Source organism: Strix uralensis, chromosome 22 (genome assembly GCF_047716275.1).
Source record: "Strix uralensis isolate ZFMK-TIS-50842 chromosome 22, bStrUra1, whole genome shotgun sequence".
Classification (NCBI taxonomy): Eukaryota; Metazoa; Chordata; class Aves; order Strigiformes; family Strigidae; genus Strix; species Strix uralensis.
The window spans coordinates 1,424,820-1,987,221 of NC_133993.1; positions in this window are offsets into that span (position 1 = coordinate 1,424,820).

A 562,402-nucleotide genomic window follows, 5' to 3' on the forward strand; every position below is an offset into this window, starting at 1 on the left:
AGAATGAAAGAAAGCACAGAGCCCCAGATTTTATGTTGTCCTGGAGAGCTTGCAGAGCACTGGGGAAAGGCAGGCAGAGAATTCCCTGCTAGCACCTTCTCTGTGCCTGGGAAGCAGAAGTGTTCCCATTGCTTCGCAGAATCGCTTTTGTGCAGAAAACAGTAACACTTGTTCAGAACGAAGGAAAGCACAGAGCCCCAGATTTTATGTTGTCCTGGAGAGCTTGCAGAGCACTGGGGAAAGGCAGGCAGAGAATTCCCTGCTAGCACCTTCTCTGTGCCTGGGAAGCAGAAGTGTTCACATTGCTTCGCAGAATCGCTTTTGTGCAGAAAACAATAACACTTGTTCAGAACGAAAGAAAGCACAGAGCCCCAGATTTTATGTTGTCCTGGAGAGCTTGCAGAGCACTGGGGAAAGGCAGGCAGAGAATTCCCTGCTAGCACCTTCTCTGTGCCTGGGAAGCAGAAGTGTTCACATTGCTTCGCAGAATCGCTTTTGTGCAGAAAACAGTAACACTTGTTCAGAACGAAAGAAAGCACAGAGCCCCAGATTTTATGTTGTCCTGGAGAGCTTGCAGAGCACTGGGGAAAAGCAGGCAGAGAATTCCCTGCTAGCACCTTCTCTGTGCCTGGGAAACAGAAGTGTTCACATTGCTTCGCAGAATCGCTTTTGTGCAGAAAACAGTAACAGTTGTTCAGAACGAAGGAAAGCACAGAGCCCCAGATTTTATGTTGTCCTGGAGAGCTTGCAGAGCACTGGGGAAAGGCAGGCAGAGAATTCCCTGCTAGCACCTTCTCTGTGCCTGGGAAGCAGAAGTGTTCACATTGCTTCGCAGAATCGCTTTTGTGCAGAAAACAATAACACTTGTTCAGAACGAAAGAAAGCACAGAGCCCCAGATTTTATGTTGTCCTGGAGAGCTTGCAGAGCACTGGGGAAAGGCAGGCAGAGAATTCCCTGCTAGCACCTTCTCTGTGCCTGGGAAGCAGAAGTGTTCACATTGCTTCGCAGAATCGCTTTTGTGCAGAAAACAGTAACACTTGTTCAGAACGAAGGAAAGCACAGAGCCCCAGATTTTATGTTGTCCTGGAGAGCTTGCAGAGCACTGGGGAAAAGCAGGCAGAGAATTCCCTGCTAGCACCTTCTCTGTGCCTGGGAAGCAGAAGTGTTCACATTGCTTCGCAGAATCGCTTTTGTGCAGAAAACAGTAACACTTGTTCAGAACGAAAGAAAGCACAGAGCCCCAGATTTTATGTTGTCCTGGAGAGCTTGCAGAGCACTGGGGAAAAGCAGGCAGAGAATTCCCTGCTAGCACCTTCTCTGTGCCTGGGAAACAGAAGTGTTCACATTGCTTCGCAGAATCGCTTTTGTGCAGAAAACAGTAACACTTGTTCAGAACGAAAGAAAGCACAGAGCCCCAGATTTTATGTTGTCCTGGAGAGCTTGCAGAGCACTGGGGAAAGGCAGGCAGAGAATTCCCTGCTAGCACCTTCTCTGTGCCTGGGAAGCAGAAGTGTTCACATTGCTTCGCAGAATCGCTTTTGTGCAGAAAACAGTAACACTTGTTCAGAACGAAAGAAAGCACAGAGCCCCAGATTTTATGTTGTCCTGGAGAGCTTGCAGAGCACTGGGGAAAAGCAGGCAGAGAATTCCCTGCTAGCACCTTCTCTGTGCCTGGGAAACAGAAGTGTTCACATTGCTTCGCAGAATCGCTTTTGTGCAGAAAACAGTAACACTTGTTCAGAACGAAGGAAAGCACAGAGCCCCAGATTTTATGTTGTCCTGGAGAGCTTGCAGAGCACTGGGGAAAGGCAGGCAGAGAATTCCCTGCTAGCACCTTCTCTGTGCCTGGGAAGCAGAAGTGTTCACATTGCTTCGCAGAATCGCTTTTGTGCAGAAAACAATAACACTTGTTCAGAACGAAAGAAAGCACAGAGCCCCAGATTTTATGTTGTCCTGGAGAGCTTGCAGAGCACTGGGGAAAGGCAGGCAGAGAATTCCCTGCTAGCACCTTCTCTGTGCCTGGGAAGCAGAAGTGTTCACATTGCTTCGCAGAATCGCTTTTGTGCAGAAAACAGTAACACTTGTTCAGAACGAAAGAAAGCACAGAGCCCCAGATTTTATGTTGTCCTGGAGAGCTTGCAGAGCACTGGGGAAAAGCAGTCAGAGAATTCCCTGCTAGCACCTTCTCTGTGCCTGGGAAGCAGAAGTGTTCACATTGCTTCGCAGAATCGCTTTTGTGCAGAAAACAGTAACACTTGTTCAGAACGAAAGAAAGCACAGAGCCCCAGATTTTATGTTGTCCTGGAGAGCTTGCAGAGCACTGGGGAAAAGCAGGCAGAGAATTCCCTGCTACCACCTTCTCTGTGCCTGGGAAGCAGAAGTCTTCACATTGCTTCGCAGAATCGCTTTTGTGCAGAAAACAATAACACTTGTTCAGAACGAAAGAAAGCACAGAGCCCCAGATTTTATGTTGTCCTGGAGAGCTTGCAGAGCACTGGGGAAAAGCAGTCAGAGAATTCCCTGCTAGCACCTTCTCTGTGCCTGGGAAGCAGAAGTCTTCACATTGCTTCGCAGAATCGCTTTTGTGCAGAAAACAGTAACACTTGTTCAGAACGAAAGAAAGCACAGAGCCCCAGATTTTATGTTGTCCTGGAGAGCTTGCAGAGCACTGGGGAAAAGCAGGCAGAGAATTCCCTGCTAGCACCTTCTCTGTGCCTGGGAAGCAGAAGTCTTCACATTGCTTCGCAGAATCGCTTTTGTGCAGAAAACAGTAACACTTGTTCAGAATGAAAGAAAGCACAGAGCCCCAGATTTTATGTTGTCCTGGAGAGCTTGCAGAGCACTGGGGAAAAGCAGGCAGAGAATTCCCTGCTAGCACCTTCTCTGTGCCTGGGAAACAGAAGTGTTCCCATTGCTTCGCAGAATCGCTTTTGTGCAGAAAACAGTAACACTTGTTCAGAACGAAAGAAAGCACAGAGCCCCAGATTTTATGTTGTCCTGGAGAGCTTGCAGAGCACTGGGGAAAGGCAGGCAGAGAATTCCCTGCTAGCACCTTCTCTGTGCCTGGGAAGCAGAAGTGTTCACATTGCTTCGCAGAATCGCTTTTGTGCAGAAAAACAATAACACTTGTTCAGAACGAAAGAAAGCACAGAGCCCCAGATTTTATGTTGTCCTGGAGAGCTTGCAGAGCACTGGGGAAAAGCAGGCAGAGAATTCCCTGCTAGCACCTTCTCTGTGCCTGGGAAACAGAAGTGTTCACATTGCTTCGCAGAATCGCTTTTGTGCAGAAAACAGTAACACTTGTTCAGAACGAAAGAAAGCACAGAGCCCCAGATTTTATGTTGTCCTGGAGAGCTTGCAGAGCACTGGGGAAAGGCAGGCAGAGAATTCCCTGCTAGCACCTTCTCTGTGCCTGGGAAGCCGAAGTGTTCACATTGCTTCGCAGAATCGCTTTTGTGCAGAAAACAATAACACTTGTTCAGAACGAAAGAAAGCACAGAGCCCCAGATTTTATGTTGTCCTGGAGAGCTTGCAGAGCACTGGGGAAAGGCAGGCAGAGAATTCCCTGCTAGCACCTTCTCTGTGCCTGGGAAGCAGAAGTGTTCACATTGCTTCGCAGAATCGCTTTTGTGCAGAAAACAGTAACACTTGTTCAGAACGAAAGAAAGCACAGAGCCCCAGATTTTATGTTGTCCTGGAGAGCTTGCAGAGCACTGGGGAAAAGCAGGCAGAGAATTCCCTGCTAGCACCTTCTCTGTGCCTGGGAAACAGAAGTGTTCACATTGCTTCGCAGAATCGCTTTTGTGCAGAAAACAGTAACACTTGTTCAGAACGAAGGAAAGCACAGAGCCCCAGATTTTATGTTGTCCTGGAGAGCTTGCAGAGCACTGGGGAAAGGCAGGCAGAGAATTCCCTGTTAGCACCTTCTCTGTGCCTGGGAAGCAGAAGTGTTCAAATTGCTTCGCAGAATCGCTTTTGTGCAGAAAACAGTAACACTTGTTCAGAACGAAAGAAAGCACAGAGCCCCAGATTTTATGTTGTCCTGGAGAGCTTGCAGAGCACTGGGGAAAAGCAGGCAGAGAATTCCCTGCTAGCACCTTCTCTGTGCCTGGGAAACAGAAGTGTTCACATTGCTTCGCAGAATCGCTTTTGTGCAGAAAACAGTAACAGTTGTTCAGAACGAAGGAAAGCACAGAGCCCCAGATTTTATGTTGTCCTGGAGAGCTTGCAGAGCACTGGGGAAAGGCAGGCAGAGAATTCCCTGCTAGCACCTTCTCTGTGCCTGGGAAGCAGAAGTGTTCACATTGCTTCGCAGAGTCGCTTTTGTGCAGAAAACAGTAACACTTGTTCAGAACGAAAGAAAGCACAGAGCCCCAGATTTGCTGTTGTCTTGGAGAGCTTGCAGAGCAGTGGGGAAAGGCAGGCAGAGAATTCCCTGCTAGCACCTTCTTTGTGCCTGTTCACATTGCTTCGCAGAATCGCTTTTGTGCAGAAAACAGTAACACTTGTTCAGAACGAAAGAAAGCACAGAGCCCCAGATTTTATGTTGTCCTGGAGAGCTTGCAGAGCACTGGGGAAAAGCAGGCAGAGAATTCCCTGCTAGCACCTTCTCTGTGCCTGGGAAGCAGAAGTCTTCACATTGCTTCGCAGAATCGCTTTTGTGCAGAAAACAGTAACACTTGTTCAGAATGAAAGAAAGCACAGAGCCCCAGATTTTATGTTGTCCTGGAGAGCTTGCAGAGCACTGGGGAAAAGCAGTCAGAGAATTCCCTGCTAGCACCTTCTCTGTGCCTGGGAAGCAGAAGTCTTCACATTGCTTCGCAGAATCGCTTTTGTGCAGAAAACAGTAACACTTGTTCAGAATGAAAGAAAGCACAGAGCCCCAGATTTTATGTTGTCCTGGAGAGCTTGCAGAGCACTGGGGAAAAGCAGGCAGAGAATTCCCTGCTACCACCTTCTCTGTGCCTGGGAAACAGAAGTCTTCACATTGCTTCGCAGAATCGCTTTTGTGCAGAAAACAGTAACACTTGTTCAGAACGAAAGAAAGCACAGAGCCCCAGATTTTATGTTGTCCTGGAGAGCTTGCAGAGCACTGGGGAAAAGCAGGCAGAGAATTCCCTGCTAGCACCTTCTCTGTGCCTGGGAAACAGAAGTGTTCCCATTGCTTCGCAGAATCGCTTTTGTGCAGAAAACAGTAACACTTGTTCAGAACGAAAGAAAGCACAGAGCCCCAGATTTTATGTTGTCCTGGAGAGCTTGCAGAGCACTGGGGAAAGGCAGGCAGAGAATTCCCTGCTAGCACCTTCTCTGTGCCTGGGAAGCAGAAGTGTTCACATTGCTTCGCAGAATCGCTTTTGTGCAGAAAACAGTAACACTTGTTCAGAACGAAAGAAAGCACAGAGCCCCAGATTTTATGTTGTCCTGGAGAGCTTGCAGAGCACTGGGGAAAAGCAGGCAGAGAATTCCCTGCTAGCACCTTCTCTGTGCCTGGGAAACAGAAGTGTTCACATTGCTTCGCAGAATCGCTTTTGTGCAGAAAACAGTAACACTTGTTCAGAACGAAGGAAAGCACAGAGCCCCAGATTTTATGTTGTCCTGGAGAGCTTGCAGAGCAGTGGGGAAAGGCAGGCAGAGAATTCCCTGCTAGCACCTTCTCTGTGCCTGGGAAGCAGAAGTGTTCACATTGCTTCGCAGAATCGCTTTTGTGCAGAAAACAGTAACACTTGTTCAGAACGAAAGAAAGCACAGAGCCCCAGATTTTATGTTGTCCTGGAGAGCTTGCAGAGCACTGGGGAAAGGCAGGCAGAGAATTCCCTGCTAGCACCTTCTCTGTGCCTGGGAAGCAGAAGTGTTCACATTGCTTCGCAGAATCGCTTTTGTGCAGAAAACAGTAACACTTGTTCAGAACGAAAGAAAGCACAGAGCCCCAGATTTTATGTTGTCCTGGAGAGCTTGCAGAGCACTGGGGAAAGGCAGGCAGAGAATTCCCTGCTACCACCTTCTCTGTGCCTGGGAAGCAGAAGTGTTCAAATTGCTTCGCAGAATCGCTTTTGTGCAGAAAACAGTAACACTTGTTCAGAACGAAAGAAAGCACAGAGCCCCAGATTTTATGTTGTCCTGGAGAGCTTGCAGAGCACTGGGGAAAAGCAGGCAGAGAATTCCCTGCTAGCACCTTCTCTGTGCCTGGGAAACAGAAGTGTTCACATTGCTTCGCAGAATCGCTTTTGTGCAGAAAACAGTAACACTTGTTCAGAACGAAGGAAAGCTCAGAGCCCCAGATTTTATGTTGTCCTGGAGAGCTTGCAGAGCACTGGGGAAAGGCAGGCAGAGAATTCCCTGTTAGCACCTTCTCTGTGCCTGGGAAGCAGAAGTGTTCAAATTGCTTCGCAGAATCGCTTTTGTGCAGAAAACAGTAACACTTGTTCAGAACGAAAGAAAGCACAGAGCCCCAGATTTTATGTTGTCCTGGAGAGCTTGCAGAGCACTGGGGAAAAGCAGGCAGAGAATTCCCTGCTAGCACCTTCTCTGTGCCTGGGAAACAGAAGTGTTCCCATTGCTTCGCAGAATCGCTTTTGTGCAGAAAACAGTAACAGTTGTTCAGAACGAAGGAAAGCACAGAGCCCCAGATTTTATGTTGTCCTGGAGAGCTTGCAGAGCACTGGGGAAAGGCAGGCAGAGAATTCCCTGCTAGCACCTTCTCTGTGCCTGGGAAGCAGAAGTGTTCACATTGCTTCGCAGAATCGCTTTTGTGCAGAAAACAGTAACACTTGTTCAGAACGAAAGAAAGCACAGAGCCCCAGATTTGCTGTTGTCTTGGAGAGCTTGCAGAGCAGTGGGGAAAGGCAGGCAGAGAATTCCCTGCTAGCACCTTCTTTGTGCCTGTTCACATTGCTTCGCAGAATCGCTTTTGTGCAGAAAACAGTAACACTTGTTCAGAATGAAAGAAAGCACAGAGCCCCAGATTTTATGTTGTCCTGGAGAGCTTGCAGAGCACTGGGGAAAAGCAGGCAGAGAATTCCCTGCTACCACCTTCTCTGTGCCTGGGAAACAGAAGTGTTCACATTGCTTCGCAGAATCGCTTTTGTGCAGAAAACAGTAACACTTGTTCAGAACGAAAGAAAGCACAGAGCCCCAGATTTTATGTTGTCCTGGAGAGCTTGCAGAGCACTGGGGAAAGGCAGGCAGAGAATTCCCTGCTAGCACCTTCTCTGTGCCTGGGAAGCAGAAGTGTTCACATTGCTTCGCAGAATCGCTTTTGTGCAGAAAACAATAACACTTGTTCAGAACGAAAGAAAGCACAGAGCCCCAGATTTTATGTTGTCCTGGAGAGCTTGCAGAGCACTGGGGAAAGGCAGGCAGAGAATTCCCTGCTAGCACCTTCTCTGTGCCTGGGAAGCAGAAGTGTTCACATTGCTTCGCAGAATCGCTTTTGTGCAGAAAACAGTAACACTTGTTCAGAACGAAAGAAAGCACAGAGCCCCAGATTTTATGTTGTCCTGGAGAGCTTGCAGAGCACTGGGGAAAAGCAGGCAGAGAATTCCCTGCTAGCACCTTCTCTGTGCCTGGGAAACAGAAGTGTTCACATTGCTTCGCAGAATCGCTTTTGTGCAGAAAACAGTAACACTTGTTCAGAACGAAGGAAAGCTCAGAGCCCCAGATTTTATGTTGTCCTGGAGAGCTTGCAGAGCACTGGGGAAAGGCAGGCAGAGAATTCCCTGCTAGCACCTTCTCTGTGCCTGGGAAGCAGAAGTGTTCAAATTGCTTCGCAGAATCGCTTTTGTGCAGAAAACAGTAACACTTGTTCAGAACGAAAGAAAGCACAGAGCCCCAGATTTTATGTTGTCCTGGAGAGCTTGCAGAGCACTGGGGAAAAGCAGGCAGAGAATTCCCTGCTAGCACCTTCTCTGTGCCTGGGAAACAGAAGTGTTCACATTGCTTCGCAGAATCGCTTTTGTGCAGAAAACAGTAACAGTTGTTCAGAACGAAGGAAAGCACAGAGCCCCAGATTTGCTGTTGTCTTGGAGAGCTTGCAGAGCAGTGGGGAAAGGCAGGCAGAGAATTCCCTGCTAGCACCTTCTTTGTGCCTGTTCACATTGCTTCGCAGAATCGCTTTTGTGCAGAAAACAGTAACACTTGTTCAGAATGAAAGAAAGCACAGAGCCCCAGATTTTATGTTGTCCTGGAGAGCTTGCAGAGCACTGGGGAAAAGCAGGCAGAGAATTCCCTGCTACCACCTTCTCTGTGCCTGGGAAACAGAAGTGTTCCCATTGCTTCGCAGAATCGCTTTTGTGCAGAAAACAGTAACACTTGTTCAGAACGAAAGAAAGCACAGAGCCCCAGATTTTATGTTGTCCTGGAGAGCTTGCAGAGCACTGGGGAAAGGCAGGCAGAGAATTCCCTGCTAGCACCTTCTCTGTGCCTGGGAAGCAGAAGTGTTCACATTGCTTCGCAGAATCGCTTTTGTGCAGAAAAACAATAACACTTGTTCAGAACGAAAGAAAGCACAGAGCCCCAGATTTTATGTTGTCCTGGAGAGCTTGCAGAGCACTGGGGAAAAGCAGGCAGAGAATTCCCTGCTACCACCTTCTCTGTGCCTGGGAAACAGAAGTGTTCACATTGCTTCGCAGAATCGCTTTTGTGCAGAAAACAGTAACACTTGTTCAGAACGAAAGAAAGCACAGAGCCCCAGATTTTATGTTGTCCTGGAGAGCTTGCAGAGCACTGGGGAAAGGCAGGCAGAGAATTCCCTGCTAGCACCTTCTCTGTGCCTGGGAAGCAGAAGTGTTCACATTGCTTCGCAGAATCGCTTTTGTGCAGAAAACAATAACACTTGTTCAGAACGAAAGAAAGCACAGAGCCCCAGATTTTATGTTGTCCTGGAGAGCTTGCAGAGCACTGGGGAAAGGCAGGCAGAGAATTCCCTGCTAGCACCTTCTCTGTGCCTGGGAAGCAGAAGTGTTCACATTGCTTCGCAGAATCGCTTTTGTGCAGAAAACAGTAACACTTGTTCAGAACGAAAGAAAGCACAGAGCCCCAGATTTTATGTTGTCCTGGAGAGCTTGCAGAGCACTGGGGAAAAGCAGGCAGAGAATTCCCTGCTAGCACCTTCTCTGTGCCTGGGAAACAGAAGTGTTCACATTGCTTCGCAGAATCGCTTTTGTGCAGAAAACAGTAACACTTGTTCAGAACGAAGGAAAGCACAGAGCCCCAGATTTTATGTTGTCCTGGAGAGCTTGCAGAGCACTGGGGAAAGGCAGGCAGAGAATTCCCTGTTAGCACCTTCTCTGTGCCTGTGAAGCAGAAGTGTTCAAATTGCTTCGCAGAATCGCTTTTGTGCAGAAAACAGTAACACTTGTTCAGAACGAAAGAAAGCACAGAGCCCCAGATTTTATGTTGTCCTGGAGAGCTTGCAGAGCACTGGGGAAAAGCAGGCAGAGAATTCCCTGCTAGCACCTTCTCTGTGCCTGGGAAACAGAAGTGTTCACATTGCTTCGCAGAATCGCTTTTGTGCAGAAAACAGTAACACTTGTTCAGAACGAAAGAAAGCACAGAGCCCCAGATTTTATGTTGTCCTGGAGAGCTTGCAGAGCACTGGTGAAAGGCAGGCAGAGAATTCCCTGCTAGCACCTTCTCTGTGCCTGGGAAGCAGAAGTGTTCACATTGCTTCGCAGAATCGCTTTTGTGCAGAAAACAGTAACACTTGTTCAGAACGAAAGAAAGCACAGAGCCCCAGATTTGCTGTTGTCTTGGAGAGCTTGCAGAGCAGTGGGGAAAGGCAGGCAGAGAATTCCCTGCTAGCACCTTCTTTGTGCCTGTTCACATTGCTTCGCAGAATCGCTTTTGTGCAGAAAACAGTAACACTTGTTCAGAACGAAAGAAAGCACAGAGCCCCAGATTTTATGTTGTCCTGGAGAGCTTGCAGAGCACTGGGGAAAAGCAGTCAGAGAATTCCCTGCTAGCACCTTCTCTGTGCCTGGGAAGCAGAAGTCTTCACATTGCTTCGCAGAATCGCTTTTGTGCAGAAAACAGTAACACTTGTTCAGAATGAAAGAAAGCACAGAGCCCCAGATTTTATGTTGTCCTGGAGAGCTTGCAGAGCACTGGGGAAAAGCAGTCAGAGAATTCCCTGCTAGCACCTTCTCTGTGCCTGGGAAGCAGAAGTCTTCACATTGCTTCGCAGAATCGCTTTTGTGCAGAAAACAGTAACACTTGTTCAGAATGAAAGAAAGCACAGAGCCCCAGATTTTATGTTGTCCTGGAGAGCTTGCAGAGCACTGGGGAAAAGCAGGCAGAGAATTCCCTGCTACCACCTTCTCTGTGCCTGGGAAGCAGAAGTGTTCACATTGCTTCGCAGAATCGCTTTTGTGCAGAAAACAGTAACACTTGTTCAGAACGAAAGAAAGCACAGAGCCCCAGATTTTATGTTGTCCTGGAGAGCTTGCAGAGCACTGGGGAAAAGCAGGCAGAGAATTCCCTGCTAGCACCTTCTCTGTGCCTGGGAAGCAGAAGTGTTCACATTGCTTCGCAGAATCGCTTTTGTGCAGAAAACAGTAACACTTGTTCAGAACGAAAGAAAGCACAGAGCCCCAGATTTTATGTTGTCCTGGAGAGCTTGCAGAGCACTGGGGAAAGGCAGGCAGAGAATTCCCTGCTAGCACCTTCTCTGTGCCTGGGAAGCAGAAGTGTTCACATTGCTTCGCAGAATCGCTTTTGTGCAGAAAACAGTAACACTTGTTCAGAACGAAAGAAAGCACAGAGCCCCAGATTTTATGTTGTCCTGGAGAGCTTGCAGAGCACTGGGGAAAAGCAGGCAGAGAATTCCCTGCTACCACCTTCTCTGTGCCTGGGAAACAGAAGTGTTCACATTGCTTCGCAGAATCGCTTTTGTGCAGAAAACAGTAACACTTGTTCAGAACGAAGGAAAGCACAGAGCCCCAGATTTTATGTTGTCCTGGAGAGCTTGCAGAGCACTGGGGAAAGGCAGGCAGAGAATTCCCTGCTAGCACCTTCTCTGTGCCTGGGAAGCAGAAGTGTTCACATTGCTTCGCAGAATCGCTTTTGTGCAGAAAACAGTAACACTTGTTCAGAACGAAAGAAAGCACAGAGCCCCAGATTTGTTGTTGTCCTGGAGAGCTTGCAGAGCACTGGGGAAAAGCAGGCAGAGAATTCCCTGCTAGCACCTTCTCTGTGCCTGGGAAACAGAAGTGTTCACATTGCTTCGCAGAATCGCTTTTGTGCAGAAAACAGTAACACTTGTTCAGAACGAAGGAAAGCACAGAGCCCCAGATTTTATGTTGTCCTGGAGAGCTTGCAGAGCACTGGGGAAAGGCAGGCAGAGAATTCCCTGTTAGCACCTTCTCTGTGCCTGGGAAGCAGAAGTGTTCCCATTGCTTCGCAGAATCGCTTTTGTGCAGAAAACAGTAACACTTGTTCAGAACGAAAGAAAGCACAGAGCCCCAGATTTTATGTTGTCCTGGAGAGCTTGCAGAGCACTGGGGAAAAGCAGGCAGAGAATTCCCTGCTAGCACCTTCTCTGTGCCTGGGAAACAGAAGTGTTCCCATTGCTTCGCAGAATCGCTTTTGTGCAGAAAACACTAACAGTTGTTCAGAACGAAGGAAAGCACAGAGCCCCAGATTTTATGTTGTCCTGGAGAGCTTGCAGAGCACTGGGGAAAGGCAGGCAGAGAATTCCCTGCTAGCACCTTCTCTGTGCCTGGGAAGCAGAAGTGTTCACATTGCTTCGCAGAATCGCTTTTGTGCAGAAAACAGTAACACTTGTTCAGAACGAAAGAAAGCACAGAGCCCCAGATTTTATGTTGTCCTGGAGAGCTTGCAGAGCACTGGGGAAAAGCAGGCAGAGAATTCCCTGCTAGCACCTTCTCTGTGCCTGGGAAGCAGAAGTGTTCACATTGCTTCGCAGAATCGCTTTTGTGCAGAAAACAGTAACACTTGTTCAGAACGAAAGAAAGCACAGAGCCCCAGATTTTATGTTGTCCTGGAGAGCTTGCAGAGCACTGGGGAAAAGCAGGCAGAGAATTCCCTGCTAGCACCTTCTCTGTGCCTGGGAAGCAGAAGTGCTCACATTGCTTCGCAGAATCGCTTTTGTGCAGAAAACAGTAACACTTGTTCAGAATGAAAGAAAGCACAGAGCCCCAGATTTTATGTTGTCCTGGAGAGCTTGCAGAGCACTGGGGAAAAGCAGGCAGAGAATTCCCTGCTAGCACCTTCTCTGTGCCTGGGAAACAGAAGTGTTCCCATTGCTTCGCAGAATCGCTTTTGTGCAGAAAACAGTAACACTTGTTCAGAACGAAAGAAAGCACAGAGCCACAGATTTTATGTTGTCCTGGAGAGCTTGCAGAGCACTGGGGAAAAACAGGCAGAGAATTCCCTGCTAGCACCTTCTCTGTGCCTGGGAAGCAGAAGTGTTCAAATTCCTTCGCAGAATCGCTTTTGTGCAGAAAACATTAACACTTGTTCAGAACGAACGAAAGCACAGAGCCCCAGATTTTATGTTGTCCTGGAGAGCTTGCAGAGCACTGGGGAAAAGCAGGCAGAGAATTCCCTGCTAGCACCTTCTCTGTGCCTGGGAAGCAGAAGTCTTCACATTGCTTCGCAGAATCGCTTTTGTGCAGAAAACAGTAACACTTGTTCAGAATGAAAGAAAGCACAGAGCCCCAGATTTTATGTTGTCCTGGAGAGCTTGCAGAGCACTGGAGAAAAGCAGGCAGAGAATTCCCTGCTAGCACCTTCTCTGTGCCTGGGAAGCAGAAGTGTTCACATTGCTTCGCAGAATCGCTTTTGTGCAGAAAACAGTAACACTTGTTCAGAACGAAAGAAAGCACAGAGCCCCAGATTTTATGTTGTCCTGGAGAGCTTGCAGAGCACTGGGGAAAAGCAGGCAGAGAATTCCCTGCTACCACCTTCTCTGTGCCTGGGAAACAGAAGTGTTCACATTGCTTCGCAGAATCGCTTTTGTGCAGAAAACAGTAACACTTGTTCAGAACGAAAGAAAGCACAGAGCCCCAGATTTTATGTTGTCCTGGAGAGCTTGCAGAGCACTGGGGAAAAGCAGGCAGAGAATTCCCTGCTACCACCTTCTCTGTGCCTGGGAAACAGAAGTGTTCACATTGCTTCGCAGAATCGCTTTTGTGCAGAAAACAGTAACACTTGTTCAGAACGAAGGAAAGCACAGAGCCCCAGATTTTATGTTGTCCTGGAGAGCTTGCAGAGCACTGGGGAAAGGCAGGCAGAGAATTCCCTGCTAGCACCTTCTCTGTGCCTGGGAAGCAGAAGTGTTCACATTGCTTCGCAGAATCGCTTTTGTGCAGAAAACAATAACACTTGTTCAGAACGAAAGAAAGCACAGAGCCCAAGATTTTATGTTGTCCTGGAGAGCTTGCAGAGCACTGGGGAAAGGCAGGCAGAGAATTCCCTGCTAGCACCTTCTCTGTGCCTGGGAAGCAGAAGTGTTCACATTGCTTCGCAGAATCGCTTTTGTGCAGAAAACAGTAACACTTGTTCAGAACGAAAGAAAGCACAGAGCCCCAGATTTTATGTTGTCCTGGAGAGCTTGCAGAGCACTGGGGAAAAGCAGGCAGAGAATTCCCTGCTAGCACCTTCTCTGTGCCTGGGAAACAGAAGTGTTCACATTGCTTCGCAGAATCGCTTTTGTGCAGAAAACAGTAACACTTGTTCAGAACGAAGGAAAGCACAGAGCCCCAGATTTTATGTTGTCCTGGAGAGCTTGCAGAGCACTGGGGAAAGGCAGGCAGAGAATTCCCTGTTAGCACCTTCTCTGTGCCTGGGAAGCAGAAGTGTTTAAATTGCTTCGCAGAATCGCTTTTGTGCAGAAAACAGTAACACTTGTTCAGAACGAAAGAAAGCACAGAGCCCAAGATTTTATGTTGTCCTGGAGAGCTTGCAGAGCACTGGGGAAAAGCAGGCAGAGAATTCCCTGCTAGCACCTTCTCTGTGCCTGGGAAACAGAAGTGTTCACATTGCTTCGCAGAATCGCTTTTGTGCAGAAAACAGTAACAGTTGTTCAGAACGAAGGAAAGCACAGAGCCCCAGATTTTATGTTGTCCTGGAGAGCTTGCAGAGCACTGGGGAAAGGCAGGCAGAGAATTCCCTGCTAGCACCTTCTCTGTGCCTGGGAAGCAGAAGTGTTCACATTGCTTCGCAGAATCGCTTTTGTGCAGAAAACAATAACACTTGTTCAGAACGAAAGAAAGCACAGAGCCCCAGATTTTATGTTGTCCTGGAGAGCTTGCAGAGCACTGGGGAAAGGCAGGCAGAGAATTCCCTGCTAGCACCTTCTCTGTGCCTGGGAAGCAGAAGTGTTCACATTGCTTCGCAGAATCGCTTTTGTGCAGAAAACAGTAACACTTGTTCAGAACGAAGGAAAGCACAGAGCCCCAGATTTTATGTTGTCATGGAGAGCTTGCAGAGCACTGGGGAAAAGCAGGCAGAGAATTCCCTGCTAGCACCTTCTCTGTGCCTGGGAAGCAGAAGTGCTCACATTGCTTCACAGAATCGCTTTTGTGCAGAAAACAGTAACACTTGTTCAGAACGAAAGAAAGCACAGAGCCCCAGATTTGCTGTTGTCCTGGAGAGCTTGCAGAGCAGTGGGGAAAGGCAGGCAGAGAATTCCCTGCTAGCACCTTCTTTGTGCCTGTTCACATTGCTTCGCAGAATCGCTTTTGTGCAGAAAACAGTAACACTTGTTCAGAACGAAAGAAAGCACAGAGCCCCAGATTTTATGTTGTCCTGGAGAGCTTGCAGAGCACTGGGGAAAAGCAGTCAGAGAATTCCCTGCTAGCACCTTCTCTGTGCCTGGGAAGCAGAAGTCTTCACATTGCTTCGCAGAATCGCTTTTGTGCAGAAAACAGTAACAGTTGTTCAGAACGAAGGAAAGCACAGAGCCCCAGATTTTATGTTGTCCTGGAGAGCTTGCAGAGCACTGGGGAAAGGCAGGCAGAGAATTCCCTGCTAGCACCTTCTCTGTGCCTGGGAAGCAGAAGTGTTCACATTGCTTCGCAGAATCGCTTTTGTGCAGAAAACAATAACACTTGTTCAGAACGAAAGAAAGCACAGAGCCCCAGATTTTATGTTGTCCTGGAGAGCTTGCAGAGCACTGGGGAAAGGCAGGCAGAGAATTCCCTGCTAGCACCTTCTCTGTGCCTGGGAAGCAGAAGTGTTCACATTGCTTCGCAGAATCGCTTTTGTGCAGAAAACAGTAACACTTGTTCAGAACGAAGGAAAGCACAGAGCCCCAGATTTTATGTTGTCCTGGAGAGCTTGCAGAGCACTGGGGAAAAGCAGGCAGAGAATTCCCTGCTAGCACCTTCTCTGTGCCTGGGAAGCAGAAGTGCTCACATTGCTTCACAGAATCGCTTTTGTGCAGAAAACAGTAACACTTGTTCAGAACGAAAGAAAGCACAGAGCCCCAGATTTGCTGTTGTCCTGGAGAGCTTGCAGAGCAGTGGGGAAAGGCAGGCAGAGAATTCCCTGCTAGCACCTTCTTTGTGCCTGTTCACATTGCTTCGCAGAATCGCTTTTGTGCAGAAAACAGTAACACTTGTTCAGAACGAAAGAAAGCACAGAGCCCCAGATTTTATGTTGTCCTGGAGAGCTTGCAGAGCACTGGGGAAAAGCAGGCAGAGAATTCCCTGCTAGCACCTTCTCTGTGCCTGGGAAGCAGAAGTCTTCACATTGCTTCGCAGAATCGCTTTTGTGCAGAAAACAGTAACACTTGTTCAGAATGAAAGAAAGCACAGAGCCCCAGATTTTATGTTGTCCTGGAGAGCTTGCAGAGCACTGGGGAAAAGCAGGCAGAGAATTCCCTGCTACCACCTTCTCTGTGCCTGGGAAACAGAAGTGTTCCCATTGCTTCGCAGAATCGCTTTTGTGCAGAAAACAGTAACACTTGTTCAGAACGAAAGAAAGCACAGAGCCCCAGATTTTATGTTGTCCTGGAGAGCTTGCAGAGCACTGGGGAAAGGCAGGCAGAGAATTCCCTGCTAGCACCTTCTCTGTGCCTGGGAAGCAGAAGTGTTCACATTGCTTCGCAGAATCGCTTTTGTGCAGAAAACAGTAACACTTGTTCAGAACGAAAGAAAGCACAGAGCCCCAGATTTTATGTTGTCCTGGAGAGCTTGCAGAGCACTGGGGAAAAGCAGGCAGAGAATTCCCTGCTAGCACCTTCTCTGTGCCTGGGAAACAGAAGTGTTCACATTGCTTTGCAGAATCGCTTTTGTGCAGAAAACAGTAACACTTGTTCAGAACGAAGGAAAGCACAGAGCCCCAGATTTTATGTTGTCCTGGAGAGCTTGCAGAGCACTGGGGAAAGGCAGGCAGAGAATTCCCTGCTAGCACCTTCTCTGTGCCTGGGAAGCAGAAGTGTTCACATTGCTTCGCAGAATCGCTTTTGTGCAGAAAACAGTAACACTTGTTCAGAACGAAAGAAAGCACAGAGCCCCAGATTTGCTGATGTCCTGGAGAGCTTGCAGAGCACTGGGGAAAGGCAGGCAGAGAATTCCCTGCTAGCACCTTCTCTGTGCCTGGGAAGCAGAAGTGTTCACATTGCTTCGCAGAATCGCTTTTGTGCAGAAAACAGTAACACTTGTTCAGAACGAAGGAAAGCACAGAGCCCCAGATTTTATGTTGTCCTGGAGAGCTTGCAGAGCACTGGGGAAAAGCAGGCAGAGAATTCCCTGCTAGCACCTTCTCTGTGCCTGGGAAGCAGAAGTGCTCACATTGCTTCACAGAATCGCTTTTGTGCAGAAAACAGTAACACTTGTTCAGAACGAAAGAAAGCACAGAGCCCCAGATTTGCTGTTGTCCTGGAGAGCTTGCAGAGCAGTGGGGAAAGGCAGGCAGAGAATTCCCTGCTAGCACCTTCTTTGTGCCTGTTCACATTGCTTCGCAGAATCGCTTTTGTGCAGAAAACAGTAACACTTGTTCAGAACGAAAGAAAGCACAGAGCCCCAGATTTTATGTTGTCCTGGAGAGCTTGCAGAGCACTGGGGAAAAGCAGTCAGAGAATTCCCTGCTAGCACCTTCTCTGTGCCTGGGAAGCAGAAGTCTTCACATTGCTTCGCAGAATCGCTTTTGTGCAGAAAACAGTAACACTTGTTCAGAATGAAAGAAAGCACAGAGCCCCAGATTTTATGTTGTCCTGGAGAGCTTGCAGAGCACTGGGGAAAAGCAGTCAGAGAATTCCCTGCTAGCACCTTCTCTGTGCCTGGGAAGCAGAAGTGTTCACATTGCTTCGCAGAATCGCTTTTGTGCAGAAAACAGTAACACTTGTTCAGAACGAAAGAAAGCACAGAGCCCCAGATTTTATGTTGTCCTGGAGAGCTTGCAGAGCACTGGGGAAAAACAGGCAGAGAATTCCCTGCTAGCACCTTCTCTGTGCCTGGGAAGCAGAAGTGTTCAAATTGCTTCGCAGAATCGCTTTTGTGCAGAAAACATTAACACTTGTTCAGAACGAAAGAAAGCACAGAGCCCCAGATTTTATGTTGTCCTGGAGAGCTTGCAGAGCACTGGGGAAAAGCAGGCAGAGAATTCCCTGCTAGCACCTTCTCTGTGCCTGGGAAGCAGAAGTGTTCACATTGCTTCGCAGAATCGCTTTTGTGCAGAAAACAGTAACACTTGTTCAGAACGAAAGAAAGCACAGAGCCCCAGATTTTATGTTGTCCTGGAGAGCTTGCAGAGCACTGGGGAAAGGCAGGCAGAGAATTCCCTGCTAGCACCTTCTCTGTGCCTGGGAAGCAGAAGTGTTCACATTGCTTCGCAGAATCGCTTTTGTGCAGAAAACAGTAACAGTTGTTCAGAACGAAGGAAAGCACAGAGCCCCAGATTTTATGTTGTCCTGGAGAGCTTGCAGAGCACTGGGGAAAAGTAGGCAGAGAATTCCCTGCTAGCACCTTCTCTGTGCCTGGGAAGCAGAAGTGTTCACATTGCTTCGCAGAATCGCTTTTGTGCAGAAAACAGTAACACTTGTTCAGAACGAAAGAAAGCACAGAGCCCCAGATTTTATGTTGTCCTGGAGAGCTTGCAGAGCACTGGGGAAAAGCAGGCAGAGAATTCCCTGCTAGCACCTTCTCTGTGCCTGGGAAGCAGAAGTCTTCACATTGCTTCGCAGAATCGCTTTTGTGCAGAAAACAGTAACACTTGTTCAGAATGAAAGAAAGCACAGAGCCCCAGATTTTATGTTGTCCTGGAGAGCTTGCAGAGCACTGGGGAAAAGCAGGCAGAGAATTCCCTGCTAGCACCTTCTCTGTGCCTGGGAAACAGAAGTGTTCACATTGCTTCGCAGAATCACTTTTGTGCAGAAAACAGTAACACTTGTTCAGAACGAAAGAAAGCACAGAGCCCCAGATTTGCTGATGTCCTGGAGAGCTTGCAGAGCACTGGGGAAAAGCAGGCAGAGAATTCCCTGCTAGCACCTTCTTTGTGCCTGTTCACATTGCTTCGCAGAATCGCTTTTGTGCAGAAAACAGTAACACTTGTTCAGAACGAAAGAAAGCACAGAGCCCCAGATTTTATGTTGTCCTGGAGAGCTTGCAGAGCACTGGGGAAAAGCAGGCAGAGAATTCCCTGCTAGCACCTTCTCTGTGCCTGGGAAGCAGAAGTCTTCACATTGCTTCGCAGAATCGCTTTTGTGCAGAAAACAGTAACACTTGTTCAGAATGAAAGAAAGCACAGAGCCCCAGATTTTATGTTGTCCTGGAGAGCTTGCAGAGCACTGGGGAAAAGCAGGCAGAGAATTCCCTGCTAGCACCTTCTCTGTGCCTGGGAAACAGAAGTGTTCCCATTGCTTCGCAGAATCGCTTTTGTGCAGAAAACAGTAACACTTGTTCAGAACGAAAGAAAGCACAGAGCCCCAGATTTTATGTTGTCCTGGAGAGCTTGCAGAGCACTGGGGAAAAGCAGGCAGAGAATTCCCTGCTAGCACCTTCTCTGTGCCTGGGAAGCAGAAGTGTTCACATTGCTTCGCAGAATCGCTTTTGTGCAGAAAACAGTAACAGTTGTTCAGAACGAAGGAAAGCACAGAGCCCCAGATTTTATGTTGTCCTGGAGAGCTTGCAGAGCACTGGGGAAAGGCAGGCAGAGAATTCCCTGCTAGCACCTTCTCTGTGCCTGGGAAGCAGAAGTGTTCACATTGCTTCGCAGAATCGCTTTTGTGCAGAAAACAGTAACACTTGTTCAGAACGAAAGAAAGCACAGAGCCCCAGATTTTATGTTGTCCTGGAGAGCTTGCAGAGCACTGGGGAAAAACAGGCAGAGAATTCCCTGCTAGCACCTTCTCTGTGCCTGGGAAGCAGAAGTGTTCAAATTGCTTCGCAGAATCGCTTTTGTGCAGAAAACAGTAACACTTGTTCAGAACGAAAGAAAGCACAGAGCCCCAGATTTTATGTTGTCCTGGAGAGCTTGCAGAGCACTGGGGAAAAGCAGGCAGAGAATTCCCTGCTACCACCTTCTCTGTGCCTGGGAAACAGAAGTGTTCACATTGCTTCGCAGAATCGCTTTTGTGCAGAAAACAGTAACACTTGTTCAGAACGAAGGAAAGCACAGAGCCCCAGATTTTATGTTGTCCTGGAGAACTTGCAGAGCACTGGGGAAAAGCAGGCAGAGAATTCCCTGCTAGCACCTTCTCTGTGCCTGGGAAGCAGAAGTGTTCACATTGCTTCGCAGAATCGCTTTTGTGCAGAAAACAGTGACACTTGTTCAGAACGAAAGAAAGCACAGAGCCCCAGATTTTATGTTGTCCTGGAGAGCTTGCAGAGCACTGGGGAAAAGCAGGCAGAGAATTCCCTGCTAGCACCTTCTCTGTGCCTGGGAAGCAGAAGTGTTCAAATTGCTTCGCAGAATCGCTTTTGTGCAGAAAACAATAACACTTGTTCAGAACGAAAGAAAGCACAGAGCCCCAGATTTTATGTTGTCCTGGAGAGCTTGCAGAGCACTGGGGAAAAGCAGGCAGAGAATTCCCTGCTAGCACCTTCTCTGTGCCTGGGAAGCAGAAGTGTTCACATTGCTTCGCAGAATCGCTTTTGTGCAGAAAACAGTAACACTTGTTCAGAACGAAAGAAAGCACAGAGCCCCAGATTTTATGTTGTCCTGGAGAGCTTGCAGAGCACTGGGGAAAAGCAGGCAGAGAATTCCCTGCTAACACCTTCTCTGTGCCTGGGAAACAGAAGTGTTCACATTGCTTCGCAGAATCGCTTTTGTGCAGAAAACAGTAACGCTTGTTCAGAACGAAAGAAAGCACAGAGCCCCAGATTTGCTGTTGTCCTGGAGAGCTTGCAGAGCAGTGGGGAAAGGCAGGCAGAGAATTCCCTGCTAGCACCTTCTTTGTGCCTGTTCACATTGCTTCGCAGAATCGCTTTTGTGCAGAAAACAGTAACACTTGTTCAGAACGAAAGAAAGCACAGAGCCCCAGATTTTATGTTGTCCTGGAGAACTTGCAGAGCACTGGGGAAAAGCAGTCAGAGAATTCCCTGCTAGCACCTTCTCTGTGCCTGGGAAGCAGAAGTCTTCACATTGCTTCGCAGAATCGCTTTTGTGCAGAAAACAGTAACACTTGTTCAGAATGAAAGAAAGCACAGAGCCCCAGATTTTATGTTGTCCTGGAGAGCTTGCAGAGCACTGGGGAAAAGCAGGCAGAGAATTCCCTGCTAGCACCTTCTCTGTGCCTGGGAAACAGAAGTGTTCCCATTGCTTCGCAGAATCGCTTTTGTGCAGAAAACAGTAACACTTGTTCAGAACGAAAGAAAGCACAGAGCCTCAGATTTTATGTTGTCCTGGAGAGCTTGCAGAGCACTGGGGAAAGGCAGGCAGAGAATTCCCTGCTAGCACCTTCTCTGTGCCTGGGAAGCAGAAGTGTTCACATTGCTTCGCAGAATCGCTTTTGTGCAGAAAACAGTAACACTTGTTCAGAACGAAAGAAAGCACAGAGCCCCAGATTTTATGTTGTCCTGGAGAGCTTGCAGAGCACTGGGGAAAAGCAGGCAGAGAATTCCCTGCTAGCACCTTCTCTGTGCCTGGGAAGCAGAAGTGTTCAAATTGCTTTGCAGAATCGCTTTTGTGCAGAAAACAGTAACACTTGTTCAGAACGAAGGAAAGCACAGAGCCCCAGATTTTATGTTGTCCTGGAGAGCTTGCAGAGCACTGGGGAAAGGCAGGCAGAGAATTCCCTGCTAGCACCTTCTCTGTGCCTGGGAAGCAGAAGTGTTCACATTGCTTCGCAGAATCGCTTTTGTGCAGAAAACAATAACACTTGTTCAGAACGAAAGAAAGCACAGAGCCCCAGATTTTATGTTGTCCTGGAGAGCTTGCAGAGCACTGGGGAAAAGCAGGCAGAGAATTCCCTGCTAGCACCTTCTCTGTGCCTGGGAAGCAGAAGTGTTCACATTGCTTCGCAGAATCGCTTTTGTGCAGAAAACAGTAACACTTGTTCAGAACGAAAGAAAGCACAGAGCCCCAGATTTTATGTTGTCCTGGAGAGCTTGCAGAGCACTGGGGAAAAGCAGGCAGAGAATTCCCTGCTAACACCTTCTCTGTGCCTGGGAAACAGAAGTGTTCACATTGCTTCGCAGAATCGCTTTTGTGCAGAAAACAGTAACGCTTGTTCAGAACGAAAGAAAGCACAGAGCCCCAGATTTGCTGTTGTCCTGGAGAGCTTGCAGAGCAGTGGGGAAAGGCAGGCAGAGAATTCCCTGCTAGCACCTTCTTTGTGCCTGTTCACATTGCTTCGCAGAATCGCTTTTGTGCAGAAAACAGTAACACTTGTTCAGAACGAAAGAAAGCACAGAGCCCCAGATTTTATGTTGTCCTGGAGAACTTGCAGAGCACTGGGGAAAAGCAGTCAGAGAATTCCCTGCTAGCACCTTCTCTGTGCCTGGGAAGCAGAAGTCTTCACATTGCTTCGCAGAATCGCTTTTGTGCAGAAAACAGTAACACTTGTTCAGAATGAAAGAAAGCACAGAGCCCCAGATTTTATGTTGTCCTGGAGAGCTTGCAGAGCACTGGGGAAAAGCAGGCAGAGAATTCCCTGCTAGCACCTTCTCTGTGCCTGGGAAACAGAAGTGTTCCCATTGCTTCGCAGAATCGCTTTTGTGCAGAAAACAGTAACACTTGTTCAGAACGAAAGAAAGCACAGAGCCCCAGATTTTATGTTGTCCTGGAGAGCTTGCAGAGCACTGGGGAAAAGCAGGCAGAGAATTCCCTGCTAGCACCTTCTCTGTGCCTGGGAAACAGAAGTGTTCCCATTGCTTCGCAGAATCGCTTTTGTGCAGAAAACAGTAACACTTGTTCAGAACGAAAGAAAGCACAGAGCCTCAGATTTTATGTTGTCCTGGAGAGCTTGCAGAGCACTGGGGAAAGGCAGGCAGAGAATTCCCTGCTAGCACCTTCTCTGTGCCTGGGAAGCAGAAGTGTTCACATTGCTTCGCAGAATCGCTTTTGTGCAGAAAACAGTAACACTTGTTCAGAACGAAAGAAAGCACAGAGCCCCAGATTTTATGTTGTCCTGGAGAGCTTGCAGAGCACTGGGGAAAAGCAGGCAGAGAATTCCCTGCTACCACCTTCTCTGTGCCTGGGAAGCAGAAGTGTTCAAATTGCTTCGCAGAATCGCTTTTGTGCAGAAAACAGTAACACTTGTTCAGAACGAAGGAAAGCACAGAGCCCCAGATTTTATGTTGTCCTGGAGAGCTTGCAGAGCACTGGGGAAAGGCAGGCAGAGAATTCCCTGCTACCACCTTCTCTGTGCCTGGGAAGCAGAAGTGTTCACATTGCTTCGCAGAATCGCTTTTGTGCAGAAAACAATAACACTTGTTCAGAACGAAAGAAAGCACAGAGCCCCAGATTTTATGTTGTCCTGGAGAGCTTGCAGAGCACTGGGGAAAAGCAGGCAGAGAATTCCCTGCTAGCACCTTCTCTGTGCCTGGGAAGCAGAAGTGTTCACATTGCTTCGCAGAATCGCTTTTGTGCAGAAAACAGTAACACTTGTTCAGAACGAAAGAAAGCACAGAGCCCCAGATTTTATGTTGTCCTGGAGAGCTTGCAGAGCACTGGGGAAAAGCAGGCAGAGAATTCCCTGCTAGCACCTTCTCTGTGCCTGGGAAACAGAAGTGTTCACATTGCTTCGCAGAATCGCTTTTGTGCAGAAAACAGTAACGCTTGTTCAGAACGAAAGAAAGCACAGAGCCCCAGATTTGCTGTTGTCCTGGAGAGCTTGCAGAGCAGTGGGGAAAGGCAGGCAGAGAATTCCCTGCTAGCACCTTCTTTGTGCCTGTTCACATTGCTTCGCAGAATCGCTTTTGTGCAGAAAACAGTAACACTTGTTCAGAACGAAAGAAAGCACAGAGCCCCAGATTTTATGTTGTCCTGGAGAACTTGCAGAGCACTGGGGAAAAGCAGTCAGAGAATTCCCTGCTAGCACCTTCTCTGTGCCTGGGAAGCAGAAGTCTTCACATTGCTTCGCAGAATCGCTTTTGTGCAGAAAACAGTAACACTTGTTCAGAATGAAAGAAAGCACAGAGCCCCAGATTTTATGTTGTCCTGGAGAGCTTGCAGAGCACTGGGGAAAAGCAGGCAGAGAATTCCCTGCTAGCACCTTCTCTGTGCCTGGGAAACAGAAGTGTTCCCATTGCTTCGCAGAATCGCTTTTGTGCAGAAAACAGTAACACTTGTTCAGAACGAAAGAAAGCACAGAGCCCCAGATTTTATGTTGTCCTGGAGAGCTTGCAGAGCACTGGGGAAAAGCAGGCAGAGAATTCCCTGCTAGCGCCTTCTCTGTGCCTGGGAAGCAGAAGTGTTCCCATTGCTTCGCAGAATCGCTTTTGTGCAGAAAACAGTAACACTTGTTCAGAACGAAAGAAAGCACAGAGCCTCAGATTTTATGTTGTCCTGGAGAGCTTGCAGAGCACTGGGGAAAGGCAGGCAGAGAATTCCCTGCTAGCACCTTCTCTGTGCCTGGGAAGCAGAAGTGTTCACATTGCTTCGCAGAATCGCTTTTGTGCAGAAAACAGTAACACTTGTTCAGAACGAAAGAAAGCACAGAGCCCCAGATTTTATGTTGTCCTGGAGAGCTTGCAGAGCACTGGGGAAAAGCAGGCAGAGAATTCCCTGCTAGCACCTTCTCTGTGCCTGGGAAGCAGAAGTGTTCAAATTGCTTCGCAGAATCGCTTTTGTGCAGAAAACAGTAACACTTGTTCAGAACGAAGGAAAGCACAGAGCCCCAGATTTTATGTTGTCCTGGAGAGCTTGCAGAGCACTGGGGAAAGGCAGGCAGAGAATTCCCTGCTACCACCTTCTCTGTGCCTGGGAAGCAGAAGTGTTCACATTGCTTCGCAGAATCGCTTTTGTGCAGAAAACAATAACACTTGTTCAGAACGAAAGAAAGCACAGAGCCCCAGATTTTATGTTGTCCTGGAGAGCTTGCAGAGCACTGGGGAAAAGCAGGCAGAGAATTCCCTGCTAGCACCTTCTCTGTGCCTGGGAAGCAGAAGTCTTCACATTGCTTCGCAGAATCGCTTTTGTGCAGAAAACAGTAACACTTGTTCAGAATGAAAGAAAGCACAGAGCCCCAGATTTTATGTTGTCCTGGAGAGCTTGCAGAGCACTGGGGAAAAGCAGGCAGAGAATTCCCTGCTAGCACCTTCTCTGTGCCTGGGAAACAGAAGTCTTCACATTGCTTCGCAGAATCGCTTTTGTGCAGAAAACAGTAACACTTGTTCAGAACGAAAGAAAGCACAGAGCCCCAGATTTTATGTTGTCCTGGAGAGCTTGCAGAGCACTGGGGAAAAGCAGGCAGAGAATTCCCTGCTAGCACCTTCTCTGTGCCTGGGAAACAGAAGTGTTCCCATTGCTTCGCAGAATCGCTTTTGTGCAGAAAACAGTAACACTTGTTCAGAACGAAAGAAAGCACAGAGCCCCAGATTTTATGTTGTCCTGGAGAGCTTGCAGAGCACTGGGGAAAGGCAGGCAGAGAATTCCCTGCTAGCACCTTCTCTGTGCCTGGGAAGCAGAAGTGTTCAAATTGCTTCGCAGAATCGCTTTTGTGCAGAAAACAGTAACACTTGTTCAGAACGAAGGAAAGCACAGAGCCCCAGATTTTATGTTGTCCTGGAGAGCTTGCAGAGCACTGGGGAAAAGCAGGCAGAGAATTCCCTGCTAGCACCTTCTCTGTGCCTGGGAAACAGAAGTGTTCCCATTGCTTCGCAGAATCGCTTTTGTGCAGAAAACAGTAACACTTGTTCAGAACGAAAGAAAGCACAGAGCCCCAGATTTGTTGTTGTCCTGGAGAGCTTGCAGAGCACTGGGGAAAAGCAGGCAGAGAATTCCCTGCTAGCACCTTCTCTGTGCCTGGGAAGCAGAAGTGTTCACATTGCTTCGCAGAATCGCTTTTGTGCAGAAAACAGTAACAGTTGTTCAGAACGAAGGAAAGCACAGAGCCCCAGATTTTATGTTGTCCTGGAGAGCTTGCAGAGCACTGGGGAAAGGCAGGCAGAGAATTCCCTGCTAGCACCTTCTCTGTGCCTGGGAAGCAGAAGTGTTCACATTGCTTCGCAGAATCGCTTTTGTGCAGAAAACAGTAACACTTGTTCAGAACGAAAGAAAGCACAGAGCCCCAGATTTTATGTTGTCCTGGAGAGCTTGCAGAGCACTGGGGAAAAACAGGCAGAGAATTCCCTGCTAGCACCTTCTCTGTGCCTGGGAAGCAGAAGTGTTCAAATTGCTTCGCAGAATCGCTTTTGTGCAGAAAACAGTAACACTTGTTCAGAACGAAAGAAAGCACAGAGCCCCAGATTTTATGTTGTCCTGGAGAGCTTGCAGAGCACTGGGGAAAAGCAGGCAGAGAATTCCCTGCTAGCACCTTCTCTGTGCCTGGGAAGCAGAAGTGTTCACATTGCTTCGCAGAATCGCTTTTGTGCAGAAAACAGTAACACTTGTTCAGAACGAAAGAAAGCACAGAGCCCCAGATTTTATGTTGTCCTGGAGAGCTTGCAGAGCACTGGGGAAAAGCAGGCAGAGAATTCCCTGCTACCACCTTCTCTGTGCCTGGGAAACAGAAGTGTTCACATTGCTTCGCAGAATCGCTTTTGTGCAGAAAACAGTAACACTTGTTCAGAACGAAGGAAAGCACAGAGCCCCAGATTTTATGTTGTCCTGGAGAGCTTGCAGAGCACTGGGGAAAGGCAGGCAGAGAATTCCCTGCTAGCACCTTCTCTGTGCCTGGGAAGCAGAAGTGTTCACATTGCTTCGCAGAATCGCTTTTGTGCAGAAAACAGTAACACTTGTTCAGAACGAAGGAAAGCACAGAGCCCCAGATTTTATGTTGTCCTGGAGAGCTTGCAGAGCACTGGGGAAAGGCAGGCAGAGAATTCCCTGCTAGCACCTTCTCTGTGCCTGGGAAGCAGAAGTCTTCACATTGCTTCGCAGAATCGCTTTTGTGCAGAAAACAATAACACTTGTTCAGAACGAAAGAAAGCACAGAGCCCCAGATTTTATGTTGTCCTGGAGAGCTTGCAGAGCACTGGGGAAAAGCAGGCAGAGAATTCCCTGCTAGCACCTTCTCTGTGCCTGGGAAGCAGAAGTGTTCCCATTGCTTCGCAGAATCGCTTTTGTGCAGAAAACAGTAACACTTGTTCAGAACGAAAGAAAGCACAGAGCCCCAGATTTTATGTTGTCCTGGAGAGCTTGCAGAGCACTGGGGAAAAGCAGGCAGAGAATTCCCTGCTAACACCTTCTCTGTGCCTGGGAAGCAGAAGTGTTCACATTGCTTCGCAGAATCGCTTTTGTGCAGAAAACAGTAACGCTTGTTCAGAACGAAAGAAAGCACAGAGCCCCAGATTTGCTGTTGTCCTGGAGAGCTTGCAGAGCAGTGGGGAAAGGCAGGCAGAGAATTCCCTGCTAGCACCTTCTTTGTGCCTGTTCACTTTGCTTCGCAGAATCGCTTTTGTGCAGAAAACAGTAACACTTGTTCAGAATGAAAGAAAGCACAGAGCCCCAGATTTTATGTTGTCCTGGAGAGCTTGCAGAGCACTGGGGAAAAGCAGGCAGAGAATTCCCTGCTAGCACCTTCTCTGTGCCTGGGAAACAGAAGTGTTCCCATTGCTTCGCAGAATCGCTTTTGTGCAGAAAACAGTAACACTTGTTCAGAACGAAAGAAAGCACAGAGCCCCAGATTTTATGTTGTCCTGGAGAGCTTGCAGAGCACTGGGGAAAAGCAGGCAGAGAATTCCCTGCTAGCACCTTCTCTGTGCCTGGGAAACAGAAGTGTTCCCATTGCTTCGCAGAATCGCTTTTGTGCAGAAAACAGTAACACTTGTTCAGAACGAAAGAAAGCACAGAGCCTCAGATTTTATGTTGTCCTGGAGAGCTTGCAGAGCACTGGGGAAAGGCAGGCAGAGAATTCCCTGCTAGCACCTTCTCTGTGCCTGGGAAGCAGAAGTGTTCACATTGCTTCGCAGAATCGCTTTTGTGCAGAAAACAGTAACACTTGTTCAGAACGAAGGAAAGCACAGAGCCCCAGATTTTATGTTGTCCTGGAGAGCTTGCAGAGCACTGGGGAAAAGCAGGCAGAGAATTCCCTGCTAGCACCTTCTCTGTGCCTGGGAAGCAGAAGTGTTCAAATTGCTTCGCAGAATCGCTTTTGTGCAGAAAACAGTAACACTTGTTCAGAACGAAGGAAAGCACAGAGCCCCAGATTTTATGTTGTCCTGGAGAGCTTGCAGAGCACTGGGGAAAGGCAGGCAGAGAATTCCCTGCTACCACCTTCTCTGTGCCTGGGAAGCAGAAGTGTTCACATTGCTTCGCAGAATCGCTTTTGTGCAGAAAACAATAACACTTGTTCAGAACGAAAGAAAGCACAGAGCCCCAGATTTTATGTTGTCCTGGAGAGCTTGCAGAGCACTGGGGAAAAGCAGGCAGAGAATTCCCTGCTAGCACCTTCTCTGTGCCTGGGAAGCAGAAGTGTTCACATTGCTTCGCAGAATCGCTTTTGTGCAGAAAACAGTAACACTTGTTCAGAACGAAAGAAAGCACAGAGCCCCAGATTTTATGTTGTCCTGGAGAGCTTGCAGAGCACTGGGGAAAAGCAGGCAGAGAATTCCCTGCTAGCACCTTCTCTGTGCCTGGGAAACAGAAGTGTTCACATTGCTTCGCAGAATCGCTTTTGTGCAGAAAACAGTAACGCTTGTTCAGAACGAAAGAAAGCACAGAGCCCCAGATTTGCTGTTGTCCTGGAGAGCTTGCAGAGCAGTGGGGAAAGGCAGGCAGAGAATTCCCTGCTAGCACCTTCTTTGTGCCTGTTCACATTGCTTCGCAGAATCGCTTTTGTGCAGAAAACAGTAACACTTGTTCAGAACGAAAGAAAGCACAGAGCCCCAGATTTTATGTTGTCCTGGAGAACTTGCAGAGCACTGGGGAAAAGCAGTCAGAGAATTCCCTGCTAGCACCTTCTCTGTGCCTGGGAAGCAGAAGTCTTCACATTGCTTCGCAGAATCGCTTTTGTGCAGAAAACAGTAACACTTGTTCAGAACGAAAGAAAGCACAGAGCCCCAGATTTTATGTTGTCCTGGAGAGCTTGCAGAGCACTGGGGAAAAGCAGGCAGAGAATTCCCTGCTAGCACCTTCTCTGTGCCTGGGAAACAGAAGTGTTCCCATTGCTTCGCAGAATCGCTTTTGTGCAGAAAACAGTAACACTTGTTCAGAACGAAAGAAAGCACAGAGCCCCAGATTTTATGTTGTCCTGGAGAGCTTGCAGAGCACTGGGGAAAAGCAGGCAGAGAATTCCCTGCTAGCGCCTTCTCTGTGCCTGGGAAACAGAAGTGTTCCCATTGCTTCGCAGAATCGCTTTTGTGCAGAAAACAGTAACACTTGTTCAGAACGAAAGAAAGCACAGAGCCTCAGATTTTATGTTGTCCTGGAGAGCTTGCAGAGCACTGGGGAAAGGCAGGCAGAGAATTCCCTGCTAGCACCTTCTCTGTGCCTGGGAAGCAGAAGTGTTCACATTGCTTCGCAGAATCGCTTTTGTGCAGAAAACACTAACACTTGTTCAGAACAAAAGAAAGCACAGAGCCCCAGATTTTATGTTGTCCTGGAGAGCTTGCAGAGCACTGGGGAAAAGCAGGCAGAGAATTCCCTGCTAGCACCTTCTCTGTGCCTGGGAATCAGAAGTGTTCAAATTGCTTCGCAGAATCGCTTTTGTGCAGAAAACAGTAACACTTGTTCAGAACGAAGGAAAGCACAGAGCCCCAGATTTTATGTTGTCCTGGAGAGCTTGCAGAGCACTGGGGAAAGGCAGGCAGAGAATTCCCTGCTACCACCTTCTCTGTGCCTGGGAAGCAGAAGTGTTCACATTGCTTCGCAGAATCGCTTTTGTGCAGAAAACAGTAACACTTGTTCAGAACGAAAGAAAGCACAGAGCCCCAGATTTTATGTTGTCCTGGAGAACTTGCAGAGCACTGGGGAAAAGCAGTCAGAGAATTCCCTGCTAGCACCTTCTCTGTGCCTGGGAAGCAGAAGTCTTCACATTGCTTCGCAGAATCGCTTTTGTGCAGAAAACAGTAACACTTGTTCAGAATGAAAGAAAGCACAGAGCCCCAGATTTTATGTTGTCCTGGAGAGCTTGCAGAGCACTGGGGAAAAGCAGGCAGAGAATTCCCTGCTAGCACCTTCTCTGTGCCTGGGAAACAGAAGTGTTCCCATTGCTTCGCAGAATCGCTTTTGTGCAGAAAACAGTAACACTTGTTCAGAACGAAAGAAAGCACAGAGCCCCAGATTTTATGTTGTCCTGGAGAGCTTGCAGAGCACTGGGGAAAAGCAGGCAGAGAATTCCCTGCTAGCACCTTCTCTGTGCCTGGGAAACAGAAGTGTTCCCATTGCTTCGCAGAATCGCTTTTGTGCAGAAAACAGTAACACTTGTTCAGAACGAAAGAAAGCACAGAGCCTCAGATTTTATGTTGTCCTGGAGAGCTTGCAGAGCACTGGGGAAAGGCAGGCAGAGAATTCCCTGCTAGCACCTTCTCTGTGCCTGGGAAGCAGAAGTGTTCACATTGCTTCGCAGAATCGCTTTTGTGCAGAAAACAGTAACACTTGTTCAGAACGAAAGAAAGCACAGAGCCCCAGATTTTATGTTGTCCTGGAGAGCTTGCAGAGCACTGGGGAAAAGCAGGCAGAGAATTCCCTGCTAGCACCTTCTCTGTGCCTGGGAAGCAGAAGTGTTCAAATTGCTTCGCAGAATCGCTTTTGTGCAGAAAACAGTAACACTTGTTCAGAACGAAGGAAAGCACAGAGCCCCAGATTTTATGTTGTCCTGGAGAGCTTGCAGAGCACTGGGGAAAGGCAGGCAGAGAATTCCCTGCTACCACCTTCTCTGTGCCTGGGAAGCAGAAGTGTTCACATTGCTTCGCAGAATCGCTTTTGTGCAGAAAACAGTAACACTTGTTCAGAACGAAAGAAAGCACAGAGCCCCAGATTTTATGTTGTCCTGGAGAGCTTGCAGAGCACTGGGGAAAAGCAGGCAGAGAATTCCCTGCTAGCACCTTCTCTGTGCCTGGGAAACAGAAGTGTTCACATTGCTTCGCAGAATCGCTTTTGTGCAGAAAACAGTAACGCTTGTTCAGAACGAAAGAAAGCACAGAGCCCCAGATTTGCTGTTGTCCTGGAGAGCTTGCAGAGCAGTGGGGAAAGGCAGGCAGAGAATTCCCTGCTAGCACCTTCTTTGTGCCTGTTCACATTGCTTCGCAGAATCGCTTTTGTGCAGAAAACAGTAACACTTGTTCAGAACGAAAGAAAGCACAGAGCCCCAGATTTTATGTTGTCCTGGAGAACTTGCAGAGCACTGGGGAAAAGCAGTCAGAGAATTCCCTGCTAGCACCTTCTCTGTGCCTGGGAAGCAGAAGTCTTCACATTGCTTCGCAGAATCGCTTTTGTGCAGAAAACAGTAACACTTGTTCAGAATGAAAGAAAGCACAGAGCCCCAGATTTTATGTTGTCCTGGAGAGCTTGCAGAGCACTGGGGAAAAGCAGGCAGAGAATTCCCTGCTAGCACCTTCTCTGTGCCTGGGAAACAGAAGTGTTCCCATTGCTTCGCAGAATCGCTTTTGTGCAGAAAACAGTAACACTTGTTCAGAACGAAAGAAAGCACAGAGCCCCAGATTTTATGTTGTCCTGGAGAGCTTGCAAAGCACTGGGGAAAAGCAGGCAGAGAATTCCCTGCTAGCGCCTTCTCTGTGCCTGGGAAACAGAAGTGTTCCCATTGCTTCGCAGAATCGCTTTTGTGCAGAAAACAGTAACACTTGTTCAGAACGAAAGAAAGCACAGAGCCTCAGATTTTATGTTGTCCTGGAGAGCTTGCAGAGCACTGGGGAAAGGCAGGCAGAGAATTCCCTGCTAGCACCTTCTCTGTGCCTGGGAAGCAGAAGTGTTCACATTGCTTCGCAGAATCGCTTTTGTGCAGAAAACAGTAACACTTGTTCAGAACGAAAGAAAGCACAGAGCCCCAGATTTTATGTTGTCCTGGAGAGCTTGCAGAGCACTGGGGAAAAGCAGGCAGAGAATTCCCTGCTAGCACCTTCTCTGTGCCTGGGAAGCAGAAGTGTTCAAATTGCTTCGCAGAATCGCTTTTGTGCAGAAAACAGTAACACTTGTTCAGAACGAAGGAAAGCACAGAGCCCCAGATTTTATGTTGTCCTGGAGAGCTTGCAGAGCACTGGGGAAAGGCAGGCAGAGAATTCCCTGCTACCACCTTCTCTGTGCCTGGGAAGCAGAAGTGTTCACATTGCTTCGCAGAATCGCTTTTGTGCAGAAAACAATAACACTTGTTCAGAACGAAAGAAAGCACAGAGCCCCAGATTTTATGTTGTCCTGGAGAGCTTGCAGAGCACTGGGGAAAAGCAGGCAGAGAATTCCCTGCTAGCACCTTCTCTGTGCCTGGGAAGCAGAAGTGTTCACATTGCTTCGCAGAATCGCTTTTGTGCAGAAAACAGTAACAATTGTTCAGAATGAAAGAAAGCACAGAGCCCCAGATTTTATGTTGTCCTGGAGAGCTTGCAGAGCACTGGGGAAAAGCAGGCAGAGAATTCCCTGCTAGCACCTTCTCTGTGCCTGGGAAACAGAAGTGTTCCCATTGCTTCGCAGAATCGCTTTTGTGCAGAAAACAGTAACACTTGTTCAGAACGAAAGAAAGCACAGAGCCCCAGATTTTATGTTGTCCTGGAGAGCTTGCAGAGCACTGGGGAAAAGCAGGCAGAGAATTCCCTGCTAGCACCTTCTCTGTGCCTGGGAAGCAGAAGTCTTCACATTGCTTCGCAGAATCGCTTTTGTGCAGAAAACAGTAACACTTGTTCAGAATGAAAGAAAGCACAGAGCCCCAGATTTTATGTTGTCCTGGAGAGCTTGCAGAGCACTGGGGAAAAGCAGGCAGAGAATTCCCTGCTAGCACCTTCTCTGTGCCTGGGAAACAGAAGTGTTCCCATTGCTTCGCAGAATCGCTTTTGTGCAGAAAACAGTAACACTTGTTCAGAACGAAAGAAAGCACAGAGCCCCAGATTTTATGTTGTCCTGGAGAGCTTGCAGAGCACTGGGGAAAGGCAGGCAGAGAATTCCCTGCTAGCACCTTCTCTGTGCCTGGGAAGCAGAAGTGTTCAAATTGCTTCGCAGAATCGCTTTTGTGCAGAAAACAGTAACACTTGTTCAGAACGAAGGAAAGCACAGAGCCCCAGATTTTATGTTGTCCTGGAGAGCTTGCAGAGCACTGGGGAAAAGCAGGCAGAGAATTCCCTGCTAGCACCTTCTCTGTGCCTGGGAAGCAGAAGTGTTCACATTGCTTCGCAGAATCGCTTTTGTGCAGAAAACAGTAACACTTGTTCAGAACGAAAGAAAGCACAGAGCCCCAGATTTTATGTTGTCCTGGAGAGCTTGCAGAGCACTGGGGAAAGGCAGGCAGAGAATTCCCTGCTAGCACCTTCTCTGTGCCTGGGAAACAGAAGTGTTCACATTGCTTCGCAGAATCGCTTTTGTGCAGAAAACAGTAACACTTGTTCAGAACGAAGGAAAGCACAGAGCCCCAGATTTTATGTTGTCCTGGAGAGCTTGCAGAGCACTGGGGAAAGGCAGGCAGAGAATTCCCTGCTAGCACCTTCTCTGTGCCTGGGAAGCAGAAGTGTTCACATTGCTTCGCAGAATCGCTTTTGTGCAGAAAACAGTAACACTTGTTCAGAACGAAGGAAAGCACAGAGCCCCAGATTTTATGTTGTCCTGGAGAGCTTGCAGAGCACTGGGGAAAGGCAGGCAGAGAATTCCCTGCTAGCACCTTCTCTGTGCCTGGGAAGCAGAAGTCTTCACATTGCTTCGCAGAATCGCTTTTGTGCAGAAAACAATAACACTTGTTCAGAACGAAAGAAAGCACAGAGCCCCAGATTTTATGTTGTCCTGGAGAGCTTGCAGAGCACTGGGGAAAAGCAGGCAGAGAATTCCCTGCTAGCACCTTGTCTGTGCCTGGGAAGCAGAAGTGTTCACATTGCTTCGCAGAATCGCTTTTGTGCAGAAAACAGTAACACTTGTTCAGAACGAAGGAAAGCACAGAGCCCCAGATTTTATGTTGTCCTGGAGAGCTTGCAGAGCACTGGGGAAAGGCAGGCAGAGAATTCCCTGCTAGCACCTTCTCTGTGCCTGTTCACATTGCTGCGCAGAATCGCTTTTGTGCAGAAAACAGTAACACTTGTTCAGAAGGAAAGAAAGCACAGAGCCCCAGACTTTATGTTGTCCTGGAGAGCTTGCAGAGCACTGGGGAAAAGCAGGCAGAGAATTCCCTGCTAGCACCTTCTCTGTGCCTGGGAAGCAGAAGTGTTCACATTGCTTGGCAGAATCGCTTTTGTGCACATAACAGTAACACTTTTTCAGAACAAAAGAAAGCACAGAGCCTCAGATTTTATGTTGTCCTGGAGAGCTTGCAGAGCACTGGGGAAAAGCAGGCAGAGAATTCCCTGCTAGCACCTTCTCTGTGCCTGGGAAACAGAAGTGTTCCCATTGCTTCGCAGAATCGCTTTTGTGCAGAAAACAGTAACACTTGTTCAGAACGAAAGAAAGCACAGAGCCCCAGATTTTATGTTGTCCTGGAGAGCTTGCAGAGCACTGGGGAAAGGCAGGCAGAGAATTCCCTGCTAGCACCTTCTCTGTGCCTGGGAAGCAGAAGTGTTCACATTGCTTCGCAGAATCGCTTTTGTGCAGAAAACAGTAACACTTGTTCAGAATGAAATAAAGCACAGAGCCCCAGATTTTATGTTGTCCTGGAGAGCTTGCAGAGCACTGGGGAAAAGCAGGCAGAGAATTCCCTGCTAGCACCTTCTCTGTGCCTGGGAAGCAGAAGTCTTCACATTGCTTCGCAGAATCGCTTTTGTGCAGAAAACAGTAACACTTGTTCAGAATGAAAGAAAGCACAGAGCCCCAGATTTTATGTTGTCCTGGAGAGCTTGCAGAGCACTGGGGAAAAGCAGGCAGAGAATTCCCTGCTAGCACCTTCTCTGTGCCTGGGAAACAGAAGTGTTCCCATTGCTTCGCAGAATCGCTTTTGTGCAGAAAACAGTAACACTTGTTCAGAACGAAAGAAAGCACAGAGCCCCAGATTTTATGTTGTCCTGGAGAGCTTGCAGAGCACTGGGGAAAAGCAGGCAGAGAATTCCCTGCTAGCACCTTCTCTGTGCCTAGGAAACAGAAGTGTTCACACTGCTTCGCAGAATCGCTTTTGTGCAGAAAACAGTAACACTTGTTCAGAATGAAAGAAAGCACAGAGCCCCAGATTTTATGTTGTCCTGGAGAGCTTGCAGAGCACTGGGGAAAGGCAGGCAGAGAATTCCCTGCTAGCACCTTCTCTGTGCCTGGGAAACAGAAGTGTTCACATTGCTTCGCAGAATCGCTTTTGTGCAGAAAACAGTAACACTTGTTCAGAACGAAGGAAAGCACAGAGCCCCAGATTTTATGTTGTCCTGGAGAGCTTGCAGAGCACTGGGGAAAGGCAGGCAGAGAATTCCCTGCTAGCACCTTCTCTGTGCCTGGGAAGCAGAAGTGTTCACATTGCTTCGCAGAATCGCTTTTGTGCAGAAAACAGTAACACTTGTTCAGAACGAAGGAAAGCACAGAGCCCCAGATTTTATGTTGTCCTGGAGAGCTTGCAGAGCACTGGGGAAAGGCAGGCAGAGAATTCCCTGCTAGCACCTTCTCTGTGCCTGGGAAGCAGAAGTCTTCACATTGCTTCGCAGAATCGCTTTTGTGCAGAAAACAATAACACTTGTTCAGAACGAAAGAAAGCACAGAGCCCCAGATTTTATGTTGTCCTGGAGAGCTTGCAGAGCACTGGGGAAAAGCAGGCAGAGAATTCCCTGCTAGCACCTTCTCTGTGCCTGGGAAGCAGAAGTGTTCACATTGCTTCGCAGAATCGCTTTTGTGCAGAAAACAGTAACACTTGTTCAGAACGAAGGAAAGCACAGAGCCCCAGATTTTATGTTGTCCTGGAGAGCTTGCAGAGCACTGGGGAAAGGCAGGCAGAGAATTCCCTGCTAGCACCTTCTTTGTGCCTGTTCACATTGCTGCGCAGAATCGCTTTTGTGCAGAAAACAGTAACACTTGTTCAGAAGGAAAGAAAGCACAGAGCCCCAGACTTTATGTTGTCCTGGAGAGCTTGCAGAGCACTGGGGAAAAGCAGGCAGAGAATTCCCTGCTAGCACCTTCTCTGTGCCTGGGAAGCAGAAGTCTTCACATTGCTTCGCAGAATCGCTTTTGTGCACATAACAGTAACACTTTTTCAGAACAAAAGAAAGCACAGAGCCCCAGATTTTATGTTGTCCTGGAGAGCTTGCAGAGCACTGGGGAAAAGCAGGCAGAGAATTCCCTGCTAGCACCTTCTCTGTGCCTGGGAAACAGAAGTGTTCCCATTGCTTCGCAGAATCGCTTTTGTGCAGAAAACAGTAACACTTGTTCAGAACGAAAGAAAGCACAGAGCCCCAGATTTTATGTTGTCCTGGAGAGCTTGCAGAGCACTGGGGAAAAGCAGGCAGAGAATTCCCTGCTAGCACCTTCTCTGTGCCTGGGAAACAGAAGTGTTCCCATTGCTTCGCAGAATCGCTTTTGTGCAGAAAACAGTAACACTTGTTCAGAACGAAAGAAAGCACAGAGCCCCAGATTTTATGTTGTCCTGGAGAGCTTGCAGAGCACTGGGGAAAGGCAGGCAGAGAATTCCCTGCTAGCACCTTCTCTGTGCCTGGGAAGCAGAAGTGTTCACATTGCTTCGCAGAATCGCTTTTGTGCAGAAAACAGTAACACTTGTTCAGAACGAAATAAAGCACAGAGCCCCAGATTTTATGTTGTCCTGGAGAGCTTGCAGAGCACTGGGGAAAAGCAGGCAGAGAATTCCCTGCTAGCACCTTCTCTGTGCCTGGGAAGCAGAAGTCTTCACATTGCTTCGCAGAATCGCTTTTGTGCAGAAAACAGTAACACTTGTTCAGAATGAAAGAAAGCACAGAGCCCCAGATTTTATGTTGTCCTGGAGAGCTTGCAGAGCACTGGGGAAAAGCAGGCAGAGAATTCCCTGCTAGCACCTTCTCTGTGCCTGGGAAACAGAAGTGTTCCCATTGCTTCGCAGAATCGCTTTTGTGCAGAAAACAGTAACACTTGTTCAGAACGAAAGAAAGCACAGAGCCCCAGATTTTATGTTGTCCTGGAGAGCTTGCAGAGCACTGGGGAAAAGCAGGCAGAGAATTCCCTGCTAGCACCTTCTCTGTGCCTAGGAAACAGAAGTGTTCACACTGCTTCGCAGAATCGCTTTTGTGCACATAACAGTAACACTTGTTCAGAATGAAAGAAAGCACAGAGCCCCAGATTTTATGTTGTCCTGGAGAGCTTGCAGAGCACTGGGGAAAGGCAGGCAGAGAATTCCCTGCTAGCACCTTCTCTGTGCCTGGGAAACAGAAGTGTTCACATTGCTTCGCAGAATCGCTTTTGTGCAGAAAACAGTAACACTTGTTCAGAACGAAGGAAAGCACAGAGCCCCAGATTTTATGTTGTCCTGGAGAGCTTGCAGAGCACTGGGGAAAGGCAGGCAGAGAATTCCCTGCTAGCACCTTCTCTGTGCCTGGGAAGCAGAAGTGTTCACATTGCTTCGCAGAATCGCTTTTGTGCAGAAAACAGTAACACTTGTTCAGAACGAAGGAAAGCACAGAGCCCCAGATTTTATGTTGTCCTGGAGAGCTTGCAGAGCACTGGGGAAAGGCAGGCAGAGAATTCCCTGCTACCACCTTCTCTGTGCCTGGGAAGCAGAAGTGTTCACATTGCTTCGCAGAATCGCTTTTGTGCAGAAAACAGTAACACTTGTTCAGAACGAAAGAAAGCACAGAGCCCCAGATTTTATGTTGTCCTGGAGAACTTGCAGAGCACTGGGGAAAAGCAGTCAGAGAATTCCCTGCTAGCACCTTCTCTGTGCCTGGGAAGCAGAAGTCTTCACATTGCTTCGCAGAATCGCTTTTGTGCAGAAAACAGTAACACTTGTTCAGAATGAAAGAAAGCACAGAGCCCCAGATTTTATGTTGTCCTGGAGAGCTTGCAGAGCACTGGGGAAAGGCAGGCAGAGAATTCCCTGCTAGCACCTTCTCTGTGCCTGGGAAGCAGAAGTCTTCACATTGCTTCGCAGAATCGCTTTTGTGCAGAAAACAATAACACTTGTTCAGAACGAAAGAAAGCACAGAGCCCCAGATTTTATGTTGTCCTGGAGAGCTTGCAGAGCACTGGGGAAAAGCAGGCAGAGAATTCCCTGCTAGCACCTTCTCTGTGCCTGGGAAGCAGAAGTGTTCACATTGCTTCGCAGAATCGCTTTTGTGCAGAAAACAGTAACACTTGTTCAGAACGAAGGAAAGCACAGAGCCCCAGATTTTATGTTGTCCTGGAGAGCTTGCAGAGCACTGGGGAAAGGCAGGCAGAGAATTCCCTGCTAGCACCTTCTTTGTGCCTGTTCACATTGCTGCGCAGAATCGCTTTTGTGCAGAAAACAGTAACACTTGTTCAGAAGGAAAGAAAGCACAGAGCCCCAGACTTTATGTTGTCCTGGAGAGCTTGCAGAGCACTGGGGAAAAGCAGGCAGAGAATTCCCTGCTAGCACCTTCTCTGTGCCTGGGAAGCAGAAGTCTTCACATTGCTTCGCAGAATCGCTTTTGTGCACATAACAGTAACACTTTTTCAGAACAAAAGAAAGCACAGAGCCCCAGATTTTATGTTGTCCTGGAGAGCTTGCAGAGCACTGGGGAAAAGCAGGCAGAGAATTCCCTGCTAGCACCTTCTCTGTGCCTGGGAAACAGAAGTGTTCCCATTGCTTCGCAGAATCGCTTTTGTGCAGAAAACAGTAACACTTGTTCAGAACGAAAGAAAGCACAGAGCCCCAGATTTTATGTTGTCCTGGAGAGCTTGCAGAGCACTGGGGAAAAGCAGGCAGAGAATTCCCTGCTAGCACCTTCTCTGTGCCTGGGAAACAGAAGTGTTCCCATTGCTTCGCAGAATCGCTTTTGTGCAGAAAACAGTAACACTTGTTCAGAACGAAAGAAAGCACAGAGCCCCAGATTTTATGTTGTCCTGGAGAGCTTGCAGAGCACTGGGGAAAGGCAGGCAGAGAATTCCCTGCTAGCACCTTCTCTGTGCCTGGGAAGCAGAAGTGTTCACATTGCTTCGCAGAATCGCTTTTGTGCAGAAAACAGTAACACTTGTTCAGAACGAAATAAAGCACAGAGCCCCAGATTTTATGTTGTCCTGGAGAGCTTGCAGAGCACTGGGGAAAAGCAGGCAGAGAATTCCCTGCTAGCACCTTCTCTGTGCCTGGGAAGCAGAAGTCTTCACATTGCTTCGCAGAATCGCTTTTGTGCAGAAAACAGTAACACTTGTTCAGAATGAAAGAAAGCACAGAGCCCCAGATTTTATGTTGTCCTGGAGAGCTTGCAGAGCACTGGGGAAAAGCAGGCAGAGAATTCCCTGCTAGCACCTTCTCTGTGCCTGGGAAACAGAAGTGTTCCCATTGCTTCGCAGAATCGCTTTTGTGCAGAAAACAGTAACACTTGTTCAGAACGAAAGAAAGCACAGAGCCCCAGATTTTATGTTGTCCTGGAGAGCTTGCAGAGCACTGGGGAAAAGCAGGCAGAGAATTCCCTGCTAGCACCTTCTCTGTGCCTAGGAAACAGAAGTGTTCACACTGCTTCGCAGAATCGCTTTTGTGCACATAACAGTAACACTTGTTCAGAATGAAAGAAAGCACAGAGCCCCAGATTTTATGTTGTCCTGGAGAGCTTGCAGAGCACTGGGGAAAGGCAGGCAGAGAATTCCCTGCTAGCACCTTCTCTGTGCCTGGGAAACAGAAGTGTTCACATTGCTTCGCAGAATCGCTTTTGTGCAGAAAACAGTAACACTTGTTCAGAACGAAGGAAAGCACAGAGCCCCAGATTTTATGTTGTCCTGGAGAGCTTGCAGAGCACTGGGGAAAGGCAGGCAGAGAATTCCCTGCTAGCACCTTCTCTGTGCCTGGGAAGCAGAAGTGTTCACATTGCTTCGCAGAATCGCTTTTGTGCAGAAAACAGTAACACTTGTTCAGAACGAAGGAAAGCACAGAGCCCCAGATTTTATGTTGTCCTGGAGAGCTTGCAGAGCACTGGGGAAAGGCAGGCAGAGAATTCCCTGCTACCACCTTCTCTGTGCCTGGGAAGCAGAAGTGTTCACATTGCTTCGCAGAATCGCTTTTGTGCAGAAAACAGTAACACTTGTTCAGAACGAAAGAAAGCACAGAGCCCCAGATTTTATGTTGTCCTGGAGAACTTGCAGAGCACTGGGGAAAAGCAGTCAGAGAATTCCCTGCTAGCACCTTCTCTGTGCCTGGGAAGCAGAAGTCTTCACATTGCTTCGCAGAATCGCTTTTGTGCAGAAAACAGTAACACTTGTTCAGAATGAAAGAAAGCACAGAGCCCCAGATTTTATGTTGTCCTGGAGAGCTTGCAGAGCACTGGGGAAAAGCAGGCAGAGAATTCCCTGCTAGCACCTTCTCTGTGCCTGGGAAACAGAAGTGTTCCCATTGCTTCGCAGAATCGCTTTTGTGCAGAAAACAGTAACACTTGTTCAGAACGAAAGAAAGCACAGAGCCCCAGATTTTATGTTGTCCTGGAGAGCTTGCAGAGCACTGGGGAAAAGCAGGCAGAGAATTCCCTGCTAGCACCTTCTCTGTGCCTGGGAAACAGAAGTGTTCCCATTGCTTCGCAGAATCGCTTTTGTGCAGAAAACAGTAACACTTGTTCAGAACGAAAGAAAGCACAGAGCCTCAGATTTTATGTTGTCCTGGAGAGCTTGCAGAGCACTGGGGAAAGGCAGGCAGAGAATTCCCTGCTAGCACCTTCTCTGTGCCTGGGAAGCAGAAGTGTTCACATTGCTTCGCAGAATCGCTTTTGTGCAGAAAACAGTAACACTTGTTCAGAACGAAAGAAAGCACAGAGCCCCAGATTTTATGTTGTCCTGGAGAGCTTGCAGAGCACTGGGGAAAAGCAGGCAGAGAATTCCCTGCTAGCACCTTCTCTGTGCCTGGGAAGCAGAAGTGTTCAAATTGCTTCGCAGAATCGCTTTTGTGCAGAAAACAGTAACACTTGTTCAGAACGAAGGAAAGCACAGAGCCCCAGATTTTATGTTGTCCTGGAGAGCTTGCAGAGCACTGGGGAAAGGCAGGCAGAGAATTCCCTGCTAGCACCTTCTCTGTGCCTGGGAAGCAGAAGTGTTCACATTGCTTCGCAGAATCGCTTTTGTGCAGAAAACAGTAACACTTGTTCAGAACGAAAGAAAGCACAGAGCCCCAGATTTTATGTTGTCCTGGAGAGCTTGCAGAGCACTGGGGAAAAGCAGGCAGAGAATTCCCTGCTAGCACCTTCTCTGTGCCTGGGAAACAGAAGTGTTCACATTGCTTCGCAGAATCGCTTTTGTGCAGAAAACAGTAACGCTTGTTCAGAACGAAAGAAAGCACAGAGCCCCAGATTTGCTGTTGTCCTGGAGAGCTTGCAGAGCAGTGGGGAAAGGCAGGCAGAGAATTCCCTGCTAGCACCTTCTTTGTGCCTGTTCACATTGCTTCGCAGAATCGCTTTTGTGCAGAAAACAGTAACACTTGTTCAGAACGAAAGAAAGCACAGAGCCCCAGATTTTATGTTGTCCTGGAGAACTTGCAGAGCACTGGGGAAAAGCAGTCAGAGAATTCCCTGCTAGCACCTTCTCTGTGCCTGGGAAGCAGAAGTGTTCACATTGCTTCGCAGAATCGCTTTTGTGCAGAAAACAGTAACACTTGTTCAGAATGAAAGAAAGCACAGAGCCCCAGATTTTATGTTGTCCTGGAGAGCTTGCAGAGCACTGGGGAAAGGCAGGCAGAGAATTCCCTGCTAGCACCTTCTCTGTGCCTGGGAAACAGAAGTGTTCCCATTGCTTCGCAGAATCGCTTTTGTGCAGAAAACAGTAACACTTGTTCAGAACGAAAGAAAGCACAGAGCCCCAGATTTTATGTTGTCCTGGAGAGCTTGCAAAGCACTGGGGAAAAGCAGGCAGAGAATTCCCTGCTAGCGCCTTCTCTGTGCCTGGGAAACAGAAGTGTTCCCATTGCTTCGCAGAATCGCTTTTGTGCAGAAAACAGTAACACTTGTTCAGAACGAAAGAAAGCACAGAGCCTCAGATTTTATGTTGTCCTGGAGAGCTTGCAGAGCACTGGGGAAAGGCAGGCAGAGAATTCCCTGCTAGCACCTTCTCTGTGCCTGGGAAGCAGAAGTGTTCACATTGCTTCGCAGAATCGCTTTTGTGCAGAAAACAGTAACACTTGTTCAGAACGAAAGAAAGCACAGAGCCCCAGATTTTATGTTGTCCTGGAGAGCTTGCAGAGCACTGGGGAAAAGCAGGCAGAGAATTCCCTGCTAGCACCTTCTCTGTGCCTGGGAAGCAGAAGTGTTCAAATTGCTTCGCAGAATCGCTTTTGTGCAGAAAACAGTAACACTTGTTCAGAACGAAGGAAAGCACAGAGCCCCAGATTTTATGTTGTCCTGGAGAGCTTGCAGAGCACTGGGGAAAGGCAGGCAGAGAATTCCCTGCTACCACCTTCTCTGTGCCTGGGAAGCAGAAGTGTTCACATTGCTTCGCAGAATCGCTTTTGTGCAGAAAACAATAACACTTGTTCAGAACGAAAGAAAGCACAGAGCCCCAGATTTTATGTTGTCCTGGAGAGCTTGCAGAGCACTGGGGAAAAGCAGGCAGAGAATTCCCTGCTAGCACCTTCTCTGTGCCTGGGAAGCAGAAGTGTTCACATTGCTTCGCAGAATCGCTTTTGTGCAGAAAACAGTAACACTTGTTCAGAATGAAAGAAAGCACAGAGCCCCAGATTTTATGTTGTCCTGGAGAGCTTGCAGAGCACTGGGGAAAAGCAGGCAGAGAATTCCCTGCTAGCACCTTCTCTGTGCCTGGGAAACAGAAGTGTTCCCATTGCTTCGCAGAATCGCTTTTGTGCAGAAAACAGTAACACTTGTTCAGAACGAAAGAAAGCACAGAGCCCCAGATTTTATGTTGTCCTGGAGAGCTTGCAGAGCACTGGGGAAAAGCAGGCAGAGAATTCCCTGCTAGCACCTTCTCTGTGCCTGGGAAGCAGAAGTCTTCACATTGCTTCGCAGAATCGCTTTTGTGCAGAAAACAGTAACACTTGTTCAGAATGAAAGAAAGCACAGAGCCCCAGATTTTATGTTGTCCTGGAGAGCTTGCAGAGCACTGGGGAAAAGCAGGCAGAGAATTCCCTGCTAGCACCTTCTCTGTGCCTGGGAAACAGAAGTGTTCCCATTGCTTCGCAGAATCGCTTTTGTGCAGAAAACAGTAACACTTGTTCAGAACGAAAGAAAGCACAGAGCCCCAGATTTTATGTTGTCCTGGAGAGCTTGCAGAGCACTGGGGAAAGGCAGGCAGAGAATTCCCTGCTAGCACCTTCTCTGTGCCTGGGAAGCAGAAGTGTTCAAATTGCTTCGCAGAATCGCTTTTGTGCAGAAAACAGTAACACTTGTTCAGAACGAAGGAAAGCACAGAGCCCCAGATTTTATGTTGTCCTGGAGAGCTTGCAGAGCACTGGGGAAAAGCAGGCAGAGAATTCCCTGCTAGCACCTTCTCTGTGCCTGGGAAGCAGAAGTGTTCACATTGCTTCGCAGAATCGCTTTTGTGCAGAAAACAGTAACACTTGTTCAGAACGAAAGAAAGCACAGAGCCCCAGATTTTATGTTGTCCTGGAGAGCTTGCAGAGCACTGGGGAAAGGCAGGCAGAGAATTCCCTGCTAGCACCTTCTCTGTGCCTGGGAAACAGAAGTGTTCACATTGCTTCGCAGAATCGCTTTTGTGCAGAAAACAGTAACACTTGTTCAGAACGAAGGAAAGCACAGAGCCCCAGATTTTATGTTGTCCTGGAGAGCTTGCAGAGCACTGGGGAAAGGCAGGCAGAGAATTCCCTGCTAGCACCTTCTCTGTGCCTGGGAAGCAGAAGTGTTCACATTGCTTCGCAGAATCGCTTTTGTGCAGAAAACAGTAACACTTGTTCAGAACGAAGGAAAGCACAGAGCCCCAGATTTTATGTTGTCCTGGAGAGCTTGCAGAGCACTGGGGAAAGGCAGGCAGAGAATTCCCTGCTAGCACCTTCTCTGTGCCTGGGAAGCAGAAGTCTTCACATTGCTTCGCAGAATCGCTTTTGTGCAGAAAACAATAACACTTGTTCAGAACGAAAGAAAGCACAGAGCCCCAGATTTTATGTTGTCCTGGAGAGCTTGCAGAGCACTGGGGAAAAGCAGGCAGAGAATTCCCTGCTAGCACCTTGTCTGTGCCTGGGAAGCAGAAGTGTTCACATTGCTTCGCAGAATCGCTTTTGTGCAGAAAACAGTAACACTTGTTCAGAACGAAGGAAAGCACAGAGCCCCAGATTTTATGTTGTCCTGGAGAGCTTGCAGAGCACTGGGGAAAGGCAGGCAGAGAATTCCCTGCTAGCACCTTCTCTGTGCCTGTTCACATTGCTGCGCAGAATCGCTTTTGTGCAGAAAACAGTAACACTTGTTCAGAAGGAAAGAAAGCACAGAGCCCCAGACTTTATGTTGTCCTGGAGAGCTTGCAGAGCACTGGGGAAAAGCAGGCAGAGAATTCCCTGCTAGCACCTTCTCTGTGCCTGGGAAGCAGAAGTGTTCACATTGCTTGGCAGAATCGCTTTTGTGCACATAACAGTAACACTTTTTCAGAACAAAAGAAAGCACAGAGCCTCAGATTTTATGTTGTCCTGGAGAGCTTGCAGAGCACTGGGGAAAAGCAGGCAGAGAATTCCCTGCTAGCACCTTCTCTGTGCCTGGGAAACAGAAGTGTTCCCATTGCTTCGCAGAATCGCTTTTGTGCAGAAAACAGTAACACTTGTTCAGAACGAAAGAAAGCACAGAGCCCCAGATTTTATGTTGTCCTGGAGAGCTTGCAGAGCACTGGGGAAAGGCAGGCAGAGAATTCCCTGCTAGCACCTTCTCTGTGCCTGGGAAACAGAAGTGTTCACATTGCTTCGCAGAATCGCTTTTGTGCAGAAAACAGTAACACTTGTTCAGAACGAAATAAAGCACAGAGCCCCAGATTTTATGTTGTCCTGGAGAGCTTGCAGAGCACTGGGGAAAAGCAGGCAGAGAATTCCCTGCTAGCACCTTCTCTGTGCCTGGGAAGCAGAAGTCTTCACATTGCTTCGCAGAATCGCTTTTGTGCAGAAAACAGTAACACTTGTTCAGAATGAAAGAAAGCACAGAGCCCCAGATTTTATGTTGTCCTGGAGAGCTTGCAGAGCACTGGGGAAAAGCAGGCAGAGAATTCCCTGCTAGCACCTTCTCTGTGCCTGGGAAACAGAAGTGTTCCCATTGCTTCGCAGAATCGCTTTTGTGCAGAAAACAGTAACACTTGTTCAGAACGAAAGAAAGCACAGAGCCCCAGATTTTATGTTGTCCTGGAGAGCTTGCAGAGCACTGGGGAAAAGCAGGCAGAGAATTCCCTGCTAGCACCTTCTCTGTGCCTAGGAAACAGAAGTGTTCACACTGCTTCGCAGAATCGCTTTTGTGCAGAAAACAGTAACACTTGTTCAGAATGAAAGAAAGCACAGAGCCCCAGATTTTATGTTGTCCTGGAGAGCTTGCAGAGCACTGGGGAAAGGCAGGCAGAGAATTCCCTGCTAGCACCTTCTCTGTGCCTGGGAAACAGAAGTGTTCACATTGCTTCGCAGAATCGCTTTTGTGCAGAAAACAGTAACACTTGTTCAGAACGAAGGAAAGCACAGAGCCCCAGATTTTATGTTGTCCTGGAGAGCTTGCAGAGCACTGGGGAAAGGCAGGCAGAGAATTCCCTGCTAGCACCTTCTCTGTGCCTGGGAAGCAGAAGTGTTCACATTGCTTCGCAGAATCGCTTTTGTGCAGAAAACAGTAACACTTGTTCAGAACGAAGGAAAGCACAGAGCCCCAGATTTTATGTTGTCCTGGAGAGCTTGCAGAGCACTGGGGAAAGGCAGGCAGAGAATTCCCTGCTAGCACCTTCTCTGTGCCTGGGAAGCAGAAGTCTTCACATTGCTTCGCAGAATCGCTTTTGTGCAGAAAACAATAACACTTGTTCAGAACGAAAGAAAGCACAGAGCCCCAGATTTTATGTTGTCCTGGAGAGCTTGCAGAGCACTGGGGAAAAGCAGGCAGAGAATTCCCTGCTAGCACCTTCTCTGTGCCTGGGAAGCAGAAGTGTTCACATTGCTTCGCAGAATCGCTTTTGTGCAGAAAACAGTAACACTTGTTCAGAACGAAGGAAAGCACAGAGCCCCAGATTTTATGTTGTCCTGGAGAGCTTGCAGAGCACTGGGGAAAGGCAGGCAGAGAATTCCCTGCTAGCACCTTCTTTGTGCCTGTTCACATTGCTGCGCAGAATCGCTTTTGTGCAGAAAACAGTAACACTTGTTCAGAAGGAAAGAAAGCACAGAGCCCCAGACTTTATGTTGTCCTGGAGAGCTTGCAGAGCACTGGGGAAAAGCAGGCAGAGAATTCCCTGCTAGCACCTTCTCTGTGCCTGGGAAGCAGAAGTCTTCACATTGCTTCGCAGAATCGCTTTTGTGCACATAACAGTAACACTTTTTCAGAACAAAAGAAAGCACAGAGCCCCAGATTTTATGTTGTCCTGGAGAGCTTGCAGAGCACTGGGGAAAAGCAGGCAGAGAATTCCCTGCTAGCACCTTCTCTGTGCCTGGGAAACAGAAGTGTTCCCATTGCTTCGCAGAATCGCTTTTGTGCAGAAAACAGTAACACTTGTTCAGAACGAAAGAAAGCACAGAGCCCCAGATTTTATGTTGTCCTGGAGAGCTTGCAGAGCACTGGGGAAAAGCAGGCAGAGAATTCCCTGCTAGCACCTTCTCTGTGCCTGGGAAACAGAAGTGTTCCCATTGCTTCGCAGAATCGCTTTTGTGCAGAAAACAGTAACACTTGTTCAGAACGAAAGAAAGCACAGAGCCCCAGATTTTATGTTGTCCTGGAGAGCTTGCAGAGCACTGGGGAAAGGCAGGCAGAGAATTCCCTGCTAGCACCTTCTCTGTGCCTGGGAAGCAGAAGTGTTCACATTGCTTCGCAGAATCGCTTTTGTGCAGAAAACAGTAACACTTGTTCAGAACGAAATAAAGCACAGAGCCCCAGATTTTATGTTGTCCTGGAGAGCTTGCAGAGCACTGGGGAAAAGCAGGCAGAGAATTCCCTGCTAGCACCTTCTCTGTGCCTGGGAAGCAGAAGTCTTCACATTGCTTCGCAGAATCGCTTTTGTGCAGAAAACAGTAACACTTGTTCAGAATGAAAGAAAGCACAGAGCCCCAGATTTTATGTTGTCCTGGAGAGCTTGCAGAGCACTGGGGAAAAGCAGGCAGAGAATTCCCTGCTAGCACCTTCTCTGTGCCTGGGAAACAGAAGTGTTCCCATTGCTTCGCAGAATCGCTTTTGTGCAGAAAACAGTAACACTTGTTCAGAACGAAAGAAAGCACAGAGCCCCAGATTTTATGTTGTCCTGGAGAGCTTGCAGAGCACTGGGGAAAAGCAGGCAGAGAATTCCCTGCTAGCACCTTCTCTGTGCCTAGGAAACAGAAGTGTTCACACTGCTTCGCAGAATCGCTTTTGTGCAGAAAACAGTAACACTTGTTCAGAATGAAAGAAAGCACAGAGCCCCAGATTTTATGTTGTCCTGGAGAGCTTGCAGAGCACTGGGGAAAGGCAGGCAGAGAATTCCCTGCTAGCACCTTCTCTGTGCCTGGGAAACAGAAGTGTTCACATTGCTTCGCAGAATCGCTTTTGTGCAGAAAACAGTAACACTTGTTCAGAACGAAGGAAAGCACAGAGCCCCAGATTTTATGTTGTCCTGGAGAGCTTGCAGAGCACTGGGGAAAGGCAGGCAGAGAATTCCCTGCTAGCACCTTCTCTGTGCCTGGGAAGCAGAAGTGTTCACATTGCTTCGCAGAATCGCTTTTGTGCAGAAAACAGTAACACTTGTTCAGAACGAAGGAAAGCACAGAGCCCCAGATTTTATGTTGTCCTGGAGAGCTTGCAGAGCACTGGGGAAAGGCAGGCAGAGAATTCCCTGCTAGCACCTTCTCTGTGCCTGGGAAGCAGAAGTCTTCACATTGCTTCGCAGAATCGCTTTTGTGCAGAAAACAATAACACTTGTTCAGAACGAAAGAAAGCACAGAGCCCCAGATTTTATGTTGTCCTGGAGAGCTTGCAGAGCACTGGGGAAAAGCAGGCAGAGAATTCCCTGCTAGCACCTTCTCTGTGCCTGGGAAGCAGAAGTGTTCACATTGCTTCGCAGAATCGCTTTTGTGCAGAAAACAGTAACACTTGTTCAGAACGAAGGAAAGCACAGAGCCCCAGATTTTATGTTGTCCTGGAGAGCTTGCAGAGCACTGGGGAAAGGCAGGCAGAGAATTCCCTGCTAGCACCTTCTTTGTGCCTGTTCACATTGCTGCGCAGAATCGCTTTTGTGCAGAAAACAGTAACACTTGTTCAGAAGGAAAGAAAGCACAGAGCCCCAGACTTTATGTTGTCCTGGAGAGCTTGCAGAGCACTGGGGAAAAGCAGGCAGAGAATTCCCTGCTAGCACCTTCTCTGTGCCTGGGAAGCAGAAGTCTTCACATTGCTTCGCAGAATCGCTTTTGTGCACATAACAGTAACACTTTTTCAGAACAAAAGAAAGCACAGAGCCCCAGATTTTATGTTGTCCTGGAGAGCTTGCAGAGCACTGGGGAAAAGCAGGCAGAGAATTCCCTGCTAGCACCTTCTCTGTGCCTGGGAAACAGAAGTGTTCCCATTGCTTCGCAGAATCGCTTTTGTGCAGAAAACAGTAACACTTGTTCAGAACGAAAGAAAGCACAGAGCCCCAGATTTTATGTTGTCCTGGAGAGCTTGCAGAGCACTGGGGAAAAGCAGGCAGAGAATTCCCTGCTAGCACCTTCTCTGTGCCTGGGAAGCAGAAGTCTTCACATTGCTTCGCAGAATCGCTTTTGTGCAGAAAACAGTAACACTTGTTCAGAACGAAAGAAAGCACAGAGCCCCAGATTTTATGTTGTCCTGGAGAGCTTGCAGAGCACTGGGGAAAAGCAGGCAGAGAATTCCCTGCTAGCACCTTCTCTGTGCCTGGGAAACAGAAGTGTTCCCATTGCTTCGCAGAATCGCTTTTGTGCAGAAAACAGTAACACTTGTTCAGAACGAAAGAAAGCACAGAGCCCCAGATTTTATGTTGTCCTGGAGAGCTTGCAGAGCACTGGGGAAAGGCAGGCAGAGAATTCCCTGCTAGCACCTTCTCTGTGCCTGGGAAGCAGAAGTGTTCACATTGCTTCGCAGAATCGCTTTTGTGCAGAAAACAGTAACACTTGTTCAGAACGAAATAAAGCACAGAGCCCCAGATTTTATGTTGTCCTGGAGAGCTTGCAGAGCACTGGGGAAAAGCAGGCAGAGAATTCCCTGCTAGCACCTTCTCTGTGCCTGGGAAGCAGAAGTCTTCACATTGCTTCGCAGAATCGCTTTTGTGCAGAAAACAGTAACACTTGTTCAGAATGAAAGAAAGCACAGAGCCCCAGATTTTATGTTGTCCTGGAGAGCTTGCAGAGCACTGGGGAAAAGCAGGCAGAGAATTCCCTGCTAGCACCTTCTCTGTGCCTGGGAAACAGAAGTGTTCCCATTGCTTCGCAGAATCGCTTTTGTGCAGAAAACAGTAACACTTGTTCAGAACGAAAGAAAGCACAGAGCCCCAGATTTTATGTTGTCCTGGAGAGCTTGCAGAGCACTGGGGAAAAGCAGGCAGAGAATTCCCTGCTAGCACCTTCTCTGTGCCTAGGAAACAGAAGTGTTCACACTGCTTCGCAGAATCGCTTTTGTGCAGAAAACAGTAACACTTGTTCAGAATGAAAGAAAGCACAGAGCCCCAGATTTTATGTTGTCCTGGAGAGCTTGCAGAGCACTGGGGAAAGGCAGGCAGAGAATTCCCTGCTAGCACCTTCTCTGTGCCTGGGAAACAGAAGTGTTCACATTGCTTCGCAGAATCGCTTTTGTGCAGAAAACAGTAACACTTGTTCAGAACGAAGGAAAGCACAGAGCCCCAGATTTTATGTTGTCCTGGAGAGCTTGCAGAGCACTGGGGAAAGGCAGGCAGAGAATTCCCTGCTAGCACCTTCTCTGTGCCTGGGAAGCAGAAGTGTTCACATTGCTTCGCAGAATCGCTTTTGTGCAGAAAACAGTAACACTTGTTCAGAACGAAGGAAAGCACAGAGCCCCAGATTTTATGTTGTCCTGGAGAGCTTGCAGAGCACTGGGGAAAGGCAGGCAGAGAATTCCCTGCTAGCACCTTCTCTGTGCCTGGGAAGCAGAAGTGTTCACATTGCTTCGCAGAATCGCTTTTGTGCAGAAAACAATAACACTTGTTCAGAACGAAGGAAAGCACAGAGCCCCAGATTTTATGTTGTCCTGGAGAGCTTGCAGAGCACTGGGGAAAGGCAGGCAGAGAATTCCCTGCTAGCACCTTCTTTGTGCCTGTTCACATTGCTGCGCAGAATCGCTTTTGTGCAGAAAACAGTAACACTTGTTCAGAAGGAAAGAAAGCACAGAGCCCCAGACTTTATGTTGTCCTGGAGAGCTTGCAGAGCACTGGGGAAAAGCAGGCAGAGAATTCCCTGCTAGCACCTTCTCTGTGCCTGGGAAGCAGAAGTCTTCACATTGCTTCGCAGAATCGCTTTTGTGCACATAACAGTAACACTTTTTCAGAACAAAAGAAAGCACAGAGCCCCAGATTTTATGTTGTCCTGGAGAGCTTGCAGAGCACTGGGGAAAAGCAGGCAGAGAATTCCCTGCTAGCACCTTCTCTGTGCCTGGGAAACAGAAGTGTTCCCATTGCTTCGCAGAATCGCTTTTGTGCAGAAAACAGTAACACTTGTTCAGAACGAAAGAAAGCACAGAGCCCCAGATTTTATGTTGTCCTGGAGAGCTTGCAGAGCACTGGGGAAAAGCAGGCAGAGAATTCCCTGCTAGCACCTTCTCTGTGCCTGGGAAGCAGAAGTCTTCACATTGCTTCGCAGAATCGCTTTTGTGCAGAAAACAGTAACACTTGTTCAGAATGAAAGAAAGCACAGAGCCCCAGATTTTATGTTGTCCTGGAGAGCTTGCAGAGCACTGGGGAAAAGCAGGCAGAGAATTCCCTGCTAGCACCTTCTCTGTGCCTGGGAAACAGAAGTGTTCCCATTGCTTCGCAGAATCGCTTTTGTGCAGAAAACAGTAACACTTGTTCAGAACGAAAGAAAGCACAGAGCCCCAGATTTTATGTTGTCCTGGAGAGCTTGCAGAGCACTGGGGAAAAGCAGGCAGAGAATTCCCTGCTAGCACCTTCTCTGTGCCTGGGAAACAGAAGTGTTCACATTGCTTCGCAGAATCGCTTTTGTGCAGAAAACAGTAACACTTGTTCAGAATGAAAGAAAGCACAGAGCCCCAGATTTTATGTTGTCCTGGAGAGCTTGCAGAGCACTGGGGAAAAGCAGGCAGAGAATTCCCTGCTAGCACCTTCTCTGTGCCTGGGAAGCAGAAGTGTTCACATTGCTTCGCAGAATCGCTTTTGTGCAGAAAACAGTAACACTTGTTCAGAACGAAAGAAAGCACAGAGCCACAGATTTTATGTTGTCCTGGAGAGCTTGCAGAGCACTGGGGAAAGGCAGGCAGAGAATTCCCTGCTAGCACCTTCTCTGTGCCTGGGAAGCAGAAGTGTTCACATTGCTTCGCAGAATCGCTTTTGTGCAGAAAACAGTAACACTTGTTCAGAACGAAGGAAAGCACAGAGCCCCAGATTTTATGTTGTCCTGGAGAGCTTGCAGAGCACTGGGGAAAAGCAGGCAGAGAATTCCCTGCTAGCACCTTCTCTGTGCCTGGGAAGCAGAAGTCTTCACATTGCTTCGCAGAATCGCTTTTGTGCAGAAAACAGTAACACTTGTTCAGAACGAAAGAAAGCACAGAGCCCCAGATTTTATGTTGTCCTGGAGAGCTTGCAGAGCACTGGGGAAAAGCAGGCAGAGAATTCCCTGCTAGCACCTTCTTTGTGCCTGTTCACATTGCTGCGCAGAATCGCTTTTGTGCAGAAAACATTAACACTTGTTCAGAAGGAAAGAAAGCACAGAGCCCCAGACTTTATGTTGTCCTGGAGAGCTTGCAGAGCACTGGGGAAAAGCAGGCAGAGAATTCCCTGCTAGCACCTTCTCTGTGCCTGGGAAACAGAAGTGTTCACATTGCTTCGCAGAATCGCTTTTGTGCAGAAAACAGTAACACTTGTTCAGAATGAAAGAAAGCACAGAGCCCCAGATTTTATGTTGTCCTGGAGAGCTTGCAGAGCACTGGGGAAAAGCAGGCAGAGAATTCCCTGCTAGCACCTTCTCTGTGCCTGGGAAGCAGAAGTGTTCACATTGCTTCGCAGAATCGCTTTTGTGCAGAAAACAGTAACACTTGTTCAGAACGAAAGAAAGCACAGAGCCCCAGATTTTATGTTGTCCTGGAGAGCTTGCAGAGCACTGGGGAAAGGCAGGCAGAGAATTCCCTGCTAGCACCTTCTCTGTGCCTGGGAAGCAGAAGTGTTCACATTGCTTCGCAGAATCGCTTTTGTGCAGAAAACAGTAACACTTGTTCAGAACGAAGGAAAGCACAGAGCCCCAGATTTTATGTTGTCCTGGAGAGCTTGCAGAGCACTGGGGAAAAGCAGGCAGAGAATTCCCTGCTAGCACCTTCTCTGTGCCTGGGAAGCAGAAGTCTTCACATTGCTTCGCAGAATCGCTTTTGTGCAGAAAACAGTAACACTTGTTCAGAACGAAAGAAAGCACAGAGCCCCAGATTTTATGTTGTCCTGGAGAGCTTGCAGAGCACTGGGGAAAAGCAGGCAGAGAATTCCCTGCTAGCACCTTCTTTGTGCCTGTTCACATTGCTGCGCAGAATCGCTTTTGTGCAGAAAACAGTAACACTTGTTCAGAAGGAAAGAAAGCACAGAGCCCCAGACTTTATGTTGTCCTGGAGAGCTTGCAGAGCACTGGGGAAAAGCAGGCAGAGAATTCCCTGCTAGCACCTTCTCTGTGCCTGGGAAGCAGAAGTGTTCACATTGCTTGGCAGAATCGCTTTTGTGCACATAACAGTAACACTTTTTCAGAACAAAAGAAAGCACAGAGCCTCAGATTTTATGTTGTCCTGGAGAGCTTGCAGAGCACTGGGGAAAAGCAGGCAGAGAATTCCCTGCTAGCACCTTCTCTGTGCCTGGGAAACAGAAGTGTTCCCATTGCTTCGCAGAATCGCTTTTGTGCAGAAAACAGTAACACTTGTTCAGAACGAAAGAAAGCACAGAGCCCCAGATTTTATGTTGTCCTGGAGAGCTTGCAGAGCACTGGGGAAAAGCAGGCAGAGAATTCCCTGCTAGCACCTTCTCTGTGCCTGGGAAGCAGAAGTGTTCACATTGCTTCGCAGAATCGCTTTTGTGCAGAAAACAGTAACACTTGTTCAGAACGAAAGAAAGCACAGAGCCCCAGATTTTATGTTGTCCTGGAGAGCTTGCAGAGCACTGGGGAAAAGCAGGCAGAGAATTCCCTGCTAGCACCTTCTCTGTGCCTGGGAAACAGAAGTGTTCACATTGCTTCGCAGAATCGCTTTTGTGCAGAAAACAGTAACACTTGTTCAGAACGAAGGAAAGCACAGAGCCCCAGATTTTATGTTGTCCTGGAGAGCTTGCAGAGCACTGGGGAAAAGCAGGCAGAGAATTCCCTGCTAGCACCTTCTCTGTGCCTGGGAAGCAGAAGTGTTCAAATTGCTTCGCAGAATCGCTTTTGTGCAGAAAACAGTAACACTTGTTCAGAACGAAGGAAAGCACAGAGCCCCAGATTTTATGTTGTCCTGGAGAGCTTGCAGAGCACTGGGGAAAAGCAGGCAGAGAATTCCCTGCTAGCACCTTCTCTGTGCCTGGGAAGCAGAAGTGTTCACATTGCTTCGCAGAATCGCTTTTGTGCAGAAAACAGTAACACTTGTTCAGAACGAAAGAAAGCACAGAGCCCCAGATTTTATGTTGTCCTGGAGAGCTTGCAGAGCACTGGGGAAAAGCAGGCAGAGAATTCCCTGCTAGCACCTTCTCTGTGCCTGGGAAACAGAAGTGTTCACATTGCTTCGCAGAATCGCTTTTGTGCAGAAAACAGTAACACTTGTTCAGAACGAAAGAAAGCACAGAGCCCCAGATTTTATGTTGTCCTGGAGAGCTTGCAGAGCACTGGGGAAAAGCAGTCAGAGAATTCCCTGCTAGCACCTTCTCTGTGCCTGGGAAGCAGAAGTGTTCACATTGCTTCGCAGAATCGCTTTTGTGCAGAAAACAGTAACACTTGTTCAGAATGAAAGAAAGCACAGAGCCCCAGATTTTATGTTGTCCTGGAGAGCTTGCAGAGCACTGGGGAAAAGCAGGCAGAGAATTCCCTGCTAGCACCTTCTCTGTGCCTGGGAAACAGAAGTGTTCCCATTGCTTCGCAGAATCGCTTTTGTGCAGAAAACAGTAACACTTGTTCAGAACGAAAGAAAGCACAGAGCCCCAGATTTTATGTTGTCCTGGAGAGCTTGCAGAGCACTGGGGAAAGGCAGGCAGAGAATTCCCTGCTAGCACCTTCTCTGTGCCTGGGAAGCAGAAGTGTTCACATTGCTTCGCAGAATCGCTTTTGTGCAGAAAACAGTAACAGTTGTTCAGAACGAAGGAAAGCACAGAGCCCCAGATTTTATGTTGTCCTGGAGAGCTTGCAGAGCACTGGGGAAAGGCAGGCAGAGAATTCCCTGCTAGCACCTTCTCTGTGCCTGGGAAGCAGAAGTGTTCCCATTGCTTCGCAGAATCGCTTTTGTGCAGAAAACAGTAACACTTGTTCAGAACGAAAGAAAGCACAGAGCCCCAGATTTTATGTTGTCCTGGAGAGCTTGCAGAGCACTGGGGAAAAGCAGGCAGAGAATTCCCTGCTAGCACCTTCTCTGTGCCTGGGAAGCAGAAGTCTTCACATTGCTTCGCAGAATCGCTTTTGTGCAGAAAACAGTAACACTTGTTCAGAACGAAAGAAAGCACAGAGCCCCAGATTTTATGTTGTCCTGGAGAGCTTGCAGAGCACTGGGGAAAAGCAGGCAGAGAATTCCCTGCTAGCACCTTCTCTGTGCCTGGGAAGCAGAAGTGTTCCCATTGCTTCGCAGAATCGCTTTTGTGCAGAAAACAGTAACACTTGTTCAGAACGAAAGAAAGCACAGAGCCCCAGATTTTATGTTGTCCTGGAGAGCTTGCAGAGCACTGGGGAAAAGCAGGCAGAGAATTCCCTGCTAGCACCTTCTCTGTGCCTGGGAAGCAGAAGTGTTCACATTGCTTCGCAGAATCACTTTTGTGCAGAAAACAGTAACACTTGTTCAGAACGAAAGAAAGCACAGAGCCCCAGATTTGCTGATGTCCTGGAGAGCTTGCAGAGCCCTGGGGAAAGGCAGGCAGAGAATTCCCTGCTAGCACCTTCTTTGTGCCTGTTCACATTGCTTCGCAGAATCGCTTTTGTGCAGAAAACAGTAACACTTGTTCAGAACGAAAGAAAGCACAGAGCCCCAGATTTTATGTTGTCCTGGAGAGCTTGCAGAGCACTGGGGAAAAGCAGGCAGAGAATTCCCTGCTAGCACCTTCTCTGTGCCTGGGAAGCAGAAGTCTTCACATTGCTTCGCAGAATCGCTTTTGTGCAGAAAACAGTAACACTTGTTCAGAATGAAAGAAAGCACAGAGCCCCAGATTTTATGTTGTCCTGGAGAGCTTGCAGAGCACTGGGGAAAAGCAGGCAGAGAATTCCCTGCTAGCACCTTCTCTGTGCCTGGGAAACAGAAGTGTTCCCATTGCTTCGCAGAATCGCTTTTGTGCAGAAAACAGTAACACTTGTTCAGAACGAAAGAAAGCACAGAGCCCCAGATTTTATGTTGTCCTGGAGAGCTTGCAGAGCACTGGGGAAAGGCAGGCAGAGAATTCCCTGCTAGCACCTTCTCTGTGCCTGGGAAGCAGAAGTGTTCACATTGCTTCGCAGAATCGCTTTTGTGCAGAAAACAGTAACACTTGTTCAGAACGAAGGAAAGCACAGAGCCCCAGATTTTATGTTGTCCTGGAGAGCTTGCAGAGCACTGGGGAAAGGCAGGCAGAGAATTCCCTGCTAGCACCTTCTCTGTGCCTGGGAAGCAGAAGTGTTCACATTGCTTCGCAGAATCGCTTTTGTGCAGAAAACAGTAACACTTGTTCAGAACGAAAGAAAGCACAGAGCCCCAGATTTTATGTTGTCCTGGAGAGCTTGCAGAGCACTGGGGAAAAGCAGGCAGAGAATTCCCTGCTAGCACCTTCTCTGTGCCTGGGAAGCAGAAGTGTTCACATTGCTTCGCAGAATCGCTTTTGTGCAGAAAACAGTAACACTTGTTCAGAACGAAAGAAAGCACAGAGCCCCAGATTTTATGTTGTCCTGGAGAGCTTGCAGAGCACTGGGGAAAAGCAGGCAGAGAATTCCCTGCTAGCACCTTCTCTGTGCCTGGGAAGCAGAAGTGTTCACATTGCTTCGCAGAATCGCTTTTGTGCAGAAAACAGTAACACTTGTTCAGAACGAAAGAAAGCACAGAGCCCCAGATTTTATGTTGTCCTGGAGAGCTTGCAGAGCACTGGGGAAAAGCAGGCAGAGAATTCCCTGCTACCACCTTCTCTGTGCCTGGGAAACAGAAGTGTTCAAATTGCTTCGCAGAATCGCTTTTGTGCAGAAAACAGTAACACTTGTTCAGAACGAAGGAAAGCACAGAGCCCCAGATTTTATGTTGTCCTGGAGAGCTTGCAGAGCACTGGGGAAAGGCAGGCAGAGAATTCCCTGCTAGCACCTTCTCTGTGCCTGGGAAGCAGAAGTCTTCACATTGCTTCGCAGAATCGCTTTTGTGCAGAAAACAATAACACTTGTTCAGAACGAAAGAAAGCACAGAGCCCCAGATTTTATGTTGTCCTGGAGAGCTTGCAGAGCACTGGGGAAAAGCAGGCAGAGAATTCCCTGCTAGCACCTTCTCTGTGCCTGGGAAGCAGAAGTGTTCACATTGCTTCGCAGAATCGCTTTTGTGCAGAAAACAGTAACACTTGTTCAGAACGAAAGAAAGCACAGAGCCCCAGATTTTATGTTGTCCTGGAGAGCTTGCAGAGCACTGGGGAAAAGCAGGCAGAGAATTCCCTGCTAGCACCTTCTCTGTGCCTGGGAAACAGAAGTGTTCACATTGCTTCGCAGAATCGCTTTTGTGCAGAAAACAGTAACGCTTGTTCAGAACGAAAGAAAGCACAGAGCCCCAGATTTGCTGTTGTCCTGGAGAGCTTGCAGAGCAGTGGGGAAAGGCAGGCAGAGAATTCCCTGCTAGCACCTTCTTTGTGCCTGTTCACATTGCTTCGCAGAATCGCTTTTGTGCAGAAAACAGTAACACTTGTTCAGAACGAAAGAAAGCACAGAGCCCCAGATTTTATGTTGTCCTGGAGAACTTGCAGAGCACTGGGGAAAAGCAGTCAGAGAATTCCCTGCTAGCACCTTCTCTGTGCCTGGGAAGCAGAAGTCTTCACATTGCTTCGCAGAATCGCTTTTGTGCAGAAAACAGTAACACTTGTTCAGAATGAAAGAAAGCACAGAGCCCCAGATTTTATGTTGTCCTGGAGAGCTTGCAGAGCACTGGGGAAAAGCAGGCAGAGAATTCCCTGCTAGCACCTTCTCTGTGCCTGGGAAACAGAAGTGTTCCCATTGCTTCGCAGAATCGCTTTTGTGCAGAAAACAGTAACACTTGTTCAGAACGAAAGAAAGCACAGAGCCCCAGATTTTATGTTGTCCTGGAGAGCTTGCAGAGCACTGGGGAAAGGCAGGCAGACAATTCCCTGCTAGCACCTTCTCTGTGCCTGGGAAGCAGAAGTGTTCACATTGCTTCGCAGAATCGCTTTTGTGCAGAAAACAGTAACACTTGTTCAGAATGAAAGAAAGCACAGAGCCCCAGATTTTATGTTGTCCTGGAGAGCTTGCAGAGCACTGGGGAAAAGCAGGCAGAGAATTCCCTGCTACCACCTTCTCTGTGCCTGGGAAACAGAAGTGTTCCCATTGCTTCGCAGAATCGCTTTTGTGCAGAAAACAGTAACACTTGTTCAGAACGAAAGAAAGCAGAGAGCCCCAGATTTTATGTTGTCCTGGAGAGCTTGCAGAGCACTGGGGAAAAGCAGGCAGAGAATTCCCTGCTAGCACCTTCTCTGTGCCTGGGAAGCAGAAGTCTTCACATTGCTTCGCAGAATCGCTTTTGTGCAGAAAACAGTAACACTTGTTCAGAATGAAAGAAAGCACAGAGCCCCAGATTTTATGTTGTCCTGGAGAGCTTGCAGAGCACTGGGGAAAGGCAGGCAGAGAATTCCCTGCTAGCACCTTCTCTGTGCCTGGGAAGCAGAAGTGTTCACATTGCTTCGCAGAATTGCTTTTGTGCAGAAAACAGTAACACTTGTTCAGAACGAAAGAAAGCACAGAGCCCCAGATTTTATGTTGTCCTGGAGAGCTTGCAGAGCACTGGGGAAAAGCAGGCAGAGAATTCCCTGCTAGCACCTTCTCTGTGCCTGGGAAACAGAAGTGTTCACATTGCTTCGCAGAATCGCTTTTGTGCAGAAAACAGTAACACTTGTTCAGAACGAAAGAAAGCACAGAGCCCCAGATTTGCTGTTGTCCTGGAGAGCTTGCAGAGCAGTGGGGAAAGGCAGGCAGAGAATTCCCTGCTAGCACCTTCTTTGTGCCTGTTCACATTGCTTCGCAGAATCGCTTTTGTGCAGAAAACAGTAACACTTGTTCAGAACGAAAGAAAGCACAGAGCCCCAGATTTTATGTTGTCCTGGAGAGCTTGCAGAGCACTGGGGAAAAGCAGTCAGAGAATTCCCTGCTAGCACCTTCTCTGTGCCTGGGAAGCAGAAGTGTTCACATTGCTTCGCAGAATCGCTTTTGTGCAGAAAACAGTAACACTTGTTCAGAATGAAAGAAAGCACAGAGCCCCAGATTTTATGTTGTCCTGGAGAGCTTGCAGAACACTGGGGAAAAGCAGGCAGAGAATTCCCTGCTAGCACCTTCTCTGTGCCTGGGAAACAGAAGTGTTCCCATTGCTTCGCAGAATCGCTTTTGTGCAGAAAACAGTTACACTTGTTCAGAACGAAAGAAAGCACAGAGCCCCAGATTTTATGTTGTCCTGGAGAGCTTGCAGAGCACTGGGGAAAGGCAGGCAGAGAATTCCCTGCTAGCACCTTCTCTGTGCCTGGGAAGCAGAAGTGTTCACATTGCTTCGCAGAATCGCTTTTGTGCAGAAAACAGTAACAGTTGTTCAGAACGAAGGAAAGCACAGAGCCCCAGATTTTATGTTGTCCTGGAGAGCTTGCAGAGCACTGGGGAAAGGCAGGCAGAGAATTCCCTGCTAGCACCTTCTCTGTGCCTGGGAAGCAGAAGTGTTCACATTGCTTCGCAGAATCGCTTTTGTGCAGAAAACAGTAACACTTGTTCAGAACGAAAGAAAGCACAGAGCCCCAGATTTTATGTTGTCCTGGAGAGCTTGCAGAGCACTGGGGAAAAGCAGGCAGAGAATTCCCTGCTAGCACCTTCTCTGTGCCTGGGAAGCAGAAGTGTTCAAATTGCTTCGCAGAATCGCTTTTGTGCAGAAAACAGTAACACTTGTTCAGAACGAAGGAAAGCACAGAGCCCCAGATTTTATGTTGTCCTGGAGAGCTTGCAGAGCACTGGGGAAAAGCAGGCAGAGAATTCCCTGCTAGCACCTTCTCTGTGCCTGGGAAGCAGAAGTCTTCACATTGCTTCGCAGAATCGCTTTTGTGCAGAAAACAGTAACACTTGTTCAGAACGAAAGAAAGCACAGAGCCCCAGATTTTATGTTGTCCTGGAGAGCTTGCAGAGCACTGGGGAAAGGCAGGCAGAGAATTCCCTGCTACCACCTTCTCTGTGCCTGGGAAGCAGAAGTCTTCACATTGCTTCGCAGAATCGCTTTTGTGCAGAAAACAGTAACACTTGTTCAGAACGAAAGAAAGCACAGAGCCCCAGATTTTATGTTGTCCTGGAGAGCTTGCAGAGCACTGGGGAAAAGCAGGCAGAGAATTCCCTGCTAGCACCTTCTCTGTGCCTGGGAAACAGAAGTGTTCCCATTGCTTCGCAGAATCGCTTTTGTGCAGAAAACAGTAACACTTGTTCAGAACGAAAGAAAGCACAGAGCCCCAGATTTTATGTTGTCCTGGAGAGCTTGCAGAGCACTGGGGAAAGGCAGGCAGAGAATTCCCTGCTAGCACCTTCTCTGTGCCTGGGAAGCACAAGTGTTCATATTGCTTCGCAGAATCGCTTTTGTGCAGAAAACAGTAACACTTGTTCAGAACGAAAGAAAGCACAGAGCCCCAGATTTTATGTTGTCCTGGAGAGCTTGCAGAGCACTGGGGAAAAGCAGGCAGAGAATTCCCTGCTAGCACCTTCTCTGTGCCTGGGAAGCAGAAGTGTTCACATTGCTTCGCAGAATCGCTTTTGTGCAGAAAACAGTAACACTTGTTCAGAACGAAAGAAAGCACAGAGCCCCAGATTTTATGTTGTCCTGGAGAGCTTGCAGAGCACTGGGGAAAGGCAGGCAGAGAATTCCCTGCTAGCACCTTCTCTGTGCCTGGGAAGCAGAAGTGTTCACATTGCTTCGCAGAATCGCTTTTGTGCAGAAAACAGTAACACTTGTTCAGAACGAAAGAAAGCACAGAGCCCCAGATTTTATGTTGTCCTGGAGAGCTTGCAGAGCACTGGGGAAAGGCAGGCAGAGAATTCCCTGCTAGCACCTTCTCTGTGCCTGGGAAGCAGAAGTGTTCACATTGCTTCGCAGAATCGCTTTTGTGCAGAAAACAGTAACACTTGTTCAGAACGAAAGAAAGCACAGAGCCCCAGATTTTATGTTGTCCTGGAGAGCTTGCAGAGCACTGGGGAAAGGCAGGCAGAGAATTCCCTGCTAGCACCTTCTCTGTGCCTGGGAAACAGAAGTGTTCACATTGCTTGGCAGAATCGCTTTTGTGCAGAAAACAGTAACACTTGTTCAGACGAAAGAAAGCACAGAGCCCCAGATTTTATGTCGTCCTGGAGAGCTTGCAGAGCACTGGGGAAAAGCAGGCAGAGAATTCCCTGCTAGCACCTTCTCTGTTCCTGGGAAACAGAAGTGTTCACATTGCTTCGCAGAATCGCTTTTGTGCAGAAAACAGTAACACTTGTTCAGACGAAAGAAAGCACAGAGCCCCAGATTTTATGTTGTCCTGGAGAGCTTGCAGAGCACTGGGGAAAAGCAGGCAGAGAATTCCCTGCTAGCACCTTCTCTGTTCCTGGGAAACAGAAGTGTTCACATTGCTTCGCAGAATCGCTTTTGTGCAGAAAACAGTAACACTTGTTCAGAACGAAAGAAAGCACAGAGCCCCAGATTTTATGTTGTCCTGGAGAGCTTGCAGAGCACTGGGGAAAGGCAGGCAGACAATTCCCTGCTAGCACCTTCTCTGTGCCTGTTCACATTGCTTCGCAGAATCGCTTTTGTGCAGAAAACAGTAACACTTGTTCAGAACGAAAGAAAGCACAGAGCCCCAGATTTGCTGATGTCCTGGAGAGCTTGCAGAGCACTGGGGAAAGGCAGGCAGAGAATTCCCTGCTAGCACCTTCTTTGTGCTGTTCACATTGCTTCGCAGAATCGCTTTTGTGCAGAAAACAGTAACACTTGTTCAGAACGAAAGAAAGCACAGAGCCCCAGATTTTATGTTGTCCTGGAGAGCTTGCAGAGCACTGGGGAAAAGCAGGCAGAGAATTCCCTGCTAGCACCTTCTCTGTGCCTGGGAAGCAGAAGTCTTCACATTGCTTCGCAGAATCGCTTTTGTGCAGAAAACAGTAACACTTGTTCAGAATGAAAGAAAGCACAGAGCCCCAGATTTTATGTTGTCCTGGAGAGCTTGCAGAGCACTGAGGAAAAGCAGGCAGAGAATTCCCTGCTAGCACCTTCTCTGTGCCTGGGAAACAGAAGTGTTCCCATTGCTTCGCAGAATCGCTTTTGTGCAGAAAACAGTAACACTTGTTCAGAACGAAAGAAAGCACAGAGCCCCAGATTTTATGTTGTCCTGGAGAGCTTGCAGAGCACTGGGGAAAGGCAGGCAGAGAATTCCCTGCTAGCACCTTCTCTGTGCCTGGGAAGCAGAAGTGTTCACATTGCTTCGCAGAATCGCTTTTGTGCAGAAAACAGTAACAGTTGTTCAGAACGAAGGAAAGCACAGAGCCCCAGATTTTATGTTGTCCTGGAGAGCTTGCAGAGCACTGGGGAAAGGCAGGCAGAGAATTCCCTGCTAGCACCTTCTCTGTGCCTGGGAAGCAGAAGTGTTCACATTGCTTCGCAGAATCGCTTTTGTGCAGAAAACAGTAACACTTGTTCAGAACGAAAGAAAGCACAGAGCCCCAGATTTTATGTTGTCCTGGAGAGCTTGCAGAGCACTGGGGAAAAGCAGGCAGAGAATTCCCTGCTAGCACCTTCTCTGTGCCTGGGAAGCAGAAGTCTTCACATTGCTTCGCAGAATCGCTTTTGTGCAGAAAACAGTAACACTTGTTCAGAACGAAAGAAAGCACAGAGCCCCAGATTTTATGTTGTCCTGGAGAGCTTGCAGAGCACTGGGGAAAAGCAGGCAGAGAATTCCCTGCTAGCACCTTCTCTGTGCCTGGGAAGCAGAAGTGTTCACATTGCTTCGCAGAATCGCTTTTGTGCAGAAAACAGTAACACTTGTTCAGAACGAAAGAAAGCACAGAGCCCCAGATTTTATGTTGTCCTGGAGAGCTTGCAGAGCACTGGGGAAAAGCAGGCAGAGAATTCCGTGCTACCACCTTCTCTGTGCCTGGGAAACAGAAGTGTTCACATTGCTTCGCAGAATCGCTTTTGTGCAGAAAACAGTAACACTTGTTCAGAACGAAGGAAAGCACAGAGCCCCAGATTTTATGTTGTCCTGGAGAGCTTGCAGAGCACTAGGGAAAGGCAGGCAGAGAATTCCCTGCTAGCACCTTCTCTGTGCCTGGGAAGCAGAAGTGTTCACATTGCTTCGCAGAATCGCTTTTGTGCAGAAAACAGTAACACTTGTTCAGAACGAAAGAAAGCACAGAGCCCAAGATTTTATGTTGTCCTGGAGAGCTTGCAGAGCACTGGGGAAAAGCAGGCAGAGAATTCCCTGCTAGCACCTTCTCTGTGCCTGGGAAACAGAAGTGTTCACATTGCTTCGCAGAATCGCTTTTGTGCAGAAAACAGTAACGCTTGTTCAGAACGAAAGAAAGCACAGAGCCCCAGATTTGCTGTTGTCCTGGAGAGCTTGCAGAGCAGTGGGGAAAGGCAGGCAGAGAATTCCCTGCTAGCACCTTCTTTGTGCCTGTTCACATTGCTTCGCAGAATCGCTTTTGTGCAGAAAACAGTAACACTTGTTCAGAACGAAAGAAAGCACAGAGCCCCAGATTTTATGTTGTCCTGGAGAACTTGCAGAGCACTGGGGAAAAGCAGTCAGAGAATTCCCTGCTAGCACCTTCTCTGTGCCTGGGAAGCAGAAGTCTTCACATTGCTTCGCAGAATCGCTTTTGTGCAGAAAACACTAACACTTGTTCAGAATGAAAGAAAGCACAGAGCCCCAGATTTTATGTTGTCCTGGAGAGCTTGCAGAGCACTGGGGAAAAGCAGGCAGAGAATTCCCTGCTAGCACCTTCTCTGTGCCTGGGAAACAGAAGTGTTCCCATTGCTTCGCAGAATCGCTTTTGTGCAGAAAACAGTAACACTTGTTCAGAACGAAAGAAAGCACAGAGCCCCAGATTTTATGTTGTCCTGGAGAGCTTGCAGAGCACTGGGGAAAAGCAGGCAGAGAATTCCCTGCTAGCACCTTCTCTGTGCCTGGGAAACAGAAGTGTTCCCATTGCTTCGCAGAATCGCTTTTGTGCAGAAAACAGTAACACTTGTTCAGAACGAAAGAAAGCACAGAGCCCCAGATTTTATGTTGTCCTGGAGAGCTTGCAGAGCACTGGGGAAAGGCAGGCAGAGAATTCCCTGCTAGCACCTTCTCTGTGCCTGGGAAGCAGAAGTGTTCACATTGCTTCGCAGAATCGCTTTTGTGCAGAAAACAGTAACACTTGTTCAGAACGAAAGAAAGCACAGAGCCCCAGATTTTATGTTGTCCTGGAGAGCTTGCAGAGCACTGGGGAAAAGCAGGCAGAGAATTCCCTGCTAGCACCTTCTCTGTGCCTGGGAAGCAGAAGTGTTCAAATTGCTTCGCAGAATCGCTTTTGTGCAGAAAACAGTAACACTTGTTCAGAACGAAGGAAAGCACAGAGCCCCAGATTTTATGTTGTCCTGGAGAGCTTGCAGAGCACTGGGGAAAGGCAGGCAGAGAATTCCCTGCTAGCACCTTCTCTGTGCCTGGGAAGCAGAAGTGTTCATATTGCTTCGCAGAATCGCTTTTGTGCAGAAAACAATAACACTTGTTCAGAACGAAAGAAAGCACAGAGCCCCAGATTTTATGTTGTCCTGGAGACCTTGCAGAGCACTGGGGAAAAGCAGGCAGAGAATTCCCTGCTAGCACCTTCTCTGTGCCTGGGAAGCAGAAGTGTTCACATTGCTTCGCAGAATCGCTTTTGTGCAGAAAACAGTAACACTTGTTCAGAACGAAAGAAAGCACAGAGCCCCAGATTTTATGTTGTCCTGGAGAGCTTGCAGAGCACTGGGGAAAAGCAGGCAGAGAATTCCCTGCTACCACCTTCTCTGTGCCTGGGAAACAGAAGTGTTCCCATTGCTTCGCAGAATCGCTTTTGTGCAGAAAACAGTAACACTTGTTCAGAACGAAAGAAAGCACAGAGCCCCAGATTTTATGTTGTCCTGGAGAGCTTGCAGAGCACTGGGGAAAAGCAGGCAGAGAATTCCCTGCTAGCACCTTCTCTGTGCCTGGGAAGCAGAAGTGTTCCCATTGCTTCGCAGAATCGCTTTTGTGCAGAAAACAGTAACACTTGTTCAGAATGAAAGAAAGCACAGAGCCCCAGATTTTATGTTGTCCTGGAGAGCTTGCAGAGCACTGGGGAAAAGCAGGCAGAGAATTCCCTGCTAGCACCTTCTCTGTGCCTGGGAAACAGAAGTGTTCCCATTGCTTCGCAGAATCGCTTTTGTGCAGAAAACAGTAACACTTGTTCAGAACGAAAGAAAGCACAGAGCCCCAGATTTTATGTTGTCCTGGAGAGCTTGCAGAGCACTGGGGAAAGGCAGGCAGAGAATTCCCTGCTAGCACCTTCTCTGTGCCTGGGAAGCAGAAGTGTTCACATTGCTTCGCAGAATCGCTTTTGTGCAGAAAACAATAACACTTGTTCAGAACGAAAGAAAGCACAGAGCCCCAGATTTTATGTTGTCCTGGAGAGCTTGCAGAGCACTGGGGAAAAGCAGGCAGAGAATTCCCTGCTACCACCTTCTCTGTGCCTGGGAAACAGAAGTGTTCCCATTGCTTCGCAGAATCGCTTTTGTGCAGAAAACAGTAACACTTGTTCAGAACGAAGGAAAGCACAGAGCCCCAGATTTTATCTTGTCCTGGAGAGCTTGCAGAGCACTGGGGAAAGGCAGGCAGAGAATTCCCTGCTAGCACCTTCTCTGTGCCTGGGAAGCAGAAGTGTTCACATTGCTTCGCAGAATCGCTTTTGTGCAGAAAACAATAACACTTGTTCAGAACGAAAGAAAGCACAGAGCCCCAGATTTTATGTTGTCCTGGAGAGCTTGCGGAGCACTGGGGAAAAGCAGGCAGAGAATTCCCTGCTAGCACCTTCTCTGTGCCTGGGAAGCAGAAGTGTTCAAATTGCTTCGCAGAATCGCTTTTGTGCAGAAAACAGTAACACTTGTTCAGAACGAAGGAAAGCACAGAGCCCCAGATTTTATGTTGTCCTGGAGAGCTTGCAGAGCACTGGGGAAAAGCAGGCAGAGAATTCCCTGCTAGCACCTTCTCTGTGCCTGGGAAACAGAAGTGTTCCCATTGCTTCGCAGAATCGCTTTTGTGCAGAAAACAGTAACACTTGTTCAGAACGAAAGAAAGCACAGAGCCTCAGATTTTATGTTGTCCTGGAGAGCTTGCAGAGCACTGGGGAAAAGCAGGCAGAGAATTCCCTGCTAGCACCTTCTCTGTGCCTGGGAAACAGAAGTGTTCACATTGCTTCGCAGAATCGCTTTTGTGCAGAAAACAGTAACAGTTGTTCAGAACGAAGGAAAGCACAGAGCCCCAGATTTTATGTTGTCCTGGAGAGCTTTCAGAGCACTGGGGAAAGGCAGGCAGAGAATTCCCTGCTAGCACCTTCTCTGTGCCTGGGAAGCAGAAGTGTTCACATTGCTTCGCAGAATCGCTTTTGTGCAGAAAACAATAACACTTGTTCAGAACGAAAGAAAGCACAGAGCCCCAGATTTTATGTTGTCCTGGAGAGCTTGCAGAGCACTGGGGAAAAGCAGGCAGAGAATTCCCTGCTAGCACCTTCTCTGTGCCTGGGAAGCAGAAGTGTTCACATTGCTTCGCAGAATTGCTTTTGTGCAGAAAACAGTAACACTTGTTCAGAACGAAAGAAAGCACAGAGCCCCAGATTTTATGTTGTCCTGGAGAGCTTGCAGAGCACTGGGGAAAGGCAGGCAGAGAATTCCCTGCTAGCACCTTCTCTGTGCCTGGGAAACAGAAGTGTTCACATTGCTTCGCAGAATCGCTTTTGTGCAGAAAACAGTAACACTTGTTCAGAACGAAGGAAAGCACAGAGCCCCAGATTTTATGTTGTCCTGGAGAGCTTGCAGAGCACTGGGGAAAGGCAGGCAGAGAATTCCCTGCTAGCACCTTCTCTGTGCCTGGGAAGCAGAAGTGTTCCCATTGCTTCGCAGAATCGCTTTTGTGCAGAAAACAGTAACACTTGTTCAGAACGAAGGAAAGCACAGAGCCCCAGATTTTATGTTGTCCTGGAGAGCTTGCAGAGCACTGGGGAAATGCAGGCAGAGAATTCCCTGCTAGCACCTTCTCTGTGCCTGGGAAGCAGAAGTCTTCACATTGCTTCGCAGAATCGCTTTTGTGCAGAAAACAATAACACTTGTTCAGAACGAAAGAAAGCACAGAGCCCCAGATTTTATGTTGTCCTGGAGAGCTTGCAGAGCACTGGGGAAAAGCAGGCAGAGAATTCCCTGCTAGCACCTTCTCTGTGCCTGGGAAGCAGAAGTGTTCACATTGCTTCGCAGAATCGCTTTTGTGCAGAAAACAGTAACACTTGTTCAGAATGAAAGAAAGCACAGAGCCCCAGAATCTATGCTGTCCTGGAGAGCTTGCAGAGCACTGGGGAAAGGCAGGCAGAGAATTCCCTGCTAGCACCTTCTCTGTGCCTGGGAAGCAGAAGTGTTCACATTGCTTCGCAGAATCGCTTTTGTGCAGAAAACAGTAACACTTCTTCAGAACGAAAGAAAGCACAGAGCCCCAGATTTTATGTTGTCCTGGAGAGCTTGCAGAGCACTGGGGAAAAGCAGGCAGAGAATTCCCTGCTAGCACCTTCTCTGTGCCTGGGAAGCAGAAGTGTTGACATTGCTTCGCAGAATCGCTTTTGTGCAGAAAACAGTAACACTTGTTCAGAACGAAAGAAAGCACAGAGCCCCAGATTTGCTGATGTCCTGGAGAGCTTGCAGAGCACTGGGGAAAGGCAGGCAGAGAATTCCCTGCTAGCACCTTCTCTGTGCCTGGGAAGCAGAAGTGTTCACATTGCTTCGCAGAATCGCTTTTGTGCAGAAAACAGTAACACTTGTTCAGAATGAAAGAAAGCACAGAGCCCCAGAATCTATGCTGTCCTGGAGAGCTTGCAGAGCACTGGGGAAAGGCAGGCAGAGAATTCCCTGCTAGCACCTTCTCTGTGCCTGGGAAGCAGAAGTGTTCACATTGCTTCGCAGAATCGCTTTTGTGCAGAAAACAGTAACACTTGTTCAGAACGAAAGAAAGCACAGAGCCCCAGATTTTATGTTGTCCTGGAGAGCTTGCAGAGCACTGGGGAAAAGCAGGCAGAGAATTCCCTGCTAGCACCTTCTCTGTGCCTGTTCACATTGCTTGGCAGAATCGCTTTTGTGCAGAAAACACTAACACTTGTTCAGATCGAAAGAAAGCACAGAGCCCCAGATTTTATGTTGTCCTGGAGAGCTTGCAGAGCACTGGGGAAAGGCAGGCAGAGAATTCCCTGCTAGCACCTTCTCTGTGCCTGGGAAGCAGAAGTGTTCACATTGCTTCGCAGAATCGCTTTTGTGCAGAAAACAGTAACACTTCTTCAGAACAAAAGAAAGCACAGTGCCCCAGCTATTATGTTGTCCTGGAGAGCTTGCAGAGCACTGGGGAAAGGCAGGCAGAGAATTCCCTGCTAGCACCTTCTCTGTGCCTGTTTACATTGCTTCGCAGCATCGCTTTTGTGCAGAAAACACTAACACTTGTTCAGAACGAAAGAAAGCACAGAGCCCCAGATTTTATGTTGTCCTGGAGAGCTTGCAGAGCACTGGGGAAAAGCAGGCAGAGAATTCCCTGCTAGCACCTTCTCTGTGCCTGGGAAGCAGAAGTGTTCACATTGCTTCGCAGAATCGCTTTTGTGCAGAAAACAGTAACACTTGTTCAGAATGAAAGAAAGCACAGAGCCCCAGATATTATGTTGTCCTGGAGAGCTTGCAGAGCACTGGGGAAAGGCAGGCAGAGAATTCCCTGCTAGCACCTTCTCTGTGCCTGGGAAGCAGAAGTGTTCACATTGCTTCGCAGAATCGCTTTTGTGCAGAAAACACTAACACTTGTTCAGAACGAAAGAAAGCACAGAGCCCCAGATTTTATGTTGTCCTGGAGAGCTTGCAGAGCACTGGGGAAAGGCAGGCAGAGAATTCCCTGCTAGCACCTTCTCTGTGCCTGGGAAGCAGAAGTGTTCACATTGCTTCGCAGAATCGCTTTTGTGCAGAAAACAGTAACACTTGTTCAGAACGAAAGAAAGCACAGAGCCCCAGATTTTATGTTGTCCTGGAGAGCTTGCAGAGCACTGGGGAAAAGCAGGCAGAGAATTCCCTGCTAGCACCTTCTCTGTGCCTGGGAAGCAGAAGTGTTCACATTGCTTCGCAGAATCGCTTTTGTGCAGAAAACAGTAACACTTGTTCAGAACGAAAGAAAGCACAGAGCCCAAGATTTTATGTTGTCCTGGAGAGCTTGCAGAGCACTGGGGAAAGGCAGGCAGAGAATTCCCTGCTAGCACCTTCTTTGTGCCTGTTCACATTGCTTCGCAGAATCGCTTTTGTGCAGAAAACAGTAACACTTGTTCAGAACGAAAGAAAGCACAGAGCCCCAGATTTTATGTTGTCCTGGAGAGCTTGCAGAGCACTGGGGAAAAGCAGGCAGAGAATTCCCTGCTAGCACCTTCTCTGTGCCTGGGAAGCAGAAGTGTTCACATTGCTTCTCAGAATCACTTTTGTGCAGAAAACAGTAACACTTGTTCAGAACGAAAGAAAGCACAGAGCCCCAGATTTTATGTTGTCCTGGAGAGCTTGCAGAGCACTGGGGAAAGGCAGGCAGAGAATTCCCTGCTAGCACCTTCTCTGTGCCTGGGAAGCAGAAGTGTTCACATTGCTTCGCAGAATCGCTTTTGTGCAGAAAACAGTAACACTTGTTCAGAATGAAAGAAAGCACAGAGCCCCAGAATCTATGCTGTCCTGGAGAGCTTGCAGAGCACTGGGGAAAGGCAGGCAGAGAATTCCCTGCTAGCACCTTCTCTGTGCCTGGGAAGCAGAAGTGTTCACATTGCTTCGCAGAATCGCTTTTGTGCAGAAAACAGTAACACTTCTTCAGAACGAAAGAAAGCACAGAGCCCCAGATTTTATGTTGTCCTGGAGAGCTTGCAGAGCACTGGGGAAAAGCAGGCAGAGAATTCCCTGCTAGCACCTTCTCTGTGCCTGGGAAGCAGAAGTGTTGACATTGCTTCACAAAATCGCTTTTGTGCAGAAAACAGTAACACTTGTTCAGAACGAAAGAAAGCACAGAGCCCCAGATTTTATGTTGTCCTGGAGAGCTTGCAGAGCACTGGGGAAAGGCAGGCAGAGAATTCCCTGCTAGCACCTTCTCTGTGCCTGGGAAGCAGAAGTGTTCACATTGCTTCGCAGAATCGCTTTTGTGCAGAAAACAGTAACACTTGTTCAGAATGAAAGAAAGCACAGAGCCCCAGAATCTATGCTGTCCTGGAGAGCTTGCAGAGCACTGGGGAAAGGCAGGCAGAGAATTCCCTGCTAGCACCTTCTCTGTGCCTGGGAAGCAGAAGTGTTGACATTGCTTCGCAGAATCGCTTTTGTGCAGAAAACACTAACACTTGTTCAGAACGAAAGAAAGCACAGAGCCCAAGATTTTATGTTGTCCTGGAGAGCTTGCAGAGCACTGGGGAAAGGCAGGCAGAGAATTCCCTGCTAGCACCTTCTCTGTGCCTGTTCACATTGCTTGGCAGAATCGCTTTTGTGCAGAAAACAGTAACACTTGTTCAGAACAAAAGAAAGCACAGAGCCCCAGATTTTATGTTGTCCTGGAGAGCTTGCAGAGCACTGGGGAAAAGCAGGCAGAGAATTCCCTGCTAGCACCTTCTCTGTGCCTGGGAAGCAGAAGTGTTCACATTGCTTCGCAGAATCGCTTTTGTGCAGAAAACAGTAACACTTGTTCAGAACGAAAGAAAGCACAGAGCCCAAGATTTTATGTTGTCCTGGAGAGCTTGCAGAGCACTGGGGAAAGGCAGGCAGAGAATTCCCTGCTAGCACCTTCTCTGTGCCTATTCACATTGCTTCTCAGAATCGCTTTTGTGCAGAAAACAGTAACACTTCTTCAGAATGAAAGAAAGCACAGAGCCCCAGATTTTATGTTGTCCTGGAGAGCTTGCAGAGCACTGGGGAAAAGCAGGCAGAGAATTCCCTGCTAGCACCTTCTCTGTGCCTGTTCACATTGCTTGGCAGAATCGCTTTTGTGCAGAAAACACTAACACTTGTTCAGATCGAAAGAAAGCACAGAGCCCCAGATTTTATGTTGTCCTGGAGAGCTTGCAGAGCACTGGGGAAAGGCAGGCAGAGAATTCCCTGCTAGCACCTTCTCTGTGCCTGGGAAGCAGAAGTGTTCACATTGCTTCGCAGAATCGCTTTTGTGCAGAAAACACTAACACTTGTTCAGAACAAAAGAAAGCACAGTGCCCCAGCTATTATGTTGTCCTGGAGAGCTTGCAGAGCACTGGGGAAAGGCAGGCAGAGAATTCCCTGCTAGCACCTTCTCTGTGCCTGTTTACATTGCTTCGCAGCATCGCTTTTGTGCAGAAAACACTAACACTTGTTCAGAACGAAAGAAAGCACAGAGCCCCAGATTTTATGTTGTCCTGGAGAGCTTGCAGAGCACTGGGGAAAAGCAGGCAGAGAATTCCCTGCTAGCACCTTCTCTGTGCCTGGGAAGCAGAAGTGTTCACATTGCTTCGCAGAATCGCTTTTGTGCAGAAAACAGTAACACTTGTTCAGAATGAAAGAAAGCACAGAGCCCCAGATATTATGTTGTCCTGGAGAGCTTGCAGAGCACTGGGGAAAGGCAGGCAGAGAATTCCCTGCTAGCACCTTCTCTGTGCCTGGGAAGCAGAAGTGTTCACATTGCTTCGCAGAATCGCTTTTGTGCAGAAAACACTAACACTTGTTCAGAACGAAAGAAAGCACAGAGCCCCAGATTTTATGTTGTCCTGGAGAGCTTGCAGAGCACTGGGGAAAGGCAGGCAGAGAATTCCCTGCTAGCACCTTCTCTGTGCCTGGGAAGCAGAAGTGTTCACATTGCTTCGCAGAATCACTTTTGTACAGAAAACACTAACACTTGTTCAGAACGAAAGAAAGCACAGAGCCCCAGATTTTATGTTGTCCTGGAGAGCTTGCAGAGCACTGGGGAAAAGCAGGCAGAGAATTCCCTGCTAGCACCTTCTCTGTGCCTGGGAAGCAGAAGTGTTCACATTGCTTCGCAGAATCGCTTTTGTGCAGAAAACAGTAACACTTGTTCAGAACGAAAGAAAGCACAGAGCCCAAGATTTTATGTTGTCCTGGAGAGCTTGCAGAGCACTGGGGAAAGGCAGGCAGAGAATTCCCTGCTAGCACCTTCTCTGTGCCAGTTCACATTGCTTGGCAGAATCGCTTTTGCGCAGAAAACAGTAACACTTGTTCAGAACGAAAGAAAGCACAGAGCCCCAGATTTTATGTTGTCCTGGAGAGCTTGCAGAGCACTGGGGAAAAGCAGGCAGAGAATTCCCTGCTAGCACCTTCTCTGTGCCTGGGAAGCAGAAGTGTTCACATTGCTTCTCAGAATCGCTTTTGTGCAGAAAACACTAACACTTGTTCAGAACGAAAGAAAGCACAGAGCCCCAGATTTTATGTTGTCCTGGAGAGCTTGCAGAGCACTGGGGAAAAGCAGGCAGAGAATTCCCTGCTAGCACCTTCTCTGTGCCTGGGAAGCAGAAGTGTTCACATTGCTTCGCAGAATCGCTTTTGTGCAGAAAACACTAACACTTGTTCAGAACGAAAGAAAGCACAGAGCCCCAGATTTTATGTTGTCCTGGAGAGCTTGCAGAGCACTGGGGAAAGGCAGGCAGAGAATTCCCTGCTAGCACCTTCTCTGTGCCTGGGAAGCAGAAGTGTTCACATTGCTTCGCAGAATCACTTTTGTGCAGAAAACAGTAACACTTGTTCAGAACGAAAGAAAGCACAGAGCCCCAGATTTTATGTTGTCCTGGAGAGCTTGCAGAGCACTGGGGAAAGGCAGGCAGAGAATTCCCTGCTAGCACCTTCTCTGTGCCTGGGAAGCAGAAGTGTTCACATTGCTTCGCAGAATCGCTTTTGTGCAGAAAACAGTAACACTTGTTCAGATCGAAAGAAAGCACAGAGCCCCAGATTTTATGTTGTCCTGGAGAGCTTGCAGAGCACTGGGGAAAGGCAGGCAGAGAATTCCCTGCTAGCACCTTCTCTGTGCCTGTTCACATTGCTTGGCAGAATCGCTTTTGTGCAGAAAACAGTAACACTTGTTCAGAACGAAAGAAAGCACAGAGCCCCAGATTTTATGTTGTCCTGGAGAGCTTGCAGAGCACTGGGGAAAAGCAGGCAGAGAATTCCCTGCTAGCACCTTCTCTGTGCCTGGGAAGCAGAAGTGTTCACATTGCTTCGCAGAATCGCTTTTGTGCAGAAAACAGTAACACTTGTTCAGAACGAAAGAAAGCACAGAGCCCAAGATTTTATGTTGTCCTGGAGAGCTTGCAGAGCACTGGGGAAAGGCAGGCAGAGAATTCCCTGCTAGCACCTTCTCTGTGCCAGTTCACATTGCTTGGCAGAATCGCTTTTGCGCAGAAAACAGTAACACTTGTTCAGAACGAAAGAAAGCACAGAGCCCCAGATTTTATGTTGTCCTGGAGAGCTTGCAGAGCACTGGGGAAAAGCAGGCAGAGAATTCCCTGCTAGCACCTTCTCTGTGCCTGGGAAGCAGAAGTGTTCACATTGCTTCTCAGAATCACTTTTGTGCAGAAAACAGTAACACTTGTTCAGAACGAAAGAAAGCACAGAGCCCCAGATTTTATGTTGTCCTGGAGAGCTTGCAGAGCACTGGGGAAAGGCAGGCAGAGAATTCCCTGCTAGCACCTTCTCTGTGCCTGGGAAGCAGAAGTGTTCACATTGCTTCGCAGAATCGCTTTTGTGCAGAAAACAGTAACACTTGTTCAGAATGAAAGAAAGCACAGAGCCCCAGAATCTATGCTGTCCTGGAGAGCTTGCAGAGCACTGGGGAAAGGCAGGCAGAGAATTCCCTGCTAGCACCTTCTCTGTGCCTGGGAAGCAGAAGTGTTCACATTGCTTCGCAGAATCGCTTTTGTGCAGAAAACAGTAACACTTCTTCAGAACGAAAGAAAGCACAGAGCCCCAGATTTTATGTTGTCCTGGAGAGCTTGCAGAGCACTGGGGAAAAGCAGGCAGAGAATTCCCTGCTAGCACCTTCTCTGTGCCTGGGAAGCAGAAGTGTTGACATTGCTTCACAAAATCGCTTTTGTGCAGAAAACAGTAACACTTGTTCAGAACGAAAGAAAGCACAGAGCCCCAGATTTTATGTTGTCCTGGAGAGCTTGCAGAGCACTGGGGAAAGGCAGGCAGAGAATTCCCTGCTAGCACCTTCTCTGTGCCTGGGAAGCAGAAGTGTTCACATTGCTTCGCAGAATCGCTTTTGTGCAGAAAACAGTAACACTTGTTCAGAATGAAAGAAAGCACAGAGCCCCAGAATCTATGCTGTCCTGGAGAGCTTGCAGAGCACTGGGGAAAGGCAGGCAGAGAATTCCCTGCTAGCACCTTCTCTGTGCCTGTTCACATTGCTTGGCAGAATCGCTTTTGTGCAGAAAACAGTAACACTTGTTCAGAACAAAAGAAAGCACAGAGCCCCAGATTTTATGTTGTCCTGGAGAGCTTGCAGAGCACTGGGGAAAAGCAGGCAGAGAATTCCCTGCTAGCACCTTCTCTGTGCCTGGGAAGCAGAAGTGTTCACATTGCTTCGCAGAATCGCTTTTGTGCAGAAAACAGTAACACTTGTTCAGAACGAAAGAAAGCACAGAGCCCAAGATTTTATGTTGTCCTGGAGAGCTTGCAGAGCACTGGGGAAAGGCAGGCAGAGAATTCCCTGCTAGCACCTTCTCTGTGCCTATTCACATTGCTTCTCAGAATCGCTTTTGTGCAGAAAACAGTAACACTTCTTCAGAATGAAAGAAAGCACAGAGCCCCAGATTTTATGTTGTCCTGGAGAGCTTGCAGAGCACTGGGGAAAAGCAGGCAGAGAATTCCCTGCTAGCACCTTCTCTGTGCCTGTTCACATTGCTTGGCAGAATCGCTTTTGTGCAGAAAACACTAACACTTGTTCAGATCGAAAGAAAGCACAGAGCCCCAGATTTTATGTTGTCCTGGAGAGCTTGCAGAGCACTGGGGAAAGGCAGGCAGAGAATTCCCTGCTAGCACCTTCTCTGTGCCTGGGAAGCAGAAGTGTTCACATTGCTTCGCAGAATCGCTTTTGTGCAGAAAACACTAACACTTGTTCAGAACAAAAGAAAGCACAGTGCCCCAGCTATTATGTTGTCCTGGAGAGCTTGCAGAGCACTGGGGAAAGGCAGGCAGAGAATTCCCTGCTAGCACCTTCTCTGTGCCTGTTTACATTGCTTCGCAGCATCGCTTTTGTGCAGAAAACACTAACACTTGTTCAGAACGAAAGAAAGCACAGAGCCCCAGATTTTATGTTGTCCTGGAGAGCTTGCAGAGCACTGGGGAAAAGCAGGCAGAGAATTCCCTGCTAGCACCTTCTCTGTGCCTGGGAAGCAGAAGTGTTCACATTGCTTCGCAGAATCGCTTTTGTGCAGAAAACAGTAACACTTGTTCAGAATGAAAGAAAGCACAGAGCCCCAGATATTATGTTGTCCTGGAGAGCTTGCAGAGCACTGGGGAAAGGCAGGCAGAGAATTCCCTGCTAGCACCTTCTCTGTGCCTGGGAAGCAGAAGTGTTCACATTGCTTCGCAGAATCGCTTTTGTGCAGAAAACACTAACACTTGTTCAGAACGAAAGAAAGCACAGAGCCCCAGATTTTATGTTGTCCTGGAGAGCTTGCAGAGCACTGGGGAAAGGCAGGCAGAGAATTCCCTGCTAGCACCTTCTCTGTGCCTGGGAAGCAGAAGTGTTCACATTGCTTCGCAGAATCGCTTTTGTGCAGAAAACAGTAACACTTGTTCAGAACGAAAGAAAGCACAGAGCCCCAGATTTTATGTTGTCCTGGAGAGCTTGCAGAGCACTGGGGAAAAGCAGGCAGAGAATTCCCTGCTAGCACCTTCTCTGTGCCTGGGAAGCAGAAGTGTTCACATTGCTTCGCAGAATCGCTTTTGTGCAGAAAACAGTAACACTTGTTCAGAACGAAAGAAAGCACAGAGCCCAAGATTTTATGTTGTCCTGGAGAGCTTGCAGAGCACTGGGGAAAGGCAGGCAGAGAATTCCCTGCTAGCACCTTCTCTGTGCCAGTTCACATTGCTTGGCAGAATCGCTTTTGCGCAGAAAACAGTAACACTTGTTCAGAACGAAAGAAAGCACAGAGCCCCAGATTTTATGTTGTCCTGGAGAGCTTGCAGAGCACTGGGGAAAAGCAGGCAGAGAATTCCCTGCTAGCACCTTCTCTGTGCCTGGGAAGCAGAAGTGTTCACATTGCTTCTCAGAATCGCTTTTGTGCAGAAAACACTAACACTTGTTCAGAACGAAAGAAAGCACAGAGCCCCAGATTTTATGTTGTCCTGGAGAGCTTGCAGAGCACTGGGGAAAAGCAGGCAGAGAATTCCCTGCTAGCACCTTCTCTGTGCCTGGGAAGCAGAAGTGTTCACATTGCTTCGCAGAATCGCTTTTGTGCAGAAAACACTAACACTTGTTCAGAACGAAAGAAAGCACAGAGCCCCAGATTTTATGTTGTCCTGGAGAGCTTGCAGAGCACTGGGGAAAGGCAGGCAGAGAATTCCCTGCTAGCACCTTCTCTGTGCCTGGGAAGCAGAAGTGTTCACATTGCTTCGCAGAATCACTTTTGTGCAGAAAACAGTAACACTTGTTCAGAACGAAAGAAAGCACAGAGCCCCAGATTTTATGTTGTCCTGGAGAGCTTGCAGAGCACTGGGGAAAGGCAGGCAGAGAATTCCCTGCTAGCACCTTCTCTGTGCCTGGGAAGCAGAAGTGTTCACATTGCTTCGCAGAATCGCTTTTGTGCAGAAAACAGTAACACTTGTTCAGATCGAAAGAAAGCACAGAGCCCCAGATTTTATGTTGTCCTGGAGAGCTTGCAGAGCACTGGGGAAAGGCAGGCAGAGAATTCCCTGCTAGCACCTTCTCTGTGCCTGTTCACATTGCTTGGCAGAATCGCTTTTGTGCAGAAAACAGTAACACTTGTTCAGAACGAAAGAAAGCACAGAGCCCCAGATTTTATGTTGTCCTGGAGAGCTTGCAGAGCACTGGGGAAAAGCAGGCAGAGAATTCCCTGCTACCACCTTCTCTGTGCCTGGGAAGCAGAAGTGTTCACATTGCTTCGCAGAATCGCTTTTGTGCAGAAAACAGTAACACTTGTTCAGAACGAAAGAAAGCACAGAGCCCCAGATTTTATGTTGTCCTGGAGAGCTTGCAGAGCACTGGGGAAAGGCAGGCAGAGAATTCCCTGCTAGCACCTTCTCTGTGCCTGGGAAGCAGAAGTGTTCACATTGCTTCGCAGAATCACTTTTGTGCAGAAAACAGTAACACTTGTTCAGAACGAAAGAAAGCACAGAGCCCCAGATTTTATGTTGTCCTGGAGAGCTTGCAGAGCACTGGGGAAAAGCAGGCAGAGAATTCCCTGCTAGCACCTTCTCTGTGCCTGGGAAGCAGAAGTGTTCACATTGCTTCGCAGAATCGCTTTTGTGCAGAAAACAGTAACACTTGTTCAGATCGAAAGAAAGCACAGAGCCCCAGATTTTATGTTGTCCTGGAGAGCTTGCAGAGCACTGGGGAAAGGCAGGCAGAGAATTCCCTGCTAGCACCTTCTCTGTGCCTGGGAAGTAGAAGTGTTCACATTGCTTCGCAGAATCGCTTTTGTGCAGAAAACACTAACACTTGTTCAGATCGAAAGAAAGCACAGAGCCCCAGATTTTATGTTGTCCTGGAGAGCTTGCAGAGCACTGGGGAAAGGCAGGCAGAGAATTCCCTGCTAGCACCTTCTCTGTGCCTGTTCACATTGCTTCGCAGAATCGCTTTTGTGCAGAAAACAGTAACACTTGTTCAGAACGAAAGAAAGCACAGAGCCCCAGATTTTATGTTGTCCTGGAGAGCTTGCAGAGCACTGGGGAAAAGCAGGCAGAGAATTCCCTGCTAGCACCTTCTCTGTGCCTGGGAAGCAGAAGTGTTCACATTGCTTCTCAGAATCGCTTTTGTGCAGAAAACACTAACACTTGTTCAGAACGAAAGAAAGCACAGAGCCCCAGATTTTATGTTGTCCTGGAGAGCTTGCAGAGCACTGGGGAAAGGCAGGCAGAGAATTCCCTGCTAGCACCTTCTCTGTGCCTGGGAAGCAGAAGTGTTCACATTGCTTCGCAGAATCACTTTTGTGCAGAAAACAGTAACACTTGTTCAGAACGAAAGAAAGCACAGAGCCCCAGATTTTATGTTGTCCTGGAGAGCTTGCAGAGCACTGGGGAAAGGCAGGCAGAGAATTCCCTGCTAGCACCTTCTCTGTGCCTGTTTACATTGCTTCGCAGAATCGCTTTTGTGCAGAAAACAGTAACACTTGTTCAGAACGAAAGAAAGCACAGAGCCCCATATTTTATGTTGTCCTGGAGAGCTTGCAGAGCACTGGGGAAAAGCAGGCAGAGAATTCCCTGCTAGCACCTTCTCTGTGCCTGGGAAGCAGAAGTGTTCACATTGCTTCGCAGAATCGCTTTTGTGCAGAAAACAGTAACACTTGTTCAGAACGAAAGAAAGCACAGAGCCCCAGATTTTATGTTGTCCTGGAGAGCTTGCAGAGCACTGGGGAAAAGCAGGCAGAGAATTCCCTGCTAGCACCTTCTCTGTGCCTGTTCACATTGCTTCGCAGAATCGCTTTTGTGCAGAAAACAGTAACACTTGTTCAGAACGAAAGAAAGCACAGAGCCCCAGATTTTATGTTGTCCTGGAGAGCTTGCAGAGCACTGGGGAAAAGCAGGCAGAGAATTCCCTGCTAGCACCTTCTCTGTGCCTGGGAAGCAGAAGTGTTCACATTGCTTCGCAGAATCGCTTTTGTGCAGAAAACAGTAACACTTGTTCAGAACGAAAGAAAGCACAGAGCCCCAGATTTTATGTTGTCCTGGAGAGCTTGCAGAGCACTGGGGAAAGGCAGGCAGAGAATTCCCTGCTAGCACCTTCTCTGTGCCTGGGAAGCAGAAGTGTTCACATTGCTTCGCAGAATCGCTTTTGTGCAGAAAACACTAACACTTGTTCAGAACGAAAGAAAGCACAGAGCCCCAGATTTTATGTTGTCCTGGAGAGCTTGCAGAGCACTGGGGAAAAGCAGGCAGAGAATTCCCTGCTAGCACCTTCTCTGTGCCTGGGAAGCAGAAGTGTTCACATTGCTTCGCAGAATCGCTTTTGTGCAGAAAACACTAACACTTGTTCAGAACGAAAGAAAGCACAGAGCCCCAGATTTTATGTTGTCCTGGAGAGCTTGCAGAGCACTGGGGAAAGGCAGGCAGAGAATTCCCTGCTAGCACCTTCTCTGTGCCTGGGAAGCAGAAGTGTTCACATTGCTTCGCAGAATCACTTTTGTGCAGAAAACAGTAACACTTGTTCAGAACGAAAGAAAGCACAGAGCCCCAGATTTTATGTTGTCCTGGAGAGCTTGCAGAGCACTGGGGAAAAGCAGGCAGAGAATTCCCTGCTAGCACCTTCTCTGTGCCTGGGAAGCAGAAGTGTTCACATTGCTTCGCAGAATCGCTTTTGTGCAGAAAACACTAACACTTGTTCAGAACGAAAGAAAGCACAGAGCCCCAGATTTTATGTTGTCCTGGAGAGCTTGCAGAGCACTGGGGAAAGGCAGGCAGAGAATTCCCTGCTAGCACCTTCTCTGTGCCTGGGAAGCAGAAGTGTTCACATTGCTTCGCAGAATCGCTTTTGTGCAGAAAACACTAACACTTGTTCAGAACGAAAGAAAGCACAGAGCCCCAGATTTTATGTTGTCCTGGAGAGCTTGCAGAGCACTGGGGAAAAGCAGGCAGAGAATTCCCTGCTACCACCTTCTCTGTGCCTGGGAAGCAGAAGTGTTCACATTGCTTCGCAGAATCGCTTTTGTGCAGAAAACACTAACACTTGTTCAGAACGAAAGAAAGCACAGAGCCCCAGATTTTATGTTGTCCTGGAGAGCTTGCAGAGCACTGGGGAAAGGCAGGCAGAGAATTCCCTGCTAGCACCTTCTCTGTGCCTGGGAAGCAGAAGTGTTCACATTGCTTCGCAGAATCACTTTTGTGCAGAAAACAGTAACACTTGTTCAGAACGAAAGAAAGCACAGAGCCCCAGATTTTATGTTGTCCTGGAGAGCTTGCAGAGCACTGGGGAAAAGCAGGCAGAGAATTCCCTGCTAGCACCTTCTCTGTGCCTGGGAAGCAGAAGTGTTCACATTGCTTCGCAGAATCGCTTTTGTGCAGAAAACAGTAACACTTGTTCAGATCGAAAGAAAGCACAGAGCCCCAGATTTTATGTTGTCCTGGAGAGCTTGCAGAGCACTGGGGAAAGGCAGGCAGAGAATTCCCTGCTAGCACCTTCTCTGTGCCTGTTCACATTGCTTGGCAGAATCGCTTTTGTGCAGAAAACACTAACACTTGTTCAGAACGAAAGAAAGCACAGAGCCCCAGATTTTATGTTGTCCTGGAGAGCTTGCAGAGCACTGGGGAAAAGCAGGCAGAGAATTCCCTGCTAGCACCTTCTCTGTGCCTGGGAAGCAGAAGTGTTCACATTGCTTCGCAGAATCGCTTTTGTGCAGAAAACAGTAACACTTGTTCAGAACGAAAGAAAGCACAGAGCCCCAGATTTTATGTTGTCCTGGAGAGCTTGCAGAGCACTGGGGAAAAGCAGGCAGAGAATTCCCTGCTAGCACCTTCTCTGTGCCTGGGAAGCAGAAGTGTTCACATTGCTTCGCAGAATCGCTTTTGTGCAGAAAACACTAACACTTGTTCAGAACGAAAGAAAGCACAGAGCCCCAGATTTTATGTTGTCCTGGAGAGCTTGCAGAGCACTGGGGAAAGGCAGGCAGAGAATTGCCTGCTAGCACCTTCTCTGTGCCTATTCACATTGCTTGGCAGAATCGCTTTTGTGCAGAAAACAGTAACACTTGTTCAGAACGAAAGAAAGCACAGAGCCCCAGATTTTATGTTGTCCTGGAGAGCTTGCAGAGCACTGGGGAAAAGCAGGCAGAGAATTCCCTGCTAGCACCTTCTCTGTTCCTGGGAAGCAGAAGTGTTCACATTGCTTCGCAGAATCGCTTTTGTGCAGAAAACACTAACACTTGTTCAGAACGAAAGAAAGCACAGAGCCCCAGATTTTATGTTGTCCTGGAGAGCTTGCAGAGCACTGGGGAAAGGCAGGCAGAGAATTCCCTGCTAGCACCTTCTCTGTGCCTGGGAAGCAGAAGTGTTCACATTGCTTCGCAGAATCACTTTTGTGCAGAAAACAGTAACACTTGTTCAGAACGAAAGAAAGCACAGAGCCCCAGATTTTATGTTGTCCTGGAGAGCTTGCAGAGCACTGGGGAAAAGCAGGCAGAGAATTCCCTGCTAGCACCTTCTCTGTGCCTGGGAAGCAGAAGTGTTCACATTGCTTCGCAGAATCGCTTTTGTGCAGAAAAAAGTAACACTTGTTCAGAACGATAGAAAGCACAGAGCCCCAGATTTTATGTTGTCCTGGAGAGCTTGCAGAGCACTGGGGAAAGGCAGGCAGAGAATTCCCTGCTAGCACCTTCTCTGTGCCTGGGAAGCAGAAGTGTTCACAGTGCTTCGCAGAATCACTTTTGTGCAGAAAACAGTAACACTTGTTCAGAACGAAAGAAAGCACAGAGCCCCAGATTTTATGTTGTCCTGGAGAGCTTGCAGAGCACTGGGGAAAAGCAGGCAGAGAATTCCCTGCTAGCACCTTCTCTGTGCCTGGGAAGCAGAAGTGTTCACATTGCTTCGCAGAATCGCTTTTGTGCAGAAAACACTAACACTTGTTCAGAACGAAAGAAAGCACAGAGCCCAAGATTTTATGTTGTCCTGGAGAGCTTGCAGAGCACTGGGGAAAGGCAGGCAGAGAATTCCCTGCTAGCACCTTCTCTGTGCCTGTTCACATTGCTTGGCAGAATCGCTTTTGCGCAGAAAACAGTAACACTTGTTCAGAACGAAAGAAAGCACAGAGCCCCAGATTTTATGTTGTCCTGGAGAGCTTGCAGAGCACTGGGGAAAAGCAGGCAGAGAATTCCCTGCTAGCACCTTCTCTGTGCCTGGGAAGCAGAAGTGTTCACATTGCTTCGCAGAATCGCTTTTGTGCAGAAAACAGTAACACTTGTTCAGAACGAAAGAAAGCACAGAGCCCCAGATTTTATGTTGTCCTGGAGAGCTTGCAGAGCACTGGGGAAAGGCAGGCAGAGAATTCCCTGCTAGCACCTTCTCTGTGCCTGGGAAGCAGAAGTCTTCACATTGCTTCTCAGAATCGCTTTTGTGCAGAAAACACTAACACTTGTTCAGAACGAAAGAAAGCACAGAGCCCCAGATTTTATGTTGTCCTGGAGAGCTTGCAGAGCACTGGGGAAAGGCAGGCAGAGAATTCCCTGCTAGCACCTTCTCTGTGCCTGGGAAGCAGAAGTGTTCACATTGCTTCGCAGAATCGCTTTTGTGCAGAAAACAGTAACACTTGTTCAGAACGAAAGAAAGCACAGAGCCCCATATTTTATGTTGTCCTGGAGAGCTTGCAGAGCACTGGGGAAAGGCAGGCAGAGAATTCCCTGCTAGCACCTTCTCTGTGCCTGTTTACATTGCTTCGCAGAATCGCTTTTGTGCAGAAAACAGTAACACTTGTTCAGAACGAAAGAAAGCACAGAGCCCCATATTTTATGTTGTCCTGGAGAGCTTGCAGAGCACTGGGGAAAAGCAGGCAGAGAATTCCCTGCTAGCACCTTCTCTGTGCCTGGGAAGCAGAAGTGTTCACATTGCTTCGCAGAATCGCTTTTGTGCAGAAAACACTAACACTTGTTCAGAACGAAAGAAAGCACAGAGCCCCAGATTTTATGTTGTCCTGGAGAGCTTGCAGAGCACTGGGGAAAGGCAGGCAGAGAATTCCCTGCTAGCACCTTCTCTGTGCCTGGGAAGCAGAAGTGTTCACATTGCTTCGCAGAATCGCTTTTGTGCAGAAAACAGTAACACTTGTTCAGAACGAAAGAAAGCACAGAGCCCCAGATTTTATGTTGTCCTGGAGAGCTTGCAGAGCACTGGGGAAAGGCAGGCAGAGAATTCCCTGCTAGCACCTTCTCTGTGCCTGTTTACATTGCTTCTCAGAATCGCTTTTGTGCAGAAAACAGTAACACTTGTTCAGAACGAAAGAAAGCACAGAGCCCCAGATTTTATGTTGTCCTGGAGAGCTTGCAGAGCACTGGGGAAAGGCAGGCAGAGAATTCCCTGCTAGCACCTTCTCTGTGCCTGTTCACATTGCTTCTCAGAATCGCTTTTGTGCAGAAAACAGTAACACTTGTTCAGAACGAAAGAAAGCACAGAGCCCCAGATTTTATGTTGTCCTGGAGAGCTTGCAGAGCAGTGGGGAAAAGCAGGCAGAGAATTCCCTGCTAGCACCTTCTCTGTGCCTGGGAAGCAGAAGTGTTCACATTGCTTCGCAGAATCGCTTTTGTGCAGAAAACAGTAACACTTGTTCAGAACGAAAGAAAGCACAGAGCCCCAGATTTTATGTTGTCCTGGAGAGCTTGCAGAGCACTGGGGAAAAGCAGGCAGAGAATTCCCTGCTAGCACCTTCTCTGTGCCTGGGAAGCAGAAGTGTTCACATTGCTTCGCAGAATCGCTTTTGTGCACAAAACAGTAACACTTGTTCAGAATGAAAGAAAGCACAGAGCCCCAGAATCTATGCTGTCCTGGAGAGCTTGCAGAGCACTGGGGAAAGGCAGGCAGAGAATTCCCTGCTAGCACCTTCTCTGTGCCTGGGAAGCAGAAGTGTTCACATTGCTTCGCAGAATCGCTTTTGTGCAGAAAACACTAACACTTGTTCAGAACGAAAGAAGGCACAGAGCCCCAGATTTTATATTGTCCTGGAGAGCTTGCAGAGCACTGGGGAAAGGCAGGCAGAGAATTCCCTGCTAGCACCTTCTCTGTGCCTGTTCACATTGCTTCGCAGAATCGCTTTTGTGCAGAAAACACTAACACTTGTTCAGAACAAAAGAAAGCACAGAGCCCCAGATTTTATGTTGTCCTGGAGAGCTTGCAGAGCACTGGGGAAAAGCAGGCAGAGAATTCCCTGCTAGCACCTTCTCTGTGCCTGGGAAGCAGAAGTGTTCACATTGCTTCGCAGAATCGCTTTTGTGCAGAAAACAGTAACACTTGTTCAGAACGAAAGAAAGCACAGAGCCCCAGATTTTATGTTGTCCTGGAGAGCTTGCAGAGCACTGGGGAAAGGCAGGCAGAGAATTCCCTGCTAGCACCTTCTCTGTGCCTGGGAAGCAGAAGTGTTCACATTGCTTCGCAGAATCACTTTTGTACAGAAAACACTAACACTTGTTCAGAACGAAAGAAAGCACAGAGCCCCAGATTTTATGTTGTCCTGGAGAGCTTGCAGAGCACTGGGGAAAAGCAGGCAGAGAATTCCCTGCTAGCACCTTCTCTGTGCCTGGGAAGCAGAAGTGTTCACATTGCTTCGCAGAATCGCTTTTGTGCAGAAAACAGTAACACTTGTTCAGAACGAAAGAAAGCACAGAGCCCAAGATTTTATGTTGTCCTGGAGAGCTTGCAGAGCACTGGGGAAAGGCAGGCAGAGAATTCCCTGCTAGCACCTTCTCTGTGCCTGGGAAGCAGAAGTGTTGACATTGCTTCGCAGAATCGCTTTTGTGCAGAAAACACTAACACTTGTTCAGAACAAAAGAAAGCACAGTGCCCCAGATATTATGTTGTCCTGGAGAGCTTGCAGAGCACTGGGGAAAGGCAGGCAGAGAATTCCCTGCTAGCACCTTCTCTGTGCCTGTTTACATTGCTTCGCAGCATCGCTTTTGTGCAGAAAACAGTAACACTTGTTCAGAACGAAAGAAAGCACAGAGCCCCAGATTTTATGTTGTCCTGGAGAGCTTGCAGAGCACTGGGGAAAGGCAGGCAGAGAATTCCCTGCTAGCACCTTCTCTGTGCCTGGGAAGCAGAAGTGTTCACATTGCTTCGCAGAATCACTTTTGTGCAGAAAACAGTAACACTTGTTCAGAACGAAAGAAAGCACAGAGCCCCAGATTTTATGTTGTCCTGGAGAGCTTGCAGAGCACTGGGGAAAAGCAGGCAGAGAATTCCCTGCTAGCACCTTCTCTGTGCCTGGGAAGCAGAAGTGTTCACATTGCTTCGCAGAATCGCTTTTGTGCAGAAAACAGTAACACTTGTTCAGAACGAAAGAAAGCACAGAGCCCCAGATTTTATGTTGTCCTGGAGAGCTTGCAGAGCACTGGGGAAAGGCAGGCAGAGAATTCCCTGCTAGCACCTTCTCTGTGCCTGTTCACATTGCTTGGCAGAATCGCTTTTGCGCAGAAAACAGTAACACTTGTTCAGAACGAAAGAAAGCACAGAGCCCCAGATTTTATGTTGTCCTGGAGAGCTTGCAGAGCACTGGGGAAAAGCAGGCAGAGAATTCCCTGCTAGCACCTTCTCTGTGCCTGGGAAGCAGAAGTGTTCACATTGCTTCTCAGAATCGCTTTTGTGCAGAAAACACTAACACTTGTTCAGAACGAAAGAAAGCACAGAGCCCCAGATTTTATGTTGTCCTGGAGAGCTTGCAGAGCACTGGGGAAAGGCAGGCAGAGAATTCCCTGCTAGCACCTTCTCTGTGCCTGGGAAGCAGAAGTGTTCACATTGCTTCGCAGAATCGCTTTTGTGCAGAAAACACTAACACTTGTTCAGAACGAAAGAAAGCACAGAGCCCCAGATTTTATGTTGTCCTGGAGAGCTTGCAGAGCACTGGGGAAAGGCAGGCAGAGAATTCCCTGCTAGCACCTTCTCTGTGCCTGGGAAGCAGAAGTGTTCACATTGCTTCGCAGAATCGCTTTTGTGCAGAAAACAGTAACACTTGTTCAGAACGAAAGAAAGCACAGAGCCCAAGATTTTGTGTTGTCCTGGAGAGCTTGCAGAGCACTGGGGAAAGGCAGGCAGAGAATTCCCTGCTAGCACCTTCTCTGTGCCTGGGAAGCAGAAGTGTTCACATTGCTTGGCAGAATCGCTTTTGCGCAGAAAACAGTAACACTTGTTCAGAACGAAAGAAAGCACAGAGCCCCAGATTTTATGTTGTCCTGGAGAGCTTGCAGAGCACTGGGGAAAGGCAGGCAGAGAATTCCCTGCTAGCACCTTCTCTGTGCCTGGGAAGTAGAAGTGTTCACATTGCTTCGCAGAATCGCTTTTGTGCAGAAAACACTAACACTTGTTCAGAACGAAAGAAAGCACAGAGCCCCAGATTTTATGTTGTCCTGGAGAGCTTGCAGAGCACTGGGGAAAAGCAGGCAGAGAATTCCCTGCTAGCACCTTCTCTGTGCCTGTTCACATTGCTTCGCAGAATCGCTTTTGTGCAGAAAACAGTAACACTTGTTCAGAACGAAAGAAAGCACAGAGCCCCAGATTTTATGTTGTCCTGGAGAGCTTGCAGAGCACTGGGGAAAAGCAGGCAGAGAATTCCCTGCTAGCACCTTCTCTGTGCCTGGGAAGCAGAAGTGTTCACATTGCTTCGCAGAATCGCTTTTGTGCAGAAAACACTAACACTTGTTCAGAACGAAAGAAAGCACAGAGCCCCAGATTTTATGTTGTCCTGGAGAGCTTGCAGAGCACTGGGGAAAGGCAGGCAGAGAATTCCCTGCTAGCACCTTCTCTGTGCCTGTTCACATTGCTTGGCAGAATCGCTTTTGTGCAGAAAACAGTAACACTTCTTCAGAACGAAAGAAAGCACAGAGCCCCAGATTTTATGTTGTCCTGGAGAGCTTGCAGAGCACTGGGGAAAAGCAGGCAGAGAATTCCCTGCTAGCACCTTCTCTGTTCCTGGGAAGCAGAAGTGTTCACATTGCTTGGCAGAATCGCTTTTGTGCAGAAAACACTAACACTTGTTCAGATCGAAAGAAAGCACAGAGCCCCAGATTTTATGTTGTCCTGGAGAGCTTGCAGAGCACTGGGGAAAGGCAGGCAGAGAATTCCCTGCTAGCACCTTCTCTGTGCCTGGGAAGCAGAAGTGTTCACATTGCTTCGCAGAATCGCTTTTGTGCAGAAAACAGTAACACTTGTTCAGAATGAAAGAAAGCACAGAGCCCCAGATTTTATGTTGTCCTGGAGAGCTTGCAGAGCACTGGGGAAAGGCAGGCAGAGAATTCCCTGCTAGCACCTTCTCTGTGCCTGGGAAGCAGAAGTGTTCACATTGCTTCGCAGAATCGCTTTTGTGCAGAAAACAGTAACACTTGTTCAGAACGAAAGAAAGCACAGATCCCCAGATTTTATGTTGTCCTGGAGAGCTTGCAGAGCACTGGGGAAAGGCAGGCAGAGAATTCCCTGCTAGCACCTTCTCTGTGCCTGGGAAGCAGAAGTGTTCACAGTGCTTCGCAGAATCACTTTTGTGCAGAAAACAGTAACACTTGTTCAGAACGAAAGAAAGCACAGAGCCCCAGATTTTATGTTGTCCTGGAGAGCTTGCAGAGCACTGGGGAAAAGCAGGCAGAGAATTCCCTGCTAGCACCTTCTCTGTGCCTGGGAAGCAGAAGTGTTCACATTGCTTCGCAGAATCGCTTTTGTGCAGAAAACAGTAACACTTGTTCAGAACGAAAGAAAGCACAGAGCCCAAGATTTTATGTTGTCCTGGAGAGCTTGCAGAGCACTGGGGAAAGGCAGGCAGAGAATTCCCTGCTAGCACCTTCTCTGTGCCTGTTCACATTGCTTGGCAGAATCGCTTTTGCGCAGAAAACAGTAACACTTGTTCAGAACGAAAGAAAGCACAGAGCCCCAGATTTTATGTTGTCCTGGAGAGCTTGCAGAGCACTGGGGAAAAGCAGGCAGAGAATTCCCTGCTAGCACCTTCTCTGTGCCTGGGAAGCAGAAGTGTTCACATTGCTTCTCAGAATCGCTTTTGTGCAGAAAACACTAACACTTGTTCAGAACGAAAGAAAGCACAGAGCCCCAGATTTTATGTTGTCCTGGAGAGCTTGCAGAGCACTGGGGAAAGGCAGGCAGAGAATTCCCTGCTAGCACCTTCTCTGTGCCTGGGAAGCAGAAGTGTTCACATTGCTTCGCAGAATCGCTTTTGTGCAGAAAACACTAACACTTGTTCAGAACGAAAGAAAGCACAGAGCCCCAGATTTTATGTTGTCCTGGAGAGCTTGCAGAGCACTGGGGAAAGGCAGGCAGAGAATTCCCTGCTAGCACCTTCTCTGTGCCTGGGAAGCAGAAGTGTTCACATTGCTTCGCAGAATCACTTTTGTGCAGAAAACAGTAACACTTGTTCAGAACGAAAGAAAGCACAGAGCCCCAGATTTTATGTTGTCCTGGAGAGCTTGCAGAGCACTGGGGAAAAGCAGGCAGAGAATTCCCTGCTAGCACCTTCTCTGTGCCTGGGAAGCAGAAGTGTTCACATTGCTTCGCAGAATCGCTTTTGTGCAGAAAACAGTAACACTTGTTCAGATCGAAAGAAAGCACAGAGCCCCAGATTTTATGTTGTCCTGGAGAGCTTGCAGAGCACTGGGGAAAGGCAGGCAGAGAATTCCCTGCTAGCACCTTCTCTGTGCCTGGGAAGCAGAAGTGTTCACATTGCTTCGCAGAATCGCTTTTGTGCACAAAACAGTAACACTTGTTCAGAACGAAAGAAAGCACAGAGCCCCAGATTTTATGTTGTCCTGGAGAGCTTGCAGAGCACTGGGGAAAGGCAGGCAGAGAATTCCCTGCTAGCACCTTCTCTGTGCCTGGGAAGTAGAAGTGTTCACATTGCTTGGCAGAATCGCTTTTGTGCAGAAAACACTAACACTTGTTCAGATCGAAAGAAAGCACAGAGCCCCAGATTTTATGTTGTCCTGGAGAGCTTGCAGAGCACTGGGGAAAGGCAGGCAGAGAATTCCCTGCTAGCACCTTCTCTGTGCCTGTTCACATTGCTTCGCAGAATCGCTTTTGTGCAGAAAACAGTAACACTTGTTCAGAACGAAAGAAAGCACAGAGCCCCAGATTTTATGTTGTCCTGGAGAGCTTGCAGAGCACTGGGGAAAAGCAGGCAGAGAATTCCCTGCTAGCACCTTCTCTGTGCCTGGGAAGCAGAAGTGTTCACATTGCTTCGCAGAATCGCTTTTGTGCAGAAAACACTAACACTTGTTCAGATCGAAAGAAAGCACAGAGCCCCAGATTTTATGTTGTCCTGGAGAGCTTGCAGAGCACTGGGGAAAGGCAGGCAGAGAATTCCCTGCTAGCACCTTCTCTGTGCCTGGGAAGCAGAAGTGTTCACATTGCTTCGCAGAATCACTTTTGTGCAGAAAACAGTAACACTTGTTCAGAACGAAAGAAAGCACAGAGCCCCAGATTTTATGTTGTCCTGGAGAGCTTGCAGAGCACTGGGGAAAGGCAGGCAGAGAATTCCCTGCTAGCACCTTCTCTGTGCCTGGGAAGCAGAAGTGTTCACATTGCTTCGCAGAATCGCTTTTGTGCAGAAAACAGTAACACTTGTTCAGAACGAAAGAAAGCACAGAGCCCCAGATTTTATGATGTCCTGGAGAGCTTGCAGAGCACTGGGGAAAGGCAGGCAGAGAATTCCCTGCTAGCACCTTCTCTGTGCCTGTTTACATTGCTTCTCAGAATCGCTTTTGTGCAGAAAGCAGTAACACTTGTTCAGAACGAAAGAAAGCACAGAGCCCCAGATTTTATGTTGTCCTGGAGAGCTTGCAGAGCACTGGGGAAAAGCAGGCAGAGAATTCCCTGCTAGCACCTTCTCTGTGCCTGGGAAGCAGAAGTGTTCACATTGCTTCGCAGAATCGCTTTTGTGCAGAAAACACTAACACTTGTTCAGAACGAAAGAAAGCACAGAGCCCCAGATTTTATGTTGTCCTGGAGAGCTTGCAGAGCACTGGGGAAAGGCAGGCAGAGAATTCCCTGCTAGCACCTTCTCTGTGCCTGTTCACATTGCTTCGCAGAATCGCTTTTGTGCAGAAAACAGTAACACTTGTTCAGAACGAAAGAAAGCACAGAGCCCCAGATTTTATGTTGTCCTGGAGAGCTTGCAGAGCACTGGGGAAAAGCAGGCAGAGAATTCCCTGCTAGCACCTTCTCTGTGCCTGGGAAGCAGAAGTGTTCACATTGCTTCGCAGAATCGCTTTTGTGCAGAAAACACTAACACTTGTTCAGAACGAAAGAAAGCACAGAGCCCCATATTTTATGTTGTCCTGGAGAGCTTGCAGAGCACTGGGGAAAGGCAGGCAGAGAATTCCCTGCTAGCACCTTCTCTGTGCCTGTTCACATTGCTTGGCAGAATCGCTTTTGTGCAGAAAACAGTAACACTTCTTCAGAACGAAAGAAAGCACAGAGCCCCAGATTTTATGTTGTCCTGGAGAGCTTGCAGAGCACTGGGGAAAAGCAGGCAGAGAATTCCCTGCTAGCACCTTCTCTGTTCCTGGGAAGCAGAAGTGTTCACATTGCTTGGCAGAATCGCTTTTGTGCAGAAAACACTAACACTTGTTCAGATCGAAAGAAAGCACAGAGCCCCAGATTTTATGTTGTCCTGGAGAGCTTGCAGAGCACTGGGGAAAGGCAGGCAGAGAATTCCCTGCTAGCACCTTCTCTGTGCCTGGGAAGCAGAAGTGTTCACATTGCTTCGCAGAATCGCTTTTGTGCAGAAAACAGTAACACTTGTTCAGAATGAAAGAAAGCACAGAGCCCCAGATTTTATGTTGTCCTGGAGAGCTTGCAGAGCACTGGGGAAAGGCAGGCAGAGAATTCCCTGCTAGCACCTTCTCTGTGCCTGGGAAGCAGAAGTGTTCACATTGCTTCGCAGAATCGCTTTTGTGCAGAAAACAGTAACACTTGTTCAGAACGAAAGAAAGCACAGATCCCCAGATTTTATGTTGTCCTGGAGAGCTTGCAGAGCACTGGGGAAAGGCAGGCAGAGAATTCCCTGCTAGCACCTTCTCTGTGCCTGGGAAGCAGAAGTGTTCACAGTGCTTCGCAGAATCACTTTTGTGCAGAAAACAGTAACACTTGTTCAGAACGAAAGAAAGCACAGAGCCCCAGATTTTATGTTGTCCTGGAGAGCTTGCAGAGCACTGGGGAAAAGCAGGCAGAGAATTCCCTGCTAGCACCTTCTCTGTGCCTGGGAAGCAGAAGTGTTCACATTGCTTCGCAGAATCGCTTTTGTGCAGAAAACAGTAACACTTGTTCAGAACGAAAGAAAGCACAGAGCCCAAGATTTTATGTTGTCCTGGAGAGCTTGCAGAGCACTGGGGAAAGGCAGGCAGAGAATTCCCTGCTAGCACCTTCTCTGTGCCTGTTCACATTGCTTGGCAGAATCGCTTTTGCGCAGAAAACAGTAACACTTGTTCAGAACGAAAGAAAGCACAGAGCCCCAGATTTTATGTTGTCCTGGAGAGCTTGCAGAGCACTGGGGAAAAGCAGGCAGAGAATTCCCTGCTAGCACCTTCTCTGTGCCTGGGAAGCAGAAGTGTTCACATTGCTTCTCAGAATCGCTTTTGTGCAGAAAACACTAACACTTGTTCAGAACGAAAGAAAGCACAGAGCCCCAGATTTTATGTTGTCCTGGAGAGCTTGCAGAGCACTGGGGAAAGGCAGGCAGAGAATTCCCTGCTAGCACCTTCTCTGTGCCTGGGAAGCAGAAGTGTTCACATTGCTTCGCAGAATCGCTTTTGTGCAGAAAACACTAACACTTGTTCAGAACGAAAGAAAGCACAGAGCCCCAGATTTTATGTTGTCCTGGAGAGCTTGCAGAGCACTGGGGAAAGGCAGGCAGAGAATTCCCTGCTAGCACCTTCTCTGTGCCTGGGAAGCAGAAGTGTTCACATTGCTTCGCAGAATCACTTTTGTGCAGAAAACAGTAACACTTGTTCAGAACGAAAGAAAGCACAGAGCCCCAGATTTTATGTTGTCCTGGAGAGCTTGCAGAGCACTGGGGAAAAGCAGGCAGAGAATTCCCTGCTAGCACCTTCTCTGTGCCTGGGAAGCAGAAGTGTTCACATTGCTTCGCAGAATCGCTTTTGTGCAGAAAACAGTAACACTTGTTCAGATCGAAAGAAAGCACAGAGCCCCAGATTTTATGTTGTCCTGGAGAGCTTGCAGAGCACTGGGGAAAGGCAGGCAGAGAATTCCCTGCTAGCACCTTCTCTGTGCCTGGGAAGCAGAAGTGTTCACATTGCTTCGCAGAATCGCTTTTGTGCACAAAACAGTAACACTTGTTCAGAACGAAAGAAAGCACAGAGCCCCAGATTTTATGTTGTCCTGGAGAGCTTGCAGAGCACTGGGGAAAGGCAGGCAGAGAATTCCCTGCTAGCACCTTCTCTGTGCCTGGGAAGTAGAAGTGTTCACATTGCTTGGCAGAATCGCTTTTGTGCAGAAAACACTAACACTTGTTCAGATCGAAAGAAAGCACAGAGCCCCAGATTTTATGTTGTCCTGGAGAGCTTGCAGAGCACTGGGGAAAGGCAGGCAGAGAATTCCCTGCTAGCACCTTCTCTGTGCCTGTTCACATTGCTTCGCAGAATCGCTTTTGTGCAGAAAACAGTAACACTTGTTCAGAACGAAAGAAAGCACAGAGCCCCAGATTTTATGTTGTCCTGGAGAGCTTGCAGAGCACTGGGGAAAAGCAGGCAGAGAATTCCCTGCTAGCACCTTCTCTGTGCCTGGGAAGCAGAAGTGTTCACATTGCTTCGCAGAATCGCTTTTGTGCAGAAAACACTAACACTTGTTCAGATCGAAAGAAAGCACAGAGCCCCAGATTTTATGTTGTCCTGGAGAGCTTGCAGAGCACTGGGGAAAGGCAGGCAGAGAATTCCCTGCTAGCACCTTCTCTGTGCCTGGGAAGCAGAAGTGTTCACATTGCTTCGCAGAATCACTTTTGTGCAGAAAACAGTAACACTTGTTCAGAACGAAAGAAAGCACAGAGCCCCAGATTTTATGTTGTCCTGGAGAGCTTGCAGAGCACTGGGGAAAGGCAGGCAGAGAATTCCCTGCTAGCACCTTCTCTGTGCCTGGGAAGCAGAAGTGTTCACATTGCTTCGCAGAATCGCTTTTGTGCAGAAAACAGTAACACTTGTTCAGAACGAAAGAAAGCACAGAGCCCCAGATTTTATGATGTCCTGGAGAGCTTGCAGAGCACTGGGGAAAGGCAGGCAGAGAATTCCCTGCTAGCACCTTCTCTGTGCCTGTTTACATTGCTTCTCAGAATCGCTTTTGTGCAGAAAGCAGTAACACTTGTTCAGAACGAAAGAAAGCACAGAGCCCCAGATTTTATGTTGTCCTGGAGAGCTTGCAGAGCACTGGGGAAAAGCAGGCAGAGAATTCCCTGCTAGCACCTTCTCTGTGCCTGGGAAGCAGAAGTGTTCACATTGCTTCGCAGAATCGCTTTTGTGCAGAAAACACTAACACTTGTTCAGAACGAAAGAAAGCACAGAGCCCCAGATTTTATGTTGTCCTGGAGAGCTTGCAGAGCACTGGGGAAAGGCAGGCAGAGAATTCCCTGCTAGCACCTTCTCTGTGCCTGTTCACATTGCTTCGCAGAATCGCTTTTGTGCAGAAAACAGTAACACTTGTTCAGAACGAAAGAAAGCACAGAGCCCCAGATTTTATGTTGTCCTGGAGAGCTTGCAGAGCACTGGGGAAAAGCAGGCAGAGAATTCCCTGCTAGCACCTTCTCTGTGCCTGGGAAGCAGAAGTGTTCACATTGCTTCGCAGAATCGCTTTTGTGCAGAAAACACTAACACTTGTTCAGAACGAAAGAAAGCACAGAGCCCCATATTTTATGTTGTCCTGGAGAGCTTGCAGAGCACTGGGGAAAGGCAGGCAGAGAATTCCCTGCTAGCACCTTCTCTGTGCCTGGGAAGCAGAAGTGTTCACATTGCTTCGCAGAATCACTTTTGTGCAGAAAACAGTAACACTTGGTCAGAACGAAAGAAAGCACAGAGCCCCAGATTTTATGTTGTCCTGGAGAGCTTGCAGAGCACTGGGGAAAGGCAGGCAGAGAATTCCCTGCTAGCACCTTCTCTGTGCCTGGGAAGCAGAAGTGTTCACATTGCTTCGCAGAATCGCTTTTGTGCAGAAAACAGTAACACTTCTTCAGAACGAAAGAAAGCACAGAGCCCCAGATTTATGTTGTCCTGGAGAGCTTGCAGAGCACTGGGGAAAAGCAGGCAGAGAATTCCCTGCTAGCACCTTCTCTGTGCCTGGGAAGCAGAAGTGTTCACATTGCTTCGCAGAATCGCTTTTGTGCAGAAAACAGTAACACTTGTTCAGAACGAAAGAAAGCACAGAGCCCCAGATTTTATGTTGTCCTGGAGAGCTTGCAGAGCACTGGGGAAAGGCAGGCAGAGAATTCCCTGCTAGCACCTTCTCTGTGCCTGGGAAGCAGAAGTGTTCACATTGCTTCGCAGAATCGCTTTTGTGTAGAAAACAGTAACATTTGTTCAGAACGAAAGAAAGCACAGAGCCCCAGATTTTATGTTGTCCTGGAGAGCTTGCAGAGCACTGGGGAAAGGCAGGCAGAGAATTCCCTGCTAGCACCTTCTCTGTGCCTGTTCACATTGCTTGGCAGAATCGCTTTTGTGCAGAAAACAGTAACACTTGTTCAGAACGAAAGAAAGCACAGAGCCCCAGATTTTATGTTGTCCTGGAGAGCTTGCAGAGCACTGGGGAAAAGCAGGCAGAGAATTCCCTGCTAGCACCTTCTCTGTGCCTGGGAAGCAGAAGTGTTCACATTGCTTCGCAGAATCGCTTTTGTGCAGAAAACACTAACACTTGTTCAGAACGAAAGAAAGCACAGAGCCCCAGATTTTATGTTGTCCTGGAGAGCTTGCAGAGCACTGGGGAAAGGCAGGCAGAGAATTCCCTGCTAGCACCTTCTCTGTGCCTGGGAAGCAGAAGTGTTCACATTGCTTCGCAGAATCGCTTTTGTGCAGAAAACAGTAACACTTGTTCAGAATGAAAGAAAGCACAGAGCCCCAGATATTATGTTGTCCTGGAGAGCTTGCAGAGCACTGGGGAAAGGCAGGCAGAGAATTCCCTGCTAGCACCTTCTCTGTGCCTGGGAAGCAGAAGTGTTCACATTGCTTCGCAGAATCGCTTTTGTGCAGAAAACACTAACACTTGTTCAGAACGAAAGAAAGCACAGAGCCCCAGATTTTATGTTGTCCTGGAGAGCTTGCAGAGCACTGGGGAAAGGCAGGCAGAGAATTCCCTGCTAGCACCTTCTCTGTGCCTGGGAAGCAGAAGTGTTCACATTGCTTCGCAGAATCGCTTTTGTGCAGAAAACAGTAACACTTGTTCAGAACGAAAGAAAGCACAGAGCCCCAGATTTTATGTTGTCCTGGAGAGCTTGCAGAGCACTGGGGAAAAGCAGGCAGAGAATTCCCTGCTAGCACCTTCTCTGTGCCTGGGAAGCAGAAGTGTTCACATTGCTTCGCAGAATCGCTTTTGTGCAGAAAACAGTAACACTTGTTCAGAACGAAAGAAAGCACAGAGCCCAAGATTTTATGTTGTCCTGGAGAGCTTGCAGAGCACTGGGGAAAGGCAGGCAGAGAATTCCCTGCTAGCACCTTCTCTGTGCCAGTTCACATTGCTTGGCAGAATCGCTTTTGCGCAGAAAACAGTAACACTTGTTCAGAACGAAAGAAAGCACAGAGCCCCAGATTTTATGTTGTCCTGGAGAGCTTGCAGAGCACTGGGGAAAAGCAGGCAGAGAATTCCCTGCTAGCACCTTCTCTGTGCCTGGGAAGCAGAAGTGTTCACATTGCTTCTCAGAATCGCTTTTGTGCAGAAAACACTAACACTTGTTCAGAACGAAAGAAAGCACAGAGCCCCAGATTTTATGTTGTCCTGGAGAGCTTGCAGAGCACTGGGGAAAAGCAGGCAGAGAATTCCCTGCTAGCACCTTCTCTGTGCCTGGGAAGCAGAAGTGTTCACATTGCTTCGCAGAATCGCTTTTGTGCAGAAAACACTAACACTTGTTCAGAACGAAAGAAAGCACAGAGCCCCAGATTTTATGTTGTCCTGGAGAGCTTGCAGAGCACTGGGGAAAGGCAGGCAGAGAATTCCCTGCTAGCACCTTCTCTGTGCCTGGGAAGCAGAAGTGTTCACATTGCTTCGCAGAATCACTTTTGTGCAGAAAACAGTAACACTTGTTCAGAACGAAAGAAAGCACAGAGCCCCAGATTTTATGTTGTCCTGGAGAGCTTGCAGAGCACTGGGGAAAGGCAGGCAGAGAATTCCCTGCTAGCACCTTCTCTGTGCCTGGGAAGCAGAAGTGTTCACATTGCTTCGCAGAATCGCTTTTGTGCAGAAAACAGTAACACTTGTTCAGATCGAAAGAAAGCACAGAGCCCCAGATTTTATGTTGTCCTGGAGAGCTTGCAGAGCACTGGGGAAAGGCAGGCAGAGAATTCCCTGCTAGCACCTTCTCTGTGCCTGTTCACATTGCTTGGCAGAATCGCTTTTGTGCAGAAAACAGTAACACTTGTTCAGAACGAAAGAAAGCACAGAGCCCCAGATTTTATGTTGTCCTGGAGAGCTTGCAGAGCACTGGGGAAAAGCAGGCAGAGAATTCCCTGCTACCACCTTCTCTGTGCCTGGGAAGCAGAAGTGTTCACATTGCTTCGCAGAATCGCTTTTGTGCAGAAAACAGTAACACTTGTTCAGAACGAAAGAAAGCACAGAGCCCCAGATTTTATGTTGTCCTGGAGAGCTTGCAGAGCACTGGGGAAAGGCAGGCAGAGAATTCCCTGCTAGCACCTTCTCTGTGCCTGGGAAGCAGAAGTGTTCACATTGCTTCGCAGAATCACTTTTGTGCAGAAAACAGTAACACTTGTTCAGAACGAAAGAAAGCACAGAGCCCCAGATTTTATGTTGTCCTGGAGAGCTTGCAGAGCACTGGGGAAAAGCAGGCAGAGAATTCCCTGCTAGCACCTTCTCTGTGCCTGGGAAGCAGAAGTGTTCACATTGCTTCGCAGAATCGCTTTTGTGCAGAAAACAGTAACACTTGTTCAGATCGAAAGAAAGCACAGAGCCCCAGATTTTATGTTGTCCTGGAGAGCTTGCAGAGCACTGGGGAAAGGCAGGCAGAGAATTCCCTGCTAGCACCTTCTCTGTGCCTGGGAAGTAGAAGTGTTCACATTGCTTCGCAGAATCGCTTTTGTGCAGAAAACACTAACACTTGTTCAGATCGAAAGAAAGCACAGAGCCCCAGATTTTATGTTGTCCTGGAGAGCTTGCAGAGCACTGGGGAAAGGCAGGCAGAGAATTCCCTGCTAGCACCTTCTCTGTGCCTGTTCACATTGCTTCGCAGAATCGCTTTTGTGCAGAAAACAGTAACACTTGTTCAGAACGAAAGAAAGCACAGAGCCCCAGATTTTATGTTGTCCTGGAGAGCTTGCAGAGCACTGGGGAAAAGCAGGCAGAGAATTCCCTGCTAGCACCTTCTCTGTGCCTGGGAAGCAGAAGTGTTCACATTGCTTCTCAGAATCGCTTTTGTGCAGAAAACACTAACACTTGTTCAGAACGAAAGAAAGCACAGAGCCCCAGATTTTATGTTGTCCTGGAGAGCTTGCAGAGCACTGGGGAAAGGCAGGCAGAGAATTCCCTGCTAGCACCTTCTCTGTGCCTGGGAAGCAGAAGTGTTCACATTGCTTCGCAGAATCACTTTTGTGCAGAAAACAGTAACACTTGTTCAGAACGAAAGAAAGCACAGAGCCCCAGATTTTATGTTGTCCTGGAGAGCTTGCAGAGCACTGGGGAAAGGCAGGCAGAGAATTCCCTGCTAGCACCTTCTCTGTGCCTGTTTACATTGCTTCGCAGAATCGCTTTTGTGCAGAAAACAGTAACACTTGTTCAGAACGAAAGAAAGCACAGAGCCCCATATTTTATGTTGTCCTGGAGAGCTTGCAGAGCACTGGGGAAAAGCAGGCAGAGAATTCCCTGCTAGCACCTTCTCTGTGCCTGGGAAGCAGAAGTGTTCACATTGCTTCGCAGAATCGCTTTTGTGCAGAAAACAGTAACACTTGTTCAGAACGAAAGAAAGCACAGAGCCCCAGATTTTATGTTGTCCTGGAGAGCTTGCAGAGCACTGGGGAAAAGCAGGCAGAGAATTCCCTGCTAGCACCTTCTCTGTGCCTGTTCACATTGCTTCGCAGAATCGCTTTTGTGCAGAAAACAGTAACACTTGTTCAGAACGAAAGAAAGCACAGAGCCCCAGATTTTATGTTGTCCTGGAGAGCTTGCAGAGCACTGGGGAAAAGCAGGCAGAGAATTCCCTGCTAGCACCTTCTCTGTGCCTGGGAAGCAGAAGTGTTCACATTGCTTCGCAGAATCGCTTTTGTGCAGAAAACAGTAACACTTGTTCAGAACGAAAGAAAGCACAGAGCCCCAGATTTTATGTTGTCCTGGAGAGCTTGCAGAGCACTGGGGAAAGGCAGGCAGAGAATTCCCTGCTAGCACCTTCTCTGTGCCTGGGAAGCAGAAGTGTTCACATTGCTTCGCAGAATCGCTTTTGTGCAGAAAACACTAACACTTGTTCAGAACGAAAGAAAGCACAGAGCCCCAGATTTTATGTTGTCCTGGAGAGCTTGCAGAGCACTGGGGAAAAGCAGGCAGAGAATTCCCTGCTAGCACCTTCTCTGTGCCTGGGAAGCAGAAGTGTTCACATTGCTTCGCAGAATCGCTTTTGTGCAGAAAACACTAACACTTGTTCAGAACGAAAGAAAGCACAGAGCCCCAGATTTTATGTTGTCCTGGAGAGCTTGCAGAGCACTGGGGAAAGGCAGGCAGAGAATTCCCTGCTAGCACCTTCTCTGTGCCTGGGAAGCAGAAGTGTTCACATTGCTTCGCAGAATCACTTTTGTGCAGAAAACAGTAACACTTGTTCAGAACGAAAGAAAGCACAGAGCCCCAGATTTTATGTTGTCCTGGAGAGCTTGCAGAGCACTGGGGAAAAGCAGGCAGAGAATTCCCTGCTAGCACCTTCTCTGTGCCTGGGAAGCAGAAGTGTTCACATTGCTTCGCAGAATCGCTTTTGTGCAGAAAACACTAACACTTGTTCAGAACGAAAGAAAGCACAGAGCCCCAGATTTTATGTTGTCCTGGAGAGCTTGCAGAGCACTGGGGAAAGGCAGGCAGAGAATTCCCTGCTAGCACCTTCTCTGTGCCTGGGAAGCAGAAGTGTTCACATTGCTTCGCAGAATCGCTTTTGTGCAGAAAACACTAACACTTGTTCAGAACGAAAGAAAGCACAGAGCCCCAGATTTTATGTTGTCCTGGAGAGCTTGCAGAGCACTGGGGAAAAGCAGGCAGAGAATTCCCTGCTACCACCTTCTCTGTGCCTGGGAAGCAGAAGTGTTCACATTGCTTCGCAGAATCGCTTTTGTGCAGAAAACACTAACACTTGTTCAGAACGAAAGAAAGCACAGAGCCCCAGATTTTATGTTGTCCTGGAGAGCTTGCAGAGCACTGGGGAAAGGCAGGCAGAGAATTCCCTGCTAGCACCTTCTCTGTGCCTGGGAAGCAGAAGTGTTCACATTGCTTCGCAGAATCACTTTTGTGCAGAAAACAGTAACACTTGTTCAGAACGAAAGAAAGCACAGAGCCCCAGATTTTATGTTGTCCTGGAGAGCTTGCAGAGCACTGGGGAAAAGCAGGCAGAGAATTCCCTGCTAGCACCTTCTCTGTGCCTGGGAAGCAGAAGTGTTCACATTGCTTCGCAGAATCGCTTTTGTGCAGAAAACAGTAACACTTGTTCAGATCGAAAGAAAGCACAGAGCCCCAGATTTTATGTTGTCCTGGAGAGCTTGCAGAGCACTGGGGAAAGGCAGGCAGAGAATTCCCTGCTAGCACCTTCTCTGTGCCTGTTCACATTGCTTGGCAGAATCGCTTTTGTGCAGAAAACACTAACACTTGTTCAGAACGAAAGAAAGCACAGAGCCCCAGATTTTATGTTGTCCTGGAGAGCTTGCAGAGCACTGGGGAAAAGCAGGCAGAGAATTCCCTGCTAGCACCTTCTCTGTGCCTGGGAAGCAGAAGTGTTCACATTGCTTCGCAGAATCGCTTTTGTGCAGAAAACAGTAACACTTGTTCAGAACGAAAGAAAGCACAGAGCCCCAGATTTTATGTTGTCCTGGAGAGCTTGCAGAGCACTGGGGAAAAGCAGGCAGAGAATTCCCTGCTAGCACCTTCTCTGTGCCTGGGAAGCAGAAGTGTTCACATTGCTTCGCAGAATCGCTTTTGTGCAGAAAACACTAACACTTGTTCAGAACGAAAGAAAGCACAGAGCCCCAGATTTTATGTTGTCCTGGAGAGCTTGCAGAGCACTGGGGAAAGGCAGGCAGAGAATTGCCTGCTAGCACCTTCTCTGTGCCTATTCACATTGCTTGGCAGAATCGCTTTTGTGCAGAAAACAGTAACACTTGTTCAGAACGAAAGAAAGCACAGAGCCCCAGATTTTATGTTGTCCTGGAGAGCTTGCAGAGCACTGGGGAAAAGCAGGCAGAGAATTCCCTGCTAGCACCTTCTCTGTTCCTGGGAAGCAGAAGTGTTCACATTGCTTCGCAGAATCGCTTTTGTGCAGAAAACACTAACACTTGTTCAGAACGAAAGAAAGCACAGAGCCCCAGATTTTATGTTGTCCTGGAGAGCTTGCAGAGCACTGGGGAAAGGCAGGCAGAGAATTCCCTGCTAGCACCTTCTCTGTGCCTGGGAAGCAGAAGTGTTCACATTGCTTCGCAGAATCACTTTTGTGCAGAAAACAGTAACACTTGTTCAGAACGAAAGAAAGCACAGAGCCCCAGATTTTATGTTGTCCTGGAGAGCTTGCAGAGCACTGGGGAAAAGCAGGCAGAGAATTCCCTGCTAGCACCTTCTCTGTGCCTGGGAAGCAGAAGTGTTCACATTGCTTCGCAGAATCGCTTTTGTGCAGAAAAAAGTAACACTTGTTCAGAACGATAGAAAGCACAGAGCCCCAGATTTTATGTTGTCCTGGAGAGCTTGCAGAGCACTGGGGAAAGGCAGGCAGAGAATTCCCTGCTAGCACCTTCTCTGTGCCTGGGAAGCAGAAGTGTTCACAGTGCTTCGCAGAATCACTTTTGTGCAGAAAACAGTAACACTTGTTCAGAACGAAAGAAAGCACAGAGCCCCAGATTTTATGTTGTCCTGGAGAGCTTGCAGAGCACTGGGGAAAAGCAGGCAGAGAATTCCCTGCTAGCACCTTCTCTGTGCCTGGGAAGCAGAAGTGTTCACATTGCTTCGCAGAATCGCTTTTGTGCAGAAAACACTAACACTTGTTCAGAACGAAAGAAAGCACAGAGCCCAAGATTTTATGTTGTCCTGGAGAGCTTGCAGAGCACTGGGGAAAGGCAGGCAGAGAATTCCCTGCTAGCACCTTCTCTGTGCCTGTTCACATTGCTTGGCAGAATCGCTTTTGCGCAGAAAACAGTAACACTTGTTCAGAACGAAAGAAAGCACAGAGCCCCAGATTTTATGTTGTCCTGGAGAGCTTGCAGAGCACTGGGGAAAAGCAGGCAGAGAATTCCCTGCTAGCACCTTCTCTGTGCCTGGGAAGCAGAAGTGTTCACATTGCTTCGCAGAATCGCTTTTGTGCAGAAAACAGTAACACTTGTTCAGAACGAAAGAAAGCACAGAGCCCCAGATTTTATGTTGTCCTGGAGAGCTTGCAGAGCACTGGGGAAAGGCAGGCAGAGAATTCCCTGCTAGCACCTTCTCTGTGCCTGGGAAGCAGAAGTCTTCACATTGCTTCTCAGAATCGCTTTTGTGCAGAAAACACTAACACTTGTTCAGAACGAAAGAAAGCACAGAGCCCCAGATTTTATGTTGTCCTGGAGAGCTTGCAGAGCACTGGGGAAAGGCAGGCAGAGAATTCCCTGCTAGCACCTTCTCTGTGCCTGGGAAGCAGAAGTGTTCACATTGCTTCGCAGAATCGCTTTTGTGCAGAAAACAGTAACACTTGTTCAGAACGAAAGAAAGCACAGAGCCCCATATTTTATGTTGTCCTGGAGAGCTTGCAGAGCACTGGGGAAAGGCAGGCAGAGAATTCCCTGCTAGCACCTTCTCTGTGCCTGTTTACATTGCTTCGCAGAATCGCTTTTGTGCAGAAAACAGTAACACTTGTTCAGAACGAAAGAAAGCACAGAGCCCCATATTTTATGTTGTCCTGGAGAGCTTGCAGAGCACTGGGGAAAAGCAGGCAGAGAATTCCCTGCTAGCACCTTCTCTGTGCCTGGGAAGCAGAAGTGTTCACATTGCTTCGCAGAATCGCTTTTGTGCAGAAAACACTAACACTTGTTCAGAACGAAAGAAAGCACAGAGCCCCAGATTTTATGTTGTCCTGGAGAGCTTGCAGAGCACTGGGGAAAGGCAGGCAGAGAATTCCCTGCTAGCACCTTCTCTGTGCCTGGGAAGCAGAAGTGTTCACATTGCTTCGCAGAATCGCTTTTGTGCAGAAAACAGTAACACTTGTTCAGAACGAAAGAAAGCACAGAGCCCCAGATTTTATGTTGTCCTGGAGAGCTTGCAGAGCACTGGGGAAAGGCAGGCAGAGAATTCCCTGCTAGCACCTTCTCTGTGCCTGTTTACATTGCTTCTCAGAATCGCTTTTGTGCAGAAAACAGTAACACTTGTTCAGAACGAAAGAAAGCACAGAGCCCCAGATTTTATGTTGTCCTGGAGAGCTTGCAGAGCACTGGGGAAAGGCAGGCAGAGAATTCCCTGCTAGCACCTTCTCTGTGCCTGTTCACATTGCTTCTCAGAATCGCTTTTGTGCAGAAAACAGTAACACTTGTTCAGAACGAAAGAAAGCACAGAGCCCCAGATTTTATGTTGTCCTGGAGAGCTTGCAGAGCAGTGGGGAAAAGCAGGCAGAGAATTCCCTGCTAGCACCTTCTCTGTGCCTGGGAAGCAGAAGTGTTCACATTGCTTCGCAGAATCGCTTTTGTGCAGAAAACAGTAACACTTGTTCAGAACGAAAGAAAGCACAGAGCCCCAGATTTTATGTTGTCCTGGAGAGCTTGCAGAGCACTGGGGAAAAGCAGGCAGAGAATTCCCTGCTAGCACCTTCTCTGTGCCTGGGAAGCAGAAGTGTTCACATTGCTTCGCAGAATCGCTTTTGTGCACAAAACAGTAACACTTGTTCAGAATGAAAGAAAGCACAGAGCCCCAGAATCTATGCTGTCCTGGAGAGCTTGCAGAGCACTGGGGAAAGGCAGGCAGAGAATTCCCTGCTAGCACCTTCTCTGTGCCTGGGAAGCAGAAGTGTTCACATTGCTTCGCAGAATCGCTTTTGTGCAGAAAACACTAACACTTGTTCAGAACGAAAGAAGGCACAGAGCCCCAGATTTTATATTGTCCTGGAGAGCTTGCAGAGCACTGGGGAAAGGCAGGCAGAGAATTCCCTGCTAGCACCTTCTCTGTGCCTGTTCACATTGCTTCGCAGAATCGCTTTTGTGCAGAAAACACTAACACTTGTTCAGAACAAAAGAAAGCACAGAGCCCCAGATTTTATGTTGTCCTGGAGAGCTTGCAGAGCACTGGGGAAAAGCAGGCAGAGAATTCCCTGCTAGCACCTTCTCTGTGCCTGGGAAGCAGAAGTGTTCACATTGCTTCGCAGAATCGCTTTTGTGCAGAAAACAGTAACACTTGTTCAGAACGAAAGAAAGCACAGAGCCCCAGATTTTATGTTGTCCTGGAGAGCTTGCAGAGCACTGGGGAAAGGCAGGCAGAGAATTCCCTGCTAGCACCTTCTCTGTGCCTGGGAAGCAGAAGTGTTCACATTGCTTCGCAGAATCACTTTTGTACAGAAAACACTAACACTTGTTCAGAACGAAAGAAAGCACAGAGCCCCAGATTTTATGTTGTCCTGGAGAGCTTGCAGAGCACTGGGGAAAAGCAGGCAGAGAATTCCCTGCTAGCACCTTCTCTGTGCCTGGGAAGCAGAAGTGTTCACATTGCTTCGCAGAATCGCTTTTGTGCAGAAAACAGTAACACTTGTTCAGAACGAAAGAAAGCACAGAGCCCAAGATTTTATGTTGTCCTGGAGAGCTTGCAGAGCACTGGGGAAAGGCAGGCAGAGAATTCCCTGCTAGCACCTTCTCTGTGCCTGGGAAGCAGAAGTGTTGACATTGCTTCGCAGAATCGCTTTTGTGCAGAAAACACTAACACTTGTTCAGAACAAAAGAAAGCACAGTGCCCCAGATATTATGTTGTCCTGGAGAGCTTGCAGAGCACTGGGGAAAGGCAGGCAGAGAATTCCCTGCTAGCACCTTCTCTGTGCCTGTTTACATTGCTTCGCAGCATCGCTTTTGTGCAGAAAACAGTAACACTTGTTCAGAACGAAAGAAAGCACAGAGCCCCAGATTTTATGTTGTCCTGGAGAGCTTGCAGAGCACTGGGGAAAGGCAGGCAGAGAATTCCCTGCTAGCACCTTCTCTGTGCCTGGGAAGCAGAAGTGTTCACATTGCTTCGCAGAATCACTTTTGTGCAGAAAACAGTAACACTTGTTCAGAACGAAAGAAAGCACAGAGCCCCAGATTTTATGTTGTCCTGGAGAGCTTGCAGAGCACTGGGGAAAAGCAGGCAGAGAATTCCCTGCTAGCACCTTCTCTGTGCCTGGGAAGCAGAAGTGTTCACATTGCTTCGCAGAATCGCTTTTGTGCAGAAAACAGTAACACTTGTTCAGAACGAAAGAAAGCACAGAGCCCCAGATTTTATGTTGTCCTGGAGAGCTTGCAGAGCACTGGGGAAAGGCAGGCAGAGAATTCCCTGCTAGCACCTTCTCTGTGCCTGTTCACATTGCTTGGCAGAATCGCTTTTGCGCAGAAAACAGTAACACTTGTTCAGAACGAAAGAAAGCACAGAGCCCCAGATTTTATGTTGTCCTGGAGAGCTTGCAGAGCACTGGGGAAAAGCAGGCAGAGAATTCCCTGCTAGCACCTTCTCTGTGCCTGGGAAGCAGAAGTGTTCACATTGCTTCTCAGAATCGCTTTTGTGCAGAAAACACTAACACTTGTTCAGAACGAAAGAAAGCACAGAGCCCCAGATTTTATGTTGTCCTGGAGAGCTTGCAGAGCACTGGGGAAAGGCAGGCAGAGAATTCCCTGCTAGCACCTTCTCTGTGCCTGGGAAGCAGAAGTGTTCACATTGCTTCGCAGAATCGCTTTTGTGCAGAAAACACTAACACTTGTTCAGAACGAAAGAAAGCACAGAGCCCCAGATTTTATGTTGTCCTGGAGAGCTTGCAGAGCACTGGGGAAAGGCAGGCAGAGAATTCCCTGCTAGCACCTTCTCTGTGCCTGGGAAGCAGAAGTGTTCACATTGCTTCGCAGAATCGCTTTTGTGCAGAAAACAGTAACACTTGTTCAGAACGAAAGAAAGCACAGAGCCCAAGATTTTGTGTTGTCCTGGAGAGCTTGCAGAGCACTGGGGAAAGGCAGGCAGAGAATTCCCTGCTAGCACCTTCTCTGTGCCTGGGAAGCAGAAGTGTTCACATTGCTTGGCAGAATCGCTTTTGCGCAGAAAACAGTAACACTTGTTCAGAACGAAAGAAAGCACAGAGCCCCAGATTTTATGTTGTCCTGGAGAGCTTGCAGAGCACTGGGGAAAGGCAGGCAGAGAATTCCCTGCTAGCACCTTCTCTGTGCCTGGGAAGTAGAAGTGTTCACATTGCTTCGCAGAATCGCTTTTGTGCAGAAAACACTAACACTTGTTCAGAACGAAAGAAAGCACAGAGCCCCAGATTTTATGTTGTCCTGGAGAGCTTGCAGAGCACTGGGGAAAAGCAGGCAGAGAATTCCCTGCTAGCACCTTCTCTGTGCCTGTTCACATTGCTTCGCAGAATCGCTTTTGTGCAGAAAACAGTAACACTTGTTCAGAACGAAAGAAAGCACAGAGCCCCAGATTTTATGTTGTCCTGGAGAGCTTGCAGAGCACTGGGGAAAAGCAGGCAGAGAATTCCCTGCTAGCACCTTCTCTGTGCCTGGGAAGCAGAAGTGTTCACATTGCTTCGCAGAATCGCTTTTGTGCAGAAAACACTAACACTTGTTCAGAACGAAAGAAAGCACAGAGCCCCAGATTTTATGTTGTCCTGGAGAGCTTGCAGAGCACTGGGGAAAGGCAGGCAGAGAATTCCCTGCTAGCACCTTCTCTGTGCCTGTTCACATTGCTTGGCAGAATCGCTTTTGTGCAGAAAACAGTAACACTTCTTCAGAACGAAAGAAAGCACAGAGCCCCAGATTTTATGTTGTCCTGGAGAGCTTGCAGAGCACTGGGGAAAAGCAGGCAGAGAATTCCCTGCTAGCACCTTCTCTGTTCCTGGGAAGCAGAAGTGTTCACATTGCTTGGCAGAATCGCTTTTGTGCAGAAAACACTAACACTTGTTCAGATCGAAAGAAAGCACAGAGCCCCAGATTTTATGTTGTCCTGGAGAGCTTGCAGAGCACTGGGGAAAGGCAGGCAGAGAATTCCCTGCTAGCACCTTCTCTGTGCCTGGGAAGCAGAAGTGTTCACATTGCTTCGCAGAATCGCTTTTGTGCAGAAAACAGTAACACTTGTTCAGAATGAAAGAAAGCACAGAGCCCCAGATTTTATGTTGTCCTGGAGAGCTTGCAGAGCACTGGGGAAAGGCAGGCAGAGAATTCCCTGCTAGCACCTTCTCTGTGCCTGGGAAGCAGAAGTGTTCACATTGCTTCGCAGAATCGCTTTTGTGCAGAAAACAGTAACACTTGTTCAGAACGAAAGAAAGCACAGATCCCCAGATTTTATGTTGTCCTGGAGAGCTTGCAGAGCACTGGGGAAAGGCAGGCAGAGAATTCCCTGCTAGCACCTTCTCTGTGCCTGGGAAGCAGAAGTGTTCACAGTGCTTCGCAGAATCACTTTTGTGCAGAAAACAGTAACACTTGTTCAGAACGAAAGAAAGCACAGAGCCCCAGATTTTATGTTGTCCTGGAGAGCTTGCAGAGCACTGGGGAAAAGCAGGCAGAGAATTCCCTGCTAGCACCTTCTCTGTGCCTGGGAAGCAGAAGTGTTCACATTGCTTCGCAGAATCGCTTTTGTGCAGAAAACAGTAACACTTGTTCAGAACGAAAGAAAGCACAGAGCCCAAGATTTTATGTTGTCCTGGAGAGCTTGCAGAGCACTGGGGAAAGGCAGGCAGAGAATTCCCTGCTAGCACCTTCTCTGTGCCTGTTCACATTGCTTGGCAGAATCGCTTTTGCGCAGAAAACAGTAACACTTGTTCAGAACGAAAGAAAGCACAGAGCCCCAGATTTTATGTTGTCCTGGAGAGCTTGCAGAGCACTGGGGAAAAGCAGGCAGAGAATTCCCTGCTAGCACCTTCTCTGTGCCTGGGAAGCAGAAGTGTTCACATTGCTTCTCAGAATCGCTTTTGTGCAGAAAACACTAACACTTGTTCAGAACGAAAGAAAGCACAGAGCCCCAGATTTTATGTTGTCCTGGAGAGCTTGCAGAGCACTGGGGAAAGGCAGGCAGAGAATTCCCTGCTAGCACCTTCTCTGTGCCTGGGAAGCAGAAGTGTTCACATTGCTTCGCAGAATCGCTTTTGTGCAGAAAACACTAACACTTGTTCAGAACGAAAGAAAGCACAGAGCCCCAGATTTTATGTTGTCCTGGAGAGCTTGCAGAGCACTGGGGAAAGGCAGGCAGAGAATTCCCTGCTAGCACCTTCTCTGTGCCTGGGAAGCAGAAGTGTTCACATTGCTTCGCAGAATCACTTTTGTGCAGAAAACAGTAACACTTGTTCAGAACGAAAGAAAGCACAGAGCCCCAGATTTTATGTTGTCCTGGAGAGCTTGCAGAGCACTGGGGAAAAGCAGGCAGAGAATTCCCTGCTAGCACCTTCTCTGTGCCTGGGAAGCAGAAGTGTTCACATTGCTTCGCAGAATCGCTTTTGTGCAGAAAACAGTAACACTTGTTCAGATCGAAAGAAAGCACAGAGCCCCAGATTTTATGTTGTCCTGGAGAGCTTGCAGAGCACTGGGGAAAGGCAGGCAGAGAATTCCCTGCTAGCACCTTCTCTGTGCCTGGGAAGCAGAAGTGTTCACATTGCTTCGCAGAATCGCTTTTGTGCACAAAACAGTAACACTTGTTCAGAACGAAAGAAAGCACAGAGCCCCAGATTTTATGTTGTCCTGGAGAGCTTGCAGAGCACTGGGGAAAGGCAGGCAGAGAATTCCCTGCTAGCACCTTCTCTGTGCCTGGGAAGTAGAAGTGTTCACATTGCTTGGCAGAATCGCTTTTGTGCAGAAAACACTAACACTTGTTCAGATCGAAAGAAAGCACAGAGCCCCAGATTTTATGTTGTCCTGGAGAGCTTGCAGAGCACTGGGGAAAGGCAGGCAGAGAATTCCCTGCTAGCACCTTCTCTGTGCCTGTTCACATTGCTTCGCAGAATCGCTTTTGTGCAGAAAACAGTAACACTTGTTCAGAACGAAAGAAAGCACAGAGCCCCAGATTTTATGTTGTCCTGGAGAGCTTGCAGAGCACTGGGGAAAAGCAGGCAGAGAATTCCCTGCTAGCACCTTCTCTGTGCCTGGGAAGCAGAAGTGTTCACATTGCTTCGCAGAATCGCTTTTGTGCAGAAAACACTAACACTTGTTCAGATCGAAAGAAAGCACAGAGCCCCAGATTTTATGTTGTCCTGGAGAGCTTGCAGAGCACTGGGGAAAGGCAGGCAGAGAATTCCCTGCTAGCACCTTCTCTGTGCCTGGGAAGCAGAAGTGTTCACATTGCTTCGCAGAATCACTTTTGTGCAGAAAACAGTAACACTTGTTCAGAACGAAAGAAAGCACAGAGCCCCAGATTTTATGTTGTCCTGGAGAGCTTGCAGAGCACTGGGGAAAGGCAGGCAGAGAATTCCCTGCTAGCACCTTCTCTGTGCCTGGGAAGCAGAAGTGTTCACATTGCTTCGCAGAATCGCTTTTGTGCAGAAAACAGTAACACTTGTTCAGAACGAAAGAAAGCACAGAGCCCCAGATTTTATGATGTCCTGGAGAGCTTGCAGAGCACTGGGGAAAGGCAGGCAGAGAATTCCCTGCTAGCACCTTCTCTGTGCCTGTTTACATTGCTTCTCAGAATCGCTTTTGTGCAGAAAGCAGTAACACTTGTTCAGAACGAAAGAAAGCACAGAGCCCCAGATTTTATGTTGTCCTGGAGAGCTTGCAGAGCACTGGGGAAAAGCAGGCAGAGAATTCCCTGCTAGCACCTTCTCTGTGCCTGGGAAGCAGAAGTGTTCACATTGCTTCGCAGAATCGCTTTTGTGCAGAAAACACTAACACTTGTTCAGAACGAAAGAAAGCACAGAGCCCCAGATTTTATGTTGTCCTGGAGAGCTTGCAGAGCACTGGGGAAAGGCAGGCAGAGAATTCCCTGCTAGCACCTTCTCTGTGCCTGTTCACATTGCTTCGCAGAATCGCTTTTGTGCAGAAAACAGTAACACTTGTTCAGAACGAAAGAAAGCACAGAGCCCCAGATTTTATGTTGTCCTGGAGAGCTTGCAGAGCACTGGGGAAAAGCAGGCAGAGAATTCCCTGCTAGCACCTTCTCTGTGCCTGGGAAGCAGAAGTGTTCACATTGCTTCGCAGAATCGCTTTTGTGCAGAAAACACTAACACTTGTTCAGAACGAAAGAAAGCACAGAGCCCCATATTTTATGTTGTCCTGGAGAGCTTGCAGAGCACTGGGGAAAGGCAGGCAGAGAATTCCCTGCTAGCACCTTCTCTGTGCCTGTTCACATTGCTTGGCAGAATCGCTTTTGTGCAGAAAACAGTAACACTTCTTCAGAACGAAAGAAAGCACAGAGCCCCAGATTTTATGTTGTCCTGGAGAGCTTGCAGAGCACTGGGGAAAAGCAGGCAGAGAATTCCCTGCTAGCACCTTCTCTGTTCCTGGGAAGCAGAAGTGTTCACATTGCTTGGCAGAATCGCTTTTGTGCAGAAAACACTAACACTTGTTCAGATCGAAAGAAAGCACAGAGCCCCAGATTTTATGTTGTCCTGGAGAGCTTGCAGAGCACTGGGGAAAGGCAGGCAGAGAATTCCCTGCTAGCACCTTCTCTGTGCCTGGGAAGCAGAAGTGTTCACATTGCTTCGCAGAATCGCTTTTGTGCAGAAAACAGTAACACTTGTTCAGAATGAAAGAAAGCACAGAGCCCCAGATTTTATGTTGTCCTGGAGAGCTTGCAGAGCACTGGGGAAAGGCAGGCAGAGAATTCCCTGCTAGCACCTTCTCTGTGCCTGGGAAGCAGAAGTGTTCACATTGCTTCGCAGAATCGCTTTTGTGCAGAAAACAGTAACACTTGTTCAGAACGAAAGAAAGCACAGATCCCCAGATTTTATGTTGTCCTGGAGAGCTTGCAGAGCACTGGGGAAAGGCAGGCAGAGAATTCCCTGCTAGCACCTTCTCTGTGCCTGGGAAGCAGAAGTGTTCACAGTGCTTCGCAGAATCACTTTTGTGCAGAAAACAGTAACACTTGTTCAGAACGAAAGAAAGCACAGAGCCCCAGATTTTATGTTGTCCTGGAGAGCTTGCAGAGCACTGGGGAAAAGCAGGCAGAGAATTCCCTGCTAGCACCTTCTCTGTGCCTGGGAAGCAGAAGTGTTCACATTGCTTCGCAGAATCGCTTTTGTGCAGAAAACAGTAACACTTGTTCAGAACGAAAGAAAGCACAGAGCCCAAGATTTTATGTTGTCCTGGAGAGCTTGCAGAGCACTGGGGAAAGGCAGGCAGAGAATTCCCTGCTAGCACCTTCTCTGTGCCTGTTCACATTGCTTGGCAGAATCGCTTTTGCGCAGAAAACAGTAACACTTGTTCAGAACGAAAGAAAGCACAGAGCCCCAGATTTTATGTTGTCCTGGAGAGCTTGCAGAGCACTGGGGAAAAGCAGGCAGAGAATTCCCTGCTAGCACCTTCTCTGTGCCTGGGAAGCAGAAGTGTTCACATTGCTTCTCAGAATCGCTTTTGTGCAGAAAACACTAACACTTGTTCAGAACGAAAGAAAGCACAGAGCCCCAGATTTTATGTTGTCCTGGAGAGCTTGCAGAGCACTGGGGAAAGGCAGGCAGAGAATTCCCTGCTAGCACCTTCTCTGTGCCTGGGAAGCAGAAGTGTTCACATTGCTTCGCAGAATCGCTTTTGTGCAGAAAACACTAACACTTGTTCAGAACGAAAGAAAGCACAGAGCCCCAGATTTTATGTTGTCCTGGAGAGCTTGCAGAGCACTGGGGAAAGGCAGGCAGAGAATTCCCTGCTAGCACCTTCTCTGTGCCTGGGAAGCAGAAGTGTTCACATTGCTTCGCAGAATCACTTTTGTGCAGAAAACAGTAACACTTGTTCAGAACGAAAGAAAGCACAGAGCCCCAGATTTTATGTTGTCCTGGAGAGCTTGCAGAGCACTGGGGAAAAGCAGGCAGAGAATTCCCTGCTAGCACCTTCTCTGTGCCTGGGAAGCAGAAGTGTTCACATTGCTTCGCAGAATCGCTTTTGTGCAGAAAACAGTAACACTTGTTCAGATCGAAAGAAAGCACAGAGCCCCAGATTTTATGTTGTCCTGGAGAGCTTGCAGAGCACTGGGGAAAGGCAGGCAGAGAATTCCCTGCTAGCACCTTCTCTGTGCCTGGGAAGCAGAAGTGTTCACATTGCTTCGCAGAATCGCTTTTGTGCACAAAACAGTAACACTTGTTCAGAACGAAAGAAAGCACAGAGCCCCAGATTTTATGTTGTCCTGGAGAGCTTGCAGAGCACTGGGGAAAGGCAGGCAGAGAATTCCCTGCTAGCACCTTCTCTGTGCCTGGGAAGTAGAAGTGTTCACATTGCTTGGCAGAATCGCTTTTGTGCAGAAAACACTAACACTTGTTCAGATCGAAAGAAAGCACAGAGCCCCAGATTTTATGTTGTCCTGGAGAGCTTGCAGAGCACTGGGGAAAGGCAGGCAGAGAATTCCCTGCTAGCACCTTCTCTGTGCCTGTTCACATTGCTTCGCAGAATCGCTTTTGTGCAGAAAACAGTAACACTTGTTCAGAACGAAAGAAAGCACAGAGCCCCAGATTTTATGTTGTCCTGGAGAGCTTGCAGAGCACTGGGGAAAAGCAGGCAGAGAATTCCCTGCTAGCACCTTCTCTGTGCCTGGGAAGCAGAAGTGTTCACATTGCTTCGCAGAATCGCTTTTGTGCAGAAAACACTAACACTTGTTCAGATCGAAAGAAAGCACAGAGCCCCAGATTTTATGTTGTCCTGGAGAGCTTGCAGAGCACTGGGGAAAGGCAGGCAGAGAATTCCCTGCTAGCACCTTCTCTGTGCCTGGGAAGCAGAAGTGTTCACATTGCTTCGCAGAATCACTTTTGTGCAGAAAACAGTAACACTTGTTCAGAACGAAAGAAAGCACAGAGCCCCAGATTTTATGTTGTCCTGGAGAGCTTGCAGAGCACTGGGGAAAGGCAGGCAGAGAATTCCCTGCTAGCACCTTCTCTGTGCCTGGGAAGCAGAAGTGTTCACATTGCTTCGCAGAATCGCTTTTGTGCAGAAAACAGTAACACTTGTTCAGAACGAAAGAAAGCACAGAGCCCCAGATTTTATGATGTCCTGGAGAGCTTGCAGAGCACTGGGGAAAGGCAGGCAGAGAATTCCCTGCTAGCACCTTCTCTGTGCCTGTTTACATTGCTTCTCAGAATCGCTTTTGTGCAGAAAGCAGTAACACTTGTTCAGAACGAAAGAAAGCACAGAGCCCCAGATTTTATGTTGTCCTGGAGAGCTTGCAGAGCACTGGGGAAAAGCAGGCAGAGAATTCCCTGCTAGCACCTTCTCTGTGCCTGGGAAGCAGAAGTGTTCACATTGCTTCGCAGAATCGCTTTTGTGCAGAAAACACTAACACTTGTTCAGAACGAAAGAAAGCACAGAGCCCCAGATTTTATGTTGTCCTGGAGAGCTTGCAGAGCACTGGGGAAAGGCAGGCAGAGAATTCCCTGCTAGCACCTTCTCTGTGCCTGTTCACATTGCTTCGCAGAATCGCTTTTGTGCAGAAAACAGTAACACTTGTTCAGAACGAAAGAAAGCACAGAGCCCCAGATTTTATGTTGTCCTGGAGAGCTTGCAGAGCACTGGGGAAAAGCAGGCAGAGAATTCCCTGCTAGCACCTTCTCTGTGCCTGGGAAGCAGAAGTGTTCACATTGCTTCGCAGAATCGCTTTTGTGCAGAAAACACTAACACTTGTTCAGAACGAAAGAAAGCACAGAGCCCCATATTTTATGTTGTCCTGGAGAGCTTGCAGAGCACTGGGGAAAGGCAGGCAGAGAATTCCCTGCTAGCACCTTCTCTGTGCCTGGGAAGCAGAAGTGTTCACATTGCTTCGCAGAATCACTTTTGTGCAGAAAACAGTAACACTTGGTCAGAACGAAAGAAAGCACAGAGCCCCAGATTTTATGTTGTCCTGGAGAGCTTGCAGAGCACTGGGGAAAGGCAGGCAGAGAATTCCCTGCTAGCACCTTCTCTGTGCCTGGGAAGCAGAAGTGTTCACATTGCTTCGCAGAATCGCTTTTGTGCAGAAAACAGTAACACTTCTTCAGAACGAAAGAAAGCACAGAGCCCCAGATTTATGTTGTCCTGGAGAGCTTGCAGAGCACTGGGGAAAAGCAGGCAGAGAATTCCCTGCTAGCACCTTCTCTGTGCCTGGGAAGCAGAAGTGTTCACATTGCTTCGCAGAATCGCTTTTGTGCAGAAAACAGTAACACTTGTTCAGAACGAAAGAAAGCACAGAGCCCCAGATTTTATGTTGTCCTGGAGAGCTTGCAGAGCACTGGGGAAAGGCAGGCAGAGAATTCCCTGCTAGCACCTTCTCTGTGCCTGGGAAGCAGAAGTGTTCACATTGCTTCGCAGAATCGCTTTTGTGTAGAAAACAGTAACATTTGTTCAGAACGAAAGAAAGCACAGAGCCCCAGATTTTATGTTGTCCTGGAGAGCTTGCAGAGCACTGGGGAAAGGCAGGCAGAGAATTCCCTGCTAGCACCTTCTCTGTGCCTGTTCACATTGCTTGGCAGAATCGCTTTTGTGCAGAAAACAGTAACACTTGTTCAGAACGAAAGAAAGCACAGAGCCCCAGATTTTATGTTGTCCTGGAGAGCTTGCAGAGCACTGGGGAAAAGCAGGCAGAGAATTCCCTGCTAGCACCTTCTCTGTGCCTGGGAAGCAGAAGTGTTCACATTGCTTCGCAGAATCGCTTTTGTGCAGAAAACACTAACACTTGTTCAGAACGAAAGAAAGCACAGAGCCCCAGATTTTATGTTGTCCTGGAGAGCTTGCAGAGCACTGGGGAAAGGCAGGCAGAGAATTCCCTGCTAGCACCTTCTCTGTGCCTGGGAAGCAGAAGTGTTCACATTGCTTCGCAGAATCGCTTTTGTGCAGAAAACACTAACACTTGTTCAGAACGAAAGAAGGCACAGAGCCCCAGATTTTATATTGTCCTGGAGAGCTTGCAGAGCACTGGGGAAAGGCAGGCAGAGAATTCCCTGCTAGCACCTTCTCTGTGCCTGTTCCCATTGCTTGGCAGAATCGCTTTTGTGCAGCAAACAATAACACTTGTTCAGAACAAAAGAAAGCACAGAGCCCCAGATTTTATGTTGTCCTGGAGAGCTTGCAGAGCACTGGGGAAAAGCAGGCAGAGAATTCCCTGCTAGCACCTTCTCTGTGCCTGGGAAGCAGAAGTGTTCACATTGCTTCGCAGAATCGCTTTTGTGCAGAAAACAGTAACACTTGTTCAGAACGAAAGAAAGCACAGAGCCCCAGATTTTATGTTGTCCTGGAGAGCTTGCAGAGCACTGGGGAAAGGCAGGCAGAGAATTCCCTGCTAGCACCTTCTCTGTGCCTGGGAAGCAGAAGTGTTCACATTGCTTCGCAGAATCACTTTTGTACAGAAAACACTAACACTTGTTCAGAACGAAAGAAAGCACAGAGCCCCAGATTTTATGTTGTCCTGGAGAGCTTGCAGAGCACTGGGGAAAAGCAGGCAGAGAATTCCCTGCTAGCACCTTCTCTGTGCCTGGGAAGCAGAAGTGTTCACATTGCTTCGCAGAATCGCTTTTGTGCAGAAAACAGTAACACTTGTTCAGAACGAAAGAAAGCACAGAGCCCAAGATTTTATGTTGTCCTGGAGAGCTTGCAGAGCACTGGGGAAAGGCAGGCAGAGAATTCCCTGCTAGCACCTTCTCTGTGCCTGTTCACATTGCTTCTCAGAATCGCTTTTGTGCAGAAAACACTAACACTTGTTCAGAACGAAAGAAAGCACAGAGCCCCAGATTTTATGTTGTCCTGGAGAGCTTGCAGAGCACTGGGGAAAGGCAGGCAGAGAATTCCCTGCTAGCACCTTCTCTGTGCCTGGGAAGCAGAAGTGTTCACATTGCTTCGCAGAATCGCTTTTGTGCAGAAAACAGTAACACTTGTTCAGAACAAAAGAAAGCACAGAGCCCCAGATTTTATGTTGTCCTGGAGAGCTTGCAGAGCACTGGGGAAAAGCAGGCAGAGAATTCCCTGCTAGCACCTTCTCTGTGCCTGTTCACATTGCTTCGCAGAATCGCTTTTGTGCAGAAAACACTAACACTTGTTCAGATCGAAAGAAAGCACAGAGCCCCAGATTTTATGTTGTCCTGGAGAGCTTGCAGAGCACTGGGGAAAGCAGGCAGAGAATTCCCTGCTAGCACCTTCTCTGTGCCTGGGAAGCAGAAGTGTTCACATTGCTTCGCAGAATCGCTTTTGTGCAGAAAACACTAACACTTGTTCAGAACGAAAGAAAGCACAGTGCCCCAGATATTATGTTGTCCTGTAGAGCTTGCAGAGCACTGGGGAAAGGCAGGCAGAGAATTCCCTGCTAGCATCTTCTCTGTGCCTGTTTACATTGCTTCGCAGCATCGCTTTTGTGCAGAAAACAGTAACACTTGTTCAGAACGAAAGAAAGCACAGAGCCCCAGATTTTATGTTGTCCTGGAGAGCTTGCAGAGCACTGGGGAAAAGCAGGCAGAGAATTCCCTGCTAGCACCTTCTCTGTGCCTGGGAAGTAGAAGTGTTCACATTGCTTCGCAGAATCGCTTTTGTGTAGAAAACAGTAACACTTGTTCAGAACGAAAGAAAGCACAGATCCCCAGATTTTATGTTTTCCTGGAGAGCTTGCAGAGCACTGGGGAAAGGCAGGCAGAGAATTCCCTGCTAGCACCTTCTCTGTGCCTGTTCACATTGCTTGGCAGAATCGCTTTTGCGCAGAAAACAGTAACACTTGTTCAGAACGAAAGAAAGCACAGAGCCCCAGATTTTATGTTGTCCTGGAGAGCTTGCAGAGCACTGCGGAAAAGCAGGCAGAGAATTCCCTGCTAGCACCTTCTCTGTGCCTGGGAAGCAGAAGTGTTCACATTGCTTCGCAGAATCGCTTTTGTGCAGAAAACACTAACACTTGTTCAGAACGAAAGAAAGCACAGAGCCCCAGATTTTATGTTGTCCTGGAGAGCTTGCAGAGCACTGGGGAAAAGCAGGCAGAGAATTCCCTGCTAGCACCTTCTCTGTGCCTGGGAAGCAGAAGTGTTCACATTGCTTCGCAGAATCGCTTTTGTGCAGAAAACAGTAACACTTGTTCAGATCGAAAGAAAGCACAGAGCCCCAGATTTTATGTTGTCCTGGAGAGCTTGCAGAGCACTGGGGAAAGGCAGGCAGAGAATTCCCTGCTAGCACCTTCTCTGTGCCTGGGAAGCAGAAGTGTTCACATTGCTTCGCAGAATCGCTTTTGTGCAGAAAACAGTAACACTTGTTCAGAACGAAAGAAAGCACAGAGCCCCAGATTTTATGTTGTCCTGGAGAGCTTGCAGAGCACTGGGGAAAGGCAGGCAGAGAATTCCCTGCTAGCACCTTCTCTGTGCCTGTTCACATTGCTTGGCAGAATCGCTTTTGTGCAGAAAACAGTAACACTTGTTCAGAACGAAAGAAAGCACAGAGCCCCAGATTTTATGTTGTCCTGGAGAGCTTGCAGAGCACTGGGGAAAAGCAGGCAGAGAATTCCCTGCTAGCACCTTCTCTGTGCCTGGGAAACAGAAGTGTTCACATTGCTTCGCAGAATCGCTTTTGTGCAGAAAACAGTAACACTTGTTCAGAACAAAAGAAAGCACAGAGCCCCAGATTTTATGTTGTCCTGGAGAGGTTGCAGAGCACTGGGGAAAAGCAGGCAGAGAATTCCCTGCTAGCACCTTCTCTGTGCCTGTTCACATTGCTTGGCAGAATCGCTTTTGTGCAGAAAACACTAACACTTGTTCAGATCGAAAGAAAGCACAGAGCCCCAGATTTTATGTTGTCCTGGAGAGCTTGCAGAGCACTGGGGAAAGGCAGGCAGAGAATTCCCTGCTAGCACCTTCTCTGTGCCTGGGAAGCAGAAGTGTTCACATTGCTTCGCAAAATCGCTTTTGTGCAGAAAACACTAACACTTGTTCAGAACAAAAGAAAGCACAGTGCCCCAGATATTATGTTGTCCTGGAGAGCTTGCAGAGCACTGGGGAAAGGCAGGCAGAGAATTCCCTGCTAGCACCTTCTCTGTGCCTGTTTACATTGCTTCGCAGCATCGCTTTTGTGCAGAAAACAGTAACACTTGTTCAGAACGAAAGAAAGCACAGAGCCTCAGATTTTATGTTGTCCTGGAGAGCTTGCAGAGCACTGGGGAAAGGCAGGCAGAGAATTCCCTGCTAGCACCTTCTCTGTGCCTGGGAAGCAGAAGTGTTCACATTGCTTCGCAGAATCGCTTTTGTGCAGAAAACAGTAACACTTGTTCAGAACGAAAGAAAGCACAGAGCCCCAGATTTTATGTTGTCCTGGAGAGCTTGCAGAGCACTGGGGAAAAGCAGGCAGAGAATTCCCTGCTAGCACCTTCTCTGTGCCTGGGAAGCAGAAGTGTTCACATTGCTTCTCAGAATCACTTTTGTGCAGAAAACAGTAACACTTGTTCAGAACGAAAGAAAGCACAGAGCCCCAGATTTTATGTTGTCCTGGAGAGCTTGCAGAGCACTGGGGAAAGGCAGGCAGAGAATTCCCTGCTAGCACCTTCTCTGTGCCTGGGAAGCAGAAGTGTTCACATTGCTTCGCAGAATCGCTTTTGTGCAGAAAACAGTAACACTTGTTCAGAATGAAAGAAAGCACAGAGCCCCAGAATCTATGCTGTCCTGGAGAGCTTGCAGAGCACTGGGGAAAGGCAGGCAGAGAATTCCCTGCTAGCACCTTCTCTGTGCCTGGGAAGCAGAAGTGTTCACATTGCTTCGCAGAATCGCTTTTGTGCAGAAAACAGTAACACTTCTTCAGAACGAAAGAAAGCACAGAGCCCCAGATTTTATGTTGTCCTGGAGAGCTTGCAGAGCACTGGGGAAAAGCAGGCAGAGAATTCCCTGCTAGCACCTTCTCTGTGCCTGGGAAGCAGAAGTGTTGACATTGCTTCACAAAATCGCTTTTGTGCAGAAAACAGTAACACTTGTTCAGAACGAAAGAAAGCACAGAGCCCCAGATTTTATGTTGTCCTGGAGAGCTTGCAGAGCACTGGGGAAAGGCAGGCAGAGAATTCCCTGCTAGCACCTTCTCTGTGCCTGGGAAGCAGAAGTGTTCACATTGCTTCGCAGAATCGCTTTTGTGCAGAAAACAGTAACACTTGTTCAGAATGAAAGAAAGCACAGAGCCCCAGAATCTATGCTGTCCTGGAGAGCTTGCAGAGCACTGGGGAAAGGCAGGCAGAGAATTCCCTGCTAGCACCTTCTCTGTGCCTGTTCACATTGCTTGGCAGAATCGCTTTTGTGCAGAAAACAGTAACACTTGTTCAGAACAAAAGAAAGCACAGAGCCCCAGATTTTATGTTGTCCTGGAGAGCTTGCAGAGCACTGGGGAAAAGCAGGCAGAGAATTCCCTGCTAGCACCTTCTCTGTGCCTGGGAAGCAGAAGTGTTCACATTGCTTCGCAGAATCGCTTTTGTGCAGAAAACAGTAACACTTGTTCAGAACGAAAGAAAGCACAGAGCCCAAGATTTTATGTTGTCCTGGAGAGCTTGCAGAGCACTGGGGAAAGGCAGGCAGAGAATTCCCTGCTAGCACCTTCTCTGTGCCTATTCACATTGCTTCTCAGAATCGCTTTTGTGCAGAAAACAGTAACACTTCTTCAGAATGAAAGAAAGCACAGAGCCCCAGATTTTATGTTGTCCTGGAGAGCTTGCAGAGCACTGGGGAAAAGCAGGCAGAGAATTCCCTGCTAGCACCTTCTCTGTGCCTGTTCACATTGCTTGGCAGAATCGCTTTTGTGCAGAAAACACTAACACTTGTTCAGATCGAAAGAAAGCACAGAGCCCCAGATTTTATGTTGTCCTGGAGAGCTTGCAGAGCACTGGGGAAAGGCAGGCAGAGAATTCCCTGCTAGCACCTTCTCTGTGCCTGGGAAGCAGAAGTGTTCACATTGCTTCGCAGAATCGCTTTTGTGCAGAAAACACTAACACTTGTTCAGAACAAAAGAAAGCACAGTGCCCCAGCTATTATGTTGTCCTGGAGAGCTTGCAGAGCACTGGGGAAAGGCAGGCAGAGAATTCCCTGCTAGCACCTTCTCTGTGCCTGTTTACATTGCTTCGCAGCATCGCTTTTGTGCAGAAAACACTAACACTTGTTCAGAACGAAAGAAAGCACAGAGCCCCAGATTTTATGTTGTCCTGGAGAGCTTGCAGAGCACTGGGGAAAAGCAGGCAGAGAATTCCCTGCTAGCACCTTCTCTGTGCCTGGGAAGCAGAAGTGTTCACATTGCTTCGCAGAATCGCTTTTGTGCAGAAAACAGTAACACTTGTTCAGAATGAAAGAAAGCACAGAGCCCCAGATATTATGTTGTCCTGGAGAGCTTGCAGAGCACTGGGGAAAGGCAGGCAGAGAATTCCCTGCTAGCACCTTCTCTGTGCCTGGGAAGCAGAAGTGTTCACATTGCTTCGCAGAATCGCTTTTGTGCAGAAAACACTAACACTTGTTCAGAACGAAAGAAAGCACAGAGCCCCAGATTTTATGTTGTCCTGGAGAGCTTGCAGAGCACTGGGGAAAGGCAGGCAGAGAATTCCCTGCTAGCACCTTCTCTGTGCCTGGGAAGCAGAAGTGTTCACATTGCTTCGCAGAATCGCTTTTGTGCAGAAAACAGTAACACTTGTTCAGAACGAAAGAAAGCACAGAGCCCCAGATTTTATGTTGTCCTGGAGAGCTTGCAGAGCACTGGGGAAAAGCAGGCAGAGAATTCCCTGCTAGCACCTTCTCTGTGCCTGGGAAGCAGAAGTGTTCACATTGCTTCGCAGAATCGCTTTTGTGCAGAAAACAGTAACACTTGTTCAGAACGAAAGAAAGCACAGAGCCCAAGATTTTATGTTGTCCTGGAGAGCTTGCAGAGCACTGGGGAAAGGCAGGCAGAGAATTCCCTGCTAGCACCTTCTCTGTGCCAGTTCACATTGCTTGGCAGAATCGCTTTTGCGCAGAAAACAGTAACACTTGTTCAGAACGAAAGAAAGCACAGAGCCCCAGATTTTATGTTGTCCTGGAGAGCTTGCAGAGCACTGGGGAAAAGCAGGCAGAGAATTCCCTGCTAGCACCTTCTCTGTGCCTGGGAAGCAGAAGTGTTCACATTGCTTCTCAGAATCGCTTTTGTGCAGAAAACACTAACACTTGTTCAGAACGAAAGAAAGCACAGAGCCCCAGATTTTATGTTGTCCTGGAGAGCTTGCAGAGCACTGGGGAAAAGCAGGCAGAGAATTCCCTGCTAGCACCTTCTCTGTGCCTGGGAAGCAGAAGTGTTCACATTGCTTCGCAGAATCGCTTTTGTGCAGAAAACACTAACACTTGTTCAGAACGAAAGAAAGCACAGAGCCCCAGATTTTATGTTGTCCTGGAGAGCTTGCAGAGCACTGGGGAAAGGCAGGCAGAGAATTCCCTGCTAGCACCTTCTCTGTGCCTGGGAAGCAGAAGTGTTCACATTGCTTCGCAGAATCACTTTTGTGCAGAAAACAGTAACACTTGTTCAGAACGAAAGAAAGCACAGAGCCCCAGATTTTATGTTGTCCTGGAGAGCTTGCAGAGCACTGGGGAAAGGCAGGCAGAGAATTCCCTGCTAGCACCTTCTCTGTGCCTGGGAAGCAGAAGTGTTCACATTGCTTCGCAGAATCGCTTTTGTGCAGAAAACAGTAACACTTGTTCAGATCGAAAGAAAGCACAGAGCCCCAGATTTTATGTTGTCCTGGAGAGCTTGCAGAGCACTGGGGAAAGGCAGGCAGAGAATTCCCTGCTAGCACCTTCTCTGTGCCTGTTCACATTGCTTGGCAGAATCGCTTTTGTGCAGAAAACAGTAACACTTGTTCAGAACGAAAGAAAGCACAGAGCCCCAGATTTTATGTTGTCCTGGAGAGCTTGCAGAGCACTGGGGAAAAGCAGGCAGAGAATTCCCTGCTACCACCTTCTCTGTGCCTGGGAAGCAGAAGTGTTCACATTGCTTCGCAGAATCGCTTTTGTGCAGAAAACAGTAACACTTGTTCAGAACGAAAGAAAGCACAGAGCCCCAGATTTTATGTTGTCCTGGAGAGCTTGCAGAGCACTGGGGAAAGGCAGGCAGAGAATTCCCTGCTAGCACCTTCTCTGTGCCTGGGAAGCAGAAGTGTTCACATTGCTTCGCAGAATCACTTTTGTGCAGAAAACAGTAACACTTGTTCAGAACGAAAGAAAGCACAGAGCCCCAGATTTTATGTTGTCCTGGAGAGCTTGCAGAGCACTGGGGAAAAGCAGGCAGAGAATTCCCTGCTAGCACCTTCTCTGTGCCTGGGAAGCAGAAGTGTTCACATTGCTTCGCAGAATCGCTTTTGTGCAGAAAACAGTAACACTTGTTCAGATCGAAAGAAAGCACAGAGCCCCAGATTTTATGTTGTCCTGGAGAGCTTGCAGAGCACTGGGGAAAGGCAGGCAGAGAATTCCCTGCTAGCACCTTCTCTGTGCCTGGGAAGTAGAAGTGTTCACATTGCTTCGCAGAATCGCTTTTGTGCAGAAAACACTAACACTTGTTCAGATCGAAAGAAAGCACAGAGCCCCAGATTTTATGTTGTCCTGGAGAGCTTGCAGAGCACTGGGGAAAGGCAGGCAGAGAATTCCCTGCTAGCACCTTCTCTGTGCCTGTTCACATTGCTTCGCAGAATCGCTTTTGTGCAGAAAACAGTAACACTTGTTCAGAACGAAAGAAAGCACAGAGCCCCAGATTTTATGTTGTCCTGGAGAGCTTGCAGAGCACTGGGGAAAAGCAGGCAGAGAATTCCCTGCTAGCACCTTCTCTGTGCCTGGGAAGCAGAAGTGTTCACATTGCTTCTCAGAATCGCTTTTGTGCAGAAAACACTAACACTTGTTCAGAACGAAAGAAAGCACAGAGCCCCAGATTTTATGTTGTCCTGGAGAGCTTGCAGAGCACTGGGGAAAGGCAGGCAGAGAATTCCCTGCTAGCACCTTCTCTGTGCCTGGGAAGCAGAAGTGTTCACATTGCTTCGCAGAATCACTTTTGTGCAGAAAACAGTAACACTTGTTCAGAACGAAAGAAAGCACAGAGCCCCAGATTTTATGTTGTCCTGGAGAGCTTGCAGAGCACTGGGGAAAGGCAGGCAGAGAATTCCCTGCTAGCACCTTCTCTGTGCCTGTTTACATTGCTTCTCAGAATCGCTTTTGTGCAGAAAGCAGTAACACTTGTTCAGAACGAAAGAAAGCACAGAGCCCCAGATTTTATGTTGTCCTGGAGAGCTTGCAGAGCACTGGGGAAAAGCAGGCAGAGAATTCCCTGCTAGCACCTTCTCTGTGCCTGGGAAGCAGAAGTGTTCACATTGCTTCGCAGAATCGCTTTTGTGCAGAAAACACTAACACTTGTTCAGAACGAAAGAAAGCACAGAGCCCCAGATTTTATGTTGTCCTGGAGAGCTTGCAGAGCACTGGGGAAAGGCAGGCAGAGAATTCCCTGCTAGCACCTTCTCTGTGCCTGTTCACATTGCTTCGCAGAATCGCTTTTGTGCAGAAAACAGTAACACTTGTTCAGAACGAAAGAAAGCACAGAGCCCCAGATTTTATGTTGTCCTGGAGAGCTTGCAGAGCACTGGGGAAAAGCAGGCAGAGAATTCCCTGCTAGCACCTTCTCTGTGCCTGGGAAGCAGAAGTGTTCACATTGCTTCGCAGAATCGCTTTTGTGCAGAAAACACTAACACTTGTTCAGAACGAAAGAAAGCACAGAGCCCCATATTTTATGTTGTCCTGGAGAGCTTGCAGAGCACTGGGGAAAGGCAGGCAGAGAATTCCCTGCTAGCACCTTCTCTGTGCCTGGGAAGCAGAAGTGTTCACATTGCTTCGCAGAATCACTTTTGTGCAGAAAACAGTAACACTTGGTCAGAACGAAAGAAAGCACAGAGCCCCAGATTTTATGTTGTCCTGGAGAGCTTGCAGAGCACTGGGGAAAGGCAGGCAGAGAATTCCCTGCTAGCACCTTCTCTGTGCCTGGGAAGCAGAAGTGTTCACATTGCTTCGCAGAATCGCTTTTGTGCAGAAAACAGTAACACTTCTTCAGAACGAAAGAAAGCACAGAGCCCCAGATTTATGTTGTCCTGGAGAGCTTGCAGAGCACTGGGGAAAAGCAGGCAGAGAATTCCCTGCTAGCACCTTCTCTGTGCCTGGGAAGCAGAAGTGTTCACATTGCTTCGCAGAATCGCTTTTGTGCAGAAAACAGTAACACTTGTTCAGAACGAAAGAAAGCACAGAGCCCCAGATTTTATGTTGTCCTGGAGAGCTTGCAGAGCACTGGGGAAAGGCAGGCAGAGAATTCCCTGCTAGCACCTTCTCTGTGCCTGGGAAGCAGAAGTGTTCACATTGCTTCGCAGAATCGCTTTTGTGTAGAAAACAGTAACATTTGTTCAGAACGAAAGAAAGCACAGAGCCCCAGATTTTATGTTGTCCTGGAGAGCTTGCAGAGCACTGGGGAAAGGCAGGCAGAGAATTCCCTGCTAGCACCTTCTCTGTGCCTGTTCACATTGCTTGGCAGAATCGCTTTTGTGCAGAAAACAGTAACACTTGTTCAGAACGAAAGAAAGCACAGAGCCCCAGATTTTATGTTGTCCTGGAGAGCTTGCAGAGCACTGGGGAAAAGCAGGCAGAGAATTCCCTGCTAGCACCTTCTCTGTGCCTGGGAAGCAGAAGTGTTCACATTGCTTCGCAGAATCGCTTTTGTGCAGAAAACACTAACACTTGTTCAGAACGAAAGAAAGCACAGAGCCCCAGATTTTATGTTGTCCTGGAGAGCTTGCAGAGCACTGGGGAAAGGCAGGCAGAGAATTCCCTGCTAGCACCTTCTCTGTGCCTGGGAAGCAGAAGTGTTCACATTGCTTCGCAGAATCGCTTTTGTGCAGAAAACACTAACACTTGTTCAGAACGAAAGAAGGCACAGAGCCCCAGATTTTATATTGTCCTGGAGAGCTTGCAGAGCACTGGGGAAAGGCAGGCAGAGAATTCCCTGCTAGCACCTTCTCTGTGCCTGTTCCCATTGCTTGGCAGAATCGCTTTTGTGCAGCAAACAATAACACTTGTTCAGAACAAAAGAAAGCACAGAGCCCCAGATTTTATGTTGTCCTGGAGAGCTTGCAGAGCACTGGGGAAAAGCAGGCAGAGAATTCCCTGCTAGCACCTTCTCTGTGCCTGGGAAGCAGAAGTGTTCACATTGCTTCGCAGAATCGCTTTTGTGCAGAAAACAGTAACACTTGTTCAGAACGAAAGAAAGCACAGAGCCCCAGATTTTATGTTGTCCTGGAGAGCTTGCAGAGCACTGGGGAAAGGCAGGCAGAGAATTCCCTGCTAGCACCTTCTCTGTGCCTGGGAAGCAGAAGTGTTCACATTGCTTCGCAGAATCACTTTTGTACAGAAAACACTAACACTTGTTCAGAACGAAAGAAAGCACAGAGCCCCAGATTTTATGTTGTCCTGGAGAGCTTGCAGAGCACTGGGGAAAAGCAGGCAGAGAATTCCCTGCTAGCACCTTCTCTGTGCCTGGGAAGCAGAAGTGTTCACATTGCTTCGCAGAATCGCTTTTGTGCAGAAAACAGTAACACTTGTTCAGAACGAAAGAAAGCACAGAGCCCAAGATTTTATGTTGTCCTGGAGAGCTTGCAGAGCACTGGGGAAAGGCAGGCAGAGAATTCCCTGCTAGCACCTTCTCTGTGCCTGTTCACATTGCTTCTCAGAATCGCTTTTGTGCAGAAAACACTAACACTTGTTCAGAACGAAAGAAAGCACAGAGCCCCAGATTTTATGTTGTCCTGGAGAGCTTGCAGAGCACTGGGGAAAGGCAGGCAGAGAATTCCCTGCTAGCACCTTCTCTGTGCCTGGGAAGCAGAAGTGTTCACATTGCTTCGCAGAATCGCTTTTGTGCAGAAAACAGTAACACTTGTTCAGAACAAAAGAAAGCACAGAGCCCCAGATTTTATGTTGTCCTGGAGAGCTTGCAGAGCACTGGGGAAAAGCAGGCAGAGAATTCCCTGCTAGCACCTTCTCTGTGCCTGTTCACATTGCTTCGCAGAATCGCTTTTGTGCAGAAAACACTAACACTTGTTCAGATCGAAAGAAAGCACAGAGCCCCAGATTTTATGTTGTCCTGGAGAGCTTGCAGAGCACTGGGGAAAGCAGGCAGAGAATTCCCTGCTAGCACCTTCTCTGTGCCTGGGAAGCAGAAGTGTTCACATTGCTTCGCAGAATCGCTTTTGTGCAGAAAACACTAACACTTGTTCAGAACGAAAGAAAGCACAGTGCCCCAGATATTATGTTGTCCTGTAGAGCTTGCAGAGCACTGGGGAAAGGCAGGCAGAGAATTCCCTGCTAGCATCTTCTCTGTGCCTGTTTACATTGCTTCGCAGCATCGCTTTTGTGCAGAAAACAGTAACACTTGTTCAGAACGAAAGAAAGCACAGAGCCCCAGATTTTATGTTGTCCTGGAGAGCTTGCAGAGCACTGGGGAAAAGCAGGCAGAGAATTCCCTGCTAGCACCTTCTCTGTGCCTGGGAAGTAGAAGTGTTCACATTGCTTCGCAGAATCGCTTTTGTGTAGAAAACAGTAACACTTGTTCAGAACGAAAGAAAGCACAGATCCCCAGATTTTATGTTTTCCTGGAGAGCTTGCAGAGCACTGGGGAAAGGCAGGCAGAGAATTCCCTGCTAGCACCTTCTCTGTGCCTGTTCACATTGCTTGGCAGAATCGCTTTTGCGCAGAAAACAGTAACACTTGTTCAGAACGAAAGAAAGCACAGAGCCCCAGATTTTATGTTGTCCTGGAGAGCTTGCAGAGCACTGCGGAAAAGCAGGCAGAGAATTCCCTGCTAGCACCTTCTCTGTGCCTGGGAAGCAGAAGTGTTCACATTGCTTCGCAGAATCGCTTTTGTGCAGAAAACACTAACACTTGTTCAGAACGAAAGAAAGCACAGAGCCCCAGATTTTATGTTGTCCTGGAGAGCTTGCAGAGCACTGGGGAAAAGCAGGCAGAGAATTCCCTGCTAGCACCTTCTCTGTGCCTGGGAAGCAGAAGTGTTCACATTGCTTCGCAGAATCGCTTTTGTGCAGAAAACAGTAACACTTGTTCAGATCGAAAGAAAGCACAGAGCCCCAGATTTTATGTTGTCCTGGAGAGCTTGCAGAGCACTGGGGAAAGGCAGGCAGAGAATTCCCTGCTAGCACCTTCTCTGTGCCTGGGAAGCAGAAGTGTTCACATTGCTTCGCAGAATCGCTTTTGTGCAGAAAACAGTAACACTTGTTCAGAACGAAAGAAAGCACAGAGCCCCAGATTTTATGTTGTCCTGGAGAGCTTGCAGAGCACTGGGGAAAGGCAGGCAGAGAATTCCCTGCTAGCACCTTCTCTGTGCCTGTTCACATTGCTTGGCAGAATCGCTTTTGTGCAGAAAACAGTAACACTTGTTCAGAACGAAAGAAAGCACAGAGCCCCAGATTTTATGTTGTCCTGGAGAGCTTGCAGAGCACTGGGGAAAAGCAGGCAGAGAATTCCCTGCTAGCACCTTCTCTGTGCCTGGGAAACAGAAGTGTTCACATTGCTTCGCAGAATCGCTTTTGTGCAGAAAACAGTAACACTTGTTCAGAACAAAAGAAAGCACAGAGCCCCAGATTTTATGTTGTCCTGGAGAGGTTGCAGAGCACTGGGGAAAAGCAGGCAGAGAATTCCCTGCTAGCACCTTCTCTGTGCCTGTTCACATTGCTTGGCAGAATCGCTTTTGTGCAGAAAACACTAACACTTGTTCAGATCGAAAGAAAGCACAGAGCCCCAGATTTTATGTTGTCCTGGAGAGCTTGCAGAGCACTGGGGAAAGGCAGGCAGAGAATTCCCTGCTAGCACCTTCTCTGTGCCTGGGAAGCAGAAGTGTTCACATTGCTTCGCAAAATCGCTTTTGTGCAGAAAACACTAACACTTGTTCAGAACAAAAGAAAGCACAGTGCCCCAGATATTATGTTGTCCTGGAGAGCTTGCAGAGCACTGGGGAAAGGCAGGCAGAGAATTCCCTGCTAGCACCTTCTCTGTGCCTGTTTACATTGCTTCGCAGCATCGCTTTTGTGCAGAAAACAGTAACACTTGTTCAGAACGAAAGAAAGCACAGAGCCTCAGATTTTATGTTGTCCTGGAGAGCTTGCAGAGCACTGGGGAAAGGCAGGCAGAGAATTCCCTGCTAGCACCTTCTCTGTGCCTGGGAAGCAGAAGTGTTCACATTGCTTCGCAGAATCGCTTTTGTGCAGAAAACAGTAACACTTGTTCAGAACGAAAGAAAGCACAGAGCCCCAGATTTTATGTTGTCCTGGAGAGCTTGCAGAGCACTGGGGAAAAGCAGGCAGAGAATTCCCTGCTAGCACCTTCTCTGTGCCTGGGAAGCAGAAGTGTTCACATTGCTTCTCAGAATCACTTTTGTGCAGAAAACAGTAACACTTGTTCAGAACGAAAGAAAGCACAGAGCCCCAGATTTTATGTTGTCCTGGAGAGCTTGCAGAGCACTGGGGAAAGGCAGGCAGAGAATTCCCTGCTAGCACCTTCTCTGTGCCTGGGAAGCAGAAGTGTTCACATTGCTTCGCAGAATCGCTTTTGTGCAGAAAACAGTAACACTTGTTCAGAATGAAAGAAAGCACAGAGCCCCAGAATCTATGCTGTCCTGGAGAGCTTGCAGAGCACTGGGGAAAGGCAGGCAGAGAATTCCCTGCTAGCACCTTCTCTGTGCCTGGGAAGCAGAAGTGTTCACATTGCTTCGCAGAATCGCTTTTGTGCAGAAAACAGTAACACTTCTTCAGAACGAAAGAAAGCACAGAGCCCCAGATTTTATGTTGTCCTGGAGAGCTTGCAGAGCACTGGGGAAAAGCAGGCAGAGAATTCCCTGCTAGCACCTTCTCTGTGCCTGGGAAGCAGAAGTGTTGACATTGCTTCACAAAATCGCTTTTGTGCAGAAAACAGTAACACTTGTTCAGAACGAAAGAAAGCACAGAGCCCCAGATTTTATGTTGTCCTGGAGAGCTTGCAGAGCACTGGGGAAAGGCAGGCAGAGAATTCCCTGCTAGCACCTTCTCTGTGCCTGGGAAGCAGAAGTGTTCACATTGCTTCGCAGAATCGCTTTTGTGCAGAAAACAGTAACACTTGTTCAGAATGAAAGAAAGCACAGAGCCCCAGAATCTATGCTGTCCTGGAGAGCTTGCAGAGCACTGGGGAAAGGCAGGCAGAGAATTCCCTGCTAGCACCTTCTCTGTGCCTGTTCACATTGCTTGGCAGAATCGCTTTTGTGCAGAAAACAGTAACACTTGTTCAGAACAAAAGAAAGCACAGAGCCCCAGATTTTATGTTGTCCTGGAGAGCTTGCAGAGCACTGGGGAAAAGCAGGCAGAGAATTCCCTGCTAGCACCTTCTCTGTGCCTGGGAAGCAGAAGTGTTCACATTGCTTCGCAGAATCGCTTTTGTGCAGAAAACAGTAACACTTGTTCAGAACGAAAGAAAGCACAGAGCCCAAGATTTTATGTTGTCCTGGAGAGCTTGCAGAGCACTGGGGAAAGGCAGGCAGAGAATTCCCTGCTAGCACCTTCTCTGTGCCTATTCACATTGCTTCTCAGAATCGCTTTTGTGCAGAAAACAGTAACACTTCTTCAGAATGAAAGAAAGCACAGAGCCCCAGATTTTATGTTGTCCTGGAGAGCTTGCAGAGCACTGGGGAAAAGCAGGCAGAGAATTCCCTGCTAGCACCTTCTCTGTGCCTGTTCACATTGCTTGGCAGAATCGCTTTTGTGCAGAAAACACTAACACTTGTTCAGATCGAAAGAAAGCACAGAGCCCCAGATTTTATGTTGTCCTGGAGAGCTTGCAGAGCACTGGGGAAAGGCAGGCAGAGAATTCCCTGCTAGCACCTTCTCTGTGCCTGGGAAGCAGAAGTGTTCACATTGCTTCGCAGAATCGCTTTTGTGCAGAAAACACTAACACTTGTTCAGAACAAAAGAAAGCACAGTGCCCCAGCTATTATGTTGTCCTGGAGAGCTTGCAGAGCACTGGGGAAAGGCAGGCAGAGAATTCCCTGCTAGCACCTTCTCTGTGCCTGTTTACATTGCTTCGCAGCATCGCTTTTGTGCAGAAAACACTAACACTTGTTCAGAACGAAAGAAAGCACAGAGCCCCAGATTTTATGTTGTCCTGGAGAGCTTGCAGAGCACTGGGGAAAAGCAGGCAGAGAATTCCCTGCTAGCACCTTCTCTGTGCCTGGGAAGCAGAAGTGTTCACATTGCTTCGCAGAATCGCTTTTGTGCAGAAAACAGTAACACTTGTTCAGAATGAAAGAAAGCACAGAGCCCCAGATATTATGTTGTCCTGGAGAGCTTGCAGAGCACTGGGGAAAGGCAGGCAGAGAATTCCCTGCTAGCACCTTCTCTGTGCCTGGGAAGCAGAAGTGTTCACATTGCTTCGCAGAATCGCTTTTGTGCAGAAAACACTAACACTTGTTCAGAACGAAAGAAAGCACAGAGCCCCAGATTTTATGTTGTCCTGGAGAGCTTGCAGAGCACTGGGGAAAGGCAGGCAGAGAATTCCCTGCTAGCACCTTCTCTGTGCCTGGGAAGCAGAAGTGTTCACATTGCTTCGCAGAATCGCTTTTGTGCAGAAAACAGTAACACTTGTTCAGAACGAAAGAAAGCACAGAGCCCCAGATTTTATGTTGTCCTGGAGAGCTTGCAGAGCACTGGGGAAAAGCAGGCAGAGAATTCCCTGCTAGCACCTTCTCTGTGCCTGGGAAGCAGAAGTGTTCACATTGCTTCGCAGAATCGCTTTTGTGCAGAAAACAGTAACACTTGTTCAGAACGAAAGAAAGCACAGAGCCCAAGATTTTATGTTGTCCTGGAGAGCTTGCAGAGCACTGGGGAAAGGCAGGCAGAGAATTCCCTGCTAGCACCTTCTCTGTGCCAGTTCACATTGCTTGGCAGAATCGCTTTTGCGCAGAAAACAGTAACACTTGTTCAGAACGAAAGAAAGCACAGAGCCCCAGATTTTATGTTGTCCTGGAGAGCTTGCAGAGCACTGGGGAAAAGCAGGCAGAGAATTCCCTGCTAGCACCTTCTCTGTGCCTGGGAAGCAGAAGTGTTCACATTGCTTCTCAGAATCGCTTTTGTGCAGAAAACACTAACACTTGTTCAGAACGAAAGAAAGCACAGAGCCCCAGATTTTATGTTGTCCTGGAGAGCTTGCAGAGCACTGGGGAAAAGCAGGCAGAGAATTCCCTGCTAGCACCTTCTCTGTGCCTGGGAAGCAGAAGTGTTCACATTGCTTCGCAGAATCGCTTTTGTGCAGAAAACACTAACACTTGTTCAGAACGAAAGAAAGCACAGAGCCCCAGATTTTATGTTGTCCTGGAGAGCTTGCAGAGCACTGGGGAAAGGCAGGCAGAGAATTCCCTGCTAGCACCTTCTCTGTGCCTGGGAAGCAGAAGTGTTCACATTGCTTCGCAGAATCACTTTTGTGCAGAAAACAGTAACACTTGTTCAGAACGAAAGAAAGCACAGAGCCCCAGATTTTATGTTGTCCTGGAGAGCTTGCAGAGCACTGGGGAAAGGCAGGCAGAGAATTCCCTGCTAGCACCTTCTCTGTGCCTGGGAAGCAGAAGTGTTCACATTGCTTCGCAGAATCGCTTTTGTGCAGAAAACAGTAACACTTGTTCAGATCGAAAGAAAGCACAGAGCCCCAGATTTTATGTTGTCCTGGAGAGCTTGCAGAGCACTGGGGAAAGGCAGGCAGAGAATTCCCTGCTAGCACCTTCTCTGTGCCTGTTCACATTGCTTGGCAGAATCGCTTTTGTGCAGAAAACAGTAACACTTGTTCAGAACGAAAGAAAGCACAGAGCCCCAGATTTTATGTTGTCCTGGAGAGCTTGCAGAGCACTGGGGAAAAGCAGGCAGAGAATTCCCTGCTACCACCTTCTCTGTGCCTGGGAAGCAGAAGTGTTCACATTGCTTCGCAGAATCGCTTTTGTGCAGAAAACAGTAACACTTGTTCAGAACGAAAGAAAGCACAGAGCCCCAGATTTTATGTTGTCCTGGAGAGCTTGCAGAGCACTGGGGAAAGGCAGGCAGAGAATTCCCTGCTAGCACCTTCTCTGTGCCTGGGAAGCAGAAGTGTTCACATTGCTTCGCAGAATCACTTTTGTGCAGAAAACAGTAACACTTGTTCAGAACGAAAGAAAGCACAGAGCCCCAGATTTTATGTTGTCCTGGAGAGCTTGCAGAGCACTGGGGAAAAGCAGGCAGAGAATTCCCTGCTAGCACCTTCTCTGTGCCTGGGAAGCAGAAGTGTTCACATTGCTTCGCAGAATCGCTTTTGTGCAGAAAACAGTAACACTTGTTCAGATCGAAAGAAAGCACAGAGCCCCAGATTTTATGTTGTCCTGGAGAGCTTGCAGAGCACTGGGGAAAGGCAGGCAGAGAATTCCCTGCTAGCACCTTCTCTGTGCCTGGGAAGTAGAAGTGTTCACATTGCTTCGCAGAATCGCTTTTGTGCAGAAAACACTAACACTTGTTCAGATCGAAAGAAAGCACAGAGCCCCAGATTTTATGTTGTCCTGGAGAGCTTGCAGAGCACTGGGGAAAGGCAGGCAGAGAATTCCCTGCTAGCACCTTCTCTGTGCCTGTTCACATTGCTTCGCAGAATCGCTTTTGTGCAGAAAACAGTAACACTTGTTCAGAACGAAAGAAAGCACAGAGCCCCAGATTTTATGTTGTCCTGGAGAGCTTGCAGAGCACTGGGGAAAAGCAGGCAGAGAATTCCCTGCTAGCACCTTCTCTGTGCCTGGGAAGCAGAAGTGTTCACATTGCTTCTCAGAATCGCTTTTGTGCAGAAAACACTAACACTTGTTCAGAACGAAAGAAAGCACAGAGCCCCAGATTTTATGTTGTCCTGGAGAGCTTGCAGAGCACTGGGGAAAGGCAGGCAGAGAATTCCCTGCTAGCACCTTCTCTGTGCCTGGGAAGCAGAAGTGTTCACATTGCTTCGCAGAATCACTTTTGTGCAGAAAACAGTAACACTTGTTCAGAACGAAAGAAAGCACAGAGCCCCAGATTTTATGTTGTCCTGGAGAGCTTGCAGAGCACTGGGGAAAGGCAGGCAGAGAATTCCCTGCTAGCACCTTCTCTGTGCCTGTTTACATTGCTTCGCAGAATCGCTTTTGTGCAGAAAACAGTAACACTTGTTCAGAACGAAAGAAAGCACAGAGCCCCATATTTTATGTTGTCCTGGAGAGCTTGCAGAGCACTGGGGAAAAGCAGGCAGAGAATTCCCTGCTAGCACCTTCTCTGTGCCTGGGAAGCAGAAGTGTTCACATTGCTTCGCAGAATCGCTTTTGTGCAGAAAACAGTAACACTTGTTCAGAACGAAAGAAAGCACAGAGCCCCAGATTTTATGTTGTCCTGGAGAGCTTGCAGAGCACTGGGGAAAAGCAGGCAGAGAATTCCCTGCTAGCACCTTCTCTGTGCCTGTTCACATTGCTTCGCAGAATCGCTTTTGTGCAGAAAACAGTAACACTTGTTCAGAACGAAAGAAAGCACAGAGCCCCAGATTTTATGTTGTCCTGGAGAGCTTGCAGAGCACTGGGGAAAAGCAGGCAGAGAATTCCCTGCTAGCACCTTCTCTGTGCCTGGGAAGCAGAAGTGTTCACATTGCTTCGCAGAATCGCTTTTGTGCAGAAAACAGTAACACTTGTTCAGAACGAAAGAAAGCACAGAGCCCCAGATTTTATGTTGTCCTGGAGAGCTTGCAGAGCACTGGGGAAAGGCAGGCAGAGAATTCCCTGCTAGCACCTTCTCTGTGCCTGGGAAGCAGAAGTGTTCACATTGCTTCGCAGAATCGCTTTTGTGCAGAAAACACTAACACTTGTTCAGAACGAAAGAAAGCACAGAGCCCCAGATTTTATGTTGTCCTGGAGAGCTTGCAGAGCACTGGGGAAAAGCAGGCAGAGAATTCCCTGCTAGCACCTTCTCTGTGCCTGGGAAGCAGAAGTGTTCACATTGCTTCGCAGAATCGCTTTTGTGCAGAAAACACTAACACTTGTTCAGAACGAAAGAAAGCACAGAGCCCCAGATTTTATGTTGTCCTGGAGAGCTTGCAGAGCACTGGGGAAAGGCAGGCAGAGAATTCCCTGCTAGCACCTTCTCTGTGCCTGGGAAGCAGAAGTGTTCACATTGCTTCGCAGAATCACTTTTGTGCAGAAAACAGTAACACTTGTTCAGAACGAAAGAAAGCACAGAGCCCCAGATTTTATGTTGTCCTGGAGAGCTTGCAGAGCACTGGGGAAAAGCAGGCAGAGAATTCCCTGCTAGCACCTTCTCTGTGCCTGGGAAGCAGAAGTGTTCACATTGCTTCGCAGAATCGCTTTTGTGCAGAAAACACTAACACTTGTTCAGAACGAAAGAAAGCACAGAGCCCCAGATTTTATGTTGTCCTGGAGAGCTTGCAGAGCACTGGGGAAAGGCAGGCAGAGAATTCCCTGCTAGCACCTTCTCTGTGCCTGGGAAGCAGAAGTGTTCACATTGCTTCGCAGAATCGCTTTTGTGCAGAAAACACTAACACTTGTTCAGAACGAAAGAAAGCACAGAGCCCCAGATTTTATGTTGTCCTGGAGAGCTTGCAGAGCACTGGGGAAAAGCAGGCAGAGAATTCCCTGCTACCACCTTCTCTGTGCCTGGGAAGCAGAAGTGTTCACATTGCTTCGCAGAATCGCTTTTGTGCAGAAAACACTAACACTTGTTCAGAACGAAAGAAAGCACAGAGCCCCAGATTTTATGTTGTCCTGGAGAGCTTGCAGAGCACTGGGGAAAGGCAGGCAGAGAATTCCCTGCTAGCACCTTCTCTGTGCCTGGGAAGCAGAAGTGTTCACATTGCTTCGCAGAATCACTTTTGTGCAGAAAACAGTAACACTTGTTCAGAACGAAAGAAAGCACAGAGCCCCAGATTTTATGTTGTCCTGGAGAGCTTGCAGAGCACTGGGGAAAAGCAGGCAGAGAATTCCCTGCTAGCACCTTCTCTGTGCCTGGGAAGCAGAAGTGTTCACATTGCTTCGCAGAATCGCTTTTGTGCAGAAAACAGTAACACTTGTTCAGATCGAAAGAAAGCACAGAGCCCCAGATTTTATGTTGTCCTGGAGAGCTTGCAGAGCACTGGGGAAAGGCAGGCAGAGAATTCCCTGCTAGCACCTTCTCTGTGCCTGTTCACATTGCTTGGCAGAATCGCTTTTGTGCAGAAAACACTAACACTTGTTCAGAACGAAAGAAAGCACAGAGCCCCAGATTTTATGTTGTCCTGGAGAGCTTGCAGAGCACTGGGGAAAAGCAGGCAGAGAATTCCCTGCTAGCACCTTCTCTGTGCCTGGGAAGCAGAAGTGTTCACATTGCTTCGCAGAATCGCTTTTGTGCAGAAAACAGTAACACTTGTTCAGAACGAAAGAAAGCACAGAGCCCCAGATTTTATGTTGTCCTGGAGAGCTTGCAGAGCACTGGGGAAAAGCAGGCAGAGAATTCCCTGCTAGCACCTTCTCTGTGCCTGGGAAGCAGAAGTGTTCACATTGCTTCGCAGAATCGCTTTTGTGCAGAAAACACTAACACTTGTTCAGAACGAAAGAAAGCACAGAGCCCCAGATTTTATGTTGTCCTGGAGAGCTTGCAGAGCACTGGGGAAAGGCAGGCAGAGAATTGCCTGCTAGCACCTTCTCTGTGCCTATTCACATTGCTTGGCAGAATCGCTTTTGTGCAGAAAACAGTAACACTTGTTCAGAACGAAAGAAAGCACAGAGCCCCAGATTTTATGTTGTCCTGGAGAGCTTGCAGAGCACTGGGGAAAAGCAGGCAGAGAATTCCCTGCTAGCACCTTCTCTGTTCCTGGGAAGCAGAAGTGTTCACATTGCTTCGCAGAATCGCTTTTGTGCAGAAAACACTAACACTTGTTCAGAACGAAAGAAAGCACAGAGCCCCAGATTTTATGTTGTCCTGGAGAGCTTGCAGAGCACTGGGGAAAGGCAGGCAGAGAATTCCCTGCTAGCACCTTCTCTGTGCCTGGGAAGCAGAAGTGTTCACATTGCTTCGCAGAATCACTTTTGTGCAGAAAACAGTAACACTTGTTCAGAACGAAAGAAAGCACAGAGCCCCAGATTTTATGTTGTCCTGGAGAGCTTGCAGAGCACTGGGGAAAAGCAGGCAGAGAATTCCCTGCTAGCACCTTCTCTGTGCCTGGGAAGCAGAAGTGTTCACATTGCTTCGCAGAATCGCTTTTGTGCAGAAAAAAGTAACACTTGTTCAGAACGATAGAAAGCACAGAGCCCCAGATTTTATGTTGTCCTGGAGAGCTTGCAGAGCACTGGGGAAAGGCAGGCAGAGAATTCCCTGCTAGCACCTTCTCTGTGCCTGGGAAGCAGAAGTGTTCACAGTGCTTCGCAGAATCACTTTTGTGCAGAAAACAGTAACACTTGTTCAGAACGAAAGAAAGCACAGAGCCCCAGATTTTATGTTGTCCTGGAGAGCTTGCAGAGCACTGGGGAAAAGCAGGCAGAGAATTCCCTGCTAGCACCTTCTCTGTGCCTGGGAAGCAGAAGTGTTCACATTGCTTCGCAGAATCGCTTTTGTGCAGAAAACACTAACACTTGTTCAGAACGAAAGAAAGCACAGAGCCCAAGATTTTATGTTGTCCTGGAGAGCTTGCAGAGCACTGGGGAAAGGCAGGCAGAGAATTCCCTGCTAGCACCTTCTCTGTGCCTGTTCACATTGCTTGGCAGAATCGCTTTTGCGCAGAAAACAGTAACACTTGTTCAGAACGAAAGAAAGCACAGAGCCCCAGATTTTATGTTGTCCTGGAGAGCTTGCAGAGCACTGGGGAAAAGCAGGCAGAGAATTCCCTGCTAGCACCTTCTCTGTGCCTGGGAAGCAGAAGTGTTCACATTGCTTCGCAGAATCGCTTTTGTGCAGAAAACAGTAACACTTGTTCAGAACGAAAGAAAGCACAGAGCCCCAGATTTTATGTTGTCCTGGAGAGCTTGCAGAGCACTGGGGAAAGGCAGGCAGAGAATTCCCTGCTAGCACCTTCTCTGTGCCTGGGAAGCAGAAGTCTTCACATTGCTTCTCAGAATCGCTTTTGTGCAGAAAACACTAACACTTGTTCAGAACGAAAGAAAGCACAGAGCCCCAGATTTTATGTTGTCCTGGAGAGCTTGCAGAGCACTGGGGAAAGGCAGGCAGAGAATTCCCTGCTAGCACCTTCTCTGTGCCTGGGAAGCAGAAGTGTTCACATTGCTTCGCAGAATCGCTTTTGTGCAGAAAACAGTAACACTTGTTCAGAACGAAAGAAAGCACAGAGCCCCATATTTTATGTTGTCCTGGAGAGCTTGCAGAGCACTGGGGAAAGGCAGGCAGAGAATTCCCTGCTAGCACCTTCTCTGTGCCTGTTTACATTGCTTCGCAGAATCGCTTTTGTGCAGAAAACAGTAACACTTGTTCAGAACGAAAGAAAGCACAGAGCCCCATATTTTATGTTGTCCTGGAGAGCTTGCAGAGCACTGGGGAAAAGCAGGCAGAGAATTCCCTGCTAGCACCTTCTCTGTGCCTGGGAAGCAGAAGTGTTCACATTGCTTCGCAGAATCGCTTTTGTGCAGAAAACACTAACACTTGTTCAGAACGAAAGAAAGCACAGAGCCCCAGATTTTATGTTGTCCTGGAGAGCTTGCAGAGCACTGGGGAAAGGCAGGCAGAGAATTCCCTGCTAGCACCTTCTCTGTGCCTGGGAAGCAGAAGTGTTCACATTGCTTCGCAGAATCGCTTTTGTGCAGAAAACAGTAACACTTGTTCAGAACGAAAGAAAGCACAGAGCCCCAGATTTTATGTTGTCCTGGAGAGCTTGCAGAGCACTGGGGAAAGGCAGGCAGAGAATTCCCTGCTAGCACCTTCTCTGTGCCTGTTTACATTGCTTCTCAGAATCGCTTTTGTGCAGAAAACAGTAACACTTGTTCAGAACGAAAGAAAGCACAGAGCCCCAGATTTTATGTTGTCCTGGAGAGCTTGCAGAGCACTGGGGAAAGGCAGGCAGAGAATTCCCTGCTAGCACCTTCTCTGTGCCTGTTCACATTGCTTCTCAGAATCGCTTTTGTGCAGAAAACAGTAACACTTGTTCAGAACGAAAGAAAGCACAGAGCCCCAGATTTTATGTTGTCCTGGAGAGCTTGCAGAGCAGTGGGGAAAAGCAGGCAGAGAATTCCCTGCTAGCACCTTCTCTGTGCCTGGGAAGCAGAAGTGTTCACATTGCTTCGCAGAATCGCTTTTGTGCAGAAAACAGTAACACTTGTTCAGAACGAAAGAAAGCACAGAGCCCCAGATTTTATGTTGTCCTGGAGAGCTTGCAGAGCACTGGGGAAAAGCAGGCAGAGAATTCCCTGCTAGCACCTTCTCTGTGCCTGGGAAGCAGAAGTGTTCACATTGCTTCGCAGAATCGCTTTTGTGCACAAAACAGTAACACTTGTTCAGAATGAAAGAAAGCACAGAGCCCCAGAATCTATGCTGTCCTGGAGAGCTTGCAGAGCACTGGGGAAAGGCAGGCAGAGAATTCCCTGCTAGCACCTTCTCTGTGCCTGGGAAGCAGAAGTGTTCACATTGCTTCGCAGAATCGCTTTTGTGCAGAAAACACTAACACTTGTTCAGAACGAAAGAAGGCACAGAGCCCCAGATTTTATATTGTCCTGGAGAGCTTGCAGAGCACTGGGGAAAGGCAGGCAGAGAATTCCCTGCTAGCACCTTCTCTGTGCCTGTTCACATTGCTTCGCAGAATCGCTTTTGTGCAGAAAACACTAACACTTGTTCAGAACAAAAGAAAGCACAGAGCCCCAGATTTTATGTTGTCCTGGAGAGCTTGCAGAGCACTGGGGAAAAGCAGGCAGAGAATTCCCTGCTAGCACCTTCTCTGTGCCTGGGAAGCAGAAGTGTTCACATTGCTTCGCAGAATCGCTTTTGTGCAGAAAACAGTAACACTTGTTCAGAACGAAAGAAAGCACAGAGCCCCAGATTTTATGTTGTCCTGGAGAGCTTGCAGAGCACTGGGGAAAGGCAGGCAGAGAATTCCCTGCTAGCACCTTCTCTGTGCCTGGGAAGCAGAAGTGTTCACATTGCTTCGCAGAATCACTTTTGTACAGAAAACACTAACACTTGTTCAGAACGAAAGAAAGCACAGAGCCCCAGATTTTATGTTGTCCTGGAGAGCTTGCAGAGCACTGGGGAAAAGCAGGCAGAGAATTCCCTGCTAGCACCTTCTCTGTGCCTGGGAAGCAGAAGTGTTCACATTGCTTCGCAGAATCGCTTTTGTGCAGAAAACAGTAACACTTGTTCAGAACGAAAGAAAGCACAGAGCCCAAGATTTTATGTTGTCCTGGAGAGCTTGCAGAGCACTGGGGAAAGGCAGGCAGAGAATTCCCTGCTAGCACCTTCTCTGTGCCTGGGAAGCAGAAGTGTTGACATTGCTTCGCAGAATCGCTTTTGTGCAGAAAACACTAACACTTGTTCAGAACAAAAGAAAGCACAGTGCCCCAGATATTATGTTGTCCTGGAGAGCTTGCAGAGCACTGGGGAAAGGCAGGCAGAGAATTCCCTGCTAGCACCTTCTCTGTGCCTGTTTACATTGCTTCGCAGCATCGCTTTTGTGCAGAAAACAGTAACACTTGTTCAGAACGAAAGAAAGCACAGAGCCCCAGATTTTATGTTGTCCTGGAGAGCTTGCAGAGCACTGGGGAAAGGCAGGCAGAGAATTCCCTGCTAGCACCTTCTCTGTGCCTGGGAAGCAGAAGTGTTCACATTGCTTCGCAGAATCACTTTTGTGCAGAAAACAGTAACACTTGTTCAGAACGAAAGAAAGCACAGAGCCCCAGATTTTATGTTGTCCTGGAGAGCTTGCAGAGCACTGGGGAAAAGCAGGCAGAGAATTCCCTGCTAGCACCTTCTCTGTGCCTGGGAAGCAGAAGTGTTCACATTGCTTCGCAGAATCGCTTTTGTGCAGAAAACAGTAACACTTGTTCAGAACGAAAGAAAGCACAGAGCCCCAGATTTTATGTTGTCCTGGAGAGCTTGCAGAGCACTGGGGAAAGGCAGGCAGAGAATTCCCTGCTAGCACCTTCTCTGTGCCTGTTCACATTGCTTGGCAGAATCGCTTTTGCGCAGAAAACAGTAACACTTGTTCAGAACGAAAGAAAGCACAGAGCCCCAGATTTTATGTTGTCCTGGAGAGCTTGCAGAGCACTGGGGAAAAGCAGGCAGAGAATTCCCTGCTAGCACCTTCTCTGTGCCTGGGAAGCAGAAGTGTTCACATTGCTTCTCAGAATCGCTTTTGTGCAGAAAACACTAACACTTGTTCAGAACGAAAGAAAGCACAGAGCCCCAGATTTTATGTTGTCCTGGAGAGCTTGCAGAGCACTGGGGAAAGGCAGGCAGAGAATTCCCTGCTAGCACCTTCTCTGTGCCTGGGAAGCAGAAGTGTTCACATTGCTTCGCAGAATCGCTTTTGTGCAGAAAACACTAACACTTGTTCAGAACGAAAGAAAGCACAGAGCCCCAGATTTTATGTTGTCCTGGAGAGCTTGCAGAGCACTGGGGAAAGGCAGGCAGAGAATTCCCTGCTAGCACCTTCTCTGTGCCTGGGAAGCAGAAGTGTTCACATTGCTTCGCAGAATCGCTTTTGTGCAGAAAACAGTAACACTTGTTCAGAACGAAAGAAAGCACAGAGCCCAAGATTTTGTGTTGTCCTGGAGAGCTTGCAGAGCACTGGGGAAAGGCAGGCAGAGAATTCCCTGCTAGCACCTTCTCTGTGCCTGGGAAGCAGAAGTGTTCACATTGCTTGGCAGAATCGCTTTTGCGCAGAAAACAGTAACACTTGTTCAGAACGAAAGAAAGCACAGAGCCCCAGATTTTATGTTGTCCTGGAGAGCTTGCAGAGCACTGGGGAAAGGCAGGCAGAGAATTCCCTGCTAGCACCTTCTCTGTGCCTGGGAAGTAGAAGTGTTCACATTGCTTCGCAGAATCGCTTTTGTGCAGAAAACACTAACACTTGTTCAGAACGAAAGAAAGCACAGAGCCCCAGATTTTATGTTGTCCTGGAGAGCTTGCAGAGCACTGGGGAAAAGCAGGCAGAGAATTCCCTGCTAGCACCTTCTCTGTGCCTGTTCACATTGCTTCGCAGAATCGCTTTTGTGCAGAAAACAGTAACACTTGTTCAGAACGAAAGAAAGCACAGAGCCCCAGATTTTATGTTGTCCTGGAGAGCTTGCAGAGCACTGGGGAAAAGCAGGCAGAGAATTCCCTGCTAGCACCTTCTCTGTGCCTGGGAAGCAGAAGTGTTCACATTGCTTCGCAGAATCGCTTTTGTGCAGAAAACACTAACACTTGTTCAGAACGAAAGAAAGCACAGAGCCCCAGATTTTATGTTGTCCTGGAGAGCTTGCAGAGCACTGGGGAAAGGCAGGCAGAGAATTCCCTGCTAGCACCTTCTCTGTGCCTGTTCACATTGCTTGGCAGAATCGCTTTTGTGCAGAAAACAGTAACACTTCTTCAGAACGAAAGAAAGCACAGAGCCCCAGATTTTATGTTGTCCTGGAGAGCTTGCAGAGCACTGGGGAAAAGCAGGCAGAGAATTCCCTGCTAGCACCTTCTCTGTTCCTGGGAAGCAGAAGTGTTCACATTGCTTGGCAGAATCGCTTTTGTGCAGAAAACACTAACACTTGTTCAGATCGAAAGAAAGCACAGAGCCCCAGATTTTATGTTGTCCTGGAGAGCTTGCAGAGCACTGGGGAAAGGCAGGCAGAGAATTCCCTGCTAGCACCTTCTCTGTGCCTGGGAAGCAGAAGTGTTCACATTGCTTCGCAGAATCGCTTTTGTGCAGAAAACAGTAACACTTGTTCAGAATGAAAGAAAGCACAGAGCCCCAGATTTTATGTTGTCCTGGAGAGCTTGCAGAGCACTGGGGAAAGGCAGGCAGAGAATTCCCTGCTAGCACCTTCTCTGTGCCTGGGAAGCAGAAGTGTTCACATTGCTTCGCAGAATCGCTTTTGTGCAGAAAACAGTAACACTTGTTCAGAACGAAAGAAAGCACAGATCCCCAGATTTTATGTTGTCCTGGAGAGCTTGCAGAGCACTGGGGAAAGGCAGGCAGAGAATTCCCTGCTAGCACCTTCTCTGTGCCTGGGAAGCAGAAGTGTTCACAGTGCTTCGCAGAATCACTTTTGTGCAGAAAACAGTAACACTTGTTCAGAACGAAAGAAAGCACAGAGCCCCAGATTTTATGTTGTCCTGGAGAGCTTGCAGAGCACTGGGGAAAAGCAGGCAGAGAATTCCCTGCTAGCACCTTCTCTGTGCCTGGGAAGCAGAAGTGTTCACATTGCTTCGCAGAATCGCTTTTGTGCAGAAAACAGTAACACTTGTTCAGAACGAAAGAAAGCACAGAGCCCAAGATTTTATGTTGTCCTGGAGAGCTTGCAGAGCACTGGGGAAAGGCAGGCAGAGAATTCCCTGCTAGCACCTTCTCTGTGCCTGTTCACATTGCTTGGCAGAATCGCTTTTGCGCAGAAAACAGTAACACTTGTTCAGAACGAAAGAAAGCACAGAGCCCCAGATTTTATGTTGTCCTGGAGAGCTTGCAGAGCACTGGGGAAAAGCAGGCAGAGAATTCCCTGCTAGCACCTTCTCTGTGCCTGGGAAGCAGAAGTGTTCACATTGCTTCTCAGAATCGCTTTTGTGCAGAAAACACTAACACTTGTTCAGAACGAAAGAAAGCACAGAGCCCCAGATTTTATGTTGTCCTGGAGAGCTTGCAGAGCACTGGGGAAAGGCAGGCAGAGAATTCCCTGCTAGCACCTTCTCTGTGCCTGGGAAGCAGAAGTGTTCACATTGCTTCGCAGAATCGCTTTTGTGCAGAAAACACTAACACTTGTTCAGAACGAAAGAAAGCACAGAGCCCCAGATTTTATGTTGTCCTGGAGACCTTGCAGAGCACTGGGGAAAGGCAGGCAGAGAATTCCCTGCTAGCACCTTCTCTGTGCCTGGGAAGCAGAAGTGTTCACATTGCTTCGCAGAATCACTTTTGTGCAGAAAACAGTAACACTTGTTCAGAACGAAAGAAAGCACAGAGCCCCAGATTTTATGTTGTCCTGGAGAGCTTGCAGAGCACTGGGGAAAAGCAGGCAGAGAATTCCCTGCTAGCACCTTCTCTGTGCCTGGGAAGCAGAAGTGTTCACATTGCTTCGCAGAATCGCTTTTGTGCAGAAAACAGTAACACTTGTTCAGATCGAAAGAAAGCACAGAGCCCCAGATTTTATGTTGTCCTGGAGAGCTTGCAGAGCACTGGGGAAAGGCAGGCAGAGAATTCCCTGCTAGCACCTTCTCTGTGCCTGGGAAGCAGAAGTGTTCACATTGCTTCGCAGAATCGCTTTTGTGCACAAAACAGTAACACTTGTTCAGAACGAAAGAAAGCACAGAGCCCCAGATTTTATGTTGTCCTGGAGAGCTTGCAGAGCACTGGGGAAAGGCAGGCAGAGAATTCCCTGCTAGCACCTTCTCTGTGCCTGGGAAGTAGAAGTGTTCACATTGCTTGGCAGAATCGCTTTTGTGCAGAAAACACTAACACTTGTTCAGATCGAAAGAAAGCACAGAGCCCCAGATTTTATGTTGTCCTGGAGAGCTTGCAGAGCACTGGGGAAAGGCAGGCAGAGAATTCCCTGCTAGCACCTTCTCTGTGCCTGTTCACATTGCTTCGCAGAATCGCTTTTGTGCAGAAAACAGTAACACTTGTTCAGAACGAAAGAAAGCACAGAGCCCCAGATTTTATGTTGTCCTGGAGAGCTTGCAGAGCACTGGGGAAAAGCAGGCAGAGAATTCCCTGCTAGCACCTTCTCTGTGCCTGGGAAGCAGAAGTGTTCACATTGCTTCGCAGAATCGCTTTTGTGCAGAAAACACTAACACTTGTTCAGATCGAAAGAAAGCACAGAGCCCCAGATTTTATGTTGTCCTGGAGAGCTTGCAGAGCACTGGGGAAAGGCAGGCAGAGAATTCCCTGCTAGCACCTTCTCTGTGCCTGGGAAGCAGAAGTGTTCACATTGCTTCGCAGAATCACTTTTGTGCAGAAAACAGTAACACTTGTTCAGAACGAAAGAAAGCACAGAGCCCCAGATTTTATGTTGTCCTGGAGAGCTTGCAGAGCACTGGGGAAAGGCAGGCAGAGAATTCCCTGCTAGCACCTTCTCTGTGCCTGGGAAGCAGAAGTGTTCACATTGCTTCGCAGAATCGCTTTTGTGCAGAAAACAGTAACACTTGTTCAGAACGAAAGAAAGCACAGAGCCCCAGATTTTATGATGTCCTGGAGAGCTTGCAGAGCACTGGGGAAAGGCAGGCAGAGAATTCCCTGCTAGCACCTTCTCTGTGCCTGTTTACATTGCTTCTCAGAATCGCTTTTGTGCAGAAAGCAGTAACACTTGTTCAGAACGAAAGAAAGCACAGAGCCCCAGATTTTATGTTGTCCTGGAGAGCTTGCAGAGCACTGGGGAAAAGCAGGCAGAGAATTCCCTGCTAGCACCTTCTCTGTGCCTGGGAAGCAGAAGTGTTCACATTGCTTCGCAGAATCGCTTTTGTGCAGAAAACACTAACACTTGTTCAGAACGAAAGAAAGCACAGAGCCCCAGATTTTATGTTGTCCTGGAGAGCTTGCAGAGCACTGGGGAAAGGCAGGCAGAGAATTCCCTGCTAGCACCTTCTCTGTGCCTGTTCACATTGCTTCGCAGAATCGCTTTTGTGCAGAAAACAGTAACACTTGTTCAGAACGAAAGAAAGCACAGAGCCCCAGATTTTATGTTGTCCTGGAGAGCTTGCAGAGCACTGGGGAAAAGCAGGCAGAGAATTCCCTGCTAGCACCTTCTCTGTGCCTGGGAAGCAGAAGTGTTCACATTGCTTCGCAGAATCGCTTTTGTGCAGAAAACACTAACACTTGTTCAGAACGAAAGAAAGCACAGAGCCCCATATTTTATGTTGTCCTGGAGAGCTTGCAGAGCACTGGGGAAAGGCAGGCAGAGAATTCCCTGCTAGCACCTTCTCTGTGCCTGGGAAGCAGAAGTGTTCACATTGCTTCGCAGAATCACTTTTGTGCAGAAAACAGTAACACTTGGTCAGAACGAAAGAAAGCACAGAGCCCCAGATTTTATGTTGTCCTGGAGAGCTTGCAGAGCACTGGGGAAAGGCAGGCAGAGAATTCCCTGCTAGCACCTTCTCTGTGCCTGGGAAGCAGAAGTGTTCACATTGCTTCGCAGAATCGCTTTTGTGCAGAAAACAGTAACACTTCTTCAGAACGAAAGAAAGCACAGAGCCCCAGATTTATGTTGTCCTGGAGAGCTTGCAGAGCACTGGGGAAAAGCAGGCAGAGAATTCCCTGCTAGCACCTTCTCTGTGCCTGGGAAGCAGAAGTGTTCACATTGCTTCGCAGAATCGCTTTTGTGCAGAAAACAGTAACACTTGTTCAGAACGAAAGAAAGCACAGAGCCCCAGATTTTATGTTGTCCTGGAGAGCTTGCAGAGCACTGGGGAAAGGCAGGCAGAGAATTCCCTGCTAGCACCTTCTCTGTGCCTGGGAAGCAGAAGTGTTCACATTGCTTCGCAGAATCGCTTTTGTGTAGAAAACAGTAACATTTGTTCAGAACGAAAGAAAGCACAGAGCCCCAGATTTTATGTTGTCCTGGAGAGCTTGCAGAGCACTGGGGAAAGGCAGGCAGAGAATTCCCTGCTAGCACCTTCTCTGTGCCTGTTCACATTGCTTGGCAGAATCGCTTTTGTGCAGAAAACAGTAACACTTGTTCAGAACGAAAGAAAGCACAGAGCCCCAGATTTTATGTTGTCCTGGAGAGCTTGCAGAGCACTGGGGAAAAGCAGGCAGAGAATTCCCTGCTAGCACCTTCTCTGTGCCTGGGAAGCAGAAGTGTTCACATTGCTTCGCAGAATCGCTTTTGTGCAGAAAACACTAACACTTGTTCAGAACGAAAGAAAGCACAGAGCCCCAGATTTTATGTTGTCCTGGAGAGCTTGCAGAGCACTGGGGAAAGGCAGGCAGAGAATTCCCTGCTAGCACCTTCTCTGTGCCTGGGAAGCAGAAGTGTTCACATTGCTTCGCAGAATCGCTTTTGTGCAGAAAACACTAACACTTGTTCAGAACGAAAGAAGGCACAGAGCCCCAGATTTTATATTGTCCTGGAGAGCTTGCAGAGCACTGGGGAAAGGCAGGCAGAGAATTCCCTGCTAGCACCTTCTCTGTGCCTGTTCCCATTGCTTGGCAGAATCGCTTTTGTGCAGCAAACAATAACACTTGTTCAGAACAAAAGAAAGCACAGAGCCCCAGATTTTATGTTGTCCTGGAGAGCTTGCAGAGCACTGGGGAAAAGCAGGCAGAGAATTCCCTGCTAGCACCTTCTCTGTGCCTGGGAAGCAGAAGTGTTCACATTGCTTCGCAGAATCGCTTTTGTGCAGAAAACAGTAACACTTGTTCAGAACGAAAGAAAGCACAGAGCCCCAGATTTTATGTTGTCCTGGAGAGCTTGCAGAGCACTGGGGAAAGGCAGGCAGAGAATTCCCTGCTAGCACCTTCTCTGTGCCTGGGAAGCAGAAGTGTTCACATTGCTTCGCAGAATCACTTTTGTACAGAAAACACTAACACTTGTTCAGAACGAAAGAAAGCACAGAGCCCCAGATTTTATGTTGTCCTGGAGAGCTTGCAGAGCACTGGGGAAAAGCAGGCAGAGAATTCCCTGCTAGCACCTTCTCTGTGCCTGGGAAGCAGAAGTGTTCACATTGCTTCGCAGAATCGCTTTTGTGCAGAAAACAGTAACACTTGTTCAGAACGAAAGAAAGCACAGAGCCCAAGATTTTATGTTGTCCTGGAGAGCTTGCAGAGCACTGGGGAAAGGCAGGCAGAGAATTCCCTGCTAGCACCTTCTCTGTGCCTGTTCACATTGCTTCTCAGAATCGCTTTTGTGCAGAAAACACTAACACTTGTTCAGAACGAAAGAAAGCACAGAGCCCCAGATTTTATGTTGTCCTGGAGAGCTTGCAGAGCACTGGGGAAAGGCAGGCAGAGAATTCCCTGCTAGCACCTTCTCTGTGCCTGGGAAGCAGAAGTGTTCACATTGCTTCGCAGAATCGCTTTTGTGCAGAAAACAGTAACACTTGTTCAGAACAAAAGAAAGCACAGAGCCCCAGATTTTATGTTGTCCTGGAGAGCTTGCAGAGCACTGGGGAAAAGCAGGCAGAGAATTCCCTGCTAGCACCTTCTCTGTGCCTGTTCACATTGCTTCGCAGAATCGCTTTTGTGCAGAAAACACTAACACTTGTTCAGATCGAAAGAAAGCACAGAGCCCCAGATTTTATGTTGTCCTGGAGAGCTTGCAGAGCACTGGGGAAAGCAGGCAGAGAATTCCCTGCTAGCACCTTCTCTGTGCCTGGGAAGCAGAAGTGTTCACATTGCTTCGCAGAATCGCTTTTGTGCAGAAAACACTAACACTTGTTCAGAACGAAAGAAAGCACAGTGCCCCAGATATTATGTTGTCCTGTAGAGCTTGCAGAGCACTGGGGAAAGGCAGGCAGAGAATTCCCTGCTAGCATCTTCTCTGTGCCTGTTTACATTGCTTCGCAGCATCGCTTTTGTGCAGAAAACAGTAACACTTGTTCAGAACGAAAGAAAGCACAGAGCCCCAGATTTTATGTTGTCCTGGAGAGCTTGCAGAGCACTGGGGAAAAGCAGGCAGAGAATTCCCTGCTAGCACCTTCTCTGTGCCTGGGAAGTAGAAGTGTTCACATTGCTTCGCAGAATCGCTTTTGTGTAGAAAACAGTAACACTTGTTCAGAACGAAAGAAAGCACAGATCCCCAGATTTTATGTTTTCCTGGAGAGCTTGCAGAGCACTGGGGAAAGGCAGGCAGAGAATTCCCTGCTAGCACCTTCTCTGTGCCTGTTCACATTGCTTGGCAGAATCGCTTTTGCGCAGAAAACAGTAACACTTGTTCAGAACGAAAGAAAGCACAGAGCCCCAGATTTTATGTTGTCCTGGAGAGCTTGCAGAGCACTGCGGAAAAGCAGGCAGAGAATTCCCTGCTAGCACCTTCTCTGTGCCTGGGAAGCAGAAGTGTTCACATTGCTTCGCAGAATCGCTTTTGTGCAGAAAACACTAACACTTGTTCAGAACGAAAGAAAGCACAGAGCCCCAGATTTTATGTTGTCCTGGAGAGCTTGCAGAGCACTGGGGAAAAGCAGGCAGAGAATTCCCTGCTAGCACCTTCTCTGTGCCTGGGAAGCAGAAGTGTTCACATTGCTTCGCAGAATCGCTTTTGTGCAGAAAACAGTAACACTTGTTCAGATCGAAAGAAAGCACAGAGCCCCAGATTTTATGTTGTCCTGGAGAGCTTGCAGAGCACTGGGGAAAGGCAGGCAGAGAATTCCCTGCTAGCACCTTCTCTGTGCCTGGGAAGCAGAAGTGTTCACATTGCTTCGCAGAATCGCTTTTGTGCAGAAAACAGTAACACTTGTTCAGAACGAAAGAAAGCACAGAGCCCCAGATTTTATGTTGTCCTGGAGAGCTTGCAGAGCACTGGGGAAAAGCAGGCAGAGAATTCCCTGCTAGCACCTTCTCTGTGCCTGTTCACATTGCTTGGCAGAATCGCTTTTGTGCAGAAAACAGTAACACTTGTTCAGAACGAAAGAAAGCACAGAGCCCCAGATTTTATGTTGTCCTGGAGAGCTTGCAGAGCACTGGGGAAAAGCAGGCAGAGAATTCCCTGCTAGCACCTTCTCTGTGCCTGGGAAACAGAAGTGTTCACATTGCTTCGCAGAATCGCTTTTGTGCAGAAAACAGTAACACTTGTTCAGAACAAAAGAAAGCACAGAGCCCCAGATTTTATGTTGTCCTGGAGAGGTTGCAGAGCACTGGGGAAAAGCAGGCAGAGAATTCCCTGCTAGCACCTTCTCTGTGCCTGTTCACATTGCTTGGCAGAATCGCTTTTGTGCAGAAAACACTAACACTTGTTCAGATCGAAAGAAAGCACAGAGCCCCAGATTTTATGTTGTCCTGGAGAGCTTGCAGAGCACTGGGGAAAGGCAGGCAGAGAATTCCCTGCTAGCACCTTCTCTGTGCCTGGGAAGCAGAAGTGTTCACATTGCTTCGCAAAATCGCTTTTGTGCAGAAAACACTAACACTTGTTCAGAACAAAAGAAAGCACAGTGCCCCAGATATTATGTTGTCCTGGAGAGCTTGCAGAGCACTGGGGAAAGGCAGGCAGAGAATTCCCTGCTAGCACCTTCTCTGTGCCTGTTTACATTGCTTCGCAGCATCGCTTTTGTGCAGAAAACAGTAACACTTGTTCAGAACGAAAGAAAGCACAGAGCCCCAGATTTTATGTTGTCCTGGAGAGCTTGCAGAGCACTGGGGAAAAGCAGGCAGAGAATTCCCTGCTAGCACCTTCTCTGTGCCTGGGAAGCAGAAGTGTTCACATTGCTTCGCAGAATCGCTTTTGTGTAGAAAACAGTAACACTTGTTCAGAACGAAAGAAAGCACAGAGCCCCAGATTTTATGTTTTCCTGGAGAGCTTGCAGAGCACTGGGGAAAGGCAGGCAGAGAATTCCCTGCTAGCACCTTCTCTGTGCCTGTTCACATTGCTTGGCAGAATCGCTTTTGCGCAGAAAACAGTAACACTTGTTCAGAACGAAAGAAAGCACAGAGCCCCAGATTTTATGTTGTCCTGGAGAGCTTGCAGAGCACTGGGGAAAAGCAGGCAGAGAATTCCCTGCTAGCACCTTCTCTGTGCCTGGGAAGCAGAAGTGTTCACATTGCTTCGCAGAATCGCTTTTGTGCACAAAACAGTAACACTTGTTCAGAACGAAAGAAAGCACAGAGCCCCAGATTTTATGTTGTCCTGGAGAGCTTGCAGAGCACTGGGGAAAAGCAGGCAGAGAATTCCCTGCTAGCACCTTCTCTGTGCCTGGGAAGCAGAAGTGTTCACATTGCTTCGCAGAATCGCTTTTGTGCAGAAAACACTAACACTTGTTCAGATCGAAAGAAAGCACAGAGCCCCAGATTTTATGTTGTCCTGGAGAGCTTGCAGAGCACTGGGGAAAGGCAGGCAGAGAATTCCCTGCTAGCACCTTCTCTGTGCCTGGGAAGCAGAAGTGTTCACATTGCTTCGCAGAATCGCTTTTGTGCAGAAAACAGTAACACTTGTTCAGAACGAAAGAAAGCACAGAGCCCCAGATTTTATGTTGTCCTGGAGAGCTTGCAGAGCACTGGGGAAAAGCAGGCAGAGAATTCCCTGCTAGCACCTTCTCTGTGCCTGTTCACATTGCTTGGCAGAATCGCTTTTGTGCAGAAAACAGTAACACTTCTTCAGAACGAAAGAAAGCACAGAGCCCCAGATTTTATGTTGTCCTGGAGAGCTTGCAGAGCACTGGGGAAAAGCAGGCAGAGAATTCCCTGCTAGCACCTTCTCTGTGCCTGGGAAGCAGAAGTGTTCACATTGCTTCGCAGAATCACTTTTGTGCAGAAAACACTAACACTTGTTCAGAACGAAAGAAGGCACAGAGCCCCAGATTTTATATTGTCCTGGAGAGCTTGCAGAGCACTGGGGAAAGGCAGGCAGAGAATTCCCTGCTAGCACCTTCTCTGTGCCTGTTCACATTGCTTCGCAGAATCGCTTTTGTGCAGAAAACAGTAACACTTCTTCAGAACGAAAGAAAGCACAGAGCCCCAGATTTATGTTGTCCTGGAGAGCTTGCAGAGCACTGGGGAAAAGCAGGCAGAGAATTCCCTGCTAGCACCTTCTCTGTGCCTGGGAAGCAGAAGTGTTCACATTGCTTCGCAGAATCGCTTTTGTGCAGAAAACAGTAACACTTGTTCAGAACGAAAGAAAGCACAGAGCCCCAGATTTTATGTTGTCCTGGAGAGCTTGCAGAGCACTGGGGAAAGGCAGGCAGAGAATTCCCTGCTAGCACCTTCTCTGTGCCTGGGAAGCAGAAGTGTTCACATTGCTTCGCAGAATCGCTTTTGTGTAGAAAACAGTAACATTTGTTCAGAACGAAAGAAAGCACAGAGCCCCAGATTTTATGTTGTCCTGGAGAGCTTGCAGAGCACTGGGGAAAGGCAGGCAGAGAATTCCCTGCTAGCACCTTCTCTGTGCCTGTTCACATTGCTTGGCAGAATCGCTTTTGTGCAGAAAACAGTAACACTTGTTCAGAACGAAAGAAAGCACAGAGCCCCAGATTTTATGTTGTCCTGGAGAGCTTGCAGAGCACTGGGGAAAAGCAGGCAGAGAATTCCCTGCTAGCACCTTCTCTGTGCCTGGGAAGCAGAAGTGTTCACATTGCTTCGCAGAATCGCTTTTGTGCAGAAAACACTAACACTTGTTCAGAACGAAAGAAAGCACAGAGCCCCAGATTTTATGTTGTCCTGGAGAGCTTGCAGAGCACTGGGGAAAGGCAGGCAGAGAATTCCCTGCTAGCACCTTCTCTGTGCCTGGGAAGCAGAAGTGTTCACATTGCTTCGCAGAATCGCTTTTGTGCAGAAAACACTAACACTTGTTCAGAACGAAAGAAGGCACAGAGCCCCAGATTTTATATTGTCCTGGAGAGCTTGCAGAGCACTGGGGAAAGGCAGGCAGAGAATTCCCTGCTAGCACCTTCTCTGTGCCTGTTCCCATTGCTTGGCAGAATCGCTTTTGTGCAGCAAACAATAACACTTGTTCAGAACAAAAGAAAGCACAGAGCCCCAGATTTTATGTTGTCCTGGAGAGCTTGCAGAGCACTGGGGAAAAGCAGGCAGAGAATTCCCTGCTAGCACCTTCTCTGTGCCTGGGAAGCAGAAGTGTTCACATTGCTTCGCAGAATCGCTTTTGTGCAGAAAACAGTAACACTTGTTCAGAACGAAAGAAAGCACAGAGCCCCAGATTTTATGTTGTCCTGGAGAGCTTGCAGAGCACTGGGGAAAGGCAGGCAGAGAATTCCCTGCTAGCACCTTCTCTGTGCCTGGGAAGCAGAAGTGTTCACATTGCTTCGCAGAATCACTTTTGTACAGAAAACACTAACACTTGTTCAGAACGAAAGAAAGCACAGAGCCCCAGATTTTATGTTGTCCTGGAGAGCTTGCAGAGCACTGGGGAAAAGCAGGCAGAGAATTCCCTGCTAGCACCTTCTCTGTGCCTGGGAAGCAGAAGTGTTCACATTGCTTCGCAGAATCGCTTTTGTGCAGAAAACAGTAACACTTGTTCAGAACGAAAGAAAGCACAGAGCCCAAGATTTTATGTTGTCCTGGAGAGCTTGCAGAGCACTGGGGAAAGGCAGGCAGAGAATTCCCTGCTAGCACCTTCTCTGTGCCTGTTCACATTGCTTCTCAGAATCGCTTTTGTGCAGAAAACACTAACACTTGTTCAGAACGAAAGAAAGCACAGAGCCCCAGATTTTATGTTGTCCTGGAGAGCTTGCAGAGCACTGGGGAAAGGCAGGCAGAGAATTCCCTGCTAGCACCTTCTCTGTGCCTGGGAAGCAGAAGTGTTCACATTGCTTCGCAGAATCGCTTTTGTGCAGAAAACAGTAACACTTGTTCAGAACAAAAGAAAGCACAGAGCCCCAGATTTTATGTTGTCCTGGAGAGCTTGCAGAGCACTGGGGAAAAGCAGGCAGAGAATTCCCTGCTAGCACCTTCTCTGTGCCTGTTCACATTGCTTCGCAGAATCGCTTTTGTGCAGAAAACACTAACACTTGTTCAGATCGAAAGAAAGCACAGAGCCCCAGATTTTATGTTGTCCTGGAGAGCTTGCAGAGCACTGGGGAAAGCAGGCAGAGAATTCCCTGCTAGCACCTTCTCTGTGCCTGGGAAGCAGAAGTGTTCACATTGCTTCGCAGAATCGCTTTTGTGCAGAAAACACTAACACTTGTTCAGAACGAAAGAAAGCACAGTGCCCCAGATATTATGTTGTCCTGTAGAGCTTGCAGAGCACTGGGGAAAGGCAGGCAGAGAATTCCCTGCTAGCATCTTCTCTGTGCCTGTTTACATTGCTTCGCAGCATCGCTTTTGTGCAGAAAACAGTAACACTTGTTCAGAACGAAAGAAAGCACAGAGCCCCAGATTTTATGTTGTCCTGGAGAGCTTGCAGAGCACTGGGGAAAAGCAGGCAGAGAATTCCCTGCTAGCACCTTCTCTGTGCCTGGGAAGTAGAAGTGTTCACATTGCTTCGCAGAATCGCTTTTGTGTAGAAAACAGTAACACTTGTTCAGAACGAAAGAAAGCACAGATCCCCAGATTTTATGTTTTCCTGGAGAGCTTGCAGAGCACTGGGGAAAGGCAGGCAGAGAATTCCCTGCTAGCACCTTCTCTGTGCCTGTTCACATTGCTTGGCAGAATCGCTTTTGCGCAGAAAACAGTAACACTTGTTCAGAACGAAAGAAAGCACAGAGCCCCAGATTTTATGTTGTCCTGGAGAGCTTGCAGAGCACTGCGGAAAAGCAGGCAGAGAATTCCCTGCTAGCACCTTCTCTGTGCCTGGGAAGCAGAAGTGTTCACATTGCTTCGCAGAATCGCTTTTGTGCAGAAAACACTAACACTTGTTCAGAACGAAAGAAAGCACAGAGCCCCAGATTTTATGTTGTCCTGGAGAGCTTGCAGAGCACTGGGGAAAAGCAGGCAGAGAATTCCCTGCTAGCACCTTCTCTGTGCCTGGGAAGCAGAAGTGTTCACATTGCTTCGCAGAATCGCTTTTGTGCAGAAAACAGTAACACTTGTTCAGATCGAAAGAAAGCACAGAGCCCCAGATTTTATGTTGTCCTGGAGAGCTTGCAGAGCACTGGGGAAAGGCAGGCAGAGAATTCCCTGCTAGCACCTTCTCTGTGCCTGGGAAGCAGAAGTGTTCACATTGCTTCGCAGAATCGCTTTTGTGCAGAAAACAGTAACACTTGTTCAGAACGAAAGAAAGCACAGAGCCCCAGATTTTATGTTGTCCTGGAGAGCTTGCAGAGCACTGGGGAAAAGCAGGCAGAGAATTCCCTGCTAGCACCTTCTCTGTGCCTGTTCACATTGCTTGGCAGAATCGCTTTTGTGCAGAAAACAGTAACACTTGTTCAGAACGAAAGAAAGCACAGAGCCCCAGATTTTATGTTGTCCTGGAGAGCTTGCAGAGCACTGGGGAAAAGCAGGCAGAGAATTCCCTGCTAGCACCTTCTCTGTGCCTGGGAAACAGAAGTGTTCACATTGCTTCGCAGAATCGCTTTTGTGCAGAAAACAGTAACACTTGTTCAGAACAAAAGAAAGCACAGAGCCCCAGATTTTATGTTGTCCTGGAGAGGTTGCAGAGCACTGGGGAAAAGCAGGCAGAGAATTCCCTGCTAGCACCTTCTCTGTGCCTGTTCACATTGCTTGGCAGAATCGCTTTTGTGCAGAAAACACTAACACTTGTTCAGATCGAAAGAAAGCACAGAGCCCCAGATTTTATGTTGTCCTGGAGAGCTTGCAGAGCACTGGGGAAAGGCAGGCAGAGAATTCCCTGCTAGCACCTTCTCTGTGCCTGGGAAGCAGAAGTGTTCACATTGCTTCGCAAAATCGCTTTTGTGCAGAAAACACTAACACTTGTTCAGAACAAAAGAAAGCACAGTGCCCCAGATATTATGTTGTCCTGGAGAGCTTGCAGAGCACTGGGGAAAGGCAGGCAGAGAATTCCCTGCTAGCACCTTCTCTGTGCCTGTTTACATTGCTTCGCAGCATCGCTTTTGTGCAGAAAACAGTAACACTTGTTCAGAACGAAAGAAAGCACAGAGCCCCAGATTTTATGTTGTCCTGGAGAGCTTGCAGAGCACTGGGGAAAAGCAGGCAGAGAATTCCCTGCTAGCACCTTCTCTGTGCCTGGGAAGCAGAAGTGTTCACATTGCTTCGCAGAATCGCTTTTGTGTAGAAAACAGTAACACTTGTTCAGAACGAAAGAAAGCACAGAGCCCCAGATTTTATGTTTTCCTGGAGAGCTTGCAGAGCACTGGGGAAAGGCAGGCAGAGAATTCCCTGCTAGCACCTTCTCTGTGCCTGTTCACATTGCTTGGCAGAATCGCTTTTGCGCAGAAAACAGTAACACTTGTTCAGAACGAAAGAAAGCACAGAGCCCCAGATTTTATGTTGTCCTGGAGAGCTTGCAGAGCACTGGGGAAAAGCAGGCAGAGAATTCCCTGCTAGCACCTTCTCTGTGCCTGGGAAGCAGAAGTGTTCACATTGCTTCGCAGAATCGCTTTTGTGCACAAAACAGTAACACTTGTTCAGAACGAAAGAAAGCACAGAGCCCCAGATTTTATGTTGTCCTGGAGAGCTTGCAGAGCACTGGGGAAAAGCAGGCAGAGAATTCCCTGCTAGCACCTTCTCTGTGCCTGGGAAGCAGAAGTGTTCACATTGCTTCGCAGAATCGCTTTTGTGCAGAAAACACTAACACTTGTTCAGATCGAAAGAAAGCACAGAGCCCCAGATTTTATGTTGTCCTGGAGAGCTTGCAGAGCACTGGGGAAAGGCAGGCAGAGAATTCCCTGCTAGCACCTTCTCTGTGCCTGGGAAGCAGAAGTGTTCACATTGCTTCGCAGAATCGCTTTTGTGCAGAAAACAGTAACACTTGTTCAGAACGAAAGAAAGCACAGAGCCCCAGATTTTATGTTGTCCTGGAGAGCTTGCAGAGCACTGGGGAAAAGCAGGCAGAGAATTCCCTGCTAGCACCTTCTCTGTGCCTGTTCACATTGCTTGGCAGAATCGCTTTTGTGCAGAAAACAGTAACACTTCTTCAGAACGAAAGAAAGCACAGAGCCCCAGATTTTATGTTGTCCTGGAGAGCTTGCAGAGCACTGGGGAAAAGCAGGCAGAGAATTCCCTGCTAGCACCTTCTCTGTGCCTGGGAAGCAGAAGTGTTCACATTGCTTCGCAGAATCACTTTTGTGCAGAAAACACTAACACTTGTTCAGAACGAAAGAAGGCACAGAGCCCCAGATTTTATATTGTCCTGGAGAGCTTGCAGAGCACTGGGGAAAGGCAGGCAGAGAATTCCCTGCTAGCACCTTCTCTGTGCCTGTTCACATTGCTTCGCAGAATCGCTTTTGTGCAGAAAACAGTAACACTTGTTCAGAACAAAAGAAAGCACAGAGCCCCAGATTTTATGTTGTCCTGGAGAGCTTGCAGAGCACTGGGGAAAAGCAGGCAGAGAATTCCCTGCTAGCACCTTCTCTGTGCCTGGGAAGCAGAAGTGTTCACATTGCTTCGCAGAATCGCTTTTGTGCAGAAAACAGTAACACTTGTTCAGAACGAAAGAAAGCACAGAGCCCCAGATTTTATGTTGTCCTGGAGAGCTTGCAGAGCACTGGGGAAAGGCAGGCAGAGAATTCCCTGCTAGCACCTTCTCTGTGCCTGGGAAGCAGAAGTGTTCACATTGCTTCGCAGAATCACTTTTGTACAGAAAACACTAACACTTGTTCAGAACGAAAGAAAGCACAGAGCCCCAGATTTTATGTTGTCCTGGAGAGCTTGCAGAGCACTGGGGAAAAGCAGGCAGAGAATTCCCTGCTAGCACCTTCTCTGTGCCTGGGAAGCAGAAGTGTTCACATTGCTTCGCAGAATCGCTTTTGTGCAGAAAACAGTAACACTTGTTCAGAACGAAAGAAAGCACAGAGCCCAAGATTTTGTGTTGTCCTGGAGAGCTTGCAGAGCACTGGGGAAAGGCAGGCAGAGAATTCCCTGCTAGCACCTTCTCTGTGCCTGTTCACATTGCTTCTCAGAATCGCTTTTGTGCAGAAAACAGTAACACTTCTTCAGAATGAAAGAAAGCACAGAGCCCCAGATTTTATGTTGTCCTGGAGAGCTTGCAGAGCAGTGGGGAAAGGCAGGCAGAGAATTCCCTGCTAGCACCTTCTCTGTGCCTGGGAAGCAGAAGTGTTCACATTGCTTCTCAGAATCGCTTTTGTGCAGAAAACAGTAACACTTGTTCAGAACAAAAGAAAGCACAGAGCCCCAGATTTTATGTTGTCCTGGAGAGCTTGCAGAGCACTGGGGAAAAGCAGGCAGAGAATTCCCTGCTAGCACCTTCTCTGTGCCTGTTCACATTGCTTGGCAGAATCGCTTTTGTGCAGAAAACACTAACACTTGTTCAGATCGAAAGAAAGCACAGAGCCCCAGATTTTATGTTGTCCTGGAGAGCTTGCAGAGCACTGGGGAAAGGCAGGCAGAGAATTCCCTGCTAGCACCTTCTCTGTGCCTGGGAAGCAGAAGTGTTCACATTGCTTCGCAGAATCGCTTTTGTGCAGAAAACACTAACACTTGTTCAGAACAAAAGAAAGCACAGTGCCCCAGATATTATGTTGTCCTGGAGAGCTTGCAGAGCACTGGGGAAAGGCAGGCAGAGAATTCCCTGCTAGCACCTTCTCTGTGCCTGTTCACATTGCTTGGCAGAATCGCTTTTGCGCAGAAAACAGTAACACTTGTTCAGAACGAAAGAAAGCACAGAGCCCCAGATTTTATGTTGTCCTGGAGAGCTTGCAGAGCACTGGGGAAAAGCAGGCAGAGAATTCCCTGCTAGCACCTTCTCTGTGCCTGGGAAGCAGAAGTGTTCACATTGCTTCGCAGAATCGCTTTTGTGCAGAAAACAGTAACACTTGTTCAGAATGAAAGAAAGCACAGAGCCCCAGATTTTATGTTGTCCTGGAGAGCTTGCAGAGCACTGGGGAAAAGCAGGCAGAGAATTCCCTGCTAGCACCTTCTCTGTGCCTGTTCACATTGCTTGGCAGAATCGCTTTTGCGCAGAAAACAGTAACACTTCTTCAGAACGAAAGAAAGCACAGAGCCCCAGATTTTATGTTGTCCTGGAGAGCTTGCAGAGCACTGGGGAAAAGCAGGCAGAGAATTCCCTGCTAGCACCTTCTCTGTGCCTGGGAAGCAGAAGTGTTCACATTGCTTCGCAGAATCGCTTTTGTGCAGAAAACAGTAACACTTGTTCAGAACGAAAGAAAGCACAGAGCCCAAGATTTTGTGTTGTCCTGGAGAGCTTGCAGAGCACTGGGGAAAGGCAGGCAGAGAATTCCCTGCTAGCACCTTCTCTGTGCCTGTTCACATTGCTTCTCAGAATCGCTTTTGTGCAGAAAACAGTAACACTTCTTCAGAATGAAAGAAAGCACAGAGCCCCAGATTTTATGTTGTCCTGGAGAGCTTGCAGAGCACTGGGGAAAGGCAGGCAGAGAATTCCCTGCTAGCACCTTCTCTGTGCCTGGGAAGCAGAAGTGTTCACATTGCTTCGCAGAATCGCTTTTGTGCAGAAAACAGTAACACTTGTTCAGAACAAAAGAAAGCACAGAGCCCCAGATTTTATGTTGTCCTGGAGAGCTTGCAGAGCACTGGGGAAAAGCAGGCAGAGAATTCCCTGCTAGCACCTTCTCTGTGCCTGTTCACATTCCTTCGCAGAATCGCTTTTGTGCAGAAAACACTAACACTTGTTCAGATCGAAAGAAAGCACAGAGCCCCAGATTTTATGTTGTCCTGGAGAGCTTGCAGAGCACTGGGGAAAGGCAGGCAGAGAATTCCCTGCTAGCACCTTCTCTGTGCCTGGGAAGCAGAAGTGTTCACATTGCTTCGCAGAATCACTTTTGTACAGAAAACACTAACACTTGTTCAGAACGAAAGAAAGCACAGAGCCCCAGATTTTATGTTGTCCTGGAGAGCTTGCAGAGCACTGGGGAAAAGCAGGCAGAGAATTCCCTGCTAGCACCTTCTCTGTGCCTGGGAAGCAGAAGTGTTCACATTGCTTCGCAGAATCGCTTTTGTGCAGAAAACAGTAACACTTGTTCAGAACGAAAGAAAGCACAGAGCCCAAGATTTTGTGTTGTCCTGGAGAGCTTGCAGAGCACTGGGGAAAGGCAGGCAGAGAATTCCCTGCTAGCACCTTCTCTGTGCCTGTTCACATTGCTTCTCAGAATCGCTTTTGTGCAGAAAACAGTAACACTTCTTCAGAATGAAAGAAAGCACAGAGCCCCAGATTTTATGTTGTCCTGGAGAGCTTGCAGAGCAGTGGGGAAAGGCAGGCAGAGAATTCCCTGCTAGCACCTTCTCTGTGCCTGGGAAGCAGAAGTGTTCACATTGCTTCGCAGAATCGCTTTTGTGCAGAAAACACTAACACTTGTTCAGAACAAAAGAAAGCACAGTGCCCCAGATATTATGTTGTCCTGGAGAGCTTGCAGAGCACTGGGGAAAGGCAGGCAGAGAATTCCCTGCTAGCACCTTCTCTGTGCCTGTTTACATTGCTTCGCAGCATCGCTTTTGTGCAGAAAACAGTAACACTTGTTCAGAACAAAAGAAAGCACAGAGCCCCAGATTTTATGTTGTCCTGGAGAGCTTGCAGAGCACTGGGGAAAAGCAGGCAGAGAATTCCCTGCTAGCACCTTCTCTGTGCCTGGGAAGCAGAAGTGTTCACATTGCTTCGCAGAATCGCTTTTGTGTAGAAAACAGTAACACTTGTTCAGAACGAAAGAAAGCACAGATCCCCAGATTTTATGTTTTCCTGGAGAGCTTGCAGAGCACTGGGGAAAGGCAGGCAGAGAATTCCCTGCTAGCACCTTCTCTGTGCCTGTTCACATTGCTTGGCAGAATCGCTTTTGCGCAGAAAACAGTAACACTTGTTCAGAACGAAAGAAAGCACAGAGCCCCAGATTTTATGTTGTCCTGGAGAGCTTGCAGAGCACTGGGGAAAAGCAGGCAGAGAATTCCCTGCTAGCACCTTCTCTGTGCCTGGGAAGCAGAAGTGTTCACATTGCTTCGCAGAATCGCTTTTGTGCACAAAACAGTAACACTTGTTCAGAACGAAAGAAAGCACAGAGCCCCAGATTTTATGTTGTCCTGGAGAGCTTGCAGAGCACTGGGGAAAAGCAGGCAGAGAATTCCCTGCTAGCACCTTCTCTGTGCCTGGGAAGCAGAAGTGTTCACATTGCTTCGCAGAATCGCTTTTGTGCAGAAAACAGTAACACTTGTTCAGAACGAAAGAAAGCACAGAGCCCCAGATTTTATGTTGTCCTGGAGAGCTTGCAGAGCACTGGGGAAAAGCAGGCAGAGAATTCCCTGCTAGCACCTTCTCTGTGCCTGTTCACATTGCTTGGCAGAATCGCTTTTGTGCAGAAAACAGTAACACTTCTTCAGAACGAAAGAAAGCACAGAGCCCCAGATTTTATGTTGTCCTGGAGAGCTTGCAGAGCACTGGGGAAAAGCAGGCAGAGAATTCCCTGCTAGCACCTTCTCTGTGCCTGGGAAGCAGAAGTGTTCACATTGCTTCGCAGAATCGCTTTTGTGCAGAAAACACTAACACTTGTTCAGAACGAAAGAAAGCACAGAGCACAAGATTTTGTGTTGTCCTGGAGAGCTTGCAGAGCACTGGGGAAAGGCAGGCAGAGAATTCCCTGCTAGCACCTTCTCTGTGCCTGTTCACATTGCTTCTCAGAATCGCTTTTGTGCAGAAAACAGTAACACTTCTTCAGAATGAAAGAAAGCACAGAGCCCCAGATTTTATGTTGTCCTGGAGAGCTTGCAGAGCACTGGGGAAAGGCAGGCAGAGAATTCCCTGCTAGCACCTTCTCTGTGCCTGGGAAGCAGAAGTGTTCACATTGCTTCGCAGAATCGCTTTTGTGCAGAAAACAGTAACACTTGTTCAGAACAAAAGAAAGCACAGAGCCCCAGATTTTATGTTGTCCTGGAGAGCTTGCAGAGCAGTGGGGAAAGGCAGGCAGAGAATTCCCTGCTAGCACCTTCTCTGTGCCTGTTCACATTGCTTGGCAGAATCGCTTTTGTGCAGAAAACACTAACACTTGTTCAGATCGAAAGAAAGCACAGAGCCCCAGATTTTATGTTGTCCTGGAGAGCTTGCAGAGCACTGGGGAAAGGCAGGCAGAGAATTCCCTGCTAGCACCTTCTCTGTGCCTGGGAAGCAGAAGTGTTCACATTGCTTCGCAGAATCGCTTTTGTGCACAAAACAGTAACACTTGTTCAGAACGAAAGAAAGCACAGAGCCCCAGATTTTATGTTGTCCTGGAGAGCTTGCAGAGCACTGGGGAAAAGCAGGCAGAGAATTCCCTGCTAGCACCTTCTCTGTGCCTGGGAAGCAGAAGTGTTCACATTGCTTCGCAGAATCGCTTTTGTGCAGAAAACAGTAACACTTGTTCAGAACGAAAGAAAGCACAGAGCCCCAGATTTTATGTTGTCCTGGAGAGCTTGCAGAGCACTGGGGAAAAGCAGGCAGAGAATTCCCTGCTAGCACCTTCTCTGTGCCTGTTCACATTGCTTGGCAGAATCGCTTTTGTGCAGAAAACAGTAACACTTGTTCAGAACGAAAGAAAGCACAGAGCCCCAGATTTTATGTTGTCCTGGAGAGCTTGCAGAGCACTGGGGAAAAGCAGGCAGAGAATTCCCTGCTAGCACCTTCTCTGTGCCTGGGAAGCAGAAGTGTTCACATTGCTTCGCAGAATCGCTTTTGTGCAGAAAACAGTAACACTTGTTCAGAACGAAAGAAAGCACAGAGCCCAAGATTTTGTGTTGTCCTGGAGAGCTTGCAGAGCACTGGGGAAAGGCAGGCAGAGAATTCCCTGCTAGCACCTTCTCTGTGCCTGTTCACATTGCTTCTCAGAATCGCTTTTGTGCAGAAAACAGTAACACTTCTTCAGAATGAAAGAAAGCACAGAGCCCCAGATTTTATGTTGTCCTGGAGAGCTTGCAGAGCAGTGGGGAAAGGCAGGCAGAGAATTCCCTGCTAGCACCTTCTCTGTGCCTGGGAAACAGAAGTGTTCACATTGCTTCGCAGAATCGCTTTTGTGCAGAAAACAGTAACACTTGTTCAGAACAAAAGAAAGCACAGAGCCCCAGATTTTATGTTGTCCTGGAGAGCTTGCAGAGCACTGGGGAAAAGCAGGCAGAGAATTCCCTGCTAGCACCTTCTCTGTGCCTGTTCACATTGCTTGGCAGAATCGCTTTTGTGCAGAAAACACTAACACTTGTTCAGATCGAAAGAAAGCACAGAGCCCCAGATTTTATGTTGTCCTGGAGAGCTTGCAGAGCACTGGGGAAAGGCAGGCAGAGAATTCCCTGCTAGCACCTTCTCTGTGCCTGGGAAGCAGAAGTGTTCACATTGCTTCGCAGAATCGCTTTTGTGCAGAAAACACTAACACTTGTTCAGAACAAAAGAAAGCACAGTGCCCCAGATATTATGTTGTCCTGGAGAGCTTGCAGAGCACTGGGGAAAGGCAGGCAGAGAATTCCCTGCTAGCACCTTCTCTGTGCCTGTTTACATTGCTTCGCAGCATCGCTTTTGTGCAGAAAACAGTAACACTTGTTCAGAACGAAAGAAAGCACAGAGCCCCAGATTTTATGTTGTCCTGGAGAGCTTGCAGAGCACTGGGGAAAAGCAGGCAGAGAATTCCCTGCTAGCACCTTCTCTGTGCCTGGGAAGCAGAAGTGTTCACATTGCTTCGCAGAATCGCTTTTGTGTAGAAAACAGTAACACTTGTTCAGAACGAAAGAAAGCACAGATCCCCAGATTTTATGTTTTCCTGGAGAGCTTGCAGAGCACTGGGGAAAGGCAGGCAGAGAATTCCCTGCTAGCACCTTCTCTGTGCCTGTTCACATTGCTTGGCAGAATCGCTTTTGCGCAGAAAACAGTAACACTTGTTCAGAACGAAAGAAAGCACAGAGCCCCAGATTTTATGTTGTCCTGGAGAGCTTGCAGAGCACTGGGGAAAAGCAGGCAGAAAATTCCCTGCTAGCACCTTCTCTGTGCCTGGGAAGCAGAAGTGTTCACATTGCTTCGCAGAATCGCTTTTGTGCAGAAAACACTAACACTTGTTCAGAACGAAAGAAAGCACAGAGCCCCAGATTTTATGTTGTCCTGGAGAGCTTGCAGAGCACTGGGGAAAAGCAGGCAGAGAATTCCCTGCTAGCACCTTCTCTGTGCCTGGGAAGCAGAAGTGTTCACATTGCTTCGCAGAATCGCTTTTGTGCAGAAAACAGTAACACTTGTTCAGAACGAAAGAAAGCACAGAGCCCAAGATTTTGTGTTGTCCTGGAGAGCTTGCAGAGCACTGGGGAAAGGCAGGCAGAGAATTCCCTGCTAGCACCTTCTCTGTGCCTGTTCACATTGCTTCTCAGAATCGCTTTTGTGCAGAAAACAGTAACACTTCTTCAGAATGAAAGAAAGCACAGAGCCCCAGATTTTATGTTGTCCTGGAGAGCTTGCAGAGCACTGGGGAAAGGCAGGCAGAGAATTCCCTGCTAGCACCTTCTCTGTGCCTGGGAAGCAGAAGTGTTCACATTGCTTCGCAGAATCGCTTTTGTGCAGAAAACACTAACACTTGTTCAGAACGAAAGAAAGCACAGAGCCCCAGATTTTATGTTGTCCTGGAGAGCTTGCAGAGCACTGGGGAAAAGCAGGCAGAGAATTCCCTGCTAGCACCTTCTCTGTGCCTGTTCACATTGCTTCGCAGAATCGCTTTTGTGCAGAAAACACTAACACTTGTTCAGATCGAAAGAAAGCACAGAGCCCCAGATTTTATGTTGTCCTGGAGAGCTTGCAGAGCACTGGGGAAAGGCAGGCAGAGAATTCCCTGCTAGCACCTTCTCTGTGCCTGGGAAGCAGAAGTGTTCACATTGCTTCGCAGAATCGCTTTTGTGCAGAAAACACTAACACTTGTTCAGAACAAAAGAAAGCACAGTGCCCCAGATATTATGTTGTCCTGGAGAGCTTGCAGAGCACTGGGGAAAGGCAGGCAGAGAATTCCCTGCTAGCACCTTCTCTGTGCCTGTTTACATTGCTTCGCAGCATCGCTTTTGTGCAGAAAACAGTAACACTTGTTCAGAACGAAAGAAAGCACAGAGCCCCAGATTTTATGTTGTCCTGGAGAGCTTGCAGAGCACTGGGGAAAAGCAGGCAGAGAATTCCCTGCTAGCACCTTCTCTGTGCCTGGGAAGCAGAAGTGTTCACATTGCTTCGCAGAATCGCTTTTGTGTAGAAAACAGTAACACTTGTTCAGAACGAAAGAAAGCACAGATCCCCAGATTTTATGTTTTCCTGGAGAGCTTGCAGAGCACTGGGGAAAGGCAGGCAGAGAATTCCCTGCTAGCACCTTCTCTGTGCCTGTTCACATTGCTTGGCAGAATCGCTTTTGCGCAGAAAACAGTAACACTTGTTCAGAACGAAAGAAAGCACAGAGCCCCAGATTTTATGTTGTCCTGGAGAGCTTGCAGAGCACTGGGGAAAAGCAGGCAGAGAATTCCCTGCTAGCACCTTCTCTGTGCCTGGGAAGCAGAAGTGTTCACATTGCTTGGCAGAATCGCTTTTGTGCACAAAACAGTAACACTTGTTCAGAACGAAAGAAAGCACAGAGCCCCAGATTTTATGTTGTCCTGGAGAGCTTGCAGAGCACTGGGGAAAAGCAGGCAGAGAATTCCCTGCTAGCACCTTCTCTGTGCCTGGGAAGCAGAAGTGTTCACATTGCTTCGCAGAATCGCTTTGTGCAGAAAACACTAACACTTGTTCAGATCGAAAGAAAGCACAGAGCCCCAGATTTTATGTTGTCCTGGAGAGCTTGCAGAGCACTGGGGAAAGGCAGGCAGAGAATTCCCTGCTAGCACCTTCTCTGTGCCTGGGAAGCAGAAGTGTTCACATTGCTTCGCAGAATCGCTTTTGTGCAGAAAACAGTAACACTTGTTCAGAACGAAAGAAAGCACAGAGCCCAAGATTTTGTGTTGTCCTGGAGAGCTTGCAGAGCACTGGGGAAAGGCAGGCAGAGAATTCCCTGCTAGCACCTTCTCTGTGCCTGTTCACATTGCTTCTCAGAATCGCTTTTGTGCAGAAAACAGTAACACTTCTTCAGAATGAAAGAAAGCACAGAGCCCCAGATTTTATGTTGTCCTGGAGAGCTTGCAGAGCAGTGGGGAAAGGCAGGCAGAGAATTCCCTGCTAGCACCTTCTCTGTGCCTGGGAAGCAGAAGTGTTCACATTGCTTCGCAGAATCGCTTTTGTGCAGAAAACACTAACACTTGTTCAGAACAAAAGAAAGCACAGTGCCCCAGATATTATGTTGTCCTGGAGAGCTTGCAGAGCACTGGGGAAAGGCAGGCAGAGAATTCCCTGCTAGCACCTTCTCTGTGCCTGTTTACATTGCTTCGCAGCATCGCTTTTGTGCAGAAAACAGTAACACTTGTTCAGAACAAAAGAAAGCACAGAGCCCCAGATTTTATGTTGTCCTGGAGAGCTTGCAGAGCACTGGGGAAAAGCAGGCAGAGAATTCCCTGCTAGCACCTTCTCTGTGCCTGGGAAGCAGAAGTGTTCACATTGCTTCGCAGAATCGCTTTTGTGTAGAAAACAGTAACACTTGTTCAGAACGAAAGAAAGCACAGATCCCCAGATTTTATGTTTTCCTGGAGAGCTTGCAGAGCACTGGGGAAAGGCAGGCAGAGAATTCCCTGCTAGCACCTTCTCTGTGCCTGTTCACATTGCTTGGCAGAATCGCTTTTGCGCAGAAAACAGTAACACTTGTTCAGAACGAAAGAAAGCACAGAGCCCCAGATTTTATGTTGTCCTGGAGAGCTTGCAGAGCACTGGGGAAAAGCAGGCAGAGAATTCCCTGCTAGCACCTTCTCTGTGCCTGGGAAGCAGAAGTGTTCACATTGCTTCGCAGAATCGCTTTTGTGCACAAAACAGTAACACTTGTTCAGAACGAAAGAAAGCACAGAGCCCCAGATTTTATGTTGTCCTGGAGAGCTTGCAGAGCACTGGGGAAAAGCAGGCAGAGAATTCCCTGCTAGCACCTTCTCTGTGCCTGGGAAGCAGAAGTGTTCACATTGCTTCGCAGAATCGCTTTTGTGCAGAAAACAGTAACACTTGTTCAGAACGAAAGAAAGCACAGAGCCCCAGATTTTATGTTGTCCTGGAGAGCTTGCAGAGCACTGGGGAAAAGCAGGCAGAGAATTCCCTGCTAGCACCTTCTCTGTGCCTGTTCACATTGCTTGGCAGAATCGCTTTTGTGCAGAAAACAGTAACACTTCTTCAGAACGAAAGAAAGCACAGAGCCCCAGATTTTATGTTGTCCTGGAGAGCTTGCAGAGCACTGGGGAAAAGCAGGCAGAGAATTCCCTGCTAGCACCTTCTCTGTGCCTGGGAAGCAGAAGTGTTCACATTGCTTCGCAGAATCGCTTTTGTGCAGAAAACACTAACACTTGTTCAGAACGAAAGAAAGCACAGAGCACAAGATTTTGTGTTGTCCTGGAGAGCTTGCAGAGCACTGGGGAAAGGCAGGCAGAGAATTCCCTGCTAGCACCTTCTCTGTGCCTGTTCACATTGCTTCTCAGAATCGCTTTTGTGCAGAAAACAGTAACACTTCTTCAGAATGAAAGAAAGCACAGAGCCCCAGATTTTATGTTGTCCTGGAGAGCTTGCAGAGCAGTGGGGAAAGGCAGGCAGAGAATTCCCTGCTAGCACCTTCTCTGTGCCTGGGAAGCAGAAGTGTTCACATTGCTTCGCAGAATCGCTTTTGTGCAGAAAACAGTAACACTTGTTCAGAACAAAAGAAAGCACAGAGCCCCAGATTTTATGTTGTCCTGGAGAGCTTGCAGAGCAGTGGGGAAAGGCAGGCAGAGAATTCCCTGCTAGCACCTTCTCTGTGCCTGTTCACATTGCTTGGCAGAATCGCTTTTGTGCAGAAAACACTAACACTTGTTCAGATCGAAAGAAAGCACAGAGCCCCAGATTTTATGTTGTCCTGGAGAGCTTGCAGAGCACTGGGGAAAGGCAGGCAGAGAATTCCCTGCTAGCACCTTCTCTGTGCCTGGGAAGCAGAAGTGTTCACATTGCTTCGCAGAATCGCTTTTGTGCACAAAACAGTAACACTTGTTCAGAACGAAAGAAAGCACAGAGCCCCAGATTTTATGTTGTCCTGGAGAGCTTGCAGAGCACTGGGGAAAAGCAGGCAGAGAATTCCCTGCTAGCACCTTCTCTGTGCCTGGGAAGCAGAAGTGTTCACATTGCTTCGCAGAATCGCTTTTGTGCAGAAAACAGTAACACTTGTTCAGAACGAAAGAAAGCACAGAGCCCCAGATTTTATGTTGTCCTGGAGAGCTTGCAGAGCACTGGGGAAAAGCAGGCAGAGAATTCCCTGCTAGCACCTTCTCTGTGCCTGTTCACATTGCTTGGCAGAATCGCTTTTGTGCAGAAAACAGTAACACTTGTTCAGAACGAAAGAAAGCACAGAGCCCCAGATTTTATGTTGTCCTGGAGAGCTTGCAGAGCACTGGGGAAAAGCAGGCAGAGAATTCCCTGCTAGCACCTTCTCTGTGCCTGGGAAGCAGAAGTGTTCACATTGCTTCGCAGAATCGCTTTTGTGCAGAAAACAGTAACACTTGTTCAGAACGAAAGAAAGCACAGAGCCCAAGATTTTGTGTTGTCCTGGAGAGCTTGCAGAGCACTGGGGAAAGGCAGGCAGAGAATTCCCTGCTAGCACCTTCTCTGTGCCTGTTCACATTGCTTCTCAGAATCGCTTTTGTGCAGAAAACAGTAACACTTCTTCAGAATGAAAGAAAGCACAGAGCCCCAGATTTTATGTTGTCCTGGAGAGCTTGCAGAGCAGTGGGGAAAGGCAGGCAGAGAATTCCCTGCTAGCACCTTCTCTGTGCCTGGGAAACAGAAGTGTTCACATTGCTTCGCAGAATCGCTTTTGTGCAGAAAACAGTAACACTTGTTCAGAACAAAAGAAAGCACAGAGCCCCAGATTTTATGTTGTCCTGGAGAGCTTGCAGAGCACTGGGGAAAAGCAGGCAGAGAATTCCCTGCTAGCACCTTCTCTGTGCCTGTTCACATTGCTTGGCAGAATCGCTTTTGTGCAGAAAACACTAACACTTGTTCAGATCGAAAGAAAGCACAGAGCCCCAGATTTTATGTTGTCCTGGAGAGCTTGCAGAGCACTGGGGAAAGGCAGGCAGAGAATTCCCTGCTAGCACCTTCTCTGTGCCTGGGAAGCAGAAGTGTTCACATTGCTTCGCAGAATCGCTTTTGTGCAGAAAACACTAACACTTGTTCAGAACAAAAGAAAGCACAGTGCCCCAGATATTATGTTGTCCTGGAGAGCTTGCAGAGCACTGGGGAAAGGCAGGCAGAGAATTCCCTGCTAGCACCTTCTCTGTGCCTGTTTACATTGCTTCGCAGCATCGCTTTTGTGCAGAAAACAGTAACACTTGTTCAGAACGAAAGAAAGCACAGAGCCCCAGATTTTATGTTGTCCTGGAGAGCTTGCAGAGCACTGGGGAAAAGCAGGCAGAGAATTCCCTGCTAGCACCTTCTCTGTGCCTGGGAAGCAGAAGTGTTCACATTGCTTCGCAGAATCGCTTTTGTGTAGAAAACAGTAACACTTGTTCAGAACGAAAGAAAGCACAGATCCCCAGATTTTATGTTTTCCTGGAGAGCTTGCAGAGCACTGGGGAAAGGCAGGCAGAGAATTCCCTGCTAGCACCTTCTCTGTGCCTGTTCACATTGCTTGGCAGAATCGCTTTTGCGCAGAAAACAGTAACACTTGTTCAGAACGAAAGAAAGCACAGAGCCCCAGATTTTATGTTGTCCTGGAGAGCTTGCAGAGCACTGGGGAAAAGCAGGCAGAAAATTCCCTGCTAGCACCTTCTCTGTGCCTGGGAAGCAGAAGTGTTCACATTGCTTCGCAGAATCGCTTTTGTGCAGAAAACACTAACACTTGTTCAGAACGAAAGAAAGCACAGAGCCCCAGATTTTATGTTGTCCTGGAGAGCTTGCAGAGCACTGGGGAAAAGCAGGCAGAGAATTCCCTGCTAGCACCTTCTCTGTGCCTGGGAAGCAGAAGTGTTCACATTGCTTCGCAGAATCGCTTTTGTGCAGAAAACAGTAACACTTGTTCAGAACGAAAGAAAGCACAGAGCCCAAGATTTTGTGTTGTCCTGGAGAGCTTGCAGAGCACTGGGGAAAGGCAGGCAGAGAATTCCCTGCTAGCACCTTCTCTGTGCCTGTTCACATTGCTTCTCAGAATCGCTTTTGTGCAGAAAACAGTAACACTTCTTCAGAATGAAAGAAAGCACAGAGCCCCAGATTTTATGTTGTCCTGGAGAGCTTGCAGAGCACTGGGGAAAGGCAGGCAGAGAATTCCCTGCTAGCACCTTCTCTGTGCCTGGGAAGCAGAAGTGTTCACATTGCTTCGCAGAATCGCTTTTGTGCAGAAAACACTAACACTTGTTCAGAACGAAAGAAAGCACAGAGCCCCAGATTTTATGTTGTCCTGGAGAGCTTGCAGAGCACTGGGGAAAAGCAGGCAGAGAATTCCCTGCTAGCACCTTCTCTGTGCCTGTTCACATTGCTTCGCAGAATCGCTTTTGTGCAGAAAACACTAACACTTGTTCAGATCGAAAGAAAGCACAGAGCCCCAGATTTTATGTTGTCCTGGAGAGCTTGCAGAGCACTGGGGAAAGGCAGGCAGAGAATTCCCTGCTAGCACCTTCTCTGTGCCTGGGAAGCAGAAGTGTTCACATTGCTTCGCAGAATCGCTTTTGTGCAGAAAACACTAACACTTGTTCAGAACAAAAGAAAGCACAGTGCCCCAGATATTATGTTGTCCTGGAGAGCTTGCAGAGCACTGGGGAAAGGCAGGCAGAGAATTCCCTGCTAGCACCTTCTCTGTGCCTGTTTACATTGCTTCGCAGCATCGCTTTTGTGCAGAAAACAGTAACACTTGTTCAGAACGAAAGAAAGCACAGAGCCCCAGATTTTATGTTGTCCTGGAGAGCTTGCAGAGCACTGGGGAAAAGCAGGCAGAGAATTCCCTGCTAGCACCTTCTCTGTGCCTGGGAAGCAGAAGTGTTCACATTGCTTCGCAGAATCGCTTTTGTGTAGAAAACAGTAACACTTGTTCAGAACGAAAGAAAGCACAGATCCCCAGATTTTATGTTTTCCTGGAGAGCTTGCAGAGCACTGGGGAAAGGCAGGCAGAGAATTCCCTGCTAGCACCTTCTCTGTGCCTGTTCACATTGCTTGGCAGAATCGCTTTTGCGCAGAAAACAGTAACACTTGTTCAGAACGAAAGAAAGCACAGAGCCCCAGATTTTATGTTGTCCTGGAGAGCTTGCAGAGCACTGGGGAAAAGCAGGCAGAGAATTCCCTGCTAGCACCTTCTCTGTGCCTGGGAAGCAGAAGTGTTCACATTGCTTGGCAGAATCGCTTTTGTGCACAAAACAGTAACACTTGTTCAGAACGAAAGAAAGCACAGAGCCCCAGATTTTATGTTGTCCTGGAGAGCTTGCAGAGCACTGGGGAAAAGCAGGCAGAGAATTCCCTGCTAGCACCTTCTCTGTGCCTGGGAAGCAGAAGTGTTCACATTGCTTCGCAGAATCGCTTTGTGCAGAAAACACTAACACTTGTTCAGATCGAAAGAAAGCACAGAGCCCCAGATTTTATGTTGTCCTGGAGAGCTTGCAGAGCACTGGGGAAAGGCAGGCAGAGAATTCCCTGCTAGCACCTTCTCTGTGCCTGGGAAGCAGAAGTGTTCACATTGCTTCGCAGAATCGCTTTTGTGCAGAAAACAGTAACACTTGTTCAGAACGAAAGAAAGCACAGAGCCCCAGATTTTATGTTGTCCTGGAGAGCTTGCAGAGCACTGGGGAAAAGCAGGCAGAGAATTCCCTGCTAGCACCTTCTCTGTGCCTGTTCACATTGCTTGGCAGAATCGCTTTTGTGCAGAAAACAGTAACACTTCTTCAGAACGAAAGAAAGCACAGAGCCCCAGATTTTATGTTGTCCTGGAGAGCTTGCAGAGCACTGGGGAAAAGCAGGCAGAGAATTCCCTGCTAGCACCTTCTCTGTGCCTGGGAAGCAGAAGTGTTCACATTGCTTCGCAGAATCGCTTTTGTGCAGAAAACAGTAACACTTGTTCAGAACGAAAGAAAGCACAGAGCCCCAGATTTTATGTTGTCCTGGAGAGCTTGCAGAGCACTGGGGAAAGGCAGGCAGAGAATTCCCTGCTAGCACCTTCTCTGTGCCTGGGAAGCAGAAGTGTTCACATTGCTTCGCAGAATCGCTTTTGTGCAGAAAACAGTAACACTTGTTCAGAACGAAAGAAAGCACAGAGCCCCAGATTTTATGTTGTCCTGGAGAGCTTGCAGAGCACTGGGGAAAGGCAGGCAGAGAATTCCCTGCTAGCACCTTCTCTGTGCCTGTTTACATTGCTTCGCAGAATCGCTTTTGTGCAGAAAACATTAACACTTCTTCAGAACGAAAGAAAGCACAGAGCCCCAGATTTTATGTTGTCCTGGAGAGCTTGCAGAGCACTGGGGAAAAGCAGGCAGAGAATTCCCTGCTAGCACCTTCTCTGTGCCTGGGAAGCAGAAGTGTTCACATTGCTTCGCAGAATCACTTTTGTGCAGAAAACAGTAACACTTGTTCAGAACGAAAGAAAGCACAGAGCCCCATATTTTATGTTGTCCTGGAGAGCTTGCAGAGCACTGGGGAAAGGCAGGCAGAGAATTCCCTGCTAGCACCTTCTCTGTGCCTGGGAAGCAGCAGTGTTCACATTGCTTCGCAGAATCACTTTTGTGCAGAAAACAGTAACACTTGGTCAGAACGAAAGAAAGCACAGAGCCCCAGATTTTATGTTGTCCTGGAGAGCTTGCAGAGCACTGGGGAAAGGCAGGCAGAGAATTCCCTGCTAGCACCTTCTCTGTGCCTGGGAAGCAGAAGTGTTCACATTGCTTCGCAGAATCGCTTTTGTGCAGAAAACAGTAACACTTCTTCAGAACGAAAGAAAGCACAGAGCCCCAGATTTATGTTGTCCTGGAGAGCTTGCAGAGCACTGGGGAAAAGCAGGCAGAGAATTCCCTGCTAGCACCTTCTCTGTGCCTGGGAAGCAGAAGTGTTCACATTGCTTCGCAGAATCGCTTTTGTGCACAAAACAGTAACACTTGTTCAGAACGAAAGAAAGCACAGAGCCCCAGATTTTATGTTGTCCTGGAGAGCTTGCAGAGCACTGGGGAAAGGCAGGCAGAGAATTCCCTGCTAGCACCTTCTCTGTGCCTGGGAAGCAGAAGTGTTCACATTGCTTCGCAGAATCGCTTTTGTGTAGAAAACAGTAACACTTGTTCAGAACAAAAGAAAGCACAGAGCCCCAGATTTTATGTTGTCCTGGAGAGCTTGCAGAGCACTGGGGAAAGGCAGGCAGAGAATTCCCTGCTAGCACCTTCTCTGTGCCTGTTCACATTGCTTGGCAGAATCGCTTTTGTGCAGAAAACAGTAACACTTGTTCAGAACGAAAGAAAGCACAGAGCCCCAGATTTTATGTTGTCCTGGAGAGCTTGCAGAGCACTGGGGAAAAGCAGGCAGAGAATTCCCTGCTAGCACCTTCTCTGTGCCTGGGAAGCAGAAGTGTTCACATTGCTTCGCAGAATCGCTTTTGTGCAGAAAACAGTAACACTTGTTCAGAACGAAAGAAAGCACAGAGCCCCAGATTTTATGTTGTCCTGGAGAGCTTGCAGAGCACTGGGGAAAGGCAGGCAGAGAATTCCCTGCTAGCACCTTCTCTGTGCCTGGGAAGCAGAAGTGTTCACATTGCTTCGCAGAATCACTTTTGTACAGAAAACACTAACACTTGTTCAGAACGAAAGAAAGCACAGAGCCCCAGATTTTATGTTGTCCTGGAGAGCTTGCAGAGCACTGGGGAAAAGCAGGCAGAGAATTCCCTGCTAGCACCTTCTCTGTGCCTGGGAAGCAGAAGTGTTCACATTGCTTCGCAGAATCGCTTTTGTGCACAAAACAGTAACACTTGTTCAGAACGAAAGAAAGCACAGAGCCCAAGATTTTATGTTGTCCTGGAGAGCTTGCAGAGCACTGGGGAAAGGCAGGCAGAGAATTCCCTGCTAGCACCTTCTCTGTGCCTGTTCACATTGCTTCTCAGAATCGCTTTTGTGCAGAAAACAGTAACACTTCTTCAGAATGAAAGAAAGCACAGAGCCCCAGATTTTATGTTGTCCTGGAGAGCTTGCAGAGCACTGGGGAAAGGCAGGCAGAGAATTCCCTGCTAGCACCTTCTCTGTGCCTGGGAAGCAGAAGTGTTCACATTGCTTCGCAGAATCGCTTTTGTGCAGAAAACAGTAACACTTGTTCAGAACAAAAGAAAGCACAGAGCCCCAGATTTTATGTTGTCCTGGAGAGCTTGCAGAGCACTGGGGAAAAGCAGGCAGAGAATTCCCTGCTAGCACCTTCTCTGTGCCTGTTCACATTGCTTCGCAGAATCGCTTTTGTGCAGAAAACAGTAACACTTGTTCAGAACGAAAGAAAGCACAGAGCCCCAGATTTTATGTTGTCCTGGAGAGCTTGCAGAGCACTGGGGAAAGGCAGGCAGAGAATTCCCTGCTAGCACCTTCTCTGTGCCTGGGAAGCAGAAGTGTTCACATTGCTTCGCAGAATCGCTTTTGTGCAGAAAACACTAACACTTGTTCAGAACGAAAGAAGGCACAGAGCCCCAGATTTTATATTGTCCTGGAGAGCTTGCAGAGCACTGGGGAAAGGCAGGCAGAGAATTCCCTGCTAGCACCTTCTCTGTGCCTGTTCACATTGCTTCGCAGAATCGCTTTTGTGCAGAAAACAGTAACACTTGTTCAGAACAAAAGAAAGCACAGAGCCCCAGATTTTATGTTGTCCTGGAGAGCTTGCAGAGCACTGGGGAAAAGCAGGCAGAGAATTCCCTGCTAGCACCTTCTCTGTGCCTGGGAAGCAGAAGTGTTCACATTGCTTCGCAGAATCACTTTTGTGCAGAAAACAGTAACACTTGGTCAGAACGAAAGAAAGCACAGAGCCCCAGATTTTATGTTGTCCTGGAGAGCTTGCAGAGCACTGGGGAAAGGCAGGCAGAGAATTCCCTGCTAGCACCTTCTCTGTGCCTGGGAAGCAGAAGTGTTCACATTGCTTCGCAGAATCGCTTTTGTGCAGAAAACAGTAACACTTGTTCAGAACGAAAGAAAGCACAGAGCCCCAGATTTTATGTTGTCCTGGAGAGCTTGCAGAGCACTGGGGAAAAGCAGGCAGAGAATTCCCTGCTAGCACCTTCTCTGTGCCTGGGAAGCAGAAGTGTTCACATTGCTTCGCAGAATCGCTTTTGTGCACAAAACAGTAACACTTGTTCAGAACGAAAGAAAGCACAGAGCCCAAGATTTTATGTTGTCCTGGAGAGCTTGCAGAGCACTGGGGAAAGGCAGGCAGAGAATTCCCTGCTAGCACCTTCTCTGTGCCTGTTCACATTGCTTCTCAGAATCGCTTTTGTGCAGAAAACAGTAACACTTCTTCAGAATGAAAGAAAGCACAGAGCCCCAGATTTTATGTTGTCCTGGAGAGCTTGCAGAGCACTGGGGAAAGGCAGGCAGAGAATTCCCTGCTAGCACCTTCTCTGTGCCTGGGAAGCAGAAGTGTTCACATTGCTTCGCAGAATCGCTTTTGTGCAGAAAACAGTAACACTTGTTCAGAACAAAAGAAAGCACAGAGCCCCAGATTTTATGTTGTCCTGGAGAGCTTGCAGAGCACTGGGGAAAAGCAGGCAGAGAATTCCCTGCTAGCACCTTCTCTGTGCCTGTTCACATTGCTTCGCAGAATCGCTTTTGTGCAGAAAACACTAACACTTGTTCAGATCGAAAGAAAGCACAGAGCCCCAGATTTTATGTTGTCCTGGAGAGCTTGCAGAGCACTGGGGAAAGGCAGGCAGAGAATTCCCTGCTAGCACCTTCTCTGTGCCTGGGAAGCAGAAGTGTTCACATTGCTTCGCAGAATCGCTTTTGTGCAGAAAACACTAACACTTGTTCAGAACGAAAGAAAGCACAGTGCCCCAGATATTATGTTGTCCTGTAGAGCTTGCAGAGCACTGGGGAAAGGCAGGCAGAGAATTCCCTGCTAGCACCTTCTCTGTGCCTGTTTACATTGCTTCGCAGCATCGCTTTTGTGCAGAAAACAGTAACACTTGTTCAGAACGAAAGAAAGCACAGAGCCCCAGATTTTATGTTGTCCTGGAGAGCTTGCAGAGCACTGGGGAAAAGCAGGCAGAGAAATCCCTGCTAGCACCTTCTCTGTGCCTGGGAAGTAGAAGTGTTCACATTGCTTCGCAGAATCGCTTTTGTGTAGAAAACAGTAACACTTGTTCAGAACGAAAGAAAGCACAGATCCCCAGATTTTATGTTTTCCTGGAGAGCTTGCAGAGCACTGGGGAAAGGCAGGCAGAGAATTCCCTGCTAGCACCTTCTCTGTGCCTGGGAAGCAGAAGTGTTCACATTGCTTCGCAGAATCGCTTTTGTGCAGAAAACACTAACACTTGTTCAGAACGAAAGAAAGCACAGAGCCCCAGATTTTATATTGTCCTGGAGAGCTTGCAGAGCACTGGGGAAAGGCAGGCAGAGAATTCCCTGCTAGCACCTTCTCTGTGCCTGTTCACATTGCTTCGCAGAATCGCTTTTGTGCAGAAAACAGTAACACTTGTTCAGAACAAAAGAAAGCACAGAGCCCCAGATTTTATGTTGTCCTGGAGAGCTTGCAGAGCACTGGGGAAAAGCAGGCAGAGAATTCCCTGCTAGCACCTTCTCTGTGCCTGGGAAGCAGAAGTGTTCACATTGCTTCGCAGAATCGCTTTTGTGCAGAAAACAGTAACACTTGTTCAGAACAAAAGAAAGCACAGAGCCCCAGATTTTATGTTGTCCTGGAGAGCTTGCAGAGCACTGGGGAAAGGCAGGCAGAGAATTCCCTGCTAGCACCTTCTCTGTGCCTGGGAAGCAGAAGTGTTCACATTGCTTCGCAGAATCACTTTTGTACAGAAAACACTAACACTTGTTCAGAACGAAAGAAAGCACAGAGCCCCAGATTTTATGTTGTCCTGGAGAGCTTGCAGAGCACTGGGGAAAAGCAGGCAGAGAATTCCCTGCTAGCACCTTCTCTGTGCCTGGGAAGCAGAAGTGTTCACATTGCTTCGCAGAATCGCTTTTGTGCAGAAAACAGTAACACTTGTTCAGAACGAAAGAAAGCACAGAGCCCAAGATTTTATGTTGTCCTGGAGAGCTTGCAGAGCACTGGGGAAAGGCAGGCAGAGAATTCCCTGCTAGCACCTTCTCTGTGCCTGTTCACATTGCTTCTCAGAATCGCTTTTGTGCAGAAAACAGTAACACTTCTTCAGAATGAAAGAAAGCACAGAGCCCCAGATTTTATGTTGTCCTGGAGAGCTTGCAGAGCACTGGGGAAAGGCAGGCAGAGAATTCCCTGCTAGCACCTTCTCTGTGCCTGGGAAGCAGAAGTGTTCACATTGCTTCGCAGAATCGCTTTTGTGCAGAAAACAGTAACACTTGTTCAGAACAAAAGAAAGCACAGAGCCCCAGATTTTATGTTGTCCTGGAGAGCTTGCAGAGCACTGGGGAAAAGCAGGCAGAGAATTCCCTGCTAGCACCTTCTCTGTGCCTGTTCACATTGCTTCGCAGAATCGCTTTTGTGCAGAAAACACTAACACTTGTTCAGATCGAAAGAAAGCACAGAGCCCCAGATTTTATGTTGTCCTGGAGAGCTTGCAGAGCACTGGGGAAAGGCAGGCAGAGAATTCCCTGCTAGCACCTTCTCTGTGCCTGGGAAGCAGAAGTGTTCACATTGCTTCGCAGAATCGCTTTTGTGCAGAAAACACTAACACTTGTTCAGAACGAAAGAAAGCACAGTGCCCCAGATATTATGTTGTCCTGTAGAGCTTGCAGAGCACTGGGGAAAGGCAGGCAGAGAATTCCCTGCTAGCACCTTCTCTGTGCCTGTTTACATTGCTTCGCAGCATCGCTTTTGTGCAGAAAACAGTAACACTTGTTCAGAACGAAAGAAAGCACTGAGCCCCAGATTTTATGTTGTCCTGGAGAGCTTGCAGAGCACTGGGGAAAAGCAGGCAGAGAATTCCCTGCTAGCACCTTCTCTGTGCCTGTTCACATTGCTTCGCAGAATCGCTTTTGTGCAGAAAACAGTAACACTTGTTCAGAACAAAAGAAAGCACAGAGCCCCAGATTTTATGTTGTCCTGGAGAGCTTGCAGAGCACTGGGGAAAAGCAGGCAGAGAATTCCCTGCTAGCACCTTCTCTGTGCCTGGGAAGCAGAAGTGTTCACATTGCTTCGCAGAATCGCTTTTGTGCAGAAAACAGTAACACTTGTTCAGAACAAAAGAAAGCACAGAGCCCCAGATTTTATGTTGTCCTGGAGAGCTTGCAGAGCACTGGGGAAAGGCAGGCAGAGAATTCCCTGCTAGCACCTTCTCTGTGCCTGGGAAGCAGAAGTGTTCACATTGCTTCGCAGAATCACTTTTGTACAGAAAACACTAACACTTGTTCAGAACGAAAGAAAGCACAGAGCCCCAGATTTTATGTTGTCCTGGAGAGCTTGCAGAGCACTGGGGAAAAGCAGGCAGAGAATTCCCTGCTAGCACCTTCTCTGTGCCTGGGAAGCAGAAGTGTTCACATTGCTTCGCAGAATCGCTTTTGTGCAGAAAACAGTAACACTTGTTCAGAACGAAAGAAAGCACAGAGCCCAAGATTTTATGTTGTCCTGGAGAGCTTGCAGAGCACTGGGGAAAGGCAGGCAGAGAATTCCCTGCTAGCACCTTCTCTGTGCCTGTTCACATTGCTTCTCAGAATCGCTTTTGTGCAGAAAACAGTAACACTTCTTCAGAATGAAAGAAAGCACAGAGCCCCAGATTTTATGTTGTCCTGGAGAGCTTGCAGAGCACTGGGGAAAGGCAGGCAGAGAATTCCCTGCTAGCACCTTCTCTGTGCCTGGGAAGCAGAAGTGTTCACATTGCTTCGCAGCATCGCTTTTGTGCAGAAAACAGTAACACTTGTTCAGAACGAAAGAAAGCACTGAGCCCCAGATTTTATGTTGTCCTGGAGAGCTTGCAGAGCACTGGGGAAAAGCAGGCAGAGAATTCCCTGCTAGCACCTTCTCTGTGCCTGGGAATTAGAAGTGTTCACATTGCTTCGCAGAATCGCTTTTGTGTAGAAAACAGTAACACTTGTTCAGAACGAAAGAAAGCACAGATCCCCAGATTTTATGTTTTCCTAGAGAGCTTGCAGAGCACTGGGGAAAGGCAGGCAGAGAATTCCCTGCTAGCACCTTCTCTGTGCCTGTTTACATTGCTTCGCAGCATCGCTTTTGTGCAGAAAACAGTAACACTTGTTCAGAACGAAAGAAAGCACAGAGCCCCAGATTTTATGTTGTCCTGGAGAGCTTGCAGAGCACTGGGGAAAAGCAGGCAGAGAATTCCCTGCTAGCACCTTCTCTGTGCCTGGGAAGTAGAAGTGTTCACATTGCTTCGCAGAATCGCTTTTGTGTAGAAAACAGTAACACTTGTTCAGAACGAAAGAAAGCACAGATCCCCAGATTTTATGTTTTCCTGGAGAGCTTGCAGAGCACTGGGGAAAGGCAGGCAGAGAATTCCCTGCTAGCACCTTCTCTGTGCCTGGGAAGCAGAAGTGTTCACATTGCTTCGCAGAATCGCTTTTGTGCAGAAAACACTAACACTTGTTCAGAACGAAAGAAAGCACAGAGCCCCAGATTTTATGTTGTCCTGGAGAGCTTGCAGAGCACTGGGGAAAGGCAGGCAGAGAATTCCCTGCTAGCACCTTCTCTGTGCCTGTTCACATTGCTTCGCAGAATCGCTTTTGTGCAGAAAACAGTAACACTTGTTCAGAACAAAAGAAAGCACAGAGCCCCAGATTTTATGTTGTCCTGGAGAGCTTGCAGAGCACTGGGGAAAAGCAGGCAGAGAATTCCCTGCTAGCACCTTCTCTGTGCCTGGGAAGCAGAAGTGTTCACATTGCTTCGCAGAATCGCTTTTGTGCAGAAAACAGTAACACTTGTTCAGAACAAAAGAAAGCACAGAGCCCCAGATTTTATGTTGTCCTGGAGAGCTTGCAGAGCACTGGGGAAAGGCAGGCAGAGAATTCCCTGCTAGCACCTTCTCTGTGCCTGGGAAGCAGAAGTGTTCACATTGCTTCGCAGAATCACTTTTGTACAGAAAACACTAACACTTGTTCAGAACGAAAGAAAGCACAGAGCCCCAGATTTTATGTTGTCCTGGAGAGCTTGCAGAGCACTGGGGAAAAGCAGGCAGAGAATTCCCTGCTAGCACCTTCTCTGTGCCTGGGAAGCAGAAGTGTTCACATTGCTTCGCAGAATCGCTTTTGTGCAGAAAACAGTAACACTTGTTCAGAACGAAAGAAAGCACAGAGCCCAAGATTTTATGTTGTCCTGGAGAGCTTGCAGAGCACTGGGGAAAGGCAGGCAGAGAATTCCCTGCTAGCACCTTCTCTGTGCCTGTTCACATTGCTTCTCAGAATCGCTTTTGTGCAGAAAACAGTAACACTTCTTCAGAATGAAAGAAAGCACAGAGCCCCAGATTTTATGTTGTCCTGGAGAGCTTGCAGAGCACTGGGGAAAGGCAGGCAGAGAATTCCCTGCTAGCACCTTCTCTGTGCCTGGGAAGCAGAAGTGTTCACATTGCTTCGCAGAATCGCTTTTGTGCAGAAAACAGTAACACTTGTTCAGAACAAAAGAAAGCACAGAGCCCCAGATTTTATGTTGTCCTGGAGAGCTTGCAGAGCACTGGGGAAAAGCAGGCAGAGAATTCCCTGCTAGCACCTTCTCTGTGCCTGTTCACATTGCTTCGCAGAATCGCTTTTGTGCAGAAAACACTAACACTTGTTCAGATCGAAAGAAAGCACAGAGCCCCAGATTTTATGTTGTCCTGGAGAGCTTGCAGAGCACTGGGGAAAGGCAGGCAGAGAATTCCCTGCTAGCACCTTCTCTGTGCCTGGGAAGCAGAAGTGTTCACATTGCTTCGCAGAATCGCTTTTGTGCAGAAAACAGTAACACTTGTTCAGAACGAAAGAAAGCACAGTGCCCCAGATATTATGTTGTCCTGTAGAGCTTGCAGAGCACTGGGGAAAGGCAGGCAGAGAATTCCCTGCTAGCACCTTCTCTGTGCCTGTTTACATTGCTTCGCAGCATCGCTTTTGTGCAGAAAACAGTAACACTTGTTCAGAACGAAAGAAAGCACTGAGCCCCAGATTTTATGTTGTCCTGGAGAGCTTGCAGAGCAGTGGGGAAAAGCAGGCAGAGAATTCCCTGCTAGCACCTTCTCTGTGCCTGGGAAGTAGAAGTGTTCACATTGCTTCGCAGAATCGCTTTTGTGTAGAAAACAGTAACACTTGTTCAGAACGAAAGAAAGCACAGAGCCCCAGATTTTATGTTTTCCTAGAGAGCTTGCAGAGCACTGGGGAAAGGCAGGCAGAGAATTCCCTGCTAGCACCTTCTCTGTGCCTGTTCACATTGCTTGGCAGAATCGCTTTTGCGCAGAAAACAGTAACACTTGTTCAGAACGAAAGAAAGCACAGAGCCCCAGATTTTATGTTGTCCTGGAGAGCTTGCAGAGCACTGGGGAAAAGCAGGCAGAGAATTCCCTGCTAGCACCTTCTCTGTGCCTGGGAAGCAGAAGTGTTCACATTGCTTCGCAGAATCGCTTTTGTGCACAAAACAGTAACACTTGTTCAGAACGAAAGAAAGCACAGAGCCCCAGATTTTATGTTGTCCTGGAGAGCTTGCAGAGCACTGGGGAAAAGCAGGCAGAGAATTCCCTGCTAGCACCTTCTCTGTGCCTGGGAAGCAGAAGTGTTCACATTGCTTCGCAGAATCGCTTTTGTGCAGAAAACACTAACACTTGTTCAGAACGAAAGAAAGCACAGAGCCCCAGATTTTATGTTGTCCTGGAGAGCTTGCAGAGCACTGGGGAAAAGCAGGCAGAGAATTCCCTGCTAGCACCTTCTCTGTGCCTGGGAAGCAGAAGTGTTCACATTGCTTCGCAGAATCGCTTTTGTGCAGAAAACACTAACACTTGTTCAGATCGAAAGAAAGCACAGAGCCCCAGATTTTATGTTGTCCTGGAGAGCTTGCAGAGCACTGGGGAAAGGCAGGCAGAGAATTCCCTGCTAGCACCTTCTCTGTGCCTGGGAAGCAGAAGTGTTCACATTGCTTCGCAGAATCGCTTTTGTGCAGAAAACAGTAACACTTGTTCAGAACAAAAGAAAGCACAGAGCCCCAGATTTTATGTTGTCCTGGAGAGCTTGCAGAGCACTGGGGAAAAGCAGGCAGAGAATTCCCTGCTAGCACCTTCTCTGTGCCTGTTCACATTGCTTGGCAGAATCGCTTTTGTGCAGAAAACAGTAACACTTCTTCAGAACGAAAGAAAGCACAGAGCCCCAGATTTTATGTTGTCCTGGAGAGCTTGCAGAGCACTGGGGAAAAGCAGGCAGAGAATTCCCTGCTAGCACCTTCTCTGTGCCTGGGAAGCAGAAGTGTTCACATTGCTTCGCAGAATCGCTTTTGTGCAGAAAACAGTAACACTTGTTCAGAACGAAAGAAAGCACAGAGCCCCAGATTTTATGTTGTCCTGGAGAGCTTGCAGAGCACTGGGGAAAGGCAGGCAGAGAATTCCCTGCTAGCACCTTCTCTGTGCCTGTTCACATTGCTTGGCAGAATCGCTTTTGTGCTGAAAACAGTAACACTTGTTCAGAACGAAAGAAAGCACAGAGCCCCAGATTTTATGTTGTCCTGGAGAGCTTGCAGAGCACTGGGGAAAGGCAGGCAGAGAATTCCCTGCTAGCACCTTCTCTGTGCCTGTTCACATTGCTTCTCAGAATCGCTTTTGTGCAGAAAACAGTAACACTTCTTCAGAATGAAAGAAAGCACAGAGCCCCAGATTTTATGTTGTCCTGGAGAGCTTGCAGAGCAGTGGGGAAAGGCAGGCAGAGAATTCCCTGCTAGCACCTTCTCTGTGCCTGGGAAGCAGAAGTGTTCACATTGCTTCGCAGAATCGCTTTTGTGCAGAAAACAGTAACACTTGTTCAGAACAAAAGAAAGCACAGAGCCCCAGATTTTATGTTGTCCTGGAGAGCTTGCAGAGCACTGGGGAAAAGCAGGCAGAGAATTCCCTGCTAGCACCTTCTCTGTGCCTGTTCACATTGCTTGGCAGAATCGCTTTTGTGCAGAAAACACTAACACTTGTTCAGATCGAAAGAAAGCACAGAGCCCCAGATTTTATGTTGTCCTGGAGAGCTTGCAGAGCACTGGGGAAAGGCAGGCAGAGAATTCCCTGCTAGCACCTTCTCTGTGCCTGGGAAGCAGAAGTGTTCACATTGCTTCGCAGAATCGCTTTTGTGCAGAAAACAGTAACACTTGTTCAGAACAAAAGAAAGCACAGTGCCCCAGATATTATGTTGTCCTGGAGAGCTTGCAGAGCACTGGGGAAAGGCAGGCAGAGAATTCCCTGCTAGCACCTTCTCTGTGCCTGTTTACATTGCTTCGCTGCATCGCTTTTGTGCAGAAAACAGTAACACTTGTTCAGAACGAAAGAAAGCACAGAGCCCCAGATTTTATGTTGTCCTGGAGAGCTTGCAGAGCACTGGGGAAAAGCAGGCAGAGAATTCCCTGCTAGCACCTTCTCTGTGCCTGGGAAGCAGAAGTGTTCACATTGCTTCGCAGAATCGCTTTTGTGTAGAAAACAGTAACACTTGTTCAGAACGAAAGAAAGCACAGAGCCCCAGATTTTATGTTGTCCTGGAGAGCTTGCAGAGCACTGGGGAAAAGCAGGCAGAGAATTCCCTGCTAGCACCTTCTCTGTGCCTGTTCACATTGCTTGGCAGAATCGCTTTTGTGCAGAAAACAGTAACACTTGTTCAGAACGAAAGAAAGCACAGAGCCCCAGATTTTATGTTGTCCTGGAGAGCTTGCAGAGCACTGGGGAAAGGCAGGCAGAGAATTCCCTGCTAGCACCTTCTCTGTGCCTGGGAAGCAGAAGTGTTCACATTGCTTCGCAGAATCGCTTTTGTGCAGAAAACACTAACACTTGTTCAGAACAAAAGAAAGCACAGTGCCCCAGATATTATGTTGTCCTGGAGAGCTTGCAGAGCACTGGGGAAAGGCAGGCAGAGAATTCCCTGCTAGCACCTTCTCTGTGCCTGTTTACATTGCTTCGCAGCATCGCTTTTGTGCAGAAAACAGTAACACTTGTTCAGAACGAAAGAAAGCACAGAGCCCCAGATTTTATGTTGTCCTGGAGAGCTTGCAGAGCACTGGGGAAAAGCAGGCAGAGAATTCCCTGCTAGCACCTTCTCTGTGCCTGGGAAGCAGAAGTGTTCACATTGCTTCGCAGAATCGCTTTTGCGCAGAAAACAGTAACACTTGTTCAGAACGAAAGAAAGCACAGAGCCCCAGATTTTATGTTGTCCTGGAGAGCTTGCAGAGCACTGGGGAAAAGCAGGCAGAGAATTCCCTGCTAGCACCTTCTCTGTGCCTGGGAAGCAGAAGTGTTCACATTGCTTCGCAGAATCGCTTTTGTGCACAAAACAGTAACACTTGTTCAGAACGAAAGAAAGCACAGAGCCCCAGATTTTATGTTGTCCTGGAGAGCTTGCAGAGCACTGGGGAAAAGCAGGCAGAGAATTCCCTGCTAGCACCTTCTCTGTGCCTGGGAAGCAGAAGTGTTCACATTGCTTCGCAGAATCGCTTTTGTGCAGAAAACACTAACACTTGTTCAGAACGAAAGAAAGCACAGAGCCCCAGATTTTATGTTGTCCTGGAGAGCTTGCAGAGCACTGGGGAAAAGCAGGCAGAGAATTCCCTGCTAGCACCTTCTCTGTGCCTGGGAAGCAGAAGTGTTCACATTGCTTCTCAGAATCGCTTTTGTGCAGAAAACACTAACACTTGTTCAGATCGAAAGAAAGCACAGAGCCCCAGATTTTATGTTGTCCTGGAGAGCTTGCAGAGCAGTGGGGAAAGGCAGGCAGAGAATTCCCTGCTAGCACCTTCTCTGTGCCTGGGAAGCAGAAGTGTTCACATTGCTTCGCAGAATCGCTTTTGTGCAGAAAACAGTAACACTTGTTCAGAACGAAAGAAAGCACAGAGCCCCAGATTTTATGTTGTCCTGGAGAGCTTGCAGAGCACTGGGGAAAAGCAGGCAGAGAATTCCCTGCTAGCACCTTCTCTGTGCCTGTTCACATTGCTTGGCAGAATCGCTTTTGTGCAGAAAACAGTAACACTTCTTCAGAACGAAAGAAAGCACAGAGCCCCAGATTTTATGTTGTCCTGGAGAGCTTGCAGAGCACTGGGGAAAAGCAGGCAGAGAATTCCCTGCTAGCACCTTCTCTGTGCCTGGGAAGCAGAAGTGTTCACATTGCTTCGCAGAATCGCTTTTGTGCAGAAAACAGTAACACTTGTTCAGAACGAAAGAAAGCACAGAGCCCCAGATTTTATGTTGTCCTGGAGAGCTTGCAGAGCACTGGGGAAAGGCAGGCAGAGAATTCCCTGCTAGCACCTTCTCTGTGCCTGTTCACATTGCTTGGCAGAATCGCTTTTGTGCTGAAAACAGTAACACTTGTTCAGAACGAAAGAAAGCACAGAGCCCCAGATTTTATGTTGTCCTGGAGAGCTTGCAGAGCACTGGGGAAAGGCAGGCAGAGAATTCCCTGCTAGCACCTTCTCTGTGCCTGTTCACATTGCTTCTCAGAATCGCTTTTGTGCAGAAAACAGTAACACTTCTTCAGAATGAAAGAAAGCACAGAGCCCCAGATTTTATGTTGTCCTGGAGAGCTTGCAGAGCAGTGGGGAAAGGCAGGCAGAGAATTCCCTGCTAGCACCTTCTCTGTGCCTGGGAAGCAGAAGTGTTCACATTGCTTCGCAGAATCGCTTTTGTGCAGAAAACAGTAACACTTGTTCAGAACAAAAGAAAGCACAGAGCCCCAGATTTTATGTTGTCCTGGAGAGCTTGCAGAGCACTGGGGAAAAGCAGGCAGAGAATTCCCTGCTAGCACCTTCTCTGTGCCTGTTCACATTGCTTGGCAGAATCGCTTTTGTGCAGAAAACACTAACACTTGTTCAGATCGAAAGAAAGCACAGAGCCCCAGATTTTATGTTGTCCTGGAGAGCTTGCAGAGCACTGGGGAAAGGCAGGCAGAGAATTCCCTGCTAGCACCTTCTCTGTGCCTGGGAAGCAGAAGTGTTCACATTGCTTCGCAGAATCGCTTTTGTGCAGAAAACACTAACACTTGTTCAGAACAAAAGAAAGCACAGTGCCCCAGATATTATGTTGTCCTGGAGAGCTTGCAGAGCACTGGGGAAAGGCAGGCAGAGAATTCCCTGCTAGCACCTTCTCTGTGCCTGTTTACATTGCTTCGCAGAATCGCTTTTGTGCAGAAAACACTAACACTTGTTCAGAACGAAAGAAAGCACAGAGCCCCAGATTTTATGTTGTCCTGGAGAGCTTGCAGAGCACTGGGGAAAAGCAGGCAGAGAATTCCCTGCTAGCACCTTCTCTGTGCCTGGGAAGCAGAAGTGTTCACATTGCTTCGCAGAATCGCTTTTGTGTAGAAAACAGTAACACTTGTTCAGAACGAAAGAAAGCACAGATCCCCAGATTTTATGTTTTCCTGGAGAGCTTGCAGAGCACTGGGGAAAAGCAGGCAGAGAATTCCCTGCTAGCACCTTCTCTGTGCCTGTTCACATTGCTTGGCAGAATCGCTTTTGTGCAGAAAACACTAACACTTGTTCAGAACAAAAGAAAGCACAGTGCCCCAGATATTATGTTGTCCTGGAGAGCTTGCAGAGCACTGGGGAAAGGCAGGCAGAGAATTCCCTGCTAGCACCTTCTCTGTGCCTGTTTACATTGCTTCGCAGCATCGCTTTTGTGCAGAAAACAGTAACACTTGTTCAGAACGAAAGAAAGCACAGAGCCCCAGATTTTATGTTGTCCTGGAGAGCTTGCAGAGCACTGGGGAAAAGCAGGCAGAGAATTCCCTGCTAGCACCTTCTCTGTGCCTGGGAAGCAGAAGTGTTCACATTGCTTCGCAGAATCGCTTTTGTGTAGAAAACAGTAACACTTGTTCAGAACGAAAGAAAGCACAGATCCCCAGATTTTATGTTTTCCTGGAGAGCTTGCAGAGCACTGGGGAAAGGCAGGCAGAGAATTCCCTGCTAGCACCTTCTCTGTGCCTGGGAAGCAGAAGTGTTCACATTGCTTCGCAGAATCGCTTTTGTGCAGAAAACACTAACACTTGTTCAGAACAAAAGAAAGCACAGTGCCCCAGATATTATGTTGTCCTGGAGAGCTTGCAGAGCACTGGGGAAAGGCAGGCAGAGAATTCCCTGCTAGCACCTTCTCTGTGCCTGTTTACATTGCTTCGCAGCATCGCTTTTGTGCAGAAAACAGTAACACTTGTTCAGAACGAAAGAAAGCACAGAGCCCCAGATTTTATGTTGTCCTGGAGAGCTTGCAGAGCACTGGGGAAAAGCAGGCAGAGAATTCCCTGCTAGCACCTTCTCTGTGCCTGGGAAGCAGAAGTGTTCACATTGCTTCGCAGAATCGCTTTTGTGTAGAAAACAGTAACACTTGTTCAGATCGAAAGAAAGCACAGATCCCCAGATTTTATGTTGTCCTGGAGAGCTTGCAGAGCAGTGGGGAAAGGCAGGCAGAGAATTCCCTGCTAGCACCTTCTCTGTGCCTGTTCACATTGCTTGGCAGAATCGCTTTTGCGCAGAAAACAGTAACACTTGTTCAGAACGAAAGAAAGCACAGAGCCCCAGATTTTATGTTGTCCTGGAGAGCTTGCAGAGCACTGGGGAAAAGCAGGCAGAGAATTCCCTGCTAGCACCTTCTCTGTGCCTGGGAAGCAGAAGTGTTCACATTGCTTCGCAGAATCGCTTCTGTGCACAAAACAGTAACACTTGTTCAGAACGAAAGAAAGCACAGAGCCCCAGATTTTATGTTGTCCTGGAGAGCTTGCAGAGCACTGGGGAAAAGCAGGCAGAGAATTCCCTGCTAGCACCTTCTCTGTGCCTGGGAAGCAGAAGTGTTCACATTGCTTCGCAGAATCGCTTTTGTGCAGAAAACAGTAACACTTGTTCAGAACGAAAGAAAGCACAGAGCCCCAGATTTTATGTTGTCCTGGAGAGCTTGCAGAGCACTGGGGAAAAGCAGGCAGAGAATTCCCTGCTAGCACCTTCTCTGTGCCTGTTCACATTGCTTGGCAGAATCGCTTTTGTGCAGAAAACAGTAACACTTCTTCAGAACGAAAGAAAGCACAGAGCCCCAGATTTTATGTTGTCCTGGAGAGCTTGCAGAGCACTGGGGAAAAGCAGGCAGAGAATTCCCTGCTAGCACCTTCTCTGTGCCTGGGAAGCAGAAGTGTTCACATTGCTTCGCAGAATCGCTTTTGTGCAGAAAACAGTAACACTTGTTCAGAACGAAAGAAAGCACAGAGCCCCAGATTTTATGTTGTCCTGGAGAGCTTGCAGAGCACTGGGGAAAGGCAGGCAGAGAATTCCCTGCTAGCACCTTCTCTGTGCCTGGGAAGCAGAAGTGTTCACATTGCTTCGCAGAATCGCTTTTGTGCAGAAAACAGTAACACTTGTTCAGAACGAAAGAAAGCACAGAGCCCAAGATTTTGTGTTGTCCTGGAGAGCTTGCAGAGCACTGGGGAAAGGCAGGCAGAGAATTCCCTGCTAGCACCTTCTCTGTGCCTGTTCACATTGCTTCTCAGAATCGCTTTTGTGCAGAAAACAGTAACACTTCTTCAGAATGAAAGAAAGCACAGAGCCCCAGATTTTATGTTGTCCTGGAGAGCTTGCAGAGCACTGGGGAAAGGCAGGCAGAGAATTCCCTGCTAGCACCTTCTCTGTGCCTGGGAAGCAGAAGTGTTCACATTGCTTCGCAGAATCGCTTTTGTGCAGAAAACAGTAACACTTGTTCAGAACAAAAGAAAGCACAGAGCCCCAGATTTTATGTTGTCCTGGAGAGCTTGCAGAGCACTGGGGAAAAGCAGGCAGAGAATTCCCTGCTAGCACCTTCTCTGTGCCTGTTCACATTGCTTGGCAGAATCGCTTTTGTGCAGAAAACACTAACACTTGTTCAGATCGAAAGAAAGCACAGAGCCCCAGATTTTATGTTGTCCTGGAGAGCTTGCAGAGCACTGGGGAAAGGCAGGCAGAGAATTCCCTGCTAGCACCTTCTCTGTGCCTGGGAAGCAGAAGTGTTCACATTGCTTCGCAGAATCGCTTTTGTGTAGAAAACAGTAACACTTGTTCAGAACGAAAGAAAGCACAGATCCCCAGATTTTATGTTTTCCTGGAGAGCTTGCAGAGCACTGGGGAAAGGCAGGCAGAGAATTCCCTGCTAGCACCTTCTCTGTGCCTGTTCACATTGCTTGGCAGAATCGCTTTTGCGCAGAAAACAGTAACACTCGTTCAGAACGAAAGAAAGCACAGAGCCCCAGATTTTATGTTGTCCTGGAGAGCTTGCAGAGCACTGGGGAAAAGCAGGCAGAGAATTCCCTGCTAGCACCTTCTCTGTGCCTGGGAAGCAGAAGTGTTCACATTGCTTCGCAGAATCGCTTTTGTGCAGAAAACACTAACACTTGTTCAGAACAAAAGAAAGCACAGAGCCCCAGATTTTATGTTGTCCTGGAGAGCTTGCAGAGCACTGGGGAAAGGCAGGCAGAGAATTCCCTGCTAGCACCTTCTCTGTGCCTGGGAAGCAGAAGTGTTCACATTGCTTCGCAGAATCGCTTTTGTGCAGAAAACACTAACACTTGTTCAGATCGAAAGAAAGCACAGAGCCCCAGATTTTATGTTGTCCTGGAGAGCTTGCAGAGCACTGGGGAAAGGCAGGCAGAGAATTCCCTGCTAGCACCTTCTCTGTGCCTGGGAAGCAGAAGTGTTCACATTGCTTCGCAGAATCGCTTTTGTGCAGAAAACAGTAACACTTGTTCAGAACGAAAGAAAGCACAGAGCCCCAGATTTTATGTTGTCCTGGAGAGCTTGCAGAGCACTGGGGAAAAGCAGGCAGAGAATTCCCTGCTAGCACCTTCTCTGTGCCTGTTTACATTGCTTGGCAGAATCGCTTTTGTGCAGAAAACAGTAACACTTGTTCAGAACGAAAGAAAGCACAGAGCCCCAGATTTTATGTTGTCCTGGAGAGCTTGCAGAGCACTGGGGAAAAGCAGGCAGAGAATTCCCTGCTAGCACCTTCTCTGTGCCTGGGAAGCAGAAGTGTTCACATTGCTTCGCAGAATCGCTTTTGTGCAGAAAACAGTAACACTTGTTCAGAACGAAAGAAAGCACAGAGCCCCAGATTTTATGTTGTCCTGGAGAGCTTGCAGAGCACTGGGGAAAGGCAGGCAGAGAATTCCCTGCTAGCACCTTCTCTGTGGCTGTTCACATTGCTTGGCAGAATCGCTTTTGTGCTGAAAACAGTAACACTTGTTCAGAACGAAAGAAAGCACAGAGCCCCAGATTTTATGTTGTCCTGGAGAGCTTGCAGAGCACTGGGGAAAGGCAGGCAGAGAATTCCCTGCTAGCACCTTCTCTGTGCCTGTTCACATTGCTTCTCAGAATCGCTTTTGTGCAGAAAACAGTAACACTTGTTCAGAATGAAAGAAAGCACAGAGCCCCAGATTTTATGTTGTCCTGGAGAGCTTGCAGAGCACTGGGGAAAGGCAGGCAGAGAATTCCCTGCTAGCACCTTCTCTGTGCCTGGGAAGCAGAAGTGTTCACATTGCTTCGCAGAATCGCTTTTGTGCAGAAAACACTAACACTTGTTCAGAACAAAAGAAAGCACAGTGCCCCAGATATTATGTTGTCCTGGAGAGCTTGCAGAGCACTGGGGAAAGGCAGGCAGAGAATTCCCTGCTAGCACCTTCTCTGTGCCTGTTTACATTGCTTCGCAGCATCGCTTTTGTGCAGAAAACAGTAACACTTGTTCAGAACGAAAGAAAGCACAGAGCCCCAGATTTTATGTTGTCCTGGAGAGCTTGCAGAGCACTGGGGAAAAGCAGGCAGAGAATTCCCTGCTAGCACCTTCTCTGTGCCTGGGAAGCAGAAGTGTTCACATTGCTTCGCAGAATCGCTTTTGTGTAGAAAACAGTAACACTTGTTCAGAACGAAAGAAAGCACAGATCCCCAGATTTTATGTTTTCCTGGAGAGCTTGCAGAGCACTGGGGAAAGGCAGGCAGAGAATTCCCTGCTAGCACCTTCTCTGTGCCTGTTCACATTGCTTGGCAGAATCGCTTTTGTGCAGAAAACAGTAACACTTGTTCAGAACGAAAGAAAGCACAGAGCCCCAGATTTTATGTTGTCCTGGAGAGCTTGCAGAGCACTGGGGAAAAGCAGGCAGAGAATTCCCTGCTAGCACCTTCTCTGTGCCTGGGAAGCAGAAGTGTTCACAGTGCTTCGCAGAATCGCTTTTGTGCACAAAACAGTAACACTTGTTCAGAACGAAAGAAAGCACAGAGCCCCAGATTTTATGTTGTCCTGGAGAGCTTGCAGAGCACTGGGGAAAAGCAGGCAGAGAATTCCCTGCTAGCACCTTCTCTGTGCCTGGGAAGCAGAAGTGTTCACATTGCTTCGCAGAATCGCTTTTGTGCAGAAAACACTAACACTTGTTCAGATCGAAAGAAAGCACAGAGCCCCAGATTTTATGTTGTCCTGGAGAGCTTGCAGAGCACTGGGGAAAGGCAGGCAGAGAATTCCCTGCTAGCACCTTCTCTGTGCCTGGGAAGCAGAAGTGTTCACATTGCTTCGCAGAATCGCTTTTGTGCAGAAAACAGTAACACTTGTTCAGAACGAAAGAAAGCACAGAGCCCCAGATTTTATGTTGTCCTGGAGAGCTTGCAGAGCACTGGGGAAAGGCAGGCAGAGAATTCCCTGCTAGCACCTTCTCTGTGCCTGTTCACATTGCTTGGCAGAATCGCTTTTGTGCTGAAAACAGTAACACTTGTTCAGAACGAAAGAAAGCACAGAGCCCCAGATTTTATGTTGTCCTGGAGAGCTTGCAGAGCACTGGGGAAAAGCAGGCAGAGAATTCCCTGCTAGCACCTTCTCTGTGCCTGGGAAGCAGAAGTGTTCACATTGCTTCGCAGAATCGCTTTTGTGCAGAAAACACTAACACTTGTTCAGAACGAAAGAAAGCACAGAGCCCCAGAATTTATGTTGTCCTGGAGAGCTTGCAGAGCACTGGGGAAAGGCAGGCAGAGAATTCCCTGCTAGCACCTTCTCTGTGCCTGGGAAGCAGAAGTGTTCACATTGCTTCGCAGAATCGCTTTTGTGTAGAAAACAGTAACACTTGTTCAGAACGAAAGAAAGCACAGATCCCCAGATTTTATGTTTTCCTGGAGAGCTTGCAGAGCACTGGGGAAAGGCAGGCAGAGAATTCCCTGCTAGCACCTTCTCTGTGCCTGTTTACATTGCTTCGCAGCATCGCTTTTGTGCAGAAAACAGTAACACTTGTTCAGAACGAAAGAAAGCACAGAGCCCCAGATTTTATGTTGTCCTGGAGAGCTTGCAGAGCACTGGGGAAAAGCAGGCAGAGAATTCCCTGCTAGCACCTTCTCTGTGCCTGGGAAGCAGAAGTGTTCACATTGCTTCGCAGAATCGCTTTTGTGTAGAAAACAGTAACACTTGTTCAGATCGAAAGAAAGCACAGATCCCCAGATTTTATGTTTTCCTGGAGAGCTTGCAGAGCAGTGGGGAAAGGCAGGCAGAGAATTCCCTGCTAGCACCTTCTCTGTGCCTGTTCACATTGCTTGGCAGAATCGCTTTTGCGCAGAAAACAGTAACACTTGTTCAGAACGAAAGAAAGCACAGAGCCCCAGATTTTATGTTGTCCTGGAGAGCTTGCAGAGCACTGGGGAAAAGCAGGCAGAGAATTCCCTGCTAGCACCTTCTCTGTGCCTGGGAAGCAGAAGTGTTCACATTGCTTCGCAGAATCGCTTTTGTGCAGAAAACAGTAACACTTGTTCAGAACGAAAGAAAGCACAGAGCCCCAGATTTTATGTTGTCCTGGAGAGCTTGCAGAGCACTGGGGAAAAGCAGGCAGAGAATTCCCTGCTAGCACCTTCTCTGTGCCTGGGAAGCAGAAGTGTTCACATTGCTTCGCAGAATCGCTTTTGTGCAGAAAACACTAACACTTGTTCAGATCGAAAGAAAGCACAGAGCCCCAGATTTTATGTTGTCCTGGAGAGCTTGCAGAGCACTGGGGAAAGGCAGGCAGAGAATTCCCTGCTAGCACCTTCTCTGTGCCTGGGAAGCAGAAGTGTTCACATTGCTTCGCAGAATCGCTTTTGTGCAGAAAACAGTAACACTTGTTCAGAACGAAAGAAAGCACAGAGCCCCAGATTTTATGTTGTCCTGGAGAGCTTGCAGAGCACTGGGGAAAAGCAGGCAGAGAATTCCCTGCTAGCACCTTCTCTGTGCCTGTTCACATTGCTTGGCAGAATCGCTTTTGTGCAGAAAACAGTAACACTTGTTCAGAACGAAAGAAAGCACAGAGCCCCAGATTTTATGTTGTCCTGGAGAGCTTGCAGAGCACTGGGGAAAAGCAGGCAGAGAATTCCCTGCTAGCACCTTCTCTGTGCCTGGGAAGCAGAAGTGTTCACATTGCTTCGCAGAATCGCTTTTGTGCAGAAAACAGTAACACTTGTTCAGAACGAAAGAAAGCACAGAGCCCCAGATTTTATGTTGTCCTGGAGAGCTTGCAGAGCACTGGGGAAAGGCAGGCAGAGAATTCCCTGCTAGCACCTTCTCTGTGCCTGGGAAGCAGAAGTGTTCACATTGCTTCGCAGAATCGCTTTTGTGCAGAAAACACTAACACTTGTTCAGATCGAAAGAAAGCACAGAGCCCCAGATTTTATGTTGTCCTGGAGAGCTTGCAGAGCACTGGGGAAAGGCAGGCAGAGAATTCCCTGCTAGCACCTTCTCTGTGCCTGGGAAGCAGAAGTGTTCACATTGCTTCGCAGAATCGCTTTTGTGCAGAAAACAGTAACACTTGTTCAGAACGAAAGAAAGCACAGAGCCCCAGATTTTATGTTGTCCTGGAGAGCTTGCAGAGCACTGGGGAAAAGCAGGCAGAGAATTCCCTGCTAGCACCTTCTCTGTGCCTGTTTACATTGCTTGGCAGAATCGCTTTTGTGCAGAAAACAGTAACACTTGTTCAGAACGAAAGAAAGCACAGAGCCCCAGATTTTATGTTGTCCTGGAGAGCTTGCAGAGCACTGGGGAAAAGCAGGCAGAGAATTCCCTGCTAGCACCTTCTCTGTGCCTGGGAAGCAGAAGTGTTCACATTGCTTCGCAGAATCGCTTTTGTGAAGAAAACAGTAACACTTGTTCAGAACGAAAGAAAGCACAGAGCCCCAGATTTTATGTTGTCCTGGAGAGCTTGCAGAGCACTGGGGAAAGGCAGGCAGAGAATTCCCTGCTAGCACCTTCTCTGTGCCTGGGAAGCAGAAGTGTTCACATTGCTTGGCAGAATCGCTTTTGTGTAGAAAACAGTAACACTTGTTCAGAACGAAAGAAAGCACAGATCCCCAGATTTTATGTTTTCCTGGAGAGCTTGCAGAGCACTGGGGAAAGGCAGGCAGAGAATTCCCTGCTAGCACCTTCTCTGTGCCTGTTCACATTGCTTGGCAGAATCGCTTTTGCGCAGAAAACAGTAACACTTGTTCAGAACGAAAGAAAGCACAGAGCCCCAGATTTTATGTTGTCCTGGAGAGCTTGCAGAGCACTGGGGAAAAGCAGGCAGAGAATTCCCTGCTAGCACCTTCTCTGTGCCTGGGAAGCAGAAGTGTTCACATTGCTTCGCAGAATCGCTTTTGTGCACAAAACAGTAACACTTGTTCAGAACGAAAGAAAGCACAGAGCCCCAGATTTTATGTTGTCCTGGAGAGCTTGCAGAGCACTGGGGAAAGGCAGGCAGAGAATTCCCTGCTAGCACCTTCTCTGTGCCTGGGAAGCAGAAGTGTTCACATTGCTTCGCAGAATCGCTTTTGTGCAGAAAACACTAACACTTGTTCAGATCGAAAGAAAGCACAGAGCCCCAGATTTTATGTTGTCCTGGAGAGCTTGCAGAGCACTGGGGAAAGGCAGGCAGAGAATTCCCTGCTAGCACCTTCTCTGTGCCTGGGAAGCAGAAGTGTTCACATTGCTTCGCAGAATCGCTTTTGTGCAGAAAACAGTAACACTTGTTCAGAACGAAAGAAAGCACAGAGCCCCAGATTTTATGTTGTCCTGGAGAGCTTGCAGAGCACTGGGGAAAAGCAGGCAGAGAATTCCCTGCTAGCACCTTCTCTGTGCCTGTTTACATTGCTTGGCAGAATCGCTTTTGTGCAGAAAACAGTAACACTTGTTCAGAACGAAAGAAAGCACAGAGCCCCAGATTTTATGTTGTCCTGGAGAGCTTGCAGAGCACTGGGGAAAAGCAGGCAGAGAATTCCCTGCTAGCACCTTCTCTGTGCCTGGGAAGCAGAAGTGTTCACATTGCTTCGCAGAATCGCTTTTGTGCAGAAAACAGTAACACTTGTTCAGAACGAAAGAAAGCACAGAGCCCCAGATTTTATGTTGTCCTGGAGAGCTTGCAGAGCACTGGGGAAAGGCAGGCAGAGAATTCCCTGCTAGCACCTTCTCTGTGGCTGTTCACATTGCTTGGCAGAATCGCTTTTGTGCTGAAAACAGTAACACTTGTTCAGAACGAAAGAAAGCACAGAGCCCCAGATTTTATGTTGTCCTGGAGAGCTTGCAGAGCACTGGGGAAAGGCAGGCAGAGAATTCCCTGCTAGCACCTTCTCTGTGCCTGTTCACATTGCTTCTCAGAATCGCTTTTGTGCAGAAAACAGTAACACTTGTTCAGAATGAAAGAAAGCACAGAGCCCCAGATTTTATGTTGTCCTGGAGAGCTTGCAGAGCACTGGGGAAAGGCAGGCAGAGAATTCCCTGCTAGCACCTTCTCTGTGCCTGGGAAGCAGAAGTGTTCACATTGCTTCGCAGAATCGCTTTTGTGCAGAAAACACTAACACTTGTTCAGAACAAAAGAAAGCACAGTGCCCCAGATATTATGTTGTCCTGGAGAGCTTGCAGAGCACTGGGGAAAGGCAGGCAGAGAATTCCCTGCTAGCACCTTCTCTGTGCCTGTTTACATTGCTTCGCAGCATCGCTTTTGTGCAGAAAACAGTAACACTTGTTCAGAACGAAAGAAAGCACAGAGCCCCAGATTTTATGTTGTCCTGGAGAGCTTGCAGAGCACTGGGGAAAAGCAGGCAGAGAATTCCCTGCTAGCACCTTCTCTGTGCCTGGGAAGCAGAAGTGTTCACATTGCTTCGCAGAATCGCTTTTGTGTAGAAAACAGTAACACTTGTTCAGAACGAAAGAAAGCACAGATCCCCAGATTTTATGTTTTCCTGGAGAGCTTGCAGAGCACTGGGGAAAGGCAGGCAGAGAATTCCCTGCTAGCACCTTCTCTGTGCCTGTTCACATTGCTTGGCAGAATCGCTTTTGTGCAGAAAACAGTAACACTTGTTCAGAACGAAAGAAAGCACAGAGCCCCAGATTTTATGTTGTCCTGGAGAGCTTGCAGAGCACTGGGGAAAAGCAGGCAGAGAATTCCCTGCTAGCACCTTCTCTGTGCCTGGGAAGCAGAAGTGTTCACATTGCTTCGCAGAATCGCTTTTGTGCAGAAAACAGTAACACTTGTTCAGAACGAAAGAAAGCACAGAGCCCCAGATTTTATGTTGTCCTGGAGAGCTTGCAGAGCACTGGGGAAAGGCAGGCAGAGAATTCCCTGCTAGCACCTTCTCTGTGGCTGTTCACATTGCTTGGCAGAATCGCTTTTGTGCTGAAAACAGTAACACTTGTTCAGAACGAAAGAAAGCACAGAGCCCCAGATTTTATGTTGTCCTGGAGAGCTTGCAGAGCACTGGGGAAAGGCAGGCAGAGAATTCCCTGCTAGCACCTTCTCTGTGCCTGTTCACATTGCTTCTCAGAATCGCTTTTGTGCAGAAAACAGTAACACTTGTTCAGAATGAAAGAAAGCACAGAGCCCCAGATTTTATGTTGTCCTGGAGAGCTTGCAGAGCACTGGGGAAAGGCAGGCAGAGAATTCCCTGCTAGCACCTTCTCTGTGCCTGGGAAGCAGAAGTGTTCACATTGCTTCGCAGAATCGCTTTTGTGCAGAAAACACTAACACTTGTTCAGAACAAAAGAAAGCACAGTGCCCCAGATATTATGTTGTCCTGGAGAGCTTGCAGAGCACTGGGGAAAGGCAGGCAGAGAATTCCCTGCTAGCACCTTCTCTGTGCCTGTTTACATTGCTTCGCAGCATCGCTTTTGTGCAGAAAACAGTAACACTTGTTCAGAACGAAAGAAAGCACAGAGCCCCAGATTTTATGTTGTCCTGGAGAGCTTGCAGAGCACTGGGGAAAAGCAGGCAGAGAATTCCCTGCTAGCACCTTCTCTGTGCCTGGGAAGCAGAAGTGTTCACATTGCTTCGCAGAATCGCTTTTGTGTAGAAAACAGTAACACTTGTTCAGAACGAAAGAAAGCACAGATCCCCAGATTTTATGTTTTCCTGGAGAGCTTGCAGAGCACTGGGGAAAGGCAGGCAGAGAATTCCCTGCTAGCACCTTCTCTGTGCCTGTTCACATTGCTTGGCAGAATCGCTTTTGTGCAGAAAACAGTAACACTTGTTCAGAACGAAAGAAAGCACAGAGCCCCAGATTTTATGTTGTCCTGGAGAGCTTGCAGAGCACTGGGGAAAAGCAGGCAGAGAATTCCCTGCTAGCACCTTCTCTGTGCCTGGGAAGCAGAAGTGTTCACATTGCTTCGCAGAATCGCTTTTGTGCACAAAACAGTAACACTTGTTCAGAACGAAAGAAAGCACAGAGCCCCAGATTTTATGTTGTCCTGGAGAGCTTGCAGAGCACTGGGGAAAAGCAGGCAGAGAATTCCCTGCTAGCACCTTCTCTGTGCCTGTTCACATTGCTTGGCAGAATCGCTTTTGTGCAGAAAACAGTAACACTTGTTCAGAACGAAAGAAAGCACAGAGCCCCAGATTTTATGTTGTCCTGGAGAGCTTGCAGAGCACTGGGGAAAAGCAGGCAGAGAATTCCCTGCTAGCACCTTCTCTGTGCCTGGGAAGCAGAAGTGTTCACATTGCTTCGCAGAATCGCTTTTGTGCAGAAAACACTAACACTTGTTCAGAACGAAAGAAAGCACAGAGCCCCAGAATTTATGTTGTCCTGGAGAGCTTGCAGAGCACTGGGGAAAGGCAGGCAGAGAATTCCCTGCTAGCACCTTCTCTGTGCCTGGGAAGCAGAAGTGTTCACATTGCTTCGCAGAATCACTTTTGTGCAGAAAACAGTAACACTTGTTCAGAACGAAAGAAAGCACAGAGCCCCAGATTTTATGTTGTCCTGGAGAGCTTGCAGAGCACTGGGGAAAGGCAGGCAGAGAATTCCCTGCTAGCACCTTCTCTGTGCCTGGGAAGCAGAAGTGTTCACATTGCTTCGCAGAATCGCTTTTGTGTAGAAAACAGTAACACTTGTTCAGAACGAAAGAAAGCACAGAGCCCCAGATTTTATGTTGTCCTGGAGAGCTTGCAGAGCACTGGGGAAAGGCAGGCAGAGAATTCCCTGCTAGCACCTTCTCTGTGCCTGTTCATATTGCTTGGCAGAATCGCTTTTGTGCAGAAAACAGTAACACTTGTTCAGAACGAAAGAAAGCACAGAGCCCCATATTTTATGTTGTCCTGGAGAGCTTGCAGAGCACTGGGGAAAAGCAGGCAGAGAATTCCCTGCTAGCACCTTCTCTGTGCCTGGGAAGCAGAAGTGTTCACATTGCTTCGCAGAATCACTTTTGTGCAGAAAACAGTAACACTTGGTCAGAACGAAAGAAAGCACAGAGCCCCAGATTTTATGTTGTCCTGGAGAGCTTGCAGAGCACTGGGGAAAGGCAGGCAGAGAATTCCCTGCTAGCACCTTCTCTGTGCCTGTTCACATTGCTTCGCAGAATCGCTTTTGTGCAGAAAACAGTAACACTTGTTCAGAACGAAAGAAAGCACAGAGCCCCAGATTTTATGTTGTCCTGGAGAGCTTGCAGAGCACTGGGGAAAAGCAGGCAGAGAATTCCCTGCTAGCACCTTCTCTGTGCCTGGGAAGCAGAAGTGTTTACATTGCTTCGCAGAATCGCTTTTGTGCAGAAAACACTAACACTTGTTCAGATCGAAAGAAAGCACAGAGCCCCAGATTTTATGTTGTCCTGGAGAGCTTGCAGAGCACTGGGGAAAGGCAGGCAGAGAATTCCCTGCTAGCACCTTCTCTGTGCCTGTTTACATTGCTTCGCAGCATCGCTTTTGTGCAGAAAACAGTAACACTTGTTCAGATCGAAAGAAAGCACAGATCCCCAGATTTTATGTTTTCCTGGAGAGCTTGCAGAGCACTGGGGAAAGGCAGGCAGAGAATTCCCTGCTAGCACCTTCTCTGTGCCTGGGAAGCAGAAGTGTTCACATTGCTTCGCAGAATCGCTTTTGTGCAGAAAACACTAACACTTGTTCAGAACGAAAGAAAGCACAGAGCCCCAGATTTTATGTTGTCCTGGAGAGCTTGCAGAGCACTGGGGAAAAGCAGGCAGAGAATTCCCTGCTAGCACCTTCTCTGTGCCTGGGAAGCAGAAGTGTTCACATTGCTTCGCAGAATCGCTTTTGTGCAGAAAACACTAACACTTGTTCAGATCGAAAGAAAGCACAGATCCCCAGATTTTATGTTGTCCTGGAGAGCTTGCAGAGCACTGGGGAAAGGCAGGCAGAGAATTCCCTGCTAGCACCTTCTCTGTGCCTGGGAAGCAGAAGTGTTCACATTGCTTCGCAGAATCACTTTTGTGCAGAAAACAGTAACACTTGTTCAGAACGAAAGAAAGCACAGAGCCCCAGATTTTATGTTGTCCTGGAGAGCTTGCAGAGCACTGGGGAAAGGCAGGCAGAGAATTCCCTGCTAGCACCTTCTCTGTGCCTGGGAAGCAGAAGTGTTCACATTGCTTCGCAGAATCGCTTTTGTGTAGAAAACAGTAACACTTGTTCAGAACGAAAGAAAGCACAGAGCCCCAGATTTTATGTTGTCCTGGAGAGCTTGCAGAGCACTGGGGAAAGGCAGGCAGAGAATTCCCTGCTAGCACCTTCTCTGTGCCTGTTCATATTGCTTGGCAGAATCGCTTTTGTGCAGAAAACAGTAACACTTGTTCAGAACGAAAGAAAGCACAGAGCCCCAGATTTTATGTTGTCCTGGAGAGCTTGCAGAGCACTGGGGAAAAGCAGGCAGAGAATTCCCTGCTAGCACCTTCTCTGTGCCTGGGAAGCAGAAGTGTTCACATTGCTTCGCAGAATCACTTTTGTGCAGAAAACAGTAACACTTGGTCAGAACGAAAGAAAGCACAGAGCCCCAGATTTTATGTTGTCCTGGAGAGCTTGCAGAGCACTGGGGAAAGGCAGGCAGAGAATTCCCTGCTAGCACCTTCTCTGTGCCTGTTCACATTGCTTCGCAGAATCGCTTTTGTGCAGAAAACACTAACACTTGTTCAGAACGAAAGAAAGCACAGAGCCCCAGATTTTATGTTGTCCTGGAGAGCTTGCAGAGCACTGGGGAAAAGCAGGCAGAGAATTCCCTGCTAGCACCTTCTCTGTGCCTGGGAAGCAGAAGTGTTTACATTGCTTCGCAGAATCGCTTTTGTGCAGAAAACACTAACACTTGTTCAGATCGAAAGAAAGCACAGAGCCCCAGATTTTATGTTGTCCTGGAGAGCTTGCAGAGCACTGGGGAAAGGCAGGCAGAGAATTCCCTGCTAGCACCTTCTCTGTGCCTGTTTACATTGCTTCGCAGCATCGCTTTTGTGCAGAAAACAGTAACACTTGTTCAGATCGAAAGAAAGCACAGATCCCCAGATTTTATGTTTTCCTGGAGAGCTTGCAGAGCACTGGGGAAAGGCAGGCAGAGAATTCCCTGCTAGCACCTTCTCTGTGCCTGGGAAGCAGAAGTGTTCACATTGCTTCGCAGAATCACTTTTGTGCAGAAAACAGTAACACTTGTTCAGAACGAAAGACAGCACAGAGCCCCAGATTTTATGTTGTCCTGGAGAGCTTGCAGAGCACTGGGGAAAAGCAGGCAGAGAAACCCTGCTAGCACCTTCTCTGTGCCTGTTTACATTGCTTCGCAGAATCGCTTTTGTGCAGAAAACAGTAACACTTGTTCAGAACGAAAGAAAGCACAGAGCCCCATATTTTATGTTGTCCTGGAGAGCTTGCAGAGCACTGGGGAAAATCAGGCAGAGAATTCCCTGCTAGCACCTTCTCTGTGCCTGGGAAGCAGAAGTGTTCACATTGCTTCGCAGAATCGCTTTTGTGCAGAAAACACTAACACTTGTTCAGAACGAAAGAAAGCACAGATCCCCAGATTTTATGTTGTCCTAGAGAGCTTGCAGAGCACTGGGGAAAGGCAGGCAGAGAATTCCCTGCTAGCACCTTCTCTGTGCCTGTTCCCATTGCTTGGCAGAATCGCTTTTGTGCAGAAAACAGTAACACTTGTTCAGAACGAAAGAAAGCACAGAGCCCCAGATTTTATGTTGTCCTGGAGAGCTTGCAGAGCACTGGGGAAAAGCAGGCAGAGAATTCCCTGCTAGCACCTTCTCTGTGCCTGGGAAGCAGAAGTGTTCACATTGCTTCGCAGAATCGCTTTTGTGTAGAAAACAGTAACACTTGTTCAGAACGAAAGAAAGCACAGATCCCCAGATTTTATGTTTTCCTGGAGAGCTTGCAGAGCACTGGGGAAAGGCAGGCAGAGAATTCCCTGCTAGCACCTTCTCTGTGCCTGTTTACATTGCTTCGCAGCATCGCTTTTGTGCAGAAAACAGTAACACTTGTTCAGAACGAAAGAAAGCACAGAGCCCCAGATTTTATGTTGTCCTGGAGAGCTTGCAGAGCACTGGGGAAAAGCAGGCAGAGAATTCCCTGCTAGCACCTTCTCTGTGCCTGGGAAGCAGAAGTGTTCACATTGCTTCGCAGAATCGCTTTTGTGTAGAAAACAGTAACACTTGTTCAGAACGAAAGAAAGCACAGAGCCCCAGATTTTATGTTGTCCTGGAGAGCTTGCAGAGCACTGGGGAAAAGCAGGCAGAGAATTCCCTGCTAGCACCTTCTCTGTGCCTGGGAAGCAGAAGTGTTCACATTGCTTCGCAGAATCGCTTTTGTGCACAAAACAGTAACACTTGTTCAGAACGAAAGAAAGCACAGAGCCCCATATTTTATGTTGTCCTTGAGAGCTTGCAGAGCACTGGGGAAAAGCAGGCAGAGAATTCCCTGCTAGCACCTTCTCTGTGCCTGGGAAGCAGAAGTGTTCACATTGCTTCGCAGAATCGCTTTTGTGCAGAAAACACTAACACTTGTTCAGAACGAAAGAAAGCACAGAGCCCCAGATTTTATGTTGTCCTGGAGAGCTTGCAGAGCACTGGGGAAAAGCAGGCAGAGAATTCCCTGCTAGCACCTTCTCTGTGCCTGGGAAGCAGAAGTGTTCACATTGCTTCGCAGAATCGCTTTTGTGCAGAAAACACTAACACTTGTTCAGATCGAAAGAAAGCACAGAGCCCCAGATTTTATGTTGTCCTGGAGAGCTTGCAGAGCACTGGGGAAAGGCAGGCAGAGAATTCCCTGCTAGCACCTTCTCTGTGCCTGGGAAGCAGAAGTGTTCACATTGCTTCGCAGAATCGCTTTTGTGCAGAAAACAGTAACACTTGTTCAGAACGAAAGAAAGCACAGAGCCCCAGATTTTATGTTGTCCTGGAGAGCTTGCAGAGCACTGGGGAAAAGCAGGCAGAGAATTCCCTGCTAGCACCTTCTCTGTGCCTGGGAAGCAGAAGTGTTCACATTGCTTCGCAGAATCGCTTTTGTGCAGAAAACAGTAACACTTGTTCAGAACGAAAGAAAGCACAGAGCCCCAGATTTTATGTTGTCCTGGAGAGCTTGCAGAGCACTGGGGAAAGGCAGGCAGAGAATTCCCTGCTAGCACCTTCTCTGTGCCTGTTCACATTGCTTGGCAGAATCGCTTTTGTGCTGAAAACAGTAACACTTGTTCAGAACGAAAGAAAGCACAGAGCCCCAGATTTTATGTTGTCCTGGAGAGCTTGCAGAGCACTGGGGAAAGGCAGGCAGAGAATTCCCTGCTAGCACCTTCTCTGTGCCTGTTCACATTGCTTCTCAGAATCGCTTTTGTGCAGAAAACAGTAACACTTCTTCAGAATGAAAGAAAGCACAGAGCCCCAGATTTTATGTTGTCCTGGAGAGCTTGCAGAGCAGTGGGGAAAGGCAGGCAGAGAATTCCCTGCTAGCACCTTCTCTGTGCCTGGGAAGCAGAAGTGTTCACATTGCTTCGCAGAATCGCTTTTGTGCAGAAAACACTAACACTTGTTCAGAACAAAAGAAAGCACAGAGCCCCAGATTTTATGTTGTCCTGGAGAGCTTGCAGAGCACTGGGGAAAAGCAGGCAGAGAATTCCCTGCTAGCACCTTCTCTGTGCCTGTTCACATTGCTTGGCAGAATCGCTTTTGTGCAGAAAACACTAACACTTGTTCAGATCGAAAGAAAGCACAGAGCCCCAGATTTTATGTTGTCCTGGAGAGCTTGCAGAGCACTGGGGAAAGGCAGGCAGAGAATTCCCTGCTAGCACCTTCTCTGTGCCTGGGAAGCAGAAGTGTTCACATTGCTTCGCAGAATCGCTTTTGTGTAGAAAACAGTAACACTTGTTCAGAACGAAAGAAAGCACAGATCCCCAGATTTTATGTTTTCCTGGAGAGCTTGCAGAGCACTGGGGAAAAGCAGGCAGAGAATTCCCTGCTAGCACCTTCTCTGTGCCTGTTCACATTGCTTGGCAGAATCGCTTTTGTGCAGAAAACACTAACACTTGTTCAGATCGAAAGAAAGCACAGAGCCCCAGATTTTATGTTGTCCTGGAGAGCTTGCAGAGCACTGGGGAAAGGCAGGCAGAGAATTCCCTGCTAGCACCTTCTCTGTGCCTGGGAAGCAGAAGTGTTCACATTGCTTCGCAGAATCGCTTTTGTGCAGAAAACACTAACACTTGTTCAGAACAAAAGAAAGCACAGTGCCCCAGATATTATGTTGTCCTGGAGAGCTTGCAGAGCACTGGGGAAAGGCAGGCAGATAATTCCCTGCTAGCACCTTCTCTGTGCCTGTTTACATTGCTTCGCAGCATCGCTTTTGTGCAGAAAACAGTAACACTTGTTCAGAACGAAAGAAAGCACAGAGCCCCAGATTTTATGTTGTCCTGGAGAGCTTGCAGAGCACTGGGGAAAAGCAGGCAGAGAATTCCCTGCTAGCACCTTCTCTGTGCCTGGGAAGCAGAAGTGTTCACATTGCTTCGCAGAATCGCTTTTGTGTAGAAAACAGTAACACTTGTTCAGAACGAAAGAAAGCACAGATCCCCAGATTTTATGTTTTCCTGGAGAGCTTGCAGAGCACTGGGGAAAGGCAGGCAGAGAATTCCCTGCTAGCACCTTCTCTGTGCCTGGGAAGCAGAAGTGTTCACATTGCTTCGCAGAATCGCTTTTGTGCAGAAAACACTAACACTTGTTCAGAACAAAAGAAAGCACAGTGCCCCAGATATTATGTTGTCCTGGAGAGCTTGCAGAGCACTGGGGAAAGGCAGGCAGAGAATTCCCTGCTAGCACCTTCTCTGTGCCTGTTTACATTGCTTCGCAGCATCGCTTTTGTGCAGAAAACAGTAACACTTGTTCAGAACGAAAGAAAGCACAGAGCCCCAGATTTTATGTTGTCCTGGAGAGCTTGCAGAGCACTGGGGAAAAGCAGGCAGAGAATTCCCTGCTAGCACCTTCTCTGTGCCTGGGAAGCAGAAGTGTTCACATTGCTTCGCAGAATCGCTTTTGTGTAGAAAACAGTAACACTTGTTCAGATCGAAAGAAAGCACAGATCCCCAGATTTTATGTTTTCCTGGAGAGCTTGCAGAGCAGTGGGGAAAGGCAGGCAGAGAATTCCCTGCTAGCACCTTCTCTGTGCCTGTTCACATTGCTTGGCAGAATCGCTTTTGCGCAGAAAACAGTAACACTTGTTCAGAACGAAAGAAAGCACAGAGCCCCAGATTTTATGTTGTCCTGGAGAGCTTGCAGAGCACTGGGGAAAAGCAGGCAGAGAATTCCCTGCTAGCACCTTCTCTGTGCCTGGGAAGCAGAAGTGTTCACATTGCTTCGCAGAATCGCTTTTGTGCAGAAAACACTAACACTTGTTCAGAACGAAAGAAAGCACAGAGCCCCAGATTTTATGTTGTCCTGGAGAGCTTGCAGAGCACTGGGGAAAAGCAGGCAGAGAATTCCCTGCTAGCACCTTCTCTGTGCCTGGGAAGCAGAAGTGTTCACATTGCTTCGCAGAATCGCTTTTGTGCAGAAAACACTAACACTTGTTCAGATCGAAAGAAAGCACAGAGCCCCAGATTTTATGTTGTCCTGGAGAGCTTGCAGAGCACTGGGGAAAGGCAGGCAGAGAATTCCCTGCTAGCACCTTCTCTGTGCCTGGGAAGCAGAAGTGTTCACATTGCTTCGCAGAATCGCTTTTGTGCAGAAAACAGTAACACTTGTTCAGAACAAAAGAAAGCACAGAGCCCCAGATTTTATGTTGTCCTGGAGAGCTTGCAGAGCACTGGGGAAAAGCAGGCAGAGAATTCCCTGCTAGCACCTTCTCTGTGCCTGTTCACATTGCTTGGCAGAATCGCTTTTGTGCAGAAAACAGTAACACTTCTTCAGAACGAAAGAAAGCACAGAGCCCCAGATTTTATGTTGTCCTGGAGAGCTTGCAGAGCACTGGGGAAAAGCAGGCAGAGAATTCCCTGCTAGCACCTTCTCTGTGCCTGGGAAGCAGAAGTGTTCACATTGCTTCGCAGAATCGCTTTTGTGCAGAAAACAGTAACACTTGTTCAGAACGAAAGAAAGCACAGAGCCCCAGATTTTATGTTGTCCTGGAGAGCTTGCAGAGCACTGGGGAAAGGCAGGCAGAGAATTGCCTGCTAGCACCTTCTCTGTGCCTGGGAAGCAGAAGTGTTCACATTGCTTCGCAGAATCACTTTTGTACAGAAAACACTAACACTTGTTCAGAACGAAAGAAAGCACAGAGCCCCAGATTTTATGTTGTCCTGGAGAGCTTGCAGAGCACTGGGGAAAAGCAGGCAGAGAATTCCCTGCTAGCACCTTCTCTGTGCCTGGGAAGCAGAAGTGTTCACATTGCTTCGCAGAATCGCTTTTGTGCAGAAAACAGTAACACTTGTTCAGAACGAAAGAAAGCACAGAGCCCAAGATTTTGTGTTGTCCTGGAGAGCTTGCAGAGCACTGGGGAAAGGCAGGCAGAGAATTCCCTGCTAGCACCTTCTCTGTGCCTGTTCACATTGCTTCTCAGAATCGCTTTTGTGCAGAAAACAGTAACACTTCTTCAGAATGAAAGAAAGCACAGAGCCCCAGATTTTATGTTGTCCTGGAGAGCTTGCAGAGCACTGGGGAAAGGCAGGCAGAGAATTCCCTGCTAGCACCTTCTCTGTGCCTGGGAAGCAGAAGTGTTCACATTGCTTCGCAGAATCGCTTTTGTGCAGAAAACAGTAACACTTGTTCAGAACAAAAGAAAGCACAGAGCCCCAGATTTTATGTTGTCCTGGAGAGCTTGCAGAGCACTGGGGAAAAGCAGGCAGAGAATTCCCTGCTAGCACCTTCTCTGTGCCTGTTCACATTGCTTGGCAGAATCGCTTTTGTGCAGAAAACACTAACACTTGTTCAGATCGAAAGAAAGCACAGAGCCCCAGATTTTATGTTGTCCTGGAGAGCTTGCAGAGCACTGGGGAAAGGCAGGCAGAGAATTCCCTGCTAGCACCTTCTCTGTGCCTGGGAAGCAGAAGTGTTCACATTGCTTCGCAGAATCGCTTTTGTGTAGAAAACAGTAACACTTGTTCAGAACGAAAGAAAGCACAGATCCCCAGATTTTATGTTTTCCTGGAGAGCTTGCAGAGCACTGGGGAAAGGCAGGCAGAGAATTCCCTGCTAGCACCTTCTCTGTGCCTGTTCACATTGCTTGGCAGAATCGCTTTTGTGCAGAAAACAGTAACACTTGTTCAGAACGAAAGAAAGCACAGAGCCCCAGATTTTATGTTGTCCTGGAGAGCTTGCAGAGCACTGGGGAAAAGCAGGCAGAGAATTCCCTGCTAGCACCTTCTCTGTGCCTGGGAAGCAGAAGTGTTCACATTGCTTCGCAGAATCGCTTTTGTGCACAAAACAGTAACACTTGTTCAGAACGAAAGAAAGCACAGAGCCCCAGATTTTATGTTGTCCTGGAGAGCTTGCAGAGCACTGGGGAAAGGCAGGCAGAGAATTCCCTGCTAGCACCTTCTCTGTGCCTGGGAAGCAGAAGTGTTCACATTGCTTCGCAGAATCGCTTTTGTGCAGAAAACACTAACACTTGTTCAGATCGAAAGAAAGCACAGAGCCCCAGATTTTATGTTGTCCTGGAGAGCTTGCAGAGCACTGGGGAAAGGCAGGCAGAGAATTCCCTGCTAGCACCTTCTCTGTGCCTGGGAAGCAGAAGTGTTCACATTGCTTCGCAGAATCGCTTTTGTGCAGAAAACAGTAACACTTGTTCAGAACGAAAGAAAGCACAGAGCCCCAGATTTTATGTTGTCCTGGAGAGCTTGCAGAGCACTGGGGAAAAGCAGGCAGAGAATTCCCTGCTAGCACCTTCTCTGTGCCTGTTTACATTGCTTGGCAGAATCGCTTTTGTGCAGAAAACAGTAACACTTGTTCAGAACGAAAGAAAGCACAGAGCCCCAGATTTTATGTTGTCCTGGAGAGCTTGCAGAGCACTGGGGAAAAGCAGGCAGAGAATTCCCTGCTAGCACCTTCTCTGTGCCTGGGAAGCAGAAGTGTTCACATTGCTTCGCAGAATCGCTTTTGTGCAGAAAACAGTAACACTTGTTCAGAACGAAAGAAAGCACAGAGCCCCAGATTTTATGTTGTCCTGGAGAGCTTGCAGAGCACTGGGGAAAGGCAGGCAGAGAATTCCCGGCTAGCACCTTCTCTGTGGCTGTTCACATTGCTTGGCAGAATCGCTTTTGTGCAGAAAACAGTAACACTTGTTCAGAACGAAAGAAAGCACAGAGCCCCAGATTTTATGTTGTCCTGGAGAGCTTGCAGAGCACTGGGGAAAGGCAGGCAGAGAATTCCCTGCTAGCACCTTCTCTGTGCCTGGGAAGCAGAAGTGTTCACATTGCTTCTCAGAATCGCTTTTGTGCAGAAAACAGTAACACTTGTTCAGAATGAAAGAAAGCACAGAGCCCCAGATTTTATGTTGTCCTGGAGAGCTTGCAGAGCACTGGGGAAAGGCAGGCAGAGAATTCCCTGCTAGCACCTTCTCTGTGCCTGGGAAGCAGAAGTGTTCACATTGCTTCGCAGAATCGCTTTTGTGCAGAAAACACTAACACTTGTTCAGAACAAAAGAAAGCACAGTGCCCCAGATATTATGTTGTCCTGGAGAGCTTGCAGAGCACTGGGGAAAGGCAGGCAGAGAATTCCCTGCTAGCACCTTCTCTGTGCCTGTTTACATTGCTTCGCAGCATCGCTTTTGTGCAGAAAACAGTAACACTTGTTCAGAACGAAAGAAAGCACAGAGCCCCAGATTTTATGTTGTCCTGGAGAGCTTGCAGAGCACTGGGGAAAAGCAGGCAGAGAATTCCCTGCTAGCACCTTCTCTGTGCCTGGGAAGCAGAAGTGTTCACATTGCTTCGCAGAATCGCTTTTGTGTAGAAAACAGTAACACTTGTTCAGAACGAAAGAAAGCACAGATCCCCAGATTTTATGTTTTCCTGGAGAGCTTGCAGAGCACTGGGGAAAGGCAGGCAGAGAATTCCCTGCTAGCACCTTCTCTGTGCCTGTTCACATTGCTTGGCAGAATCGCTTTTGTGCAGAAAACAGTAACACTTGTTCAGAACGAAAGAAAGCACAGAGCCCCAGATTTTATGTTGTCCTGGAGAGCTTGCAGAGCACTGGGGAAAAGCAGGCAGAGAATTCCCTGCTAGCACCTTCTCTGTGCCTGGGAAGCAGAAGTGTTCACATTGCTTCGCAGAATCGCTTTTGTGCACAAAACAGTAACACTTGTTCAGAACGAAAGAAAGCACAGAGCCCCATATTTTATGTTGTCCTGGAGAGCTTGCAGAGCACTGGGGAAAAGCAGGCAGAGAATTCCCTGCTAGCACCTTCTCTTTGCCTGGGAAGCAGAAGTGTTCACATTGCTTCGCAGAATCGCTTTTGTGCAGAAAACACTAACACTTGTTCAGATCGAAAGAAAGCACAGAGCCCCAGATTTTATGTTGTCCTGGAGAGCTTGCAGAGCACTGGGGAAAGGCAGGCAGAGAATTCCCTGCTAGCACCTTCTCTGTGCCTGGGAAGCAGAAGTGTTCACATTGCTTCGCAGAATCGCTTTTGTGCAGAAAACAGTAACACTTGTTCAGAACGAAAGAAAGCACAGAGCCCCAGATTTTATGTTGTCCTGGAGAGCTTGCAGAGCACTGGGGAAAAGCAGGCAGAGAATTCCCTGCTAGCACCTTCTCTGTGCCTGTTCACATTGCTTGGCAGAATCGCTTTTGTGCAGAAAACAGTAACACTTCTTCAGAACGAAAGAAAGCACAGAGCCCCAGATTTTATGTTGTCCTGGAGAGCTTGCAGAGCACTGGGGAAAAGCAGGCAGAGAATTCCCTGCTAGCACCTTCTCTGTGCCTGGGAAGCAGAAGTGTTCACATTGCTTCGCAGAATCGCTTTTGTGTAGAAAACAGTAACACTTGTTCAGAACGAAAGAAAGCACAGAGCCCCAGATTTTATGTTGTCCTGGAGAGCTTGCAGAGCACTGGGGAAAGGCAGGCAGAGAATTCCCTGCTAGCACCTTCTCTGTGCCTGTTCACATTGCTTGGCAGAATCGCTTTTGTGCTGAAAACAGTAACACTTGTTCAGAACGAAAGAAAGCACAGAGCCCCAGATTTTATGTTGTCCTGGAGAGCTTGCAGAGCACTGGGGAAAAGCAGGCAGAGAATTCCCTGCTAGCACCTTCTCTGTGCCTGGGAAGCAGAAGTGTTCACATTGCTTCGCAGAATCGCTTTTGTGCAGAAAACACTAACACTTGTTCAGAACGAAAGAAAGCACAGAGCCCCAGAATTTATGTTGTCCTGGAGAGCTTGCAGAGCACTGGGGAAAGGCAGGCAGAGAATTCCCTGCTAGCACCTTCTCTGTGCCTGTTCACATTGCTTGGCAGAATCGCTTTTGCGCAGAAAACAGTAACACTTGTTCAGAACGAAAGAAAGCACAGAGCCCCAGATTTTATGTTGTCCTGGAGAGCTTGCAGAGCACTGGGGAAAAGCAGGCAGAGAATTCCCTGCTAGCACCTTCTCTGTGCCTGGGAAGCAGAAGTGTTCACATTGCTTCGCAGAATCGCTTTTGTGCAGAAAACACTAACACTTGTTCAGAACGAAAGAAAGCACAGAGCCCCAGATTTTATGTTGTCCTGGAGAGCTTGCAGAGCACTGGGGAAAAGCAGGCAGAGAATTCCCTGCTAGCACCTTCTCTGTGCCTGGGAAGCAGAAGTGTTCACGTTGCTTCGCAGAATCGCTTTTGTGCAGAAAACACTAACACTTGTTCAGATCGAAAGAAAGCACAGAGCCCCAGATTTTATGTTGTCCTGGAGAGCTTGCAGAGCACTGGGGAAAGGCAGGCAGAGAATTCCCTGCTAGCACCTTCTCTGTGCCTGGGAAGCAGAAGTGTTCACATTGCTTCGCAGAATCACTTTTGTGCAGAAAACAGTAACACTTGTTCAGAACGAAAGAAAGCACAGAGCCCCAGATTTTATGTTGTCCTGGAGAGCTTGCAGAGCACTGGGGAAAGGCAGGCAGAGAATTCCCTGCTAGCACCTTCTCTGTGCCTGGGAAGCAGAAGTGTTCACATTGCTTCGCAGAATCGCTTTTGTGTAGAAAACAGTAACACTTGTTCAGAACGAAAGAAAGCACAGAGCCCCAGATTTTATGTTGTCCTGGAGAGCTTGCAGAGCACTGGGGAAAGGCAGGCAGAGAATTCCCTGCTAGCACCTTCTCTGTGCCTGTTCATATTGCTTGGCAGAATCGCTTTTGTGCAGAAAACAGTAACACTTGTTCAGAACGAAAGAAAGCACAGAGCCCCATATTTTATGTTGTCCTGGAGAGCTTGCAGAGCACTGGGGAAAAGCAGGCAGAGAATTCCCTGCTAGCACCTTCTCTGTGCCTGGGAAGCAGAAGTGTTCACATTGCTTCGCAGAATCACTTTTGTGCAGAAAACAGTAACACTTGGTCAGAACGAAAGAAAGCACAGAGCCCCAGATTTTATGTTGTCCTGGAGAGCTTGCAGAGCACTGGGGAAAGGCAGGCAGAGAATTCCCTGCTAGCACCTTCTCTGTGCCTGTTCACATTGCTTCGCAGAATCGCTTTTGTGCAGAAAACAGTAACACTTGTTCAGAACGAAAGAAAGCACAGAGCCCCAGATTTTATGTTGTCCTGGAGAGCTTGCAGAGCACTGGGGAAAAGCAGGCAGAGAATTCCCTGCTAGCACCTTCTCTGTGCCTGGGAAGCAGAAGTGTTTACATTGCTTCGCAGAATCGCTTTTGTGCAGAAAACACTAACACTTGTTCAGATCGAAAGAAAGCACAGAGCCCCAGATTTTATGTTGTCCTGGAGAGCTTGCAGAGCACTGGGGAAAGGCAGGCAGAGAATTCCCTGCTAGCACCTTCTCTGTGCCTGTTTACATTGCTTCGCAGCATCGCTTTTGTGCAGAAAACAGTAACACTTGTTCAGATCGAAAGAAAGCACAGAGCCCCAGATTTTATGTTTTCCTGGAGAGCTTGCAGAGCACTGGGGAAAGGCAGGCAGAGAATTCCCTGCTAGCACCTTCTCTGTGCCTGGGAAGCAGAAGTGTTCACATTGCTTCGCAGAATCACTTTTGTGCAGAAAACAGTAACACTTGTTCAGAACGAAAGACAGCACAGAGCCCCAGATTTTATGTTGTCCTGGAGAGCTTGCAGAGCACTGGGGAAAAGCAGGCAGAGAAACCCTGCTAGCACCTTCTCTGTGCCTGTTTACATTGCTTCGCAGAATCGCTTTTGTGCAGAAAACAGTAACACTTGTTCAGAACGAAAGAAAGCACAGAGCCCCAGATTTTATGTTGTCCTGGAGAGCTTGCAGAGCACTGGGGAAAAGCAGGCAGAGAATTCCCTGCTAGCACCTTCTCTGTGCCTGTTCCCATTGCTTGGCAGAATCGCTTTTGTGCAGAAAACAGTAACACTTGTTCAGAACGAAAGAAAGCACAGAGCCCCAGATTTTATGTTGTCCTGGAGAGCTTGCAGAGCAGTGGGGAAAAGCAGGCACAGAATTCCCTGCTAGCACCTTCTCTGTGCCTGGGAAGCAGAAGTGTTTACATTGCTTCGCAGAATCGCTTTTGTGCAGAAAACACTAACACTTGTTCAGAACGAAAGAAAGCACAGAGCCCCAGATTTTATGTTGTCCTGGAGAGCTTGCAGAGCACTGGGGAAAGGCAGGCAGAGAATTCCCTGCTAGCACCTTCTCTGTGCCTGTTCACATTGCTTGGCAGAATCGCTTTTGTGCAGAAAACAGTAACACTTGTTCAGAACGAAAGAAAGCACAGAGCCCCATATTTTATGTTGTCCTGGAGAGCTTGCAGAGCACTGGGGAAAAGCAGGCAGAGAATTCCCTGCTAGCACCTTCTCTGTGCCTGGGAAGCAGAAGTGTTCACATTGCTTCGCAGAATCGCTTTTGTGCAGAAAACACTAACACTTGTTCAGATCGAAAGAAAGCACAGATCCCCAGATTTTATGTTGTCCTGGAGAGCTTGCAGAGCACTGGGGAAAAGCAGGCAGAGAATTCCCTGCTAGCACCTTCTCTGTGCCTGGGAAGCAGCAGTGTTCACATTGCTTGGCAGAATCGCTTTTGTGCAGAAAACACTAACACTTGTTCAGAACGAAAGAAAGCACAGAGCCCAAGATTTTATGTTGTCCTGGAGAGCTTGCAGAGCACTGGGGAAAGGCAGGCAGAGAATTCCCTGCTAGCACCTTCTCTGTGCCTGTTCACATTGCTTCTCAGAATCGCTTTTGTGCAGAAAACAGTAACACTTGTTCAGAACGAAAGAAAGCACAGAGCCCCATATTTTATGTTGTCCTGGAGAGCTTGCAGAGCACTGGGGAAAGGCAGGCAGAGAATTCCCTGCTAGCACCTTCTCTGTGCCTGGGAAGCAGAAGTGTTCACATTGCTTCGCAGAATCGCTTTTGTGCAGAAAACAGTAACACTTGTTCAGAACAAAAGAAAGCACAGAGCCCCAGATTTTATGTTGTCCTGGAGAGCTTGCAGAGCACTGGGGAAAGGCAGGCAGAGAATTCCCTGCTAGCACCTTCTCTGTGCCTGTTCACATTGCTTCGCAGCATCGCTTTTGTGCAGAAAACAGTAACACTTGTTCAGAACGAAAGAAAGCACAGAGCCCCATATTTTATGTTGTCCTGGAGAGCTTGCAGAGCACTGGGGAAAACCGGCAGAGAATTCCCTGCTAGCACCTTCTCTGTGCCTGGGAAGCAGAAGTGTTCACATTGCTTCGCAGAATCGCTTTTGTGCAGAAAACACTAACACTTGTTCAGATCGAAAGAAAGCACAGATCCCCAGATTTTATGTTTTCCTGGAGAGCTTGCAGAGCACTGGGGAAAGGCAGGCAGAGAATTCCCTGCTAGCACCTTCTCTGTGCCTGGGAAGCAGAAGTGTTCACATTGCTTCGCAGAATCGCTTTTGTGCAGAAAACACTAACACTTATTCAGAACGAAAGAAAGCACAGAGCCCCAGATTTTATGTTGTCCTGGAGAGCTTGCAGAGCACTGGGGAAAAGCAGGCAGAGAAACCCTGCTAGCACCTTCTCTGTGCCTGTTTACATTGCTTCGCAGAATCGCTTTTGTGCAGAAAACAGTAACACTTGTTCAGAACGAAAGAAAGCACAGAGCCCAAGATTTTATGTTGTCCTGGAGAGCTTGCAGAGCACTGGGGAAAAGCAGGCAGAGAATTCCCTGCTAGCACCTTCTCTGTGCCTGGGAAGCAGAAGTGTTCACATTGCTTCGCAGAATCGCTTTTGTGCAGAAAACACTAACACTTGTTCAGAACGAAAGAAAGCACAGATCCCCAGATTTTATGTTGTCCTAGAGAGCTTGCAGAGCACTGGGGAAAGGCAGGCAGAGAATTCCCTGCTAGCACCTTCTCTGTGCCTGTTCACATTGCTTGGCAGAATCGCTTTTGTGCAGAAAACAGTAACACTTGTTCAGAACGAAAGAAAGCACAGATCCCCAGATTTTATGTTGTCCTAGAGAGCTTGCAGAGCACTGGGGAAAGGCAGGCAGAGAATTCCCTGCTAGCACCTTCTCTGTGCCTGTTCACATTGCTTCGCAGAATCGCTTTTGTGCTGAAAAGAGTAACACTTGTTCAGAACGAAAGAAAGCACAGAGCCCCAGATTTTATGTTGTCCTGGAGAGCTTGCAGAGCACTGGGGAAAGGCAGGCAGAGAATTCCCTGCTAGCACCTTCTCTGTGCCTGGGAAGCAGAAGTGTTCACATTGCTTCGCAGAATCACTTTTGTGCAGAAAACAGTAACACTTGTTCAGAACGAAAGAAAGCACAGAGCCCCAGATTTTATGTTGTCCTGGAGAGCTTGCAGAGCACTGGGGAAAAGCAGGCAGAGAATTCCCTGCTAGCACCTTCTCTGTGCCTGTTTACATTGCTTCTCAGAATCGCTTTTGTGCAGAAAACACTAACACTTGTTCAGAACGAAAGAAAGCACAGAGCCCCAGATTTTATGTTGTCCTGGAGAGCTTGCAGAGCACTGGGGAAAGGCAGGCAGAGAATTCCCTGCTAGCACCTTCTCTGTGCCTGTTCACATTGCTTGGCAGAATCGCTTTTGTGCAGAAAACACTAACACTTGTTCAGAACGAAAGAAAGCACAGAGCCCCAGATTTTATGTTGTCCTGGAGAGCTTGCAGAGCACTGGGGAAAAGCAGGCAGAGAATTCCCTGCTAGCACCTTCTCTGTGCCTGGGAAGCAGAAGTGTTCACATTGCTTCGCAGAATCGCTTTTGTGCAGAAAACACTAATACTTGTTCAGAACGAAAGAAAGCACAGAGCCCCAGATTTTATGTTGTCCTGGAGAGCTTGCAGAGCACTGGGGAAAGGCAGGCAGAGAATTCCCTGCTAGCACCTTCTCTGTGCCTGTTCCCATTGCTTGGCAGAATCGCTTTTGTGCAGAAAACAGTAACACTTGTTCAGAACGAAAGAAAGCACAGAGCCCCAGATTTTATGTTGTCCTGGAGAGCTTGCAGAGCACTGGGGAAAAGCAGGCAGAGAATTCCCTGCTAGCACCTTCTCTGTGCCTGGGAAGCAGAAGTGTTCACATTGCTTGGCAGAATCGCTTTTGTGCAGAAAACAGTAACACTTGTTCAGAACGAAAGAAAGCACAGAGCCCCAGATTTTATGTTGTCCTGGAGAGCTTGCAGAGCACTGTTGAAAGGCAGGCAGAGAATTCCCTGCTAGCACCTTCTCTGTGCCTGTTCACATTGCTTCGCAGCATCGCTTTTGTGCAGAAAACAGTAACACTTCTTCAGAATGAAAGAAAGCACAGAGCCCCAGATTTATGTTGTCCTGGAGAGCTTGCAGAGCACTGGGGAAAGGCAGGCAGAGAATTCGCTGCTAGCACCTTCTCTGTGCCTGGGAAGCAGAAGTGTTCACATTGCTTCGCAGAATCGCTTTTGTGCAGAAAACACTAACACTTGTTCAGAACAAAAGAAAGCACAGAGCCCCAGATTTTATGTTGTCCTGGAGAGCTTGCAGAGCACTGGGGAAAAGCAGGCAGAGAATTCCCTGCTAGCACCTTCTCTGTGCCTGTTCACATTGCTTGGCAGAATCGCTTTTGTGCAGAAAACAGTAACACTTGTTCAGAACGAAAGAAAGCACAGAGCCCCAGATTTTATGTTGTCCTGGAGAGCTTGCAGAGCACTGGGGAAAAGCAGGCAGAGAATTCCCTGCTAGCACCTTCTCTGTGCCTGGGAAGCAGAAGTGTTCACATTGCTTCGCAGAATCGCTTTTGTGCAGAAAACAGTAACACTTGTTCAGAACGAAAGAAAGCACAGAGCCCCAGATTTTATGTTGTCCTGGAGAGCTTGCAGAGCACTGGGGAAAGGCAGGCAGAGAATTCCCTGCTAGCACCTTCTCTGTGCCTGTTTACATTGCTTCGCAGCATCGCTTTTGTGCAGAAAACACTAACACTTGTTCAGAACGAAAGAAAGCACAGAGCCCCAGATTTTATGTTGTCCTGGAGAGCTTGCAGAGCACTGGGGAAAAGCAGGCAGAGAATTCCCTGCTAGCACCTTCTCTGTGCCTGGGAAGCAGAAGTGTTCACATTGCTTCGCAGAATCGCTTTTGTGCAGAAAACACTAACACTTGTTCAGAACGAAAGAAAGCACAGAGCCCCAGATTTTATGTTGTCCTGGAGAGCTTGCAGAGCACTGGGGAAAAGCAGGCAGAGAATTCCCTGCTAGCACCTTCTCTGTGCCTGGGAAGCAGAAGTGTTCACATTGCTTCGCAGAATCGCTTTTGTGCAGAAAACACTAACACTTGTTCAGAACAAAAGAAAGCACAGAGCCCCAGATTTTATGTTGTCCTGGAGAGCTTGCAGAGCAGTGGGGAAAGGCAGGCAGAGAATTCCCTGCTAGCACCTTCTCTGTGCCTGTTTACATTGCTTCGCAGCATCGCTTTTGTGCAGAAAACAGTAACACTTGTTCAGAACGAAAGAAAGCACAGAACCCCAGATTATATGTTGTCCTGGAGAGCTTGCAGAGCACTGGGGAAAAGCAGGCAGAGAATTCCCTGCTAGCACCTTCTCTGTGCCTGGGAAGCAGAAGTGTTCACATTGCTTCGCAGAATCGCTTTTGTGCAGAAAACACTAACACTTGTTCAGAACGAAAGAAAGCACAGAGCCCCAGATTTTATGTTGTCCTGGAGAGCTTGCAGAGCACTGGGGAAAGGCAGGCAGAGAATTCCCTGCTAGCACCTTCTCTGTGCCTGTTCACATTGCTTCGCAGAATCGCTTTTGTGCTGAAAAGAGTAACACTTGTTCAGAACGAAAGAAAGCACAGAGCCCCAGATTTTATGTTGTCCTGGAGAGCTTGCAGAGCACTGGGGAAAAGCAGGCAGAGAATTCCCTGCTAGCACCTTCTCTGTGCCTGGGAAGCAGAAGTGTTCACATTGCTTCGCAGAATCGCTTTTGTGCAGAAAACACTAACACTTGTTCAGATCGAAAGAAAGCACAGATCCCCAGATTTTATGTTTTCCTGGAGAGCTTGCAGAGCACTGGGGAAAGGCAGGCAGAGAATTCCCTGCTAGCACCTTCTCTGTGCCTGGGAAGCAGAAGTGTTCACATTGCTTCGCAGAATCACTTTTGTGCAGAAAACAGTAACACTTGTTCAGAACGAAAGAAAGCACAGAGCCCCAGATTTTATGTTGTCCTGGAGAGCTTGCAGAGCACTGGGGAAAGGCAGGCAGAGAATTCCCTGCTAGCACCTTCTCTGTGCCTGGGAAGCAGAAGTGTTCACATTGCTTCGCAGAATCACTTTTGTGCAGAAAACAGTAACACTTGTTCAGAACGAAAGAAAGCACAGAGCCCCAGATTTTATGTTGTCCTGGAGAGCTTGCAGAGCACTGGGGAAAGGCAGGCAGAGAATTCCCTGCTAGCACCTTCTCTGTGCCTGTTCCCATTGCTTGGCAGAATCGCTTTTGTGCAGAAAACAGTAACACTTGTTCAGAACGAAAGAAAGCACAGAGCCCCAGATTTTATGTTGTCCTGGAGAGCTTGCAGAGCACTGGGGAAAAGCAGGCAGAGAATTCCCTGCTAGCACCTTCTCTGTGCCTGGGAAGCAGAAGTGTTCACATTGCTTGGCAGAATCGCTTTTGTGCAGAAAACACTAACACTTGTTCAGAACGAAAGAAAGCACAGAGCCCCAGATTTTATGTTGTCCTGGAGAGCTTGCAGAGCACTGGGGAAAGGCAGGCAGAGAATTCCCTGCTAGCACCTTCTCTGTGCCTGTTCACATTGCTTGGCAGAATCGCTTTTGCGCAGAAAACAGTAACACTTGTTCAGAACGAAAGAAAGCACAGAGCCCCAGATTTTATGTTGTCCTGGAGAGCTTGCAGAGCACTGGGGAAAGGCAGGCAGAGAATTCCCTGCTAGCACCTTCTCTGTGCCTGTTCACATTGCTTCTCAGAATCGCTTTTGTGCAGAAAACAGTAACACTTCTTCAGAACGAAAGAAAGCACAGAGCCCCAGATTTTATGTTGTCCTGGAGAGCTTGCAGAGCACTGGGGAAAGGCAGGCAGAGAATTCCCTGCTAGCACCTTCTCTGTGCCTGTTCACATTGCTTGGCAGAATCGCTTTTGTGCAGAAAACAGTAACACTTGTTCAGAACGAAAGAAAGCACAGATCCCCAGATTTTATGTTGTCCTAGAGAGCTTGCAGAGCACTGGGGAAAGGCAGGCAGAGAATTCCCTGCTAGCACCTTCTCTGTGCCTGTTCACATTGCTTGGCAGAATCGCTTTTGTGCAGAAAACACTAACACTTGTTCAGAACGAAAGAAAGCACAGAGCCCCAGATTTTATGTTGTCCTGGAGAGCTTGCAGAGCACTGGGGAAAGGCAGGCAGAGAATTCCCTGCTAGCACCTTCTCTGTGCCTGGGAAGCAGAAGTGTTCACATTGCTTCGCAGAATCACTTTTGTGCAGAAAACAGTAACACTTGTTCAGAACGAAAGAAAGCACAGAGCCCCAGATTTTATGTTGTCCTGGAGAGCTTGCAGAGCACTGGGGAAAAGCAGGCAGAGAATTCCCTGCTAGCACCTTCTCTGTGCCTGTTTACATTGCTTCGCAGAATCGCTTTTGTGCAGAAAACACTAACACTTGTTCAGAACGAAAGAAAGCACAGAGCCCCAGATTTTATGTTGTCCTGGAGAGCTTGCAGAGCACTGGGGAAAGGCAGGCAGAGAATTCCCTGCTAGCACCTTCTCTGTGCCTGTTCACATTGCTTGGCAGAATCGCTTTTGTGCAGAAAACACTAACACTTGTTCAGAACGAAAGAAAGCACAGAGCCCCAGATTTTATGTTGTCCTGGAGAGCTTGCAGAGCACTGGGGAAAAGCAGGCAGAGAATTCCCTGCTAGCACCTTCTCTGTGCCTGGGAAGCAGAAGTGTTCACATTGCTTCGCAGAATCGCTTTTGTGCAGAAAACACTAACACTTGTTCAGAACGAAAGAAAGCACAGAGCCCCAGATTTTATGTTGTCCTGGAGAGCTTGCAGAGCACTGGGGAAAGGCAGGCAGAGAATTCCCTGCTAGCACCTTCTCTGTGCCTGTTCCCATTGCTTGGCAGAATCGCTTTTGTGCAGAAAACAGTAACACTTGTTCAGAACGAAAGAAAGCACAGAGCCCCAGATTTTATGTTGTCCTGGAGAGCTTGCAGAGCACTGGGGAAAAGCAGGCAGAGAATTCCCTGCTAGCACCTTCTCTGTGCCTGGGAAGCAGAAGTGTTCACATTGCTTGGCAGAATCGCTTTTGTGCAGAAAACAGTAACACTTGTTCAGAACGAAAGAAAGCACAGAGCCCCAGATTTTATGTTGTCCTGGAGAGCTTGCAGAGCACTGTTGAAAGGCAGGCAGAGAATTCCCTGCTAGCACCTTCTCTGTGCCTGTTCACATTGCTTCTCAGAATCGCTTTTGTGCAGAAAACAGTAACACTTCTTCAGAACGAAAGAAAGCACAGAGCCCCAGATTTATGTTGTCCTGGAGAGCTTGCAGAGCACTGGGGAAAGGCAGGCAGAGAATTCGCTGCTAGCACCTTCTCTGTGCCTGGGAAGCAGAAGTGTTCACATTGCTTCGCAGAATCGCTTTTGTGCAGAAAACACTAACACTTGTTCAGAACAAAAGAAAGCACAGAGCCCCAGATTTTATGTTGTCCTGGAGAGCTTGCAGAGCACTGGGGAAAAGCAGGCAGAGAATTCCCTGCTAGCACCTTCTCTGTGCCTGGGAAGCAGAAGTGTTCACATTGCTTCGCAGAATCGCTTTTGTGCAGAAAACACTAACACTTGTTCAGAACAAAAGAAAGCACAGAGCCCCAGATTTTATGTTGTCCTGGAGAGCTTGCAGAGCACTGGGGAAAAGCAGGCAGAGAATTCCCTGCTAGCACCTTCTCTGTGCCTGTTCACATTGCTTGGCAGAATCGCTTTTGTGCAGAAAACAGTAACACTTGTTCAGAACGAAAGAAAGCACAGAGCCCCAGATTTTATGTTGTCCTGGAGAGCTTGCAGAGCACTGGGGAAAAGCAGGCAGAGAATTCCCTGCTAGCACCTTCTCTGTGCCTGGGAAGCAGAAGTGTTCACATTGCTTCGCAGAATCGCTTTTGTGCAGAAAACAGTAACACTTGTTCAGAACAAAAGAAAGCACAGAGCCCCAGATTTTATGTTGTCCTGGAGAGCTTGCAGAGCACTGGGGAAAGGCAGGCAGAGAATTCCCTGCTAGCACCTTCTCTGTGCCTGTTTACATTGCTTCGCAGCATCGCTTTTGTGCAGAAAACACTAACACTTGTTCAGAACGAAAGAAAGCACAGAGCCCCAGATTTTATGTTGTCCTGGAGAGCTTGCAGAGCACTGGGGAAAAGCAGGCAGAGAATTCCCTGCTAGCACCTTCTCTGTGCCTGGGAAGCAGAAGTGTTCACATTGCTTCGCAGAATCGCTTTTGTGCAGAAAACACTAACACTTGTTCAGAACGAAAGAAAGCACAGAGCCCCAGATTTTATGTTGTCCTGGAGAGCTTGCAGAGCACTGGGGAAAAGCAGGCAGAGAATTCCCTGCTAGCACCTTCTCTGTGCCTGGGAAGCAGAAGTGTTCACATTGCTTCGCAGAATCGCTTTTGTGCAGAAAACACTAACACTTGTTCAGAACAAAAGAAAGCACAGAGCCCCAGATTTTATGTTGTCCTGGAGAGCTTGCAGAGCAGTGGGGAAAGGCAGGCAGAGAATTCCCTGCTAGCACCTTCTCTGTGCCTGTTTACATTGCTTCGCAGCATCGCTTTTGTGCAGAAAACAGTAACACTTGTTCAGAACGAAAGAAAGCACAGAACCCCAGATTTTATGTTGTCCTGGAGAGCTTGCAGAGCACTGGGGAAAAGCAGGCAGAGAATTCCCTGCTAGCACCTTCTCTGTGCCTGGGAAGCAGAAGTGTTCACATTGCTTCGCAGAATCACTTTTGTGCAGAAAACAGTAACACTTGTTCAGAACGAAAGAAAGCACAGAGCCCCAGATTTTATGTTGTCCTGGAGAGCTTGCAGAGCACTGGGGAAAGGCAGGCAGAGAATTCCCTGCTAGCACCTTCTCTGTGCCTGTTCACATTGCTTCGCAGAATCGCTTTTGTGCTGAAAAGAGTAACACTTGTTCAGAACGAAAGAAAGCACAGAGCCCCAGATTTTATGTTGTCCTGGAGAGCTTGCAGAGCACTGGGGAAAAGCAGGCAGAGAATTCCCTGCTAGCACCTTCTCTGTGCCTGGGAAGCAGAAGTGTTCACATTGCTTCGCAGAATCGCTTTTGTGCAGAAAACACTAACACTTGTTCAGATCGAAAGAAAGCACAGATCCCCAGATTTTATGTTTTCCTGGAGAGCTTGCAGAGCACTGGGGAAAGGCAGGCAGAGAATTCCCTGCTAGCACCTTCTCTGTGCCTGGGAAGCAGAAGTGTTCACATTGCTTCGCAGAATCGCTTTTGTGCAGAAAACAGTAACACTTGTTCAGAACGAAAGAAAGCACAGAGCCCCAGATTTTATGTTGTCCTGGAGAGCTTGCAGAGCACTGGGGAAAGGCAGGCAGAGAATTCCCTGCTAGCACCTTCTCTGTGCCTGGGAAGCAGAAGTGTTCACATTGCTTCGCAGAATCACTTTTGTGCAGAAAACAGTAACACTTGTTCAGAACGAAAGAAAGCACAGAGCCCCAGATTTTATGTTGTCCTGGAGAGCTTGCAGAGCACTGGGGAAAGGCAGGCAGAGAATTCCCTGCTAGCACCTTCTCTGTGCCTGTTCACATTGCTTGGCAGAATCGCTTTTGTGCAGAAAACAGTAACACTTGTTCAGAACGAAAGAAAGCACAGAGCCCCAGATTTTATGTTGTCCTGGAGAGCTTGCAGAGCACTGGGGAAAAGCAGGCAGAGAATTCCCTGCTAGCACCTTCTCTGTGCCTGGGAAGCAGAAGTGTTCACATTGCTTGGCAGAATCGCTTTTGTGCAGAAAACACTAACACTTGTTCAGAACGAAAGAAAGCACAGAGCCCCAGATTTTATGTTGTCCTGGAGAGCTTGCAGAGCACTGGGGAAAGGCAGGCAGAGAATTCCCTGCTAGCACCTTCTCTGTGCCTGTTCACATTGCTTGGCAGAATCGCTTTTGCGCAGAAAACAGTAACACTTGTTCAGAACGAAAGAAAGCACAGAGCCCCAGATTTTATGTTGTCCTGGAGAGCTTGCAGAGCACTGGGGAAAGGCAGGCAGAGAATTCCCTGCTAGCACCTTCTCTGTGCCTGTTCACATTGCTTCTCAGAATCGCTTTTGTGCAGAAAACAGTAACACTTCTTCAGAACGAAAGAAAGCACAGAGCCCCAGATTTTATGTTGTCCTGGAGAGCTTGCAGAGCACTGGGGAAAGGCAGGCAGAGAATTCCCTGCTAGCACCTTCTCTGTGCCTGGGAAGCAGAAGTGTTCACATTGCTTCGCAGAATCGCTTTGTGCAGAAAACACTAACACTTGTTCAGATCGAAAGAAAGCACAGAGCCCCAGATTTTATGTTGTCCTGGAGAGCTTGCAGAGCACTGGGGAAAGGCAGGCAGAGAATTCCCTGCTAGCACCTTCTCTGTGCCTGTTTACATTGCTTCGCAGCATCGCTTTTGTGCAGAAAACAGTAACACTTGTTCAGAACGAAAGAAAGCACAGAGCCCCAGATTTTATGTTGTCCTGGAGAGCTTGCAGAGCACTGGGGAAAAGCAGGCAGAGAATTCCCTGCTAGCACCTTCTCTGTGCCTGGGAAGCAGAAGTGTTCACATTGCTTCGCAGAATCGCTTTTGTGCAGAAAACACTAACACTTGTTCAGAACGAAAGAAAGCACAGAGCCCCAGATTTTATGTTGTCCTGGAGAGCTTGCAGAGCACTGGGGAAAAGCAGGCAGAGAATTCCCTGCTAGCACCTTCTCTGTGCCTGGGAAGCAGAAGTGTTCACATTGCTTCGCAGAATCGCTTTTGTGCAGAAAACACTAACACTTGTTCAGATCGAAAGAAAGCACAGATCCCCAGATTTTATGTTTTCCTGGAGAGCTTGCAGAGCACTGGGGAAAGGCAGGCAGAGAATTCCCTGCTAGCACCTTCTCTGTGCCTGGGAAGCAGAAGTGTTCACATTGCTTCGCAGAATCGCTTTTGTGCAGAAAACACTAACACTTGTTCAGAACAAAAGAAAGCACAGTGCCCCAGATTTTATGTTGTCCTAGAGAGCTTGCAGAGCACTGGGGAAAGGCAGGCAGAGAATTCCCTGCTAGCACCTTCTCTGTGCCTGTTCCCATTGCTTGGCAGAATCGCTTTTGTGCAGAAAACAGTAACACTTGTTCAGAACGAAAGAAAGCACAGAGCCCCAGATTTTATGTTGTCCTGGAGAGCTTGCAGAGCAGTGGGGAAAGGCAGGCAGAGAATTCCCTGCTAGCACCTTCTCTGTGCCTGTTTACATTGCTTCGCAGCATCGCTTTTGTGCAGAAAACAGTAACACTTGTTCAGAACGGAAGAAAGCACAGAGCCCCAGATTTTATGTTGTCCTGGAGAGCTTGCAGAGCACTGGGGAAAAGCAGGCAGAGAATTCCCTGCTAGCACCTTCTCTGTGCCTGGGAAGCAGAAGTGTTCACATTGCTTCGCAGAATCGCTTTTGTGCAGAAAACAGTAACACTTGTTCAGATCGAAAGAAAGCACAGATCCCCAGATTTTATGTTGTCCTGGAGAGCTTGCAGAGCACTGGGGAAAGGCAGGCAGAGAATTCCCTGCTAGCACCTTCTCTGTGCCTGTTCACATTGCTTGGCAGAATCGCTTTTGTGCTGAAAAGAGTAACACTTGTTCAGAACGAAAGAAAGCACAGAGCCCCAGATTTTATGTTGTCCTGGAGAGCTTGCAGAGCACTGGGGAAAAGCAGGCAGAGAATTCCCTGCTAGCACCTTCTCTGTGCCTGGGAAGCAGAAGTGTTCACATTGCTTCGCAGAATCGCTTTTGTGCAGAAAACACTAACACTTGTTCAGAACGAAAGAAAGCACAGAGCCCCAGATTTTATGTTGTCCTGGAGAGCTTGCAGAGCACTGGGGAAAGGCAGGCAGAGAATTCCCTGCTAGCACCTTCTCTGTGCCTGGGAAGCAGAAGTGTTCACATTGCTTCGCAGAATCGCTTTGTGCAGAAAACACTAACACTTGTTCAGATCGAAAGAAAGCACAGAGCCCCAGATTTTATGTTGTCCTGGAGAGCTTGCAGAGCACTGGGGAAAGGCAGGCAGAGAATTCCCTGCTAGCACCTTCTCTGTGCCTGGGAAGCAGAAGTGTTCACATTGCTTCGCAGAATCGCTTTTGTGCAGAAAACACTAACACTTGTTCAGATCGAAAGAAAGCACAGATCCCCAGATTTTATGTTTTCCTGGAGAGCTTGCAGAGCACTGGGGAAAGGCAGGCAGAGAATTCCCTGCTAGCACCTTCTCTGTGCCTGGGAAGCAGAAGTGTTCACATTGCTTCGCAGAATCACTTTTGTGCAGAAAACAGTAACACTTGTTCAGAACGAAAGAAAGCACAGAGCCCCAGATTTTATGTTGTCCTGGAGAGCTTGCAGAGCAGTGGGGAAAAGCAGGCAGAGAATTCCCTGCTAGCACCTTCTCTGTGCCTGTTTACATTGCTTCGCAGAATCGCTTTTGTGCAGAAAACAGTAACACTTGTTCAGAACGAAAGAAAGCACAGAGCCCCAGATTTTATGTTGTCCTGGAGAGCTTGCAGAGCACTGGGGAAAAGCAGGCAGAGAATTCCCTGCTAGCACCTTCTCTGTGCCTGGGAAGCAGAAGTGTTCACATTGCTTCGCAGAATCGCTTTTGTGCAGAAAACACTAACACTTGTTCAGAACAAAAGAAAGCACAGTGCCCCAGATTTTATGTTGTCCTAGAGAGCTTGCAGAGCACTGGGGAAAGGCAGGCAGAGAATTCCCTGCTAGCACCTTCTCTGTGCCTGTTCCCATTGCTTGGCAGAATCGCTTTTGTGCAGAAAACAGTAACACTTGTTCAGAACGAAAGAAAGCACAGAGCCCCAGATTTTATGTTGTCCTGGAGAGCTTGCAGAGCACTGGGGAAAGGCAGGCAGAGAATTCCCTGCTAGCACCTTCTCTGTGCCTGTTCACATTGCTTGGCAGAATCGCTTTTGTGCTGAAAAGAGTAACACTTGTTCAGAACGAAAGAAAGCACAGAGCCCCAGATTTTATGTTGTCCTGGAGAGCTTGCAGAGCACTGGGGAAAAGCAGGCAGAGAATTCCCTGCTAGCACCTTCTCTGTGCCTGGGAAGCAGAAGTGTTCACATTGCTTCGCAGAATCGCTTTTGTGCAGAAAACAGTAACACTTGTTCAGAACAAAAGAAAGCACAGAGCCCCAGATTTTATGTTGTCCTGGAGAGCTTGCAGAGCACTGGGGAAAAGCAGGCAGAGAATTCCCTGCTAGCACCTTCTCTGTGCCTGTTCACATTGCTTGGCAGAATCGCTTTTGTGCAGAAAACAGTAACACTTGTTCAGAACGAAAGAAAGCACAGAGCCCCAGATTTTATGTTGTCCTGGAGAGCTTGCAGAGCACTGGGGAAAAGCAGGCAGAGAATTCCCTGCTAGCACCTTCTCTGTGCCTGGGAAGCAGAAGTGTTCACATTGCTTCGCAGAATCGCTTTGTGCAGAAAACACTAACACTTGTTCAGATCGAAAGAAAGCACAGAGCCCCAGATTTTATGTTGTCCTGGAGAGCTTGCAGAGCACTGGGGAAAGGCAGGCAGAGAATTCCCTGCTAGCACCTTCTCTGTGCCTGTTTACATTGCTTCGCAGCATCGCTTTTGTGCAGAAAACAGTAACACTTGTTCAGATCGAAAGAAAGCACAGATCCCCAGATTTTATGTTTTCCTGGAGAGCTTGCAGAGCACTGGGGAAAGGCAGGCAGAGAATTCCCTGCTAGCACCTTCTCTGTGCCTGGGAAGCAGAAGTGTTCACATTGCTTCGCAGAATCACTTTTGTGCAGAAAACAGTAACACTTGTTCAGAACGAAAGAAAGCACAGAGCCCCAGATTTTATGTTGTCCTGGAGAGCTTGCAGAGCACTGGGGAAAGGCAGGCAGAGAATTCCCTGCTAGCACCTTCTCTGTGCCTGTTCACATTGCTTCGCAGCATCGCTTTTGTGCAGAAAACAGTAACACTTGTTCAGAACGAAAGAAAGCACAGAGCCCCAGATTTTATGTTGTCCTGGAGAGCTTGCAGAGCACTGGGGAAAAGCAGGCAGAGAAACCCTGCTAGCACCTTCTCTGTGCCTGTTTACATTGCTTCGCAGAATCGCTTTTGTGCAGAAAACAGTAACACTTGTTCAGAACGAAAGAAAGCACAGAGCCCCATATTTTATGTTGTCCTGGAGAGCTTGCAGAGCACTGGGGAAAAGCAGGCAGAGAATTCCCTGCTAGCACCTTCTCTGTGCCTGGGAAGCAGAAGTGTTCACATTGCTTCGCAGAATCGCTTTTGTGCAGAAAACACTAACACTTGTTCAGAACGAAAGAAAGCACAGATCCCCAGATTTTATGTTGTCCTAGAGAGCTTGCAGAGCACTGGGGAAAGGCAGGCAGAGAATTCCCTGCTAGCACCTTCTCTGTGCCTGTTCCCATTGCTTGGCAGAATCGCTTTTGTGCAGAAAACAGTAACACTTGTTCAGAACGAAAGAAAGCACAGAGCCCCAGATTTTATGTTGTCCTGGAGAGCTTGCAGAGCAGTGGGGAAAAGCAGGCAGAGAATTCCCTGCTAGCACCTTCTCTGTGCCTGGGAAGCAGAAGTGTTTACATTGCTTGGCAGAATCGCTTTTGTGCAGAAAACACTAACACTTGTTCAGAACGAAAGAAAGCACAGAGCCCCAGATTTTATGTTGTCCTGGAGAGCTTGCAGAGCACTGGGGAAAGGCAGGCAGAGAATTCCCTGCTAGCACCTTCTCTGTGCCTGTTCACATTGCTTGGCAGAATCGCTTTTGCGCAGAAAACAGTAACACTTGTTCAGAACGAAAGAAAGCACAGAGCCCCATATTTTATGTTTTCCTGGAGAGCTTGCAGAGCACTGGGGAAAGGCAGGCAGAGAATTCCCTGCTAGCACCTTCTCTGTGCCTGGGAAGCAGAAGTGTTCACATTGCTTCGCAGAATCACTTTTGTGCAGAAAACTGTAACACTTGTTCAGAACGAAAGAAAGCACAGAGCCCCAGATTTTATGTTGTCCTGGAGAGCTTGCAGAGCACTGGGGAAAAGCAGGCAGAGAATTCCCTGCTAGCACCTTCTCTGTGCCTGTTCACATTGCTTCTCAGAATCGCTTTTGTGCAGAAAACAGTAACACTTGTTCAGAACGAAAGAAAGCACAGAGCCCCATATTTTATGTTGTCCTGGAGAGCTTGCAGAGCACTGGGGAAAGGCAGGCAGAGAATTCCCTGCTAGCACCTTCTCTGTGCCTGGGAAGCAGAAGTGTTCACATTGCTTGGCAGAATCGCTTTTGTGCAGAAAACAGTAACACTTGTTCAGAACAAAAGAAAGCACAGAGCCCCAGATTTTATGTTGTCCTGGAGAGCTTGCAGAGCACTGGGGAAAGGCAGGCAGAGAATTCCCTGCTAGCACCTTCTCTGTGCCTGTTCACATTGCTTCGCAGCATCGCTTTTGTGCAGAAAACAGTAACACTTGTTCAGAACGAAAGAAAGCACAGAGCCCCAGATTTTATGTTGTCCTGGAGAGCTTGCAGAGCACTGGGGAAAAGCAGGCAGAGAATTCCCTGCTAGCACCTTCTCTGTGCCTGGGAAGCAGAAGTGTTCACATTGCTTCGCAGAATCGCTTTTGTGCAGAAAACACTAACACTTGTTCAGATCGAAAGAAAGCACAGAGCCCCAGATTTTATGTTTTCCTGGAGAGCTTGCAGAGCACTGGGGAAAGGCAGGCAGAGAATTCCCTGCTAGCACCTTCTCTGTGCCTGGGAAGCAGAAGTGTTCACATTGCTTGGCAGAATCGCTTTTGTGCAGAAAACACTAACACTTGTTCAGAACGAAAGAAAGCACAGAGCCCCAGATTTTATGTTGTCCTGGAGAGCTTGCAGAGCACTGGGGAAAAGCAGGCAGAGAAACCCTGCTAGCACCTTCTCTGTGCCTGTTTACATTGCTTCGCAGAATCGCTTTTGTGCAGAAAACAGTAACACTTGTTCAGAACGAAAGAAAGCACAGAGCCCAAGATTTTATGTTGTCCTGGAGAGCTTGCAGAGCACTGGGGAAAAGCAGGCAGAGAATTCCCTGCTAGCACCTTCTCTGTGCCTGTTCACATTGCTTGGCAGAATCGCTTTTGTGCAGAAAACAGTAACACTTGTTCAGAACAAAAGAAAGCACAGATCCCCAGATTTTATGTTGTCCTAGAGAGCTTGCAGAGCACTGGGGAAAGGCAGGCAGAGAATTCCCTGCTAGCACCTTCTCTGTGCCTGTTCACATTGCTTGGCAGAATCGCTTTTGTGCAGAAAACACTAACACTTGTTCAGAACGAAAGAAAGCACAGAGCCCCAGATTTTATGTTGTCCTGGAGAGCTTGCAGAGCACTGGGGAAAGGCAGGCAGAGAATTCCCTGCTAGCACCTTCTCTGTGCCTGGGAAGCAGAAGTGTTCACATTGCTTCGCAGAATCGCTTTTGTGCAGAAAACAGTAACACTTGTTCAGAACAAAAGAAAGCACAGAGCCCCAGATTTTATGTTGTCCTGGAGAGCTTGCAGAGCACTGGGGAAAGGCAGGCAGAGAATTCCCTGCTAGCACCTTCTCTGTGCCTGTTTACATTGCTTCGCAGCATCGCTTTTGTGCAGAAAACACTAACACTTGTTCAGAACGAAAGAAAGCACAGAGCCCCAGATTTTATGTTGTCCTGGAGAGCTTGCAGAGCACTGGGGAAAAGCAGGCAGAGAATTCCCTGCTAGCACCTTCTCTGTGCCTGGGAAGCAGAAGTGTTCACATTGCTTCGCAGAATCGCTTTTGTGCAGAAAACAGTAACACTTGTTCAGAACGAAAGAAAGCACAGAGCCCCAGATTTTATGTTGTCCTGGAGAGCTTGCAGAGCACTGGGGAAAAGCAGGCAGAGAATTCCCTGCTAGCACCTTCTCTGTGCCTGGGAAGCAGAAGTGTTCACATTGCTTCGCAGAATCGCTTTTGTGCAGAAAACACTAACACTTGTTCAGAACAAAAGAAAGCACAGAGCCCCAGATTTTATGTTGTCCTGGAGAGCTTGCAGAGCAGTGGGGAAAGGCAGGCAGAGAATTCCCTGCTAGCACCTTCTCTGTGCCTGTTTACATTGCTTCGCAGCATCGCTTTTGTGCAGAAAACAGTAACACTTGTTCAGAACGAAAGAAAGCACAGAACCCCAGATTTTATGTTGTCCTGGAGAGCTTGCAGAGCACTGGGGAAAAGCAGGCAGAGAATTCCCTGCTAGCACCTTCTCTGTGCCTGGGAAGCAGAAGTGTTCACATTGCTTCGCAGAATCACTTTTGTGCAGAAAACAGTAACACTTGTTCAGAACGAAAGAAAGCACAGAGCCCCAGATTTTATGTTGTCCTGGAGAGCTTGCAGAGCACTGGGGAAAGGCAGGCAGAGAATTCCCTGCTAGCACCTTCTCTGTGCCTGTTCACATTGCTTCGCAGAATCGCTTTTGTGCTGAAAAGAGTAACACTTGTTCAGAACGAAAGAAAGCACAGAGCCCCAGATTTTATGTTGTCCTGGAGAGCTTGCAGAGCACTGGGGAAAAGCAGGCAGAGAATTCCCTGCTAGCACCTTCTCTGTGCCTGGGAAGCAGAAGTGTTCACATTGCTTCGCAGAATCGCTTTTGTGCAGAAAACACTAACACTTGTTCAGATCGAAAGAAAGCACAGATCCCCAGATTTTATGTTTTCCTGGAGAGCTTGCAGAGCACTGGGGAAAGGCAGGCAGAGAATTCCCTGCTAGCACCTTCTCTGTGCCTGGGAAGCAGAAGTGTTCACATTGCTTCGCAGAATCACTTTTGTGCAGAAAACAGTAACACTTGTTCAGAACGAAAGAAAGCACAGAGCCCCAGATTTTATGTTGTCCTGGAGAGCTTGCAGAGCACTGGGGAAAGGCAGGCAGAGAATTCCCTGCTAGCACCTTCTCTGTGCCTGGGAAGCAGAAGTGTTCACATTGCTTCGCAGAATCACTTTTGTGCAGAAAACAGTAACACTTGTTCAGAACGAAAGAAAGCACAGAGCCCCAGATTTTATGTTGTCCTGGAGAGCTTGCAGAGCACTGGGGAAAGGCAGGCAGAGAATTCCCTGCTAGCACCTTCTCTGTGCCTGTTCACATTGCTTGGCAGAATCGCTTTTGTGCAGAAAACAGTAACACTTGTTCAGAATGAAAGAAAGCACAGAGCCCCAGATTTTATGTTGTCCTGGAGAGCTTGCAGAGCACTGGGGAAAAGCAGGCAGAGAATTCCCTGCTAGCACCTTCTCTGTGCCTGGGAAGCAGAAGTGTTCACATTGCTTGGCAGAATCGCTTTTGCGCAGAAAACAGTAACACTTGTTCAGAACGAAAGAAAGCACAGAGCCCCAGATTTTATGTTGTCCTGGAGAGCTTGCAGAGCACTGGGGAAAGGCAGGCAGAGAATTCCCTGCTAGCACCTTCTCTGTGCCTGTTCACATTGCTTCTCAGAATCGCTTTTGTGCAGAAAACAGTAACACTTCTTCAGAACGAAAGAAAGCACAGAGCCCCAGATTTTATGTTGTCCTGGAGAGCTTGCAGAGCACTGGGGAAAGGCAGGCAGAGAATTCCCTGCTAGCACCTTCTCTGTGCCTGGGAAGCAGAAGTGTTCACATTGCTTCGCAGAATCGCTTTGTGCAGAAAACACTAACACTTGTTCAGATCGAAAGAAAGCACAGAGCCCCAGATTTTATGTTGTCCTGGAGAGCTTGCAGAGCACTGGGGAAAAGCAGGCAGAGAATTCCCTGCTAGCACCTTCTCTGTGCCTGGGAAGCAGAAGTGTTCACATTGCTTGGCAGAATCGCTTTTGTGCAGAAAACACTAACACTTGTTCAGAACGAAAGAAAGCACAGAGCCCCAGATTTTATGTTGTCCTGGAGAGCTTGCAGAGCACTGGGGAAAGGCAGGCAGAGAATTCCCTGCTAGCACCTTCTCTGTGCCTGTTCACATTGCTTGGCAGAATCGCTTTTGCGCAGAAAACAGTAACACTTGTTCAGAACGAAAGAAAGCACAGAGCCCCAGATTTTATGTTGTCCTGGAGAGCTTGCAGAGCACTGGGGAAAGGCAGGCAGAGAATTCCCTGCTAGCACCTTCTCTGTGCCTGTTCACATTGCTTCTCAGAATCGCTTTTGTGCAGAAAACAGTAACACTTCTTCAGAACGAAAGAAAGCACAGAGCCCCAGATTTTATGTTGTCCTGGAGAGCTTGCAGAGCACTGGGGAAAGGCAGGCAGAGAATTCCCTGCTAGCACCTTCTCTGTGCCTGGGAAGCAGAAGTGTTCACATTGCTTCGCAGAATCGCTTTGTGCAGAAAACACTAACACTTGTTCAGATCGAAAGAAAGCACAGAGCCCCAGATTTTATGTTGTCCTGGAGAGCTTGCAGAGCACTGGGGAAAGGCAGGCAGAGAATTCCCTGCTAGCACCTTCTCTGTGCCTGTTTACATTGCTTCGCAGCATCGCTTTTGTGCAGAAAACAGTAACACTTGTTCAGAACGAAAGAAAGCACAGAGCCCCAGATTTTATGTTGTCCTGGAGAGCTTGCAGAGCACTGGGGAAAAGCAGGCAGAGAATTCCCTGCTAGCACCTTCTCTGTGCCTGGGAAGCAGAAGTGTTCACATTGCTTCGCAGAATCGCTTTTGTGCAGAAAACACTAACACTTGTTCAGAACGAAAGAAAGCACAGAGCCCCAGATTTTATGTTGTCCTGGAGAGCTTGCAGAGCACTGGGGAAAAGCAGGCAGAGAATTCCCTGCTAGCACCTTCTCTGTGCCTGGGAAGCAGAAGTGTTCACATTGCTTCGCAGAATCGCTTTTGTGCAGAAAACACTAACACTTGTTCAGATCGAAAGAAAGCACAGATCCCCAGATTTTATGTTTTCCTGGAGAGCTTGCAGAGCACTGGGGAAAGGCAGGCAGAGAATTCCCTGCTAGCACCTTCTCTGTGCCTGGGAAGCAGAAGTGTTCACATTGCTTCGCAGAATCACTTTTGTGCAGAAAACAGTAACACTTGTTCAGAACGAAAGAAAGCACAGAGCCCCAGATTTTATGTTGTCCTGGAGAGCTTGCAGAGCACTGGGGAAAAGCAGGCAGAGAATTCCCTGCTAGCACCTTCTCTGTGCCTGTTTACATTGCTTCGCAGAATCACTTTTGTGCAGAAAACAGTAACACTTGTTCAGAACGAAAGAAAGCACAGAGCCCCAGATTTTATGTTGTCCTGGAGAGCTTGCAGAGCACTGGGGAAAAGCAGGCAGAGAATTCCCTGCTAGCACCTTCTCTGTGCCTGGGAAGCAGAAGTGTTCACATTGCTTCGCAGAATCGCTTTTGTGCAGAAAACACTAACACTTGTTCAGAACAAAAGAAAGCACAGTGCCCCAGATTTTATGTTGTCCTAGAGAGCTTGCAGAGCACTGGGGAAAGGCAGGCAGAGAATTCCCTGCTAGCACCTTCTCTGTGCCTGTTCCCATTGCTTGGCAGAATCGCTTTTGTGCAGAAAACAGTAACACTTGTTCAGAACGAAAGAAAGCACAGAGCCCCAGATTTTATGTTGTCCTGGAGAGCTTGCAGAGCAGTGGGGAAAGGCAGGCAGAGAATTCCCTGCTAGCACCTTCTCTGTGCCTGTTTACATTGCTTCGCAGCATCGCTTTTGTGCAGAAAACAGTAACACTTGTTCAGAACGGAAGAAAGCACAGAGCCCCAGATTTTATGTTGTCCTGGAGAGCTTGCAGAGCACTGGGGAAAAGCAGGCAGAGAATTCCCTGCTAGCACCTTCTCTGTGCCTGGGAAGCAGAAGTGTTCACATTGCTTCGCAGAATCGCTTTTGTGCAGAAAACAGTAACACTTGTTCAGATCGAAAGAAAGCACAGATCCCCAGATTTTATGTTGTCCTGGAGAGCTTGCAGAGCACTGGGGAAAGGCAGGCAGAGAATTCCCTGCTAGCACCTTCTCTGTGCCTGTTCACATTGCTTGGCAGAATCGCTTTTGTGCTGAAAAGAGTAACACTTGTTCAGAACGAAAGAAAGCACAGAGCCCCAGATTTTATGTTGTCCTGGAGAGCTTGCAGAGCACTGGGGAAAAGCAGGCAGAGAATTCCCTGCTAGCACCTTCTCTGTGCCTGGGAAGCAGAAGTGTTCACATTGCTTCGCAGAATCGCTTTTGTGCAGAAAACACTAACACTTGTTCAGAACGAAAGAAAGCACAGAGCCCCAGATTTTATGTTGTCCTGGAGAGCTTGCAGAGCACTGGGGAAAAGCAGGCAGAGAATTCCCTGCTAGCACCTTCTCTGTGCCTGGGAAGCAGAAGTGTTCACATTGCTTCGCAGAATCGCTTTGTGCAGAAAACACTAACACTTGTTCAGATCGAAAGAAAGCACAGAGCCCCAGATTTTATGTTGTCCTGGAGAGCTTGCAGAGCACTGGGGAAAGGCAGGCAGAGAATTCCCTGCTAGCACCTTCTCTGTGCCTGTTTACATTGCTTCGCAGCATCGCTTTTGTGCAGAAAACAGTAACACTTGTTCAGAACGAAAGAAAGCACAGAGCCCCATATTTTATGTTGTCCTGGAGAGCTTGCAGAGCACTGGGGAAAAGCAGGCAGAGAATTCCCTGCTAGCACCTTCTCTGTGCCTGGGAAGCAGAAGTGTTCACATTGCTTCGCAGAATCGCTTTTGTGCAGAAAACACTAACACTTGTTCAGAACGAAAGAAAGCACAGAGCCCCAGATTTTATGTTGTCCTGGAGAGCTTGCAGAGCACTGGGGAAAAGCAGGCAGAGAATTCCCTGCTAGCACCTTCTCTGTGCCTGGGAAGCAGAAGTGTTCACATTGCTTCGCAGAATCGCTTTTGTGCAGAAAACACTAACACTTGTTCAGATCGAAAGAAAGCACAGATCCCCAGATTTTATGTTTTCCTGGAGAGCTTGCAGAGCACTGGGGAAAGGCAGGCAGAGAATTCCCTGCTAGCACCTTCTCTGTGCCTGGGAAGCAGAAGTGTTCACATTGCTTCGCAGAATCACTTTTGTGCAGAAAACAGTAACACTTGTTCAGAACGAAAGAAAGCACAGAGCCCCAGATTTTATGTTGTCCTGGAGAGCTTGCAGAGCAGTGGGGAAAAGCAGGCAGAGAATTCCCTGCTAGCACCTTCTCTGTGCCTGTTTACATTGCTTCGCAGAATCGCTTTTGTGCAGAAAACAGTAACACTTGTTCAGAACGAAAGAAAGCACAGAGCCCCAGATTTTATGTTGTCCTGGAGAGCTTGCAGAGCACTGGGGAAAAGCAGGCAGAGAATTCCCTGCTAGCACCTTCTCTGTGCCTGGGAAGCAGAAGTGTTCACATTGCTTCGCAGAATCGCTTTTGTGCAGAAAACACTAACACTTGTTCAGAACAAAAGAAAGCACAGTGCCCCAGATTTTATGTTGTCCTAGAGAGCTTGCAGAGCACTGGGGAAAGGCAGGCAGAGAATTCCCTGCTAGCACCTTCTCTGTGCCTGTTCCCATTGCTTGGCAGAATCGCTTTTGTGCAGAAAACAGTAACACTTGTTCAGAACGAAAGAAAGCACAGAGCCCCAGATTTTATGTTGTCCTGGAGAGCTTGCAGAGCACTGGGGAAAGGCAGGCAGAGAATTCCCTGCTAGCACCTTCTCTGTGCCTGTTCACATTGCTTGGCAGAATCGCTTTTGTGCTGAAAAGAGTAACACTTGTTCAGAACGAAAGAAAGCACAGAGCCCCAGATTTTATGTTGTCCTGGAGAGCTTGCAGAGCACTGGGGAAAAGCAGGCAGAGAATTCCCTGCTAGCACCTTCTCTGTGCCTGGGAAGCAGAAGTGTTCACATTGCTTCGCAGAATCGCTTTTGTGCAGAAAACAGTAACACTTGTTCAGAACAAAAGAAAGCACAGAGCCCCAGATTTTATGTTGTCCTGGAGAGCTTGCAGAGCACTGGGGAAAAGCAGGCAGAGAATTCCCTGCTAGCACCTTCTCTGTGCCTGTTCACATTGCTTGGCAGAATCGCTTTTGTGCAGAAAACAGTAACACTTGTTCAGAACGAAAGAAAGCACAGAGCCCCAGATTTTATGTTGTCCTGGAGAGCTTGCAGAGCACTGGGGAAAAGCAGGCAGAGAATTCCCTGCTAGCACCTTCTCTGTGCCTGGGAAGCAGAAGTGTTCACATTGCTTCGCAGAATCGCTTTGTGCAGAAAACACTAACACTTGTTCAGATCGAAAGAAAGCACAGAGCCCCAGATTTTATGTTGTCCTGGAGAGCTTGCAGAGCACTGGGGAAAGGCAGGCAGAGAATTCCCTGCTAGCACCTTCTCTGTGCCTGTTTACATTGCTTCGCAGCATCGCTTTTGTGCAGAAAACAGTAACACTTGTTCAGATCGAAAGAAAGCACAGATCCCCAGATTTTATGTTTTCCTGGAGAGCTTGCAGAGCACTGGGGAAAGGCAGGCAGAGAATTCCCTGCTAGCACCTTCTCTGTGCCTGGGAAGCAGAAGTGTTCACATTGCTTCGCAGAATCACTTTTGTGCAGAAAACAGTAACACTTGTTCAGAACGAAAGAAAGCACAGAGCCCCAGATTTTATGTTGTCCTGGAGAGCTTGCAGAGCACTGGGGAAAGGCAGGCAGAGAATTCCCTGCTAGCACCTTCTCTGTGCCTGTTCACATTGCTTCGCAGCATCGCTTTTGTGCAGAAAACAGTAACACTTGTTCAGAACGAAAGAAAGCACAGAGCCCCATATTTTATGTTGTCCTGGAGAGCTTGCAGAGCACTGGGGAAAAGCAGGCAGAGAATTCCCTGCTAGCACCTTCTCTGTGCCTGGGAAGCAGAAGTGTTCACATTGCTTCGCAGAATCGCTTTTGTGCAGAAAACACTAACACTTGTTCAGAACGAAAGAAAGCACAGATCCCCAGATTTTATGTTGTCCTAGAGAGCTTGCAGAGCACTGGGGAAAGGCAGGCAGAGAATTCCCTGCTAGCACCTTCTCTGTGCCTGTTCCCATTGCTTGGCAGAATCGCTTTTGTGCAGAAAACAGTAACACTTGTTCAGAACGAAAGAAAGCACAGAGCCCCAGATTTTATGTTGTCCTGGAGAGCTTGCAGAGCAGTGGGGAAAAGCAGGCAGAGAATTCCCTGCTAGCACCTTCTCTGTGCCTGGGAAGCAGAAGTGTTTACATTGCTTCGCAGAATCGCTTTTGTGCAGAAAACACTAACACTTGTTCAGAACGAAAGAAAGCACAGAGCCCCAGATTTTATGTTGTCCTGGAGAGCTTGCAGAGCACTGGGGAAAGGCAGGCAGAGAATTCCCTGCTAGCACCTTCTCTGTGCCTGTTCACATTGCTTGGCAGAATCGCTTTTGCGCAGAAAACAGTAACACTTGTTCAGAACGAAAGAAAGCACAGAGCCCCATATTTTATGTTTTCCTGGAGAGCTTGCAGAGCAGTGGGGAAAGGCAGGCAGAGAATTCCCTGCTAGCACCTTCTCTGTGCCTGGGAAGCAGAAGTGTTCACATTGCTTCGCAGAATCACTTTTGTGCAGAAAACTGTAACACTTGTTCAGAACGAAAGAAAGCACAGAGCCCCAGATTTTATGTTGTCCTGGAGAGCTTGCAGAGCACTGGGGAAAAGCAGGCAGAGAATTCCCTGCTAGCACCTTCTCTGTGCCTGTTCACATTGCTTCTCAGAATCGCTTTTGTGCAGAAAACAGTAACACTTGTTCAGAACGAAAGAAAGCACAGAGCCCCATATTTTATGTTGTCCTGGAGAGCTTGCAGAGCACTGGGGAAAGGCAGGCAGAGAATTCCCTGCTAGCACCTTCTCTGTGCCTGGGAAGCAGAAGTGTTCACATTGCTTGGCAGAATCGCTTTTGTGCAGAAAACAGTAACACTTGTTCAGAACAAAAGAAAGCACAGAGCCCCAGATTTTATGTTGTCCTGGAGAGCTTGCAGAGCACTGGGGAAAGGCAGGCAGAGAATTCCCTGCTAGCACCTTCTCTGTGCCTGTTCACATTGCTTCTCAGAATCGCTTTTGTGCAGAAAACAGTAACACTTCTTCAGAACGAAAGAAAGCACAGAGCCCCAGATTTTATGTTGTCCTGGAGAGCTTGCAGAGCACTGGGGAAAGGCAGGCAGAGAATTCCCTGCTAGCACCTTCTCTGTGCCTGGGAAGCAGAAGTGTTCACATTGCTTCGCAGAATCGCTTTGTGCAGAAAACACTAACACTTGTTCAGATCGAAAGAAAGCACAGAGCCCCAGATTTTATGTTGTCCTGGAGAGCTTGCAGAGCACTGGGGAAAGGCAGGCAGAGAATTCCCTGCTAGCACCTTCTCTGTGCCTGTTCACATTGCTTGGCAGAATCGCTTTTGCGCAGAAAACAGTAACACTTGTTCAGAACGAAAGAAAGCACAGAGCCCCAGATTTTATGTTGTCCTGGAGAGCTTGCAGAGCACTGGGGAAAGGCAGGCAGAGAATTCCCTGCTAGCACCTTCTCTGTGCCTGTTCACATTGCTTCTCAGAATCGCTTTTGTGCAGAAAACAGTAACACTTCTTCAGAACGAAAGAAAGCACAGAGCCCCAGATTTTATGTTGTCCTGGAGAGCTTGCAGAGCACTGGGGAAAGGCAGGCAGAGAATTCCCTGCTAGCACCTTCTCTGTGCCTGGGAAGCAGAAGTGTTCACATTGCTTCGCAGAATCGCTTTGTGCAGAAAACACTAACACTTGTTCAGATCGAAAGAAAGCACAGAGCCCCAGATTTTATGTTGTCCTGGAGAGCTTGCAGAGCACTGGGGAAAGGCAGGCAGAGAATTCCCTGCTAGCACCTTCTCTGTGCCTGTTTACATTGCTTCGCAGCATCGCTTTTGTGCAGAAAACAGTAACACTTGTTCAGAACGAAAGAAAGCACAGAGCCCCAGATTTTATGTTGTCCTGGAGAGCTTGCAGAGCACTGGGGAAAAGCAGGCAGAGAATTCCCTGCTAGCACCTTCTCTGTGCCTGGGAAGCAGAAGTGTTCACATTGCTTCGCAGAATCGCTTTTGTGCAGAAAACACTAACACTTGTTCAGAACGAAAGAAAGCACAGAGCCCCAGATTTTATGTTGTCCTGGAGAGCTTGCAGAGCACTGGGGAAAAGCAGGCAGAGAATTCCCTGCTAGCACCTTCTCTGTGCCTGGGAAGCAGAAGTGTTCACATTGCTTCGCAGAATCGCTTTTGTGCAGAAAACACTAACACTTGTTCAGAACAAAAGAAAGCACAGTGCCCCAGATTTTATGTTGTCCTAGAGAGCTTGCAGAGCACTGGGGAAAGGCAGGCAGAGAATTCCCTGCTAGCACCTTCTCTGTGCCTGTTCCCATTGCTTGGCAGAATCGCTTTTGTGCAGAAAACAGTAACACTTGTTCAGAACGAAAGAAAGCACAGAGCCCCAGATTTTATGTTGTCCTGGAGAGCTTGCAGAGCAGTGGGGAAAGGCAGGCAGAGAATTCCCTGCTAGCACCTTCTCTGTGCCTGTTTACATTGCTTCGCAGCATCGCTTTTGTGCAGAAAACAGTAACACTTGTTCAGAACGGAAGAAAGCACAGAGCCCCAGATTTTATGTTGTCCTGGAGAGCTTGCAGAGCACTGGGGAAAAGCAGGCAGAGAATTCCCTGCTAGCACCTTCTCTGTGCCTGGGAAGCAGAAGTGTTCACATTGCTTCGCAGAATCGCTTTTGTGCAGAAAACAGTAACACTTGTTCAGATCGAAAGAAAGCACAGATCCCCAGATTTTATGTTGTCCTGGAGAGCTTGCAGAGCACTGGGGAAAGGCAGGCAGAGAATTCCCTGCTAGCACCTTCTCTGTGCCTGTTCACATTGCTTGGCAGAATCGCTTTTGTGCTGAAAAGAGTAACACTTGTTCAGAACGAAAGAAAGCACAGAGCCCCAGATTTTATGTTGTCCTGGAGAGCTTGCAGAGCACTGGGGAAAAGCAGGCAGAGAATTCCCTGCTAGCACCTTCTCTGTGCCTGGGAAGCAGAAGTGTTCACATTGCTTCGCAGAATCGCTTTTGTGCAGAAAACACTAACACTTGTTCAGAACGAAAGAAAGCACAGAGCCCCAGATTTTATGTTGTCCTGGAGAGCTTGCAGAGCACTGGGGAAAAGCAGGCAGAGAATTCCCTGCTAGCACCTTCTCTGTGCCTGGGAAGCAGAAGTGTTCACATTGCTTCGCAGAATCGCTTTGTGCAGAAAACACTAACACTTGTTCAGATCGAAAGAAAGCACAGAGCCCCAGATTTTATGTTGTCCTGGAGAGCTTGCAGAGCACTGGGGAAAGGCAGGCAGAGAATTCCCTGCTAGCACCTTCTCTGTGCCTGTTTACATTGCTTCGCAGCATCGCTTTTGTGCAGAAAACAGTAACACTTGTTCAGAACGAAAGAAAGCACAGAGCCCCATATTTTATGTTGTCCTGGAGAGCTTGCAGAGCACTGGGGAAAAGCAGGCAGAGAATTCCCTGCTAGCACCTTCTCTGTGCCTGGGAAGCAGAAGTGTTCACATTGCTTCGCAGAATCGCTTTTGTGCAGAAAACACTAACACTTGTTCAGAACGAAAGAAAGCACAGAGCCCCAGATTTTATGTTGTCCTGGAGAGCTTGCAGAGCACTGGGGAAAAGCAGGCAGAGAATTCCCTGCTAGCACCTTCTCTGTGCCTGGGAAGCAGAAGTGTTCACATTGCTTCGCAGAATCGCTTTTGTGCAGAAAACACTAACACTTGTTCAGATCGAAAGAAAGCACAGATCCCCAGATTTTATGTTTTCCTGGAGAGCTTGCAGAGCACTGGGGAAAGGCAGGCAGAGAATTCCCTGCTAGCACCTTCTCTGTGCCTGGGAAGCAGAAGTGTTCACATTGCTTCGCAGAATCACTTTTGTGCAGAAAACAGTAACACTTGTTCAGAACGAAAGAAAGCACAGAGCCCCAGATTTTATGTTGTCCTGGAGAGCTTGCAGAGCAGTGGGGAAAAGCAGGCAGAGAATTCCCTGCTAGCACCTTCTCTGTGCCTGTTTACATTGCTTCGCAGAATCGCTTTTGTGCAGAAAACAGTAACACTTGTTCAGAACGAAAGAAAGCACAGAGCCCCAGATTTTATGTTGTCCTGGAGAGCTTGCAGAGCACTGGGGAAAAGCAGGCAGAGAATTCCCTGCTAGCACCTTCTCTGTGCCTGGGAAGCAGAAGTGTTCACATTGCTTCGCAGAATCGCTTTTGTGCAGAAAACACTAACACTTGTTCAGAACAAAAGAAAGCACAGTGCCCCAGATTTTATGTTGTCCTAGAGAGCTTGCAGAGCACTGGGGAAAGGCAGGCAGAGAATTCCCTGCTAGCACCTTCTCTGTGCCTGTTCCCATTGCTTGGCAGAATCGCTTTTGTGCAGAAAACAGTAACACTTGTTCAGAACGAAAGAAAGCACAGAGCCCCAGATTTTATGTTGTCCTGGAGAGCTTGCAGAGCACTGGGGAAAGGCAGGCAGAGAATTCCCTGCTAGCACCTTCTCTGTGCCTGTTCACATTGCTTGGCAGAATCGCTTTTGTGCTGAAAAGAGTAACACTTGTTCAGAACGAAAGAAAGCACAGAGCCCCAGATTTTATGTTGTCCTGGAGAGCTTGCAGAGCACTGGGGAAAAGCAGGCAGAGAATTCCCTGCTAGCACCTTCTCTGTGCCTGGGAAGCAGAAGTGTTCACATTGCTTCGCAGAATCGCTTTTGTGCAGAAAACAGTAACACTTGTTCAGAACAAAAGAAAGCACAGAGCCCCAGATTTTATGTTGTCCTGGAGAGCTTGCAGAGCACTGGGGAAAAGCAGGCAGAGAATTCCCTGCTAGCACCTTCTCTGTGCCTGTTCACATTGCTTGGCAGAATCGCTTTTGTGCAGAAAACAGTAACACTTGTTCAGAACGAAAGAAAGCACAGAGCCCCAGATTTTATGTTGTCCTGGAGAGCTTGCAGAGCACTGGGGAAAAGCAGGCAGAGAATTCCCTGCTAGCACCTTCTCTGTGCCTGGGAAGCAGAAGTGTTCACATTGCTTCGCAGAATCGCTTTGTGCAGAAAACACTAACACTTGTTCAGATCGAAAGAAAGCACAGAGCCCCAGATTTTATGTTGTCCTGGAGAGCTTGCAGAGCACTGGGGAAAGGCAGGCAGAGAATTCCCTGCTAGCACCTTCTCTGTGCCTGTTTACATTGCTTCGCAGCATCGCTTTTGTGCAGAAAACAGTAACACTTGTTCAGATCGAAAGAAAGCACAGATCCCCAGATTTTATGTTTTCCTGGAGAGCTTGCAGAGCACTGGGGAAAGGCAGGCAGAGAATTCCCTGCTAGCACCTTCTCTGTGCCTGGGAAGCAGAAGTGTTCACATTGCTTCGCAGAATCACTTTTGTGCAGAAAACAGTAACACTTGTTCAGAACGAAAGAAAGCACAGAGCCCCAGATTTTATGTTGTCCTGGAGAGCTTGCAGAGCACTGGGGAAAGGCAGGCAGAGAATTCCCTGCTAGCACCTTCTCTGTGCCTGTTCACATTGCTTCGCAGCATCGCTTTTGTGCAGAAAACAGTAACACTTGTTCAGAACGAAAGAAAGCACAGAGCCCCAGATTTTATGTTGTCCTGGAGAGCTTGCAGAGCACTGGGGAAAAGCAGGCAGAGAAACCCTGCTAGCACCTTCTCTGTGCCTGTTTACATTGCTTCGCAGAATCGCTTTTGTGCAGAAAACAGTAACACTTGTTCAGAACGAAAGAAAGCACAGAGCCCCATATTTTATGTTGTCCTGGAGAGCTTGCAGAGCACTGGGGAAAAGCAGGCAGAGAATTCCCTGCTAGCACCTTCTCTGTGCCTGGGAAGCAGAAGTGTTCACATTGCTTCGCAGAATCGCTTTTGTGCAGAAAACACTAACACTTGTTCAGAACGAAAGAAAGCACAGATCCCCAGATTTTATGTTGTCCTAGAGAGCTTGCAGAGCACTGGGGAAAGGCAGGCAGAGAATTCCCTGCTAGCACCTTCTCTGTGCCTGTTCCCATTGCTTGGCAGAATCGCTTTTGTGCAGAAAACAGTAACACTTGTTCAGAACGAAAGAAAGCACAGAGCCCCAGATTTTATGTTGTCCTGGAGAGCTTGCAGAGCAGTGGGGAAAAGCAGGCAGAGAATTCCCTGCTAGCACCTTCTCTGTGCCTGGGAAGCAGAAGTGTTTACATTGCTTCGCAGAATCGCTTTTGTGCAGAAAACACTAACACTTGTTCAGAACGAAAGAAAGCACAGAGCCCCAGATTTTATGTTGTCCTGGAGAGCTTGCAGAGCACTGGGGAAAGGCAGGCAGAGAATTCCCTGCTAGCACCTTCTCTGTGCCTGTTCACATTGCTTGGCAGAATCGCTTTTGCGCAGAAAACAGTAACACTTGTTCAGAACGAAAGAAAGCACAGAGCCCCATATTTTATGTTTTCCTGGAGAGCTTGCAGAGCACTGGGGAAAGGCAGGCAGAGAATTCCCTGCTAGCACCTTCTCTGTGCCTGGGAAGCAGAAGTGTTCACATTGCTTCGCAGAATCACTTTTGTGCAGAAAACTGTAACACTTGTTCAGAACGAAAGAAAGCACAGAGCCCCAGATTTTATGTTGTCCTGGAGAGCTTGCAGAGCACTGGGGAAAAGCAGGCAGAGAATTCCCTGCTAGCACCTTCTCTGTGCCTGTTCACATTGCTTCTCAGAATCGCTTTTGTGCAGAAAACAGTAACACTTGTTCAGAACGAAAGAAAGCACAGAGCCCCATATTTTATGTTGTCCTGGAGAGCTTGCAGAGCACTGGGGAAAGGCAGGCAGAGAATTCCCTGCTAGCACCTTCTCTGTGCCTGGGAAGCAGAAGTGTTCACATTGCTTGGCAGAATCGCTTTTGTGCAGAAAACAGTAACACTTGTTCAGAACAAAAGAAAGCACAGAGCCCCAGATTTTATGTTGTCCTGGAGAGCTTGCAGAGCACTGGGGAAAGGCAGGCAGAGAATTCCCTGCTAGCACCTTCTCTGTGCCTGTTCACATTGCTTCGCAGCATCGCTTTTGTGCAGAAAACAGTAACACTTGTTCAGAACGAAAGAAAGCACAGAGCCCCAGATTTTATGTTGTCCTGGAGAGCTTGCAGAGCACTGGGGAAAAGCAGGCAGAGAATTCCCTGCTAGCACCTTCTCTGTGCCTGGGAAGCAGAAGTGTTCACATTGCTTCGCAGAATCGCTTTTGTGCAGAAAACACTAACACTTGTTCAGATCGAAAGAAAGCACAGAGCCCCAGATTTTATGTTTTCCTGGAGAGCTTGCAGAGCACTGGGGAAAGGCAGGCAGAGAATTCCCTGCTAGCACCTTCTCTGTGCCTGGGAAGCAGAAGTGTTCACATTGCTTGGCAGAATCGCTTTTGTGCAGAAAACACTAACACATGTTCAGAACGAAAGAAAGCACAGATCCCCAGATTTTATGTTGTCCTAGAGAGCTTGCAGAGCAGTGGGGAAAGGCAGGCAGAGAATTCCCTGCTAGCACCTTCTCTGTGCCTGTTCACATTGCTTGGCAGAATCGCTTTTGTGCAGAAAACAGTAACACTTGTTCAGAACAAAAGAAAGCACAGATCCCCAGATTTTATGTTGTCCTAGAGAGCTTGCAGAGCACTGGGGAAAGGCAGGCAGAGAATTCCCTGCTAGCACCTTCTCTGTGCCTGTTCACATTGCTTGGCAGAATCGCTTTTGTGCAGAAAACACTAACACTTGTTCAGAACGAAAGAAAGCACAGAGCCCCAGATTTTATGTTGTCCTGGAGAGCTTGCAGAGCACTGGGGAAAGGCAGGCAGAGAATTCCCTGCTAGCACCTTCTCTGTGCCTGGGAAGCAGAAGTGTTCACATTGCTTCGCAGAATCGCTTTTGTGCAGAAAACAGTAACACTTGTTCAGAACAAAAGAAAGCACAGAGCCCCAGATTTTATGTTGTCCTGGAGAGCTTGCAGAGCACTGGGGAAAGGCAGGCAGAGAATTCCCTGCTAGCACCTTCTCTGTGCCTGTTTACATTGCTTCGCAGCATCGCTTTTGTGCAGAAAACACTAACACTTGTTCAGAACGAAAGAAAGCACAGAGCCCCAGATTTTATGTTGTCCTGGAGAGCTTGCAGAGCACTGGGGAAAAGCAGGCAGAGAATTCCCTGCTAGCACCTTCTCTGTGCCTGGGAAGCAGAAGTGTTCACATTGCTTCGCAGAATCGCTTTTGTGCAGAAAACACTAACACTTGTTCAGAACGAAAGAAAGCACAGAGCCCCAGATTTTATGTTGTCCTGGAGAGCTTGCAGAGCACTGGGGAAAAGCAGGCAGAGAATTCCCTGCTAGCACCTTCTCTGTGCCTGGGAAGCAGAAGTGTTCACATTGCTTCGCAGAATCGCTTTTGTGCAGAAAACACTAACACTTGTTCAGAACAAAAGAAAGCACAGAGCCCCAGATTTTATGTTGTCCTGGAGAGCTTGCAGAGCAGTGGGGAAAGGCAGGCAGAGAATTCCCTGCTAGCACCTTCTCTGTGCCTGTTTACATTGCTTCGCAGCATCGCTTTTGTGCAGAAAGCAGTAACACTTGTTCAGAACGAAAGAAAGCACAGAACCCCAGATTTTATGTTGTCCTGGAGAGCTTGCAGAGCACTGGGGAAAAGCAGGCAGAGAATTCCCTGCTAGCACCTTCTCTGTGCCTGGGAAGCAGAAGTGTTCACATTGCTTCGCAGAATCACTTTTGTGCAGAAAACAGTAACACTTGTTCAGAACGAAAGAAAGCACAGAGCCCCAGATTTTATGTTGTCCTGGAGAGCTTGCAGAGCACTGGGGAAAGGCAGGCAGAGAATTCCCTGCTAGCACCTTCTCTGTGCCTGTTCACATTGCTTCGCAGAATCGCTTTTGTGCTGAAAAGAGTAACACTTGTTCAGAACGAAAGAAAGCACAGAGCCCCAGATTTTATGTTGTCCTGGAGAGCTTGCAGAGCACTGGGGAAAAGCAGGCAGAGAATTCCCTGCTAGCACCTTCTCTGTGCCTGGGAAGCAGAAGTGTTCACATTGCTTCGCAGAATCGCTTTTGTGCAGAAAACACTAACACTTGTTCAGATCGAAAGAAAGCACAGATCCCCAGATTTTATGTTTTCCTGGAGAGCTTGCAGAGCACTGGGGAAAGGCAGGCAGAGAATTCCCTGCTAGCACCTTCTCTGTGCCTGGGAAGCAGAAGTGTTCACATTGCTTCGCAGAATCACTTTTGTGCAGAAAACAGTAACACTTGTTCAGAACGAAAGAAAGCACAGAGCCCCAGATTTTATGTTGTCCTGGAGAGCTTGCAGAGCACTGGGGAAAGGCAGGCAGAGAATTCCCTGCTAGCACCTTCTCTGTGCCTGGGAAGCAGAAGTGTTCACATTGCTTCGCAGAATCACTTTTGTGCAGAAAACAGTAACACTTGTTCAGAACGAAAGAAAGCACAGAGCCCCAGATTTTATGTTGTCCTGGAGAGCTTGCAGAGCACTGGGGAAAGGCAGGCAGAGAATTCCCTGCTAGCACCTTCTCTGTGCCTGTTCACATTGCTTGGCAGAATCGCTTTTGTGCAGAAAACAGTAACACTTGTTCAGAACGAAAGAAAGCACAGAGCCCCAGATTTTATGTTGTCCTGGAGAGCTTGCAGAGCACTGGGGAAAAGCAGGCAGAGAATTCCCTGCTAGCACCTTCTCTGTGCCTGGGAAGCAGAAGTGTTCACATTGCTTGGCAGAATCGCTTTTGTGCAGAAAACACTAACACTTGTTCAGAACGAAAGAAAGCACAGAGCCCCAGATTTTATGTTGTCCTGGAGAGCTTGCAGAGCACTGGGGAAAGGCAGGCAGAGAATTCCCTGCTAGCACCTTCTCTGTGCCTGTTCACATTGCTTGGCAGAATCGCTTTTGCGCAGAAAACAGTAACACTTGTTCAGAACGAAAGAAAGCACAGAGCCCCAGATTTTATGTTGTCCTGGAGAGCTTGCAGAGCACTGGGGAAAGGCAGGCAGAGAATTCCCTGCTAGCACCTTCTCTGTGCCTGTTCACATTGCTTCTCAGAATCGCTTTTGTGCAGAAAACAGTAACACTTGTTCAGAACGAAAGAAAGCACAGAGCCCCAGATTTTATGTTGTCCTGGAGAGCTTGCAGAGCACTGGGGAAAGGCAGGCAGAGAATTCCCTGCTAGCACCTTCTCTGTGCCTGGGAAGCAGAAGTGTTCACATTGCTTCGCAGAATCGCTTTTGTGCAGAAAACAGTAACACTTGTTCAGAACAAAAGAAAGCACAGAGCCCCAGATTTTATGTTGTCCTGGAGAGCTTGCAGAGCACTGGGGAAAGGCAGGCAGAGAATTCCCTGCTAGCACCTTCTCTGTGCCTGTTTACATTGCTTCGCAGCATCGCTTTTGTGCAGAAAACACTAACACTTGTTCAGAACGAAAGAAAGCACAGAGCCCCAGATTTTATGTTGTCCTGGAGAGCTTGCAGAGCACTGGGGAAAAGCAGGCAGAGAATTCCCTGCTAGCACCTTCTCTGTGCCTGGGAAGCAGAAGTGTTCACATTGCTTCGCAGAATCGCTTTTGTGCAGAAAACACTAACACTTGTTCAGAACGAAAGAAAGCACAGAGCCCCAGATTTTATGTTTTCCTGGAGAGCTTGCAGAGCACTGGGGAAAGGCAGGCAGAGAATTCCCTGCTAGCACCTTCTCTGTGCCTGGGAAGCAGAAGTGTTCACATTGCTTCGCAGAATCACTTTTGTGCAGAAAACAGTAACACTTGTTCAGAACGAAAGAAAGCACAGAGCCCCAGATTTTATGTTGTCCTGGAGAGCTTGCAGAGCACTGGGGAAAAGCAGGCAGAGAATTCCCTGCTAGCACCTTCTCTGTGCCTGTTTACATTGCTTCGCAGAATCACTTTTGTGCAGAAAACAGTAACACTTGTTCAGAACGAAAGAAAGCACAGAGCCCCAGATTTTATGTTGTCCTGGAGAGCTTGCAGAGCACTGGGGAAAAGCAGGCAGAGAATTCCCTGCTAGCACCTTCTCTGTGCCTGGGAAGCAGAAGTGTTCACATTGCTTCGCAGAATCGCTTTTGTGCAGAAAACACTAACACTTGTTCAGAACAAAAGAAAGCACAGTGCCCCAGATTTTATGTTGTCCTAGAGAGCTTGCAGAGCACTGGGGAAAGGCAGGCAGAGAATTCCCTGCTAGCACCTTCTCTGTGCCTGTTCCCATTGCTTGGCAGAATCGCTTTTGTGCAGAAAACAGTAACACTTGTTCAGAACGAAAGAAAGCACAGAGCCCCAGATTTTATGTTGTCCTGGAGAGCTTGCAGAGCAGTGGGGAAAGGCAGGCAGAGAATTCCCTGCTAGCACCTTCTCTGTGCCTGTTTACATTGCTTCGCAGCATCGCTTTTGTGCAGAAAACAGTAACACTTGTTCAGAACGGAAGAAAGCACAGAACCCCAGATTTTATGTTGTCCTGGAGAGCTTGCAGAGCACTGGGGAAAAGCAGGCAGAGAATTCCCTGCTAGCACCTTCTCTGTGCCTGGGAAGCAGAAGTGTTCACATTGCTTCGCAGAATCGCTTTTGTGCAGAAAACAGTAACACTTGTTCAGATCGAAAGAAAGCACAGATCCCCAGATTTTATGTTGTCCTGGAGAGCTTGCAGAGCACTGGGGAAAGGCAGGCAGAGAATTCCCTGCTAGCACCTTCTCTGTGCCTGTTCACATTGCTTGGCAGAATCGCTTTTGTGCTGAAAAGAGTAACACTTGTTCAGAACGAAAGAAAGCACAGAGCCCCAGATTTTATGTTGTCCTGGAGAGCTTGCAGAGCACTGGGGAAAAGCAGGCAGAGAATTCCCTGCTAGCACCTTCTCTGTGCCTGGGAAGCAGAAGTGTTCACATTGCTTCGCAGAATCGCTTTTGTGCAGAAAACACTAACACTTGTTCAGAACGAAAGAAAGCACAGAGCCCCAGATTTTATGTTGTCCTGGAGAGCTTGCAGAGCACTGGGGAAAAGCAGGCAGAGAATTCCCTGCTAGCACCTTCTCTGTGCCTGGGAAGCAGAAGTGTTCACATTGCTTCGCAGAATCGCTTTGTGCAGAAAACACTAACACTTGTTCAGATCGAAAGAAAGCACAGAGCCCCAGATTTTATGTTGTCCTGGAGAGCTTGCAGAGCACTGGGGAAAGGCAGGCAGAGAATTCCCTGCTAGCACCTTCTCTGTGCCTGTTTACATTGCTTCGCAGCATCGCTTTTGTGCAGAAAACAGTAACACTTGTTCAGAACGAAAGAAAGCACAGAGCCCCATATTTTATGTTGTCCTGGAGAGCTTGCAGAGCACTGGGGAAAAGCAGGCAGAGAATTCCCTGCTAGCACCTTCTCTGTGCCTGGGAAGCAGAAGTGTTCACATTGCTTCGCAGAATCGCTTTTGTGCAGAAAACACTAACACTTGTTCAGAACGAAAGAAAGCACAGAGCCCCAGATTTTATGTTGTCCTGGAGAGCTTGCAGAGCACTGGGGAAAAGCAGGCAGAGAATTCCCTGCTAGCACCTTCTCTGTGCCTGGGAAGCAGAAGTGTTCACATTGCTTCGCAGAATCGCTTTTGTGCAGAAAACACTAACACTTGTTCAGATCGAAAGAAAGCACAGATCCCCAGATTTTATGTTTTCCTGGAGAGCTTGCAGAGCACTGGGGAAAGGCAGGCAGAGAATTCCCTGCTAGCACCTTCTCTGTGCCTGGGAAGCAGAAGTGTTCACATTGCTTCGCAGAATCACTTTTGTGCAGAAAACAGTAACACTTGTTCAGAACGAAAGAAAGCACAGAGCCCCAGATTTTATGTTGTCCTGGAGAGCTTGCAGAGCAGTGGGGAAAAGCAGGCAGAGAATTCCCTGCTAGCACCTTCTCTGTGCCTGTTTACATTGCTTCGCAGAATCGCTTTTGTGCAGAAAACAGTAACACTTGTTCAGAACGAAAGAAAGCACAGAGCCCCAGATTTTATGTTGTCCTGGAGAGCTTGCAGAGCACTGGGGAAAAGCAGGCAGAGAATTCCCTGCTAGCACCTTCTCTGTGCCTGGGAAGCAGAAGTGTTCACATTGCTTCGCAGAATCGCTTTTGTGCAGAAAACACTAACACTTGTTCAGAACAAAAGAAAGCACAGTGCCCCAGATTTTATGTTGTCCTAGAGAGCTTGCAGAGCACTGGGGAAAGGCAGGCAGAGAATTCCCTGCTAGCACCTTCTCTGTGCCTGTTCCCATTGCTTGGCAGAATCGCTTTTGTGCAGAAAACAGTAACACTTGTTCAGAACGAAAGAAAGCACAGAGCCCCAGATTTTATGTTGTCCTGGAGAGCTTGCAGAGCACTGGGGAAAGGCAGGCAGAGAATTCCCTGCTAGCACCTTCTCTGTGCCTGTTCACATTGCTTGGCAGAATCGCTTTTGTGCTGAAAAGAGTAACACTTGTTCAGAACGAAAGAAAGCACAGAGCCCCAGATTTTATGTTGTCCTGGAGAGCTTGCAGAGCACTGGGGAAAAGCAGGCAGAGAATTCCCTGCTAGCACCTTCTCTGTGCCTGGGAAGCAGAAGTGTTCACATTGCTTCGCAGAATCGCTTTTGTGCAGAAAACAGTAACACTTGTTCAGAACAAAAGAAAGCACAGAGCCCCAGATTTTATGTTGTCCTGGAGAGCTTGCAGAGCACTGGGGAAAAGCAGGCAGAGAATTCCCTGCTAGCACCTTCTCTGTGCCTGTTCACATTGCTTGGCAGAATCGCTTTTGTGCAGAAAACAGTAACACTTGTTCAGAACGAAAGAAAGCACAGAGCCCCAGATTTTATGTTGTCCTGGAGAGCTTGCAGAGCACTGGGGAAAAGCAGGCAGAGAATTCCCTGCTAGCACCTTCTCTGTGCCTGGGAAGCAGAAGTGTTCACATTGCTTCGCAGAATCGCTTTGTGCAGAAAACACTAACACTTGTTCAGATCGAAAGAAAGCACAGAGCCCCAGATTTTATGTTGTCCTGGAGAGCTTGCAGAGCACTGGGGAAAGGCAGGCAGAGAATTCCCTGCTAGCACCTTCTCTGTGCCTGTTTACATTGCTTCGCAGCATCGCTTTTGTGCAGAAAACAGTAACACTTGTTCAGATCGAAAGAAAGCACAGATCCCCAGATTTTATGTTTTCCTGGAGAGCTTGCAGAGCACTGGGGAAAGGCAGGCAGAGAATTCCCTGCTAGCACCTTCTCTGTGCCTGGGAAGCAGAAGTGTTCACATTGCTTCGCAGAATCACTTTTGTGCAGAAAACAGTAACACTTGTTCAGAACGAAAGAAAGCACAGAGCCCCAGATTTTATGTTGTCCTGGAGAGCTTGCAGAGCACTGGGGAAAGGCAGGCAGAGAATTCCCTGCTAGCACCTTCTCTGTGCCTGTTCACATTGCTTCGCAGCATCGCTTTTGTGCAGAAAACAGTAACACTTGTTCAGAACGAAAGAAAGCACAGAGCCCCAGATTTTATGTTGTCCTGGAGAGCTTGCAGAGCACTGGGGAAAAGCAGGCAGAGAAACCCTGCTAGCACCTTCTCTGTGCCTGTTTATATTGCTTCGCAGAATCGCTTTTGTGCAGAAAACAGTAACACTTGTTCAGAACGAAAGAAAGCACAGAGCCCCATATTTTATGTTGTCCTGGAGAGCTTGCAGAGCACTGGGGAAAAGCAGGCAGAGAATTCCCTGCTAGCACCTTCTCTGTGCCTGGGAAGCAGAAGTGTTCACATTGCTTCGCAGAATCGCTTTTGTGCAGAAAACACTAACACTTGTTCAGAACGAAAGAAAGCACAGATCCCCAGATTTTATGTTGTCCTAGAGAGCTTGCAGAGCACTGGGGAAAGGCAGGCAGAGAATTCCCTGCTAGCACCTTCTCTGTGCCTGTTCCCATTGCTTGGCAGAATCGCTTTTGTGCAGAAAACAGTAACACTTGTTCAGAACGAAAGAAAGCACAGAGCCCCAGATTTTATGTTGTCCTGGAGAGCTTGCAGAGCAGTGGGGAAAAGCAGGCAGAGAATTCCCTGCTAGCACCTTCTCTGTGCCTGGGAAGCAGAAGTGTTTACATTGCTTCGCAGAATCGCTTTTGTGCAGAAAACTGTAACACTTGTTCAGAACGAAAGAAAGCACAGAGCCCCAGATTTTATGTTGTCCTGGAGAGCTTGCAGAGCAGTGGGGAAAAGCAGGCAGAGAATTCCCTGCTAGCACCTTCTCTGTGCCTGGGAAGCAGAAGTGTTCACATTGCTTCGCAGAATCACTTTTGTGCAGAAAACTGTAACACTTGTTCAGAACGAAAGAAAGCACAGAGCCCCAGATTTTATGTTGTCCTGGAGAGCTTGCAGAGCACTGGGGAAAAGCAGGCAGAGAATTCCCTGCTAGCACCTTCTCTGTGCCTGTTCACATTGCTTCTCAGAATCGCTTTTGTGCAGAAAACAGTAACACTTGTTCAGAACGAAAGAAAGCACAGAGCCCCATATTTTATGTTGTCCTGGAGAGCTTGCAGAGCACTGGGGAAAGGCAGGCAGAGAATTCCCTGCTAGCACCTTCTCTGTGCCTGGGAAGCAGAAGTGTTCACATTGCTTGGCAGAATCGCTTTTGTGCAGAAAACAGTAACACTTGTTCAGAACAAAAGAAAGCACAGAGCCCCAGATTTTATGTTGTCCTGGAGAGCTTGCAGAGCACTGGGGAAAGGCAGGCAGAGAATTCCCTGCTAGCACCTTCTCTGTGCCTGTTCACATTGCTTCGCAGCATCGCTTTTGTGCAGAAAACAGTAACACTTGTTCAGAACGAAAGAAAGCACAGAGCCCCAGATTTTATGTTGTCCTGGAGAGCTTGCAGAGCACTGGGGAAAAGCAGGCAGAGAATTCCCTGCTAGCACCTTCTCTGTGCCTGGGAAGCCGAAGTGTTCACATTGCTTCGCAGAATCGCTTTTGTGCAGAAAACACTAACACTTGTTCAGATCGAAAGAAAGCACAGATCCCCAGATTTTATGTTTTCCTGGAGAGCTTGCAGAGCACTGGGGAAAGGCAGGCAGAGAATTCCCTGCTAGCACCTTCTCTGTGCCTGGGAAGCAGAAGTGTTCACATTGCTTCGCAGAATCACTTTTGTGCAGAAAACAGTAACACTTGTTCAGAACGAAAGAAAGCACAGAGCCCCAGATTTTATGTTGTCCTGGAGAGCTTGCAGAGCACTGGGGAAAGGCAGGCAGAGAATTCCCTGCTAGCACCTTCTCTGTGCCTGTTTACATTGCTTCGCAGAATCGCTTTTGTGCAGAAAACAGTAACACTTGTTCAGAACGAAAGAAAGCACAGAGCCCAAGATTTTATGTTGTCCTGGAGAGCTTGCAGAGCACTGGGGAAAAGCAGGCAGAGAATTCCCTGCTAGCACCTTCTCTGTGCCTGGGAAGCAGAAGTGTTCACATTGCTTCGCAGAATCGCTTTTGTGCAGAAAACACTAACACATGTTCAGAACGAAAGAAAGCACAGATCCCCAGATTTTATGTTGTCCTAGAGAGCTTGCAGAGCAGTGGGGAAAGGCAGGCAGAGAATTCCCTGCTAGCACCTTCTCTGTGCCTGTTCACATTGCTTGGCAGAATCGCTTTTGTGCAGAAAACAGTAACACTTGTTCAGAACAAAAGAAAGCACAGATCCCCAGATTTTATGTTGTCCTAGAGAGCTTGCAGAGCACTGGGGAAAGGCAGGCAGAGAATTCCCTGCTAGCACCTTCTCTGTGCCTGGGAAGCAGAAGTGTTCACATTGCTTCGCAGAATCGCTTTTGTGCAGAAAACACTAACACTTGTTCAGAACAAAAGAAAGCACAGAGCCCCAGATTTTATGTTGTCCTGGAGAGCTTGCAGAGCACTGGGGAAAAGCAGGCAGAGAATTCCCTGCTAGCACCTTCTCTGTGCCTGGGAAGCAGAAGTGTTCACATTGCTTCGCAGAATCGCTTTTGTGCAGAAAACACTAACACTTGTTCAGAACAAAAGAAAGCACAGAGCCCCAGATTTTATGTTGTCCTGGAGAGCTTGCAGAGCACTGGGGAAAAGCAGGCAGAGAATTCCCTGCTAGCACCTTCTCTGTGCCTGTTCACATTGCTTGGCAGAATCGCTTTTGTGCAGAAAACAGTAACACTTGTTCAGAACGAAAGAAAGCACAGAGCCCCAGATTTTATGTTGTCCTGGAGAGCTTGCAGAGCACTGGGGAAAAGCAGGCAGAGAATTCCCTGCTAGCACCTTCTCTGTGCCTGGGAAGCAGAAGTGTTCACATTGCTTCGCAGAATCGCTTTTGTGCAGAAAACACTAACACTTGTTCAGAACAAAAGAAAGCACAGAGCCCCAGATTTTATGTTGTCCTGGAGAGCTTGCAGAGCACTGGGGAAAGGCAGGCAGAGAATTCCCTGCTAGCACCTTCTCTGTGCCTGTTTACATTGCTTCGCAGCATCGCTTTTGTGCAGAAAACACTAACACTTGTTCAGAACGAAAGAAAGCACAGAGCCCCAGATTTTATGTTGTCCTGGAGAGCTTGCAGAGCACTGGGGAAAAGCAGGCAGAGAATTCCCTGCTAGCACCTTCTCTGTGCCTGGGAAGCAGAAGTGTTCACATTGCTTCGCAGAATCGCTTTTGTGCAGAAAACACTAACACTTGTTCAGAACGAAAGAAAGCACAGAGCCCCAGATTTTATGTTGTCCTGGAGAGCTTGCAGAGCACTGGGGAAAAGCAGGCAGAGAATTCCCTGCTAGCACCTTCTCTGTGCCTGGGAAGCAGAAGTGTTCACATTGCTTCGCAGAATCGCTTTTGTGCAGAAAACAGTAACACTTGTTCAGATCGAAAGAAAGCACAGATCCCCAGATTTTATGTTTTCCTGGAGAGCTTGCAGAGCACTGGGGAAAGGCAGGCAGAGAATTCCCTGCTAGCACCTTCTCTGTGCCTGGGAAGCAGAAGTGTTCACATTGCTTCGCAGAATCACTTTTGTGCAGAAAACAGTAACACTTGTTCAGAACGAAAGAAAGCACAGAGCCCCAGATTTTATGTTGTCCTGGAGAGCTTGCAGAGCACTGGGGAAAAGCAGGCAGAGAAACCCTGCTAGCACCTTCTCTGTGCCTGTTTACATTGCTTCGCAGAATCGCTTTTGTGCAGAAAACAGTAACACTTGTTCAGAACGAAAGAAAGCACAGAGCCCCATATTTTATGTTGTCCTGGAGAGCTTGCAGAGCACTGGGGAAAAGCAGGCAGAGAATTCCCTGCTAGCACCTTCTCTGTGCCTGGGAAGCAGAAGTGTTCACATTGCTTCGCAGAATCGCTTTTGTGCAGAAAACACTAACACTTGTTCAGAACAAAAGAAAGCACAGAGCCCCAGATTTTATGTTGTCCTGGAGAGCTTGCAGAGCAGTGGGGAAAGGCAGGCAGAGAATTCCCTGCTAGCACCTTCTCTGTGCCTGTTTACATTGCTTCGCAGCATCGCTTTTGTGCAGAAAACAGTAACACTTGTTCAGAACGAAAGAAAGCACAGAACCCCAGATTTTATGTTGTCCTGGAGAGCTTGCAGAGCACTGGGGAAAAGCAGGCAGAGAATTCCCTGCTAGCACCTTCTCTGTGCCTGGGAAGCAGAAGTGTTCACATTGCTTCGCAGAATCGCTTTTGTGCAGAAAACACTAACACTTGTTCAGAACGAAAGAAAGCACAGAGCCCCAGATTTTATGTTGTCCTGGAGAGCTTGCAGAGCACTGGGGAAAGGCAGGCAGAGAATTCCCTGCTAGCACCTTCTCTGTGCCTGTTCACATTGCTTCGCAGAATCGCTTTTGTGCTGAAAAGAGTAACACTTGTTCAGAACGAAAGAAAGCACAGAGCCCCAGATTTTATGTTGTCCTGGAGAGCTTGCAGAGCACTGGGGAAAAGCAGGCAGAGAATTCCCTGCTAGCACCTTCTCTGTGCCTGGGAAGCAGAAGTGTTCACATTGCTTCGCAGAATCGCTTTTGTGCAGAAAACACTAACACTTGTTCAGATCGAAAGAAAGCACAGATCCCCAGATTTTATGTTTTCCTGGAGAGCTTGCAGAGCACTGGGGAAAGGCAGGCAGAGAATTCCCTGCTAGCACCTTCTCTGTGCCTGGGAAGCAGAAGTGTTCACATTGCTTCGCAGAATCACTTTTGTGCAGAAAACAGTAACACTTGTTCAGAACGAAAGAAAGCACAGAGCCCCAGATTTTATGTTGTCCTGGAGAGCTTGCAGAGCACTGGGGAAAGGCAGGCAGAGAATTCCCTGCTAGCACCTTCTCTGTGCCTGGGAAGCAGAAGTGTTCACATTGCTTCGCAGAATCACTTTTGTGCAGAAAACAGTAACACTTGTTCAGAACGAAAGAAAGCACAGAGCCCCAGATTTTATGTTGTCCTGGAGAGCTTGCAGAGCACTGGGGAAAGGCAGGCAGAGAATTCCCTGCTAGCACCTTCTCTGTGCCTGTTCACATTGCTTGGCAGAATCGCTTTTGTGCAGAAAACAGTAACACTTGTTCAGAACGAAAGAAAGCACAGAGCCCCAGATTTTATGTTGTCCTGGAGAGCTTGCAGAGCACTGGGGAAAAGCAGGCAGAGAATTCCCTGCTAGCACCTTCTCTGTGCCTGGGAAGCAGAAGTGTTCACATTGCTTGGCAGAATCGCTTTTGTGCAGAAAACACTAACACTTGTTCAGAACGAAAGAAAGCACAGAGCCCCAGATTTTATGTTGTCCTGGAGAGCTTGCAGAGCACTGGGGAAAGGCAGGCAGAGAATTCCCTGCTAGCACCTTCTCTGTGCCTGTTCACATTGCTTGGCAGAATCGCTTTTGCGCAGAAAACAGTAACACTTGTTCAGAACGAAAGAAAGCACAGAGCCCCAGATTTTATGTTGTCCTGGAGAGCTTGCAGAGCACTGGGGAAAGGCAGGCAGAGAATTCCCTGCTAGCACCTTCTCTGTGCCTGTTCACATTGCTTCTCAGAATCGCTTTTGTGCAGAAAACAGTAACACTTCTTCAGAACGAAAGAAAGCACAGAGCCCCAGATTTTATGTTGTCCTGGAGAGCTTGCAGAGCACTGGGGAAAGGCAGGCAGAGAATTCCCTGCTAGCACCTTCTCTGTGCCTGGGAAGCAGAAGTGTTCACATTGCTTCGCAGAATCGCTTTTGTGCAGAAAACACTAACACTTGTTCAGAACAAAAGAAAGCACAGAGCCCCAGATTTTATGTTGTCCTGGAGAGCTTGCAGAGCACTGGGGAAAAGCAGGCAGAGAATTCCCTGCTAGCACCTTCTCTGTGCCTGTTCACATTGCTTGGCAGAATCGCTTTTGTGCAGAAAACAGTAACACTTGTTCAGAACGAAAGAAAGCACAGAACCCCAGATTTTATGTTGTCCTGGAGAGCTTGCAGAGCACTGGGGAAAAGCAGGCAGAGAATTCCCTGCTAGCACCTTCTCTGTGCCTGGGAAGCAGAAGTGTTCACATTGCTTCGCAGAATCGCTTTTGTGCATTAAACAGTAACACTTGTTCAGAACAAAAGAAAGCACAGAGCCCCAGATTTTATGTTGTCCTGGAGAGCTTGCAGAGCACTGGGGAAAAGCAGGCAGAGAATTCCCTGCTAGCACCTTCTCTGTGCCTGTTCACATTGCTTGGCAGAATCGCTTTTGTGCAGAAAACACTAACACTTGTTCAGAACGAAAGAAAGCACAGAGCCCCAGATTTTATGTTGTCCTGGAGAGCTTGCAGAGCACTGGGGAAAAGCAGGCAGAGACTTCCCTGCTAGCACCTTCTCTGTGCCTGGGAAGCAGAAGTGTTCACATTGCTTCGCAGAATCGCTTTGTGCAGAAAACACTAACACTTGTTCAGATCGAAAGAAAGCACAGAGCCCCAGATTTTATGTTGTCCTGGAGAGCTTGCAGAGCACTGGGGAAAGGCAGGCAGAGAATTCCCTGCTAGCACCTTCTCTGTGCCTGTTTACATTGCTTCGCAGCATCGCTTTTGTGCAGAAAACAGTAACACTTGTTCAGAACGAAAGAAAGCACAGAGCCCCAGATTTTATGTTGTCCTGGAGAGCTTGCAGAGCACTGGGGAAAAGCAGGCAGAGAATTCCCTGCTAGCACCTTCTCTGTGCCTGGGAAGCAGAAGTGTTCACATTGCTTGGCAGAATCGCTTTTGTGCAGAAAACACTAACACTTGTTCAGAACGAAAGAAAGCACAGAGCCCCAGATTTTATGTTGTCCTGGAGAGCTTGCAGAGCACTGGGGAAAAGCAGGCAGAGAATTCCCTGCTAGCACCTTCTCTGTGCCTGGGAAGCAGAAGTGTTCACATTGCTTCGCAGAATCGCTTTTGTGCAGAAAACACTAACACTTGTTCAGATCGAAAGAAAGCACAGATCCCCAGATTTTATGTTTTCCTGGAGAGCTTGCAGAGCACTGGGGAAAGGCAGGCAGAGAATTCCCTGCTAGCACCTTCTCTGTGCCTGGGAAGCAGAAGTGTTCACATTGCTTCGCAGAATCACTTTTGTGCAGAAAACAGTAACACTTGTTCAGAACGAAAGAAAGCACAGAGCCCCAGATTTTATGTTGTCCTGGAGAGCTTGCAGAGCACTGGGGAAAAGCAGGCAGAGAATTCCCTGCTAGCACCTTCTCTGTGCCTGTTTACATTGCTTCGCAGAATCGCTTTTGTGCAGAAAACAGTAACACTTGTTCAGAACGAAAGAAAGCACAGAGCCCCAGATTTTATGTTGTCCTGGAGAGCTTGCAGAGCACTGGGGAAAAGCAGGCAGAGAATTCCCTGCTAGCACCTTCTCTGTGCCTGGGAAGCAGAAGTGTTCACATTGCTTCGCAGAATCGCTTTTGTGCAGAAAACACTAACACTTGTTCAGAACAAAAGAAAGCACAGTGCCCCAGATTTTATGTTGTCCTAGAGAGCTTGCAGAGCACTGGGGAAAGGCAGGCAGAGAATTCCCTGCTAGCACCTTCTCTGTGCCTGTTCCCATTGCTTGGCAGAATCGCTTTTGTGCAGAAAACAGTAACACTTGTTCAGAACGAAAGAAAGCACAGAGCCCCAGATTTTATGTTGTCCTGGAGAGCTTGCAGAGCAGTGGGGAAAGGCAGGCAGAGAATTCCCTGCTAGCACCTTCTCTGTGCCTGTTCCCATTGCTTGGCAGAATCGCTTTTGTGCAGAAAACAGTAACACTTGTTCAGAACGGAAGAAAGCACAGAACCCCAGATTTTATGTTGTCCTGGAGAGCTTGCAGAGCACTGGGGAAAAGCAGGCAGAGAATTCCCTGCTAGCACCTTCTCTGTGCCTGGGAAGCAGAAGTGTTCACATTGCTTCGCAGAATCGCTTTTGTGCAGAAAACACTAACACTTGTTCAGAACGAAAGAAAGCACAGAGCCCCAGATTTTATGTTGTCCTGGAGAGCTTGCAGAGCACTGGGGAAAGGCAGGCAGAGAATTCCCTGCTAGCACCTTCTCTGTGCCTGTTCACATTGCTTGGCAGAATCGCTTTTGTGCTGAAAAGAGTAACACTTGTTCAGAACGAAAGAAAGCACAGAGCCCCAGATTTTATGTTGTCCTGGAGAGCTTGCAGAGCACTGGGGAAAAGCAGGCAGAGAATTCCCTGCTAGCACCTTCTCTGTGCCTGGGAAGCAGAAGTGTTCACATTGCTTCGCAGAATCGCTTTTGTGCAGAAAACAGTAACACTTGTTCAGAACAAAAGAAAGCACAGAGCCCCAGATTTTATGTTGTCCTGGAGAGCTTGCAGAGCACTGGGGAAAGGCAGGCAGAGAATTCCCTGCTAGCACCTTCTCTGTGCCTGTTCACATTGCTTGGCAGAATCGCTTTTGTGCAGAAAACAGTAACACTTGTTCAGAACGAAAGAAAGCACAGAGCCCCAGATTTTATGTTGTCCTGGAGAGCTTGCAGAGCACTGGGGAAAAGCAGGCAGAGAATTCCCTGCTAGCACCTTCTCTGTGCCTGGGAAGCAGAAGTGTTCACATTGCTTCGCAGAATCGCTTTGTGCAGAAAACACTAACACTTGTTCAGATCGAAAGAAAGCACAGAGCCCCAGATTTTATGTTGTCCTGGAGAGCTTGCAGAGCACTGGGGAAAGGCAGGCAGAGAATTCCCTGCTAGCACCTTCTCTGTGCCTGTTTACATTGCTTCGCAGCATCGCTTTTGTGCAGAAAACAGTAACACTTGTTCAGATCGAAAGAAAGCACAGATCCCCAGATTTTATGTTTTCCTGGAGAGCTTGCAGAGCACTGGGGAAAGGCAGGCAGAGAATTCCCTGCTAGCACCTTCTCTGTGCCTGGGAAGCAGAAGTGTTCACATTGCTTCGCAGAATCACTTTTGTGCAGAAAACAGTAACACTTGTTCAGAACGAAAGAAAGCACAGAGCCCCAGATTTTATGTTGTCCTGGAGAGCTTGCAGAGCACTGGGGAAAAGCAGGCAGAGAATTCCCTGCTAGCACCTTCTCTGTGCCTGGGAAGCAGAAGTGTTCACATTGCTTCGCAGAATTGCTTTTGTGCAGAAAACAGTAACACTTGTTCAGATCGAAAGAAAGCACAGATCCCCAGATTTTATGTTTTCCTGGAGAGCTTGCAGAGCACTGGGGAAAGGCAGGCAGAGAATTCCCTGCTAGCACCTTCTCTGTGCCTGGGAAGCAGAAGTGTTCACATTGCTTCGCAGAATCGCTTTTGTGCAGAAAACAGTAACACTTGTTCAGAACGAAAGAAAGCACAGAGCCCCAGATTTTATGTTTTCCTGGAGAGCTTGCAGAGCACTGGGGAAAGGCAGGCAGAGAATTCCCTGCTAGCACCTTCTCTGTGCCTGTTCACATTGCTTGGCAGAATCGCTTTTGCGCAGAAAACAGTAACACTTGTTCAGAACGAAAGAAAGCACAGAGCCCCAGATTTTATGTTGTCCTGGAGAGCTTGCAGAGCACTGGGGAAAAGCAGGCAGAGAAACCCTGCTAGCACCTTCTCTGTGCCTGGGAAGCAGAAGTGTTCACATTGCTTCGCAGAATCACTTTTGTGCAGAAAACACTAACACTTGTTCAGAACGAAAGAAAGCACAGAGCCCCAGATTTTATGTTGTCCTGGAGAGCTTGCAGAGCACTGGGGAAAAGCAGGCAGAGAAACCCTGCTAGCACCTTCTCTGTGCCTGTTTACATTGCTTCGCAGAATCGCTTTTGTGCAGAAAACAGTAACACTTGTTCAGAACGAAAGAAAGCACAGAGCCCCATATTTTATGTTGTCCTGGAGAGCTTGCAGAGCACTGGGGAAAAGCAGGCAGAGAATTCCCTGCTAGCACCTTCTCTGTGCCTGGGAAGCAGAAGTGTTCACATTGCTTCGCAGAATCGCTTTTGTGCAGAAAACACTAACACTTGTTCAGAACGAAAGAAAGCACAGAGCCCCAGATTTTATGTTGTCCTGGAGAGCTTGCAGAGCACTGGGGAAAGGCAGGCAGAGAATTCCCTGCTAGCACCTTCTCTGTGCCTGTTCCCATTGCTTGGCAGAATCGCTTTTGTGCAGAAAACAGTAACACTTGTTCAGAACGAAAGAAAGCACAGAGCCCCAGATTTTATGTTGTCCTGGAGAGCTTGCAGAGCAGTGGGGAAAGGCAGGCAGAGAATTCCCTGCTAGCACCTTCTCTGTGCCTGTTTACATTGCTTCGCAACATCGCTTTTGTGCAGAAAACAGTAACACTTGTTCAGAACGAAAGAAAGCACAGAGCCCCAGATTTTATGTTGTCCTGGAGAGCTTGCAGAGCACTGGGGAAAAGCAGGCAGAGAATTCCCTGCTAGCACCTTCTCTGTGCCTGGGAAGCAGAAGTGTTCACATTGCTTCGCAGAATCGCTTTTGTGCAGAAAACAGTAACACTTGTTCAGAACAAAAGAAAGCACAGAGCCCCAGATTTTATGTTGTCCTGGAGAGCTTGCAGAGCACTGGGGAAAAGCAGGCAGAGAATTCCCTGCTAGCACCTTCTCTGTGCCTGTTCACATTGCTTCGCAGAATTGCTTTTGTGCAGAAAACAGTAACACTTGTTCAGAACGAAAGAAAGCACAGAGCCCCAGATTTTATGTTGTCCTGGAGAGCTTGCAGAGCACTGGGGAAAAGCAGGCAGAGAATTCCCTGCTAGCACCTTCTCTGTGCCTGGGAAGCAGAAGTGTTCACATTGCTTCGCAGAATCGCTTTGTGCAGAAAACACTAACACTTGTTCAGATCGAAAGAAAGCACAGAGCCCCAGATTTTATGTTGTCCTGGAGAGCTTGCAGAGCACTGGGGAAAGGCAGGCAGAGAATTCCCTGCTAGCACCTTCTCTGTGCCTGTTTACATTGCTTCGCAGCATCGCTTTTGTGCAGAAAACACTAACACTTGTTCAGAACGAAAGAAAGCACAGAGCCCCAGATTTTATGTTGTCCTGGAGAGCTTGCAGAGCACTGGGGAAAAGCAGGCAGAGAATTCCCTGCTAGCACCTTCTCTGTGCCTGGGAAGCAGAAGTGTTCACATTGCTTCGCAGAATCGCTTTTGTGCAGAAAACAGTAACACTTGTTCAGAACGAAAGAAAGCACAGAGCCCCAGATTTTATGTTGTCCTGGAGAGCTTGCAGAGCACTGGGGAAAAGCAGGCAGAGAATTCCCTGCTAGCACCTTCTCTGTGCCTGGGAAGCAGAAGTGTTCACATTGCTTCGCAGAATTGCTTTTGTGCAGAAAACAGTAACACTTGTTCAGATCGAAAGAAAGCACAGATCCCCAGATTTTATGTTTTCCTGGAGAGCTTGCAGAGCACTGGGGAAAGGCAGGCAGAGAATTCCCTGCTAGCACCTTCTCTGTGCCTGGGAAGCAGAAGTGTTCACATTGCTTCGCAGAATCGCTTTTGTGCAGAAAACAGTAACACTTGTTCAGAACGAAAGAAAGCACAGAGCCCCAGATTTTATGTTTTCCTGGAGAGCTTGCAGAGCACTGGGGAAAGGCAGGCAGAGAATTCCCTGCTAGCACCTTCTCTGTGCCTGTTCACATTGCTTGGCAGAAGCGCTTTTGCGCAGAAAACAGTAACACTTGTTCAGAACGAAAGAAAGCACAGAGCCCCAGATTTTATGTTGTCCTGGAGAGCTTGCAGAGCACTGGGGAAAAGCAGGCAGAGAAACCCTGCTAGCACCTTCTCTGTGCCTGGGAAGCAGAAGTGTTCACATTGCTTCGCAGAATCACTTTTGTGCAGAAAACACTAACACTTGTTCAGAACGAAAGAAAGCACAGAGCCCCAGATTTTATGTTGTCCTGGAGAGCTTGCAGAGCACTGGGGAAAAGCAGGCAGAGAAACCCTGCTAGCACCTTCTCTGTGCCTGTTTACATTGCTTCGCAGAATCGCTTTTGTGCAGAAAACAGTAACACTTGTTCAGAACGAAAGAAAGCACAGAGCCCCATATTTTATGTTGTCCTGGAGAGCTTGCAGAGCACTGGGGAAAAGCAGGCAGAGAATTCCCTGCTAGCACCTTCTCTGTGCCTGGGAAGCAGAAGTGTTCACATTGCTTCGCAGAATCGCTTTTGTGCAGAAAACACTAACACTTGTTCAGAACGAAAGAAAGCACAGAGCCCCAGATTTTATGTTGTCCTGGAGAGCTTGCAGAGCACTGGGGAAAGGCAGGCAGAGAATTCCCTGCTAGCACCTTCTCTGTGCCTGTTCCCATTGCTTGGCAGAATCGCTTTTGTGCAGAAAACAGTAACACTTGTTCAGAACGAAAGAAAGCACAGAGCCCCAGATTTTATGTTGTCCTGGAGAGCTTGCAGAGCAGTGGGGAAAGGCAGGCAGAGAATTCCCTGCTAGCACCTTCTCTGTGCCTGTTTACATTGCTTCGCAACATCGCTTTTGTGCAGAAAACAGTAACACTTGTTCAGAACGAAAGAAAGCACAGAGCCCCAGATTTTATGTTGTCCTGGAGAGCTTGCAGAGCACTGGGGAAAAGCAGGCAGAGAATTCCCTGCTAGCACCTTCTCTGTGCCTGGGAAGCAGAAGTGTTCACATTGCTTCGCAGAATCGCTTTTGTGCAGAAAACAGTAACACTTGTTCAGAACAAAAGAAAGCACAGAGCCCCAGATTTTATGTTGTCCTGGAGAGCTTGCAGAGCACTGGGGAAAAGCAGGCAGAGAATTCCCTGCTAGCACCTTCTCTGTGCCTGTTTACATTGCTTCGCAGAATTGCTTTTGTGCAGAAAACAGTAACACTTGTTCAGAACGAAAGAAAGCACAGAGCCCCAGATTTTATGTTGTCCTGGAGAGCTTGCAGAGCACTGGGGAAAAGCAGGCAGAGAATTCCCTGCTAGCACCTTCTCTGTGCCTGGGAAGCAGAAGTGTTCACATTGCTTCGCAGAATCGCTTTGTGCAGAAAACACTAACACTTGTTCAGATCGAAAGAAAGCACAGAGCCCCAGATTTTATGTTGTCCTGGAGAGCTTGCAGAGCACTGGGGAAAGGCAGGCAGAGAATTCCCTGCTAGCACCTTCTCTGTGCCTGTTTACATTGCTTCGCAGCATCGCTTTTGTGCAGAAAACACTAACACTTGTTCAGAACGAAAGAAAGCACAGAGCCCCAGATTTTATGTTGTCCTGGAGAGCTTGCAGAGCACTGGGGAAAAGCAGGCAGAGAATTCCCTGCTAGCACCTTCTCTGTGCCTGGGAAGCAGAAGTGTTCACATTGCTTCGCAGAATCGCTTTTGTGCAGAAAACACTAACACTTGTTCAGAACGAAAGAAAGCACAGAGCCCCAGATTTTATGTTGTCCTGGAGAGCTTGCAGAGCACTGGGGAAAAGCAGGCAGAGAATTCCCTGCTAGCACCTTCTCTGTGCCTGGGAAGCAGAAGTGTTCACATTGCTTCGCAGAATCGCTTTTGTGCAGAAAACAGTAACACTTGTTCAGAACGAAAGAAAGCACAGATCCCCAGATTTTATGTTTTCCTGGAGAGCTTGCAGAGCACTGGGGAAAGGCAGGCAGAGAATTCCCTGCTAGCACCTTCTCTGTGCCTGGGAAGCAGAAGTGTTCACATTGCTTCGCAGAATCACTTTTGTGCAGAAAACAGTAACACTTGTTCAGAACGAAAGAAAGCACAGAGCCCCAGATTTTATGTTGTCCTGGAGAGCTTGCAGAGCACTGGGGAAAGGCAGGCAGAGAATTCCCTGCTAGCACCTTCTCTGTGCCTGTTCACATTGCTTGGCAGAATCGCTTTTGCGCAGAAAACAGTAACACTTGTTCAGAACGAAAGAAAGCACAGAGCCCCATATTTTATGTTGTCCTGGAGAGCTTGCAGAGCACTGGGGAAAAGCAGGCAGAGAATTCCCTGCTAGCACCTTCTCTGTGCCTGGGAAGCAGAAGTGTTCACATTGCTTCGCAGAATCGCTTTTGTGCAGAAAACACTAACACTTGTTCAGATCGAAAGAAAGCACAGATCCCCAGATTTTATGTTTTCCTGGAGAGCTTGCAGAGCACTGGGGAAAGGCAGGCAGAGAATTCCCTGCTAGCACCTTCTCTGTGCCTGTTCACATTGCTTCTCAGAATCGCTTTTGTGCAGAAAACAGTAACACTTGTTCAGAACGAAAGAAAGCACAGAGCCCCATATTTTATGTTGTCCTGGAGAGCTTGCAGAGCACTGGGGAAAGGCAGGCAGAGAATTCCCTGCTAGCACCTTCTCTGTGCCTGGGAAGCAGAAGTGTTCACATTGCTTCGCAGAATCGCTTTTGTGCAGAAAACAGTAACACTTGTTCAGAACAAAAGAAAGCACAGAGCCCCAGATTTTATGTTGTCCTGGAGAGCTTGCAGAGCACTGGGGAAAGGCAGGCAGAGAATTCCCTGCTAGCACCTTCTCTGTGCCTGTTCACATTGCTTCGCAGCATCGCTTTTGTGCAGAAAACAGTAACACTTGTTCAGAACGAAAGAAAGCACAGAGCCCCAGATTTTATGTTGTCCTGGAGAGCTTGCAGAGCACTGGGGAAAAGCAGGCAGAGAATTCCCTGCTAGCACCTTCTCTGTGCCTGGGAAGCAGAAGTGTTCACATTGCTTCGCAGAATCGCTTTTGTGCAGAAAACACTAACACTTGTTCAGATCGAAAGAAAGCACAGATCCCCAGATTTTATGTTTTCCTGGAGAGCTTGCAGAGCACTGGGGAAAGGCAGGCAGAGAATTCCCTGCTAGCACCTTCTCTGTGCCTGGGAAGCAGAAGTGTTCACATTGCTTCTCAGAATCGCTTTTGTGCAGAAAACAGTAACACTTGTTCAGAACGAAAGAAAGCACAGAGCCCCAGATTTTATGTTGTCCTGGAGAGCTTGCAGAGCACTGGGGAAAAGCAGGCAGAGAAACCCTGCTAGCACCTTCTCTGTGCCTGTTTACATTGCTTCGCAGAATCGCTTTTGTGCAGAAAACAGTAACACTTGTTCAGAACGAAAGAAAGCACAGAGCCCAAGATTTTATGTTGTCCTGGAGAGCTTGCAGAGCACTGGGGAAAAGCAGGCAGAGAATTCCCTGCTAGCACCTTCTCTGTGCCTGGGAAGCAGAAGTGTTCACATTGCTTCGCAGAATCGCTTTTGTGCAGAAAACAGTAACACTTGTTCAGAACGAAAGAAAGCACAGAGCCCCAGATTTTATGTTGTCCTAGAGAGCTTGCAGAGCACTGGGGAAAGGCAGGCAGAGAATTCCCTGCTAGCACCTTCTCTGTGCCTGTTCACATTGCTTGGCAGAATCGCTTTTGTGCAGAAAACACTAACACTTGTTCAGAACGAAAGAAAGCACAGAGCCCCAGATTTTATGTTGTCCTGGAGAGCTTGCAGAGCAGTGGGGAAAGGCAGGCAGAGAATTCCCTGCTAGCACCTTCTCTGTGCCTGGGAAGCAGAAGTGTTCACATTGCTTCGCAGAATCGCTTTTGTGCAGAAAACAGTAACACTTGTTCAGAACGAAAGAAAGCACAGAGCCCCAGATTTTATGTTGTCCTGGAGAGCTTGCAGAGCACTGGGGAAAAGCAGGCAGAGAATTCCCTGCTAGCACCTTCTCTGTGCCTGTTCACATTGCTTGGCAGAATCGCTTTTGTGCAGAAAACAGTAACACTTCTTCAGAACGAAAGAAAGCACAGAGCCCCAGATTTTATGTTGTCCTGGAGAGCTTGCAGAGCACTGGGGAAAAGCAGGCAGAGAATTCCCTGCTAGCACCTTCTCTGTGCCTGGGAAGCAGAAGTGTTCACATTGCTTCGCAGAATCGCTTTTGTGCAGAAAACAGTAACACTTGTTCAGAACGAAAGAAAGCACAGAGCCCCAGATTTTATGTTGTCCTGGAGAGCTTGCAGAGCACTGGGGAAAGGCAGGCAGAGAATTCCCTGCTAGCACCTTCTCTGTGCCTGTTCACATTGCTTGGCAGAATCGCTTTTGTGCTGAAAACAGTAACACTTGTTCAGAACGAAAGAAAGCACAGAGCCCCAGATTTTATGTTGTCCTGGAGAGCTTGCAGAGCACTGGGGAAAGGCAGGCAGAGAATTCCCTGCTAGCACCTTCTCTGTGCCTGTTCACATTGCTTCTCAGAATCGCTTTTGTGCAGAAAACAGTAACACTTCTTCAGAATGAAAGAAAGCACAGAGCCCCAGATTTTATGTTGTCCTGGAGAGCTTGCAGAGCAGTGGGGAAAGGCAGGCAGAGAATTCCCTGCTAGCACCTTCTCTGTGCCTGGGAAGCAGAAGTGTTCACATTGCTTCGCAGAATCGCTTTTGTGCAGAAAACAGTAACACTTGTTCAGAACAAAAGAAAGCACAGAGCCCCAGATTTTATGTTGTCCTGGAGAGCTTGCAGAGCACTGGGGAAAAGCAGGCAGAGAATTCCCTGCTAGCACCTTCTCTGTGCCTGTTCACATTGCTTGGCAGAATCGCTTTTGTGCAGAAAACACTAACACTTGTTCAGATCGAAAGAAAGCACAGAGCCCCAGATTTTATGTTGTCCTGGAGAGCTTGCAGAGCACTGGGGAAAGGCAGGCAGAGAATTCCCTGCTAGCACCTTCTCTGTGCCTGGGAAGCAGAAGTGTTCACATTGCTTCGCAGAATCGCTTTTGTGCAGAAAACACTAACACTTGTTCAGAACAAAAGAAAGCACAGTGCCCCAGATATTATGTTGTCCTGGAGAGCTTGCAGAGCACTGGGGAAAGGCAGGCAGAGAATTCCCTGCTAGCACCTTCTCTGTGCCTGTTTACATTGCTTCGCAGAATCGCTTTTGTGCAGAAAACAGTAACACTTGTTCAGAACGAAAGAAAGCACAGAGCCCCAGATTTTATGTTGTCCTGGAGAGCTTGCAGAGCACTGGGGAAAAGCAGGCAGAGAATTCCCTGCTAGCACCTTCTCTGTGCCTGGGAAGCAGAAGTGTTCACATTGCTTCGCAGAATCGCTTTTGTGTAGAAAACAGTAACACTTGTTCAGAACGAAAGAAAGCACAGATCCCCAGATTTTATGTTTTCCTGGAGAGCTTGCAGAGCACTGGGGAAAAGCAGGCAGAGAATTCCCTGCTAGCACCTTCTCTGTGCCTGTTCACATTGCTTGGCAGAATCGCTTTTGTGCAGAAAACACTAACACTTGTTCAGAACAAAAGAAAGCACAGTGCCCCAGATATTATGTTGTCCTGGAGAGCTTGCAGAGCACTGGGGAAAGGCAGGCAGAGAATTCCCTGCTAGCACCTTCTCTGTGCCTGTTTACATTGCTTCGCAGCATCGCTTTTGTGCAGAAAACAGTAACACTTGTTCAGAACGAAAGAAAGCACAGAGCCCCAGATTTTATGTTGTCCTGGAGAGCTTGCAGAGCACTGGGGAAAAGCAGGCAGAGAATTCCCTGCTAGCACCTTCTCTGTGCCTGGGAAGCAGAAGTGTTCACATTGCTTCGCAGAATCGCTTTTGTGTAGAAAACAGTAACACTTGTTCAGAACGAAAGAAAGCACAGATCCCCAGATTTTATGTTTTCCTGGAGAGCTTGCAGAGCACTGGGGAAAGGCAGGCAGAGAATTCCCTGCTAGCACCTTCTCTGTGCCTGGGAAGCAGAAGTGTTCACATTGCTTCGCAGAATCGCTTTTGTGCAGAAAACACTAACACTTGTTCAGAACAAAAGAAAGCACAGTGCCCCAGATATTATGTTGTCCTGGAGAGCTTGCAGAGCACTGGGGAAAGGCAGGCAGAGAATTCCCTGCTAGCACCTTCTCTGTGCCTGTTTACATTGCTTCGCAGCATCGCTTTTGTGCAGAAAACAGTAACACTTGTTCAGAACGAAAGAAAGCACAGAGCCCCAGATTTTATGTTGTCCTGGAGAGCTTGCAGAGCACTGGGGAAAAGCAGGCAGAGAATTCCCTGCTAGCACCTTCTCTGTGCCTGGGAAGCAGAAGTGTTCACATTGCTTCGCAGAATCGCTTTTGTGTAGAAAACAGTAACACTTGTTCAGATCGAAAGAAAGCACAGATCCCCAGATTTTATGTTTTCCTGGAGAGCTTGCAGAGCAGTGGGGAAAGGCAGGCAGAGAATTCCCTGCTAGCACCTTCTCTGTGCCTGTTCACATTGCTTGGCAGAATCGCTTTTGCGCAGAAAACAGTAACACTTGTTCAGAACGAAAGAAAGCACAGAGCCCCAGATTTTATGTTGTCCTGGAGAGCTTGCAGAGCACTGGGGAAAAGCAGGCAGAGAATTCCCTGCTAGCACCTTCTCTGTGCCTGGGAAGCAGAAGTGTTCACATTGCTTCGCAGAATCGCTTCTGTGCACAAAACAGTAACACTTGTTCAGAACGAAAGAAAGCACAGAGCCCCAGATTTTATGTTGTCCTGGAGAGCTTGCAGAGCACTGGGGAAAAGCAGGCAGAGAATTCCCTGCTAGCACCTTCTCTGTGCCTGGGAAGCAGAAGTGTTCACATTGCTTCGCAGAATCGCTTTTGTGCAGAAAACAGTAACACTTGTTCAGAACGAAAGAAAGCACAGAGCCCCAGATTTTATGTTGTCCTGGAGAGCTTGCAGAGCACTGGGGAAAAGCAGGCAGAGAATTCCCTGCTAGCACCTTCTCTGTGCCTGTTCACATTGCTTGGCAGAATCGCTTTTGTGCAGAAAACAGTAACACTTCTTCAGAACGAAAGAAAGCACAGAGCCCCAGATTTTATGTTGTCCTGGAGAGCTTGCAGAGCACTGGGGAAAAGCAGGCAGAGAATTCCCTGCTAGCACCTTCTCTGTGCCTGGGAAGCAGAAGTGTTCACATTGCTTCGCAGAATCGCTTTTGTGCAGAAAACAGTAACACTTGTTCAGAACGAAAGAAAGCACAGAGCCCCAGATTTTATGTTGTCCTGGAGAGCTTGCAGAGCACTGGGGAAAGGCAGGCAGAGAATTCCCTGCTAGCACCTTCTCTGTGCCTGGGAAGCAGAAGTGTTCACATTGCTTCGCAGAATCACTTTTTTACAGAAAACACTAACACTTGTTCAGAACGAAAGAAAGCACAGAGCCCCAGATTTTATGTTGTCCTGGAGAGCTTGCAGAGCACTGGGGAAAAGCAGGCAGAGAATTCCCTGCTAGCACCTTCTCTGTGCCTGGGAAGCAGAAGTGTTCACATTGCTTCGCAGAATCGCTTTTGTGCAGAAAACAGTAACACTTGTTCAGAACGAAAGAAAGCACAGAGCCCAAGATTTTGTGTTGTCCTGGAGAGCTTGCAGAGCACTGGGGAAAGGCAGGCAGAGAATTCCCTGCTAGCACCTTCTCTGTGCCTGTTCACATTGCTTCTCAGAATCGCTTTTGTGCAGAAAACAGTAACACTTCTTCAGAATGAAAGAAAGCACAGAGCCCCAGATTTTATGTTGTCCTGGAGAGCTTGCAGAGCACTGGGGAAAGGCAGGCAGAGAATTCCCTGCTAGCACCTTCTCTGTGCCTGGGAAGCAGAAGTGTTCACATTGCTTCGCAGAATCGCTTTTGTGCAGAAAACAGTAACACTTGTTCAGAACAAAAGAAAGCACAGAGCCCCAGATTTTATGTTGTCCTGGAGAGCTTGCAGAGCACTGGGGAAAAGCAGGCAGAGAATTCCCTGCTAGCACCTTCTCTGTGCCTGTTCACATTGCTTGGCAGAATCGCTTTTGTGCAGAAAACACTAACACTTGTTCAGATCGAAAGAAAGCACAGAGCCCCAGATTTTATGTTGTCCTGGAGAGCTTGCAGAGCACTGGGGAAAGGCAGGCAGAGAATTCCCTGCTAGCACCTTCTCTGTGCCTGGGAAGCAGAAGTGTTCACATTGCTTCGCAGAATCGCTTTTGTGTAGAAAACAGTAACACTTGTTCAGAACGAAAGAAAGCACAGATCCCCAGATTTTATGTTTTCCTGGAGAGCTTGCAGAGCACTGGGGAAAGGCAGGCAGAGAATTCCCTGCTAGCACCTTCTCTGTGCCTGTTCACATTGCTTGGCAGAATCGCTTTTGCGCAGAAAACAGTAACACTCGTTCAGAACGAAAGAAAGCACAGAGCCCCAGATTTTATGTTGTCCTGGAGAGCTTGCAGAGCACTGGGGAAAAGCAGGCAGAGAATTCCCTGCTAGCACCTTCTCTGTGCCTGGGAAGCAGAAGTGTTCACATTGCTTCGCAGAATCGCTTTTGTGCACAAAACAGTAACACTTGTTCAGAACGAAAGAAAGCACAGAGCCCCAGATTTTATGTTGTCCTGGAGAGCTTGCAGAGCACTGGGGAAAGGCAGGCAGAGAATTCCCTGCTAGCACCTTCTCTGTGCCTGGGAAGCAGAAGTGTTCACATTGCTTCGCAGAATCGCTTTTGTGCAGAAAACACTAACACTTGTTCAGATCGAAAGAAAGCACAGAGCCCCAGATTTTATGTTGTCCTGGAGAGCTTGCAGAGCACTGGGGAAAGGCAGGCAGAGAATTCCCTGCTAGCACCTTCTCTGTGCCTGGGAAGCAGAAGTGTTCACATTGCTTCGCAGAATCGCTTTTGTGCAGAAAACAGTAACACTTGTTCAGAACGAAAGAAAGCACAGAGCCCCAGATTTTATGTTGTCCTGGAGAGCTTGCAGAGCACTGGGGAAAAGCAGGCAGAGAATTCCCTGCTAGCACCTTCTCTGTGCCTGTTTACATTGCTTGGCAGAATCGCTTTTGTGCAGAAAACAGTAACACTTGTTCAGAACGAAAGAAAGCACAGAGCCCCAGATTTTATGTTGTCCTGGAGAGCTTGCAGAGCACTGGGGAAAAGCAGGCAGAGAATTCCCTGCTAGCACCTTCTCTGTGCCTGGGAAGCAGAAGTGTTCACATTGCTTCGCAGAATCGCTTTTGTGCAGAAAACAGTAACACTTGTTCAGAACGAAAGAAAGCACAGAGCCCCAGATTTTATGTTGTCCTGGAGAGCTTGCAGAGCACTGGGGAAAGGCAGGCAGAGAATTCCCTGCTAGCACCTTCTCTGTGGCTGTTCACATTGCTTGGCAGAATCGCTTTTGTGCTGAAAACAGTAACACTTGTTCAGAACGAAAGAAAGCACAGAGCCCCAGATTTTATGTTGTCCTGGAGAGCTTGCAGAGCACTGGGGAAAGGCAGGCAGAGAATTCCCTGCTAGCACCTTCTCTGTGCCTGTTCACATTGCTTCTCAGAATCGCTTTTGTGCAGAAAACAGTAACACTTGTTCAGAATGAAAGAAAGCACAGAGCCCCAGATTTTATGTTGTCCTGGAGAGCTTGCAGAGCACTGGGGAAAGGCAGGCAGAGAATTCCCTGCTAGCACCTTCTCTGTGCCTGGGAAGCAGAAGTGTTCACATTGCTTCGCAGAATCGCTTTTGTGCAGAAAACACTAACACTTGTTCAGAACAAAAGAAAGCACAGTGCCCCAGATATTATGTTGTCCTGGAGAGCTTGCAGAGCACTGGGGAAAGGCAGGCAGAGAATTCCCTGCTAGCACCTTCTCTGTGCCTGTTTACATTGCTTCGCAGCATCGCTTTTGTGCAGAAAACAGTAACACTTGTTCAGAACGAAAGAAAGCACAGAGCCCCAGATTTTATGTTGTCCTGGAGAGCTTGCAGAGCACTGGGGAAAAGCAGGCAGAGAATTCCCTGCTAGCACCTTCTCTGTGCCTGGGAAGCAGAAGTGTTCACATTGCTTCGCAGAATCGCTTTTGTGTAGAAAACAGTAACACTTGTTCAGAACGAAAGAAAGCACAGATCCCCAGATTTTATGTTTTCCTGGAGAGCTTGCAGAGCACTGGGGAAAGGCAGGCAGAGAATTCCCTGCTAGCACCTTCTCTGTGCCTGTTCACATTGCTTGGCAGAATCGCTTTTGTGCAGAAAACAGTAACACTTGTTCAGAACGAAAGAAAGCACAGAGCCCCAGATTTTATGTTGTCCTGGAGAGCTTGCAGAGCACTGGGGAAAAGCAGGCAGAGAATTCCCTGCTAGCACCTTCTCTGTGCCTGGGAAGCAGAAGTGTTCACAGTGCTTCGCAGAATCGCTTTTGTGCACAAAACAGTAACACTTGTTCAGAACGAAAGAAAGCACAGAGCCCCAGATTTTATGTTGTCCTGGAGAGCTTGCAGAGCACTGGGGAAAAGCAGGCAGAGAATTCCCTGCTAGCACCTTCTCTGTGCCTGGGAAGCAGAAGTGTTCACATTGCTTCGCAGAATCGCTTTTGTGCAGAAAACACTAACACTTGTTCAGATCGAAAGAAAGCACAGAGCCCCAGATTTTATGTTGTCCTGGAGAGCTTGCAGAGCACTGGGGAAAGGCAGGCAGAGAATTCCCTGCTAGCACCTTCTCTGTGCCTGGGAAGCAGAAGTGTTCACATTGCTTCGCAGAATCGCTTTTGTGCAGAAAACAGTAACACTTGTTCAGAACGAAAGAAAGCACAGAGCCCCAGATTTTATGTTGTCCTGGAGAGCTTGCAGAGCACTGGGGAAAAGCAGGCAGAGAATTCCCTGCTAGCACCTTCTCTGTGCCTGTTCACATTGCTTGGCAGAATCGCTTTTGTGCAGAAAACAGTAACACTTCTTCAGAACGAAAGAAAGCACAGAGCCCCAGATTTTATGTTGTCCTGGAGAGCTTGCAGAGCACTGGGGAAAAGCAGGCAGAGAATTCCCTGCTAGCACCTTCTCTGTGCCTGGGAAGCAGAAGTGTTCACATTGCTTCGCAGAATCGCTTTTGTGTAGAAAACAGTAACACTTGTTCAGAACGAAAGAAAGCACAGAGCCCCAGATTTTATGTTGTCCTGGAGAGCTTGCAGAGCACTGGGGAAAGGCAGGCAGAGAATTCCCTGCTAGCACCTTCTCTGTGCCTGTTCACATTGCTTGGCAGAATCGCTTTTGTGCTGAAAACAGTAACACTTGTTCAGAACGAAAGAAAGCACAGAGCCCCAGATTTTATGTTGTCCTGGAGAGCTTGCAGAGCACTGGGGAAAAGCAGGCAGAGAATTCCCTGCTAGCACCTTCTCTGTGCCTGGGAAGCAGAAGTGTTCACATTGCTTCGCAGAATCGCTTTTGTGCAGAAAACACTAACACTTGTTCAGAACGAAAGAAAGCACAGAGCCCCAGAATTTATGTTGTCCTGGAGAGCTTGCAGAGCACTGGGGAAAGGCAGGCAGAGAATTCCCTGCTAGCACCTTCTCTGTGCCTGGGAAGCAGAAGTGTTCACATTGCTTCGCAGAATCGCTTTTGTGTAGAAAACAGTAACACTTGTTCAGAACGAAAGAAAGCACAGATCCCCAGATTTTATGTTTTCCTGGAGAGCTTGCAGAGCACTGGGGAAAGGCAGGCAGAGAATTCCCTGCTAGCACCTTCTCTGTGCCTGTTTACATTGCTTCGCAGCATCGCTTTTGTGCAGAAAACAGTAACACTTGTTCAGAACGAAAGAAAGCACAGAGCCCCAGATTTTATGTTGTCCTGGAGAGCTTGCAGAGCACTGGGGAAAAGCAGGCAGAGAATTCCCTGCTAGCACCTTCTCTGTGCCTGGGAAGCAGAAGTGTTCACATTGCTTCGCAGAATCGCTTTTGTGTAGAAAACAGTAACACTTGTTCAGATCGAAAGAAAGCACAGATCCCCAGATTTTATGTTTTCCTGGAGAGCTTGCAGAGCAGTGGGGAAAGGCAGGCAGAGAATTCCCTGCTAGCACCTTCTCTGTGCCTGTTCACATTGCTTGGCAGAATCGCTTTTGCGCAGAAAACAGTAACACTTGTTCAGAACGAAAGAAAGCACAGAGCCCCAGATTTTATGTTGTCCTGGAGAGCTTGCAGAGCACTGGGGAAAAGCAGGCAGAGAATTCCCTGCTAGCACCTTCTCTGTGCCTGGGAAGCAGAAGTGTTCACATTGCTTCGCAGAATCGCTTTTGTGCAGAAAACAGTAACACTTGTTCAGAACGAAAGAAAGCACAGAGCCCCAGATTTTATGTTGTCCTGGAGAGCTTGCAGAGCACTGGGGAAAAGCAGGCAGAGAATTCCCTGCTAGCACCTTCTCTGTGCCTGGGAAGCAGAAGTGTTCACATTGCTTCGCAGAATCGCTTTTGTGCAGAAAACACTAACACTTGTTCAGATCGAAAGAAAGCACAGAGCCCCAGATTTTATGTTGTCCTGGAGAGCTTGCAGAGCACTGGGGAAAGGCAGGCAGAGAATTCCCTGCTAGCACCTTCTCTGTGCCTGGGAAGCAGAAGTGTTCACATTGCTTCGCAGAATCGCTTTTGTGCAGAAAACAGTAACACTTGTTCAGAACGAAAGAAAGCACAGAGCCCCAGATTTTATGTTGTCCTGGAGAGCTTGCAGAGCACTGGGGAAAAGCAGGCAGAGAATTCCCTGCTAGCACCTTCTCTGTGCCTGTTCACATTGCTTGGCAGAATCGCTTTTGTGCAGAAAACAGTAACACTTGTTCAGAACGAAAGAAAGCACAGAGCCCCAGATTTTATGTTGTCCTGGAGAGCTTGCAGAGCACTGGGGAAAAGCAGGCAGAGAATTCCCTGCTAGCACCTTCTCTGTGCCTGGGAAGCAGAAGTGTTCACATTGCTTCGCAGAATCGCTTTTGTGCAGAAAACAGTAACACTTGTTCAGAACGAAAGAAAGCACAGAGCCCCAGATTTTATGTTGTCCTGGAGAGCTTGCAGAGCACTGGGGAAAGGCAGGCAGAGAATTCCCTGCTAGCACCTTCTCTGTGCCTGGGAAGCAGAAGTGTTCACATTGCTTCGCAGAATCGCTTTTGTGCAGAAAACACTAACACTTGTTCAGATCGAAAGAAAGCACAGATCCCCAGATTTTATGTTTTCCTGGAGAGCTTGCAGAGCACTGGGGAAAGGCAGGCAGAGAATTCCCTGCTAGCACCTTCTCTGTGCCTGGGAAGCAGAAGTGTTCACATTGCTTCGCAGAATCGCTTTTGTGCAGAAAACACTAACACTTGTTCAGAACAAAAGAAAGCACAGTGCCCCAGATTTTATGTTGTCCTAGAGAGCTTGCAGAGCACTGGGGAAAGGCAGGCAGAGAATTCCCTGCTAGCACCTTCTCTGTGCCTGTTCCCATTGCTTGGCAGAATCGCTTTTGTGCAGAAAACAGTAACACTTGTTCAGAACGAAAGAAAGCACAGAGCCCCAGATTTTATGTTGTCCTGGAGAGCTTGCAGAGCAGTGGGGAAAGGCAGGCAGAGAATTCCCTGCTAGCACCTTCTCTGTGCCTGTTTACATTGCTTCGCAGCATCGCTTTTGTGCAGAAAACAGTAACACTTGTTCAGAACGGAAGAAAGCACAGAGCCCCAGATTTTATGTTGTCCTGGAGAGCTTGCAGAGCACTGGGGAAAAGCAGGCAGAGAATTCCCTGCTAGCACCTTCTCTGTGCCTGGGAAGCAGAAGTGTTCACATTGCTTCGCAGAATCGCTTTTGTGCAGAAAACAGTAACACTTGTTCAGATCGAAAGAAAGCACAGATCCCCAGATTTTATGTTGTCCTGGAGAGCTTGCAGAGCACTGGGGAAAGGCAGGCAGAGAATTCCCTGCTAGCACCTTCTCTGTGCCTGTTCACATTGCTTGGCAGAATCGCTTTTGTGCTGAAAAGAGTAACACTTGTTCAGAACGAAAGAAAGCACAGAGCCCCAGATTTTATGTTGTCCTGGAGAGCTTGCAGAGCACTGGGGAAAAGCAGGCAGAGAATTCCCTGCTAGCACCTTCTCTGTGCCTGGGAAGCAGAAGTGTTCACATTGCTTCGCAGAATCGCTTTTGTGCAGAAAACACTAACACTTGTTCAGAACGAAAGAAAGCACAGAGCCCCAGATTTTATGTTGTCCTGGAGAGCTTGCAGAGCACTGGGGAAAAGCAGGCAGAGAATTCCCTGCTAGCACCTTCTCTGTGCCTGGGAAGCAGAAGTGTTCACATTGCTTCGCAGAATCGCTTTGTGCAGAAAACACTAACACTTGTTCAGATCGAAAGAAAGCACAGAGCCCCAGATTTTATGTTGTCCTGGAGAGCTTGCAGAGCACTGGGGAAAGGCAGGCAGAGAATTCCCTGCTAGCACCTTCTCTGTGCCTGGGAAGCAGAAGTGTTCACATTGCTTCGCAGAATCGCTTTTGTGCAGAAAACACTAACACTTGTTCAGATCGAAAGAAAGCACAGATCCCCAGATTTTATGTTTTCCTGGAGAGCTTGCAGAGCACTGGGGAAAGGCAGGCAGAGAATTCCCTGCTAGCACCTTCTCTGTGCCTGGGAAGCAGAAGTGTTCACATTGCTTCGCAGAATCACTTTTGTGCAGAAAACAGTAACACTTGTTCAGAACGAAAGAAAGCACAGAGCCCCAGATTTTATGTTGTCCTGGAGAGCTTGCAGAGCAGTGGGGAAAAGCAGGCAGAGAATTCCCTGCTAGCACCTTCTCTGTGCCTGTTTACATTGCTTCGCAGAATCGCTTTTGTGCAGAAAACAGTAACACTTGTTCAGAACGAAAGAAAGCACAGAGCCCCAGATTTTATGTTGTCCTGGAGAGCTTGCAGAGCACTGGGGAAAAGCAGGCAGAGAATTCCCTGCTAGCACCTTCTCTGTGCCTGGGAAGCAGAAGTGTTCACATTGCTTCGCAGAATCGCTTTTGTGCAGAAAACACTAACACTTGTTCAGAACAAAAGAAAGCACAGTGCCCCAGATTTTATGTTGTCCTAGAGAGCTTGCAGAGCACTGGGGAAAGGCAGGCAGAGAATTCCCTGCTAGCACCTTCTCTGTGCCTGTTCCCATTGCTTGGCAGAATCGCTTTTGTGCAGAAAACAGTAACACTTGTTCAGAACGAAAGAAAGCACAGAGCCCCAGATTTTATGTTGTCCTGGAGAGCTTGCAGAGCACTGGGGAAAGGCAGGCAGAGAATTCCCTGCTAGCACCTTCTCTGTGCCTGTTCACATTGCTTGGCAGAATCGCTTTTGTGCTGAAAAGAGTAACACTTGTTCAGAACGAAAGAAAGCACAGAGCCCCAGATTTTATGTTGTCCTGGAGAGCTTGCAGAGCACTGGGGAAAAGCAGGCAGAGAATTCCCTGCTAGCACCTTCTCTGTGCCTGGGAAGCAGAAGTGTTCACATTGCTTCGCAGAATCGCTTTTGTGCAGAAAACAGTAACACTTGTTCAGAACAAAAGAAAGCACAGAGCCCCAGATTTTATGTTGTCCTGGAGAGCTTGCAGAGCACTGGGGAAAAGCAGGCAGAGAATTCCCTGCTAGCACCTTCTCTGTGCCTGTTCACATTGCTTGGCAGAATCGCTTTTGTGCAGAAAACAGTAACACTTGTTCAGAACGAAAGAAAGCACAGAGCCCCAGATTTTATGTTGTCCTGGAGAGCTTGCAGAGCACTGGGGAAAAGCAGGCAGAGAATTCCCTGCTAGCACCTTCTCTGTGCCTGGGAAGCAGAAGTGTTCACATTGCTTCGCAGAATCGCTTTGTGCAGAAAACACTAACACTTGTTCAGATCGAAAGAAAGCACAGAGCCCCAGATTTTATGTTGTCCTGGAGAGCTTGCAGAGCACTGGGGAAAGGCAGGCAGAGAATTCCCTGCTAGCACCTTCTCTGTGCCTGTTTACATTGCTTCGCAGCATCGCTTTTGTGCAGAAAACAGTAACACTTGTTCAGATCGAAAGAAAGCACAGATCCCCAGATTTTATGTTTTCCTGGAGAGCTTGCAGAGCACTGGGGAAAGGCAGGCAGAGAATTCCCTGCTAGCACCTTCTCTGTGCCTGGGAAGCAGAAGTGTTCACATTGCTTCGCAGAATCACTTTTGTGCAGAAAACAGTAACACTTGTTCAGAACGAAAGAAAGCACAGAGCCCCAGATTTTATGTTGTCCTGGAGAGCTTGCAGAGCACTGGGGAAAGGCAGGCAGAGAATTCCCTGCTAGCACCTTCTCTGTGCCTGTTCACATTGCTTCGCAGCATCGCTTTTGTGCAGAAAACAGTAACACTTGTTCAGAACGAAAGAAAGCACAGAGCCCCAGATTTTATGTTGTCCTGGAGAGCTTGCAGAGCACTGGGGAAAAGCAGGCAGAGAAACCCTGCTAGCACCTTCTCTGTGCCTGTTTACATTGCTTCGCAGAATCGCTTTTGTGCAGAAAACAGTAACACTTGTTCAGAACGAAAGAAAGCACAGAGCCCCATATTTTATGTTGTCCTGGAGAGCTTGCAGAGCACTGGGGAAAAGCAGGCAGAGAATTCCCTGCTAGCACCTTCTCTGTGCCTGGGAAGCAGAAGTGTTCACATTGCTTCGCAGAATCGCTTTTGTGCAGAAAACACTAACACTTGTTCAGAACGAAAGAAAGCACAGATCCCCAGATTTTATGTTGTCCTAGAGAGCTTGCAGAGCACTGGGGAAAGGCAGGCAGAGAATTCCCTGCTAGCACCTTCTCTGTGCCTGTTCCCATTGCTTGGCAGAATCGCTTTTGTGCAGAAAACAGTAACACTTGTTCAGAACGAAAGAAAGCACAGAGCCCCAGATTTTATGTTGTCCTGGAGAGCTTGCAGAGCAGTGGGGAAAAGCAGGCAGAGAATTCCCTGCTAGCACCTTCTCTGTGCCTGGGAAGCAGAAGTGTTTACATTGCTTGGCAGAATCGCTTTTGTGCAGAAAACACTAACACTTGTTCAGAACGAAAGAAAGCACAGAGCCCCAGATTTTATGTTGTCCTGGAGAGCTTGCAGAGCACTGGGGAAAAGCAGGCAGAGAATTCCCTGCTAGCACCTTCTCTGTGCCTGTTCACATTGCTTCTCAGAATCGCTTTTGTGCAGAAAACAGTAACACTTGTTCAGAACGAAAGAAAGCACAGAGCCCCATATTTTATGTTGTCCTGGAGAGCTTGCAGAGCACTGGGGAAAGGCAGGCAGAGAATTCCCTGCTAGCACCTTCTCTGTGCCTGGGAAGCAGAAGTGTTCACATTGCTTGGCAGAATCGCTTTTGTGCAGAAAACAGTAACACTTGTTCAGAACAAAAGAAAGCACAGAGCCCCAGATTTTATGTTGTCCTGGAGAGCTTGCAGAGCACTGGGGAAAGGCAGGCAGAGAATTCCCTGCTAGCACCTTCTCTGTGCCTGTTCACATTGCTTCGCAGCATCGCTTTTGTGCAGAAAACAGTAACACTTGTTCAGAACGAAAGAAAGCACAGAGCCCCAGATTTTATGTTGTCCTGGAGAGCTTGCAGAGCACTGGGGAAAAGCAGGCAGAGAATTCCCTGCTAGCACCTTCTCTGTGCCTGGGAAGCAGAAGTGTTCACATTGCTTCGCAGAATCGCTTTTGTGCAGAAAACACTAACACTTGTTCAGATCGAAAGAAAGCACAGAGCCCCAGATTTTATGTTTTCCTGGAGAGCTTGCAGAGCACTGGGGAAAGGCAGGCAGAGAATTCCCTGCTAGCACCTTCTCTGTGCCTGGGAAGCAGAAGTGTTCACATTGCTTGGCAGAATCGCTTTTGTGCAGAAAACACTAACACTTGTTCAGAACGAAAGAAAGCACAGAGCCCCAGATTTTATGTTGTCCTGGAGAGCTTGCAGAGCACTGGGGAAAAGCAGGCAGAGAAACCCTGCTAGCACCTTCTCTGTGCCTGTTTACATTGCTTCGCAGAATCGCTTTTGTGCAGAAAACAGTAACACTTGTTCAGAACGAAAGAAAGCACAGAGCCCAAGATTTTATGTTGTCCTAGAGAGCTTGCAGAGCAGTGGGGAAAGGCAGGCAGAGAATTCCCTGCTAGCACCTTCTCTGTGCCTGTTCACATTGCTTGGCAGAATCGCTTTTGTGCAGAAAACAGTAACACTTGTTCAGAACAAAAGAAAGCACAGATCCCCAGATTTTATGTTGTCCTAGAGAGCTTGCAGAGCACTGGGGAAAGGCAGGCAGAGAATTCCCTGCTAGCACCTTCTCTGTGCCTGTTCACATTGCTTGGCAGAATCGCTTTTGTGCAGAAAACACTAACACTTGTTCAGAACGAAAGAAAGCACAGAGCCCCAGATTTTATGTTGTCCTGGAGAGCTTGCAGAGCACTGGGGAAAGGCAGGCAGAGAATTCCCTGCTAGCACCTTCTCTGTGCCTGGGAAGCAGAAGTGTTCACATTGCTTCGCAGAATCGCTTTTGTGCAGAAAACAGTAACACTTGTTCAGAACAAAAGAAAGCACAGAGCCCCAGATTTTATGTTGTCCTGGAGAGCTTGCAGAGCACTGGGGAAAGGCAGGCAGAGAATTCCCTGCTAGCACCTTCTCTGTGCCTGTTTACATTGCTTCGCAGCATCGCTTTTGTGCAGAAAACACTAACACTTGTTCAGAACGAAAGAAAGCACAGAGCCCCAGATTTTATGTTGTCCTGGAGAGCTTGCAGAGCACTGGGGAAAAGCAGGCAGAGAATTCCCTGCTAGCACCTTCTCTGTGCCTGGGAAGCAGAAGTGTTCACATTGCTTCGCAGAATCGCTTTTGTGCAGAAAACAGTAACACTTGTTCAGAACGAAAGAAAGCACAGAGCCCCAGATTTTATGTTGTCCTGGAGAGCTTGCAGAGCACTGGGGAAAAGCAGGCAGAGAATTCCCTGCTAGCACCTTCTCTGTGCCTGGGAAGCAGAAGTGTTCACATTGCTTCGCAGAATCGCTTTTGTGCAGAAAACACTAACACTTGTTCAGAACAAAAGAAAGCACAGAGCCCCAGATTTTATGTTGTCCTGGAGAGCTTGCAGAGCAGTGGGGAAAGGCAGGCAGAGAATTCCCTGCTAGCACCTTCTCTGTGCCTGTTTACATTGCTTCGCAGCATCGCTTTTGTGCAGAAAACAGTAACACTTGTTCAGAACGAAAGAAAGCACAGAACCCCAGATTTTATGTTGTCCTGGAGAGCTTGCAGAGCACTGGGGAAAAGCAGGCAGAGAATTCCCTGCTAGCACCTTCTCTGTGCCTGGGAAGCAGAAGTGTTCACATTGCTTCGCAGAATCACTTTTGTGCAGAAAACAGTAACACTTGTTCAGAACGAAAGAAAGCACAGAGCCCCAGATTTTATGTTGTCCTGGAGAGCTTGCAGAGCACTGGGGAAAGGCAGGCAGAGAATTCCCTGCTAGCACCTTCTCTGTGCCTGTTCACATTGCTTCGCAGAATCGCTTTTGTGCTGAAAAGAGTAACACTTGTTCAGAACGAAAGAAAGCACAGAGCCCCAGATTTTATGTTGTCCTGGAGAGCTTGCAGAGCACTGGGGAAAAGCAGGCAGAGAATTCCCTGCTAGCACCTTCTCTGTGCCTGGGAAGCAGAAGTGTTCACATTGCTTCGCAGAATCGCTTTTGTGCAGAAAACACTAACACTTGTTCAGATCGAAAGAAAGCACAGATCCCCAGATTTTATGTTTTCCTGGAGAGCTTGCAGAGCACTGGGGAAAGGCAGGCAGAGAATTCCCTGCTAGCACCTTCTCTGTGCCTGGGAAGCAGAAGTGTTCACATTGCTTCGCAGAATCACTTTTGTGCAGAAAACAGTAACACTTGTTCAGAACGAAAGAAAGCACAGAGCCCCAGATTTTATGTTGTCCTGGAGAGCTTGCAGAGCACTGGGGAAAGGCAGGCAGAGAATTCCCTGCTAGCACCTTCTCTGTGCCTGGGAAGCAGAAGTGTTCACATTGCTTCGCAGAATCGCTTTTGTGCAGAAAACACTAACACTTGTTCAGATCGAAAGAAAGCACAGAGCCCCAGATTTTATGTTGTCCTGGAGAGCTTGCAGAGCACTGGGGAAAGGCAGGCAGAGAATTCCCTGCTAGCACCTTCTCTGTGCCTGGGAAGCAGAAGTGTTCACATTGCTTCGCAGAATCGCTTTTGTGCAGAAAACAGTAACACTTGTTCAGAACGAAAGAAAGCACAGAGCCCCAGATTTTATGTTGTCCTGGAGAGCTTGCAGAGCACTGGGGAAAAGCAGGCAGAGAATTCCCTGCTAGCACCTTCTCTGTGCCTGTTCACATTGCTTGGCAGAATCGCTTTTGTGCAGAAAACAGTAACACTTCTTCAGAACGAAAGAAAGCACAGAGCCCCAGATTTTATGTTGTCCTGGAGAGCTTGCAGAGCACTGGGGAAAAGCAGGCAGAGAATTCCCTGCTAGCACCTTCTCTGTGCCTGGGAAGCAGAAGTGTTCACATTGCTTCGCAGAATCGCTTTTGTGTAGAAAACAGTAACACTTGTTCAGAACGAAAGAAAGCACAGAGCCCCAGATTTTATGTTGTCCTGGAGAGCTTGCAGAGCACTGGGGAAAGGCAGGCAGAGAATTCCCTGCTAGCACCTTCTCTGTGCCTGTTCACATTGCTTGGCAGAATCGCTTTTGTGCTGAAAACAGTAACACTTGTTCAGAACGAAAGAAAGCACAGAGCCCCAGATTTTATGTTGTCCTGGAGAGCTTGCAGAGCACTGGGGAAAAGCAGGCAGAGAATTCCCTGCTAGCACCTTCTCTGTGCCTGGGAAGCAGAAGTGTTCACATTGCTTCGCAGAATCGCTTTTGTGCAGAAAACACTAACACTTGTTCAGAACGAAAGAAAGCACAGAGCCCCAGAATTTATGTTGTCCTGGAGAGCTTGCAGAGCACTGGGGAAAGGCAGGCAGAGAATTCCCTGCTAGCACCTTCTCTGTGCCTGGGAAGCAGAAGTGTTCACATTGCTTCGCAGAATCGCTTTTGTGTAGAAAACAGTAACACTTGTTCAGAACGAAAGAAAGCACAGATCCCCAGATTTTATGTTTTCCTGGAGAGCTTGCAGAGCACTGGGGAAAGGCAGGCAGAGAATTCCCTGCTAGCACCTTCTCTGTGCCTGTTTACATTGCTTCGCAGCATCGCTTTTGTGCAGAAAACAGTAACACTTGTTCAGAACGAAAGAAAGCACAGAGCCCCAGATTTTATGTTGTCCTGGAGAGCTTGCAGAGCACTGGGGAAAAGCAGGCAGAGAATTCCCTGCTAGCACCTTCTCTGTGCCTGGGAAGCAGAAGTGTTCACATTGCTTCGCAGAATCGCTTTTGTGTAGAAAACAGTAACACTTGTTCAGATCGAAAGAAAGCACAGATCCCCAGATTTTATGTTTTCCTGGAGAGCTTGCAGAGCAGTGGGGAAAGGCAGGCAGAGAATTCCCTGCTAGCACCTTCTCTGTGCCTGTTCACATTGCTTGGCAGAATCGCTTTTGCGCAGAAAACAGTAACACTTGTTCAGAACGAAAGAAAGCACAGAGCCCCAGATTTTATGTTGTCCTGGAGAGCTTGCAGAGCACTGGGGAAAAGCAGGCAGAGAATTCCCTGCTAGCACCTTCTCTGTGCCTGGGAAGCAGAAGTGTTCACATTGCTTCGCAGAATCGCTTTTGTGCAGAAAACAGTAACACTTGTTCAGAACGAAAGAAAGCACAGAGCCCCAGATTTTATGTTGTCCTGGAGAGCTTGCAGAGCACTGGGGAAAAGCAGGCAGAGAATTCCCTGCTAGCACCTTCTCTGTGCCTGGGAAGCAGAAGTGTTCACATTGCTTCGCAGAATCGCTTTTGTGCAGAAAACACTAACACTTGTTCAGATCGAAAGAAAGCACAGAGCCCCAGATTTTATGTTGTCCTGGAGAGCTTGCAGAGCACTGGGGAAAGGCAGGCAGAGAATTCCCTGCTAGCACCTTCTCTGTGCCTGGGAAGCAGAAGTGTTCACATTGCTTCGCAGAATCGCTTTTGTGCAGAAAACAGTAACACTTGTTCAGAACGAAAGAAAGCACAGAGCCCCAGATTTTATGTTGTCCTGGAGAGCTTGCAGAGCACTGGGGAAAAGCAGGCAGAGAATTCCCTGCTAGCACCTTCTCTGTGCCTGTTCACATTGCTTGGCAGAATCGCTTTTGTGCAGAAAACAGTAACACTTGTTCAGAACGAAAGAAAGCACAGAGCCCCAGATTTTATGTTGTCCTGGAGAGCTTGCAGAGCACTGGGGAAAAGCAGGCAGAGAATTCCCTGCTAGCACCTTCTCTGTGCCTGGGAAGCAGAAGTGTTCACATTGCTTCGCAGAATCGCTTTTGTGCAGAAAACAGTAACACTTGTTCAGAACGAAAGAAAGCACAGAGCCCCAGATTTTATGTTGTCCTGGAGAGCTTGCAGAGCACTGGGGAAAGGCAGGCAGAGAATTCCCTGCTAGCACCTTCTCTGTGCCTGGGAAGCAGAAGTGTTCACATTGCTTCGCAGAATCGCTTTTGTGCAGAAAACACTAACACTTGTTCAGATCGAAAGAAAGCACAGATCCCCAGATTTTATGTTTTCCTGGAGAGCTTGCAGAGCACTGGGGAAAGGCAGGCAGAGAATTCCCTGCTAGCACCTTCTCTGTGCCTGGGAAGCAGAAGTGTTCACATTGCTTCGCAGAATCGCTTTTGTGCAGAAAACACTAACACTTGTTCAGAACAAAAGAAAGCACAGTGCCCCAGATTTTATGTTGTCCTAGAGAGCTTGCAGAGCACTGGGGAAAGGCAGGCAGAGAATTCCCTGCTAGCACCTTCTCTGTGCCTGTTCCCATTGCTTGGCAGAATCGCTTTTGTGCAGAAAACAGTAACACTTGTTCAGAACGAAAGAAAGCACAGAGCCCCAGATTTTATGTTGTCCTGGAGAGCTTGCAGAGCAGTGGGGAAAGGCAGGCAGAGAATTCCCTGCTAGCACCTTCTCTGTGCCTGTTTACATTGCTTCGCAGCATCGCTTTTGTGCAGAAAACAGTAACACTTGTTCAGAACGGAAGAAAGCACAGAGCCCCAGATTTTATGTTGTCCTGGAGAGCTTGCAGAGCACTGGGGAAAAGCAGGCAGAGAATTCCCTGCTAGCACCTTCTCTGTGCCTGGGAAGCAGAAGTGTTCACATTGCTTCGCAGAATCGCTTTTGTGCAGAAAACAGTAACACTTGTTCAGATCGAAAGAAAGCACAGATCCCCAGATTTTATGTTGTCCTGGAGAGCTTGCAGAGCACTGGGGAAAGGCAGGCAGAGAATTCCCTGCTAGCACCTTCTCTGTGCCTGTTCACATTGCTTGGCAGAATCGCTTTTGTGCTGAAAAGAGTAACACTTGTTCAGAACGAAAGAAAGCACAGAGCCCCAGATTTTATGTTGTCCTGGAGAGCTTGCAGAGCACTGGGGAAAAGCAGGCAGAGAATTCCCTGCTAGCACCTTCTCTGTGCCTGGGAAGCAGAAGTGTTCACATTGCTTCGCAGAATCGCTTTTGTGCAGAAAACACTAACACTTGTTCAGAACGAAAGAAAGCACAGAGCCCCAGATTTTATGTTGTCCTGGAGAGCTTGCAGAGCACTGGGGAAAAGCAGGCAGAGAATTCCCTGCTAGCACCTTCTCTGTGCCTGGGAAGCAGAAGTGTTCACATTGCTTCGCAGAATCGCTTTGTGCAGAAAACACTAACACTTGTTCAGATCGAAAGAAAGCACAGAGCCCCAGATTTTATGTTGTCCTGGAGAGCTTGCAGAGCACTGGGGAAAGGCAGGCAGAGAATTCCCTGCTAGCACCTTCTCTGTGCCTGGGAAGCAGAAGTGTTCACATTGCTTCGCAGAATCGCTTTTGTGCAGAAAACACTAACACTTGTTCAGATCGAAAGAAAGCACAGATCCCCAGATTTTATGTTTTCCTGGAGAGCTTGCAGAGCACTGGGGAAAGGCAGGCAGAGAATTCCCTGCTAGCACCTTCTCTGTGCCTGGGAAGCAGAAGTGTTCACATTGCTTCGCAGAATCACTTTTGTGCAGAAAACAGTAACACTTGTTCAGAACGAAAGAAAGCACAGAGCCCCAGATTTTATGTTGTCCTGGAGAGCTTGCAGAGCAGTGGGGAAAAGCAGGCAGAGAATTCCCTGCTAGCACCTTCTCTGTGCCTGTTTACATTGCTTCGCAGAATCGCTTTTGTGCAGAAAACAGTAACACTTGTTCAGAACGAAAGAAAGCACAGAGCCCCAGATTTTATGTTGTCCTGGAGAGCTTGCAGAGCACTGGGGAAAAGCAGGCAGAGAATTCCCTGCTAGCACCTTCTCTGTGCCTGGGAAGCAGAAGTGTTCACATTGCTTCGCAGAATCGCTTTTGTGCAGAAAACACTAACACTTGTTCAGAACAAAAGAAAGCACAGTGCCCCAGATTTTATGTTGTCCTAGAGAGCTTGCAGAGCACTGGGGAAAGGCAGGCAGAGAATTCCCTGCTAGCACCTTCTCTGTGCCTGTTCCCATTGCTTGGCAGAATCGCTTTTGTGCAGAAAACAGTAACACTTGTTCAGAACGAAAGAAAGCACAGAGCCCCAGATTTTATGTTGTCCTGGAGAGCTTGCAGAGCACTGGGGAAAGGCAGGCAGAGAATTCCCTGCTAGCACCTTCTCTGTGCCTGTTCACATTGCTTGGCAGAATCGCTTTTGTGCTGAAAAGAGTAACACTTGTTCAGAACGAAAGAAAGCACAGAGCCCCAGATTTTATGTTGTCCTGGAGAGCTTGCAGAGCACTGGGGAAAAGCAGGCAGAGAATTCCCTGCTAGCACCTTCTCTGTGCCTGGGAAGCAGAAGTGTTCACATTGCTTCGCAGAATCGCTTTTGTGCAGAAAACAGTAACACTTGTTCAGAACAAAAGAAAGCACAGAGCCCCAGATTTTATGTTGTCCTGGAGAGCTTGCAGAGCACTGGGGAAAAGCAGGCAGAGAATTCCCTGCTAGCACCTTCTCTGTGCCTGTTCACATTGCTTGGCAGAATCGCTTTTGTGCAGAAAACAGTAACACTTGTTCAGAACGAAAGAAAGCACAGAGCCCCAGATTTTATGTTGTCCTGGAGAGCTTGCAGAGCACTGGGGAAAAGCAGGCAGAGAATTCCCTGCTAGCACCTTCTCTGTGCCTGGGAAGCAGAAGTGTTCACATTGCTTCGCAGAATCGCTTTGTGCAGAAAACACTAACACTTGTTCAGATCGAAAGAAAGCACAGAGCCCCAGATTTTATGTTGTCCTGGAGAGCTTGCAGAGCACTGGGGAAAGGCAGGCAGAGAATTCCCTGCTAGCACCTTCTCTGTGCCTGTTTACATTGCTTCGCAGCATCGCTTTTGTGCAGAAAACAGTAACACTTGTTCAGATCGAAAGAAAGCACAGATCCCCAGATTTTATGTTTTCCTGGAGAGCTTGCAGAGCACTGGGGAAAGGCAGGCAGAGAATTCCCTGCTAGCACCTTCTCTGTGCCTGGGAAGCAGAAGTGTTCACATTGCTTCGCAGAATCACTTTTGTGCAGAAAACAGTAACACTTGTTCAGAACGAAAGAAAGCACAGAGCCCCAGATTTTATGTTGTCCTGGAGAGCTTGCAGAGCACTGGGGAAAGGCAGGCAGAGAATTCCCTGCTAGCACCTTCTCTGTGCCTGTTCACATTGCTTCGCAGCATCGCTTTTGTGCAGAAAACAGTAACACTTGTTCAGAACGAAAGAAAGCACAGAGCCCCAGATTTTATGTTGTCCTGGAGAGCTTGCAGAGCACTGGGGAAAAGCAGGCAGAGAAACCCTGCTAGCACCTTCTCTGTGCCTGTTTACATTGCTTCGCAGAATCGCTTTTGTGCAGAAAACAGTAACACTTGTTCAGAACGAAAGAAAGCACAGAGCCCCATATTTTATGTTGTCCTGGAGAGCTTGCAGAGCACTGGGGAAAAGCAGGCAGAGAATTCCCTGCTAGCACCTTCTCTGTGCCTGGGAAGCAGAAGTGTTCACATTGCTTCGCAGAATCGCTTTTGTGCAGAAAACACTAACACTTGTTCAGAACGAAAGAAAGCACAGATCCCCAGATTTTATGTTGTCCTAGAGAGCTTGCAGAGCACTGGGGAAAGGCAGGCAGAGAATTCCCTGCTAGCACCTTCTCTGTGCCTGTTCCCATTGCTTGGCAGAATCGCTTTTGTGCAGAAAACAGTAACACTTGTTCAGAACGAAAGAAAGCACAGAGCCCCAGATTTTATGTTGTCCTGGAGAGCTTGCAGAGCAGTGGGGAAAAGCAGGCAGAGAATTCCCTGCTAGCACCTTCTCTGTGCCTGGGAAGCAGAAGTGTTTACATTGCTTGGCAGAATCGCTTTTGTGCAGAAAACACTAACACTTGTTCAGAACGAAAGAAAGCACAGAGCCCCAGATTTTATGTTGTCCTGGAGAGCTTGCAGAGCACTGGGGAAAAGCAGGCAGAGAATTCCCTGCTAGCACCTTCTCTGTGCCTGTTCACATTGCTTCTCAGAATCGCTTTTGTGCAGAAAACAGTAACACTTGTTCAGAACGAAAGAAAGCACAGAGCCCCATATTTTATGTTGTCCTGGAGAGCTTGCAGAGCACTGGGGAAAGGCAGGCAGAGAATTCCCTGCTAGCACCTTCTCTGTGCCTGGGAAGCAGAAGTGTTCACATTGCTTGGCAGAATCGCTTTTGTGCAGAAAACAGTAACACTTGTTCAGAACAAAAGAAAGCACAGAGCCCCAGATTTTATGTTGTCCTGGAGAGCTTGCAGAGCACTGGGGAAAGGCAGGCAGAGAATTCCCTGCTAGCACCTTCTCTGTGCCTGTTCACATTGCTTCGCAGCATCGCTTTTGTGCAGAAAACAGTAACACTTGTTCAGAACGAAAGAAAGCACAGAGCCCCAGATTTTATGTTGTCCTGGAGAGCTTGCAGAGCACTGGGGAAAAGCAGGCAGAGAATTCCCTGCTAGCACCTTCTCTGTGCCTGGGAAGCAGAAGTGTTCACATTGCTTCGCAGAATCGCTTTTGTGCAGAAAACACTAACACTTGTTCAGATCGAAAGAAAGCACAGAGCCCCAGATTTTATGTTTTCCTGGAGAGCTTGCAGAGCACTGGGGAAAGGCAGGCAGAGAATTCCCTGCTAGCACCTTCTCTGTGCCTGGGAAGCAGAAGTGTTCACATTGCTTGGCAGAATCGCTTTTGTGCAGAAAACACTAACACTTGTTCAGAACGAAAGAAAGCACAGAGCCCCAGATTTTATGTTGTCCTGGAGAGCTTGCAGAGCACTGGGGAAAAGCAGGCAGAGAAACCCTGCTAGCACCTTCTCTGTGCCTGTTTACATTGCTTCGCAGAATCGCTTTTGTGCAGAAAACAGTAACACTTGTTCAGAACGAAAGAAAGCACAGAGCCCAAGATTTTATGTTGTCCTAGAGAGCTTGCAGAGCAGTGGGGAAAGGCAGGCAGAGAATTCCCTGCTAGCACCTTCTCTGTGCCTGTTCACATTGCTTGGCAGAATCGCTTTTGTGCAGAAAACAGTAACACTTGTTCAGAACAAAAGAAAGCACAGATCCCCAGATTTTATGTTGTCCTAGAGAGCTTGCAGAGCACTGGGGAAAGGCAGGCAGAGAATTCCCTGCTAGCACCTTCTCTGTGCCTGTTCACATTGCTTGGCAGAATCGCTTTTGTGCAGAAAACACTAACACTTGTTCAGAACGAAAGAAAGCACAGAGCCCCAGATTTTATGTTGTCCTGGAGAGCTTGCAGAGCACTGGGGAAAGGCAGGCAGAGAATTCCCTGCTAGCACCTTCTCTGTGCCTGGGAAGCAGAAGTGTTCACATTGCTTCGCAGAATCGCTTTTGTGCAGAAAACAGTAACACTTGTTCAGAACAAAAGAAAGCACAGAGCCCCAGATTTTATGTTGTCCTGGAGAGCTTGCAGAGCACTGGGGAAAGGCAGGCAGAGAATTCCCTGCTAGCACCTTCTCTGTGCCTGTTTACATTGCTTCGCAGCATCGCTTTTGTGCAGAAAACACTAACACTTGTTCAGAACGAAAGAAAGCACAGAGCCCCAGATTTTATGTTGTCCTGGAGAGCTTGCAGAGCACTGGGGAAAAGCAGGCAGAGAATTCCCTGCTAGCACCTTCTCTGTGCCTGGGAAGCAGAAGTGTTCACATTGCTTCGCAGAATCGCTTTTGTGCAGAAAACAGTAACACTTGTTCAGAACGAAAGAAAGCACAGAGCCCCAGATTTTATGTTGTCCTGGAGAGCTTGCAGAGCACTGGGGAAAAGCAGGCAGAGAATTCCCTGCTAGCACCTTCTCTGTGCCTGGGAAGCAGAAGTGTTCACATTGCTTCGCAGAATCGCTTTTGTGCAGAAAACACTAACACTTGTTCAGAACAAAAGAAAGCACAGAGCCCCAGATTTTATGTTGTCCTGGAGAGCTTGCAGAGCAGTGGGGAAAGGCAGGCAGAGAATTCCCTGCTAGCACCTTCTCTGTGCCTGTTTACATTGCTTCGCAGCATCGCTTTTGTGCAGAAAACAGTAACACTTGTTCAGAACGAAAGAAAGCACAGAACCCCAGATTTTATGTTGTCCTGGAGAGCTTGCAGAGCACTGGGGAAAAGCAGGCAGAGAATTCCCTGCTAGCACCTTCTCTGTGCCTGGGAAGCAGAAGTGTTCACATTGCTTCGCAGAATCACTTTTGTGCAGAAAACAGTAACACTTGTTCAGAACGAAAGAAAGCACAGAGCCCCAGATTTTATGTTGTCCTGGAGAGCTTGCAGAGCACTGGGGAAAGGCAGGCAGAGAATTCCCTGCTAGCACCTTCTCTGTGCCTGTTCACATTGCTTCGCAGAATCGCTTTTGTGCTGAAAAGAGTAACACTTGTTCAGAACGAAAGAAAGCACAGAGCCCCAGATTTTATGTTGTCCTGGAGAGCTTGCAGAGCACTGGGGAAAAGCAGGCAGAGAATTCCCTGCTAGCACCTTCTCTGTGCCTGGGAAGCAGAAGTGTTCACATTGCTTCGCAGAATCGCTTTTGTGCAGAAAACACTAACACTTGTTCAGATCGAAAGAAAGCACAGATCCCCAGATTTTATGTTTTCCTGGAGAGCTTGCAGAGCACTGGGGAAAGGCAGGCAGAGAATTCCCTGCTAGCACCTTCTCTGTGCCTGGGAAGCAGAAGTGTTCACATTGCTTCGCAGAATCACTTTTGTGCAGAAAACAGTAACACTTGTTCAGAACGAAAGAAAGCACAGAGCCCCAGATTTTATGTTGTCCTGGAGAGCTTGCAGAGCACTGGGGAAAGGCAGGCAGAGAATTCCCTGCTAGCACCTTCTCTGTGCCTGGGAAGCAGAAGTGTTCACATTGCTTCGCAGAATCACTTTTGTGCAGAAAACAGTAACACTTGTTCAGAACGAAAGAAAGCACAGAGCCCCAGATTTTATGTTGTCCTGGAGAGCTTGCAGAGCACTGGGGAAAGGCAGGCAGAGAATTCCCTGCTAGCACCTTCTCTGTGCCTGTTCACATTGCTTGGCAGAATCGCTTTTGTGCAGAAAACAGTAACACTTGTTCAGAATGAAAGAAAGCACAGAGCCCCAGATTTTATGTTGTCCTGGAGAGCTTGCAGAGCACTGGGGAAAAGCAGGCAGAGAATTCCCTGCTAGCACCTTCTCTGTGCCTGGGAAGCAGAAGTGTTCACATTGCTTGGCAGAATCGCTTTTGCGCAGAAAACAGTAACACTTGTTCAGAACGAAAGAAAGCACAGAGCCCCAGATTTTATGTTGTCCTGGAGAGCTTGCAGAGCACTGGGGAAAGGCAGGCAGAGAATTCCCTGCTAGCACCTTCTCTGTGCCTGTTCACATTGCTTCTCAGAATCGCTTTTGTGCAGAAAACAGTAACACTTCTTCAGAACGAAAGAAAGCACAGAGCCCCAGATTTTATGTTGTCCTGGAGAGCTTGCAGAGCACTGGGGAAAGGCAGGCAGAGAATTCCCTGCTAGCACCTTCTCTGTGCCTGGGAAGCAGAAGTGTTCACATTGCTTCGCAGAATCGCTTTGTGCAGAAAACACTAACACTTGTTCAGATCGAAAGAAAGCACAGAGCCCCAGATTTTATGTTGTCCTGGAGAGCTTGCAGAGCACTGGGGAAAAGCAGGCAGAGAATTCCCTGCTAGCACCTTCTCTGTGCCTGGGAAGCAGAAGTGTTCACATTGCTTGGCAGAATCGCTTTTGTGCAGAAAACACTAACACTTGTTCAGAACGAAAGAAAGCACAGAGCCCCAGATTTTATGTTGTCCTGGAGAGCTTGCAGAGCACTGGGGAAAGGCAGGCAGAGAATTCCCTGCTAGCACCTTCTCTGTGCCTGTTCACATTGCTTGGCAGAATCGCTTTTGCGCAGAAAACAGTAACACTTGTTCAGAACGAAAGAAAGCACAGAGCCCCAGATTTTATGTTGTCCTGGAGAGCTTGCAGAGCACTGGGGAAAGGCAGGCAGAGAATTCCCTGCTAGCACCTTCTCTGTGCCTGTTCACATTGCTTCTCAGAATCGCTTTTGTGCAGAAAACAGTAACACTTCTTCAGAACGAAAGAAAGCACAGAGCCCCAGATTTTATGTTGTCCTGGAGAGCTTGCAGAGCACTGGGGAAAGGCAGGCAGAGAATTCCCTGCTAGCACCTTCTCTGTGCCTGGGAAGCAGAAGTGTTCACATTGCTTCGCAGAATCGCTTTGTGCAGAAAACACTAACACTTGTTCAGATCGAAAGAAAGCACAGAGCCCCAGATTTTATGTTGTCCTGGAGAGCTTGCAGAGCACTGGGGAAAGGCAGGCAGAGAATTCCCTGCTAGCACCTTCTCTGTGCCTGTTTACATTGCTTCGCAGCATCGCTTTTGTGCAGAAAACAGTAACACTTGTTCAGAACGAAAGAAAGCACAGAGCCCCAGATTTTATGTTGTCCTGGAGAGCTTGCAGAGCACTGGGGAAAAGCAGGCAGAGAATTCCCTGCTAGCACCTTCTCTGTGCCTGGGAAGCAGAAGTGTTCACATTGCTTCGCAGAATCGCTTTTGTGCAGAAAACACTAACACTTGTTCAGAACGAAAGAAAGCACAGAGCCCCAGATTTTATGTTGTCCTGGAGAGCTTGCAGAGCACTGGGGAAAAGCAGGCAGAGAATTCCCTGCTAGCACCTTCTCTGTGCCTGGGAAGCAGAAGTGTTCACATTGCTTCGCAGAATCGCTTTTGTGCAGAAAACACTAACACTTGTTCAGATCGAAAGAAAGCACAGATCCCCAGATTTTATGTTTTCCTGGAGAGCTTGCAGAGCACTGGGGAAAGGCAGGCAGAGAATTCCCTGCTAGCACCTTCTCTGTGCCTGGGAAGCAGAAGTGTTCACATTGCTTCGCAGAATCACTTTTGTGCAGAAAACAGTAACACTTGTTCAGAACGAAAGAAAGCACAGAGCCCCAGATTTTATGTTGTCCTGGAGAGCTTGCAGAGCACTGGGGAAAAGCAGGCAGAGAATTCCCTGCTAGCACCTTCTCTGTGCCTGTTTACATTGCTTCGCAGAATCACTTTTGTGCAGAAAACAGTAACACTTGTTCAGAACGAAAGAAAGCACAGAGCCCCAGATTTTATGTTGTCCTGGAGAGCTTGCAGAGCACTGGGGAAAAGCAGGCAGAGAATTCCCTGCTAGCACCTTCTCTGTGCCTGGGAAGCAGAAGTGTTCACATTGCTTCGCAGAATCGCTTTTGTGCAGAAAACACTAACACTTGTTCAGAACAAAAGAAAGCACAGTGCCCCAGATTTTATGTTGTCCTAGAGAGCTTGCAGAGCACTGGGGAAAGGCAGGCAGAGAATTCCCTGCTAGCACCTTCTCTGTGCCTGTTCCCATTGCTTGGCAGAATCGCTTTTGTGCAGAAAACAGTAACACTTGTTCAGAACGAAAGAAAGCACAGAGCCCCAGATTTTATGTTGTCCTGGAGAGCTTGCAGAGCAGTGGGGAAAGGCAGGCAGAGAATTCCCTGCTAGCACCTTCTCTGTGCCTGTTTACATTGCTTCGCAGCATCGCTTTTGTGCAGAAAACAGTAACACTTGTTCAGAACGGAAGAAAGCACAGAGCCCCAGATTTTATGTTGTCCTGGAGAGCTTGCAGAGCACTGGGGAAAAGCAGGCAGAGAATTCCCTGCTAGCACCTTCTCTGTGCCTGGGAAGCAGAAGTGTTCACATTGCTTCGCAGAATCGCTTTTGTGCAGAAAACAGTAACACTTGTTCAGATCGAAAGAAAGCACAGATCCCCAGATTTTATGTTGTCCTGGAGAGCTTGCAGAGCACTGGGGAAAGGCAGGCAGAGAATTCCCTGCTAGCACCTTCTCTGTGCCTGTTCACATTGCTTGGCAGAATCGCTTTTGTGCTGAAAAGAGTAACACTTGTTCAGAACGAAAGAAAGCACAGAGCCCCAGATTTTATGTTGTCCTGGAGAGCTTGCAGAGCACTGGGGAAAAGCAGGCAGAGAATTCCCTGCTAGCACCTTCTCTGTGCCTGGGAAGCAGAAGTGTTCACATTGCTTCGCAGAATCGCTTTTGTGCAGAAAACACTAACACTTGTTCAGAACGAAAGAAAGCACAGAGCCCCAGATTTTATGTTGTCCTGGAGAGCTTGCAGAGCACTGGGGAAAAGCAGGCAGAGAATTCCCTGCTAGCACCTTCTCTGTGCCTGGGAAGCAGAAGTGTTCACATTGCTTCGCAGAATCGCTTTGTGCAGAAAACACTAACACTTGTTCAGATCGAAAGAAAGCACAGAGCCCCAGATTTTATGTTGTCCTGGAGAGCTTGCAGAGCACTGGGGAAAGGCAGGCAGAGAATTCCCTGCTAGCACCTTCTCTGTGCCTGTTTACATTGCTTCGCAGCATCGCTTTTGTGCAGAAAACAGTAACACTTGTTCAGAACGAAAGAAAGCACAGAGCCCCATATTTTATGTTGTCCTGGAGAGCTTGCAGAGCACTGGGGAAAAGCAGGCAGAGAATTCCCTGCTAGCACCTTCTCTGTGCCTGGGAAGCAGAAGTGTTCACATTGCTTCGCAGAATCGCTTTTGTGCAGAAAACACTAACACTTGTTCAGAACGAAAGAAAGCACAGAGCCCCAGATTTTATGTTGTCCTGGAGAGCTTGCAGAGCACTGGGGAAAAGCAGGCAGAGAATTCCCTGCTAGCACCTTCTCTGTGCCTGGGAAGCAGAAGTGTTCACATTGCTTCGCAGAATCGCTTTTGTGCAGAAAACACTAACACTTGTTCAGATCGAAAGAAAGCACAGATCCCCAGATTTTATGTTTTCCTGGAGAGCTTGCAGAGCACTGGGGAAAGGCAGGCAGAGAATTCCCTGCTAGCACCTTCTCTGTGCCTGGGAAGCAGAAGTGTTCACATTGCTTCGCAGAATCACTTTTGTGCAGAAAACAGTAACACTTGTTCAGAACGAAAGAAAGCACAGAGCCCCAGATTTTATGTTGTCCTGGAGAGCTTGCAGAGCAGTGGGGAAAAGCAGGCAGAGAATTCCCTGCTAGCACCTTCTCTGTGCCTGTTTACATTGCTTCGCAGAATCGCTTTTGTGCAGAAAACAGTAACACTTGTTCAGAACGAAAGAAAGCACAGAGCCCCAGATTTTATGTTGTCCTGGAGAGCTTGCAGAGCACTGGGGAAAAGCAGGCAGAGAATTCCCTGCTAGCACCTTCTCTGTGCCTGGGAAGCAGAAGTGTTCACATTGCTTCGCAGAATCGCTTTTGTGCAGAAAACACTAACACTTGTTCAGAACAAAAGAAAGCACAGTGCCCCAGATTTTATGTTGTCCTAGAGAGCTTGCAGAGCACTGGGGAAAGGCAGGCAGAGAATTCCCTGCTAGCACCTTCTCTGTGCCTGTTCCCATTGCTTGGCAGAATCGCTTTTGTGCAGAAAACAGTAACACTTGTTCAGAACGAAAGAAAGCACAGAGCCCCAGATTTTATGTTGTCCTGGAGAGCTTGCAGAGCACTGGGGAAAGGCAGGCAGAGAATTCCCTGCTAGCACCTTCTCTGTGCCTGTTCACATTGCTTGGCAGAATCGCTTTTGTGCTGAAAAGAGTAACACTTGTTCAGAACGAAAGAAAGCACAGAGCCCCAGATTTTATGTTGTCCTGGAGAGCTTGCAGAGCACTGGGGAAAAGCAGGCAGAGAATTCCCTGCTAGCACCTTCTCTGTGCCTGGGAAGCAGAAGTGTTCACATTGCTTCGCAGAATCGCTTTTGTGCAGAAAACAGTAACACTTGTTCAGAACAAAAGAAAGCACAGAGCCCCAGATTTTATGTTGTCCTGGAGAGCTTGCAGAGCACTGGGGAAAAGCAGGCAGAGAATTCCCTGCTAGCACCTTCTCTGTGCCTGTTCACATTGCTTGGCAGAATCGCTTTTGTGCAGAAAACAGTAACACTTGTTCAGAACGAAAGAAAGCACAGAGCCCCAGATTTTATGTTGTCCTGGAGAGCTTGCAGAGCACTGGGGAAAAGCAGGCAGAGAATTCCCTGCTAGCACCTTCTCTGTGCCTGGGAAGCAGAAGTGTTCACATTGCTTCGCAGAATCGCTTTGTGCAGAAAACACTAACACTTGTTCAGATCGAAAGAAAGCACAGAGCCCCAGATTTTATGTTGTCCTGGAGAGCTTGCAGAGCACTGGGGAAAGGCAGGCAGAGAATTCCCTGCTAGCACCTTCTCTGTGCCTGTTTACATTGCTTCGCAGCATCGCTTTTGTGCAGAAAACAGTAACACTTGTTCAGATCGAAAGAAAGCACAGATCCCCAGATTTTATGTTTTCCTGGAGAGCTTGCAGAGCACTGGGGAAAGGCAGGCAGAGAATTCCCTGCTAGCACCTTCTCTGTGCCTGGGAAGCAGAAGTGTTCACATTGCTTCGCAGAATCACTTTTGTGCAGAAAACAGTAACACTTGTTCAGAACGAAAGAAAGCACAGAGCCCCAGATTTTATGTTGTCCTGGAGAGCTTGCAGAGCACTGGGGAAAGGCAGGCAGAGAATTCCCTGCTAGCACCTTCTCTGTGCCTGTTCACATTGCTTCGCAGCATCGCTTTTGTGCAGAAAACAGTAACACTTGTTCAGAACGAAAGAAAGCACAGAGCCCCAGATTTTATGTTGTCCTGGAGAGCTTGCAGAGCACTGGGGAAAAGCAGGCAGAGAAACCCTGCTAGCACCTTCTCTGTGCCTGTTTACATTGCTTCGCAGAATCGCTTTTGTGCAGAAAACAGTAACACTTGTTCAGAACGAAAGAAAGCACAGAGCCCCATATTTTATGTTGTCCTGGAGAGCTTGCAGAGCACTGGGGAAAAGCAGGCAGAGAATTCCCTGCTAGCACCTTCTCTGTGCCTGGGAAGCAGAAGTGTTCACATTGCTTCGCAGAATCGCTTTTGTGCAGAAAACACTAACACTTGTTCAGAACGAAAGAAAGCACAGATCCCCAGATTTTATGTTGTCCTAGAGAGCTTGCAGAGCACTGGGGAAAGGCAGGCAGAGAATTCCCTGCTAGCACCTTCTCTGTGCCTGTTCCCATTGCTTGGCAGAATCGCTTTTGTGCAGAAAACAGTAACACTTGTTCAGAACGAAAGAAAGCACAGAGCCCCAGATTTTATGTTGTCCTGGAGAGCTTGCAGAGCAGTGGGGAAAAGCAGGCAGAGAATTCCCTGCTAGCACCTTCTCTGTGCCTGGGAAGCAGAAGTGTTTACATTGCTTCGCAGAATCGCTTTTGTGCAGAAAACACTAACACTTGTTCAGAACGAAAGAAAGCACAGAGCCCCAGATTTTATGTTGTCCTGGAGAGCTTGCAGAGCACTGGGGAAAGGCAGGCAGAGAATTCCCTGCTAGCACCTTCTCTGTGCCTGTTCACATTGCTTGGCAGAATCGCTTTTGCGCAGAAAACAGTAACACTTGTTCAGAACGAAAGAAAGCACAGAGCCCCATATTTTATGTTTTCCTGGAGAGCTTGCAGAGCACTGGGGAAAGGCAGGCAGAGAATTCCCTGCTAGCACCTTCTCTGTGCCTGGGAAGCAGAAGTGTTCACATTGCTTCGCAGAATCACTTTTGTGCAGAAAACTGTAACACTTGTTCAGAACGAAAGAAAGCACAGAGCCCCAGATTTTATGTTGTCCTGGAGAGCTTGCAGAGCACTGGGGAAAAGCAGGCAGAGAATTCCCTGCTAGCACCTTCTCTGTGCCTGTTCACATTGCTTCTCAGAATCGCTTTTGTGCAGAAAACAGTAACACTTGTTCAGAACGAAAGAAAGCACAGAGCCCCATATTTTATGTTGTCCTGGAGAGCTTGCAGAGCACTGGGGAAAGGCAGGCAGAGAATTCCCTGCTAGCACCTTCTCTGTGCCTGGGAAGCAGAAGTGTTCACATTGCTTGGCAGAATCGCTTTTGTGCAGAAAACAGTAACACTTGTTCAGAACAAAAGAAAGCACAGAGCCCCAGATTTTATGTTGTCCTGGAGAGCTTGCAGAGCACTGGGGAAAGGCAGGCAGAGAATTCCCTGCTAGCACCTTCTCTGTGCCTGTTCACATTGCTTCTCAGAATCGCTTTTGTGCAGAAAACAGTAACACTTCTTCAGAACGAAAGAAAGCACAGAGCCCCAGATTTTATGTTGTCCTGGAGAGCTTGCAGAGCACTGGGGAAAGGCAGGCAGAGAATTCCCTGCTAGCACCTTCTCTGTGCCTGGGAAGCAGAAGTGTTCACATTGCTTCGCAGAATCGCTTTGTGCAGAAAACACTAACACTTGTTCAGATCGAAAGAAAGCACAGAGCCCCAGATTTTATGTTGTCCTGGAGAGCTTGCAGAGCACTGGGGAAAGGCAGGCAGAGAATTCCCTGCTAGCACCTTCTCTGTGCCTGTTCACATTGCTTGGCAGAATCGCTTTTGCGCAGAAAACAGTAACACTTGTTCAGAACGAAAGAAAGCACAGAGCCCCAGATTTTATGTTGTCCTGGAGAGCTTGCAGAGCACTGGGGAAAGGCAGGCAGAGAATTCCCTGCTAGCACCTTCTCTGTGCCTGTTCACATTGCTTCTCAGAATCGCTTTTGTGCAGAAAACAGTAACACTTCTTCAGAACGAAAGAAAGCACAGAGCCCCAGATTTTATGTTGTCCTGGAGAGCTTGCAGAGCACTGGGGAAAGGCAGGCAGAGAATTCCCTGCTAGCACCTTCTCTGTGCCTGGGAAGCAGAAGTGTTCACATTGCTTCGCAGAATCGCTTTGTGCAGAAAACACTAACACTTGTTCAGATCGAAAGAAAGCACAGAGCCCCAGATTTTATGTTGTCCTGGAGAGCTTGCAGAGCACTGGGGAAAGGCAGGCAGAGAATTCCCTGCTAGCACCTTCTCTGTGCCTGTTTACATTGCTTCGCAGCATCGCTTTTGTGCAGAAAACAGTAACACTTGTTCAGAACGAAAGAAAGCACAGAGCCCCAGATTTTATGTTGTCCTGGAGAGCTTGCAGAGCACTGGGGAAAAGCAGGCAGAGAATTCCCTGCTAGCACCTTCTCTGTGCCTGGGAAGCAGAAGTGTTCACATTGCTTCGCAGAATCGCTTTTGTGCAGAAAACACTAACACTTGTTCAGAACGAAAGAAAGCACAGAGCCCCAGATTTTATGTTGTCCTGGAGAGCTTGCAGAGCACTGGGGAAAAGCAGGCAGAGAATTCCCTGCTAGCACCTTCTCTGTGCCTGGGAAGCAGAAGTGTTCACATTGCTTCGCAGAATCGCTTTTGTGCAGAAAACACTAACACTTGTTCAGAACAAAAGAAAGCACAGTGCCCCAGATTTTATGTTGTCCTAGAGAGCTTGCAGAGCACTGGGGAAAGGCAGGCAGAGAATTCCCTGCTAGCACCTTCTCTGTGCCTGTTCCCATTGCTTGGCAGAATCGCTTTTGTGCAGAAAACAGTAACACTTGTTCAGAACGAAAGAAAGCACAGAGCCCCAGATTTTATGTTGTCCTGGAGAGCTTGCAGAGCAGTGGGGAAAGGCAGGCAGAGAATTCCCTGCTAGCACCTTCTCTGTGCCTGTTTACATTGCTTCGCAGCATCGCTTTTGTGCAGAAAACAGTAACACTTGTTCAGAACGGAAGAAAGCACAGAGCCCCAGATTTTATGTTGTCCTGGAGAGCTTGCAGAGCACTGGGGAAAAGCAGGCAGAGAATTCCCTGCTAGCACCTTCTCTGTGCCTGGGAAGCAGAAGTGTTCACATTGCTTCGCAGAATCGCTTTTGTGCAGAAAACAGTAACACTTGTTCAGATCGAAAGAAAGCACAGATCCCCAGATTTTATGTTGTCCTGGAGAGCTTGCAGAGCACTGGGGAAAGGCAGGCAGAGAATTCCCTGCTAGCACCTTCTCTGTGCCTGTTCACATTGCTTGGCAGAATCGCTTTTGTGCTGAAAAGAGTAACACTTGTTCAGAACGAAAGAAAGCACAGAGCCCCAGATTTTATGTTGTCCTGGAGAGCTTGCAGAGCACTGGGGAAAAGCAGGCAGAGAATTCCCTGCTAGCACCTTCTCTGTGCCTGGGAAGCAGAAGTGTTCACATTGCTTCGCAGAATCGCTTTTGTGCAGAAAACACTAACACTTGTTCAGAACGAAAGAAAGCACAGAGCCCCAGATTTTATGTTGTCCTGGAGAGCTTGCAGAGCACTGGGGAAAAGCAGGCAGAGAATTCCCTGCTAGCACCTTCTCTGTGCCTGGGAAGCAGAAGTGTTCACATTGCTTCGCAGAATCGCTTTGTGCAGAAAACACTAACACTTGTTCAGATCGAAAGAAAGCACAGAGCCCCAGATTTTATGTTGTCCTGGAGAGCTTGCAGAGCACTGGGGAAAGGCAGGCAGAGAATTCCCTGCTAGCACCTTCTCTGTGCCTGTTTACATTGCTTCGCAGCATCGCTTTTGTGCAGAAAACAGTAACACTTGTTCAGAACGAAAGAAAGCACAGAGCCCCATATTTTATGTTGTCCTGGAGAGCTTGCAGAGCACTGGGGAAAAGCAGGCAGAGAATTCCCTGCTAGCACCTTCTCTGTGCCTGGGAAGCAGAAGTGTTCACATTGCTTCGCAGAATCGCTTTTGTGCAGAAAACACTAACACTTGTTCAGAACGAAAGAAAGCACAGAGCCCCAGATTTTATGTTGTCCTGGAGAGCTTGCAGAGCACTGGGGAAAAGCAGGCAGAGAATTCCCTGCTAGCACCTTCTCTGTGCCTGGGAAGCAGAAGTGTTCACATTGCTTCGCAGAATCGCTTTTGTGCAGAAAACACTAACACTTGTTCAGATCGAAAGAAAGCACAGATCCCCAGATTTTATGTTTTCCTGGAGAGCTTGCAGAGCACTGGGGAAAGGCAGGCAGAGAATTCCCTGCTAGCACCTTCTCTGTGCCTGGGAAGCAGAAGTGTTCACATTGCTTCGCAGAATCACTTTTGTGCAGAAAACAGTAACACTTGTTCAGAACGAAAGAAAGCACAGAGCCCCAGATTTTATGTTGTCCTGGAGAGCTTGCAGAGCAGTGGGGAAAAGCAGGCAGAGAATTCCCTGCTAGCACCTTCTCTGTGCCTGTTTACATTGCTTCGCAGAATCGCTTTTGTGCAGAAAACAGTAACACTTGTTCAGAACGAAAGAAAGCACAGAGCCCCAGATTTTATGTTGTCCTGGAGAGCTTGCAGAGCACTGGGGAAAAGCAGGCAGAGAATTCCCTGCTAGCACCTTCTCTGTGCCTGGGAAGCAGAAGTGTTCACATTGCTTCGCAGAATCGCTTTTGTGCAGAAAACACTAACACTTGTTCAGAACAAAAGAAAGCACAGTGCCCCAGATTTTATGTTGTCCTAGAGAGCTTGCAGAGCACTGGGGAAAGGCAGGCAGAGAATTCCCTGCTAGCACCTTCTCTGTGCCTGTTCCCATTGCTTGGCAGAATCGCTTTTGTGCAGAAAACAGTAACACTTGTTCAGAACGAAAGAAAGCACAGAGCCCCAGATTTTATGTTGTCCTGGAGAGCTTGCAGAGCACTGGGGAAAGGCAGGCAGAGAATTCCCTGCTAGCACCTTCTCTGTGCCTGTTCACATTGCTTGGCAGAATCGCTTTTGTGCTGAAAAGAGTAACACTTGTTCAGAACGAAAGAAAGCACAGAGCCCCAGATTTTATGTTGTCCTGGAGAGCTTGCAGAGCACTGGGGAAAAGCAGGCAGAGAATTCCCTGCTAGCACCTTCTCTGTGCCTGGGAAGCAGAAGTGTTCACATTGCTTCGCAGAATCGCTTTTGTGCAGAAAACAGTAACACTTGTTCAGAACAAAAGAAAGCACAGAGCCCCAGATTTTATGTTGTCCTGGAGAGCTTGCAGAGCACTGGGGAAAAGCAGGCAGAGAATTCCCTGCTAGCACCTTCTCTGTGCCTGTTCACATTGCTTGGCAGAATCGCTTTTGTGCAGAAAACAGTAACACTTGTTCAGAACGAAAGAAAGCACAGAGCCCCAGATTTTATGTTGTCCTGGAGAGCTTGCAGAGCACTGGGGAAAAGCAGGCAGAGAATTCCCTGCTAGCACCTTCTCTGTGCCTGGGAAGCAGAAGTGTTCACATTGCTTCGCAGAATCGCTTTGTGCAGAAAACACTAACACTTGTTCAGATCGAAAGAAAGCACAGAGCCCCAGATTTTATGTTGTCCTGGAGAGCTTGCAGAGCACTGGGGAAAGGCAGGCAGAGAATTCCCTGCTAGCACCTTCTCTGTGCCTGTTTACATTGCTTCGCAGCATCGCTTTTGTGCAGAAAACAGTAACACTTGTTCAGATCGAAAGAAAGCACAGATCCCCAGATTTTATGTTTTCCTGGAGAGCTTGCAGAGCACTGGGGAAAGGCAGGCAGAGAATTCCCTGCTAGCACCTTCTCTGTGCCTGGGAAGCAGAAGTGTTCACATTGCTTCGCAGAATCACTTTTGTGCAGAAAACAGTAACACTTGTTCAGAACGAAAGAAAGCACAGAGCCCCAGATTTTATGTTGTCCTAGAGAGCTTGCAGAGCACTGGGGAAAGGCAGGCAGAGAATTCCCTGCTAGCACCTTCTCTGTGCCTGTTCACATTGCTTCGCAGCATCGCTTTTGTGCAGAAAACAGTAACACTTGTTCAGAACGAAAGAAAGCACAGAGCCCCAGATTTTATGTTGTCCTGGAGAGCTTGCAGAGCACTGGGGAAAAGCAGGCAGAGAAACCCTGCTAGCACCTTCTCTGTGCCTGTTTACATTGCTTCGCAGAATCGCTTTTGTGCAGAAAACAGTAACACTTGTTCAGAACGAAAGAAAGCACAGAGCCCCATATTTTATGTTGTCCTGGAGAGCTTGCAGAGCACTGGGGAAAAGCAGGCAGAGAATTCCCTGCTAGCACCTTCTCTGTGCCTGGGAAGCAGAAGTGTTCACATTGCTTCGCAGAATCGCTTTTGTGCAGAAAACACTAACACTTGTTCAGAACGAAAGAAAGCACAGATCCCCAGATTTTATGTTGTCCTAGAGAGCTTGCAGAGCACTGGGGAAAGGCAGGCAGAGAATTCCCTGCTAGCACCTTCTCTGTGCCTGTTCCCATTGCTTGGCAGAATCGCTTTTGTGCAGAAAACAGTATCACTTGTTCAGAACGAAAGAAAGCACAGAGCCCCAGATTTTATGTTGTCCTGGAGAGCTTGCAGAGCAGTGGGGAAAAGCAGGCAGAGAATTCCCTGCTAGCACCTTCTCTGTGCCTGGGAAGCAGAAGTGTTTACATTGCTTCGCAGAATCGCTTTTGTGCAGAAAACACTAACACTTGTTCAGAACGAAAGAAAGCACAGAGCCCCAGATTTTATGTTGTCCTGGAGAGCTTGCAGAGCACTGGGGAAAGGCAGGCAGAGAATTCCCTGCTAGCACCTTCTCTGTGCCTGTTCACATTGCTTGGCAGAATCGCTTTTGCACAGAAAACAGTAACACTTGTTCAGAACGAAAGAAAGCACAGAGCCCCATATTTTATGTTTTCCTGGAGAGCTTGCAGAGCACTGGGGAAAGGCAGGCAGAGAATTCCCTGCTAGCACCTTCTCTGTGCCTGGGAAGCAGAAGTGTTCACATTGCTTCGCAGAATCACTTTTGTGCAGAAAACTGTAACACTTGTTCAGAACGAAAGAAAGCACAGAGCCCCAGATTTTATGTTGTCCTGGAGAGCTTGCAGAGCACTGGGGAAAAGCAGGCAGAGAATTCCCTGCTAGCACCTTCTCTGTGCCTGTTCACATTGCTTCTCAGAATCGCTTTTGTGCAGAAAACAGTAACACTTGTTCAGAACGAAAGAAAGCACAGAGCCCCATATTTTATGTTGTCCTGGAGAGCTTGCAGAGCACTGGGGAAAGGCAGGCAGAGAATTCCCTGCTAGCACCTTCTCTGTGCCTGGGAAGCAGAAGTGTTCACATTGCTTGGCAGAATCGCTTTTGTGCAGAAAACAGTAACACTTGTTCAGAACAAAAGAAAGCACAGAGCCCCAGATTTTATGTTGTCCTGGAGAGCTTGCAGAGCACTGGGGAAAGGCAGGCAGAGAATTCCCTGCTAGCACCTTCTCTGTGCCTGTTCACATTGCTTCGCAGCATCGCTTTTGTGCAGAAAACAGTAACACTTGTTCAGAACGAAAGAAAGCACAGAGCCCCAGATTTTATGTTGTCCTGGAGAGCTTGCAGAGCACTGGGGAAAAGCAGGCAGAGAATTCCCTGCTAGCACCTTCTCTGTGCCTGGGAAGCAGAAGTGTTCACATTGCTTCGCAGAATCGCTTTTGTGCAGAAAACACTAACACTTGTTCAGATCGAAAGAAAGCACAGAGCCCCAGATTTTATGTTTTCCTGGAGAGCTTGCAGAGCACTGGGGAAAGGCAGGCAGAGAATTCCCTGCTAGCACCTTCTCTGTGCCTGGGAAGCAGAAGTGTTCACATTGCTTGGCAGAATCGCTTTTGTGCAGAAAACACTAACACATGTTCAGAACGAAAGAAAGCACAGATCCCCAGATTTTATGTTGTCCTAGAGAGCTTGCAGAGCAGTGGGGAAAGGCAGGCAGAGAATTCCCTGCTAGCACCTTCTCTGTGCCTGTTCACATTGCTTGGCAGAATCGCTTTTGTGCAGAAAACAGTAACACTTGTTCAGAACAAAAGAAAGCACAGATCCCCAGATTTTATGTTGTCCTAGAGAGCTTGCAGAGCACTGGGGAAAGGCAGGCAGAGAATTCCCTGCTAGCACCTTCTCTGTGCCTGTTCACATTGCTTGGCAGAATCGCTTTTGTGCAGAAAACACTAACACTTGTTCAGAACGAAAGAAAGCACAGAGCCCCAGATTTTATGTTGTCCTGGAGAGCTTGCAGAGCACTGGGGAAAGGCAGGCAGAGAATTCCCTGCTAGCACCTTCTCTGTGCCTGGGAAGCAGAAGTGTTCACATTGCTTCGCAGAATCGCTTTTGTGCAGAAAACAGTAACACTTGTTCAGAACAAAAGAAAGCACAGAGCCCCAGATTTTATGTTGTCCTGGAGAGCTTGCAGAGCACTGGGGAAAGGCAGGCAGAGAATTCCCTGCTAGCACCTTCTCTGTGCCTGTTTACATTGCTTCGCAGCATCGCTTTTGTGCAGAAAACACTAACACTTGTTCAGAACGAAAGAAAGCACAGAGCCCCAGATTTTATGTTGTCCTGGAGAGCTTGCAGAGCACTGGGGAAAAGCAGGCAGAGAATTCCCTGCTAGCACCTTCTCTGTGCCTGGGAAGCAGAAGTGTTCACATTGCTTCGCAGAATCGCTTTTGTGCAGAAAACACTAACACTTGTTCAGAACGAAAGAAAGCACAGAGCCCCAGATTTTATGTTGTCCTGGAGAGCTTGCAGAGCACTGGGGAAAAGCAGGCAGAGAATTCCCTGCTAGCACCTTCTCTGTGCCTGGGAAGCAGAAGTGTTCACATTGCTTCGCAGAATCGCTTTTGTGCAGAAAACACTAACACTTGTTCAGAACAAAAGAAAGCACAGAGCCCCAGATTTTATGTTGTCCTGGAGAGCTTGCAGAGCAGTGGGGAAAGGCAGGCAGAGAATTCCCTGCTAGCACCTTCTCTGTGCCTGTTTACATTGCTTCGCAGCATCGCTTTTGTGCAGAAAGCAGTAACACTTGTTCAGAACGAAAGAAAGCACAGAACCCCAGATTTTATGTTGTCCTGGAGAGCTTGCAGAGCACTGGGGAAAAGCAGGCAGAGAATTCCCTGCTAGCACCTTCTCTGTGCCTGGGAAGCAGAAGTGTTCACATTGCTTCGCAGAATCACTTTTGTGCAGAAAACAGTAACACTTGTTCAGAACGAAAGAAAGCACAGAGCCCCAGATTTTATGTTGTCCTGGAGAGCTTGCAGAGCACTGGGGAAAGGCAGGCAGAGAATTCCCTGCTAGCACCTTCTCTGTGCCTGTTCACATTGCTTCGCAGAATCGCTTTTGTGCTGAAAAGAGTAACACTTGTTCAGAACGAAAGAAAGCACAGAGCCCCAGATTTTATGTTGTCCTGGAGAGCTTGCAGAGCACTGGGGAAAAGCAGGCAGAGAATTCCCTGCTAGCACCTTCTCTGTGCCTGGGAAGCAGAAGTGTTCACATTGCTTCGCAGAATCGCTTTTGTGCAGAAAACACTAACACTTGTTCAGATCGAAAGAAAGCACAGATCCCCAGATTTTATGTTTTCCTGGAGAGCTTGCAGAGCACTGGGGAAAGGCAGGCAGAGAATTCCCTGCTAGCACCTTCTCTGTGCCTGGGAAGCAGAAGTGTTCACATTGCTTCGCAGAATCACTTTTGTGCAGAAAACAGTAACACTTGTTCAGAACGAAAGAAAGCACAGAGCCCCAGATTTTATGTTGTCCTGGAGAGCTTGCAGAGCACTGGGGAAAGGCAGGCAGAGAATTCCCTGCTAGCACCTTCTCTGTGCCTGGGAAGCAGAAGTGTTCACATTGCTTCGCAGAATCACTTTTGTGCAGAAAACAGTAACACTTGTTCAGAACGAAAGAAAGCACAGAGCCCCAGATTTTATGTTGTCCTGGAGAGCTTGCAGAGCACTGGGGAAAGGCAGGCAGAGAATTCCCTGCTAGCACCTTCTCTGTGCCTGTTCACATTGCTTGGCAGAATCGCTTTTGTGCAGAAAACAGTAACACTTGTTCAGAACGAAAGAAAGCACAGAGCCCCAGATTTTATGTTGTCCTGGAGAGCTTGCAGAGCACTGGGGAAAAGCAGGCAGAGAATTCCCTGCTAGCACCTTCTCTGTGCCTGGGAAGCAGAAGTGTTCACATTGCTTGGCAGAATCGCTTTTGTGCAGAAAACACTAACACTTGTTCAGAACGAAAGAAAGCACAGAGCCCCAGATTTTATGTTGTCCTGGAGAGCTTGCAGAGCACTGGGGAAAGGCAGGCAGAGAATTCCCTGCTAGCACCTTCTCTGTGCCTGTTCACATTGCTTGGCAGAATCGCTTTTGCGCAGAAAACAGTAACACTTGTTCAGAACGAAAGAAAGCACAGAGCCCCAGATTTTATGTTGTCCTGGAGAGCTTGCAGAGCACTGGGGAAAGGCAGGCAGAGAATTCCCTGCTAGCACCTTCTCTGTGCCTGTTCACATTGCTTCTCAGAATCGCTTTTGTGCAGAAAACAGTAACACTTGTTCAGAACGAAAGAAAGCACAGAGCCCCAGATTTTATGTTGTCCTGGAGAGCTTGCAGAGCACTGGGGAAAGGCAGGCAGAGAATTCCCTGCTAGCACCTTCTCTGTGCCTGGGAAGCAGAAGTGTTCACATTGCTTCGCAGAATCGCTTTTGTGCAGAAAACAGTAACACTTGTTCAGAACAAAAGAAAGCACAGAGCCCCAGATTTTATGTTGTCCTGGAGAGCTTGCAGAGCACTGGGGAAAGGCAGGCAGAGAATTCCCTGCTAGCACCTTCTCTGTGCCTGTTTACATTGCTTCGCAGCATCGCTTTTGTGCAGAAAACACTAACACTTGTTCAGAACGAAAGAAAGCACAGAGCCCCAGATTTTATGTTGTCCTGGAGAGCTTGCAGAGCACTGGGGAAAAGCAGGCAGAGAATTCCCTGCTAGCACCTTCTCTGTGCCTGGGAAGCAGAAGTGTTCACATTGCTTCGCAGAATCGCTTTTGTGCAGAAAACACTAACACTTGTTCAGAACGAAAGAAAGCACAGAGCCCCAGATTTTATGTTGTCCTGGAGAGCTTGCAGAGCACTGGGGAAAAGCAGGCAGAGAATTCCCTGCTAGCACCTTCTCTGTGCCTGGGAAGCAGAAGTGTTCACATTGCTTCGCAGAATCGCTTTTGTGCAGAAAACACTAACACTTGTTCAGATCGAAAGAAAGCACAGATCCCCAGATTTTATGTTTTCCTGGAGAGCTTGCAGAGCACTGGGGAAAGGCAGGCAGAGAATTCCCTGCTAGCACCTTCTCTGTGCCTGGGAAGCAGAAGTGTTCACATTGCTTCGCAGAATCACTTTTGTGCAGAAAACAGTAACACTTGTTCAGAACGAAAGAAAGCACAGAGCCCCAGATTTTATGTTGTCCTGGAGAGCTTGCAGAGCACTGGGGAAAAGCAGGCAGAGAATTCCCTGCTAGCACCTTCTCTGTGCCTGTTTACATTGCTTCGCAGAATCACTTTTGTGCAGAAAACAGTAACACTTGTTCAGAACGAAAGAAAGCACAGAGCCCCAGATTTTATGTTGTCCTGGAGAGCTTGCAGAGCACTGGGGAAAAGCAGGCAGAGAATTCCCTGCTAGCACCTTCTCTGTGCCTGGGAAGCAGAAGTGTTCACATTGCTTCGCAGAATCGCTTTTGTGCAGAAAACACTAACACTTGTTCAGAACAAAAGAAAGCACAGTGCCCCAGATTTTATGTTGTCCTAGAGAGCTTGCAGAGCACTGGGGAAAGGCAGGCAGAGAATTCCCTGCTAGCACCTTCTCTGTGCCTGTTCCCATTGCTTGGCAGAATCGCTTTTGTGCAGAAAACAGTAACACTTGTTCAGAACGAAAGAAAGCACAGAGCCCCAGATTTTATGTTGTCCTGGAGAGCTTGCAGAGCAGTGGGGAAAGGCAGGCAGAGAATTCCCTGCTAGCACCTTCTCTGTGCCTGTTTACATTGCTTCGCAGCATCGCTTTTGTGCAGAAAACAGTAACACTTGTTCAGAACGGAAGAAAGCACAGAACCCCAGATTTTATGTTGTCCTGGAGAGCTTGCAGAGCACTGGGGAAAAGCAGGCAGAGAATTCCCTGCTAGCACCTTCTCTGTGCCTGGGAAGCAGAAGTGTTCACATTGCTTCGCAGAATCGCTTTTGTGCAGAAAACAGTAACACTTGTTCAGATCGAAAGAAAGCACAGATCCCCAGATTTTATGTTGTCCTGGAGAGCTTGCAGAGCACTGGGGAAAGGCAGGCAGAGAATTCCCTGCTAGCACCTTCTCTGTGCCTGTTCACATTGCTTGGCAGAATCGCTTTTGTGCTGAAAAGAGTAACACTTGTTCAGAACGAAAGAAAGCACAGAGCCCCAGATTTTATGTTGTCCTGGAGAGCTTGCAGAGCACTGGGGAAAAGCAGGCAGAGAATTCCCTGCTAGCACCTTCTCTGTGCCTGGGAAGCAGAAGTGTTCACATTGCTTCGCAGAATCGCTTTTGTGCAGAAAACACTAACACTTGTTCAGAACGAAAGAAAGCACAGAGCCCCAGATTTTATGTTGTCCTGGAGAGCTTGCAGAGCACTGGGGAAAAGCAGGCAGAGAATTCCCTGCTAGCACCTTCTCTGTGCCTGGGAAGCAGAAGTGTTCACATTGCTTCGCAGAATCGCTTTGTGCAGAAAACACTAACACTTGTTCAGATCGAAAGAAAGCACAGAGCCCCAGATTTTATGTTGTCCTGGAGAGCTTGCAGAGCACTGGGGAAAGGCAGGCAGAGAATTCCCTGCTAGCACCTTCTCTGTGCCTGTTTACATTGCTTCGCAGCATCGCTTTTGTGCAGAAAACAGTAACACTTGTTCAGAACGAAAGAAAGCACAGAGCCCCATATTTTATGTTGTCCTGGAGAGCTTGCAGAGCACTGGGGAAAAGCAGGCAGAGAATTCCCTGCTAGCACCTTCTCTGTGCCTGGGAAGCAGAAGTGTTCACATTGCTTCGCAGAATCGCTTTTGTGCAGAAAACACTAACACTTGTTCAGAACGAAAGAAAGCACAGAGCCCCAGATTTTATGTTGTCCTGGAGAGCTTGCAGAGCACTGGGGAAAAGCAGGCAGAGAATTCCCTGCTAGCACCTTCTCTGTGCCTGGGAAGCAGAAGTGTTCACATTGCTTCGCAGAATCGCTTTTGTGCAGAAAACACTAACACTTGTTCAGATCGAAAGAAAGCACAGATCCCCAGATTTTATGTTTTCCTGGAGAGCTTGCAGAGCACTGGGGAAAGGCAGGCAGAGAATTCCCTGCTAGCACCTTCTCTGTGCCTGGGAAGCAGAAGTGTTCACATTGCTTCGCAGAATCACTTTTGTGCAGAAAACAGTAACACTTGTTCAGAACGAAAGAAAGCACAGAGCCCCAGATTTTATGTTGTCCTGGAGAGCTTGCAGAGCAGTGGGGAAAAGCAGGCAGAGAATTCCCTGCTAGCACCTTCTCTGTGCCTGTTTACATTGCTTTGCAGAATCGCTTTTGTGCAGAAAACAGTAACACTTGTTCAGAACGAAAGAAAGCACAGAGCCCCAGATTTTATGTTGTCCTGGAGAGCTTGCAGAGCACTGGGGAAAAGCAGGCAGAGAATTCCCTGCTAGCACCTTCTCTGTGCCTGGGAAGCAGAAGTGTTCACATTGCTTCGCAGAATCGCTTTTGTGCAGAAAACACTAACACTTGTTCAGAACAAAAGAAAGCACAGTGCCCCAGATTTTATGTTGTCCTAGAGAGCTTGCAGAGCACTGGGGAAAGGCAGGCAGAGAATTCCCTGCTAGCACCTTCTCTGTGCCTGTTCCCATTGCTTGGCAGAATCGCTTTTGTGCAGAAAACAGTAACACTTGTTCAGAACGAAAGAAAGCACAGAGCCCCAGATTTTATGTTGTCCTGGAGAGCTTGCAGAGCACTGGGGAAAGGCAGGCAGAGAATTCCCTGCTAGCACCTTCTCTGTGCCTGTTCACATTGCTTGGCAGAATCGCTTTTGTGCTGAAAAGAGTAACACTTGTTCAGAACGAAAGAAAGCACAGAGCCCCAGATTTTATGTTGTCCTGGAGAGCTTGCAGAGCACTGGGGAAAAGCAGGCAGAGAATTCCCTGCTAGCACCTTCTCTGTGCCTGGGAAGCAGAAGTGTTCACATTGCTTCGCAGAATCGCTTTTGTGCAGAAAACAGTAACACTTGTTCAGAACAAAAGAAAGCACAGAGCCCCAGATTTTATGTTGTCCTGGAGAGCTTGCAGAGCACTGGGGAAAAGCAGGCAGAGAATTCCCTGCTAGCACCTTCTCTGTGCCTGTTCACATTGCTTGGCAGAATCGCTTTTGTGCAGAAAACAGTAACACTTGTTCAGAACGAAAGAAAGCACAGAGCCCCAGATTTTATGTTGTCCTGGAGAGCTTGCAGAGCACTGGGGAAAAGCAGGCAGAGAATTCCCTGCTAGCACCTTCTCTGTGCCTGGGAAGCAGAAGTGTTCACATTGCTTCGCAGAATCGCTTTGTGCAGAAAACACTAACACTTGTTCAGATCGAAAGAAAGCACAGAGCCCCAGATTTTATGTTGTCCTGGAGAGCTTGCAGAGCAGTGGGGAAAGGCAGGCAGAGAATTCCCTGCTAGCACCTTCTCTGTGCCTGTTTACATTGCTTCGCAGCATCGCTTTTGTGCAGAAAACAGTAACACTTGTTCAGATCGAAAGAAAGCACAGATCCCCAGATTTTATGTTTTCCTGGAGAGCTTGCAGAGCACTGGGGAAAGGCAGGCAGAGAATTCCCTGCTAGCACCTTCTCTGTGCCTGGGAAGCAGAAGTGTTCACATTGCTTCGCAGAATCACTTTTGTGCAGAAAACAGTAACACTTGTTCAGAACGAAAGAAAGCACAGAGCCCCAGATTTTATGTTGTCCTGGAGAGCTTGCAGAGCACTGGGGAAAGGCAGGCAGAGAATTCCCTGCTAGCACCTTCTCTGTGCCTGTTCACATTGCTTCGCAGCATCGCTTTTGTGCAGAAAACAGTAACACTTGTTCAGAACGAAAGAAAGCACAGAGCCCCAGATTTTATGTTGTCCTGGAGAGCTTGCAGAGCACTGGGGAAAAGCAGGCAGAGAAACCCTGCTAGCACCTTCTCTGTGCCTGTTTATATTGCTTCGCAGAATCGCTTTTGTGCAGAAAACAGTAACACTTGTTCAGAACGAAAGAAAGCACAGAGCCCCATATTTTATGTTGTCCTGGAGAGCTTGCAGAGCACTGGGGAAAAGCAGGCAGAGAATTCCCTGCTAGCACCTTCTCTGTGCCTGGGAAGCAGAAGTGTTCACATTGCTTCGCAGAATCGCTTTTGTGCAGAAAACACTAACACTTGTTCAGAACGAAAGAAAGCACAGATCCCCAGATTTTATGTTGTCCTAGAGAGCTTGCAGAGCACTGGGGAAAGGCAGGCAGAGAATTCCCTGCTAGCACCTTCTCTGTGCCTGTTCCCATTGCTTGGCAGAATCGCTTTTGTGCAGAAAACAGTAACACTTGTTCAGAACGAAAGAAAGCACAGAGCCCCAGATTTTATGTTGTCCTGGAGAGCTTGCAGAGCAGTGGGGAAAAGCAGGCAGAGAATTCCCTGCTAGCACCTTCTCTGTGCCTGGGAAGCAGAAGTGTTTACATTGCTTCGCAGAATCGCTTTTGTGCAGAAAACACTAACACTTGTTCAGAACGAAAGAAAGCACAGAGCCCCAGATTTTATGTTGTCCTGGAGAGCTTGCAGAGCACTGGGGAAAGGCAGGCAGAGAATTCCCTGCTAGCACCTTCTCTGTGCCTGTTCACATTGCTTGGCAGAATCGCTTTTGCGCAGAAAACAGTAACACTTGTTCAGAACGAAAGAAAGCACAGAGCCCCATATTTTATGTTTTCCTGGAGAGCTTGCAGAGCACTGGGGAAAGGCAGGCAGAGAATTCCCTGCTAGCACCTTCTCTGTGCCTGGGAAGCAGAAGTGTTCACATTGCTTCGCAGAATCACTTTTGTGCAGAAAACTGTAACACTTGTTCAGAACGAAAGAAAGCACAGAGCCCCAGATTTTATGTTGTCCTGGAGAGCTTGCAGAGCACTGGGGAAAAGCAGGCAGAGAATTCCCTGCTAGCACCTTCTCTGTGCCTGTTCACATTGCTTCTCAGAATCGCTTTTGTGCAGAAAACAGTAACACTTGTTCAGAACGAAAGAAAGCACAGAGCCCCATATTTTATGTTGTCCTGGAGAGCTTGCAGAGCACTGGGGAAAGGCAGGCAGAGAATTCCCTGCTAGCACCTTCTCTGTGCCTGGGAAGCAGAAGTGTTCACATTGCTTGGCAGAATCGCTTTTGTGCAGAAAACAGTAACACTTGTTCAGAACGAAAGAAAGCACAGAGCCCCAGATTTTATGTTGTCCTGGAGAGCTTGCAGAGCACTGGGGAAAGGCAGGCAGAGAATTCCCTGCTAGCACCTTCTCTGTGCCTGTTCACATTGCTTCGCAGCATCGCTTTTGTGCAGAAAACAGTAACACTTGTTCAGAACGAAAGAAAGCACAGAGCCCCAGATTTTATGTTGTCCTGGAGAGCTTGCAGAGCACTGGGGAAAAGCAGGCAGAGAATTCCCTGCTAGCACCTTCTCTGTGCCTGGGAAGCAGAAGTGTTCACATTGCTTCGCAGAATCGCTTTTGTGCAGAAAACACTAACACTTGTTCAGATCGAAAGAAAGCACAGAGCCCCAGATTTTATGTTTTCCTGGAGAGCTTGCAGAGAACTGGGGAAAGGCAGGCAGAGAATTCCCTGCTAGCACCTTCTCTGTGCCTGGGAAGCAGAAGTGTTCACATTGCTTCGCAGAATCGCTTTTGTGCAGAAAACACTAACACTTGTTCAGAACGAAAGAAAGCACAGAGCCCCAGATTTTGTGTTGTCCTGGAGAGCTTGCAGAGCACTGGGGAAAAGCAGGCAGAGAAACCCTGCTAGCACCTTCTCTGTGCCTGTTTACATTGCTTCGCAGAATCGCTTTTGTGCAGAAAACAGTAACACTTGTTCAGAACGAAAGAAAGCACAGAGCCCAAGATTTTATGTTGTCCTGGAGAGCTTGCAGAGCACTGGGGAAAAGCAGGCAGAGAATTCCCTGCTAGCACCTTCTCTGTGCCTGGGAAGCAGAAGTGTTCACATTGCTTCGCAGAATCGCTTTTGTGCAGAAAACACTAACACATGTTCAGAACGAAAGAAAGCACAGATCCCCAGATTTTATGTTGTCCTAGAGAGCTTGCAGAGCAGTGGGGAAAGGCAGGCAGAGAATTCCCTGCTAGCACCTTCTCTGTGCCTGTTCACATTGCTTGGCAGAATCGCTTTTGTGCAGAAAACAGTAACACTTGTTCAGAACAAAAGAAAGCACAGATCCCCAGATTTTATGTTGTCCTAGAGAGCTTGCAGAGCACTGGGGAAAGGCAGGCAGAGAATTCCCTGCTAGCACCTTCTCTGTGCCTGGGAAGCAGAAGTGTTCACATTGCTTCGCAGAATCGCTTTTGTGCAGAAAACACTAACACTTGTTCAGAACAAAAGAAAGCACAGAGCCCCAGATTTTATGTTGTCCTGGAGAGCTTGCAGAGCACTGGGGAAAAGCAGGCAGAGAATTCCCTGCTAGCACCTTCTCTGTGCCTGGGAAGCAGAAGTGTTCACATTGCTTCGCAGAATCGCTTTTGTGCAGAAAACACTAACACTTGTTCAGAACAAAAGAAAGCACAGAGCCCCAGATTTTATGTTGTCCTGGAGAGCTTGCAGAGCACTGGGGAAAAGCAGGCAGAGAATTCCCTGCTAGCACCTTCTCTGTGCCTGTTCACATTGCTTGGCAGAATCGCTTTTGTGCAGAAAACAGTAACACTTGTTCAGAACGAAAGAAAGCACAGAGCCCCAGATTTTATGTTGTCCTGGAGAGCTTGCAGAGCACTGGGGAAAAGCAGGCAGAGAATTCCCTGCTAGCACCTTCTCTGTGCCTGGGAAGCAGAAGTGTTCACATTGCTTCGCAGAATCGCTTTTGTGCAGAAAACAGTAACACTTGTTCAGAACGAAAGAAAGCACAGAGCCCCAGATTTTATGTTGTCCTGGAGAGCTTGCAGAGCACTGGGGAAAGGCAGGCAGAGAATTCCCTGCTAGCACCTTCTCTGTGCCTGTTTACATTGCTTCGCAGCATCGCTTTTGTGCAGAAAACACTAACACTTGTTCAGAACGAAAGAAAGCACAGAGCCCCAGATTTTATGTTGTCCTGGAGAGCTTGCAGAGCACTGGGGAAAAGCAGGCAGAGAATTCCCTGCTAGCACCTTCTCTGTGCCTGGGAAGCAGAAGTGTTCACATTGCTTCGCAGAATCGCTTTTGTGCAGAAAACAGTAACACTTGTTCAGATCGAAAGAAAGCACAGATCCCCAGATTTTATGTTTTCCTGGAGAGCTTGCAGAGCACTGGGGAAAGGCAGGCAGAGAATTCCCTGCTAGCACCTTCTCTGTGCCTGGGAAGCAGAAGTGTTCACATTGCTTCGCAGAATCACTTTTGTGCAGAAAACAGTAACACTTGTTCAGAACGAAAGAAAGCACAGAGCCCCAGATTTTATGTTGTCCTGGAGAGCTTGCAGAGCACTGGGGAAAAGCAGGCAGAGAAACCCTGCTAGCACCTTCTCTGTGCCTGTTTACATTGCTTCGCAGAATCGCTTTTGTGCAGAAAACAGTAACACTTGTTCAGAACGAAAGAAAGCACAGAGCCCCATATTTTATGTTGTCCTGGAGAGCTTGCAGAGCACTGGGGAAAAGCAGGCAGAGAATTCCCTGCTAGCACCTTCTCTGTGCCTGGGAAGCAGAAGTGTTCACATTGCTTCGCAGAATCGCTTTTGTGCAGAAAACACTAACACTTGTTCAGAACAAAAGAAAGCACAGAGCCCCAGATTTTATGTTGTCCTGGAGAGCTTGCAGAGCAGTGGGGAAAGGCAGGCAGAGAATTCCCTGCTAGCACCTTCTCTGTGCCTGTTTACATTGCTTCGCAGCATCGCTTTTGTGCAGAAAACAGTAACACTTGTTCAGAACGAAAGAAAGCACAGAACCCCAGATTTTATGTTGTCCTGGAGAGCTTGCAGAGCACTGGGGAAAAGCAGGCAGAGAATTCCCTGCTAGCACCTTCTCTGTGCCTGGGAAGCAGAAGTGTTCACATTGCTTCGCAGAATCGCTTTTGTGCAGAAAACACTAACACTTGTTCAGAACGAAAGAAAGCACAGAGCCCCAGATTTTATGTTGTCCTGGAGAGCTTGCAGAGCACTGGGGAAAGGCAGGCAGAGAATTCCCTGCTAGCACCTTCTCTGTGCCTGTTCACATTGCTTCGCAGAATCGCTTTTGTGCTGAAAAGAGTAACACTTGTTCAGAACGAAAGAAAGCACAGAGCCCCAGATTTTATGTTGTCCTGGAGAGCTTGCAGAGCACTGGGGAAAAGCAGGCAGAGAATTCCCTGCTAGCACCTTCTCTGTGCCTGGGAAGCAGAAGTGTTCACATTGCTTCGCAGAATCGCTTTTGTGCAGAAAACACTAACACTTGTTCAGATCGAAAGAAAGCACAGATCCCCAGATTTTATGTTTTCCTGGAGAGCTTGCAGAGCACTGGGGAAAGGCAGGCAGAGAATTCCCTGCTAGCACCTTCTCTGTGCCTGGGAAGCAGAAGTGTTCACATTGCTTCGCAGAATCACTTTTGTGCAGAAAACAGTAACACTTGTTCAGAACGAAAGAAAGCACAGAGCCCCAGATTTTATGTTGTCCTGGAGAGCTTGCAGAGCACTGGGGAAAGGCAGGCAGAGAATTCCCTGCTAGCACCTTCTCTGTGCCTGGGAAGCAGAAGTGTTCACATTGCTTCGCAGAATCACTTTTGTGCAGAAAACAGTAACACTTGTTCAGAACGAAAGAAAGCACAGAGCCCCAGATTTTATGTTGTCCTGGAGAGCTTGCAGAGCACTGGGGAAAGGCAGGCAGAGAATTCCCTGCTAGCACCTTCTCTGTGCCTGTTCACATTGCTTGGCAGAATCGCTTTTGTGCAGAAAACAGTAACACTTGTTCAGAACGAAAGAAAGCACAGAGCCCCAGATTTTATGTTGTCCTGGAGAGCTTGCAGAGCACTGGGGAAAAGCAGGCAGAGAATTCCCTGCTAGCACCTTCTCTGTGCCTGGGAAGCAGAAGTGTTCACATTGCTTGGCAGAATCGCTTTTGTGCAGAAAACACTAACACTTGTTCAGAACGAAAGAAAGCACAGAGCCCCAGATTTTATGTTGTCCTGGAGAGCTTGCAGAGCACTGGGGAAAGGCAGGCAGAGAATTCCCTGCTAGCACCTTCTCTGTGCCTGTTCACATTGCTTGGCAGAATCGCTTTTGCGCAGAAAACAGTAACACTTGTTCAGAACGAAAGAAAGCACAGAGCCCCAGATTTTATGTTGTCCTGGAGAGCTTGCAGAGCACTGGGGAAAGGCAGGCAGAGAATTCCCTGCTAGCACCTTCTCTGTGCCTGTTCACATTGCTTCTCAGAATCGCTTTTGTGCAGAAAACAGTAACACTTCTTCAGAACGAAAGAAAGCACAGAGCCCCAGATTTTATGTTGTCCTGGAGAGCTTGCAGAGCACTGGGGAAAGGCAGGCAGAGAATTCCCTGCTAGCACCTTCTCTGTGCCTGGGAAGCAGAAGTGTTCACATTGCTTCGCAGAATCGCTTTTGTGCAGAAAACACTAACACTTGTTCAGAACAAAAGAAAGCACAGAGCCCCAGATTTTATGTTGTCCTGGAGAGCTTGCAGAGCACTGGGGAAAAGCAGGCAGAGAATTCCCTGCTAGCACCTTCTCTGTGCCTGTTCACATTGCTTGGCAGAATCGCTTTTGTGCAGAAAACAGTAACACTTGTTCAGAACGAAAGAAAGCACAGAACCCCAGATTTTATGTTGTCCTGGAGAGCTTGCAGAGCACTGGGGAAAAGCAGGCAGAGAATTCCCTGCTAGCACCTTCTCTGTGCCTGGGAAGCAGAAGTGTTCACATTGCTTCGCAGAATCGCTTTTGTGCATTAAACAGTAACACTTGTTCAGAACAAAAGAAAGCACAGAGCCCCAGATTTTATGTTGTCCTGGAGAGCTTGCAGAGCACTGGGGAAAAGCAGGCAGAGAATTCCCTGCTAGCACCTTCTCTGTGCCTGTTCACATTGCTTGGCAGAATCGCTTTTGTGCAGAAAACACTAACACTTGTTCAGAACGAAAGAAAGCACAGAGCCCCAGATTTTATGTTGTCCTGGAGAGCTTGCAGAGCACTGGGGAAAAGCAGGCAGAGAATTCCCTGCTAGCACCTTCTCTGTGCCTGGGAAGCAGAAGTGTTCACATTGCTTGGCAGAATCGCTTTTGTGCAGAAAACACTAACACTTGTTCAGAACGAAAGAAAGCACAGAGCCCCAGATTTTATGTTGTCCTGGAGAGCTTGCAGAGCACTGGGGAAAAGCAGGCAGAGAATTCCCTGCTAGCACCTTCTCTGTGCCTGGGAAGCAGAAGTGTTCACATTGCTTCGCAGAATCGCTTTTGTGCAGAAAACACTAACACTTGTTCAGATCGAAAGAAAGCACAGATCCCCAGATTTTATGTTTTCCTGGAGAGCTTGCAGAGCACTGGGGAAAGGCAGGCAGAGAATTCCCTGCTAGCACCTTCTCTGTGCCTGGGAAGCAGAAGTGTTCACATTGCTTCGCAGAATCACTTTTGTGCAGAAAACAGTAACACTTGTTCAGAACGAAAGAAAGCACAGAGCCCCAGATTTTATGTTGTCCTGGAGAGCTTGCAGAGCACTGGGGAAAAGCAGGCAGAGAATTCCCTGCTAGCACCTTCTCTGTGCCTGTTTACATTGCTTCGCAGAATCGCTTTTGTGCAGAAAACAGTAACACTTGTTCAGAACGAAAGAAAGCACAGAGCCCCAGATTTTATGTTGTCCTGGAGAGCTTGCAGAGCACTGGGGAAAAGCAGGCAGAGAATTCCCTGCTAGCACCTTCTCTGTGCCTGGGAAGCAGAAGTGTTCACATTGCTTGGCAGAATCGCTTTTGTGCAGAAAACACTAACACTTGTTCAGAACGAAAGAAAGCACAGAGCCCCAGATTTTATGTTGTCCTGGAGAGCTTGCAGAGCACTGGGGAAAAGCAGGCAGAGAATTCCCTGCTAGCACCTTCTCTGTGCCTGGGAAGCAGAAGTGTTCACATTGCTTCGCAGAATCGCTTTTGTGCAGAAAACACTAACACTTGTTCAGATCGAAAGAAAGCACAGATCCCCAGATTTTATGTTTTCCTGGAGAGCTTGCAGAGCACTGGGGAAAGGCAGGCAGAGAATTCCCTGCTAGCACCTTCTCTGTGCCTGGGAAGCAGAAGTGTTCACATTGCTTCGCAGAATCACTTTTGTGCAGAAAACAGTAACACTTGTTCAGAACGAAAGAAAGCACAGAGCCCCAGATTTTATGTTGTCCTGGAGAGCTTGCAGAGCACTGGGGAAAAGCAGGCAGAGAATTCCCTGCTAGCACCTTCTCTGTGCCTGTTTACATTGCTTCGCAGAATCGCTTTTGTGCAGAAAACAGTAACACTTGTTCAGAACGAAAGAAAGCACAGAGCCCCAGATTTTATGTTGTCCTGGAGAGCTTGCAGAGCACTGGGGAAAAGCAGGCAGAGAATTCCCTGCTAGCACCTTCTCTGTGCCTGGGAAGCAGAAGTGTTCACATTGCTTCGCAGAATCGCTTTTGTGCAGAAAACACTAACACTTGTTCAGAACAAAAGAAAGCACAGTGCCCCAGATTTTATGTTGTCCTAGAGAGCTTGCAGAGCACTGGGGAAAGGCAGGCAGAGAATTCCCTGCTAGCACCTTCTCTGTGCCTGTTCCCATTGCTTGGCAGAATCGCTTTTGTGCAGAAAACAGTAACACTTGTTCAGAACGAAAGAAAGCACAGAGCCCCAGATTTTATGTTGTCCTGGAGAGCTTGCAGAGCAGTGGGGAAAGGCAGGCAGAGAATTCCCTGCTAGCACCTTCTCTGTGCCTGTTTACATTGCTTCGCAGCATCGCTTTTGTGCAGAAAACAGTAACACTTGTTCAGAACGGAAGAAAGCACAGAACCCCAGATTTTATGTTGTCCTGGAGAGCTTGCAGAGCACTGGGGAAAAGCAGGCAGAGAATTCCCTGCTAGCACCTTCTCTGTGCCTGGGAAGCAGAAGTGTTCACATTGCTTCGCAGAATCGCTTTTGTGCAGAAAACACTAACACTTGTTCAGAACGAAAGAAAGCACAGAGCCCCAGATTTTATGTTGTCCTGGAGAGCTTGCAGAGCACTGGGGAAAGGCAGGCAGAGAATTCCCTGCTAGCACCTTCTCTGTGCCTGTTCACATTGCTTGGCAGAATCGCTTTTGTGCTGAAAAGAGTAACACTTGTTCAGAACGAAAGAAAGCACAGAGCCCCAGATTTTATGTTGTCCTGGAGAGCTTGCAGAGCACTGGGGAAAAGCAGGCAGAGAATTCCCTGCTAGCACCTTCTCTGTGCCTGGGAAGCAGAAGTGTTCACATTGCTTCGCAGAATCGCTTTTGTGCAGAAAACAGTAACACTTGTTCAGAACAAAAGAAAGGACAGAGCCCCAGATTTTATGTTGTCCTGGAGAGCTTGCAGAGCACTGGGGAAAGGCAGGCAGAGAATTCCCTGCTAGCACCTTCTCTGTGCCTGTTCACATTGCTTGGCAGAATCGCTTTTGTGCAGAAAACAGTAACACTTGTTCAGAACGAAAGAAAGCACAGAGCCCCAGATTTTATGTTGTCCTGGAGAGCTTGCAGAGCACTGGGGAAAAGCAGGCAGAGAATTCCCTGCTAGCACCTTCTCTGTGCCTGGGAAGCAGAAGTGTTCACATTGCTTCGCAGAATCGCTTTGTGCAGAAAACACTAACACTTGTTCAGATCGAAAGAAAGCACAGAGCCCCAGATTTTATGTTGTCCTGGAGAGCTTGCAGAGCACTGGGGAAAGGCAGGCAGAGAATTCCCTGCTAGCACCTTCTCTGTGCCTGTTTACATTGCTTCGCAGCATCGCTTTTGTGCAGAAAACAGTAACACTTGTTCAGATCGAAAGAAAGCACAGATCCCCAGATTTTATGTTTTCCTGGAGAGCTTGCAGAGCACTGGGGAAAGGCAGGCAGAGAATTCCCTGCTAGCACCTTCTCTGTGCCTGGGAAGCAGAAGTGTTCACATTGCTTCGCAGAATCACTTTTGTGCAGAAAACAGTAACACTTGTTCAGAACGAAAGAAAGCACAGAGCCCCAGATTTTATGTTGTCCTGGAGAGCTTGCAGAGCACTGGGGAAAAGCAGGCAGAGAATTCCCTGCTAGCACCTTCTCTGTGCCTGGGAAGCAGAAGTGTTCACATTGCTTCGCAGAATTGCTTTTGTGCAGAAAACAGTAACACTTGTTCAGATCGAAAGAAAGCACAGATCCCCAGATTTTATGTTTTCCTGGAGAGCTTGCAGAGCACTGGGGAAAGGCAGGCAGAGAATTCCCTGCTAGCACCTTCTCTGTGCCTGGGAAGCAGAAGTGTTCACATTGCTTCGCAGAATCGCTTTTGTGCAGAAAACAGTAACACTTGTTCAGAACGAAAGAAAGCACAGAGCCCCAGATTTTATGTTTTCCTGGAGAGCTTGCAGAGCACTGGGGAAAGGCAGGCAGAGAATTCCCTGCTAGCACCTTCTCTGTGCCTGTTCACATTGCTTGGCAGAATCGCTTTTGCGCAGAAAACAGTAACACTTGTTCAGAACGAAAGAAAGCACAGAGCCCCAGATTTTATGTTGTCCTGGAGAGCTTGCAGAGCACTGGGGAAAAGCAGGCAGAGAAACCCTGCTAGCACCTTCTCTGTGCCTGGGAAGCAGAAGTGTTCACATTGCTTCGCAGAATCACTTTTGTGCAGAAAACACTAACACTTGTTCAGAACGAAAGAAAGCACAGAGCCCCAGATTTTATGTTGTCCTGGAGAGCTTGCAGAGCACTGGGGAAAAGCAGGCAGAGAAACCCTGCTAGCACCTTCTCTGTGCCTGTTTACATTGCTTCGCAGAATCGCTTTTGTGCAGAAAACAGTAACACTTGTTCAGAACGAAAGAAAGCACAGAGCCCCATATTTTATGTTGTCCTGGAGAGCTTGCAGAGCACTGGGGAAAAGCAGGCAGAGAATTCCCTGCTAGCACCTTCTCTGTGCCTGGGAAGCAGAAGTGTTCACATTGCTTCGCAGAATCGCTTTTGTGCAGAAAACACTAACACTTGTTCAGAACGAAAGAAAGCACAGAGCCCCAGATTTTATGTTGTCCTGGAGAGCTTGCAGAGCAGTGGGGAAAGGCAGGCAGAGAATTCCCTGCTAGCACCTTCTCTGTGCCTGTTTACATTGCTTCGCAACATCGCTTTTGTGCAGAAAACAGTAACACTTGTTCAGAACGAAAGAAAGCACAGAGCCCCAGATTTTATGTTGTCCTGGAGAGCTTGCAGAGCAGTGGGGAAAGGCAGGCAGAGAATTCCCTGCTAGCACCTTCTCTGTGCCTGTTTACATTGCTTCGCAACATCGCTTTTGTGCAGAAAACAGTAACACTTGTTCAGAACGAAAGAAAGCACAGAGCCCCAGATTTTATGTTGTCCTGGAGAGCTTGCAGAGCACTGGGGAAAAGCAGGCAGAGAATTCCCTGCTAGCACCTTCTCTGTGCCTGGGAAGCAGAAGTGTTCACATTGCTTCGCAGAATCGCTTTTGTGCAGAAAACAGTAACACTTGTTCAGAACAAAAGAAAGCACAGAGCCCCAGATTTTATGTTGTCCTGGAGAGCTTGCAGAGCACTGGGGAAAAGCAGGCAGAGAATTCCCTGCTAGCACCTTCTCTGTGCCTGTTCACATTGCTTCGCAGAATTGCTTTTGTGCAGAAAACAGTAACACTTGTTCAGAACGAAAGAAAGCACAGAGCCCCAGATTTTATGTTGTCCTGGAGAGCTTGCAGAGCACTGGGGAAAAGCAGGCAGAGAATTCCCTGCTAGCACCTTCTCTGTGCCTGGGAAGCAGAAGTGTTCACATTGCTTCGCAGAATCGCTTTGTGCAGAAAACACTAACACTTGTTCAGATCGAAAGAAAGCACAGAGCCCCAGATTTTATGTTGTCCTGGAGAGCTTGCAGAGCACTGGGGAAAGGCAGGCAGAGAATTCCCTGCTAGCACCTTCTCTGTGCCTGTTTACATTGCTTCGCAGCATCGCTTTTGTGCAGAAAACAGTAACACTTGTTCAGAACGAAAGAAAGCACAGAGCCCCAGATTTTATGTTGTCCTGGAGAGCTTGCAGAGCACTGGGGAAAAGCAGGCAGAGAATTCCCTGCTAGCACCTTCTCTGTGCCTGGGAAGCAGAAGTGTTCACATTGCTTCGCAGAATCGCTTTTGTGCAGAAAACACTAACACTTGTTCAGAACGAAAGAAAGCACAGAGCCCCAGATTTTATGTTGTCCTGGAGAGCTTGCAGAGCACTGGGGAAAAGCAGGCAGAGAATTCCCTGCTAGCACCTTCTCTGTGCCTGGGAAGCAGAAGTGTTCACATTGCTTCGCAGAATCGCTTTTGTGCAGAAAACAGTAACACTTGTTCAGAACGAAAGAAAGCACAGATCCCCAGATTTTATGTTTTCCTGGAGAGCTTGCAGAGCACTGGGGAAAGGCAGGCAGAGAATTCCCTGCTAGCACCTTCTCTGTGCCTGGGAAGCAGAAGTGTTCACATTGCTTCGCAGAATCACTTTTGTGCAGAAAACAGTAACACTTGTTCAGAACGAAAGAAAGCACAGAGCCCCAGATTTTATGTTGTCCTGGAGAGCTTGCAGAGCACTGGGGAAAGGCAGGCAGAGAATTCCCTGCTAGCACCTTCTCTGTGCCTGTTCACATTGCTTGGCAGAATCGCTTTTGCGCAGAAAACAGTAACACTTGTTCAGAACGAAAGAAAGCACAGAGCCCCATATTTTATGTTGTCCTGGAGAGCTTGCAGAGCACTGGGGAAAAGCAGGCAGAGAATTCCCTGCTAGCACCTTCTCTGTGCCTGGGAAGCAGAAGTGTTCACATTGCTTCGCAGAATCGCTTTTGTGCAGAAAACACTAACACTTGTTCAGATCGAAAGAAAGCACAGATCCCCAGATTTTATGTTTTCCTGGAGAGCTTGCAGAGCACTGGGGAAAGGCAGGCAGAGAATTCCCTGCTAGCACCTTCTCTGTGCCTGTTCACATTGCTTCTCAGAATCGCTTTTGTGCAGAAAACAGTAACACTTGTTCAGAACGAAAGAAAGCACAGAGCCCCATATTTTATGTTGTCCTGGAGAGCTTGCAGAGCACTGGGGAAAGGCAGGCAGAGAATTCCCTGCTAGCACCTTCTCTGTGCCTGGGAAGCAGAAGTGTTCACATTGCTTCGCAGAATCGCTTTTGTGCAGAAAACAGTAACACTTGTTCAGAACAAAAGAAAGCACAGAGCCCCAGATTTTATGTTGTCCTGGAGAGCTTGCAGAGCACTGGGGAAAGGCAGGCAGAGAATTCCCTGCTAGCACCTTCTCTGTGCCTGTTCACATTGCTTCGCAGCATCGCTTTTGTGCAGAAAACAGTAACACTTGTTCAGAACGAAAGAAAGCACAGAGCCCCAGATTTTATGTTGTCCTGGAGAGCTTGCAGAGCACTGGGGAAAAGCAGGCAGAGAATTCCCTGCTAGCACCTTCTCTGTGCCTGGGAAGCAGAAGTGTTCACATTGCTTCGCAGAATCGCTTTTGTGCAGAAAACACTAACACTTGTTCAGATCGAAAGAAAGCACAGATCCCCAGATTTTATGTTTTCCTGGAGAGCTTGCAGAGCACTGGGGAAAGGCAGGCAGAGAATTCCCTGCTAGCACCTTCTCTGTGCCTGGGAAGCAGAAGTGTTCACATTGCTTCTCAGAATCGCTTTTGTGCAGAAAACAGTAACACTTGTTCAGAACGAAAGAAAGCACAGAGCCCCAGATTTTATGTTGTCCTGGAGAGCTTGCAGAGCACTGGGGAAAAGCAGGCAGAGAAACCCTGCTAGCACCTTCTCTGTGCCTGTTTACATTGCTTCGCAGAATCGCTTTTGTGCAGAAAACAGTAACACTTGTTCAGAACGAAAGAAAGCACAGAGCCCAAGATTTTATGTTGTCCTGGAGAGCTTGCAGAGCACTGGGGAAAAGCAGGCAGAGAATTCCCTGCTAGCACCTTCTCTGTGCCTGGGAAGCAGAAGTGTTCACATTGCTTCGCAGAATCGCTTTTGTGCAGAAAACAGTAACACTTGTTCAGAACGAAAGAAAGCACAGAGCCCCAGATTTTATGTTGTCCTAGAGAGCTTGCAGAGCACTGGGGAAAGGCAGGCAGAGAATTCCCTGCTAGCACCTTCTCTGTGCCTGTTCACATTGCTTGGCAGAATCGCTTTTGTGCAGAAAACACTAACACTTGTTCAGAACGAAAGAAAGCACAGAGCCCCAGATTTTATGTTGTCCTGGAGAGCTTGCAGAGCACTGGGGAAAGGCAGGCAGAGAATTCCCTGCTAGCACCTTCTCTGTGCCTGGGAAGCAGAAGTGTTCACATTGCTTCGCAGAATCACTTTTGTGCAGAAAACAGTAACACTTGTTCAGAACGAAAGAAAGCACAGAGCCCCAGATTTTATGTTGTCCTGGAGAGCTTGCAGAGCACTGGGGAAAAGCAGGCAGAGAATTCCCTGCTAGCACCTTCTCTGTGCCTGGGAAGCAGAAGTGTTCACATTGCTTCGCAGAATCGCTTTTGTGCAGAAAACACTAACACTTGTTCAGAACGAAAGAAAGCACAGAGCCCCAGATTTTATGTTGTCCTGGAGAGCTTGCAGAGCACTGGGGAAAGGCAGGCAGAGAATTCCCTGCTAGCACCTTCTCTGTGCCTGTTCCCATTGCTTGGCAGAATCGCTTTTGTGCAGAAAACAGTAACACTTGTTCAGAACGAAAGAAAGCACAGAGCCCCAGATTTATGTTGTCCTGGAGAGCTTGCAGAGCACTGGGGAAAGGCAGGCAGAGAATTCCCTGCTAGCACCTTCTCTGTGCCTGTTTACATTGCTTCGCAGCATCGCTTTTGTGCAGAAAACACTAACACTTGTTCAGAACGAAAGAAAGCACAGAGCCCCAGATTTTATGTTGTCCTGGAGAGCTTGCAGAGCACTGGGGAAAAGCAGGCAGAGAATTCCCTGCTAGCACCTTCTCTGTGCCTGGGAAGCAGAAGTGTTCACATTGCTTCGCAGAATCGCTTTTGTGCAGAAAACACTAACACTTGTTCAGAACGAAAGAAAGCACAGAGCCCCAGATTTTATGTTGTCCTGGAGAGCTTGCAGAGCACTGGGGAAAAGCAGGCAGAGAATTCCCTGCTAGCACCTTCTCTGTGCCTGGGAAGCAGAAGTGTTCACATTGCTTCGCAGAATCGCTTTTGTGCAGAAAACAGTAACACTTGTTCAGATCGAAAGAAAGCACAGATCCCCAGATTTTATGTTTTCCTGGAGAGCTTGCAGAGCACTGGGGAAAGGCAGGCAGAGAATTCCCTGCTAGCACCTTCTCTGTGCCTGGGAAGCAGAAGTGTTCACATTGCTTCGCAGAATCACTTTTGTGCAGAAAACAGTAACACTTGTTCAGAACGAAAGAAAGCACAGAGCCCCAGATTTTATGTTGTCCTGGAGAGCTTGCAGAGCACTTGGGAAAAGCAGGCAGAGAATTCCCTGCTAGCACCTTCTCTGTGCCTGGGAAGCAGAAGTGTTCACATTGCTTCGCAGAATCGCTTTTGTGCAGAAAACACTAACACTTGTTCAGAACAAAAGAAAGCACAGTGCCCCAGATTTTATGTTGTCCTAGAGAGCTTGCAGAGCACTGGGGAAAGGCAGGCAGAGAATTCCCTGCTAGCACCTTCTCTGTGCCTGTTCCCATTGCTTGGCAGAATCGCTTTTGTGCAGAAAACAGTAACACTTGTTCAGAACGAAAGAAAGCACAGAGCCCCAGATTTTATGTTGTCCTGGAGAGCTTGCAGAGCAGTGGGGAAAGGCAGGCAGAGAATTCCCTGCTAGCACCTTCTCTGTGCCTGTTTACATTGCTTCGCAGCATCGCTTTTGTGCAGAAAACAGTAACACTTGTTCAGAACGAAAGAAAGCACAGAACCCCAGATTTTATGTTGTCCTGGAGAGCTTGCAGAGCACTGGGGAAAAGCAGGCAGAGAATTCCCTGCTAGCACCTTCTCTGTGCCTGGGAAGCAGAAGTGTTCACATTGCTTCGCAGAATCGCTTTTGTGCAGAAAACACTAACACTTGTTCAGATCGAAAGAAAGCACAGATCCCCAGATTTTATGTTTTCCTGGAGAGCTTGCAGAGCACTGGGGAAAGGCAGGCAGAGAATTCCCTGCTAGCACCTTCTCTGTGCCTGGGAAGCAGAAGTGTTCACATTGCTTCTCAGAATCGCTTTTGTGCAGAAAACAGTAACACTTGTTCAGAACGAAAGAAAGCACAGAGCCCCAGATTTTATGTTGTCCTGGAGAGCTTGCAGAGCACTGGGGAAAAGCAGGCAGAGAAACCCTGCTAGCACCTTCTCTGTGCCTGTTTACATTGCTTCGCAGAATCGCTTTTGTGCAGAAAACAGTAACACTTGTTCAGAACGAAAGAAAGCACAGAGCCCAAGATTTTATGTTGTCCTGGAGAGCTTGCAGAGCACTGGGGAAAAGCAGGCAGAGAATTCCCTGCTAGCACCTTCTCTGTGCCTGGGAAGCAGAAGTGTTCACATTGCTTCGCAGAATCGCTTTTGTGCAGAAAACAGTAACACTTGTTCAGAACGAAAGAAAGCACAGAGCCCCAGATTTTATGTTGTCCTAGAGAGCTTGCAGAGCACTGGGGAAAGGCAGGCAGAGAATTCCCTGCTAGCACCTTCTCTGTGCCTGTTCACATTGCTTGGCAGAATCGCTTTTGTGCAGAAAACACTAACACTTGTTCAGAACGAAAGAAAGCACAGAGCCCCAGATTTTATGTTGTCCTGGAGAGCTTGCAGAGCACTGGGGAAAGGCAGGCAGAGAATTCCCTGCTAGCACCTTCTCTGTGCCTGGGAAGCAGAAGTGTTCACATTGCTTCGCAGAATCACTTTTGTGCAGAAAACAGTAACACTTGTTCAGAACGAAAGAAAGCACAGAGCCCCAGATTTTATGTTGTCCTGGAGAGCTTGCAGAGCACTGGGGAAAAGCAGGCAGAGAATTCCCTGCTAGCACCTTCTCTGTGCCTGGGAAGCAGAAGTGTTCACATTGCTTCGCAGAATCGCTTTTGTGCAGAAAACACTAACACTTGTTCAGAACGAAAGAAAGCACAGAGCCCCAGATTTTATGTTGTCCTGGAGAGCTTGCAGAGCACTGGGGAAAGGCAGGCAGAGAATTCCCTGCTAGCACCTTCTCTGTGCCTGTTCCCATTGCTTGGCAGAATCGCTTTTGTGCAGAAAACAGTAACACTTGTTCAGAACGAAAGAAAGCACAGAGCCCCAGATTTATGTTGTCCTGGAGAGCTTGCAGAGCACTGGGGAAAGGCAGGCAGAGAATTCCCTGCTAGCACCTTCTCTGTGCCTGTTTACATTGCTTCGCAGCATCGCTTTTGTGCAGAAAACACTAACACTTGTTCAGAACGAAAGAAAGCACAGAGCCCCAGATTTTATGTTGTCCTGGAGAGCTTGCAGAGCACTGGGGAAAAGCAGGCAGAGAATTCCCTGCTAGCACCTTCTCTGTGCCTGGGAAGCAGAAGTGTTCACATTGCTTCGCAGAATCGCTTTTGTGCAGAAAACACTAACACTTGTTCAGAACGAAAGAAAGCACAGAGCCCCAGATTTTATGTTGTCCTGGAGAGCTTGCAGAGCACTGGGGAAAAGCAGGCAGAGAATTCCCTGCTAGCACCTTCTCTGTGCCTGGGAAGCAGAAGTGTTCACATTGCTTCGCAGAATTGCTTTTGTGCAGAAAACAGTAACACTTGTTCAGATCGAAAGAAAGCACAGATCCCCAGATTTTATGTTTTCCTGGAGAGCTTGCAGAGCACTGGGGAAAGGCAGGCAGAGAATTCCCTGCTAGCACCTTCTCTGTGCCTGGGAAGCAGAAGTGTTCACATTGCTTCGCAGAATCACTTTTGTGCAGAAAACAGTAACACTTGTTCAGAACGAAAGAAAGCACAGAGCCCCAGATTTTATGTTGTCCTGGAGAGCTTGCAGAGCACTTGGGAAAAGCAGGCAGAGAATTCCCTGCTAGCACCTTCTCTGTGCCTGGGAAGCAGAAGTGTTCACATTGCTTCGCAGAATCGCTTTTGTGCATTAAACAGTAACACTTGTTCAGAACAAAAGAAAGCACAGTGCCCCAGATTTTATGTTGTCCTAGAGAGCTTGCAGAGCACTGGGGAAAGGCAGGCAGAGAATTCCCTGCTAGCACCTTCTCTGTGCCTGTTCCCATTGCTTGGCAGAATCGCTTTTGTGCAGAAAACAGTAACACTTGTTCAGAACGAAAGAAAGCACAGAGCCCCAGATTTTATGTTGTCCTGGAGAGCTTGCAGAGCAGTGGGGAAAGGCAGGCAGAGAATTCCCTGCTAGCACCTTCTCTGTGCCTGTTTACATTGCTTCGCAGCATCGCTTTTGTGCAGAAAACAGTAACACTTGTTCAGAACGAAAGAAAGCACAGAACCCCAGATTTTATGTTGTCCTGGAGAGCTTGCAGAGCACTGGGGAAAAGCAGGCAGAGAATTCCCTGCTAGCACCTTCTCTGTGCCTGGGAAGCAGAAGTGTTCACATTGCTTCGCAGAATCGCTTTTGTGCAGAAAACACTAACACTTGTTCAGAATGAAAGAAAGCACAGAGCCCCAGATTTTATGTTGTCCTGGAGAGCTTGCAGAGCACTGGGGAAAGGCAGGCAGAGAATTCCCTGCTAGCACCTTCTCTGTGCCTGTTCACATTGCTTCGCAGAATCGCTTTTGTGCTGAAAAGAGTAACACTTGTTCAGAACGAAAGAAAGCACAGAGCCCCAGATTTTATGTTGTCCTGGAGAGCTTGCAGAGCACTGGGGAAAAGCAGGCAGAGAATTCCCTGCTAGCACCTTCTCTGTGCCTGGGAAGCAGAAGTGTTCACATTGCTTCGCAGAATCGCTTTTGTGCAGAAAACACTAACACTTGTTCAGATCGAAAGAAAGCACAGATCCCCAGATTTTATGTTTTCCTGGAGAGCTTGCAGAGCACTGGGGAAAGGCAGGCAGAGAATTCCCTGCTAGCACCTTCTCTGTGCCTGGGAAGCAGAAGTGTTCACATTGCTTCGCAGAATCACTTTTGTGCAGAAAACAGTAACACTTGTTCAGAACGAAAGAAAGCACAGAGCCCCAGATTTTATGTTGTCCTGGAGAGCTTGCAGAGCACTGGGGAAAGGCAGGCAGAGAATTACCTGCTAGCACCTTCTCTGTGCTTGTTCACATTGCTTCGCAGAATCGCTTTTGTGCTGAAAAGAGTAACACTTGTTCAGAACGAAAGAAAGCACAGAGCCCCAGATTTTATGTTGTCCTGGAGAGCTTGCAGAGCACTGGGGAAAAGCAGGCAGAGAATTCCCTGCTAGCACCTTCTCTGTGCCTGGGAAGCAGAAGTGTTCACATTGCTTCGCAGAATCGCTTTTGTGCAGAAAACACTAACACTTGTTCAGATCGAAAGAAAGCACAGATCCCCAGATTTTATGTTTTCCTGGAGAGCTTGCAGAGCACTGGGGAAAGGCAGGCAGAGAATTCCCTGCTAGCACCTTCTCTGTGCCTGGGAAGCAGAAGTGTTCACATTGCTTCGCAGAATCACTTTTGTGCAGAAAACAGTAACACTTGTTCAGAACGAAAGAAAGCACAGAGCCCCAGATTTTATGTTGTCCTGGAGAGCTTGCAGAGCACTGGGGAAAAGCAGGCAGAGAAACCCTGCTAGCACCTTCTCTGTGCCTGTTTACATTGCTTCGCAGAATCGCTTTTGTGCAGAAAACAGTAACACTTGTTCAGAACGAAAGAAAGCACAGAGCCCAAGATTTTATGTTGTCCTGGAGAGCTTGCAGAGCACTGGGGAAAAGCAGGCAGAGAATTCCCTGCTAGCACCTTCTCTGTGCCTGGGAAGCAGAAGTGTTCACATTGCTTCGCAGAATCGCTTTTGTGCAGAAAACACTAACACTTGTTCAGAACGAAAGAAAGCACAGATCCCCAGATTTTATGTTGTCCTAGAGAGCTTGCAGAGCACTGGGGAAAGGCAGGCAGAGAATTCCCTGCTAGCACCTTCTCTGTGCCTGTTCACATTGCTTGGCAGAATCGCTTTTGTGCAGAAAACACTAACACTTGTTCAGAACGAAAGAAAGCACAGAGCCCCAGATTTTATGTTGTCCTGGAGAGCTTGCAGAGCACTGGGGAAAGGCAGGCAGAGAATTCCCTGCTAGCACCTTCTCTGTGCCTGTTCACATTGCTTGGCAGAATCGCTTTTGTGCAGAAAACAGTAACACTTGTTCAGAACGAAAGAAAGCACAGAGCCCCAGATTTTATGTTGTCCTGGAGAGCTTGCAGAGCACTGGGGAAAAGCAGGCAGAGAATTCCCTGCTAGCACCTTCTCTGTGCCTGGGAAGCAGAAGTGTTCACATTGCTTGGCAGAATCGCTTTTGTGCAGAAAACAGTAACACTTGTTCAGAACGAAAGAAAGCACAGATCCCCAGATTTTATGTTGTCCTGGAGAGCTTGCAGAGCACTGGGGAAAGGCAGGCAGAGAATTCCCTGCTAGCACCTTCTCTGTGCCTGTTCACATTGCTTGGCAGAATCGCTTTTGCGCAGAAAACAGTAACACTTGTTCAGAACGAAAGAAAGCACAGAGCCCCAGATTTTATGTTGTCCTGGAGAGCTTGCAGAGCACTGGGGAAAGGCAGGCAGAGAATTCCCTGCTAGCACCTTCTCTGTGCCTGTTCACATTGCTTCTCAGAATCGCTTTTGTGCAGAAAACAGTAACACTTCTTCAGAACGAAAGAAAGCACAGAGCCCCAGATTTTATGTTGTCCTGGAGAGCTTGCAGAGCACTGGGGAAAGGCAGGCAGAGAATTCCCTGCTAGCACCTTCTCTGTGCCTGGGAAGCAGAAGTGTTCACATTGCTTCGCAGAATCGCTTTTGTGCAGAAAACACTAACACTTGTTCAGAACAAAAGAAAGCACAGAGCCCCAGATTTTATGTTGTCCTGGAGAGCTTGCAGAGCACTGGGGAAAAGCAGGCAGAGAATTCCCTGCTAGCACCTTCTCTGTGCCTGTTCACATTGCTTGGCAGAATCGCTTTTGTGCAGAAAACAGTAACACTTGTTCAGAACGAAAAAAAGCACAGAGCCCCAGATTTTATGTTGTCCTGGAGAGCTTGCAGAGCACTGGGGAAAAGCAGGCAGAGAATTCCCTGCTAGCACCTTCTCTGTGCCTGGGAAGCAGAAGTGTTCACATTGCTTCGCAGAATCGCTTTTGTGCAGAAAACACTAACACTTGTTCAGAACAAAAGAAAGCACAGAGCCCCAGATTTTATGTTGTCCTGGAGAGCTTGCAGAGCACTGGGGAAAGGCAGGCAGAGAATTACCTGCTAGCACCTTCTCTGTGCTTGTTCACATTGCTTCGCAGAATCGCTTTTGTGCTGAAAAGAGTAACACTTGTTCAGAACGAAAGAAAGCACAGAGCCCCAGATTTTATGTTGTCCTGGAGAGCTTGCAGAGCACTGGGGAAAAGCAGGCAGAGAATTCCCTGCTAGCACCTTCTCTGTGCCTGGGAAGCAGAAGTGTTCACATTGCTTCGCAGAATCGCTTTGTGCAGAAAACACTAACACTTGTTCAGAACGAAAGAAAGCACAGAGCCCCAGATTTTATGTTGTCCTGGAGAGCTTGCAGAGCACTGGGGAAAAGCAGGCAGAGAATTCCCTGCTAGCACCTTCTCTGTGCCTGGGAAGCAGAAGTGTTCACATTGCTTCGCAGAATCGCTTTTGTGCAGAAAACAGTAACACTTCTTCAGAACGAAAGAAAGCACAGAGCCCCAGATTTTATGTTGTCCTGGAGAGCTTGCAGAGCACTGGGGAAAGGCAGGCAGAGAATTCCCTGCTAGCACCTTCTCTGTGCCTGGGAAGCAGAAGTGTTCACATTGCTTCGCAGAATCGCTTTTGTGCAGAAAACACTAACACTTGTTCAGAACAAAAGAAAGCACAGAGCCCCAGATTTTATGTTGTCCTGGAGAGCTTGCAGAGCACTGGGGAAAAGCAGGCAGAGAATTCCCTGCTAGCACCTTCTCTGTGCCTGTTCACATTGCTTGGCAGAATCGCTTTTGTGCAGAAAACAGTAACACTTGTTCAGAACGAAAAAAAGCACAGAGCCCCAGATTTTATGTTGTCCTGGAGAGCTTGCAGAGCACTGGGGAAAAGCAGGCAGAGAATTCCCTGCTAGCACCTTCTCTGTGCCTGGGAAGCAGAAGTGTTCACATTGCTTGGCAGAATCGCTTTTGTGCAGAAAACAGTAACACTTGTTCAGAATGAAAGAAAGCACAGAGCCCCAGATTTTATGTTGTCCTGGAGAGCTTGCAGAGCACTGGGGAAAGGCAGGCAGAGAATTCCCTGCTAGCACCTTCTCTGTGCTTGTTCACATTGCTTCGCAGAATCGCTTTTGTGCTGAAAAGAGTAACACTTGTTCAGAACGAAAGAAAGCACAGAGCCCCAGATTTTATGTTGTCCTGGAGAGCTTGCAGAGCACTGGGGAAAAGCAGGCAGAGAATTCCCTGCTAGCACCTTCTCTGTGCCTGGGAAGCAGAAGTGTTCACATTGCTTCGCAGAATCGCTTTTGTGCAGAAAACACTAACACTTGTTCAGATCGAAAGAAAGCACAGATCCCCAGATTTTATGTTTTCCTGGAGAGCTTGCAGAGCACTGGGGAAAGGCAGGCAGAGAATTCCCTGCTAGCACCTTCTCTGTGCCTGGGAAGCAGAAGTGTTCACATTGCTTCGCAGAATCACTTTTGTGCAGAAAACAGTAACACTTGTTCAGAACGAAAGAAAGCACAGAGCCCCAGATTTTATGTTGTCCTGGAGAGCTTGCAGAGCACTGGGGAAAAGCAGGCAGAGAAACCCTGCTAGCACCTTCTCTGTGCCTGTTTACATTGCTTCGCAGAATCGCTTTTGTGCAGAAAACAGTAACACTTGTTCAGAACGAAATAAAGCACAGAGCCCAAGATTTTATGTTGTCCTGGAGAGCTTGCAGAGCACTGGGGAAAAGCAGGCAGAGAATTCCCTGCTAGCACCTTCTCTGTGCCTGGGAAGCAGAAGTGTTCACATTGCTTCGCAGAATCGCTTTTGTGCAGAAAACACTAACACTTGTTCAGAACGAAAGAAAGCACAGATCCCCAGATTTTATGTTGTCCTAGAGAGCTTGCAGAGCACTGGGGAAAGGCAGGCAGAGAATTCCCTGCTAGCACCTTCTCTGTGCCTGTTCACATTGCTTGGCAGAATCGCTTTTGTGCAGAAAACACTAACACTTGTTCAGAACGAAAGAAAGCACAGAGCCCCAGATTTTATGTTGTCCTGGAGAGCTTGCAGAGCACTGGGGAAAGGCAGGCAGAGAATTCCCTGCTAGCACCTTCTCTGTGCCTGTTCACATTGCTTGGCAGAATCGCTTTTGTGCAGAAAACAGTAACACTTGTTCAGAACGAAAGAAAGCACAGAGCCCCAGATTTTATGTTGTCCTGGAGAGCTTGCAGAGCACTGGGGAAAAGCAGGCAGAGAATTCCCTGCTAGCACCTTCTCTGTGCCTGGGAAGCAGAAGTGTTCACATTGCTTGGCAGAATCGCTTTTGTGCAGAAAACAGTAACACTTGTTCAGAACGAAAGAAAGCACAGAGCCCCAGATTTTATGTTGTCCTGGAGAGCTTGCAGAGCACTGGGGAAAGGCAGGCAGAGAATTCCCTGCTAGCACCTTCTCTGTGCCTGTTCACATTGCTTGGCAGAATCGCTTTTGCGCAGAAAACAGTAACACTTGTTCAGAACGAAAGAAAGCACAGAGCCCCAGATTTTATGTTGTCCTGGAGAGCTTGCAGAGCACTGGGGAAAGGCAGGCAGAGAATTCCCTGCTAGCACCTTCTCTGTGCCTGTTCACATTGCTTCTCAGAATCGCTTTTGTGCAGAAAACAGTAACACTTCTTCAGAACGAAAGAAAGCACAGAGCCCCAGATTTTATGTTGTCCTGGAGAGCTTGCAGAGCACTGGGGAAAGGCAGGCAGAGAATTCCCTGCTAGCACCTTCTCTGTGCCTGGGAAGCAGAAGTGTTCACATTGCTTCGCAGAATCGCTTTTGTGCAGAAAACACTAACACTTGTTCAGAACAAAAGAAAGCACAGAGCCCCAGATTTTATGTTGTCCTGGAGAGCTTGCAGAGCACTGGGGAAAAGCAGGCAGAGAATTCCCTGCTAGCACCTTCTCTGTGCCTGTTCACATTGCTTGGCAGAATCGCTTTTGTGCAGAAAACAGTAACACTTGTTCAGAACGAAAAAAAGCACAGAGCCCCAGATTTTATGTTGTCCTGGAGAGCTTGCAGAGCACTGGGGAAAAGCAGGCAGAGAATTCCCTGCTAGCACCTTCTCTGTGCCTGGGAAGCAGAAGTGTTCACATTGCTTCGCAGAATCGCTTTTGTGCATTAAACAGTAACACTTGTTCAGAACAAAAGAAAGCACAGAGCCCCAGATTTTATGTTGTCCTGGAGAGCTTGCAGAGCACTGGGGAAAAGCAGGCAGAGAATTCCCTGCTAGCACCTTCTCTGTGCCTGTTCACATTGCTTGGCAGAATCGCTTTTGTGCAGAAAACAGTAACACTTGTTCAGAACGAAAGAAAGCACAGAGCCCCAGATTTTATGTTGTCCTGGAGAGCTTGCAGAGCACTGGGGAAAAGCAGGCAGAGAATTCCCTGCTAGCACCTTCTCTGTGCCTGGGAAGCAGAAGTGTTCACATTGCTTCGCAGAATCGCTTTGTGCAGAAAACACTAACACTTGTTCAGAACGAAAGAAAGCACAGAGCCCCAGATTTTATGTTGTCCTGGAGAGCTTGCAGAGCACTGGGGAAAAGCAGGCAGAGAATTCCCTGCTAGCACCTTCTCTGTGCCTGGGAAGCAGAAGTGTTCACATTGCTTCGCAGAATCGCTTTTGTGCAGAAAACACTAACACTTGTTCAGAATGAAAGAAAGCACAGAGCCCCAGATTTTATGTTGTCCTGGAGAGCTTGCAGAGCACTGGGGAAAAGCAGGCAGAGAATTCCCTGCTAGCACCTTCTCTGTGCCTGGGAAGCAGAAGTGTTCACATTGCTTCGCAGAATCGCTTTTGTGCAGAAAACACTAACACTTGTTCAGATCGAAAGAAAGCACAGAGCCCCAGATTTTATGTTTTCCTGGAGAGCTTGCAGAGCACTGGGGAAAGGCAGGCAGAGAATTCCCTGCTAGCACCTTCTCTGTGCCTGGGAAGCAGAAGTGTTCACATTGCTTCGCAGAATCACTTTTGTGCAGAAAACAGTAACACTTGTTCAGAACGAAAGAAAGCACAGAGCCCCAGATTTTATGTTGTCCTGGAGAGCTTGCAGAGCACTGGGGAAAAGCAGGCAGAGAAACCCTGCTAGCACCTTCTCTGTGCCTGTTCCCATTGCTTGGCAGAATCGCTTTTGTGCAGAAAACAGTAACACTTGTTCAGAACGAAAGAAAGCACAGAGCCCCATATTTTATGTTGTCCTGGAGAGCTTGCAGAGCACTGGGGAAAAGCAGGCAGAGAATTCCCTGCTAGCACCTTCTCTGTGCCTGGGAAGCAGAAGTGTTCACATTGCTTCGCAGAATCACTTTTGTGCAGAAAACAGTAACACTTGTTCAGAACGAAAGAAAGCACAGAGCCCCAGATTTTATGTTGTCCTGGAGAGCTTGCAGAGCAGTGGGGAAAGGCAGGCAGAGAATTCCCTGCTAGCACCTTCTCTGAGCCTGTTTACATTGCTTCGCAGCATCGCTTTTGTGCAGAAAACAGTAACACTTGTTCAGAACGAAAGAAAGCACAGAACCCCAGATTTTATGTTGTCCTGGAGAGCTTGCAGAGCACTGGGGAAAAGCAGGCAGAGAATTCCCTGCTAGCACCTTCTCTGTGCCTGGGAAGCAGAAGTGTTCACATTGCTTCGCAGAATCGCTTTTGTGCAGAAAACACTAACACTTGTTCAGAACGAAAGAAAGCACAGAGCCCCAGATTTTATGTTGTCCTGGAGAGCTTGCAGAGCACTGGGGAAAGGCAGGCAGAGAATTCCCTGCTAGCACCTTCTCTGTGCCTGTTCACATTGCTTGGCAGAATCGCTTTTGTGCTGAAAAGAGTAACACTTGTTCAGAACGAAAGAAAGCACAGAGCCCCAGATTTTATGTTGTCCTGGAGAGCTTGCAGAGCACTGGGGAAAAGCAGGCAGAGAATTCCCTGCTAGCACCTTCTCTGTGCCTGTTCACATTGCTTGGCAGAATCGCTTTTGTGCAGAAAACAGTAACACTTGTTCAGAACGAAAGAAAGCACAGAGCCCCAGATTTTATGTTGTCCTGGAGAGCTTGCAGAGCACTGGGGAAAAGCAGGCAGAGAATTCCCTGCTAGCACCTTCTCTGTGCCTGGGAAGCAGAAGTGTTCACATTGCTTCGCAGAATCGCTTTGTGCAGAAAACACTAACACTTGTTCAGATCGAAAGAAAGCACAGAGCCCCAGATTTTATGTTGTCCTGGAGAGCTTGCAGAGCACTGGGGAAAGGCAGGCAGAGAATTCCCTGCTAGCACCTTCTCTGTGCCTGTTTACATTGCTTCGCAGCATCGCTTTTGTGCAGAAAACAGTAACACTTGTTCAGATCGAAAGAAAGCACAGATCCCCAGATTTTATGTTTTCCTGGAGAGCTTGCAGAGCACTGGGGAAAGGCAGGCAGAGAATTCCCTGCTAGCACCTTCTCTGTGCCTGGGAAGCAGAAGTGTTCACATTGCTTCGCAGAATCACTTTTGTGCAGAAAACAGTAACACTTGTTCAGAATGAAAGAAAGCACAGAGCCCCAGATTTTATGTTGTCCTGGAGAGCTTGCAGAGCACTGGGGAAAAGCAGGCAGAGAAACCCTGCTAGCACCTTCTCTGTGCCTGTTTACATTGCTTCGCAGAATCGCTTTTGTGCAGAAAACAGTAACACTTGTTCAGAACGAAAGAAAGCACAGAGCCCCATATTTTATGTTGTCCTGGAGAGCTTGCAGAGCACTGGGGAAAAGCAGGCAGAGAATTCCCTGCTAGCACCTTCTCTGTGCCTGGGAAGCAGAAGTGTTCACATTGCTTCGCAGAATCGCTTTTGTGCAGAAAACACTAACACTTGTTCAGAACGAAAGAAAGCACAGATCCCCAGATTTTATGTTGTCCTAGAGAGCTTGCAGAGCACTGGGGAAAGGCAGGCAGAGAATTCCCTGCTAGCACCTTCTCTGTGCCTGTTTACATTGCTTCGCAGCATCGCTTTTGTGCAGAAAACACTAACACTTGTTCAGAACGAAAGAAAGCACAGAGCCCCAGATTTTATGTTGTCCTGGAGAGCTTGCAGAGCACTGGGGAAAAGCAGGCAGAGAATTCCCTGCTAGCACCTTCTCTGTGCCTGGGAAGCAGAAGTGTTCACATTGCTTCGCAGAATCGCTTTTGTGCAGAAAACAGTAACACTTGTTCAGATCGAAAGAAAGCACAGATCCCCAGATTTTATGTTGTCCTGGAGAGCTTGCAGAGCACTGGGGAAAGGCAGGCAGAGAATTCCCTGCTAGCACCTTCTCTGTGCCTGGGAAGCAGAAGTGTTCACATTGCTTCGCAGAATCACTTTTGTGCAGAAAACAGTAACACTTGTTCAGAACGAAAGAAAGCACAGAGCCCCAGATTTTATGTTGTCCTGGAGAGCTTGCAGAGCACTGGGGAAAAGCAGGCAGAGAAACCCTGCTAGCACCTTCTCTGTGCCTGTTTACATTGCTTCGCAGAATCGCTTTTGTGCAGAAAACAGTAACACTTGTTCAGAACGAAAGAAAGCACAGAGCCCCAGATTTTATGTTGTCCTAGAGAACTTGCAGAGCACTGGGGAAAGGCAGGCAGAGAATTCCCTGCTAGCACCTTCTCTGTGCCTGTTCCCATTGCTTGGCAGAATCGCTTTTGTGCAGAAAACAGTAACACTTGTTCAGAACGAAAGAAAGCACAGAGCCCCAGATTTTATGTTGTCCTGGAGAGCTTGCAGAGCAGTGGGGAAAGGCAGGCAGAGAATTCCCTGCTAGCACCTTCTCTGTGCCTGTTTACATTGCTTCGCAGCATCTCTTTTGTGCAGAAAACAGTAACACTTGTTCAGAACGAAAGAAAGCACAGAGCCCCAGATTTTATGTTGTCCTGGAGAGCTTGCAGAGCAGTGGGGAAAGGCAGGCAGAGAATTCCCTGCTAGCACCTTCTCTGTGCCTGTTTACATTGCTTCGCAGCATCGCTTTTGTGCAGAAAACAGTAACACTTGTTCAGAACGAAAGAAAGCACAGAACCCCAGATTTTATGTTGTCCTGGAGAGCTTGCAGAGCACTGGGGAAAAGCAGGCAGAGAATTCCCTGCTAGCACCTTCTCTGTGCCTGGGAAGCAGAAGTGTTCACATTGCTTCGCAGAATCGCTTTTGTGCAGAAAACACTAACACTTGTTCAGAATGAAAGAAAGCACAGAGCCCCAGATTTTATGTTGTCCTGGAGAGCTTGCAGAGCACTGGGGAAAGGCAGGCAGAGAATTCCCTGCTAGCACCTTCTCTGTGCCTGTTCACATTGCTTCGCAGAATCGCTTTTGTGCTGAAAAGAGTAACACTTGTTCAGAACGAAAGAAAGCACAGAGCCCCAGATTTTATGTTGTCCTGGAGAGCTTGCAGAGCACTGGGGAAAAGCAGGCAGAGAATTCCCTGCTAGCACCTTCTCTGTGCCTGGGAAGCAGAAGTGTTCACATTGCTTCGCAGAATCGCTTTTGTGCAGAAAACACTAACACTTGTTCAGATCGAAAGAAAGCACAGATCCCCAGATTTTATGTTTTCCTGGAGAGCTTGCAGAGCACTGGGGAAAGGCAGGCAGAGAATTCCCTGCTAGCACCTTCTCTGTGCCTGGGAAGCAGAAGTGTTCACATTGCTTCGCAGAATCACTTTTGTGCAGAAAACAGTAACACTTGTTCAGAACGAAAGAAAGCACAGAGCCCCAGATTTTATGTTGTCCTGGAGAGCTTGCAGAGCACTGGGGAAAGGCAGGCAGAGAATTACCTGCTAGCACCTTCTCTGTGCTTGTTCACATTGCTTCGCAGAATCGCTTTTGTGCTGAAAAGAGTAACACTTGTTCAGAACGAAAGAAAGCACAGAGCCCCAGATTTTATGTTGTCCTGGAGAGCTTGCAGAGCACTGGGGAAAAGCAGGCAGAGAATTCCCTGCTAGCACCTTCTCTGTGCCTGGGAAGCAGAAGTGTTCACATTGCTTCGCAGAATCGCTTTTGTGCAGAAAACACTAACACTTGTTCAGATCGAAAGAAAGCACAGATCCCCAGATTTTATGTTTTCCTGGAGAGCTTGCAGAGCACTGGGGAAAGGCAGGCAGAGAATTCCCTGCTAGCACCTTCTCTGTGCCTGGGAAGCAGAAGTGTTCACATTGCTTCGCAGAATCACTTTTGTGCAGAAAACAGTAACACTTGTTCAGAACGAAAGAAAGCACAGAGCCCCAGATTTTATGTTGTCCTGGAGAGCTTGCAGAGCACTGGGGAAAAGCAGGCAGAGAAACCCTGCTAGCACCTTCTCTGTGCCTGTTTACATTGCTTCGCAGAATCGCTTTTGTGCAGAAAACAGTAACACTTGTTCAGAACGAAAGAAAGCACAGAGCCCAAGATTTTATGTTGTCCTGGAGAGCTTGCAGAGCACTGGGGAAAAGCAGGCAGAGAATTCCCTGCTAGCACCTTCTCTGTGCCTGGGAAGCAGAAGTGTTCACATTGCTTCGCAGAATCGCTTTTGTGCAGAAAACACTAACACTTGTTCAGAACGAAAGAAAGCACAGATCCCCAGATTTTATGTTGTCCTAGAGAGCTTGCAGAGCACTGGGGAAAGGCAGGCAGAGAATTCCCTGCTAGCACCTTCTCTGTGCCTGTTCACATTGCTTGGCAGAATCGCTTTTGTGCAGAAAACACTAACACTTGTTCAGAACGAAAGAAAGCACAGAGCCCCAGATTTTATGTTGTCCTGGAGAGCTTGCAGAGCACTGGGGAAAGGCAGGCAGAGAATTCCCTGCTAGCACCTTCTCTGTGCCTGTTCACATTGCTTGGCAGAATCGCTTTTGTGCAGAAAACAGTAACACTTGTTCAGAACGAAAGAAAGCACAGAGCCCCAGATTTTATGTTGTCCTGGAGAGCTTGCAGAGCACTGGGGAAAAGCAGGCAGAGAATTCCCTGCTAGCACCTTCTCTGTGCCTGGGAAGCAGAAGTGTTCACATTGCTTCGCAGAATCGCTTTTGTGCAGAAAACACTAACACTTGTTCAGAACAAAAGAAAGCACAGAGCCCCAGATTTTATGTTGTCCTGGAGAGCTTGCAGAGCACTGGGGAAAAGCAGGCAGAGAATTCCCTGCTAGCACCTTCTCTGTGCCTGTTCACATTGCTTGGCAGAATCGCTTTTGTGCAGAAAACAGTAACACTTGTTCAGAACGAAAAAAAGCACAGAGCCCCAGATTTTATGTTGTCCTGGAGAGCTTGCAGAGCACTGGGGAAAAGCAGGCAGAGAATTCCCTGCTAGCACCTTCTCTGTGCCTGGGAAGCAGAAGTGTTCACATTGCTTGGCAGAATCGCTTTTGTGCAGAAAACAGTAACACTTGTTCAGAATGAAAGAAAGCACAGAGCCCCAGATTTTATGTTGTCCTGGAGAGCTTGCAGAGCACTGGGGAAAGGCAGGCAGAGAATTCCCTGCTAGCACCTTCTCTGTGCTTGTTCACATTGCTTCGCAGAATCGCTTTTGTGCTGAAAAGAGTAACACTTGTTCAGAACGAAAGAAAGCACAGAGCCCCAGATTTTATGTTGTCCTGGAGAGCTTGCAGAGCACTGGGGAAAAGCAGGCAGAGAATTCCCTGCTAGCACCTTCTCTGTGCCTGGGAAGCAGAAGTGTTCACATTGCTTCGCAGAATCGCTTTTGTGCAGAAAACACTAACACTTGTTCAGATCGAAAGAAAGCACAGATCCCCAGATTTTATGTTTTCCTGGAGAGCTTGCAGAGCACTGGGGAAAGGCAGGCAGAGAATTCCCTGCTAGCACCTTCTCTGTGCCTGGGAAGCAGAAGTGTTCACATTGCTTCGCAGAATCACTTTTGTGCAGAAAACAGTAACACTTGTTCAGAACGAAAGAAAGCACAGAGCCCCAGATTTTATGTTGTCCTGGAGAGCTTGCAGAGCACTGGGGAAAAGCAGGCAGAGAAACCCTGCTAGCACCTTCTCTGTGCCTGTTTACATTGCTTCGCAGAATCGCTTTTGTGCAGAAAACAGTAACACTTGTTCAGAACGAAATAAAGCACAGAGCCCAAGATTTTATGTTGTCCTGGAGAGCTTGCAGAGCACTGGGGAAAAGCAGGCAGAGAATTCCCTGCTAGCACCTTCTCTGTGCCTGGGAAGCAGAAGTGTTCACATTGCTTCGCAGAATCGCTTTTGTGCAGAAAACACTAACACTTGTTCAGAACGAAAGAAAGCACAGATCCCCAGATTTTATGTTGTCCTAGAGAGCTTGCAGAGCACTGGGGAAAGGCAGGCAGAGAATTCCCTGCTAGCACCTTCTCTGTGCCTGTTCACATTGCTTGGCAGAATCGCTTTTGTGCAGAAAACACTAACACTTGTTCAGAACGAAAGAAAGCACAGAGCCCCAGATTTTATGTTGTCCTGGAGAGCTTGCAGAGCACTGGGGAAAGGCAGGCAGAGAATTCCCTGCTAGCACCTTCTCTGTGCCTGTTCACATTGCTTGGCAGAATCGCTTTTGTGCAGAAAACAGTAACACTTGTTCAGAACGAAAGAAAGCACAGAGCCCCAGATTTTATGTTGTCCTGGAGAGCTTGCAGAGCACTGGGGAAAAGCAGGCAGAGAATTCCCTGCTAGCACCTTCTCTGTGCCTGGGAAGCAGAAGTGTTCACATTGCTTGGCAGAATCGCTTTTGTGCAGAAAACAGTAACACTTGTTCAGAACGAAAGAAAGCACAGAGCCCCAGATTTTATGTTGTCCTGGAGAGCTTGCAGAGCACTGGGGAAAGGCAGGCAGAGAATTCCCTGCTAGCACCTTCTCTGTGCCTGTTCACATTGCTTGGCAGAATCGCTTTTGCGCAGAAAACAGTAACACTTGTTCAGAACGAAAGAAAGCACAGAGCCCCAGATTTTATGTTGTCCTGGAGAGCTTGCAGAGCACTGGGGAAAGGCAGGCAGAGAATTCCCTGCTAGCACCTTCTCTGTGCCTGTTCACATTGCTTCTCAGAATCGCTTTTGTGCAGAAAACAGTAACACTTCTTCAGAACGAAAGAAAGCACAGAGCCCCAGATTTTATGTTGTCCTGGAGAGCTTGCAGAGCACTGGGGAAAGGCAGGCAGAGAATTCCCTGCTAGCACCTTCTCTGTGCCTGGGAAGCAGAAGTGTTCACATTGCTTCGCAGAATCGCTTTTGTGCAGAAAACACTAACACTTGTTCAGAACAAAAGAAAGCACAGAGCCCCAGATTTTATGTTGTCCTGGAGAGCTTGCAGAGCACTGGGGAAAAGCAGGCAGAGAATTCCCTGCTAGCACCTTCTCTGTGCCTGTTCACATTGCTTGGCAGAATCGCTTTTGTGCAGAAAACAGTAACACTTGTTCAGAACGAAAAAAAGCACAGAGCCCCAGATTTTATGTTGTCCTGGAGAGCTTGCAGAGCACTGGGGAAAAGCAGGCAGAGAATTCCCTGCTAGCACCTTCTCTGTGCCTGGGAAGCAGAAGTGTTCACATTGCTTCGCAGAATCGCTTTTGTGCATTAAACAGTAACACTTGTTCAGAACAAAAGAAAGCACAGAGCCCCAGATTTTATGTTGTCCTGGAGAGCTTGCAGAGCACTGGGGAAAAGCAGGCAGAGAATTCCCTGCTAGCACCTTCTCTGTGCCTGTTCACATTGCTTGGCAGAATCGCTTTTGTGCAGAAAACAGTAACACTTGTTCAGAACGAAAGAAAGCACAGAGCCCCAGATTTTATGTTGTCCTGGAGAGCTTGCAGAGCACTGGGGAAAAGCAGGCAGAGAATTCCCTGCTAGCACCTTCTCTGTGCCTGGGAAGCAGAAGTGTTCACATTGCTTCGCAGAATCGCTTTGTGCAGAAAACACTAACACTTGTTCAGAACGAAAGAAAGCACAGAGCCCCAGATTTTATGTTGTCCTGGAGAGCTTGCAGAGCACTGGGGAAAAGCAGGCAGAGAATTCCCTGCTAGCACCTTCTCTGTGCCTGGGAAGCAGAAGTGTTCACATTGCTTCGCAGAATCGCTTTTGTGCAGAAAACACTAACACTTGTTCAGAATGAAAGAAAGCACAGAGCCCCAGATTTTATGTTGTCCTGGAGAGCTTGCAGAGCACTGGGGAAAAGCAGGCAGAGAATTCCCTGCTAGCACCTTCTCTGTGCCTGGGAAGCAGAAGTGTTCACATTGCTTCGCAGAATCGCTTTTGTGCAGAAAACACTAACACTTGTTCAGATCGAAAGAAAGCACAGAGCCCCAGATTTTATGTTTTCCTGGAGAGCTTGCAGAGCACTGGGGAAAGGCAGGCAGAGAATTCCCTGCTAGCACCTTCTCTGTGCCTGGGAAGCAGAAGTGTTCACATTGCTTCGCAGAATCACTTTTGTGCAGAAAACAGTAACACTTGTTCAGAACGAAAGAAAGCACAGAGCCCCAGATTTTATGTTGTCCTGGAGAGCTTGCAGAGCACTGGGGAAAAGCAGGCAGAGAAACCCTGCTAGCACCTTCTCTGTGCCTGTTCCCATTGCTTGGCAGAATCGCTTTTGTGCAGAAAACAGTAACACTTGTTCAGAACGAAAGAAAGCACAGAGCCCCATATTTTATGTTGTCCTGGAGAGCTTGCAGAGCACTGGGGAAAAGCAGGCAGAGAATTCCCTGCTAGCACCTTCTCTGTGCCTGGGAAGCAGAAGTGTTCACATTGCTTCGCAGAATCGCTTTTGTGCAGAAAACACTAACACTTGTTCAGAACAAAAGAAAGCACAGTGCCCCAGATTTTATGTTGTCCTAGAGAGCTTGCAGAGCACTGGGGAAAGGCAGGCAGAGAATTCCCTGCTAGCACCTTCTCTGTGCCTGTTCCCATTGCTTGGCAGAATCGCTTTTGTGCAGAAAACAGTAACACTTGTTCAGAACGAAAGAAAGCACAGAACCCCAGATTTTATGTTGTCCTGGAGAGCTTGCAGAGCACTGGGGAAAAGCAGGCAGAGAATTCCCTGCTAGCACCTTCTCTGTGCCTGGGAAGCAGAAGTGTTCACATTGCTTCGCAGAATCGCTTTTGTGCAGAAAACACTAACACTTGTTCAGAACGAAAGAAAGCACAGAGCCCCAGATTTTATGTTGTCCTGGAGAGCTTGCAGAGCACTGGGGAAAGGCAGGCAGAGAATTCCCTGCTAGCACCTTCTCTGTGCCTGTTCACATTGCTTGGCAGAATCGCTTTTGTGCTGAAAAGAGTAACACTTGTTCAGAACGAAAGAAAGCACAGAGCCCCAGATTTTATGTTGTCCTGGAGAGCTTGCAGAGCACTGGGGAAAAGCAGGCAGAGAATTCCCTGCTAGCACCTTCTCTGTGCCTGTTCACATTGCTTGGCAGAATCGCTTTTGTGCAGAAAACAGTAACACTTGTTCAGAACGAAAGAAAGCACAGAGCCCCAGATTTTATGTTGTCCTGGAGAGCTTGCAGAGCACTGGGGAAAAGCAGGCAGAGAATTCCCTGCTAGCACCTTCTCTGTGCCTGGGAAGCAGAAGTGTTCACATTGCTTCGCAGAATCGCTTTGTGCAGAAAACACTAACACTTGTTCAGATCGAAAGAAAGCACAGAGCCCCAGATTTTATGTTGTCCTGGAGAGCTTGCAGAGCACTGGGGAAAGGCAGGCAGAGAATTCCCTGCTAGCACCTTCTCTGTGCCTGTTTACATTGCTTCGCAGCATCGCTTTTGTGCAGAAAACAGTAACACTTGTTCAGATCGAAAGAAAGCACAGATCCCCAGATTTTATGTTTTCCTGGAGAGCTTGCAGAGCACTGGGGAAAGGCAGGCAGAGAATTCCCTGCTAGCACCTTCTCTGTGCCTGGGAAGCAGAAGTGTTCACATTGCTTCGCAGAATCACTTTTGTGCAGAAAACAGTAACACTTGTTCAGAATGAAAGAAAGGAAAGAGCCCCAGATTTTATGTTGTCCTGGAGAGCTTGCAGAGCACTGGGGAAAAGCAGGCAGAGAAACCCTGCTAGCACCTTCTCTGTGCCTGTTTACATTGCTTCGCAGAATCGCTTTTGTGCAGAAAACAGTAACACTTGTTCAGAACGAAAGAAAGCACAGAGCCCCATATTTTATGTTGTCCTGGAGAGCTTGCAGAGCACTGGGGAAAAGCAGGCAGAGAATTCCCTGCTAGCACCTTCTCTGTGCCTGGGAAGCAGAAGTGTTCACATTGCTTCGCAGAATCGCTTTTGTGCAGAAAACACTAACACTTGTTCAGAACGAAAGAAAGCACAGATCCCCAGATTTTATGTTGTCCTAGAGAGCTTGCAGAGCACTGGGGAAAGGCAGGCAGAGAATTCCCTGCTAGCACCTTCTCTGTGCCTGTTTACATTGCTTCGCAGCATCGCTTTTGTGCAGAAAACACTAACACTTGTTCAGAACGAAAGAAAGCACAGAGCCCCAGATTTTATGTTGTCCTGGAGAGCTTGCAGAGCACTGGGGAAAAGCAGGCAGAGAATTCCCTGCTAGCACCTTCTCTGTGCCTGGGAAGCAGAAGTGTTCACATTGCTTCGCAGAATCGCTTTTGTGCAGAAAACAGTAACACTTGTTCAGATCGAAAGAAAGCACAGATCCCCAGATTTTATGTTGTCCTGGAGAGCTTGCAGAGCACTGGGGAAAGGCAGGCAGAGAATTCCCTGCTAGCACCTTCTCTGTGCCTGGGAAGCAGAAGTGTTCACATTGCTTCGCAGAATCACTTTTGTGCAGAAAACAGTAACACTTGTTCAGAACGAAAGAAAGCACAGAGCCCCAGATTTTATGTTGTCCTGGAGAGCTTGCAGAGCACTGGGGAAAAGCAGGCAGAGAAACCCTGCTAGCACCTTCTCTGTGCCTGTTTACATTGCTTCGCAGAATCGCTTTTGTGCAGAAAACAGTAACACTTGTTCAGAACGAAAGAAAGCACAGAGCCCCAGATTTTATGTTGTCCTAGAGAACTTGCAGAGCACTGGGGAAAGGCAGGCAGAGAATTCCCTGCTAGCACCTTCTCTGTGCCTGTTCCCATTGCTTGGCAGAATCGCTTTTGTGCAGAAAACAGTAACACTTGTTCAGAACGAAAGAAAGCACAGAGCCCCAGATTTTATGTTGTCCTGGAGAGCTTGCAGAGCAGTGGGGAAAGGCAGGCAGAGAATTCCCTGCTAGCACCTTCTCTGTGCCTGTTTACATTGCTTCGCAGCATCTCTTTTGTGCAGAAAACAGTAACACTTGTTCAGAACGAAAGAAAGCACAGAACCCCAGATTTTATGTTGTCCTGGAGAGCTTGCAGAGCACTGGGGAAAAGCAGGCAGAGAATTCCCTGCTAGCACCTTCTCTGTGCCTGGGAAGCAGAAGTGTTCACATTGCTTCGCAGAATCGCTTTTGTGCAGAAAACACTAACACTTGTTCAGAACGAAAGAAAGCACAGAGCCCCAGATTTTATGTTGTCCTGGAGAGCTTGCAGAGCACTGGGGAAAGGCAGGCAGAGAATTCCCTGCTAGCACCTTCTCTGTGCCTGTTCACATTGCTTCGCAGAATCGCTTTTGTGCTGAAAAGAGTAACACTTGTTCAGAACGAAAGAAAGCACAGAGCCCCAGATTTTATGTTGTCCTGGAGAGCTTGCAGAGCACTGGGGAAAAGCAGGCAGAGAATTCCCTGCTAGCACCTTCTCTGTGCCTGGGAAGCAGAAGTGTTCACATTGCTTCGCAGAATCGCTTTTGTGCAGAAAACACTAACACTTGTTCAGATCGAAAGAAAGCACAGAGCCCCAGATTTTATGTTTTCCTGGAGAGCTTGCAGAGCACTGGGGAAAGGCAGGCAGAGAATTCCCTGCTAGCACCTTCTCTGTGCCTGGGAAGCAGAAGTGTTCACATTGCTTCGCAGAATCACTTTTGTGCAGAAAACAGTAACACTTGTTCAGAACGAAAGAAAGCACAGAGCCCCAGATTTTATGTTGTCCTGGAGAGCTTGCAGAGCACTGGGGAAAAGCAGGCAGAGAAACCCTGCTAGCACCTTCTCTGTGCCTGTTTACATTGCTTCGCAGAATCGCTTTTGTGCAGAAAACAGTAACACTTGTTCAGAACGAAAGAAAGCACAGAGCCCAAGATTTTATGTTGTCCTGGAGAGCTTGCAGAGCACTGGGGAAAGGCAGGCAGAGAATTCCCTGCTAGCACCTTCTCTGTGCCTGGGAAGCAGAAGTGTTCACATTGCTTCGCAGAATCGCTTTTGTGCAGAAAACACTAACACTTGTTCAGAACGAAAGAAAGCACAGATCCCCAGATTTTATGTTGTCCTAGAGAGCTTGCAGAGCACTGGGGAAAGGCAGGCAGAGAATTCCCTGCTAGCACCTTCTCTGTGCCTGTTCCCATTGCTTCGCAGAATCGCTTTTGTGCAGAAAACACTAACACTTGTTCAGAACGAAAGAAAGCACAGAGCCCCAGATTTTATGTTGTCCTGGAGAGCTTGCAGAGCACTGGGGAAAGGCAGGCAGAGAATTCCCTGCTAGCACCTTCTCTGTGCCTGGGAAGCAGAAGTGTTCACATTGCTTCGCAGAATCACTTTTGTGCAGAAAACAGTAACACTTGTTCAGAACGAAAGAAAGCACAGAGCCCCAGATTTTATGTTGTCCTGGAGAGCTTGCAGAGCACTGGGGAAAGGCAGGCAGAGAATTCCCTGCTAGCACCTTCTCTGTGCCTGTTCACATTGCTTGGCAGAATCGCTTTTGTGCAGAAAACAGTAACACTTGTTCAGAACGAAAGAAAGCACAGAGCCCCAGATTTTATGTTGTCCTGGAGAGCTTGCAGAGCACTGGGGAAAAGCAGGCAGAGAATTCCCTGCTAGCACCTTCTCTGTGCCTGGGAAGCAGAAGTGTTCACATTGCTTCGCAGAATCGCTTTTGTGCAGAAAACACTAACACTTGTTCAGAACGAAAGAAAGCACAGAGCCCCAGATTTTATGTTGTCCTGGAGAGCTTGCAGAGCACTGGGGAAAGGCAGGCAGAGAATTCCCTGCTAGCACCTTCTCTGTGCCTGTTCACATTGCTTGGCAGAATCGCTTTTGCGCAGAAAACAGTAACACTTGTTCAGAACGAAAGAAAGCACAGAGCCCCAGATTTTATGTTGTCCTGGAGAGCTTGCAGAGCACTGGGGAAAGGCAGGCAGAGAATTCCCTGCTAGCACCTTCTCTGTGCCTGTTCACATTGCTTCTCAGAATCGCTTTTGTGCAGAAAACAGTAACACTTCTTCAGAACGAAAGAAAGCACAGAGCCCCAGATTTTATGTTGTCCTGGAGAGCTTGCAGAGCACTGGGGAAAGGCAGGCAGAGAATTCCCTGCTAGCACCTTCTCTGTGCCTGGGAAGCAGAAGTGTTCACATTGCTTCGCAGAATCGCTTTTGTGCAGAAAACAGTAACACTTGTTCAGAACGAAAGAAAGCACAGATCCCCAGATTTTATGTTGTCCTGGAGAGCTTGCAGAGCACTGGGGAAAAGCAGGCAGAGAATTCCCTGCTAGCACCTTCTCTGTGCCTGTTCACATTGCTTGGCAGAATCGCTTTTGTGCAGAAAACAGTAACACTTGTTCAGAACGAAAGAAAGCACAGAGCCCCAGATTTTATGTTGTCCTGGAGAGCTTGCAGAGCACTGGGGAAAAGCAGGCAGAGAATTCCCTGCTAGCACCTTCTCTGTGCCTGGGAAGCAGAAGTGTTCACATTGCTTCGCAGAATCGCTTTGTGCAGAAAACACTAACACTTGTTCAGATCGAAAGAAAGCACAGAGCCCCAGATTTTATGTTGTCCTGGAGAGCTTGCAGAGCACTGGGGAAAGGCAGGCAGAGAATTCCCTGCTAGCACCTTCTCTGTGCCTGTTTACATTGCTTCGCAGCATCGCTTTTGTGCAGAAAACAGTAACACTTGTTCAGAACGAAAGAAAGCACAGAGCCCCAGATTTTATGTTGTCCTGGAGAGCTTGCAGAGCACTGGGGAAAAGCAGGCAGAGAATTCCCTGCTAGCACCTTCTCTGTGCCTGGGAAGCAGAAGTGTTCACATTGCTTCGCAGAATCGCTTTTGTGCAGAAAACACTAACACTTGTTCAGAACGAAAGAAAGCACAGAGCCCCAGATTTTATGTTGTCCTGGAGAGCTTGCAGAGCACTGGGGAAAAGCAGGCAGAGAATTCCCTGCTAGCACCTTCTCTGTGCCTGGGAAGCAGAAGTGTTCACATTGCTTCGCAGAATCGCTTTTGTGCAGAAAACACTAACACTTGTTCAGATCGAAAGAAAGCACAGATCCCCAGATTTTATGTTTTCCTGGAGAGCTTGCAGAGCACTGGGGAAAGGCAGGCAGAGAATTCCCTGCTAGCACCTTCTCTGTGCCTGGGAAGCAGAAGTGTTCACATTGCTTCGCAGAATCGCTTTTGTGCAGAAAACAGTAACACTTGTTCAGAACGAAAGAAAGCACAGAGCCCCAGATTTTATGTTGTCCTGGAGAGCTTGCAGAGCACTGGGGAAAAGCAGGCAGAGAAACCCTGCTAGCACCTTCTCTGTGCCTGTTTACATTGCTTCGCAGAATCGCTTTTGTGCAGAAAACAGTAACACTTGTTCAGAACGAAAGAAAGCACAGAGCCCCATATTTTATGTTGTCCTGGAGAGCTTGCAGAGCACTGGGGAAAAGCAGGCAGAGAATTCCCTGCTAGCACCTTCTCTGTGCCTGGGAAGCAGAAGTGTTCACATTGCTTCGCAGAATCGCTTTTGTGCAGAAAACACTAACACTTGTTCAGAACAAAAGAAAGCACAGTGCCCCAGATTTTATGTTGTCCTAGAGAGCTTGCAGAGCACTGGGGAAAGGCAGGCAGAGAATTCCCTGCTAGCACCTTCTCTGTGCCTGTTCCCATTGCTTGGCAGAATCGCTTTTGTGCAGAAAACAGTAACACTTGTTCAGAACGAAAGAAAGCACAGAGCCCCAGATTTTATGTTGTCCTGGAGAGCTTGCAGAGCAGTGGGGAAAGGCAGGCAGAGAATTCCCTGCTAGCACCTTCTCTGTGCCTGTTTACATTGCTTCGCAGCATCGCTTTTGTGCAGAAAACAGTAACACTTGTTCAGAACGAAAGAAAGCACAGAACCCCAGATTTTATGTTGTCCTGGAGAGCTTGCAGAGCACTGGGTAAAAGCAGGCAGAGAATTCCCTGCTAGCACCTTCTCTGTGCCTGGGAAGCAGAAGTGTTCACATTGCTTCGCAGAATCGCTTTTGTGCAGAAAACAGTAACACTTGTTCAGAACGAAAGAAAGCACAGAGCCCCAGATTTTATGTTGTCCTGGAGAGCTTGCAGAGCACTGGGGAAAGGCAGGCAGAGAATTCCCTGCTAGCACCTTCTCTGTGCCTGTTCACATTGCTTCTCAGAATCGCTTTTGTGCAGAAAACAGTAACACTTCTTCAGAACGAAAGAAAGCACAGAGCCCCAGATTTTATGTTGTCCTGGAGAGCTTGCAGAGCACTGGGGAAAGGCAGGCAGAGAATTCCCTGCTAGCACCTTCTCTGTGCCTGGGAAGCAGAAGTGTTCACATTGCTTCGCAGAATCGCTTTTGTGCAGAAAACAGTAACACTTGTTCAGAACGAAAGAAAGCACAGATCCCCAGATTTTATGTTGTCCTGGAGAGCTTGCAGAGCACTGGGGAAAAGCAGGCAGAGAATTCCCTGCTAGCACCTTCTCTGTGCCTGTTCACATTGCTTGGCAGAATCGCTTTTGTGCAGAAAACAGTAACACTTGTTCAGAACGAAAGAAAGCACAGAGCCCCAGATTTTATGTTGTCCTGGAGAGCTTGCAGAGCACTGGGGAAAAGCAGGCAGAGAATTCCCTGCTAGCACCTTCTCTGTGCCTGGGAAGCAGAAGTGTTCACATTGCTTCGCAGAATCGCTTTGTGCAGAAAACACTAACACTTGTTCAGATCGAAAGAAAGCACAGAGCCCCAGATTTTATGTTGTCCTGGAGAGCTTGCAGAGCACTGGGGAAAGGCAGGCAGAGAATTCCCTGCTAGCACCTTCTCTGTGCCTGTTTACATTGCTTCGCAGCATCGCTTTTGTGCAGAAAACAGTAACACTTGTTCAGAACGAAAGAAAGCACAGAGCCCCAGATTTTATGTTGTCCTGGAGAGCTTGCAGAGCACTGGGGAAAAGCAGGCAGAGAATTCCCTGCTAGCACCTTCTCTGTGCCTGGGAAGCAGAAGTGTTCACATTGCTTCGCAGAATCGCTTTTGTGCAGAAAACACTAACACTTGTTCAGAACGAAAGAAAGCACAGAGCCCCAGATTTTATGTTGTCCTGGAGAGCTTGCAGAGCACTGGGGAAAAGCAGGCAGAGAATTCCCTGCTAGCACCTTCTCTGTGCCTGGGAAGCAGAAGTGTTCACATTGCTTCGCAGAATCGCTTTTGTGCAGAAAACACTAACACTTGTTCAGATCGAAAGAAAGCACAGATCCCCAGATTTTATGTTTTCCTGGAGAGCTTGCAGAGCACTGGGGAAAGGCAGGCAGAGAATTCCCTGCTAGCACCTTCTCTGTGCCTGGGAAGCAGAAGTGTTCACATTGCTTCGCAGAATCGCTTTTGTGCAGAAAACAGTAACACTTGTTCAGAACGAAAGAAAGCACAGAGCCCCAGATTTTATGTTGTCCTGGAGAGCTTGCAGAGCACTGGGGAAAAGCAGGCAGAGAAACCCTGCTAGCACCTTCTCTGTGCCTGTTTACATTGCTTCGCAGAATCGCTTTTGTGCAGAAAACAGTAACACTTGTTCAGAACGAAAGAAAGCACAGAGCCCCATATTTTATGTTGTCCTGGAGAGCTTGCAGAGCACTGGGGAAAAGCAGGCAGAGAATTCCCTGCTAGCACCTTCTCTGTGCCTGGGAAGCAGAAGTGTTCACATTGCTTCGCAGAATCGCTTTTGTGCAGAAAACACTAACACTTGTTCAGAACAAAAGAAAGCACAGTGCCCCAGATTTTATGTTGTCCTAGAGAGCTTGCAGAGCACTGGGGAAAGGCAGGCAGAGAATTCCCTGCTAGCACCTTCTCTGTGCCTGTTCCCATTGCTTGGCAGAATCGCTTTTGTGCAGAAAACAGTAACACTTGTTCAGAACGAAAGAAAGCACAGAGCCCCAGATTTTATGTTGTCCTGGAGAGCTTGCAGAGCAGTGGGGAAAGGCAGGCAGAGAATTCCCTGCTAGCACCTTCTCTGTGCCTGTTTACATTGCTTCGCAGCATCGCTTTTGTGCAGAAAACAGTAACACTTGTTCAGAACGAAAGAAAGCACAGAACCCCAGATTTTATGTTGTCCTGGAGAGCTTGCAGAGCACTGGGTAAAAGCAGGCAGAGAATTCCCTGCTAGCACCTTCTCTGTGCCTGGGAAGCAGAAGTGTTCACATTGCTTCGCAGAATCGCTTTTGTGCAGAAAACAGTGACACTTGTTCAGAACGAAAGAAAGCACAGAGCCCCAGATTTTATGTTGTCCTGGAGAGCTTGCAGAGCACTGGGGAAAGGCAGGCAGAGAATTCCCTGCTAGCACCTTCTCTGTGCCTGTTCACATTGCTTGGCAGAATCGCTTTTGTGCTGAAAAGAGTAACACTTGTTCAGAACGAAAGAAAGCACAGAGCCCCAGATTTTATGTTGTCCTGGAGAGCTTGCAGAGCACTGGGGAAAAGCAGGCAGAGAATTCCCTGCTAGCACCTTCTCTGTGCCTGGGAAGCAGAAGTGTTCACATTGCTTCGCAGAATCGCTTTTGTGCAGAAAACAGTAACACTTGTTCAGAACAAAAGAAAGCACAGAGCCCCAGATTTTATGTTGTCCTGGAGAGCTTGCAGAGCACTGGGGAAAAGCAGGCAGAGAATTCCCTGCTAGCACCTTCTCTGTGCCTGTTCACATTGCTTGGCAGAATCGCTTTTGTGCAGAAAACAGTAACACTTGTTCAGAACGAAAGAAAGCACAGAGCCCCAGATTTTATGTTGTCCTGGAGAGCTTGCAGAGCACTGGGGAAAAGCAGGCAGAGAATTCCCTGCTAGCACCTTCTCTGTGCCTGGGAAGCAGAAGTGTTCACATTGCTTCGCAGAATCGCTTTTGTGCAGAAAACACTAACACTTGTTCAGATCGAAAGAAAGCACAGAGCCCCAGATTTTATGTTTTCCTGGAGAGCTTGCAGAGCACTGGGGAAAAGCAGGCAGAGAAACCCTGCTAGCACCTTCTCTGTGCCTGTTTACATTGCTTCGCAGAATCGCTTTTGTGCAGAAAACAGTAACACTTGTTCAGAACGAAAGAAAGCACAGAGCCCCAGATTTTATGTTGTCCTGGAGAGCTTGCAGAGCACTGGGGAAAAGCAGGCAGAGAATTCCCTGCTAGCACCTTCTCTGTGCCTGGGAAGCAGAAGTGTTCACATTGCTTCGCAGAATCGCTTTTGTGCAGAAAACACTAACACTTGTTCAGAACGAAAGAAAGCACAGATCCCCAGATTTTATGTTGTCCTAGAGAGCTTGCAGAGCACTGGGGAAAGGCAGGCAGAGAATTCCCTGCTAGCACCTTCTCTGTGCCTGTTCCCATTGCTTGGCAGAATCGCTTTTGTGCAGAAAACAGTAACACTTGTTCAGAACGAAAGAAAGCACAGAGCCCCAGATTTTATGTTGTCCTGGAGAGCTTGCAGAGCAGTGGGGAAAGGCAGGCAGAGAATTCCCTGCTAGCACCTTCTCTGTGCCTGTTTACATTGCTTCGCAGCATCGCTTTTGTGCAGAAAACAGTAACACTTGTTCAGAACGAAAGAAAGCACAGAGCCCCAGATTTTATGTTGTCCTGGAGAGCTTGCAGAGCACTGGGGAAAAGCAGGCAGAGAATTCCCTGCTAGCACCTTCTCTGTGCCTGGGAAGCAGAAGTGTTCACATTGCTTCGCAGAATCGCTTTTGTGCAGAAAACACTAACACTTGTTCAGAACGAAAGAAAGCACAGAGCCCCAGATTTTATGTTGTCCTGGAGAGCTTGCAGAGCACTGGGGAAAGGCAGGCAGAGAATTCCCTGCTAGCACCTTCTCTGTGCCTGTTCACATTGCTTGGCAGAATCGCTTTTGCGCAGAAAACAGTAACACTTGTTCAGAACGAAAGAAAGCACAGAGCCCCAGATTTTATGTTGTCCTGGAGAGCTTGCAGAGCACTGGGGAAAAGCAGGCAGAGAATTCCCTGCTAGCACCTTCTCTGTGCCTGGGAAGCAGAAGTGTTCACATTGCTTCGCAGAATCGCTTTTGTGCAGAAAACACTAACACTTGTTCAGATCGAAAGAAAGCACAGAGCCCCAGATTTTATGTTTTCCTGGAGAGCTTGCAGAGCACTGGGGAAAAGCAGGCAGAGAAACCCTGCTAGCACCTTCTCTGTGCCTGTTTACATTGCTTCGCAGAATCGCTTTTGTGCAGAAAACAGTAACACTTGTTCAGAACGAAAGAAAGCACAGAGCCCCAGATTTTATGTTGTCCTGGAGAGCTTGCAGAGCACTGGGGAAAAGCAGGCAGAGAATTCCCTGCTAGCACCTTCTCTGTGCCTGGGAAGCAGAAGTGTTCACATTGCTTCGCAGAATCGCTTTTGTGCAGAAAACACTAACACTTGTTCAGAACGAAAGAAAGCACAGATCCCCAGATTTTATGTTGTCCTAGAGAGCTTGCAGAGCACTGGGGAAAGGCAGGCAGAGAATTCCCTGCTAGCACCTTCTCTGTGCCTGTTCCCATTGCTTGGCAGAATCGCTTTTGTGCAGAAAACAGTAACACTTGTTCAGAACGAAAGAAAGCACAGAGCCCCAGATTTTATGTTGTCCTGGAGAGCTTGCAGAGCAGTGGGGAAAGGCAGGCAGAGAATTCCCTGCTAGCACCTTCTCTGTGCCTGTTTACATTGCTTCGCAGCATCGCTTTTGTGCAGAAAACAGTAACACTTGTTCAGAACGAAAGAAAGCACAGAGCCCCAGATTTTATGTTGTCCTGGAGAGCTTGCAGAGCACTGGGGAAAAGCAGGCAGAGAATTCCCTGCTAGCACCTTCTCTGTGCCTGGGAAGCAGAAGTGTTCACATTGCTTCGCAGAATCGCTTTTGTGCAGAAAACACTAACACTTGTTCAGAACGAAAGAAAGCACAGAGCCCCAGATTTTATGTTGTCCTGGAGAGCTTGCAGAGCACTGGGGAAAGGCAGGCAGAGAATTCCCTGCTAGCACCTTCTCTGTGCCTGTTCACATTGCTTGGCAGAATCGCTTTTGCGCAGAAAACAGTAACACTTGTTCAGAACGAAAGAAAGCACAGAGCCCCAGATTTTATGTTGTCCTGGAGAGCTTGCAGAGCACTGGGGAAAAGCAGGCAGAGAATTCCCTGCTAGCACCTTCTCTGTGCCTGGGAAGCAGAAGTGTTCACATTGCTTCGCAGAATCGCTTTTGTGCAGAAAACAGTAACACTTGTTCAGAACGAAAGAAAGCACAGAGCCCCAGATTTTATGTTGTCCTGGAGAGCTTGCAGAGCACTGGGGAAAGGCAGGCAGAGAATTCCCTGCTAGCACCTTCTCTGTGCCTGGGAAGCAGAAGTGTTCACATTGCTTCGCAGAATCACTTTTGTGCAGAAAACAGTAACACTTGTTCAGAACGAAAGAAAGCACAGAGCCCCAGATTTTATGTTGTCCTGGAGAGCTTGCAGAGCACTGGGGAAAAGCAGGCAGAGAATTCCCTGCTAGCACCTTCTCTGTGCCTGGGAAGCAGAAGTGTTCACATTGCTTCGCAGAATCGCTTTTGTGCAGAAAACACTAACACTTGTTCAGATCGAAAGAAAGCACAGAGCCCCAGATTTTATGTTGTCCTGGAGAGCTTGCAGAGCACTGGGGAAAGGCAGGCAGAGAATTCCCTGCTAGCACCTTCTCTGTGCCTGGGAAGCAGAAGTGTTCACATTGCTTCGCAGAATCGCTTTTGTGCAGAAAACACTAACACTTGTTCAGAACAAAAGAAAGCACAGTGCCCCAGATTTTATGTTGTCCTGGAGAGGTTGCAGAGCAGTGGGGAAAGGCAGGCAGAGAATTCCCTGCTAGCACCTTCTCTGTGCCTGTTTACATTGCTTCGCAGCATCGCTTTTGTGCAGAAAACACTAACACTTGTTCAGAACGAAAGAAAGCACAGAGCCCCAGATTTTATGTTGTCCTGGAGAGCTTGCAGAGCACTGGGGAAAAGCAGGCAGAGAATTCCCTGCTAGCACCTTCTCTGTGCCTGTTCACATTGCTTGGCAGAATCGCTTTTGTGCAGAAAACACTAACACTTGTTCAGAACGAAAGAAAGCACAGAGCCCCATATTTTATGTTGTCCTGGAGAGCTTGCAGAGCACTGGGGAAAAGCAGGCAGAAAATTCCCTGCTAGCACCTTCTCTGTGCCTGGGAAGCAGAAGTGTTCACATTGCTTCGCAGAATCGCTTTTGTGCAGAAAACACTAACACTTGTTCAGAACGAAAGAAAGCACAGAGCCCCAGATTTTATGTTGTCCTAGAGAGCTTGCAGAGCACTGGGGAAAGGCAGGCAGAGAATTCCCTGCTAGCACCTTCTCTGTGCCTGTTCCCATTGCTTGGCAGAATCGCTTTTGTGCAGAAAACAGTAACACTTGTTCAGAACGAAAGAAAGCACAGAGCCCCAGATTTTATGTTGTCCTGGAGAGCTTGCAGAGCAGTGGGGAAAGGCAGGCAGAGAATTCCCTGCTAGCACCTTCTCTGTGCCTGTTTACATTGCTTCGCAGCATCGCTTTTGTGCAGAAAACAGTAACACTTGTTCAGAACGAAATAAAGCACAGAGCCCCATATTTTATGTTGTCCTGGAGAGCTTGCAGAGCACTGGGGAAAAGCAGGCAGAGAATTCCCTGCTAGCACCTTCTCTGTGCCTGGGAAGCAGAAGTGTTCACATTGCTTCGCAGAATCGCTTTTGTGCAGAAAACACTAACACTTGTTCAGAACGAAAGAAAGCACAGATCCCCAGATTTTATGTTGTCCTAGAGAGCTTGCAGAGCACTGGGGAAAGGCAGGCAGAGAATTCCCTGCTAGCACCTTCTCTGTGCCTGTTCCCATTGCTTGGCAGAATCGCTTTTGTGCAGAAAACAGTAACACTTGTTCAGAACGAAAGAAAGCACAGAGCCCCAGATTTTATGTTGTCCTGGAGAGCTTGCAGAGCACTGGGGAAAGGCAGGCAGAGAATTCCCTGCTAGCACCTTCTCTGTGCCTGGGAAGCAGAAGTGTTCACATTGCTTCGCAGAATCACTTTTGTGCAGAAAACAGTAACACTTGTTCAGAACGAAAGAAAGCACAGAGCCCCAGATTTTATGTTGTCCTGGAGAGCTTGCAGAGCACTGGGGAAAAGCAGGCAGAGAATTCCCTGCTAGCACCTTCTCTGTGCCTGGGAAGCAGAAGTGTTCACATTGCTTCGCAGAATCGCTTTTGTGCAGAAAACACTAACACTTGTTCAGATCGAAAGAAAGCACAGAGCCCCAGATTTTATGTTGTCCTGGAGAGCTTGCAGAGCACTGGGGAAAGGCAGGCAGAGAATTCCCTGCTAGCACCTTCTCTGTGCCTGGGAAGCAGAAGTGTTCACATTGCTTCGCAGAATCGCTTTTGTGCAGAAAACACTAACACTTGTTCAGAACAAAAGAAAGCACAGTGCCCCAGATTTTATGTTGTCCTGGAGAGGTTGCAGAGCAGTGGGGAAAGGCAGGCAGAGAATTCCCTGCTAGCACCTTCTCTGTGCCTGTTTACATTGCTTCGCAGCATCGCTTTTGTGCAGAAAACACTAACACTTGTTCAGAACGAAAGAAAGCACAGAGCCCCAGATTTTATGTTGTCCTGGAGAGCTTGCAGAGCACTGGGGAAAAGCAGGCAGAGAATTCCCTGCTAGCACCTTCTCTGTGCCTGTTCACATTGCTTGGCAGAATCGCTTTTGTGCAGAAAACACTAACACTTGTTCAGAACGAAAGAAAGCACAGAGCCCCATATTTTATGTTGTCCTGGAGAGCTTGCAGAGCACTGGGGAAAAGCAGGCAGAAAATTCCCTGCTAGCACCTTCTCTGTGCCTGGGAAGCAGAAGTGTTCACATTGCTTCGCAGAATCGCTTTTGTGCAGAAAACACTAACACTTGTTCAGAACGAAAGAAAGCACAGAGCCCCAGATTTTATGTTGTCCTAGAGAGCTTGCAGAGCACTGGGGAAAGGCAGGCAGAGAATTCCCTGCTAGCACCTTCTCTGTGCCTGTTCCCATTGCTTGGCAGAATCGCTTTTGTGCAGAAAACAGTAACACTTGTTCAGAACGAAAGAAAGCACAGAGCCCCAGATTTTATGTTGTCCTGGAGAGCTTGCAGAGCAGTGGGGAAAGGCAGGCAGAGAATTCCCTGCTAGCACCTTCTCTGTGCCTGTTTACATTGCTTCGCAGCATCGCTTTTGTGCAGAAAACAGTAACACTTGTTCAGAACGAAATAAAGCACAGAGCCCCATATTTTATGTTGTCCTGGAGAGCTTGCAGAGCACTGGGGAAAAGCAGGCAGAGAATTCCCTGCTAGCACCTTCTCTGTGCCTGGGAAGCAGAAGTGTTCACATTGCTTCGCAGAATCGCTTTTGTGCAGAAAACACTAACACTTGTTCAGAACGAAAGAAAGCACAGATCCCCAGATTTTATGTTGTCCTAGAGAGCTTGCAGAGCACTGGGGAAAGGCAGGCAGAGAATTCCCTGCTAGCACCTTCTCTGTGCCTGTTCCCATTGCTTGGCAGAATCGCTTTTGTGCAGAAAACAGTAACACTTGTTCAGAACGAAAGAAAGCACAGAGCCCCAGATTTTATGTTGTCCTGGAGAGCTTGCAGAGCACTGGGGAAAGGCAGGCAGAGAATTCCCTGCTAGCACCTTCTCTGTGCCTGTTTACATTGCTTCGCAGCATCGCTTTTGTGCAGAAAACACTAACACTTGTTCAGAACGAAAGAAAGCACAGAGCCCCAGATTTTATGTTGTCCTGGAGAGCTTGCAGAGCACTGGGGAAAAGCAGGCAGAGAATTCCCTGCTAGCACCTTCTCTGTGCCTGGGAAGCAGAAGTGTTCACATTGCTTGGCAGAATCGCTTTTGTGCAGAAAACACTAACACTTGTTCAGAACGAAAGAAAGCACAGAGCCCCAGATTTTATGTTGTCCTGGAGAGCTTGCAGAGCACTGGGGAAAGGCAGGCAGAGAATTCCCTGCTAGCACCTTCTCTGTGCCTGTTCACATTGCTTGGCAGAATCGCTTTTGCGCAGAAAACAGTAACACTTGTTCAGAACGAAAGAAAGCACAGAGCCCCAGATTTTATGTTGTCCTGGAGAGCTTGCAGAGCACTGGGGAAAAGTAGGCAGAGAATTCCCTGCTAGCACCTTCTCTGTGCCTGGGAAGCAGAAGTGTTCACATTGCTTCGCAGAATCGCTTTTGTGCAGAAAACAGTAACACTTGTTCAGAACGAAAGAAAGCACAGAGCCCCATATTTTATGTTGTCCTGGAGAGCTTGCAGAGCACTGGGGAAAAGCAGGCAGAGAATTCCCTGCTAGCACCTTCTCTGTGCCTGGGAAGCAGAAGTGTTCACATTGCTTCGCAGAATCGCTTTTGTGCAGAAAACACTAACACTTGTTCAGATCGAAAGAAAGCACAGAGCTCCAGATTTTATGTTTTCCTGGAGAGCTTGCAGAGCACTGGGGAAAGGCAGGCAGAGAATTCCCTGCTAGCACCTTCTCTGTGCCTGGGAAGCAGAAGTGTTCACATTGCTTCGCAGAATCACTTTTGTGCAGAAAACAGTAACACTTGTTCAGAACGAAAGAAAGCACAGAGCCCCAGATTTTATGTTGTCCTGGAGAGCTTGCAGAGCACTGGGGAAAAGCAGGCAGAGAATTCCCTGCTAGCACCTTCTCTGTGCCTGGGAAGCAGAAGTGTTCACATTGCTTCGCAGAATCGCTTTTGTGCAGAAAACACTAACACTTGTTCAGAACGAAAGAAAGCACAGATCCCCAGATTGTATGTTGTCCTAGAGAGCTTGCAGAGCACTGGGGAAAGGCAGGCAGAGAATTCCCTGCTAGCACCTTCTCTGTGCCTGTTTACATTGCTTCGCAGCATCGCTTTTGTGCAGAAAACAGTAACACTTGTTCAGAACGAAAGAAAGCACAGAGCCCCAGATTTTATGTTGTCCTGGAGAGCTTGCAGAGCACTGGGGAAAAGCAGGCAGAGAATTCCCTGCTAGCACCTTCTCTGTGCCTGGGAAGCAGAAGTGTTCACATTGCTTCGCAGAATCACTTTTGTGCAGAAAACAGTAACACTTGTTCAGAACGAAAGAAAGCACAGAGCCCCAGATTTTATGTTGTCCTGGAGAGCTTGCAGAGCACTGGGGAAAAGCAGGCAGAGAAACCCTGCTAGCACCTTCTCTGTGCCTGTTTACATTGCTTCGCAGAATCGCTTTTGTGCAGAAAACAGTAACACTTGTTCAGAACGAAAGAAAGCACAGAGCCCCATATTTTATGTTGTCCTGGAGAGCTTGCAGAGCACTGGGGAAAAGCAGGCAGAGAATTCCCTGCTAGCACCTTCTCTGTGCCTGGGAAGCAGAAGTGTTCACATTGCTTCGCAGAATCGCTTTTGTGCAGAAAACACTAACACTTGTTCAGATCGAAAGAAAGCACAGAGCCCCAGATTTTATGTTGTCCTGGAGAGCTTGCAGAGCACTGGGGAAAGGCAGGCAGAGAATTCCCTGCTAGCACCTTCTCTGTGCCTGTTCCCATTGCTTGGCAGAATCGCTTTTGTGCAGAAAACAGTAACACTTGTTCAGAACGAAAGAAAGCACAGAGCCCCAGATTTTATGTTGTCCTGGATAGCTTGCAGAGCAGTGGGGAAAGGCAGGCAGAGAATTCCCTGCTAGCACCTTCTCTGTGCCTGTTTACATTGCTTCGCAGCATCGCTTTTGTGCAGAAAACAGTAACACTTGTTCAGAACGAAAGAAAGCACAGAACCCCAGATTTTATGTTGTCCTGGAGAGCTTGCAGAGCACTGGGGAAAAGCAGGCAGAGAATTCCCTGCTAGCACCTTCTCTGTGCCTGGGAAGCAGAAGTGTTCACATTGCTTCGCAGAATCGCTTTTGTGCAGAAAACACTAACACTTGTTCAGAACGAAAGAAAGCACAGAGCCCCAGATTTTATGTTGTCCTGGAGAGCTTGCAGAGCACTGGGGAAAGGCAGGCAGAGAATTCCCTGCTAGCACCTTCTCTGTGCCTGTTCACATTGCTTCGCAGAATCGCTTTTGTGCTGAAAAGAGTAACACTTGTTCAGAACGAAAGAAAGCACAGAGCCCCAGATTTTATGTTGTCCTGGAGAGCTTGCAGAGCACTGGGGAAAAGCAGGCAGAGAATTCCCTGCTAGCACCTTCTCTGTGCCTGGGAAGCAGAAGTGTTCACATTGCTTCGCAGAATCGCTTTTGTGCAGAAAACACTAACACTTGTTCAGATCGAAAGAAAGCACAGAGCCCCAGATTTTATGTTTTCCTGGAGAGCTTGCAGAGCACTGGGGAAAGGCAGGCAGAGAATTCCCTGCTAGCACCTTCTCTGTGCCTGGGAAGCAGAAGTGTTCACATTGCTTCGCAGAATCACTTTTGTGCAGAAAACAGTAACACTTGTTCAGAACGAAAGAAAGCACAGAGCCCCAGATTTTATGTTGTCCTGGAGAGCTTGCAGAGCACTGGGGAAAAGCAGGCAGAGAAACCCTGCTAGCACCTTCTCTGTGCCTGTTTACATTGCTTCGCAGAATCGCTTTTGTGCAGAAAACAGTAACACTTGTTCAGAACGAAAGAAAGCACAGAGCCCAAGATTTTATGTTGTCCTGGAGAGCTTGCAGAGCACTGGGGAAAGGCAGGCAGAGAATTCCCTGCTAGCACCTTCTCTGTGCCTGGGAAGCAGAAGTGTTCACATTGCTTCGCAGAATCGCTTTTGTGCAGAAAACACTAACACTTGTTCAGAACGAAAGAAAGCACAGATCCCCAGATTTTATGTTGTCCTAGAGAGCTTGCAGAGCACTGGGGAAAGGCAGGCAGAGAATTCCCTGCTAGCACCTTCTCTGTGCCTGTTCACATTGCTTGGCAGAATCGCTTTTGTGCAGAAAACAGTAACACTTGTTCAGAACGAAAGAAAGCACAGAGCCCCAGATTTTATGTTGTCCTGGAGAGCTTGCAGAGCACTGGGGAAAAGCAGGCAGAGAATTCCCTGCTAGCACCTTCTCTGTGCCTGGGAAGCAGAAGTGTTCACATTGCTTCGCAGAATCGCTTTTGTGCAGAAAACACTAACACTTGTTCAGAACGAAAGAAAGCACAGAGCCCCAGATTTTATGTTGTCCTGGAGAGCTTGCAGAGCACTGGGGAAAGGCAGGCAGAGAATTCCCTGCTAGCACCTTCTCTGTGCCTGTTCACATTGCTTGGCAGAATCGCTTTTGCGCAGAAAACAGTAACACTTGTTCAGAACGAAAGAAAGCACAGAGCCCCAGATTTTATGTTGTCCTGGAGAGCTTGCAGAGCACTGGGGAAAGGCAGGCAGAGAATTCCCTGCTAGCACCTTCTCTGTGCCTGTTCACATTGCTTCTCAGAATCGCTTTTGTGCAGAAAACAGTAACACTTCTTCAGAACGAAAGAAAGCACAGAGCCCCAGATTTTATGTTGTCCTGGAGAGCTTGCAGAGCACTGGGGAAAGGCAGGCAGAGAATTCCCTGCTAGCACCTTCTCTGTGCCTGGGAAGCAGAAGTGTTCACATTGCTTCGCAGAATCGCTTTTGTGCAGAAAACACTAACACTTGTTCAGAACAAAAGAAAGCACAGAGCCCCAGATTTTATGTTGTCCTGGAGAGCTTGCAGAGCACTGGGGAAAAGCAGGCAGAGAATTCCCTGCTAGCACCTTCTCTGTGCCTGGGAAGCAGAAGTGTTCACATTGCTTCGCAGAATCGCTTTTGTGCATTAAACAGTAACACTTGTTCAGAACAAAAGAAAGCACAGAGCCCCAGATTTTATGTTGTCCTGGAGAGCTTGCAGAGCACTGGGGAAAAGCAGGCAGAGAATTCCCTGCTAGCACCTTCTCTGTGCCTGTTCACATTGCTTGGCAGAATCGCTTTTGTGCAGAAAACAGTAACACTTGTTCAGAACGAAAGAAAGCACAGAGCCCCAGATTTTATGTTGTCCTGGAGAGCTTGCAGAGCACTGGGGAAAAGCAGGCAGAGAATTCCCTGCTAGCACCTTCTCTGTGCCTGGGAAGCAGAAGTGTTCACATTGCTTCGCAGAATCGCTTTGTGCAGAAAACACTAACACTTGTTCAGATCGAAAGAAAGCACAGAGCCCCAGATTTTATGTTGTCCTGGAGAGCTTGCAGAGCACTGGGGAAAGGCAGGCAGAGAATTCCCTGCTAGCACCTTCTCTGTGCCTGTTTACATTGCTTCGCAGCATCGCTTTTGTGCAGAAAACAGTAACACTTGTTCAGAACGAAAGAAAGCACAGAGCCCCAGATTTTATGTTGTCCTGGAGAGCTTGCAGAGCACTGGGGAAAAGCAGGCAGAGAATTCCCTGCTAGCACCTTCTCTGTGCCTGGGAAGCAGAAGTGTTCACATTGCTTCGCAGAATCGCTTTTGTGCAGAAAACACTAACACTTGTTCAGAACGAAAGAAAGCACAGAGCCCCAGATTTTATGTTGTCCTGGAGAGCTTGCAGAGCACTGGGGAAAAGCAGGCAGAGAATTCCCTGCTAGCACCTTCTCTGTGCCTGGGAAGCAGAAGTGTTCACATTGCTTCGCAGAATCGCTTTTGTGCAGAAAACACTAACACTTGTTCAGATCGAAAGAAAGCACAGATCCCCAGATTTTATGTTTTCCTGGAGAGCTTGCAGAGCACTGGGGAAAGGCAGGCAGAGAATTCCCTGCTAGCACCTTCTCTGTGCCTGGGAAGCAGAAGTGTTCACATTGCTTCGCAGAATCACTTTTGTGCAGAAAACAGTAACACTTGTTCAGAACGAAAGAAAGCACAGAGCCCCAGATTTTATGTTGTCCTGGAGAGCTTGCAGAGCACTGGGGAAAAGCAGGCAGAGAAACCCTGCTAGCACCTTCTCTGTGCCTGTTTACATTGCTTCGCAGAATCGCTTTTGTGCAGAAAACAGTAACACTTGTTCAGAACGAAAGAAAGCACAGAGCCCCATATTTTATGTTGTCCTGGAGAGCTTGCAGAGCACTGGGGAAAAGCAGGCAGAGAATTCCCTGCTAGCACCTTCTCTGAGCCTGGGAAGCAGAAGTGTTCACATTGCTTCGCAGAATCGCTTTTGTGCAGAAAACACTAACACTTGTTCAGAACAAAAGAAAGCACAGTGCCCCAGATTTTATGTTGTCCTAGAGAGCTTGCAGAGCACTGGGGAAAGGCAGGCAGAGAATTCCCTGCTAGCACCTTCTCTGTGCCTGTTCCCATTGCTTGGCAGAATCGCTTTTGTGCAGAAAACAGTAACACTTGTTCAGAACGAAAGAAAGCACAGAGCCCCAGATTTTATGTTGTCCTGGAGAGCTTGCAGAGCACTGGGGAAAAGCAGGCAGAGAATTCCCTGCTAGCACCTTCTCTGTGCCTGGGAAGCAGAAGTGTTCACATTGCTTCGCAGAATCGCTTTTGTGCAGAAAACACTAACACTTGTTCAGAACAAAAGAAAGCACAGAGCCCCAGATTTTATGTTGTCCTGGAGAGCTTGCAGAGCACTGGGGAAAGGCAGGCAGAGAATTCCCTGCTAGCACCTTCTCTGTGCCTGGGAAGCAGAAGTGTTCACATTGCTTCGCAGAATCACTTTTGTGCAGAAAACAGTAACACTTGTTCAGAACGAAAGAAAGCACAGAGCCCCAGATTTTATGTTGTCCTGGAGAGCTTGCAGAGCACTGGGGAAAAGCAGGCAGAGAATTCCCTGCTAGCACCTTCTCTGTGCCTGGGAAGCAGAAGTGTTCACATTGCTTCGCAGAATCGCTTTTGTGCAGAAAACACTAACACTTGTTCAGATCGAAAGAAAGCACAGAGCCCCAGATTTTATGTTGTCCTGGAGAGCTTGCAGAGCACTGGGGAAAAGCAGGCAGAGAATTCCCTGCTAGCACCTTCTCTGTGCCTGGGAAGCAGAAGTGTTCACATTGCTTCGCAGAATCGCTTTTGTGCAGAAAACACTAACACTTGTTCAGAACAAAAGAAAGCACAGAGCCCCAGATTTTATGTTGTCCTGGAGAGCTTGCAGAGCACTGGGGAAAGGCAGGCAGAGAATTCCCTGCTAGCACCTTCTCTGTGCCTGGGAAGCAGAAGTGTTCACATTGCTTGGCAGAATCGCTTTTGCGCAGAAAACAGTAACACTTGTTCAGAACGAAAGAAAGCACAGAGCCCCAGATTTTATGTTGTCCTGGAGAGCTTGCAGAGCACTGGGGAAAAGCAGGCAGAGAATTCCCTGCTAGCACCTTCTCTGTGCCTGGGAAGCAGAAGTGTTCACATTGCTTCGCAGAATCGCTTTTGTGCAGAAAACACTAACACTTGTTCAGAACAAAAGAAAGCACAGAGCCCCAGATTTTATGTTGTCCTGGAGAGCTTGCAGAGCACTGGGGAAAGGCAGGCAGAGAATTCCCTGCTAGCACCTTCTCTGTGCCTGGGAAGCAGAAGTGTTCACATTGCTTCGCAGAATCACTTTTGTGCAGAAAACAGTAACACTTGTTCAGAACGAAAGAAAGCACAGAGCCCCAGATTTTATGTTGTCCTGGAGAGCTTGCAGAGCACTGGGGAAAAGCAGGCAGAGAATTCCCTGCTAGCACCTTCTCTGTGCCTGGGAAGCAGAAGTGTTCACATTGCTTCGCAGAATCGCTTTTGTGCAGAAAACACTAACACTTGTTCAGATCGAAAGAAAGCACAGAGCCCCAGATTTTATGTTGTCCTGGAGAGCTTGCAGAGCACTGGGGAAAGGCAGGCAGAGAATTCCCTGCTAGCACCTTCTCTGTGCCTGGGAAGCAGAAGTGTTCACATTGCTTCGCAGAATCGCTTTTGTGCAGAAAACACTAACACTTGTTCAGAACAAAAGAAAGCACAGTGCCCCAGATTTTATGTTGTCCTGGAGAGGTTGCAGAGCAGTGGGGAAAGGCAGGCAGAGAATTCCCTGCTAGCACCTTCTCTGTGCCTGTTTACATTGCTTCGCAGCATCGCTTTTGTGCAGAAAACACTAACACTTGTTCAGAACGAAAGAAAGCACAGAGCCCCAGATTTTATGTTGTCCTGGAGAGCTTGCAGAGCACTGGGGAAAAGCAGGCAGAGAATTCCCTGCTAGCACCTTCTCTGTGCCTGTTCACATTGCTTGGCAGAATCGCTTTTGTGCAGAAAACACTAACACTTGTTCAGAACGAAAGAAAGCACAGAGCCCCATATTTTATGTTGTCCTGGAGAGCTTGCAGAGCACTGGGGAAAAGCAGGCAGAGAATTCCCTGCTAGCACCTTCTCTGTGCCTGGGAAGCAGAAGTGTTCACATTGCTTCGCAGAATCGCTTTTGTGCAGAAAACACTAACACTTGTTCAGAACGAAAGAAAGCACAGAGCCCCAGATTTTATGTTGTCCTAGAGAGCTTGCAGAGCACTGGGGAAAGGCAGGCAGAGAATTCCCTGCTAGCACCTTCTCTGTGCCTGTTCCCATTGCTTGGCAGAATCGCTTTTGTGCAGAAAACAGTAACACTTGTTCAGAACGAAAGAAAGCACAGAGCCCCAGATTTTATGTTGTCCTGGAGAGCTTGCAGAGCAGTGGGGAAAGGCAGGCAGAGAATTCCCTGCTAGCACCTTCTCTGTGCCTGTTTACATTGCTTCGCAGCATCGCTTTTGTGCAGAAAACAGTAACACTTGTTCAGAACGAAATAAAGCACAGAGCCCCATATTTTATGTTGTCCTGGAGAGCTTGCAGAGCACTGGGGAAAAGCAGGCAGAGAATTCCCTGCTAGCACCTTCTCTGTGCCTGGGAAGCAGAAGTGTTCACATTGCTTCGCAGAATCGCTTTTGTGCAGAAAACACTAACACTTGTTCAGAACGAAAGAAAGCACAGATCCCCAGATTTTATGTTGTCCTAGAGAGCTTGCAGAGCACTGGGGAAAGGCAGGCAGAGAATTCCCTGCTAGCACCTTCTCTGTGCCTGTTCCCATTGCTTGGCAGAATCGCTTTTGTGCAGAAAACAGTAACACTTGTTCAGAACGAAAGAAAGCACAGAGCCCCAGATTTTATGTTGTCCTGGAGAGCTTGCAGAGCACTGGGGAAAGGCAGGCAGAGAATTCCCTGCTAGCACCTTCTCTGTGCCTGTTTACATTGCTTCGCAGCATCGCTTTTGTGCAGAAAACAGTAACACTTGTTCAGAATGAAAGAAAGCACAGAGCCCCAGATTTTATGTTGTCCTGGAGAGCTTGCAGAGCACTGGGGAAAAGCAGGCAGAGAATTCCCTGCTAGCACCTTCTCTGTGCCTGGGAAGCAGAAGTGTTCACATTGCTTGGCAGAATCGCTTTTGTGCAGAAAACAGTAACACTTGTTCAGAACGAAAGAAAGCACAGAGCCCCAGATTTTATGTTGTCCTGGAGAGCTTGCAGAGCACTGGGGAAAGGCAGGCAGAGAATTCCCTGCTAGCACCTTCTCTGTGCCTGTTCACATTGCTTGGCAGAATCGCTTTTGCGCAGAAAACAGTAACACTTGTTCAGAACGAAAGAAAGCACAGAGCCCCAGATTTTATGTTGTCCTGGAGAGCTTGCAGAGCACTGGGGAAAAGTAGGCAGAGAATTCCCTGCTAGCACCTTCTCTGTGCCTGGGAAGCAGAAGTGTTCACATTGCTTCGCAGAATCGCTTTTGTGCAGAAAACAGTAACACTTGTTCAGAACGAAAGAAAGCACAGAGCCCCATATTTTATGTTGTCCTGGAGAGCTTGCAGAGCACTGGGGAAAAGCAGGCAGAGAATTCCCTGCTAGCACCTTCTCTGTGCCTGGGAAGCAGAAGTGTTCACATTGCTTCGCAGAATCGCTTTTGTGCAGAAAACACTAACACTTGTTCAGATCGAAAGAAAGCACAGAGCTCCAGATTTTATGTTTTCCTGGAGAGCTTGCAGAGCACTGGGGAAAGGCAGGCAGAGAATTCCCTGCTAGCACCTTCTCTGTGCCTGGGAAGCAGAAGTGTTCACATTGCTTCGCAGAATCACTTTTGTGCAGAAAACAGTAACACTTGTTCAGAACGAAAGAAAGCACAGAGCCCCAGATTTTATGTTGTCCTGGAGAGCTTGCAGAGCACTGGGGAAAAGCAGGCAGAGAATTCCCTGCTAGCACCTTCTCTGTGCCTGGGAAGCAGAAGTGTTCACATTGCTTCGCAGAATCGCTTTTGTGCAGAAAACACTAACACTTGTTCAGATCGAAAGAAAGCACAGAGCCCCAGATTTTATGTTGTCCTGGAGAGCTTGCAGAGCACTGGGGAAAGGCAGGCAGAGAATTCCCTGCTAGCACCTTCTCTGTGCCTGTTTACATTGCTTCGCAGCATCGCTTTTGTGCAGAAAACACTAACACTTGTTCAGAACGAAAGAAAGCACAGAGCCCCAGATTTTATGTTGTCCTGGAGAGCTTGCAGAGCACTGGGGAAAAGCAGGCAGAGAATTCCCTGCTAGCACCTTCTCTGTGCCTGGGAAGCAGAAGTGTTCACATTGCTTCGCAGAATCGCTTTTGTGCAGAAAACACTAACACTTGTTCAGAACGAAAGAAAGCACAGAGCCCCAGATTTTATGTTGTCCTGGAGAGCTTGCAGAGCACTGGGGAAAAGCAGGCAGAGAATTCCCTGCTAGCACCTTCTCTGTGCCTGTTCACATTGCTTGGCAGAATCGCTTTTGTGCAGAAAACACTAACACTTGTTCAGAACGAAAGAAAGCACAGAGCCCCAGATTTTATGTTGTCCTGGAGAGCTTGCAGAGCACTGGGGAAAAGCAGGCAGAGAATTCCCTGCTAGCACCTTCTCTGTGCCTGGGAAGCAGAAGTGTTCACATTGCTTCGCAGAATCGCTTTTGTGCAGAAAACACTAACACTTGTTCAGAACAAAAGAAAGCACAGAGCCCCAGATTTTATGTTGTCCTGGAGAGCTTGCAGAGCACTGGGGAAAAGCAGGCAGAGAATTCCCTGCTAGCACCTTCTCTGTGCCTGGGAAGCAGAAGTGTTCACATTGCTTCGCAGAATCGCTTTTGTGCAGAAAACACTAACACTTGTTCAGATCGAAAGAAAGCACAGATCCCCAGATTTTATCTTTTCCTGGAGAGCTTGCAGAGCACTGGGGAAAGGCAGGCAGAGAATTCCCTGCTAGCACCTTCTCTGTGCCTGGGAAGCAGAAGTGTTCACATTGCTTCGCAGAATCACTTTTGTGCAGAAAACAGTAACACTTGTTCAGAACGAAAGAAAGCACAGAGCCCCAGATTTTATGTTGTCCTGGAGAGCTTGCAGAGCACTGGGGAAAAGCAGGCAGAGAATTCCCTGCTAGCACCTTCTCTGTGCCTGGGAAGCAGAAGTGTTCACATTGCTTCACAGAATCGCTTTTGTGCAGAAAACACTAACACTTGTTCAGATCGAAAGAAAGCACAGTGCCCCAGATTTTATGTTGTCCTGGAGAGGTTGCAGAGCAGTGGGGAAAGGCAGGCAGAGAATTCCCTGCTAGCACCTTCTCTGTGCCTGTTTACATTGCTTCGCAGCATCGCTTTTGTGCAGAAAACACTAACACTTGTTCAGAACGAAAGAAAGCACAGTGCCCCAGATTTTATGTTATCCTGGAGAGCTTGCAGAGCACTGGGGAAAAGCAGGCAGAGAATTCCCTGCTAGCACCTTCTCTGTGCCTGGGAAGCAGAAGTGTTCACATTGCTTCGCAGAATCGCTTTTGTGCAGAAAACAGTAACACTTGTTCAGAACGAAAGAAAGCACAGAGCCCCAGATTTTATGTTGTCCTGGAGAGCTTGCAGAGCACTGGGGAAAGGCAGGCAGAGAATTCCCTGCTAGCACCTTCTCTGTGCCTGGGAAGCAGAAGTGTTCACATTGCTTCGCAGAATCGCTTTTGTGCAGAAAACACTAACACTTGTTCAGATCGAAAGAAAGCACAGAGCTCCACATTTTATGTTTTGCTGGAGAGCTTGCAGAGCACTGGGGAAAGGCAGGCAGAGAATTCCCTGCTAGCACCTTCTCTGTGCCTGGGAAGCAGAAGTGTTCACATTGCTTCGCAGAATCACTTTTGTGCAGAAAACAGTAACACTTGTTCAGAACGAAAGAAAGCACAGAGCCCCAGATTTTATGTTGTCCTGGAGAGCTTGCAGAGCACTGGGGAAAAGCAGGCAGAGAATTCCCTGCTAGCACCTTCTCTGTGCCTGGGAAGCAGAAGTGTTCACATTGCTTCGCAGAATCGCTTTTGTGCAGAAAACACTAACACTTGTTCAGATCGAAAGAAAGCACAGAGCCCCAGATTTTATGTTGTCCTGGAGAGCTTGCAGAGCACTGGGGAAAAGCAGGCAGAGAATTCCCTGCTAGCACCTTCTCTGTGCCTGGGAAGCAGAAGTGTTCACATTGCTTCGCAGAATCGCTTTGTGCAGAAAACACTAACACTTGTTCAGATCGAAAGAAAGCACAGAGCCCCAGATTTTATGTTGTCCTGGAGAGCTTGCAGAGCACTGGGGAAAGGCAGGCAGAGAATTCCCTGCTAGCACCTTCTCTGTGCCTGTTTACATTGCTTCGCAGCATCGCTTTTGTGCAGAAAACAGTAACACTTGTTCAGAACGAAAGAAAGCACAGAGCCCCAGATTTTATGTTGTCCTGGAGAGCTTGCAGAGCACTGGGGAAAAGCAGGCAGAGAATTCCCTGCTAGCACCTTCTCTGTGCCTGGGAAGCAGAAGTGTTCACATTGCTTCGCAGAATCGCTTTTGTGCAGAAAACACTAACACTTGTTCAGAACGAAAGAAAGCACAGAGCCCCAGATTTTATGTTGTCCTGGAGAGCTTGCAGAGCACTGGGGAAAAGCAGGCAGAGAATTCCCTGCTAGCACCTTCTCTGTGCCTGGGAAGCAGAAGTGTTCACATTGCTTCGCAGAATCGCTTTTGTGCAGAAAACACTAACACTTGTTCAGATCGAAAGAAAGCACAGATCCCCAGATTTTATGTTTTCCTGGAGAGCTTGCAGAGCACTGGGGAAAGGCAGGCAGAGAATTCCCTGCTAGCACCTTCTCTGTGCCTGGGAAGCAGCAGTGTTCACATTGCTTGGCAGAATCGCTTTTGTGCAGAAAACACTAACACTTGTTCAGAACAAAAGAAAGCACAGTGCCCCAGATTTTATGTTGTCCTGGAGAGGTTGCAGAGCAGTGGGGAAAGGCAGGCAGAGAATTCCCTGCTAGCACCTTCTCTGTGCCTGTTTACATTGCTTCGCAGCATCGCTTTTGTGCAGAAAACACTAACACTTGTTCAGAACGAAAGAAAGCACAGAGCCCCAGATTTTATGTTGTCCTGGAGAGCTTGCAGAGCACTGGGGAAAAGCAGGCAGAGAATTCCCTGCTAGCACCTTCTCTGTGCCTGGGAAGCAGAAGTGTTCACATTGCTTCGCAGAATCGCTTTTGTGCAGAAAACACTAACACTTGTTCAGAACAAAAGAAAGCACAGTGCCCCAGATTTTATGTTGTCCTAGAGAGCTTGCAGAGCACTGGGGAAAGGCAGGCAGAGAATTCCCTGCTAGCACCTTCTCTGTGCCTGTTCCCATTGCTTGGCAGAATCGCTTTTGTGCAGAAAACAGTAACACTTGTTCAGAACGAAAGAAAGCACAGAGCCCCAGATTTTATGTTGTCCTGGAGAGCTTGCAGAGCACTGGGGAAAAGCAGGCAGAGAATTCCCTGCTAGCACCTTCTCTGTGCCTGGGAAGCAGAAGTGTTCACATTGCTTCGCAGAATCGCTTTTGTGCAGAAAACACTAACACTTGTTCAGAACAAAAGAAAGCACAGAGCCCCAGATTTTATGTTGTCCTGGAGAGCTTGCAGAGCACTGGGGAAAGGCAGGCAGAGAATTCCCTGCTAGCACCTTCTCTGTGCCTGGGAAGCAGAAGTGTTCACATTGCTTCGCAGAATCACTTTTGTGCAGAAAACAGTAACACTTGTTCAGAACGAAAGAAAGCACAGAGCCCCAGATTTTATGTTGTCCTGGAGAGCTTGCAGAGCACTGGGGAAAAGCAGGCAGAGAATTCCCTGCTAGCACCTTCTCTGTGCCTGGGAAGCAGAAGTGTTCACATTGCTTCGCAGAATCGCTTTTGTGCAGAAAACACTAACACTTGTTCAGATCGAAAGAAAGCACAGAGCCCCAGATTTTATGTTGTCCTGGAGAGCTTGCAGAGCACTGGGGAAAAGCAGGCAGAGAATTCCCTGCTAGCACCTTCTCTGTGCCTGGGAAGCAGAAGTGTTCACATTGCTTCGCAGAATCGCTTTTGTGCAGAAAACACTAACACTTGTTCAGAACAAAAGAAAGCACAGAGCCCCAGATTTTATGTTGTCCTGGAGAGCTTGCAGAGCACTGGGGAAAGGCAGGCAGAGAATTCCCTGCTAGCACCTTCTCTGTGCCTGGGAAGCAGAAGTGTTCACATTGCTTGGCAGAATCGCTTTTGCGCAGAAAACAGTAACACTTGTTCAGAACGAAAGAAAGCACAGAGCCCCAGATTTTATGTTGTCCTGGAGAGCTTGCAGAGCACTGGGGAAAAGCAGGCAGAGAATTCCCTGCTAGCACCTTCTCTGTGCCTGGGAAGCAGAAGTGTTCACATTGCTTCGCAGAATCGCTTTTGTGCAGAAAACACTAACACTTGTTCAGAACAAAAGAAAGCACAGAGCCCCAGATTTTATGTTGTCCTGGAGAGCTTGCAGAGCACTGGGGAAAGGCAGGCAGAGAATTCCCTGCTAGCACCTTCTCTGTGCCTGGGAAGCAGAAGTGTTCACATTGCTTCGCAGAATCACTTTTGTGCAGAAAACAGTAACACTTGTTCAGAACGAAAGAAAGCACAGAGCCCCAGATTTTATGTTGTCCTGGAGAGCTTGCAGAGCACTGGGGAAAAGCAGGCAGAGAATTCCCTGCTAGCACCTTCTCTGTGCCTGGGAAGCAGAAGTGTTCACATTGCTTCGCAGAATCGCTTTTGTGCAGAAAACACTAACACTTGTTCAGATCGAAAGAAAGCACAGAGCCCCAGATTTTATGTTGTCCTGGAGAGCTTGCAGAGCACTGGGGAAAGGCAGGCAGAGAATTCCCTGCTAGCACCTTCTCTGTGCCTGGGAAGCAGAAGTGTTCACATTGCTTCGCAGAATCGCTTTTGTGCAGAAAACACTAACACTTGTTCAGAACAAAAGAAAGCACAGTGCCCCAGATTTTATGTTGTCCTGGAGAGGTTGCAGAGCAGTGGGGAAAGGCAGGCAGAGAATTCCCTGCTAGCACCTTCTCTGTGCCTGTTTACATTGCTTCGCAGCATCGCTTTTGTGCAGAAAACACTAACACTTGTTCAGAACGAAAGAAAGCACAGAGCCCCAGATTTTATGTTGTCCTGGAGAGCTTGCAGAGCACTGGGGAAAAGCAGGCAGAGAATTCCCTGCTAGCACCTTCTCTGTGCCTGTTCACATTGCTTGGCAGAATCGCTTTTGTGCAGAAAACACTAACACTTGTTCAGAACGAAAGAAAGCACAGAGCCCCAGATTTTATGTTGTCCTAGAGAGCTTGCAGAGCACTGGGGAAAGGCAGGCAGAGAATTCCCTGCTAGCACCTTCTCTGTGCCTGTTCCCATTGCTTGGCAGAATCGCTTTTGTGCAGAAAACAGTAACACTTGTTCAGAACGAAAGAAAGCACAGAGCCCCAGATTTTATGTTGTCCTGGAGAGCTTGCAGAGCAGTGGGGAAAGGCAGGCAGAGAATTCCCTGCTAGCACCTTCTCTGTGCCTGTTTACATTGCTTCGCAGCATCGCTTTTGTGCAGAAAACAGTAACACTTGTTCAGAACGAAATAAAGCACAGAGCCCCATATTTTATGTTGTCCTGGAGAGCTTGCAGAGCACTGGGGAAAAGCAGGCAGAGAATTCCCTGCTAGCACCTTCTCTGTGCCTGGGAAGCAGAAGTGTTCACATTGCTTCGCAGAATCGCTTTTGTGCAGAAAACACTAACACTTGTTCAGAACGAAAGAAAGCACAGATCCCCAGATTTTATGTTGTCCTAGAGAGCTTGCAGAGCACTGGGGAAAGGCAGGCAGAGAATTCCCTGCTAGCACCTTCTCTGTGCCTGTTCCCATTGCTTGGCAGAATCGCTTTTGTGCAGAAAACAGTAACACTTGTTCAGAACGAAAGAAAGCACAGAGCCCCAGATTTTATGTTGTCCTGGAGAGCTTGCAGAGCACTGGGGAAAGGCAGGCAGAGAATTCCCTGCTAGCACCTTCTCTGTGCCTGTTTACATTGCTTCGCAGCATCGCTTTTGTGCAGAAAACAGTAACACTTGTTCAGAATGAAAGAAAGCACAGAGCCCCAGATTTTATGTTGTCCTGGAGAGCTTGCAGAGCACTGGGGAAAAGCAGGCAGAGAATTCCCTGCTAGCACCTTCTCTGTGCCTGGGAAGCAGAAGTGTTCACATTGCTTGGCAGAATCGCTTTTGTGCAGAAAACAGTAACACTTGTTCAGAACGAAAGAAAGCACAGAGCCCCAGATTTTATGTTGTCCTGGAGAGCTTGCAGAGCACTGGGGAAAGGCAGGCAGAGAATTCCCTGCTAGCACCTTCTCTGTGCCTGTTCACATTGCTTGGCAGAATCGCTTTTGCGCAGAAAACAGTAACACTTGTTCAGAACGAAAGAAAGCACAGAGCCCCAGATTTTATGTTGTCCTGGAGAGCTTGCAGAGCACTGGGGAAAAGTAGGCAGAGAATTCCCTGCTAGCACCTTCTCTGTGCCTGGGAAGCAGAAGTGTTCACATTGCTTCGCAGAATCGCTTTTGTGCAGAAAACAGTAACACTTGTTCAGAACGAAAGAAAGCACAGAGCCCCATATTTTATGTTGTCCTGGAGAGCTTGCAGAGCACTGGGGAAAAGCAGGCAGAGAATTCCCTGCTAGCACCTTCTCTGTGCCTGGGAAGCAGAAGTGTTCACATTGCTTCGCAGAATCGCTTTTGTGCAGAAAACACTAACACTTGTTCAGATCGAAAGAAAGCACAGAGCTCCAGATTTTATGTTTTCCTGGAGAGCTTGCAGAGCACTGGGGAAAGGCAGGCAGAGAATTCCCTGCTAGCACCTTCTCTGTGCCTGGGAAGCAGAAGTGTTCACATTGCTTCGCAGAATCACTTTTGTGCAGAAAACAGTAACACTTGTTCAGAACGAAAGAAAGCACAGAGCCCCAGATTTTATGTTGTCCTGGAGAGCTTGCAGAGCACTGGGGAAAAGCAGGCAGAGAATTCCCTGCTAGCACCTTCTCTGTGCCTGGGAAGCAGAAGTGTTCACATTGCTTCGCAGAATCGCTTTTGTGCAGAAAACACTAACACTTGTTCAGATCGAAAGAAAGCACAGAGCCCCAGATTTTATGTTGTCCTGGAGAGCTTGCAGAGCACTGGGGAAAGGCAGGCAGAGAATTCCCTGCTAGCACCTTCTCTGTGCCTGTTTACATTGCTTCGCAGCATCGCTTTTGTGCAGAAAACACTAACACTTGTTCAGAACGAAAGAAAGCACAGAGCCCCAGATTTTATGTTGTCCTGGAGAGCTTGCAGAGCACTGGGGAAAAGCAGGCAGAGAATTCCCTGCTAGCACCTTCTCTGTGCCTGTTCACATTGCTTGGCAGAATCGCTTTTGTGCAGAAAACACTAACACTTGTTCAGAACGAAAGAAAGCACAGAGCCCCAGATTTTATGTTGTCCTAGAGAGCTTGCAGAGCACTGGGGAAAGGCAGGCAGAGAATTCCCTGCTAGCACCTTCTCTGTGCCTGTTCCCATTGCTTGGCAGAATCGCTTTTGTGCAGAAAACAGTAACACTTGTTCAGAACGAAAGAAAGCACAGAGCCCCAGATTTTATGTTGTCCTGGAGAGCTTGCAGAGCAGTGGGGAAAGGCAGGCAGAGAATTCCCTGCTAGCACCTTCTCTGTGCCTGTTTACATTGCTTCGCAGCATCGCTTTTGTGCAGAAAACAGTAACACTTGTTCAGAACGAAATAAAGCACAGAGCCCCATATTTTATGTTGTCCTGGAGAGCTTGCAGAGCACTGGGGAAAAGCAGGCAGAGAATTCCCTGCTAGCACCTTCTCTGTGCCTGGGAAGCAGAAGTGTTCACATTGCTTCGCAGAATCGCTTTTGTGCAGAAAACACTAACACTTGTTCAGAACGAAAGAAAGCACAGATCCCCAGATTTTATGTTGTCCTAGAGAGCTTGCAGAGCACTGGGGAAAGGCAGGCAGAGAATTCCCTGCTAGCACCTTCTCTGTGCCTGTTCCCATTGCTTGGCAGAATCGCTTTTGTGCAGAAAACAGTAACACTTGTTCAGAACGAAAGAAAGCACAGAGCCCCAGATTTTATGTTGTCCTGGAGAGCTTGCAGAGCACTGGGGAAAGGCAGGCAGAGAATTCCCTGCTAGCACCTTCTCTGTGCCTGTTTACATTGCTTCGCAGCATCGCTTTTGTGCAGAAAACAGTAACACTTGTTCAGAATGAAAGAAAGCACAGAGCCCCAGATTTTATGTTGTCCTGGAGAGCTTGCAGAGCACTGGGGAAAAGCAGGCAGAGAATTCCCTGCTAGCACCTTCTCTGTGCCTGGGAAGCAGAAGTGTTCACATTGCTTGGCAGAATCGCTTTTGTGCAGAAAACAGTAACACTTGTTCAGAACGAAAGAAAGCACAGAGCCCCAGATTTTATGTTGTCCTGGAGAGCTTGCAGAGCACTGGGGAAAGGCAGGCAGAGAATTCCCTGCTAGCACCTTCTCTGTGCCTGTTCACATTGCTTGGCAGAATCGCTTTTGCGCAGAAAACAGTAACACTTGTTCAGAACGAAAGAAAGCACAGAGCCCCAGATTTTATGTTGTCCTGGAGAGCTTGCAGAGCACTGGGGAAAAGTAGGCAGAGAATTCCCTGCTAGCACCTTCTCTGTGCCTGGGAAGCAGAAGTGTTCACATTGCTTCGCAGAATCGCTTTTGTGCAGAAAACAGTAACACTTGTTCAGAACGAAAGAAAGCACAGAGCCCCATATTTTATGTTGTCCTGGAGAGCTTGCAGAGCACTGGGGAAAAGCAGGCAGAGAATTCCCTGCTAGCACCTTCTCTGTGCCTGGGAAGCAGAAGTGTTCACATTGCTTCGCAGAATCGCTTTTGTGCAGAAAACACTAACACTTGTTCAGATCGAAAGAAAGCACAGAGCTCCAGATTTTATGTTTTCCTGGAGAGCTTGCAGAGCACTGGGGAAAGGCAGGCAGAGAATTCCCTGCTAGCACCTTCTCTGTGCCTGGGAAGCAGAAGTGTTCACATTGCTTCGCAGAATCACTTTTGTGCAGAAAACAGTAACACTTGTTCAGAACGAAAGAAAGCACAGAGCCCCAGATTTTATGTTGTCCTGGAGAGCTTGCAGAGCACTGGGGAAAAGCAGGCAGAGAATTCCCTGCTAGCACCTTCTCTGTGCCTGGGAAGCAGAAGTGTTCACATTGCTTCGCAGAATCGCTTTTGTGCAGAAAACACTAACACTTGTTCAGATCGAAAGAAAGCACAGAGCCCCAGATTTTATGTTGTCCTGGAGAGCTTGCAGAGCACTGGGGAAAGGCAGGCAGAGAATTCCCTGCTAGCACCTTCTCTGTGCCTGTTTACATTGCTTCGCAGCATCGCTTTTGTGCAGAAAACACTAACACTTGTTCAGAACGAAAGAAAGCACAGAGCCCCAGATTTTATGTTGTCCTGGAGAGCTTGCAGAGCACTGGGGAAAAGCAGGCAGAGAATTCCCTGCTAGCACCTTCTCTGTGCCTGGGAAGCAGAAGTGTTCACATTGCTTCGCAGAATCGCTTTTGTGCAGAAAACACTAACACTTGTTCAGAACGAAAGAAAGCACAGAGCCCCAGATTTTATGTTGTCCTGGAGAGCTTGCAGAGCACTGGGGAAAAGCAGGCAGAGAATTCCCTGCTAGCACCTTCTCTGTGCCTGTTCACATTGCTTGGCAGAATCGCTTTTGTGCAGAAAACACTAACACTTGTTCAGAACGAAAGAAAGCACAGAGCCCCAGATTTTATGTTGTCCTGGAGAGCTTGCAGAGCACTGGGGAAAAGCAGGCAGAGAATTCCCTGCTAGCACCTTCTCTGTGCCTGGGAAGCAGAAGTGTTCACATTGCTTCGCAGAATCGCTTTTGTGCAGAAAACACTAACACTTGTTCAGAACAAAAGAAAGCACAGAGCCCCAGATTTTATGTTGTCCTGGAGAGCTTGCAGAGCACTGGGGAAAAGCAGGCAGAGAATTCCCTGCTAGCACCTTCTCTGTGCCTGGGAAGCAGAAGTGTTCACATTGCTTCGCAGAATCGCTTTTGTGCAGAAAACACTAACACTTGTTCAGATCGAAAGAAAGCACAGATCCCCAGATTTTATCTTTTCCTGGAGAGCTTGCAGAGCACTGGGGAAAGGCAGGCAGAGAATTCCCTGCTAGCACCTTCTCTGTGCCTGGGAAGCAGAAGTGTTCACATTGCTTCGCAGAATCACTTTTGTGCAGAAAACAGTAACACTTGTTCAGAACGAAAGAAAGCACAGAGCCCCAGATTTTATGTTGTCCTGGAGAGCTTGCAGAGCACTGGGGAAAAGCAGGCAGAGAATTCCCTGCTAGCACCTTCTCTGTGCCTGGGAAGCAGAAGTGTTCACATTGCTTCACAGAATCGCTTTTGTGCAGAAAACACTAACACTTGTTCAGATCGAAAGAAAGCACAGTGCCCCAGATTTTATGTTGTCCTGGAGAGCTTGCAGAGCACTGGGGAAAGGCAGGCAGAGAATTCCCTGCTAGCACCTTCTCTGTGCCTGGGAAGCAGAAGTGTTCACATTGCTTCGCAGAATCGCTTTTGTGCAGAAAACACTAACACTTGTTCAGAACAAAAGAAAGCACAGTGCCCCAGATTTTATGTTGTCCTGGAGAGGTTGCAGAGCAGTGGGGAAAGGCAGGCAGAGAATTCCCTGCTAGCACCTTCTCTGTGCCTGTTTACATTGCTTCGCAGCATCGCTTTTGTGCAGAAAACACTAACACTTGTTCAGAACGAAAGAAAGCACAGTGCCCCAGATTTTATGTTATCCTGGAGAGCTTGCAGAGCACTGGGGAAAAGCAGGCAGAGAATTCCCTGCTAGCACCTTCTCTGTGCCTGGGAAGCAGAAGTGTTCACATTGCTTCGCAGAATCGCTTTTGTGCAGAAAACAGTAACACTTGTTCAGAACGAAAGAAAGCACAGAGCCCCAGATTTTATGTTGTCCTGGAGAGCTTGCAGAGCACTGGGGAAAGGCAGGCAGAGAATTCCCTGCTAGCACCTTCTCTGTGCCTGGGAAGCAGAAGTGTTCACATTGCTTCGCAGAATCGCTTTTGTGCAGAAAACACTAACACTTGTTCAGATCGAAAGAAAGCACAGAGCTCCACATTTTATGTTTTGCTGGAGAGCTTGCAGAGCACTGGGGAAAGGCAGGCAGAGAATTCCCTGCTAGCACCTTCTCTGTGCCTGGGAAGCAGAAGTGTTCACATTGCTTCGCAGAATCACTTTTGTGCAGAAAACAGTAACACTTGTTCAGAACGAAAGAAAGCACAGAGCCCCAGATTTTATGTTGTCCTGGAGAGCTTGCAGAGCACTGGGGAAAAGCAGGCAGAGAATTCCCTGCTAGCACCTTCTCTGTGCCTGGGAAGCAGAAGTGTTCACATTGCTTCGCAGAATCGCTTTTGTGCAGAAAACACTAACACTTGTTCAGATCGAAAGAAAGCACAGAGCCCCAGATTTTATGTTGTCCTGGAGAGCTTGCAGAGCACTGGGGAAAGGCAGGCAGAGAATTCCCTGCTAGCACCTTCTCTGTGCCTGGGAAGCAGAAGTGTTCACATTGCTTCGCAGAATCGCTTTTGTGCAGAAAACAGTAACACTTGTTCAGAACAAAAGAAAGCACAGTGCCCCAGATTTTATGTTGTCCTGGAGAGGTTGCAGAGCAGTGGGGAAAGGCAGGCAGAGAATTCCCTGCTAGCACCTTCTCTGTGCCTGTTTACATTGCTTCGCAGCATCGCTTTTGTGCAGAAAACACTAACACTTGTTCAGAACGAAAGAAAGCACAGAGCCCCAGATTTTATGTTGTCCTGGAGAGCTTGCAGAGCACTGGGGAAAAGCAGGCAGAGAATTCCCTGCTAGCACCTTCTCTGTGCCTGGGAAGCAGAAGTGTTCACATTGCTTCGCAGAATCGCTTTTGTGCAGAAAACACTAACACTTGTTCAGAACGAAAGAAAGCACAGAGCCCCAGATTTTATGTTGTCCTGGAGAGCTTGCAGAGCACTGGGGAAAAGCAGGCAGAGAATTCCCTGCTAGCACCTTCTCTGTGCCTGTTCACATTGCTTGGCAGAATCGCTTTTGTGCAGAAAACAGTAACACTTGTTCAGAACGAAAGAAAGCACAGAGCCCCATATTTTATGTTGTCCTGGAGAGCTTGCAGAGCACTGGGGAAAAGCAGGCAGAGAATTCCCTGCTAGCACCTTCTCTGTGCCTGGGAAGCAGAAGTGTTCACATTGCTTCGCAGAATCGCTTTTGTGCAGAAAACACTAACACTTGTTCAGAACAAAAGAAAGCACAATGCCCCAGATTTTATGTTGTCCTAGAGAGCTTGCAGAGCACTGGGGAAAGGCAGGCAGAGAATTCCCTGCTAGCACATTCTCTGTGCCTGTTCCCATTGCTTGGCACAATCGCTTTTGTGCAGAAAACAGTAACACTTGTTCAGAACGAAAGAAAGCACAGAGCCCCAGATTTTATGTTGTCCTGGAGAGCTTGCAGAGCACTGGGGAAAAGCAGGCAGAGAATTCCCTGCTAGCACCTTCTCTGTGCCTGGGAAGCAGAAGTGTTCACATTGCTTCGCAGAATCGCTTTTGTGCAGAAAACACTAACACTTGTTCAGATCGAAAGAAAGCACAGATCCCCAGATTTTATCTTTTCCTGGAGAGCTTGCAGAGCACTGGGGAAAGGCAGGCAGAGAATTCCCTGCTAGCACCTTCTCTGTGCCTGGGAAGCAGAAGTGTTCACATTGCTTCGCAGAATCACTTTTGTGCAGAAAACAGTAACACTTGTTCAGAACGAAAGAAAGCACAGAGCCCCAGATTTTATGTTGTCCTGGAGAGCTTGCAGAGCACTGGGGAAAAGCAGGCAGAGAATTCCCTGCTAGCACCTTCTCTGTGCCTGGGAAGCAGAAGTGTTCACATTGCTTCGCAGAATCGCTTTTGTGCAGAAAACACTAACACTTGTTCAGATCGAAAGAAAGCACAGTGCCCCAGATTTTATGTTGTCCTGGAGAGCTTGCAGAGCACTGGGGAAAGGCAGGCAGAGAATTCCCTGCTAGCACCTTCTCTGTGCCTGGGAAGCAGAAGTGTTCACATTGCTTCGCAGAATCGCTTTTGTGCAGAAAACACTAACACTTGTTCAGAACAAAAGAAAGCACAGTGCCCCAGATTTTATGTTGTCCTGGAGAGGTTGCAGAGCAGTGGGGAAAGGCAGGCAGAGAATTCCCTGCTAGCACCTTCTCTGTGCCTGTTTACATTGCTTCGCAGCATCGCTTTTGTGCAGAAAACACTAACACTTGTTCAGAACGAAAGAAAGCACAGTGCCCCAGATTTTATGTTATCCTGGAGAGCTTGCAGAGCACTGGGGAAAAGCAGGCAGAGAATTCCCTGCTAGCACCTTCTCTGTGCCTGGGAAGCAGAAGTGTTCACATTGCTTCGCAGAATCGCTTTTGTGCAGAAAACAGTAACACTTGTTCAGAACGAAAGAAAGCACAGAGCCCCAGATTTTATGTTGTCCTGGAGAGCTTGCAGAGCACTGGGGAAAGGCAGGCAGAGAATTCCCTGCTAGCACCTTCTCTGTGCCTGTTCACATTGCTTCTCAGAATCGCTTTTGTGCAGAAAACAGTAACACTTCTTCAGAACGAAAGAAAGCACAGAGCCCCAGATTTATGTTGTCCTGGAGAGCTTGCAGAGCACTGGGGAAAGGCAGGCAGAGAATTCCCTGCTAGCACCTTCTCTGTGCCTGGGAAGCAGAAGTGTTCACATTGCTTCGCAGAATCGCTTTTGTGCAGAAAACAGTAACACTTGTTCAGAACAAAAGAAAGCACAGAGCCCCAGATTTTATGTTGTCCTGGAGAGCTTGCAGAGCACTGGGGAAAAGCAGGCAGAGAATTCCCTGCTAGCACCTTCTCTGTGCCTGGGAAGCAGAAGTGTTCACATTGCTTCGCAGAATCGCTTTTGTGCAGAAAACAGTAACACTTGTTCAGAACGAAAGAAAGCACAGAGCCCCAGATTTTATGTTGTCCTGGAGAGCTTGCAGAGCACTGGGGAAAGGCAGGCAGAGAATTCCCTGCTAGCACCTTCTCTGTGCCTGTTCACATTGCTTCTCAGAATCGCTTTTGTGCAGAAAACAGTAACACTTCTTCAGAACGAAAGAAAGCACAGAGCCCCAGATTTATGTTGTCCTGGAGAGCTTGCAGAGCACTGGGGAAAGGCAGGCAGAGAATTCCCTGCTAGCACCTTCTCTGTGCCTGGGAAGCAGAAGTGTTCACATTGCTTCGCAGAATCGCTTTTGTGCAGAAAACAGTAACACTTGTTCAGAACAAAAGAAAGCACAGAGCCCCAGATTTTATGTTGTCCTGGAGAGCTTGCAGAGCACTGGGGAAAAGCAGGCAGAGAATTCCCTGCTAGCACCTTCTCTGTGACTGTTCACATTGCTTGGCAGAATCGCTTTTGTGCAGAAAACAGTAACACTTGTTCAGAACGAAAGAAAGCACAGAGCCCCAGATTTTATGTTGTCCTGGAGAGCTTGCAGAGCACTGGGGAAAAGCAGGCAGAGAATTCCCTGCTAGCACCTTCTCTGTGCCTGGGAAGCAGAAGTGTTCACATTGCTTCGCAGAATCGCTTTTGTGCAGAAAACAGTAACACTTGTTCAGAACAAAAGAAAGCACAGAGCCCCAGATTTTATGTTGTCCTGGAGAGCTTGCAGAGCACTGGGGAAAAGCAGGCAGAGAATTCCCTGCTAGCACCTTCTCTGTGCCTGTTCACATTGCTTCGCAGAATCGCTTTTGTGCAGAAAACAGTAACACTTGTTCAGAACGAAAGAAAGCACAGAGCCCCAGATTTTATGTTGTCCTGGAGAGCTTGCAGAGCACTGGGGAAAAGCAGGCAGAGAATTCCCTGCTAGCACCTTCTCTGTGCCTGGGAAGCAGAAGTGTTCACATTGCTTCGCAGAATCGCTTTTGTGCAGAAAACACTAACACTTGTTCAGAACAAAAGAAAGCACAGAGCCCCAGATTTTATGTTGTCCTGGAGAGCTTGCAGAGCACTGGGGAAAAGCAGGCAGAGAATTCCCTGCTAGCACCTTCTCTGTGCCTGGGAAGCAGAAGTGTTCACATTGCTTCGCAGAATCGCTTTTGTGCAGAAAACACTAACACTTGTTCAGAACGAAAGAAAGCACAGAGCCCCAGATTTTATGTTGTCCTGGAGAGCTTGCAGAGCACTGGGGAAAAGCAGGCAGAGAATTCCCTGCTAGCACCTTCTCTGTGCCTGTTCACATTGCTTGGCAGAATCGCTTTTGTGCAGAAAACAGTAACACTTGTTCAGAACGAAAGAAAGCACAGAGCCCCAGATTTTATGTTGTCCTGGAGAGCTTGCAGAGCACTGGGGAAAAGCAGGCAGAGAATTCCCTGCTAGCACCTTCTCTGTGCCTGGGAAGCAGAAGTGTTCACATTGCTTCGCAGAATCGCTTTTGTGCAGAAAACAGTAACACTTGTTCAGAACAAAAGAAAGCACAGTCCCCCAGATTTTATGTTGTCCTGGAGAGGTTGCAGAGCAGTGGGGAAAGGCAGGCAGAGAATTCCCTGCTAGCACCTTCTCTGTGCCTGTTTACATTGCTTCGCAGCGTCGCTTTTGTGCAGAAAACAGTAACACTTGTTCAGAACGAAAGAAAGCACAGAGCCCCAGATTTTATGTTGTCCTGGAGAGCTTGCAGAGCACTGGGGAAAAGCAGGCAGAGAATTCCCTGCTAGCACCTTCTCTGTGCCTGGGAAGCAGAAGTGTTCACATTGCTTCGCAGAATCGCTTTTGTGCAGAAAACACTAACACTTGTTCAGAACGAAAGAAAGCACAGAGCCCCAGATTTTATGTTGTCCTGGAGAGCTTGCAGAGCACTGGGGAAAAGCAGGCAGAGAATTCCCTGCTAGCACCTTCTCTGTGCCTGTTCACATTGCTTGGCAGAATCGCTTTTGTGCAGAAAACAGTAACACTTGTTCAGAACGAAAGAAAGCACAGAGCCCCATATTTTATGTTGTCCTGGAGAGCTTGCAGAGCACTGGGGAAAAGCAGGCAGAGAATTCCCTGCTAGCACCTTCTCTGTGCCTGTTTACATTGCTTCGCAGCATCGCTTTTGTGCAGAAAACAGTAACACTTGTTCAGAACGAAAGAAAGCACAGAGCCCCAGATTTTATGTTGTCCTGGAGAGCTTGCAGAGCACTGGGGAAAGGCAGGCAGAGAATTCCCTGCTAGCACCTTCTCTGTGCCTGTTCACATTGCTTGGCAGAATCGCTTTTGCGCAGAAAACAGTAACACTTGTTCAGAACGAAAGAAAGCACAGAGCCCCAGATTTTATGTTGTCCTGGAGAGCTCCCAGAGCACTGGGGAAAAGCAGGCAGAGAATTCCCTGCTAGCACCTTCTCTGTGCCTGGGAAGCAGAAGTGTTCACATTGCTTCGCAGAATCGCTTTTGTGCAGAAAACAGTAACACTTGTTCAGAACGAAAGAAAGCACAGAGCCCCAGATTTTATGTTGTCCTGGAGAGCTTGCAGAGCACTGGGGAAAAGCAGGCAGAGAATTCCCTGCTAGCACCTTCTCTGTGCCTGGGAAGCAGAAGTGTTCACATTGCTTCGCAGAATCGCTTTTGTGCAGAAAACAGTAACACTTGTTCAGAACGAAAGAAAGCACAGAGCCCCAGATTTTATGTTGTCCTGGAGAGCTTGCAGAGCACTGGGGAAAGGCAGGCAGAGAATTCCCTGCTAGCACCTTCTCTGTGCCTGGGAAGCAGAAGTGTTCACATTGCTTCGCAGAATCACTTTTGTGCAGAAAACAGTAACACTTGTTCAGAACGAAAGAAAGCACAGAGCCCCAGATTTTATGTTGTCCTGGAGAGCTTGCAGAGCACTGGGGAAAAGCAGGCAGAGAATTCCCTGCTAGCACCTTCTCTGTGCCTGGGAAGCAGAAGTGTTCACATTGCTTCGCAGAATCGCTTTTGTGCAGAAAACACTAACACTTGTTCAGATCGAAAGAAAGCACAGTGCCCCAGATTTTATGTTGTCCTGGAGAGCTTGCAGAGCACTGGGGAAAGGCAGGCAGAGAATTCCCTGCTAGCACCTTCTCTGTGCCTGGGAAGCAGAAGTGTTCACATTGCTTCGCAGAATCGCTTTTGTGCAGAAAACACTAACACTTGTTCAGAACAAAAGAAAGCACAGTGCCCCAGATTTTATGTTGTCCTGGAGAGGTTGCAGAGCAGTGGGGAAAGGCAGGCAGAGAATTCCCTGCTAGCACCTTCTCTGTGCCTGTTTACATTGCTTCGCAGCATCGCTTTTGTGCAGAAAACACTAACACTTGTTCAGAACGAAAGAAAGCACAGAGCCCCATATTTTATGTTGTCCTGGAGAGCTTGCAGAGCACTGGGGAAAAGCAGGCAGAGAATTCCCTGCTAGCACCTTCTCTGTGCCTGGGAAGCAGAAGTGTTCACATTGCTTCGCAGAATCGCTTTTGTGCAGAAAACAGTAACACTTGTTCAGAACGAAAGAAAGCACAGAGCCCCAGATTTTATGTTGTCCTGGAGAGCTTGCAGAGCACTGGGGAAAGGCAGGCAGAGAATTCCCTGCTAGCACCTTCTCTGTGCCTGTTCACATTGCTTCTCAGAATCGCTTTTGTGCAGAAAACAGTAACACTTCTTCAGAACGAAAGAAAGCACAGAGCCCCAGATTTATGTTGTCCTGGAGAGCTTGCAGAGCACTGGGGAAAGGCAGGCAGAGAATTCCCTGCTAGCACCTTCTCTGTGCCTGGGAAGCAGAAGTGTTCACATTGCTTCGCAGAATCGCTTTTGTGCAGAAAACAGTAACACTTGTTCAGAACAAAAGAAAGCACAGAGCCCCAGATTTTATGTTGTCCTGGAGAGCTTGCAGAGCACTGGGGAAAAGCAGGCAGAGAATTCCCTGCTAGCACCTTCTCTGTGCCTGGGAAGCAGAAGTGTTCACATTGCTTCGCAGAATCGCTTTTGTGCAGAAAACAGTAACACTTGTTCAGAACGAAAGAAAGCACAGAGCCCCAGATTTTATGTTGTCCTGGAGAGCTTGCAGAGCACTGGGGAAAGGCAGGCAGAGAATTCCCTGCTAGCACCTTCTCTGTGCCTGTTCACATTGCTTCTCAGAATCGCTTTTGTGCAGAAAACAGTAACACTTCTTCAGAACGAAAGAAAGCACAGAGCCCCAGATTTATGTTGTCCTGGAGAGCTTGCAGAGCACTGGGGAAAGGCAGGCAGAGAATTCCCTGCTAGCACCTTCTCTGTGCCTGGGAAGCAGAAGTGTTCACATTGCTTCGCAGAATCGCTTTTGTGCAGAAAACAGTAACACTTGTTCAGAACAAAAGAAAGCACAGAGCCCCAGATTTTATGTTGTCCTGGAGAGCTTGCAGAGCACTGGGGAAAAGCAGGCAGAGAATTCCCTGCTAGCACCTTCTCTGTGACTGTTCACATTGCTTGGCAGAATCGCTTTTGTGCAGAAAACAGTAACACTTGTTCAGAACGAAAGAAAGCACAGAGCCCCAGATTTTATGTTGTCCTGGAGAGCTTGCAGAGCACTGGGGAAAAGCAGGCAGAGAATTCCCTGCTAGCACCTTCTCTGTGCCTGGGAAGCAGAAGTGTTCACATTGCTTCGCAGAATCGCTTTTGTGCAGAAAACAGTAACACTTGTTCAGAACAAAAGAAAGCACAGAGCCCCAGATTTTATGTTGTCCTGGAGAGCTTGCAGAGCACTGGGGAAAAGCAGGCAGAGAATTCCCTGCTAGCACCTTCTCTGTGCCTGTTCACATTGCTTCGCAGAATCGCTTTTGTGCAGAAAACAGTAACACTTGTTCAGAACGAAAGAAAGCACAGAGCCCCAGATTTTATGTTGTCCTGGAGAGCTTGCAGAGCACTGGGGAAAAGCAGGCAGAGAATTCCCTGCTAGCACCTTCTCTGTGCCTGGGAAGCAGAAGTGTTCACATTGCTTCGCAGAATCGCTTTTGTGCAGAAAACAGTAACACTTGTTCAGAACGAAAGAAAGCACAGAGCCCCAGATTTTATGTTGTCCTGGAGAGCTTGCAGAGCACTGGGGAAAGGCAGGCAGAGAATTCCCTGCTAGCACCTTCTCTGTGCCTGTTCACATTGCTTCTCAGAATCGCTTTTGTGCAGAAAACAGTAACACTTCTTCAGAACGAAAGAAAGCACAGAGCCCCAGATTTATGTTGTCCTGGAGAGCTTGCAGAGCACTGGGGAAAGGCAGGCAGAGAATTCCCTGCTAGCACCTTCTCTGTGCCTGGGAAGCAGAAGTGTTCACATTGCTTCGCAGAATCGCTTTTGTGCAGAAAACAGTAACACTTGTTCAGAACAAAAGAAAGCACAGAGCCCCAGATTTTATGTTGTCCTGGAGAGCTTGCAGAGCACTGGGGAAAAGCAGGCAGAGAATTCCCTGCTAGCACCTTCTCTGTGCCTGGGAAGCAGAAGTGTTCACATTGCTTCGCAGAATCGCTTTTGTGCAGAAAACAGTAACACTTGTTCAGAACGAAAGAAAGCACAGAGCCCCAGATTTTATGTTGTCCTGGAGAGCTTGCAGAGCACTGGGGAAAGGCAGGCAGAGAATTCCCTGCTAGCACCTTCTCTGTGCCTGTTCACATTGCTTCTCAGAATCGCTTTTGTGCAGAAAACAGTAACACTTCTTCAGAACGAAAGAAAGCACAGAGCCCCAGATTTATGTTGTCCTGGAGAGCTTGCAGAGCACTGGGGAAAGGCAGGCAGAGAATTCCCTGCTAGCACCTTCTCTGTGCCTGGGAAGCAGAAGTGTTCACATTGCTTCGCAGAATCGCTTTTGTGCAGAAAACAGTAACACTTGTTCAGAACAAAAGAAAGCACAGAGCCCCAGATTTTATGTTGTCCTGGAGAGCTTGCAGAGCACTGGGGAAAAGCAGGCAGAGAATTCCCTGCTAGCACCTTCTCTGTGCCTGTTCACATTGCTTGGCAGAATCGCTTTTGTGCAGAAAACAGTAACACTTGTTCAGAACGAAAGAAAGCACAGAGCCCCAGATTTTATGTTGTCCTGGAGAGCTTGCAGAGCACTGGGGAAAAGCAGGCAGAGAATTCCCTGCTAGCACCTTCTCTGTGCCTGGGAAGCAGAAGTGTTCACATTGCTTCGCAGAATCGCTTTTGTGCAGAAAACAGTAACACTTGTTCAGAACAAAAGAAAGCACAGAGCCCCAGATTTTATGTTGTCCTGGAGAGCTTGCAGAGCACTGGGGAAAAGCAGGCAGAGAATTCCCTGCTAGCACCTTCTCTGTGCCTGTTCACATTGCTTCGCAGAATCGCTTTTGTGCAGAAAACAGTAACACTTGTTCAGAACGAAAGAAAGCACAGAGCCCCAGATTTTATGTTGTCCTGGAGAGCTTGCAGAGCACTGGGGAAAAGCAGGCAGAGAATTCCCTGCTAGCACCTTCTCTGTGCCTGGGAAGCAGAAGTGTTCACATTGCTTCGCAGAATCGCTTTTGTGCAGAAAACACTAACACTTGTTCAGAACAAAAGAAAGCACAGAGCCCCAGATTTTATGTTGTCCTGGAGAGCTTGCAGAGCACTGGGGAAAAGCAGGCAGAGAATTCCCTGCTAGCACCTTCTCTGTGCCTGGGAAGCAGAAGTGTTCACATTGCTTCGCAGAATCGCTTTTGTGCAGAAAACACTAACACTTGTTCAGAACGAAAGAAAGCACAGAGCCCCAGATTTTATGTTGTCCTGGAGAGCTTGCAGAGCACTGGGGAAAAGCAGGCAGAGAATTCCCTGCTAGCACCTTCTCTGTGCCTGTTCACATTGCTTGGCAGAATCGCTTTTGTGCAGAAAACAGTAACACTTGTTCAGAACGAAAGAAAGCACAGAGCCCCAGATTTTATGTTGTCCTGGAGAGCTTGCAGAGCACTGGGGAAAAGCAGGCAGAGAATTCCCTGCTAGCACCTTCTCTGTGCCTGGGAAGCAGAAGTGTTCACATTGCTTCGCAGAATCGCTTTTGTGCAGAAAACACTAACACTTGTTCAGAACAAAAGAAAGCACAGTCCCCCAGATTTTATGTTGTCCTGGAGAGGTTGCAGAGCAGTGGGGAAAGGCAGGCAGAGAATTCCCTGCTAGCACCTTCTCTGTGCCTGTTTACATTGCTTCGCAGCGTCGCTTTTGTGCAGAAAACACTAACACTTGTTCAGAACGAAAGAAAGCACAGAGCCCCAGATTTTATGTTGTCCTGGAGAGCTTGCAGAGCACTGGGGAAAAGCAGGCAGAGAATTCCCTGCTAGCACCTTCTCTGTGCCTGGGAAGCAGAAGTGTTCACATTGCTTCGCAGAATCGCTTTTGTGCAGAAAACACTAACACTTGTTCAGAACGAAAGAAAGCACAGAGCCCCAGATTTTATGTTGTCCTGGAGAGCTTGCAGAGCACTGGGGAAAAGCAGGCAGAGAATTCCCTGCTAGCACCTTCTCTGTGCCTGTTCACATTGCTTGGCAGAATCGCTTTTGTGCAGAAAACAGTAACACTTGTTCAGAACGAAAGAAAGCACAGAGCCCCATATTTTATGTTGTCCTGGAGAGCTTGCAGAGCACTGGGGAAAAGCAGGCAGAGAATTCCCTGCTAGCACCTTCTCTGTGCCTGGGAAGCAGAAGTGTTCACATTGCTTCGCAGAATCGCTTTTGTGCAGAAAACACTAACACTTGTTCAGAACAAAAGAAAGCACAGTGCCCCAGATTTTATGTTGTCCTAGAGAGCTTGCAGAGCACTGGGGAAAGGCAGGCAGAGAATTCCCTGCTAGCACATTCTCTGTGCCTGTTCCCATTGCTTGGCAGAATCGCTTTTGTGCAGAAAACAGTAACACTTGTTCAGAACGAAAGAAAGCACAGAGCCCCAGATTTTATGTTGTCCTGGAGAGCTTGCAGAGCACTGGGGAAAAGCAGGCAGAGAATTCCCTGCTAGCACCTTCTCTGTGCCTGGGAAGCAGAAGTGTTCACATTGCTTCGCAGAATCGCTTTTGTGCAGAAAACACTAACACTTGTTCAGAACAAAAGAAAGCACAGAGCCCCAGATTTTATGTTGTCCTGGAGAGCTTGCAGAGCACTGGGGAAAAGCAGGCAGAGAATTCCCTGCTAGCACCTTCTCTGTGCCTGGGAAGCAGAAGTGTTCACATTGCTTCGCAGAATCGCTTTTGTGCAGAAAACACTAACACTTGTTCAGATCGAAAGAAAGCACAGATCCCCAGATTTTATCTTTTCCTGGAGAGCTTGCAGAGCACTGGGGAAAGGCAGGCAGAGAATTCCCTGCTAGCACCTTCTCTGTGCCTGGGAAGCAGAAGTGTTCACATTGCTTCGCAGAATCACTTTTGTGCAGAAAACAGTAACACTTGTTCAGAACGAAAGAAAGCACAGAGCCCCAGATTTTATGTTGTCCTGGAGAGCTTGCAGAGCACTGGGGAAAAGCAGGCAGAGAATTCCCTGCTAGCACCTTCTCTGTGCCTGGGAAGCAGAAGTGTTCACATTGCTTCGCAGAATCGCTTTTGTGCAGAAAACACTAACACTTGTTCAGATCGAAAGAAAGCACAGTGCCCCAGATTTTATGTTGTCCTGGAGAGCTTGCAGAGCACTGGGGAAAGGCAGGCAGAGAATTCCCTGCTAGCACCTTCTCTGTGCCTGGGAAGCAGAAGTGTTCACATTGCTTCGCAGAATCGCTTTTGTGCAGAAAACACTAACACTTGTTCAGAACAAAAGAAAGCACAGTGCCCCAGATTTTATGTTGTCCTGGAGAGGTTGCAGAGCAGTGGGGAAAGGCAGGCAGAGAATTCCCTGCTAGCACCTTCTCTGTGCCTGTTTACATTGCTTCGCAGCATCGCTTTTGTGCAGAAAACACTAACACTTGTTCAGAACGAAAGAAAGCACAGTGCCCCAGATTTTATGTTATCCTGGAGAGCTTGCAGAGCACTGGGGAAAAGCAGGCAGAGAATTCCCTGCTAGCACCTTCTCTGTGCCTGGGAAGCAGAAGTGTTCACATTGCTTCGCAGAATCGCTTTTGTGCAGAAAACAGTAACACTTGTTCAGAACGAAAGAAAGCACAGAGCCCCAGATTTTATGTTGTCCTGGAGAGCTTGCAGAGCACTGGGGAAAGGCAGGCAGAGAATTCCCTGCTAGCACCTTCTCTGTGCCTGTTCACATTGCTTCTCAGAATCGCTTTTGTGCAGAAAACAGTAACACTTCTTCAGAACGAAAGAAAGCACAGAGCCCCAGATTTATGTTGTCCTGGAGAGCTTGCAGAGCACTGGGGAAAGGCAGGCAGAGAATTCCCTGCTAGCACCTTCTCTGTGCCTGGGAAGCAGAAGTGTTCACATTGCTTCGCAGAATCGCTTTTGTGCAGAAAACAGTAACACTTGTTCAGAACAAAAGAAAGCACAGAGCCCCAGATTTTATGTTGTCCTGGAGAGCTTGCAGAGCACTGGGGAAAAGCAGGCAGAGAATTCCCTGCTAGCACCTTCTCTGTGCCTGGGAAGCAGAAGTGTTCACATTGCTTCGCAGAATCGCTTTTGTGCAGAAAACAGTAACACTTGTTCAGAACGAAAGAAAGCACAGAGCCCCAGATTTTATGTTGTCCTGGAGAGCTTGCAGAGCACTGGGGAAAGGCAGGCAGAGAATTCCCTGCTAGCACCTTCTCTGTGCCTGTTCACATTGCTTCTCAGAATCGCTTTTGTGCAGAAAACAGTAACACTTCTTCAGAACGAAAGAAAGCACAGAGCCCCAGATTTATGTTGTCCTGGAGAGCTTGCAGAGCACTGGGGAAAAGCAGGCAGAGAATTCCCTGCTAGCACCTTCTCTGTGCCTGGGAAGCAGAAGTGTTCACATTGCTTCGCAGAATCGCTTTTGTGCAGAAAACAGTAACACTTGTTCAGAACAAAAGAAAGCACAGTGCCCCAGATTTTATGTTGTCCTGGAGAGCTTGCAGAGCACTGGGGAAAAGCAGGCAGAGAATTCCCTGCTAGCACCTTCTCTGTGACTGTTCACATTGCTTGGCAGAATCGCTTTTGTGCAGAAAACAGTAACACTTGTTCAGAACGAAAGAAAGCACAGAGCCCCAGATTTTATGTTGTCCTGGAGAGCTTGCAGAGCACTGGGGAAAAGCAGGCAGAGAATTCCCTGCTAGCACCTTCTCTGTGCCTGGGAAGCAGAAGTGTTCACATTGCTTCGCAGAATCGCTTTTGTGCAGAAAACAGTAACACTTGTTCAGAACAAAAGAAAGCACAGAGCCCCATATTTTATGTTGTCCTGGAGAGCTTGCAGAGCACTGGGGAAAAGCAGGCAGAGAATTCCCTGCTAGCACCTTCTCTGTGCCTGTTCACATTGCTTCGCAGAATCGCTTTTGTGCAGAAAACAGTAACACTTGTTCAGAACGAAAGAAAGCACAGAGCCCCAGATTTTATGTTGTCCTGGAGAGCTTGCAGAGCACTGGGGAAAAGCAGGCAGAGAATTCCCTGCTAGCACCTTCTCTGTGCCTGGGAAGCAGAAGTGTTCACATTGCTTCGCAGAATCGCTTTTGTGCAGAAAACACTAACACTTGTTCAGAACAAAAGAAAGCACAGAGCCCCAGATTTTATGTTGTCCTGGAGAGCTTGCAGAGCACTGGGGAAAAGCAGGCAGAGAATTCCCTGCTAGCACCTTCTCTGTGCCTGGGAAGCAGAAGTGTTCACATTGCTTCGCAGAATCGCTTTTGTGCAGAAAACACTAACACTTGTTCAGAACGAAAGAAAGCACAGAGCCCCAGATTTTATGTTGTCCTGGAGAGCTTGCAGAGCACTGGGGAAAAGCAGGCAGAGAATTCCCTGCTAGCACCTTCTCTGTGCCTGTTCACATTGCTTGGCAGAATCGCTTTTGTGCAGAAAACAGTAACACTTGTTCAGAACGAAAGAAAGCACAGAGCCCCAGATTTTATGTTGTCCTGGAGAGCTTGCAGAGCACTGGGGAAAAGCAGGCAGAGAATTCCCTGCTAGCACCTTCTCTGTGCCTGGGAAGCAGAAGTGTTCACATTGCTTCGCAGAATCGCTTTTGTGCAGAAAACACTAACACTTGTTCAGAACAAAAGAAAGCACAGTCCCCCAGATTTTATGTTGTCCTGGAGAGCTTGCAGAGCAGTGGGGAAAGGCAGGCAGAGAATTCCCTGCTAGCACCTTCTCTGTGCCTGTTTACATTGCTTCGCAGCATCGCTTTTGTGCAGAAAACACTAACACTTGTTCAGAACGAAAGAAAGCACAGAGCCCCAGATTTTATGTTGTCCTGGAGAGCTTGCAGAGCACTGGGGAAAAGCAGGCAGAGAATTCCCTGCTAGCACCTTCTCTGTGCCTGGGAAGCAGAAGTGTTCACATTGCTTCGCAGAATCGCTTTTGTGCAGAAAACACTAACACTTGTTCAGAACGAAAGAAAGCACAGAGCCCCAGATTTTATGTTGTCCTGGAGAGCTTGCAGAGCACTGGGGAAAAGCAGGCAGAGAATTCCCTGCTAGCACCTTCTCTGTGCCTGTTCACATTGCTTGGCAGAATCGCTTTTGTGCAGAAAACAGTAACACTTGTTCAGAACGAAAGAAAGCACAGAGCCCCATATTTTATGTTGTCCTGGAGAGCTTGCAGAGCACTGGGGAAAAGCAGGCAGAGAATTCCCTGCTAGCACCTTCTCTGTGCCTGGGAAGCAGAAGTGTTCACATTGCTTCGCAGAATCGCTTTTGTGCAGAAAACACTAACACTTGTTCAGAACAAAAGAAAGCACAGTGCCCCAGATTTTATGTTGTCCTAGAGAGCTTGCAGAGCACTGGGGAAAGGCAGGCAGAGAATTCCCTGCTAGCACATTCTCTGTGCCTGTTCCCATTGCTTGGCAGAATCGCTTTTGTGCAGAAAACAGTAACACTTGTTCAGAACGAAAGAAAGCACAGAGCCCCAGATTTTATGTTGTCCTGGAGAGCTTGCAGAGCACTGGGGAAAAGCAGGCAGAGAATTCCCTGCTAGCACCTTCTCTGTGCCTGGGAAGCAGAAGTGTTCACATTGCTTCGCAGAATCGCTTTTGTGCAGAAAACACTAACACTTGTTCAGAACAAAAGAAAGCACAGAGCCCCAGATTTTATGTTGTCCTGGAGAGCTTGCAGAGCACTGGGGAAAAGCAGGCAGAGAATTCCCTGCTAGCACCTTCTCTGTGCCTGGGAAGCAGAAGTGTTCACATTGCTTCGCAGAATCGCTTTTGTGCAGAAAACACTAACACTTGTTCAGATCGAAAGAAAGCACAGATCCCCAGATTTTATCTTTTCCTGTAGAGCTTGCAGAGCACTGGGGAAAGGCAGGCAGAGAATTCCCTGCTAGCACCTTCTCTGTGCCTGGGAAGCAGAAGTGTTCACATTGCTTCGCAGAATCACTTTTGTGCAGAAAACAGTAACACTTGTTCAGAACGAAAGAAAGCACAGAGCCCCAGATTTTATGTTGTCCTGGAGAGCTTGCAGAGCACTGGGGAAAAGCAGGCAGAGAATTCCCTGCTAGCACCTTCTCTGTGCCTGGGAAGCAGAAGTGTTCACATTGCTTCGCAGAATCGCTTTTGTGCAGAAAACACTAACACTTGTTCAGATCGAAAGAAAGCACAGTGCCCCAGATTTTATGTTGTCCTGGAGAGCTTGCAGAGCACTGGGGAAAGGCAGGCAGAGAATTCCCTGCTAGCACCTTCTCTGTGCCTGGGAAGCAGAAGTGTTCACATTGCTTCGCAGAATCGCTTTTGTGCAGAAAACACTAACACTTGTTCAGAACAAAAGAAAGCACAGTGCCCCAGATTTTATGTTGTCCTGGAGAGGTTGCAGAGCAGTGGGGAAAGGCAGGCAGAGAATTCCCTGCTAGCACCTTCTCTGTGCCTGTTTACATTGCTTCGCAGCATCGCTTTTGTGCAGAAAACACTAACACTTGTTCAGAACGAAAGAAAGCACAGTGCCCCAGATTTTATGTTATCCTGGAGAGCTTGCAGAGCACTGGGGAAAAGCAGGCAGAGAATTCCCTGCTAGCACCTTCTCTGTGCCTGTTCACATTGCTTCTCAGAATCGCTTTTGTGCAGAAAACAGTAACACTTGTTCAGAACGAAAGAAAGCACAGAGCCCCAGATTTATGTTGTCCTGGAGAGCTTGCAGAGCACTGGGGAAAGGCAGGCAGAGAATTCCCTGCTAGCACCTTCTCTGTGCCTGGGAAGCAGAAGTGTTCACATTGCTTCGCAGAATCGCTTTTGTGCAGAAAACAGTAACACTTGTTCAGAACAAAAGAAAGCACAGAGCCCCAGATTTTATGTTGTCCTGGAGAGCTTGCAGAGCACTGGGGAAAAGCAGGCAGAGAATTCCCTGCTAGCACCTTCTCTGTGCCTGGGAAGCAGAAGTGTTCACATTGCTTCGCAGAATCGCTTTTGTGCAGAAAACAGTAACACTTGTTCAGAACGAAAGAAAGCACAGAGCCCCAGATTTTATGTTGTCCTGGAGAGCTTGCAGAGCACTGGGGAAAGGCAGGCAGAGAATTCCCTGCTAGCACCTTCTCTGTGCCTGTTCACATTGCTTCTCAGAATCGCTTTTGTGCAGAAAACAGTAACACTTCTTCAGAACGAAAGAAAGCACAGAGCCCCAGATTTATGTTGTCCTGGAGAGCTTGCAGAGCACTGGGGAAAGGCAGGCAGAGAATTCCCTGCTAGCACCTTCTCTGTGCCTGGGAAGCAGAAGTGTTCACATTGCTTCGCAGAATCGCTTTTGTGCAGAAAACAGTAACACTTGTTCAGAACAAAAGAAAGCACAGAGCCCCAGATTTTATGTTGTCCTAGAGAGCTTGCAGAGCACTGGGGAAAAGCAGGCAGAGAATTCCCTGCTAGCACCTTCTCTGTGACTGTTCACATTGCTTGGCAGAATCGCTTTTGTGCAGAAAACAGTAACACTTGTTCAGAACGAAAGAAAGCACAGAGCCCCAGATTTTATGTTGTCCTGGAGAGCTTGCAGAGCACTGGGGAAAAGCAGGCAGAGAATTCCCTGCTAGCACCTTCTCTGTGCCTGGGAAGCAGAAGTGTTCACATTGCTTCGCAGAATCGCTTTTGTGCAGAAAACAGTAACACTTGTTCAGAACAAAAGAAAGCACAGAGCCCCAGATTTTATGTTGTCCTGGAGAGCTTGCAGAGCACTGGGGAAAAGCAGGCAGAGAATTCCCTGCTAGCACCTTCTCTGTGCCTGTTCACATTGCTTGGCAGAATCGCTTTTGTGCAGAAAACAGTAACACTTGTTCAGAACGAAAGAAAGCACAGAGCCCCAGATTTTATGTTGTCCTGGAGAGCTTGCAGAGCACTGGGGAAAGGCAGGCAGAGAATTCCCTGCTAGCACCTTCTCTGTGCCTGGGAAGCAGAAGTGTTCACATTGCTTCGCAGAATCGCTTTTGTGCAGAAAACACTAACACTTGTTCAGAACAAAAGAAAGCACAGAGCCCCCGATTTTATGTTGTCCTGGAGAGCTTGCAGAGCACTGGGGAAAAGCAGGCAGAGAATTCCCTGCTAGCACCTTCTCTGTGCCTGGGAAGCAGAAGTGTTCACATTGCTTCGCAGAATCGCTTTTGTGCAGAAAACAGTAACACTTGTTCAGAACAAAAGAAAGCACAGAGCCCCAGATTTTATGTTGTCCTGGAGAGCTTGCAGAGCACTGGGGAAAAGCAGGCAGAGAATTCCCTGCTAGCACCTTCTCTGTGCCTGTTCACATTGCTTCGCAGAATCGCTTTTGTGCAGAAAACACTAACACTTGTTCAGAACGAAAGAAAGCACAGAGCCCCAGATTTTATGTTGTCCTGGAGAGCTTGCAGAGCACTGGGGAAAAGCAGGCAGAGAATTCCCTGCTAGCACCTTCTCTGTGCCTGGGAAGCAGAAGTGTTCACATTGCTTCGCAGAATCGCTTTGTGCAGAAAACACTAACACTTGTTCAGATCGAAAGAAAGCACAGAGCCCCAGATTTTATGTTGTCCTGGAGAGCTTGCAGAGCACTGGGGAAAGGCAGGCAGAGAATTCCCTGCTAGCACCTTCTCTGTGCCTGTTTACATTGCTTCGCAGCATCGCTTTTGTGCAGAAAACAGTAACACTTGTTCAGAACGAAAGAAAGCACAGAGCCCCAGATTTTATGTTGTCCTGGAGAGCTTGCAGAGCACTGGGGAAAAGCAGGCAGAGAATTCCCTGCTAGCACCTTCTCTGTGCCTGGGAAGCAGAAGTGTTCACATTGCTTCGCAGAATCGCTTTTGTGCAGAAAACACTAACACTTGTTCAGAACGAAAGAAAGCACAGAGCCCCAGATTTTATGTTGTCCTGGAGAGCTTGCAGAGCACTGGGGAAAAGCAGGCAGAGAATTCCCTGCTAGCACCTTCTCTGTGCCTGGGAAGCAGAAGTGTTCACATTGCTTCGCAGAATCGCTTTTGTGCAGAAAACACTAACACTTGTTCAGATCGAAAGAAAGCACAGATCCCCAGATTTTATGTTTTCCTGGAGAGCTTGCAGAGCACTGGGGAAAGGCAGGCAGAGAATTCCCTGCTAGCACCTTCTCTGTGCCTGGGAAGCAGAAGTGTTCACATTGCTTCGCAGAATCACTTTTGTGCAGAAAACAGTAACACTTGTTCAGAACGAAAGAAAGCACAGAGCCCCAGATTTTATGTTGTCCTGGAGAGCTTGCAGAGCACTGGGGAAAAGCAGGCAGAGAAACCCTGCTAGCACCTTCTCTGTGCCTGTTTACATTGCTTCGCAGAATCGCTTTTGTGCAGAAAACAGTAACACTTGTTCAGAACGAAAGAAAGCACAGAGCCCCATATTTTATGTTGTCCTGGAGAGCTTGCAGAGCACTGGGGAAAAGCAGGCAGAGAATTCCCTGCTAGCACCTTCTCTGTGCCTGGGAAGCAGAAGTGTTCACATTGCTTCGCAGAATCGCTTTTGTGCAGAAAACACTAACACTTGTTCAGAACAAAAGAAAGCACAGTGCCCCAGATTTTATGTTGTCCTAGAGAGCTTGCAGAGCACTGGGGAAAGGCAGGCAGAGAATTCCCTGCTAGCACCTTCTCTGTGCCTGTTCCCATTGCTTGGCAGAATCGCTTTTGTGCAGAAAACAGTAACACTTGTTCAGAACGAAAGAAAGCACAGAGCCCCAGATTTTATGTTGTCCTGGAGAGCTTGCAGAGCACTGGGGAAAGGCAGGCAGAGAATTCCCTGCTAGCACCTTCTCTGTGCCTGTTTACATTGCTTCGCAGCATCGCTTTTGTGCAGAAAACAGTAACACTTGTTCAGAACGAAAGAAAGCACAGAACCCCAGATTTTATGTTGTCCTGGAGAGCTTGCAGAGCACTGGGGAAAAGCAGGCAGAGAATTCCCTGCTAGCACCTTCTCTGTGCCTGGGAAGCAGAAGTGTTCACATTGCTTCGCAGAATCGCTTTTGTGCAGAAAACACTAACACTTGTTCAGAACGAAAGAAAGCACAGAGCCCCAGATTTTATGTTGTCCTGGAGAGCTTGCAGAGCACTGGGGAAAGGCAGGCAGAGAATTCCCTGCTAGCACCTTCTCTGTGCCTGGGAAGCAGAAGTGTTCACATTGCTTCGCAGAATCACTTTTGTGCAGAAAACAGTAACACTTGTTCAGAACGAAAGAAAGCACAGAGCCCCAGATTTTATGTTGTCCTGGAGAGCTTGCAGAGCACTGGGGAAAAGCAGGCAGAGAAACCCTGCTAGCACCTTCTCTGTGCCTGTTTACATTGCTTCGCAGAATCGCTTTTGTGCAGAAAACAGTAACACTTGTTCAGAACGAAAGAAAGCACAGAGCCCAAGATTTTATGTTGTCCTGGAGAGCTTGCAGAGCACTGGGGAAAAGCAGGCAGAGAATTCCCTGCTAGCACCTTCTCTGTGCCTGGGAAGCAGAAGTGTTCACATTGCTTCGCAGAATCACTTTTGTGCAGAAAACACTAACACTTGTTCAGAACGAAAGAAAGCACAGATCCCCAGATTTTATGTTGTCCTAGAGAGCTTGCAGAGCACTGGGGAAAGGCAGGCAGAGAATTCCCTGCTAGCACCTTCTCTGTGCCTGTTCACATTGCTTGGCAGAATCGCTTTTGTGCAGAAAACAGTAACACTTGTTCAGAACGAAAGAAAGCACAGAGCCCCAGATTTTATGTTGTCCTGGAGAGCTTGCAGAGCACTGGGGAAAAGCAGGCAGAGAATTCCCTGCTAGCACCTTCTCTGTGCCTGGGAAGCAGAAGTGTTCACATTGCTTCGCAGAATCGCTTTTGTGCAGAAAACACTAACACTTGTTCAGAACGAAAGAAAGCACAGAGCCCCAGATTTTATGTTGTCCTGGAGAGCTTGCAGAGCACTGGGGAAAAGCAGGCAGAGAATTCCCTGCTAGCACCTTCTCTGTGCCTGTTCACATTGCTTGGCAGAATCGCTTTTGTGCAGAAAACAGTAACACTTGTTCAGAACGAAAGAAAGCACAGAGCCCCAGATTTTATGTTGTCCTGGAGAGCTTGCAGAGCACTGGGGAAAAGCAGGCAGAGAATTCCCTGCTAGCACCTTCTCTGTGCCTGGGAAGCAGAAGTGTTCACATTGCTTCGCAGAATCGCTTTGTGCAGAAAACACTAACACTTGTTCAGATCGAAAGAAAGCACAGAGCCCCAGATTTTATGTTGTCCTGGAGAGCTTGCAGAGCACTGGGGAAAGGCAGGCAGAGAATTCCCTGCTAGCACCTTCTCTGTGCCTGTTTACATTGCTTCGCAGCATCGCTTTTGTGCAGAAAACAGTAACACTTGTTCAGAACGAAAGAAAGCACAGAGCCCCAGATTTTATGTTGTCCTGGAGAGCTTGCAGAGCACTGGGGAAAAGCAGGCAGAGAATTCCCTGCTAGCACCTTCTCTGTGCCTGGGAAGCAGAAGTGTTCACATTGCTTCGCAGAATCGCTTTTGTGCAGAAAACACTAACACTTGTTCAGAACGAAAGAAAGCACAGAGCCCCAGATTTTATGTTGTCCTGGAGAGCTTGCAGAGCACTGGGGAAAAGCAGGCAGAGAATTCCCTGCTAGCACCTTCTCTGTGCCTGGGAAGCAGAAGTGTTCACATTGCTTCGCAGAATCGCTTTTGTGCAGAAAACACTAACACTTGTTCAGATCGAAAGAAAGCACAGATCCCCAGATTTTATGTTTTCCTGGAGAGCTTGCAGAGCACTGGGGAAAGGCAGGCAGAGAATTCCCTGCTAGCACCTTCTCTGTGCCTGGGAAGCAGAAGTGTTCACATTGCTTCGCAGAATCACTTTTGTGCAGAAAACAGTAACACTTGTTCAGAACGAAAGAAAGCACAGAGCCCCAGATTTTATGTTGTCCTGGAGAGCTTGCAGAGCACTGGGGAAAGGCAGGCAGAGAAACCCTGCTAGCACCTTCTCTGTGCCGGTTTACATTGCTTCGCAGAATCGCTTTTGTGCAGAAAACAGTAACACTTGTTCAGAACGAAAGAAAGCACAGAGCCCCAGATTTATGTTGTCCTGGAGAGCTTGCAGAGCACTGGGGAAAGGCAGGCAGAGAATTCCCTGCTAGCACCTTCTCTGTGCCTGGGAAGCAGAAGTGTTCACATTGCTTCGCAGAATCGCTTTTGTGCAGAAAACAGTAACACTTGTTCAGAACAAAAGAAAGCACAGAGCCCCAGATTTTATGTTGTCCTGGAGAGCTTGCAGAGCACTGGGGAAAAGCAGGCAGAGAATTCCCTGCTAGCACCTTCTCTGTGCCTGGGAAGCAGAAGTGTTCACATTGCTTCGCAGAATCGCTTTTGTGCAGAAAACAGTAACACTTGTTCAGAACGAAAGAAAGCACAGAGCCCCAGATTTTATGTTGTCCTGGAGAGCTTGCAGAGCACTGGGGAAAGGCAGGCAGAGAATTCCCTGCTAGCACCTTCTCTGTGCCTGTTCACATTGCTTCTCAGAATCGCTTTTGTGCAGAAAACAGTAACACTTCTTCAGAACGAAAGAAAGCACAGAGCCCCAGATTTATGTTGTCCTGGAGAGCTTGCAGAGCACTGGGGAAAGGCAGGCAGAGAATTCCCTGCTAGCACCTTCTCTGTGCCTGGGAAGCAGAAGTGTTCACATTGCTTCGCAGAATCGCTTTTGTGCAGAAAACAGTAACACTTGTTCAGAACAAAAGAAAGCACAGAGCCCCAGATTTTATGTTGTCCTAGAGAGCTTGCAGAGCACTGGGGAAAAGCAGGCAGAGAATTCCCTGCTAGCACCTTCTCTGTGACTGTTCACATTGCTTGGCAGAATCGCTTTTGTGCAGAAAACAGTAACACTTGTTCAGAACGAAAGAAAGCACAGAGCCCCAGATTTTATGTTGTCCTGGAGAGCTTGCAGAGCACTGGGGAAAAGCAGGCAGAGAATTCCCTGCTAGCACCTTCTCTGTGCCTGGGAAGCAGAAGTGTTCACATTGCTTCGCAGAATCGCTTTTGTGCAGAAAACAGTAACACTTGTTCAGAACAAAAGAAAGCACAGAGCCCCAGATTTTATGTTGTCCTGGAGAGCTTGCAGAGCACTGGGGAAAAGCAGGCAGAGAATTCCCTGCTAGCACCTTCTCTGTGCCTGTTCCCATTGCTTCGCAGAATCGCTTTTGTGCAGAAAACACTAACACTTGTTCAGAACGAAAGAAAGCACAGAGCCCCAGATTTTATGTTGTCCTGGAGAGCTTGCAGAGCACTGGGGAAAAGCAGGCAGAGAATTCCCTGCTAGCACCTTCTCTGTGCCTGGGAAGCAGAAGTGTTCACATTGCTTCGCAGAATCGCTTTGTGCAGAAAACACTAACACTTGTTCAGATCGAAAGAAAGCACAGAGCCCCAGATTTTATGTTGTCCTGGAGAGCTTGCAGAGCACTGGGGAAAGGCAGGCAGAGAATTCCCTGCTAGCACCTTCTCTGTGCCTGTTTACATTGCTTCGCAGCATCGCTTTTGTGCAGAAAACAGTAACACTTGTTCAGAACGAAAGAAAGCACAGAGCCCCAGATTTTATGTTGTCCTGGAGAGCTTGCAGAGCACTGGGGAAAAGCAGGCAGAGAATTCCCTGCTAGCACCTTCTCTGTGCCTGGGAAGCAGAAGTGTTCACATTGCTTCGCAGAATCGCTTTTGTGCAGAAAACACTAACACTTGTTCAGAACGAAAGAAAGCACAGAGCCCCAGATTTTATGTTGTCCTGGAGAGCTTGCAGAGCACTGGGGAAAAGCAGGCAGAGAATTCCCTGCTAGCACCTTCTCTGTGCCTGGGAAGCAGAAGTGTTCACATTGCTTCGCAGAATCGCTTTTGTGCAGAAAACACTAACACTTGTTCAGATCGAAAGAAAGCACAAATCCCCAGATTTTATGTTTTCCTGGAGAGCTTGCAGAGCACTGGGGAAAGGCAGGCAGAGAATTCCCTGCTAGCACCTTCTCTGTGCCTGGGAAGCAGAAGTGTTCACATTGCTTCGCAGAATCACTTTTGTGCAGAAAACAGTAACACTTGTTCAGAACGAAAGAAAGCACAGAGCCCCAGATTTTATGTTGTCCTGGAGAGCTTGCAGAGCACTGGGGAAAAGCAGGCAGAGAAACCCTGCTAGCACCTTCTCTGTGCCTGTTTACATTGCTTCGCAGAATCGCTTTTGTGCAGAAAACAGTAACACTTGTTCAGAACGAAAGAAAGCACAGAGCCCCATATTTTATGTTGTCCTGGAGAGCTTGCAGAGCACTGGGGAAAAGCAGGCAGAGAATTCCCTGCTAGCACCTTCTCTGTGCCTGGGAAGCAGAAGTGTTCACATTGCTTCGCAGAATCGCTTTTGTGCAGAAAACACTAACACTTGTTCAGAACAAAAGAAAGCACAGTGCCCCAGATTTTATGTTGTCCTAGAGAGCTTGCAGAGCACTGGGGAAAGGCAGGCAGAGAATTCCCTGCTAGCACCTTCTCTGTGCCTGTTCCCATTGCTTGGCAGAATCGCTTTTGTGCAGAAAACAGTAACACTTGTTCAGAACGAAAGAAAGCACAGAGCCCCAGATTTTATGTTGTCCTGGAGAGCTTGCAGAGCACTGGGGAAAGGCAGGCAGAGAATTCCCTGCTAGCACCTTCTCTGTGCCTGTTTACATTGCTTCGCAGCATCGCTTTTGTGCAGAAAACAGTAACACTTGTTCAGAACGAAAGAAAGCACAGAACCCCAGATTTTATGTTGTCCTGGAGAGCTTGCAGAGCACTGGGGAAAAGCAGGCAGAGAAACCCTGCTAGCACCTTCTCTGTGCCTGTTTACATTGCTTCGCAGAATCGCTTTTGTGCAGAAAACAGTAACACTTGTTCAGAACGAAAGAAAGCACAGAGCCCCATATTTTATGTTGTCCTGGAGAGCTTGCAGAGCACTGGGGAAAAGCAGGCAGAGAATTCCCTGCTAGCACCTTCTCTGTGCCTGGGAAGCAGAAGTGTTCACATTGCTTCGCAGAATCGCTTTTGTGCAGAAAACACTAACACTTGTTCAGAACGAAAGAAAGCACAGATCCCCAGATTTTATGTTGTCCTAGAGAGCTTGCAGAGCACTGGGGAAAGGCAGGCAGAGAATTCCCTGCTAGCACCTTCTCTGTGCCTGTTCCCATTGCTTGGCAGAATCGCTTTTGTGCAGAAAACAGTAACACTTGTTCAGAACGAAAGAAAGCACAGAGCCCCAGATTTTATGTTGTCCTGGAGAGCTTGCAGAGCAGTGGGGAAAGGCAGGCAGAGAATTCCCTGCTAGCACCTTCTCTGTGCCTGTTTACATTGCTTCGCAGCATCGCTTTTGTGCAGAAAACAGTAACACTTGTTCAGATCGAAAGAAAGCACAGAGCCCCAGATTTTATGTTGTCCTGGAGAGCTTGCAGAGCACTGGGGAAAAGCAGGCAGAGAATTCCCTGCTAGCACCTTCTCTGTGCCTGGGAAGCAGAAGTGTTCACATTGCTTCGCAGAATCGCTTTTGTGCAGAAAACAGTAACACTTGTTCAGAACGAAAGAAAGCACAGAGCCCCAGATTTTATGTTGTCCTGGAGAGCTTGCAGAGCACTGGGGAAAGGCAGGCAGAGAATTCCCTGCTAGCACCTTCTCTGTGCCTGGGAAGCAGAAGTGTTCACATTGCTTCGCAGAATCACTTTTGTGCAGAAAACAGTAACACTTGTTCAGAATGAAAGAAAGCACAGAGCCCCAGATTTTATGTTGTCCTGGAGAGCTTGCAGAGCACTGGGGAAAAGCAGGCAGAGAATTCCCTGCTAGCACCTTCTCTGTGCCTGGGAAGCAGAAGTGTTCACATTGCTTCGCAGAATCGCTTTTGTGCAGAAAACACTAACACTTGTTCAGATCGAAAGAAAGCACAGATCCCCAGATTTTATGTTTTCCTGGAGAGCTTGCAGAGCACTGGGGAAAGGCAGGCAGAGAATTCCCTGCTAGCACCTTCTCTGTGCCTGGGAAGCAGAAGTGTTCACATTGCTTCGCAGAATCACTTTTGTGCAGAAAACAGTAACACTTGTTCAGAACGAAAGAAAGCACAGAGCCCCAGATTTTATGTTGTCCTGGAGAGCTTGCAGAGCACTGGGGAAAAGCAGGCAGAGAATTCCCTGCTAGCACCTTCTCTGTGCCTGGGAAGCAGAAGTGTTCACATTGCTTCGCAGAATCGCTTTTGTGCAGAAAACACTAACACTTGTTCAGATCGAAAGAAAGCACAGAGCCCCAGATTTTATGTTGTCCTGGAGAGCTTGCAGAGCACTGGGGAAAGGCAGGCAGAGAATTCCCTGCTAGCACCTTCTCTGTGCCTGGGAAGCAGAAGTGTTCACATTGCTTCGCAGAATCGCTTTTGTGCAGAAAACACTAACACTTGTTCAGAACAAAAGAAAGCACAGTGCCTCAGATTTTATGTTGTCCTGGAGAGGTTGCAGAGCAGTGGGGAAAGGCAGGCAGAGAATTCCCTGCTAGCACCTTCTCTGTGCCTGTTTACATTGCTTCGCAGCATCGCTTTTGTGCAGAAAACACTAACACTTGTTCAGAACGAAAGAAAGCACAGAGCCCCAGATTTTATGTTGTCCTGGAGAGCTTGCAGAGCACTGGGGAAAAGCAGGCAGAGAATTCCCTGCTAGCACCTTCTCTGTGCCTGTTCACATTGCTTGGCAGAATCGCTTTTGTGCAGAAAACAGTAACACTTGTTCAGAACGAAAGAAAGCACAGAGCCCCAGATTTTATGTTGTCCTGGAGAGCTTGCAGAGCACTGGGGAAAAGCAGGCAGAGAATTCCCTGCTAGCACCTTCTCTGTGCCTGGGAAGCAGAAGTGTTCACATTGCTTGGCAGAATCGCTTTTGTGCAGAAAACACTAACACTTGTTCAGAACGAAAGAAAGCACAGAGCCCCAGATTTTATGTTGTCCTGGAGAGCTTGCAGAGCACTGGGGAAAGGCAGGCAGAGAATTCCCTGCTAGCACCTTCTCTGTGCCTGTTTACATTGCTTCGCAGCATCGCTTTTGTGCAGAAAACAGTAACACTTGTTCAGAACGAAAGAAAGCACAGAGCCCCATATTTTATGTTGTCCTGGAGAGCTTGCAGAGCACTGGGGAAAAGCAGGCAGAGAATTCCCTGCTAGCACCTTCTCTGTGCCTGGGAAGCAGAAGTGTTCACATTGCTTCTCAGAATCGCTTTTGTGCAGAAAACACTAACACTTGTTCAGAACGAAAGAAAGCACAGATCCCCAGATTTTATGTTGTCCTAGAGAGCTTGCAGAGCACTGGGGAAAGGCAGGCAGAGAATTCCCTGCTAGCACCTTCTCTGTGCCTGTTCCCATTGCTTGGCAGAATCGCTTTTGTGCAGAAAACAGTAACACTTGTTCAGAACGAAAGAAAGCACAGAGCCCCAGATTTTATGTTGTCCTGGAGAGCTTGCAGAGCACTGGGGAAAAGCAGGCAGAGAATTCCCTGCTAGCACCTTCTCTGTGCCTGGGAAGCAGAAGTGTTCACATTGCTTCGCAGAATCGCTTTTGTGCAGAAAACAGTAACACTTGTTCAGAACGAAAGAAAGCACAGAGCCCCAGATTTTATGTTGTCCTGGAGAGCTTGCAGAGCACTGGGGAAAAGCAGGCAGAGAATTCCCTGCTAGCACCTTCTCTGTGCCTGGGAAGCAGAAGTGTTCACATTGCTTCGCAGAATCGCTTTTGTGCAGAAAACAGTAACACTTGTTCAGAACGAAAGAAAGCACAGAGCCCCAGATTTTATGTTGTCCTGGAGAGCTTGCAGAGCACTGGGGAAAGGCAGGCAGAGAATTCCCTGCTAGCACCTTCTCTGTGCCTGGGAAGCAGAAGTGTTCACATTGCTTCGCAGAATCACTTTTGTGCAGAAAACAGTAACACTTGTTCAGAACGAAAGAAAGCACAGAGCCCCAGATTTTATGTTGTCCTGGAGAGCTTGCAGAGCACTGGGGAAAAGCAGGCAGAGAATTCCCTGCTAGCACCTTCTCTGTGCCTGGGAAGCAGAAGTGTTCACATTGCTTCGCAGAATCGCTTTTGTGCAGAAAACACTAACACTTGTTCAGATCGAAAGAAAGCACAGTGCCCCAGATTTTATGTTGTCCTGGAGAGCTTGCAGAGCACTGGGGAAAGGCAGGCAGAGAATTCCCTGCTAGCACCTTCTCTGTGCCTGGGAAGCAGAAGTGTTCACATTGCTTCGCAGAATCGCTTTTGTGCAGAAAACACTAACACTTGTTCAGAACAAAAGAAAGCACAGTGCCCCAGATTTTATGTTGTCCTGGAGAGGTTGCAGAGCAGTGGGGAAAGGCAGGCAGAGAATTCCCTGCTAGCACCTTCTCTGTGCCTGTTTACATTGCTTCGCAGCATCGCTTTTGTGCAGAAAACACTAACACTTGTTCAGAACGAAAGAAAGCACAGAGCCCCAGATTTTATGTTGTCCTGGAGAGCTTGCAGAGCACTGGGGAAAAGCAGGCAGAGAATTCCCTGCTAGCACCTTCTCTGTGCCTGGGAAGCAGAAGTGTTCACATTGCTTCGCAGAATCGCTTTTGTGCAGAAAACACTAACACTTGTTCAGAACGAAAGAAAGCACAGAGCCCCAGATTTTATGTTGTCCTGGAGAGCTTGCAGAGCACTGGGGAAAAGCAGGCAGAGAATTCCCTGCTAGCACCTTCTCTGTGCCTGTTCACATTGCTTGGCAGAATCGCTTTTGCGCAGAAAACAGTAACACTTGTTCAGAACGAAAGAAAGCACAGAGCCCCAGATTTTATGTTGTCCTGGAGAGCTTGCAGAGCACTGGGGAAAAGCAGGCAGAGAATTCCCTGCTAGCACCTTCTCTGTGCCTGGGAAGCAGAAGTGTTCACATTGCTTCGCAGCATCGCTTTTGTGCAGAAAACAGTAACACTTGTTCAGAACGAAAGAAAGCACAGAGCCCCAGATTTTATGTTGTCCTGGAGAGCTTGCAGAGCACTGGGGAAAGGCAGGCAGAGAATTCCCTGCTAGCACCTTCTCTGTGCCTGGGAAGCAGAAGTGTTCACATTGCTTCGCAGAATCACTTTTGTGCAGAAAACAGTAACACTTGTTCAGAACGAAAGAAAGCACAGAGCCCCAGATTTTATGTTGTCCTGGAGAGCTTGCAGAGCACTGGGGAAAAGCAGGCAGAGAATTCCCTGCTAGCACCTTCTCTGTGCCTGGGAAGCAGAAGTGTTCACATTGCTTCGCAGAATCGCTTTTGTGCAGAAAACACTAACACTTGTTCAGATCGAAAGAAAGCACAGTGCCCCAGATTTTATGTTGTCCTGGAGAGCTTGCAGAGCACTGGGGAAAGGCAGGCAGAGAATTCCCTGCTAGCACCTTCTCTGTGCCTGGGAAACAGAAGTGTTCACATTGCTTCGCAGAATCGCTTTTGTGCAGAAAACACTAACACTTGTTCAGAACAAAAGAAAGCACAGAGCCCCAGATTTTATGTTGTCCTGGAGAGCTTGCAGAGCAGTGGGGAAAGGCAGGCAGAGAATTCCCTGCTAGCACCTTCTCTGTGCCTGGGAAGCAGAAGTGTTCACATTGCTTCGCAGAATCGCTTTTGTGCAGAAAACAGTAACACTTGTTCAGAACGAAAGAAAGCACAGATCCCCAGATTTTATGTTGTCCTAGAGAGCTTGCAGAGCACTGGGGAAAGGCAGGCAGAGAATTCCCTGCTAGCACCTTCTCTGTGCCTGTTCACATTGCTTGGCAGAATCGCTTTTGTGCAGAAAACAGTAACACTTGTTCAGAACGAAAGAAAGCACAGAGCCCCAGATTTTATGTTGTCCTGGAGAGCTTGCAGAGCACTGGGGAAAAGCAGGCAGAGAATTCCCTGCTAGCACCTTCTCTGTGCCTGGGAAGCAGAAGTGTTCACATTGCTTCGCAGAATCGCTTTTGTGCAGAAAACACTAACACTTGTTCAGAACGAAAGAAAGCACAGAGCCCCAGATTTTATGTTGTCCTGGAGAGCTTGCAGAGCACTGGGGAAAGGCAGGCAGAGAATTCCCTGCTAGCACCTTCTCTGTGCCTGTTCACATTGCTTCTCAGAATCGCTTTTGTGCAGAAAACAGTAACACTTGTTCAGAACGAAAGAAAGCACAGAGCCCCAGATTTTATGTTGTCCTGGAGAGCTTGCAGAGCACTGGGGAAAGGCAGGCAGAGAATTCCCTGCTAGCACCTTCTCTGTGCCTGGGAAGCAGAAGTGTTCACATTGCTTCGCAGAATCGCTTTTGTGCAGAAAACACTAACACTTGTTCAGAACAAAAGAAAGCACAGAGCCCCAGATTTTATGTTGTCCTGGAGAGCTTGCAGAGCACTGGGGAAAAGCAGGCAGAGAATTCCCTGCTAGCACCTTCTCTGTGCCTGTTCACATTGCTTGGCAGAATCGCTTTTGTGCAGAAAACAGTAACACTTGTTCAGAACGAAAGAAAGCACAGAGCCCCAGATTTTATGTTGTCCTGGAGAGCTTGCAGAGCACTGGGGAAAAGCAGGCAGAGAATTCCCTGCTAGCACCTTCTCTGTGCCTGGGAAGCAGAAGTGTTCACATTGCTTCGCAGAATCGCTTTTGTGCATTAAACAGTAACACTTGTTCAGAACAAAAGAAAGCACAGAGCCCCAGATTTTATGTTGTCCTGGAGAGCTTGCAGAGCACTGGGGAAAAGCAGGCAGAGAATTCCCTGCTAGCACCTTCTCTGTGCCTGTTCACATTGCTTGGCAGAATCGCTTTTGTGCAGAAAACAGTAACACTTGTTCAGAACGAAAGAAAGCACAGAGCCCCAGATTTTATGTTGTCCTGGAGAGCTTGCAGAGCACTGGGGAAAAGCAGGCAGAGAATTCCCTGCTAGCACCTTCTCTGTGCCTGGGAAGCAGAAGTGTTCACATTGCTTCGCAGAATCGCTTTTGCGCAGAAAACACTAACACTTGTTCAGATCGAAAGAAAGCACAGATCCCCAGATTTTATGTTTTCCTGGAGAGCTTGCAGAGCACTGGGGAAAGGCAGGCAGAGAATTCCCTGCTAGCACCTTCTCTGTGCCTGGGAAGCAGAAGTGTTCACATTGCTTCGCAGAATCACTTTTGTGCAGAAAACAGTAACACTTGTTCAGAACGAAAGAAAGCACAGAGCCCCAGATTTTATGTTGTCCTGGAGAGCTTGCAGAGCACTGGGGAAAAGCAGGCAGAGAAACCCTGCTAGCACCTTCTCTGTGCCTGTTTACATTGCTTCGCAGAATCGCTTTTGTGCAGAAAACAGTAACACTTGTTCAGAACGAAAGAAAGCACAGAGCCCCATATTTTATGTTGTCCTGGAGAGCTTGCAGAGCACTGGGGAAAAGCAGGCAGAGAATTCCCTGCTAGCACCTTCTCTGTGCCTGGGAAGCAGAAGTGTTCACATTGCTTCGCAGAATCGCTTTTGTGCAGAAAACACTAACACTTGTTCAGAACGAAAGAAAGCACAGATCCCCAGATTTTATGTTGTCCTAGAGAGCTTGCAGAGCACTGGGGAAAGGCAGGCAGAGAATTCCCTGCTAGCACCTTCTCTGTGCCTGTTCCCATTGCTTGGCAGAATCGCTTTTGTGCAGAAAACAGTAACACTTGTTCAGAACGAAAGAAAGCACAGAGCCCCAGATTTTATGTTGTCCTGGAGAGCTTGCAGAGCAGTGGGGAAAGGCAGGCAGAGAATTCCCTGCTAGCACCTTCTCTGTGCCTGTTTACATTGCTTCGCAGCATCGCTTTTGTGCAGAAAACAGTAACACTTGTTCAGATCGAAAGAAAGCACAGAGCCCCAGATTTTATGTTGTCCTGGAGAGCTTGCAGAGCACTGGGGAAAAGCAGGCAGAGAATTCCCTGCTAGCACCTTCTCTGTGCCTGGGAAGCAGAAGTGTTCACATTGCTTCGCAGAATCGCTTTTGTGCAGAAAACAGTAACACTTGTTCAGAACGAAAGAAAGCACAGAGCCCCAGATTTTATGTTGTCCTGGAGAGCTTGCAGAGCACTGGGGAAAGGCAGGCAGAGAATTCCCTGCTAGCACCTTCTCTGTGCCTGGGAAGCAGAAGTGTTCACATTGCTTCGCAGAATCACTTTTGTGCAGAAAACAGTAACACTTGTTCAGAATGAAAGAAAGCACAGAGCCCCAGATTTTATGTTGTCCTGGAGAGCTTGCAGAGCACTGGGGAAAAGCAGGCAGAGAATTCCCTGCTAGCACCTTCTCTGTGCCTGGGAAGCAGAAGTGTTCACATTGCTTCGCAGAATCGCTTTTGTGCAGAAAACACTAACACTTGTTCAGATCGAAAGAAAGCACAGATCCCCAGATTTTATGTTTTCCTGGAGAGCTTGCAGAGCACTGGGGAAAGGCAGGCAGAGAATTCCCTGCTAGCACCTTCTCTGTGCCTGGGAAGCAGAAGTGTTCACATTGCTTCGCAGAATCACTTTTGTGCAGAAAACAGTAACACTTGTTCAGAACGAAAGAAAGCACAGAGCCCCAGATTTTATGTTGTCCTGGAGAGCTTGCAGAGCACTGGGGAAAAGCAGGCAGAGAATTCCCTGCTAGCACCTTCTCTGTGCCTGGGAAGCAGAAGTGTTCACATTGCTTCGCAGAATCGCTTTTGTGCAGAAAACACTAACACTTGTTCAGATCGAAAGAAAGCACAGAGCCCCAGATTTTATGTTGTCCTGGAGAGCTTGCAGAGCACTGGGGAAAGGCAGGCAGAGAATTCCCTGCTAGCACCTTCTCTGTGCCTGGGAAGCAGAAGTGTTCACATTGCTTCGCAGAATCGCTTTTGTGCAGAAAACACTAACACTTGTTCAGAACAAAAGAAAGCACAGTGCCCCAGATTTTATGTTGTCCTGGAGAGGTTGCAGAGCAGTGGGGAAAGGCAGGCAGAGAATTCCCTGCTAGCACCTTCTCTGTGCCTGTTTACATTGCTTCGCAGCATCGCTTTTGTGCAGAAAACACTAACACTTGTTCAGAACGAAAGAAAGCACAGAGCCCCAGATTTTATGTTGTCCTGGAGAGCTTGCAGAGCACTGGGGAAAAGCAGGCAGAGAATTCCCTGCTAGCACCTTCTCTGTGCCTGTTCACATTGCTTGGCAGAATCGCTTTTGTGCAGAAAACACTAACACTTGTTCAGAACGAAAGAAAGCACAGAGCCCCATATTTTATGTTGTCCTGGAGAGCTTGCAGAGCACTGGGGAAAAGCAGGCAGAGAATTCCCTGCTAGCACCTTCTCTGTGCCTGGGAAGCAGAAGTGTTCACATTGCTTCGCAGAATCGCTTTTGTGCAGAAAACACTAACACTTGTTCAGAACGAAAGAAAGCACAGATCCCCAGATTTTATGTTGTCCTAGAGAGCTTGCAGAGCACTGGGGAAAGGCAGGCAGAGAATTCCCTGCTAGCACCTTCTCTGTGCCTGTTCCCATTGCTTGGCAGAATCGCTTTTGTGCAGAAAACAGTAACACTTGTTCAGAACGAAAGAAAGCACAGAGCCCCAGATTTTATGTTGTCCTGGAGAGCTTGCAGAGCACTGGGGAAAAGCAGGCAGAGAATTCCCTGCTAGCACCTTCTCTGTGCCTGTTTACATTGCTTCGCAGCATCGCTTTTGTGCAGAAAACAGTAACACTTGTTCAGAACGAAAGAAAGCACAGAGCCCCAGATTTTATGTTGTCCTGGAGAGCTTGCAGAGCACTGGGGAAAGGCAGGCAGAGAATTCCCTGCTAGCACCTTCTCTGTGCCTGTTCACATTGCTTGGCAGAATCGCTTTTGCGCAGAAAACAGTAACACTTGTTCAGAACGAAAGAAAGCACAGAGCCCCAGATTTTATGTTGTCCTGGAGAGCTTGCAGAGCACTGGGGAAAAGCAGGCAGAGAATTCCCTGCTAGCACCTTCTCTGTGCCTGGGAAGCAGAAGTGTTCACATTGCTTCGCAGAATCGCTTTTGTGCAGAAAACAGTAACACTTGTTCAGAACGAAAGAAAGCACAGAGCCCCAGATTTTATGTTGTCCTGGAGAGCTTGCAGAGCACTGGGGAAAAGCAGGCAGAGAATTCCCTGCTAGCACCTTCTCTGTGCCTGGGAAGCAGAAGTGTTCACATTGCTTCGCAGAATCGCTTTTGTGCAGAAAACAGTAACACTTGTTCAGAACGAAAGAAAGCACAGAGCCCCAGATTTTATGTTGTCCTGGAGAGCTTGCAGAGCACTGGGGAAAGGCAGGCAGAGAATTCCCTGCTAGCACCTTCTCTGTGCCTGGGAAGCAGAAGTGTTCACATTGCTTCGCAGAATCACTTTTGTGCAGAAAACAGTAACACTTGTTCAGAACGAAAGAAAGCACAGAGCCCCAGATTTTATGTTGTCCTGGAGAGCTTGCAGAGCACTGGGGAAAAGCAGGCAGAGAATTCCCTGCTAGCACCTTCTCTGTGCCTGGGAAGCAGAAGTGTTCACATTGCTTCGCAGAATCGCTTTTGTGCAGAAAACACTAACACTTGTTCAGATCGAAAGAAAGCACAGTGCCCCAGATTTTATGTTGTCCTGGAGAGCTTGCAGAGCACTGGGGAAAGGCAGGCAGAGAATTCCCTGCTAGCACCTTCTCTGTGCCTGGGAAGCAGAAGTGTTCACATTGCTTCGCAGAATCGCTTTTGTGCAGAAAACACTAACACTTGTTCAGAACAAAAGAAAGCACAGTGCCCCAGATTTTATGTTGTCCTGGAGAGGTTGCAGAGCAGTGGGGAAAGGCAGGCAGAGAATTCCCTGCTAGCACCTTCTCTGTGCCTGTTTACATTGCTTCGCAGCATCGCTTTTGTGCAGAAAACACTAACACTTGTTCAGAACGAAAGAAAGCACAGAGCCCCAGATTTTATGTTGTCCTGGAGAGCTTGCAGAGCACTGGGGAAAAGCAGGCAGAGAATTCCCTGCTAGCACCTTCTCTGTGCCTGGGAAGCAGAAGTGTTCACATTGCTTCGCAGAATCGCTTTTGTGCAGAAAACACTAACACTTGTTCAGAACGAAAGAAAGCACAGAGCCCCAGATTTTATGTTGTCCTGGAGAGCTTGCAGAGCACTGGGGAAAAGCAGGCAGAGAATTCCCTGCTAGCACCTTCTCTGTGCCTGTTCACATTGCTTGGCAGAATCGCTTTTGCGCAGAAAACAGTAACACTTGTTCAGAACGAAAGAAAGCACAGAGCCCCAGATTTTATGTTGTCCTGGAGAGCTTGCAGAGCACTGGGGAAAAGCAGGCAGAGAATTCCCTGCTAGCACCTTCTCTGTGCCTGGGAAGCAGAAGTGTTCACATTGCTTCGCAGCATCGCTTTTGTGCAGAAAACAGTAACACTTGTTCAGAACGAAAGAAAGCACAGAGCCCCAGATTTTATGTTGTCCTGGAGAGCTTGCAGAGCACTGGGGAAAGGCAGGCAGAGAATTCCCTGCTAGCACCTTCTCTGTGCCTGGGAAGCAGAAGTGTTCACATTGCTTCGCAGAATCACTTTTGTGCAGAAAACAGTAACACTTGTTCAGAACGAAAGAAAGCACAGAGCCCCAGATTTTATGTTGTCCTGGAGAGCTTGCAGAGCACTGGGGAAAAGCAGGCAGAGAATTCCCTGCTAGCACCTTCTCTGTGCCTGGGAAGCAGAAGTGTTCACATTGCTTCGCAGAATCGCTTTTGTGCAGAAAACACTAACACTTGTTCAGATCGAAAGAAAGCACAGTGCCCCAGATTTTATGTTGTCCTGGAGAGCTTGCAGAGCACTGGGGAAAGGCAGGCAGAGAATTCCCTGCTAGCACCTTCTCTGTGCCTGGGAAACAGAAGTGTTCACATTGCTTCGCAGAATCGCTTTTGTGCAGAAAACACTAACACTTGTTCAGAACAAAAGAAAGCACAGAGCCCCAGATTTTATGTTGTCCTGGAGAGCTTGCAGAGCACTGGGGAAAAGCAGGCAGAGAATTCCCTGCTAGCACCTTCTCTGTGCCTGGGAAGCAGAAGTGTTCACATTGCTTCGCAGAATCGCTTTTGTGCAGAAAACACTAACACTTGTTCAGAACGAAAGAAAGCACAGAGCCCCAGATTTTATGTTGTCCTGGAGAGCTTGCAGAGCACTGGGGAAAAGCAGGCAGAGAATTCCCTGCTAGCACCTTCTCTGTGCCTGTTCACATTGCTTGGCAGAATCGCTTTTGTGCAGAAAACAGTAACACTTGTTCAGAACGAAAGAAAGCACAGAGCCCCAGATTTTATGTTGTCCTGGAGAGCTTGCAGAGCACTGGGGAAAAGCAGGCAGAGAATTCCCTGCTAGCACCTTCTCTGTGCCTGGGAAGCAGAAGTGTTCACATTGCTTCGCAGAATCGCTTTTGTGCAGAAAACACTAACACTTGTTCAGAACGAAAGAAAGCACAGAGCCCCAGATTTTATGTTGTCCTGGAGAGCTTGCAGAGCACTGGGGAAAAGCAGGCAGAGAATTCCCTGCTAGCACCTTCTCTGTGCCTGTTCACATTGCTTGGCAGAATCGCTTTTGCGCAGAAAACAGTAACACTTGTTCAGAACGAAAGAAAGCACAGAGCCCCAGATTTTATGTTGTCCTGGAGAGCTTGCAGAGCACTGGGGAAAAGCAGGCAGAGAATTCCCTGCTAGCACCTTCTCTGTGCCTGGGAAGCAGAAGTGTTCACATTGCTTCGCAGAATCGCTTTTGTGCAGAAAACACTAACACTTGTTCAGAACGAAAGAAAGCACAGAGCCCCAGATTTTATGTTGTCCTGGAGAGCTTGCAGAGCACTGGGGAAAGGCAGGCAGAGAATTCCCTGCTAGCACCTTCTCTGTGCCTGGGAAGCAGAAGTGTTCACATTGCTTCGCAGAATCACTTTTGTGCAGAAAACAGTAACACTTGTTCAGAACGAAAGAAAGCACAGAGCCCCAGATTTTATGTTGTCCTGGAGAGCTTGCAGAGCACTGGGGAAAAGCAGGCAGAGAATTCCCTGCTAGCACCTTCTCTGTGCCTGGGAAGCAGAAGTGTTCACATTGCTTCGCAGAATCGCTTTTGTGCAGAAAACACTAACACTTGTTCAGATCGAAAGAAAGCACAGTGCCCCAGATTTTATGTTGTCCTGGAGAGCTTGCAGAGCACTGGGGAAAGGCAGGCAGAGAATTCCCTGCTAGCACCTTCTCTGTGCCTGGGAAGCAGAAGTGTTCACATTGCTTCGCAGAATCGCTTTTGTGCAGAAAACACTAACACTTGTTCAGAACAAAAGAAAGCACAGTGCCCCAGATTTTATGTTGTCCTGGAGAGGTTGCAGAGCAGTGGGGAAAGGCAGGCAGAGAATTCCCTGCTAGCACCTTCTCTGTGCCTGTTTACATTGCTTCGCAGCATCGCTTTTGTGCAGAAAACACTAACACTTGTTCAGAACGAAAGAAAGCACAGAGCCCCAGATTTTATGTTGTCCTGGAGAGCTTGCAGAGCACTGGGGAAAAGCAGGCAGAGAATTCCCTGCTAGCACCTTCTCTGTGCCTGGGAAGCAGAAGTGTTCACATTGCTTCGCAGAATCGCTTTTGTGCAGAAAACACTAACACTTGTTCAGAACGAAAGAAAGCACAGAGCCCCAGATTTTATGTTGTCCTGGAGAGCTTGCAGAGCACTGGGGAAAGGCAGGCAGAGAATTCCCTGCTAGCACCTTCTCTGTGCCTGTTCACATTGCTTGGCAGAATCGCTTTTGCGCAGAAAACAGTAACACTTGTTCAGAACGAAAGAAAGCACAGAGCCCCAGATTTTATGTTGTCCTGGAGAGCTTGCAGAGCACTGGGGAAAAGCAGGCAGAGAATTCCCTGCTAGCACCTTCTCTGTGCCTGGGAAGCAGAAGTGTTCACATTGCTTCGCAGAATCGCTTTTGCGCAGAAAACAGTAACACTTGTTCAGAACGAAAGAAAGCACAGATCCCCAGATTTTATGTTGTCCTGGAGAGCTTGCAGAGCACTGGGGAAAGGCAGGCAGAGAATTCCCTGCTAGCACCTTCTCTGTGCCTGGGAAGCAGAAGTGTTCACATTGCTTCGCAGAATCGCTTTTGTGCAGAAAACAGTAACACTTGTTCAGAACAAAAGAAAGCACAGATCCCCAGATTTTATGTTGTCCTGGAGAGCTTGCAGAGCACTGGGGAAAGGCAGGCAGAGAATTCCCTGCTAGCACCTTCTCTGTGCCTGGGAAGCAGAAGTGTTCACATTGCTTCGCAGAATCGCTTTTGTGCAGAAAACAGTAACACTTGTTCAGAACAAAAGAAAGCACAGAGCCCCAGATTTTATGTTGTCCTGGAGAGCTTGCAGAGCACTGGGGAAAGGCAGGCAGAGAATTCCCTGCTAGCACCTTCTCTGTGCCTGGGAAGCAGAAGTGTTCACATTGCTTCGCAGAATCGCTTTTGTGCAGAAAACACTAACACTTGTTCAGAACAAAAGAAAGCACAGTGCCCCAGATTTTATGTTGTCCTGGAGAGCTTGCAGAGCACTGGGGAAAAGCAGGCAGAGAATTCCCTGCTAGCACCTTCTCTGTGCCTGTTTACATTGCTTCGCAGAATCGCTTTTGTGCAGAAAACAGTAACACTTGTTCAGAACGAAAGAAAGCACAGAGCCCCATATTTTATGTTGTCCTGGAGAGCTTGCAGAGCACTGGGGAAAATCAGGCAGAGAATTCCCTGCTAGCACCTTCTCTGTGCCTGGGAAGCAGAAGTGTTCACATTGCTTCGCAGAATCGCTTTTGTGCAGAAAACACTAACACTTGTTCAGAACGAAAGAAAGCACAGAGCCCCAGATTTTATGTTGTCCTGGAGAGCTTGCAGAGCACTGGGGAAAGGCAGGCAGAGAATTCCCTGCTAGCACCTTCTCTGTGCCTGTTCACATTGCTTGGCAGAATCGCTTTTGCGCAGAAAACAGTAACACTTGTTCAGAACGAAAGAAAGCACAGAGCCCCAGATTTTATGTTGTCCTGGAGAGCTTGCAGAGCACTGGGGAAAGGCAGGCAGAGAATTCCCTGCTAGCACCTTCTCTGTGCCTGTTCACATTGCTTCTCAGAATCGCTTTTGTGCAGAAAACAGTAACACTTCTTCAGAACGAAAGAAAGCACAGAGCCCCAGATTTTATGTTGTCCTGGAGAGCTTGCAGAGCACTGGGGAAAGGCAGGCAGAGAATTCCCTGCTAGCACCTTCTCTGTGCCTGGGAAGCAGAAGTGTTCACATTGCTTCGCAGAATCGCTTTTGTGCAGAAAACAGTAACACTTGTTCAGAACAAAAGAAAGCACAGAGCCCCAGATTTTATGTTGTCCTGGAGAGCTTGCAGAGCACTGGGGAAAGGCAGGCAGAGAATTCCCTGCTAGCACCTTCTCTGTGCCTGGGAAGCAGAAGTGTTCACATTGCTTCGCAGAATCGCTTTTGTGCAGAAAACACTAACACTTGTTCAGAACAAAAGAAAGCACAGATCCCCAGATTTTATGTTGTCCTAGAGAGCTTGCAGAGCACTGGGGAAAGGCAGGCAGAGAATTCCCTGCTAGCACCTTCTCTGTGCCTGTTCCCATTGCTTGGCAGAATCGCTTTTGTGCAGAAAACAGTAACACTTGTTCAGAACGAAAGAAAGCACAGAGCCCCAGATTTTATGTTGTCCTGGAGAGCTTGCAGAGCAGTGGGGAAAGGCAGGCAGAGAATTCCCTGCTAGCACCTTCTCTGTGCCTGGGAAGCAGAAGTGTTCACATTGCTTCGCAGAATCGCTTTTGTGCAGAAAACACTAACACTTGTTCAGAACGAAAGAAAGCACAGAGCCCCAGATTTTATGTTGTCCTGGAGAGCTTGCAGAGCACTGGGGAAAGGCAGGCAGAGAATTCCCTGCTAGCACCTTCTCTGTGCCTGTTCACATTGCTTGGCAGAATCGCTTTTGCGCAGAAAACAGTAACACTTGTTCAGAACGAAAGAAAGCACAGAGCCCCAGATTTTATGTTGTCCTGGAGAGCTTGCAGAGCACTGGGGAAAGGCAGGCAGAGAATTCCCTGCTAGCACCTTCTCTGTGCCTGTTCACATTGCTTCTCAGAATCGCTTTTGTGCAGAAAACACTAACACTTGTTCAGAACGAAAGAAAGCACAGAGCCCCAGATTTTATGTTGTCCTGGAGAGCTTGCAGAGCACTGGGGAAAGGCAGGCAGAGAATTCCCTGCTAGCACCTTCTCTGTGCCTGGGAAGCAGAAGTGTTCACATTGCTTCGCAGAATCGCTTTTGTGCAGAAAACACTAACACTTGTTCAGAACAAAAGAAAGCACAGAGCCCCAGATTTTATGTTGTCCTGGAGAGCTTGCAGAGCACTGGGGAAAAGCAGGCAGAGAATTCCCTGCTAGCACCTTCTCTGTGCCTGTTCACATTTCTTGGCAGAATCGCTTTTGTGCAGAAAACAGTAAAACTTGTTCAGAACGAAAGAAAGCACAGAGCCCCAGATTTTATGTTGTCCTGGAGAGCTTGCAGAGCACTGGGGAAAAGCAGGCAGAGAATTCCCTGCTAGCACCTTCTCTGTGCCTGGGAAGCAGAAGTGTTCACATTGCTTCGCAGAATCGCTTTTGTGCATTAAACAGTAACACTTGTTCAGAACAAAAGAAAGCACAGAGCCCCAGATTTTATGTTGTCCTGGAGAGCTTGCAGAGCACTGGGGAAAAGCAGGCAGAGAATTCCCTGCTAGCACCTTCTCTGTGCCTGGGAAGCAGAAGTGTTCACATTGCTTCGCAGAATCGCTTTTGTGCAGAAAACACTAACACTTGTTCAGAACGAAAGAAAGCACAGAGCCCCAGATTTTATGTTGTCCTGGAGAGCTTGCAGAGCACTGGGGAAAGGCAGGCAGAGAATTCCCTGCTAGCACCTTCTCTGTGCCTGTTCACATTGCTTGGCAGAATCGCTTTTGCGCAGAAAACAGTAACACTTGTTCAGAACGAAAGAAAGCACAGAGCCCCAGATTTTATGTTGTCCTGGAGAGCTTGCAGAGCACTGGGGAAAGGCAGGCAGAGAATTCCCTGCTAGCACCTTCTCTGTGCCTGTTCACATTGCTTCTCAGAATCGCTTTTGTGCAGAAAACAGTAACACTTGTTCAGAACGAAAGAAAGCACAGAGCCCCAGATTTTATGTTGTCCTGGAGAGCTTGCAGAGCACTGGGGAAAGGCAGGCAGAGAATTCCCTGCTAGCACCTTCTCTGTGCCTGGGAAGCAGAAGTGTTCACATTGCTTCGCAGAATCACTTTTGTGCAGAAAACAGTAACACTTGTTCAGAATGAAAGAAAGCACAGAGCCCCAGATTTTATGTTGTCCTGGAGAGCTTGCAGAGCACTGGGGAAAAGCAGGCAGAGAATTCCCTGCTAGCACCTTCTCTGTGCCTGGGAAGCAGAAGTGTTCACATTGCTTCGCAGAATCGCTTTTGTGCAGAAAACACTAACACTTGTTCAGATCGAAAGAAAGCACAGAGCCCCAGATTTTATGTTGTCCTGGAGAGCTTGCAGAGCACTGGGGAAAGGCAGGCAGAGAATTCCCTGCTAGCACCTTCTCTGTGCCTGGGAAGCAGAAGTGTTCACATTGCTTCGCAGAATCACTTTTGTGCAGAAAACAGTAACACTTGTTCAGAACGAAAGAAAGCACAGAGCCCCAGATTTTATGTTGTCCTGGAGAGCTTGCAGAGCACTGGGGAAAAGCAGGCAGAGAATTCCCTGCTAGCACCTTCTCTGTGCCTGGGAAGCAGAAGTGTTCACATTGCTTCGCAGAATCGCTTTTGTGCAGAAAACACTAACACTTGTTCAGATCGAAAGAAAGCACAGAGCCCCAGATTTTATGTTGTCCTGGAGAGCTTGCAGAGCACTGGGGAAAGGCAGGCAGAGAATTCCCTGCTAGCACCTTCTCTGTGCCTGGGAAGCAGAAGTGTTCACATTGCTTCGCAGAATCGCTTTTGTGCAGAAAACACTAACACTTGTTCAGAACAAAAGAAAGCACAGTGCCCCAGATTTTATGTTGTCCTGGAGAGGTTGCAGAGCAGTGGGGAAAGGCAGGCAGAGAATTCCCTGCTAGCACCTTCTCTGTGCCTGTTTACATTGCTTCGCAGCATCGCTTTTGTGCAGAAAACACTAACACTTGTTCAGAACGAAAGAAAGCACAGAGCCCCAGATTTTATGTTGTCCTGGAGAGCTTGCAGAGCACTGGGGAAAAGCAGGCAGAGAATTCCCTGCTAGCACCTTCTCTGTGCCTGTTTACATTGCTTGGCAGCATCGCTTTTGTGCAGAAAACAGTAACACTTGTTCAGAACGAAAGAAAGCACAGAGCCCCATATTTTATGTTGTCCTGGAGAGCTTGCAGAGCACTGGGGAAAAGCAGGCAGAGAATTCCCTGCTAGCACCTTCTCTGTGCCTGGGAAGCAGAAGTGTTCACATTGCTTCGCAGAATCGCTTTTGTGCAGAAAACACTAACACTTGTTCAGAACGAAAGAAAGCACAGAGCCCCAGATTTTATGTTGTCCTAGAGAGCTTGCAGAGCACTGGGGAAAGGCAGGCAGAGAATTCCCTGCTAGCACCTTCTCTGTGCCTGTTCCCATTGCTTGGCAGAATCGCTTTTGTGCAGAAAACAGTAACACTTGTTCAGAACGAAAGAAAGCACAGAGCCCCAGATTTTATGTTGTCCTGGAGAGCTTGCAGAGCAGTGGGGAAAGGCAGGCAGAGAATTCCCTGCTAGCACCTTCTCTGTGCCTGTTTACATTGCTTCGCAGCATCGCTTTTGTGCAGAAAACAGTAACACTTGTTCAGAACGAAAGAAAGCACAGAGCCCCAGATTTTATGTTGTCCTGGAGAGATTGCAGAGCACTGGGGAAAAGCAGGCAGAGAATTCCCTGCTAGCACCTTCTCTGTGCCTGGGAAGCAGAAGTGTTCACATTGCTTCGCAGAATCGCTTTTGTGCAGAAAACACTAACACTTGTTCAGAACGAAAGAAAGCACAGATCCCCAGATTTTATGTTGTCCTAGAGAGCTTGCAGAGCACTGGGGAAAGGCAGGCAGAGAATTCCCTGCTAGCACCTTCTCTGTGCCTGTTCCCATTGCTTGGCAGAATCGCTTTTGTGCAGAAAACAGTAACACTTGTTCAGAACGAAAGAAAGCACAGAGCCCCAGATTTTATGTTGTCCTGGAGAGCTTGCAGAGCACTGGGGAAAGGCAGGCAGAGAATTCCCTGCTAGCACCTTCTCTGTGCCTGGGAAGCAGAAGTGTTCACATTGCTTCGCAGAATCACTTTTGTGCAGAAAACAGTAACACTTGTTCAGAACGAAAGAAAGCACAGAGCCCCAGATTTTATGTTGTCCTGGAGAGCTTGCAGAGCACTGGGGAAAAGCAGGCAGAGAATTCCCTGCTAGCACCTTCTCTGTGCCTGGGAAGCAGAAGTGTTCACATTGCTTCGCAGAATCGCTTTTGTGCAGAAAACACTAACACTTGTTCAGATCGAAAGAAAGCACAGAGCCCCAGATTTTATGTTGTCCTGGAGAGCTTGCAGAGCACTGGGGAAAGGCAGGCAGAGAATTCCCTGCTAGCACCTTCTCTGTGCCTGGGAAGCAGAAGTGTTCACATTGCTTCGCAGAATCGCTTTTGTGCAGAAAACACTAACACTTGTTCAGAACAAAAGAAAGCACAGTGCCCCAGATTTTATGTTGTCCTGGAGAGGTTGCAGAGCAGTGGGGAAAGGCAGGCAGAGAATTCCCTGCTAGCACCTTCTCTGTGCCTGTTTACATTGCTTCGCAGCATCGCTTTTGTGCAGAAAACACTAACACTTGTTCAGAACGAAAGAAAGCACAGAGCCCCAGATTTTATGTTGTCCTGGAGAGCTTGCAGAGCACTGGGGAAAAGCAGGCAGAGAATTCCCTGCTAGCACCTTCTCTGTGCCTGTTTACATTGCTTGGCAGCATCGCTTTTGTGCAGAAAACAGTAACACTTGTTCAGAACGAAAGAAAGCACAGAGCCCCATATTTTATGTTGTCCTGGAGAGCTTGCAGAGCACTGGGGAAAAGCAGGCAGAGAATTCCCTGCTAGCACCTTCTCTGTGCCTGGGAAGCAGAAGTGTTCACATTGCTTCGCAGAATCGCTTTTGTGCAGAAAACACTAACACTTGTTCAGAACGAAAGAAAGCACAGAGCCCCAGATTTTATGTTGTCCTAGAGAGCTTGCAGAGCACTGGGGAAAGGCAGGCAGAGAATTCCCTGCTAGCACCTTCTCTGTGCCTGTTCCCATTGCTTGGCAGAATCGCTTTTGTGCAGAAAACAGTAACACTTGTTCAGAACGAAAGAAAGCACAGAGCCCCAGATTTTATGTTGTCCTGGAGAGCTTGCAGAGCAGTGGGGAAAGGCAGGCAGAGAATTCCCTGCTAGCACCTTCTCTGTGCCTGTTTACATTGCTTCGCAGCATCGCTTTTGTGCAGAAAACAGTAACACTTGTTCAGAACGAAAGAAAGCACAGAGCCCCAGATTTTATGTTGTCCTGGAGAGCTTGCAGAGCACTGGGGAAAAGCAGGCAGAGAATTCCCTGCTAGCACCTTCTCTGTGCCTGGGAAGCAGAAGTGTTCACATTGCTTCGCAGAATCGCTTTTGTGCAGAAAACACTAACACTTGTTCAGAACGAAAGAAAGCACAAATCCCCAGATTTTATGTTGTCCTAGAGAGCTTGCAGAGCACTGGGGAAAGGCAGGCAGAGAATTCCCTGCTAGCACCTTCTCTGTGCCTGTTCCCATTGCTTGGCAGAATCGCTTTTGTGCAGAAAACAGTAACACTTGTTCAGAACGAAAGAAAGCACAGAGCCCCAGATTTTATGTTGTCCTGGAGAGCTTGCAGAGCACTGGGGAAAGGCAGGCAGAGAATTCCCTGCTAGCACCTTCTCTGTGCCTGTTTACATTGCTTCGCAGCATCGCTTTTGTGCAGAAAACAGTAACACTTGTTCAGAACGAAAGAAAGCACAGAGCCCCATATTTTATGTTGTCCTGGAGAGCTTGCAGAGCACTGGGGAAAAGCAGGCAGAGAATTCCCTGCTAGCACCTTCTCTGTGCCTGGGAAGCAGAAGTGTTCACATTGCTTCGCAGAATCGCTTTTGTGCAGAAAACACTAACACTTGTTCAGAACGAAAGAAAGCACAGATCCCCAGATTTTATGTTGTCCTGGAGAGGTTGCAGAGCACTGGGGAAAGGCAGGCAGAGAATTCCCTGCTAGCACCTTCTCTGTGCCTGTTCCCATTGCTTGGCAGAATCGCTTTTGTGCAGAAAACAGTAACACTTGTTCAGAACGAAAGAAAGCACAGAGCCCCAGATTTTATGTTGTCCTGGAGAGCTTGCAGAGCACTGGGGAAAAGCAGGCAGAGAATTCCCTGCTAGCACCTTCTCTGTGCCTGGGAAGCAGAAGTGTTCACATTGCTTCGCAGAATCGCTTTTGTGCAGAAAACACTAACACTTGTTCAGAACGAAAGAAAGCACAGAGCCCCAGATTTTATGTTGTCCTGGAGAGCTTGCAGAGCACTGGGGAAAGGCAGGCAGAGAATTCCCTGCTAGCACCTTCTCTGTGCCTGGGAAGCAGAAGTGTTCACATTGCTTCGCAGAATCGCTTTTGTGCAGAAAACACTAACACTTGTTCAGAACAAAAGAAAGCACAGAGCCCCAGATTTTATGTTGTCCTGGAGAGCTTGCAGAGCACTGGGGAAAAGCAGGCAGAGAATTCCCTGCTAGCACCTTCTCTGTGCCTGTTCACATTTCTTGGCAGAATCGCTTTTGTGCAGAAAACAGTAAAACTTGTTCAGAACGAAAGAAAGCACAGAGCCCCAGATTTTATGTTGTCCTGGAGAGCTTGCAGAGCACTGGGGAAAAGCAGGCAGAGAATTCCCTGCTAGCACCTTCTCTGTGCCTGGGAAGCAGAAGTGTTCACATTGCTTCGCAGAATCGCTTTTGTGCATTAAACAGTAACACTTGTTCAGAACAAAAGAAAGCACAGAGCCCCAGATTTTATGTTGTCCTGGAGAGCTTGCAGAGCACTGGGGAAAAGCAGGCAGAGAATTCCCTGCTAGCACCTTCTCTGTGCCTGGGAAGCAGAAGTGTTCACATTGCTTCGCAGAATCGCTTTTGTGCAGAAAACACTAACACTTGTTCAGAACGAAAGAAAGCACAGAGCCCCAGATTTTATGTTGTCCTGGAGAGCTTGCAGAGCACTGGGGAAAGGCAGGCAGAGAATTCCCTGCTAGCACCTTCTCTGTGCCTGTTCACATTGCTTGGCAGAATCGCTTTTGCGCAGAAAACAGTAACACTTGTTCAGAACGAAAGAAAGCACAGAGCCCCAGATTTTATGTTGTCCTGGAGAGCTTGCAGAGCACTGGGGAAAGGCAGGCAGAGAATTCCCTGCTAGCACCTTCTCTGTGCCTGTTCACATTGCTTCTCAGAATCGCTTTTGTGCAGAAAACAGTAACACTTGTTCAGAACGAAAGAAAGCACAGAGCCCCAGATTTTATGTTGTCCTGGAGAGCTTGCAGAGCACTGGGGAAAGGCAGGCAGAGAATTCCCTGCTAGCACCTTCTCTGTGCCTGGGAAGCAGAAGTGTTCACATTGCTTCGCAGAATCACTTTTGTGCAGAAAACAGTAACACTTGTTCAGAATGAAAGAAAGCACAGAGCCCCAGATTTTATGTTGTCCTGGAGAGCTTGCAGAGCACTGGGGAAAAGCAGGCAGAGAATTCCCTGCTAGCACCTTCTCTGTGCCTGGGAAGCAGAAGTGTTCACATTGCTTCGCAGAATCGCTTTTGTGCAGAAAACACTAACACTTGTTCAGATCGAAAGAAAGCACAGAGCCCCAGATTTTATGTTGTCCTGGAGAGCTTGCAGAGCACTGGGGAAAGGCAGGCAGAGAATTCCCTGCTAGCACCTTCTCTGTGCCTGGGAAGCAGAAGTGTTCACATTGCTTCGCAGAATCACTTTTGTGCAGAAAACAGTAACACTTGTTCAGAACGAAAGAAAGCACAGAGCCCCAGATTTTATGTTGTCCTGGAGAGCTTGCAGAGCACTGGGGAAAAGCAGGCAGAGAATTCCCTGCTAGCACCTTCTCTGTGCCTGGGAAGCAGAAGTGTTCACATTGCTTCGCAGAATCGCTTTTGTGCAGAAAACACTAACACTTGTTCAGATCGAAAGAAAGCACAGAGCCCCAGATTTTATGTTGTCCTGGAGAGCTTGCAGAGCACTGGGGAAAGGCAGGCAGAGAATTCCCTGCTAGCACCTTCTCTGTGCCTGGGAAGCAGAAGTGTTCACATTGCTTCGCAGAATCGCTTTTGTGCAGAAAACACTAACACTTGTTCAGAACAAAAGAAAGCACAGTGCCCCAGATTTTATGTTGTCCTGGAGAGGTTGCAGAGCAGTGGGGAAAGGCAGGCAGAGAATTCCCTGCTAGCACCTTCTCTGTGCCTGTTTACATTGCTTCGCAGCATCGCTTTTGTGCAGAAAACACTAACACTTGTTCAGAACGAAAGAAAGCACAGAGCCCCAGATTTTATGTTGTCCTGGAGAGCTTGCAGAGCACTGGGGAAAAGCAGGCAGAGAATTCCCTGCTAGCACCTTCTCTGTGCCTGTTTACATTGCTTGGCAGCATCGCTTTTGTGCAGAAAACAGTAACACTTGTTCAGAACGAAAGAAAGCACAGAGCCCCATATTTTATGTTGTCCTGGAGAGCTTGCAGAGCACTGGGGAAAAGCAGGCAGAGAATTCCCTGCTAGCACCTTCTCTGTGCCTGGGAAGCAGAAGTGTTCACATTGCTTCGCAGAATCGCTTTTGTGCAGAAAACACTAACACTTGTTCAGAACGAAAGAAAGCACAGAGCCCCAGATTTTATGTTGTCCTAGAGAGCTTGCAGAGCACTGGGGAAAGGCAGGCAGAGAATTCCCTGCTAGCACCTTCTCTGTGCCTGTTCCCATTGCTTGGCAGAATCGCTTTTGTGCAGAAAACAGTAACACTTGTTCAGAACGAAAGAAAGCACAGAGCCCCAGATTTTATGTTGTCCTGGAGAGCTTGCAGAGCAGTGGGGAAAGGCAGGCAGAGAATTCCCTGCTAGCACCTTCTCTGTGCCTGTTTACATTGCTTCGCAGCATCGCTTTTGTGCAGAAAACAGTAACACTTGTTCAGAACGAAAGAAAGCACAGAGCCCCAGATTTTATGTTGTCCTGGAGAGATTGCAGAGCACTGGGGAAAAGCAGGCAGAGAATTCCCTGCTAGCACCTTCTCTGTGCCTGGGAAGCAGAAGTGTTCACATTGCTTCGCAGAATCGCTTTTGTGCAGAAAACACTAACACTTGTTCAGAACGAAAGAAAGCACAGATCCCCAGATTTTATGTTGTCCTAGAGAGCTTGCAGAGCACTGGGGAAAGGCAGGCAGAGAATTCCCTGCTAGCACCTTCTCTGTGCCTGTTCCCATTGCTTGGCAGAATCGCTTTTGTGCAGAAAACAGTAACACTTGTTCAGAACGAAAGAAAGCACAGAGCCCCAGATTTTATGTTGTCCTGGAGAGCTTGCAGAGCACTGGGGAAAGGCAGGCAGAGAATTCCCTGCTAGCACCTTCTCTGTGCCTGGGAAGCAGAAGTGTTCACATTGCTTCGCAGAATCACTTTTGTGCAGAAAACAGTAACACTTGTTCAGAACGAAAGAAAGCACAGAGCCCCAGATTTTATGTTGTCCTGGAGAGCTTGCAGAGCACTGGGGAAAAGCAGGCAGAGAATTCCCTGCTAGCACCTTCTCTGTGCCTGGGAAGCAGAAGTGTTCACATTGCTTCGCAGAATCGCTTTTGTGCAGAAAACACTAACACTTGTTCAGATCGAAAGAAAGCACAGAGCCCCAGATTTTATGTTGTCCTGGAGAGCTTGCAGAGCACTGGGGAAAGGCAGGCAGAGAATTCCCTGCTAGCACCTTCTCTGTGCCTGGGAAGCAGAAGTGTTCACATTGCTTCGCAGAATCGCTTTTGTGCAGAAAACACTAACACTTGTTCAGAACAAAAGAAAGCACAGTGCCCCAGATTTTATGTTGTCCTGGAGAGGTTGCAGAGCAGTGGGGAAAGGCAGGCAGAGAATTCCCTGCTAGCACCTTCTCTGTGCCTGTTTACATTGCTTCGCAGCATCGCTTTTGTGCAGAAAACACTAACACTTGTTCAGAACGAAAGAAAGCACAGAGCCCCAGATTTTATGTTGTCCTGGAGAGCTTGCAGAGCACTGGGGAAAAGCAGGCAGAGAATTCCCTGCTAGCACCTTCTCTGTGCCTGTTTACATTGCTTGGCAGCATCGCTTTTGTGCAGAAAACAGTAACACTTGTTCAGAACGAAAGAAAGCACAGAGCCCCATATTTTATGTTGTCCTGGAGAGCTTGCAGAGCACTGGGGAAAAGCAGGCAGAGAATTCCCTGCTAGCACCTTCTCTGTGCCTGGGAAGCAGAAGTGTTCACATTGCTTCGCAGAATCGCTTTTGTGCAGAAAACACTAACACTTGTTCAGAACGAAAGAAAGCACAGAGCCCCAGATTTTATGTTGTCCTAGAGAGCTTGCAGAGCACTGGGGAAAGGCAGGCAGAGAATTCCCTGCTAGCACCTTCTCTGTGCCTGTTCCCATTGCTTGGCAGAATCGCTTTTGTGCAGAAAACAGTAACACTTGTTCAGAACGAAAGAAAGCACAGAGCCCCAGATTTTATGTTGTCCTGGAGAGCTTGCAGAGCAGTGGGGAAAGGCAGGCAGAGAATTCCCTGCTAGCACCTTCTCTGTGCCTGTTTACATTGCTTCGCAGCATCGCTTTTGTGCAGAAAACAGTAACACTTGTTCAGAACGAAAGAAAGCACAGAGCCCCAGATTTTATGTTGTCCTGGAGAGCTTGCAGAGCACTGGGGAAAAGCAGGCAGAGAATTCCCTGCTAGCACCTTCTCTGTGCCTGGGAAGCAGAAGTGTTCACATTGCTTCGCAGAATCGCTTTTGTGCAGAAAACACTAACACTTGTTCAGAACGAAAGAAAGCACAAATCCCCAGATTTTATGTTGTCCTAGAGAGCTTGCAGAGCACTGGGGAAAGGCAGGCAGAGAATTCCCTGCTAGCACCTTCTCTGTGCCTGTTCCCATTGCTTGGCAGAATCGCTTTTGTGCAGAAAACAGTAACACTTGTTCAGAACGAAAGAAAGCACAGAGCCCCAGATTTTATGTTGTCCTGGAGAGCTTGCAGAGCACTGGGGAAAGGCAGGCAGAGAATTCCCTGCTAGCACCTTCTCTGTGCCTGTTTACATTGCTTCGCAGCATCGCTTTTGTGCAGAAAACAGTAACACTTGTTCAGAACGAAAGAAAGCACAGAGCCCCATATTTTATGTTGTCCTGGAGAGCTTGCAGAGCACTGGGGAAAAGCAGGCAGAGAATTCCCTGCTAGCACCTTCTCTGTGCCTGGGAAGCAGAAGTGTTCACATTGCTTCGCAGAATCGCTTTTGTGCAGAAAACACTAACACTTGTTCAGAACGAAAGAAAGCACAGATCCCCAGATTTTATGTTGTCCTGGAGAGGTTGCAGAGCACTGGGGAAAGGCAGGCAGAGAATTCCCTGCTAGCACCTTCTCTGTGCCTGTTCCCATTGCTTGGCAGAATCGCTTTTGTGCAGAAAACAGTAACACTTGTTCAGAACGAAAGAAAGCACAGAGCCCCAGATTTTATGTTGTCCTGGAGAGCTTGCAGAGCACTGGGGAAAAGCAGGCAGAGAATTCCCTGCTAGCACCTTCTCTGTGCCTGGGAAGCAGAAGTGTTCACATTGCTTCGCAGAATCGCTTTTGTGCAGAAAACACTAACACTTGTTCAGAACGAAAGAAAGCACAGAGCCCCAGATTTTATGTTGTCCTGGAGAGCTTGCAGAGCACTGGGGAAAGGCAGGCAGAGAATTCCCTGCTAGCACCTTCTCTGTGCCTGTTCACATTGCTTGGCAGAATCGCTTTTGTGCAGAAAACAGTAACACTTGTTCAGAACGAAAGAAAGCACAGAGCCCCAGATTTTATGTTGTCCTGGAGAGCTTGCAGAGCACTGGGGAAAAGCAGGCAGAGAATTCCCTGCTAGCACCTTCTCTGTGCCTTGGAAGCAGAAGTGTTCACATTGCTTCGCAGAATCGCTTTTGTGCAGAAAACACTAACACTTGTTCAGATCGAAAGAAAGCACAGATCCCCAGATTTTATGTTTTCCTGGAGAGCTTGCAGAGCACTGGGGAAAGGCAGGCAGAGAATTCCCTGCTAGCACCTTCTCTGTGCCTGGGAAGCAGAAGTGTTCACATTGCTTCGCAGAATCACTTTTGTGCAGAAAACAGTAACACTTGTTCAGAACGAAAGAAAGCACAGAGCCCCAGATTTTATGTTGTCCTGGAGAGCTTGCAGAGCACTGGGGAAAAGCAGGCAGAGAAACCCTGCTAGCACCTTCTCTGTGCCTGTTTACATTGCTTCGCAGAATCGCTTTTGTGCAGAAAACAGTAACACTTGTTCAGAACGAAAGAAAGCACAGAGCCCCATATTTTATGTTGTCCTGGAGAGCTTGCAGAGCACTGGGGAAAAGCAGGCAGAGAATTCCCTGCTAGCACCTTCTCTGTGCCTGGGAAGCAGAAGTGTTCACATTGCTTCGCAGAATCGCTTTTGTGCAGAAAACACTAACACTTGTTCAGAACGAAAGAAAGCACAGATCCCCAGATTTTATGTTGTCCTAGAGAGCTTGCAGAGCACTGGGGAAAGGCAGGCAGAGAATTCCCTGCTAGCACCTTCTCTGTGCCTGTTCCCATTGCTTGGCAGAATCGCTTTTGTGCAGAAAACAGTAACACTTGTTCAGAACGAAAGAAAGCACAGAGCCCCAGATTTTATGTTGTCCTGGAGAGCTTGCAGAGCAGTGGGGAAAGGCAGGCAGAGAATTCCCTGCTAGCACCTTCTCTGTGCCTGTTTACATTGCTTCGCAGCATCGCTTTTGTGCAGAAAACAGTAACACTTGTTCAGAACGAAAGAAAGCACAGAGCCCCAGATTTTATGTTGTCCTGGAGAGCTTGCAGAGCACTGGGGAAAAGCAGGCAGAGAATTCCCTGCTAGCACCTTCTCTGTGCCTGGGAAGCAGAAGTGTTCACATTGCTTCGCAGAATCGCATTTGTGCAGAAAACACTAACACTTGTTCAGAACGAAAGAAAGCACAGAGCCCCAGATTTTATGTTGTCCTGGAGAGCTTGCAGAGCACTGGGGAAAGGCAGGCAGAGAATTCCCTGCTAGCACCTTCTCTGTGCCTGTTCACATTGCTTGGCAGAATCGCTTTTGCGCAGAAAACAGTAACACTTGTTCAGAACGAAAGAAAGCACAGAGCCCCAGATTTTATGTTGTCCTGGAGAGCTTGCAGAGCACTGGGGAAAAGCAGGCAGAGAATTCCCTGCTAGCACCTTCTCTGTGCCTGGGAAGCAGAAGTGTTCACATTGCTTCGCAGAATCACTTTTGTGCAGAAAACAGTAACACTTGTTCAGAATGAAAGAAAGCACAGAGCCCCAGATTTTATGTTGTCCTGGAGAGCTTGCAGAGCACTGGGGAAAAGCAGGCAGAGAATTCCCTGCTAGCACCTTCTCTGTGCCTGGGAAGCAGAAGTGTTCACATTGCTTCGCAGAATCGCTTTTGTGCAGAAAACACTAACACTTGTTCAGATCGAAAGAAAGCACAGATCCCCAGATTTTATGTTTTCCTGGAGAGCTTGCAGAGCACTGGGGAAAGGCAGGCAGAGAATTCCCTGCTAGCACCTTCTCTGTGCCTGGGAAGCAGAAGTGTTCACATTGCTTCGCAGAATCACTTTTGTGCAGAAAACAGTAACACTTGTTCAGAACGAAAGAAAGCACAGAGCCCCAGATTTTATGTTGTCCTGGAGAGCTTGCAGAGCACTGGGGAAAAGCAGGCAGAGAATTCCCTGCTAGCACCTTCTCTGTGCCTGGGAAGCAGAAGTGTTCACATTGCTTCGCAGAATCGCTTTTGTGCAGAAAACACTAACACTTGTTCAGATCGAAAGAAAGCACAGAGCCCCAGATTTTATGTTGTCCTGGAGAGCTTGCAGAGCACTGGGGAAAGGCAGGCAGAGAATTCCCTGCTAGCACCTTCTCTGTGCCTGGGAAGCAGAAGTGTTCACATTGCTTGGCAGAATCGCTTTTGTGCAGAAAACACTAACACTTGTTCAGAACGAAAGAAAGCACAGAGCCCCAGATTTTATGTTGTCCTGGAGAGCTTGCAGAGCACTGGGGAAAGGCAGGCAGAGAATTCCCTGCTAGCACCTTCTCTGTGCCTGTTCACATTGCTTGGCAGAATCGCTTTTGTGCAGAAAACAGTAACACTTGTTCAGAACGAAAGAAAGCACAGAGCCCCATATTTTATGTTGTCCTGGAGAGCTTGCAGAGCACTGGGGAAAAGCAGGCAGAGAATTCCCTGCTAGCACCTTCTCTGTGCCTGGGAAGCAGAAGTGTTCACATTGCTTCGCAGAATCGCTTTTGTGCAGAAAACACTAACACTTGTTCAGAACGAAAGAAAGCACAGAGCCCCAGATTTTATGTTGTCCTAGAGAGCTTGCAGAGCACTGGGGAAAGGCAGGCAGAGAATTCCCTGCTAGCACCTTCTCTGTGCCTGTTCCCATTGCTTGGCAGAATCGCTTTTGTGCAGAAAACAGTAACACTTGTTCAGAACGAAAGAAAGCACAGAGCCCCATATTTTATGTTGTCCTGGAGAGCTTGCAGAGCAGTGGGGAAAGGCAGGCAGAGAATTCCCTGCTAGCACCTTCTCTGTGCCTGTTTACATTGCTTCGCAGCATCGCTTTTGTGCAGAAAACAGTAACACTTGTTCAGAACGAAAGAAAGCACAGAGCCCCATATTTTATGTTGTCCTGGAGAGCTTGCAGAGCACTGGGGAAAAGCAGGCAGAGAATTCCCTGCTAGCACCTTCTCTGTGCCTGGGAAGCAGAAGTGTTCACATTGCTTCGCAGAATCGCTTTTGTGCAGAAAACACTAACACTTGTTCAGAACGAAAGAAAGCACAGATCCCCAGATTTTATCTTTTCCTGGAGAGCTTGCAGAGCACTGGGGAAAGGCAGGCAGAGAATTCCCTGCTAGCACCTTCTCTGTGCCTGTTCCCATTGCTTGGCAGAATCGCTTTTGTGCAGAAAACAGTAACACTTGTTCAGAACGAAAGAAAGCACAGAGCCCCAGATTTTATGTTGTCCTGGAGAGCTTGCAGAGCACTGGGGAAAGGCAGGCAGAGAATTCCCTGCTAGCACCTTCTCTGTGCCTGTTTACATTGCTTCGCAGCATCGCTTTTGTGCAGAAAACAGTAACACTTGTTCAGAACGAAAGAAAGCACAGAGCCCCATATTTTATGTTGTCCTGGAGAGCTTGCAGAGCACTGGGGAAAAGCAGGCAGAGAATTCCCTGCTAGCACCTTCTCTGTGCCTGGGAAGCAGAAGTGTTCACATTGCTTCGCAGAATCGCTTTTGTGCAGAAAACACTAACACTTGTTCAGATCGAAAGAAAGCACAGAGCCCCAGATTTTATGTTGTCCTGGAGAGCTTGCAGAGCACTGGGGAACGGCAGGCAGAGAATTCCCTGCTAGCACCTTCTCTGTGCCTGGGAAGCAGAAGTGTTCACATTGCTTCGCAGAATCGCTTTTGTGCAGAAAACACTAACACTTGTTCAGAACAAAAGAAAGCACAGTGCCCCAGATTTTATGTTGTCCTGGAGAGGTTGCAGAGCAGTGGGGAAAGGCAGGCAGAGAATTCCCTGCTAGCACCTTCTCTGTGCCTGTTTACATTGCTTCGCAGCATCGCTTTTGTGCAGAAAACACTAACACTTGTTCAGAACGAAAGAAAGCACAGAGCCCCAGATTTTATGTTGTCCTGGAGAGCTTGCAGAGCACTGGGGAAAGGCAGGCAGAGAATTCCCTGCTAGCACCTTCTCTGTGCCTGTTCACATTGCTTGGCAGAATCGCTTTTGTGCAGAAAACAGTAACACTTGTTCAGAACGAAAGAAAGCACAGAGCCCCATATTTTATGTTGTCCTGGAGAGCTTGCAGAGCACTGGGGAAAAGCAGGCAGAGAATTCCCTGCTAGCACCTTCTCTGTGCCTGGGAAGCAGAAGTGTTCACATTGCTTCGCAGAATCACTTTTGTGCAGAAAACAGTAACACTTGTTCAGAACGAAAGAAAGCACAGAGCCCCAGATTTTATGTTGTCCTGGAGAGCTTGCAGAGCACTGGGGAAAGGCAGGCAGAGAATTCCCTGCTAGCACCTTCTCTGTGCCTGTTTACATTGCTTCGCAGCATCGCTTTTGTGCAGAAAACAGTAACACTTGTTCAGAACGAAAGAAAGCACAGAGCCCCAGATTTTATGTTGTCCTGGAGAGCTTGCAGAGCACTGGGGAAAAGCAGGCAGAGAATTCCCTGCTAGCACCTTCTCTGTGCCTGGGAAGCAGAAGTGTTCACATTGCTTCGCAGAATCGCTTTTGTGCAGAAAACACTAACACTTGTTCAGAACGAAAGAAAGCACAGAGCCCCAGATTTTATGTTGTCCTGGAGAGCTTGCAGAGCACTGGGGAAAGGCAGGCAGAGAATTCCCTGCTAGCACCTTCTCTGTGCCTGTTCACATTGCTTGGCAGAATCGCTTTTGCGCAGAAAACAGTAACACTTGTTCAGAACGAAAGAAAGCACAGAGCCCCAGATTTTATGTTGTCCTGGAGAGCTTGCAGAGCACTGGGGAAAAGCAGGCAGAGAATTCCCTGCTAGCACCTTCTCTGTGCCTGGGAAGCAGAAGTGTTCACATTGCTTCGCAGAATCGCTTTTGTGCAGAAAACAGTAACACTTGTTCAGAACGAAAGAAAGCACAGAGCCCCAGATTTTATGTTGTCCTGGAGAGCTTGCAGAGCACTGGGGAAAAGCAGGCAGAGAATTCCCTGCTAGCACCTTCTCTGTGCCTGGGAAGCAGAAGTGTTCACATTGCTTCGCAGAATCGCTTTTGTGCAGAAAACACTAACACTTGTTCAGATCGAAAGAAAGCACAGAGCTCCAGATTTTATGTTTTCCTGGAGAGCTTGCAGAGCACTGGGGAAAGGCAGGCAGAGAATTCCCTGCTAGCACCTTCTCTGTGCCTGGGAAGCAGAAGTGTTCACATTGCTTCGCAGAATCACTTTTGTGCAGAAAACAGTAACACTTGTTCAGAACGAAAGAAAGCACAGAGCCCCAGATTTTATGTTGTCCTGGAGAGCTTGCAGAGCACTGGGGAAAAGCAGGCAGAGAATTCCCTGCTAGCACCTTCTCTGTGCCTGGGAAGCAGAAGTGTTCACATTGCTTCGCAGAATCGCTTTTGTGCAGAAAACACTAACACTTGTTCAGATCGAAAGAAAGCACAGAGCCCCAGATTTTATGTTGTCCTGGAGAGCTTGCAGAGCACTGGGGAAAGGCAGGCAGAGAATTCCCTGCTAGCACCTTCTCTGTGCCTGGGAAGCAGAAGTGTTCACATTGCTTCGCAGAATCGCTTTTGTGCAGAAAACACTAACACTTGTTCAGAACAAAAGAAAGCACAGTGCCCCAGATTTTATGTTGTCCTGGAGAGGTTGCAGAGCAGTGGGGAAAGGCAGGCAGAGAATTCCCTGCTAGCACCTTCTCTGTGCCTGTTTACATTGCTTCGCAGCATCGCTTTTGTGCAGAAAACACTAACACTTGTTCAGAACGAAAGAAAGCACAGAGCCCCAGATTTTATGTTGTCCTGGAGAGCTTGCAGAGCACTGGGGAAAAGCAGGCAGAGAATTCCCTGCTAGCACCTTCTCTGTGCCTGGGAAGCAGAAGTGTTCACATTGCTTCGCAGAATCGCTTTTGTGCAGAAAACACTAACACTTGTTCAGAACGAAAGAAAGCACAGAGCCCCAGATTTTATGTTGTCCTGGAGAGCTTGCAGAGCACTGGGGAAAAGCAGGCAGAGAATTCCCTGCTAGCACCTTCTCTGTGCCTGTTCACATTGCTTGGCAGAATCGCTTTTGTGCAGAAAACAGTAACACTTGTTCAGAACGAAAGAAAGCACAGAGCCCCAGATTTTATGTTGTCCTGGAGAGCTTGCAGAGCACTGGGGAAAAGCAGGCAGAGAATTCCCTGCTAGCACCTTCTCTGTGCCTGGGAAGCAGAAGTGTTCACATTGCTTCGCAGAATCGCTTTTGTGCAGAAAACACTAACACTTGTTCAGAACAAAAGAAAGCACAGTGCCCCAGATTTTATGTTGTCCTGGAGAGCTTGCAGAGCACTGGGGAAAAGCAGGCAGAGAATTCCCTGCTAGCACCTTCTCTGTGCCTGTTCCCATTGCTTGGCAGAATCGCTTTTGTGCAGAAAACAGTAACACTTGTTCAGAACGAAAGAAAGCACAGAGCCCCAGATTTTATGTTTTCATGGAGAGCTTGCAGAGCAGTGGGGAAAGGCAGGCAGAGAATTCCCTGCTAGCACCTTCTCTGTGCCTGTTTACATTGCTTCGCAGCATCGCTTTTGTGCAGAAAACAGTAACACTTGTTCAGAACGAAAGAAAGCACAGAGCCCCAGATTTTATGTTGTCCTGGAGAGCTTGCAGAGCACTGGGGAAAGGCAGGCAGAGAATTCCCTGCTAGCACCTTCTCTGTGCCTGTTCACATTGCTTGGCAGAATCGCTTTTGCGCAGAAAACAGTAACACTTGTTCAGAACGAAAGAAAGCACAGAGCCCCAGATTTTATGTTTTCCTGGAGAGCTTGCAGAGCACTGGGGAAAGGCAGGCAGAGAATTCCCTGCTAGCACCTTCTCTGTGCCTGGGAAGCAGAAGTGTTCACATTGCTTCGCAGAATCACTTTTGTGCAGAAAACAGTAACACTTGTTCAGAACGAAAGAAAGCACAGAGCCCCAGATTTTATGTTGTCCTGGAGAGCTTGCAGAGCACTGGGGAAAAGCAGGCAGAGAATTCCCTGCTAGCACCTTCTCTGTGCCTGGGAAGCAGAAGTGTTCACATTGCTTCGCAGAATCGCTTTTGTGCAGAAAACACTAACACTTGTTCAGATCGAAAGAAAGCACAGAGCCCCAGATTTTATGTTGTCCTGGAGAGCTTGCAGAGCACTGGGGAAAAGCAGGCAGAGAATTCCCTGCTAGCACCTTCTCTGTGCCTGGGAAGCAGAAGTGTTCACATTGCTTCGCAGAATCGCATTTGTGCAGAAAACACTAACACTTGTTCAGAACAAAAGAAAGCACAGTGCCCCAGATTTTATGTTGTCCTGGAGAGGTTGCAGAGCAGTGGGGAAAGGCAGGCAGAGAATTCCCTGCTAGCACCTTCTCTGTGCCTGTTTACATTGCTTCGCAGCATCGCTTTTGTGCAGAAAACACTAACACTTGTTCAGAACGAAAGAAAGCACAGAGCCCCAGATTTTATGTTGTCCTGGAGAGCTTGCAGAGCACTGGGGAAAAGCAGGCAGAGAATTCCCTGCTAGCACCTTCTCTGTGCCTGGGAAGCAGAAGTGTTCACATTGCTTCGCAGAATCGCTTTTGTGCAGAAAACACTAACACTTGTTCAGAACGAAAGAAAGCACAGAGCCCCAGATTTTATGTTGTCCTGGAGAGCTTGCAGAGCACTGGGGAAAAGCAGGCAGAGAATTCCCTGCTAGCACCTTCTCTGTGCCTGTTCACATTGCTTGGCAGAATCGCTTTTGTGCAGAAAACAGTAACACTTGTTCAGAACGAAAGAAAGCACAGAGCCCCAGATTTTATGTTGTCCTGGAGAGCTTGCAGAGCACTGGGGAAAAGCAGGCAGAGAATTCCCTGCTAGCACCTTCTCTGTGCCTGGGAAGCAGAAGTGTTCACATTGCTTCGCAGAATCGCTTTTGTGCAGAAAACACTAACACTTGTTCAGAACAAAAGAAAGCACAGTGCCCCAGATTTTATGTTGTCCTGGAGAGCTTGCAGAGCACTGGGGAAAAGCAGGCAGAGAATTCCCTGCTAGCACCTTCTCTGTGCCTGTTCCCATTGCTTGGCAGAATCGCTTTTGTGCAGAAAACAGTAACACTTGTTCAGAACGAAAGAAAGCACAGAGCCCCAGATTTTATGTTGTCCTGGAGAGCTTGCAGAGCAGTGGGGAAAGGCAGGCAGAGAATTCCCTGCTAGCACCTTCTCTGTGCCTGTTTACATTGCTTCGCAGCATCGCTTTTGTGCAGAAAACAGTAACACTTGTTCAGAACGAAAGAAAGCACAGAGCCCCAGATTTTATGTTGTCCTGGAGAGCTTGCAGAGCACTGGGGAAAGGCAGGCAGAGAATTCCCTGCTAGCACCTTCTCTGTGCCTGTTCACATTGCTTGGCAGAATCGCTTTTGCGCAGAAAACAGTAACACTTGTTCAGAACGAAAGAAAGCACAGAGCCCCAGATTTTATGTTGTCCTGGAGAGCTTGCAGAGCACTGGGGAAAAGCAGGCAGAGAATTCCCTGCTAGCACCTTCTCTGTGCCTGGGAAGCAGAAGTGTTCACATTGCTTCGCAGAATCGCTTTTGTGCAGAAAACAGTAACACTTGTTCAGAACGAAAGAAAGCACAGAGCCCCAGATTTTATGTTGTCCTGGAGAGCTTGCAGAGCACTGGGGAAAGGCAGGCAGAGAATTCCCTGCTAGCACCTTCTCTGTGCCTGGGAAGCAGAAGTGTTCACATTGCTTCGCAGAATCACTTTTGTGCAGAAAACAGTAACACTTGTTCAGAACGAAAGAAAGCACAGAGCCCCAGATTTTATGTTGTCCTGGAGAGCTTGCAGAGCACTGGGGAAAAGCAGGCAGAGAATTCCCTGCTAGCACCTTCTCTGTGCCTGGGAAGCAGAAGTGTTCACATTGCTTCGCAGAATCGCTTTTGTGCAGAAAACAGTAACACTTGTTCAGATCGAAAGAAAGCACAGTGCCCCAGATTTTATGTTGTCCTGGAGAGCTTGCAGAGCACTGGGGAAAGGCAGGCAGAGAATTCCCTGCTAGCACCTTCTCTGTGCCTGGGAAGCAGAAGTGTTCACATTGCTTCGCAGAATCGCTTTTGTGCAGAAAACACTAACACTTGTTCAGAACAAAAGAAAGCACAGTGCCCCAGATTTTATGTTGTCCTGGAGAGCTTGCAGAGCAGTGGGGAAAAGCAGGCAGAGAATTCCCTGCTAGCACCTTCTCTGTGCCTGGGAAGCAGAAGTGTTCACATTGCTTCGCAGAATCGCTTTTGTGCAGAAAACACTAACACTTGTTCAGAACAAAAGAAAGCACAGTGCCCCAGATTTTATGTTGTCCTGGAGAGGTTGCAGAGCAGTGGGGAAAGGCAGGCAGAGAATTCCCTGCTAGCACCTTCTCTGTGCCTGTTTACATTGCTTCGCAGCATCGCTTTTGTGCAGAAAACACTAACACTTGTTCAGAACGAAAGAAAGCACAGAGCCCCAGATTTTATGTTGTCCTGGAGAGCTTGCAGAGCACTGGGGAAAAGCAGGCAGAGAATTCCCTGCTAGCACCTTCTCTGTGCCTGTTCACATTGCTTGGCAGAATCGCTTTTGTGCAGAAAACAGTAACACTTGTTCAGAACGAAAGAAAGCACAGAGCCCCATATTTTATGTTGTCCTGGAGAGCTTGCAGAGCACTGGGGAAAAGCAGGCAGAGAATTCCCTGCTAGCACCTTCTCTGTGCCTGGGAAGCAGAAGTGTTCACATTGCTTCGCAGAATCGCTTTTGTGCAGAAAACACTAACACTTGTTCAGAACGAAAGAAAGCACAGAGCCCCAGATTTTATGTTGTCCTAGAGAGCTTGCAGAGCACTGGGGAAAGGCAGGCAGAGAATTCCCTGCTAGCACCTTCTCTGTGCCTGTTCACATTGCTTGGCAGAATCGCTTTTGTGCAGAAAACAGTAACACTTGTTCAGAACGAAAGAAAGCACAGAGCCCCATATTTTATGTTGTCCTGGAGAGCTTGCAGAGCAGTGGGGAAAGGCAGGCAGAGAATTCCCTGCTAGCACCTTCTCTGTGCCTGTTTACATTGCTTCGCAGCATCGCTTTTGTGCAGAAAACAGTAACACTTGTTCAGAACGAAAGAAAGCACAGAGCCCCATATTTTATGTTGTCCTGGAGAGCTTGCAGAGCACTGGGGAAAAGCAGGCAGAGAATTCCCTGCTAGCACCTTCTCTGTGCCTGGGAAGCAGAAGTGTTCACATTGCTTCGCAGAATCGCTTTTGTGCAGAAAACACTAACACTTGTTCAGAACGAAAGAAAGCACAGATCCCCAGATTTTATGTTGTCCTAGAGAGCTTGCAGAGCACTGGGGAAAGGCAGGCAGAGAATTCCCTGCTAGCACCTTCTCTGTGCCTGTTCCCATTGCTTGGCAGAATCGCTTTTGTGCAGAAAACAGTAACACTTGTTCAGAACGAAAGAAAGCACAGAGCCCCAGATTTTATGTTGTCCTGGAGAGCTTGCAGAGCACTGGGGAAAGGCAGGCAGAGAATTCCCTGCTAGCACCTTCTCTGTGCCTGTTCACATTGCTTGGCAGAATCGCTTTTGCGCAGAAAACAGTAACACTTGTTCAGAACGAAAGAAAGCACAGAGCCCCAGATTTTATGTTGTCCTGGAGAGCTTGCAGAGCACTGGGGAAAAGCAGGCAGAGAATTCCCTGCTAGCACCTTCTCTGTGCCTGGGAAGCAGAAGTGTTCACATTGCTTCGCAGAATCGCTTTTGTGCAGAAAACACTAACACTTGTTCAGATCGAAAGAAAGCACAGAGCTCCAGATTTTATGTTTTCCTGGAGAGCTTGCAGAGCACTGGGGAAAGGCAGGCAGAGAATTCCCTGCTAGCACCTTCTCTGTGCCTGGGAAGCAGAAGTGTTCACATTGCTTCGCAGAATCACTTTTGTGCAGAAAACAGTAACACTTGTTCAGAACGAAAGAAAGCACAGAGCCCCAGATTTTATGTTGTCCTGGAGAGCTTGCAGAGCACTGGGGAAAAGCAGGCAGAGAATTCCCTGCTAGCACCTTCTCTGTGCCTGGGAAGCAGAAGTGTTCACATTGCTTCGCAGAATCGCTTTTGTGCAGAAAACACTAACACTTGTTCAGATCGAAAGAAAGCACAGAGCCCCAGATTTTATGTTGTCCTGGAGAGCTTGCAGAGCACTGGGGAAAGGCAGGCAGAGAATTCCCTGCTAGCACCTTCTCTGTGCCTGGGAAGCAGAAGTGTTCACATTGCTTCGCAGAATCGCTTTTGTGCAGAAAACACTAACACTTGTTCAGAACAAAAGAAAGCACAGTGCCCCAGATTTTATGTTGTCCTGGAGAGGTTGCAGAGCAGTGGGGAAAGGCAGGCAGAGAATTCCCTGCTAGCACCTTCTCTGTGCCTGTTTACATTGCTTGGCAGAATCGCTTTTGTGCAGAAAACACTAACACTTGTTCAGAACGAAAGAAAGCACAGAGCCCCAGATTTTATGTTGTCCTGGAGAGCTTGCAGAGCACTGGGGAAAAGCAGGCAGAGAATTCCCTGCTAGCACCTTCTCTGTGCCTGTTCACATTGCTTGGCAGAATCGCTTTTGTGCAGAAAACAGTAACACTTGTTCAGAACGAAAGAAAGCACAGAGCCCCAGATTTTATGTTGTCCTGGAGAGCTTGCAGAGCACTGGGGAAAAGCAGGCAGAGAATTCCCTGCTAGCACCTTCTCTGTGCCTGGGAAGCAGAAGTGTTCACATTGCTTCGCAGAATCGCTTTTGTGCAGAAAACACTAACACTTGTTCAGAACAAAAGAAAGCACAGTGCCCCAGATTTTATGTTGTCCTAGAGAGCTTGCTGAGCACTGGGGAAAGGCAGGCAGAGAATTCCCTGCTAGCACCTTCTCTGTGCCTGTTCCCATTGCTTGGCAGAATCGCTTTTGTGCAGAAAACAGTAACACTTGTTCAGAACGAAAGAAAGCACAGAGCCCCAGATTTTATGTTGTCCTGGAGAGCTTGCAGAGCACTGGGGAAAGGCAGGCAGAGAATTCCCTGCTAGCACCTTCTCTGTGCCTGTTTACATTGCTTCGCAGCATCGCTTTTGTGCAGAAAACAGTAACACTTGTTCAGAACGAAAGAAAGCACAGAGCCCCAGATTTTATGTTGTCCTGGAGAGCTTGCAGAGCACTGGGGAAAGGCAGGCAGAGAATTCCCTGCTAGCACCTTCTCTGTGCCTGTTCACATTGCTTCGCAGAATCGCTTTTGCGCAGAAAACAGTAACACTTGTTCAGAACGAAAGAAAGCACAGAGCCCCAGATTTTATGTTGTCCTGGAGAGCTTGCAGAGCACTGGGGAAAAGCAGGCAGAGAATTCCCTGCTAGCACCTTCTCTGTGCCTGGGAAGCAGAAGTGTTCACATTGCTTCGCAGAATCGCTTTTGTGCAGAAAACACTAACACTTGTTCAGAACGAAAGAAAGCACAGATCCCCAGATTTTATGTTGTCCTAGAGAGCTTGCAGAGCACTGGGGAAAAGCAGGCAGAGAATTCCCTGCTAGCACCTTCTCTGTGCCTGTTCCCATTGCTTGGCAGAATCGCTTTTGTGCAGAAAACAGTAACACTTGTTCAGAATGAAAGAAAGCACAGAGCCCCAGATTTTATGTTGTCCTGGAGAGCTTGCAGAGCAGTGGGGAAAGGCAGGCAGAGAATTCCCTGCTAGCACCTTCTCTGTGCCTGTTTACATTGCTTCGCAGCATCGCTTTTGTGCAGAAAACACTAACACTTGTTCAGAACGAAAGAAAGCACAGAGCCCCAGATTTTATGTTGTCCTGGAGAGCTTGCAGAGCACTGGGGAAAAGCAGGCAGAGAATTCCCTGCTAGCACCTTCTCTGTGCCTGGGAAGCAGAAGTGTTCACATTGCTTCGCAGAATCGCTTTTGTGCAGAAAACAGTAACACTTGTTCAGAACGAAAGAAAGCACAGAGCCCCAGATTTTATGTTGTCCTGGAGAGCTTGCAGAGCACTGGGGAAAAGCAGGCAGAGAATTCCCTGCTAGCACCTTCTCTGTGCCTGGGAAGCAGAAGTGTTCACATTGCTTCGCAGAATCGCTTTTGTGCAGAAAACACTAACACTTGTTCAGAACAAAAGAAAGCACAGTGCCCCAGATTTTATGTTGTCCTAGAGAGCTTGCTGAGCACTGGGGAAAGGCAGGCAGAGAATTCCCTGCTAGCACCTTCTCTGTGCCTGTTCCCATTGCTTGGCAGAATCGCTTTTGTGCAGAAAACAGTAACACTTGTTCAGAACGAAAGAAAGCACAGAGCCCCAGATTTTATGTTGTCCTGGAGAGCTTGCAGAGCAGTGGGGAAAGGCAGGCAGAGAATTCCCTGCTAGCACCTTCTCTGTGCCTGTTTACATTGCTTCGCAGCATCGCTTTTGTGCAGAAAACAGTAACACTTGTTCAGAACGAAAGAAAGCACAGAGCCCCAGATTTTATGTTGTCCTGGAGAGCTTGCAGAGCACTGGGGAAAGGCAGGCAGAGAATTCCCTGCTAGCACCTTCTCTGTGCCTGTTCACATTGCTTCGCAGAATCGCTTTTGCGCAGAAAAGAGTAACACTTGTTCAGAACGAAAGAAAGCACAGAGCCCCAGATTTTATGTTGTCCTGGAGAGCTTGCAGAGCACTGGGGAAAAGCAGGCAGAGAATTCCCTGCTAGCACCTTCTCTGTGCCTGGGAAGCAGAAGTGTTCACATTGCTTCGCAGAATCGCTTTTGTGCAGAAAAGAGTAACACTTGTTCAGAACGAAAGAAAGCACAGAGCCCCAGATTTTATGTTGTCCTGGAGAGCTTGCAGAGCACTGGGGAAAGGCAGGCAGAGAATTCCCTGCTAGCACCTTCTCTGTGCCTGTTCACATTGCTTGGCAGAATCGCTTTTGCGCAGAAAACAGTAACACTTGTTCAGAACGAAAGAAAGCACAGATCCCCAGATTTTATGTTGTCCTGGAGAGCTTGCAGAGCACTGGGGAAAAGCAGGCAGAGAATTCCCTGCTAGCACCTTCTCTGTGCCTGGGAAGCAGAAGTGTTCACATTGCTTGGCAGAATCGCTTTTGTGCAGAAAACAGTAACACTTGTTCAGAACGAAAGAAAGCACAGAGCCCCAGATTTTATGTTGTCCTGGAGAGCTTGCAGAGCACTGGGGAAAAGCAGGCAGAGAATTCCCTGCTAGCACCTTCTCTGTGCCTGGGAAGCAGAAGTGTTCACATTGCTTCGCAGAATCGCTTTTGTGCAGAAAACACTAACACTTGTTCAGATCGAAAGAAAGCACAGTGCCCCAGATTTTATGTTGTCCTGGAGAGCTTGCAGAGCACTGGGGAAAGGCAGGCAGAGAATTCCCTGCTAGCACCTTCTCTGTGCCTGGGAAGCAGAAGTGTTCACATTGCTTCGCAGAATCGCTTTTGTGCAGAAAACACTAACACTTGTTCAGAACAAAAGAAAGCACAGTGCCCCAGATTTTATGTTGTCCTGGAGAGCTTGCAGAGCAGTGGGGAAAGGCAGGCAGAGAATTCCCTGCTAGCACCTTCTCTGTGCCTGTTTACATTGCTTCGCAGCATCGCTTTTGTGCAGAAAACACTAACACTTGTTCAGAACGAAAGAAAGCACAGAGCCCCAGATTTTATGTTGTCCTGGAGAGCTTGCAGAGCACTGGGGAAAAGCAGGCAGAGAATTCCCTGCTAGCACCTTCTCTGTGCCTGGGAAGCAGAAGTGTTCACATTGCTTCGCAGAATCGCTTTTGTGCAGAAAACACTAACACTTGTTCAGAACAAAAGAAAGCACAGTGCCCCAGATTTTATGTTGTCCTGGAGAGGTTGCAGAGCAGTGGGGAAAGGCAGGCAGAGAATTCCCTGCTAGCACCTTCTCTGTGCCTGTTTACATTGCTTCGCAGCATCGCTTTTGTGCAGAAAACACTAACACTTGTTCAGAACGAAAGAAAGCACAGAGCCCCAGATTTTATGTTGTCCTGGAGAGCTTGCAGAGCACTGGGGAAAAGCAGGCAGAGAATTCCCTGCTAGCACCTTCTCTGTGCCTGTTCACATTGCTTGGCAGAATCGCTTTTGTGCAGAAAACAGTAACACTTGTTCAGAACGAAAGAAAGCACAGAGCCCCATATTTTATGTTGTCCTGGAGAGCTTGCAGAGCACTGGGGAAAAGCAGGCAGAGAATTCCCTGCTAGCACCTTCTCTGTGCCTGGGAAGCAGAAGTGTTCACATTGCTTCGCAGAATCGCTTTTGTGCAGAAAACACTAACACTTGTTCAGAACGAAAGAAAGCACAGAGCCCCAGATTTTATGTTGTCCTAGAGAGCTTGCAGAGCACTGGGGAAAGGCAGGCAGAGAATTCCCTGCTAGCACCTTCTCTGTGCCTGTTCCCATTGCTTGGCAGAATCGCTTTTGTGCAGAAAACAGTAACACTTGTTCAGAACGAAAGAAAGCACAGAGCCCCATATTTTATGTTGTCCTGGAGAGCTTGCAGAGCAGTGGGGAAAGGCAGGCAGAGAATTCCCTGCTAGCACCTTCTCTGTGCCTGTTTACATTGCTTCGCAGCATCGCTTTTGTGCAGAAAACAGTAACACTTGTTCAGAACGAAAGAAAGCACAGAGCCCCATATTTTATGTTGTCCTGGAGAGCTTGCAGAGCACTGGGGAAAAGCAGGCAGAGAATTCCCTGCTAGCACCTTCTCTGTGCCTGGGAAGCAGAAGTGTTCACATTGCTTCGCAGAATCACTTTTGTGCAGAAAACACTAACACTTGTTCAGAACGAAAGAAAGCACAGATCCCCAGATTTTATGTTGTCCTAGAGAGCTTGCAGAGCACTGGGGAAAGGCAGGCAGAGAATTCCCTGCTAGCACCTTCTCTGTGCCTGTTCCCATTGCTTGGCAGAATCGCTTTTGTGCAGAAAACAGTAACACTTGTTCAGAACGAAAGAAAGCACAGAGCCCCAGATTTTATGTTGTCCTGGAGAGCTTGCAGAGCACTGGGGAAAGGCAGGCAGAGAATTCCCTGCTAGCACCTTCTCTGTGCCTGTTCACATTGCTTGGCAGAATCGCTTTTGCGCAGAAAACAGTAACACTTGTTCAGAACGAAAGAAAGCACAGAGCCCCAGATTTTATGTTGTCCTGGAGAGCTTGCAGAGCACTGGGGAAAAGCAGGCAGAGAATTCCCTGCTAGCACCTTCTCTGTGCCTGGGAAGCAGAAGTGTTCACATTGCTTCGCAGAATCGCTTTTGTGCAGAAAACAGTAACACTTGTTCAGAACGAAAGAAAGCACAGAGCCCCAGATTTTATGTTGTCCTGGAGAGCTTGCAGAGCACTGGGGAAAAGCAGGCAGAGAATTCCCTGCTAGCACCTTCTCTGTGCCTGGGAAGCAGAAGTGTTCACATTGCTTCGCAGAATCGCTTTTGTGCAGAAAACACTAACACTTGTTCAGATCGAAAGAAAGCACAGAGCTCCAGATTTTATGTTTTCCTGGAGAGCTTGCAGAGCACTGGGGAAAGGCAGGCAGAGAATTCCCTGCTAGCACCTTCTCTGTGCCTGGGAAGCAGAAGTGTTCACATTGCTTCGCAGAATCACTTTTGTGCAGAAAACAGTAACACTTGTTCAGAACGAAAGAAAGCACAGAGCCCCAGATTTTATGTTGTCCTGGAGAGCTTGCAGAGCACTGGGGAAAAGCAGGCAGAGAATTCCCTGCTAGCACCTTCTCTGTGCCTGGGAAGCAGAAGTGTTCACATTGCTTCGCAGAATCGCTTTTGTGCAGAAAACACTAACACTTGTTCAGATCGAAAGAAAGCACAGAGCCCCAGATTTTATGTTGTCCTGGAGAGCTTGCAGAGCACTGGGGAAAGGCAGGCAGAGAATTCCCTGCTAGCACCTTCTCTGTGCCTGGGAAGCAGAAGTGTTCACATTGCTTCGCAGAATCGCTTTTGTGCAGAAAACACTAACACTTGTTCAGAACAAAAGAAAGCACAGTGCCCCAGATTTTATGTTGTCCTGGAGAGGTTGCAGAGCAGTGGGGAAAGGCAGGCAGAGAATTCCCTGCTAGCACCTTCTCTGTGCCTGTTTACATTGCTTCGCAGCATCGCTTTTGTGCAGAAAACACTAACACTTGTTCAGAACGAAGAAAGCACAGAGCCCCAGATTTTATGTTGTCCTGGAGAGCTTGCAGAGCACTGGGGAAAAGCAGGCAGAGAATTCCCTGCTAGCACCTTCTCTGTGCCTGGGAAGCAGAAGTGTTCACATTGCTTCGCAGAATCGCTTTTGTGCAGAAAACACTAACACTTGTTCAGAACGAAAGAAAGCACAGAGCCCCAGATTTTATGTTGTCCTGGAGAGCTTGCAGAGCACTGGGGAAAAGCAGGCAGAGAATTCCCTGCTAGCACCTTCTCTGTGCCTGTTCACATTGCTTGGCAGAATCGCTTTTGTGCAGAAAACAGTAACACTTGTTCAGAACGAAAGAAAGCACAGAGCCCCAGATTTTATGTTGTCCTGGAGAGCTTGCAGAGCACTGGGGAAAAGCAGGCAGAGAATTCCCTGCTAGCACCTTCTCTGTGCCTGGGAAGCAGAAGTGTTCACATTGCTTCGCAGAATCGCTTTTGTGCAGAAAACACTAACACTTGTTCAGAACAAAAGAAAGCACAGTGCCCCAGATTTTATGTTGTCCTAGAGAGCTTGCTGAGCACTGGGGAAAGGCAGGCAGAGAATTCCCTGCTAGCACCTTCTCTGTGCCTGTTCCCATTGCTTGGCAGAATCGCTTTTGTGCAGAAAACAGTAACACTTGTTCAGAACGAAAGAAAGCACAGAGCCCCAGATTTTATGTTGTCCTGGAGAGCTTGCAGAGCAGTGGGGAAAGGCAGGCAGAGAATTCCCTGCTAGCACCTTCTCTGTGCCTGTTTACATTGCTTCGCAGCATCGCTTTTGTGCAGAAAACAGTAACACTTGTTCAGAACGAAAGAAAGCACAGAGCCCCAGATTTTATGTTGTCCTGGAGAGCTTGCAGAGCACTGGGGAAAGGCAGGCAGAGAATTCCCTGCTAGCACCTTCTCTGTGCCTGTTCACATTGCTTCGCAGAATCGCTTTTGCGCAGAAAACAGTAACACTTGTTCAGAACGAAAGAAAGCACAGAGCCCCAGATTTTATGTTGTCCTGGAGAGCTTGCAGAGCACTGGGGAAAAGCAGGCAGAGAATTCCCTGCTAGCACCTTCTCTGTGCCTGGGAAGCAGAAGTGTTCACATTGCTTCGCAGAATCGCTTTTGTGCAGAAAACACTAACACTTGTTCAGAACGAAAGAAAGCACAGATCCCCAGATTTTATGTTGTCCTAGAGAGCTTGCAGAGCACTGGGGAAAAGCAGGCAGAGAATTCCCTGCTAGCACCTTCTCTGTGCCTGTTCCCATTGCTTGGCAGAATCGCTTTTGTGCAGAAAACAGTAACACTTGTTCAGAATGAAAGAAAGCACAGAGCCCCAGATTTTATGTTGTCCTGGAGAGCTTGCAGAGCAGTGGGGAAAGGCAGGCAGAGAATTCCCTGCTAGCACCTTCTCTGTGCCTGTTTACATTGCTTCGCAGCATCGCTTTTGTGCAGAAAACACTAACACTTGTTCAGAACGAAAGAAAGCACAGAGCCCCAGATTTTATGTTGTCCTGGAGAGCTTGCAGAGCACTGGGGAAAAGCAGGCAGAGAATTCCCTGCTAGCACCTTCTCTGTGCCTGGGAAGCAGAAGTGTTCACATTGCTTCGCAGAATCGCTTTTGTGCAGAAAACAGTAACACTTGTTCAGAACGAAAGAAAGCACAGAGCCCCAGATTTTATGTTGTCCTGGAGAGCTTGCAGAGCACTGGGGAAAAGCAGGCAGAGAATTCCCTGCTAGCACCTTCTCTGTGCCTGGGAAGCAGAAGTGTTCACATTGCTTCGCAGAATCGCTTTTGTGCAGAAAACACTAACACTTGTTCAGAACAAAAGAAAGCACAGTGCCCCAGATTTTATGTTGTCCTAGAGAGCTTGCTGAGCACTGGGGAAAGGCAGGCAGAGAATTCCCTGCTAGCACCTTCTCTGTGCCTGTTCCCATTGCTTGGCAGAATCGCTTTTGTGCAGAAAACAGTAACACTTGTTCAGAACGAAAGAAAGCACAGAGCCCCAGATTTTATGTTGTCCTGGAGAGCTTGCAGAGCAGTGGGGAAAGGCAGGCAGAGAATTCCCTGCTAGCACCTTCTCTGTGCCTGTTTACATTGCTTCGCAGCATCGCTTTTGTGCAGAAAACAGTAACACTTGTTCAGAACGAAAGAAAGCACAGAGCCCCAGATTTTATGTTGTCCTGGAGAGCTTGCAGAGCACTGGGGAAAGGCAGGCAGAGAATTCCCTGCTAGCACCTTCTCTGTGCCTGTTCACATTGCTTCGCAGAATCGCTTTTGCGCAGAAAAGAGTAACACTTGTTCAGAACGAAAGAAAGCACAGAGCCCCAGATTTTATGTTGTCCTGGAGAGCTTGCAGAGCACTGGGGAAAAGCAGGCAGAGAATTCCCTGCTAGCACCTTCTCTGTGCCTGGGAAGCAGAAGTGTTCACATTGCTTCGCAGAATCGCTTTTGTGCAGAAAACAGTAACACTTGTTCAGAACGAAAGAAAGCACAGAGCCCCAGATTTTATGTTGTCCTGGAGAGCTTGCAGAGCACTGGGGAAAGGCAGGCAGAGAATTCCCTGCTAGCACCTTCTCTGTGCCTGTTCACATTGCTTGGCAGAATCGCTTTTGCGCAGAAAACAGTAACACTTGTTCAGAACGAAAGAAAGCACAGATCCCCAGATTTTATGTTGTCCTGGAGAGCTTGCAGAGCACTGGGGAAAAGCAGGCAGAGAATTCCCTGCTAGCACCTTCTCTGTGCCTGGGAAGCAGAAGTGTTCACATTGCTTCGCAGAATCGCTTTTGTGCAGAAAACACTAACACTTGTTCAGAACGAAAGAAAGCACAGAGCCCCAGATTTTATGTTGTCCTGGAGAGCTTGCAGAGCACTGGGGAAAAGCAGGCAGAGAATTCCCTGCTAGCACCTTCTCTGTGCCTGGGAAGCAGAAGTGTTCACATTGCTTCGCAGAATCGCTTTTGTGCAGAAAACACTAACACTTGTTCAGATCGAAAGAAAGCACAGTGCCCCAGATTTTATGTTGTCCTGGAGAGCTTGCAGAGCACTGGGGAAAGGCAGGCAGAGAATTCCCTGCTAGCACCTTCTCTGTGCCTGGGAAGCAGAAGTGTTCACATTGCTTCGCAGAATCGCTTTTGTGCAGAAAACACTAACACTTGTTCAGAACAAAAGAAAGCACAGTGCCCCAGATTTTATGTTGTCCTGGAGAGCTTGCAGAGCAGTGGGGAAAGGCAGGCAGAGAATTCCCTGCTAGCACCTTCTCTGTGCCTGTTTACATTGCTTCGCAGCATCGCTTTTGTGCAGAAAACACTAACACTTGTTCAGAACGAAAGAAAGCACAGAGCCCCAGATTTTATGTTGTCCTGGAGAGCTTGCAGAGCACTGGGGAAAAGCAGGCAGAGAATTCCCTGCTAGCACCTTCTCTGTGCCTGGGAAGCAGAAGTGTTCACATTGCTTCGCAGAATCGCTTTTGTGCAGAAAACACTAACACTTGTTCAGAACGAAAGAAAGCACAGAGCCCCAGATTTTATGTTGTCCTGGAGAGCTTGCAGAGCACTGGGGAAAAGCAGGCAGAGAATTCCCTGCTAGCACCTTCTCTGTGCCTGTTCACATTGCTTGGCAGAATCGCTTTTGTGCAGAAAACAGTAACACTTGTTCAGAACGAAAGAAAGCACAGAGCCCCATATTTTATGTTGTCCTTGAGAGCTTGCAGAGCACTGGGGAAAAGCAGGCAGAGAATTCCCTGCTAGCACCTTCTCTGTGCCTGGGAAGCAGAAGTGTTCACATTGCTTCGCAGAATCGCTTTTGTGCAGAAAACACTAACACTTGTTCAGAACAAAAGAAAGCACAGTGCCCCAGATTTTATGTTGTCCTAGAGAGCTTGCTGAGCACTGGGGAAAGGCAGGCAGAGAATTCCCTGCTAGCACCTTCTCTGTGCCTGTTCCCATTGCTTGGCAGAATCGCTTTTGTGCAGAAAACAGTAACACTTGTTCAGAACGAAAGAAAGCACAGAGCCCCAGATTTTATGTTGTCCTGGAGAGCTTGCAGAGCAGTGGGGAAAGGCAGGCAGAGAATTCCCTGCTAGCACCTTCTCTGTGCCTGTTTACATTGCTTCGCAGCATCGCTTTTGTGCAGAAAACAGTAACACTTGTTCAGAACGAAAGAAAGCACAGAGCCCCAGATTTTATGTTGTCCTGGAGAGCTTGCAGAGCACTGGGGAAAGGCAGGCAGAGAATTCCCTGCTAGCACCTTCTCTGTGCCTGTTCACATTGCTTCGCAGAATCGCTTTTGCGCAGAAAAGAGTAACACTTGTTCAGAACGAAAGAAAGCACAGAGCCCCAGATTTTATGTTGTCCTGGAGAGCTTGCAGAGCACTGGGGAAAAGCAGGCAGAGAATTCCCTGCTAGCACCTTCTCTGTGCCTGGGAAGCAGAAGTGTTCACATTGCTTCGCAGAATCGCTTTTGTGCAGAAAACAGTAACACTTGTTCAGAACGAAAGAAAGCACAGAGCCCCAGATTTTATGTCGTCCTGGAGAGCTTGCAGAGCACTGGGGAAAGGCAGGCAGAGAATTCCCTGCTAGCACCTTCTCTGTGCCTGTTCACATTGCTTGGCAGAATCGCTTTTGCGCAGAAAACAGTAACACTTGTTCAGAACGAAAGAAAGCACAGATCCCCAGATTTTATGTTGTCCTGGAGAGCTTGCAGAGCACTGGGGAAAAGCAGGCAGAGAATTCCCTGCTAGCACCTTCTCTGTGCCTGGGAAGCAGAAGTGTTCACATTGCTTCGCAGAATCGCTTTTGTGCAGAAAACACTAACACTTGTTCAGAACGAAAGAAAGCACAGAGCCCCAGATTTTATGTTGTCCTGGAGAGCTTGCAGAGCACTGGGGAAAAGCAGGCAGAGAATTCCCTGCTAGCACCTTCTCTGTGCCTGGGAAGCAGAAGTGTTCACATTGCTTCGCAGAATCGCTTTTGTGCAGAAAACACTAACACTTGTTCAGATCGAAAGAAAGCACAGTGCCCCAGATTTTATGTTGTCCTGGAGAGCTTGCAGAGCACTGGGGAAAGGCAGGCAGAGAATTCCCTGCTAGCACCTTCTCTGTGCCTGGGAAGCAGAAGTGTTCACATTGCTTCGCAGAATCGCTTTTGTGCAGAAAACACTAACACTTGTTCAGAACAAAAGAAAGCACAGTGCCCCAGATTTTATGTTGTCCTGGAGAGCTTGCAGAGCAGTGGGGAAAGGCAGGCAGAGAATTCCCTGCTAGCACCTTCTCTGTGCCTGTTTACATTGCTTCGCAGCATCGCTTTTGTGCAGAAAACACTAACACTTGTTCAGAACGAAAGAAAGCACAGAGCCCCAGATTTTATGTTGTCCTGGAGAGCTTGCAGAGCACTGGGGAAAAGCAGGCAGAGAATTCCCTGCTAGCACCTTCTCTGTGCCTGGGAAGCAGAAGTGTTCACATTGCTTCGCAGAATCGCTTTTGTGCAGAAAACACTAACACTTGTTCAGAACGAAAGAAAGCACAGAGCCCCAGATTTTATGTTGTCCTGGAGAGCTTGCAGAGCACTGGGGAAAAGCAGGCAGAGAATTCCCTGCTAGCACCTTCTCTGTGCCTGTTCCCATTGCTTCGCAGAATCGCTTTTGTGCAGAAAACAGTAACACTTGTTCAGAACGAAAGAAAGCACAGAGCCCCATATTTTATGTTGTCCTTGAGAGCTTGCAGAGCACTGGGGAAAAGCAGGCAGAGAATTCCCTGCTAGCACCTTCTCTGTGCCTGGGAAGCAGAAGTGTTCACATTGCTTCGCAGAATCGCTTTTGTGCAGAAAACACTAACACTTGTTCAGAACAAAAGAAAGCACAGTGCCCCAGATTTTATGTTGCCCTAGAGAGCTTGCAGAGCACTGGGGAAAGGCAGGCAGAGAATTCCCTGCTAGCACCTTCTCTGTGCCTGTTCCCATTGCTTGGCAGAATCGCTTTTGTGCAGAAAACAGTAACACTTGTTCAGAACGAAAGAAAGCACAGAGCCCCAGATTTTATGTTGTCCTGGAGAGCTTGCAGAGCAGTGGGGAAAGGCAGGCAGAGAATTCCCTGCTAGCACCTTCTCTGTGCCTGTTTACATTGCTTCGCAGCATCGCTTTTGTGCAGAAAACAGTAACACTTGTTCAGAACGAAAGAAAGCACAGAGCCCCAGATTTTATGTTGTCCTGGAGAGCTTGCAGAGCACTGGGGAAAAGCAGGCAGAGAATTCCCTGCTAGCACCTTCTCTGTGCCTGGGAAGCAGAAGTGTTCACATTGCTTCGCAGAATCGCTTTTGCGCAGAAAACAGTAACACTTGTTCAGAACGAAAGAAAGCACAGATCCCCAGATTTTATGTTGTCCTGGAGAGCTTGCAGAGCACTGGGGAAAGGCAGGCAGAGAATTCCCTGCTAGCACCTTCTCTGTGCCTGGGAAGCAGAAGTGTTCACATTGCTTCGCAGAATCGCTTTTGTGCAGAAAACAGTAACACTTGTTCAGAACAAAAGAAAGCACAGAGCCCCAGATTTTATGTTGTCCTGGAGAGCTTGCAGAGCACTGGGGAAAATCAGGCAGAGAATTCCCTGCTAGCACCTTCTCTGTGCCTGGGAAGCAGAAGTGTTCACATTGCTTCGCAGAATCGCTTTTGTGCAGAAAACACTAACACTTGTTCAGAACGAAAGAAAGCACAGATCCCCAGATTTTATGTTGTCCTAGAGAGCTTGCAGAGCACTGGGGAAAGGCAGGCAGAGAATTCCCTGCTAGCACCTTCTCTGTGCCTGTTCCCATTGCTTGGCAGAATCGCTTTTGTGCAGAAAACAGTAACACTTGTTCAGAACGAAAGAAAGCACAGAGCCCCAGATTTTATGTTGTCCTGGAGAGCTTGCAGAGCAGTGGGGAAAGGCAGGCAGAGAATTCCCTGCTAGCACCTTCTCTGTGCCTGTTTACATTGCTTCGCAGAATCGCTTTTGTGCAGAAAACAGTAACACTTGTTCAGAACGAAAGAAAGCACAGAGCCCCATATTTTATGCTGTCCTGGAGAGCTTGCAGAGCACTGGGGAAAAGCAGGCAGAGAATTCCCTGCTAGCACCTTCTCTGTGCCTGGGAAGCAGAAGGGTTCACATTGCTTCGCAGAATCGCTTTTGTGCAGAAAACACTAACACTTGTTCAGAACGAAAGAAAGCACAGATCCCCAGATTTTATGTTGTCCTAGAGAGCTTGCAGAGCACTGGGGAAAGGCAGGCAGAGAATTCCCTGCTAGCACCTTCTCTGTGCCTGTTCCCATTGCTTGGCAGAATCGCTTTTGTGCAGAAAACAGTAACACTTGTTCAGAATGAAAGAAAGCACAGAGCCCCAGATTTTATGTTGTCCTGGAGAGCTTGCAGAGCAGTGGGGAAAGGCAGGCAGAGAATTCCCTGCTAGCACCTTCTCTGTGCCTGTTTACATTGCTTCGCAGCATCGCTTTTGTGCAGAAAACAGTAACACTTGTTCAGAACGAAAGAAAGCACAGAGCCCCAGATTTTATGTTGTCCTGGAGAGCTTGCAGAGCACTGGGGAAAAGCAGGCAGAGAATTCCCTGCTAGCACCTTCTCTGTGCCTGGGAAGCAGAAGTGTTCACATTGCTTCGCAGAATCGCTTTTGTGCAGAAAACAGTAACACTTGTTCAGAACGAAAGAAAGCACAGAGCCCCAGATTTTATGTTGTCCTGGAGAGCTTGCAGAGCACTGGGGAAAAGCAGGCAGAGAATTCCCTGCTAGCACCTTCTCTGTGCCTGGGAAGCAGAAGTGTTCACATTGCTTCGCAGAATCGCTTTTGTGCAGAAAACACTAACACTTGTTCAGAACGAAAGAAAGCACAGAGCCCCAGATTTTATGTTGTCCTGGAGAGCTTGCAGAGCACTGGGGAAAAGCAGGCAGAGAATTCCCTGCTAGCACCTTCTCTGTGCCTGTTCACATTGCTTGGCAGAATCGCTTTTGTGCAGAAAACAGTAACACTTGTTCAGATCGAAAGAAAGCACAGAGCCCCATATTTTATGTTGTCCTGGAGAGCTTGCAGAGCACTGGGGAAAAGCAGGCAGAGAATTCCCTGCTAGCACCTTCTCTGTGCCTGGGAAGCAGAAGTGTTCACATTGCTTCGCAGAATCGCTTTTGTGCAGAAAACACTAACACTTGTTCAGAACAAAAGAAAGCACAGTGCCCCAGATTTTATGTTGTCCTAGAGAGCTTGCAGAGCACTGGGGAAAAGCAGGCAGAGAATTCCCTGCTAGCACCTTCTCTGTGCCTGTTCCCATTGCTTGGCAGAATCGCTTTTGTGCAGAAAACAGTAACACTTGTTCAGAACGAAAGAAAGCACAGAGCCCCAGATTTTATGTTGTCCTGGAGAGCTTGCAGAGCAGTGGGGAAAGGCAGGCAGAGAATTCCCTGCTAGCACCTTCTCTGTGCCTGTTTACATTGCTTCGCAGCATCGCTTTTGTGCAGAAAACAGTAACACTTGTTCAGAACGAAAGAAAGCACAGAGCTCCAGATTTTATGTTGTCCTGGAGAGCTTGCAGAGCACTGGGGAAAAGCAGGCAGAGAATTCCCTGCTAGCACCTTCTCTGTGCCTGGGAAGCAGAAGTGTTCACATTGCTTCGCAGAATCGCTTTTCTGCAGAAAACAGTAACACTTGTTCAGAACGAAAGAAAGCACAGAGCCCCAGATTTTATGTTGTCCTGGAGAGCTTGCAGAGCACTGGGGAAAGGCAGGCAGAGAATTCCCTGCTAGCACCTTCTCTGTGCCTGTTCACATTGCTTGGCAGAATCGCTTTTGCGCAGAAAACAGTAACACTTGTTCAGAACGAAAGAAAGCACAGAGCCCCAGATTTTATGTTGTCCTGGAGAGCTTGCAGAGCACTGGGGAAAAGCAGGCAGAGAATTCCCTGCTAGCACCTTCTCTGTGCCTGGGAAGCAGAAGTGTTCACATTGCTTCGCAGAATCGCTTTTGTGCAGAAAACAGTAACACTTGTTCAGAACGAAAGAAAGCACAGAGCCCCAGATTTTATGTTGTCCTGGAGAGCTTGCAGAGCACTGGGGAAAAGCAGGCAGAGAATTCCCTGCTAGCACCTTCTCTGTGCCTGGGAAGCAGAAGTGTTCACATTGCTTCGCAGAATCGCTTTTGTGCAGAAAACACTAACACTTGTTCAGATCGAAAGAAAGCACAGATCCCCAGATTTTATGTTTTCCTGGAGAGCTTGCAGAGCACTGGGGAAAGGCAGGCAGAGAATTCCCTGCTAGCACCTTCTCTGTGCCTGGGAAGCAGAAGTGTTCACATTGCTTCGCAGAATCACTTTTGTGCAGAAAACAGTAACACTTGTTCAGAACGAAAGAAAGCACAGAGCCCCAGATTTTATGTTGTCCTGGAGAGCTTGCAGAGCACTGGGGAAAAGCAGGCAGAGAATTCCCTGCTAGCACCTTCTCTGTGCCTGGGAAGCAGCAGTGTTCACATTGCTTGGCAGAATCGCTTTTGTGCAGAAAACACTAACACTTGTTCAGAACAAAAGAAAGCACAGAGCCCCAGATTTTATGTTGTCCTGGAGAGCTTGCAGAGCACTGGGGAAAGGCAGGCAGAGAATTCCCTGCTAGCACCTTCTCTGTGCCTGTTCACATTGCTTCTCAGAATCGCTTTTGTGCAGAAAACAGTAACACTTGTTCAGAACGAAAGAAAGCACAGAGCCCCAGATTTTATGTTGTCCTGGAGAGCTTGCAGAGCACTGGGGAAAAGCAGGCAGAGAATTCCCTGCTAGCACCTTCTCTGTGCCTGGGAAGCAGAAGTGTTCACATTGCTTCGCAGAATCGCTTTTGTGCAGAAAACACTAACACTTGTTCAGAACAAAAGAAAGCACAGTGCCCCAGATTTTATGTTGTCCTAGAGAGCTTGCAGAGCACTGGGGAAAGGCAGGCAGAGAATTCCCTGCTAGCACCTTCTCTGTGCCTGTTCCCATTGCTTGGCAGAATCGCTTTTGTGCAGAAAACAGTAACACTTGTTCAGAACGAAAGAAAGCACAGAGCCCCAGATTTTATGTTGTCCTGGAGAGCTTGCAGAGCAGTGGGGAAAGGCAGGCAGAGAATTCCCTGCTAGCACCTTCTCTGTGCCTGTTTACATTGCTTCGCAGCATCGCTTTTGTGCAGAAAACAGTAACACTTGTTCAGAACGAAAGAAAGCACAGAGCCCCATATTTTATGTTGTCCTGGAGAGCTTGCAGAGCACTGGGGAAAAGCAGGCAGAGAATTCCCTGCTAGCACCTTCTCTGTGCCTGGGAAGCAGAAGTGTTCACATTGCTTCGCAGAATCGCTTTTGTGCAGAAAACACTAACACTTGTTCAGAACGAAAGAAAGCACAGATCCCCAGATTTTATGTTGTCCTAGAGAGCTTGCAGAGCACTGGGGAAAGGCAGGCAGAGAATTCCCTGCTAGCACCTTCTCTGTGCCTGTTCCCATTGCTTGGCAGAATCGCTTTTGTGCAGAAAACAGTAACACTTGTTCAGAACGAAAGAAAGCACAGAGCCCCAGATTTTATGTTGTCCTGGAGAGCTTGCAGAGCAGTGGGGAAAGGCAGGCAGAGAATTCCCTGCTAGCACCTTCTCTGTGCCTGTTTACATTGCTTCGCAGCATCGCTTTTGTGCAGAAAACAGTAACACTTGTTCAGAACGAAAGAAAGCACAGAGCCCCAGATTTTATGTTGTCCTGGAGAGCTTGCAGAGCACTGGGGAAAAGCAGGCAGAGAATTCCCTGCTAGCACCTTCTCTGTGCCTGGGAAGCAGAAGTGTTCACATTGCTTCGCAGAATCGCTTTTGTGCAGAAAACACTAACACTTGTTCAGAACGAAAGAAAGCACAGATCCCCAGATTTTATGTTGTCCTAGAGAGCTTGCAGAGCACTGGGGAAAGGCAGGCAGAGAATTCCCTGCTAGCACCTTCTCTGTGCCTGTTCCCATTGCTTGGCAGAATCGCTTTTGTGCAGAAAACAGTAACACTTGTTCAGAACGAAAGAAAGCACAGAGCCCCAGATTTTATGTTGTCCTGGAGAGCTTGCAGAGCAGTGGGGAAAGGCAGGCAGAGAATTCCCTGCTAGCACCTTCTCTGTGCCTGTTTACATTGCTTCGCAGCATCGCTTTTGTGCAGAAAACAGTAACACTTGTTCAGAACGAAAGAAAGCACAGAGCCCCAGATTTTATGTTGTCCTGGAGAGCTTGCAGAGCACTGGGGAAAAGCAGGCAGAGAATTCCCTGCTAGCACCTTCTCTGTGCCTGGGAAGCAGAAGTGTTCACATTGCTTCGCAGAATCGCTTTTGTGCAGAAAACACTAACACTTGTTCAGAACGAAAGAAAGCACAGAGCCCCAGATTTTATGTTGTCCTGGAGAGCTTGCAGAGCACTGGGGAAAGGCAGGCAGAGAATTCCCTGCTAGCACCTTCTCTGTGCCTGTTCACATTGCTTGGCAGAATCGCTTTTGCGCAGAAAACAGTAACACTTGTTCAGAACGAAAGAAAGCACAGAGCCCCAGATTTTATGTTGTCCTGGAGAGCTTGCAGAGCACTGGGGAAAAGCAGGCAGAGAATTCCCTGCTAGCACCTTCTCTGTGCCTGGGAAGCAGAAGTGTTCACATTGCTTGGCAGAATCGCTTTTGTGCAGAAAACAGTAACACTTGTTCAGAACGAAAGAAAGCACAGAGCCCCAGATTTTATGTTGTCCTGGAGAGCTTGCAGAGCACTGGGGAAAAGCAGGCAGAGAATTCCCTGCTAGCACCTTCTCTGTGCCTGGGAAGCAGAAGTGTTCACATTGCTTCGCAGAATCGCTTTTGTGCAGAAAACACTAACACTTGTTCAGATCGAAAGAAAGCACAGATCCCCAGATTTTATGTTTTCCTGGAGAGCTTGCAGAGCACTGGGGAAAGGCAGGCAGAGAATTCCCTGCTAGCACCTTCTCTGTGCCTGGGAAGCAGAAGTGTTCACATTGCTTCGCAGAATCACTTTTGTGCAGAAAACAGTAACACTTGTTCAGAACGAAAGAAAGCACAGAGCTCCAGATTTTATGTTGTCCTGGAGAGCTTGCAGAGCACTGGGGAAAAGCAGGCAGAGAATTCCCTGCTAGCACCTTCTCTGTGCCTGGGAAGCAGAAGTGTTCACATTGCTTCGCAGAATCGCTTTTCTGCAGAAAACAGTAACACTTGTTCAGAACGAAAGAAAGCACAGAGCCCCAGATTTTATGTTGTCCTGGAGAGCTTGCAGAGCACTGGGGAAAGGCAGGCAGAGAATTCCCTGCTAGCACCTTCTCTGTGCCTGTTCACATTGCTTGGCAGAATCGCTTTTGCGCAGAAAACAGTAACACTTGTTCAGAACGAAAGAAAGCACAGAGCCCCAGATTTTATGTTGTCCTGGAGAGCTTGCAGAGCACTGGGGAAAAGCAGGCAGAGAATTCCCTGCTAGCACCTTCTCTGTGCCTGGGAAGCAGAAGTGTTCACATTGCTTCGCAGAATCGCTTTTGTGCAGAAAACAGTAACACTTGTTCAGAACGAAAGAAAGCACAGAGCCCCAGATTTTATGTTGTCCTGGAGAGCTTGCAGAGCACTGGGGAAAAGCAGGCAGAGAATTCCCTGCTAGCACCTTCTCTGTGCCTGGGAAGCAGAAGTGTTCACATTGCTTCGCAGAATCGCTTTTGTGCAGAAAACACTAACACTTGTTCAGATCGAAAGAAAGCACAGATCCCCAGATTTTATGTTTTCCTGGAGAGCTTGCAGAGCACTGGGGAAAGGCAGGCAGAGAATTCCCTGCTAGCACCTTCTCTGTGCCTGGGAAGCAGAAGTGTTCACATTGCTTCGCAGAATCACTTTTGTGCAGAAAACAGTAACACTTGTTCAGAACGAAAGAAAGCACAGAGCCCCAGATTTTATGTTGTCCTGGAGAGCTTGCAGAGCACTGGGGAAAAGCAGGCAGAGAATTCCCTGCTAGCACCTTCTCTGTGCCTGGGAAGCAGCAGTGTTCACATTGCTTGGCAGAATCGCTTTTGTGCAGAAAACACTAACACTTGTTCAGAACAAAAGAAAGCACAGAGCCCCAGATTTTATGTTGTCCTGGAGAGCTTGCAGAGCACTGGGGAAAGGCAGGCAGAGAATTCCCTGCTAGCACCTTCTCTGTGCCTGTTCACATTGCTTCTCAGAATCGCTTTTGTGCAGAAAACAGTAACACTTGTTCAGAACGAAAGAAAGCACAGAGCCCCAGATTTTATGTTGTCCTGGAGAGCTTGCAGAGCACTGGGGAAAAGCAGGCAGAGAATTCCCTGCTAGCACCTTCTCTGTGCCTGGGAAGCAGAAGTGTTCACATTGCTTCGCAGAATCGCTTTTGTGCAGAAAACACTAACACTTGTTCAGAACAAAAGAAAGCACAGTGCCCCAGATTTTATGTTGTCCTAGAGAGCTTGCAGAGCACTGGGGAAAGGCAGGCAGAGAATTCCCTGCTAGCACCTTCTCTGTGCCTGTTCCCATTGCTTGGCAGAATCGCTTTTGTGCAGAAAACAGTAACACTTGTTCAGAACGAAAGAAAGCACAGAGCCCCAGATTTTATGTTGTCCTGGAGAGCTTGCAGAGCAGTGGGGAAAGGCAGGCAGAGAATTCCCTGCTAGCACCTTCTCTGTGCCTGTTTACATTGCTTCGCAGCATCGCTTTTGTGCAGAAAACAGTAACACTTGTTCAGAACGAAAGAAAGCACAGAGCCCCAGATTTTATGTTGTCCTGGAGAGCTTGCAGAGCACTGGGGAAAAGCAGGCAGAGAATTCCCTGCTAGCACCTTCTCTGTGCCTGGGAAGCAGAAGTGTTCACATTGCTTCGCAGAATCGCTTTTGTGCAGAAAACACTAACACTTGTTCAGAACGAAAGAAAGCACAGATCCCCAGATTTTATGTTGTCCTAGAGAGCTTGCAGAGCACTGGGGAAAGGCAGGCAGAGAATTCCCTGCTAGCACCTTCTCTGTGCCTGTTCCCATTGCTTGGCAGAATCGCTTTTGTGCAGAAAACAGTAACACTTGTTCAGAACGAAAGAAAGCACAGAGCCCCAGATTTTATGTTGTCCTGGAGAGCTTGCAGAGCAGTGGGGAAAGGCAGGCAGAGAATTCCCTGCTAGCACCTTCTCTGTGCCTGTTTACATTGCTTCGCAGCATCGCTTTTGTGCAGAAAACAGTAACACTTGTTCAGAACGAAAGAAAGCACAGAGCCCCAGATTTTATGTTGTCCTGGAGAGCTTGCAGAGCACTGGGGAAAAGCAGGCAGAGAATTCCCTGCTAGCACCTTCTCTGTGCCTGGGAAGCAGAAGTGTTCACATTGCTTCGCAGAATCGCTTTTGTGCAGAAAACAGTAACACTTGTTCAGAACGAAAGAAAGCACAGAGCCCCAGATTTTATGTTGTCCTGGAGAGCTTGCAGAGCACTGGGGAAAGGCAGGCAGAGAATTCCCTGCTAGCACCTTCTCTGTGCCTGTTCACATTGCTTGGCAGAATCGCTTTTGCGCAGAAAACAGTAACACTTGTTCAGAACGAAAGAAAGCACAGAGCCCCAGATTTTATGTTGTCCTGGAGAGCTTGCAGAGCACTGGGGAAAAGCAGGCAGAGAATTCCCTGCTAGCACCTTCTCTGTGCCTGGGAAGCAGAAGTGTTCACATTGCTTGGCAGAATCGCTTTTGTGCAGAAAACAGTAACACTTGTTCAGAACGAAAGAAAGCACAGAGCCCCAGATTTTATGTTGTCCTGGAGAGCTTGCAGAGCACTGGGGAAAAGCAGGCAGAGAATTCCCTGCTAGCACCTTCTCTGTGCCTGGGAAGCAGAAGTGTTCACATTGCTTCGCAGAATGGCTTTTGTGCAGAAAACACTAACACTTGTTCAGATCGAAAGAAAGCACAGATCCCCAGATTTTATGTTTTCCTGGAGAGCTTGCAGAGCACTGGGGAAAGGCAGGCAGAGAATTCCCTGCTAGCACCTTCTCTGTGCCTGGGAAGCAGAAGTGTTCACATTGCTTCGCAGAATCACTTTTGTGCAGAAAACAGTAACACTTGTTCAGAACGAAAGAAAGCACAGAGCCCCAGATTTTATGTTGTCCTGGAGAGCTTGCAGAGCACTGGGGAAAAGCAGGCAGAGAATTCCCTGCTAGCACCTTCTCTGTGCCTGGGAAGCAGCAGTGTTCACATTGCTTGGCAGAATCGCTTTTGTGCAGAAAACACTAACACTTGTTCAGAACAAAAGAAAGCACAGAGCCCAAGATTTTATGTTGTCCTGGAGAGCTTGCAGAGCACTGGGGAAAGGCAGGCAGAGAATTCCCTGCTAGCACCTTCTCTGTGCCTGTTCACATTGCTTCTCAGAATCGCTTTTGTGCAGAAAACAGTAACACTTGTTCAGAACGAAAGAAAGCACAGATCCCCAGATTTTATGTTGTCCTGGAGAGCTTGCAGAGCACTGGGGAAAGGCAGGCAGAGAATTCCCTGCTAGCACCTTCTCTGTGCCTGGGAAGCAGAAGTGTTCACATTGCTTCGCAGAATCGCTTTTGTGCAGAAAACACTAACACTTGTTCAGAACAAAAGAAAGCACAGTGCCCCAGATTTTATGTTGTCCTAGAGAGCTTGCAGAGCAGTGGGGAAAGGCAGGCAGAGAATTCCCTGCTAGCACCTTCTCTGTGCCTTTTCCCATTGCTTGGCAGAATCGCTTTTGTGCAGAAAACAGTAACACTTGTTCAGAACGAAAGAAAGCACAGAGCCCCAGATTTTATGTTGTCCTGGAGAGCTTGCAGAGCACTGGGGAAAGGCAGGCAGAGAATTCCCTGCTAGCACCTTCTCTGTGCCTGTTTACATTGCTTCGCAGCATCGCTTTTGTGCAGAAAACAGTAACACTTGTTCAGAACGAAAGAAAGCACAGAGCCCCAGATTTTATGTTGTCCTGGAGAGCTTGCAGAGCACTGGGGAAAAGCAGGCAGAGAATTCCCTGCTAGCACCTTCTCTGTGCCTGTTCACATTGCTTGGCAGAATCGCTTTTGTGCAGAAAACAGTAACACTTGTTCAGAACGAAAGAAAGCACAGAGCCCCAGATTTTATGTTTTCCTGGAGAGCTTGCAGAGCACTGGGGAAAAGCAGGCAGAGAATTCCCTGCTAGCACCTTCTCTGTGCCTGGGAAGCAGAAGTGTTCACATTGCTTCGCAGAATCGCTTTTGTGCAGAAAACACTAACACTTGTTCAGAACAAAAGAAAGCACAGTGCCCCAGATTTTATGTTGTCCTAGAGAGCTTGCAGAGCACTGGGGAAAGGCAGGCAGAGAATTCCCTGCTAGCACCTTCTCTGTGCCTGTTCCCATTGCTTCGCAGAATCGCTTTTGTGCAGAAAACAGTAACACTTGTTCAGAACGAAAGAAAGCACAGAGCCCCAGATTTTATGTTGTCCTGGAGAGCTTGCAGAGCAGTGGGGAAAGGCAGGCAGAGAATTCCCTGCTAGCACCTTCTCTGTGCCTGTTTACATTGCTTCGCAGCATCGCTTTTGTGCAGAAAACAGTAACACTTGTTCAGAACGAAAGAAAGCACAGAGCCCCATATTTTATGTTGTCCTGGAGAGCTTGCAGAGCACTGGGGAAAAGCAGGCAGAGAATTCCCTGCTAGCACCTTCTCTGTGCCTGGGAAGCAGAAGTGTTCACATTGCTTCGCAGAATCGCTTTTGTGCAGAAAACACTAACACTTGTTCAGAACGAAAGAAAGCACAGATCCCCAGATTTTATGTTGTCCTAGAGAGCTTGCAGAGCACTGGGGAAAGGCAGGCAGAGAATTCCCTGCTAGCACCTTCTCTGTGCCTGTTCCCATTGCTTGGCAGAATCGCTTTTGCGCAGAAAACAGTAACACTTGTTCAGAACGAAAGAAAGCACAGAGCCCCAGATTTTATGTTGTCCTGGAGAGCTTGCAGAGCACTGGGGAAAAGCAGGCAGAGAATTCCCTGCTAGCACCTTCTCTGTGCCTGGGAAGCAGAAGTGTTCACATTGCTTCGCAGAATCGCTTTTGTGCAGAAAACACTAACACTTGTTCAGATCGAAAGAAAGCACAGATCCCCAGATTTTATGTTTTCCTGGAGAGCTTGCAGAGCACTGGGGAAAGGCAGGCAGAGAATTCCCTGCTAGCACCTTCTCTGTGCCTGTTTACATTGCTTCGCAGCATCGCTTTTGTGCAGAAAACACTAACACTTGTTCAGAACGAAAGAAAGCACAGAGCCCCAGATTTTATGTTGTCCTGGAGAGCTTGCAGAGCACTGGGGAAAAGCAGGCAGAGAATTCCCTGCTAGCACCTTCTCTGTGCCTGTTCACATTGCTTGGCAGAATCGCTTTTGTGCAGAAAACAGTAACACTTGTTCAGAACGAAAGAAAGCACAGAGCCCCAGATTTTATGTTGTCCTGGAGAGCTTGCAGAGCACTGGGGAAAAGCAGGCAGAGAATTCCCTGCTAGCACCTTCTCTGTGCCTGGGAAGCAGAAGTGTTCACATTGCTTCGCAGAATCGCTTTTGTGCAGAAAACACTAACACTTGTTCAGAACAAAAGAAAGCACAGTGCCCCAGATTTTATGTTGTCCTAGAGAGCTTGCAGAGCACTGGGGAAAGGCAGGCAGAGAATTCCCTGCTAGCACCTTCTCTGTGCCTGTTCCCATTGCTTGGCAGAATCGCTTTTGTGCAGAAAACAGTAACACTTGTTCAGAACGAAAGAAAGCACAGAGCCCCAGATTTTATGTTGTCCTGGAGAGCTTGCAGAGCAGTGGGGAAAGGCAGGCAGAGAATTCCCTGCTAGCACCTTCTCTGTGCCTGTTTACATTGCTTCGCAGCATCGCTTTTGTGCAGAAAACAGTAACACTTGTTCAGAACGAAAGAAAGCACAGAGCCCCATATTTTATGTTGTCCTGGAGAGCTTGCAGAGCACTGGGGAAAAGCAGGCAGAGAATTCCCTGCTAGCACCTTCTCTGTGCCTGGGAAGCAGAAGTGTTCACATTGCTTCGCAGAATCGCTTTTGTGCAGAAAACACTAACACTTGTTCAGAACGAAAGAAAGCACAGATCCCCAGATTTTATGTTGTCCTAGAGAGCTTGCAGAGCACTGGGGAAAGGCAGGCAGAGAATTCCCTGCTAGCACCTTCTCTGTGCCTTTTCCCATTGCTTGGCAGAATCGCTTTTGTGCAGAAAACAGTAACACTTGTTCAGAACGAAAGAAAGCACAGAGCCCCAGATTTTATGTTGTCCTGGAGAGCTTGCAGAGCAGTGGGGAAAGGCAGGCAGAGAATTCCCTGCTAGCACCTTCTCTGTGCCTGTTTACATTGCTTCGCAGCATCGCTTTTGTGCAGAAAACACTAACACTTGTTCAGAACGAAAGAAAGCACAGAGCCCCAGATTTTATGTTGTCCTGGAGAGCTTGCAGAGCACTGGGGAAAAGCAGGCAGAGAATTCCCTGCTAGCACCTTCTCTGTGCCTGTTCACATTGCTTGGCAGAATCGCTTTTGCGCAGAAAACAGTAACACTTGTTCAGAACGAAAGAAAGCACAGAGCCCCAGATTTTATGTTGTCCTGGAGAGCTTGCAGAGCACTGGGGAAAAGCAGGCAGAGAATTCCCTGCTAGCACCTTCTCTGTGCCTGGGAAGCAGAAGTGTTCACATTGCTTCGCAGAATCGCTTTTGTGCAGAAAACACTAACACTTGTTCAGAACAAAAGAAAGCACAGTGCCCCAGATTTTATGTTGTCCTAGAGAGCTTGCAGAGCAGTGGGGAAAGGCAGGCAGAGAATTCCCTGCTAGCACCTTCTCTGTGCCTGTTCCCATTGCTTGGCAGAATCGCTTTTGTGCAGAAAACACTAACACTTGTTCAGAACAAAAGAAAGCACAGAGCCCCAGATTTTATGTTGTCCTGGAGAGCTTGCAGAGCAGTGGGGAAAGGCAGGCAGAGAATTCCCTGCTAGCACCTTCTCTGTGCCTGTTTACATTGCTTCGCAGCATCGCTTTTGTGCAGAAAACAGTAACACTTGTTCAGAACGAAAGAAAGCACAGAGCCCCATATTTTATGTTGTCCTGGAGAGCTTGCAGAGCACTGGGGAAAAGCAGGCAGAGAATTCCCTGCTAGCACCTTCTCTGTGCCTGGGAAGCAGAAGTGTTCACATTGCTTCGCAGAATCGCTTTTGCGCAGAAAACACTAACACTTGTTCAGAACGAAAGAAAGCACAGATCCCCAGATTTTATGTTGTCCTAGAGAGCTTGCAGAGCACTGGGGAAAGGCAGGCAGAGAATTCCCTGCTAGCACCTTCTCTGTGCCTGTTACCATTGCTTGGCAGAATCGCTTTTGCGCAGAAAATAGTAACACTTGTTCAGAACGAAAGAAAGCACAGAGCCCCAGATTTTATGTTGTCCTGGAGAGCTTGCAGAGCACTGGGGAAAAGCAGGCAGAGAATTCCCTGCTAGCACCTTCTCTGTGCCTGGGAAGCAGAAGTGTTCACATTGCTTGGCAGAATCGCTTTTGTGCAGAAAACAGTAACACTTGTTCAGAACGAAAGAAAGCACAGAGCCCCAGATTTTATGTTGTCCTGGAGAGCTTGCAGAGCACTGGGGAAAAGCAGGCAGAGAATTCCCTGCTAGCACCTTCTCTGTGCCTGGGAAGCAGAAGTGTTCACATTGCTTCGCAGAATTGCTTTTGTGCAGAAAACACTAACACTTGTTCAGATCGAAAGAAAGCACAGATCCCCAGATTTTATGTTTTCCTGGAGAGCTTGCAGAGCACTGGGGAAAGGCAGGCAGAGAATTCCCTGCTAGCACCTTCTCTGTGCCTGGGAAGCAGAAGTGTTCACATTGCTTCGCAGAATCACTTTTGTGCAGAAAACAGTAACACTTGTTCAGAACGAAAGAAAGCACAGAGCCCCAGATTTTATGTTGTCCTGGAGAGCTTGCAGAGCACTGGGGAAAAGCAGGCAGAGAATTCCCTGCTAGCACCTTCTCTGTGCCTGGGAAGCAGAAGTGTTCACATTGCTTCGCAGAATCGCTTTTGTGCAGAAAACACTAACACTTGTTCAGATCGAAAGAAAGCACAGAGCCCCAGATTTTATGTTGTCCTGGAGAGGTTGCAGAGCAGTGGGGAAAGGCAGGCAGAGAATTCCCTGCTAGCACCTTCTCTGTGCCTGTTTACATTGCTTCGCAGCATCGCTTTTGTGCAGAAAACACTAACACTTGTTCAGAACGAAAGAAAGCACAGAGCCCCAGATTTTATGTTGTCCTGGAGAGCTTGCAGAGCACTGGGGAAAAGCAGGCAGAGAATTCCCTGCTAGCACCTTCTCTGTGCCTGGGAAGCAGAAGTGTTCACATTGCTTCGCAGAATCGCTTTTGTGCAGAAAACAGTAACACTTGTTCAGATCGAAAGAAAGCACAGAGCCCCAGATTTTATGTTTTCCTGGAGAGCTTGCAGAGCACTGGGGAAAGGCAGGCAGAGAATTCCCTGCTAGCACCTTCTCTGTGCCTGGGAAGCAGAAGTGTTCACATTGCTTCGCAGAATCACTTTTGTGCAGAAAACAGTAACACTTGTTCAGAACGAAAGAAAGCACAGAGCCCCAGATTTTATGTTGTCCTGGAGAGCTTGCAGAGCACTGGGGAAAAGCAGGCAGAGAATTCCCTGCTAGCACCTTCTCTGTGCCTGGGAAGCAGCAGTGTTCACATTGCTTGGCAGAATCGCTTTTGTGCAGAAAACACTAACACTTGTTCAGAACAAAAGAAAGCACAGAGCCCAAGATTTTATGTTGTCCTGGAGAGCTTGCAGAGCACTGGGGAAAGGCAGGCAGAGAATTCCCTGCTAGCACCTTCTCTGTGCCTGTTCACATTGCTTCTCAGAATCGCTTTTGTGCAGAAAACAGTAACACTTGTTCAGAACGAAAGAAAGCACAGAGCCCCAGATTTTATGTTGTCCTGGAGAGCTTGCAGAGCACTGGGGAAAGGCAGGCAGAGAATTCCCTGCTAGCACCTTCTCTGTGCCTGGGAAGCAGAAGTGTTCACATTGCTTCGCAGAATCGCTTTTGTGCAGAAAACACTAACACTTGTTCAGAACAAAAGAAAGCACAGTGCCCCAGATTTTATGTTGTCCTAGAGAGCTTGCAGAGCAGTGGGGAAAGGCAGGCAGAGAATTCCCTGCTAGCACCTTCTCTGTGCCTGTTCCCATTGCTTGGCAGAATCGCTTTTGTGCAGAAAACAGTAACACTTGTTCAGAACGAAAGAAAGCACAGAGCCCCAGATTTTATGTTGTCCTGGAGAGCTTGCAGAGCAGTGGGGAAAGGCAGGCAGAGAATTCCCTGCTAGCACCTTCTCTGTGCCTGTTTACATTGCTTCGCAGCATCGCTTTTGTGCAGAAAACAGTAACACTTGTTCAGAACGAAAGAAAGCACAGAGCCCCAGATTTTATGTTGTCCTGGAGAGCTTGCAGAGCACTGGGGAAAAGCAGGCAGAGAATTCCCTGCTAGCACCTTCTCTGTGCCTGGGAAGCAGAAGTGTTCACATTGCTTCGCAGAATCGCTTTTGTGCAGAAAACACTAACACTTGTTCAGAACGAAAGAAAGCACAGTGCCCCAGATTTTATGTTGTCCTAGAGAGCTTGCAGAGCACTGGGGAAAGGCAGGCAGAGAATTCCCTGCTAGCACCTTCTCTGTGCCTTTTCCCATTGCTTGGCAGAATCGCTTTTGTGCAGAAAACAGTAACACTTGTTCAGAACGAAAGAAAGCACAGAGCCCCAGATTTTATGTTGTCCTGGAGAGCTTGCAGAGCAGTGGGGAAAGGCAGGCAGAGAATTCCCTGCTAGCACCTTCTCTGTGCCTGTTTACATTGCTTCGCAGCATCGCTTTTGTGCAGAAAACAGTAACACTTGTTCAGAACGAAAGAAAGCACAGAGCCCCAGATTTTATGTTGTCCTGGAGAGCTTGCAGAGCACTGGGGAAAAGCAGGCAGAGAATTCCCTGCTAGCACCTTCTCTGTGCCTGGGAAGCAGAAGTGTTCACATTGCTTCGCAGAATCGCTTTTGTGCAGAAAACACTAACACTTGTTCAGAACAAAAGAAAGCACAGTGCCCCAGATTTTATGTTGTCCTAGAGAGCTTGCAGAGCAGTGGGGAAAGGCAGGCAGAGAATTCCCTGCTAGCACCTTCTCTGTGCCTGTTCCCATTGCTTGGCAGAATCGCTTTTGTGCAGAAAACACTAACACTTGTTCAGAACAAAAGAAAGCACAGAGCCCCAGATTTTATGTTGTCCTGGAGAGCTTGCAGAGCAGTGGGGAAAGGCAGGCAGAGAATTCCCTGCTAGCACCTTCTCTGTGCCTGTTTACATTGCTTCGCAGCATCGCTTTTGTGCAGAAAACAGTAACACTTGTTCAGAACGAAAGAAAGCACAGAGCCCCATATTTTATGTTGTCCTGGAGAGCTTGCAGAGCACTGGGGAAAAGCAGGCAGAGAATTCCCTGCTAGCACCTTCTCTGTGCCTGGGAAGCAGAAGTGTTCACATTGCTTCGCAGAATCGCTTTTGCGCAGAAAACACTAACACTTGTTCAGAACGAAAGAAAGCACAGATCCCCAGATTTTATGTTGTCCTAGAGAGCTTGCAGAGCACTGGGGAAAGGCAGGCAGAGAATTCCCTGCTAGCACCTTCTCTGTGCCTGTTACCATTGCTTGGCAGAATCGCTTTTGCGCAGAAAATAGTAACACTTGTTCAGAACGAAAGAAAGCACAGAGCCCCAGATTTTATGTTGTCCTGGAGAGCTTGCAGAGCACTGGGGAAAAGCAGGCAGAGAATTCCCTGCTAGCACCTTCTCTGTGCCTGGGAAGCAGAAGTGTTCACATTGCTTGGCAGAATCGCTTTTGTGCAGAAAACAGTAACACTTGTTCAGAACGAAAGAAAGCACAGAGCCCCAGATTTTATGTTGTCCTGGAGAGCTTGCAGAGCACTGGGGAAAAGCAGGCAGAGAATTCCCTGCTAGCACCTTCTCTGTGCCTGGGAAGCAGAAGTGTTCACATTGCTTCGCAGAATTGCTTTTGTGCAGAAAACACTAACACTTGTTCAGATCGAAAGAAAGCACAGATCCCCAGATTTTATGTTTTCCTGGAGAGCTTGCAGAGCACTGGGGAAAGGCAGGCAGAGAATTCCCTGCTAGCACCTTCTCTGTGCCTGGGAAGCAGAAGTGTTCACATTGCTTCGCAGAATCACTTTTGTGCAGAAAACAGTAACACTTGTTCAGAACGAAAGAAAGCACAGAGCCCCAGATTTTATGTTGTCCTGGAGAGCTTGCAGAGCACTGGGGAAAAGCAGGCAGAGAATTCCCTGCTAGCACCTTCTCTGTGCCTGGGAAGCAGAAGTGTTCACATTGCTTCGCAGAATCGCTTTTGTGCAGAAAACACTAACACTTGTTCAGATCGAAAGAAAGCACAGAGCCCCAGATTTTATGTTGTCCTGGAGAGGTTGCAGAGCAGTGGGGAAAGGCAGGCAGAGAATTCCCTGCTAGCACCTTCTCTGTGCCTGTTTACATTGCTTCGCAGCATCGCTTTTGTGCAGAAAACACTAACACTTGTTCAGAACGAAAGAAAGCACAGAGCCCCAGATTTTATGTTGTCCTGGAGAGCTTGCAGAGCACTGGGGAAAAGCAGGCAGAGAATTCCCTGCTAGCACCTTCTCTGTGCCTGGGAAGCAGAAGTGTTCACATTGCTTCGCAGAATCGCTTTTGTGCAGAAAACAGTAACACTTGTTCAGATCGAAAGAAAGCACAGATCCCCAGATTTTATGTTTTCCTGGAGAGCTTGCAGAGCACTGGGGAAAGGCAGGCAGAGAATTCCCTGCTAGCACCTTCTCTGTGCCTGGGAAGCAGAAGTGTTCACATTGCTTCGCAGAATCACTTTTGTGCAGAAAACAGTAACACTTGTTCAGAACGAAAGAAAGCACAGAGCCCCAGATTTTATGTTGTCCTGGAGAGCTTGCAGAGCACTGGGGAAAAGCAGGCAGAGAATTCCCTGCTAGCACCTTCTCTGTGCCTGGGAAGCAGCAGTGTTCACATTGCTTGGCAGAATCGCTTTTGTGCAGAAAACACTAACACTTGTTCAGAACAAAAGAAAGCACAGAGCCCAAGATTTTATGTTGTCCTGGAGAGCTTGCAGAGCACTGGGGAAAGGCAGGCAGAGAATTCCCTGCTAGCACCTTCTCTGTGCCTGTTCACATTGCTTCTCAGAATCGCTTTTGTGCAGAAAACAGTAACACTTGTTCAGAACGAAAGAAAGCACAGAGCCCCAGATTTTATGTTGTCCTGGAGAGCTTGCAGAGCACTGGGGAAAGGCAGGCAGAGAATTCCCTGCTAGCACCTTCTCTGTGCCTGGGAAGCAGAAGTGTTCACATTGCTTCGCAGAATCGCTTTTGTGCAGAAAACACTAACACTTGTTCAGAACAAAAGAAAGCACAGTGCCCCAGATTTTATGTTGTCCTAGAGAGCTTGCAGAGCAGTGGGGAAAGGCAGGCAGAGAATTCCCTGCTAGCACCTTCTCTGTGCCTGTTCCCATTGCTTGGCAGAATCGCTTTTGTGCAGAAAACAGTAACACTTGTTCAGAACGAAAGAAAGCACAGAGCCCCAGATTTTATGTTGTCCTGGAGAGCTTGCAGAGCAGTGGGGAAAGGCAGGCAGAGAATTCCCTGCTAGCACCTTCTCTGTGCCTGTTTACATTGCTTCGCAGCATCGCTTTTGTGCAGAAAACAGTAACACTTGTTCAGAACGAAAGAAAGCACAGAGCCCCAGATTTTATGTTGTCCTGGAGAGCTTGCAGAGCACTGGGGAAAAGCAGGCAGAGAATTCCCTGCTAGCACCTTCTCTGTGCCTGGGAAGCAGAAGTGTTCACATTGCTTCGCAGAATCGCTTTTGTGCAGAAAACACTAACACTTGTTCAGAACGAAAGAAAGCACAGTGCCCCAGATTTTATGTTGTCCTAGAGAGCTTGCAGAGCACTGGGGAAAGGCAGGCAGAGAATTCCCTGCTAGCACCTTCTCTGTGCCTTTTCCCATTGCTTGGCAGAATCGCTTTTTTGCAGAAAACAGTAACACTTGTTCAGAACGAAAGAAAGCACAGAGCCCCAGATTTTATGTTGTCCTGGAGAGCTTGCAGAGCAGTGGGGAAAGGCAGGCAGAGAATTCCCTGCTAGCACCTTCTCTGTGCCTGTTTACATTGCTTCGCAGCATCGCTTTTGTGCAGAAAACAGTAACACTTGTTCAGAACGAAAGAAAGCACAGAGCCCCAGATTTTATGTTGTCCTGGAGAGCTTGCAGAGCACTGGGGAAAAGCAGGCAGAGAATTCCCTGCTAGCACCTTCTCTGTGCCTGGGAAGCAGAAGTGTTCACATTGCTTCGCAGAATCGCTTTTGTGCAGAAAACACTAACACTTGTTCAGAACGAAAGAAAGCACAGATCCCCAGATTTTATGTTGTCCTAGAGAGCTTGCAGAGCACTGGGGAAAGGCAGGCAGAGAATTCCCTGCTAGCACCTTCTCTGTGCCTTTTCCCATTGCTTGGCAGAATCGCTTTTGTGCAGAAAACAGTAACACTTGTTCAGAACGAAAGAAAGCACAGAGCCCCAGATTTTATGTTGTCCTGGAGAGCTTGCAGAGCAGTGGGGAAAGGCAGGCAGAGAATTCCCTGCTAGCACCTTCTCTGTGCCTGTTTACATTGCTTCGCAGCATCGCTTTTGTGCAGAAAACACTAACACTTGTTCAGAACGAAAGAAAGCACAGAGCCCCAGATTTTATGTTGTCCTGGAGAGCTTGCAGAGCACTGGGGAAAAGCAGGCAGAGAATTCCCTGCTAGCACCTTCTCTGTGCCTGTTCACATTGCTTGGCAGAATCGCTTTTGCGCAGAAAACAGTAACACTTGTTCAGAACGAAAGAAAGCACAGAGCCCCAGATTTTATGTTGTCCTGGAGAGCTTGCAGAGCACTGGGGAAAAGCAGGCAGAGAATTCCCTGCTAGCACCTTCTCTGTGCCTGGGAAGCAGAAGTGTTCACATTGCTTCGCAGAATCGCTTTTGTGCAGAAAACACTAACACTTGTTCAGAACAAAAGAAAGCACAGTGCCCCAGATTTTATGTTGTCCTAGAGAGCTTGCAGAGCAGTGGGGAAAGGCAGGCAGAGAATTCCCTGCTAGCACCTTCTCTGTGCCTGTTCCCATTGCTTGGCAGAATCGCTTTTGTGCAGAAAACACTAACACTTGTTCAGAACAAAAGAAAGCACAGAGCCCCAGATTTTATGTTGTCCTGGAGAGCTTGCAGAGCAGTGGGGAAAGGCAGGCAGAGAATTCCCTGCTAGCACCTTCTCTGTGCCTGTTTACATTGCTTCGCAGCATCGCTTTTGTGCAGAAAACAGTAACACTTGTTCAGAACGAAAGAAAGCACAGAGCCCCATATTTTATGTTGTCCTGGAGAGCTTGCAGAGCACTGGGGAAAAGCAGGCAGAGAATTCCCTGCTAGCACCTTCTCTGTGCCTGGGAAGCAGAAGTGTTCACATTGCTTCGCAGAATCGCTTTTGCGCAGAAAACACTAACACTTGTTCAGAACGAAAGAAAGCACAGATCCCCAGATTTTATGTTGTCCTAGAGAGCTTGCAGAGCACTGGGGAAAGGCAGGCAGAGAATTCCCTGCTAGCACCTTCTCTGTGCCTGTTACCATTGCTTGGCAGAATCGCTTTTGCGCAGAAAATAGTAACACTTGTTCAGAACGAAAGAAAGCACAGAGCCCCAGATTTTATGTTGTCCTGGAGAGCTTGCAGAGCACTGGGGAAAAGCAGGCAGAGAATTCCCTGCTAGCACCTTCTCTGTGCCTGGGAAGCAGAAGTGTTCACATTGCTTGGCAGAATCGCTTTTGTGCAGAAAACAGTAACACTTGTTCAGAACGAAAGAAAGCACAGAGCCCCAGATTTTATGTTGTCCTGGAGAGCTTGCAGAGCACTGGGGAAAAGCAGGCAGAGAATTCCCTGCTAGCACCTTCTCTGTGCCTGGGAAGCAGAAGTGTTCACATTGCTTCGCAGAATTGCTTTTGTGCAGAAAACACTAACACTTGTTCAGATCGAAAGAAAGCACAGATCCCCAGATTTTATGTTTTCCTGGAGAGCTTGCAGAGCACTGGGGAAAGGCAGGCAGAGAATTCCCTGCTAGCACCTTCTCTGTGCCTGGGAAGCAGAAGTGTTCACATTGCTTCGCAGAATCACTTTTGTGCAGAAAACAGTAACACTTGTTCAGAACGAAAGAAAGCACAGAGCCCCAGATTTTATGTTGTCCTGGAGAGCTTGCAGAGCACTGGGGAAAAGCAGGCAGAGAATTCCCTGCTAGCACCTTCTCTGTGCCTGGGAAGCAGAAGTGTTCACATTGCTTCGCAGAATCGCTTTTGTGCAGAAAACACTAACACTTGTTCAGATCGAAAGAAAGCACAGAGCCCCAGATTTTATGTTGTCCTGGAGAGGTTGCAGAGCAGTGGGGAAAGGCAGGCAGAGAATTCCCTGCTAGCACCTTCTCTGTGCCTGTTTACATTGCTTCGCAGCATCGCTTTTGTGCAGAAAACACTAACACTTGTTCAGAACGAAAGAAAGCACAGAGCCCCAGATTTTATGTTGTCCTGGAGAGCTTGCAGAGCACTGGGGAAAAGCAGGCAGAGAATTCCCTGCTAGCACCTTCTCTGTGCCTGGGAAGCAGAAGTGTTCACATTGCTTCGCAGAATCGCTTTTGTGCAGAAAACAGTAACACTTGTTCAGATCGAAAGAAAGCACAGATCCCCAGATTTTATGTTTTCCTGGAGAGCTTGCAGAGCACTGGGGAAAGGCAGGCAGAGAATTCCCTGCTAGCACCTTCTCTGTGCCTGGGAAGCAGAAGTGTTCACATTGCTTCGCAGAATCACTTTTGTGCAGAAAACAGTAACACTTGTTCAGAACGAAAGAAAGCACAGAGCCCCAGATTTTATGTTGTCCTGGAGAGCTTGCAGAGCACTGGGGAAAAGCAGGCAGAGAATTCCCTGCTAGCACCTTCTCTGTGCCTGGGAAGCAGCAGTGTTCACATTGCTTGGCAGAATCGCTTTTGTGCAGAAAACACTAACACTTGTTCAGAACAAAAGAAAGCACAGAGCCCAAGATTTTATGTTGTCCTGGAGAGCTTGCAGAGCACTGGGGAAAGGCAGGCAGAGAATTCCCTGCTAGCACCTTCTCTGTGCCTGTTCACATTGCTTCTCAGAATCGCTTTTGTGCAGAAAACAGTAACACTTGTTCAGAACGAAAGAAAGCACAGAGCCCCAGATTTTATGTTGTCCTGGAGAGCTTGCAGAGCACTGGGGAAAGGCAGGCAGAGAATTCCCTGCTAGCACCTTCTCTGTGCCTGGGAAGCAGAAGTGTTCACATTGCTTCGCAGAATCGCTTTTGTGCAGAAAACACTAACACTTGTTCAGAACAAAAGAAAGCACAGTGCCCCAGATTTTATGTTGTCCTAGAGAGCTTGCAGAGCAGTGGGGAAAGGCAGGCAGAGAATTCCCTGCTAGCACCTTCTCTGTGCCTGTTCCCATTGCTTGGCAGAATCGCTTTTGTGCAGAAAACAGTAACACTTGTTCAGAACGAAAGAAAGCACAGAGCCCCAGATTTTATGTTGTCCTGGAGAGCTTGCAGAGCAGTGGGGAAAGGCAGGCAGAGAATTCCCTGCTAGCACCTTCTCTGTGCCTGTTTACATTGCTTCGCAGCATCGCTTTTGTGCAGAAAACAGTAACACTTGTTCAGAACGAAAGAAAGCACAGAGCCCCAGATTTTATGTTGTCCTGGAGAGCTTGCAGAGCACTGGGGAAAAGCAGGCAGAGAATTCCCTGCTAGCACCTTCTCTGTGCCTGGGAAGCAGAAGTGTTCACATTGCTTCGCAGAATCGCTTTTGTGCAGAAAACACTAACACTTGTTCAGAACGAAAGAAAGCACAGTGCCCCAGATTTTATGTTGTCCTAGAGAGCTTGCAGAGCACTGGGGAAAGGCAGGCAGAGAATTCCCTGCTAGCACCTTCTCTGTGCCTTTTCCCATTGCTTGGCAGAATCGCTTTTGTGCAGAAAACAGTAACACTTGTTCAGAACGAAAGAAAGCACAGAGCCCCAGATTTTATGTTGTCCTGGAGAGCTTGCAGAGCAGTGGGGAAAGGCAGGCAGAGAATTCCCTGCTAGCACCTTCTCTGTGCCTGTTTACATTGCTTCGCAGCATCGCTTTTGTGCAGAAAACAGTAACACTTGTTCAGAACGAAAGAAAGCACAGAGCCCCAGATTTTATGTTGTCCTGGAGAGCTTGCAGAGCACTGGGGAAAAGCAGGCAGAGAATTCCCTGCTAGCACCTTCTCTGTGCCTGGGAAGCAGAAGTGTTCACATTGCTTCGCAGAATCGCTTTTGTGCAGAAAACAGTAACACTTGTTCAGAACGAAAGAAAGCACAGAGCCCCAGATTTTATGTTGTCCTGGAGAGCTTGCAGAGCACTGGGGAAAGGCAGGCAGAGAATTCCCTGCTAGCACCTTCTCTGTGCCTGTTCCCATTGCTTGGCAGAATCGCTTTTGCGCAGAAAACAGTAACACTTGTTCAGAACGAAAGAAAGCACAGAGCCCCAGATTTTATGTTGTCCTGGAGAGCTTGCAGAGCACTGGGGAAAAGCAGGCAGAGAATTCCCTGCTAGCACCTTCTCTGTGCCTGGGAAGCAGAAGTGTTCACATTGCTTGGCAGAATCGCTTTTGTGCAGAAAACAGTAACACTTGTTCAGAACGAAAGAAAGCACAGAGCCCCAGATTTTATGTTGTCCTGGAGAGCTTGCAGAGCACTGGGGAAAAGCAGGCAGAGAATTCCCTGCTAGCACCTTCTCTGTGCCTGGGAAGCAGAAGTGTTCACATTGCTTCGCAGAATCGCTTTTGTGCAGAAAACACTAACACTTGTTCAGATCGAAAGAAAGCACAGAGCCCCAGATTTTATGTTGTCCTGGAGAGCTTGCAGAGCACTGGGGAAAGGCAGGCAGAGAATTCCCTGCTAGCACCTTCTCTGTGCCTGTTCCCATTGCTTCGCAGAATCGCTTTTGTGCAGAAAACAGTAACACTTGTTCAGAACGAAAGAAAGCACAGAGCCCCAGATTTTATGTTGTCCTGGAGAGCTTGCAGAGCAGTGGGGAAAGGCAGGCAGAGAATTCCCTGCTAGCACCTTCTCTGTGCCTGTTTACATTGCTTCGCAGCATCGCTTTTGTGCAGAAAACAGTAACACTTGTTCAGAACGAAAGAAAGCACAGAGCCCCATATTTTATGTTGTCCTGGAGAGCTTGCAGAGCACTGGGGAAAAGCAGGCAGAGAATTCCCTGCTAGCACCTTCTCTGTGCCTGGGAAGCAGAAGTGTTCACATTGCTTCGCAGAATCGCTTTTGTGCAGAAAACACTAACACTTGTTCAGAACGAAAGAAAGCACAGATCCCCAGATTTTATGTTGTCCTAGAGAGCTTGCAGAGCACTGGGGAAAGGCAGGCAGAGAATTCCCTGCTAGCACCTTCTCTGTGCCTGTTCCCATTGCTTGGCAGAATCGCTTTTGCGCAGAAAACAGTAACACTTGTTCAGAACGAAAGAAAGCACAGAGCCCCAGATTTTATGTTGTCCTGGAGAGCTTGCAGAGCACTGGGGAAAAGCAGGCAGAGAATTCCCTGCTAGCACCTTCTCTGTGCCTGGGAAGCAGAAGTGTTCACATTGCTTCGCAGAATCGCTTTTGTGCAGAAAACACTAACACTTGTTCAGATCGAAAGAAAGCACAGATCCCCAGATTTTATGTTTTCCTGGAGAGCTTGCAGAGCACTGGGGAAAGGCAGGCAGAGAATTCCCTGCTAGCACCTTCTCTGTGCCTGTTTACATTGCTTCGCAGCATCGCTTTTGTGCAGAAAACACTAACACTTGTTCAGAACGAAAGAAAGCACAGAGCCCCAGATTTTATGTTGTCCTGGAGAGCTTGCAGAGCACTGGGGAAAAGCAGGCAGAGAATTCCCTGCTAGCACCTTCTCTGTGCCTGTTCACATTGCTTGGCAGAATCGCTTTTGTGCAGAAAACAGTAACACTTGTTCAGAACGAAAGAAAGCACAGAGCCCCAGATTTTATGTTGTCCTGGAGAGCTTGCAGAGCACTGGGGAAAAGCAGGCAGAGAATTCCCTGCTAGCACCTTCTCTGTGCCTGGGAAGCAGAAGTGTTCACATTGCTTCGCAGAATCGCTTTTGTGCAGAAAACACTAACACTTGTTCAGAACAAAAGAAAGCACAGTGCCCCAGATTTTATGTTGTCCTAGAGAGCTTGCAGAGCACTGGGGAAAGGCAGGCAGAGAATTCCCTGCTAGCACCTTCTCTGTGCCTGTTCCCATTGCTTGGCAGAATCGCTTTTGCGCAGAAAACAGTAACACTTGTTCAGAACGAAAGAAAGCACAGAGCCCCAGATTTTATGTTGTCCTGGAGAGCTTGCAGAGCACTGGGGAAAAGCAGGCAGAGAATTCCCTGCTAGCACCTTCTCTGTGCCTGGGAAGCAGAAGTGTTCACATTGCTTGGCAGAATCGCTTTTGTGCAGAAAACAGTAACACTTGTTCAGAACGAAAGAAAGCACAGAGCCCCAGATTTTATGTTGTCCTGGAGAGCTTGCAGAGCACTGGGGAAAAGCAGGCAGAGAATTCCCTGCTAGCACCTTCTCTGTGCCTGGGAAGCAGAAGTGTTCACATTGCTTCGCAGAATCGCTTTTGTGCAGAAAACACTAACACTTGTTCAGATCGAAAGAAAGCACAGAGCCCCAGATTTTATGTTGTCCTGGAGAGCTTGCAGAGCACTGGGGAAAGGCAGGCAGAGAATTCCCTGCTAGCACCTTCTCTGTGCCTGTTCCCATTGCTTCGCAGAATCGCTTTTGTGCAGAAAACAGTAACACTTGTTCAGAACGAAAGAAAGCACAGAGCCCCAGATTTTATGTTGTCCTGGAGAGCTTGCAGAGCAGTGGGGAAAGGCAGGCAGAGAATTCCCTGCTAGCACCTTCTCTGTGCCTGTTTACATTGCTTCGCAGCATCGCTTTTGTGCAGAAAACAGTAACACTTGTTCAGAACGAAAGAAAGCACAGAGCCCCATATTTTATGTTGTCCTGGAGAGCTTGCAGAGCACTGGGGAAAAGCAGGCAGAGAATTCCCTGCTAGCACCTTCTCTGTGCCTGGGAAGCAGAAGTGTTCACATTGCTTCGCAGAATCGCTTTTGTGCAGAAAACACTAACACTTGTTCAGAACGAAAGAAAGCACAGATCCCCAGATTTTATGTTGTCCTAGAGAGCTTGCAGAGCACTGGGGAAAGGCAGGCAGAGAATTCCCTGCTAGCACCTTCTCTGTGCCTGTTCCCATTGCTTGGCAGAATCGCTTTTGCGCAGAAAACAGTAACACTTGTTCAGAACGAAAGAAAGCACAGAGCCCCAGATTTTATGTTGTCCTGGAGAGCTTGCAGAGCACTGGGGAAAAGCAGGCAGAGAATTCCCTGCTAGCACCTTCTCTGTGCCTGGGAAGCAGAAGTGTTCACATTGCTTCGCAGAATCGCTTTTGTGCAGAAAACACTAACACTTGTTCAGATCGAAAGAAAGCACAGATCCCCAGATTTTATGTTTTCCTGGAGAGCTTGCAGAGCACTGGGGAAAGGCAGGCAGAGAATTCCCTGCTAGCACCTTCTCTGTGCCTGTTTACATTGCTTCGCAGCATCGCTTTTGTGCAGAAAACACTAACACTTGTTCAGAACGAAAGAAAGCACAGAGCCCCAGATTTTATGTTGTCCTGGAGAGCTTGCAGAGCACTGGGGAAAAGCAGGCAGAGAATTCCCTGCTAGCACCTTCTCTGTGCCTGTTCACATTGCTTGGCAGAATCGCTTTTGTGCAGAAAACAGTAACACTTGTTCAGAACGAAAGAAAGCACAGAGCCCCAGATTTTATGTTGTCCTGGAGAGCTTGCAGAGCACTGGGGAAAAGCAGGCAGAGAATTCCCTGCTAGCACCTTCTCTGTGCCTGGGAAGCAGAAGTGTTCACATTGCTTCGCAGAATCGCTTTTGTGCAGAAAACACTAACACTTGTTCAGAACAAAAGAAAGCACAGTGCCCCAGATTTTATGTTGTCCTAGAGAGCTTGCAGAGCACTGGGGAAAGGCAGGCAGAGAATTCCCTGCTAGCACCTTCTCTGTGCCTGTTCCCATTGCTTGGCAGAATCGCTTTTGTGCAGAAAACAGTAACACTTGTTCAGAACGAAAGAAAGCACAGAGCCCCAGATTTTATGTTGTCCTGGAGAGCTTGCAGAGCAGTGGGGAAAGGCAGGCAGAGAATTCCCTGCTAGCACCTTCTCTGTGCCTGTTTACATTGCTTCGCAGCATCGCTTTTGTGCAGAAAACAGTAACACTTGTTCAGAACGAAAGAAAGCACAGAGCCCCATATTTTATGTTGTCCTGGAGAGCTTGCAGAGCACTGGGGAAAAGCAGGCAGAGAATTCCCTGCTAGCACCTTCTCTGTGCCTGGGAAGCAGAAGTGTTCACATTGCTTCGCAGAATCGCTTTTGTGCAGAAAACACTAACACTTGTTCAGAACGAAAGAAAGCACAGATCCCCAGATTTTATGTTGTCCTAGAGAGCTTGCAGAGCACTGGGGAAAGGCAGGCAGAGAATTCCCTGCTAGCACCTTCTCTGTGCCTTTTCCCATTGCTTGGCAGAATCGCTTTTGTGCAGAAAACAGTAACACTTGTTCAGAACGAAAGAAAGCACAGAGCCCCAGATTTTATGTTGTCCTGGAGAGCTTGCAGAGCAGTGGGGAAAGGCAGGCAGAGAATTCCCTGCTAGCACCTTCTCTGTGCCTGTTTACATTGCTTCGCAGCATCGCTTTTGTGCAGAAAACACTAACACTTGTTCAGAACGAAAGAAAGCACAGAGCCCCAGATTTTATGTTGTCCTGGAGAGCTTGCAGAGCACTGGGGAAAAGCAGGCAGAGAATTCCCTGCTAGCACCTTCTCTGTGCCTGTTCACATTGCTTGGCAGAATCGCTTTTGCGCAGAAAACAGTAACACTTGTTCAGAACGAAAGAAAGCACAGAGCCCCAGATTTTATGTTGTCCTGGAGAGCTTGCAGAGCACTGGGGAAAAGCAGGCAGAGAATTCCCTGCTAGCACCTTCTCTGTGCCTGGGAAGCAGAAGTGTTCACATTGCTTCGCAGAATCGCTTTTGTGCAGAAAACACTAACACTTGTTCAGAACAAAAGAAAGCACAGTGCCCCAGATTTTATGTTGTCCTAGAGAGCTTGCAGAGCAGTGGGGAAAGGCAGGCAGAGAATTCCCTGCTAGCACCTTCTCTGTGCCTGTTCCCATTGCTTGGCAGAATCGCTTTTGTGCAGAAAACACTAACACTTGTTCAGAACAAAAGAAAGCACAGAGCCCCAGATTTTATGTTGTCCTGGAGAGCTTGCAGAGCAGTGGGGAAAGGCAGGCAGAGAATTCCCTGCTAGCACCTTCTCTGTGCCTGTTTACATTGCTTCGCAGCATCGCTTTTGTGCAGAAAACAGTAACACTTGTTCAGAACGAAAGAAAGCACAGAGCCCCATATTTTATGTTGTCCTGGAGAGCTTGCAGAGCACTGGGGAAAAGCAGGCAGAGAATTCCCTGCTAGCACCTTCTCTGTGCCTGGGAAGCAGAAGTGTTCACATTGCTTCGCAGAATCGCTTTTGCGCAGAAAACACTAACACTTGTTCAGAACGAAAGAAAGCACAGATCCCCAGATTTTATGTTGTCCTAGAGAGCTTGCAGAGCACTGGGGAAAGGCAGGCAGAGAATTCCCTGCTAGCACCTTCTCTGTGCCTGTTACCATTGCTTGGCAGAATCGCTTTTGCGCAGAAAATAGTAACACTTGTTCAGAACGAAAGAAAGCACAGAGCCCCAGATTTTATGTTGTCCTGGAGAGCTTGCAGAGCACTGGGGAAAAGCAGGCAGAGAATTCCCTGCTAGCACCTTCTCTGTGCCTGGGAAGCAGAAGTGTTCACATTGCTTGGCAGAATCGCTTTTGTGCAGAAAACAGTAACACTTGTTCAGAACGAAAGAAAGCACAGAGCCCCAGATTTTATGTTGTCCTGGAGAGCTTGCAGAGCACTGGGGAAAAGCAGGCAGAGAATTCCCTGCTAGCACCTTCTCTGTGCCTGGGAAGCAGAAGTGTTCACATTGCTTCGCAGAATTGCTTTTGTGCAGAAAACACTAACACTTGTTCAGATCGAAAGAAAGCACAGATCCCCAGATTTTATGTTTTCCTGGAGAGCTTGCAGAGCACTGGGGAAAGGCAGGCAGAGAATTCCCTGCTAGCACCTTCTCTGTGCCTGGGAAGCAGAAGTGTTCACATTGCTTCGCAGAATCACTTTTGTGCAGAAAACAGTAACACTTGTTCAGAACGAAAGAAAGCACAGAGCCCCAGATTTTATGTTGTCCTGGAGAGCTTGCAGAGCACTGGGGAAAAGCAGGCAGAGAATTCCCTGCTAGCACCTTCTCTGTGCCTGGGAAGCAGAAGTGTTCACATTGCTTCGCAGAATCGCTTTTGTGCAGAAAACACTAACACTTGTTCAGATCGAAAGAAAGCACAGAGCCCCAGATTTTATGTTGTCCTGGAGAGGTTGCAGAGCAGTGGGGAAAGGCAGGCAGAGAATTCCCTGCTAGCACCTTCTCTGTGCCTGTTTACATTGCTTCGCAGCATCGCTTTTGTGCAGAAAACACTAACACTTGTTCAGAACGAAAGAAAGCACAGAGCCCCAGATTTTATGTTGTCCTGGAGAGCTTGCAGAGCACTGGGGAAAAGCAGGCAGAGAATTCCCTGCTAGCACCTTCTCTGTGCCTGGGAAGCAGAAGTGTTCACATTGCTTCGCAGAATCGCTTTTGTGCAGAAAACAGTAACACTTGTTCAGATCGAAAGAAAGCACAGAGCCCCAGATTTTATGTTTTCCTGGAGAGCTTGCAGAGCACTGGGGAAAGGCAGGCAGAGAATTCCCTGCTAGCACCTTCTCTGTGCCTGGGAAGCAGAAGTGTTCACATTGCTTCGCAGAATCACTTTTGTGCAGAAAACAGTAACACTTGTTCAGAACGAAAGAAAGCACAGAGCCCCAGATTTTATGTTGTCCTGGAGAGCTTGCAGAGCACTGGGGAAAAGCAGGCAGAGAATTCCCTGCTAGCACCTTCTCTGTGCCTGGGAAGCAGCAGTGTTCACATTGCTTGGCAGAATCGCTTTTGTGCAGAAAACACTAACACTTGTTCAGAACAAAAGAAAGCACAGAGCCCAAGATTTTATGTTGTCCTGGAGAGCTTGCAGAGCACTGGGGAAAGGCAGGCAGAGAATTCCCTGCTAGCACCTTCTCTGTGCCTGTTCACATTGCTTCTCAGAATCGCTTTTGTGCAGAAAACAGTAACACTTGTTCAGAACGAAAGAAAGCACAGAGCCCCAGATTTTATGTTGTCCTGGAGAGCTTGCAGAGCACTGGGGAAAGGCAGGCAGAGAATTCCCTGCTAGCACCTTCTCTGTGCCTGGGAAGCAGAAGTGTTCACATTGCTTCGCAGAATCGCTTTTGTGCAGAAAACACTAACACTTGTTCAGAACAAAAGAAAGCACAGTGCCCCAGATTTTATGTTGTCCTAGAGAGCTTGCAGAGCAGTGGGGAAAGGCAGGCAGAGAATTCCCTGCTAGCACCTTCTCTGTGCCTGTTCCCATTGCTTGGCAGAATCGCTTTTGTGCAGAAAACAGTAACACTTGTTCAGAACGAAAGAAAGCACAGAGCCCCAGATTTTATGTTGTCCTGGAGAGCTTGCAGAGCAGTGGGGAAAGGCAGGCAGAGAATTCCCTGCTAGCACCTTCTCTGTGCCTGTTTACATTGCTTCGCAGCATCGCTTTTGTGCAGAAAACAGTAACACTTGTTCAGAACGAAAGAAAGCACAGAGCCCCAGATTTTATGTTGTCCTGGAGAGCTTGCAGAGCACTGGGGAAAAGCAGGCAGAGAATTCCCTGCTAGCACCTTCTCTGTGCCTGGGAAGCAGAAGTGTTCACATTGCTTCGCAGAATCGCTTTTGTGCAGAAAACACTAACACTTGTTCAGAACGAAAGAAAGCACAGTGCCCCAGATTTTATGTTGTCCTAGAGAGCTTGCAGAGCACTGGGGAAAGGCAGGCAGAGAATTCCCTGCTAGCACCTTCTCTGTGCCTTTTCCCATTGCTTGGCAGAATCGCTTTTGTGCAGAAAACAGTAACACTTGTTCAGAACGAAAGAAAGCACAGAGCCCCAGATTTTATGTTGTCCTGGAGAGCTTGCAGAGCAGTGGGGAAAGGCAGGCAGAGAATTCCCTGCTAGCACCTTCTCTGTGCCTGTTTACATTGCTTCGCAGCATCGCTTTTGTGCAGAAAACAGTAACACTTGTTCAGAACGAAAGAAAGCACAGAGCCCCAGATTTTATGTTGTCCTGGAGAGCTTGCAGAGCACTGGGGAAAAGCAGGCAGAGAATTCCCTGCTAGCACCTTCTCTGTGCCTGGGAAGCAGAAGTGTTCACATTGCTTCGCAGAATCGCTTTTGTGCAGAAAACACTAACACTTGTTCAGAACAAAAGAAAGCACAGTGCCCCAGATTTTATGTTGTCCTAGAGAGCTTGCAGAGCAGTGGGGAAAGGCAGGCAGAGAATTCCCTGCTAGCACCTTCTCTGTGCCTGTTCCCATTGCTTGGCAGAATCGCTTTTGTGCAGAAAACACTAACACTTGTTCAGAACAAAAGAAAGCACAGAGCCCCAGATTTTATGTTGTCCTGGAGAGCTTGCAGAGCAGTGGGGAAAGGCAGGCAGAGAATTCCCTGCTAGCACCTTCTCTGTGCCTGTTTACATTGCTTCGCAGCATCGCTTTTGTGCAGAAAACAGTAACACTTGTTCAGAACGAAAGAAAGCACAGAGCCCCATATTTTATGTTGTCCTGGAGAGCTTGCAGAGCACTGGGGAAAAGCAGGCAGAGAATTCCCTGCTAGCACCTTCTCTGTGCCTGGGAAGCAGAAGTGTTCACATTGCTTCGCAGAATCGCTTTTGCGCAGAAAACACTAACACTTGTTCAGAACGAAAGAAAGCACAGATCCCCAGATTTTATGTTGTCCTAGAGAGCTTGCAGAGCACTGGGGAAAGGCAGGCAGAGAATTCCCTGCTAGCACCTTCTCTGTGCCTGTTACCATTGCTTGGCAGAATCGCTTTTGCGCAGAAAATAGTAACACTTGTTCAGAACGAAAGAAAGCACAGAGCCCCAGATTTTATGTTGTCCTGGAGAGCTTGCAGAGCACTGGGGAAAAGCAGGCAGAGAATTCCCTGCTAGCACCTTCTCTGTGCCTGGGAAGCAGAAGTGTTCACATTGCTTGGCAGAATCGCTTTTGTGCAGAAAACAGTAACACTTGTTCAGAACGAAAGAAAGCACAGAGCCCCAGATTTTATGTTGTCCTGGAGAGCTTGCAGAGCACTGGGGAAAAGCAGGCAGAGAATTCCCTGCTAGCACCTTCTCTGTGCCTGGGAAGCAGAAGTGTTCACATTGCTTCGCAGAATTGCTTTTGTGCAGAAAACACTAACACTTGTTCAGATCGAAAGAAAGCACAGATCCCCAGATTTTATGTTTTCCTGGAGAGCTTGCAGAGCACTGGGGAAAGGCAGGCAGAGAATTCCCTGCTAGCACCTTCTCTGTGCCTGGGAAGCAGAAGTGTTCACATTGCTTCGCAGAATCACTTTTGTGCAGAAAACAGTAACACTTGTTCAGAACGAAAGAAAGCACAGAGCCCCAGATTTTATGTTGTCCTGGAGAGCTTGCAGAGCACTGGGGAAAAGCAGGCAGAGAATTCCCTGCTAGCACCTTCTCTGTGCCTGGGAAGCAGAAGTGTTCACATTGCTTCGCAGAATCGCTTTTGTGCAGAAAACACTAACACTTGTTCAGATCGAAAGAAAGCACAGAGCCCCAGATTTTATGTTGTCCTGGAGAGGTTGCAGAGCAGTGGGGAAAGGCAGGCAGAGAATTCCCTGCTAGCACCTTCTCTGTGCCTGTTTACATTGCTTCGCAGCATCGCTTTTGTGCAGAAAACACTAACACTTGTTCAGAACGAAAGAAAGCACAGAGCCCCAGATTTTATGTTGTCCTGGAGAGCTTGCAGAGCACTGGGGAAAAGCAGGCAGAGAATTCCCTGCTAGCACCTTCTCTGTGCCTGGGAAGCAGAAGTGTTCACATTGCTTCGCAGAATCGCTTTTGTGCAGAAAACAGTAACACTTGTTCAGATCGAAAGAAAGCACAGATCCCCAGATTTTATGTTTTCCTGGAGAGCTTGCAGAGCACTGGGGAAAGGCAGGCAGAGAATTCCCTGCTAGCACCTTCTCTGTGCCTGGGAAGCAGAAGTGTTCACATTGCTTCGCAGAATCACTTTTGTGCAGAAAACAGTAACACTTGTTCAGAACGAAAGAAAGCACAGAGCCCCAGATTTTATGTTGTCCTGGAGAGCTTGCAGAGCACTGGGGAAAAGCAGGCAGAGAATTCCCTGCTAGCACCTTCTCTGTGCCTGGGAAGCAGCAGTGTTCACATTGCTTGGCAGAATCGCTTTTGTGCAGAAAACACTAACACTTGTTCAGAACAAAAGAAAGCACAGAGCCCAAGATTTTATGTTGTCCTGGAGAGCTTGCAGAGCACTGGGGAAAGGCAGGCAGAGAATTCCCTGCTAGCACCTTCTCTGTGCCTGTTCACATTGCTTCTCAGAATCGCTTTTGTGCAGAAAACAGTAACACTTGTTCAGAACGAAAGAAAGCACAGAGCCCCAGATTTTATGTTGTCCTGGAGAGCTTGCAGAGCACTGGGGAAAGGCAGGCAGAGAATTCCCTGCTAGCACCTTCTCTGTGCCTGGGAAGCAGAAGTGTTCACATTGCTTCGCAGAATCGCTTTTGTGCAGAAAACACTAACACTTGTTCAGAACAAAAGAAAGCACAGTGCCCCAGATTTTATGTTGTCCTAGAGAGCTTGCAGAGCAGTGGGGAAAGGCAGGCAGAGAATTCCCTGCTAGCACCTTCTCTGTGCCTGTTCCCATTGCTTGGCAGAATCGCTTTTGTGCAGAAAACAGTAACACTTGTTCAGAACGAAAGAAAGCACAGAGCCCCAGATTTTATGTTGTCCTGGAGAGCTTGCAGAGCAGTGGGGAAAGGCAGGCAGAGAATTCCCTGCTAGCACCTTCTCTGTGCCTGTTTACATTGCTTCGCAGCATCGCTTTTGTGCAGAAAACAGTAACACTTGTTCAGAACGAAAGAAAGCACAGAGCCCCAGATTTTATGTTGTCCTGGAGAGCTTGCAGAGCACTGGGGAAAAGCAGGCAGAGAATTCCCTGCTAGCACCTTCTCTGTGCCTGGGAAGCAGAAGTGTTCACATTGCTTCGCAGAATCGCTTTTGTGCAGAAAACACTAACACTTGTTCAGAACGAAAGAAAGCACAGTGCCCCAGATTTTATGTTGTCCTAGAGAGCTTGCAGAGCACTGGGGAAAGGCAGGCAGAGAATTCCCTGCTAGCACCTTCTCTGTGCCTTTTCCCATTGCTTGGCAGAATCGCTTTTGTGCAGAAAACAGTAACACTTGTTCAGAACGAAAGAAAGCACAGAGCCCCAGATTTTATGTTGTCCTGGAGAGCTTGCAGAGCAGTGGGGAAAGGCAGGCAGAGAATTCCCTGCTAGCACCTTCTCTGTGCCTGTTTACATTGCTTCGCAGCATCGCTTTTGTGCAGAAAACAGTAACACTTGTTCAGAACGAAAGAAAGCACAGAGCCCCAGATTTTATGTTGTCCTGGAGAGCTTGCAGAGCACTGGGGAAAAGCAGGCAGAGAATTCCCTGCTAGCACCTTCTCTGTGCCTGGGAAGCAGAAGTGTTCACATTGCTTCGCAGAATCGCTTTTGTGCAGAAAACACTAACACTTGTTCAGAACGAAAGAAAGCACAGATCCCCAGATTTTATGTTGTCCTAGAGAGCTTGCAGAGCACTGGGGAAAGGCAGGCAGAGAATTCCCTGCTAGCACCTTCTCTGTGCCTTTTCCCATTGCTTGGCAGAATCGCTTTTGTGCAGAAAACAGTAACACTTGTTCAGAACGAAAGAAAGCACAGAGCCCCAGATTTTATGTTGTCCTGGAGAGCTTGCAGAGCAGTGGGGAAAGGCAGGCAGAGAATTCCCTGCTAGCACCTTCTCTGTGCCTGTTTACATTGCTTCGCAGCATCGCTTTTGTGCAGAAAACACTAACACTTGTTCAGAACGAAAGAAAGCACAGAGCCCCAGATTTTATGTTGTCCTGGAGAGCTTGCAGAGCACTGGGGAAAAGCAGGCAGAGAATTCCCTGCTAGCACCTTCTCTGTGCCTGTTCACATTGCTTGGCAGAATCGCTTTTGCGCAGAAAACAGTAACACTTGTTCAGAACGAAAGAAAGCACAGAGCCCCAGATTTTATGTTGTCCTGGAGAGCTTGCAGAGCACTGGGGAAAAGCAGGCAGAGAATTCCCTGCTAGCACCTTCTCTGTGCCTGGGAAGCAGAAGTGTTCACATTGCTTCGCAGAATCGCTTTTGTGCAGAAAACACTAACACTTGTTCAGAACAAAAGAAAGCACAGTGCCCCAGATTTTATGTTGTCCTAGAGAGCTTGCAGAGCAGTGGGGAAAGGCAGGCAGAGAATTCCCTGCTAGCACCTTCTCTGTGCCTGTTCCCATTGCTTGGCAGAATCGCTTTTGTGCAGAAAACACTAACACTTGTTCAGAACAAAAGAAAGCACAGAGCCCCAGATTTTATGTTGTCCTGGAGAGCTTGCAGAGCAGTGGGGAAAGGCAGGCAGAGAATTCCCTGCTAGCACCTTCTCTGTGCCTGTTTACATTGCTTCGCAGCATCGCTTTTGTGCAGAAAACAGTAACACTTGTTCAGAACGAAAGAAAGCACAGAGCCCCATATTTTATGTTGTCCTGGAGAGCTTGCAGAGCACTGGGGAAAAGCAGGCAGAGAATTCCCTGCTAGCACCTTCTCTGTGCCTGGGAAGCAGAAGTGTTCACATTGCTTCGCAGAATCGCTTTTGCGCAGAAAACACTAACACTTGTTCAGAACGAAAGAAAGCACAGATCCCCAGATTTTATGTTGTCCTAGAGAGCTTGCAGAGCACTGGGGAAAGGCAGGCAGAGAATTCCCTGCTAGCACCTTCTCTGTGCCTGTTACCATTGCTTGGCAGAATCGCTTTTGCGCAGAAAATAGTAACACTTGTTCAGAACGAAAGAAAGCACAGAGCCCCAGATTTTATGTTGTCCTGGAGAGCTTGCAGAGCACTGGGGAAAAGCAGGCAGAGAATTCCCTGCTAGCACCTTCTCTGTGCCTGGGAAGCAGAAGTGTTCACATTGCTTGGCAGAATCGCTTTTGTGCAGAAAACAGTAACACTTGTTCAGAACGAAAGAAAGCACAGAGCCCCAGATTTTATGTTGTCCTGGAGAGCTTGCAGAGCACTGGGGAAAAGCAGGCAGAGAATTCCCTGCTAGCACCTTCTCTGTGCCTGGGAAGCAGAAGTGTTCACATTGCTTCGCAGAATTGCTTTTGTGCAGAAAACACTAACACTTGTTCAGATCGAAAGAAAGCACAGATCCCCAGATTTTATGTTTTCCTGGAGAGCTTGCAGAGCACTGGGGAAAGGCAGGCAGAGAATTCCCTGCTAGCACCTTCTCTGTGCCTGGGAAGCAGAAGTGTTCACATTGCTTCGCAGAATCACTTTTGTGCAGAAAACAGTAACACTTGTTCAGAACGAAAGAAAGCACAGAGCCCCAGATTTTATGTTGTCCTGGAGAGCTTGCAGAGCACTGGGGAAAAGCAGGCAGAGAATTCCCTGCTAGCACCTTCTCTGTGCCTGGGAAGCAGAAGTGTTCACATTGCTTCGCAGAATCGCTTTTGTGCAGAAAACACTAACACTTGTTCAGATCGAAAGAAAGCACAGAGCCCCAGATTTTATGTTGTCCTGGAGAGGTTGCAGAGCAGTGGGGAAAGGCAGGCAGAGAATTCCCTGCTAGCACCTTCTCTGTGCCTGTTTACATTGCTTCGCAGCATCGCTTTTGTGCAGAAAACACTAACACTTGTTCAGAACGAAAGAAAGCACAGAGCCCCAGATTTTATGTTGTCCTGGAGAGCTTGCAGAGCACTGGGGAAAAGCAGGCAGAGAATTCCCTGCTAGCACCTTCTCTGTGCCTGGGAAGCAGAAGTGTTCACATTGCTTCGCAGAATCGCTTTTGTGCAGAAAACAGTAACACTTGTTCAGATCGAAAGAAAGCACAGATCCCCAGATTTTATGTTTTCCTGGAGAGCTTGCAGAGCACTGGGGAAAGGCAGGCAGAGAATTCCCTGCTAGCACCTTCTCTGTGCCTGGGAAGCAGAAGTGTTCACATTGCTTCGCAGAATCACTTTTGTGCAGAAAACAGTAACACTTGTTCAGAACGAAAGAAAGCACAGAGCCCCAGATTTTATGTTGTCCTGGAGAGCTTGCAGAGCACTGGGGAAAAGCAGGCAGAGAATTCCCTGCTAGCACCTTCTCTGTGCCTGGGAAGCAGCAGTGTTCACATTGCTTGGCAGAATCGCTTTTGTGCAGAAAACACTAACACTTGTTCAGAACAAAAGAAAGCACAGAGCCCAAGATTTTATGTTGTCCTGGAGAGCTTGCAGAGCACTGGGGAAAGGCAGGCAGAGAATTCCCTGCTAGCACCTTCTCTGTGCCTGTTCACATTGCTTCTCAGAATCGCTTTTGTGCAGAAAACAGTAACACTTGTTCAGAACGAAAGAAAGCACAGAGCCCCAGATTTTATGTTGTCCTGGAGAGCTTGCAGAGCACTGGGGAAAGGCAGGCAGAGAATTCCCTGCTAGCACCTTCTCTGTGCCTGGGAAGCAGAAGTGTTCACATTGCTTCGCAGAATCGCTTTTGTGCAGAAAACACTAACACTTGTTCAGAACAAAAGAAAGCACAGTGCCCCAGATTTTATGTTGTCCTAGAGAGCTTGCAGAGCAGTGGGGAAAGGCAGGCAGAGAATTCCCTGCTAGCACCTTCTCTGTGCCTGTTCCCATTGCTTGGCAGAATCGCTTTTGTGCAGAAAACAGTAACACTTGTTCAGAACGAAAGAAAGCACAGAGCCCCAGATTTTATGTTGTCCTGGAGAGCTTGCAGAGCAGTGGGGAAAGGCAGGCAGAGAATTCCCTGCTAGCACCTTCTCTGTGCCTGTTTACATTGCTTCGCAGCATCGCTTTTGTGCAGAAAACAGTAACACTTGTTCAGAACGAAAGAAAGCACAGAGCCCCAGATTTTATGTTGTCCTGGAGAGCTTGCAGAGCACTGGGGAAAAGCAGGCAGAGAATTCCCTGCTAGCACCTTCTCTGTGCCTGGGAAGCAGAAGTGTTCACATTGCTTCGCAGAATCGCTTTTGTGCAGAAAACACTAACACTTGTTCAGAACGAAAGAAAGCACAGTGCCCCAGATTTTATGTTGTCCTAGAGAGCTTGCAGAGCACTGGGGAAAGGCAGGCAGAGAATTCCCTGCTAGCACCTTCTCTGTGCCTTTTCCCATTGCTTGGCAGAATCGCTTTTGTGCAGAAAACAGTAACACTTGTTCAGAACGAAAGAAAGCACAGAGCCCCAGATTTTATGTTGTCCTGGAGAGCTTGCAGAGCAGTGGGGAAAGGCAGGCAGAGAATTCCCTGCTAGCACCTTCTCTGTGCCTGTTTACATTGCTTCGCAGCATCGCTTTTGTGCAGAAAACAGTAACACTTGTTCAGAACGAAAGAAAGCACAGAGCCCCAGATTTTATGTTGTCCTGGAGAGCTTGCAGAGCACTGGGGAAAAGCAGGCAGAGAATTCCCTGCTAGCACCTTCTCTGTGCCTGGGAAGCAGAAGTGTTCACATTGCTTCGCAGAATCGCTTTTGTGCAGAAAACAGTAACACTTGTTCAGAACGAAAGAAAGCACAGAGCCCCAGATTTTATGTTGTCCTGGAGAGCTTGCAGAGCACTGGGGAAAGGCAGGCAGAGAATTCCCTGCTAGCACCTTCTCTGTGCCTGTTCCCATTGCTTGGCAGAATCGCTTTTGCGCAGAAAACAGTAACACTTGTTCAGAACGAAAGAAAGCACAGAGCCCCAGATTTTATGTTGTCCTGGAGAGCTTGCAGAGCACTGGGGAAAAGCAGGCAGAGAATTCCCTGCTAGCACCTTCTCTGTGCCTGGGAAGCAGAAGTGTTCACATTGCTTGGCAGAATCGCTTTTGTGCAGAAAACAGTAACACTTGTTCAGAACGAAAGAAAGCACAGAGCCCCAGATTTTATGTTGTCCTGGAGAGCTTGCAGAGCACTGGGGAAAAGCAGGCAGAGAATTCCCTGCTAGCACCTTCTCTGTGCCTGGGAAGCAGAAGTGTTCACATTGCTTCGCAGAATCGCTTTTGTGCAGAAAACACTAACACTTGTTCAGATCGAAAGAAAGCACAGAGCCCCAGATTTTATGTTGTCCTGGAGAGCTTGCAGAGCACTGGGGAAAGGCAGGCAGAGAATTCCCTACTAGCACCTTCTCTGTGCCTGGGAAGCAGAAGTGTTCACATTGCTTCGCAGAATCGCTTTTGTGCAGAAAACACTAACACTTGTTCAGAACAAAAGAAAGCACAGTGCCCCAGATTTTATGTTGTCCTGGAGAGCTTGCAGAGCAGTGGGGAAAGGCAGGCAGAGAATTCCCTGCTAGCACCTTCTCTGTGCCTGGGAAGCAGAAGTGTTCACATTGCTTCGCAGAATCACTTTTGTGCAGAAAACAGTAACACTTGTTCAGAACGAAAGAAAGCACAGAGCCCCAGATTTTATGTTGTCCTGGAGAGCTTGCAGAGCACTGGGGAAAAGCAGGCAGAGAATTCCCTGCTAGCACCTTCTCTGTGCCTGGGAAGCAGAAGTGTTCACATTGCTTCGCAGAATCGCTTTTGTGCAGAAAACACTAACACTTGTTCAGATCGAAAGAAAGCACAGAGCCCCAGATTTTATGTTGTCCTGGAGAGCTTGCAGAGCACTGGGGAAAGGCAGGCAGAGAATTCCCTACTAGCACCTTCTCTGTGCCTGGGAAGCAGAAGTGTTCACATTGCTTCGCAGAATCGCTTTTGTGCAGAAAACACTAACACTTGTTCAGAACAAAAGAAAGCACAGTGCCCCAGATTTTATGTTGTCCTGGAGAGCTTGCAGAGCAGTGGGGAAAGGCAGGCAGAGAATTCCCTGCTAGCACCTTCTCTGTGCCTGGGAAGCAGAAGTGTTCACATTGCTTCGCAGAATCGCTTTTGTGCAGAAAACACTAACACTTGTTCAGAACAAAAGAAAGCACAGTGCCCCAGATTTTATGTTGTCCTGGAGAGCTTGCAGAGCACTGGGGAAAGGCAGGCAGAGAATTCCCTGCTAGCACCTTCTCTGTGCCTGTTCACATTGCTTGGCAGAATCGCTTTTGCGCAGAAAACAGTAACACTTGTTCAGAACGAAAGAAAGCACAGAGCCCCAGATTTTATGTTGTCCTGGAGAGCTTGCAGAGCACTGGGGAAAAGCAGGCAGAGAATTCCCTGCTAGCACCTTCTCTGTGCCTGGGAAGCAGAAGTGTTCACATTGCTTCGCAGAATCGCTTTTGTGCAGAAAACACTAACACTTGTTCAGAACGAAAGAAAGCACAGAGCCCCAGATTTTATGTTGTCCTGGAGAGCTTGCAGAGCACTGGGGAAAGGCAGGCAGAGAATTCCCTGCTAGCACCTTCTCTGTGCCTGTTCACATTGCTTGGCAGAATCGCTTTTGCGCAGAAAACAGTAACACTTGTTCAGAACGAAAGAAAGCACAGAGCCCCAGATTTTATGTTGTCCTGGAGAGCTTGCAGAGCACTGGGGAAAAGCAGGCAGAGAATTCCCTGCTAGCACCTTCTCTGTGCCTGGGAAGCAGAAGTGTTCACATTGCTTCGCAGAATCGCTTTTGTGCAGAAAACAGTAACACTTGTTCAGAACGAAAGAAAGCACAGAGCCCCAGATTTTATGTTGTCCTGGAGAGCTTGCAGAGCACTGGGGAAAAGCAGGCAGAGAATTCCCTGCTAGCACCTTCTCTGTGCCTGGGAAGCAGAAGTGTTCACATTGCTTCGCAGAATCGCTTTTGTGCAGAAAACACTAACACTTGTTCAGATCGAAAGAAAGCACAGATCCCCAGATTTTATGTTTTCCTGGAGAGCTTGCAGAGCACTGGGGAAAGGCAGGCAGAGAATTCCCTGCTAGCACCTTCTCTGTGCCTGGGAAGCAGAAGTGTTCACATTGCTTCGCAGAATCACTTTTGTGCAGAAAACAGTAACACTTGTTCAGAACGAAAGAAAGCACAGAGCCCCAGATTTTATGTTGTCCTGGAGAGCTTGCAGAGCACTGGGGAAAAGCAGGCAGAGAATTCCCTGCTAGCACCTTCTCTGTGCCTGGGAAGCAGAAGTGTTCACATTGCTTTGCAGAATCGCTTTTGTGCAGAAAACACTAACACTTGTTCAGAACAAAAGAAAGCACAGTGCCCCAGATTTTATGTTGTCCTGGAGAGCTTGCAGAGCACTGGGGAAAGGCAGGCAGAGAATTCCCTGCTAGCACCTTCTCTGTGCCTGTTTACATTGCTTCGCAGCATCGCTTTTGTGCAGAAAACACTAACACTTGTTCAGAACGAAAGAAAGCACAGAGCCCCAGATTTTATGTTGTCCTGGAGAGCTTGCAGAGCACTGGGGAAAAGCAGGCAGAGAATTCCCTGCTAGCACCTTCTCTGTGCCTGGGAAGCAGAAGTGTTCACATTGCTTGGCAGAATCGCTTTTGTGCAGAAAACAGTAACACTTGTTCAGAACGAAAGAAAGCACAGAGCCCCATATTTTATGTTGTCCTGGAGAGCTTGCAGAGCACTGGGGAAAGGCAGGCAGAGAATTCCCTGCTAGCACCTTCTCTGTGCCTGTTTACATTGCTTCGCAGCATCGCTTTTGTGCAGAAAACAGTAACACTTGTTCAGAACGAAAGAAAGCACAGAGCCCCAGATTTTATGTTGTCCTGGAGAGCTTGCAGAGCACTGGGGAAAAGCAGGCAGAGAATTCCCTGCTAGCACCTTCTCTGTGCCTGGGAAGCAGAAGTGTTCACATTGCTTCGCAGAATCGCTTTTGTGCAGAAAACACTAACACTTGTTCAGAACGAAAGAAAGCACAGAGCCCCAGATTTTATGTTGTCCTGGAGAGCTTGCAGAGCACTGGGGAAAGGCAGGCAGAGAATTCCCTGCTAGCACCTTCTCTGTGCCTGTTCACATTGCTTGGCAGAATCGCTTTTGCGCAGAAAACAGTAACACTTGTTCAGAACGAAAGAAAGCACAGAGCCCCAGATTTTATGTTGTCCTGGAGAGCTTGCAGAGCACTGGGGAAAAGCAGGCAGAGAATTCCCTGCTAGCACCTTCTCTGTGCCTGGGAAGCAGAAGTGTTCACATTGCTTCGCAGAATCGCTTTTGTGCAGAAAACACTAACACTTGTTCAGATCGAAAGAAAGCACAGAGCCCCAGATTTTATGTTGTCCTGGAGAGCTTGCAGAGCACTGGGGAAAAGCAGGCAGAGAATTCCCTGCTAGCACCTTCTCTGTGCCTGGGAAGCAGAAGTGTTCACATTGCTTCGCAGAATCGCTTTTGTGCAGAAAACAGTAACACTTGTTCAGAACAAAAGAAAGCACAGAGCCCCAGATTTTATGTTGTCCTGGAGAGCTTGCAGAGCACTGGGGAAAGGCAGGCAGAGAATTCCCTGCTAGCACCTTCTCTGTGCCTGGGAAGCAGAAGTGTTCACATTGCTTCGCAGAATCGCTTTTGTGCAGAAAACACTAACACTTGTTCAGAACAAAAGAAAGCACAGTGCCCCAGATTTTATGTTGTCCTGGAGAGGTTGCAGAGCAGTGGGGAAAGGCAGGCAGAGAATTCCCTGCTAGCACCTTCTCTGTGCCTGTTTACATTGCTTCGCAGCATCGCTTTTGTGCAGAAAACACTAACACTTGTTCAGATCGAAAGAAAGCACAGATCCCCAGATTTTATGTTGTCCTGGAGAGCTTGCAGAGCACTGGGGAAAGGCAGGCAGAGAATTCCCTGCTAGCACCTTCTCTGTGCCTGGGAAGCAGAAGTGTTCACATTGCTTCGCAGAATCACTTTTGTGCAGAAAACAGTAACACTTGTTCAGAACGAAAGAAAGCACAGAGCCCCAGATTTTATGTTGTCCTGGAGAGCTTGCAGAGCACTGGGGAAAAGCAGGCAGAGAATTCCCTGCTAGCACCTTCTCTGTGCCTGGGAAGCAGAAGTGTTCACATTGCTTCGCAGAATCGCTTTTGTGCAGAAAACACTAACACTTGTTCAGATCGAAAGAAAGCACAGAGCCCCAGATTTTATGTTGTCCTGGAGAGCTTGCAGAGCACTGGGGAAAGGCAGGCAGAGAATTCCCTGCTAGCACCTTCTCTGTGCCTGGGAAGCAGAAGTGTTCACATTGCTTCGCAGAATCGCTTTTGTGCAGAAAACACTAACACTTGTTCAGAACAAAAGAAAGCACAGTGCCCCAGATTTTATGTTGTCCTGGAGAGGTTGCAGAGCAGTGGGGAAAGGCAGGCAGAGAATTCCCTGCTAGCACCTTCTCTGTGCCTGTTTACATTGCTTCGCAGCATCGCTTTTGTGCAGAAAACACTAACACTTGTTCAGAACGAAAGAAAGCACAGAGCCCCAGATTTTATGTTGTCCTGGAGATCTTGCAGAGCACTGGGGAAAAGCAGGCAGAGAATTCCCTGCTAGCACCTTCTCTGTGCCTGGGAAGCAGAAGTGTTCACATTGCTTCGCAGAATCGCTTTTGTGCAGAAAACACTAACACTTGTTCAGAACGAAAGAAAGCACAGAGCCCCAGATTTTATGTTGTCCTGGAGAGCTTGCAGAGCACTGGGGAAAAGCAGGCAGAGAATTCCCTGCTAGCACCTTCTCTGTGCCTGTTCACATTGCTTGGCAGAATCGCTTTTGTGCAGAAAACAGTAACACTTGTTCAGAACGAAAGAAAGCACAGAGCCCCAGATTTTATGTTGTCCTGGAGAGCTTGCAGAGCAGTGGGGAAAGGCAGGCAGAGAATTCCCTGCTAGCACCTTCTCTGTGCCTGTTTACATTGCTTCGCAGCATCGCTTTTGTGCAGAAAACAGTAACACTTGTTCAGAACGAAAGAAAGCACAGAGCCCCATATTTTATGTTGTCCTGGAGAGCTTGCAGAGCACTGGGGAAAAGCAGGCAGAGAATTCCCTGCTAGCACCTTCTCTGTGCCTGGGAAGCAGAAGTGTTCACATTGCTTCGCAGAATCGCTTTTGTGCAGAAAACACTAACACTTGTTCAGAACAAAAGAAAGCACAGTGCCCCAGATTTTATGTTGTCCTGGAGAGGTTGCAGAGCAGTGGGGAAAGGCAGGCAGAGAATTCCCTGCTAGCACCTTCTCTGTGCCTGTTTACATTGCTTCGCAGCATCGCTTTTGTGCAGAAAACACTAACACTTGTTCAGAACGAAAGAAAGCACAGAGCCCCAGATTTTATGTTGTCCTGGAGATCTTGCAGAGCACTGGGGAAAAGCAGGCAGAGAATTCCCTGCTAGCACCTTCTCTGTGCCTGGGAAGCAGAAGTGTTCACATTGCTTCGCAGAATCGCTTTTGTGCAGAAAACACTAACACTTGTTCAGAACGAAAGAAAGCACAGAGCCCCAGATTTTATGTTGTCCTGGAGAGCTTGCAGAGCACTGGGGAAAAGCAGGCAGAGAATTCCCTGCTAGCACCTTCTCTGTGCCTGTTCACATTGCTTGGCAGAATCGCTTTTGTGCAGAAAACAGTAACACTTGTTCAGAACGAAAGAAAGCACAGAGCCCCATATTTTATGTTGTCCTGGAGAGCTTGCAGAGCACTGGGGAAAAGCAGGCAGAGAATTCCCTGCTAGCACCTTCTCTGTGCCTGGGAAGCAGAAGTGTTCACATTGCTTCGCAGAATCGCTTTTGTGCAGAAAACACTAACACTTGTTCAGAACAAAAGAAAGCACAGTGCCCCAGATTTTATGTTGTCCTAGAGAGCTTGCAGAGCACTGGGGAAAGGCAGGCAGAGAATTCCCTGCTAGCACCTTCTCTGTGCCTGTTCCCATTGCTTAGCAGAATCGCTTTTGTGCAGAAAACAGTAACACTTGTTCAGAACGAAAGAAAGCACAGAGCCCCAGATTTTATGTTGTCCTGGAGAGCTTGCAGAGCAGTGGGGAAAGGCAGGCAGAGAATTCCCTGCTAGCACCTTCTCTGTGCCTGTTTACATTGCTTCGCAGCATCGCTTTTGTGCAGAAAACAGTAACACTTGTTCAGAACGAAAGAAAGCACAGAGCCCCAGATTTTATGTTGTCCTGGAGAGCTTGCAGAGCACTGGGGAAAAGCAGGCAGAGAATTCCCTGCTAGCACCTTCTCTGTGCCTGGGAAGCAGAAGTGTTCACATTGCTTCGCAGAATCGCTTTTGTGCAGAAAACACTAACACTTGTTCAGAACGAAAGAAAGCACAGAGCCCCAGATTTTATGTTGTCCTGGAGAGCTTGCAGAGCACTGGGGAAAGGCAGGCAGAGAATTCCCTGCTAGCACCTTCTCTGTGCCTGTTCACATTGCTTGGCAGAATCGCTTTTGCGCAGAAAACAGTAACACTTGTTCAGAACGAAAGAAAGCACAGAGCCCCATATTTTATGTTGTCCTGGAGAGCTTGCAGAGCACTGGGGAAAAGCAGGCAGAGAATTCCCTGCTAGCACCTTCTCTGTGCCTGGGAAGCAGAAGTGTTCACATTGCTTGGCAGAATCGCTTTTGTGCAGAAAACAGTAACACTTGTTCAGAACGAAAGAAAGCACAGAGCCCCAGATTTTATGTTGTCCTGGAGAGCTTGCAGAGCACTGGGGAAAAGCAGGCAGAGAATTCCCTGCTAGCACCTTCTCTGTGCCTGGGAAGCAGAAGTGTTCACATTGCTTCGCAGAATCGCTTTTGTGCAGAAAACACTAACACTTGTTCAGATCGAAAGAAAGCACAGATCCCCAGATTTTATGTTTTCCTGGAGAGCTTGCAGAGCACTGGGGAAAGGCAGGCAGAGAATTCCCTGCTAGCACCTTCTCTGTGCCTGGGAAGCAGAAGTGTTCACATTGCTTCGCAGAATCACTTTTGTGCAGAAAACAGTAACACTTGTTCAGAACGAAAGAAAGCACAGAGCCCCAGATTTTATGTTGTCCTGGAGAGCTTGCAGAGCACTGGGGAAAAGCAGGCAGAGAATTCCCTGCTAGCACCTTCTCTGTGCCTGGGAAGCAGAAGTGTTCACATTGCTTCGCAGAATCGCTTTTGTGCAGAAAACACTAACACTTGTTCAGAACGAAAGAAAGCACAGAGCCCCAGATTTTATGTTGTCCTGGAGAGCTTGCAGAGCACTGGGGAAAGGCAGGCAGAGAATTCCCTACTAGCACCTTCTCTGTGCCTGGGAAGCAGAAGTGTTCACATTGCTTCGCAGAATCGCTTTTGTGCAGAAAACACTAACACTTGTTCAGAACAAAAGAAAGCACAGTGCCCCAGATTTTATGTTGTCCTGGAGAGGTTGCAGAGCAGTGGGGAAAGGCAGGCAGAGAATTCCCTGCTAGCACCTTCTCTGTGCCTGGGAAGCAGAAGTGTTCACATTGCTTCTCAGAATCGCTTTTGTGCAGAAAACACTAACACTTGTTCAGAACGAAAGAAAGCACAGAGCCCCAGATTTTATGTTGTCCTGGAGAGCTTGCAGAGCACTGGGGAAAGGCAGGCAGAGAATTCCCTGCTAGCACCTTCTCTGTGCCTGGGAAGCAGAAGTGTTCACATTGCTTCGCAGAATCGCTTTTGTGCAGAAAACACTAACACTTGTTCAGAACAAAAGAAAGCACAGTGCCCCAGATTTTATGTTGTCCTGGAGAGGTTGCAGAGCAGTGGGGAAAGGCAGGCAGAGAATTCCCTGCTAGCACCTTCTCTGTGCCTGTTTACATTGCTTCGCAGCATCGCTTTTGTGCAGAAAACACTAACACTTGTTCAGATCGAAAGAAAGCACAGATCCCCAGATTTTATGTTGTCCTGGAGAGCTTGCAGAGCACTGGGGAAAGGCAGGCAGAGAATTCCCTGCTAGCACCTTCTCTGTGCCTGGGAAGCAGAAGTGTTCACATTGCTTCGCAGAATCACTTTTGTGCAGAAAACAGTAACACTTGTTCAGAACGAAAGAAAGCACAGAGCCCCAGATTTTATGTTGTCCTGGAGAGCTTGCAGAGCACTGGGGAAAAGCAGGCAGAGAATTCCCTGCTAGCACCTTCTCTGTGCCTGGGAAGCAGAAGTGTTCACATTGCTTCGCAGAATCGCTTTTGTGCAGAAAACACTAACACTTGTTCAGATCGAAAGAAAGCACAGAGCCCCAGATTTTATGTTGTCCTGGAGAGCTTGCAGAGCACTGGGGAAAGGCAGGCAGAGAATTCCCTGCTAGCACCTTCTCTGTGCCTGGGAAGCAGAAGTGTTCACATTGCTTCGCAGAATCGCTTTTGTGCAGAAAACACTAACACTTGTTCAGAACAAAAGAAAGCACAGTGCCCCAGATTTTATGTTGTCCTGGAGAGGTTGCAGAGCAGTGGGGAAAGGCAGGCAGAGAATTCCCTGCTAGCACCTTCTCTGTGCCTGTTTACATTGCTTCGCAGCATCGCTTTTGTGCAGAAAACACTAACACTTGTTCAGAACGAAAGAAAGCACAGAGCCCCAGATTTTATGTTGTCCTGGAGATCTTGCAGAGCACTGGGGAAAAGCAGGCAGAGAATTCCCTGCTAGCACCTTCTCTGTGCCTGGGAAGCAGAAGTGTTCACATTGCTTCGCAGAATCGCTTTTGTGCAGAAAACACTAACACTTGTTCAGAACGAAAGAAAGCACAGAGCCCCAGATTTTATGTTGTCCTGGAGAGCTTGCAGAGCACTGGGGAAAAGCAGGCAGAGAATTCCCTGCTAGCACCTTCTCTGTGCCTGTTCACATTGCTTGGCAGAATCGCTTTTGTGCAGAAAACAGTAACACTTGTTCAGAACGAAAGAAAGCACAGAGCCCCAGATTTTATGTTGTCCTGGAGAGCTTGCAGAGCAGTGGGGAAAGGCAGGCAGAGAATTCCCTGCTAGCACCTTCTCTGTGCCTGTTTACATTGCTTCGCAGCATCGCTTTTGTGCAGAAAACAGTAACACTTGTTCAGAACGAAAGAAAGCACAGAGCCCCATATTTTATGTTGTCCTGGAGAGCTTGCAGAGCACTGGGGAAAAGCAGGCAGAGAATTCCCTGCTAGCACCTTCTCTGTGCCTGGGAAGCAGAAGTGTTCACATTGCTTCGCAGAATCGCTTTTGTGCAGAAAACACTAACACTTGTTCAGAACAAAAGAAAGCACAGTGCCCCAGATTTTATGTTGTCCTGGAGAGGTTGCAGAGCAGTGGGGAAAGGCAGGCAGAGAATTCCCTGCTAGCACCTTCTCTGTGCCTGTTTACATTGCTTCGCAGCATCGCTTTTGTGCAGAAAACACTAACACTTGTTCAGAACGAAAGAAAGCACAGAGCCCCAGATTTTATGTTGTCCTGGAGATCTTGCAGAGCACTGGGGAAAAGCAGGCAGAGAATTCCCTGCTAGCACCTTCTCTGTGCCTGGGAAGCAGAAGTGTTCACATTGCTTCGCAGAATCGCTTTTGTGCAGAAAACACTAACACTTGTTCAGAACGAAAGAAAGCACAGAGCCCCAGATTTTATGTTGTCCTGGAGAGCTTGCAGAGCACTGGGGAAAAGCAGGCAGAGAATTCCCTGCTAGCACCTTCTCTGTGCCTGTTCACATTGCTTGGCAGAATCGCTTTTGTGCAGAAAACAGTAACACTTGTTCAGAACGAAAGAAAGCACAGAGCCCCATATTTTATGTTGTCCTGGAGAGCTTGCAGAGCACTGGGGAAAAGCAGGCAGAGAATTCCCTGCTAGCACCTTCTCTGTGCCTGGGAAGCAGAAGTGTTCACATTGCTTCGCAGAATCGCTTTTGTGCAGAAAACACTAACACTTGTTCAGAACAAAAGAAAGCACAGTGCCCCAGATTTTATGTTGTCCTAGAGAGCTTGCAGAGCACTGGGGAAAGGCAGGCAGAGAATTCCCTGCTAGCACCTTCTCTGTGCCTGTTCCCATTGCTTAGCAGAATCGCTTTTGTGCAGAAAACAGTAACACTTGTTCAGAACGAAAGAAAGCACAGAGCCCCAGATTTTATGTTGTCCTGGAGAGCTTGCAGAGCAGTGGGGAAAGGCAGGCAGAGAATTCCCTGCTAGCACCTTCTCTGTGCCTGTTTACATTGCTTCGCAGCATCGCTTTTGTGCAGAAAACAGTAACACTTGTTCAGAACGAAAGAAAGCACAGAGCCCCATATTTTATGTTGTCCTGGAGAGCTTGCAGAGCACTGGGGAAAAGCAGGCAGAGAATTCCCTGCTAGCACCTTCTCTGTGCCTGGGAAGCAGAAGTGTTCACATTGCTTCGCAGAATCGCTTTTGTGCAGAAAACACTAACACTTGTTCAGAACGAAAGAAAGCACAGAGCCCCAGATTTTATGTTGTCCTGGAGAGCTTGCAGAGCACTGGGGAAAGGCAGGCAGAGAATTCCCTGCTAGCACCTTCTCTGTGCCTGTTCACATTGCTTGGCAGAATCGCTTTTGCGCAGAAAACAGTAACACTTGTTCAGAACGAAAGAAAGCACAGAGCCCCATATTTTATGTTGTCCTGGAGAGCTTGCAGAGCACTGGGGAAAAGCAGGCAGAGAATTCCCTGCTAGCACCTTCTCTGTGCCTGGGAAGCAGAAGTGTTCACATTGCTTGGCAGAATCGCTTTTGTGCAGAAAACAGTAACACTTGTTCAGAACGAAAGAAAGCACAGAGCCCCAGATTTTATGTTGTCCTGGAGAGCTTGCAGAGCACTGGGGAAAAGCAGGCAGAGAATTCCCTGCTAGCACCTTCTCTGTGCCTGGGAAGCAGAAGTGTTCACATTGCTTCGCAGAATCGCTTTTGTGCAGAAAACACTAACACTTGTTCAGATCGAAAGAAAGCACAGATCCCCAGATTTTATGTTTTCCTGGAGAGCTTGCAGAGCACTGGGGAAAGGCAGGCAGAGAATTCCCTGCTAGCACCTTCTCTGTGCCTGGGAAGCAGAAGTGTTCACATTGCTTCGCAGAATCACTTTTGTGCAGAAAACAGTAACACTTGTTCAGAACGAAAGAAAGCACAGAGCCCCAGATTTTATGTTGTCCTGGAGAGCTTGCAGAGCACTGGGGAAAAGCAGGCAGAGAATTCCCTGCTAGCACCTTCTCTGTGCCTGGGAAGCAGAAGTGTTCACATTGCTTCGCAGAATCGCTTTTGTGCAGAAAACACTAACACTTGTTCAGAACGAAAGAAAGCACAGAGCCCCAGATTTTATGTTGTCCTGGAGAGCTTGCAGAGCACTGGGGAAAGGCAGGCAGAGAATTCCCTACTAGCACCTTCTCTGTGCCTGGGAAGCAGAAGTGTTCACATTGCTTCGCAGAATCGCTTTTGTGCAGAAAACACTAACACTTGTTCAGAACAAAAGAAAGCACAGTGCCCCAGATTTTATGTTGTCCTGGAGAGGTTGCAGAGCAGTGGGGAAAGGCAGGCAGAGAATTCCCTGCTAGCACCTTCTCTGTGCCTGGGAAGCAGAAGTGTTCACATTGCTTCTCAGAATCGCTTTTGTGCAGAAAACACTAACACTTGTTCAGAACGAAAGAAAGCACAGAGCCCCAGATTTTATGTTGTCCTGGAGAGCTTGCAGAGCACTGGGGAAAGGCAGGCAGAGAATTCCCTGCTAGCACCTTCTCTGTGCCTGTTCACATTGCTTGGCAGAATCGCTTTTGCGCAGAAAACAGTAACACTTGTTCAGAACGAAAGAAAGCACAGAGCCCCAGATTTTATGTTGTCCTGGAGAGCTTGCAGAGCACTGGGGAAAAGCAGGCAGAGAATTCCCTGCTAGCACCTTCTCTGTGCCTGGGAAGCAGAAGTGTTCACATTGCTTCGCAGAATCGCTTTTGTGCAGAAAACAGTAACACTTGTTCAGAACGAAAGAAAGCACAGAGCCCCAGATTTTATGTTGTCCTGGAGAGCTTGCAGAGCACTGGGGAAAAGCAGGCAGAGAATTCCCTGCTAGCACCTTCTCTGTGCCTGGGAAGCAGAAGTGTTCACATTGCTTCGCAGAATCGCTTTTGTGCAGAAAACACTAACACTTGTTCAGAACGAAAGAAAGCACAGAGCCCCAGATTTTATGTTGTCCTGGAGAGCTTGCAGAGCACTGGGGAAAGGCAGGCAGAGAATTCCCTGCTAGCACCTTCTCTGTGCCTGTTCACATTGCTTGGCAGAATCGCTTTTGCGCAGAAAACAGTAACACTTGTTCAGAACGAAAGAAAGCACAGAGCCCCAGATTTTATGTTGTCCTGGAGAGCTTGCAGAGCACTGGGGAAAAGCAGGCAGAGAATTCCCTGCTAGCACCTTCTCTGTGCCTGGGAAGCAGAAGTGTTCACATTGCTTCGCAGAATCGCTTTTGTGCAGAAAACAGTAACACTTGTTCAGAACGAAAGAAAGCACAGAGCCCCAGATTTTATGTTGTCCTGGAGAGCTTGCAGAGCACTGGGGAAAAGCAGGCAGAGAATTCCCTGCTAGCACCTTCTCTGTGCCTGGGAAGCAGAAGTGTTCACATTGCTTCGCAGAATCGCTTTTGTGCAGAAAACACTAACACTTGTTCAGATCGAAAGAAAGCACAGATCCCCAGATTTTATGTTTTCCTGGAGAGCTTGCAGAGCACTGGGGAAAGGCAGGCAGAGAATTCCCTGCTAGCACCTTCTCTGTGCCTGGGAAGCAGAAGTGTTCACATTGCTTCGCAGAATCACTTTTGTGCAGAAAACACTAACACTTGTTCAGAACGAAAGAAAGCACAGAGCCCCAGATTTTATGTTGTCCTGGAGAGCTTGCAGAGCACTGGGGAAAAGCAGGCAGAGAATTCCCTGCTAGCACCTTCTCTGTGCCTGGGAAGCAGAAGTGTTCACATTGCTTCGCAGAATCGCTTTTGTGCAGAAAACACTAACACTTGTTCAGAACGAAAGAAAGCACAGAGCCCCAGATTTTATGTTGTCCTGGAGAGCTTGCAGAGCACTGGGGAAAGGCAGGCAGAGAATTCCCTGCTAGCACCTTCTCTGTGCCTGTTCACATTGCTTGGCAGAATCGCTTTTGCGCAGAAAACAGTAACACTTGTTCAGAACGAAAGAAAGCACAGAGCCCCAGATTTTATGTTGTCCTGGAGAGCTTGCAGAGCACTGGGGAAAAGCAGGCAGAGAATTCCCTGCTAGCACCTTCTCTGTGCCTGGGAAGCAGAAGTGTTCACATTGCTTTGCAGAATCGCTTTTGTGCAGAAAACACTAACACTTGTTCAGAACAAAAGAAAGCACAGTGCCCCAGATTTTATGTTGTCCTGGAGAGCTTGCAGAGCACTGGGGAAAGGCAGGCAGAGAATTCCCTGCTAGCACCTTCTCTGTGCCTGTTTACATTGCTTCGCAGCATCGCTTTTGTGCAGAAAACACTAACACTTGTTCAGAACGAAAGAAAGCACAGAGCCCCAGATTTTATGTTGTCCTGGAGAGCTTGCAGAGCACTGGGGAAAAGCAGGCAGAGAATTCCCTGCTAGCACCTTCTCTGTGCCTGGGAAGCAGAAGTGTTCACATTGCTTGGCAGAATCGCTTTTGTGCAGAAAACAGTAACACTTGTTCAGAACGAAAGAAAGCACAGAGCCCCAGATTTTATGTTGTCCTGGAGAGCTTGCAGAGCAGTGGGGAAAGGCAGGCAGAGAATTCCCTGCTAGCACCTTCTCTGTGCCTGTTTACATTGCTTCGCAGCATCGCTTTTGTGCAGAAAACAGTAACACTTGTTCAGAACGAAAGAAAGCACAGAGCCCCAGATTTTATGTTGTCCTGGAGAGGTTGCAGAGCAGTGGGGAAAGGCAGGCAGAGAATTCCCTGCTAGCACCTTCTCTGTGCCTGGGAAGCAGAAGTGTTCACATTGCTTCTCAGAATCGCTTTTGTGCAGAAAACACTAACACTTGTTCAGAACGAAAGAAAGCACAGAGCCCCAGATTTTATGTTGTCCTGGAGAGCTTGCAGAGCACTGGGGAAAGGCAGGCAGAGAATTCCCTGCTAGCACCTTCTCTGTGCCTGTTCACATTGCTTGGCAGAATCGCTTTTGCGCAGAAAACAGTAACACTTGTTCAGAACGAAAGAAAGCACAGAGCCCCAGATTTTATGTTGTCCTGGAGAGCTTGCAGAGCACTGGGGAAAAGCAGGCAGAGAATTCCCTGCTAGCACCTTCTCTGTGCCTGGGAAGCAGAAGTGTTCACATTGCTTCGCAGAATCGCTTTTGTGCAGAAAACAGTAACACTTGTTCAGAACGAAAGAAAGCACAGAGCCCCAGATTTTATGTTGTCCTGGAGAGCTTGCAGAGCACTGGGGAAAAGCAGGCAGAGAATTCCCTGCTAGCACCTTCTCTGTGCCTGGGAAGCAGAAGTGTTCACATTGCTTCGCAGAATCGCTTTTGTGCAGAAAACACTAACACTTGTTCAGAACGAAAGAAAGCACAGAGCCCCAGATTTTATGTTGTCCTGGAGAGCTTGCAGAGCACTGGGGAAAGGCAGGCAGAGAATTCCCTGCTAGCACCTTCTCTGTGCCTGTTCACATTGCTTGGCAGAATCGCTTTTGCGCAGAAAACAGTAACACTTGTTCAGAACGAAAGAAAGCACAGAGCCCCAGATTTTATGTTGTCCTGGAGAGCTTGCAGAGCACTGGGGAAAAGCAGGCAGAGAATTCCCTGCTAGCACCTTCTCTGTGCCTGGGAAGCAGAAGTGTTCACATTGCTTCGCAGAATCGCTTTTGTGCAGAAAACACTAACACTTGTTCAGATCGAAAGAAAGCACAGATCCCCAGATTTTATGTTTTCCTGGAGAGCTTGCAGAGCACTGGGGAAAGGCAGGCAGAGAATTCCCTGCTAGCACCTTCTCTGTGCCTGGGAAGCAGAAGTGTTCACATTGCTTCGCAGAATCACTTTTGTGCAGAAAACACTAACACTTGTTCAGAACGAAAGAAAGCACAGAGCCCCAGATTTTATGTTGTCCTGGAGAGCTTGCAGAGCACTGGGGAAAAGCAGGCAGAGAATTCCCTGCTAGCACCTTCTCTGTGCCTGGGAAGCAGAAGTGTTCACATTGCTTCGCAGAATCGCTTTTGTGCAGAAAACACTAACACTTGTTCAGAACGAAAGAAAGCACAGAGCCCCAGATTTTATGTTGTCCTGGAGAGCTTGCAGAGCACTGGGGAAAGGCAGGCAGAGAATTCCCTGCTAGCACCTTCTCTGTGCCTGTTCACATTGCTTGGCAGAATCGCTTTTGCGCAGAAAACAGTAACACTTGTTCAGAACGAAAGAAAGCACAGAGCCCCAGATTTTATGTTGTCCTGGAGAGCTTGCAGAGCACTGGGGAAAAGCAGGCAGAGAATTCCCTGCTAGCACCTTCTCTGTGCCTGGGAAGCAGAAGTGTTCACATTGCTTTGCAGAATCGCTTTTGTGCAGAAAACACTAACACTTGTTCAGAACGAAAGAAAGCACAGTGCCCCAGATTTTATGTTGTCCTGGAGAGCTTGCAGAGCACTGGGGAAAGGCAGGCAGAGAATTCCCTGCTAGCACCTTCTCTGTGCCTGTTTACATTGCTTCGCAGCATCGCTTTTGTGCAGAAAACACTAACACTTGTTCAGAACGAAAGAAAGCACAGAGCCCCAGATTTTATGTTGTCCTGGAGAGCTTGCAGAGCACTGGGGAAAAGCAGGCAGAGAATTCCCTGCTAGCACCTTCTCTGTGCCTGGGAAGCAGAAGTGTTCACATTGCTTGGCAGAATCGCTTTTGTGCAGAAAACAGTAACACTTGTTCAGAACGAAAGAAAGCACAGAGCCCCAGATTTTATGTTGTCCTGGAGAGCTTGCAGAGCAGTGGGGAAAGGCAGGCAGAGAATTCCCTGCTAGCACCTTCTCTGTGCCTGTTTACATTGCTTCGCAGAATCGCTTTTGTGCAGAAAACAGTAACACTTGTTCAGAACGAAAGAAAGCACAGAGCCCCAGATTTTATGTTGTCCTGGAGAGCTTGCAGAGCACTGGGGAAAAGCAGGCAGAGAATTCCCTGCTAGCACCTTCTCTGTGCCTGGGAAGCAGAAGTGTTCACATTGCTTCGCAGAATCGCTTTTGTGCAGAAAACAGTAACACTTGTTCAGAACGAAAGAAAGCACAGAGCCCCAGATTTTATGTTGTCCTGGAGAGCTTGCAGAGCACTGGGGAAAAGCAGGCAGAGAATTCCCTGCTAGCACCTTCTCTGTGCCTGGGAAGCAGAAGTGTTCACATTGCTTCGCAGAATCGCTTTTGTGCAGAAAACAGTAACACTTGTTCAGAACGAAAGAAAGCACAGAGCCCCAGATTTTATGTTGTCCTGGAGAGCTTGCAGAGCACTGGGGAAAAGCAGGCAGAGAATTCCCTGCTAGCACCTTCTCTGTGCCTGGGAAGCAGAAGTGTTCACATTGCTTCGCAGAATCGCTTTTGTGCAGAAAACACTAACACTTGTTCAGAACGAAAGAAAGCACAGAGCCCCAGATTTTATGTTGTCCTGGAGAGCTTGCAGAGCACTGGGGAAAGGCAGGCAGAGAATTCCCTGCTAGCACCTTCTCTGTGCCTGTTCACATTGCTTGGCAGAATCGCTTTTGCGCAGAAAACAGTAACACTTGTTCAGAACGAAAGAAAGCACAGAGCCCCAGATTTTATGTTGTCCTGGAGAGCTTGCAGAGCACTGGGGAAAAGCAGGCAGAGAATTCCCTGCTAGCACCTTCTCTGTGCCTGGGAAGCAGAAGTGTTCACATTGCTTCGCAGAATCGCTTTTGTGCAGAAAACAGTAACACTTGTTCAGAACGAAAGAAAGCACAGAGCCCCAGATTTTATGTTGTCCTGGAGAGCTTGCAGAGCACTGGGGAAAAGCAGGCAGAGAATTCCCTGCTAGCACCTTCTCTGTGCCTGGGAAGCAGAAGTGTTCACATTGCTTCGCAGAATCGCTTTTGTGCAGAAAACACTAACACTTGTTCAGATCGAAAGAAAGCACAGATCCCCAGATTTTATGTTTTCCTGGAGAGCTTGCAGAGCACTGGGGAAAGGCAGGCAGAGAATTCCCTGCTAGCACCTTCTCTGTGCCTGGGAAGCAGAAGTGTTCACATTGCTTCGCAGAATCACTTTTGTGCAGAAAACACTAACACTTGTTCAGAACGAAAGAAAGCACAGAGCCCCAGATTTTATGTTGTCCTGGAGAGCTTGCAGAGCACTGGGGAAAAGCAGGCAGAGAATTCCCTGCTAGCACCTTCTCTGTGCCTGGGAAGCAGAAGTGTTCACATTGCTTCGCAGAATCGCTTTTGTGCAGAAAACACTAACACTTGTTCAGAACGAAAGAAAGCACAGAGCCCCAGATTTTATGTTGTCCTGGAGAGCTTGCAGAGCACTGGGGAAAGGCAGGCAGAGAATTCCCTGCTAGCACCTTCTCTGTGCCTGTTCACATTGCTTGGCAGAATCGCTTTTGCGCAGAAAACAGTAACACTTGTTCAGAACGAAAGAAAGCACAGAGCCCCAGATTTTATGTTGTCCTGGAGAGCTTGCAGAGCACTGGGGAAAAGCAGGCAGAGAATTCCCTGCTAGCACCTTCTCTGTGCCTGGGAAGCAGAAGTGTTCACATTGCTTTGCAGAATCGCTTTTGTGCAGAAAACACTAACACTTGTTCAGAACAAAAGAAAGCACAGTGCCCCAGATTTTATGTTGTCCTGGAGAGCTTGCAGAGCACTGGGGAAAGGCAGGCAGAGAATTCCCTGCTAGCACCTTCTCTGTGCCTGTTTACATTGCTTCGCAGCATCGCTTTTGTGCAGAAAACACTAACACTTGTTCAGAACGAAAGAAAGCACAGAGCCCCAGATTTTATGTTGTCCTGGAGAGCTTGCAGAGCACTGGGGAAAAGCAGGCAGAGAATTCCCTGCTAGCACCTTCTCTGTGCCTGGGAAGCAGAAGTGTTCACATTGCTTGGCAGAATCGCTTTTGTGCAGAAAACAGTAACACTTGTTCAGAACGAAAGAAAGCACAGAGCCCCAGATTTTATGTTGTCCTGGAGAGCTTGCAGAGCAGTGGGGAAAGGCAGGCAGAGAATTCCCTGCTAGCACCTTCTCTGTGCCTGTTTACATTGCTTCGCAGCATCGCTTTTGTGCAGAAAACAGTAACACTTGTTCAGAACGAAAGAAAGCACAGAGCCCCAGATTTTATGTTGTCCTGGAGAGGTTGCAGAGCAGTGGGGAAAGGCAGGCAGAGAATTCCCTGCTAGCACCTTCTCTGTGCCTGGGAAGCAGAAGTGTTCACATTGCTTCTCAGAATCGCTTTTGTGCAGAAAACACTAACACTTGTTCAGAACGAAAGAAAGCACAGAGCCCCAGATTTTATGTTGTCCTGGAGAGCTTGCAGAGCACTGGGGAAAGGCAGGCAGAGAATTCCCTGCTAGCACCTTCTCTGTGCCTGTTCACATTGCTTGGCAGAATCGCTTTTGCGCAGAAAACAGTAACACTTGTTCAGAACGAAAGAAAGCACAGAGCCCCAGATTTTATGTTGTCCTGGAGAGCTTGCAGAGCACTGGGGAAAAGCAGGCAGAGAATTCCCTGCTAGCACCTTCTCTGTGCCTGGGAAGCAGAAGTGTTCACATTGCTTCGCAGAATCGCTTTTGTGCAGAAAACAGTAACACTTGTTCAGAACGAAAGAAAGCACAGAGCCCCAGATTTTATGTTGTCCTGGAGAGCTTGCAGAGCACTGGGGAAAAGCAGGCAGAGAATTCCCTGCTAGCACCTTCTCTGTGCCTGGGAAGCAGAAGTGTTCACATTGCTTCGCAGAATCGCTTTTGTGCAGAAAACACTAACACTTGTTCAGAACGAAAGAAAGCACAGAGCCCCAGATTTTATGTTGTCCTGGAGAGCTTGCAGAGCACTGGGGAAAGGCAGGCAGAGAATTCCCTGCTAGCACCTTCTCTGTGCCTGTTCACATTGCTTGGCAGAATCGCTTTTGCGCAGAAAACAGTAACACTTGTTCAGAACGAAAGAAAGCACAGAGCCCCAGATTTTATGTTGTCCTGGAGAGCTTGCAGAGCACTGGGGAAAAGCAGGCAGAGAATTCCCTGCTAGCACCTTCTCTGTGCCTGGGAAGCAGAAGTGTTCACATTGCTTCGCAGAATCGCTTTTGTGCAGAAAACACTAACACTTGTTCAGATCGAAAGAAAGCACAGATCCCCAGATTTTATGTTTTCCTGGAGAGCTTGCAGAGCACTGGGGAAAGGCAGGCAGAGAATTCCCTGCTAGCACCTTCTCTGTGCCTGGGAAGCAGAAGTGTTCACATTGCTTCGCAGAATCGCTTTTGTGCAGAAAACACTAACACTTGTTCAGAACGAAAGAAAGCACAGAGCCCCAGATTTTATGTTGTCCTGGAGAGCTTGCAGAGCACTGGGGAAAAGCAGGCAGAGAATTCCCTGCTAGCACCTTCTCTGTGCCTGGGAAGCAGAAGTGTTCACATTGCTTCGCAGAATCGCTTTTGTGCAGAAAACACTAACACTTGTTCAGAACGAAAGAAAGCACAGAGCCCCAGATTTTATGTTGTCCTGGAGAGCTTGCAGAGCACTGGGGAAAGGCAGGCAGAGAATTCCCTGCTAGCACCTTCTCTGTGCCTGTTCACATTGCTTGGCAGAATCGCTTTTGCGCAGAAAACAGTAACACTTGTTCAGAACGAAAGAAAGCACAGAGCCCCAGATTTTATGTTGTCCTGGAGAGCTTGCAGAGCACTGGGGAAAAGCAGGCAGAGAATTCCCTGCTAGCACCTTCTCTGTGCCTGGGAAGCAGAAGTGTTCACATTGCTTTGCAGAATCGCTTTTGTGCAGAAAACACTAACACTTGTTCAGAACAAAAGAAAGCACAGTGCCCCAGATTTTATGTTGTCCTGGAGAGCTTGCAGAGCACTGGGGAAAGGCAGGCAGAGAATTCCCTGCTAGCACCTTCTCTGTGCCTGTTTACATTGCTTCGCAGCATCGCTTTTGTGCAGAAAACACTAACACTTGTTCAGAACGAAAGAAAGCACAGAGCCCCAGATTTTATGTTGTCCTGGAGAGCTTGCAGAGCACTGGGGAAAAGCAGGCAGAGAATTCCCTGCTAGCACCTTCTCTGTGCCTGGGAAGCAGAAGTGTTCACATTGCTTGGCAGAATCGCTTTTGTGCAGAAAACAGTAACACTTGTTCAGAACGAAAGAAAGCACAGAGCCCCAGATTTTATGTTGTCCTGGAGAGCTTGCAGAGCAGTGGGGAAAGGCAGGCAGAGAATTCCCTGCTAGCACCTTCTCTGTGCCTGTTTACATTGCTTCGCAGCATCGCTTTTGTGCAGAAAACAGTAACACTTGTTCAGAACGAAAGAAAGCACAGAGCCCCAGATTTTATGTTGTCCTGGAGAGGTTGCAGAGCAGTGGGGAAAGGCAGGCAGAGAATTCCCTGCTAGCACCTTCTCTGTGCCTGGGAAGCAGAAGTGTTCACATTGCTTCTCAGAATCGCTTTTGTGCAGAAAACACTAACACTTGTTCAGAACGAAAGAAAGCACAGAGCCCCAGATTTTATGTTGTCCTGGAGAGCTTGCAGAGCACTGGGGAAAGGCAGGCAGAGAATTCCCTGCTAGCACCTTCTCTGTGCCTGTTCACATTGCTTGGCAGAATCGCTTTTGCGCAGAAAACAGTAACACTTGTTCAGAACGAAAGAAAGCACAGAGCCCCAGATTTTATGTTGTCCTGGAGAGCTTGCAGAGCACTGGGGAAAAGCAGGCAGAGAATTCCCTGCTAGCACCTTCTCTGTGCCTGGGAAGCAGAAGTGTTCACATTGCTTCGCAGAATCGCTTTTGTGCAGAAAACAGTAACACTTGTTCAGAACGAAAGAAAGCACAGAGCCCCAGATTTTATGTTGTCCTGGAGAGCTTGCAGAGCACTGGGGAAAAGCAGGCAGAGAATTCCCTGCTAGCACCTTCTCTGTGCCTGGGAAGCAGAAGTGTTCACATTGCTTCGCAGAATCGCTTTTGTGCAGAAAACACTAACACTTGTTCAGAACGAAAGAAAGCACAGAGCCCCAGATTTTATGTTGTCCTGGAGAGCTTGCAGAGCACTGGGGAAAGGCAGGCAGAGAATTCCCTGCTAGCACCTTCTCTGTGCCTGTTCACATTGCTTGGCAGAATCGCTTTTGCGCAGAAAACAGTAACACTTGTTCAGAACGAAAGAAAGCACAGAGCCCCAGATTTTATGTTGTCCTGGAGAGCTTGCAGAGCACTGGGGAAAAGCAGGCAGAGAATTCCCTGCTAGCACCTTCTCTGTGCCTGGGAAGCAGAAGTGTTCACATTGCTTCGCAGAATCGCTTTTGTGCAGAAAACAGTAACACTTGTTCAGAACGAAAGAAAGCACAGAGCCCCAGATTTTATGTTGTCCTGGAGAGCTTGCAGAGCACTGGGGAAAAGCAGGCAGAGAATTCCCTGCTAGCACCTTCTCTGTGCCTGGGAAGCAGAAGTGTTCACATTGCTTCGCAGAATCGCTTTTGTGCAGAAAACACTAACACTTGTTCAGATCGAAAGAAAGCACAGATCCCCAGATTTTATGTTTTCCTGGAGAGCTTGCAGAGCACTGGGGAAAGGCAGGCAGAGAATTCCCTGCTAGCACCTTCTCTGTGCCTGGGAAGCAGAAGTGTTCACATTGCTTCGCAGAATCACTTTTGTGCAGAAAACAGTAACACTTGTTCAGAACGAAAGAAAGCACAGAGCCCCAGATTTTATGTTGTCCTGGAGAGCTTGCAGAGCACTGGGGAAAAGCAGGCAGAGAATTCCCTGCTAGCACCTTCTCTGTGCCTGGGAAGCAGAAGTGTTCACATTGCTTTGCAGAATCGCTTTTGTGCAGAAAACACTAACACTTGTTCAGAACAAAAGAAAGCACAGTGCCCCAGATTTTATGTTGTCCTGGAGAGCTTGCAGAGCACTGGGGAAAGGCAGGCAGAGAATTCCCTGCTAGCACCTTCTCTGTGCCTGTTTACATTGCTTCGCAGCATCGCTTTTGTGCAGAAAACACTAACACTTGTTCAGAACGAAAGAAAGCACAGAGCCCCAGATTTTATGTTGTCCTGGAGAGCTTGCAGAGCACTGGGGAAAAGCAGGCAGAGAATTCCCTGCTAGCACCTTCTCTGTGCCTGGGAAGCAGAAGTGTTCACATTGCTTGGCAGAATCGCTTTTGTGCAGAAAACAGTAACACTTGTTCAGAACGAAAGAAAGCACAGAGCCCCAGATTTTATGTTGTCCTGGAGAGCTTGCAGAGCAGTGGGGAAAGGCAGGCAGAGAATTCCCTGCTAGCACCTTCTCTGTGCCTGTTTACATTGCTTCGCAGCATCGCTTTTGTGCAGAAAACAGTAACACTTGTTCAGAACGAAAGAAAGCACAGAGCCCCAGATTTTATGTTGTCCTGGAGAGCTTGCAGAGCACTGGGGAAAAGCAGGCAGAGAATTCCCTGCTAGCACCTTCTCTGTGCCTGGGAAGCAGAAGTGTTCACATTGCTTCGCAGAATCGCTTTTGTGCAGAAAACACTAACACTTGTTCAGAACGAAAGAAAGCACAGAGCCCCAGATTTTATGTTGTCCTGGAGAGCTTGCAGAGCACTGGGGAAAGGCAGGCAGAGAATTCCCTGCTAGCACCTTCTCTGTGCCTGTTCACATTGCTTGGCAGAATCGCTTTTGCGCAGAAAACAGTAACACTTGTTCAGAACGAAAGAAAGCACAGAGCCCCAGATTTTATGTTGTCCTGGAGAGCTTGCAGAGCACTGGGGAAAAGCAGGCAGAGAATTCCCTGCTAGCACCTTCTCTGTGCCTGGGAAGCAGAAGTGTTCACATTGCTTCGCAGAATCGCTTTTGTGCAGAAAACACTAACACTTGTTCAGATCGAAAGAAAGCACAGATCCCCAGATTTTATGTTTTCCTGGAGAGCTTGCAGAGCACTGGGGAAAGGCAGGCAGAGAATTCCCTGCTAGCACCTTCTCTGTGCCTGGGAAGCAGAAGTGTTCACATTGCTTCGCAGAATCACTTTTGTGCAGAAAACAGTAACACTTGTTCAGAACGAAAGAAAGCACAGAGCCCCAGATTTTATGTTGTCCTGGAGAGCTTGCAGAGCACTGGGGAAAAGCAGGCAGAGAATTCCCTGCTAGCACCTTCTCTGTGCCTGGGAAGCAGAAGTGTTCACATTGCTTTGCAGAATCGCTTTTGTGCAGAAAACACTAACACTTGTTCAGAACAAAAGAAAGCACAGTGCCCCAGATTTTATGTTGTCCTGGAGAGCTTGCAGAGCACTGGGGAAAGGCAGGCAGAGAATTCCCTGCTAGCACCTTCTCTGTGCCTGTTTACATTGCTTCGCAGCATCGCTTTTGTGCAGAAAACACTAACACTTGTTCAGAACGAAAGAAAGCACAGAGCCCCAGATTTTATGTTGTCCTGGAGAGCTTGCAGAGCACTGGGGAAAAGCAGGCAGAGAATTCCCTGCTAGCACCTTCTCTGTGCCTGGGAAGCAGAAGTGTTCACATTGCTTGGCAGAATCGCTTTTGTGCAGAAAACAGTAACACTTGTTCAGAACGAAAGAAAGCACAGAGCCCCAGATTTTATGTTGTCCTGGAGAGCTTGCAGAGCAGTGGGGAAAGGCAGGCAGAGAATTCCCTGCTAGCACCTTCTCTGTGCCTGTTTACATTGCTTCGCAGCATCGCTTTTGTGCAGAAAACAGTAACACTTGTTCAGAACGAAAGAAAGCACAGAGCCCCAGATTTTATGTTGTCCTGGAGAGCTTGCAGAGCACTGGGGAAAAGCAGGCAGAGAATTCCCTGCTAGCACCTTCTCTGTGCCTGGGAAGCAGAAGTGTTCACATTGCTTCGCAGAATCGCTTTTGTGCAGAAAACACTAACACTTGTTCAGAACGAAAGAAAGCACAGAGCCCCAGATTTTATGTTGTCCTGGAGAGCTTGCAGAGCACTGGGGAAAGGCAGGCAGAGAATTCCCTGCTAGCACCTTCTCTGTGCCTGTTCACATTGCTTGGCAGAATCGCTTTTGCGCAGAAAACAGTAACACTTGTTCAGAACGAAAGAAAGCACAGAGCCCCAGATTTTATGTTGTCCTGGAGAGCTTGCAGAGCACTGGGGAAAAGCAGGCAGAGAATTCCCTGCTAGCACCTTCTCTGTGCCTGGGAAGCAGAAGTGTTCACATTGCTTTGCAGAATCGCTTTTGTGCAGAAAACACTAACACTTGTTCAGAACGAAAGAAAGCACAGAGCCCCAGATTTTATGTTGTCCTGGAGAGCTTGCAGAGCACTGGGGAAAAGCAGGCAGAGAATTCCCTGCTAGCACCTTCTCTGTGCCTGGGAAGCAGAAGTGTTCACATTGCTTCTCAGAATCGCTTTTGTGCAGAAAACACTAACACTTGTTCAGAACGAAAGAAAGCACAGAGCCCCAGATTTTATGTTGTCCTGGAGAGCTTGCAGAGCACTGGGGAAAGGCAGGCAGAGAATTCCCTGCTAGCACCTTCTCTGTGCCTGGGAAGCAGAAGTGTTCACATTGCTTCGCAGAATCGCTTTTGTGCAGAAAACAGTAACACTTGTTCAGAACAAAAGAAAGCACAGAGCCCCAGATTTTATGTTGTCCTGGAGAGCTTGCAGAGCACTGGGGAAAGGCAGGCAGAGAATTCCCTGCTAGCACCTTCTCTGTGCCTGGGAAGCAGAAGTGTTCACATTGCTTCGCAGAATCGCTTTTGTGCAGAAAACACTAACACTTGTTCAGAACAAAAGAAAGCACAGTGCCCCAGATTTTATGTTGTCCTGGAGAGGTTGCAGAGCAGTGGGGAAAGGCAGGCAGAGAATTCCCTGCTAGCACCTTCTCTGTGCCTGTTTACATTGCTTCGCAGCATCGCTTTTGTGCAGAAAACACTAACACTTGTTCAGATCGAAAGAAAGCACAGATCCCCAGATTTTATGTTGTCCTGGAGAGCTTGCAGAGCACTGGGGAAAGGCAGGCAGAGAATTCCCTGCTAGCACCTTCTCTGTGCCTGGGAAGCAGAAGTGTTCACATTGCTTCGCAGAATCACTTTTGTGCAGAAAACAGTAACACTTGTTCAGAACGAAAGAAAGCACAGAGCCCCAGATTTTATGTTGTCCTGGAGAGCTTGCAGAGCACTGGGGAAAAGCAGGCAGAGAATTCCCTGCTAGCACCTTCTCTGTGCCTGGGAAGCAGAAGTGTTCACATTGCTTCGCAGAATCGCTTTTGTGCAGAAAACACTAACACTTGTTCAGATCGAAAGAAAGCACAGAGCCCCAGATTTTATGTTGTCCTGGAGAGCTTGCAGAGCACTGGGGAAAGGCAGGCAGAGAATTCCCTGCTAGCACCTTCTCTGTGCCTGGGAAGCAGAAGTGTTCACATTGCTTCGCAGAATCGCTTTTGTGCAGAAAACACTAACACTTGTTCAGAACAAAAGAAAGCACAGTGCCCCAGATTTTATGTTGTCCTGGAGAGGTTGCAGAGCAGTGGGGAAAGGCAGGCAGAGAATTCCCTGCTAGCACCTTCTCTGTGCCTGTTTACATTGCTTCGCAGCATCGCTTTTGTGCAGAAAACACTAACACTTGTTCAGAACGAAAGAAAGCACAGAGCCCCAGATTTTATGTTGTCCTGGAGATCTTGCAGAGCACTGGGGAAAAGCAGGCAGAGAATTCCCTGCTAGCACCTTCTCTGTGCCTGGGAAGCAGAAGTGTTCACATTGCTTCGCAGAATCGCTTTTGTGCAGAAAACACTAACACTTGTTCAGAACGAAAGAAAGCACAGAGCCCCAGATTTTATGTTGTCCTGGAGAGCTTGCAGAGCACTGGGGAAAAGCAGGCAGAGAATTCCCTGCTAGCACCTTCTCTGTGCCTGTTCACATTGCTTGGCAGAATCGCTTTTGTGCAGAAAACAGTAACACTTGTTCAGAACGAAAGAAAGCACAGAGCCCCATATTTTATGTTGTCCTGGAGAGCTTGCAGAGCACTGGGGAAAAGCAGGCAGAGAATTCCCTGCTAGCACCTTCTCTGTGCCTGGGAAGCAGAAGTGTTCACATTGCTTCGCAGAATCGCTTTTGTGCAGAAAACACTAACACTTGTTCAGAACAAAAGAAAGCACAGTGCCCCAGATTTTATGTTGTCCTAGAGAGCTTGCAGAGCACTGGGGAAAGGCAGGCAGAGAATTCCCTGCTAGCACCTTCTCTGTGCCTGTTCCCATTGCTTAGCAGAATCGCTTTTGTGCAGAAAACAGTAACACTTGTTCAGAACGAAAGAAAGCACAGAGCCCCAGATTTTATGTTGTCCTGGAGAGCTTGCAGAGCAGTGGGGAAAGGCAGGCAGAGAATTCCCTGCTAGCACCTTCTCTGTGCCTGTTTACATTGCTTCGCAGCATCGCTTTTGTGCAGAAAACAGTAACACTTGTTCAGAACGAAAGAAAGCACAGAGCCCCATATTTTATGTTGTCCTGGAGAGCTTGCAGAGCACTGGGGAAAAGCAGGCAGAGAATTCCCTGCTAGCACCTTCTCTGTGCCTGGGAAGCAGAAGTGTTCACATTGCTTCGCAGAATCGCTTTTGTGCAGAAAACAATAACACTTGTTCAGAACGAAAGAAAGCACAGAGCCCCAGATTTTATGTTGTCCTGGAGAGCTTGCAGAGCAGTGGGGAAAGGCAGGCAGAGAATTCCCTGCTAGCACCTTCTCTGTGCCTGTTTACATTGCTTCGCAGCATCGCTTTTGTGCAGAAAACAGTAACACTTGTTCAGAACGAAAGAAAGCACAGAGCCCCAGATTTTATGTTGTCCTGGAGAGCTTGCAGAGCACTGGGGAAAAGCAGGCAGAGAATTCCCTGCTAGCACCTTCTCTGTGCCTGGGAAGCAGAAGTGTTCACATTGCTTCGCAGAATCGCTTTTGTGCAGAAAACACTAACACTTGTTCAGAACGAAAGAAAGCACAGAGCCCCAGATTTTATGTTGTCCTGGAGAGCTTGCAGAGCACTGGGGAAAGGCAGGCAGAGAATTCCCTGCTAGCACCTTCTCTGTGCCTGTTCACATTGCTTGGCAGAATCGCTTTTGCGCAGAAAACAGTAACACTTGTTCAGAACGAAAGAAAGCACAGAGCCCCAGATTTTATGTTGTCCTGGAGAGCTTGCAGAGCACTGGGGAAAAGCAGGCAGAGAATTCCCTGCTAGCACCTTCTCTGTGCCTGGGAAGCAGAAGTGTTCACATTGCTTCGCAGAATCGCTTTTGTGCAGAAAACACTAACACTTGTTCAGAACGAAAGAAAGCACAGAGCCCCAGATTTTATGTTGTCCTGGAGAGCTTGCAGAGCACTGGGGAAAAGCAGGCAGAGAATTCCCTGCTAGCACCTTCTCTGTGCCTGGGAAGCAGAAGTGTTCACATTGCTTCTCAGAATCGCTTTTGTGCAGAAAACACTAACACTTGTTCAGAACGAAAGAAAGCACAGAGCCCCAGATTTTATGTTGTCCTGGAGAGCTTGCAGAGCACTGGGGAAAGGCAGGCAGAGAATTCCCTGCTAGCACCTTCTCTGTGCCTGGGAAGCAGAAGTGTTCACATTGCTTCGCAGAATCGCTTTTGTGCAGAAAACAGTAACACTTGTTCAGAACGAAAGAAAGCACAGAGCCCCAGATTTTATGTTGTCCTGGAGAGCTTGCAGAGCACTGGGGAAAGGCAGGCAGAGAATTCCCTGCTAGCACCTTCTCTGTGCCTGGGAAGCAGAAGTGTTCACATTGCTTCGCAGAATCGCTTTTGTGCAGAAAACACTAACACTTGTTCAGAACAAAAGAAAGCACAGTGCCCCAGATTTTATGTTGTCCTGGAGAGGTTGCAGAGCAGTGGGGAAAGGCAGGCAGAGAATTCCCTGCTAGCACCTTCTCTGTGCCTGTTTACATTGCTTCGCAGCATCGCTTTTGTGCAGAAAACACTAACACTTGTTCAGATCGAAAGAAAGCACAGATCCCCAGATTTTATGTTGTCCTGGAGAGCTTGCAGAGCACTGGGGAAAGGCAGGCAGAGAATTCCCTGCTAGCACCTTCTCTGTGCCTGGGAAGCAGAAGTGTTCACATTGCTTCGCAGAATCACTTTTGTGCAGAAAACAGTAACACTTGTTCAGAACGAAAGAAAGCACAGAGCCCCAGATTTTATGTTGTCCTGGAGAGCTTGCAGAGCACTGGGGAAAAGCAGGCAGAGAATTCCCTGCTAGCACCTTCTCTGTGCCTGGGAAGCAGAAGTGTTCACATTGCTTCGCAGAATCGCTTTTGTGCAGAAAACACTAACACTTGTTCAGATCGAAAGAAAGCACAGAGCCCCAGATTTTATGTTGTCCTGGAGAGCTTGCAGAGCACTGGGGAAAGGCAGGCAGAGAATTCCCTGCTAGCACCTTCTCTGTGCCTGGGAAGCAGAAGTGTTCACATTGCTTCGCAGAATCGCTTTTGTGCAGAAAACACTAACACTTGTTCAGAACAAAAGAAAGCACAGTGCCCCAGATTTTATGTTGTCCTGGAGAGGTTGCAGAGCAGTGGGGAAAGGCAGGCAGAGAATTCCCTGCTAGCACCTTCTCTGTGCCTGTTTACATTGCTTCGCAGCATCGCTTTTGTGCAGAAAACACTAACACTTGTTCAGAACGAAAGAAAGCACAGAGCCCCAGATTTTATGTTGTCCTGGAGATCTTGCAGAGCACTGGGGAAAAGCAGGCAGAGAATTCCCTGCTAGCACCTTCTCTGTGCCTGGGAAGCAGAAGTGTTCACATTGCTTCGCAGAATCGCTTTTGTGCAGAAAACAGTAACACTTGTTCAGAACGAAAGAAAGCACAGAGCCCCAGATTTTATGTTGTCCTGGAGAGCTTGCAGAGCACTGGGGAAAAGCAGGCAGAGAATTCCCTGCTAGCACCTTCTCTGTGCCTGTTCACATTGCTTGGCAGAATCGCTTTTGTGCAGAAAACAGTAACACTTGTTCAGAACGAAAGAAAGCACAGAGCCCCATATTTTATGTTGTCCTGGAGAGCTTGCAGAGCACTGGGGAAAAGCAGGCAGAGAATTCCCTGCTAGCACCTTCTCTGTGCCTGGGAAGCAGAAGTGTTCACATTGCTTCGCAGAATCGCTTTTGTGCAGAAAACACTAACACTTGTTCAGAACAAAAGAAAGCACAGTGCCCCAGATTTTATGTTGTCCTAGAGAGCTTGCAGAGCACTGGGGAAAGGCAGGCAGAGAATTCCCTGCTAGCACCTTCTCTGTGCCTGTTCCCATTGCTTAGCAGAATCGCTTTTGTGCAGAAAACAGTAACACTTGTTCAGAACGAAAGAAAGCACAGAGCCCCAGATTTTATGTTGTCCTGGAGAGCTTGCAGAGCAGTGGGGAAAGGCAGGCAGAGAATTCCCTGCTAGCACCTTCTCTGTGCCTGTTTACATTGCTTCGCAGCATCGCTTTTGTGCAGAAAACAGTAACACTTGTTCAGAACGAAAGAAAGCACAGAGCCCCATATTTTATGTTGTCCTGGAGAGCTTGCAGAGCACTGGGGAAAAGCAGGCAGAGAATTCCCTGCTAGCACCTTCTCTGTGCCTGGGAAGCAGAAGTGTTCACATTGCTTCGCAGAATCGCTTTTGTGCAGAAAACACTAACACTTGTTCAGAACAAAAGAAAGCACAGTGCCCCAGATTTTATGTTGTCCTGGAGAGGTTGCAGAGCAGTGGGGAAAGGCAGGCAGAGAATTCCCTGCTAGCACCTTCTCTGTGCCTGTTTACATTGCTTCGCAGCATCGCTTTTGTGCAGAAAACACTAACACTTGTTCAGAACGAAAGAAAGCACAGAGCCCCAGATTTTATGTTGTCCTGGAGATCTTGCAGAGCACTGGGAAAAAGCAGGCAGAGAATTCCCTGCTAGCACCTTCTCTGTGCCTGGGAAGCAGAAGTGTTCACATTGCTTCGCAGAATCGCTTTTGTGCAGAAAACACTAACACTTGTTCAGAACAAAAGAAAGCACAGAGCCCCAGATTTTATGTTGTCCTGGAGAGCTTGCAGAGCACTGGGGAAAGGCAGGCAGAGAATTCCCTACTAGCACCTTCTCTGTGCCTGGGAAGCAGAAGTGTTCACATTGCTTCGCAGAATCGCTTTTGTGCAGAAAACACTAACACTTGTTCAGAACAAAAGAAAGCACAGTGCCCCAGATTTTATGTTGTCCTGGAGAGGTTGCAGAGCAGTGGGGAAAGGCAGGCAGAGAATTCCCTGCTAGCACCTTCTCTGTGCCTGGGAAGCAGAAGTGTTCACATTGCTTCGCAGAATCGCTTTTGTGCAGAAAACAGTAACACTTGTTCAGAACGAAAGAAAGCACAGAGCCCCAGATTTTATGTTGTCCTGGAGAGCTTGCAGAGCACTGGGGAAAGGCAGGCAGAGAATTCCCTGCTAGCACCTTCTCTGTGCCTGTTCACATTGCTTGGCAGAATCGCTTTTGCGCAGAAAACAGTAACACTTGTTCAGAACGAAAGAAAGCACAGAGCCCCAGATTTTATGTTGTCCTGGAGAGCTTGCAGAGCACTGGGGAAAAGCAGGCAGAGAATTCCCTGCTAGCACCTTCTCTGTGCCTGGGAAGCAGAAGTGTTCACATTGCTTGGCAGAATCGCTTTTGTGCAGAAAACAGTAACACTTGTTCAGAACGAAAGAAAGCACAGAGCCCCAGATTTTATGTTGTCCTGGAGAGCTTGCAGAGCACTGGGGAAAAGCAGGCAGAGAATTCCCTGCTAGCACCTTCTCTGTGCCTGGGAAGCAGAAGTGTTCACATTGCTTCGCAGAATCGCTTTTGTGCAGAAAACACTAACACTTGTTCAGAACGAAAGAAAGCACAGAGCCCCAGATTTTATGTTGTCCTGGAGTGCTTGCAGAGCACTGGGGAAAGGCAGGCAGAGAATTCCCTGCTAGCACCTTCTCTGTGCCTGTTCACATTGCTTGGCAGAATCGCTTTTGCGCAGAAAACAGTAACACTTGTTCAGAACGAAAGAAAGCACAGAGCCCCAGATTTTATGTTGTCCTGGAGAGCTTGCAGAGCACTGGGGAAAAGCAGGCAGAGAATTCCCTGCTAGCACCTTCTCTGTGCCTGGGAAGCAGAAGTGTTCACATTGCTTGGCAGAATCGCTTTTGTGCAGAAAACAGTAACACTTGTTCAGAACGAAAGAAAGCACAGAGCCCCAGATTTTATGTTGTCCTGGAGAGCTTGCAGAGCACTGGGGAAAAGCAGGCAGAGAATTCCCTGCTAGCACCTTCTCTGTGCCTGGGAAGCAGAAGTGTTCACATTGCTTCGCAGAATCGCTTTTGTGCAGAAAACACTAACACTTGTTCAGATCGAAAGAAAGCACAGATCCCCAGATTTTATGTTTTCCTGGAGAGCTTGCAGAGCACTGGGGAAAGGCAGGCAGAGAATTCCCTGCTAGCACCTTCTCTGTGCCTGGGAAGCAGAAGTGTTCACATTGCTTCGCAGAATCGCTTTTGTGCAGAAAACAGTAACACTTGTTCAGAACGAAAGAAAGCACAGAGCCCCAGATTTTATGTTGTCCTGGAGAGCTTGCAGAGCACTGGGGAAAAGCAGGCAGAGAATTCCCTGCTAGCACCTTCTCTGTGCCTGGGAAGCAGAAGTGTTCACATTGCTTCGCAGAATCGCTTTTGTGCAGAAAACACTAACACTTGTTCAGATCGAAAGAAAGCACAGAGCCCCAGATTTTATGTTGTCCTGGAGAGCTTGCAGAGCACTGGGGAAAGGCAGGCAGAGAATTCCCTACTAGCACCTTCTCTGTGCCTGGGAAGCAGAAGTGTTCACATTGCTTCGCAGAATCGCTTTTGTGCAGAAAACACTAACACTTGTTCAGAACAAAAGAAAGCACAGTGCCCCAGATTTTATGTTGTCCTGGAGAGGTTGCAGAGCAGTGGGGAAAGGCAGGCAGAGAATTCCCTGCTAGCACCTTCTCTGTGCCTGGGAAGCAGAAGTGTTCACATTGCTTCGCAGAATCGCTTTTGTGCAGAAAACACTAACACTTGTTCAGAACGAAAGAAAGCACAGAGCCCCAGATTTTATGTTGTCCTGGAGAGCTTGCAGAGCACTGGGGAAAGGCAGGCAGAGAATTCCCTGCTAGCACCTTCTCTGTGCCTGTTCACATTGCTTGGCAGAATCGCTTTTGCGCAGAAAACAGTAACACTTGTTCAGAACGAAAGAAAGCACAGAGCCCCAGATTTTATGTTGTCCTGGAGAGCTTGCAGAGCACTGGGGAAAAGCAGGCAGAGAATTCCCTGCTAGCACCTTCTCTGTGCCTGGGAAGCAGAAGTGTTCACATTGCTTCGCAGAATCGCTTTTGTGCAGAAAACAGTAACACTTGTTCAGAACGAAAGAAAGCACAGAGCCCCAGATTTTATGTTGTCCTGGAGAGCTTGCAGAGCACTGGGGAAAAGCAGGCAGAGAATTCCCTGCTAGCACCTTCTCTGTGCCTGGGAAGCAGAAGTGTTCACATTGCTTCGCAGAATCGCTTTTGTGCAGAAAACACTAACACTTGTTCAGAACGAAAGAAAGCACAGAGCCCCAGATTTTATGTTGTCCTGGAGAGCTTGCAGAGCACTGGGGAAAGGCAGGCAGAGAATTCCCTGCTAGCACCTTCTCTGTGCCTGTTCACATTGCTTGGCAGAATCGCTTTTGCGCAGAAAACAGTAACACTTGTTCAGAACGAAAGAAAGCACAGAGCCCCAGATTTTATGTTGTCCTGGAGAGCTTGCAGAGCACTGGGGAAAAGCAGGCAGAGAATTCCCTGCTAGCACCTTCTCTGTGCCTGGGAAGCAGAAGTGTTCACATTGCTTCGCAGAATCGCTTTTGTGCAGAAAACAGTAACACTTGTTCAGAACGAAAGAAAGCACAGAGCCCCAGATTTTATGTTGTCCTGGAGAGCTTGCAGAGCACTGGGGAAAAGCAGGCAGAGAATTCCCTGCTAGCACCTTCTCTGTGCCTGGGAAGCAGAAGTGTTCACATTGCTTCGCAGAATCGCTTTTGTGCAGAAAACACTAACACTTGTTCAGATCGAAAGAAAGCACAGATCCCCAGATTTTATGTTTTCCTGGAGAGCTTGCAGAGCACTGGGGAAAGGCAGGCAGAGAATTCCCTGCTAGCACCTTCTCTGTGCCTGGGAAGCAGAAGTGTTCACATTGCTTCGCAGAATCACTTTTGTGCAGAAAACAGTAACACTTGTTCAGAACGAAAGAAAGCACAGAGCCCCAGATTTTATGTTGTCCTGGAGAGCTTGCAGAGCACTGGGGAAAAGCAGGCAGAGAATTCCCTGCTAGCACCTTCTCTGTGCCTGGGAAGCAGAAGTGTTCACATTGCTTTGCAGAATCGCTTTTGTGCAGAAAACACTAACACTTGTTCAGAACAAAAGAAAGCACAGTGCCCCAGATTTTATGTTGTCCTGGAGAGCTTGCAGAGCACTGGGGAAAGGCAGGCAGAGAATTCCCTGCTAGCACCTTCTCTGTGCCTGTTTACATTGCTTCGCAGCATCGCTTTTGTGCAGAAAACACTAACACTTGTTCAGAACGAAAGAAAGCACAGAGCCCCAGATTTTATGTTGTCCTGGAGAGCTTGCAGAGCACTGGGGAAAAGCAGGCAGAGAATTCCCTGCTAGCACCTTCTCTGTGCCTGGGAAGCAGAAGTGTTCACATTGCTTGGCAGAATCGCTTTTGTGCAGAAAACACTAACACTTGTTCAGAACGAAAGAAAGCACAGAGCCCCAGATTTTATGTTGTCCTGGAGAGCTTGCAGAGCAGTGGGGAAAGGCAGGCAGAGAATTCCCTGCTAGCACCTTCTCTGTGCCTGTTTACATTGCTTCGCAGCATCGCTTTTGTGCAGAAAACAGTAACACTTGTTCAGAACGAAAGAAAGCACAGAGCCCCAGATTTTATGTTGTCCTGGAGAGCTTGCAGAGCACTGGGGAAAAGCAGGCAGAGAATTCCCTGCTAGCACCTTCTCTGTGCCTGGGAAGCAGAAGTGTTCACATTGCTTCGCAGAATCGCTTTTGTGCAGAAAACACTAACACTTGTTCAGAACGAAAGAAAGCACAGAGCCCCAGATTTTATGTTGTCCTGGAGAGCTTGCAGAGCACTGGGGAAAGGCAGGCAGAGAATTCCCTGCTAGCACCTTCTCTGTGCCTGTTCACATTGCTTGGCAGAATCGCTTTTGCGCAGAAAACAGTAACACTTGTTCAGAACGAAAGAAAGCACAGAGCCCCAGATTTTATGTTGTCCTGGAGAGCTTGCAGAGCACTGGGGAAAAGCAGGCAGAGAATTCCCTGCTAGCACCTTCTCTGTGCCTGGGAAGCAGAAGTGTTCACATTGCTTCGCAGAATCGCTTTTGTGCAGAAAACACTAACACTTGTTCAGAACGAAAGAAAGCACAGAGCCCCAGATTTTATGTTGTCCTGGAGAGCTTGCAGAGCACTGGGGAAAAGCAGGCAGAGAATTCCCTGCTAGCACCTTCTCTGTGCCTGGGAAGCAGAAGTGTTCACATTGCTTCTCAGAATCGCTTTTGTGCAGAAAACACTAACACTTGTTCAGAACGAAAGAAAGCACAGAGCCCCAGATTTTATGTTGTCCTGGAGAGCTTGCAGAGCACTGGGGAAAGGCAGGCAGAGAATTCCCTGCTAGCACCTTCTCTGTGCCTGGGAAGCAGAAGTGTTCACATTGCTTCGCAGAATCGCTTTTGTGCAGAAAACAGTAACACTTGTTCAGAACAAAAGAAAGCACAGAGCCCCAGATTTTATGTTGTCCTGGAGAGCTTGCAGAGCACTGGGGAAAGGCAGGCAGAGAATTCCCTGCTAGCACCTTCTCTGTGCCTGGGAAGCAGAAGTGTTCACATTGCTTCGCAGAATCGCTTTTGTGCAGAAAACACTAACACTTGTTCAGAACAAAAGAAAGCACAGTGCCCCAGATTTTATGTTGTCCTGGAGAGGTTGCAGAGCAGTGGGGAAAGGCAGGCAGAGAATTCCCTGCTAGCACCTTCTCTGTGCCTGTTTACATTGCTTCGCAGCATCGCTTTTGTGCAGAAAACACTAACACTTGTTCAGATCGAAAGAAAGCACAGATCCCCAGATTTTATGTTGTCCTGGAGAGCTTGCAGAGCACTGGGGAAAGGCAGGCAGAGAATTCCCTGCTAGCACCTTCTCTGTGCCTGGGAAGCAGAAGTGTTCACATTGCTTCGCAGAATCACTTTTGTGCAGAAAACAGTAACACTTGTTCAGAACGAAAGAAAGCACAGAGCCCCAGATTTTATGTTGTCCTGGAGAGCTTGCAGAGCACTGGGGAAAAGCAGGCAGAGAATTCCCTGCTAGCACCTTCTCTGTGCCTGGGAAGCAGAAGTGTTCACATTGCTTCGCAGAATCGCTTTTGTGCAGAAAACACTAACACTTGTTCAGATCGAAAGAAAGCACAGAGCCCCAGATTTTATGTTGTCCTGGAGAGCTTGCAGAGCACTGGGGAAAGGCAGGCAGAGAATTCCCTGCTAGCACCTTCTCTGTGCCTGGGAAGCAGAAGTGTTCACATTGCTTCGCAGAATCGCTTTTGTGCAGAAAACACTAACACTTGTTCAGAACAAAAGAAAGCACAGTGCCCCAGATTTTATGTTGTCCTGGAGAGGTTGCAGAGCAGTGGGGAAAGGCAGGCAGAGAATTCCCTGCTAGCACCTTCTCTGTGCCTGTTTACATTGCTTCGCAGCATCGCTTTTGTGCAGAAAACACTAACACTTGTTCAGAACGAAAGAAAGCACAGAGCCCCAGATTTTATGTTGTCCTGGAGATCTTGCAGAGCACTGGGGAAAAGCAGGCAGAGAATTCCCTGCTAGCACCTTCTCTGTGCCTGGGAAGCAGAAGTGTTCACATTGCTTCGCAGAATCGCTTTTGTGCAGAAAACACTAACACTTGTTCAGAACGAAAGAAAGCACAGAGCCCCAGATTTTATGTTGTCCTGGAGAGCTTGCAGAGCACTGGGGAAAAGCAGGCAGAGAATTCCCTGCTAGCACCTTCTCTGTGCCTGTTCACATTGCTTGGCAGAATCGCTTTTGTGCAGAAAACAGTAACACTTGTTCAGAACGAAAGAAAGCACAGAGCCCCATATTTTATGTTGTCCTGGAGAGCTTGCAGAGCACTGGGGAAAAGCAGGCAGAGAATTCCCTGCTAGCACCTTCTCTGTGCCTGGGAAGCAGAAGTGTTCACATTGCTTCGCAGAATCGCTTTTGTGCAGAAAACACTAACACTTGTTCAGAACAAAAGAAAGCACAGTGCCCCAGATTTTATGTTGTCCTAGAGAGCTTGCAGAGCACTGGGGAAAGGCAGGCAGAGAATTCCCTGCTAGCACCTTCTCTGTGCCTGTTCCCATTGCTTAGCAGAATCGCTTTTGTGCAGAAAACAGTAACACTTGTTCAGAACGAAAGAAAGCACAGAGCCCCAGATTTTATGTTGTCCTGGAGAGCTTGCAGAGCAGTGGGGAAAGGCAGGCAGAGAATTCCCTGCTAGCACCTTCTCTGTGCCTGTTTACATTGCTTCGCAGCATCGCTTTTGTGCAGAAAACAGTAACACTTGTTCAGAACGAAAGAAAGCACAGAGCCCCATATTTTATGTTGTCCTGGAGAGCTTGCAGAGCACTGGGGAAAAGCAGGCAGAGAATTCCCTGCTAGCACCTTCTCTGTGCCTGGGAAGCAGAAGTGTTCACATTGCTTCGCAGAATCGCTTTTGTGCAGAAAACACTAACACTTGTTCAGAACAAAAGAAAGCACAGTGCCCCAGATTTTATGTTGTCCTGGAGAGGTTGCAGAGCAGTGGGGAAAGGCAGGCAGAGAATTCCCTGCTAGCACCTTCTCTGTGCCTGTTTACATTGCTTCGCAGCATCGCTTTTGTGCAGAAAACAGTAACACTTGTTCAGAACGAAAGAAAGCACAGAGCCCCAGATTTTATGTTGTCCTGGAGATCTTGCAGAGCACTGGGGAAAAGCAGGCAGAGAATTCCCTGCTAGCACCTTCTCTGTGCCTGGGAAGCAGAAGTGTTCACATTGCTTGGCAGAATCGCTTTTGTGCAGAAAACAGTAACACTTGTTCAGAACGAAAGAAAGCACAGAGCCCCATATTTTATGTTGTCCTGGAGAGCTTGCAGAGCACTGGGGAAAAGCAGGCAGAGAATTCCCTGCTAGCACCTTCTCTGTGCCTGGGAAGCAGAAGTGTTCACATTGCTTCGCAGAATCGCTTTTGTGCAGAAAACACTAACACTTGTTCAGAACAAAAGAAAGCACAGTGCCCCAGATTTTATGTTGTCCTGGAGAGGTTGCAGAGCAGTGGGGAAAGGCAGGCAGAGAATTCCCTGCTAGCACCTTCTCTGTGCCTGTTTACATTGCTTGGCAGAATCGCTTTTGTGCAGAAAACAGTAACACTTGTTCAGAACGAAAGAAAGCACAGAGCCCCATATTTTATGTTGTCCTGGAGAGCTTGCAGAGCACTGGGGAAAAGCAGGCAGAGAATTCCCTGCTAGCACCTTCTCTGTGCCTGGGAAGCAGAAGTGTTCACATTGCTTCGCAGAATCGCTTTTGTGCAGAAAACACTAACACTTGTTCAGAACGAAAGAAAGCACAGAGCCCCAGATTTTATGTTGTCCTGGAGAGCTTGCAGAGCACTGGGGAAAAGCAGGCAGAGAATTCCCTGCTAGCACCTTCTCTGTGCCTGTTTACATTGCTTCGCAGAATCCCTTTTGTGCAGAAAACAGTAACACTTGTTCAGAACGAAAGAAAGCACAGAGCCCCAGATTTTATGTTGTCCTGGAGAGCTTGCAGAGCACTGGGGAAAATCAGGCAGAGAATTCCCTGCTAGCACCTTCTCTGTGCCTGGGAAGCAGAAGTGTTCACATTGCTTCGCAGAATCGCTTTTGTGCAGAAAACACTAACACTTGTTCAGAACGAAAGAAAGCACAGATCCCCAGATTTTATGTTGTCCTAGAGAGCTTGCAGAGCACTGGGGAAAGGCAGGCAGAGAATTCCCTGCTAGCACCTTCTCTGTGCCTGTTCCCATTGCTTGGCAGAATCGCTTTTGTGCAGAAAACAGTAACACTTGTTCAGAACGAAAGAAAGCACAGAGCCCCAGATTTTATGTTGTCCTGGAGAGCTTGCAGAGCAGTGGGGAAAGGCAGGCAGAGAATTCCCTGCTAGAACCTTCTCTGTGCCTGTTTACATTGCTTCGCAGCATCGCTTTTGTGCAGAAAACAGTAACACTTGTTCAGAACGAAAGAAAGCACAGAGCCCAAGATTTTATGTTGTCCTGGAGAGCTTGCAGAGCACTGGGGAAAAGCAGGCAGAGAATTCCCTGCTAGCACCTTCTCTGTGCCTGGGAAGCAGAAGTGTTCACATTGCTTCGCAGAATCGCTTTTGTGCAGAAAACAGTAACACTTGTTCAGAACGAAAGAAAGCACAGAGCCCCAGATTTTATGTTGTCCTGGAGAGCTTGCAGAGCACTGGGGAAAGGCAGGCAGAGAATTCCCTGCTAGCACCTTCTCTGTGCCTGTTCACATTGCTTGGCAGAATCGCTTTTGCGCAGAAAACAGTAACACTTGTTCAGATCGAAAGAAAGCACAGAGCCCCAGATTTTATGTTGTCCTGGAGAGCTTGCAGAGCACTGGGGAAAGGCAGGCAGAGAATTCCCTGCTAGCACCTTCTCTGTGCCTGGGAAGCAGAAGTGTTCACATTGCTTCGCAGAATCGCTTTTGTGCAGAAAACACTAACACTTGTTCAGAACAAAAGAAAGCACAGTGCCCCAGATTTTATGTTGTCCTGGAGAGGTTGCAGAGCAGTGGGGAAAGGCAGGCAGAGAATTCCCTGCTAGCACCTTCTCTGTGCCTGTTTACATTGCTTGGCAGAATCGCTTTTGTGCAGAAAACAGTAACACTTGTTCAGAACGAAAGAAAGCACAGAGCCCCATATTTTATGTTGTCCTGGAGAGCTTGCAGAGCACTGGGGAAAAGCAGGCAGAGAATTCCCTGCTAGCACCTTCTCTGTGCCTGGGAAGCAGAAGTGTTCACATTGCTTCGCAGAATCGCTTTTGTGCAGAAAACACTAACACTTGTTCAGAACGAAAGAAAGCACAGAGCCCCAGATTTTATGTTGTCCTGGAGAGCTTGCAGAGCACTGGGGAAAAGCAGGCAGAGAATTCCCTGCTAGCACCTTCTCTGTGCCTGTTTACATTGCTTCGCAGAATCCCTTTTGTGCAGAAAACAGTAACACTTGTTCAGAACGAAAGAAAGCACAGAGCCCCAGATTTTATGTTGTCCTGGAGAGCTTGCAGAGCACTGGGGAAAATCAGGCAGAGAATTCCCTGCTAGCACCTTCTCTGTGCCTGGGAAGCAGAAGTGTTCACATTGCTTCGCAGAATCGCTTTTGTGCAGAAAACACTAACACTTGTTCAGAACGAAAGAAAGCACAGATCCCCAGATTTTATGTTGTCCTAGAGAGCTTGCAGAGCACTGGGGAAAGGCAGGCAGAGAATTCCCTGCTAGCACCTTCTCTGTGCCTGTTCCCATTGCTTGGCAGAATCGCTTTTGTGCAGAAAACAGTAACACTTGTTCAGAACGAAAGAAAGCACAGAGCCCCAGATTTTATGTTGTCCTGGAGAGCTTGCAGAGCAGTGGGGAAAGGCAGGCAGAGAATTCCCTGCTAGAACCTTCTCTGTGCCTGTTTACATTGCTTCGCAGCATCGCTTTTGTGCAGAAAACAGTAACACTTGTTCAGAACGAAAGAAAGCACAGAGCCCAAGATTTTATGTTGTCCTGGAGAGCTTGCAGAGCACTGGGGAAAAGCAGGCAGAGAATTCCCTGCTAGCACCTTCTCTGTGCCTGGGAAGCAGAAGTGTTCACATTGCTTCGCAGAATCGCTTTTGTGCAGAAAACAGTAACACTTGTTCAGAACGAAAGAAAGCACAGAGCCCCAGATTTTATGTTGTCCTGGAGAGCTTGCAGAGCACTGGGGAAAGGCAGGCAGAGAATTCCCTGCTAGCACCTTCTCTGTGCCTGTTCACATTGCTTGGCAGAATCGCTTTTGCGCAGAAAACAGTAACACTTGTTCAGATCGAAAGAAAGCACAGAGCCCCAGATTTTATGTTGTCCTGGAGAGCTTGCAGAGCACTGGGGAAAGGCAGGCAGAGAATTCCCTGCTAGCACCTTCTCTGTGCCTGGGAAGCAGAAGTGTTCACATTGCTTCGCAGAATCGCTTTTGTGCAGAAAACAGTAACACTTGTTCAGAACGAAAGAAAGCACAGAGCCCCAGATTTTATGTTGTCCTGGAGAGCTTGCAGAGCACTGGGGAAAAGCAGGCAGAGAATTCCCTGCTAGCACCTTCTCTGTGCCTGGGAAGCAGAAGTGTTCACATTGCTTCGCAGAATCGCTTTTGTGCAGAAAACACTAACACTTGTTCAGATCGAAAGAAAGCACAGATCCCCAGATTTTATGTTTTCCTGGAGAGCTTGCAGAGCACTGGGGAAAGGCAGGCAGAGAATTCCCTGCTAGCACCTTCTCTGTGCCTGGGAAGCAGAAGTGTTCACATTGCTTCGCAGAATCACTTTTGTGCAGAAAACAGTAACACTTGTTCAGAACGAAAGAAAGCACAGAGCCCCAGATTTTATGTTGTCCTGGAGAGCTTGCAGAGCACTGGGGAAAAGCAGGCAGAGAATTCCCTGCTAGCACCTTCTCTGTGCCTGGGAAGCAGAAGTGTTCACATTGCTTCGCAGAATCGCTTTTGTGCAGAAAACACTAACACTTGTTCAGATCGAAAGAAAGCACAGAGCCCCAGATTTTATGTTGTCCTGGAGAGCTTGCAGAGCACTGGGGAAAGGCAGGCAGAGAATTCCCTGCTAGCACCTTCTCTGTGCCTGGGAAGCAGAAGTGTTCACATTGCTTCGCAGAATCGCTTTTGTGCAGAAAACACTAACACTTGTTCAGAACGAAAGAAAGCACAGAGCCCCAGATTTTATGTTGTCCTGGAGAGCTTGCAGAGCACTGGGGAAAAGCAGGCAGAGAATTCCCTGCTAGCACCTTCTCTGTGCCTGGGAAGCAGAAGTGTTCACATTGCTTCACAGAATCGCTTTTGTGCAGAAAACAGTAACACTTGTTCAGAACAAAAGAAAGCACAGTGCCCCAGATTTTATGTTGTCCTAGAGAGCTTGCAGAGCACTGGGGAAAGGCAGGCAGAGAATTCCCTGCTAGCACCTTCTCTGTGCCTGTTCCCATTGCTTGGCAGTATCGCTTTTGTGCAGAAAACAGTAACACTTGTTCAGAACGAAAGAAAGCACAGAGCCCCAGATTTTATGTTGTCCTGGAGAGCTTGCAGAGCACTGGGGAAAAGCAGGCAGAGAATTCCCTGCTAGCACCTTCTCTGTGCCTGGGAAGCAGAAGTGTTCACATTGCTTCGCAGAATCGCTTTTGTGCAGAAAACACTAACACTTGTTCAGAACGAAAGAAAGCACAGAGCCCCAGATTTTATGTTGTCCTGGAGAGCTTGCAGAGCACTGGGGAAAGGCAGGCAGAGAATTCCCTGCTAGCACCTTCTCTGTGCCTGTTCACATTGCTTGGCAGAATCGCTTTTGCGCAGAAAACAGTAACACTTGTTCAGAACGAAAGAAAGCACAGAGCCCCAGATTTTATGTTGTCCTGGAGAGCTTGCAGAGCACTGGGGAAAGGCAGGCAGAGAATTCCCTGCTAGCACCTTCTCTGTGCCTGGGAAGCAGAAGTGTTCACATTGCTTCGCAGAATCGCTTTTGTGCAGAAAACAGTAACACTTGTTCAGAACGAAAGAAAGCACAGAGCCCCAGATTTTATGTTGTCCTGGAGAGCTTGCAGAGCACTGGGGAAAAGCAGGCAGAGAATTCCCTGCTAGCACCTTCTCTGTGCCTGGGAAGCAGAAGTGTTCACATTGCTTCGCAGAATCGCTTTTGTGCAGAAAACACTAACACTTGTTCAGATCGAAAGAAAGCACAGATCCCCAGATTTTATGTTTTCCTGGAGAGCTTGCAGAGCACTGGGGAAAGGCAGGCAGAGAATTCCCTGCTAGCACCTTCTCTGTGCCTGGGAAGCAGAAGTGTTCACATTGCTTCGCAGAATCACTTTTGTGCAGAAAACAGTAACACTTGTTCAGAACGAAAGAAAGCACAGAGCCCCAGATTTTATGTTGTCCTGGAGAGCTTGCAGAGCACTGGGGAAAAGCAGGCAGAGAATTCCCTGCTAGCACCTTCTCTGTGCCTGGGAAGCAGAAGTGTTCACATTGCTTCACAGAATCGCTTTTGTGCAGAAAACACTAACACTTGTTCAGAACAAAAGAAAGCACAGTGCCCCAGATTTTATGTTGTCCTAGAGAGCTTGCAGAGCACTGGGGAAAGGCAGGCAGAGAATTCCCTGCTAGCACCTTCTCTGTGCCTGTTCCCATTGCTTGGCAGAATCGCTTTTGTGCAGAAAACAGTAACACTTGTTCAGAACGAAAGAAAGCACAGAGCCCCAGATTTTATGTTGTCCTGGAGAGCTTGCAGAGCAGTAGGGAAAGGCAGGCAGAGAATTCCCTGCTAGCACCTTCTCTGTGCCTGTTTACATTGCTTCGCAGCATCGCTTTTGTGCAGAAAACAGTAACACTTGTTCAGAACGAAAGAAAGCACAGAGCTCCAGATTTTATGTTGTCCTGGAGAGCTTGCAGAGCACTGGGGAAAAGCAGGCAGAGAATTCCCTGCTAGCACCTTCTCTGTGCCTGGGAAGCAGAAGTGTTCACATTGCTTCGCAGCATCGCTTTTGTGCAGAAAACAGTAACACTTGTTCAGAACGAAAGAAAGCACAGAGCCCCAGATTTTATGTTGTCCTGGAGAGCTTGCAGAGCACTGGGGAAAAGCAGGCAGAGAATTCCCTGCTAGCACCTTCTCTGTGCCTGGGAAGCAGAAGTGTTCACATTGCTTCGCAGAATCGCTTTTGTGCAGAAAACACTAACACTTGTTCAGAACAAAAGAAAGCACAGTGCCCCAGATTTTATGTTGTCCTGGAGAGGTTGCAGAGCAGTGGGGAAAGGCAGGCAGAGAATTCCCTGCTAGCACCTTCTCTGTGCCTGTTTACATTGCTTCGCAGCATCGCTTTTGTGCAGAAAACACTAACACTTGTTCAGAACGAAAGAAAGCACAGAGCCCCATATTTTATGTTGTCCTGGAGAGCTTGCAGAGCACTGGGGAAAAGCAGGCAGAGAATTCCCTGCTAGCACCTTCTCTGTGCCTGGGAAGCAGAAGTGTTCACATTGCTTCGCAGAATCGCTTTTGTGCAGAAAACACTAACACTTGTTCAGAACAAAAGAAAGCACAGTGCCCCAGATTTTATGTTGTCCTAGAGAGCTTGCAGAGCACTGGGGAAAGGCAGGCAGAGAATTCCCTGCTAGCACCTTCTCTGTGCCTGTTCCCATTGCTTAGCAGAATCGCTTTTGTGCAGAAAACAGTAACACTTGTTCAGAACGAAAGAAAGCACAGAGCCCCAGATTTTATGTTGTCCTGGAGAGCTTGCAGAGCAGTGGGGAAAGGCAGGCAGAGAATTCCCTGCTAGCACCTTCTCTGTGCCTGTTTACATTGCTTCGCAGCATCGCTTTTGTGCAGAAAACAGTAACACTTGTTCAGAACGAAAGAAAGCACAGAGCCCCATATTTTATGTTGTCCTGGAGAGCTTGCAGAGCACTGGGGAAAAGCAGGCAGAGAATTCCCTGCTAGCACCTTCTCTGTGCCTGGGAAGCAGAAGTGTTCACATTGCTTCGCAGAATCGCTTTTGTGCAGAAAACACTAACACTTGTTCAGAACGAAAGAAAGCACAGAGCCCCAGATTTTATGTTGTCCTGGAGAGCTTGCAGAGCACTGGGGAAAGGCAGGCAGAGAATTCCCTGCTAGCACCTTCTCTGTGCCTGTTCACATTGCTTGGCAGAATCGCTTTTGCGCAGAAAACAGTAACACTTGTTCAGAACGAAAGAAAGCACAGAGCCCCAGATTTTATGTTGTCCTGGAGAGCTTGCAGAGCACTGGGGAAAAGCAGGCAGAGAATTCCCTGCTAGCACCTTCTCTGTGCCTGGGAAGCAGAAGTGTTCACATTGCTTCGCAGAATCGCTTTTGTGCAGAAAACATTAACACTTGTTCAGAACGAAAGAAAGCACAGAGCCCCAGATTTTATGTTGTCCTGGAGAGCTTGCAGAGCACTGGGGAAAAGCAGGCAGAGAATTCCCTGCTAGCACCTTCTCTGTGCCTGGGAAGCAGAAGTGTTCACATTGCTTCTCAGAATCGCTTTTGTGCAGAAAACACTAACACTTGTTCAGAACGAAAGAAAGCACAGAGCCCCAGATTTTATGTTGTCCTGGAGAGCTCGCAGAGCACTGGGGAAAGGCAGGCAGAGAATTCCCTGCTAGCACCTTCTCTGTGCCTGGGAAGCAGAAGTGTTCACATTGCTTCGCAGAATCGCTTTTGTGCAGAAAACAGTAACACTTGTTCAGAACAAAAGAAAGCACAGAGCCCCAGATTTTATGTTGTCCTGGAGAGCTTGCAGAGCACTGGGGAAAGGCAGGCAGAGAATTCCCTGCTAGCACCTTCTCTGTGCCTGGGAAGCAGAAGTGTTCACATTGCTTCGCAGAATCACTTTTGTGCAGAAAACACTAACACTTGTTCAGAACAAAAGAAAGCACAGTGCCCCAGATTTTATGTTGTCCTGGAGAGCTTGCAGAGCAGTGGGGAAAGGCAGGCAGAGAATTCCCTGCTAGCACCTTCTCTGTGCCTGTTTACATTGCTTCGCAGCATCGCTTTTGTGCAGAAAACACTAACACTTGTTCAGAACGAAAGAAAGCACAGAGCCCCAGATTTTATGTTGTCCTGGAGAGCTTGCAGAGCACTGGGGAAAAGCAGGCAGAGAATTCCCTGCTAGCACCTTCTCTGTGCCTGGGAAGCAGAAGTGTTCACATTGCTTCGCAGAATCGCTTTTGTGCAGAAAACACTAACACTTGTTCAGATCGAAAGAAAGCACAGATCCCCAGATTTTATGTTTTCCTGGAGAGCTTGCAGAGCACTGGGGTAAGGCAGGCAGAGAATTCCCTGCTAGCACCTTCTCTGTGCCTGGGAAGCAGAAGTGTTCACATTGCTTCGCAGAATCACTTTTGTGCAGAAAACAGTAACACTTGTTCAGAACGAAAGAAAGCACAGAGCCCCAGATTTTATGTTGTCCTGGAGAGCTTGCAGAGCACTGGGGAAAAGCAGGCAGAGAATTCCCTGCTAGCACCTTCTCTGTGCCTGGGAAGCAGAAGTGTTCACATTGCTTCGCAGAATCGCTTTTGTGCAGAAAACACTAACACTTGTTCAGATCGAAAGAAAGCACAGAGCCCCAGATTTTATGTTGTCCTGGAGAGCTTGCAGAGCACTGGGGAAAGGCAGGCAGAGAATTCCCTGCTAGCACCTTCTCTGTGCCTGGGAAGCAGAAGTGTTCACATTGCTTCGCAGAATCGCTTTTGTGCAGAAAACACTAACACTTGTTCAGAACGAAAGAAAGCACAGAGCCCCAGATTTTATGTTGTCCTGGAGAGCTTGCAGAGCACTGGGGAAAAGCAGGCAGAGAATTCCCTGCTAGCACCTTCTCTGTGCCTGTTCACATTGCTTGGCAGAATCGCTTTTGTGCAGAAAACAGTAACACTTGTTCAGAACGAAAGAAAGCACAGAGCCCCAGATTTTATGTTGTCCTGGAGAGCTTGCAGAGCACTGGGGAAAAGCAGGCAGAGAATTCCCTGCTAGCACCTTCTCTGTGCCTGGGAAGCAGAAGTGTTCACATTGCTTCACAGAATCGCTTTTGTGCAGAAAACAGTAACACTTGTTCAGAACAAAAGAAAGCACAGTGCCCCAGATTTTATGTTGTCCTAGAGAGCTTGCAGAGCACTGGGGAAAGGCAGGCAGAGAATTCCCTGCTAGCACCTTCTCTGTGCCTGTTCCCATTGCTTGGCAGTATCGCTTTTGTGCAGAAAACAGTAACACTTGTTCAGAACGAAAGAAAGCACAGAGCCCCAGATTTTATGTTGTCCTGGAGAGCTTGCAGAGCACTGGGGAAAAGCAGGCAGAGAATTCCCTGCTAGCACCTTCTCTGTGCCTGGGAAGCAGAAGTGTTCACATTGCTTCGCAGAATCGCTTTTGTGCAGAAAACACTAACACTTGTTCAGAACGAAAGAAAGCACAGAGCCCCAGATTTTATGTTGTCCTGGAGAGCTTGCAGAGCACTGGGGAAAGGCAGGCAGAGAATTCCCTGCTAGCACCTTCTCTGTGCCTGTTCACATTGCTTGGCAGAATCGCTTCTGCGCAGAAAACAGTAACACTTGTTCAGAACGAAAGAAAGCACAGAGCCCCAGATTTTATGTTGTCCTGGAGAGCTTGCAGAGCACTGGGGAAAGGCAGGCAGAGAATTCCCTGCTAGCACCTTCTCTGTGCCTGGGAAGCAGAAGTGTTCACATTGCTTCGCAGAATCGCTTTTGTGCAGAAAACAGTAACACTTGTTCAGAACGAAAGAAAGCACAGAGCCCCAGATTTTATGTTGTCCTGGAGAGCTTGCAGAGCACTGGGGAAAAGCAGGCAGAGAATTCCCTGCTAGCACCTTCTCTGTGCCTGGGAAGCAGAAGTGTTCACATTGCTTCGCAGAATCGCTTTTGTGCAGAAAACACTAACACTTGTTCAGATCGAAAGAAAGCACAGATCCCCAGATTTTATGTTTTCCTGGAGAGCTTGCAGAGCACTGGGGAAAGGCAGGCAGAGAATTCCCTGCTAGCACCTTCTCTGTGCCTGGGAAGCAGAAGTGTTCACATTGCTTCGCAGCATCGCTTTTGTGCAGAAAACAGTAACACTTGTTCAGAACGAAAGAAAGCACAGAGCCCCATATTTTATGTTGTCCTGGAGAGCTTGCAGAGCACTGGGGAAAAGCAGGCAGAGAATTCCCTGCTAGCACCTTCTCTGTGCCTGGGAAGCAGAAGTGTTCACATTGCTTCGCAGAATCGCTTTTGTGCAGAAAACACTAACACTTGTTCAGAACGAAAGAAAGCACAGAGCCCCAGATTTTATGTTGTCCTGGAGAGCTTGCAGAGCACTGGGGAAAGGCAGGCAGAGAATTCCCTGCTAGCACCTTCTCTGTGCCTGTTCACATTGCTTGGCAGAATCGCTTTTGCGCAGAAAACAGTAACACTTGTTCAGAACGAAAGAAAGCACAGAGCCCCAGATTTTATGTTGTCCTGGAGAGCTTGCAGAGCACTGGGGAAAAGCAGGCAGAGAATTCCCTGCTAGCACCTTCTCTGTGCCTGGGAAGCAGAAGTGTTCACATTGCTTCGCAGAATCGCTTTTGTGCAGAAAACATTAACACTTGTTCAGAACGAAAGAAAGCACAGAGCCCCAGATTTTATGTTGTCCTGGAGAGCTTGCAGAGCACTGGGGAAAAGCAGGCAGAGAATTCCCTGCTAGCACCTTCTCTGTGCCTGGGAAGCAGAAGTGTTCACATTGCTTCTCAGAATCGCTTTTGTGCAGAAAACACTAACACTTGTTCAGAACGAAAGAAAGCACAGAGCCCCAGATTTTATGTTGTCCTGGAGAGCTCGCAGAGCACTGGGGAAAGGCAGGCAGAGAATTCCCTGCTAGCACCTTCTCTGTGCCTGGGAAGCAGAAGTGTTCACATTGCTTCGCAGAATCGCTTTTGTGCAGAAAACAGTAACACTTGTTCAGAACAAAAGAAAGCACAGAGCCCCAGATTTTATGTTGTCCTGGAGAGCTTGCAGAGCACTGGGGAAAGGCAGGCAGAGAATTCCCTGCTAGCACCTTCTCTGTGCCTGGGAAGCAGAAGTGTTCACATTGCTTCGCAGAATCGCTTTTGTGCAGAAAACACTAACACTTGTTCAGAACAAAAGAAAGCACAGTGCCCCAGATTTTATGTTGTCCTGGAGAGGTTGCAGAGCAGTGGGGAAAGGCAGGCAGAGAATTCCCTGCTAGCACCTTCTCTGTGCCTGTTTACATTGCTTCGCAGCATCGCTTTTGTGCAGAAAACACTAACACTTGTTCAGAACGAAAGAAAGCACAGAGCCCCAGATTTTATGTTGTCCTGGAGAGCTTGCAGAGCACTGGGGAAAAGCAGGCAGAGAATTCCCTGCTAGCACCTTCTCTGTGCCTGGGAAGCAGAAGTGTTCACATTGCTTCGCAGAATCGCTTTTGTGCAGAAAACACTAACACTTGTTCAGATCGAAAGAAAGCACAGATCCCCAGATTTTATGTTGTCCTGGAGAGCTTGCAGAGCACTGGGGTAAGGCAGGCAGAGAATTCCCTGCTAGCACCTTCTCTGTGCCTGGGAAGCAGAAGTGTTCACATTGCTTCGCAGAATCACTTTTGTGCAGAAAACAGTAACACTTGTTCAGAACGAAAGAAAGCACAGAGCCCCAGATTTTATGTTGTCCTGGAGAGCTTGCAGAGCACTGGGGAAAAGCAGGCAGAGAATTCCCTGCTAGCACCTTCTCTGTGCCTGGGAAGCAGAAGTGTTCACATTGCTTCGCAGAATCGCTTTTGTGCAGAAAACACTAACACTTGTTCAGATCGAAAGAAAGCACAGAGCCCCAGATTTTATGTTGTCCTGGAGAGCTTGCAGAGCACTGGGGAAAGGCAGGCAGAGAATTCCCTGCTAGCACCTTCTCTGTGCCTGGGAAGCAGAAGTGTTCACATTGCTTCGCAGAATCGCTTTTGTGCAGAAAACACTAACACTTGTTCAGAACGAAAGAAAGCACAGAGCCCCAGATTTTATGTTGTCCTGGAGAGCTTGCAGAGCACTGGGGAAAAGCAGGCAGAGAATTCCCTGCTAGCACCTTCTCTGTGCCTGTTCACATTGCTTGGCAGAATCGCTTTTGTGCAGAAAACAGTAACACTTGTTCAGAACGAAAGAAAGCACAGAGCCCCATATTTTATGTTGTCCTGGAGAGCTTGCAGAGCACTGGGGAAAAGCAGGCAGAGAATTCCCTGCTAGCACCTTCTCTGTGCCTGGGAAGCAGAAGTGTTCACATTGCTTCACAGAATCGCTTTTGTGCAGAAAACAGTAACACTTGTTCAGAACAAAAGAAAGCACAGTGCCCCAGATTTTATGTTGTCCTAGAGAGCTTGCAGAGCACTGGGGAAAGGCAGGCAGAGAATTCCCTGCTAGCACCTTCTCTGTGCCTGTTCCCATTGCTTGGCAGTATCGCTTTTGTGCAGAAAACAGTAACACTTGTTCAGAACGAAAGAAAGCACAGAGCCCCAGATTTTATGTTGTCCTGGAGAGCTTGCAGAGCACTGGGGAAAAGCAGGCAGAGAATTCCCTGCTAGCACCTTCTCTGTGCCTGGGAAGCAGAAGTGTTCACATTGCTTCGCAGAATCGCTTTTGTGCAGAAAACACTAACACTTGTTCAGAACGAAAGAAAGCACAGAGCCCCAGATTTTATGTTGTCCTGGAGAGCTTGCAGAGCACTGGGGAAAGGCAGGCAGAGAATTCCCTGCTAGCACCTTCTCTGTGCCTGTTCACATTGCTTGGCAGAATCGCTTTTGCGCAGAAAACAGTAACACTTGTTCAGAACGAAAGAAAGCACAGAGCCCCAGATTTTATGTTGTCCTGGAGAGCTTGCAGAGCACTGGGGAAAGGCAGGCAGAGAATTCCCTGCTAGCACCTTCTCTGTGCCTGGGAAGCAGAAGTGTTCACATTGCTTCGCAGAATCGCTTTTGTGCAGAAAACAGTAACACTTGTTCAGAACGAAAGAAAGCACAGAGCCCCAGATTTTATGTTGTCCTGGAGAGCTTGCAGAGCACTGGGGAAAAGCAGGCAGAGAATTCCCTGCTAGCACCTTCTCTGTGCCTGGGAAGCAGAAGTGTTCACATTGCTTCGCAGAATCGCTTTTGTGCAGAAAACACTAACACTTGTTCAGATCGAAAGAAAGCACAGATCCCCAGATTTTATGTTTTCCTGGAGAGCTTGCAGAGCACTGGGGAAAGGCAGGCAGAGAATTCCCTGCTAGCACCTTCTCTGTGCCTGGGAAGCAGAAGTGTTCACATTGCTTCGCAGAATCACTTTTGTGCAGAAAACAGTAACACTTGTTCAGAACGAAAGAAAGCACAGAGCCCCAGATTTTATGTTGTCCTGGAGAGCTTGCAGAGCACTGGGGAAAAGCAGGCAGAGAATTCCCTGCTAGCACCTTCTCTGTGCCTGTTCACATTGCTTGGCAGAATCGCTTTTGTGCAGAAAACAGTAACACTTGTTCAGAACGAAAGAAAGCACAGAGCCCCATATTTTATGTTGTCCTGGAGAGCTTGCAGAGCACTGGGGAAAAGCAGGCAGAGAATTCCCTGCTAGCACCTTCTCTGTGCCTGGGAAGCAGAAGTGTTCACATTGCTTCGCAGAATCGCTTTTGTGCAGAAAACAGTAACACTTGTTCAGAACGAAAGAAAGCACAGAGCCCCAGATTTTATGTTGTCCTGGAGAGCTTGCAGAGCACTGGGGAAAGGCAGGCAGAGAATTCCCTGCTAGCACCTTCTCTGTGCCTGTTCACATTGCTTGGCAGAATCGCTTTTGCGCAGAAAACAGTAACACTTGTTCAGAACGAAAGAAAGCACAGAGCCCCAGATTTTATGTTGTCCTGGAGAGCTTGAAGAGCACTGGGGAAAAGCAGGCAGAGAATTCCCTGCTAGCACCTTCTCTGTGCCTGGGAAGCAGAAGTGTTCACATTGCTTCGCAGAATCGCTTTTGTGCAGAAAACAGTAACACTTGTTCAGAACGAAAGAAAGCACAGAGCCCCAGATTTTATGTTGTCCTGGAGAGCTTGCAGAGCACTGGGGAAAAGCAGGCAGAGAATTCCCTGCTAGCACCTTCTCTGTGCCTGGGAAGCAGAAGTGTTCACATTGCTTCGCAGAATCGCTTTTGTGCAGAAAACACTAACACTTGTTCAGATCGAAAGAAAGCACAGATCCCCAGATTTTATGTTTTCCTGGAGAGCTTGCAGAGCACTGGGGAAAGGCAGGCAGGGAATTCCCTGCTAGCACCTTCTCTGTGCCTGGGAAGCAGAAGTGTTCACATTGCTTCGCAGAATCGCTTTTGTGCAGAAAACACTAACACTTGTTCAGATCGAAAGAAAGCACAGAGCCCCAGATTTTATGTTGTCCTGGAGAGCTTGCAGAGCACTGGGAAAAGGCAGGCAGAGAATTCCCTGCTAGCACCTTCTCTGTGCCTGGGAAGCAGAAGTGTTCACATTGCTTCGCAGAATCGCTTTTGTGCAGAAAACACTAACACTTGTTCAGAACGAAAGAAAGCACAGAGCCCCAGATTTTATGTTGTCCTGGAGAGCTTGCAGAGCACTGGGGAAAAGCAGGCAGAGAATTCCCTGCTAGCACCTTCTCTGTGCCTGTTCACATTGCTTGGCAGAATCGCTTTTGTGCAGAAAACAGTAACACTTGTTCAGAACGAAAGAAAGCACAGAGCCCCATATTTTATGTTGTCCTGGAGAGCTTGCAGAGCACTGGGGAAAAGCAGGCAGAGAATTCCCTGCTAGCACCTTCTCTGTGCCTGGGAAGCAGAAGTGTTCACATTGCTTCACAGAATCGCTTTTGTGCAGAAAACACTAACACTTGTTCAGAACAAAAGAAAGCACAGTGCCCCAGATTTTATGTTGTCCTAGAGAGCTTGCAGAGCACTGGGGAAAGGCAGGCAGAGAATTCCCTGCTAGCACCTTCTCTGTGCCTGTTCCCATTGCTTGGCAGAATCGCTTTTGTGCAGAAAACAGTAACACTTGTTCAGAACGAAAGAAAGCACAGAGCCCCAGATTTTATGTTGTCCTGGAGAGCTTGCAGAGCAGTGGGGAAAGGCAGGCAGAGAATTCCCTGCTAGCACCTTCTCTGTGCCTGTTTACATTGCTTCGCAGCATTGCTTTTGTGCAGAAAACAGTAACACTTGTTCAGAACGAAAGAAAGCACAGAGCTCCAGATTTTATGTTGTCCTGGAGAGCTTGCAGAGCACTGGGGAAAAGCAGGCAGAGAATTCCCTGCTAGCACCTTCTCTGTGCCTGGGAAGCAGAAGTGTTCACATTGCTTCGCAGAATCGCTTTTGTGCAGAAAACAGTAACACTTGTTCAGAACGAAAGAAAGCACAGAGCCCCAGATTTTATGTTGTCCTGGAGAGCTTGCAGAGCACTGGGGAAAGGCAGGCAGAGAATTCCCTGCTAGCACCTTCTCTGTGCCTGTTCACATTGCTTGGCAGAATCGCTTTTGCGCAGAAAACAGTAACACTTGTTCAGAACGAAAGAAAGCACAGAGCCCCAGATTTTATGTTGTCCTGGAGAGCTTGAAGAGCACTGGGGAAAAGCAGGCAGAGAATTCCCTGCTAGCACCTTCTCTGTGCCTGGGAAGCAGAAGTGTTCACATTGCTTCGCAGAATCGCTTTTGTGCAGAAAACAGTAACACTTGTTCAGAACGAAAGAAAGCACAGAGCCCCAGATTTTATGTTGTCCTGGAGCGCTTGCAGAGCACTGGGGAAAAGCAGGCAGAGAATTCCCTGCTAGCACCTTCTCTGTGCCTGGGAAGCAGAAGTGTTCACATTGCTTCGCAGAATCGCTTTTGTGCAGAAAACACTAACACTTGTTCAGATCGAAAGAAAGCACAGATCCCCAGATTTTATGTTTTCCTGGAGAGCTTGCAGAGCACTGGGGAAAGGCAGGCAGAGAATTCCCTGCTAGCACCTTCTCTGTGCCTGGGAAGCAGAAGTGTTCACATTGCTTCGCAGAATCGCTTTTGTGCAGAAAACAGTAACACTTGTTCAGAACGAAAGAAAGCACAGAGCCCCAGATTTTATGTTGTCCTGGAGAGCTTGCAGAGCACTGGGGAAAAGCAGGCAGAGAATTCCCTGCTAGCACCTTCTCTGTGCCTGGGAAGCAGAAGTGTTCACATTGCTTCGCAGAATCGCTTTTGTGCAGAAAACACTAACACTTGTTCAGATCGAAAGAAAGCACAGAGCCCCAGATTTTATGTTGTCCTGGAGAGCTTGCAGAGCACTGGGAAAAGGCAGGCAGAGAATTCCCTGCTAGCACCTTCTCTGTGCCTGGGAAGCAGAAGTGTTCACATTGCTTCGCAGAATCGCTTTTGTGCAGAAAACACTAACACTTGTTCAGAACGAAAGAAAGCACAGAGCCCCAGATTTTATGTTGTCCTGGAGAGCTTGCAGAGCACTGGGGAAAAGCAGGCAGAGAATTCCCTGCTAGCACCTTCTCTGTGCCTGTTCACATTGCTTGGCAGAATCGCTTTTGTGCAGAAAACAGTAACACTTGTTCAGAACGAAAGAATGCACAGAGCCCCATATTTTATGTTGTCCTGGAGAGCTTGCAGAGCACTGGGGAAAAGCAGGCAGAGAATTCCCTGCTAGCACCTTCTCTGTGCCTGGGAAGCAGAAGTGTTCACATTGCTTCACAGAATCCCTTTTGTGCAGAAAACACTAACACTTGTTCAGAACGAAAGAAAGCACAGAGCCCCAGATTTTATGTTGTCCTGGAGAGCTTGCAGAGCAGTGGGGAAAGGCAGGCAGAGAATTCCCTGCTAGCACCTTCTCTGTGCCTGTTTACATTGCTTCGCAGCATCGCTTTTGTGCAGAAAACAGTAACACTTGTTCAGAACGAAAGAAAGCACAGAGCTCCAGATTTTATGTTGTCCTGGAGAGCTTGCAGAGCACTGGGGAAAAGCAGGCAGAGAATTCCCTGCTAGCACCTTCTCTGTGCCTGGGAAGCAGAAGTGTTCACATTGCTTCGCAGAATCGCTTTTGTGCAGAAAACACTAACACTTGTTCAGAACGAAAGAAAGCACAGAGCCCCAGATTTTATGTTGTCCTGGAGAGCTTGCCGAGCACTGGGGAAAGGCAGGCAGAGAATTCCCTGCTAGCACCTTCTCTGTGCCTGTTCACATTGCTTGGCAGAATCGCTTTTGCGCAGAAAACATTAACACTTGTTCAGAACGAAAGAAAGCACAGAGCCCCAGATTTTATGTTGTCCTGGAGAGCTTGCAGAGCACTGGGGAAAAGCAGGCAGAGAATTCCCTGCTAGCACCTTCTCTGTGCCTGGGAAGCAGAAGTGTTCACATTGCTTCGCAGCATCGCTTTTGTGCAGAAAACACTAACACTTGTTCAGAACGAAAGAAAGCACAGAGCCCCAGATTTTATGTTGTCCTGGAGAGCTTGCAGAGCACTGGGGAAAAGCAGGCAGAGAATTCCCTGCTAGCACCTTCTCTGTGCCTGGGAAGCAGAAGTGTTCACATTGCTTCGCAGAATCGCTTTTGTGCAGAAAACACTAACACTTGTTCAGATCGAAAGAAAGCACAGATCCCCAGATTTTATGTTTTCCTGGAGAGCTTGCAGAGCACTGGGGTAAGGCAGGCAGAGAATTCCCTGCTAGCACCTTCTCTGTGCCTGGGAAGCAGAAGTGTTCACATTGCTTCGCAGAATCACTTTTGTGCAGAAAACAGTAACACTTGTTCAGAACGAAAGAAAGCACAGAGCCCCAGATTTTATGTTGTCCTGGAGAGCTTGCAGAGCACTGGGGAAAAGCAGGCAGAGAATTCCCTGCTAGCACCTTCTCTGTGCCTGGGAAGCAGAAGTGTTCACATTGCTTCGCAGAATCGCTTTTGTGCAGAAAACACTAACACTTGTTCAGATCGAAAGAAAGCACAGAGCCCCAGATTTTATGTTGTCCTGGAGAGCTTGCAGAGCACTGGGGAAAGGCAGGCAGAGAATTCCCTGCTAGCACCTTCTCTGTGCCTGGGAAGCAGAAGTGTTCACATTGCTTCGCAGAATCGCTTTTGTGCAGAAAACACTAACACTTGTTCAGAACGAAAGAAAGCACAGAGCCCCAGATTTTATGTTGTCCTGGAGAGCTTGCAGAGCACTGGGGAAAAGCAGGCAGAGAACTCCCTGCTAGCACCTTCTCTGTGCCTGTTCACATTGCTTGGCAGAATCGCTTTTGTGCAGAAAACAGTAACACTTGTTCAGAACGAAAGAAAGCACAGAGCCCCATATTTTATGTTGTCCTGGAGAGCTTGCAGAGCACTGGGGAAAAGCAGGCAGAGAATTCCCTGCTAGCACCTTCTCTGTGCCTGGGAAGCAGAAGTGTTCACATTGCTTCACAGAATCGCTTTTGTGCAGAAAACAGTAACACTTGTTCAGAACAAAAGAAAGCACAGTGCCCCAGATTTTATGTTGTCCTGGAGAGCTTGCAGAGCACTGGGGAAAAGCAGGCAGAGAATTCCCTGCTAGCACCTTCTCTGTGCCTGTTCCCATTGCTTGGCAGTATCGCTTTTGTGCAGAAAACAGTAACACTTGTTCAGAACGAAAGAAAGCACAGAGCCCCAGATTTTATGTTGTCCTGGAGAGCTTGCAGAGCACTGGGGAAAAGCAGGCAGAGAATTCCCTGCTAGCACCTTCTCTGTGCCTGGGAAGCAGAAGTGTTCACATTGCTTCGCAGAATCGCTTTTGTGCAGAAAACACTAACACTTGTTCAGAACGAAAGAAAGCACAGAGCCCCAGATTTTATGTTGTCCTGGAGAGCTTGCAGAGCACTGGGGAAAGGCAGGCAGAGAATTCCCTGCTAGCACCTTCTCTGTGCCTGTTCACATTGCTTGGCAGAATCGCTTTTGCGCAGAAAACAGTAACACTTGTTCAGAACGAAAGAAAGCACAGAGCCCCAGATTTTATGTTGTCCTGGAGAGCTTGCAGAGCACTGGGGAAAGGCAGGCAGAGAATTCCCTGCTAGCACCTTCTCTGTGCCTGGGAAGCAGAAGTGTTCACATTGCTTCGCAGAATCGCTTTTGTGCAGAAAACAGTAACACTTGTTCAGAACGAAAGAAAGCACAGAGCCCCAGATTTTATGTTGTCCTGGAGAGCTTGCAGAGCACTGGGGAAAAGCAGGCAGAGAATTCCCTGCTAGCACCTTCTCTGTGCCTGGGAAGCAGAAGTGTTCACATTGCTTCGCAGAATCGCTTTTGTGCAGAAAACACTAACACTTGTTCAGATCGAAAGAAAGCACAGATCCCCAGATTTTATGTTTTCCTGGAGAGCTTGCAGAGCACTGGGGAAAGGCAGGCAGAGAATTCCCTGCTAGCACCTTCTCTGTGCCTGGGAAGCAGAAGTGTTCACATTGCTTCGCAGAATCACTTTTGTGCAGAAAACAGTAACACTTGTTCAGAACGAAAGAAAGCACAGAGCCCCAGATTTTATGTTGTCCTGGAGAGCTTGCAGAGCACTGGGGAAAAGCAGGCAGAGAATTCCCTGCTAGCACCTTCTCTGTGCCTGTTCACATTGCTTGGCAGAATCGCTTTTGTGCAGAAAACAGTAACACTTGTTCAGAACGAAAGAAAGCACAGAGCCCCATATTTTATGTTGTCCTGGAGAGCTTGCAGAGCACTGGGGAAAAGCAGGCAGAGAATTCCCTGCTAGCACCTTCTCTGTGCCTGGGAAGCAGAAGTGTTCACATTGCTTCGCAGAATCGCTTTTGTGCAGAAAACAGTAACACTTGTTCAGAACGAAAGAAAGCACAGAGCCCCAGATTTTATGTTGTCCTGGAGAGCTTGCAGAGCACTGGGGAAAGGCAGGCAGAGAATTCCCTACTAGCACCTTCTCTGTGCCTGTTCACATTGCTTGGCAGAATCGCTTTTGCGCAGAAAACAGTAACACTTGTTCAGAACGAAAGAAAGCACAGAGCCCCAGATTTTATGTTGTCCTGGAGAGCTTGAAGAGCACTGGGGAAAAGCAGGCAGAGAATTCCCTGCTAGCACCTTCTCTGTGCCTGGGAAGCAGAAGTGTTCACATTGCTTCGCAGAATCGCTTTTGTGCAGAAAACAGTAACACTTGTTCAGAACGAAAGAAAGCACAGAGCCCCAGATTTTATGTTGTCCTGGAGAGCTTGCAGAGCACTGGGGAAAAGCAGGCAGAGAATTCCCTGCTAGCACCTTCTCTGTGCCTGGGAAGCAGAAGTGTTCACATTGCTTCGCAGAATCGCTTTTGTGCAGAAAACACTAACACTTGTTCAGATCGAAAGAAAGCACAGATCCCCAGATTTTATGTTTTCCTGGAGAGCTTGCAGAGCACTGGGGAAAGGCAGGCAGGGAATTCCCTGCTAGCACCTTCTCTGTGCCTGGGAAGCAGAAGTGTTCACATTGCTTCGCAGAATCACTTTTGTGCAGAAAACAGTAACACTTGTTCAGAACGAAAGAAAGCACAGAGCCCCAGATTTTATGTTGTCCTGGAGAGCTTGCAGAGCACTGGGGAAAAGCAGGCAGAGAATTCCCTGCTAGCACCTTCTCTGTGCCTGGGAAGCAGAAGTGTTCACATTGCTTCGCAGAATCGCTTTTGTGCAGAAAACACTAACACTTGTTCAGATCGAAAGAAAGCACAGAGCCCCAGATTTTATGTTGTCCTGGAGAGCTTGCAGAGCACTGGGAAAAGGCAGGCAGAGAATTCCCTGCTAGCACCTTCTCTGTGCCTGGGAAGCAGAAGTGTTCACATTGCTTCGCAGAATCGCTTTTGTGCAGAAAACACTAACACTTGTTCAGAACGAAAGAAAGCACAGAGCCCCAGATTTTATGTTGTCCTGGAGAGCTTGCAGAGCAGTGGGGAAAGGCAGGCAGAGAATTCCCTGCTAGCACCTTCTCTGTGCCTGTTCACATTGCTTGGCAGAATCGCTTTTGTGCAGAAAACAGTAACACTTGTTCAGAACGAAAGAAAGCACAGAGCCCCATATTTTATGTTGTCCTGGAGAGCTTGCAGAGCACTGGGGAAAAGCAGGCAGAGAATTCCCTGCTAGCACCTTCTCTGTGCCTGGGAAGCAGAAGTGTTCACATTGCTTCACAGAATCGCTTTTGTGCAGAAAACACTAACACTTGTTCAGAACAAAAGAAAGCACAGTGCCCCAGATTTTATGTTGTCCTAGAGAGCTTGCAGAGCACTGGGGAAAGGCAGGCAGAGAATTCCCTGCTAGCACCTTCTCTGTGCCTGTTCCCATTGCTTGGCAGAATCGCTTTTGTGCAGAAAACAGTAACACTTGTTCAGAACGAAAGAAAGCACAGAGCCCCAGATTTTATGTTGTCCTGGAGAGCTTGCAGAGCAGTGGGGAAAGGCAGGCAGAGAATTCCCTGCTAGCACCTTCTCTGTGCCTGTTTACATTGCTTCGCAGCATCGCTTTTGTGCAGAAAACAGTAACACTTGTTCAGAACGAAAGAAAGCACAGAGCTCCAGATTTTATGTTGTCCTGGAGAGCTTGCAGAGCACTGGGGAAAAGCAGGCAGAGAATTCCCTGCTAGCACCTTCTCTGTGCCTGGGAAGCAGAAGTGTTCACATTGCTTCGCAGAATCGCTTTTGTGCAGAAAACAGTAACACTTGTTCAGAACGAAAGAAAGCACAGAGCCCCAGATTTTATGTTGTCCTGGAGAGCTTGCAGAGCACTGGGGAAAGGCAGGCAGAGAATTCCCTGCTAGCACCTTCTCTGTGCCTGTTCACATTGCTTGGCAGAATCGCTTTTGCGCAGAAAACAGTAACACTTGTTCAGAACGAAAGAAAGCACAGAGCCCCAGATTTTATGTTGTCCTGGAGAGCTTGAAGAGCACTGGGGAAAAGCAGGCAGAGAATTCCCTGCTAGCACCTTCTCTGTGCCTGGGAAGCAGAAGTGTTCACATTGCTTCGCAGAATCGCTTTTGTGCAGAAAACACTAACACTTGTTCAGAACGAAAGAAAGCACAGAGCCCCAGATTTTATGTTGTCCTGGAGAGCTTGCAGAGCACTGGGGAAAAGCAGGCAGAGAATTCCCTGCTAGCACCTTCTCTGTGCCTGGGAAGCAGAAGTGTTCACATTGCTTCGCAGAATCGCTTTTGTGCAGAAAACACTAACACTTGTTCAGATCGAAAGAAAGCACAGATCCCCAGATTTTATGTTGTCCTGGAGAGGTTGCAGAGCAGTGGGGAAAGGCAGGCAGAGAATTCCCTGCTAGCACCTTCTCTGTGCCTGGGAAGCAGAAGTGTTCACATTGCTTCGCAGAATCGCTTTTGTGCAGAAAACAGTAACACTTGTTCAGAACGAAAGAAAGCACAGAGCCCCAGATTTTATGTTGTCCTGGAGAGCTTGCAGAGCACTGGGGAAAAGCAGGCAGAGAATTCCCTGCTAGCACCTTCTCTGTGCCTGGGAAGCAGAAGTGTTCACATTGCTTCGCAGAATCGCTTTTGTGCAGAAAACACTAACACTTGTTCAGATCGAAAGAAAGCACAGAGCCCCAGATTTTATGTTGTCCTGGAGAGCTTGCAGAGCACTGGGAAAAGGCAGGCAGAGAATTCCCTGCTAGCACCTTCTCTGTGCCTGGGAAGCAGAAGTGTTCACATTGCTTCGCAGAATCGCTTTTGTGCAGAAAACACTAACACTTGTTCAGAACGAAAGAAAGCACAGAGCCCCAGATTTTATGTTGTCCTGGAGAGCTTGCAGAGCACTGGGGAAAAGCAGGCAGAGAATTCCCTGCTAGCACCTTCTCTGTGCCTGTTCACATTGCTTGGCAGAATCGCTTTTGTGCAGAAAACAGTAACACTTGTTCAGAACGAAAGAATGCACAGAGCCCCATATTTTATGTTGTCCTGGAGAGCTTGCAGAGCACTGGGGAAAAGCAGGCAGAGAATTCCCTGCTAGCACCTTCTCTGTGCCTGGGAAGCAGAAGTGTTCACATTGCTTCACAGAATCCCTTTTGTGCAGAAAACACTAACACTTGTTCAGAACGAAAGAAAGCACAGAGCCCCAGATTTTATGTTGTCCTGGAGAGCTTGCAGAGCAGTGGGGAAAGGCAGGCAGAGAATTCCCTGCTAGCACCTTCTCTGTGCCTGTTTACATTGCTTCGCAGCATCGCTTTTGTGCAGAAAACAGTAACACTTGTTCAGAACGAAAGAAAGCACAGAGCTCCAGATTTTATGTTGTCCTGGAGAGCTTGCAGAGCACTGGGGAAAAGCAGGCAGAGAATTCCCTGCTAGCACCTTCTCTGTGCCTGGGAAGCAGAAGTGTTCACATTGCTTCGCAGAATCGCTTTTGTGCAGAAAACACTAACACTTGTTCAGAACGAAAGAAAGCACAGAGCCCCAGATTTTATGTTGTCCTGGAGAGCTTGCCGAGCACTGGGGAAAGGCAGGCAGAGAATTCCCTGCTAGCACCTTCTCTGTGCCTGTTCACATTGCTTGGCAGAATCGCTTTTGCGCAGAAAACATTAACACTTGTTCAGAACGAAAGAAAGCACAGAGCCCCAGATTTTATGTTGTCCTGGAGAGCTTGCAGAGCACTGGGGAAAAGCAGGCAGAGAATTCCCTGCTAGCACCTTCTCTGTGCCTGGGAAGCAGAAGTGTTCACATTGCTTCGCAGAATCGCTTTTGTGCAGAAAACACTAACACTTGTTCAGAACGAAAGAAAGCACAGAGCCCCAGATTTTATGTTGTCCTGGAGAGCTTGCAGAGCACTGGGGAAAAGCAGGCAGAGAATTCCCTGCTAGCACCTTCTCTGTGCCTGGGAAGCAGAAGTGTTCACATTGCTTCGCAGAATCGCTTTTGTGCAGAAAACACTAACACTTGTTCAGATCGAAAGAAAGCACAGATCCCCAGATTTTATGTTTTCCTGGAGAGCTTGCAGAGCACTGGGGAAAGGCAGGCAGAGAATTCCCTGCTAGCACCTTCTCTGTGCCTGGGAAGCAGAAGTGTTCACATTGCTTCGCAGAATCACTTTTGTGCAGAAAACAGTAACACTTGTTCAGAACGAAAGAAAGCACAGAGCCCCAGATTTTATGTTGTCCTGGAGAGCTTGCAGAGCACTGGGGAAAAGCAGGCAGAGAATTCCCTGCTAGCACCTTCTCTGTGCCTGGGAAGCAGAAGTGTTCACATTGCTTCGCAGAATCGCTTTTGTGCAGAAAACAGTAACACTTGTTCAGAACAAAAGAAAGCACAGAGCCCCAGATTTTATGTTGTCCTGGAGAGCTTGCAGAGCACTGGGGAAAGGCAGGCAGAGAATTCCCTGCTAGCACCTTCTCTGTGCCTGGGAAGCAGAAGTGTTCACATTGCTTCGCAGAATCGCTTTTGTGCAGAAAACAGTAACACTTGTTCAGAACGAAAGAAAGCACAGAGCCCCAGATTTTATGTTGTCCTGGAGAGCTTGAAGAGCACTGGGGAAAAGCAGGCAGAGAATTCCCTGCTAGCACCTTCTCTGTGCCTGGGAAGCAGAAGTGTTCACATTGCTTCGCAGAATCGCTTTTGTGCAGAAAACAGTAACACTTGTTCAGAACGAAAGAAAGCACAGAGCCCCATATTTTATGTTGTCCTGGAGAGCTTGCAGAGCACTGGGGAAAAGCAGGCAGAGAATTCCCTGCTAGCACCTTCTCTGTGCCTGGGAAGCAGAAGTGTTCACATTGCTTCGCAGAATCGCTTTTGTGCAGAAAACACTAACACTTGTTCAGAACAAAAGAAAGCACAGAGCCCCAGATTTTATGTTGTCCTGGAGAGCTTGCAGAGCACTGGGGAAAAGCAGGCAGAGAATTCCCTGCTAGCACCTTCTCTGTGCCTGGGAAGCAAAAGTGTTCACATTGCTTCGCAGAATCGCTTTTGTGCAGAAAACACTAACACTTGTTCAGATCGAAAGAAAGCACAGAGCCCCAGATTTTATGTTGTCCTGGAGAGCTTGCAGAGCACTGGGGAAAGGCAGGCAGAGAATTCCCTGCTAGCACCTTCTCTGTGCCTGGGAAGCAGAAGTGTTCACATTGCTTCGCAGAATCGCTTTTGTGCAGAAAACACTAACACTTGTTCAGAACAAAAGAAAGCACAGTGCCCCAGATTTTATGTTGTCCTGGAGAGGTTGCAGAGCAGTGGGGAAAGGCAGGCAGAGAATTCCCTGCTAGCACCTTCTCTGTGCCTGTTTACATTGCTTCGCAGCATCGCTTTTGTGCAGAAAACAGTAACACTTGTTCAGAACGAAAGAAAGCACAGAGCCCCAGATTTTATGTTGTCCTGGAGAGCTTGCAGAGCACTGGGGAAAAGCAGGCAGAGAATTCCCTGCTAGCACCTTCTCTGTGCCTGGGAAGCAGAAGTGTTCACATTGCTTCGCAGAATCGCTTTTGTGCAGAAAACACTAACACTTGTTCAGAACGAAAGAAAGCACAGAGCCCCAGATTTTATGTTGTCCTAGAGAGCTTGCAGAGCACTGGGGAAAGGCAGGCAGAGAATTCCCTGCTAGCACCTTCTCTGTGCCTGTTCACATTGCTTGGCAGAATCGCTTTTGTGCAGAAAACAGTAACACTTGTTCAGAACGAAAGAAAGCACAGAGCCCCAGATTTTATGTTGTCCTGGAGAGCTTGCAGAGCACTGGGGAAAAGCAGGCAGAGAATTCCCTGCTAGCACCTTCTCTGTGCCTGGGAAGCAGAAGTGTTCACATTGCTTCGCAGAATCGCTTTTGTGCAGAAAACACTAACACTTGTTCAGATCGAAAGAAAGCACAGAGCCCCAGATTTTATGTTGTCCTGGAGAGCTTGCAGAGCACTGGGGAAAGGCAGGCAGAGAATTCCCTGCTAGCACCTTCTCTGTGCCTGGGAAGCAGAAGTGTTCACATTGCTTCGCAGAATCGCTTTTGTGCAGAAAACACTAACACTTGTTCAGAACGAAAGAAAGCACAGAGCCCCAGATTTTATGTTGTCCTGGAGAGCTTGCAGAGCACTGGGGAAAAGCAGGCAGAGAATTCCCTGCTAGCACCTTCTCTGTGCCTGGGAAGCAGAAGTGTTCACATTGCTTCGCAGAATCGCTTTTGTGCAGAAAACACTAACACTTGTTCAGATCGAAAGAAAGCACAGAGCCCCAGGTTCTATGTTGTCCAGGAGAGCTTGCAGAGCACTGGGGAAAGGCAGGCAGAGAATTCCCTGCTAGCACCTTCTCTGTGCCTGGGAAGCAGAAGTGTTCACATTGCTTCGCAGAATCACTTTTGTGCAGAAAACAGTAACACTTGTTCAGAACGAAAGAAAGCACAGAGCCCCAGATTTTATGTTGTCCTGGAGAGCTTGCAGAGCACTGGGGAAAAGCAGGCAGAGAATTCCCTGCTAGCACCTTCTCTGTGCCTGGGAAGCAGAAGTGTTCACATTGCTTCGCAGAATCGCTTTTGTGCAGAAAACAGTAACACTTGTTCAGAACAAAAGAAAGCACAGAGCCCCAGATTTTATGTTGTCCTGGAGAGCTTGCAGAGCACTGGGGAAAGGCAGGCAGAGAATTCCCTGCTAGCACCTTCTCTGTGCCTGGGAAGCAGAAGTGTTCACATTGCTTCGCAGAATCGCTTTTGTGCAGAAAACAGTAACACTTGTTCAGAACGAAAGAAAGCACAGAGCCCCAGATTTTATGTTGTCCTGGAGAGCTTGAAGAGCACTGGGGAAAAGCAGGCAGAGAATTCCCTGCTAGCACCTTCTCTGTGCCTGGGAAGCAGAAGTGTTCACATTGCTTCGCAGAATCGCTTTTGTGCAGAAAACAGTAACACTTGTTCAGAACGAAAGAAAGCACAGAGCCCCATATTTTATGTTGTCCTGGAGAGCTTGCAGAGCACTGGGGAAAAGCAGGCAGAGAATTCCCTGCTAGCACCTTCTCTGTGCCTGGGAAGCAGAAGTGTTCACATTGCTTCGCAGAATCGCTTTTGTGCAGAAAACACTAACACTTGTTCAGAACAAAAGAAAGCACAGAGCCCCAGATTTTATGTTGTCCTGGAGAGCTTGCAGAGCACTGGGGAAAAGCAGGCAGAGAATTCCCTGCTAGCACCTTCTCTGTGCCTGGGAAGCAAAAGTGTTCACATTGCTTCGCAGAATCGCTTTTGTGCAGAAAACACTAACACTTGTTCAGATCGAAAGAAAGCACAGAGCCCCAGATTTTATGTTGTCCTGGAGAGCTTGCAGAGCACTGGGGAAAGGCAGGCAGAGAATTCCCTGCTAGCACCTTCTCTGTGCCTGGGAAGCAGAAGTGTTCACATTGCTTCGCAGAATCGCTTTTGTGCAGAAAACACTAACACTTGTTCAGAACAAAAGAAAGCACAGTGCCCCAGATTTTATGTTGTCCTGGAGAGGTTGCAGAGCAGTGGGGAAAGGCAGGCAGAGAATTCCCTGCTAGCACCTTCTCTGTGCCTGTTTACATTGCTTCGCAGCATCGCTTTTGTGCAGAAAACAGTAACACTTGTTCAGAACGAAAGAAAGCACAGAGCCCCAGATTTTATGTTGTCCTGGAGAGCTTGCAGAGCACTGGGGAAAAGCAGGCAGAGAATTCCCTGCTAGCACCTTCTCTGTGCCTGGGAAGCAGAAGTGTTCACATTGCTTCGCAGAATCGCTTTTGTGCAGAAAACACTAACACTTGTTCAGAACGAAAGAAAGCACAGAGCCCCAGATTTTATGTTGTCCTAGAGAGCTTGCAGAGCACTGGGGAAAGGCAGGCAGAGAATTCCCTGCTAGCACCTTCTCTGTGCCTGTTCACATTGCTTGGCAGAATCGCTTTTGTGCAGAAAACAGTAACACTTGTTCAGAACGAAAGAAAGCACAGAGCCCCAGATTTTATGTTGTCCTGGAGAGCTTGCAGAGCACTGGGGAAAAGCAGGCAGAGAATTCCCTGCTAGCACCTTCTCTGTGCCTGGGAAGCAGAAGTGTTCACATTGCTTCGCAGAATCGCTTTTGTGCAGAAAACACTAACACTTGTTCAGATCGAAAGAAAGCACAGAGCCCCAGATTTTATGTTGTCCTGGAGAGCTTGCAGAGCACTGGGGAAAGGCAGGCAGAGAATTCCCTGCTAGCACCTTCTCTGTGCCTGGGAAGCAGAAGTGTTCACATTGCTTCGCAGAATCGCTTTTGTGCAGAAAACACTAACACTTGTTCAGAACGAAAGAAAGCACAGAGCCCCAGATTTTATGTTGTCCTGGAGAGCTTGCAGAGCACTGGGGAAAAGCAGGCAGAGAATTCCCTGCTAGCACCTTCTCTGTGCCTGGGAAGCAGAAGTGTTCACATTGCTTCGCAGAATCGCTTTTGTGCAGAAAACACTAACACTTGTTCAGATCGAAAGAAAGCACAGAGCCCCAGGTTCTATGTTGTCCAGGAGAGCTTGCAGAGCACTGGGGAAAGGCAGGCAGAGAATTCCCTGCTAGCACCTTCTCTGTGCCTGGGAAGCAGAAGTGTTCACATTGCTTCGCAGAATCGCTTTTGTGCAGAAAACACTAACACTTGTTCAGAACAAAAGAAAGCACAGTGCCCCAGATTTTATGTTGTCCTGGAGAGGTTGCAGAGCAGTGGGGAAAGGCAGGCAGAGAATTCCCTGCTAGCACCTTCTCTGTGCCTGTTTACATTGCTTCGCAGCATCGCTTTTGTGCAGAAAACACTAACACTTGTTCAGAACGAAAGAAAGCACAGAGCCCCAGATTTTATGTTGTCCTGGAGAGCTTGCAGAGCACTGGGGAAAAGCAGGCAGAGAATTCCCTGCTAGCACCTTCTCTGTGCCTGTTCACATTGCTTGGCAGAATCGCTTTTGTGCAGAAAACAGTAACACTTGTTCAGAACGAAAGAAAGCACAGAGCCCCAGATTTTATGTTGTCCTGGAGAGCTTGCAGAGCACTGGGGAAAGGCAGGCAGAGAATTCCCTGCTAGCACCTTCTCTGTGCCTGGGAAGCAGAAGTGTTCACATTGCTTCACAGAATCGCTTTTGTGCAGAAAACACTAACACTTGTTCAGAACAAAAGAAAGCACAGATCCCCAGATTTTATGTTGTCCTAGAGAGCTTGCAGAGCACTGGGGAAAGGCAGGCAGAGAATTCCCTGCTAGCACCTTCTCTGTGCCTGTTCCCATTGCTTGGCAGAATCGCTTTTGTGCAGAAAACAGTAACACTTGTTCAGAACGAAAGAAAGCACAGAGCCCCAGATTTTATGTTGTCCTGGAGAGCTTGCAGAGCAGTGGGGAAAGGCAGGCAGAGAATTCCCTGCTAGCACCTTCTCTGTGCCTGTTTACATTGCTTCGCAGCATCGCTTTTGTGCAGAAAACAGTAACACTTGTTCAGAACGAAAGAAAGCACAGAGCTCCAGATTTTATGTTGTCCTGGAGAGCTTGCAGAGCACTGGGGAAAAGCAGGCAGAGAATTCCCTGCTAGCACCTTCTCTGTGCCTGGGAAGCAGAAGTGTTCACATTGCTTCGCAGAATCGCTTTTGTGCAGAAAACACTAACACTTGTTCAGAACGAAAGAAAGCACAGAGCCCCAGATTTTATGTTGTCCTGGAGAGCTTGCCGAGCACTGGGGAAAGGCAGGCAGAGAATTCCCTGCTAGCACCTTCTCTGTGCCTGTTCACATTGCTTGGCAGAATCGCTTTTGCGCAGAAAACAGTAACACTTGTTCAGAACGAAAGAAAGCACAGAGCCCCAGATTTTATGTTGTCCTGGAGAGCTTGCAGAGCACTGGGGAAAAGCAGGCAGAGAATTCCCTGCTAGCACCTTCTCTGTGCCTGGGAAGCAGAAGTGTTCACATTGCTTCGCAGAATCGCTTTTGTGCAGAAAACACTAACACTTGTTCAGAACGAAAGAAAGCACAGAGCCCCAGATTTTATGTTGTCCTGGAGAGCTTGCAGAGCACTGGGGAAAGGCAGGCAGAGAATTCCCTGCTAGCACCTTCTCTGTGCCTGGGAAGCAGAAGTGTTCACATTGCTTCGCAGAATCGCTTTTGTGCAGAAAACAGTAACACTTGTTCAGAACGAAAGAAAGCACAGAGCCCCAGATTTTATGTTGTCCTGGAGAGCTTGAAGAGCACTGGGGAAAAGCAGGCAGAGAATTCCCTGCTAGCACCTTCTCTGTGCCTGGGAAGCAGAAGTGATCACATTGCTTCGCAGAATCGCTTTTGTGCAGAAAACAGTAACACTTGTTCAGAACGAAAGAAAGCACAGAGCCCCATATTTTATGTTGTCCTGGAGAGCTTGCAGAGCACTGGGGAAAAGCAGGCAGAGAATTCCCTGCTAGCACCTTCTCTGTGCCTGGGAAGCAGAAGTGTTCACATTGCTTCGCAGAATCGCTTTTGTGCAGAAAACACTAACACTTGTTCAGAACGAAAGAAAGCACAGAGCCTCATATTTTATGTTGTCCTGGAGAGCTTGCAGAGCACTGGGGAAAAGCAGGCAGAGAATTCCCTGCTAGCACCTTCTCTGTGCCTGGGAAGCAAAAGTGTTCACATTGCTTCGCAGAATCGCTTTTGTGCAGAAAACACTAACACTTGTTCAGATCGAAAGAAAGCACAGAGCCCCAGATTTTATGTTGTCCTGGAGAGCTTGCAGAGCACTGGGGAAAGGCAGGCAGAGAATTCCCTGCTAGCACCTTCTCTGTGCCTGTTTACATTGCTTCGCAGCATCGCTTTTGTGCAGAAAACACTAACACTTGTTCAGAACGAAAGAAAGCACAGAGCCCCAGATTTTATGTTGTCCTGGAGAGCTTGCAGAGCACTGGGGAAAAGCAGGCAGAGAATTCCCTGCTAGCACCTTCTCTGTGCCTGTTCACATTGCTTGGCAGAATCGCTTTTGTGCAGAAAACAGTAACACTTGTTCAGAACGAAAGAAAGCACAGAGCCCCAGATTTTATGTTGTCCTGGAGAGCTTGCAGAGCACTGGGGAAAGGCAGGCAGAGAATTCCCTGCTAGCACCTTCTCTGTGCCTGGGAAGCAGAAGTGTTCACATTGCTTCACAGAATCGCTTTTGTGCAGAAAACACTAACACTTGTTCAGAACAAAAGAAAGCACAGATCCCCAGATTTTATGTTGTCCTAGAGAGCTTGCAGAGCACTGGGGAAAGGCAGGCAGAGAATTCCCTGCTAGCACCTTCTCTGTGCCTGTTCCCATTGCTTGGCAGAATCGCTTTTGTGCAGAAAACAGTAACACTTGTTCAGAACGAAAGAAAGCACAGAGCCCCAGATTTTATGTTGTCCTGGAGAGCTTGCAGAGCAGTGGGGAAAGGCAGGCAGAGAATTCCCTGCTAGCACCTTCTCTGTGCCTGTTTACATTGCTTCGCAGCATCGCTTTTGTGCAGAAAACAGTAACACTTGTTCAGAACGAAAGAAAGCACAGAGCTCCAGATTTTATGTTGTCCTGGAGAGCTTGCAGAGCACTGGGGAAAAGCAGGCAGAGAATTCCCTGCTAGCACCTTCTCTGTGCCTGGGAAGCAGAAGTGTTCACATTGCTTCGCAGAATCGCTTTTGTGCAGAAAACACTAACACTTGTTCAGAACGAAAGAAAGCACAGAGCCCCAGATTTTATGTTGTCCTGGAGAGCTTGCCGAGCACTGGGGAAAGGCAGGCAGAGAATTCCCTGCTAGCACCTTCTCTGTGCCTGTTCACATTGCTTGGCAGAATCGCTTTTGCGCAGAGAACAGTAACACTTGTTCAGAACGAAAGAAAGCACAGAGCCCCAGATTTTATGTTGTCCTGGAGAGCTTGCAGAGCACTGGGGAAAAGCAGGCAGAGAATTCCCTGCTAGCACCTTCTCTGTGCCTGGGAAGCAGAAGTGTTCACATTGCTTCGCAGAATCGCTTTTGTGCAGAAAACACTAACACTTGTTCAGAACGAAAGAAAGCACAGAGCCCCAGATTTTATGTTGTCCTGGAGAGCTTGCAGAGCACTGGGGAAAAGCAGGCAGAGAATTCCCTGCTAGCACCTTCTCTGTGCCTGGGAAGCAGAAGTGTTCACATTGCTTCGCAGAATCGCTTTTGTGCAGAAAACACTAACACTTGTTCAGATCGAAAGAAAGCACAGATCCCCAGATTTTATGTTTTCCTGGAGAGCTTGCAGAGCACTGGGGAAAGGCAGGCAGAGAATTCCCTGCTAGCACCTTCTCTGTGCCTGGGAAGCAGAAGTGTTCACATTGCTTCGCAGAATCACTTTTGTGCAGAAAACAGTAACACTTGTTCAGAACGAAAGAAAGCACAGAGCCCCAGATTTTATGTTGTCCTGGAGAGC